The following is a 576,716-nucleotide window of genomic DNA, read 5'->3' as shown; positions in this document are numbered from 1 at the left end:
AGTTCAACCCTTCTAACCTGGTTTTGTCTGCTGGGTGTCCCAAGGCCTGGGAAACACAGCCTTCTCTGGCCAACAATAGAATTATCGTTAAAATGATGAAGGACAGACTTATTAAAATATTTAAATAACCAACCTGTATCCCAAAAGCAGAATAGTTGCCCACCCCTTGCCTCACCTCCATTAAACCCTGAACTGTGTGAGTTTAAGGCAAGTTGAGTTCCTGTTAGGGATTTTTAGCTTTTTAACCTTGCAACCAATCCAAACTCACTTATTTTGGGGTTAAAATTATCCCCATAGAATCTATATTACAGGAACAGGTTATTCAGCCCAATTGGTCTATGCTAATGTTTATGCTCCACCCAGGCCTCCTCCTACCCTACTTCATCTAACGCTATCAGAATATCCTTTGTTCCTTTCTCCGTAAACTGCTTATCTGACTTACACTTAATTTCAATAATTCCAGATGACAACGACATGTCAGAGTGAGAGGATAAAAATATCGGGAGAAATCAACACAGATACTTGCAATGCAGCAAGTCCCAAGTTTCTTTGATCCTCTCCTCCTTTTAAAGGTGTGTGCCTTTATGTATATTTCCTCATCTTTTTCTTCCCAAATGAAATTTCATTGCAAAATTTCATCTAACATCTTTCCATTCAATCCATCAACTTATTAATGCCCATCTGAAGTCGATTACAGTTCACACTACTATTAAACTACGTTCCCTATTTTTGTGTCGTTTACAAATTTTGATATTGTGTCCCCTATACCGAAGTCCTGAACATTTATTGAGAAAGATAATGGTCCTCATATAAACTCCTGTGGGGTATTGGTGTTATCTCCTTTCAATCCAAATGCATCTACTCTTTGTTTTCTGCCTCACAAATAATCTTTAACCCACCCTCAGCCATGGACTGTATCCTGAACAAGTGCAGCAGCACTCCCCTCCACACCAGATATTATTGTAGCAGCTTTCAGTGAGATAGTCAACTTTGTACCAATTAATGGCAAATTACAGGCAATTTGTACTTTGGGTCCATACTCATTCTGAACTGGGTTGTTGCATAATTTCATTTTACGATGAGCCAGGACATACCCGGAGGTAAAAGAACACAATGCTAAATTAATATGCCACCCATTCCTATGGTGAAGTACATTCTACACTGTCTCTTGAGGAAATTATTTCCCCTGTCTATAGATAGGTGGCAACCTTCCAATTCATAAGACGATGGTGGTGAACTCTGTGTTAAACATCTTCTAGTGTGGCTCAGGGGTCTCTGGCTGACAGATTCTGCTGCATTTGCTGCACAGGAAGACAGTGGGCTGAGAAAGTGCACAATTCGCTGGCCTCTGTTTTCTCTGGGCCCTCCTCTCGGCCAGCTGAGCTTTCCATTTCTGCTCGACCCTTCCACTGCCCTTCCAAACAGTCAGCCTCCAGAGGTCATGGCCGTCAGCAACTTTCCCCCAATTGCCAATGTCACTGTCCACCTTTTTCATATCCCACAGGTATCCTTGTAGTGAAGGAATGGATGCCCAGGAGATTGTGACCCAGAGGCCAGTTCACCAACCAAAAGGTCTTTGGGTATACAGCCGTCATTGATCCAATGAACGTAACCAAGCCAGCTCAGATATCATTGGCTTAGCAACAAATATATGTTGATGCAATTGGTACACTCTAGCACCTCTGAGTTGGTGATCTTGTTCTGCCAAGATTTGCCGAGGATACATCTGAGGCAGCGAAGGTGGAAACTGTTCAACCTTTTCACTTACCTATCATATGTTGTCCAGGTCTCACCACTGTAGAGGAGTGCTCTGGGGACACAGGTTTGGTAGACTCACTGTTTGGTGTTCTCAATCAGGTTGCTTTTGTTCCATGCTCCCTTACTCAGTTTGGACATAACAGCTTTTGCAGCTGCAGCTTTTGCAATGTGTGTGTTGATTTCAGCATCAAGTGATAGATTGCTGATGATTGTGGAACTTAGATATGTGAAGCAAATTGTGGAGTCTAGATCTGTGAAGCAATCAACAACCTCCAGCATCACATTGTCAAGGCCGATACAGGGTGGTATGGCAACATCCTAGACCATGACATTTGCCTTCCTGATGCTGATGATCAAATCAAACTATTTACAGGCCTGAGAGAGTCTATCCACTTGATGCTGAAGGTGTTCCTCAGTAAAGAATGATAGTATGGCATTGTCAGCATACAGAAACTCTCTGATGAGGACTTAGCTCACCTTTAGTTAGCGTTTCAAGTCCATATGACTCTTCTTCAGCTCTGAATGTTAACTTTCAGACTCGAAACATTAACCGCTTTTTTTTCTCTTCACAGATGCTGTTAGACTTGCTGAGTTTTTCCAGCACTTTCTGTTTTTATTTCAGATTTCCAGCATCCGCAGTATTTTGCTTTTATCTTAGTGAAGAATATGCCAAAATGTGTTGGTGCCAGTACACAATCCTGTTGTAATATACCTTTAAGGGATATCAGCATGACTTCATGAGAAGGGAAATGTTTCATGTGATCCAGTCTTAGTTTCACTTTTGCTTTGAGTAGAGCACATACACAGCTCTGATGCTTTCAAGTTTTATATCGATGTATAACTGTCCTCATGGGCCTATTCTTAATAAATTAACACACAACCTGTCTACAAAATCCCTTATGAGAAATTGGTGCCTTGTGTCTTGTACAGTAAATAAGCCCAAGGATTATATCATTATAATAACATGACATTTGACCCCACTTGGGATCTGTTCCGATGTTGTCCCATCATAGCTGACTTTACCCACATTGAGCAGCTTTGGTGAGCAGACAATTTTCTCCAGCAGCTTAAATAGACCACCTCTGTTCACATCGTTGAATGCCTTGGTGAGATTGACTAATATATGGTGGTCTCCTTTGTTCACGGCATTCCTCTTGCAGCTGCCGGACTGAGAAGATTATGTTAATGGTCGATCTTTCAGGTCTGAAACCACACTGGGATTCAGGATAGATGCATTCTGCCAGGATCTGCAGTCTGGCAAGGGCAACAAGGGACAAATACTTATCCCAAAATACTCAGCAGGGAGATGCCTTGATAGTTGTTACAATCACTGCGATCGCTCTTGTTCTTAAATATTCCCTCAGATACTTCTCTCCATGTGGCTGCAGGAAACATGTAGAACTTTACCCCATGTACAACCATGCATAAAAGCAACCATGCATGCCCTTAAAATTGCTATGCTGTTCCTTTTTTGTCTATTATGCTTTTGTAACTAACGTTTGCCTGAGTATATTACAAACTTCAACATGGGTGACCATTCAGATTTCACCCACTTTACGCCATTACTGAAAATCTGAACGTAAAAGACAATTCAAAATGCAAAGCAGCCTGGATAATGAGCTGGATCCAAAACAGGGCATGTGCTTAAAGTAACTGACAGCAGACACAAACTGGTGTCGTACCAGTATGCTACAGGCACCAGTCCTGCTCCCCCTGGCTTCACATTACTTAGCTTTTTAGTGGCAGCCCCAAGTGGTTCTTATAAAAAAAGCTGCTCTGCCTGACTGTCCCAAACATGGTACATGCAGTCAGTTGTCAACCAATTTTGAAAAGGGGCCCAAAATGGGTGCAAAGCCCTTGATTTGCATAGACAATAGGCCTAAAGGCTGAATGCCCTAATATATCCTCTGCTGCATTTCCAGTGTTGATTATATTGGACCCATCTTCTCCAACTGCTAGAGGCCACCTACTGTTGGGATGAATAGATACCATCTGGACAGCTGGGCATGAGAGTCACGATTAATATGTCTTTTTCAGGTTGCAAGGACGTAACTAGTGGAGTGCCACAATGATCAGTCCTAGGGCCTCAATTATTTACTATCTATATTAATGACTTGGAGGAAGAGGCAGAGTGTAAAATATCCAAATTTGCAGATGATACAAAAATCGATGGGAGGGTATGTTGTGATAAGGACATAAGGAATTTGCAAGGGGATATAGGCAGGTTGAGTGAGTAGGCAAAAACTTGGCAGATGGAATTTAATGTAGCAAAGTGTGAGGTCATGCACTTTGTTAGGAAAAATCAAAAGGCAATTATTTAAATGGAGATAAGACTCCAAAAAAGTGCAGCACAGAGAGATCTGGGTGTCCTTGTGCATGAAACACAAAATGTTAGTATGCAGGTGCAGCAAGTAGTTAAGAAAGCAAATGGAATTTTGACCTATATTGCTAGGGGGTTAGAGTTTAAAAATAGGGAAGTCTTGTTACAACTGTACAGGGTGTTGGTGAGGCTGCATCTGGAGTACTGTGTACAGTTTTGGTCCCTGTATTTAAGAAAGGATGTATTGGCATTGGAGGCAGTTCAAAAGAGATTCACTAGACTGATTCCTGGGATGAGGGGTTGACTTAACAAGAACGGCTAAACAGGTTTGGCCTTTATTCATTAAAATTTAGAAGAATGAAGGGTGATCTTATTGAAAGGTACAAGATTCTGAGGGGGCTTGACAGGGTAGATGTCGAGAAGATGTTTCCACTAGTGGGAAAATCTCAAACTAGGGGACTTAGTTACAGAATAAGCATTTAAAACTGAGATGCGTAGGAATTTCTTCTCTCAGAGGGTAGTGAATATCTGGAATTCTCTACCTCAGAGAGTTGTGCAGGCTAGATCACTGAAAGTATTTAAAGAGGAAGTAGATAGATTTTTGAAATATCGGGGAGTTGAGGGCTGTGAGGAGCTGGCGCGAAAGAGGAGTTGAGGCCTGGAGCAGATCAGCCATGATCTTATTGAATGACAGGGCAGGCTTGAAGGGCTGAATGGCCTACTTCTGCTCCTATTTCTTACGTTCTTATGTTCTTATGAGTCTACAGTAGTTAGTCTGGAGGCCTCCTGTGTCAGGATTCCTTCTTTTCAGTACACCTGTGAACAAACCCCTAGGCTCACACCTGTAAGTGATAATGGGTTATTGAAGAACAATTCTTTATCCGTCAACATGCCCTTATTTAGAGGATGATACCCTCATTTCTGAGGGTCACTGGATTATGTTATATTAAACAGAATAATGAAAAGTTGGTAGTAACCCAAAGCCCTGAGGACCTTTATGTAATGGCTCTCAGACTCTTCTGCACAGGAGACCTACTGCACATATTTGCTAAATCCCAGAGAGAACCTGTCTGAACTTCAGCATCATATCATGCAATGGTGCTATCATTGCAGAACATATTTTAATAAGAATACAGCAACATTAACAAAATAAACAACTCGCTAAGGAATCAATAAAAATCAAAAATATTGAATAAAGAATTTTTGAGACACTGGGCCAGATTTTCTAAAAGTTGTGGGATCGGGACCTTGTGCAGGTGGGATTTGAAAATCACCATGCTGAAGGTCATCTCGGGATCCTGACGCCTCCAGGGCAGTTTGTAATTTCCATGGGCCCGGTGGGGGGAGGGAATGAGAAACCCGCTCACCACTAATTAACAGCCCCTTAAGCTCCTAAAAGAGCTTGTTAAGGAATGCAATTCTGAAATCTGATTTTAGCAGTCCCAAACAGTCTGCCGCTTGTTAGTGCACAGCCGTCAGGGTCACTGTGGGGCAAAGGGAAGTTTATTTGCATTTATATTTACATGAAATTTGAGGGGTCAAATAGCGCCAGTTCAATCGCTATACCTCATTTTGGTGTCCATGGCCATTTTGCATCGTCTTACCCTCCTGACCTTTTCATGAGCTGCCTGCTCATCTTGACAAGGCAGAGGCAACCCCCAACATGGTTGACATCTGCCTTTGTCGCTAGTAACCAGGCAGGCAGCTCTGCCTCCTGGAAGCCATTGGTGCCTCTAGTTGGGCACTGAGCTTATCTCTTGCCTAATTAGGGCATTAACATTTGACTGTAGCATTGTGAGACCAATGCAGTTCAGGATTGGGGTCAGGACCAGGAATTCAAAGTGGGGACCTGGTTCCCGACCTCATATTGAAAATCCTTCCTACTGTGACCAATGAATTGTACACCTAGTTCCAGCTAGACAGCAATCTGTGATGACCTTGTAGACACCTGTGATTCCAATATGAAAGCCTACAGCCCACAGTAAACCTGAAAACTCCAACTTGTTTAATTACATTGGTTTTCACATGCATTTACCTTTACTCTCCCAGAATTTTCCTTAGTTTTCAATGTCTAAAAATGCTTTATAATTATTTTGACAATTCCATGAATCATTACTGATTTAGGGGAAAACAAAGTTTTTGACATTTCTGCATAACATTGAAATTGTGGTACGGTTTAAAAATCTTACTTCTAGGTTAGTCCATTTTTGCATGTACTGAAGATGTGACTATTGATGGGAGACTTAAAACAAGATTGCCACACAAAAAATGGAATAATTACAATGTAATTTCCTACTTAGTGCTGTGGTGCTACAAATTATTGATTTGTATTGACATTGACATTCTGATAACAGGATGTGACACACCATGGATGGGCTTCCTGTATTTCAGAGGCAACCTATGCAATCACCCATCAGTTATGTCTCAGAATATAAACTCTTGAGGGAAATAAGGAAGGATACATATCATAGTCTTTCTTTTACTTCTTTTTTCTTTCAGACTCTAAGTGCTACAGGTCACCATTGGAACGAACAGGCAGCATCTGGACAACTCAGGATGCGGGGCCTCTGCAGTAGTTAGTACGGAGGCCTCTGGTTTCAAGATTCTTTTTAAGTACACATGGAGTTAATAAGGATGGGGAGTCAAGGAAATTGTGTTTTAAATACCAGCTATTTCCCAATATATTCAACATTGCTGAAAATGGGAGAGTTAGGTGATATTAAATCAGAATAAACAACCAACTGGAGTTAAAGTGCAGCTTAGAAATAGGACAGAGTATCAGAATGCACAATCATGCACACAGAGCAGGTTTTATTCCCGCATAAAGTAATTTCAATTAAGGGGCAGTACTGTCTGGTCGCAGGGTTCAATGGGGATAAGTTGTCTGCAGCAGACAACCTGTGCTGTAAAACATGCAGCTACATTCATTTCCACTGCCCCAGCCTATTCTAATAGAGATGCATGATCGAAGTACAATTGCTTTCCCTTTGCAATTTTAGCTGAAGAATGATTATCCAAATTCTCCAATGGACAATTAATGCAGACTGGAGTTTAAATAATTACGTAGACCATCTCAAGGCAACTTCTTTTTAACCGAAGTTCTTAAAGTCTCCATGGCCAGAATCTTCAGTTCGGCGTGCGAGAATTCATTCCAATCTTTAGTTTGGCAGGCACACACCAGAGTCGGCTGTGCACCCGCTGAACTGTCAAAGGCCTGTTAAGGCAGCCAATAATCTAACTGAAATAATTGTCAGGGTTGCCCATTCAACCTTAATGTTGGGGGGCAGGCGAAGAGCTCAGGCGGCCTTCACATTTATCATGAAACCTCATCCACGGGCAGAATGAGGTTTCATGAAGGGTTTTTTAATTCAATAAAGTGTTTCAAGAAAATCCATAAACATGTCACAATGTCATGAGGGGGCATGTCTGAATAATTTTATTTTTTCCATTTTTCAATTTTTGATAATGAAATTAATCTGCCTGAGTCATCTCCGTGCCTTAGGGAGTTTTCGGCTCTCTCGCGCGAAAGAGTGCTTTCCCTCCTCCCCCCGCCCCGTACAAGTAGTGCTGAGCACTTCCGGGTGCGCGTCACGCTGAGTGGGCCTTAATTTATCGGCTCCACACCCACCCACGCCCACTCCCAACCGGCCCGCCCAACAGGGAGAAAAGGCTGATATATTGAGATAATTGGTTCAGGGTGAGACTTCTGCCGCCAGCTGGGAGGAAGTCCCACTTCCAAGAGCTAACGGCCAATCAAATGGCCAGCAGCTCTCTAGTCCTAATAGTACCACCAGGAATGATGCCCACTCCTGAGTAGTCAGTCCCCAATGATGGCTGTCTCCTGAGCCACATTAGAAGGTGAGTGGAGTAGTGTTCCACTGGGGCAAGACTGAAAGGCTCCAGCAAAGGCATGGGGGGGCTGGGATTGGGAAGATGGAAGGGTGGGGATGATCACTTAGGGATGGGTACTACCGTAGAGGGGAGGCCACAGGGTACATAAACAAAAGGGACCCACAAGCCCCCATCTGGCATGATCCCCTCCCCCACACACCACCCCCCCCCCCCCCCCCCCCCCCCCACCACACACACACACACACCCCCACACCACCCTCACATTGCTGGTAAAATACCAGCGGGCTGAGGCCCTTAATTGGTCCTAATTGGCCTAAGGGTAGGCGGGCTGCCCAATGCATCTCCTGCAACTGGTAAAATACCAGCAGTGGCAGACAGGTAATGGGTACGGTGACCCTGCCATGCCACCTGATTTTACACACCCCTCCCCAACTCCAAGCCTGCTCCTGGGGTAATGGTGTAAAATTCCACCCTAAATTTTAATGATAGCGACCCCAACATGGTACAATTTAAGCTTGTTATGGACAAAGAAATAGACAAGTTGCATAAAAATGTTTTGGATTGGGGAGCGTGGATCTTATTAAAATAAGGCAGGATCTGGTCAAGGTAGACAGGGAACAGTTAATTGGGGAAATCACCAGAGGGGCAGTGGGGGGGGTGTTCAAAAAGGAAATGTTGGGGGGCGGGTACAGGGTCAACATGTGTCCCTCTAGGTGATAGGAAGGAGTAACAAGCCAAGAGAACCATGGATGACCAGAGATATTCAGGATACGATGAGAAGGAAAAGAGAGGCTTTTAGCAGGTACAAGGGGAGCAAATCAGTGGAGGCATTAGTGGAATACAGAAAGTGCAGGGTGGAGCTTAAGAAAGCAATTCGGAGAGCAAAGAGGGGATATGAGAAAGCCCTGGCTGGTAAAAGTAGGGAAAATCCCAAGATATTCCATAAGTATATCAATGCGAAGAGGATGACAGGGGAAAGTGTTGGGCCCATTAGGGACCAAGGCGGCAATCTATGGGTGGAGCCAGAGGGCATCGGTAGAGTGTTGAACGAATACTTGACATCCGTCTTCACCCAAGAGAATGAGGATGAATGTATGGAACTCAGGGAGAGAGACGCAAGGTTCTTGAGCAAATTCATATGGGGAGTGACAAGATATTGGAGGTGTTGGCAGGCTTAAAAGTGGACAAATCTCCAGGTCTGGATGATTTGTGTCCCAGACTGCTGAGGGAGGTAAGGGAGGAGATCACAGGGGCTCTGACTCAAATTTTTAATTCCGCTATGGCCACTGGGGAGGTGCCAGAGGACTGGAGAACAGCTAATGTGGTTCCGCTATTTATGAAGGGTTGTAGAGATAAGCCAGGGAACTACAAACCAGTGAGTCTCACATCAGTGGTAGGGAAACTATTGGAGAAAATTCTGAAGGAGAGAACCTATCTCCACTTGGAGAGGCAAGGTTTGATCAGGAATAGTCAGCATGGCTTTGTCAGAGGGAGGTCATGCCTAACAAATTTGATTGAATTTTTTGAGGAGGTGACCAGGTGTGTAGATGAGGGTGGTGTAGTTGATGTAGTTTATATGGAATTCAGCAAAGCCTTTGACAAGGTCCCACATGGGAGACTTATAAAGAAGGCGAATGTACATGGGATACAGGGTAATTTATAAAGTGGATTCAGAACCGGCTTAGTTGTAGGAGACAGAGGGTGATGACAGAAGGATGCTTTAGTGACTGGAAGCCAGTGTCCAGTGGCTTACCACAGGGATCTGTGCTGGGTCCCCTATTATTTGTCATTTATATAAACGACATAGATGACTATGTGGGGGGCAGGATTAGTAAGTTTGCGGATGACAAAAAAATTTGCCGGGTGGTTAACACTGAGGCTGAGAGTCTTGGGCTACAGGAAGTTATAGATGGGATGGTCAAATGGGCAGATAAGTGGCAGATGGAATTTAACCCTGAAAAGTGTGAAGTGATACACTTTGAAAGGAGTAATTTGACAAGGAAGTATTCAATGAACGGCATAACACTAAGAAGTTCTGAGGAATAAAGGGACCTTGGCATGTGTGTCCATAGATCTTTGAATGCGAAGGGGCATGTTAGTGGGATGGTGAAAAAGGCATATGGGACACTTGCCTTTATTAATCAAGGCATAGATTACAAAAGTAGGGAGGTCATGTTGAAGTTGTTTCGAACCTTGGTGAGGCCACAGCTGGAGTACTGTGTGCAGTTCTGGTCGCCACATTATAGGAAGGATGTGATTGCACTGGAGTGGATGCAGAAGAAATTCACCAGGATGTTGCCTGGGATGAAACATTTAAGTTATGAAGAGAGGTTGGATGGACTTGGGTTGTTTTCGTTGGAGCAGAGTAGACTGAGGGGCGACCTGATCGAGATGTACAAGATTATGAGGGGCATGGACAGGGTGGATAGGGAGCAGCTGTTCCCCTTAATTGAAGGGTCAGTCACAAGGGAACATAAGTTCAAGGTGAGGGACAGGAGGTTTAGGGGGGATGTGAGGAAAAACTTTTTTACCCAGAGGGTGGTGATGGTCTGGAATGCGCTGCCTGGGAGGGTGATGGAGGCGGGTTGCCTCACATCCTTTAAAAAGTACCTGGATGAGCACTTGGCATGTCATAACATTCAAGGTTATGGGCCAAGTGCTGTTAAATGGGTTTAGATAGGTAGGTCAGGTGTTTCTCGTGTGTCAGTGCAGACTCGAGGGGCCGAAGGGCCTCTTCTGCACTGTGTGATTCTGTGATTCTGTGATTATACTAGAGGTAGAGTCGTCTTTTGCTTCATGGCATAACATTAGAACATTTTTCAAAAGTCTTTCTGCAACACTTGATGTGTAGCATATATCTTTGGCACTAAAGCTGTAATTTTGGTTCCCAAGATGCAAACACCAGAGGTGGCACATCAGACATCATCTTAGTGATGGCACTAGTGCATATAGGGAGCTTGTGCCGTAAGTATGCAGAGTAGACAAATGGTAGTGTCAGTTAGCAGATAGCGCTGATTTGACACCAATACTACCATTTTCGACTTCAAACTGTGCCAAGTTGGTGGATCACCACTTGTAAATCCTACCTCTAATCTACCCTCTAAAGTATGTGCAATGTCAGTATCTAAGCCTGTGAGTGCAAGAATGAGTGCGAGTGACAGTGTCTCTTCTTCATCACTATCTTCTTGATCTTCCATCTCTTGTTGCTCCACCACTGCCTGGCCAAATGGCGCTTCTTGAGTATGTGAAAGAAGAAAGGCACAGCAGAAGAGATGTCATAAGTGGAGGTTGTGGAATGCAAGTAGTGCATGCCTACACAATGTGCAACTTGTAAATCAGAAGAGAGTCTGAAATGAAGTGAATGTGAGATGTTACAAGGTGGATTAGAGAATACTGCCATTTTTTACAGTTTCTGTCACTGGGCATAGCCTCCACTGTGGCTATTCTCCAAGATGGTAAAGACATACAGCTATGCCTGTTCCCCTTTGGTTAGGTGATACTGCCTCAAATTGTGTGCCATCTTATCCATGTCAGTGTGATGTGCTTGGATCTTGTGGCAGCCATGATTGAATAGCTGACAGTGTGTTCAAGCTGTGAAATGTGGGTGTGAGGCTTGCAGCAGTACTCAGTGAGTGAGACAGAGCTATAATAGACACCACAATTGATGGAGATTGCTTTTAGGTCAGTGAAGTGGGAGTGATGATTTGAGCGGTGTGAGGCCATTAGTTCAATTGGTGGGATGTGGCATTTAATAATGAATTCGCTGACCTTGACTACTCGTGTGAAGTCACCATTCTTGCAGCACTGCATCCAGGTCCCCATTAGCTTTTCAAAGTTTGTCTACATAGTTCTCCCTTGGCTGAGTATATCTCTCCTCCTGCCCCAAGGTCTCAGGGCTACAACTGAGAATACTGGAGCATGTTTTCTGCCCTTATGGGCCATTAGCCAGACTCTATTCCTCAATCAGAATGTGCCTCTTGTTTCAGAGGAGCAGGCTGGTCTTAAGTAGTGCAGTGTAGCTTTAAGTGGTGCCAGCCTTGCACGAACTTTGACCTCCTGCTGAGGCATGCAGCCATTCAACAGCATGGTTAGCACAGGCTGATGCACTACTCATTTAAATCAGAATGAGCACAAATGGGTCAATAACTCATCGCAATCCCTGTGCCCATTTTGAGGTTATCAAATCTTGGCCCCCTTACTTTTAAAAATGTATTTTTAATATAAAAACTTGATATAAAAACCATGATGCCTTCAACTTCATGGACAACACATTAATACACAGGAGCATTGTATCAATAGTAATAGAACATGGGGTTTTCCCCCAATTCATTCCACATACTTAGTTTCTGGTGTCAGAAAGAAAGATGAGTGCACTTCCCTAAGTAAAAGAAAAGGAGGTCAAGCATGATATTGCAGTACACCTTTCAGCAGATAATTTAAGAACCATGGGTGCAAAATTCAGATCCAAAGCTCTCCAAATAGCGGGGGGGGACAACACACCACCCCCAGTAACTTTTCTTTAAATATTCTTTCATCAGATATAAGCATTGCTGGCAAAGCCAGCATTTGTTGCCCATCTCTAATTGCCACAACTGTGTGGCTTGTTAAGTCATTTCAGAGCACAGTTATAGTCAGCCACATTGCTGTGGGTCTGGAGTCACATGTACCAGACCAAGTAAGGATGGCAGATTTCCTTCTCTAAAGGACATATGTGAACCAGATGGGCTGTTACAACAATCAATGATAATTTCATGGTCACCATTACTGGGACTAGCTTTTAATTCCAGTTTTATTAATTGAATTTAAATCCCACCAGCTACTGTGGTGGGATTTGACCCCATGACACCAGGCAATTAAGCCTGAGCATCTGGATTACTAGCCCAGTGAAATAACCACTACACTACCATCTCCCCTGCACTTTTGGTGCAGCCTGTGTGGTGGTGTCCCATGCTGAGGAGGGAATGCTTATGGATGTCCAATGCATGTGCCAGAAGCCTGCCAACTGGTGCAGTCATGACATCAAGTATCCATACCGGCTGCTTTGGTGGTCCATCTACAAAATGGACACAAAGGTCGGCTCAGCACATTCACTTGTCACTCACCGAAGAACAAGCATTCAGCTGTAAGAAAGGCACAGCATCAGCGTTATTTAAATGGGCCAGACACTCCATTTGCTGGTAAGGTAATTTAGAATAATTTCTGATATTGCAAAGTGTCCGCAAGTACTGAGGAAAATTTTTGGAGGTGTGGTGGTGAGTTGCTGGATTCAACTGGGAGTGCTGATGCACAGGCACAGAGAAGAGCAAAGGGTTTGGTGATCAGTTAGCACAAAGGCTGCAATAGGTATGGAGGCAGCACTTGTAGTCCCGCTGGGTCAGCAACATGACAGACAGGTGCAATAGGAGCCATGGAGAGGACAAACTCTGTGCCATGTCGCTGCCAGGATGTGGACACCCTCGTACTACTTGGCAATGACAGAAGTCTCTCTGGCAGGCCATCCTTTACCCCTGGTCTGGTTGTAGTCTATTCATACCTGGCGACTCACCATGTGCAGATCCAACTCCATACTAGCCTCCAAGGAATATGCAGTATCTGTAGCTGAGCTGGTGGCTGCAAATGTCAAGCCAAGTGGCCAGACCTCTTCATCAGTGGTGCATTGTTGCTCTCTCATTTCTCCTCCTCCTGTTATGGACCATCTGATCTTGCAGGGCAGCCGGAAGAATGTTAGTGATTATATTATACTGCATCTGGATTGATGTGCTTGCCATAGCCAAACAGCTCAAGGTGTGTGAAAGCAGCTCAAAATGGGTGTAAGACTGGCAGCATTGGTAGGTGTGTGAGGGTGGAGTGGTGAACTTGGATATTAGGCTTGAGTCCTGTGCCAGGAACCTCCTGATGAGTGAGTGATGGGGGTATGCTACATTGAGCAGCATAAGAGGCCCCTGTTGTGGTAGGTAGCAGACCATAGAGTCATAGAGTCATAGACGTCTACAGCACAGAAAAAGAGCCTTTGGCCCATCGGGTCTGCGCCGGCCAAACAAGTACCTAACTATTCTAATCCCATTTTCCAGCACTAGGCCCATAGCCTTTTATGCCAGGGCATCGCAAGTGCACATCCAAATGTTTCTTAAATGTTATGAGGGTTTCTGCCTCTACCACCCTTTCAGGCAGTGAATTCCAGATTCCCACCACCCACCGGGTGAAAAAATTCTTCCTCACATCCCCTCTAAAACTCTTGCCCCTTACCTTAAATCTATGCCCCCTAGTTATTGATCCCTCCACCAAGGGGAAAAGTTCCTTCCTGTCAACTCTATCTATGCCCCTCATAATCTTATACACCTCAATCATGTCCCCCCTCAATCTCCTTTGCTCCAGGGAAAATAACAACGTCTATCCAATCTCTCCTCGTAACTAAAACTCTCTAGCCCAGGCAATATCCTGGTAAATCTCCTCTGCACTCTCTCTAGTGCAATCACATCCTTCCTATAATGCAGATTCCAGAACTGCACACAATATTCTAGCTGTGGCCTAATCAGCGTTTTATACAGTTCCAGCATAACCTCCCTTCTCTTATATTCTATGCCTCGGCTAATAAAAACAAGTATCTCATATGCCTTTTAACCACCTTATCTACCTGTCCCGCTACCTTAAGGGACCGGTGGACATGCACACCATGGTCCCTCTGATCCTCGGCACTTCCCAGGGTCTTACCTTTCATCATGTATTCCTGTGCCTTGTTTGTCCTGCCCAAGTGCATCACCTCACATTAATCTGGATTAAATTCCATTTGCCACTGATCAGCCCATCTGACCAGCCCATCTATATCCTTCTGTAATCTAAGGCTATCCTCCTCACTATTTACCCACCAATATTCATGTCATCCACGAACTTACTGATCAACCCTCCTACATTCAAGTCTAAACCGTTTATATATACCACAAACACAAGGGAGCCAACACTGATCCCTATGGAACCCCACTGAACACAGGCATCCAGTCACAAAAATGCCCCTCGACCATCATCTCTGCTTCCTGCCACTCAGCCAATTCTGGATCCAATTTGCTAAATTGCCTTGGATCCCATGGGCTCTTACCTTCGTTATCAGTCTCCCATGTGGGACCTTCTCAAAAGACTTGAAAATTATTGCCAGTGCCCCTGCTATCTCCTCCCTTGCCTCACTCAACAGTCTGGGATACATTTCATCCGGGCCTGCAGATTTATCTACTTTTAAGCCTGCCAGTCCACTTAGAACCTCTTCCCTTTCCATGCTAATTTCTTTAATTATATCACAGTCCTTCCGCCTGATTTTCATACCCACGTCATGCTTCTCACTTGTGAGCACCGACACAAAGTATTCATTTAGAACCCTACCTACGTCTTCCAGCTCCACACACAAATTACCACTATGGTCCTTAGTGGGCCCTACACTTTCCTATGATGTCATGTGAAGATGTATTCACTGATCTCGACCACCCACATGAGATTATTAGACTTCTTGGTGTACTGTTGTTAGGTCCTCAAAGCCAACCTCCGGGAATTGACTTCCTTAATTCCCTTCCAAGGGTAGTCCTTGAGGGCCTTCTGGCTCACTCACAAATACATGACCTCTCTCCCTTTGTCCACCCCCACTACTAATGCCTCAAGTGCCAGATCACTCTGGCGCTCTGTTTCTGCCCTGGTGCTCCATTTTTTTTGTTTAAAATTGCAACAATAGCATTCAACAGCAGCCTCCATTTATTCCATCAAATATCCCCTTAAGAGGGACAGACTGTCTTTAAGAGGAACAAGTTATCTGCACCATATGCTCTCTGCAAACGCTGCACTGTTTCCTGCTGAGCACTGAGACCAACATTACAATCAGGTAAATGAAAACACAGCACCAAGCTTGCATGCTATGGAAAAGGCACGGGCAGGTCGTGAATCACAACACAGCACTCAAAAAACCAATTTGTAGCCTAATATATTTTCAGCTGATCATCTCATTTCAGTCAGAAACTGGCGAATGAAGACCAAAGGAGATGGCATATTGTTTGCAAGTTTGGGTGAAAATTAAGTCTTCATTTTCGCAGCATGTCATCTTTATTCCTTTGATCCAATAATTATCAAATTGTTGGCAATTTTACTGTGTATATCTCCATACAGTTATCCATTGAAATAGTATGTTAATACATATATTTGCTGTACTGTAGGCGGATGGAAACTAGCTTCATGATTACGTTTTTGCATGTGCTCTGCTCCAAATGTTAGGCAAGTTATCAAGGGAAAGTGGCCTATGTAATGAAATAAGTGCAAGAGATGACCCATGTTCATAAAAAGTAGGCATCAATCTTGGTTACCATGGTTACCCACCTTCTTAGTTGGAGAATGTAAAATTTGATAATAAATGGAAAGGTTGTTGGTCTATAAGAATTACTCACAAAAAATGTGTATTTCTCATATGGGTGACCATACTTCTGTCTTTTGTGTGTGACTGCCAGAATCAGTGCTGGGGAGTAGGGTTTGTTTCTCCTCTTACCCAGTGATGTAATCAAACATCTTAGATTATTTATTACATAGCCAAAATAAAAAGCAGATGTACTAGAGGGCTCCCCTACATTGCTTGAACAATGCAATTCAGCCCTAACCTCAGAAGAGCACCCATTACTGCACCAGTGTGATATTTTCCATTTCCATTTCCCCAACTGTCTGTCACTGTGGTCTCTCAAGCTTCAGTTGTACTTTCATCATTGTCGGTTCAGGTCAGGGTGTCTTGAACTCAATACGATCCCCAAGGTTTAAACTGAAGCCTGAACCAAGTCAGCTCATTCACTGGGAGGTATTAAATGACCTGCCTAATGGATGCACTGACTCTTGACAGTTGAAATCAGCAGGAGATTCACATCAGCCATTTATAGTAGCCTGATGGCAATCTGCTGCTCTGCAGCACTCCAAAAATCCAATTGCCGCAAATGACTCCCTACTGTTTATACTTGACCAGTTGAGTGAGTCTACTGTAGATGGAGATCTAATATGAATTTGTAGAACAAGTATGAATGAAAGAAATATTACTGAAACAATAGCTACCAGCAGTGATTTTCAATCAAGGTAGCTTACATTGGGTAATGCTGAAACAAACTGAGAACCCAAAATACACAGAATATGACTTGATTGTAAGAAGCGATCAGATTCACAATACTGTTCAAGCACTTTGGCGAATCCTTTTAAGAAAACAATTAACCAGCCACGATACAATCTCCTTGTACTAGAATACCATCATTTTCTGTTTCCTGTTGTAAGTTTCCACAGTTTCACAAGGAGAGCCAAAGCAACAAAAGTAAGTTTTGTTGTTTTCTTCTTAACTTGTGTAGTTGTTTTACCATGTGGAGGGGGGATAATCCAGCTCATCTACTGAGCAAATGACTGAGCTTCATTTTCGCAGCATGTCATCTTTATTTCTTTGATCCAATAGTTATCAAATTGTTGGCGATTTTACTGTGTATATCTTTGCAGGAAGGAGATCATTCAATTCGTGGTAATCTTACAAACGGTTTCTAAATGCCAATAGCAATGTCAGACTATACGCCCTGAGAGTAGTATACTACAATGACACTGTGCATTCTGGGCCACTCCTGGGTTTAGGGAATTCATGTTCACTTCAGGTTTAGCATGTTCAAAGAAAAGCACCCCAACCTCCATTTTTTTAGTATTTTCCCTGATACCATCAGTTGAGAACAAATGAGGTTTTCATCCAACCTGACCTTATAAACAGTTTTTTTAATAGGTTTTTAAAATAAGAGTACTATAGCCTTTCAACTCAATTCTAGGATATCAGGGATTTAACATGTAAGTAATAATTTTGCAGGTCCATGCTCCTAATATTAAGTCTCACAGGATAATGCTGAAACAGATTCAGAACCCAAAGTGTAAAAGATAAAGAAAGACATGAATTTATGTAGCATTTTTCATGACCACTGTATGTCTCAAAGTGCTTTACAACCAATGAAGTACCTTTGAAGTGTAGTCACTGTTATAATATAAGAACATGACAAACAATTTGCACACAACAAACTCCCACAAAAGCAATGTGATAAAGACCAGATAATCTGTTTCTGTGATGTTGATTGAGGGATAAATATTGCCAGAACATCGGGGATAATTTCCCTGCTCTTATTAAAAATAGTACGATGGGTTGTTCATAATAGGCAGAGCACAGGCCATACTCAACCTGCCCAAGCTTGCAAAACCCACAACAAAACGTCAACTGTTGGATTTGATTCTGCAATTGGGCAGTACTTGCTGAACAATTCTGAGTGTGATAATGGCTACAATAATAACCAATTTAAGATAGTCACTCGAGCTCATAATGTGGCCCATTTACACTTGCCAGAAGCGACATACATTCATTCACAAAGACAAAAGGAATATGTTCAAGCCTTTCACATTTTTTGAATTACCCAGGAGCTTGGGGACCCTATAATTCCCCATTGTTTTCTATATGGCAATACCTCAGCCAATCAGAGTAGACGTGCCAATCAATCAGCACCCATTTTTCCTGTAGTATAAATTGCTGTGATCGTTTGAAATTTGGCATTCTTGCATTTGTCCTGATGAGTGCAAGGTGAAAAGCTTTGGCAACATGTCTCTCTTTTCAGCTGTCCAATTGTGCTGGTTCATGGAGGATTTTACATTTGGCAATCTGAAAATTAGTTTTAGCAGAACCTTGAGCAAAAATTAATTTCTGAAAATGAGCACAACGTTGGGCACAATTTGTACCATGGTATCTACTTGCACGCAAAATGGAAATTCTATTCTATATTTGCAAGATGTTATTAAAAAGTAAAATTCCTAAATAATTTAGAGCCTTATTCCTTGCATGCAAATACTTTTTAAAGAAAAGCTGGATTGCCATCTTACAGCTAACCAGTTTTACAAATGGTTAAACAAGCAATTTGCCTACCTCCATGACTGAAGTTGAAATTTGTGCAAGATGATAGTAATAAAAGTGTAATATGAACTCCAGCAGCTCTTAACTAACTCAGCAGGACTGCAGAAGAATTTACGATGTGCTAAATTTTTCCTTTGTTCCTCCCCTGGTAGCCTGGTGTAGCAATTAGAAAGCCACTGAGGCTTCTCATGTCAACTGTAACATTATGCAAACGTTTGTTATTTATTAGTAGAATTAATGAGGCACGGTAGGTTCCTTTTGCTTAACCACTTCATTACAGAAGTCTCTAAACTTATAAAAGCTCTGCTAACTGTTGTTTTTCTTCTTCCTGTGTTGCTCCACCATGATGTAGAAACCATCCATTGCAGTTTGCTACTTTCAAAGTTGGTTCCATTGCAAGTCAATTACGAATGTTAAAGCCTGTGCATGCATAGTTATTTTAAGCTGCTTTATATTATTGATGCTGGCTTTCTAACACAAAGATAAAGCTTTCAGGTTTGCAACTGGAAAAGAAAACAGGGTAATTTTGACTTTGCGTGATTGTATAAAACAAGGTATAGTGAATGGAGGGTGATGTAAAATGGGCTACCTATTTTCTACCATTTGTTTTATAGTATCACAAAAGTCAAAATGAACCCCTCCCGGCCTTAGCAAATAAAAAGAAATAACTGCATTTATATAGTGCCTTTCACAAATTAAGGACGTGCCAAAGCACAAATGCGCAACAAATGCTGGCCTAGCCAGTGATGCCCACATATTGTGAGAAAATAAAAGAAGCTCTTTACAGCCAATTAATTGATCTTTGAAGTCTGTTCAATGTTGTAATATAACAAATGAGGAAACTCAGCCGTTAATATACAACACCATCTCATAAAAGGCAATGAGATAAATGGCTAGATCATCTGTTTTAATGGTGTTGATTCAGGGATTAAAGTTAACCAGTCCATCTTTTGCTCCAAAATGTCCCATGGAACCTATGGTAATTATGGTTCTGATGTGTAATTTACCTTTAAGAAGAATGTTATTAATGAAGATCACATTAGTATCCAATAGGAGAGTAGCATGGGCTACCTCAGTAGTTAGTAGTTAGTAGTGTAGAGTTTGAAGTGAAAGCATGTGTTTAGTTGCTGCTGAATACTTTTGTAAATAAACTTAGGAGAGAATTTTCTGTACAGCGTGCGGAGCGCAAAATGATGCACGATGACATTGGGCATGCGTCCCAACATCACCGCGTGTCATTCTGATCTTCCGTTCGGCAGGCGTGCACCAGAGTCGGCTGCAGTGTCTGCATGCCTGCTGAACTGTCAAAGCCCTGTTAAGGCCATTAATAAACCAATTAAAGATATTGACAGGACTGCCCGTCCAACCTTAAGGTTGGCGGGCTGGCAAAGAGCCCAAGTGGCCTTCACATTTTTCATGAAACCTCATCCACAGGACTGATAAGGTTTCATGAAGGGTTTCTTACATTAATAAATATTTTTCGAACATTTCAAAAATATGTCCAGCTCATGTGACGCTGTCACATGAGGGGACATGTGTAAATGATTTTTTACCTTCTTTATTTAAAATTCTCATTTTGATCTGATTCTCCCAAAGGCAGCTCCGTGCCTCAGGGAGGTTGCTGTGCTCTTTCACGCGCATGTGCAAAAGAGCGCAGGCTCCGACTCTCCCTCCTCCCCCGCGCTGAGTGCTACTGGGCATGCGTCACACTGGGCGGGCCTTAATTGGCCCACCCACGTAAAATGGCGGCACGCAGCTGATCGCAGGCAGCAATCGGCTCTGCGCCTGCCTGCGCCCGCTCCCAACTGGCCCGCCCAACGGGGAGAAAATTCTCCCCTAAGAGTTTTCACCTAAAATGTGTCTGCTGATCAACTCTATCAATAGTACCAACACAGGAACCACTCACAACAAACTGGAGATAAGGATCTACAGGATCCTACAAATTGGCAACGAGGATTAAACAAATCTAACAGAAGAAATCAAGAGAAACAAAATCAGGCTGTACCTCACACAGTAATTACAAGTAGAAGTTCCGTTCACATCGATGAAGTTATTCCCTCACAGAATCCGCAATTCAGAAGAATTGATCTTTTCAGCCTACCAATGGACAATTGTTCTCACTACATTGAACACCTCCAAGCCAACGAGTTTACGGGGAAGAGAAGAGGCAGGCGATCTTCTTAAGTATATGTGGGAATATAACCAATGGCTTGATTCAAAGTTTGACAGCACTCAGTGCCCCAGATTCCAAAAATTTTGATGAATTGGTGGACCCCATGAAGGGCAATTATCGACCAAAGTCCTCAGTTATGATTCAAAGGTTCAAGTTTAACTCGAGAATAGAGCCCCGGGAGAGACAGTTGCATGCCACGTGGCAAGTCTAAAGCGGCTAATGGAACATTGTGAGTTTGGTTCATCCTTAAATGACATGCTCAGAGATCGTTTGGTGTGTGGTGTGGATGAGGTCATGATTCAGAAAAGATTGTTATCTGAAGCAAATATGGATTTCCAGAGATAGCACTGGCCATGGAAAGCGCGGTGGCAGTAAGAGATTCAAAAGCTATACAGGGCCCGCAAAATAGCCCCATCCTCTATATCAGGTGGGGAACCCCAGACAAAAAGGGGGTAAAAATGCAAGACTCTGCCAAGAAGCAGGAAGCCAACCCTGCTAGCAGGTATGTAATGAGACAGTGCAAGGAAAGAGTCAAGCGGACTTTTAAACAAAAGAAAAAGCCCGGTGAGATCTACAATGTAGAAGAGCCTGAAGCAACAAATTCCGATATTTACTTGGTGTTTAATCTGAAGGTTGGAAAGGCAGAACCGATATTTGTAACAGTGAAAATGAACGGTAGACCTGTTAGAATGGAAGTGGACACAGGAGCTTCCACTACAGTAATTGTGGAACAAACCTTCAGATATCTGAATAATGATGAACATCAATTAAAATTAGAAGAAACAACTGCCCAATTAAAAGCATACACAGGTGAAGACATCCAAGTCAAAGGCATAAGTAGAGTAACTGTCCATTAATGGCAGCCAATCGGCAAAGCTACCCTTGATGGTGGTAGCAGGTGAGGGGCCAAGCCTCCTGGGGTGAAACTGGCTAAAGGAGATTAAGTTAGAATGGGCTGAAATTTTCCAGTTGAGAGCAAGTGGGTTACCAGAGCTACTACAAAAGTTTACCACAGTCCTCAAGGACAAACTTGGGAAGATCCAAGGGCTGCAAGCAAAAATTCATGTGGATCCAGAGGCAACCCCCCCCCCCCCCCCACTCCAATTTATGAAGGTGAGACCAGTACCTTACACACTGCAAGAAAAATTCGAAACCGAACTGGACAGACTAGAAAAACTGTGCATTATACAACCTGTGCAGCACCCATAGTACCCATCCTTAAACCCAAACAAAGCCTCCAAATTTGTGGAAGCTACAAGTTGACTGTTAATAAAGTAGGTAAGCTAGCCAGACACCCCATACCAAAAATCAAAGACCTGTATGCCAAGCTGGCAAGTGGAACCACCTACATGTATGAGTCATGCCTATCAACAATTAGAGTTAGATAATGCCTCCTGGGAATTTGTCACAATTAATATCCACAAAGCATTGTACAAATTCACTCGATCGCCTTTTGGCCTCCCCTCTGCTTGTGCCAGCTTCCAGAGAACAATGGAAAGTTTACTGCAGAGACGGCCCCAGGTTGTAGCCTATTTGGATGAAGTTATGATGACCAGATTCACTGAAAAAGAGCATTTGGCAAACTTAGGAGAAGTGTCAAAACATTTCTTACAGGCTGAAGCACTTTTAAAAATAGAAAAGTGCATGTTCCAAGTGAGGGAGGTAATCTATTTGGGTCACTGGGTATATTCACAGGGCCTCCACCTGGTTGAGGAAAAAGTGAGAAACACAAGAGAGGCACCTGCAACAAAGAATACCTCAGAGCTGTTATGGCTTTATTCTCTTAGCAATTGTCATGAATCTCAAACTTTGTCTGCTTTAAGCAAAGAGCTATTGGTCCCTAACTGGATCTTACCAAAAACGTGGGGGTCCGGTTCAGAATCATAACATCTATTATGATGTTATAATTACAGGCATTAAAGGTTTGTGGTAGTAGTTGACTTTGGTTGTAGCGCAGCTCTCCATCCATATCTGGGCACTGGACAGGTTTTTAAGAGGCACCTCCGCGGAAGATAACCTTTATCCCCAAGAAGCCACCCATGGGGCCTAGGCATTGGCCTGAAAATGTGCAACACCTTGGACTCTTGAAGGATGAAGGAATCATGACAACTGCCCAGGAACTGAGCACAGACCTACAAGATGTTGTGGTCACAGACCAGCTGGACATTCATTCAAGCCTTTTCTGTTCAGGAATCCACGTTGCTGGTCTGTCAGTGTCTTGATGGCCAGGTGCTACAATCGATGACCCGCTGGACCTGAGGCAATCCATCAATTGCAGCAAACCTCAATGCCCGCTGTGCCTGTGATGGCCCACCTTTCTCAAATTGGATATATTCCACACCCCCCCCCCCCAACCCCTCCCCAACCACCACCACCACTGTTCTCTGGAATAGGACATCCATGACCTGTCTGATGGTGTGATGAGCTGCCGAATGTGAAATGCCACCTAGGCCCACAGCTGATCGCTGCATTATGCAAAATTCAGGGTGGCATTGACCTTGACAGTGGCAGGTAGGGGACAGCCATGGCATCAGTTCATTGTAGACCAGAGCTCAAATACCTGGATAGGCGCAGACTCCTCCAGCACTGCCTTTCTATATTTGCAGGCAGCTGACTCTTGGGCAGTACTCAACTCACTCACCTGCTACCCACTGGGCCACCAGGGCTTCCTCCACCAATGTCTGATGCCCAAGTGAAGACAGCAGCCTCGATCCCTCTCATGAGTCCAAGCACTTACTGTTTATGCAAGCTTCTCAGCACCAATGATGGCAATTCTGTGCCACGAGTTGAGCAATTTAATATGAATCTCTGTTTCTCACATATATTGACCAATGCACCCACTGGCACTTAAGGTTCCCAGCTATCTTCACTGTAGCTGCTTCATAATGTGTCCCAGCCACTGTGTTCCCTGCACCTCTCGATTGAAAATTCCAAACTGCTGCTCAAAAGACTATCCATGAGCTCTACAACTAGCTCAACAATCTGCTGATTGGAAGAATGCAGATTGCCTGCTCGCCCTACATCCTCTGTTTGAAAATCACGTCATGTTCCAGAGGTGTCAGGATGAGTGACACCATCCAAGAACATAACTTTCAATGCATGCCTGCACATAAACTCACCTTCACAGGTGATTGAAAATCTAGCCCCAGGAGTCTGTCTCACTCAGCCTTAAATATACCCAATAATGGAACATCAACATCCCTCTGGGCTAGAGAATTCTGAAGATTCACAATCTTTTGAGTGAAGAAATTTCTCCTCATCTCAGTCCTAAATGATTGACCCCTTATCCTAGTTTGCTCAGCCAAGGGAAATAATCTCTCAGTGTCTAGCATACCCTATAAAGCCCTTTCAGGATCTATGTTTCTATGAGATCACCTTTCAATCTTCTAAACTCCAAAGAGTACAGGCCCAATTTACTCAGCTTCTCATCCTGGGACAACACTTTTATCCCAGGAACTAACCTAGAGTCTTCGCTGGAATACAACCAATGTATATATATTTTTACTTAGATATGGAGATGTTATAAAAACATGCTTATATCAAATATTGATTATTAATTCAAGAAAAGAGTGTTTGTGAATTAATGCATTTTATGGCTTTTAATTATTTACCAGCTTATAATTAAATATTCCTGATAGTTGTAGTTCATTCTGTATGGCGGGGAAATGTTATGAAGACATACTTATATCAAATATTGATTTTTAATTAATTGGCTAGAAACAGGAATTGGACTTTTACAAAGACAGATTTTTTTTGAAACAGACTAAAGCGATTCCAACTTACAGCAAGATGGCTGACTCTAATTTACATTACTTCACATTCGAGTCCTATGGACAGTCCTTTGGAGAGAAGACAGCAAAATTCACCAAGGACAATAACTGTCACCACCACCAGCCACCCTACCGGGGAATGTGAGAGACCTCCCTTCCTGCACTATTGACAAGATATCCATAGAAGTCACCTACAGCATTCAACAGCTGATGATAAACCATTAAAAAGTTAATTGCTCGGACAATGGACCTTAATTTTTAGGATAGCTCTCCAGACGAGCTAATTGAGTTGTAGTTGGAATATACAATTATGTTTGAAGAACTGGCAGTTGGAGAGAGATCACATGGCCAGCCCAAGTCTTTTGTGTGCTATTATGCACATGGGTTTCTCAGCAGAACAGAACGAACAGTGGAGTAAGTGGAGCTCCTGTTTCTCTCTTTCTAACAAGCTTGGATCCTGCCTATTAATTTGACTTTGTCTCCATTCTGCAGTAGACAGATATGTCTTAAAGAAAGAATTCAACTCCATGCCAGCATTTCTAGGAAGATAGAAAGACCAGTTATAGCTTTAAGCCGCCTCAGCACTGAGAGCAAGATATCCGGATTCAGCCAGCAGATACTCCAAGCTACAAACTGTGAACTTTCCTTTCTTTCTATGGACTATAATTTGGCCAAATCTATCCTCCCTTACTCTATAACCTGTACTTGTGTGGGTGTGGGCTTCAATAGTGTGTGTGTGGATGTCAGGGTGTATTTTTATTATTTTTACCCCCAGTCAGACTTAGCATAATAAAACTAACCTCTTCCTTTAATGAATTCAAGAAAACCCATCTAACTAGGTATTTTATGATCACAGCAGTTAAACAGTTAAGTGCACATTGAATTGGCAAAGATACCCTTATCCAAAGCAAAAAAAAATGTTACAGTCAAACAAGGAGAGGGAAAATAGGAGAGCCATTTAACAACTCCTCACTTGGCTCTAACAGACACCGACACTATGCACAGTACTCCAGGTGTGGTCTCACCACAGCCCTATACAATTATTGCAAGACTTCCTAATTTTTGTACTCCGATTCGCTAGCAGTAAAGACAAACATGCATTTTGCTCTCCTGTTGGTTGTTGCGCCTGCATGCCAACTTTCAGTGTTCTTGTACAAGTGCACCAATATTCTTGTACAAGTCACTCTGAACATCAACGTTTACAAGTATCACACCTTTTAAAAATTTTTATCCTTTTATAAATTCTTTCTAATGAAATGAATAATCTCACACTTACCCACATTATACCCCATCTGCCAGTTTGTTGCCCATTCACTTAACCTGTATTTATCTCTTTGCAGCCTCTTTATGTCTTCCTCACAGCTTGCATTCCCATCTGGCTTTGTACTGTCAGAGAACCTAGATACATCCCTTTCTACCTCTTTGTCTAAGTTATTAATACAGATTATAAATAGCTGAGGCCCCAGCACTGATCCTTGTGGCACTCCACTAGTTCCAGCCAGGCAGATTGAAAATGCCCCATTTATCCCTACTTTCTGCTTCCTGTCCATTAACCGTTCCTCCATCCATGCTAAAATATTACTCACAATTCCATGAACCCTTATCTTGCATATTAACCTTTTGTGTTGCATCTTATCAAATGCCTTTTGGAAATCTAAGTGTACTACATCTACTGCTTCCCTTTAAATTACCCTACTCTAACAAAAGTTATCAAATACAATTTCCCTTTCATAAAACCATGTTGACTCTGTCTGCTATACTATGACTTTCTAAGTGCATTGTTAAGACTTCCTTAATAAGAGATTCCAGCATTTCCCTGATGACTGATGGGGCTGTTCTAGAATCTAGAGAATTTTGGAAAATCATAACCAGTGCCTTCACTATTTCCACAGTTACCACTTTTGGAACGCTTAGAATGTATGCCATCAGGTCCTGGGGATTTGTTGACTTTTAGACCATTATAGTTATGAAGGTTCTTAAGGTTGCTGAATAGTTAAGTTATCCCAGTCTGTTGAATCTAATGTAATCATTAGAGGACTATGATCAAGTGGTTCTGTTTGATCATGAAAGGGTTATTAACGCTCTGGATAGGATAATCATCTAACGAAAGTGTTCCATTTCGATGCGGATAAATCACTTCAAATGTTAACCTGGGTGCACCAAAGAAATGGCCACATCAACACTTCTAAGCCAAAAATTAAATAATTATATTTTGCAGCTGTTCTAATCTAATCAGATGCCAACATTGCCAACTCCAAATTCCCAGCTCCAAAATGACATAGGAGCTCAGGAGACAGAAAAATAATGCAAATATGTCTCAACTATTTTTTGTTGAAAATAAATTAACTCAATATAGTAATTAAGCAAAAAATGAAAGTGATCTGAAAATTATAAAAATCGAACAGAGAATGAGGAAGAGAGAATGTAAAAAAAGGAAAGGTAAGATAAATGGTAATAAAATGTTTGCATGGTTACTTAAAATTGCTCTTTAGATATTTATTTTTGTTGAGTATGGTTAATAATATAGTAGTAAAGCTGTCCTTAACATTTGCATAATTTTATTGATATTAATGATTCCTCCAGCATCATACTGTGCGAGTTAAATTTTAAATGTCAGGCACAAGAAGAGAAAGTGTTGGAAATAAAACAGCCCCATCAGCTGAAAAGATGTTAATGTTTAAAATGCAGCCCCTTCGTCAGAACTTCTGATGAAATGACTCTGTACAGAACCTTGACCATTCCTTTCTCAGATGCTTTTACAACAATTGTGAATTCCAATAAATTTCTACTTTTATTTTTATTTCCAGTATTTGTAGTTTTTCTTTCTACCTGGCCTTTCCAGGAGCTTGGGATTTTCCCAGATTGACCTGTACACTAAGGGTTAAAAAATCAGGATTCAGAAATAAATTTGGAGAAAAAAAGTACTGCTATTCATTCCTTCAGTTTGTGAAAGTCTTAGTTAAGTCACACTTGTGATATGTAGCACTTCCAAGCTTAATTTACTTTACAATGAAATATTTTCAAATTAACTCATTCTTCAGGTTCATATCTATGACTACCTATTCCATCTACCGATGGAAGACTTTTCATAACATTAGAGAAATAATTAGGATCACACAGTCTTGGATAATTCCTAGAACAATGGGGTAATGTATAGGCCGGAAATTTGTTCACACAGCAGGGCTCCCGCCAATAGGCCTGGAAGCAGGGGATGCGGCCCCGTTCTGGCACTCTGCAAGGCCCGGGACCACATTTTACAGGAGAGAGTTCTGTAATACTGGGGCACCATCCCAATTAAGGGCAACCACTGGCCCCTCAGAGCTGCCAGCCAGTTAGGGGCATACCAGCTCAGCAGCACCACCAGGAGCAGTGACCACTGCTGCAATTGCACCTGAAAAAAGAGGACATCATGGAAGGACAGTGCCCTCCCAACCAGGTAAGTGGAGTCTGGAGGAGGGGCCAGTCAGGTGGTCTGCCTGGGAGGTAGTGTTGGCGAGGGCAGGTGGCACCATTGCTACAGGGTGGTTCAACCAAGGACTAAAGGGAGCCCAAATAAGAGGCAGCCCCCCCAAGCCCACTGGGAGGCCAACAGCGTGTTACCCACTTGGCAAAGGGCCCAAATACTGCTGGTAAAATGTGGGAACAGGCCCTTAATTGTCCACTTAGATGGTTCATCTGCCAAGTTAAAAACATATACAGGCAAAGAAATCCAGTTAGAAGGTATCACAGAGTAACAGTTCATTATAGACACCTAACAGCACACGGTAGGAGAGCCATTCGCCACTTTACCAACCGCTGGCAAGATGGCATGGCAAGGGGAAGATGAAAGGCGTTCAAACCCAGCCTTCCTTCACCATTTTTTGCCCTATCCCCCTACTCTCAGCCCATTCCCAGAGCTCTAATAAAATTCAGTCCATGGTATCGCATTACTGTTGCAGGTAACAGCTTACGCAGGCCAATTCAGGAAATTTAATTTATCTCTGATTTTAAGAAACTGTGCCATAAACCAAAATATTGCTTGATGTTTTCTGTTGTGCCTCAACTCTGGACTCATTTTCTGTAAGTACCATTGGTTTTAGAAAATGGAGACACACATGCCCACTGTGACCATGTTCACCTACCAGGCTCACATTTCTAGCTCATTATCTGTATTCAATTGTTTTTTGCACTGCCCAGAAATTCCCCTTAAAGAGGCCTGAATCTGAACATTTTGCCCACCATTAAAATGCTTCCAAGTGCTCCCTTTTTTTCTACATTTCAATTAATGTATTTGTTATAGGGTTGATCGTCCAGACAACTTTTCTTGGTGGACACATTCAACTTTATTTTCAAGGCAGCAGCAGCAACTACATGAGTGCATCAAATTCTATAACTAAAGAAGAACTCTCTCCTAGAAGCTTCCTGTGCTGCTAACTCATTGGTTTACACAGATCATGTGATCTTACAACACAGGATTATTCTTGAAGCTACAGTCCTAACTTTATCAGAACTATAATTACTAAATTCCTCCCCTTTAACTTTTATGTACATTTTGTATTTACAAGGATATTTGTCTCATGACAATACAATATTTACACAGGTCATGAAATTACAAATTTAGTCTTTCAGATGATTTCCTGATCCATGTGGAACTTCGTAGCTCCATGACTTCAGATTCTTTTGCAGGAACCACATTCTCTGGAACTGCATTAGCATCAAGTAACTCATTAGGCACATGCTGTTCAGTGTCTTCCACTCCGACAGAGACATTGGGCATATCTCTCCTTGATGGAGCAACTTCAGCAGGAACCACAGGTTCAGCAAATGTGGAACATCAATTTGTTGGGGTATCTCGCTTTTTCTTAAATGATCCACATGATATGGATGATCCTGCCCTCCACTTTCACGTGGTATGACAATGGTCCAGTCACAGAGCTTACTTTACCTCCACCGAAATTCGTTACAAATACTGCTTCTCCAACAGTAAATTGTCATTCATGACTATGCAAATCATGAGTTGCTTTTTGGCTCACTTGATTTTTCTCCACCTTCCCCTCCAAATTAGGAAGCATCAGGCTCAGTCTTGTTCAAAGATGGTGCCTCGTGAGTAATTCTGCATCCTCTTCCTACATGTCTTCTTTTTGCCACAAAAATTAGTCTTGGCCTTCTTTTTGACTTCACCGCTGGCCAGAATTCTCTCAGGTGAAATCTCAACTTGCCTTAGTTCAGTAGTTGAGCTACCCATGCCTTCATTATCTACGCGCATCTTGGAAAGTTCTACGACTTTTGCTTTCAAAGTCTCTTTAGCTTCATTCAACTGATTCTTCAGCTCTTCTGTCGCCTTCTTGTACCTGTTGGCTTCCTCGTGGAACCTTGAACATTGCTGCATCTTCTCTGCCAACTGGTTCTTCAGTTTGTTCAGAGTGACATTAAATTCTCCCTGTTCTCTTCGTAATTTTTCAGAGGTACAGATTTTTGACTGGAGAGATCCTTGTAGTGTGTGAATGTCTTTCAATGGGTTTTTCTTTTCTTTGCGAAGCTCACTCATTTCATCTTGAATTCTGTAATTCAGCAGAGTCTCCTTAGCTCTCTTCTGCCGTGCTTCCATGTCATTGTTTAAGGCAGTCTTCATCTCTTCAGGTTTCTGAATGGCTATGCACTCCTTTTAACCTGTGTGGTCCTTGGAATCTCCAGAGTCTTTCTAAAGTACCTTGCCTTGTTCCTTTTCCAATTCAGGGACTGTTCCTAATTCCTTTTGAAATCTCACTGGCCAATCAAGGTTAATTTCCCTCAACCAATTTCAACCTAGAAGGTTTGAGCCTCTGCCTTCTAATACCATCACTGGTAGATGTGCTGTTTGGTGTCTATAATGAACTGTTACTCTGGTGATACCTTTTACCTGGATTTCTTTGCCTGTATACGTTTTCAACTTGGCAGATGTTTGTTCCAAATTTAATTGTTGAGCACCTTTATTTAAATATCTGCAAGTGTGTTCTCCTATTACAGTGGTAGGAGCACCCATGTCTACCTCTATTTTTAATGATTTTACCATTCACTTGCACTGTGGCAATAATTAGCTCTGTCTTCCCAACTTTCATTTTGAATAATGAATAAATATCAGAATTGGTTGCTCCTGCCTCTTCTATGCAATATACTTCACTGGGCTTCGATTGTTGCCTAGAAATCTGTTTAAATCTTGCTTTGCAATGTTTCAATATGTGTCCATTTCTGTGACAAAAATAACACTCTGCCTTTTTAAATTGCCAATCATTAGGAGAATGATTGTTTCCACATTGATAAAAATTAGTTCTCAACTTTGCTGCTAAGCTGTTTCCTCTCAATTTTCGGTTAGCGGGGGCTGCTTCGCAGTGGAGTCCCAGCTTTGCGTGCCACTTTCAGTTGACTATTCTCACCCAACTAGGAGAACAGTGTCATTCTGAGCCCCTTGAATCGCTTATGAACCCCTTACAGCATTTTCCATCACAAGCGCTATTTCTAATGCTTTCTTAAAATTAAGATTCACTTCAGCCAGCAATCTTTGCTGAATAGCATCCTCCTGCATGCCACATACCAAACGATCTCTGAGCATGTCATTCAGGGTTTCACTGAAATCACAATATTCTGTTAGTTGTTTTAATTACGCCATACAGGTAGCAATGGTCCCTCCCAGGGCTCTATTCCTTTATTGAACCTGAGTCTCTGCATTGTGACTGAGGGCTTAGGTTAAAAATGGCCCTTAAAGAGGCCTATTAATTCACTGAAGGTCTTTGAATCTGGGACACTGGGGGCCATCAAGCTTCGAATTAAACTGTACATCTTGCTCCCACAAATACTCAGGAGAATTGTTCTCTTCTTTTCCTCCCCCATGATTTTGTTGGCTTGAAAGTAGAATGCAATATTAAGACCAGTCATTTGTGACTGGTTCAAAGAGATTGATTCTGCCAATCTGTGGCATCTCAGAGATATATATCTTCCTTTCTTTTTAATGAACTTAGATACGCACAATCCCTGGGCAATGTACAGCTGATTTATCCTCAAAACCAGTTTGTTACAGAGTTGATCTTTCAGGCAGCTTTTCTTGGTGGACACATTTAACTTTGTTTACAAAACAGCAGCAGCAACTACATGTGTGCATCAAACTCTATAACGAAAGAAGGGCTCTCTCCTAGAGGTTCCCCATGCTGCTAACTCATCGGTTTACATACGTCATGTGATCTTACAACATATGATTACTCTTAAAGTTACAGTCCTATCAGATCTATAATTACCACAGTATTGTATCTTGAAAAGGCTTTTGTATAGTGATATACTGAAAGGATATTTATTTACTTCATATTTATTGAGTGAAAAACAATATATCCTTGTAATATAAACTTTCTGGAAATAGTTTGAGTCCATTTTTTTCAATCTTTCTACAGGGTAGTCACGTTCTAATATTTGTTTTTGAGAGAATGGAATGAAAGCCTACTTCTAATGAAATATAATGATTTTAAAAAGTGAAAATATGTTTCTGTATCAGCTGTGATAAACTAATTTGAAACTGTACTTCATGGCCAATTTATGATTGACTGGTTCACAAAATCCTTTCAAATTTAAAATAAAGCATAAGACAGGTTGCATTTATATAGTACGAAGAATTCATTCATGTGTCTCTGCTTCCAGTTATCAATGGAAAATGTTGCACCAGCCATAAAGGCAGTGCCTGTGGCAGTGTCTGACCCTGGGGAATCATTGTAAGTCTGCATAACATTGCTAGAAGCAGCACCATGTGAACAAGTTTCTCCCCTGTGTCTTTTACATAGAAAATATCCCAAGGCACTTCACAGAGGAAAAATCAGAAATAACTAGATTTCAAATAAAGGAGCCAAAGAAAGAGATATTAGGAGGGATCAAAAGCTTACTGGGATCAAAAGCTACTATCAGTAGCTAACTAGGCCATTTCAAACAGCAGTTAAGAGTCAACCACATTACTACTACATGTAGACCAGACCAGGTAAAGACAGCAGATTGCCTTCCCTCAAGGACATTGATGAACCAGATGGGCTATTTTTTAAGACAATCAATGATAACAGTATAGTTTTGAAACTCACTTTTGATTGCAGATTGATTAATTATTTAAATTTAAATTCCACCACTGCCATGGTGGGATTTGAACCTACGTCCCCATAACATTAACCTGGGTCTCTGGATTATTAACCCTAGTCTTTGGATATTAACCCTGTGATATTACCGTTATACCACCACCTGCCCTGTAGCACAGGATAGGATGTAGGCAGAGTTTTGACAGAGCTGATGTTTACTGAGGGTGGAAAATGGCAAGCTAACTCAGAGACCATTGGAATAAATTAGCTCTGATGAAAGGGCATCAATCTAAATCATTAACTCTGTTTTTCTCTCGACAGATGCTGCCAGACCTGCTGAGTATTTCCAGAATTTTCTGTTTTTATTTCAGATTTCAAGCATCAACAGTGTTTTGCTTTGTTTGGAATAAATGAGCCGGGAGGTGACAGAACCATAGTTGAGGGTTTCAGCAGCAGATAGGCTGATGCAAGGGAGGAGGCAGGCAATGTTACAGAGGTGAAAGTAGATGAGCTTTGTGAAGAGGATATGGGATTGGTAGGTCCATTCAGAGTCAAATAGGATGCCAAGTCTGTGAACATATTGGAAAGCAAAGGGAACTTGGAAATAGAGCAGTAGCCTGTTCTGACAGAGGGGTAGATGGTTAGATTCCTGCAGGGTGTGGGGGCATGATGATGGTAGTTTTGAAAGAGAGACAGTACCCAAGCAGAGGGATATTTAAAATGTCAGCTAGGGTGGGAGCCAGGACGGCAAGTTGGGTAGTCAGGAGTTTAATAGGAATGGGGCCAAGAGAGCAGGAGATGGAATAAAATCAGCTTAGAGGGGATTGAGGGGAGATAGGAGAGAAATTAGAGAAAGGCACAGATTTGGAAGTAAGGCCACAGGGGGGTGGGGGGAGGTAGGACTTGTTGAGTGAGGGAAAGGGAAAAGCAGGAAAGGGATTTGAACAGACAAATCTAAGGATTTGGAGGTGTGCATAGAGGGGGCAGTGAACAGAGCATTAAGGAGTGGGGAAAAGAAGCTAATGGATAGGGATTATCTACAGGGATCAGTGCAGGGGCCACAATTATTTGCAATATATGTTAATAACTTGGGTGAGGGAAATAAATGTGCCATCGCCAAGTCTGCGGATGACATAAAAATAAGTGGGAAGACAAGTGGGGAATGTGACACAAAGAGTCTACAGAGAAGTATAGACAGGTTAAGTGAGTGGGCAAAAACATGGCAGATGGAGTATAATGTGGGGAAAATGTGAGGATATGCACTTTGGCAGTAAGAATAAAGCAGCTGAACATTACTTAAATGGAGAAAGACTGAAGAAAGCTGCAGCACAGAGGGATTTGGAGGTCCTTGTGCATGAATCCCAAAAAGCTAGCATACAAGTTCAACAGGTAATAGGTAAGGCAACTGAAATGTTGGCCTTTATTGCAAAGGAAATAAAGTATAAAAATAAGGAAGTCTTACTAAAACTATACAAGGCACTAGTTAGCCCACACCTAGAATACTGTGAACAGTTTTGGTACCCTTATCTAAGGAAAGATATACTGGCATTGGAGGCAGTCCAGAGAAGATTCGGATTGATCCCGGGTATGGTTGAGGTTGCATAGGTTAGGCCTGTACTCATTGGAGTTTAGAAGAATGAGATGCAACCTTATTGAAACATATAAGATTATCAGGGGGTTTGACAGGGTCGATGCTGAGAGGTTGTTTCCCCTTGTGGGAAAGTCTAGGACCAGAGGGCATAATCTCAGAGTCAGGGGTGCCCATTTAAGACAGAGATGGGGTGGAATTTCTTCTCTGAGGGTAGTGAATTTGTGGAATTCTTTACCACAGAGGGCTGTAGAAGAGGCTAGGTCATAAAGTCTTTTCAATGCTGAGATAGACAGATTTTTAATCAGTAAGGGAATCACGGGTTATGGGGAAAAGGCAGGAAAATGGAGTTGAGGATTATCAGATTAGCCATGATTTCACTGAATGACGGGGCAGACTCAATGGTCCGAATGGCCTACTTCTGCTCCTAGTCTTAATGGTCTTATGATATTTTTGATCTCCTATTTAATGATCCTGAAATAGTGGATGATTTTGGCAGATTTAAAGGCCTGAAAGTTCTTGATATGGTTCAACCAAATATAGTAGAACAAGTCATTGAAAATTTAACTGGCATGGCTTTCTGGGAATTTTCATTGCTTTATTATAATGTTGGTACTGGGTTGATAGGTATTTCATTTGTTTCTGCAGGAATTGACATCTGTTCATATTCCAAAACTTCCTCCTCCAAACATTTATGTCATTCAAAAAAAAATTATCTTGGGAAGTCTTTTAGCCCAGACAAAGAATTTATATTTTTGATACATTCCATCTCTCAGGATGCCGAGTGTCTACGTTCTGGTAAATTCCACATTGAAAATCTGCAAAAAACATTCCCTTCTGAACTTGGAGACATGACTCAACCCAGAACCTGATAACCATGGAAACAGTCTGCTGCTCTCTATCTTCCTACACCTTTCTTACCAAGCCCTTGGAATCCGTTTTATCAAATGCCATTTTAAATGCCATCTCTCTTTTTTATTTTAACATGAGAGAAATACTGATTCTCATGTATTAAATCAATTTTGGCTATCACTGCAGCTTCTTTAATGATATTATTTAGTTTGATGAAGCTGTAAAAGGCATTTTCTGCCATAAAGGCTTGATTTCCAGCTGCCCAGCAGGAGTGCTTGATTTCTATCTCTGAAATAACAGGTCAAGTTCAAAATATAAAACATTTCCATGTTGAGTTTGGTGGAATAACCTCCATTTGACAATGAGTGCAGTTCCAACAACACTCAAGAAGCTCTATACCATCCAGGGCAAAGCAGCCCATTTAATTGGCAACCATCCACCACCTTATATACTCGCTCCCCCCACAATCATTACACACAGTGGCTGCAGTACGTATCACCTACAAGGTGCACTGCTGCAACTTGCCAAGATTCTTTTGGCAGAGCCTCCCAAACTTGCTAACTTTACCACGCTAGGAGGACAAAGGCAGCTCACACATGGGAACATCACCATCTCCCTCCAAGTCACCCTCCAAGACACACAACATCCTCACTTGAAAATATATCATCATTCCTTCATCGTCATTGGGACAAAAATCCTGGAACTCTCTAACTACTGCGGGAGTACCCACCCTACATGAACTGCAACAGTTCAAGATGGCAGCTCACCACCACTGGTTGTAATGATGGGGCGAGGGGGATAAAGGAGGCTAATAGTTTAAATGCGCAGTGAGAAAGTTCACCTCAACTCGTCCTGGTTCCACATTCAATTAAGTAAAACAGTCAAGCACATGGGTGTTGTACTGAGGCTCCCTTATGAAACCTCCAACCCAAGACACAGCTCCACTTATATTGCTGGTGTGAGCAGACACACTGCCTTAACAAGGCCTGTGGAATCTCTGCTATGAGGCCAAGACATCGAGGCCTAGAAATTGATTTGCACCAAATTTAGGCATGAATTCAGCGATAGCCATGAACCACCAGATCAAAAGCAAAAGGAACATGAAAATTGGCCCTGTTGCATCATCAAAATACATTGGCATGCTGGGGACAGCAGCCTCACCCCAAGTGGATCAATTTGCAAAGAAAATGAATACTGGTCACAGGGATATATGCTGGCACCAAGTGACTCCACTGGGAGAGGGAAAAGATTGGGAGGGATACAAGCCTGCAGTTTTAATGTGGAGCCAGAAGAAGAATGCCAGTCCCATATTCAGGTAAGGAAAACTTTTTGGTAGAAGCCCCCAGCTGTGCCTCTAATGGCAGTTGTTTTTTTCTGCTGTGTGCCTGAGAAAATTGAATGCATCAAATTGCATGTTGCAGTCAGTTGGGAACCAATTTCAGAAAGAGGTTGGAAATAGGCATTCCGCCTCCTATTTGCGTAGGCCATGTCATCAAGCAGCCATATGCACATTGGCTGATTTTCTTGGAAAGAAAATATGTTGGCATCACGGCACCTGTCCCCCTTATGACATGATCTGCAAGAACTTAAGCAGGAAATTAAATCCCTTCCTGTTCATGAATGACATTGGCTTTATAGTGGCTGATAGTGATATGGGTGCAATCTATGACTCCCTGTAATTTGGCAAAGATTGTGTTGGTTGCAAAGCCAACAGCCCACTCATGTTAGCTTCCCCTGCCCATGGGAGCGTAACATATGTACTAGTTCTTTGTAAGGTAGGTGGAATTTTCCCATCCTTCTCACCACAGGTTTTGTGCCAGGCGGGAGCAGGAAACCTGCCATTGTAAAAACAGTTTGCAATTCTCCCAGTGGCGGGTTAATGGTGGGTCAGTTATCCCGCTGACCAGTGATATGAACACCATTTACATTCATTAACGTCCTATGAATGTTCATTAAAACAACTGCTCACCGGAATCCATTCATACCTTCCAATCTTGCGTCATGCTAGTGGGAATTGTTTTTATTCCTTCACAAGATGTGGGCTTCACTAGCTGTGCCAGCATTTATTGCCCATTCCTAGTTTCCCTTGAGAAGGTGATGGTGAGCTGCCTTCTTGAACCACTACAGTCCATGTAATGTAGGTACATTCACAGTGCTGTTAGGAAGGGAGTTCCAGGATTTTGACCCAGCAACAGTGAAGGAACAGCGATATATTTCCAAGTCAGGATGGTGAGTGATTTGGAGGGGAACTTCCAGGTGGTGGTGTTCCCATCTATCTGCTGCCCTTGTCCTTCTAGATGGTAGTGGTCATGGGTTTGGAAGGTGCTGTCGAAGGAGCTTTGGTGAATTCCTGAAGTGCATCTTACATTGGCCTCAAACCTGTTTGATACTGAGTCGCGCGCACAAGTCAGACTTACCTTGACTTGCTCAGCTCACAGACATCCAATGAGAAGAAGATGATGGAGGCCAACAGTTAATGGATTCTAGAGGAACACATGCATCACATGTGGGTGGAGCCTCATCCATATGTCTCCTGCGCGAAGCAGCTTTCAGAAGGTGGGAAGCCTATAGGCAGCAGCAGCTTCGACTTCGCTGAGGCTTTGGACTTTCAGGAACTTCACTGAGGCTTCGGACCATCTTCCAGAGTCTTATGCATGGGCTCGAGCATTCTTCCAGGGACTTTGGCATGGGGAATGGTAGACTTGAGCTACAGGTTGGAAGGCCATATGAGGTATTGTTGAGCAGTAAAAGAGGGCAGGGGGGAATGTCTAGGTCTGAAGGGGGTGGGATGGGCGGATGTCAAAGTGAAACAGCTCACAGGGAGGGGACGGTGGTGTCAACTTCTGATTCCTGGTGTGTGAACTTAGGGTGGGTGTGATAGGGAATGGTTAAGGTAACAGAGGGCAGGGGGAGCCGCTAGTGTGGGAGGGTGAGGGTTCAAAAGTGTTGGGTGAAGGGGCAGCGAGTGTTGTTAGTTGGGACACGGAGATATACATGGACCTGGGGGGGGTGGGAAGGAGGAGGTCACAGAAGTCATGTGAAGGGGGGATGAGGTGCTCAAGAAGGTAGAGAACGTGCACGTTCACCTGGACATCCTGGAAGGAGAAGGGTTCAGGCTGGAGGGTGACAATGAGGAGGTTGCAGGTGGTGCCAGGGGTAAATGGTGATGGGGGAAAGGACATGGGTGACTGGGGGAGGAGAAATGGTGGGGGGGGCTCATAAAAAAGTGACCACTACCATTGTTCCTGAATCAAAATTGAGCAGAGCCTTGTGTTGGACGGGCACAGGTTCTTCATGGGAGTTGAGTCAGTTTGTGGACAGAGATGCAGATCATCTCAGCTGGACAACAGAAAGGGAACTGCAGCAGGCATTACTGAATATGCTAGGGACCATATTCCCTATATGGGATGAGTTTGATGCATGAAGGTTCCACATGCACGGGGGAGTGCTTGCACGAGGCTCTAAGAGGCTTTGCCACAGACCTTTCTCCCTGCAGATTCAGTCATGGGGCCAGCTGCGTGCAGGAGAACTGCTTGGGGGTTGGGGACGGCCTCGCAAAGCCTTTAGAAGGATGTTGAAAGAAAACAGTAGACAACATACTGTGAAAGTGATTATATTTGCAGATGTTCAATTAGTGACTATTATTGTCTTCACCCTCGCAACAAGCTATGATCAAAATTTTTTGATTGCTCTAGGCCTTCCACTCCTTCTAGATGCTACCCTGACATCCACAGCAGGGGTGGAGGAACCTGCAGAGTTGTTTGCCAGCTTGCCTTAAGTGACTTCAGTGGTCGTCCTCTTTGAGGGCTTCAAACGTTTGCTACATGATGTTCCCCCGCCTCTTGCTGACTATCCACCATGAGTTGGAAGGCCACTTCCAGAGGCTCATCAACTGACTCAGAGTGTGTGGCTGTTCTCCAGCAATCCTCCAAGTGCTGGAGACCTGGCCTATCCTTGCCTCCAACTGCTGTAGGGATGTGTTGGTGAGGAGTTCTCCAGAAAATGAGCCCAAACCTCAACTAGAGATGTGCCCCACCAAGGCGTGTGTCCATGTGGGTGAGCGCAGTGACAGTTCTTCATCTTCCTCTTCAGACATGGTCTGAGGGCTGGGAATTCTGGCAGTGTCCCTGTGGGCCTCAATCTGCAGGTGCCTATAAGATAGAGAATGGAGTTTTAGTAGATGATTATGGGGAATATAGATTGTATGTCACTCACTGTGATTGTCAGGATGCGATGAACTTATGGAGGAGTGATCCATTCTGGGTTGCTGAGACAATCTGATCTCCCCTTCCTTACAGGAGCGATCCTTGTCCTCTCCTGCAATCTGGGCCGCAGCCTCCTCCTCGAACCCTGTGTACTCCAGTCTGGGAGCTTTCCCATCTGTTGTGGGCAAGCTTGGCCTGGATGAAAACACAGTAAAGGCATGTGATGAGAAGGGATGGAGCATAGGTTAGCAAAGGTTCATGCTCCCTGTGTGGTGAGCCCTACCCAGCAGGCCTGAGGGTGGAGAGTGCGCAGTATGATAGATGGGATGGTGATGTAAAAGGCTCCTTTAGTCTATCAGTACTGATATGTGTCCCCTGGTAATGATTGTGTGAGATCCTTGAAGAGCCTCTGATGCCTTGATGACAGTTTGATATTAGATGGAGTTGAAGGATGACTTACACTGGTGGAGAAGATGAGATTACTCATCCTCTTCCTGCACTGGATCTTGTTCCGAATGTAGCTGCTGACCTCCTTGGCAATGGACTCCCAGGCACAAGAGATGAGGCTGGTGTGCTTCATGGAACCATCCCTGGGATAGAGCACATCCCCATGCACTCAGACTCCTCTGATCAAGGCCTGGAGGGAATCATGGCTGAAGCAGGGTGAAGCCTTCTTCCTGTTCGTGGAAGACATCTGTAGCGGTCTTGTGGAGACAGGTGGGCAGCAGAGACTGAGATGTATGTGTTTGACTGGCGTTTAAATATGGCACCCAGACCTTCGACCCCACCAGTTGACGGCGGGGCAGACAAATCAGCTCCCAACCCGCTAGGTCATTCAGCCAGGTACTCATCTGTGCATAATTAATGAGCTTCCAAGCACTGACGAAGACTTGAGTTCTCCTCATTCCGACGCTGAAACCACCCGCCACAGCACTTAGTTTCAAAAATAGAAAATTCCGCCCATAGTATCTGTTAACTCCTTGATTAAGGAGTGCACAGGTGACTGACCGAAATATACAATGTCACCTGCAGCAGACTGGAAGGAACCAAGGCAAAAATATTCAAAGTGATTGTGACCTTGATGGCTACAGGTGAGATAATCCAAGGCCATCTCTGATTGTATGCCCCAGGTTTGGATGCGGCAGGTGACTGGACAGTTACAGCCATGTAGCTAAGTGGAGCTTCCTAAAACTTTGTCCCTTGATAAAATTGAGGTTAGTGAGCTTATTAGATTCTATTTGGACGAAACCAGTGCCTTCGTTCTCCCACACCCCCTCCCACCCCTTGGTAGTCTTCCTGCATCCTCCTGTGCAGCTTAATGGTCTCTTCCTTGTTGGCCCAGTTGGAGCTGCTGTTTCCGTTCTTCTGCAGAGAACTGCTTCAAGGACAAGTTTGTTGGCCGATTGAACTCTAACTGTATGCTTTCCTATGTTCTCTTCAGTTGCTGCTTGCAATGAATAATGGGAAGAGGCTGATGTAAGAATAAATATTGATGGTTTATTGAGAATAAAGCAGAGCACCAGATCAAATGTGTTCACTCAGAAACCTCCAGAACTAGACCCACAGTTCCCAGTTGCCTGAGCTGTACAGTGATTCATCAGTGTTGTCACATGATCAGTACACTTGCATTCTCTTAAAGGGACAGGATACTTCAATTTATCACATCCCTACCCCTTTACTTAAAATTACAGCTAACAAGCTTAAAACACATTAACTACTTACACGATAACTATTTAAAGGTCATGTCTCTCAGGAGGCTTTCTCGGACTTGTTGGGCATCTCAGCTCAACAACCTCGGCTGATTTTTCCAAGACCTTTTCAGGGGACAGTTGTCCATTAAGTTCCTCAGTGGAAATTGGAAGGTTTGTCTCCCTGACCCCCTAGGGTTCCACAGCCTCTACCGGTACTTCCAAATCATGTGACCTGTCCGCTACATGCGGCACAGACTCAAGCATAGATGAAGACTGCATTTCTTCTTATGGGAATGGTGTTCTTTTGCGGAGGTGATCCACGTGTCATCTAATTATTCAGCCATTTACTGATACATTATAGGAGATGGATTCAGTTACTGTACTCACCTCGCCCAACAGCCAATTGGGCCTATTTCCAAAGTTCTTCACAAGGACCACATCTCCCACCATGAAAGTTCTTTCGCGACCATGACCGCTGTGTCTGGTCTTCTGCACTTCTTGGCTTTTCTCCACCCTCCCCTCTAAATGCAGCCAGGTAAGGGTCAGGCGGGTGCAGAGACATCTCTTCATTAGTAGTTCTGTAGGGGCAATGCCGGTCATCATGTGTGGCGTGGTCCGGTATGCGAACAAGAACCGGGACAATCTTGTGCAGATGGAATCCCCTTCAATCTTTTTCACCCCAGATTTAAAGGTTTGGACTGCCTCTCAGCCATGCCATTCGATACTGGGTGGTGGGTTGAGGTTTTGATATGGGTAATGTCGTTACTGGTCGTGAACCTGTGGAACTCCACGCTGGTAAAAGTAGTCCTGTTGTTAGACACGAGGACCTCCAGCAACCCATGCACTGCAAAACTCTGCCACAAACAGCCTATGGTGGCAGCCGACATGGGCAACCAGACTTCACAGACATCCATCCATTCAGAGTGGGAGTCAATCAGTAAAAGGAACACCATGCCCAAGAAGGGTCCCACATAATCAACGTGGAGGCGCACCCATGGCTGACCTAGCCATTCCCATGGGTGCAATGGAGCTAATGGGGGAGAGCTTTTTCACCTGCCAGCATTAAGGACAGCTTTTGACCAGGATTTCGATATACAATTCCATGCATGGTCACCACAAATAGCTGCACGTGAGCATCTTCATTCTGCTAATGCCCGGGTGGGCACTATGTAGCTCGGCTAATAATGACCTTTGCCCCCTCAGGAGCACGATAACCCTTGCTTTCCAGAGTAATATACCGCCCTGGCAGATTAGGGCTTCATCTCCTTGGATTTAGAGCCACCTGACCAACCATTCAAGGCCTGCTCCCAGACGTTAGACAATAGTGGTCCCAGCTTGTCCAGTCACAGATTTATCTGGTCTGAACAGGGGAGGAATCCAGAAAATGAAGCACTAAGACCAGTTCCTGGGGATTCGGAGCCTCCCTGTTATTAGCTGGAGTGCATCAGCCTGTGGCGGATTTGAGTTCCTGAATGGTGAACAAAAGTGTATTCGTAGGCAGCTAATATTAGTGCCCATCTCTGGATGTGAGCCAATGTAATAGGTGGTACCACTTTATCTTCTATAAATAATCTCCGTAGGGCCTTGTGGTTGGTTATAATATGGAAATGGCGACCGTGGAGATATTGATGAAACGTCCGGATGCCGAACACAATAGATACACCTTCCTTTTCAATCTGAGAATATCGTCGCTCTGCAACACTAAGTGTGCAAGATGTATAACCAATGGGTTGTTGGGAGCCATCCGCCATCTGATGTGAAAGGACAGCCCCTAGTCCATAAGGGGATACATCACATGTTAAAATTAATTCCTTCTTGGGGTCAAAGTGGACCAATAAGACTGACAATCTTAACAATTGCTTCACTTTCAAGAAGGCATCCTGGTTAGGGACTTGCCAACTCCATTTCTGGTTCTTCTCAGGCAAGCCGTACAATGGGGCCAGCACAGTCAAGAGGTTTGGGAGGAATCGACCGTAATAGTTTACCCTGCCTAAGAAGGCCTTAAGCTCTGTGGTATTTCTCAGGGCAGATGCCTTGCGAATGGTCTGGACTTTTTCTTCCACAGGATGCAGGCCCTGCGCATCAACCTTGTAGCCCAAGTAAACTACCTCCTTAGCTTGGAACAGACACTTCTCTCATTTTAAACATACCCCTACTTGTGCGAAGCATTTGAGCACCTCTTCTAGATTTACTAAGTGTTCATCATCGGTCAGTCCCACGACCAATATGTCATCCAAGTAATGTTAACATGGGGCAATCCTTGGAGCAAGTTTTCCATCATTCTTTGAAAACTATCACACACCGAGACCCCAAAGGGTCGACGTGTGTATTGATACAATCCTCAGTGCATATTAATGGTGACAAATTCCCTAGAGTCCTTTACCAACTCTACCTGCTGGTCGGCATGGCTCATGTCTAATTTCAAATATGTGGTGCCCCCTGCCACTTCAAATACAATTCCTCAATCTTGTGTATCGGGTGTTTATCAAATTTGGCCACCTTATTGACAGTTAGCTTATAGTCACCGCATAAACACACGCTTTGGCCCAGCTTCAGTACAGGTGCGACAGGTGCCGCCCACTCAAAAATCTGCACTGGTTGTAGGATGCCCAATTTTTCCAGCCTGTCCAGTTTGGTTTCAACTTTGTCCCGTGGGGACTAGTCTGGCTCTTATAAATCTGGGAGTTGCGTTTGGGTCTACATGGATCCTGGCTTGTAGCCCTCGAATCTTTCCTAAGTCATCATTGAAAACAGAAGCATACTTTTATAACAGTTCCTGTAAGTCTTTTGTTGTAATTCGAAAAATTTCAGCCCATTTCAATTTAATCTTTTCAAGCCAGTTGTGGCCTATTAAGCTGGGGCCCTCTCCAGCCACCACTAACAAGGACAACCTTTCAAATTGATCTCCATACGTCACCAAGACTTGACATAATCCTTTCGGTCTTATTTCTTCGCCAGTGTATGCTCTCAGCCTTGTGTCTGAAACTTCTAACTTCAAAGGATGGGTTCCTTTACTCAGATATCTAAATGATTGCTCTCTAATGGTGGACATTGATGCTCCCATATCAACTTCCATCTTAATGGGTTATCCATTAACTGTAATGACTACTTGGATCGGTTTGGTTCTACCCACTTTGAGGTTATGTACTGAATGGATGGCTGATTCGATTTCTTCTGGCTCTTCCATGGAGGCATTTTTCACAATTTTTCCTTCTGCCTTTATAGTGTTGTTTAGCCTTTCTCTGCAGTACCACCTTATGTGGCCATAGCGGTGGCAGAAAAAGCACTCGACTTATTTGAGTTGTTGTTCGCTCACTGGAGGCCTGGATGTATTTCTCTCATTCATTTGGTGGGTTTTCACTGCAGTACCATTGTTTTTCAATGGTCTGGAGCTAGAGAGCGTTTCCCGCCTTTCCGTGGAGTCTGATGATTTCACGCCTTTTGTTGCCGGATTGTCCAGCTTGACAGATGGACGGTGCCATTTTGTGTATCTTTTGTAACTTCGGAATTTCTAACAGCACTCTCCATTGCGGTGGATAATTCTAATGCCTTATTGAAGTCTAGACTGGGTTTGGCTAGCCAACACCTTTGGATAGTATCATCTCCAATCTCTCATATCAGCTGATCTCTCAACATATCACTAATGGACGTTCCGAATTTGCAATGCTCAGTTAATGCCTTTAAAATGGCCACATAGTCAGTTATTATCTCCTCTCGAAGCCTGTTCCTTGAATTAAACTTAAAGCACTGCATAGTAACTGAGGGCTTTGATCTCAGGTGGCTCTGTCCAATTTTTATGAGCTCGTTGAAAGTCTTCAAGTCTGAGGTGCTAGGTGACGTAAGGCTACAGATCAGCCCGCACGTTTTGCTCCTGCATGAGGACAAAGAATCGCCCTCTTCTTCCCTTCCCTCGCAATGTCGTTAGCGGTAAAAAATAGCACTAGTCATTCAACATACTGAGACCAGTCATTTGCAATAGGGTCAAATGAATCGACACGCCTGAACTGCAGTACCATGAACGACTGCAAGGGGACTGCACTTCCAATAAGCTTTCCAGGTAATGACGAATTTAGGTGTTTGGCTTACTGCAGAGTCGCCCTCTGTCAGGGGTCTCTTATAATCTTCCATCCATAGCCATTTTTCATGTATTTACCCTTTTAAATGTATTGCCGCTTTAAGAGTGGTCACTTTTTTTAAGACTGTCTCTGCAGTTGTCGGTTTTACTCTGCTGGGTTTCACGCTGTTTTTGAGTTTTGGCAGGATCCCCATGATTGCAATTCTGCAGGGTTTTTTATTTTAAACTGCAGCGCTGCTTTCTCCGATTGCTGCCTGTCGCCTATTTTAGAAGTTAAGTACAGGTGCTCTTTCCAATGCTTTGCTCACCCATCTTGAAATTTATTTTCTTTTGTTCTTTATCCTCGTTGCTACTTTTATGTCTTGGGTAAATGAGTTTGTTGGCCAACCGAACTCTAATAGCATGCCCTCCTCGTTCTCTTCAGTTGTTGCTAGCAATCAATAACAGGGAGGGACTGATGTAGGAATAAACAGTGATAGTTTATTGAAACATAGGGCAGAGCACCAGATCATACATGCTCACTCAGAAACCTCCAGAGCTAAACTTACAGTTCACAATTGCCCATGCTGTACAGTGACTCATCAATGTTGTCACATGATCAGTACAGTTGCATTCTCTTAAAGTAACAAGGTACCTCACTTTACCACATGGAGCATTATGGAAAATGATAGACTTGTTTTCGGCTAGATCCAATGATCCAAAAACATTGTTGTACATGCTACTTTAAGTATTGCTCCAATGGTCTGTCTGTTTCCTGTAGTTTCCTGGATAGGTCTGACACTCAGTGACAGTCTGCTATTTCCTGTTAAAATCACAGCAAGTGTTCTATTTGCACAATAGGACCATTATTTAAATAACACTGCTATCTGATATAGGCAAAAAGCCTGGACTGACTAACCACAGACAAAATGGAAATGGCCACCATACATGTGCAAACAGGATGGTAAATGTTGCGCCACCACATTAACACATTTACTGCTCCTTCGACAGCACCTTCCAAACCCACGACCACCAGCATCTAGAAGGACAAGCAGACAGATGTTAACACCACTACCTGGAAGTTCCCCTCCAGGTCACTCACTGCCCTGACTTGGAAATATATCACCGTTCCTTCACTGTCGCTGGGTCAAAATCCTGGAACTCCCTGCCTAATAGCACTATGGATGTATCTACACCACATGGACTGCAGCGGTTCAAGAAGACAGCTCACCACCACCTTCACAAGGGAAACTAGGGATGGGCAATAAGGAATGGCCCAGCCAGCGAATCCCACATCCTGTGAATGAATAAAAAACACTCAATTTGTACCCCATTGGAGTGAATTAAAGTTGACACAAGAGTTCACGTACTAGTATCCCTCAGTGTAATTTCAAGGGCCTTTTATTTTTAATTTTTTTGATAGAGACATTTTAGTCATACATTAATAGCAGAATAATGAAGCTGTTTCTGATCAGAGAAGCATTAATATTGTAATATTAGCAGGAATTTTCAAGAGTGTGCACAAAATTGTAAAAGGATAAAGGTTGGTCCATGGATTACAGAATTCTGTAAAGTTGCAGTTAGTTTAAAGCTAAAATTACATAGCTCTTTCTAGAGCACAGGCCAGTATTGTTTTTTTCTAATGTATATGCCTTTAAATGAATAGGCTTACCTAAATCTGGATTCTTCCAACCCTATCCATGGCCTCCATGCTGAATCACCTCTACATCAATGATCAACATTCTTAGAACCTGTAATGCCCTCCTGTAGCTTCATGGTTTATGGTCTATTAAAGACAATTTTGTCTCTGGCAGTCCTTTCCACATTGTTAAATGTTTCCCAGCAGTCATCTTGATCATGTTTGTTTTTTTGATTCTCCAATTTATAACAGTGCTGATTTCCTCCCAGGCAGCTCAGTGTCCATGTGGAGTTGAGGCGCTGATATAGGAGCCAAAAATAACTTCACGCCATTTTAAAATTTCTTCCCCCAGAAGTAACCCTCAGTTTGTCTGAAGCATGATCTTCTGTTTTAATTTACTCCACCCTCCACTGCTTTCTGCCAGCAGAAACACAACTGCGTTAGTTTATAGGGCCCAAGTGATTCACTTTGTGAGTATTAAGTTAATTTATCAATTGTTTAATTGAGATTGCTTTCTCTTTTTGAATGGAGTGCTGTAGTATTGGTGATGGACATGCTTTACAAAAGCAAAGAGAAGGGAATAAGATGGTTAGAGAAAAGGAAGTTTTAAATATTTCTGGAATAGCATTACTGCTTTTAGATTATTTTGGGAGCACCTGACTTCATCTGTTTCTGATATTGCCATAGAGTTTACAAATACTCTATCCATTTGTGATTTCATTCTCATCTCAGTGTAATCTTGATCATTAATACCTCTCTTACAGATTTCCTCCAAAGTCCTCTCTGTCTCTCTCATCTTTTTTAAAAACCTCCTCAAAACCCTTCTCTTCAAATAAGCTTTAATTAACCCCTTCTTAGCAATCCTTTCCTGGTGTGGCAGTTAGTATTCACACACCTGTTTTACCATGTGCTGTGCTTAAAACATTTATTAATATAAAATATGCTGTGTAGATGCATCTTGTTGTTGACTCTTCCAGAAGACAGCATTATTAACAAAAACTGCTTGAAAAAGTAAACATAAAACCCAATGGGCAAGAGACTTTGTATCATCAAGCAGCACTTTACGAAACTGTATAAATGTAGATTAAATAGTCCTTTAAGCTTTCTTTGTTAGATGAAGGCATTTTAATGCAAGTCTCTACATGGGTGTTGCAACTTGACTTAACTGATGCTGGGTCCTCCACTGTGCTCAAACTTATTAGTGGAATGAATCAGTGAATTCCAAAAAAAAACCTTATTTTGGGGGATTTGTTCCTTGCCTGATGTCAATTTGGCGTTATGTCTTGTACTGCTTCCTTTTTTAGACATAAGATAAGCAAAAACGATTGCAGTTTCTGCAGTCCTTCCCTCCTTTCAGTCTAGCAACAAAAAGCACTTTGTCTTGCTGCTTCTGAGGTAGCTGTATAAGCAACTTAGGTCTAAGGCCAATGTGAATCCATGAAAAGTAGAATAACATTGCCGCTGCACCTCGTTTCACAATAATATTGCATCTGTAAAAAAGAAAACCCATGCAGCTCACTAGCCGTTCCTTCCATAGACCATGTCAATCATTTTATATTTTATAGGTTCTAACCAATCCCTAATTAATACTCCATGAAAAGGATTTGCATAAATACCTTATGAACCCAGAGGAATAGAGAGAAACTATTTCTGCTGATTGAGAAGCATAAAACTAAAGGACATAGTCTAAATATTAGAACCAGTCCTTAAAGGAGTGAAATTAGGAAACACTTCTACACAAACAGGGTGGTAGAAGTTTGGAATTCTCTTCAGCAAAACGCAATTGATGGGAGATCAATTTTTAATTCAATCCAAGATTGATAGGTTTTGTTAACCAAAGGGTATTAAGGCATATGAGGCAAAAGGCTGCTATGTGGAGTTTCACATCAGCCATGATCTCATTTAATGACAGAATAGTTTTGAGAGGCTAAATGGCCTACTCCTGTTCCTATGCAAAGAAGGATCATGCCAGCGTCCTTGGCTCAGTTCAGTGTATGAAAATACAGAACAGTGAGTTTCCAATGGTTTTCCAGTGATTAAGGAGCCTATGTGTTTTAACTGCCCAGTTTCCACTGTGTGGGTAGGTTTACAATCACCCCATCGTATTTTGTTTCATAGCTTGGTGGTCCAATAACTTAAAGATTAATCTTTTTTAAATCCTCAAAATGGCTCCAGCAATTGCCTGCTAGGAAATCGGTTTCTGATCTTTTCTATCTCTGAGTGAAATAAATCAGAAAAAAAATCAGTGAATTAAAAACCAGTACTGTTCATCATTGACAGTCATCTGTATCTTTAAGCCAGTCACTGATCACATTCAAATGCTAGAAACATTAATGCATATAACTGGGTTTTTAAGTAATGAAGTAACATAATCATGGCAACCCCAACAAAAACAATACTTCACAGCCAGCCATTCTGTACCTGTTATGAAATAGCTCTTCACTCTTTAAATGAAGTTTACTATCGCACAGATAGATTTCCTGTAGAGGAAATGTTATTTCAGTGGTTTGGTGGGTTCAAGAATCTTTTGCCACACCAGTTACGTATGGCTTTTAGTCAAGTACCACCATACTCGGAGGCAAAAAATGGGCAAAGCTGTTAGGTAATTCCAAGAAAAGCTATAGCCAGTAGCATTAAATGACTGCTTCTTCCAGAAAAGCATTTGTTTGAAGAATCTGCAAAGAAACCATGCAAAGCAACTTAACTGACTTGTTTATTCATTTAACTCTTTCATGAACAGGTTCAAAGGTGCTATAGTGTTCATACCAACTTCAACAATTGGCTGTTGCTGCTTAGTTTGGTGAATAATCCATGAATAAACCTTTCCCGTAGCTCAGTTTGCTACAAAAACATCTGGTGTGACTCATATTAATATTCCTCTGAAGTGATGTAGGGACACAGCTGATATCCTAGAGTTTACTCTTCACTAAGACATGCTATTCAACATTATTTTGTATAGAGTATTGTTTCCATTCATAGAAAGCACAAATGCAAGTACAAAATAGCTGAATCATAACAACTAGGATGCCTAAAGTGGACAATAGATTCCAAAAAAGGCAATAAGAACAACAATATCAACCATTTGTAAAATATCTTTAATATAGAAAAATATCTAAAATAAGGGGCTGGATTGTACCGTTGGCGAGCGATGGGGGGGCGGATGGAGGGCAGGGCCCACTCGCCAACACGTAAAATGATGCGCAGTAATGTCGGGTGGAACTCCCGATGTCACCGCGCTCCATTCAAATTTTCCGATAGGTGGGGGCACAGCAAAATCAGCTGCGCACCCGCCAACCTGTCAATGGCCAATTGTCATTTAGCTCATTAATGGGCCTGTCCGTCCGACCTTAAGTTGGTGGGCAGGTCAGGAGCCCCGGCGGGAATTAGAAAAAGCATGAAACCTCATCCACGGGCGGGATGAGGTGTCTTGTAGGTTTTTAAAAATTTTAATAAAGTTTTTGTAAAATTACGGACATGTCCCAACTCATGTGACAGTATCACATGAGGGGGCACGTTGGGAAATTTTTTCTCTCTACTTTTAATTTCTGTCACAGAACAGTCGCTCTCCCTGAGGCAGCGGTCTCGATTTTGGGATTCCCTCCCCCGCCCGCACAGGGAGCGTACAGCGCTTCTGTAGGGATGTTGCACTGGGCGGGCCTTAATTGGCCCACCCACGTAAAATGGCACCGATCAGAAGCGCACCTGTGAGCGCCTGCCATTCAACTTCGCCCCCGAAGGGGAGGGAAAATCCTGCCCTAGGAAAATGGGAGAGAAATTGAAGGAGGTGACTAAAAACTTACCCTAAGAATTGGGTTTTAATGAGCATGGAGAGGGAGGCAGAGAGGTGTGAAGATTTAGAAAAATAATGATTTATGTATGACTGGAATATCTTATTTCAGTTGTGATTAGTCTTTTTGATAACAGTTCCACTTTGATGGCACAAATCTTTATCTATTCTTTGTCAATGGACACTATTCATCGTGTGGACTGTCATATGTTCAGCTCCAAATGTACAAAGCCTCATATTTAGTGACAATGATATGCATCAACCTGCAAAGAACTGAAGTTTCTTTTTAAATTTCCAAAAATGGTAAAAATGTATTAATATGGAAGAAAAATATATTGGTTGCATAGTAATGTTTATTCAACAAGAAATCAAAAACGAATGTTGACATTGGTGTTTTTATCGTTTAAATTTGGAATAACAGTAGTGGATTTTAGAACACATAATTGCAGGGAGCATCACCTAAGTGATCAACCTTTAAAGGAAGTGGCACATCATTCATAGAACCACTGGAGGCTGTCCCAACATACCAAGGAGTGAGGAAGACGACTGTTTTAGAGAATAATGTTGACAGTAAATTGAGCAGAAAGTCATCCTGCTCATATCTGAATGTGCCCAGTCCACTTTTCTTAGATTCATAGAATTTTACAGAACAGAAGGCGGCCATTTGGTCTATTATGCCTGTGCCAGCTCTCCGCAAGAACTATTCACTTGGTTCCATTCTCCTGACCTTTTCCCACAGCATTTTAAATATTCATCTCCTTCTGTTTTAAATGTTCCAAAATAATTATTCTAAACTCTCTCATGATTCATTGGTGATAATCTTAAATGTATGCTCTTTTGTTAGTTTGTTCCCTATTTATACTATTAACATACTTATTAATTTTGAACATCTCTGTTAGATCTCCTCTTAATCTTCTCTGATATAATGAAAAGGACATTAGTTTCTCCTTATAGCTAAACACTCTCATGCCTAGAGTCATCTTAATCTCCTCTGTGCTATCTTCATGCCTTCAACAGCCTTCCTAAATTTGGGTGCCTAAAATTGGACATGTCATTCTAATGTGACCAAAGCAATGATTTATATAGGCTTAACATTAGGGACAAGATTTCTACTTTGTGTGAAAGTAATGTTAACTGCACTCAAATTGTTCTAGTTTTCCCATTTAAGTGAGGTTTTTTTTTCTCTCGAGTTTCTTTGAACTTATCTGCATATCACCAAACATAAACTCTTCACCAAACCAGTGTAGTTAGACAATTTTTCAGTCTGTAATATTTTTAAAAAGTTTATATGAAAAAAATTCCTTGATATATTTCAGTGGTAACCTGGTGCAGGTTTATCAATACTGCTGAAACTGGCCACAGCATTTTTATCAGTGTCTACAAGTAGTTCACTGTGAGTAGCCCAATTTTAAGTAACTGAAAATGACTTTAAAAAACTTACTAGTTTCATTGGTATACAGTAGTCAGTTTCATAGTAAATTTTTAAAGAATTTATATTCAAAACTTGTAAAGGGTATCTAGTTATTAGTGCTCTTGAACCTAAAAGAAAGTGTAGCTTTAAGAGCCTTCTTGAAGGACTTGAAAATGGGTGCAATTAGTGGAAAGTCACAATGATGATTAATTTGCCCAGAGGGCATGGCCAGTTTTGTGGGTAGGGTCAACTTCCAAAGCAATGTTTTTCAAATTAGCGCAAAAGATAGCAGAAACTCAATTTGCCTTAAATATATTTTGTGTGATTACAACTCTTCAACCTTTTGTGCTGGTTTTGTCAGTTTAAATCTAATGGAAACTTCAGCCCGTACTCTTACAGGCAGTAAGCCCCGATTCATAAAAGCTCAGATCCTATAATCTTTATTCAGCTTTATATATCTGCTACTGTCCTTGTCTTATTTTGTGATGTAAGACAGTTACATTATTCAACATTATGTGGAATTCACACTGTAAAGGATCAAGAACAAGGTTAGTGCATTAAATCTTCAAAGTAGTGGCAGTCCTCTGCAAATTGATGGCTTCCGAAAGAAGCTATTCTTGCTTACTATGCCTAATGTATCCTTTTAAATGCTATAGATTATGAGAGGTAACCACATCTTGTCCAATGTTGGCCAAGTGGAGAATCTTGATGGTATTTGTCTTGAGCTAGTAATGCTTGTGTTCATCTTTCTCCTCCACAGAACAGATGATCAGTTTTTCAGGCAAGGAGCCAGACATATAATGAGACCTGAAAGACTAATGTGTGGATGCATTAAACATTTGACGAATATATAACATGTAGTCTCTGAAGAGGAAGTACAACATAAGATATTGGACACAATTTTCCATACAACCTTTCTTTGGAACAGATAAAAGTAGAATAAATGTTCTACTCTATGAAATGTTTTAAGCATTCTGTTTGAAAAAACGTCTAAAGATCAGAGTACAAGATGCACAACATCCAGCCTTAGCTGATATATTTTATCACAATCTCCTCACTTCTCCTATTTCTCCTTGCAGAGGGCTTACTCTTTCCTCTTGTAGTTATGTTTCTTTGCCATCTTTTAATTTCTTTACTGTCTCAGCGCTACCTTAGCATTTTCCCCTTAATTTCCTTTCCCACTCAATCCCAATTCCCTTGATCTTTCCATTCTTTCTATGTGGCTTCTTTTACTTTTTTTTAAACTTTCAATTATTCTTTAATTTCCTGCTGTCACAATCCAGCAATAATAAACAGCTTATACCCTGAAAAAAATGGTAATTCAGTTTCTCCAAGGATCCAGACAAACTAAGTGGTTTTTCATGCAATGTGCTGAATACACAAAAAAGTACCAAAATGAGTACTTGAAAATACCTCCCATATCTGTTTTATGAAGTATTGGAAGTACTGGCAGAGACGAGACTCAAAATTCAAGGAAAATCCAGCCAATATTGTATCATACCTGGTAACTTGTATGGGCAATTTTTACCGTGCACTATTTTACATGATATGCTTCAACAACTGTCTTTGCCCAACAGCTTAGAACACAATTATGACATGTGGATGGTTTTAATCTCAGCGCAAGCCTCCTCCTGAAATAACTGTTGTTAGGTCTGTCCTCAACCACTCAACATTACATCACATTGCAATCAGTCCAACACTGCCATGTTAATCTCAAAAACAGCAATAATTACAAACAAATCCTAATCTCCCTTAGTGTCAATATTCCATTTATAATAGAGCAAAAGATTTTTGTTTCCTTTATTAAGTAAAACATTTAATAGTTCCTAATTATTTTATTTTATCACTAAAAATGTAAAAATATCCTCTGAAAAATGTTTAATTAGTGTTTAAACCTATTACAGAGGAGATATAAACAAAAATGTCATACTATGGCAGTACATTACTGAAGAATGACAAGAAATTGGAGGACTCACTAAGACTTCATAAAATTTCAATAGTCCAGTCTAACAGTGTTGCATGCTCGAGCCATGCTTTTCTTACCATTTTCCCGAAAAAAAACATATTTTTCTCCTGTAAAGATCAATGCCAGCTGATGCATTTCATCTGGAAAAATGTCATTGTTTTCCACAAATGTTCAGAAATTTCACTTTTGTAAAATGCTGTTTCTGATTAAATTGAAACTTCAGACTATTAATGGTTTACATACTAGCTCCGAAAAAGCAAAGTCATTTTTCAAAAGCAAAGAAGAGAGAGACCGTTGGGAATACTAAGGAAAGAGAAAGGAATGAGGGAATAAAAAAAAGTTAGTCAAAAAACTTCAGCCATGAAAAGACATGTAGGTTATTAAAAGTTTTTAGAACATACGTATAGCTAAAAGTATATCTTCTTTATCTGACAAAAATTACTTATTGAACATGTTACTAATGTTGTGAAAATTATTTAAGCTAAATGCATTCCATAAGAATTATTTTTCCAAATGTTCAGAACCTGTGAAATCATAAATTGTAGACAACTGTATATTTAGTTTCACATACACTTTGGCAGATTTTCAACTTGCTTAAATATCCATGTTAATCAGATATTAAACGTGAATTGCAGTTCAGTTACGGTTTTCCAACTGACAAAGTCACATTTAGCAAACCATTAATGATGTGACGCATCTCTGATTATTTTTATACCTTGTTTGACAGACACTTCTGGGAATGTCTTCTTGTTTAACATCGTCAGCAGAGCTTCCAGTTAAACTTCCTTACGTGGCATTAAATACTGCTGAGCTGAATGGCATTTACTCACCCCTCACTCTAAGAATCATGGTCTGGCTTGGCAAGGAGCTGGAAACACATATTTTTCACAACAGCTGACCTCCAAAGTTAGGCCCATCTGGTCCTGTTTTCAATAAGTTTTGGAATCAGACTGCACTAATTAGAGGAAAATTTTAAGTCAACAATTGAAATACTTGGTCTTTTCATATCCACAGACTGACAGTTGGACAAAGAGTCTAATTGCTTTCATGGGTCTACAAGTTATGTTCTTTTTTCAGCTCTATAAGCTCTGAGCCAGATACTAGTGTCGACGTGCTGTGAGAGATTTTTGGATCAACAGCAGTCCTGTCTATTTTGAGCTTTGTCACAGCTTGAAATTTTAATTTATTTTGATGATGCTGCCAGTCATATTATGACAGGCCCTGGCTTAATCTTAGAATATCAGGTACTTTCCTTAGTAGAAGTAAAAGTAGTTTTGTACAATTCAGGATATAAATTAATTCCAGTTTCAGTTCAGGTCAGTAAGTGATGATGTTATTAAGATATGATCACTGGTGAGTGATGGAAAAGTTGTCAGCCAATTGCCAAGGAAAGCCTCCTACCAAACTCTGCACTCTTGCCTCTGGTATGGTATAACAGGAAAGTGGCAGGAATGAAAGCCTCAGGACAGTTGGTGAATGCCTTGACCACTGGAGTTATAAATGTCATATGACAAACCTCCCTTCTGGAGACACTTGGGAATAGTTTCGAATTTTGATTTAAAGCAATTTTTTGGCTGAATTAGTTCTAACAAAGAATATTTATTTGTAGAAAATAGGAAATGTAATTAATAAATCTCACGCTGCTCAGTATAAAATTCACTTTGGCACTGTAACAAATAACTTGTCTTTAATCGTTATCATTATCTATTTCTGAAGTTCAGTTGTACATGCTTTACAGCTGTTCAGAAGAGTTCATGCCGTATGAAATTTTAGCTTAACTGGTAATGAGGACATAGTGTTAGGCTTCAGCCTTGTGTCTGCTTCCTCGGCACAAGATTGGAAAGGCTTTGATTATACAAAATAGTAAAGAAGCCATACACAAGATCAATCATTTTAAGTTTATAGACTGGTTTAAATGATTGAAAATAGTTACTTGATTCTGTCAGTGATCTAAGTTTATCTATGCTCTTAAAGTCCATATAATAAGGTTAGTTTTACTTAGTGAATAATACAGTGAAAAATTACTTGTGTTGAGCAATCAGAAAAAATGAAAATCCATTATTTGGGCTCACTGCCTTAATTTTTAATTAATTTCTGTCAAACAATTATCCTTGGCTGCATAAAAAACGAGTTATGTCCAAATCTAGTCCATAACTTTTCACCACATTCTCCAAAAAAGTCAAGAGTTTATGCTATAATTACAGTAAGAAAAACAATTTATATTTTATACATTTATTACATTGTAATTAAAACTATTTTGACAATGTATTACTATACCTCAAAGGATTCATGACAAACTATATGATCATTCAACAATTATTCAGCACAAGAAAAGATGCTTTCAGGTTAAAAACAATGATATACATCTTGCTTTATAATCATCTTTTTCCATTTATGTCATTTTGCTTCAGAGAATTTCATTGACCTTTCCAAAGCAACTGCATTATTTTAAACAGAATCCAAAAAATCTTAGGCATTCATAAAGTTGAGGATATGTGTTGCTTATCACAATAAACCATGTGCTTAAAATATTCCTAAGTTAGCACATCAAGTTAATACACAGGCAATTGAAAACTTTTTGGTACTTTCTTATATTTGAAAAACTTCAAGTGACAGGTAATATGATAGGTGCACAATACAACGAATGATTGCCCATACTGTAGTTACCAGGAAGTAAACTCTTCACGGCAAAGTAGGTGATGAAACATAAATAATCCAGTGCCACTTGGTGTTTGACTCGATTAATGATTCAACTCTAGAGTTTCGACATACAAAAGAACTCAGAGCCCATTCACACTTGATGGGTGGAATAATAATGATGAGGAAAATTTATAAAAAACTATGAGTTTACCACTGGTGATGAATCTGCCTTTAATCCAACAGAAAATCCACTTAGAGCCTAGTAATAATTCTTACCTTCCAATGCCAAAATAATACTGTCACAGAAAGAAAGATAACTATTCAATCATATCAAAGTTCAGAAGTAGTCTTCCTGGTTGCCAGTCTAACAAAATCTGGACACTAACTTTTATCTGAGAAAAGGAAATGCAAGTTCTTCAACTGACCATGTGTTAACCATCTTTCACACTTTGGAGGACATCTATGGCAACTGAATTTAACCCACAATTTAACAAATGCACATTCATTTGTTTTTTTTGGAATTTGAATTCAATCAAAGTTTTTGGTCATAATTAGCCATAGATGCATGGGTTTAGCATGTCAGCAATGCACAGCAAAGGCTGTGCATTCATTTGTACCACCCCAAGACACCTTGTGATAAATCCCACATCTGCCTATTTTACCAAAAAAAAGTAGAAAATAAGAAACCACATTCCCTATTGTTTTTTAATTGATGTTAACGAACAAGAGAAAACATAACTTCTAAACATCAGAATCTATATAGTGTCACTGAATTTTATTCATTCTTTCATGGAATGTGGATGTTGCTAGCATGGCCAATATTTCTTGCCTCATAATTCCCAGTATCTGACCTGCTCTTGTAGCCACAGTATTTATATGGCAGTGCCAGTTCAGTTTTTGGTCAATGATAACGCTCAGGTTGTTGATAATGGGGGATTCAGCAATGGTAATGCCATTTAATGTCAAGGGGCGATGGTTAGATTCTGTCTTATTGGAGAGGATCATTGTCTGGCACTTGGGTGGCGTGGATGTTACTTGTCACTTGTCAGCCCAAGACTGGATATTGTCCAGATCTTGCTGAATATGGATGCAGACTGCATCAGTATCTGAGGAGTTGTGAATGGTACTGAACATTGTACAATCATAACAAACATTCCCCATTTCTAACCTTACGATGGAGGATGATTATTGGTGAAACATCAATCCTGATGGCATAGCTTTCCAGAGTTTCTTTTCAACTGACAAACGAACAATATCTGGTTTACAATCTGGTCCTCTGATACAAACTCTCAGCTCTTTCCCATGCCTGAGTTTTCACACCACTTTTAGGATTCAGTTCCTTTTAGCTCGGTCAAACATCGCTTCCCCAAGAGCCTTTAGAATTCTATTCTTTTTCTTATTGCCAAACAGAATATTACCCTTTTCCACACTATGGGCAGAATTCCTACCCCACCCACCACTTCCCCCGTTTCGGGGGGGGGGGGGGGTGTTGATGGGTGGGCGCGCTTCCGATCTGCACCCCTGACTGGAGGCGCAGTGCTATTTTACATTGGCGGGCCAATTAAGGCCCTTCCCAGCGTGACATCCACATGGGAGTGCTATGCGCTCCCTGTGTGGGCGGGCGTGAATCCCTAAAATCGAGAGTATGCTCTTTCGCGCACGCGCACGAAAGAGTGCACTCATCTCCCTGAGGCTAAATGCTGCCTCAGGGAGATTGCCTCTACTTTCAACAATATTAAAAATAGAAAAAAAAAATTCCCTTACGTTCCCTCAATATCACGAGTTGGGACATGTTCATGATTTCCGTAACAACGTTATTAAAATTTTTAAAACCCTACATGAAACCTCATCCCGCCGGTGGATGAGGTTTCATGTTTTTTCTAGTTGCTGCCAGGGTTCCTGGCCTGCTCGCCAACCTTAAGACTGGACAGGCAGGTCCACTAACTACTTTAATTGATCTGTCAATGATCTCAATTGGCCACTGACAGGTCGGTGGGCACGCAGCTGATTTTGCTGCGCCCGCGCCTTCCTGAAAATTTAAATGGGGCACAGTGACATTGGGAGTTCCGCCCGACATCACCACGTGTCATTTTACACGTCAGTGAGTGGGCCCCACCACCGCTCGCCAATGGTAAAATCCTGCCCTATAAGTTTGATAACTATGTCCTGCTTCGGTTTCTTTGCGCTTGCATCTGTGCTGTTCTCCTTCTGCCTCAAACTCTCCTTTGTCTTCCTAGTCTTAACTTGCTTCCTGTAAGTACTGCTTCCAAATCAAGGGTCACAAAGGGCCACATGGACAAGTATTTCTTATCTTCCAAGAAAATTACAATTGATCTCTTCTCAAACAAACAAACAAACACACAATTACAAATTCCGCAGACATTTTTTTAAAATTGCAAATTTTCCCAGGGGTACATTTTCCCCCCATCAGGTGTGGGGGGGAGGGAGGGGGGGTAGTGTGGGAGCGGCCGTCAGTGGTCTACCTTCCAATCGGCGCCCCCAGTCGGAGGGGGTGGGGGGGGTGCCATTTTACATGGGCAGGCCAATTAAGGTCCGCCCAGCATGACATCTCCCAGGGAGCACATGCGTTCCCTATGCGGGTGGGTGGGGCATTCCCTCAGCCGGAACTGCGCTCTTACGCGCATGTGCTGCCTCAGGGAGATTGTATCCAAATAAAAAGTTGACAGAAAGGAAATAGAAAAATTTCCCTGACATGTCCCCTCATGTGACATTGTCATGAGTTGGGACATGTCCTTAACTTTTATTAAACATTTGATAAGCATTTAAAAGCCCTCACGAAACCTCATCCCGCCCATGAATGAGGTTTCATGCTTGTTCCGAAGCCCGCCTGGGCTCCCGGCCTACCAGCTGACCCTGAGGCTGGACGGACAGGTCCATCAATCAAGTTAATTAGTTTTTTAATGGCCTTAATAGATCATTGACAGTTCCACGGGCCCGCAGCCAAATCACCTGATGTATCCCCGCATCATTTGACATGTTGGCGAGCAGGCCCCGCCCTCGCTCGCCAACCAGAAAAACCTGCCCCTACTTTATTTCTGGGTCAAAGTACGTCACAGCCTCTAGCAACTACAACCATCTTCCTCTGTGCTAGGTATGACTACAACCAGTGGAAAGTCTTACCCCCATTGACTTCAGTTTTGCCAGGGCTCCTTGATGCCAAACTCAGTCAGGTGCTGCCTTGATGTCAAGGCCAGTCAATCCTTGAATTTATGGTTATATTTAGGTCATAAGATGTAGGAGCAGAAGTAGACCATTCAGCCCATCAAGTCTGCTCTGCCATTCAATGAGATCATGGCTGATCTGATAATCCTCAACTCCACTTTCCTGCCTTTTCCCCATAACCCTTGATTCGCTTACTGATTAAAAATCTGTCTATCTCAACCTTGAATATACTTAACAACCTAGCCTCTACAGCCCTCTGGAGTAAAGAATTCCACAGATTGACTACCCTCAGAAGAAATTCCTTCTCATCTATGTTTTAAATATGCTTCCCCTTACTCAGATTATGCCTTCTGATCCTAGGCTCTCCCACAAGGGGAAACAACCTCTGAACATCTACCCTGCCAAGCCCCTTAAGAATCTTATATGTTTCAATAAAGGTCAGCTCTCATTCTTCTAAACTCCAATGAGTACAGGCCCAACCTATTCAACCTCTCCTCATAAGAAAATCCCTCCATACCCAGGATCAATCCAGTGAATCTTCTCTGGACTGCCAGTATAGCTTTCCTTAGATAAGGAGACCAAAACTGTTCACAGTATTCTAAGTGTGGTCTAACTAGTGCCGTGTATAGTTTTAGCAAAACTTCCATGTTTTTATACTCCATTCCCTTTGAAATAAAGGCCAACATTTCATTTGCCTTACCTATTATCTGCTGAACATGTATGCTAGCTTTTTGGGATTCATGCACAAGGACTCCCAAATCCCTCTGTGCTGCATCCTTCTTCAGTCTTTCTCAATTTAAATAATATTCAGCTCCTCTATTTGGACCAAAGCTTTAATGAGGTCAGGAGCTGAGTGGCCCTGACAGAACCAAAACTGAGCATCAGTTATTGTTGTGTAAGTGCCACTTGATAGGACTATTGACAGCACCTTCCATCACCTTGCTGATGATCGAAAGTAGACTGATGGAGAAGTTGGATTGGATTTTTCCTGCTTTTTGTGGACAGGACGTACCTGGCTAATTTTCAACATTGTCGGGTAGTTGCAAGTCTTGTAGCTGTACCGGAACAGCTTGGCTAGGGGCCCAACTAGTTCTGGAGCATATGCCTTCAGCAATTTTGCTGGGATGTTTTCGGGGCCCATCGCCTTCCAGTAGCTTTTGCTGTTTCTTGTTATCACACGGAGTGAATAAAATTGGCTGAAGATTGGTATCTGTGATGCTGGGGATTTCAGAAGGAGGCTGAAATGGATCATCCACTCGGCACTTCTGGCTGAAGATGGATGTGCTGTGTTCCCCCACCATTGAGGAAGGGGATATTTTTACAGCCGCCTCCTCCAGTGAGCTGTTTAATTGTCCATTTCCATTCATGACTGGATGTGGCAGGATTGCAGAGCTTTGTTCTAATCAATTGGTGGCGGATTCACTTAGCTCTGTCTATCGCATGCTGCTCCTGCTGCTTGGCATGCATAATAGTTCTAATGATCCCTTATAAATGCCAGCAACGTGTCTGCTCCTTATTTGCCAGAAATGGAGATATGAGCATCCTGGGCCCACCAAAAAGGAGCCATCAAAATAGGAGGCCTTCCCAAAATTTGACCCTTCTATGGAGTTGTCCCCCTGGTTCTACCCACTCCATATTGACCTCCCTCAATGTTAACGCATCTCTAATGCCACCTTTAAACCCCTAAAAATCCCCTAGCTTACTTTTCAAGATGTTTCCTGCTCTAATGGCTGTCTCTGTGGCCATCCACACCGCTTCTTACTCAGCGGGATTGTGGGAGAACTCCTGCCTCATGCCCATTTCCTTGCCCTGAGAAATGGCCGCCAATAGAAATGGAGGCAGGGCTTTCAGCTGTCATCGAGAGGCCTTTTTTTAGACGTTTCATCTCCATTTGGTCTTGTTTCAGGACACAATGTCCAGCCCTTAATCTCTAAGGTTAGCTAAGAAACAATTCAATGTTATATAGAAGGAACTATGGGTTCTTTCCAGATTTATAGGTTTAGGCTCTCCTCATCTGTGACTATCTTGTGCATGGATGGAATTTTCTAATGCTGCACTGGTTGTAATGAAGATACTGGGCACTCTTAATGGTTACCTACTTCTCTGATTGGATCCTCCACTTTCACAAGTCAGAGGAAGTGGTATTTCCATCACTACATCTATAGGCATCAGTATCATTACAGCAACCACCTGACACAATGGATGTGATATGGTTCCAATGTAAAAGAATAAAAAAAGTTAAAACATTTGTATAGAAACCTAGGTGGGATTCATTAATGAGCATATCAATAGTATTCATTACTTTTAGGATAATTTCTAATTAGCATTCGGCCATTGTTGCGATCTCTGGTGGGGAAACCATAAACCAAAATAATCAAATTTAATGGATGACCACCAAATGAAGAAATTACCAAGATTTCACTTTCTGTTGCTTTTAACTTTAACACAAATCAAAACCAATGCAAATTACACATGAATTAACAGGCAGATGATACTTCAAATAAAAAGGTAAATTTCACTTTAAATAGTTCATACAATAAAGATGCATTTTTGGCAAATACAAGCATTTGCATCAATCCCTGCACAAAATATGGCACTAAGAAGCTACACAGATCTGCAATACACTATTCTTTATTCATGTAGGGTGGGTCAGACTTCCAATCTGACACCAGCTTTCACCTGAGTTGCATAGGTACAATTATCATCAGCAAGGCACGTCTACAAACCCTCTCTTCCTTGGGTCATAGTATTCATATCAACATCCTGGGGTTACCATTGATCAGAAACTGGTCATAGCCATATAAACACTATGGTTACAAGAGCAGGTCAGAGGCTAGGAATCCTGCAGTGAGTAACTCACAACCTGACTCCCCAAAGCCTGTCCACCATCTACAAGGCACAATTCAGGAGAGTGATGGAATACTCCCCACTTGCCTGGATGAGTGAAGCTCCCACAACACTCAAGAAGCTTGACACTGTCCAGGACAAAGCAGCCTGCTTGATTGGCACCACATCCATTCACTCCCTCCACCACCGACACATAGTAGCAGCAGTGTGTACCATCTACAAGATGCACTGCAGGAATTCACCAAGGCTCCTTAGACAGCACCTTCCAAACCCATGAACACTACCACGTAGAAGGACAAGGGCAACAGATAGATGGGAAAACCACCACCTGGAAGTTCCCCTCCAAGTCACTCACCATCCTGATTTGGAAATATGTCACCATTCCTTCACTGTTGCTGGGTCAAAATCCTGGAGCTTCCTCCCTAACAGCACATGGGCTGCAGCGTTCAAGAGGGCAGCTCACCACCACCTTCTCAAGGGCAATCAGGGATGGGCAATAAATGTTGGCCCAGCCAACAAATCCCACATCCCGTAAATAAATTATAAAACAAAATCCTGATGCTGTAGCTTTCCAGGACTCGTTTTCAACTGACCAACCAATAACACACCCTATTTGGTGTTATGTTTGGCCACTTCTGGGAAAACAGCCAGCTCTTTAATGTCTCTCAGCTATTCACACAGCTTTCCAGGTTTTAGACGTTTTCAGTTAGCTCACACCTTGCTTCCAAGAGCTCTTGTCTTCTTTTCTGTCAAACAGAAAAACAGATGTCTTCCTGAGAATGATTTGGTTCTTCTCCTCACAAGAATTCTCTGTGTTCCTCTTTCTGTCTCTGTCTGCTTTCCCTTTATGTCTGCATCTGTGAGCTGTTTGCCTTCACCCTCTAAATCCTCTGCTTGTAGCTGTAGCTCTCCTTTTGGTCTGCAACTCTCCATTGTATCTGTCAGCCACACAGCTTCTTGCTTAACTTCATTCCTGTTGGTACTGCTTCCAGGTCAAGGGTCACTGGGTCACATGGACCAGTATTTCTTATTTTCCAAGAAAGTTTCAGTTGATCCCTTTAAAGTTGATGCAAACTCTTAAAAGCCCTTTTCATACATCATTAAAAATAATTATAGATTTTACTGAGCTTTTAAAGAAATTACAAATTTTCCTTACTGTACTGCTTCCAGCTCAAGGGACGTCACAGTCATGAAAGGTAAGTTTTTTTTAAAAATTCAATGAGATTATATATTTTTTATTCAATCATGGGATGTAAACATCACTAGCAAAGCCAGCATTGATTGTCCATTCCTAAATGTCCTTGAAAAGACGATGGTTAGCTACCTTCATGCAGCCCACATGGTGTAGGTGCACCCACAGTACTGTTTGGGAGTATTTTGACCTAGCGACAATGAAGGAAAGGCGATATAGTTCCAAGTCAGGATGCTTTGTAAACTTTGAGGGGAACATGTGGGACTTTATCAAAAGCTTTCTGAAAATCCAAATACACCACACCCACTGGTTCTCCCTTATCTAGTCTGCTAATTATGTCCTCAAAAACTCCAGTAGGTTTGTCAAACATGATTTCATTTTCATAAATCAACGTTGACTTTGTCTAATCCCATTGATATTTTCTAAGTGTCTTGTTACATCATCCTTTATAATAGACTCTAGCATTTTCCCTACCACTGATGTTAGGCAAACTGGCCTATAATTCCCTGTTCATAACCTCCCTCCTTTTTTAAATTGTAGGGTTGTATTTGCCACCCTCCAATCTACCGGGACTGTTCCAGAATGTACATAATTTTAGAAGATGACACTGAACTGAACTGAATTGGACTAGGCATATAAATACTGTGGCTACCAGAGGAGGTAGGAGTCTAGGAATCCTCTGGAGAATAACTCACCTCCTGACTTCCCAAAATCTGTCCACCATTTACAAGGCACAAGGAATGTGATGGAATCATCTCCACTAGCTTGGATGAGTCCAGCTCCAACAACACTCAAAAAGCTTGATACCATCCAGGACAAAGCAACCCACTTAATTGGTACCCCATCCACAAATATTCACTCCCTCCACCACTAACACACAGTGGCAGCATTTACCATCCACAAGATACACTGCAGAAATTCACTGAGCCTCCTTAGACAGCACCTTTCAAACCCACGACCACTACATCTAGAAGGAAAAGGGAAGCAGACACATGGGAACATCACCACCTGGAAATTCCTCTCCAAGCAATTCACCATCCTGACTTGGAATTATATTGCCGTTCCTCCACTTTCGCTGGGTCAAAATCCTGGACCTCAATCCCTAACTGCACTACACCGCATGGGCTGGAGTGGTTCAGGAAGGCAGCTCACCACCACTTACTCTAGGGCAATTAGGGATGGGCAATAAATACTGGCCTAGCCAGCCACGCCCACATCCCAGGAATGAATAAAAAAGACTGTTGTTGCACATGGTTGCAACCTGGTCCCACGCACAGTTTTTAGCACAGCATTCTGTGATAGTGCTCTAGCCACTGAGGCAGATGGCTATGGAGTCAAAGCTTGTTCTGCTGAGGTCCTGATGGTTTGATGTCCATCTAATGCCCATTGTGAGTTAAAATTGGGACTAATCTATCACATTTTACTAAACAATTCTGAATTTTTTTGCACCCAAGGGATCGCTAACAACCAGAAAATACAGATGCAAAATTGTAAGTGACTGTGATAAAGGTGGAAAGCATTTATTTAAAGAACAAATTTCGCTTTTTAGTTGTGGAATAGAATGAGGGAGAGATTTTTTAAGTGTTAGACAAGAGCTTTCATAAAATACTTTGCTTATGCCAGTGCCAACCTGCTGCAAGAAAATAACCAGCATCTCTGCCATTCAAAAAATAGTCCAGCTTTGTAAAAATGTTTCCGGGAATTTATTTTGTATTTGTTCTAATGTTTCAAATTGCCAAGTGATATGTAAATACAGATTCACATTCTTCTACACTACTTCTAAATATATTTGTAGACTATGTTTGTGAAAGGTTCCCCAGATCATATGATGTTATACAAAATGAAATATATTTCGAAGGAAGCGTATTTTGCAGCTTACTAATCCAGCTCATTATATTTCAAAGGAAATTGTTTTTTAAACATAATGTCACATTAAAATAAGCATTTCAAAATCAGGGGTGTGCAGTTAAATTTATATTTCTGCAAATATGACATAAATCAGACATAATATGAGGAAATCCTTACATAAAATATTCTTGTTATAAGGAAATAACGACTTAGCGATGGTATTGCCATTCTTTTTGTCAGCAAGCATGCACGACTAGTTTGAACAAGCTTACTCTTTCATCCCAACACATTGTATCGGAGAGTGTATAGGAGAGTATGGTTCACAATGGATTAACTTTTTCAATGCTGAATGTTTCCTGCTACTGTTTTCAAAGCAAACCTTTTTCCTGTAAAACAGCTAAAACAATAACAATGCTCAATATATGTGTAATGCTAGATATTATCAATAGAATTCTAGGATTTTATGGAACTACAGCGCATTTCTTAATTCACAACAACCTCTGAAGGAATTTATAAAAATCTTACCATGTTATAATTTTTTAAAGCTTTTGCACAGAAATTCTATTGCAGTCTTCAATGTTAAAAGTAATTCAAAAATGTCTAAAGATGAATTGATGGGAGACCATTTAGATGGGAGGCTATTTAGATCTTCATTTTGTGTGAAGTGGTACATTTTGGTAGGAAGAATGCGGAAAGGCCATATAAAATGCAGGACGCAATTCTAATGGGAATGCAGGAACAGAGAGGCCTGAATTCTTCCCGTATTGGGCGGACTCGGCAGGAGCGGGTGAAGGCGGTTGGGAACCTGACCGCCGCCCGTGATCGGCTCCACACCGCCATTTTACGCCAATTAAGGCCCGCCCAGCGTAATATGCGAGCAGTGGCGCTGAGCGCTACCTGTGCGGGCGAGGGGTGGAGGAAGAGAGGGCCTGGTGCGCAGTTCACGCATGTTCGCAGAGCTGTCTCAGGGAGATTGAAGCGCTTTTTTAAAAAAATAAATAAAAGCAATAAAAATTTAATGAAACTGTGTCACATGAGAGGGGACATGTTTTTATTTTTCAGAAAAAAATTTTATATGATCATTATTGGCTTTAGGAAACCTCATCCCGCTCGTGGGTGAGGTTTCCTAAAAAATGTAAAGGCCGCTTGGCTTTTTCGCTTGCTCGCCAACCGTTAGGTTGGCCGGGCAGCGTAACATTCATATTAATTACCTGTTCAATGGTCTTAATAGGCCTATCCATTATCAGTGGGCATGCAGCTGACTCCGGCGCAGGTCTGTCAAACGAAACATTGCGAGACTGCGCGATGACATCAGGACACATGACCGACGTTATCGTGCCTCATTTTACGTTCCGGCATGTCGGGCCCACCCCCGCACAACGAGTGTAAAATCCTGACCAGAGATTTAGGAGTATATGTGTACAAATCATTGGATGTGGCAGGGCAAGTTGATAAAGCATTTAATAAGGCACACAGGATCCTGGATTTTATAAGTTAAGGCATATCATAAAAACACAAGGAAGTTATAATGAACCTTATTAAAAGACTGGTTCAGCCTCAGCTAGAATATCGTGTCCCAATTCTGGGCACCATTTTTTAAAATTCATTCATGGGACATAGGCTTCGCTGGCCGAGCCAGCATTTATTGCCCATCCTAGTTGCCCTTGAGAAGGTGGTGGTGAGCTGCCTCTTGAACCGCTGCAGTCCATGTGGTGTAGGTACACCTACAGTGCTGTTAGAGAGGGAGTTCCTGGATTTTGACCCAGTGACAGTGAAGGAATGGTAATATGTTTCCAAGTCAAGATGGTGAGTGACTTGGAGGGGAACTTCCAGGTGATGGTGTTCCTATCTATCTGCTGCCTTTGTCCTTCTAGATGGTAGTGGTCATGGGTTTGGAAGGTGCTTTCGAAGGAGCCTTGGTGAATTCCTGCAGTGCATTTTGTAGATGGTATACACTGCAGTTACTCTGCGTCAGCAGTGGAGGGAGTGTTTGTGGATGTGGTGCCAAGCAAGCGGGCTGCTTTGTCCTGGACAGTGTCAAGCTTCTTGAGTGTTGTGGGAGCTTTACTCATCCAGACAACTGGAGAGTATTCCATCACACTCCTGACTTGTGCCTTGTAGGTGGTGGACAGGCTTTAGGGAGTCAGGAGGTGAGTTACTCATTGAAAGATTCCTAGGCTTTGGCCTGTTCTTGTAGTCACAATTTTTGTATGGCTAGTCCAGTTCAATCTCTGGTCAATGGTAACCCCAGCATGTTGGATAGTGGGGGATTCAGTAATGGTAATGCCCTTAAACATCAGGAGGTGATGGTTAGATTCTCTCTTGTTGGACTTGGTCATTGCCTGGCACTTGTACGGCGCAAATGTTACTTGCCACTTGTCAGCCGAAGCCTGGATATTGTCCAGATCTTGCTGCACTTGGACATGGACTGCATCAGTATTTCAGGAGTCGTGAATGGTGCTGAACATTGTGCAATCATCAGCAAACATTCCCACTTCTGATCTGATAATGGAAGGAAGGTCATTGATGAAGCAGCTGAAGATGATTGGGCTGAGGATACCACCCTGAGGAATTTTTGCAGTTTTGTCCTGGAGCTGAGATGACTGACCTCCAACAACCACAACCATCTTCCTTTGTGCTGGGTATGACTCCAGCCAGTGAAGAGTTTTCCCCTGATCCCATTGACTCCAGTTTTGCTAGGGCTCCTTGATTCCACACTCGGTCAAATGCGGCCTTGATGTCAAGGGCAGTCACACTCACCTCACCATGGGAGTTCAGTTCTTTTGTCCATGTTTGAACCAAGGCTGTAATGAAGTCAGGAGCTGATGGCCCTGGCAGAACACAAATTGGATGTCAGTGAGCAAGCACTGTGAGTACTTGCTCAGCAAGTACTGCTTGATAGCACTGTGATGACCTGTCCCATCACTTTACTGATGATCGAGTGTAGACTGATGAGACGGTAACTGCCCGGTGTGGATTTGTCCTGCTTTTTGTGTACAGGATATATCTTAGCAATTTTCCACATTGGTGGATAGATGCCAATGTTGTAGCTATACTAAGACAGCTTGGCTAGGGGCGCGACAAGTTCTGGAGCACATATCTTCAGTACTATTGCTGGGATATTGTCAGGGCCCATAGCCTTTGCAGTATCCAGTGCCTTCAGCCATTTCTTGATATCATGTGGAGTGAATTGAATTGGCTGAAGACTGGCATCTGTGATGTTGGGGACCTCTGGAGGAGGGCGATATGAATCATCCACTCGGCACTTCTGGCTGATGATTGTAGCCTTATCTTTTGTACTGGGCTCCCCCATCATTGAGGATGGGGATATTTGTGGAGCCTCCTACTTGTGAGTTGTTTAATTGTCCACCATCATTCACGACTGGATGTGGCGGGACTGCAGAGCTTAGATCTGATCCATTGGTTGTGGAATCGCTTAGCTCTGTCTATCACTTACTGCTTATGCTAAGTGGCATGCAAGTAGTCTTGTTTTATAGCTTACCAGGTTGACACCTCTTTTTTTTTTTAGGTATGCCTGGTGCCGCTCCTGGTATGCCCTCCTGCACTCTCTATTGGACCAAGGTTGATCCCTTGGCTAGATGGTAAGTAGAATCAGGGATATGCTGGACCATGGGTTTACAGATTGTGTTAGAGTACAATTCTGCTGCTGCTGATGGCCCACAGCGCCTCACAGATGTCCAGTCTTGAGTAGCTAGATCTGTTTGAAATCTATCCCATTTAGCACAGTGGTAGTGCCACACAACACAGTGGAGGTTATCCTCAATGTGAAAGCGAGAATTCATCTCCGCAACGACTATGCGGTGGTCACTCCTACCGATGCTGTCATGAACAGTTGCATCTGAAACAGGCAGATTGGTGAGGATGAAGTCAAGTATGTTTTTCTTTCTTGTTCGTTCCCTCACCACCTGCTGCAGACCCAGTCTAGCAGCTATGTCCTTTAGGACTCAGCCAGCTCGGTCAGTAGTGGTACTAGAACCACTCTTGGTGATGGACATTGAGGTCCCCCACCCAGAGTATGTTCTGCACCCTCAGTGCTCCCTCCAAGTGGTGTTTAACATGGAGGAGCACTGATTCATCAGCTGAGAGAGGGCGGTACATGGTAATCAGCAGGAGGTTTCCTTGCCCATATTTGACCTGATGCCATGAGACTTCATGGGGTCCGGAGTCAATGTTGAAGGCTCCTAGGTCAACTCCCTTCCAACTTTATACCACTGTGCCACCACCTCTGCTTGGTCTGTCCTGCCGGTGCAATTTCAGAGGGCATTTAAGAGTCAACCACATTTCTGTGGGTCTGGAGTCACATGTAAAACATTAGTGAACCAGATGGGTTTTTACAACAACTGACAGTGGTTTCATGGTCATTATTTAATTCCAGAATTTTGTTTAATTCAAATTCCACCATCTGATGCAGCAGGAGCCAAACCAGGGTTCCCAGAGCATTACCCAGGGTCTCTGGATTACTAGTCCAGTGACAATACTACCTATGTCTTCACCTCTCCATGCTTTAGGAAGGATGTGAAGACATGGAGAGAGTGCAAATAGGACTTACAAGAATGGTGACAGGGATGATAGATGTCTGTAATATGGACAGATTGCTTGCCTTAAAGAGAAAGTTGAAAGCCCATTCATAAGGGGTCTAGACAGAGTAGGTAGGAAAAAACTGTTCCTATTGGCTTAAGGGTTGAGAACCAGAAGGCACAAATTTAAGGTGATTGGCAAAAGAACTTGAAGCAACATGAGGAAGACGTATTTATAAATGGTTAGGATCTGGAATGCACTATCTGAGCATGTGGTGGTGGCAGGTTCAAGTATGGCTTTCAAAAGTGAATTGGGTAATTATCTGAAAAGAAAAATATTGCAGGGCTACATGGAAAAAGCAGGGAGGGAAATGGGATTAAATGAGTTGTTCTTGCAGAAAACCAGCACAGACATGATGAGCCAAAAGGCCTCTTACTGTGTTGTAACCATTCTATGATTCCATAATTCTAGTTTCTTGTGGCAGTTTGGTACAACTGACTGATGTACTAATATAAAAACAAAAAAACTGCGGATGCTGGAAATCCAAAACAAAAACAGAATTACCTGGAAAAACTCAGCAGGTCTGGCAGCATCGGCGAGAAGAAAAGAGTTGACATTTCGAGTCCTCATGACCCTTCGACAGAACTGTGTGATGTACTAGGCCATTTCAGAGGACAGTTAAGCAACACTACTGTGGGTCTGGAGTCATATATCAGCTACACTGGGGAAAGACCGCAGATTTCCTCCCTAAAGGGCATTAGTGAACAAAATGGGTTTCCAAAACAATTCAATAGTTTCACAGTCACCATCACTGTTACTAGCTTTCCATTCCCGCTTTATTTAATTAACTAGTTTTAAAATCCCTAGATGCTGCGAGGAAATATGAATTCATGTCTCTGGATGATTACTCCAGACTCTAGATTACTAGTCAAGTAGCAGAGCCACATTACCACAATACCTTATAAAAGTTGTAAATTTCAGAGATAAATAGGTGAACTGTGCCTTCTCCATCCAGGTATATTAGTCTTTGATGGCTTAACCAACTGTTCTTAAAGGAAATGCAAAAGACTGCCCATCAAATGGTTCCCATGGGCAAACAACTAAATTAGAGTCTGCTGCTGGCCCATTTGAGCATCACCACTGCCGTCCCCACCCCCTCCCTTGCCCCGCCCCGCCCCTCCCCACCCCGCACTGCACCCCACACCCCTGTGATCACCTTCCCATCCAAACCTAAAACATTGGCAGGCTCATTGTAGGAACTGGGGAATTTCCCACCCTCCTACAAACAGCGAACTGCAGGGGGGTACCCATTTATCACCCACAGCTCATTGAAACATTCAAATGAGGCCCAACCACAAATTTGGTTCAAATCTCAGGCTGGCATAATCTGACGGCTGACGCAGCCACTCTAATGGCTTTGAATGGGTGTATAACCAGCAGCTGTGCTCTAATACTGCCAATTTTATCCCCCACCAAAATTGAAAATGACACCCATGACAGTATTTCATTCGATCACTTACCAAAGTATTTGCATGTTACCATAGTCAGAGCTTATTTATTGTCAGATCCATTTAATTGTCAATCCTGGACTGGTTGACCTCAAATGTATGAAATTGCCAGTTAAATCACGGTCTAAGTGGTATTTGTTTTTAAATTTCTACGTGTTAAGAAAATGCTTTAAAAATAGTAGTTAGCTCTTATGAAGGAGGATTGTGGCATTCTTCTAAAGAAATGTTTGCTTAATAAATTGAGCCAACAATTGGATACAGACAATTAACAAAGCCTTACGGTATGTTTGTTTAAAGATCTCACATTTCGTGGGAAAGCACTGAGGTGGATTCCTGTCAAGGACTGAACTTCAAAGCAGGGGCTTATTTGTCTCTCTGATAATACTTTGCCTAAAATAAATACTGTGGCTGCAAGAACAGGTCAGAGACCGGGTATTCTGTGGAGAGTGACTCACCTCCTGACTCCCCAAAGCCTTTCCACCATCTACAAGGCAAGTCAGCAGTATGATGGAATACTCTCCACAAGCTGAGTGCAGTCCAACAACACTCAATAAGCTGAACAGCATCCAAGGCAAAATAAAAACAGAATTACCTGGAAAAACTCAGCAGGTCTGGCAGCATCGGCGGAGAAGAAAAGAGTTGACGTTTCGAGTCCTCATGACCCTTCGACAGAACTTGCGTTCGAGTCCAAGAAAGAGTTGAAATATAAGCTGGTTTAAGGTGTGTGTGTGGGGGGCGGAGAGATAGAGAGACAAAGAGGTGGAGGGGGGGTGGGGGTGTGTGGTTGTAGGGACAAACAAGCAGTGATAGAAGCAGATCATCAAAAGATGTCAACGACAATAGTACAATAGAACACATAGGTGTTAAAATTAAAGTTGGTGATATTATCTAAACGAATGTGCTAATTAAGAATGGATGGTAGGGCACTCAAGGTATAGCTCTAGTGGGTTTTTTTTTTAATTTTATATATAATGGAAATAGGTGGGAAAAGGAAAATCTTTATAACTTATTGGAAAAAAAAAGGGGAGGGGGAAACAGAAAGGGGGTGGGGATAGGGGAGGGAGCTTACGACCTAAAGTTGTTGAATTCAATATTCAGTCCAAAAGGCTGTAAAGTCCCTAGTCGGAAGATGAGGTGTTGTTCCTCCAGTTTGCGTTGGGCTTCACTGGAACAATGCAGCAAGCCAAGGACAGACATGTGGGCAAGAGAGCAGGGTGGAGTGTTGAAATGGCAAGCGACAGGGAGGTTTGGGTCATTCTTGCGGACAGACCGCAGGTGTTCTGCAAAGCGGTCGACCAGTTTACGTTTGGTCTCTCCAATGTAGAGGAGACCACATTGGGAGCAACGGATGCAGTAGACTAAGTTGGGGGAAATGCAAGTGAAATGCTGCTTCACTTGAAAGGAGTGTTTGGGTCCTTGGACGGTGAGGAGAGAGGAAGTGAAGGGGCAGGTATTGCATTTTTTGCGTGGGCATGGGGTGGTGCCATAGGAGGGGGTTGAGGAGTAGGGGGTGATGGAGGAGTGGACCAGGGTGTCCCGGAGGGAGCGATCCCTACGGAATGCCGATAAGGGGGGTGAAGGGAAGATGTGTTTGGTGGTGGCATCATGCTGGAGTTGGCGGAAATGGCGGAGGATGATCCTTTGAATGCGGAGGCTGGTGGGGTGATAAGTGAGGACAAGGGGGACCCTATCATGTTTCTGGGAGGGAGGAGAAGGCGTGAGGGCGGATGCGCAGGAGATGGGCCGGACACGGTTGAGGGCCCTGTCAACGACGGTGGGTGGAAAACCTCGGTTAAGGAAGAAGGAGGACATGTCAGAGGAACTGTTTTTGAATGTAGCATCATCGGAACAGATGCGACGGAGGCGAAGGAATTGAGAGAATGGGATGGAGTCCTTACAGGAAGCAGGGTGTGAGGAGCTGTAGTCGAGATAGCTGTGGGAGTCGGTGGGTTTGTAATGGATATTGGTGGACAGTCTATCACCAGAGATTGAGACAGAGAGGTCAAGGAAGGGAAGGGAAGTGTCAGAGATGGACCACATGAAAATGATGGAGGGGTGGAGATCGGAAGCAAAATTAATAAATTTTTCCAAGTCCTGACGAGAGCATGAAGCGGCACCAAAGTAATCATCGATGTACCGGAGAAAGAGTTGTAGAAGGGGGCCGGAGTAGGACTGCAACAAGGAATGTTCCACATACCCCATAAAGAGACAGGCATAGCTGGGGCCCATGCGGGTACCCATAGCCACACCTTTTATTTGGAGGAAGTGAGAGGAGTTGAAGGAGAAATTGTTCAGTGTGAGAACAAGTTCAGCCAGACGGAGGAGAGTAGTGGTGGATGGGGATTGTTCGGGCCTCTGTTCGAGGAAGAAGCTAAGGGCCCTCAGACCATCCTGGTGGGGGATGGAGTTGTAGAGGGATTGGACATCCATGGTGAAGAGTAAGCGGTTGGGGCCAGGGAACTGGAAATTGTTGATGTGACGTAAGGTGTCAGAGGAATCATGGATGTAGGTGGGAAGGGACTGGACAAGGGGAGAGAGAAGGGAGTCAAGATAACGAGAAATGAGTTCTGTGGGGCAGGAGCAAGCTGAGACGATCGGTCTACCGGGGCAGTTCTGTTTGTGGATTTTGGGTAGGAGATAGAAGCGGGCCGTCTGAGGTTGGGCAACTATCAGGTTGGAAGCTGTGGGAGGGAGATCCCCAGAGGAGATGAGGTCAGTGACAGTCCTGGAAACAATGGCTTGATGTTCAGTGGTGGGGTCATGGTCCAGGGAGAGGTAGGAGGAAGTGTCTGCGAGTTGACGCTCAGCCTCCGCGAGGTAGAGGTCAGTGCGCCAGACAACAACAGCACCACCCTTGTCAGCGGGTTTGATGACAATGTCAGGGTTGGACCTGAGAGAATGGAGTGCAGTAAGTTCAGAGAGAGACAGGTTAGAATGGGTGAGAGGAGCAGAGAAATTGAGACGACTAATGTCGCGCCGACAGTTCTCAATGAAAAGATCAAGAGAAGGTAAGAATCCAGAGGGAGGGGTCCAGGTGGAGGGAGAACATTGGAGATGGGTAAAAGGATCTGTTGAACTGGGAGAGGACTCCTGCCCAAAGAAGTGAGCCCGGAGACGAAGACGGCGGAAGAAGAGTTCAGTATCATGCCGAGCCCGAAATTCATTGAGGTGAGGGCGTAAGGGTATGAAACTAAGTCCTTTGCTGAGCACTGAACGTTCAGCATCGGAGAGGGGAAGGTCAGGGGGTATAGTGAATACACGGCTGGGGTTGGGATTGGAAGAAAGGGTGGGGACGGAGGAACAGGCAGGGGTGGGGGGTCCTAGATGGGTGTTGGTGTCGATGAGTTGTTGTAGCTTGCGTTCCTTAGCACTTGAGAGAAAGAGAAAAAGTTTCTTGTTGAGGCGTCGGATGAGCCGAAGGATAAAGTGAAACTGGGGGCATGCGCAGCTTTGAAAAAGGGTACGGCGGTGCTGCTGGAGGGAGAGGTCGAGTGTGTTCATATGGCGGCGCATGGCACTGAGTGTGGATTTCAGAATGTGACGGGAACAACAGTCCGAGAAACTTTTTATGTCCCGGAGATACCTGTAATCCTGGGTGGGTTCGAAACATGAGGGGTGGAATTTCAGTTGAAATCCACGTGGGGTAAGTCGGAGACGGAGACAGTCACTGAGAAAGGAGATATGGCTGTGAAAGCGGGTTTTAGTAAACACCTTGTCAAACACTATAGTTCACTTGATTGGCATCCCATCCACTACCTTAAACATTCATTCTCTCCACCATTGATGGTTGAAGTGTGTGTACTATTTACAAGATGTACTTTTTTTATTCATTCACGGGATGTGGGTGTCGCTGGCTAGACCAACATTTATTACCCATCCCTAATTGCCCTTGTTCAGAGGTATTTAAGAGACATTGATGTGGGTCTGGAGTTACACGTAGGCCAGACCAGGTAAGGACCACATGTAAGGACATTAGTGAACCAGATGGTTCTATGGTTATCATTAAATTTTTAATTCCAGATTTTTTTTACTGAATTCAAATTCCTCCATCTGCCATGGTGGTGGGATTTGAACCCAGGTCCCCAGAGAATTACTCTGGGTCTCTGGATTACCAGTCCAGTGACAATACCGCTATGCCTCTGCCTCCCCCCCTCTCCCACTGTAGCAACTTACTAAGGCTTCTTCAACAGCACCTTTCAAACTCACAACCTCTATCATCTGGAAGAATAGGGACAACAGACACATGGGATGACTACCAGCTCAAGTTCCCCTCCAAGTACCACATCATCCTGAAATGGAAATATATCACCATTCCTTCATTATCGTTGGGTCAGGGTCTTGGAAAACCCTCCCTAACAGCAACTGTAAGTGTGCCTACACCACTTGGACCGCAGCAGTTGAAGAAGGTGGTTACCACCACTTTCTCACGGGTAATTAGGGATGAGCAATAAATGCTGGCCTTACCAGTGACACCCCACCCATGAACAAATAAAAAAATGGGTCCTACAGTCTTATTTACTTATTTAAGAAGCTGTAACCTTGTTTGAGGCAAGCAGGCTGCTCACCCATTTACAGGCCCACCTGAATATTGCATCAGAGGTGAAAGAGCCAAGCATTGTGCCCCCATGATTTTCAAATGACAATCGCCCATTTTTCAGGAGCATAATGGGTAACCATGAATTAAATCTCTCCCTAGTCTTTAAAGCATGATTGCTAGAATTTAACTACAAATTATTTTTAAAATGTAATTGCAACCATTTTTATCTGCATTTGAGGTATTACCTCCTCAGCTAATTTTGGAGACAATTGCAAAAATGACCTTTTTATCATGTTTTTGTTACAAACATGCATGCTATACTTGGCTTTCTCTTTTTTTATTTGAATTGGGACATCTAAATGGTTGTAGCTTCAGTCTTTTTTAAATCCCTGATTTTTGAACATTATCAATGTAATAGTGAACAGATATCACATGTGCAACCATTGTGGAAGAGCTCAGCAATAGAGAAAATATTTCTTACCTTTTAATTGAAATGGTAAATGTCACTCTCTCCAAATCCTATTGCACCTGATATCCCCCAACCCAACTCTTTATCTGAGACTACACACCTACCATATCTTGGCTAGGCAGGTTGATTCAATTACAAGGCCACAGATCTGATACCAGGATTGCTGTTTAATTAGTTTGTTTGTGCAAAAGGAAAGTAATTACTGAAGATTTAAACCAAGACAAAGAAAAGGTTTAAATTGCAATTGTGATTAACAGAAAACTGAAAAGTTAGAATAGAAAGCATTATTTACTCCTAGAATTGCAGTGTGAAGAAGGGGAGAAGAACTGCAGGAAAAAATGATGGACGATGTATGATGTTGGTGGAGTTTCTCAAAACACACGGATTGGCAAGAGGAATAAAGAGGTGACAGCAGGGAAGCAGAAAGCCAAGACTCTTGAAAATGCAGAGAGCTGAGGATTTCAGAAAAACAATCTACAGATATGGGGAGTGTAGGAGGGACTCAAGATAAGGGATTTCAGCGGGCTTCCACAGGAGCATTTAATAATTCCTGCTCTTGCAAACGTAACATTTATGTGGCTGATTTAGTTAAGCTTCTAGTCAATGGTGACCAGGATGTTGATGATGGGAATTCAATAATGGTGATGTATTGCTGAAAAAATACATTTTTGTTGGAGCTTTTCATCTTGCACTCATCAATACAATCACAAGAATGCCAATGTCAGGGGAAGCAACAACTTTTTACCATATGAGTCATACACTATAAGGTTGTTGCTTCCCCTGACCTTGGTATTGTTGTGATTGTCCTGATGAGTGCAAGACGAAAAGCTTTGACAAAATGTCTTTAAAAGTCACAGGAAGGTAGTTACGAGCATATGAAAATGGCAGAAAAAGCAAAAGACAGAAAGGTAGTGATTGCGGACTGTCCCATGTAGTCTAACCGAGCATTCTGATTTCCAATGCTTCCACACACCAGAGGCCATATAACCTCCTGGGAAAGTCAAAAAGCTTTAGGCCTATTGAAGGGCAAAAATTCTGGGAAATTCCTCTCTAACCCCCAAAGATAAATGAATTCAAGAGATGAGCCTTGAGGTATATCATCCAACATCACACCTACATGATAATATCAGCTTTGGTCTGGAACACACCCAGCTCCCTTCTTAATGCTTGCAGTGAATCTATATTGGCTGTGTGAGCTTGCAACTTGTTCCAAAAGCATTAATCCTCTGAAAAAAAGCAATTCCTCCTCACATCAGAGCTAATTCTCTGCAAAGGTAACATATCTAAATGTCCAGTGATAATTCTCCCCTAATCTATCTAATTCAAAGAATCTGTCCACATGGACAGTCTTGTTCCTTCATTAATTTATGGTTGTACATTTCTTGTTGGAGGGGTCATTGCTGGACACCTAATTGTGAATTTTGCCTACCACTAGGTCAACCCAAGCCTGGATGTTGAATTGTAAGTAAATATTTCAACTCTTAATGTTATGATGCGGGAAAGAGAGAAACTTGTGCAATAATGCCCGCAGGCTGCAATGAGTAGCCTCTAACGCCCATAGCTTCTGTCATTGGGTCACATATGAGTCTAGCCATGGAGGGTTTTCTCCTTGATGGTCACAGACCTCAATTATACTAAGGCTTCTTAGATATTGGTTGAATGCTGCCTTGATGTTGAGGGCAGCTATTCTCATCAGTTCTCTGGGATTCAGCTTGTATATGCATGGGTGGTTCAAAGTTGTGACAAGCTATGGAGCCGAGTGGTTCTAACAGAACCCAAGCGGAATGTCAGGGAGCAGGTGTGTAGATATACCAGAACAACTTTCCACATTGACAGGTAGATGGCAGTGTCATTACTGTACTTAAATTGTTTAACTGGAGTTGAAGGGGTGGGGGCGGTATTGATTGGTTAATTCTGGTAATTTTTTCTGCATGCATAATAATTTAGGCTGATGCAAAAAGATGTTGCTCCCTTAAATCAAAATGCTGTGTTTATTGACAAATTTTCCTGCCTTTATTATTTTGGTTTTCTTTGCAACATATACATTGATTGTGATATCAGGTAATTTATTTTAAAAGATGTTTACACTGCAATTTTCACCTGTTATATTTGATGCCATTTTGAAGTAAATTGTGCAGTCTGGAAGATGGGAACTTGCATTTATATATTGCATTTACAATTTCAGAACATACCAAAATGCCAAGAAGTGTTTTGACTGTTATAATGTAGGAAACCCAGCAGCCAATTTGCACATAGCAAGATCACCCAACCACAAAGAGATAATGACCAGCTAATCAGTTGTAGTGATGTTGGATGAAGGATAAATATTCATCAGGACTCTGATGACAACTCTCCAACTCTTCTTTAAAATAATGTCATGGAATCTGTTACATCCACCTAAGAAGGCAGACTGGGTCTCCAACAATTTCCCACTGTCTCCAACAGTGCAATGCTTTTTTCATTCATTTACAGGATGTGGGTGACACTGGCTAGGCCAGCATTTATTGCCCATCCCTTACTGCCCTTGAGAAGGTGGTTGTGAGCTGGCTTCTTGAACAGCTGCAGTCTCTGTGTTATAGCTACACACACAGTGCTGTTAGGGAGGGAGTTCCAGGATTTTGGCGCAGCGACAGTAAAGGAATGGTGATATATTTCCAAGTCAGGATGGTGAGTGACCTGGAGGGAAAATTCCAGGTAGTTGGTACACACTGCTGCCACTGTGCGTCGGTGGTGGAGGGAGTGAATGTTTGTGGATGTGGTGCCAATCAAACAGGTTGCTTTGTCCTTCTAGAGTGTTGCGGGAGCTGTACTCATCCAGGCAAGTGGGGAGTATTCCATCACACTCCTGACTTGTGCCTTGTATTTGGTGGATAGGCTTTGGGGAGTCAGGAGGTGAATTACTCATCGCAGGATTCCTAGCCTCCAACCTGCTCTTGTAGCCACGGTATGTATATGGCTAGTCCAGTTCAGTTTCTGGTCAATGGTAACCCCCAGGATGTTGATTGTGGGGGATTCAGCTCCTTCAAGTACTACGCTGAAGCATCAACCTAGATTTTGTGAACAAGTCCTTGGTATGAATTTGAATACATAAATTCTGACTCTGGTTTGCACTGGGGAAAATAGTGGTCTGAATTTTTCCCACATCAGGTGGGCTTGGCGGGAGTGGGCTGAGGCGGCCGGGAAGCTGACCACCACCCATGATTGGCTCCACACCACGATTTCACACGGGCGGGCCAATTAAGGCCTGCCCTGCGTGGATCGCGAGTGGTAGCACTGAGCGATATCTGTGTGGGCGGGGGGAGGAAGGAGAATGGGCTTGGCATGCAGCTCGCACATGTGCTCAAAAGAACGCTTCAATCTCCGAGGCAGCTCTGTGCCTCCAGGGGATTGAAGCATTTTTGAAAAAATTAATAAATGCAATAAACATTCAATGAAACATGCCCCCTCATATGACTGCGTCACATGAGATAGGACATGGTTTAAATTTCAATGGACCATTTTTATTTAATTTGTAATAGCTTTAGGAAACCTCATCCCGCTCATGGATGAAGTTTCCTAAAAAACTTGAAGGTCGTCCACCAACCGTTAGGTAAACTTCAACTTAATTACCTTGTTAATGGCCTTAATATGCCAAACGAAAGATCACAATGGTGCACAGTGACGTCAGGACGCACACCTGATATCATCATGCATCATTTTACATTCCAGCGTGTCAAGCACATGCCCGCATGCCGAATGTAAAATTCTGGCCTGTATGTGTAGGTATGTGCCTTTATGTACCAATTTCTGAAATGTTGAATTTTACATTTTCTGAGTAAGGGAAAAATAAGTGTTAACTCAAAGAAAATGATGGATTTGCATTTTTTTCTGTCAGTCAAACTGCTATGCAATTTCAACACTTCTGTTTTGATTTCAATTTTTTCTCTTTTGTTTTTATCTCCCCAAAATATAGCTGGGGAATGATGTTTTCTTCTGCTCACAACTGAACATGAAATGATGTTCCTGGCATTGGGGAGAAAGCCTTATTTTAATGACTCATTCAAAAATGGCACCATTGGCAATGCAATGATCTCTTAAAGCTGCATTGAAGTATCAGCCTTGATTATATGCTCAAGTTGAAGGGTAGCCTAAGTACTCCGAACTATCTTTACTCAAATGCAATAAATTATGCAGGTTCATGGCCTGTATATTGACTTTGAATCAATTGAATTGGGATTTTATAATGTGATTCAATTAGTAGTTTAAATTCACATTAACTAGGAAAAGTCATCTAAACCAGTACGTAGATGACCTAACCAATGTATAATATAACACGGAATTATTTTGTGCTGAACTTAATCCCCACAGCCAAGAGAACCTATCTAGCAATACTTTCAGTCAGCCCTAATCATCAAATCATAAATCAGAAATGTGTGGACAACACAAAGTAGCTATTGAGCAGCAACAGAAAATGTTTCAAAATTGTGTCCTCTTTGGATTAGCAGAGGAAACCCACTGGCCCAGACATTGTTGTAATGGCACATCTCATGACGAGTACCGTGAATTGATTTATTTTTCTCCATACCTTTCAGATCATAATATTTTAGGGCCGCAGTTTGTTGGAACTGCTAATGTGGCCATGGCAACAGCACAGCTGGAAACTCCTGAACATTGGTCTCTATCCTTAACCAATTTTATTTAAGGATATAGGAACAGAGAAAATAACAGAGAAGGAAATAGGTGAATTAGAGTCAAATTAGGAATGGAACAAGAAGTAAAGAGAGAGAAAGGAAGAAATCGAATTAGAGGAGAGATAAAGGGCAGAAACGAAAAGTACAAAAAATATAAAAGTGGTACATTTAAAAACCTCAAGGAATAATTTTCAACCTGCAGGTGTGAGACTCCACAGTTTTAATGTTCCCTTTCTGGACCTTCAAGGTTGAATGGTGTGGCGGGACTATAAATTGCATCATTAACAGGGTCCTTACTACATGAATTATCAACCCAAATGGCAGCAGCGAGATTCATTTGTACTAATGGGGCAAATCCAGAAATTTCATGACAAACAATGGTGAGGGTCATGCCATGACGGTCATGTTTTAGGTCTTAGCAAGGGGAGAAAGAAGAGGGAAAGAGCAGTTGTAATAGGAGATTCATTAGTTAGGGGAACAGACAGGCGTTTCTGTGGCCATCGACATGACTCCAGGATGGTGTGTTGCCTCCCTAGTGCCAGGGTCAAGGATGTTATGGAGCAGCTGCAGGACATTCTTCTGAGGGAGGGTGATCAGCCAGAGTCTTTGTGGGGACATGTCCACACTGTGTCTGACACATCAGTCCAGAAGCATACAGGCCAAGATAAAGCAGACAAAGAAAGCTTATAACAGTCACAAAAGACTTAATACTGTAAAAAGTCTAGAGTATAGAAAACACAGGGGTGAAGTAAAATTGAAATTAGGAAAGCAAAGAGAGGATATGAAAAAAAAAAGAAAATCCTAATATATTTTACCAGTACATTAAGAGCAAGAGAATAACTAAGGAAAAGGTAGGGCCTATCAGAGAGGTAACGTGTGGATTGATGCAGGAGATATGGGCAGGATTCTCAATGAGTACTTTGTCTCTATCTTCACTAAGGAGAGCGATGATGCAGACATCAATTTCAGTTAAAAGAGGAGGAATGTGAAATATTAGGTACAATAAGCATAGTGAGAGAGAAAGTTCTGGAGGGACTGGCATCCTTGAAGGTGGATAAATCACCAAGGTCAGATGGATTGTATCACAGGCTGTTGGAAGAAGCCAGGGAGGAAATAGCAGATGCTCTGAGGATCATTTTCCAATCCTCATAGACACAGGCAAGGTCCCAGAGGATTGGAGGTCTGCAAACATTGTACCATTATTTAAAAAGGGTACGAGAGATAGGCCAGAAAGTTATAGGTTTGACTTCGGTTATAGGCAATTTATTGAAAACAATTATGAGATGGGATAATCTGTCACTTAGAAAGTCATGGATTGATCATGGATTGTCAGCATGGGGTTTTGTTAGGGGAAGATCATGTCTTGCTAACTTAATAGAATTTTTTGAGTAAGTAACAAGGAGGATTGATGAGGGTAGTTCAGTAGATGTTGTCTACATGGACTTCAGTAAGGCATTTGACAATGTCCCACGTGGCAGACTGGTCAGGAAAGTGACATCTCATGGGATACAGTGGAAGGTGGCAGGTTGGATCCAAAATTGGCTCAATGACAGGAAACAAAGGGTAAAGATCAATCGATGTTTTTGTGAATGGAAAACAATTTCCAGTGGTGTTCCACAGGGCTCAATGTTAGGGCCCTTGCTTTTTGTTGTATATATTAATGATTTAGACTTAAATGTGGGACACGTGATTGGGAAATTTGCAGATGACCCAAAAATTGGCCATGTAGTTGACAGTGAAGAGGATAGCTGTCGACTCCAGAATGATACCAATGGTTTGGTTGAGTGGGTGGAGAACTGGCAAATGGAATTCAATCCAGAAAAGTGTGAGGTTGTGCATTTGGGGAGAGCAAACAAAGAAAGGAATACTCAATAAACTGGAAGTTATTGAGATGGGTTGAGGAAGTGAGACACCTTGGAGTGCATGTCCACAGGTCCTTAAAGGTGGCAGAATAGGTGGACAAGGTGGTCAAGAAAGCATATGGAATGCTTTTCTTTATTGGGCAAGGTTTTGAATACAAAAGCAGGGATGGAATGATAGAACTGTATAAAACGCTGGTTAGGCCACAGCTAGAATTTTGTGTACAGCTCTGGTCACCACATTACAGGAAGGACATATTTGCTCTGGTGGGAGTACAGAGGCAATTTACAAGAATGTTGCCAGGGCTTGAAAATTGCAGCTATGAGAAGAGATTGAATAGGCTAGGGTTGTTTTCCTTAGAAAGGGGGGGGGTTAAGGGATGACAGATTTGAGATGTACAAAATTATGAGGGGCCTAGATAGGGTAGACAGGAAAGACTTGTTCCCCCTAACTGAGGAGTCACTTACCAGGGGGCATAGATTTAAGGCGATTGGTAGAAGGATTAGAGGGGCCATGAGGAAAAACTTTTTCACCCAGAGGGTGGTGGGCATCTGGAAATCACTAAGTTGGTGGTTGAGGCTGAAACATTCATTTAAAAGGTACCTGGATCCACATCTATAACCTGCAAGGCTACAGAACAGGTGCTGGGAAGTTGGATTAAAATGAGCAGCTAGTTTCTTTTTTCTCTTTTTGGCCAGTACAGATACGATGGGCTGAATGGCCTCTTTCTGCACTATAACCTTTCTATGGCTCTAATGATGAAGCAGCAAAAATCTTCCAGCAAAGTCCATAATCGGAATTTATAGTGTGTCTCTTTGTCACATTTTGCTGGTTGTTTTATGCAGCAATGATGATGAGGCTCAGTGACCTCGCCATTGTTTTTTCAGCAATTTCTAGAGTAAACAATATGCAATTCCAAGTAATACTCGTGACTAAGTTCAACAGATCTGTATTTGTGAGCTTCCTTTTATATCTCTGGGCAGTAATACATTTGTTTAAAATGTTTAGTTATATTTTATTAAAGTTAAACGTTTCTCACTCTGTTGACGCTGTTTCCTTGGTGCTTTTAAAGACTAGTGAAATTCAAACCACACAGCGGGGTTTTCTGTCCAAAATTACAGACTTCACACCCAATGAATGGGAGTTTTAATTTTACTTTAGTGATTTCTATTCAGTAAACCTGTAATACACTCGCAGACATCTCATTTTACTCATACTCGTTAAGAAATGTCAGCCGAGGCTTATCGCTCTTTATATTTGTGTTAAGTATAAAGAGGATAATAATAATAAGCACATTTTATTTATTGTTTAAGCATATTAATGCCATTTGGTTGCTTCGCAACACACATATCAGGCACCCGCGCATAAAACGCGAAAGAATCTTGTTGATTTTTTAAAATTTTTTTCCTTTTTAACCGAGCTGTATGTTTGAATGTTGTCCGCTTTGACACTTAGTAAATTTTTCGCCGACGATTTTTTTTAAGTTTCGAAAACTAGTCCCAAATCGCACTCGCCTGACCCCACTCTCTCCCCACCGCCCCCCACCCCCCCCCACCCCCGAACAAATGAAGAGAATATACTTCTTCAAGTCTATTTTTCCGTTCATGACCTCTGCTGCAGGTACAGCTTAAGGGAATTGGCGCTCTGAACAATGACTGCATTAGAAGATCATTTGAACGACTTGAAATCAATCCCAAGTGTACGTATGCAAATAATGAAACGTAAACGGACAGCACGGCATCGATCGCTCAGTTTACACATGCAGATATTACGACGTTACCTAAAGCGGGGAAGAATGAAAATGGAAAATGAAAATTCAACAAAGATGTTCTCACCTTCAACATCTCCCCGCTCCGAAAAGAGAAACAATGTTATATTTCCAAATTCTCTTTTCTTATTTTCAAATGTGGCTGTTAGTATCAATTGTTCCTTTTTTTCCAACCCCGCTTCTTTTGCATTATTCAGCGTGCTCGCCAGGACGATTAGTTTGAGATGACAGTTGTCTCAGTTGACCAACTTCATGGATTGTGTGCATCGCAGAGACGCGAAAGCTTTACCTAACTGCTTTCATCCAGGCGCACTTAATGAAATTTTATATTTTGTAGGGTGGGACACTGAATTAACCCTGACTAAAGCAAATGGCATGTTTTGGAATAGAATTTAAAACACACACTGATACACTTACTGAATCTGCATCCCAAATCTGCTACCTCTGTTTTAATATATTTAAAGGTATGTTTCTAAATCAATATAACGCTTTTGAGTTTTAAGGCCCCGTGAAAACTTGTCCTATGGGAAGGACTTGTAGCAGTTGGTTTCATAGTGCCTTCATTGTTGGTAGATGCTGACCTTTCAGCACATGGGCTGTTGACGTTGCCAATATCCTAACTTCCATCGGATGTCGCGCGTTAACGACATTGAAAGTATCTCTTGAATTTGGTGCGGCTTTGTTAAACAAGTGGGGTGTAATGCTCAAAAATATTTTATTTTAAGTCATTCGATTTTGGCTAAGTTAAATGTCTTAATCGTCTTATTGACTAAGGAGAAATGATCGTGGTCTCTAGCCACTCATTCCCATTTCCTTGCTGATTAAGCAAGAAAGTCACTGAAGTCATTCTCTGGGTTATAAATAAATGACTGAGTATGTAAAGATGACACCTTTTGTAAGACTAGCCGTTCTATTATAGAGGCTGTCTTAAAAGCATTAGATAGCTACTGTTCAGTTGAGGAATATAATATCACTGGATTCGCCATGATGGTCGTAAATAAAATATAGAGTATGCAAATATGACACCTTCTGTTAAACTTGTCTTTTGTAATGTACAAGTTAAAGTATTAAACCACTTTGCCACCTGGAGAAGGGTCCTTTGATTGTACACGGTTAAACTGGAACACTGCAGTAGTTTCTATTGAACTGAGTTCCAATCTATAAGCGCTTGCATGTCCCTCAGGTCTATCCCAAAACCAATTTAAGCGTGGTGTACTGACCCCTCGACGCAAGCTGTGGACCAGGCGTCGTATTGGGATCTAACTGCTTATATGAGGGCAGCATGAAGCAACAGTGATTCCGGGGCCCAAAAGTACAATGAGATAATGATGATCTGTTTTGCTGTTTAGTGGCCGCCAACTTGTTGAGCCGAATTCGAGTTCTTTGCTTTGATTGACGTTTGAGCAACCCTAATTACATCGCCTGGTTTCCGGTAATTTGTATGGAATTGGTTTTGAGGGAGCACTTTTCTACATGAAAACAATATTTTAGTTTGGCAATAGCGAATATCAATTATGCTTAAACATACTGGCCAGCCAGAAATCATCGTTAACTAACATGAGATAGGATCTTTCTCTCTGTCTCCCCCCAAAACTTTCACCGACCAAAAGTTTATATCACATTAAGTCAGCTGGTGAGTGCTTGCCTCCATATTTCATATTTTAGAAAATGTGTGCATTTTTAATTTAAATTACAATTCCCAACAAATGTACGACTGTAATGTTTGGGCAAACTTCCGCACTAAAGAAAATGTACTAAAAGGTACAGCCCACACATTTTCTACAATTATTACTTGTCATAACATCCTGCGTTAAACCTTTTATGTTAGGCACGACAGAAGAGCAATATGAGAATTTGATTGGAGGAGCGATAAATTATAAATAGGATACAGTTAACAAATGCTCGGAAGAGGTGGAATCAAATGATAACCATGCACCATGTCTTGGGTTGTAGATTAGCCTCGTCCGAAATGTCATTTTCAGACAATAATACACAAAGAGTAAAATGCATAGAATTGGCGGTTAAGGTGGGTCTTGACTGTGCTCCAGATAGTTAAAACGTATCTGCTGTAATTACTTACTCACCAAATAAACCGAAGTTATGCATTTGCCGTTTTACACTTAGCTCCTGAGGGCAGTATTAATCAAGGCAAACCCATTCAGTACAAATTAAGGGCTATTTTTCGACTTGTGATTGGTATTTTCATTTTGGTTTACTTTACATTTTGAAATATATTATAATTTTATTTATTCTTTCTACGGGATGTGGATGGACGTCGCTAGCTAGGCCAACATTTATTGCCATCCCTAATTGCCTTTGAGAAGCTGGTGGTGAGCTGCCTTTTTGAACCACTGCAGTTCATTTGTATTAGGAACACCCAGAGTGCTGCTAGGGAAGGAGTTCCGGGATTTTCACCCAACGACAGTGAAGGAACTGCGCTGCAGTTTCAAATCAGGATGATGCATGGCTTGGAGGGGAACTTACAGGTAGTGGCACTCCCAGGTATCTTATGCCTTTGACCTTCTTGGTAGGAGAGGTTGCATGTTTAGAAGGTGTTGTGGAAGGATCCCAGGTGAGTAGCTGCTATGCATCTTGTAGATGGTACACACTTCTGTCACTGTGTGTCAGTGGTGGAGGGAGTGAATGTTTAAGGTAGTGAATGGGGTGCCAATCAAGCAGGCTACTTTGTCCTGGACGCTTCTTGAGTGTTGTTGGAGTTCCATTCATCCAGGCAAGTGGAGAGGATTCCATCACACTCCTGACTTGTGCCCTGTGACCTGCTCTTGTAGCCACAGTATTTATATGGCTGGTGCAGTTCAGTTTCTGGTCAATGGTAACCCCCAGGATGTTGATAGTGGGGGATTCAGTGATGGTAATGCCATTGAATGTCAAGAGGAGATGGTTGGATTCTCTCTTGTTAGAGATGGTCAATGCCTGGCACTTGTGTGATGTGAATGTTACTGGCCACTTGTCAGCCTAAGCCTGAATGTTGCCTAGGTCTTGTTGCATATGGACACAGACTTTCAGTATCTGAGGAGTTGCAAGTAGTGCTGAAAATTGTGCAATCATCAGCAAACATCTCAATTTCTGAACTTATGATAGAGGGAAGGTAATTGAGCTGAAGATGGTTGGGCTGAAGACACTACAATGAGGAACTCCTGCAGCAATATTCCAGCACTGATATAATTGATCTCCAATGATCACAACATTGTGCTAGGTGTGACTTCAACCAGTGAAGAGTTTTCCCCTTGACTCCCATTAACTCTAGTTTTGTTAGGGTCCTTGATGCCACACTCAGTCAAATGCTGCCTTAATGTCAAGGGAAATCACTCTCACCTCTCCTCTTGAGTTAGGCTCTTTTGTCCATGTTTAGACCAAAGCTGTAGTGAGGTCAGGAAATGAGTAATACTAGCAGAATGCAAACTGGTTGTCAGTAAGCAGCTTATTACTGAGTAAGTGCCACTTGATAGTACTGTCAATGACACTCTCCATCTCTTTGTTGATGATCAAGAATAGACTGATGGGATGGTAATTGGCCTGGTTGGATTTGCCCTTGTTTTTGTGAACAGCACATATCTGGGCAATTTTCCACATTGCCAGGTAAATGCCAGTGTTGTAGCTAATGATACAGCTTGGCTAAGGGCATGGCTAGTTCTGGAGCACAAGTCCTCAGTACTATTACCACAATGTTCTCAGCTACATAGCCTTTGCTGAATCCAGTGCCTTCAGCCATTTCTTGATAATACATGAAGTGAATGAAGACTGGCATCTGTGATGATGGGGACCTCAGGAGTAGGCTGAGATGGATCATCAATTCCGTATTTTTGGTTGAAGATGATTACAAATGCTTCAGCATTGTCTTTTTCATAAATTTGCTGAGCTCCCTGATCATTAACAATGGGGTATTTGTGGAGTTTCCTCCTCCATTTGGTTGTTTAATTGTCCAGCAGCATTCAGGACTGGATGTAGCAGGATTTGAGCTTAGATCTGATCCATTGGTTGGGGGATCGCTTAGCCCTGTATATCACATGGTACTTGGAAAATAGTAAATTTAACTTCTCTATTCAAGGCAGGTGGGAGACAGAAAGCAGGAAACTACAGATGAGTCATTTTAACATCTGGTAAAGGGAATTTTCTGGAATCTATTATTAGAGGTTATAGCAGGGCACTTAGAAAATCTCAATGCAATCAGGCAGAGTCAAGATGGTTTTGTGAAAGGGAAAGTATCTGAGTTATTTGAAGAAGTAATAAGTAACATAGATGAAAGGGAACCTATGGATGTGCCATATTTATATTTCCAGAAAGCATTTGACAAGGCTCCATATCAAAGGTTGCAACGCAAAATAAGAGCTCATGATGTAGGGAGTAAGATAGTAGCATGCATAGAGGATTGGTTAGCTAACATGAAACAGATAGTAGGTATAAATGGCCATTTTTGGGTTGGCAAGATGTGACGACTAGAGTTCCACAGGGATCAGTGCTGGGGCCTCATCTACTTACAATTTATACCAATGACTTGGATGAAGGTATCAAATGTATGGTTGCTAAATTTGCTATGACACCAAGATCGATCAGAAAGTAAGCTGTGAGGAGGACATAAGGAGTCTGTAAAGGGACATAGATAGGTTAAGTGAGTAGGCAAAAATTTGGCAGAAGCAATATAATGTGGGGAAATGTGTATTTGTCCACTTTGGCAAGAAGAATAGAAAAGCAGCTTATTATTTAAATGGAGAAAGATTGTAGATCTCTGAGGTACACAGGGATCTGGGTATCCTGGTACATGAATCATAAAAGATTAGTATGCAGATACAGTAATTGATTAGGAAGGCAAATGGAATGCTGGCATTTATTGCAACGGAAATAAAATATAAAAGTAAGAATGCTGGAGAAACTCAGTAGGTCTAACAGCATCTGCGGAGAGAAAAACAGTTAACCTTTTGAGTCCGTATGAATCTTCTTCAGATGAAGAAGAGTCATATGGGCTTGAAGCATTAACTGTTTTTCTCACCACAGATGGTTAGACCTGCTGAGTTTTTCCAGTATTTTCTGTTTTTGTTTCAGATTTCCAGCATCTGCAGTATTTTGCTTTTATAAAAGTAGGAACTTTTTGCGACAGTTGTACAGGGATCTAGTGAGACCACATCTGGAGTATTGCGTACGGTTTTGGTCTCCATATTTAAGAAAGGATACAAGTATGTTAAAAGTAATTCATAGCAGGTTCACTAGACTGATACAGGAGTTGGGGGGGTGGGGGTGTTATCTTACGAGGAAAGGCTGGACAGGCTGGGCTTGTATCAATTGGAGTTCAGAAGAATGCAAGGTGATCCTATTGAAACATAAGAGATCCTGCGGGGGCTTGACAGGGTGGATGCCAAAAGGATGTCTCCCCTTGTGGAGAGACTAGAACCAGGGGACACAGTTTAAAAATAATGGGTCTCCCATTTAAGACAGAGATGACGAGAATGTTTTTCTCTCAAAAGGTCATGAGTCTTTGGATCTCTTCACCAGAGAGCATTGGAAGTAGAATCATTCAATATTTTTAAAGTGGCTCCTGACTAACAAGGGGAGTTAAAGATTATCAGGGATAGGTGGAATGTAGATTGCGGCTACAATCAAATCGGCCATGATCTTATTGAATGGTGGAGCAGGCTTTAGGGGCCATATGGCCTATTCCTGCTCCTAATTCATATGTTTGTATTTTCTGGATTTTGAAGGCATCAGTTTTGGATGTCCCACTCAAGACAGCTGCAGTCATATCATCATGAAACAATTGCAGTATTTTGGGAATTGTTTTGTGCCCCAAAGGTCTGGGGCACAATCCACACAGCCTCATGATTTACTGAGTCAATGCTTTGGTCAGGTCGCCGAATGCAATGAAGAGTTTCCTGGTGTTCTCAACATTTTTTGTGGATTTGTCTGGCAACAGAGACCATGTTGGAGGTTCACCTGAAAGGGCCAAAGCCACTCAATGTCTCTGGAAGGATTTCCTCAGCCATGGGAGTAGGTGATTCAGCTGAATGCATGTCAAGATTGTCCCTGTTCTGGACAAGAGAAAAATACCTCAATAACTTCCACAGCATGATTTATCTCTCTTCTTGAAGATAGTTCCTACTCTGCCATTCCTGAAGTCAGGGGAGTTCTTTGTCCTCCCAAATCCATTGGATGAGTGCATGGAGCCTTGATGTGAGAAAAAGTTTACCAGCTTTGAAGACCTCAGCTGGAATACCATCAGGGTCACAGGCTTTGTTGTTTTCCATCTGTTTCATTGTTTGATGAAGCTCCCCCATCAATGGTGGTTCATCCGTGGATTTAACCACAGGTTACTGGGGGATAGCTTTCAGAGTATCAGTACCGCTGTGAATTCACGGTTGAAGAGTTGTTCAAAGTATTCTTTCCAGCATTGATGGATAACATTGTCATCCTTAAGAAGGGAAATAACATCCTGTGAGCGAAGGGGCTTTTGTCAATTTGACCTTGGTCGATAGGTCAAGTCAGGAGTGTGATGGAATACACTTGCCTGGATGAGTGCAGCTCCAACAACATTCAAGAAGCTCAACACCATCCAGGGCAAAGCAGCCCACTTGACTGGCACCCCATCCTCCACCTTCAACATCCACTCCCTCCATCACTGATGCACAGTGGCAGCAGTGTGTACCATCTACAAGATGCACTGTAGCAACTCACCAAGGCTCCTTCGACAGCACCTACCAAATCCCAATCTCTACCACCTAGCAGCAGACACATGGGAACACCACCACCTACATGTTCCCCTCCAAGTCACACACCATTCTGAGTTGGAACTGTATCGCCGTTCCTTCTCTGGCACTGGATCAAAATCCTGGAACTCCTTGCCTAACAGCACTGTAGGTGTACACCACATGGACTGCAGTGGTTCAAGAAGGCAGCTTATCAATATCTTCTCAAAAGCAATTAGAAATGGGCAATAAACACTCGCCTAGACAGCGACGCCAACATCCTATGAAAGAATTCAAAAAATGGCCCCGGTGGCTTCAAAAAAGCTTTGCATGTCAAGATGGTCAGCATTTCTTGGATCTGTTGGGTTTTCTCTTCACACTACATGTCCTTTAATCTTTGGGTTTCTCTTTCGTATGTCAGCATTGAACTGTTGGAATGCTGCCTTTGTAACTTGTGACCTTGGATTGTTCTGCTAGGCAAGGAACATTGCTCATTTTTGTTCTAGGTCACATATTTCAGCATTATTTTTGTCAAACCAATCCTGGTTTTGACAATGCTCGAAGCCAATGGCCTGGTACAGGACTCACTAAAGCTAACTTTATTTGGTCCTCCTGTTCTGGAACGGAGTTGGATGTGTGAAGATTTTCCAGATTGGTTATGAGCTGCATATGGAATTCTTCTCTTTGTTCAGGCTGCTTTAGGGTTGAGACATTGAGCTTCTTTCTCTTCAACTTTTGGGTCTTGCGATGTCTTAGTGCTAGGTGGATGTTCATCAACGATCGAACAAGCCTATGATCAATCCAGCAGGCATCGGCCCCTGCATGGATTGAGTGATAGGAACATCATTTAGATCTTTGACCTGAATAATAATATAATCCAGGGGGTGCCAACGCTTTGATCTAGGTTGCCTCCATGTGGTTTTGTATTTGTCCTTCTGGTGGAAGGTTATAATGAGCCAATGCTGAGCACACTTTGTCAGCAGGAGGAAGCCACTTGCATTGGCTTTTCCCACCACACATTTCCCAATGGTTCCACTCCAGACATCGGAGTAATGGCCAACCCTGGCATGAAAGAACCCATAGATGAATGATCTTTTCTTCTTTTGTGATGGCAGCGGGATTTTCAAGTTTAGAAATAAAACATTTCCTTAACATCTTTGTTGGAGTCAAGGGTCATGGCATAAGTGCTGATCATGGTCACATTTTGATTATTGCTGCGCTGTAGGCGAAGTGTCATGTGTCTTTCATTTATGCAATTTGGAGTTCTGGTGGTGCATCCAAGATTCTATTCTGGAGGGCAAAACCAACTCCATGGACATAAGGGTCTCCGTCAACCTTTCCTTTTCAGTAGAAGGTGTATCCCCCTGCTTGTTTCTTCAGCTGCCTCTTCCCAGGAAGGTAAGTCTCACTGAGGGCAGCAATATCAACTTGGAGTATTGACAGCTCACATAATATTGCGGTTCCTCTTTCTGGACAGCCACTCTTGAAATTACACATGAATGTTCTAACATTCCCAATTGCAAAATTTGAAGTTTTCTTTCTTTGACCACAATGATAGTGGATCCTGCAGGATGTGGTTTCCCAACCAGGGGAAAGTGGAACAGCTTATTTTCAGGCCATCATTTCTAGTAATCTCCCCATTTAGGGTGAACAGAGGGTCCTGAGGAGAAATGGTCAGTCACAGATGCTGTTGCACAAAGACACCTCCATCCCAGCACAGGTGTCCATCAGCTTTCATACACGTATTTCCTGTTAGCAGATTCTTGACTAAGGACTCCCAGTTTCACAGCCCTGTCCCGGCTGTCAATCCTCCATCATCACAGGACTTGGCAAATGGACTTTAGTGGAAGCCTGCATGTGATTTTGTTTAATGTGGGGACCTTGGGCTGCTGTCATTATCCACACAATCTTGACAATTTGGTGATCATTTTTGGTTACATATCAAACCGCAATGACTGGGACCAGCTTGCCGCTGCAACCTTTTTCCACCTCTGCAGCAATGAGACACAGTCTTCCTACTCCTGATTTGCCTTTGAGAACTTTTGGACTTGTGCAGCTTCACAATCTGTTCAGTTTTTAATTACTAGATGTGTAACAATGGAAATATCTTCTAATCAATTAAATTTAATATTTTGCAAGAAATATGTTGAAATAGTTTTTAGTCGGTTCCATCTTCACTAATTCTGTTCTTTAAATAAAGCAAATAACAATTATTTTAGAATATTTATATAAAAAAACCTATGCAAATAAGCCTGCTTAATTTTAAAATCTCCAATAATATTTCCTTTCAACACAATTTATTTTACAATGTTAACCAATTGTCTATTTTAATAGTTGTTTGGTAGTACAGAACTTGAGTATTGCCGAAAAAAGAGACATTTTGTTGAAGCTTTTCATTTTGAACTCATCAGGCCAATTCACACAAGAATACAATGTAAGGGAAAACAACAAATTTGTACCGTATGAGAAGAGAATGGTGATTAGTACAGGCATTGCCATGGAGAATTCAACAGTTGATGGTGACAGACAGTTAACTGACAAGCATGTTTGAAATTTAAACTAGGCAGCTTGACACTGGTCAAGGCATTGCCCTGAGGAATGAACGAGTGAATGGCTGTCACTTATTTGCTATATTTAAGTCTGCAGCTGCATGTAATAATTTCCTTGCATGTCTTAATGGGCTCCATTCCTGCACTCAAATTCACCTTTGAAATGGAGCAGTCAGATGAACTCCCTTTCCTTGACATACTAGTTAAGAAATCTGCCAGGGGATTCTCTACCATGGTCTACTGGAAGCCTACCTTCACTATTCAATATACACATTGCAATTCTTACAGTTAAACACGCTACAAGATTGACCTTATCGGCACCCCATAAATAGGGCCCAAGCCATTTGCTCCCCATGCAAGCTTGATGCTGAAATAGGCGCATCAAAGGCATCCTGAAGGATAATGGCTACCCTGATCAGATCATTTCACGCTGTACATCATGCAAACTCATAAAAGGGTATAAGGCTGAAACTTTCAGCCTTAAAAAATGCCCAGTCTACTTCAGATTACCCTGGAAGGGCAAGGTATCTCAAAAATTTACTATGCGGTAGCAACACGAGTGATATTCATGACTAACAGGGTGCTTCCATCAAGCCAAAAAGATATTCTATCACAAAAATGAGTAATATGGTATATGAATTTCAGTGCCAGTGTGATGCCAGGTATGTAGGCCATAAGTCCAAAGACTAGCGGATCTTATCAAACAGCATGTCCCTTCTGTTGTTTGCAATGAATAAGGTACAGACTGTAGCCAACCAGCCCATGCTTGCAAAAACCCAAAACACAGTGTCCAACATCAGATGTAATTCAGTGGTTGGACAACATTTGCTAAATAATCCTGTGTGCTAAGAACTACACTGAAAATCAATTTAAGATTCAGTGGGGTTCGCAATTAGCTCATTTGTGTGTACTGGAAGTTACTTATATTAATACACAGAGCACTATTCTTTACAGACAGAGAGAACATGTACATGCATTGTGCCTGTTTCAGCTAAACAAAATAAGTGACAGCCATTCGCTGGTTCATTCCTTGGGGCAATACCTTAACAAATCAGAGTCAAGTTGCTTGGTTTAAATTTCAAATAATGCTTGGCGGTTAATTGTCAGTCATCATCAACTGATGCATTCTCCATGACAATGCCAATCAGCATCCACTTGCCAACCAATCATACGAACAAGGAGCAGGAGTGGGCCATTCAGCCCCTCCAACCTGCTCTGCCATTTAATGAGATCATGACTGAACTGATAGTAACCTGAAATCTGCTCCCCACCTACCAATAACCCATCACTCCCTTGCTTACCAAGAATCTATCCACCTCTGCCTTAAAATATTCAAAGACTCTGCTTCCACCACCCTTCCAGGAAGAATTCCAAAGACTCACGACTCTGAGTGAAAAAAATTTGCCTCATCTGTTTTAAATGGGCGACTACTTATTTTTAAACAGTGACCTGTTTTAAACTAGGTTTATCCACAAGAGGAAACATTCAATCCACATCCACCCTGTCAAGATCCCTCAGCATCTTACATGTTTCAATCAAGTCACGTCTTACTCTTCTCTTATACAGTATAAATTTGTTTTCCCTTAATGTATTCTTGCCAATTATCCTGATGCATGCAAGATAAAAAGCTTCGACAAAATGTCTATTTAAAAATAATTTTAAATGTTCAATTTAGAAAATGATGGATATTATTTTTCAACGTTAGAGAATTTAGTGGCAATAATTAGACTATCCATGGCGCCATTTATCAGTATAGTTAGTTAGGTATCAATATGGTTTTGCAGTTCATAAATATCCTTGAATCTGATCTGGGTGAAACGTGTTGGGGTATAATCCTATACAGAGGGTCATAAAAAACACATGGCGGAGCTTCTTGGAGTTGTACATGCGCACATTTATACATTCAGACTCGTTTAAATCCTCCAGTATCCCGGCATGCTCCATCCCCAAGACTGGACATAGATTCATATATTAAATGGCAACTGAGAATTTTGTAAAATCTAAAACATATAGCGTATTAACCAGGGGAAAAAACTTCCATTGTAGATAATAACAAGAAAAATACATGAACTTTTTTGTTATAATTTGCCTGCTTTCTAGCGACAAAAAGGCGCGGCTTTGCACTGTAGTGTTTTGATTAGTTTGTGAGACTTAAACTGAATCGAGCGTGGTGCCGCACAGGAGAAGTTTGGAGACGGAGAAGGAAAAAGAGACAGGAACTGAACACGAGTCCGCAGACAGGCAGCTAGGAACCAAGCGCGAGGCCAGGGTCAGGGCTACACGGGGACTGAGCGCGAGGCCAGGGTCAGTGAGTGATACACGGGGACTGAGTACGAGCCCAGGGTCAGTGGGTAATACACGGGGACTGAGCGCGAGCCCAGGGTTAGTGAGTGATACACGGGGACTGAGCGCGAGCCCAGGGTCAGTGAGTGATACACGGGGACTGAGCGCGAGCCCAGGGTCAGAGGGTGATACACGGGGACTGAGCGCGAGCCCAGGGTCAGTGAGTGATACACGGGGACTGAGCGCGAGCCCAGGGACAGTGAGTGATACACGGGGACTGAGCGCGAGCCCAGGGTCAGTGAGTGATACACGGGGTCTGAGCGCGAGGCCAGGGTCAGAGGGTGATACACGGGGACTGAGCGCGAGCCCAAGAACAGAGATACACACACACTGAGCGCTACTCACATAGACGCATATGTGCAATGCTATAGACAAACCGAGGACAGCAAAACAAAAACAGTTCCCCATTTTACTTCCCCGCCCCCTCGGTCCTAGCTTCAAAGAAGACCTGAGCAATCAACTATTTCCAGGAAGACAATTTGAGGGGAGGAAACTGGAATTGTATTGAGACAGTAAGTTTTTATGTCTTATGTTACATATAAAACATAGTAGCTCCGCGAAACTATCGTGTCTGGGTTTCGTTCACACTAGGGTGGGAATTAATTTCTAAGCTGTCAATTAAACATCAAAGTCGTGCTTAAAGAAGGAAACGAGGTTTATAGAAAAGTATACGTGACAATTAAGCTCAAATTCTTGGAATTGTGGCTACATAATTTTGGATTGGTTATATAGAACAGTGCTCAATATGGAGAGTCTGTGTCCGAGATGGTTTCTTTGCTGGTGTTTGGAGGCCTGTTATTGTATTGTGGAAGTCCACGTGTATTTAGTGTTTATGTCTGGTGTGCTGTGAGCAGGATACTCTTACAGCACACACACATACACATCCACCGCCTCTCGGGGTAGGGTAGCACCGGCTCACTCTTCAAGCTCAGTGGGCTGTCGTCCATTAGTTTTCTTTTCTGGCTGTCATTACAGTCCTTTTGAATTCGATACTTGTATAAACGTACAGGTTGGATTTCAGATTAACGACACGTACTTAATAGTTATTTTCCCGACAGCGCGATTTCATTACACTCGCAAGGAATAAATTGTTCTCATTTGGATCATTGTCGAGATTAGCTGTCAAGTTTCTTCACTTTTTTGCCACTTTTACATCTCGAGGGAGGCAGGGAAAGAGAAATCATGGCCCCATTAATATCTTGTACTAAAGTATGGTAGCATCACTTTAAATTCTGCGAATGACACTATGCATTTACGCCGAATAAGAAACACTGACAAGTATCGGAGCTGTGGGGAAGGTATTTAGAAAGTACATAGTAAGTATTTCCATATTTTAATGGTGCACATAAGAGTAAATTTGTTCATTTTTTTATTTGTCACCTTCCGTTCATCGAGGGGTTCTTCCCAGCTGAAAACAACATCACTTGATTGGTTGATTTTTGAGCGCAAAGGGTTAAAACTGGTCTGGTCTAACATCTATTTACAGCTTGCAGTTGGACTGATGCAGTAAATTGGTTAACACACCCACCCGGTTTGGTAATGAATATTTCTCCTCTGTGAATCAATATTGATCCTCAGGATCAGAAGCTTATTTCAGAGAATGGAAGGAGAAATAGGAGCCAGACCTCGATGCGATTGCAATCCACCAGTTGTAATGCATTAGAAACATAAGATTCAAATTCAGCGCGATGGAGGGGGGGGGGGGGGGGGGGGGGGTTCCTATCTGCCCGTGTTTTTGATCGAATTATTTTATCTAAGCCTTTAAAGTGCGGGGAAAGTATCGCACCTGTTTAGTTTGGTGTAATAGTCGTTGCTACGTTTCATTTATGTGTTAGAATTGCACAAAATGGCCATAGTGATGGACGTCCTGTAATAGAAAACGGTTTCTGATTTTTATAGTTACGTTTATACTCAGCACAGGCATCATTTAAAAACCACTGTTTCTACTTACCTTGATGTCAGCGACTTGGAGTTGCCCTTAAGGTGCTGTTTAATGTCCCACCCAATTTCCCACTTCCCATTTCCATCTCATCGGACTGAAGAGCACTTTCCGCATTGCATCGTCAAATTGCAATGACCGCACAGATCGGATTATAATCACAGAAATAGTCATCGCAAACATCGAAAACTTATCTGGCATCTTCTATTTTAGATCCCGATTTGTTGAATAAACGCGTATCTGGTGTCAATTAGTCGGCATTAATGACGATAAATGAATTTTAAGCAGAAAAAATACCGTGTAGTCGGTACTTTGCACCAACAGCTGCTTTGCAGGGCTATTCGTTTCGAAATGTCCGCTGTCAGCACAGGCGATTCTGTCTGTGAGAATAAAATATAGTTGAGGACATAATGTATGAGCACTATAATTTCAGAAATATCTCAAATATTAATATGTATGTAATAATTCGCCATTATGTTTATGTTTTAAACAAAAAGCACGTTTGTTTTCTAAAGAGGATTAAAACTTGCTTGAAGTCTCAAGATCATCCTTGGCTGCAATATTTAGACATCCGGCACCAGTGTTATGGTTCTAAACTATTACTCATTATAATGTAACTTTCTGACCATATTGTAGAAAAAATATGGTGATGCAAAACACTTTTTGAAAACATTTCAAATATATAACTAGGAAAAATATTGTGCGAAACTGCCATTTTTATTCTGAAAAGACACCGGCAGAATTGGGAAAAAAAGAAATGAATAAAAACATATAGAAAAATAAAACATGACTGACCTATTTTTGCAATTACTTACATTTACTATAAAGGGCATATTTGTGATCAATGTACTATAGAAGTTTTAAGTTTGCAGTCACTGTACTTTGATGCAATAATGGTGAACAATATAGGGCCTCGGAAAGGAATTTGAATGAAGCAGAAGGTCTTGTTAGAAAACATCCTGTCATATTTATACTTCTTCACTAGATCACATTGCTGTTAACATTTTTGTGAAAATAAATTATTGCAATGTTATTAATTGATGCAAACTCTGATCTCATTTTTGAGGAGGAAATCTAAAGTTGTTCAGGAATTTAAAAAAGCCAGAAATGAGGAAAACTCAAAATATGGTCTTTGGTATCTTTGAATAACTTTTAACATTCTCTACCTCCATTAAAATAACCAGCAAGCCATTCCTTGTAACATTTGTAGAGCAGATAAACTGGAAATAAGAATCTTAAAAGTCTATTTTTGTGATCTAAGCACAGTTCTGTAATATACTGTTGGCTAATTCTAATACTCTGAATCATGTAAACAACATAACCATTCATTTATTTTTAGTTAAAATATAAAATGTAGACAATAAAGGCTGTAATACCCTGTGTAATAAATATATACCTTATGGGAAAGGAAGATGATGAGGATTGTATTTAGTGATCCAGTCAGCTGCATTTGTGAAAATAAAAATGCATTATGTCCAGAAGCATTCAGCATCCTTCAGCTATCCATATGTCACCTAGTTTCTCAGCCCCTTTTTTTTGATAGGTTTGCCTGATGATAAATATAATCTAGAAATAATTGTTTGAAATTAGTGTTGAATGAACTCTTATTGCATTTCTCTATTATTTTAACAGAGGTGTTAACCTGTTTATTTAAAATGATTTAACATAGTGGACAGAGGGATGTTATAAGAATATGTAAAATGCTCATTCACCATTACTAGTCGATGAGTTGTAGTCAATTAATTTATTAAAGATTTTCTCTTTAATGACTGAAAACAGAAATCTCTTAAATTATATGAAATTTGAAAATTGTGAACAAATAACATAATTGGGCTCAGCCATGGCTCAGTTGGTAGCACTTTCACTTGTTAATCACAAGCTTCTGGATTCAAGAGCCACTCCAGATTTTGAGCACCAAAATTAATGCTGACACTCTCAGCGCAATGTTGAGGGAGGTACTGTCCTTCAGATGAGATTTTAAACTGAGGCTCTATCTGCCTTCTCGGGTGGATATAAAAGATCCCATGTCACTATTTCGAAGAAGAGCAGGGGAGTTATCCCCGGTCACCTGGCCAACATTTATCCCTGAATCAACATCACAAAATAGATTATCTAGTGATTATCATATTGCTGTATGTGGGAGCGAGTGTGGGAGTGTGCTGTGTGCAAATTGGCTGCCGTGTTTCCCACATTACAATAGTGCTTACACTTCAGGAATGCACTCCATTGGCTGTAAAGTGCTTTGATATGTCTGGTGATTGTGAAAAGCACTATAGAAATGCAAGTTTCCTTTTTTTTCTTCACTGCTATAGTTGTTTCATAGACAACATTGATGAGTTATCATGGAAATGTAGAACAAAGCTGAATCACTTTATAGCTAGAAAATAATTAAAATATAAGTGCTAAATAATTAAATTTATACCACTATCTTATATTTCCACATAAAAAATAGTCCAGATAAAAATCAAATCTTGTGACTTTTATCTGATCTGTGGATAATGCAGCAGAAAATGTGAATTATAAATATCCAAAACTGCATAGGAAGTGGCTGCAATGATGTTAATTCCACAAAAACAGGAGTTCAAATGATTTGGTTTTAAAAGTCTCCTTCAAATGCAGAACAACCATGTATTCAACCACTTGCCTTGCATTGTAGAAAAATGGAAAATTTATAGTGATGGTGGTTATATGTCTGACATGACAGGACATTTTATACAAAACAGAGTTCAAGAAAAAGGGGTGTTATTATGCATGATTAATAATGAGTTCAAGTTCTATCGTGACAGTGTGGGAATTTTGAATTTAGTTTTAAATATATGGAAATATAAAGTAGGTAAAAATAAAATTGACAGAAGTTGCTGGATTGTCATTTAAAAACCCTACCGATTCACTACAACAGCAACAACTTGTAATTATGAAGAGCCTTTAACAATAATAATAATGATAAAACATTCAAGGCAATTCACAAGAGCATTATAAAGCTAAATTTGACATCAACCCTCATAAAGTGATATTGGGGCAGATGGCCAAAAGCTTGGTCAAAGAGGTAGGTTTTAAAGAGCATCTTAAAGGAGGAAAGAGGGATGGAGAGGTTTAGGGAGGGATTTTCAGAGCTTAGGGCCAAGGCAGCTGAAGGCATGACCACCAATGGTGAAGCAATTAAAATCAGGGAACATCAAGAGGCCACAATTAAATGAGCACAGATCACGGAGGGTTGTGGGGCTGGAGGGGATTATAGAAATAGGGAGGGCTAAGGCCAGGAAGGGATTTGAAAACAAAGATGAGAATTTTAAAATCAAAGTATTACTTGACCGGGAGCCAGAGTAGGTCAATGTGCAAGGGGGTTGGGGACTATAGGTACATCTTGGCATGAGCATGGGGATGTACAGCACAGTTTGGATGACCTCAAGTTAACAGAGTGTAGAATATGGGAAGCCATCCAAGAGTGTGTTGGAATAGTCTAGAGGTAACAAAGGGTTTCAGCAACAAATAATGACCAGAGCATGAATTGTCTTGTAGGGAAGAAATCTTGCTATCCTTACTAGATTTATATGTGACTTCAGTCCATTACCAATGTGATAGATTCAGCTTCCCTTTGAAATAGCCTAGCAAGCTATACAACATCAAAAAGGCAGCCCACCATAAATTTCTTGGGGCAGCTTGGGATGGACAATAAATCCCATCCTTGCTAGTGATCGCCCCCATCCTGAGAATGAATTTTAAAAATGACTTAAAATGCTATGTACTGCAGGTTGATGGGAGCAAGCACACAGCTGTTTTTTTTTTCTCTCTTTGTAGGTATGTAGTTCTACCTGGGTTGTTAACTTTACAACACTGAAACAACATTATCAAATAGCATTGGCTGAATTTGTTGTTTATATTTATTTTGAATGAAGTATTTGTGTACATACATACATACGAACATACAAACAAGGAACGGAAGTGGGCCATTCAGCCGATTGAGCCTGCTCCGCCATTTAATAAGATCATGGCTTATCTGATAGTAATTGGAAATCTGCACCCAGCTACCGCCGATAATCTCTCACCCCCTTGCTTACCAAGAATCTATCCACCTCTGCCTTAAAAATATTGAAAGACTCTGCTTCCACCACCTTTTCAGGAAAAGAGTTCTGAAGACTCACTGGGGGAAGTCTAGGACCAGAGGGCATAATCTCAGAGTAAGGGTCACCCATTTAAAACAGAGATGAGGAGGAATTCTTCACCACAGAGGGCTGTAGAAGTTGGGTCGTTAAGTATACAAAAGGTGAAGATAGACAGATTTTTAATCATTAAGGGAATCAAGGGTTATGGGAAAAAAGCAGGAAAGTGGAGTTGAGGATTATCAGATCGGCCATGATCTCTTTGAATGGCGGAGCAGACTTGATGGGCTGAATAGCCTCCTTCTGCACCTACGTCTTATGGTCTTATGGGCCTTCTGAGTGAAAACATCCGCCTCATCTCTGGCTTAAATGGGCGACCCCTCACTTTTAAACAGTGACCCCTAGTTCTATATTCTTTCACAAGAGGAAACATCCTCTCCACATCCACCCTGTCAAGACCCCTCAGGATCTTATATGTTTCAGTCAAGTCGCCTCTTACTCTTCTAAACTCCAGCAGATACAAGCCTAGTCTGTCCAACCTTTTCTCATAAGACAACCCACCCATTCCATGTATTAGTCTGATAAACCTCTGAATTGCTTCCAATGCATAAGGTGACCAATACTGTACACAGTATTCCAAATGTGGTCTTGCGAGTGCCCTGTACAACTAAAGCATAACTTCTCAACTTTTATATTCAATTTCCCTCACAATAAACGATAAAATTCTATTAGCTTACCTAATTACTTGCTTTACTTGCATACGAGCCTTTTGTCATTCATGCACTGGGACACCCAGATCCCTCTGCACCTCAGAGCTCTGCAATCTCTCACCATTTAGATAATATATTTCACTTCTATTCTTCCTGTCAAAATGGATAATTTAACATTTTCCCACATTATATTCCATTTGCCCACTCACTTAACCTATCTATATCTTTTTGTAGCCTCCTTAAGCCCTCTTCACAACTTACTTTCCCACCTATCTTTGTGTCATCAGCAAATTTGGCAACCATCCCATCCATCCCTTCATCTAAGTCATTAATATAAATTGTAAACAGCTGAGGTCCCAGCATTGATTCTTGTGGCACACCACTCGTTACCAACCTGAAAAAGTCCCATTTATGCCTACTCTCTGCTTCCTGTTAGCCAGGCAATCTTCTATCCATGCCAACATGTTACCCCTCATACCATGAGCTTTTATTTTCCTCAATAACCTTTGATGTGGCACTTTATCAAATGCCTTCTGGAAATCTAAGTACAGTACATCTACCGGTCCCCTTTTATCCGCAGCACTTATTACTTCCTCAGAGAACTCCAATAAGTTGGTTAAACATGATTTCCCTTTCACAAAACCATGTTGACTCTGCTTGATGACTGTGAGCTTATCCAAGTGCCCTGCTATAACTTCTTTAATAATAGCTTCCAACATTTTCCCTATGACTGATGTTAAGCTAACTGGTCTGTAGCTTTTCACTTTCTGTCTCCCTCCCTTTTTGAATAATGGGGTTAAATTTGCTATCTTCCAATCTAATGGGACCTTCCCCTAATCTAAGGAGTTTTGGAAAATTAAAACCAATGCATCAACTATCTCACTAGACACTTATTTTAAGGCCCTAGGATGAAGTCCATCAGGACTCGGGCTCTTGTCAGCCTGCAGCTCCAACAATTTACTCAGTACCACTTCTCTGGTGACTGTAATTTTCCTGACTTCCTCCTCCACTTCCATTTTCTGGTTTATAGCTGCTTCTGGGGTGTTACTTGTATCCTGTATAGTGAAAACTGATGCAAAATACCTGTCCGATTCTCCTTGTTCAATTCATCTCCTTGTTTTCCATTATCAATTCTTCAGACTCATTTTCTACAGGACCAATGCTCACTTTGTTAACTCGTTTATTTTTTAAATATTTATTAAAAACTCATATATTTCTGGCTAGCTTTCTCTCATACTCTAATTTTCCCTTCCTTATTAGTCTTTTAGTCATTCTTTGTTGTTCCTTATATTCTATCCAATCCTCTGACCTGCCACCTGCCTTTGCACAATCTCTAAGAGTTACTTTGAAGATAATAGCAAATTGGACATGGTGGGTAACACATACTGTAAAATACTACTAACTGAAAGAAACCAGGTTACTGAACACATTATCATTTTATTAAAGTTATTACTTCAAGTCTGTGTGGAGTGACATTGCTTGAGACAGAATTTCACTATAGCATAGTGAGTTTATTTAATTTACTACTTTGTAATTCATTCAATTCCTTTGGAATGTATTTGAAATGAGAAGAAAAGATGGAAAATATTATTAACACTGTCTATAGCCAAAGTTTCAAGACGTATTTTAATTTATATTTAATAATGTTGATTTATTATATTACTAGTACAATTATTAAATGCTGATATCTAAAAATGGTAAAAATGTTAGTGTGTTTTTCATTATCATGTCTGGAAGCTATGCTGTATTATTTTGTCATTATGGGTGGATCATGCACAGTATGAACTTTTCTGAAGTGAATAGAAATTACTTTAAAAAAAGTTTCCAAAGGTTTACCATCAAAACAACATAATAAACAATAAATCAAACAACTAGGATTACAGAGGATGTTGTTGTTGTTGCTGTTGTTGTGTAATGTAGCTGATTCTTGAGTTAGTACTATGAGGAATAATAATTTCTTTCTTATTCTGTAAAAAGCAGCATTTAAAATAAATTGTCTGAAAAATTAATTTTCTTTAAAATGTGAGTACAATATGGTAGATTTCTGCCCATGAAACTTAACGTGTTTAATACCTGTAGTAAACCATTGCGCATGTTACTGTTTCTTTCAAGTAAACATTTATAATAACTTAACTGTATAATTTATTTATGAACTGCAGTTTATCTAACAACAGTATTCTTTTTCACAGTGTACAATGCTTGCTTAAGATGGTAAAAAATCCCATATCCAAAAATGAAACCCCTATATGAATTTTATCAAACAGTTCAGTATCTCAAAAAGAAAATTGCGCTATTTAATGCTGTCTTTTTCAATGATGTGTCATCAGAAGTAATATTTTAACAGATCTTTGCACATGTTCAAATGTATTTGTATTCATTTGATTGGGATTCTGTAAACATTTTTAGATCCCTCCCATTTAAAAATAAATTCAATGATTAATAAATTGGTATATAACATAAACTGATACATAGAATACCATCAAAAGGTATGCAATATAATTTTATACTTGATGAATCATTAATGCGGAGAACAGTTACTTCAATAAAGCAGCTCACTCATTTGAGTAGATCTTTCATAAACAATATACTTAGAAGTCAAGTTGGCTAAAACATCACTTCTTTAATAAAACTTTAAATACGATACACACATTTCTGAAAAGTAAACTGTTGATCATCTCAGAAGTCTCTGTTTGGTTCAGTAAAGGTGACAATCCACAATAGATCAACAGAGCCACTCAAGGTCAGTGTGAATAGAGGCGAAGGGTAGGCGAAATTGATTGCTGTTCAGAATGAATGCAGCAGAATTTTGGACAAATTGCAGTTTGGCACTCTGAGGAGAGCATTTGACAAGCCAAGTCTTGAAGTAATGTAAACATGGATAAGGGTTTCCAAAAAAAGTAGGGAGGATGAAAGTGGGCAGCTTTGCAGTTGTGTAAGTATGCTGTTTTAGTGTTTTTACAAGATATGAAGCTCATCACAAGGTTCAAAAGGAAACTGAGAGATGGTTCGATTTTGAAGCAAGGAAATGGAGATTCAACTGGGAACCAAATAAGGTGGCTTCTTAGCCATGATTGAAAGGGTTAATATAGATTGTTTAAATATATTGGAAGCTAATTTCATCTGTAAAAGTAATTAATCATTTGTTAATTAAATGAGCAATAACTTTTGTCCATGCTGCCCTATTGACTTAATGCATTGACTTTGTGTGAATGGTGTTTCTGTTTGTTCAGAAGTAATTGAAAGGTTCTTCCTTAAATTACTACTTATTACATGGATACATGGCATAGAAATGAGCCATTCGGCCCAACCAGTACATACTGATATTTATGCACTACTTGAGCCTCCTCCCTCATTTAAATCTATCATTGTAATCCTCTATTCCCTTTTCCTTCATATGCTTGTCTAGCTTTCCATTAAATACATCTATACTATATGTTTCAACCACTCTTTGTGGAAGCGAGTTCCATATTATCACCACTTTCTGGGTAAAGAAGTTTCTTTTGAATTTCCTATTTGATTTCTTCATGAGTATTTTATATTGATGGCCTCAAGTTGTGTTCTTCCCCAGAAGTGGAAACATTCTCCCTCTATCCACTGTATCAAAGTTTTTAGTAATTTTAAAGAACTCTATCATTAAGCCATCCCTCAGCCTTTTTTTTCAAGGAAAAAGAGACTGGGCCTGTTTATCCTTTCTGGTTATGCTTACCTACATATTTCTGGTATCATCCTCGGAAATCTTCTCTTTATCCTCTTTAGTGCCTCTATACCCTTTTCATAATATGGCAACCAGAACTGCATGCAGTTCCTCTCCCAGACTCTCACTTTCCAAGTAATAAGTGATTCTTCCTACCAAAAGTTATTACCTCACATTCATCTATGTTGAACTTCATTTGCCAGTTATTTCCCTATTCAGCAAGTTTATTAATGTCCTCCTCTGTATTGACTATCTCTCCCAAATCTGATGGCATCCGCAAATTTAGGAACTGTATTTTTGATTCCAAAGCCCAAATTGTTAATGTAAATTGTGAACAGCAGTGGTAGCCCCAGCATTGATCCTTGTGGAGCACCACTTCCCAACTTTTTTCATTCTGAATAACTACTCTTTACTCCCAATCTCTACTTTATGTCTTGTAGTCAGCTAGCAATCCATTCACCATAAATCCCCTGGCTCTGCATGCTCTGACTTATTCATTAGTTTATTATGGAATACCTTTTGAAAATCCAGATAAATCATCTCTACTGTATTATCGTTGTCTACTATCTCTGTTACCTCCTCAAAGATGTAATAAGTTTGGTTAAGCAACATTTTCCTTTGAAATCCATGGTTGACTATCCAGTATCATATTTTTCTTTTCTAGATGTTCTGTCATTCTTTTCGTTAGCAGGCATGCCATCATTTTCCCTACCACTAATGTTAAGCTGACTGCTCTATAAATTCCTTGGGCATGTTTTCCCGCTTTCATACATTACATTAGATTACATTACATTAATTATCCATCAGTCCTTGGTATTACAGCTTTTTCTAACAAATTATTAAATATATGTAGTAATGCTGTTACTATACTTACTTAGTTATTGACTCCTTTTCAGACTTGGCATTTCAGGGAGTGCAGGGAATGGGAAAGTGCATAAAGTGACCTGAAATAAACTAAATTAGCATGTGGACAGTTGGGATATGGTGGCAAAATCATTGGATAGCAAGGAAGCTATCTGGATGATCAAAACATTGTCATTCTGGTGCCCAGAGGGCATATGCTGCTGTTCAAAGCCATTTGAGTACAATGGATGATTCTACAAGATGATGCTCCCAGCCTGGAGGCTACATTTGCAAAATTACCCCTCCAAAATATATGTGAATTTGAGAAAGATGAACCGAAGAGTAGTAGCATCAAAAAATGAACTTTGCATTGGAATGATTACCTTGTCATGCCCAGTGCAGGCATGAAAATATTAACAAAGTTAAAGCACATTTTAAAATAGTGAACACAAAAGCTGTTATTTTGGCTACAGCATACCATGTGATATTTGGGGTTTGAACTATAGACAGATAGTAGAACCTGCAGCCAATACCTGATTAAATATGGTCCTAAATGAAGGAATCTTAAAACCACTTGTAAAACTCACACATCTTATTTCGCACGTCATCCAATCTGGGGACACACCAGCAAGTTCACACTGGGGAGAGGCCATTCACCTGCTGTGAGTGTGGGAAGGGATTCAGTAATTCATGTAACTTGTTGGCACACCAATGAGTTCACACTGGGGAGAGGCCATTCACCTGCTCCATGTGTGGGAAGGGATTTACTCGATTATCCCACCTGCTGCAACATCAGCGCGTTCATACCGGAGAAAAGCCATTCACCTGCTCTGAGTGCCAGAAGGGGTTCGGTGATTCATCTGCCCTCCTCACACACCAACAAATTCACACTGGGGAGAAGCCGTTCACCTGCTCCATGTGTGGGAAGAGATTCACTCAGTCATCACACCTGCTGAGACACCAGTGAATTCACAAGTGATTCCAGGAGTTGGATTCTGTGGTTATTGCTGCTGTTAATCACATCCAGGACTGAACCATTTTAACACTCCACCCTGCTCTCTTGCCCACACGTCTGTCCTTGGCTTGCTACATTGTTCCAGTGAAGCTCAATGCAAACTGGAGGAACAGCACCTCATCTTCCGACTAGGCACTTTACAGCCTTCCGGACTGAATATTGAATTCAACAACTTTAGATCTTGAACTCCCTCCCCCATCCCCACCCCCTTTCCGTTTCTTCCCCCCTCCCTTTTGTTTTTTCCAATCATTTATATAGATTTTTCTTGTCCCACCTATTTCCATTATTTTTAAATCTATACCTTTTATGCCCTGTTAGTCTTATTTCACCCCACCCCCACTAGAGCTGTACCTTGTGTGTCCTGCCATCCATTCTTAATTAGCACATTCTTTTAGATAATATTACCACCCTCAACACCTCTTTGTTCTTTTGTCTGTGACATCTTTTGATTATCTGCTCCTATCACAGCTTGCTTGTCCCTACAACCACCCCCCCAAATTCTCTCCCCCCACCCCCCACCTTAAACCAGCTTATATTTCACCCCTCCTATTTTTACTCAGTTCTGTTGAAGGGTCATGAGGACTCGAAACGTCAACTTTGTTCTCCGTTGATGCTGTCAGACCTGCTGAGTTTTTCCAGGTAATTCTGTTTTTGTTTCACACATCTTATTGTTTAAGGAAGGACTAAAACTCATAGACAATGGGTTTGTAGGCAACTCATCTCCATGTTTCACCAGGGATAAAAGAGACATCGAAATTCAGTGGCTGTTAGACAAATATGAAATGGATCCCATCAGTCTTTCATTGTATTGTGATTGCCACTCATCCAAATACACAGACCTTGGCTGTCTCAAACTCTCAAAAGTGTGAAAAGCCACAACACAGAATGTTTGTCAGCCTAACACGCAACCTTATTTGGAAAAGGACTTTGAACTTGTAACAGGTCACATGAGTAAGAAAGCCATGTTGCTTGCTTTTAAAATAACAGCTGAAGCTGTTCTGAGATAGAGAGAGAGAACAACAGAAAGCTTCCAAAGCAGTCAGCTAAACAGCAAAGTAATAAATAGCAATATCTTGAAAGTTGGAGAAGGACTCTCCCCAACCTGTTCCAACTTCAAGTTCACCTGAGAACCAACCTCCTGGAAATTCAACTATAAGAAACCTTCCAGCTTACTGAGAAACCTCTGCTTACAAGACTTTTACTTCAACTAAAAGCATCAACTCATCTAAGAAACTACAGACCTGCTATGAAAGAGACACAGAGGCAATTATGCATTGTAATCATATCTAACCTTTGTGTGAGTGATAGTGTGTGTGAGATGATGCATTTCTAAACCTTTGGGATGAATGTAGGATAATATATTACCTTTATTTTAACACTTACAAAACTGCTTGCTGCTGAGATTATTTAAATTGGAGTAACCACTCTGAGGGTAAAAATACACACCTCACAAAAATTACATTGATCATGCACAGTAAGGGAAAGCAGGAATTCTGCCTGTGATACACTCAGGAATAACGTTATTAATAAGACCACCAATCAACCTGCTGTTAACATAGCATAATTAAATTTTATTATTCTACACAGTACTGGCATTCACATTCAGGAATTAAAATGTATTCTGCACACAAATATATTTACATGTACCAAAAATAATTGGATGCTTCATCAACTTTCCATTATTTACATTGGAAATTAGAAATAAGTTACTAATACCATAATATATACTCAAATTTATAATACTTCCCTAATATGAAGGACCCTGCTTAGTTGAATTAGAAATAAAGACAGAGGATTCTGGAAAAGGATGATAGCTCTTGCAGTATTTGAAAATAAAAAAGGGAGTTGACTCTTAGTTAGAACTGGTGACTTTGTCTACCTGAACTGTTAAAGTATGTTTTCACTTTTCAGGTGCTGATGGTTCCATTGTACATCCCCAACAATTTTTGCCTTTATTTCAGTTTTCAGGGGTATTTATAGTTTTCGTCTTTTAAACATTCCTTTTCATGAGTTTGTAAACTTTTCATTCCAAAACATTCGTCCTGTTGAGGCTTGTCCTATGATTTCATGTTCACAATTTTGAAAAAGAACTGATCATTTTGCATGTGTTCATATACAGTTTCCGGCTGATGATGAGTTAGATTAAAAAGAGCTTCACAGAGCACTCCTAGAAATAGCTACTTTAACAGAAGTTTCTAGTTTTTAACTAGTGACCAAGCAAAGTGGTTCCTGTTATGGATGTGTGCTGTTCCAGAACATTGTGAACACCTGGAATTTTAGACTTGCATAACTAACCACTCAGAACAGAGAGCTCCAGAGGTGTACACACTACACAGGATAATTTTCAGGGTTGTGCTTTATGTTAGCATGTTTAGCAGTTTAACAAGTTCTCCATGAGCGCTACTGTGGATGTATTCTGATTTGACTCTTCAATTGTGCACTAGTTCTAATATATTTGACATTAAAGCAAGTTGAGTAAACCTGGGGAGTGTGCCAACAAAAGAAAATGGCTTTCATTTAACATGCTATCAAACTGTGTTTATATTGTTCTTTGGGCACTGGATCCCGTACAATGGGTCTTCTACAGCTGGCAATCACATCAACATAAACCTGCCAGATTCTTTTTTAGATTAGTAGTGAGGAAGATTGGACCTTCCTGGCTGCCAGTCATGTTACTGGGGCTCATTAATACTGTTGTGGTGGTAGCGCTACATTTTGACGGAGACCTCACCATCAAGTTTAAATGCCACCATTATTCCAGCAATAATGTTCTGACACAATATATGCACACAGGCCAAATGTATTCATTAGAGGTGGCCTCAGACAATATTTAGAAAAGAGAGGATTGAGATGTTATCTGATGGAGGTACTTAAAATTATGTCACATTTCGATTGGGTAGACATGGAGCTGATATTTCTATGTGCATGGGAGTCTAAAACTAGGGGCCAAAAATATAAGATAATCGCTGGTAAGTCCAACAAGAAATTCAGGAGAAACTTATTTGCTGAGAGAGTGGTGAGAATGTGAAACTTGTTACACATGGAGCAGTTGAGGTAAATAGGGAAGCTAGATAAGTACACAAGGGAGTAAAGGAGTAGAAGGATAAATTTACTTAATCTCTTTAAAAGCTTGTGTTCGAGCTTGACTCTGAGGTGAAGACAAATTCTACACTCTGAATGTGTGCAGATTTTGCTATTTAGCATTTAGTCATCCCAACTACTGAAATATTTAATTTCAGCTCCCATTAGTATTTATCTGATTGTTTTTCAAAATTATTTGAAGAGGAGATGACTAATAAATTTCTGAAGCTTTATTCAGATAAAGTTTATATTGAATATTTTATTTTCAGATGAGAGAGAAACAGAATAGGGACCTAAATATGGTAGACTGTATTGATTACACACCAGTTATAACTTTTACTTATTTTTTGAAATAAAAACCTTCTAATTTATTCTCAATGAAAAACTTAAATGTGTCTCTATATATAGTAGCATTTCAGTTTGTGTGGTTTTGAAAATAATCTGATAAAAAAATGGATCTTTACATTTAAAAAATACCATCTGGTTTATCAAACCATGTTGACTGAAACACCATGGTTAGATACCTCCTACTCATCAGTAGCCTTACAAGAAAAAAATCAAATGTCAGCTAATTAGGAAAATCACATCTGGAAAATACTCAATGGTTATAGACTTGATTTTCCAGACAGGTTTCTCGTAAGAGACAGTGAACTTCAGTTACAGGGTTTCCAGCAGCAGTTACATGCTTCCATCAAGAATCCTAACTAGATACAAACTCTACCCTTGAGGTTCCCTGCACTTCGGGCTAATTCATAAGTCTTAAGGCTACAGTTGCTACATTCCTTAAAGCTACAGTTACTATACCACCCAGCCCCTTACATGGTCAAATCCAGTGCAGGAGACCACATTGACCCATTATTTTACATACCTTATAACCAATTCCTGGATTTTTTTTCAAGCCATGCCAGAGAGTTGGTTCTCATCAACAACTTGTTCCGTAGATCTACTGTTCTCTGGAAAAGGGAGAACTGACTGCCCAACAACTAACCTAGCGTATTCTTGCATAAATTATGCACATATATCCTGGCCTTCCCCAATCTACCTATTGGAACAAAATGTGATACTTTCAAAAATTCCATTTACTTCTCTCAAATCACCTTAAATACCCATATCTAAAGTGAATTGATTCAGCTTTTTAGAATGGTCTGAGTAACTAAAGTTGATGAAACTAGCAATTATTCTTGTGACCCTCCTTTGAACTTTTTCCATAGCCTCTATATCACCCACCATATATAGAGAAAAAAACTGGGAATGCTGTGCCAAATGTGATCTACCCAAGGTCTTGTACAAGGACAAAATGGTACGCTTCGTTTTCAATCAAATTATCCTTTTCTACAATGCATTGCTTTATTTGTATTGGCTGTGACTCCAGTGGAAGTGAAAATAGGAAATATTGTATATCAGATGGGTAGACTGCTCACCCAGAGTACCGCTCTGGTACCGAAGCTGAAAATTATCTGCTGCCACTTTACTACCTAAGAGGTGAAGTTGAACATTTACTGTACATTTTGTATATGCATGTGTGTCTTAGAGAGACAAAAGGAGACAGATACAGTATCATTCTTCGAGCTAATTTGTATTTTATACAAATAGTCATTTGGTAGTACAGAGCTTGAGTATTGTTTAAAAAAAGAGACATGTCTAAATTTTTCATCTTGCACTCATCAGGACACTCGCAAGAATACCAACCAATCTTAGATTTTTTTGTCAGCGTCATTCTCAGCATATTGAGGATTATTTAGCAAATCTGTCAGTAGTCCCAAAGGCTGGTGGACAATCTAAGATTGTCAGTCGGGCTCACAATGTGGTGCATTTGCATGTACTGGAAGCTACATATATTAATACACAGGGCCCTGTTCTTTGCTGGTGGAAAGAACATGTACCTACATTGCACCTGTTTTAGCTAAACAAAATAAGTGACAGCCATTCGCTGACTCATTCCTCAGGGCATTGACCAATCAGGGTCAAGATGTCTGGTTTAAATTTCAAACAATGCTTTGGAGTTTACTATCAGTCACCATCAGTGGTGCATTCTCCATGGCAGCACTACTTGCCAACCAATTAGCACTCTCTTCATATACAGTATAAATTGTTGTTTTTCCCCCTTTATATTGGTAGTTGTGAGTGTCCTGATGAGTGCAAGATGAAAAACTTAGACATGTCTCTTTTTTCATCAATACTAATTTGAATTCTAGTTTTCACCAAGGAACAAACCAAATATTACATTTACAAAAATTTCTTAGAAGATGCTAATCCACATTTTCCTGTGTCTTACTGATAGAAACATGACAGCATTTTAATTAGCGACAGCTTGGCCTAGACTAATAATCTGGATATGTAGTTCAAATCTGAGCATGGCAATTGGGGAATTTAAATTCAGTTAAGTAAATCTGGAATAAAATGCTAGTATCAGTAATTGTGACCATAGAGGTACCAGATTGTTGTAACAACCCAGGTTGCTCACCTATGTGCTTTACAGAGAATCCTGTAATCCTTACCGGGCCTGGTCTATATGTGACTCAAGACCCACAGCAATGTAGTTCACTTTTAAATGCCCTCTAAAATCTCCTAGCAAGTCATCCAGTTGCGGCAAAGTATAATAAGAAAAGCAGACAGTGCACCTACCATTGACTTAGATATTGGAGTCAATGCACCAAAACTATTCTCTGTCCAGCCACTCTTAAAAATCCTCCTCACTACCAGGGGACTTGTGCCAAAATTGGAAGAGCTGTCCCACAGACTCATCAAGCAACAGTCTGACACAAGTATGCTCACAGATTCATACCTTTCAGTCAATGTCTCAGACTCCGCAAACATAATATTTGGATACGTCCTGTCCCATCGGCAGGTCAGACCCACAGGAGTGGTGGCATTGTGGTTTATAGTTGACAAAATGGCCCAGGGAAGCCTCAACATTGACTCTGGACTCCATGAAGGCTCATAGCATCAGGTCAAATATAGATAAGGAAACTTCCTGCTGATTACCTTCCATTCATCGGATGAATCAGTACTTCTCCATGTTGACTATCACTGGGAAGAAGCACTGAGTGAAGCAAGGATACAGAATGTACTTCTGGTGGGGGATTTCAATGTTTACCAGCAACACTGGCTCAATAACACAACTACTAACCAAGCTGCCAAATTCTGAAGGACACGGCAGCCATACTAGGCCTCCAACAGGTCAGGAGAGAACCAGTACAAGGAGCCACCTACTTGACCTTGTCCTTGCCAGTATACCTGTTGCTGGTGCATCTGTCCATTAGAATGTCGATCAATGTTCCTGCTAAGCTGCTTGGCGAACCAGCAACCTGAAAAGTATGTGGAGACTTTGTTCCGTGATAAATAATGTGAGTGCATGACTGTGCAAAAAACTTTAAAGGGAATGCTCACTGATAAAAACGGGATAAACACAGCAACTAGATTTCAAAGGGAACATTGGTCTTGATAGGAGTGATAATCCTTGTGAAGATGAAGTCCCGTCTCCACGTTGAGGATACCCTCCACTGTGTTGTGTGGCACTCCCACATAGTGGGATAGATTCTGAACAGATGTAGCAGCGCAAAACTAGGCATTCATTAGGCAGTGTGGGCCATCGGCAGCAGCAGAATTGTATTCAGCCACAACCTGTAACCTCATGACCCAGTTTATTCTTCACTCTAACATTATCATCAAGATGGGGATCAACTTGGTTCAATGGCAAGTGCAGAAGATCATGCCAAGAGCAGCACCAGGTATACCTAAATGTGGGTATCAAGCTGGTGAATCTACAACAAGGGACTACACGTATGTTAAACACTCGGAAGTAGTGTGCTATAGACAAATCTAAACAATCCCAACGAATCAAATCTCTGCAGCCCTGCCACAATCCAGTAATGGTAGACAATTAAACAACTAAAAGGAGGAGGAGGATCCGTCAACTTCCCATCCTCATTACTGGCGGAGCCCAGCAAATAAGTGCAAAAGAGAAGACTGGAACATTCACAACAATCATCAGCCAAAAATGTTGAGCTCCAACTCGGCTTCCTCCTGAGGTCCCCACGATTACAGTTGCCAGTCTTCAACCAATTTCATTCACTCCACGTAATACCAAGAAACAGCTGAGCATACTGGATACAACCAGCGCTATGAGCCCCAACAACAGCCTGGCTGGGTTGCTGAAGACTTGTGCTCCAGAACTAGCTGTGCCACTAGTCAAGCTGTTCCAGTACAGCTTCATTCAACACTGGCATCCACCTGATAACTGGAAAATCGCTCAAATATTCCCTCAATCACCATCAGCGAAGAGATTGAATGTGTCGTGGTTACTGCTATCAAGCAAACGTACTCAGCAAAATCCTGCTAACCACTGCCCAGCCTGGGGCCTTGCGGGATCACTTGGCTCCAGATCTCATTACAGCCTTAGTTCAAACATAGACAAAAAAGCTGAGTTTCAGAGGTGAAGTGAGAATGACTGGTCTTGACAGCAAAGCAGCATTTGATAAGTGTGGCATCAAATAAAAATGAATTAAATGAGATAAGGGGGAAAACTTACTGGTTGCTGGTATAACTAGCATAAAGAAATATGGTTGCAGTTTTTCTTCAAAGGTAGGTCTAACCCACAGCATCACGATCTCTGCCAAAGGTAGGGCAAGGAGGCTGGTCCCAAATCCATGCCAGCCAAAATGGGGGATGAACCGTGTACTGTTGGCACCAATCTGATCCACACCCAGCCATTCAGCCAACCGCTCCCCTAGGAGCCTGAGTTGCTCTGATAACATAAAACATTCACATGTATATTGCAGCCTGGAGCTATGGATAGTGATGGTCATGACTGTCCAGGAATCTCTCCTGCTCTTACCTCCTGCCATTGGTGTTTGTTGGAAAGATTACAAGTCAATATTCAACCTGTTTGGCCATGTTATGAACACATCTTCCTTGGCCATCAAGTCCTGGAGTGGGACTTGAACCCAGAGCTTCTGACTCAGAGGCTGGGATGGTATTCACTGTGCCACAAGATCTCCTACTGTCGTGGTTATGAGAAGTCAATCATTTCAGTTGCAGGAGTTCCTTAGGTTCCAACTATCTTTAGCTGCTCCATCAATTACCTTCCCCTCTTCTGACCTTATAATGGAGAGATGTTTGCTGCTGTTCATGCAATGTTTAGTTCCATTCTCAATTTCTCAGTTACTGAAACAGTTCATTCCCATATGCAACAAGGCCTGGATAATGTTCAGGCTTGATATGATAAATGGCAAGTAACATTCACACTGCAAAAATGAAAGCCAATGACCATCTCCAACAAGAGAGAGTCTAACCAACTCCTCAGAGGCAGAGATGCTTCCAACGCACACCAATGACAGGAGGTAAGAGCGGAAGAGATTCCTGGTCAGTCATGTGAGGGAAAGAAATTGGAGCCTCTACCATCACTATCAATAGCTCCAGGCTGCAATATACATTTAAAAGTTTTATGTAATCAGTTACGTTATCAATAACATTCAAAGGTATTGCCATCATCAAATCCCCACCATCAACATCTTGGAGCACCATTGACCAGAAACTTAATTGACCAGTTGCAAAAATATTGCAGCTACAAGAGCAAGTCAGAAATTGGATATTCTGTGGCAAATGACTTACCTCTCGACCTCTTAAAGGCTTTCCAGCACCTACAAGGCACAAACCAGGTATGTGATGGAAAAAAGACCACTTGCATGGATGAGTGTAGCTCCAACAATATTGAAGAAGCTTGACACAATCACAGCCTACTTTACCAGCACTGCATCCACCACCTTAAGCTTTTGTTCCTTTCACCGCAAGCACAATGTGTATGCAGTGTGCAGCATTTTACAAAATGCACTGTAGTAACTTGCTGAGGCTTCTTTGACATTTTCTTCCAGATCTGGAACCTCTGCCACCTAGAAGAACAGGACAACTAGGGCATGGGAGCACCTCCAATTCACACACCATCTTGAATTGGAAATACATTGCCATTCCTTCATTGTTGGTGGGTCAAAATAGCTTAATAACCTGGTGGGTGTACTTTCATCACACAGACTGCAGCGGTTCAAGAAGGATGCTCACCACCACCTTCTCAAGGGCAATGATGGCAATAAATGCTGGCCTTTCCAGTGATGGCCAAATTCTATGAATGAAGAATAAAAAGATGCACAGAGACAGTCATAGAGTGACTCATGACAGAATTTTCATTACACGATTTCTGGTAGTCATTTTAGATTTCATTCATATTCCCATATTCACCATTTTAGACTGTCCTCAAAATATTCAACTGGATTAATTATACATGTCCTATTCGTCAAAACATTCTGTAGACTCTGTCTTCGATCAAGTGCTCAGTGTTTTTTTCCCTCTGGTAATAGATTCCAGTGATTTCCTCACAAATGATGTTAAACTGCTAAGTCTGTAGTTACCTTGTTTCTTTCTTCTTAAATAAGGGAACTGGAGCAATCCACGTTATCTTCTCAGTCTGGCAGCTGCAAGAGAAATACTGTGAACAAAGGAGACTACCATATATTGCTTTCATTAATTTCTCCAAGGTATTCAACCATGTGAGCAGAGCGGCCTATTTAAACTACTGAAGAAAATTGGCTGCCCACCGTAGCTGCTCAATGTGATCCCTTTTCCGTGACAACATGATGAGTAAGGCCAGCTTTGATAGGGCAACACCTGAACCTGATGAGATCAGTTGTGGGATCTTCACTGCTGTTATATGCCTTCAGTTTGCCCATACGGAGCATCTACTTGCATACAGGAACTGAAGGAAAGTTGTTTAGCCTTACCTGCCTGAGGTCCATGACAAAGGTATGCCAAATCCTCATCAGTGAGTTGATCTATGCTGATGATGCTGCACTTTCATTCTATACCAAGGAACACCTTCAGTGGCAAATGGACAGACTCTCTCACGTCTGGTTTGACCATCAGCATCAGGAAGACAAATGTCATGGCCCACAATGTTGCCATATCATCATCATCAGTTAGCTTGACAGTGTGATGCTGGAGGTTGATAGCTTCACATTTCTAGGCTCCATAATCACCAAAAATATGTCACTTCATGCTGAAATCAACCCACACATTGCAAAAGCTGCAGCCATTATGTCCAAGCTGAGTAAGAGAATGTGGAACAAGAGCAACCTGACTGAGAACACCAAACTAAGAGTCCACCAAGCCTCTGTCCTCAATGCACTCCTCTACAGATGAGAGCTGGACAACATATGCTAGGCAGTTTCCATCTTTGCTGTCTCAGACATATTCTTAGCATCTCTTGGCAAGACAAGGTCACCAACTCTGAGCATAAGAATTCTATTTGCTTACACTAATTACTAACCCACTGATATATGTACTGGCTTAGCCTTGTTCATCGGATGGATGGCAACTATATACCCAAAGACCTTATGCATGGTGAACTGGCCACTGGACCTCCTGGGCATCCATACCTCTGATACAAGGGCACCTGCAAGTGAGAAATGAAAATGGACATTGATGCTGACAACTGAGAGACAGTTGCCAATGGCCATGAATTCTGGAGGCTGACTGTCTGGATGGTCATTGGAAGAAAGAAGGCAAAATGGAAAGCTCAGCTGGTTGAGAAGAGGGCCCAGAGAAAACCGAAGCAAGAAAATCCTGCACCTTCTCAGCCTGCTCTCTTCTTCTGCAGCAGGTGCAGGGTAGGGAATTTTGTGCTTGAGTGAGGCTCCTGAGCCACATCAGGCAATGTTTGACACTGAGTTGACCACCAACGCGCAAGCCATCGTCTCACAAGACTGAAGTCTGGCAAAAAAATAATAGAATGACATTTGCAATTTGCCAGTGCAAAAGCACAATTCTCAAATCTGGAAAGCTTTGTATATTTCCTCATCTATTTCCTTTAATTGTGCGATAGAAACCATCAGGTCCTGTAGATTTGTCTGGCTTAATTCATGGTGTTTTCTCCATTACTTTTTTTTCTACTCATATTGAATTCACTAAGTTCTTCCCTTTGACTTATTTTTAGATTGTTTTGTACCATTGGTATATTGTCCTTTTCCTCTACAGTGAAAACAGATACCAAGAATTAATTTAACAAGTCTGCCATTTCCTTATTATCTGTTGTAGTGTTATATACATCTGTTTTTGATGGGCCCATATTCCCTTTACCACTCTTTTTCTCTTGGTTTATTATCTTTTCAGAATTCCTTTTTGTACATTTTATTATTATTTTTGTATGTGTACTTTTTATAACTCTCCCAGTCTGCTGGATTTCCATTTTTACTTGCAAAATTTTGGATCACGTGAAATTTGAATTTACCTAAGAAATTTAATTGCTAGCAATAGTATTTCATCTTCACTTTCTCCTGAGCTCTCTTTGATTAAACTCACCTATATGTTTTATGTGCACTCCTGTACCACCTTTAATAGAATAGATTTTTGATCTGGTAAGGGAAGGGGATTCCTCTTCTGAGGGTTGTCTCAATTCGATTCACCAAATTTTCATTTTCTTTAGAGTCGGCTGTGTGTTAGCCCAGAGCTTGAATTTGCTTAGTTGAAAGTTTAGAGTTATTGGATAATTTAGTCATAGAGTTATTTACACTGAGTTGACAGAAAGTCATTCGGCCCATTGAGCCCATGTCTGATCTCTGGTAAAGCAATCCAATCAGTTCTATTTTCTGCTCAATCCCCATAATCCTGTCAGATTATTTCTCTCATCATCGCCACTTCCACCACTTTTTATGGGCAGCCAGTTCCCAGGCATTAACACTCACTGTGTAAAAAGGAAAGTTCTTCCTCACATTCTCTCCCCCCACCCCCCCCCCCCACCCCGGCAACCCTTGCCCAAAACCTTGCATCATGTATCCCCTATTCTTGGTGTCGTCCACTAATGGGAACCACCTTGCTTTGTCTGGCTCCTCTAAACCTGTCATAATCTTGTATACCTCTTTCAAATCTCCCCTCAATCTCCTTTGCTCTGAGGAGAACAATCCCAGTCTCTCTAACCATGTAACTAAAATCTTCTGTCCTTGGAACCATTCTACTAAGTATCCTCTGCAACCCCTCAAGGACCCTCAAATCCTTCCTAGTGTGGTGAGCAGAAGTGGATACAATATTCTAGGGGCAGAAGACCTGCAGACAGTCTTCCAGCTCCACCACCAATTGAGGCCCTTAAGTGGACGATCAATGCCCACTTAAAAGCTTCATCCCACCACCGTTGGGATCCACCCAGCGATGAGCAGGGTCTCACCATATGGGAAATTCAAAAGTAAAGCCTGTCAGAATTGTTTGTGGGCTTTTGGGGAGGCGGCAGTGGCGGGGGGAAGAAGGATGGTGGCAGGGAGCAGGGTTCCCCTTGTTCAAAGGCATTCAGTGCCTGTTCGAGGGATCCAGCATCAGGAAGGGGGCTTGCTGAGAGCTACCCCACCCCCCTGCCCTTTATGTCGACCACCCTCCTGACCCGCACTCTGTGACTCCCTTCCCATCTTCCACCATCACAGATGTAGCCTCGGTCCCTCGGTGATCCTGGGCCTCAGGTGGAAGCAGCCACTGCCTCCCTGGTGATGCTGGCCTCTGATTGGCCAGCATCTCTTGCCAGGTGGGAATTCTGCTGCTGGGGTGCCTGATTGGCACTTAATGTGGTGAGCCTTCCCTAAATTAGCTGACATGGAGCTCGCCAACTCTCCAGTCAGTGGAGGACTGAATATACCACCCTAGCTGTGGCCTAACCACAGCTTTATACAAGTTCAGCATAACTTCCTTGCATTTTGACTCAGTACCTCGATTTATGAATTCCAAGATCCCATATGCTTGGCTAACTACCATCTCAATATACCCTGCCACTTACCCACAGGAACCCCCTGCTCCCTCTGTTTCTGTACACTCAACTGTGCTATTTTAGTTTATATTGCCTCTCCTTATGCCTTCTGCTAAAGCGCATCACCTCGCACTTCTCTGTATTAAATTCCATCTGCCACTTATCTGACCATTCTGCCAGCTTGTCTATGTTATATACAGCCTGTTGCAGTCAATTGACATGACCCTCACTGTCCCACACTTCCAAGTTTGACATTATCGGCATCCAGTCTACCTCTTGCCCTCTGTTACTGCTTGCTTTTTGGAAAACCCTGTGGAAGGTCTGCTCTTCCCCCACTCTGATTTATTAGCCACTGCTCCTTCTGCCAGATCACACTGTCTCTCGGCCCCTCACTTGGGCAGTTTCTTGTTTTGTAGAAAACCAAAACAGTGCCTCTTCCTTCACTGCGCTATAGCAACTTCCCTGAGTTAAGTACCCAGTTGCAGCAGTACTCTATCGAGCTGGATTCACTGCTGCTTACTTAATGCGTAAATAGGAGGTTAGATTATAGTTAATTTTTTCATGGAAAATATTGTCTCAAGGAATTAGGATTGTTGGGTTCCTTTGTTTCCTGGCAATGAGTAGAGGGCTTTGTTCCCTTTAGAATAAAACAGTATTGTCACTAAGCATATTTAGCATGTTGGGTTGAAAATATTTTAGGAAAAACTGCACTGAAGCCCAGTGCGGTAGGGAAAAGTCCACTGAAGCCACACATATCGTATGTGGCACTGAACTCATACTCCCATCGCTTTTGCTGCCTTTAGGCCACTCTAGTGCTATATAGCTCAAAATATTTTCCTCAGACACAACCCAATTTTGAAAGGCAAACATCTGTAATCTAATTGTGCTGCTGAGGTTATTTTACAATTCAAGTAAATACAGCATGAAAATATCAGATGCCCACCATTAAGCTTTACAGAAATCCTGGTGGGGAAAAAGCATCTAAACAATCACCACTATGCTTTACTGAAAGTCTTGTGACAAAATTCACTGAGATATGCATCCATTGCTTCTGTTTATTTGAAATCAACAGAAGGATTCCTAAAATAGAATAGAATGACAAACCGTGCAAGGTAGAATATTGATTCCATTCCTTAATATAACTATAGTCGTAATCTCAAACGGTGAGGAAAACTGGCATTTTCTCATTTAGAAGGAGTGTTTAACATCCTTGGTCTTGTACAACAACGTGAACAAAACTGATTTCACTTCTCATTTTTTTCACTTTTTTAATCATTCATGTTTTATGTTGGTTTAAAATGTTTGTATTGTGTGAATGACTATTTAAATTTGCATTTATGCCCATCTCATTTTAGATGCTTTCTCTTCCCAAAATTAATTGAGTCCTAACTTTGGAGTATGATTTTTTATTTATTGGATGTGGGCATTGCTGGCTAGGCCAGCATTTATTACCCATCCCTAATTGTCCTAGTTCAGAGGGCATTTAAGAGTCAACATTGCTGTGGGATTGGAGTCAGGTGTAGGACAGCAGATTTCCTTAGTGAACCAGATAGGTTTTTAAAATGGTTTCATGGTCCTCATTAGACTTTTGATTCCAGATTTTTATTGAAATCAAATTCCCCCATCTGCCAGGGTGGGATTTGAACCAGGTCCCCAGAGCATTACCCTGGGTCTCTGGAATACTAGTCCAGTGACAATACCACTACATCATCCCCTCCCCCTCCTTAAGTTTTACAGAAATCCTAGTGTGGAAAATGTGGGATTGTCCTATGAAGAGAGATTAAGGAGACTGGACCTATATTCTCTACAGTTTAGAAAAATGAGAGGTGATCTCATTGCAGCATACAAATTTCTTACAGGGCTCAACAGGCTAGATGCTGGAAGGATGTTTCCCCTGACTAGGTTGTGGCGGGTGCGAGGGGGATCTAGAACCAGGGGACACAGTCTCAGAATAAGAGATAGGTCATTTAGCATTGAGACGAGGAGGAATTTCTTCACTCAGAGGGTGATGAATCTTTGGAATTCTCTACACTTGGGGGCTCTAGAGGCTCATTGTGTATATTCAAGACAGAGATTGATAGATTTCTAGATATTAAAGATATTGAGGGATATGGGGATAGTGCGGGAAAATGGTTTTGAGGTAGATGACCTCAAGATGATCTAGTTGAATGGTGGAGAAGATTCAAGGGGCCAAATGGTCAACTCCTGCTTCTATTTCCTATGCCCATCCTTTGATACCTGAAGACCGCAACCTGCCTTAAATCTTGGTTTGTATATTTTAATAAGGCCTTTTCCAAGGCCTGCTCAAGATGGCTTCGGGTGACCAATTTAGGATTTAAAAAAATAATTGCCTGCCTACTTACCATTTTCCACTGTGAAGAGAGCAGTAGGCTGATGAAAATTGTCATGACTGAATTTTAAAATATAGAAATGGTCACTGCTGATATTGCAGTTTATGTTAAAGTAGGTTTTCCATATTGCTCCATATAGTTATTATTTGCTTTACATTGCCTCCACAGCAATCTTTTTTTAACTAAAGCTGGTAAAGCACTCAAAGTCTAAGTATAGTTACTGCAATGGTAGTAAGAATTTAGATTGACTTCACAACTATCAGAATTATAAATAAAAACACATCAAATATGAATAAGGTTGGAAAATTAAGTCAAAGAATCAAGGACACTTCCTAAAATATAATAAATGTAACTGTCATTTTACAGCATTTTTAAATGCAATCAACAATTATATGCTTTAGTTAAATGCATTTTGTTTTACTATTTAAATGAATTCTGATGGGAAAGGACACAAATGCAACCTTCTTATCAGAATATTTGGGAAAATAATGCATTGAACAATGCCAATTTTTTTTCTCTCTACTACATTTCTGCAGATTACTTACATGGTGCTGCAGGTTAAATGTGAGGTATTGTAAAAGTAAGAGTTACCACATATTGTATAATATTGATCTTGCCATTAGTGACATCTGAAGCACATTACAGTCACCTTATTATTTTTGAAGAGCAGTCAATGGCTGAGATTTTATGGGTGGTGGTGGCCTCGCCCACTGTCGGAAAGTCAGGGGCAATATCACCTCAGCTGGTTATTGGAGCCCTGACCTGATTTTATGTGTAGCAGGCAATTAACTGACCGACATTGTGGCTGCCAACCCTTCTAAGGACAAAGTCCTGTCCCCAAGAGCAGCCTGTCAATTGGATGATTGGAAGCTCTTCATTTCCAGCAATGTCAGGGAGAGCAGTGCCCATTGCTGGGACTGCAATCAGGCAGCAGCAGCATCAATGGAGGAGGACCCAGAACCTGTAAATGAGGTCAGGTTCTCTGGGACCATTCAGACAGTCACTTGCAAAGGGGGAAGGCGGGGGGGAGTGGGGGGGAGGGGGGCGGGGGTGGTGGGGGAGTATTCGTTGATGAGGATAAGGGTTGGTGTTAATGAGAGGGTGATCCTTACCACCTCCATGGGCCAGCACAAGCCTGATCAGGAGGCCCCCCACTCCCGAGTCTGCAGGGATTCTGCCAAGGTGTACCTGGCAGGCTCCCCATGTGGCAAAGTGCCCACCAACTGCTGGTAAAATACCAGCAGTGGCACGAAGAGGCCCTTAGGTGGCCCTCAGTTGGCCAAGGTGAGAGGGCCATCAGCCAGCCTTCCCACCAGTGGCAGCAGGAAGGTAATGGTCACTCCATCCCAACCAAACATTTGCCCCCTATCTCCCAGCAAGTTGCTTGAGGGCCTGTAAAATCCCAGTCAATGTTATTATGAAGGCTAATTCACACAGACCCAGGTCTAAAAAGCAAAAAGGTGTGAATGACAAGACAACTTTATTTTTGGTGTTATTGGTTGAGGGAGCTTTATTGATTGATGTACTAAGAAAACTTCCTTTTCTTCTTTTAAATATATCTACTAAGCAGGTAACTTTGCAACTCATCTCAAAGTGGGCACTTCTGACAATGCTGTGCTGCAATTGTACTGCACTGAAGCCCTCTCCCAAGTCATGTACTCCAGGCTGTGGAAGGCTTTGCATGAAATAATTGTTTTATTTTTAATGTTGACAGCATAGAATAGGTACTCAAAATATTTTTACCCATAAAAGCAAATACAGATAGCTGATAAAAGGCTAGAGTTCATTTGTGATAACATGTTTGACCTTAATTGGTTGAGTTTGTATCTGTTCAGTACTTGGGTATTCTTCATGTATTCAGGAGATTCAATCATGTGATCCATTTTATAGAGAAATATTGTCCTCTAGATGTTCACCATTTGAAATGTTTTTGAACAATGTTATTTTTCCTTGTGAAGAACTTATGTAAACATGCTTGCATTGCATTTATAAACTATTTAGGGGATTTGAAATTATGCCATATGTGGCAGTCCTTTAAATTAAGCTTATCTACGGAACATTCCTAAATAAGTAAAAGCAAGCGCGAGTAGATAACAACGTGAGTGCACTCTGCTTCCATCACTGATATTTGATATTGCTGCAGTAAATGCAGTGCCATTGAACAATGACCTACTCATTCAGAAGTGGGTTGTTATAAAAAAAACTTGAAACGGACAGTATGAAAATGTAATATACTAATACTTATTTCAGGTATATTTAAGGAGGGACGGGAAATAAATCAAATGGTTGAAGCAAAAGTGCATCAATGGACATCAAGTGTGTTGCACATGTAGTGTCAAGACAGCTTGAAAGGTGCTAATTGGCCCCCTGCAACTGTCACAGTGGGTTAGTTTTGTCATTTGAAACCTTGAGCCAGCAACTGAACACTTTAAGACTGCCGGGAAAAAATGAGAAAGAAAACTGCTTTACTCACTTACCATAATAATATTGTATAAGTGCACCATCAAAATATATTTTCATTTTTGTAGATAAAATGATGTAGCTGAAATATGTAATCTTCATTAAACTGGGGCAATGATTTTATTAGCAGCTTGCCGTTCCTATTACCCTCCTATTTCCCACAGCATGCAGCTTACTTAATCAGCCTGACATAATTAGGTTAGTGCCTATCATTTTGCACGTTACGAGAAGCAGCCTGTTCTCTATCATTATGTGTATTTCGTATAATCCTAAAGGAATTTATTGTGCCTTTGAGAAGGGATTGCAGATTGGTAATTGGATAAGAACCTTTTCTGCTAGAATACCAAACCGATTGCAGTTAGGAGGGGTTGTCACTAAATGCATATTGAGTGTTTTGCTCTGTATTCTAAAACTTTATTTCCAATGTTATTTTCTCAGGAACTGGCTTTGTGGTTGTTTTTACAGGAACTGCTTACACATTTTTTTAAAGTAACTTCAGACCAGCTACTTTGTGCCACATTTTAGGTAGTTACATTACCAAATGAGACCACAATTTCAAATGTTTCCACACTAATCAGTGGTATAATATGTGGCACATCCTTTTTCGAAAAAGAAACAACTCCAATACCTCATGTGCCTTTTAAATGTTTCGATTAAAGCAATGTTGCACGTAAAGAGTAGAAGCAAATGCAGTCTGGTTTTCTTTCAGCAAGCATACTATAACCTGGAGGGGCAGCAAAAGCTTCTGCAAATTAAAAAGAGAGGAAATCAAGGAACCACCCACATGGAAGACCCACAGGACTTAAATGAACGATCGGTGAGTGAATTACAATATAAATCAATTTTTTTACAATGATTATTTCATGTTGAAAAAGAAAAATATTTGAAAGGGTTTCATAGAATGTCATTGTGGAAGCTTTAGCTATAAACATAAGTTAATGATTTCGATTTTTCAGTTTTTTTTTCCAAAATCCAACTGGGATTGTAAAATTAGTTTGTTTATCATTTATAGTTTAGGGAAAAAATAATCTGAGGGAAATCACGGAAGTGTTTTTTTGTCTAGATGTAAATATCTTTGAATGGAACATGTCTGCATGTAATGCATTTTTAAAAATAAAAAAGGAAATAACCCTGGTAATTTCTCAAAGCCATTATTTTTGGTGTTGGTACTGCTTGTCCATTAACTAACAAATGTCATTTTTACTGACATTTGACTTTTTTATTATCAATCAAGCTGTTGCCCTTTCCTTATCAAAATGTATTCAATTAGATGAGATATATTTTTCAGGATTATAACTTACATTTTTAGAATGCAATTTTTCTTTTAAAAAAAAGATGCTGCTTGGTTGGAAATGTTTGTGATGCCTTTTGGATTCTTAATGCAAAATTAATAGAAATTTGGAACACTGTTGCATTAGTTTCTTGTTAATGTTTTGATAAACTGCAATTAAGCCTGAATGGGAAGATCAAGCCAAAGAGCACTGGCATAAAGATGATTTTGCTGTGAAATTTCAGTGGAGTTTGAAGCAATTGAAATTCTAATCTCTTTTTTGCCTTAGTTTGTTTGATAACATATTCTAACAAGCTTTTTAAACTCTTTGACCAAGGATATGTACCTACTCAGAAATTTGGCAGCTTAAAGAAAAACTAAGAGTTGATACATTCCTAATTGTGTAACTATTTCAGTTGCTAAAATCTTATTCTCTTAATATAGATCTTGCACATTGCAGCGATTACATATCGGTGCTGCGAGAGAGAGAGTAATATGAACTGTTCAGGATAATTTGCTACAAAGCAAATCTAATGCATATCTGGATATGATAATTGAAATCAAACCATCTCTGTTTATCAATGTTTGAGCCCCCAGTTATGCATGAGTGGATGCTAACAAAAAATAAAGATATATTAATTTTAATATAGCATTAGCAGTTCCATACAGGATGGATTTTTTTATTTTACATAACATTTGTTGCATGACAACTTACTGTAGTTAAACAAGACTGTTACTTTTTACTTCGATCATTGGATTAAACAAATGTGTGCATTTTTAAAAAATACTTACAATATTAGTTAAACCATTTGTAGCTATATTACATATGATATTGATGGTGGAAACCACAGCCTGTTGCTTGCTCAGCACCAATAACACTATAATGTTCTCCGATATACAGCTTGCAATCATTCAGGAATTTGCTAAGGCAGGATTTGTGTTGTCAAATGAGTCTTAATGTTTTGTAACCAGCTGTTTATGTAACAGTTGAACTACTGTATGTGTGAATACTGTAGTCACCACAAAGCTAATAGAAGCACTTGTTGGCTGCAGTTTCTGATTAATAATAGTCACATATAAAGATCACACTGTCTTAACAATTATACTACTGTTCTTTATTCTTCAACGACAGTAAAAGTATAATGATATCTACCACCTCCCCTGCCCTCAACCACATCTTGTCTTCACTATGCCAAATGCACCATACAGAAAATTTTTAATGATAATTCCACAATAGTGCAGCTGTTAGTTGTTTTCCATTATCTTCTTAAACATGATATTCTGGCAATGTTGACATCAACTAGAACTTTGTTTAAAATTTGAGTACACTAACTACTCTTCTTCACAGCAGTGTTTTCTTGTTTATTTCAAATTATGTCATAAATAGAGACTGTTGAGGATGAATTATAAGTGTTGATTTAGCCACCCCTGTGTTTTGGCCCATTAGTGTTTAGGTATGTGTGGGGCATGCAAGTTAAAAGTCAGCAGGTGACTGCTTACTCCACAGAAAACAGATTGTCCCCTCAACCATCAGATATACAGAGCAGAGTAGTTTTCTTCCATTAGTTGCCGCTTTTCTTGTCCCAAAAAAACTTGTCCTGAAATTGAGGTCAATAGATTACATGGATGAGTAAGCCATTTGTAATGAAAAGCAAGAAGGGTATCGTATCTCAGGTGTAGACATAATGGGTGCATGACGTTGGTGGTGCAACATTGCAATAACATTCAAATTTATATGTAGAGCTTCAAATGCAGAAGGAAATCCTGTTCTAATAAAGAGGATATATCATTCGTGAACAATAACACATTTTCTCAATGTTTTGTAAGTTTAAGCAATTACATTAGAAGATTATTAGTTTCTGTGAATTTAGTATTTTCACTGTTGCTAATTCTGAATCTGAATTGATTCAAATTGATGTTGTTCAGATTTGTTTTTTTCCTCCAAAATTTACCTTTTTTGAATTGAATCCAATTGAGCATGAGCCTCTCCCTGTTGTAAGCAAATTAGCACCAGGTTACATAAAGATATATAAAAGCTAGTTGCATTATTAAGAAATCTGAAGCTCAAGTTACAGAAGTATGGGTTCATGTCTGTGAGATTCCATGCATGGTCAGTTGGCAGGAAAAAAGATGTTAAGTGAAGTTGAGATATTTCTCCATAGAAGAACAAGTTACACCAATTTTACTCATGCCAATGCACTCATAAGAAATTTTAAAATTCTGCAATATTCTCACTCTGATAGAACTATTGGTTACTTGGCATTTGCATGGCAAATAACTGATCATTGCTTGTGTACATTCCAATTTGCACCTCTGTCCAAGTAAGTTATCTGAGGAAAAATCCTTCCATACTATGAAATGATCTAGTTGGCAAATTCACTTGCTGCACACATAATGAAATGTAGTGAATTATTTACTTGTCTGCCAGTGTGAATGATTGGTGGCTTAACTTGTATTGAGTTAAAGTTTTCATGTTCAGTGATTAAGAAATAATAATATCAAAATTTACAATTTTGGTAATTTTAGCAGGAACAGAGTATGACTCGTTATAAAACTTCACTTTCCAGATTTTCTTAAAAGGGCTTTTTAATTTTTTTTTTCTTAAAATTTGATCATGTTGTTTATTCAGTGACAGTCGTCACTCTAACTGTGAAGGATCACAAAATATACAGGTTGGTGCGTTTTATTTATCAGTAATCCATGTTTACAGAAAAGTTTTATTGTTAGAAAAACGCTTTTAGCACAATGGTGTAGATTTCCAAACAGAGATTCATTAAGAAAGGGTGTAATTTCATCCTTTAGACTTGTCCTATATAGCTCCTGGAAATATTTAGGTCACAAAACCTTAGAAACAAATAATGGTTAGATAAATAGGACAGTGTCCATGATCCCGTTTGTTTTGTTAATAGCCATTACTATCATGAGAAATCACATCCAGTTTTTAGTTTCAAACTTATTATATTTTGGAGAAATAGTCGGTTTTGTGGAATTATGACCCAGTTTTTCATTTTAAATATTTTGTGTTAATTTTTATCTTCACTTTCAGTTGTGATGCTTTTTTAAAAATGGCGTGTTATATTTTTACTAATTAGGTTAATGTGAAACAATGATATCTTCTTGTCTGTTTCATCCATGCGGCATGCACAGTAACAACATTCTTAACATTTATGGCCTCACTTGATTAACTGGTAAGGGAATACAGTGTGGATTTCAAAAAGTATCTGCTTTGATTGAAACTATTTTTCAAAGTATGCAACTGATAAGTGTTCCTATGGCAATCTGTTCTTTTGATAGCTTTAATTCAAAAGCACAACACAGTGACATGAGTACGATTGGAGCACATCTATAGGAACAGGATTAGGCCATTCAGCCCCTTGAGCCTGTTCCACCATTAACGGCGTTTTCTTTTGAGCACACTTTTACATTTGATTTGCATAGAAATATGGAGGCTTTTGGAATTGTACATTAATATATTAGGCAATTTAGAGCAGCCCCAATTGATAGAAAATTAAAATAGTGTATTCATGTCAGATGAAATTGTTTTTTGGATATTGTGAAATGTAGATTTTTCAATTGTTATACTGTTGTAAAGCAATTGCAGAATTACAATTAGGGTGTTGTAATGGGCTTTTACCCATGCTTTCACTTCATCAGCAGTACAAAATGGACTCATAGTGAACTGTTAACCAATTTTTCATTGCACCAGCTTTTATCTTTCGTTAACTTGAAAAATATTGCCAATTTTTTCATTTAAAACCAAATAAAAATGACAGTAAGACTAGGAAATGATTCTTCAAAAAGAGTTTGAGTTGTCATTCTGTGAGCTTCAGTAGAAAGCAGTTCAAGAATGGGGGAAAATTGACTGCCAATTCGCTTATGTGTGTTTTGAATTGCTGACGTAGACCAGTTTCACCCCATCATCTATCTGCATGTCTTTCTCCTACTTTTTCAATCTATTGCAATTTACTAGGAAAATAACTCTTCTGTGGTATATTAAAATGATGCACTATCTAGTTTGTTTGCTAGTATATAAGCCTGTCCTGTTCGTGGCAGGAACACGAGCTGCAGCTGTCCCTCAGTGCTCTATGTCGACCCGAGTCTGAAGCAAATATAAGTGGTAGAGGTTCACTCATTGCTTCAACTCCTTGCGAAATGCAGCTCCAGATAAGCATTCTCACTTGAAACTTTGTCCCTTGTATCAAAAAGTTTAAATACAGAGTTAGCTAGATTGTTAAGTACCAAGATTGCTGGAAAAATCATTTGACTATGTGATTTTCCCATTTGCATCCAAGCACTCTTTCATGCCTCGCTAGCAACCAACAATCAAAATCATCACATTTTCTTTATTATCATATTTAATGAACAAAGAACAATAGCAGCATATCAAGAGGTTGAGATTGTAACATAATCTGAGCAGTTTATTCAGCTCATCATAATCATAGGTTGTACTACAGCTTTGGGATGCATCACAGGGGTATTATTCTGTATAGTATATAGAAACATAGTAATATCTCACTACTACACACTATTGCACACATTTAACAGCAGGAATATTCAGAAAAACATTGATTTATCATCCAATGAAATTGTACCACATACATTAACAACCGTATTTGCTTTTCTGTTTTAAGATACCCCCCCCACCACACCCCCACCCCCCACCCACATCCCCCTCACAGCTAGTCTAGCCAAGTGCTAATCCATAGTGTTGAGGCAAATATCCATTAGTAGAGAATTCCATTTGTAGTGGTATTTAAAATTTCTATGTTGTATTATGTGCTGTAGATTATTTTTGTGCCATTAAAGAATGGAACATTTTGCATTTTGTTAATACATTCATTTTCAATTTATCATCAGACATCAAACTCACACTTGCAAAGGAAGCTGTTACTCTGGATTTTTTTTTCAAACACTGTTTTTATGTAGATGTACATTTACTTTTGCTTTCCTCCTGAATAGACAAACTTGTTAAAATGAATGGGATGTCATAATTCATTTCAGGAAGTCAGTGATAATAAGAAAAAAGTGATAAGCACAGTGGGAGCCGACCTAGTGGGGGAGGAGTTAATGATGCCGCCTCTTGGCAGTTAGGAAATCAACTGATGCACAATAAACAACTGCCTGTAATTTTATAGCCTCAGCTTGCTCTTTTAAAAAAAACTTCACAGTATTTGATTCAGTGATGGGTAATCTAGGCTAGCGAGTGGGTCGCATGAGTGGCCCCTCCTTCATCTCAATGAGCCGCAAGGTTGAAATCGGGCATGTGCACTAACCATGACCCTGTGAATAAGATTACATACAGTTAATACAAGCCGAATATTTCTTAACGAGTTGTAGAAAATGCTTACTCATTCATATATTAATAGAACTGTCATCAGCTTCAAATGGTAAAAACCAAAGAAATATTTACACTTCACTTACATCATACTCAGTGTGACTTCTGGTTGGATCTGTTCTCCACAAGCTTTCTTAGATTAGGACCTCCGGGATGTGCAAATTAAGCAAAATGGCCCCTGTTTCTGTTCAACAACAAAATAATCCAGCTCCTAACTCTCTTTTACCATTCTGCCCTTGTCACCGCTTTTCCTCTTTTTGGCTATTTCTTCCTCTGTACTTTTTGATTTTGCACTTGGTTCTACTTCTTTATCACACCACTTCAAGACAAAGTGATCCGTTATATAATTAGGGGCAAATTAAATTACTGGCAAAAGTAACATAAAAAAGCTCAACCTCCCATGTCCACAAATTCTAGGTATGCACTAGGATAGGGTAATTTTACTAACTGCGCTTGCGTACCTAGAATTTGCAGGACGTGCCGATTGAACCATAACAGCACTTTGGATGCAGAAGGAGCGTACGGCTCTCACAATGTCGTGCACAGTCAGCACACACCTCACTTCACATGCCCTTGCTTTGCATATGTATCGCTTTAGTAACACCAGTTGGAAAAAAACTACACAGATGGAAGCCAGCGGAATCTGGCAGTGCTGCGCGTGGGCAACGGTCAACAAAATGTCTCACAAGCTGCATTCAGAACCCTGATGGGCCGCACTACTGTAATGTTTATGTAAAAGGGAAAGTGGTTATGTATTAGATTTCTATCATTAGTACCAGTGATTTGATAACCATAATCTTGTGCGTGCAATTGCATCTTTCCACTTGATCTTTTATAATACTACGGTAAATGCAATTTTTTGTTCCCTGATGTAATTCAGTTCATAATGTAGTACTGCTGTAGGAAAAAGACATTAGAATCTAATTTGTTGCATTTTTCTAGCTCTAATTAATGTGCATTTGGAGATTATTTGTATAAAAGACTATTTTAGAATGTTGAATTGACTGCATTGTAAATGACAACTCAACCATGCTTTTTGACAAATTGAAAGTGACCAACATCTTAAACATATTTTTTGTTTCTATTCATTCATTTTAAATGCTGGTAGCTCATCCAGAGTTTTGAAAACCGGAGTGACTTTGAAGTGTTCAAATTTTGATACCCAGCCTTACCAGAAAAATGTTTTTGGTAAGGGAAAAGGTTGGGTAAATTTGGGAAGCAGTAATTTCTTTCCACTGAAAGCACTTCCAGTCTGAACATATGAAGGGAAAGCATAAGAGGAGGATGGTAAAAGATAGAATTAGCATCCAAGCTTTCTGTCAGGAAAAGGGAATTAGTACATGCCATCAGCATTGGCTGCACCTCTTTATCAATTGTGGTAGACTATTGCCATTTTTTTAGTAAATAATTAAAAATTATGTTACATTTCTCCATGGATTAGTCAATCAAGGTGCCATCTTGTGCATTTCTAAACCATTCGGACGGAAAGATCCTGGATTCAAATTCTGGCCTGCGTAACATTAGCTGATTTAATCTTAGGTGGCAGTACAGTTATTACTGTTGCCTCAGTTCCCCAGGTTAAGGGGAAAATCAGTCCGGGGTCTCATTCCTGATTACTTTCCTGTAACCCATGCTGGAAGGTTCATATGTGTTTTGTTGGATGCCAACAGAATCTGACTTGTTTTGATGCTTCTTTATTGTTCCAAAGCTGATGCAAATATATTGGGCGGAATTTAGTTCTTCTGGTGCGGTTCCCGACAGCGGACCCAGAAGTGGGCGGGAAAGGCTGTCTGACTGCGATTACATAGCGGCCAGCCAATAAAATATGCAGAGGCCTGGCCAAAGTCTCTGGCCTTTTTAAATAGCATCTTGGTGACCTCACTATAGCGGCAATGTGCAGTGGGGGGCATGTCTTCCGTGGAACCCTGGAAGGAGCTGCTGGTCAATGCAAGTCACTTGCATTGGGTTCACTCCCAGTCCAAAGGGGTGCCTAAGGAGAGCACACAGTATGTGACTGCCTCCTGAGACATTTTGAGCCATCTTTGGCATTGCCTGTCAGTCGTTTGCAGGTAGTTCAGGTGTTTGCAGTAAACTCTAGGACTATCCACTGCTTGTTGTCACACTGGCTACTGTTTGCCACTATCTTGATCCACCTCAATGTCTGGTGGTGCCCCTTGTTGCTGTTGCAACTGATCCAATGCCATCATTTGTTTCTGCCTCTCCTCCTCTGCCTACTCTCCAGGAACCCTTGAATGAATGAGACCCATTTTTGCATCAGAAAGTGAACAGAAAGCAGAAACTTTAATGGTGTGTCCTCCATTGGTGGCCTTGCCCTCAAACAGAACCTTGGACGGAGGAACAAATGGTCATCTTCAGCCACACCCTGGTATTTTTCGAGCACACCTGTACTGCTACCTAAATGTTTTTGGGCCACAGCCTTGTTTCTTCAGCCACAGCCTGGTCTTGCTCCAATGTCCCTAGGCCCTCCCTTGTTCACCCTCAACCCTCCCTTTTTGACTCTCGGTCACCCTTGACCCTTCCCTCGGTCAACCTTGACCTTTTCTTGATCAGCCTCGGCCTGCCCTGCGACACTTCTCACCCTCCTCTCCCTTCTTCCAGAAACTCTCAAAGTAGTGACAGACAGCTCCAGCTTGCTCAGTTTCTATCTGGAAGACCGCCCCACCTGCTCCACGCCAGCTTTAACCAGTCATGAAGGTGAACGTTTGTGTTTCCCGTGCACCTCCAGTTTAATTGTAAAGTTAGTGTTCAATTGCAAAAACTTGTGTTTTAATGAGTATTCATTGCATGCAAATCCATTACAATTAGTTTCTCATCATGTGCTGTTGGCAATGCCACCCTGCTTCCAACCCACCACTAGGTGAATTCTGTGCTTTTAACCCGACGTCTGGAACTTGATAGTTTGCTTCCCAGCCTATTCTTTCCCTGTTTACTTGGTCAGGATTTTAATTCCGCTTATTGGTTCAAATGTGCAGAACTGTTAATTGGGAAAGTTGTCTTCAAGAACAGAGGAAAGAAAGAAATGTAAAATGCATCATGATTCATTAGTTAAAGCTGTGGGAATATATTGACCTAAAACTAAATCAATTGATTCTTGACATTAGTGGTCAAATTCTGTCTTGAGCTAATCTGAAATCTGTTTTGTGAATACAGAATATTTCTTTACACACAGTGTCGGTGCAGTTTATTTCTGTAGATCCGTGGTCATCCAAAATTTTCATAGCTGGCATCAGTGTCCTTTCAATTATAGTCTGTAAAATCTCATCTAGAAATGTTTTACCAGTGCTACAAGGTTATGTTCATGGATGATTTACATTATCTTAATAAGGAAGTGCTAAAGTCAAGTTAGGGCAGTGTTTTCTTTCATGTAAAGTTTAGTGCATTTAAAATGGCTCAATATGTAGGTGGCCTGCAAACCATAGCAATCAAGCATGTTCTAGTCCTCTTCTGTGTAATCAGTGCTAAATTAGTTAATTTCATTCTGGGTAGAATGCCATTACTGCAATTAGTCCCAGTGCCCTTTGTTACAAGGAACAAGAAAAAAAAAGTGGCTCCTTTTCCATTACCGAATGATCATTTGGTTATGTGGATGCAAAACTGTGTCCACATTTCCATTTAATAATTAACTGCAATATTTTAATGTTCTAAAAAAAATTACTAAAAATGATCAGTAGCATTTCATCTCTTTAAGGAGAGAAAAAATGTTTACCTCCTTTCCATAAGTCGAGAGCAGACAGTATTTGGAGAGAGCATATGAGCTGTAGTGTGGTTCCTAATCCTGCTCATTAGGTACTGGTTTACATTTAGAAGCAAAATATTGATTCCCAGAAGATTTCAGTGCTGTTTTTGTGTAGATTAAGCTAAGGATCTTGCTTATTCAGCATCAGATGACAGCTGTAATATCCTTCATTTGCCCCAACACCGGTCCCCCCAGTCCCTTTCATTGCTGAATTTTCTCTCTACTTGAATGGGTGATTGATTGGTGAAAGTGTGCGTGAGCAGATGGCACTGATGTGCATTTGGCTGTAAAGTAGTGTTGCTGTGAATACCCTTCTAGGACTGACAAACAGTCTCTTTATTTGAACTTGAATATTCTATGACTATTTTTCAATATCCACCATGATTTTTCAATAAACCATCATGTTGTTACAATTATTTATCATGTGAAGTCAATTGATCACAAGCCACCTTTTAGTTATTTCTATAAAAACATGATCAAGTCAGCTAGCACTGCATGGTGGGCTTTGAAAGTTAGTAAACTGGGTGTATTACTCATTCTAGCAAAGCACAGTACTTCCAGGAAATGTGAGGGAAGGGTGCCTAAGTAAAAGCTCCACACTGTTAAAAAATGGGTCAGGAAAGCTTTGGTACATTGATTGACAGGAGCTGGTACAGGGCTGGAATTATTTATGTTGCACAAGTGCTTTAGTAATATAGACTCATAGATGATTACAGCACAGAAGGAGGCCATTTGGCCCATCGTGTCCACGCCTGTCAACAAAGATCTGACTACACTAATCCCATTTAGATATTCACTTGTGCTTGGCCCATAGCCCTGGAGGGAATGGCAACGCAAGTGAATATCTAAATACTTCTTAAATGTCACGAGAGTTTCTGACTCAACCATTCTTTCAGGCAGTGAGTTCCAGACTCTCACTGCCCTCTGGGTGAAAAACTTTCTCCTCATCTCCCCTCTTAGCCTTCTACCTCTTACCTTAAATCTATGCCCCCTGACTATTGACCTCCCTACTAATGGAAAAAATGCCTTCTTATCTATATCCCTCATAATCTTATATACTTCTATTAGGTCCCCTCTCAACCTTTGCTGCTCCAAGGAAAACAACCCCAGCCTATCCGATCTTTCCTCATAGCTCAGACATTCCAGCCCAGGCAGCATCCTGGTAAATCTCCTCTGCACCCTCTCCAGTGCATTCACATCCTGTGGTGATCAGAACTGAACGCAGTACTCCAGTTGTGGCCATTACAGCATAACCTCTCTGCTCTGATATTCTATGCCTTGGCTAATGAAGGCAAGTTTCCCATATGTCTTCTTAACCACTTTACTACATGCCCTGCTACCTTCAGGGATCTGTGGATATGCACACCAAGGTCCCGCTGATCTTCAGTACTTTATAGGGCCCTACCATTCATAGTGTAATCCCTTGTGTTGTTAACTCTCTCCAAATACATTACCTCACACTTTTCCAGGTTGAATTCCATTTGCCAGTGCTCTGCTCACCTGACCAGTCCATTGATATCCTCCGGCAGTTTATGGTTATCCTCCTCACTATTTACTACCCTACCAATTTTCGTGTCATCCGTGAACTTCTTGATCATACCCCCTATATTTAAGTCCAAATCATTTATGTACACCACAAACAGCAAGGGCCCCAGCACCGAGCCCTGCAGATTCCACTGGAAACAGACTTCCAGTCACAGAAAAATCCCTCTGCCATCACCCTCTGTTTCCTGCCTCTGAGGCAATTTTAGATCCAACTTGTCACTTTGCCTTGGTGTGTATAAAAGGTTTTTCCTCATGTCACCTTTGGTTCTTATGCCAATTCACCTTAAATCAGTTTCCTCTGGCCCTTTTCCCAGCATATTCTTCATTGGTAAAGGCAGATGCAAAGTACTCTTAAGTAAAGTTAACTGCCAGTCTCTTTCCACAGTCTCTCTTTGCTGCTCTTATTTCTTTTTTCAGTTCCTGTCTGAACTTTCACCATTCTGTCTGGCTTTCACTTGTATTAGCAACCTGACATCTGTTATATGCACCCTTTACCTGCTTCATCTTACTCTTCATCCCTTTTGTCATCCAGGGAGGATTACATGGGATAGATATCACAAAAATGGGCCGTTCAGCCCAACCAGTAAATGACAATATTTATGCTCCAATCAAGCCTCTTCTGATTTTTTCCCCATCTAAACCTATAATTGTAACCCTCTATTCCCTCCTTTCTCCTATCCTCATCTAGCTGCTCCTTAAATGCATCTATATTGTTCGCTTCAACCATTCCCTATGGTAGCAAGTTCCACTTTCTTACAACTCTTTGGGTAAAGAAGCTTCTTCTGAATTTCCTACTGAATTTCTTGGTGACTATCTTATATTGATGGGCTCTAGTAATGCCCTTCCCCAAAAAGGAAACATTGGGCAGAATTGTACGGGCCCCTGCTAGTAGGTTTGCAGCCAGGCGGGGTGGGTGTGGGGTAATATTCCCCAGGTGGCCTACCCACTGCCTGCCAGTCCAACCATCTCCGACCTTTTTGCAATTTCACACGGGGCCTAGGGTGGCCCACCTGCCTTCTCCCCGATTGAGGACCTTAAAGTAGCACCACCACCACCACCCCTCACCCCCCCACCCACTGACTCCCCTCAATGGCCTCCTTGCCAGGAGCCCCCCCACCTGCCCTACATGCCAAGCCCTGGGTTCCCAGCACTTAGACTGGCAAGATGAGATGTAGTTCCAATAGTGGCCAATGCCCCCAGTCTGTACTGCTGGGACTACAGAGCTACCAACCAATCAGATTGGCTGGCAGCACTCTAATGCGGGACTTGGTACTCAAGTGAGGGGTGAAAGTCCTGCCTCCAGCCAATGAATGCTCCATGGAGCTTTAAATGGCTGTGGAGCTGCTGTGATTGGTGGGGATCCACTGTATCTAATCATATCATCATTTTAAAGACATTATAAGGTTATCCCTCAGCCTTTTGTCAAAGAAAAGAGATCCAGTCTACAAATCCTTTTCTGTTAAATGCATGCATTTCCTTGAAAATTCTCTCTACACCCTCTCCATTGCCTTGATATCCTTTTTATTATGTGGTGGCCAGAACTGCATGCAGTACTCTTTAAGTCCGGTCAAACTAAGGTTCCGTTTAGATTTAGCACAACCTCCTTACTTTTCGATTCTATCCCTCTAGAAATAAAACTGAGTGATTGGTTTGCTTTTTATGGCCTTACCCACGGTGCAACTTTTAGTGATTGATGTGTTTGTACTCCAAGGTCCCTTTGTCCATCTACCCGCCTAGACTTGTACCTTCCAAGTAATAAGCAACCTCCCTATTTTTCCTAACTAGATGCACTACCTCATAATTATCTGTGGTGCTCTGGCTTTGTTTGGCCTACCATTCCCCCCTGTGGGAATGTACCTGGACTGTACCCAAACAATCTCCTCGTTAAAGGCAGCCCATTGTTATGTTACAGTTTTGACTGACAATTTTTGATTCCAGTTTACCTGGGCTAGATCCGTTCTCATCCCATTGAAATTGGTCCTCCCGCAATTAATTAATTTTAATCCGATTGTTCTTTGTCCTTTTCCATTGCTAACCTTAACGTTATGATGCTATGGTCACTTTCTGCTAAATATTCCCCTAGTGACACTTGATCCACTTAACCCAGCTGATTCCACAGAACCAGGTTCAGCAATGCCTCCTTCAATAATAGGCCAGAAGCATACTGATCTAGAAAATTATCCTGAATACACTTCAGAAACTTTTCACCCTCTCTTCCCTTTGCACTATTACTATCCTAGTTTATATTAAGATAATTAAAGTTTCCCATTATAACTACTGAACAGTTTCTGCACCTCTTGTAATTATCTTGCAAATTTGCTCTTCTGTGTCTTTCCCATGGGTTGGTGGTCCATAGTATAAACACAGTGGTGCAATGGTATCTTTTATTGTTTCTTGATTCTCAACAAATGGGGGAATTTTATGGAGCCTGCAAGAGCAGGAAGCATAGCGTGTGGAACTCGGCAGCAGGTAAAATTTTGATTTCCCGCCAGTGAGTTGTGATGCAGAGATTTAGGGTTCAGAGATGCAGGGTTTTTGCCACAACAGAGAGGTTGCAGTTTAGAATGCAGGGAGATGCAATGGAGGTATGAAAGAAAGGACAGAGGTTGGGGTTCAGGTGCAGGCAGGTGCAGAAGGAGGAAGGGTTTAGTGTCCTGGGTGTAGTGGCACCATTTGTTGGCAGAGGGGTGGGGTTGGGGGTTGGTGGTGGTTGCTGGTTACAGCAGCAAAGGTGAAATCAATGGGAGCCTAAATGCTGTCAACACTGTGGGTTGAATTGAGGATGCTGGATGTCAGAGGGTACAGTTATGGTGGTGGGGGGGGGGGACGGATTCGCCGGGGGGGCAGGTTCTTGTCATGGTGGGGTTTTCAAAGGTCTCGTAGGGCAGGGCATGGGAGCGGACAAAAACAGTAATGATGCTGTCGGGAGGGTTTAGGATCAGAATAGGCATCTCACTAGTGATGGGTATAGGCAAATGGGGGAGAGATGATACATCCAGATGAATGGTAATAGGGTCCAGAGTAATGTGGGGAAGCTCAAGGAGCTGCAAGGGGAGGAAAACTGCAAGGTTATGTTTGGTGGGTCAAGGGTGATGGGGGCAAGCCTGAAGGTGACAGGAGGAGGGTTGCGGGTACAGGAACAGATTTGGAAGGTAACATGCACCATTTTGCAGGGGTTGCTTCAAATGTACTTTTGTACACAAGGAATGCAGATTGAAGTGGGAGAAGATCCATGTTGGCTGGGTGAAGTTGGCTGGGTGAACATTGTAAGGGCTTAAGGTACTCACTGCTCTCATCTCATTGTCTGCCATCTCAACACAATTCAATTGCTGCAAAACCCATGGGACTTCTTCACCCTCTATTCCTGCAACCTTGGGAGCAGGAGGGAGGATGCGGTGAAGGAAAGTTCTTGCCTGTCAAAAAGAGGCTGCAACGCTAACAGCAGGCAGCATCTGAGGGGGAGGCTGGTCAGGATGCAGCATTGCAGGCACAGCATCGTTGAAGACGGGCACTTGCATGTCAGTGCATCCTCGGGACAAGGACTAACTATCTGCAGGTGTCTGAGAGGCCATATCAGAGAAGACTGAGGATGTTCCAGGAAATGGCCACCCAGATATGTGGGATTGTTCATCAAGACCATGTGGATTTGATGGGGACCCCGTGCCAGCCGCCCACAAGGTGACTGTGACACTCAATTTCTTTGCCAGCAGTGGATTTCAGGATGCAATGGGTGACGTATGTGGCATCTCACAGTCTGCCGCACACCGTTGCATAAAGGAGGTGATCAGTGCCCTCTTCCATCATGCCAATTTTCTTTGGTACCATCGCTCGTTTTCCAAGAGTACAGGGAATCACCGACTGCTCTCCTGCCTATTGGAGCACCTTGGGCCCAGCCACCTGCATCTGTGAATTGCAAAGGTTTTCACTCCTTGAACCTGCCTCTGGGACCACAGGAGAAGAATCATGCAAATCTGTGCTTCTTTCCCAGGAGGTGTCACGATTCATACAGCTTATATCATTCACAGGACCCAGAGCTTTTTGAGGCTCCAGTCCAGGTTGATAGCTGGATCCTATATGACAAGGGCTATCCACTGCTGACATGGTTGATGACATCAGTGAGGCACCCCCAGATTGCTGTAGAAGAGCAGTACAATGAAGCTCACGCCTCCACCAGAACTATAATTGAACACACCATCGGCTTGCTTAAAATGAGTTTCCACTGCCTTGACCAGTTTGGAGGGTTCTGCAGCATGCACCAAAGAGGGTATCACAAATTGTTATGGTCTGCTATGCACTGCACAACCTGGCCATGCAAGGTGAACATGTGATACAACAGGACGAGCATGAGGAATACCACCCCTCTTCAGATGAGGAGGTCCTGAATGTGAATGATACTTTAATGGATTCCAAGGCCATGGAGAGATGTACACAGGATACTAACGACACCCTGATCTACACACCATTTGGTCATGGAGATGCGGCACTGTTGGGCATTGTCCCATTGCCAGAACTCCTTCCTGGGATGTAGGCCTACTTCTGCCATCCTCCCTTGCAGAGTAACCTGTAAACCTGCATCCTCTGTCACAGAGAATGGAATGAGAGTAGAGCTTTATCACATACAATTGTTAGTGGGTACTAGTACCAAGAACATCGTTGCGCACTTGGACATGGACATAGATGTATCAGTCTAACATGACCAATTATTCTGATCCAGCTCCTTCTTTAAAGTACACCTAAACTATCTCGATTATCCCTGTTGAGAGTAATCTGGGCCAATCTCCTTTTAGAGTGCATAGAAATGTGGGGGGCGGGGAGGTGGGGTCGTGGTGGTGCCAGGTGAGTCTGCAGCTTGAGCCATTTCCCAAAGATTGATCAGAACAAAAGTGGAAACTCACATTCCATAAAGATTGCATAGAAACAAAGCATATCTTTAACAATAAAGGTATATCCCTATCTCCTCTGGAACCATCAAAAGTGTGCCAACCATGAGGCATGCCAATAACTTTAGTTTTCATGCTACAAAAGCCTCCAAAAATTATGATTTTCAGTGCACATGAATAGATCAAAAATAATATAGTGTGTCTGTATTCATGTGGTAAATATGTATTAAAAAAAACTCTCATGCCACCTTTATGCACTAAGTCTTACGTTTTCTCTTATGGCCACTCCAACTTGGTGCAACCCCAAAATCAGCAGCTGATTTGGAGGCAATCTGCTCATTGTGATGGCCTGTTGCCTCAGATGATTGTGGCAGGGGTTCCCTGGAGGTCCAAGGCCTTGAGGCTCCAGCCTACTGCTGCTCTTCTTCACTGGTGCAGGAACATCCCTCTCCTCCTCACCTGCTGGAGCTACTGGGGTCAGTGATGGAGGGGGTGAGGAGATGCCCCTAACCTGGTTGGTTGTGGTGGGGGTGTCCTGAGAGAAAGGCCCTGCACCAACTGGCATGTGCTCCTCTTCCATCTGCTGTGCAAAGGCGTCTCCCTGAGAGAATATGGCTCCTGGAGGAAGGTCCAGGTGCCTCATTCTCCTCTTCCCCCAAGCCACTGTGCCATTGAGTCCATTGCTAGAGCAATGGAATGCAGGTCCAAGGGCATTTGGATTGAATGCTCGACCTGTCTGTCCAAGACAGTCACCATCCCTTCCACTGAGAAAGTCATGTGATCAAATACCTAGGACATGGCAGAATTCATAGCGTGCATGGATTCCTCCATACCCTGGGCAAAGCTGCATAATAATCCCTGGCATCTCCGCCATATTTTCTCATGAATATGCACAGCAGGCTTCTTGTGGCCATGATCAGATGCCCATCATCAGCAGGGGCATGGTCCCCAACAGTCCTTAGATTGTCAGGGGCCCCTCCTGCCACAGTCCCCCTCAGTTACTGAGGCGTGTCTGTGTTGTGCTCACCAGATTGTGCTCCTGAATATAAATGTGACCCCTCCACCGACCATGTGGTTGTAACCGTGCTGGCAGAGGTTGATGATGAGGCAGGTGATGGTGCACCTTCTGAGGCGTTGTCTTCATCGACCCCAGAGGCTGGGGTCTTGTGACTCCATGATATTGCTATGACACCTTGGCCTTTCATGGTCATGACCTGCAGTGGAGAATAAATAGGTCCACATGAAGATTCATCACAATGAGTACTTCACATTCATCATATGCCTCCTGTGTGCCCAACCACGAGGATGGTTGCCTCTTCTTCCTTATGCCTGGCTGGGCCAGCCTCGCCTCCTGCAATGGATCTTCCCACACCCTCTCCCCAGTTCCCCCCTTCCCCAGCAATCTCCACCGTGTCCTCCTTTACTGTGGTGAGGAGCCTGAGATCAGCCATTCCACCTCCTGTCCATTGTCTTCTCTGGGCATTGAGTTTGCTTGTCCTGCATGACAAAGTGCAAAATTAGTGACATGTCAAGTGACACCTAACCCCCTGGTCTGCATGCATCCCTAGCACACACAACTAGCCTGTAAGTTGCACGTTGTTAAACACAGCAAAAAGCCAATCTCCCACACACTTTGGCCCCAGTTGCCATGTGGTACTAAGGCCGATCACACATCCATTCTTTTGGCATGGCTGCCACTCGCACATATACATTATTGATGACTCCATAAGCGACTCCTTGTGAAGATGCAACACTGGCACTTAGCTTGGCACATCACAGGAGGTCATTGACCCATTTCCAGCACTGCATCCAGGCTCTTGTATGGACACCATGATTCCTCACCTCCTCTGCCACCTCTGTCCAAGCCACCTGGGTCAAGCAAGAGAGCCTTCTGATACCATCTAAATGAAAGAGCACCTCTCACCTTTCTCTGACATCTAGGAGGAGAATCTGCAGGGAGGTATTGCTGAACCGTGGGGCTGGTCTGTTGTAACACTTGGACCTCATGGAAGGAGGTAATTTGAAGAGGATTGACAGTAAGATGGAGGTTTATTTTGCAGAACCATGAGTAAGGGGGGAATGATCTGGGGAAAAGTCTGAGGACAGGCTGAGGGTTCTGAAGGATTCTTCAAATAGACTTATGATGAATCTCAGACTTTGGACGACCATTGAAGCAATCTGGTAGCAATGCAGAGCCTCCCTGTTAGACCAGCAGGCTCTTTTACAGCCCATCCCTAGCTGTAGCATTGTCAGCTGACATGGGTTTCACCAATGTGAAGGCACCCTGCTGAAAAATCGCATGTGTCTCGAATGCATGATGCCAGCACTTAATGTTGTATGATGTCATATGTGTCTCCATTCCATTTTAATGTAAGGGTACTCAGTGGGACTGGAGAATAGCACCACCCACGGTATGATGCATAGAGTCATGTGGTAATAGACTGAGAGAATAGTTTAGAGAGAACACTCTGGAACCAGCCTGCATGGAGGTAACAGCACCATGCATGACAGTAACCTGGGATCTGTAAATAGTTAAAGGTTAACAATAACAAGTTCCTATTTAAGTATACAAGTCTCAAGATCTCATCATTGAGACATCTTAAGAAATACATTAAAACATGGTTGGCAGCTCAGCATAATACAACCCGATTGGCAGTGCTGATTGCTTCTCCAAGGTATAACACTCAAGAAAATACCACAATCCGACATGGTGATTTGCGGTATTATGAAAGGTGGCAGCTAAATGCATGAACCAAGAGCAGCATCCCAAGGTATGGAAAGCTAAAAGCAAGTGAAGCCTAACTAGAGAGATGTGCAACTTAGAAGAAAACTTGAAGAACAATTGCAGAAGTTGATGAATCCACCAGAATGAGTGGAGGTTTACTGCAAGAGCCCTGAGTGACGCAGAGTAAAAAAGGGAAAAAAAAACTGGTCAGATCACAGAGACGAGTGAGCAAAAATAGAAATATTGCGAGATCCTGAGTGATGCAGAGCTAAGGAACCTGATCACGAGACGGTGAGCAAAAATTATAAAAAAGCTGTACTTACATTCTAGAATAGATGGTGGTCCCAGGGTCAGCAGATTGTGGTACTGATGGCCATGCTGCACTGAATTTTTTAAAAAAATAATCAGCTGGCAGAGTCAGAAGTTTTAAGAAGAAAAACTGCAGCACAAGGAAGAAGCTGATGAGAAAAGAAAGTTACCTGAAAGAAAAAAGGGCAAGCAGTGCAGAGGAGGTAAGTGGCGTCACTTTAAGTTTTTTTTTAAAAAGGCCCTAATCGGACCACGAGCCCGCCAAAACTCTTGAGGAGGACCTGCAGATAAAAAAGAAAAGAATCGCAGGGAAAAGCAATATTCCTACCTTGAAAGTTCAGAAGTTCAAAAACAAAAGCAGCCATGATCGCCAGAGAGCTCGCCAAAACCTCAAAAAAGCATGGGAAAATCACAGGCAGTTGTAGACAGCCTGAAGTGAAAAGAACAGTCACTACACTTAAAGGGGAAACAACATTTAAAGCGATAACTACAAGAAAAGAAAACGACCATGGACATCAAATTAGAACAGACCCCATAGATTGGGCAACTCCCAATTAAGTGTCGAGAGTAATAAGAGACTCCATAGAGAGGGCAACTCCCAAACAAACACTGAGGGCAACAAGAGACCTCAGAGAGGGGGCAATTCCCAATAAAGCACTGAGGGCAACAAAAGACCCCAGAGGGAGGGCAACAAAAGACCCTGAGTTACAGCAACAGAAGAGTCCAGAGCGAAGGAGACAATATCGAAGTAAATCACAAGTAAATTTTGATTTACATGTTTACTGACCATGTCAGTGCAATGAAATACACAAGTTGAACAGTTTAGTGCAGAAGAAAGAAATGGCTGAGAAGCAGCCAAAAAGCTTAAAAATAGTTTTGTTGAAAATGCTGACACATTACCCAGACTGCAACAACAGGTTGCACTGCAGAGTGAGTAGATGGCTATGAACAAAGGAAAGCTATCTGAAGTAACTCAAAAGAAGCGAAATGTGCAAAAAATAAATGAAGCTGATCTACAGGAAAATGTTTGCATCAGAGCTAAACTGGAAGATTTGAAGCACAAGATTCAAGCTGAGTAAATACCTTTGAAAATGCATAATAAATTGAAGTCTTCAATGAACTAAGCTGTTCATGATCTGGACAAACAAATTTCCGAGATGACTCAAAGTATCAGGAGGAATTAACAAGCCTCAATTCCCCAGCTGGCAAATCAAAGCAGGAGTTGGAAAACTCAACCAGGCAAAACCAGAGGCAGAAAAGGCACACAAATAAGTTGTGACCCTGAAATACTCCTTGAAGAATTAATACATAGCCATGGAAAAACATGAGCTAAAAAGGACATTGAATATTACTTCAGAAAAAGTTGTGTTGGAACAATCGGTAGCAATGAAACAATGCGCTAAAGCCCAGAGTGAGTTGGTAAGAACATAAGCAGTTGAAAGAAGAACTGATTGTCATTCAAGATTAAATGCAAAAGGAATGTGTAACTATTCAGCAACATGAAGAAATGAAGCACAGCAGAATGGAAGCACAGCAGAAGAAACTTGAAGGGACTACTGAATTACAGGAAAACTCAAGATGAAGCAAGTGAGCTTTGCAAAGAAAACCTGTTGAAAGCCCTTCACATGTTACAAGAATCCCTTCGGTCAACGTTTATTCTTCTGGAAAATTACAAAGAGAAGGAAAGTGAATTTAATGTCGCTCTGAACAAACTGAAGAGCCAGCTGACAGAGAAGACTCAACAATGTTCAATATTCCAGGGTGAAGCCGAAAGCTACAAGAAACAGACTGAGAAGCTGAAGAAGCAGTTGAATGGAAAAGAAGAAGCATTGAAAGGAAAAGCCGTAGATCTTTTTCAGCTGTGACCGGATAATGAAACCATGAGTTGCACAATTACAGAACTGAAACAAGTTAAGACTTTGCCGGACACCTGGCCCACAGTGAAACCAGAATGAAGGACAAGGACAATGTTCTATTACAGATAGAAAGAAAAGACAGAAGTGAGATTGGACAATGTGAATCTGACACTGAAGCGCGAGGCATTGGAAGAACAAAAACTGAGCTGAATGAACAGATTCATAAGCTTGCTCCACAATTTCAGCCAAACACTTGTTTGCTGTTTTATTTTTTGCACATGGAAATGAAGGTTCCATTTGCGAAACATATATGTCCAACAAGAACATGGTGGACACCACAGAAAAAGAAAATTTGAGTCCACTCTAGCAGCAAACAGAGTGCATGTTCCCTTCAGAAGAAACAGGACAAACCACAGTGCTCAAAGAAAGCAGACAAATTGTTAATAAAGAGAAACACAACTGAAAGGAGCACAAAAAGTGAATTAAATGAAGATAACCAACTACCAGAAACAGAGTACCACTACCATTCCTCAAATGTGACAGACCGAGATGTGGGAGAACTGCCAAGCCTCAAGACCGTCTAAGTTCATAAAGTCAGAGACTTGAGGTGGGGGAGAAGGGATAGCAAGTAAAGATTTTATTGTAAGTAGTTGGACTCCATTGGAAAGAAGGAAAGTTTTCTTTGGAGAAGGGGGGATGTTGTAAGTACTTGCATGCCAATGTAATGTAAAGGTGCTCAACACAGCAATGATTAATGTGGGACTGGAGAATAGCACTGCCCACAGTATGATGCATAGAGTCATGTGGTAATAGACTGAGAACAGTCTAGAGAGAACAATCTGGGACTATTCTGCATTGAGGTAACAGCACCATGCATGACAGTAACCTGGGATCTGTAAACAGTTAAAGATTAACAATAAAGGGCTCATGTTTAAATGTACAAGCCTCAAGATCTCATCATTGAGACATCTAAAGAACCCACATCACAGCACTTTAAATTTTATCTAGAATTGTATGGGAAACTGTAAAGAGGAAGGGAGCCGAAGTGGTGCACACTTAAGGGTCCACTGTTGGGAATTGCATGCCACTGTTAAAATTCTGCCTATAGATTCTGTTCCTGACCCTTCTAGGATCTCCTTTCTCTCCAGCACCATAATATTCTGTTGAATTAAAATTGTCACCCATCTTTTCGTTCCTTCCCTATCTTTTTGGAATACCCTACAGCAATAGTTAGTAATTAGTCCTGCTTTATCTTTTAGACGTCTCTGTTATCACCACAACATCGAATTCCCATGTGACTATCTGCACCTGCAGCTCATGGACATTATTTACTACACTCTATGATTTCACATGCATGGCACAGTGAACCCATTTTAGACTATTGCATTTCTTCCTACTCTGGCCCCACTTAACATCTTATTTTTTTCTTACTCTAGTGCTTAAGTCTCTCCCAATTCCTTGTGTGCCTTGTTTTTCCTCTCTTCTGCTACTCCTGTTCCTATGTTCCTATAAATCAGTGACTTCAGAAAATAATTATAGTTTACTTTATGCATTGATGCCTGTGGTTGATACTGACAAAGCTGTATCTATTGCCCATCCTTAGTTGCCCCAATAAGGAAGCAGTGAACTATCTTGAGCCATTGCAATCCTTGTGGCATTAGGTAGGATATACCAGGATTTTGATCAAGTGAAGGGATGACAATATATATCAAAAACAGGATGTGTGTGACTTGGAGGCAACTTGAAGGTAATCATATTCCCATAATCTTGCTGCTTATCCTTTACTGTGGTTGATTTTGCAGTAGTGTGCCACTGAACTTAGTTGTTGAAGTGCATCCACTGGATAGTACATACTTGTCACCACAGTGCTGTGGTGGTGGAGTGGTGAATTTTGACAGTGTCGGAATGCCAATCAATGAAATTGCTCTGGCTTAATTGGGCTGAGCTTATTGAATGTTGCAATTACATCCATCATGGAAAATGGCAAAAATATTCCTGATTTAAGCCCAGTACAAAATGGAGAAGTTTTGAAGGGCCTGGAGTTGAGCAGTGCTTCACAGTATACTCAGCACATGCTTCACTCTTTTAGCCAGTCTTGTCTACATGTCACGTTAGAAGACAGTGGCATTTTTGACAAGAAATGGGACACACTTGAGGTATAACATCCAGCACTCTTAAAGTTCAATATTAAAATTTCCGGCTTAGCAAATATCCTGTCCAAGGGTCTGCGATTTAAGAAGGAAGCATGCAGTGGACATTGAACTTGGTGGTATATGTGTTGTGAGCAAATGTGGCTGACCTTCAGTTTCTGTGTTCCTGAAATTTAGGGACTCTCAGTCTGGTGGCATAGACATCACAGCCATTTATCAAAAAATACGAAACCAGATTTTGATCTCTTCTTTGAATGTATTAATTTTCAGAACAGTAATAGTTGAAATGTGATATTCGGCATGTTTTACTTGAGCTGAAGTTTAAAAATAGAAATGAAGTTTTTCAATTGTACAGTGTTAATGGCACCTCTTATTAAAATCAAATCTCTAAGTCCAGAATATTGCTGTCGGCGTGTGGGGGCGGGCCCGACATGCCGCACATAAAATGACGCGAGATGATTTTGATGTTCCCAACGTCATTGCGCATCATTTCGGTATTATGTTCGGTGGGCGCGCGCCTGGCGAACTGTCAAAGGCCTATTAAGAAAGTAATTTAGCTCACTAACAATGCTGCCTGTCCAACATCACGGGCTGGATGAGGTTTCCTGAAGGTTTTATGAAATTAATAAATAAGCTTGGTAAACTTGGCAAACATGTCCCAGCTCATGTGACACTGTCACATGAGGGGACATGTTTAAAATTTTTTACTTGAATTTTTAAAAACTTTTTTTGTCTATTCAATCTCCGTGGCGGTTCTGTGCCTCAGGGAGATTGCCGCGCTCATGCGCAAAAGAGTGCAGGCCCCGATTCTCCCTCCTCCTCCCCGCCCGCACAGGTAGCGCTAAGTGTTACAGAATGCATATTATGCTGGGCGTGTAAAATGGCGGCACGCAGCCGATTGCAGGTGGCGATCGGTCCCGCTCCCGCTCCCGCCCAGCCCGCCCGACATAGGCAAGGTTCAGCCATATCTCTCAGCACTTAAAATGCCTTGAATCGTCCTTTAATTATAACAAAAGACTGAACATTTTATTCCTGCAGCAAAGTAGAGAGAATCTTCAACATCAAGGACCTCCCTACACCCTACACCCCTCCCAGCATTTTAGGACTTTGAACATTAGAACAATCCAGTGGCACATCAGAAAAGGTCCTACGCAAACTGGCAATTGCTGATATTTCCATAAGAGTATAAAACGCAGCTGCTCTAGTAAGAGTGGTAGCTGGAAACAAGACTGAGTTCATTTTTATCTATTTAATAAAAATGTTGGTGACTGGGGGAAGCTGCTAAATTAGTTTGGGGAAAATATTTGGGGAAAAAGCCGAAGACAACATTTTACTCTTAAGTGATAAATCCCTGGAGAAGACAAATGAAGAAGAAAGAATAAGGTTTATTTTTCTTTACAGTTTCATTTTCTAGGCCATTCTGTTTTGAGAACTATGTTTGTGGACCTTGGTGCCCATCCTTTAAACTTCAGTAAGCTGCTTTCTATGGTTATTTGTTCTTCAACAGTGGTTGTTAAGAGGAATTCACATAAAAGAGTTCAAACTGTGTAACTGGACTGTAAAATATCACTGTGGACTTCATAAATGTCTAAATCTGAGCATGTTTCAAAACTGCAGTTGTGTTTTGCCATTTAAGTGTTTTCTTTCCTCCTAAAATTAAGCTGGATTTTTCCCACAATGTATTTCCATTAGAACTTGAGTAGTCTGCTATTTTATGTATTGAAGTTAAGTTATTCTTTTGGAAATTTAAAATAGAGAAATCAACTCCATTGAGAATAATTTGTCTTCAAAATTTGGGTTTGATGCTTTTATATATTTTGGCAATATATAAAACTTAAATTCTCCTAATTACTAATGTGCAGTAAAAAAAAAGCCTTGTGCTACTAGGGATCTGATGCTACCCATCTAGTCAAACAATTAAAATTTGTATGGTTGCAACTGGTTTTAAAAGTATCTCAAATGCAGTTTCATAGATTTTTTAAAATAATAATGAAACTAGAATGTACATAAATCTACCTGGTTATTGTTGGTCTATTTGTAAAGGCCCACATAGTTAACTTCCAAATACAGACAGATACATATGTGTAGAAAAATATTGCTGATTGGCTAACTTCATTGTTGGTTTTTAATTGTGAGGAGCATCAACTTACCAAAAATTGAGAGTAAAATATTAGTAATCTTTCTGGGATACACTTTCTTACATACTTTCAACTGTTCTGCAATATTTAAATGTTTTCTTGTACCACACATATGGATTGAATATAGGTTTATTTGTAGCATATGGCCCTTTTTCACTCCAAGCATCACATGGCACACACACACCTGCATATCATTCATTGCAGCCTTTTAAACTGTCCTCTCTCCAGCATTTTCCACTGGTTCTAGTTCTTGCCTCAAAAGGCATTTCTAGAGTATTGCCATTAGAATTTTGGTTTGAAAAGAACATTTGAACTCCACATAAAGCTCACAGCCACAACATGGCTGCATCACAGTTTCCTGTAAGATAAATAGCCATTACGCTGCCTTAGTTAAAAAGAACTTCAATAAACTTGTAAATTAAGCCAATGTAAAAAGAATGAACAATGTGACTCAGGTCTCAATCTTTGGATTTATGCACCCAAATTTTTTGCATTTTTTTATTTGGATAAAGTACCAAATAATATCCTTTGTGCTCAATAGGTTTATTACTTCTGGTTGTTGTGTTTTTGTAAATTGATAAAAGATAGCTATCCTGTAGTTTTTGCAGATGACTTTATCCAGCAAAGTTACAGGAAATTGTAATTGTAATTTGCCTATTAATTGCCTATGTAATTTGGGCTGTGAAACTTGTGTAATTTAGGCAAGTCAATATTCATTTAATGGGAGGAAAAATGAAAATTATTCAGTTAATTGATACCTAAATAGAAAATGGTTTTAATTTTGAATTGTTTCACTGTATAGAGCTATCCATTTGACAGTCACTTAAACAAACTTCGCTATACATGTGTTTGTTTTTCGTCAAGTCTCAAAGTGCTTTTATTTTAATCTGTCAGTGCTTCTATATTCCTACCGAATGTAGCTATTTTTCATCGTTTAAATACTATTGCACCATAACTTGGATACTGCAGAAATGTGCTGAAGCAAAACTTTAGTTTGTACTCGCATCCTGCTGAAGTTAAAAGCCTACCTTCTTGCTGTTATTTCTGATCATCTTAGATGTATTGCTCAAAAACATGTTCAGTAACTGAATTTTCATAACAAAATCTGTGATTAAGAAAGGAAAATGTTTTGCCTTGTGGGTCCTCACAACACAAGCAGAATGTTCATGTAGAAAATATTCAGTTCAGTTCATTCATTTTACTTTGATAAATTTATTTTCATGGTTCATAAAATAAGCAATTTATTTCTATATGCAAAGTGAAAATAAACCATTTTTTTCAAATTAGTCAATTAAATACAGTTGCTTTATTGGTGGAACCCGTGAATGGATCTGTGCGTAAGATGTTAGGATTTGTAACTTTTTTTTTTACCAAATATTTGGTCATATATATCCCACCCACCCCCACCACACACTGTTAAATGTGGTATTATATACAATAAAGTCTTGTTTAGGAACAACAGTGCTATACCTGGGAGGGGGGGGCAGTGGTGTAGTGGTACAGTGGTATTGTCACTGGCATGGTAATCCAGAGACCCAGGATAATGCTCTGGGGATCCATTTCAAATCCCACCATAGCAGATAGTGGAATTTGAATTCAATGAATACCTGGAATTAAAAGTCTAATGATGATTATGAAACCATTGTCAATTGTCGTAAAAACCCATCTGGTTCAGTAATGTCCTTTAGAGGAGGAAATCTGCCATCCTCACTTGGTCTGGCCTAGATATGACTCCAGTCCCACAGCAATGTGGTTGACTCTTAAAAATGCCCTCTGAACAAGGGTACTTAGGGGTGAGCAATGAATGCTAGACAGCAATGCCCACATCCTATGAATGAATAATAAAAAAAATTGTCCCTGTTTTATGACAATATGCATCCATTATAAGAACACATTTCTGTTTATGGTCAGATATTTGTTTGCCTTATGTATTGCATTGTTTAAAAATTACTGAATCATTATCGTTCTGTTTTGTTTACTATATCATTATCTAAAATAGTGAATTGCATTCCTACAGAGAAAACCTTATAATGTCATAGTTACTTATTTTTTGATGTTTAATTGATTATTTCTGCACACTTTTTTTGATGATCAGCTCCCAAAGGTTGCTTTGTTCTTCATTCTACAAACTAATATTCTTAAAAGAATGCTTAAATGAACAGATATGTAAAAATTAAAACAAGATTTATATTATTTAAACACTAGATTGACAGTGAGGTGACAGCTGCCGCAGCTGAGAAGGAGTCATTGCCATCATGCCCAATGAATTTAAAGAATTAGCCTATATAACTTGGAGGCTGTAACATAGCAATGGACTGCAGTGCTCTCCTAAATTATCTATGGCTATATGGTGCAGATCCAGAAGTGGAGGAGGAAAATTTTGTATGTGTGAGACCTGTAAACGACCAAACTAGTTGATGATTTAATCACGTGCTCCAGGTGAGGTTGCACTTTTATCCACTTGAGCCCTAATTAGCCATTAATTTGGATAAAGAGCAATTTACCTGATATTTATCAATTTCTGAATCAGCTAATACCAGTAGGAAGTGGTATGCTTGATGAGCATAATTATAGTAAAAAAACAAATTTTTTATTGTGAAGTTCAGCTGGGCTATATTTTATATCTCTTAATATTGGTTCAGTTTTAAGTCAGAAGAGGTAATTTGTGCTCAAAATAGAAATTTACATTCTATTTTACTGGGCCTATGGAGGCTCTTAGGATCCAACTACAAATATAATTATGGGACCATTTTCTTAATACCTTTGCAGTCCTGGAACTGTGGAAATAAACATGGTATCACCAGATGGTTCACATTACTTTTAATTTAATTTTAATTAAAAATAGTTTTAATTTATTATAAAAGAACATCAGTGTCCAAAACATGAGGCTGATTCCATTTCTTGTTACATTCATTTCATTAGGCTTGAATTTCCACAGGGATTATCCCAATTCTTTGCGAAATTTTAATGTAAGATTGGCGGAACCCTGGTGAAACATCAAGAACTTGGATTCATATAGCATCTTTAAAGAAGTAGCATGTCCCACGGCATTTCACAGGAGCATTAACAATCAAAATTTGACACTGAGCCACAAATGGAAATATTAGGACAGGTGGCCAAAAGCCAACTCTACTTTCAGCCAATTATGCTGTTCCTCTGGATGTTTTGCTGATCGTGCTGAAGTCACAATGAGAGATTGAACAAACTCCCATGGAAATTCAAGATGATGTTATGAACCCCATTCATGAGCACATGGATTTTTCATCTATTGACTATCCTTCACAATGTTTTAGCAATGATTGTGATGCTAAGCAACAGCTTACATGAAAGTCACAATGAGGGGTTGTATAAAGCACTTATACTTACACTTATACTTAAGCAGCTGAATACCAATAAGTATTAACACAGTTCCTGATTTCAGTCTCATCACAATAGGAGAATTGTCAAATCCCCTATCTTTTGTGCCATATGTATGTTGGGATAGCAATATTGTCTCATAGTTTACCCTTGTTTTCTATCGCTGGAGACCAAGAAAATGAAAAGAAATTGTGCTGAATCTCAACTTCACTTAAAAGCCAACTAATTGAGTTGACCACACATTTAGGCCTGATAATCCAGGGAGTAACAAGTCAAATGTGAGTGGGTGATGGACATGAGTAACCCTGTATCTTGTGGGTACTGCTGCTCTAAATTATATGCAAAAGTTAAATCAGCAATTACAGTGACTGCAAGCTTTGGGAAGGAAATAATAGAACCAGGTACCTTCAGCAGTTGTTGGCAGAGGTTGACAATAAATGCTTAAGTATTTCAAATGATTTATTTTGGGACAAAAGTATTTTTATAAACAAATACGGTTAGCTTCTGCAGAGAGGAATACAGTTAACGTTTCAAGTCTCGAAACGTTAACTGTATTCCTCTCCACATATGCTGTCAGACCTGCTGAGTTTTTCCAGCTATTTTTGTTTTTGTTTCAGATTTCCAGCATCTGTAGTATTTTATTTTTATCTTAATACATTTGTCATTTGTGGGAATTTGCTGATAGATCATGTCATTGGAAAATAAAAATTTGGTTTATTTGAAGTTATTGATATTTATGCAAGTTACTTCGGTGAGTGGTTAGGTGAATAGATGGTTTCCAGCACTCTGTTAGAGGGAATATTAACACTTAATTTGGGAAAGGTTAAGATTTCATGTGTATTTGTGTTAGTGAAAACAATCGCTCGTCAACAAGAAGTTAATCGTAATTGACAATATCAACTATAAGAGTGAATGAAAACAATTAGCTAGTTAGGACAGAATTTTAACTCTACGGCATAATAGAAAGTGGACACCACTTCCACTCTCGCTTGTCATTGGTTCCCACACAATTACAATTAAAATGTTAAAGTGCTGGGAGACAATGTGGGAAGCTTTTCAGTGGTGAAACCTGCTGTTGGCTGACAATATAGTAGATACAGGTGTGCTATAGAAGAACCTCCTCGACAAACGGGTAAGCTGTTCATCACGACCATAACTTTCCTGCCCAACTCCATTGCCTTGAACATAAGACTTATTGAGAGCTAGGTGGCACAGGTGTTTTTCAAATTTAAATTTTACTTGTAAGTATTTCAAATTACATTGGTTTTATTTTATTTATGTGTGTATCATCATTATTTGTTGAGACTAACTTATTCAGAGAGCTAAGTGTGTGTGTTGATGGTTACAAGGGAGTTGGGGACATTTCTTTATTGTGGATGAAATGATGTGTTCATGTTCCCGTATTTTACTCGCCATTCTGTGGGACATGATTATTCTTGCAGGCTCAGCTGGCCCTCCTTTCTATGCATTGTAAGAGACAATGTCCAAGATCATTCTCAGTGGGATAATTGAAATTTTGTAGGTGAACTCAAAACCCTTGTGAGGACTTTACCAGTCAACACCCTGAGATGGACCCAAATATGGACAGTACTGACACTGCCCTTTAGACCCCTCATTTTCTTAGGTTGACTGACTGTCCCCACCATACCTAGTATGCCAGGTCCTTCCCTGTTCCATTCCCCCATGTCCCCAACACCACTCCATAGTCCCCCTTCTCCACCATTGCCTCACCCTTGCCAGTCCTGAGCCTCCATCCAAGCTGCCATTCTCTTGCTTCTCTCCCTTGTGCCACAGAATTCAACAAGGAAAATTGTTGATCTCAGACGCAACTGCACTATGCTGCCTGTTGCAATCCACCTTTTAAATGAACGTGAACTGGGTACCACAAGATTCTCATGCACTGCGGACTTTATCTTGAATGTAGGACATATTTTTAAAAAAAGATTGACCCTAATGCATATTCATGTCACGCAAATGTATTACAAGTAGGAACCCGCCAGAGGATGGCATGAAGCCTGACACACCACTAACATGTCACTGACTTGATCTCCACATCTCAATCTGCCATGGGGAAATTGAACTTTGATTGCAATTCGTTTCACTCCATGTGATACCAAGAAACTGCTGAAGGTACTGGATACCGTAAAGGCTATGGACCTTGACAACATTCTAGCAATAGCACTGTAGACTTGTGCTCCAGTACTAGCCATGCCCCTAGTCAAGGTGTTCCACTACAGCTACGACACTGGCATCTACCTAACAATGTGGAACATTGCCCATGTATGTCCTGTTCACAAAAATCAGAACAAATCTAACCTAGCCAATTACTGCCCAGTCAGCCAACCCTCACTCATCAGCAAAGTGATGGAAAGTGTCATTGACAGTGCTATTAAGCAGCACTTATGCAACAATAACCTGCTCACTGATGCTCAGTTTGGGTTCCGCCAGCTCCACTCAGCTCTTGTTCTCATTACAGCCTTGGTCTAACCATGGGCAAAAGAGCTAAACTTGAGTTGAGGTGAGAATGACTGCCCTTGACTTCAAGGCAGCATTTGCCTGAGTGAGGCATCAAGGAGCCATAGCAAAACTGGAGTCAATGGGAATCAGGGGGAGTAATCCCAACTGGTTGGAGTCATACCTTGCACAATGGAAAATGATTGTGGTTTTTGGAGGTCAGTTGTCTCAGTCCCAGCACAACGCTGCAGGAATTCCTCAGCTTAGTGTCCTTGGTCCAACCAATCTTCAGCTGCTTCATCAATGACCTTCCCCCATCATTAGGTCAGAAGTGGGGATGTTCGCTGATGATCGCACAATGTTCAGCACTATTCACAACGCCTCAGATACTGAAGCAGTCCTTGTCCAAATGCAGCAAGTCCTAGACAACATTCAGGCTTGGGCTGATAAGTGGCAAGTTACATTTGCGTCATACAAGTACCAGGCAATGACCATCTCCAACAAGAGAGAATCCAACCATTGTCCCTTGACATTCAATGGCATTATCATTACTGAATTTCCCCATCAACATCCTGAGGTTACCATTGACCAGAAACATTGACATTGAACTGGATTAACCATATAAATACTGTGGCTACAAGAGCAGGTCAGAGGCTGCGAATTCTGTGATGATTAACTCACCTCCTGACTTTCCCTAAGCCTGTACAGAAAAGGCACAAATCAGGAGTGTGATGGAATACTCTCCACTTGCCTGGATAAGTGCAGCTCCAACATTGCTTGAGAGGCTTGGCAACGCATCCAGGACAAAGGGGCCCACTTGATTGGCACCCCATCCACCACCTTAAACATTAATTCCCTCCACCACCGACGTACATCAGCAGCAATGTATTTCATAAAAGAGTGGGCGTAAAGAGGACCTGGAGGCAGTCAGCAGCACCGAGAAGAGCTATCCAATCCAGTCCAGTCTGAGACTCCAGAGTGGAGTGGTCATGTTCTGAGAAAAATCAAAGTCTGACATCACAGGAAAACAGATAAATGGTTGGTAAATGTTTTGTTCACTTTATCTTCAAAACAAGTGATTTATTAGAAATTGTAAGGTTTTACTAGTTGTTGTAATGTTTTCCAGCTGTAGGAAAGGTTATTGGGAGTAGCAGTGTTTATTAATCATAAATTAATTGAGAAAAATAAGTTAATTAATACAATAATGAGTCAATCCATCTCCGATTGCCACTCCTTGGAAGTTCAGGCCCAAAGATCAGTAGGAAAATAAGTTATGAAGTAAACATAAGGAGTCTGCAAAGGGGTATAGATCGGTTAAGTGAGTTGACAAAATTCAGCAGATGGGGCAGAATTTTTTCTTCGGCGTGTAAGATGACACGTGATGATGTCAGTGTGCATCCCGATGTCACCATGTGTCATTCCGATCTTCTGTTTGGCAGGTGCGTGCTGGAGATGGTTAACCACTCGCCGAACTGTCAAAGGCCTGTTACGGCCATTTAAAAGCCAATTGAGATAATTGACAGGGATGCCCGTCCAACCTTAAGGATGGTGGGCAGGTAAAGAGCCCAAGTAGCCTTCGTGTTTTTCATGAAACCTCATCCACTGGCAGGATGAGGTTTCATGAAGGGTTCATTAAATTAATAAATAAATTTTTCACATTTCATAAACATGTCCCAGCTCATGTGACACTGTTACATGAGGAGACATGTCTAAATAATTTTAATCTTATTTTGAATTTTCAATTTGAACTTAATCTCCCTGAGGCAGTTCTGTGCCTCAGGGAGATTTCTGCGCTCTTTCACGCACATGCACGCAAAGAGCGCAGGCCCCAACACTCCCTCCTCCCCCCGCCTGCACAGGTAGCGCTGAGTGCACGTCACACTGTGCGGGCCTTAATTGGCCCACCCATGTAAAATGGCGGAGCATAGCTGATCACGGGCGGCAATTGGCTCTGCGCCCGTCCGTGCTGGCTCCTGATCACCCTGCCTGACAGGCAGAAAATTCCACCCATGGAGTGTAATGTAGGAAAATGTGAACTTGTCCACTTTGGCAAGAAGAATTATAAAGCAGCATATTATGTAAATGGGGAGAGATTGTAGATCTCTGGGGTGCAGAGGGATCTGGGTGTCCTGGTACATTAATCACAAAGTTAGTATACAGGTAGAGCAAGTGATTAGGAAGGAAATGGAATGTTGTTGTTTATTGCAAGGGAAATGAATATAAAAGTAGGGATGTTTTGCTACAGTTGTGTAGGGTAATGCTGAGACCACATCTTGAGTACCGTGTACTGTTTTGATCTCTTTTTTTGAGAAAGGACATTATTGCATTAGAAGCAATTGAGAGAAAGTTCACTTGACTGATTGCTGGAATGAAGGGATTATCCTATGAGGAAAGGTTGGACGGGTTGGGCCTGTACCCATTGAAGTTTGGAAGAATGAGAGGCGATCTTATTGAAACATGTAAGATCCTGAGGGGACTTAACATGTGGATGCTAAAAGGATGTTTCCCCTTGTAAGAGAGACTAGAACTAGCAGGGCACAGTTTAAAAATAAGGGGTCTCCCATTTAAGACAGAGGTGAGGAGAAGTTTTTTTCTCTCAGAAGACCATGAGTCTCTGGCACTCCCTTAGAAAGTGGTGGAGGCAGGGTCATTGAATATTTTTAAGGCTGAATTAGATAGATTCTTGATTGACAAGGGAGTCAAAGGGCATAGGGAGTTGGAAGGAAACTGGAGTTGAGGCCACAATAAGATTAGTCATGATTTTAGCGAAGGTGGAGCAGGCTGTGGGGCCGAATGGCCTGCTCCTGCTCCTAATTCAAATGTTCGTATAAACAAGATGCACTGCAGCAACATTTTGGCAACAACCTCCAAATCCGGGACTTCAACCACCTAGAAGGAGAAGGGCAGCAAATGTTTTTAAAAATTCATTCACAGGATGTGGGCTTCGCTGGCCAGGCCAGCATTTATGGCCCATTCCTGCTGCTCTCGAGAAGGTAGTGGTGAGCTGTCTTCTTGAACCGCTGCGGTCCATGTGGTGTAGGTACACCCACAGTGCTGTTAGGAAGAGATTCCCAGGATCTTGTCCCGGTGACAGTGAAGGAACGGGGATATATTTCCAAGTCAGGATGGTGAGTGACTTGGAGGGGAAATTCCAAATGGTGGTGTTCCCATCCATCTGCTGCCCTTGTTCTTCTAGATGGTAGTGGTTGTGGATTTGAAAGGTGCTGTCTAAGGACCCTTGTTGAATTCCTGCAGTGCATCTTGTAGATGGTACAAACTGCTGCTACTGTGCGTTGGTGGTGGAGGGAGTGAATGTTTATGGATGTGGTGCCAATTGCAGCAGTTCAAGCAGGTGGCTCACCACCACCTTCTTGAGGTTTTTTATGGATGGGCAACAAAGGCTGGCCTAGCCAGCCCACATCCTGTGAAAGAATTTAAAAAAAAATCTCCCCTCAATGTTCAATGACATTATCATCGCTGAATCCCCCACCATCAATATTTTGGGTCTTATTATTGACCAGAAACTTAATTGGATAAGCCATATACCTATTGTGGCTTCAAGAGTAAATCAGAGGCTGGGAATTCTGTGTCAAGTAACTCATCTCCTGACTCCCAAGAGCCTGTCCATCTTCTACAAGGCACAAGTCAAGAGGCTGATGGAATACCCTCTAGTTGCCTGGACAAATGTAGCCCCAGCAACACTCAAGCAGCTTGACTCCATCCAGGACATAACAGCCCACTTGATTGGCACCCCATCCACCACCTTAAACATTCACTTCTTCTATCATTGGCATGGGCAGCAGTGTACCATCTGCAAGAGGCGCTGCAGCAAATTGTCAAGCCTCATTCAATAGCACTTTCCAAATCTGTGACCTCCACCACCTAGAAAAACAAGGACAGCAGATACATGGGAACACTACCACCTGCAAGATACCCCCCCCCTCCCCGCCCCCCAAGTCACACAAGTCACACACCATCCTGACTTGGAAATATATTGCCATTTCTTCACTGTAGCTGAGTCAAAAACCTGGAACTCCCTTCCTAACTGCACAAGTCATGCACCAGCAGTTCAAGAAGACAGCTCATCACCACTTTGTCAAAAACAATTAGGGATAGGCGATAGACGCTAACCTTGCCAGTTAAGGTCCTACTTCCTTGAATGCATAAAAAAATTGACCCTTTGTCTAGATTGCGAAGGAGGATGCACAAAACCACAACTATTTAATTAGGAATATATGATCAGTGGTATAAATCATAGTTTTTGACATACTGAGCAGCAAAAATGATGTACATGTAGGCGATATTTCATTGTAGATCCTGTTTTGGAGAAGGAGACAAAATTAACCAGCCTGAATTTAAAGTGCAGATCAGAAGAAAGTTGTTTCTCTCCAGCCTGTGGAATAGGCTCGAGGAAATCAGTTACGTTGTACTTGAAAAAGAAGAGCCATTCATGACTGTTAAAAAAAAGTTTTTGATGATTGTACGTTTAGATATAGATGATCATGTGTACTATAGAACACCGTGGAGGTGATAATCTGGCTTGCAGGCATTTAAAGCCATTTAGACAGTGCCCTGGTGGTAGCTGGCCACAGTTCATGTACAAGCATGAAGGTTAAAATTCCCACATATTGACACCTAAATTTACCACACACTGGTGCTAAGACACCCAGGCAGATGCTTTATACCATTATTTGGATCTACTACCTATATCAGAAAATGGAAATGCGTTTTTAGAAAAAATGCGAATGTGGCTTTATACCCTACAAATAAAAAGCAACAGCTCCCAGATTAAATTAGTTATTTTAATAAGGTGGTTGCAAATATCAAGATTTTATTTTCTGGGAACATTCAAACTATCTGAATTTTTTTTTTGTTGCTTGGTTGCCTTCTCTATCAGCCATGCATTCCTTGAGTAAAGGATCTTGTACACCATATTTTAAAATGTCAATTAAGTGCCAAATCTGGCTAGACTCAGATTTATTGAAAAAAGAGATGAATCAGAAAAGTCTTTGTTGGTGCTCAAAAGGTAAAAGGGAGTCATTGTCATGCACGCTGACTTACTCAGAACTTCAAAATCAACACTGTGGGTGAAGTGTCTACCCTGGAGTCCCAGCCACCTGGTACCTCTAATTTATCGTTACCACTGCCATTCAATCTCCTGGTACAGCAATGCTGCTTTCATACTATGTAAGATCCATATAGATTGCTGGGACTTCAAGGGCCAATCTTAAGGAATCCTCAATAGATTTATCTTCTGCTTGCAACCAGCTGCACAAGTCATGCACCAGGAACTAGTGGTGTCAGAGCAGATATTGGTAAAAGCAACTTGACCATATTTCAACAGAGAATATAAAAGGGGTACGATGTACATACAAGAGGCTAATTCTTTTTTAATGTGACTTATGTTTCAGAAACAGATTACTCTCACTTCTCCAGTCATGGAACTCATTTTCGTTGCAGGATTTCTAATTGCCCGATTTCTACTCCCAACCTGCAGGCCCAGGCTTAGATGCCTGTGATGTTCCCCACCCCTGTCTTTTCTTGAACCTGATCAGCAACTGAACACATGACCACTCCCTCTAAATCTCATCCACTACTCTACTAAAGAGTTGTGCATCCAATCAATTTCAACACTGATGGCTTTATCTGGCAGTAATATAATTTACCTGTGGTGGATGAAGAAATTATTTAGTTAACTATTTCTGAACGCTTCTCTCGCAAAGGAAATGTTCTTCCTTACTCATTCTCAAACTTCAATTTTACAACAGCTTTATGTCTGATTCATTGACCATCATCATGGTGATCCATTGTTAATATTCATAAATATGTTTACTAATTGTCATATTGATGTCTATTGAGTCCTGATGAATCAGTAGAACAGGATTGCTCATTTTGAATGATACATTTGTATGATAATGAAGTTCAACCTTCATCTCATTGGCTTTTTTTTGTTGGTTGTGACATGTCCTATTGTGACTCGTGAATCCCAATGAGTGTGCAAAAATGTCAGTGATTTGGGGATTGCTGTCACATGGCTGAAATTAATTGGATTATTTTTCTCAATCCACCAAATTACCTTAAATTGCTGATAATTAACCAAAGTTAATATGTAACCACCATGTTAATCCGATGTCTTGGAACCTGACCTGGGATTATTACTGAAAAATTGCACTTGTTTTGCCTAAATGAGTGTTTATCAGTATGGTGGTATCTGCATTTAAAATTACTGCCCAGTAGGTCATCACTCTCTGTAGGTTAATGTTGAGGGATTAATGGAATCACATTTTTTTTGTATTCATTTACGGGATGTGGGTGTTGCGGGCTAGGCCAGCATTTATTGCCCATCCCTAAATGCCCTTGAGAAAGTGGTGGTGAGCTGCCTTCTTGAACCGCTGCAGTCCTGGTGGTGTAGGTACACCTACAGTGCTATTAGGGCGGGAGTCCAGGATTTTGATCCAGTGACAATGAAGGAACAGCAATATCGTTCCAAGCCAGAATGGTGAGTGGCTTGGAGGGGAACTTCAATGTGACAGTGTTCCCTTTGTCTGCTGCCCTTGTTCTTCTAGATGGTAGCGGTCATGGGTTTGAAAGGTGCTGCCTAAGGAGCCTTGGTGAGTTCTTGCAGTGCATCTTGTAGAGGGTACACACTGCTGCCACTGTTTGTCAGTGGTGGAGGGAGTGAATGTTTGTGGAAGGGGTTCCAAATAAATGGGCTACTTTGTCTTGAATGGTGTTGAGCTTCTTGAGTGTTGTTGGAGCTGTACTCATCCAAGCAAGTGGAGAGTATTCCATCACACTCCTGACTTGTGCCTTGTAGATGGTGGACAGAGTCAGCCTCTAACCTGCTCTTGTAGCCACAGTATTTATATGGCTAGTCCAGTTCAGTTTCTGGTCAATGGTAACCCCAGGATGTTGATAGTGTGGGAATCAGCGATGATAATACCATTGAATTTCAAGGGATAATGGTTAGATTCTCTTTTGTTGGAGATGGTCATTGCCTGGAACTTGTGAGGCGTGAATGTTATTTGCCACTTGTCAGCCTAAGCCTGAATATTGTCCAGGTCTTGCAGCATTTGGACATGGACTGCTTCAGTATCTGAGGAGTCGCGAATGGTACTATGCAATCATCAGCGAACATCCCCACTTTTGACCATATGATGGAAGGTAGGTCATTGATGAAGCAGCTGTGGATGGTTGGGCCTCGGAAGATGGAAAAGGTTGAACGGCATATGATGTATCATTACATTGGTATGCCAGAATTTCACTAGATCACCCCAGGGAGGTGAGGAGAAATTTCACAGTGTCGTCGTCTTGGAATTTTCAGTTGTGTTTAACTTTGCATCTCCGTGATTAAATAAATTGGAGCAAGTTCATGATATCAGATTGTATACAGTGTGTATGAGAAACAGAATTGATGGGCTAAATGGTCATTCTTATACCATTGTTCACTGTTGCACTACTTTTTCATGTTCTGATTTAAGCTTAGTCTATGCGTGTATGAGAATCTGTTAAAATAAAACACAAATATTTTTCTAGACTTATAAATTTGCAATAATTTTGCAGAAGTAAAACACAAAATTCCAAAAACATACAACTGCTCAGCCAACAACTGTAAAAAGCAAGGTCAGGTTATCAAACGTTGGATGTGAATCCAATTGGGCAGATTATTGACATTATTAAATTATTGTTGCTCTTTCACTTAAAATCTCTAAGCTAGGATTTTCATTTCCATGACATGGGGTGGCACGCTTTTGGGTCTCTGTTGTTTAAATATTTAGCAGTGGGTCACCATCTCTGCCAGGAGGTCCAAACAGATTAGAGACCTCAGAGCCTGCTAGAACATGGAAGTGCAGGCAACATCTGCATTGCATTCAGCCAGATTGTTTAATAGATTTTTAGGTTTCCTCTTCAACCTGTGTGATCTATTATTCTAAGTCATTGCACAATTTCTACTAGCAAAAATAAATTCTCAGACCACCCACCCTCTCAAATAACCCCTTAGCATGGTACAAACAGATGCCCCTGTCACTGAGTGTTGCAAAGACACAGGAAATATATCAAAGAGCAAATTTTCTTTGTTTGAATCTTATTTCAACATGCCACCCATATAGGGGCAGGTATAATCCATGACACGTGCTTTGTTCTCGAGGAGGGGCAGAACAAGTAGGCATGGTGAAACCAATTTTTGGCCCTCACTCTCCCCAGATCCACTCAAAAATCAGTGGCAGGTGGGTGGGAAATCCAGCCCTAATATCTACTCCAGTAGACAAGTTTTGCTCATTTTCACATATTCATAAGTTGAACTAAACTCATAATGCTAAAAATAGACCAGCCAGCAATCTTTTACACTCTTAGACCAACTGGCGCAATAATTCTCTGGTACAATCATTGGAAAAAAGCTTTATTTGCAAAGATAAACGACCTAGGTTGTGTACTTTCTGAGATGTAAAAAGTTTTACTTGTTTCAGGGCTATTGAAGAATTATTAAAAATGAATATGGAAAATCTTTTTTTTTGGTCTTCTGCTGTCAAGTTCTTATATTTTCTGTTATTCCCTGTATACCTTAATATCAGAAGATTTATTATTTTTGTGCACATTTACCTCAGTCACATAATCTAAATTCTCAAAAGCAGATAGAATACAGTGTACAGCTGAATTTATAACATTGGTGGGATAGTAAAGGATTCAACACCAGTGGATGTTGTCATAAGGAATACAATGTAATAAGGAACTATCTTACAAGTGTAAATAAAAGTGCATCATTAAGCTTTTACTTACGACTATTCCCTTCACACTGGATATATTTAAATTATGTATTTAATGCAGTATCGTTAACAAATGCATTAATGAATCCATGCCTAAATTTTTCGGTCGTTGGGCGCGTGCTATCAGCGAGCCCAGGAGCAGCCGTGGAACTGACCCCGACCACATTGGCCCCAACTGCGATTTCATGTTGGCTGGCCAATTAACAGCCAGCCAGCATGAAACGCATGCTGAAAAGCTCAGCAGTGCTGGGGTGGGGATGGGAAGAGGGCGGGCGACAACATCACTGCAGGTGCAGGTGAGTGCTGCGAGAGAGCTCCCTGAAGGCAGACAGCTGCCTCAGGGAGCTACAGACCTACAAATAATGAAATAAAGCTGTAAAACACTGCAAAAAAAAAAAGTCCATGCATCACAATCAAGCACTGAAAGCATACCTCAAATAAATGCTGTCCCCAGATCTTTAATTTTATTTTATTTCCTAACGGAAATTTCATCCCGCCCTTGGATGAGGTTTGATGAAAAATGTAAAGGCCGTTTGGACGATTAGCCTGTCCGCCTGGCTGGGCCACGAAAACTTGTAGACAATTGTACTATTAATGGGCTTAGTTGCCCACTTAACGTTCACTCGACATCATCTCTTGCGATTTTACGTCCAATCTGGTCAGGCACGCACCCGCCCGTGGGACGTAAATTTCTGCCCCATGCAAAATTCTGCTGTCTACAAATTTAACAAAGAGGCATAGATGTTTATTTGTGCAATTGAGTAAAACAAGTGACAGGTGCTAATTTGCTATCACCTAATTTTGAAAGCTAAAAATTTAAGATACCAGAGAGCTAAAACAGTGGAAACAGAGGATCTCCAGCATCTGAGAAGAGAAAAAAAAATCACTAATTGTTTCACTTGTACACCCCTTGTCATAACTGGAAATGAAACTATCAGCAAGTCCCCTTTGTAATGGGTGTCAGACCCCAATGGTATAGTGGGCTGGATCTATGTACAACACTGACAATTTGCATTTACATGGCAACTTTAACATAGCAATATGTCCCAAGGCACTTCACAAGAGTGTTTATTAATAAATTCTTTTAACACCGGTCCACAGAAAGAGATATCAGGACAGATGACTAAAGATTTCACTACAGTTGTAAGTTTTAAGAAGCATCTTGAAGGGAGATGGGCAGAAAGATTTAGGGAGGGAATTCCAGAACTTGGGGGCAAGGCAGCTAAAGGCATGGCTGCCAGTGATAGGGCAAAGGAAATCAAGGGTTTGCAAGAGGTTAGAATTGGAGGAACACAGAGAAATTGAAGGCTTGTCTGGCTTATGTAGATTACAGCGCTAGAGAGGGCTGAAGCCATGGAAAGATTTGAAAACAAGGATGAAAATTTTAAAGCTAACACAACCTTGGGGCTAGAAACTAGAAAAGCTCAGGAAGCAGAGGGGTGATGAGACTTGATGCAAATTAAGGTACAGATAGCTGAGTGCTGGATGAGCACAAATTTATGAAGCATGCAAGATGGGAGGCTGGTCAGAAGAAGTCAAGTCTAAGCTTAACAAAGCTATGGACAATGATTTCCGCAGCAGATGAGCTGAGCCAGGGTCAGAATCAAGCGATGTTGAGGTGGAGGTAGGCAGTTCTGGAGATGGAATGGATCTGTGGATGGACACTCATTTCGGGGTAATACACAACATCAAAGCTGCATTTCAGACAGTTGCCAGGAGGAAGGATGGAAATGGTGGTTAGGAATTCCTGCATCACAAAATAAATAACTGTGAATGCGTAAATATTTTCTGAGCCAGGTAGATCTGTTTGCATCAGCTGCTAAGCCACTGCCTCTCCCTGCCCATAGTTTCGAGACAAAAATAAAAAACATTTCTGAGTTGGGCATAATTATAAATAAACATCCAATTTCCAAGCCACTGTGCAACTCGTGGAATTATCAGATTAAACCATTTTCTCCCTGTTCACAGCTCTGTCTCCTCCTTCATTTCACTTTTTTTCTCTCCCTCCCTCCACATCCTCCACCCCCCCCCCCCCACTCTCATTTCTTTAATTAATTTCCTTCTGTTTGCCCTACTGTTTTGACTTCCCTCTCGATGCCTGAGTCACTGAAAGCAGCCTGCTTATTTCCGCCCTGTGCACCCCTTCATAATTTTAAACACCCTTCAAAGTCTTCAAAACAGCACCAGTTTTTCAACTCTTTCTTTGTATTTCCTCATACCAGGCAGCATCCAAATATATCCTCACTGTGCTCTCTCTTGCCTTAATGCACTGACACATATATATATTTTGAACTGAAATTGCCATCTTCTGTGGGGGTGGAGGTGGTGGTATGCAAGAACACAAATTTATTTTGTGCCTCGGGGCTTTCTCAGGGGTAGAGCAGTGGGTTTATGCCTGCCTCTGCTCCCAGCAATGCTGCTGTTTTCCTCTAGTAACGCCTCAAGAAGGGGAATAGCAGCAATGCTGGGAGCAGGAGACAGGTGTCAATCGTTGCACCCCTGCTGAGAGAGCTGGCAACACTATCGGTTTCATTCCTCATTGACAGTTCAGCTGTTTATGCAGATGGCTTTTTTTTTGGAGCAATTTTTTTTTATTTGTGGAGCAGCTACTGAAATTGGGAAGAGTTCCAGATTTGTTGCAGGGTTGACATCTCCATTTTGTGGGACAGAACAAAATGAAAAGTGGAGGGAAGGCGGACAGGGAAAAAGTAAGAGTCAGCAAAGATAAATGGTTAATGCAGTTTCTAATCTTTGAGTAGATTTTACAAAAAGTTATAAAGAGTTAAAACAAGGGGAAAAAATGTCAAAGGCAAATAAAAAAGATTGTTCTAGTCATCAGTGAAAAATGTCGAAAGACAAAAACTTTGCAAAACTGTTCCAACACAGAAGGAAATCAACAGGAAGGTAGAAACAGGTAGGAAAATAGAGCAAAGAGCCAAGGTTTAAAATTTCCAAAGGCAAAATTCAGAACAACAGACTAAAAAGAGTTCCATGGAGAAGGAAGAAATATGGTTTCTGAAGTCTTTTGAGTTTGGTTGGAGCAGTGTAGGAGACCAAAGATATAACATGCAGTAGGTGAGCCACACTTGACCACGACGTTTAGCAAAGCAGTCACAGTATATGCATTTGGTCACTAGAGGGTCTGCACTGTGAATAGCAATTTTTTTTTAACTAGAATGCAGGTGAGGTGGAAGTGACTGAGTGGGGCATCGAGGAGCTCCAGCAAAATTGAAGTCAGAGGGAATTGGGGAAAGCCCTCCAATGGCATACCTAGCAAAAGGGAAAGGTAGCAGTGGTTGATGAAAGCCACTCATCTCAGCCCCAGAATATTTCTGCAGGAGTTCTTCAAGGTCCTGCCCTAGGTCCAATCATTTATAGCTGCTTCATCAATAACCTTCATTCCGTCATAAGGTCAGAAATAGGGATGTTTGTTGATGATTGCCGTGTTCAATACCATTCATGACTCCTCAGATAGTAATTCGTACCTGCATGCAGCAAGAGCTGGACATCATTCAGGTTTGAGCTGGTAAGTGGCTAGAAACAACAAAATCACCATGGCAGAATCCCCTACTATCAACATCTTGGGGGGATACCCATTGACCAAAAACTCAACTGGACCAGCCGTATAAATAATGTAAAACAAAAACAGAATTACCTGGAAAAACTCAGCAGGTCTGGCAGCATCGGCGGAGAAGAAAAGAGTTGACGTTTCGAGTCCTCATGACCCTTCGACAGAACTAGTATAAATAATGTACCTATGAGGGCTGCTCGGGAAGATAGGAATTCTGCAGCGAGTTACCTCCTGACTCCCCAAAGCCTGTCCACCGTCGAGAGAAGGTTTACTAGGTTGATCCCAGGTATGGAGGGATTTTCTTATGAGGAGAAGTTGAATAGGCTGGACCTGTACTCATTGCAGTTTAGAAGAATGAAAGACAACCTTATTGAAACATATAAGATTCTTAGGGGGCTTGATAGAGTAGGTGCTGAGAGATTGTTTCCCCTTATGGGAGAGTCTAGGACCAGAGGGCATAATCTCAGAGTAAGGGGGGTCACCCATTTAAGAGAGAGATGAGGAGGAATTTCTTCTCTCAGAGGGTAGTGAATCTGTGGAATTCTTTACCGCAGAGGGTTGTAGAGGCTGGGTCACTAAGTATATTCAAGGCTGAGATAGATAGATTTTTAATCAATAAGGGAATCGAGGGTTACGGGGAAAAGGCAGTAAAGCAGAATTGAGGATTAGCAGATCAGCCATGATCTCATTGAATGGCAGAGCAGACTCGATGTGCTGAATGGTCTACTTTTGCTCCTACGACTTATGGTCTTATGGTCTAAGGCACAGGTCAGGAGTGTGATGGAATACTCCCCACTTGCTTGGTTGAGTGCAGGTCCAGCAACATTCTATAAGCTTGACAGCATCCAGGACACAGCAGGTCTGGTTAATTGGCACCCTATTCACCACCTTAAATGTACAGTTCCTTCATTAGGACACACAGTGACAGCAGTGTGCACCATCTGCAAGGTGCAGTGCAGCAATTCGCCAAGCTTCCTCGAACATCACCTACCAAGCCCCTGAATTCTACCATCTAGAAGGGCAAGGGCAGCAGATGCATTGGAAAATGGCCACCTACAAGTTCCCCTCCAAGTCTACATGCCATCCTTACGTGGAACTATATCACTGTTCCTTCACTGTCATTGGGTCAAAATCCTGGAACTCCTTTCCTTCAGTGGTTCAAGAAAGTGACTCATCACCACCACCTTAAATGCAATTGGGGATGGGAACAAATGCTGGCCTTGCCAGCAAGGCTCTCATCCCATGAGCAAATAAAAAAACACAATTTTAAGTATTACATGAATTTATTGTTTGAGGACCTTTGCAAAATTGTAAGACAAGGTGAATGGACAGGGGAGGTATGTATTGGGAAAAAGTTCGATAGAAGACAGATCAAGAGTATCATGAAGGAAATGTTCCCTCCGTTGATACTGCCAAGCTGAAGTTTTGATAGGAAATCCGGGATAATGGTAGGGTTACGTTGGTTCTGGGCCTTCATTTGCTGATCACGGGATTTATTTTAATCTGTCTGCCTTTACAGCTGCAAGGCGTCACATCAGGTGGATTGATTAAAAGTACAGAAGTAAAAGACAAATGTACTCAAACGTACACTCAAAAGGACAAGAAAGTTAAAATTTAACCAAATAATCCATCATTTTAAAAATATTTATAATTCATCTGTTTTGTGGTGATGAAAATAGTCCTACGGAAATGAATATAGGCTCAGTTTCCCCAAAGACTGGCAATATAAAAACATAAGAAATAGGAACAGGAGTAGACTATTTGGCCCCTCGAGCCTGCTCCGCTATTCAATATGATCATGGCTGATGATCTTGTATTTCGATTTCCACATTCCCATCTAACCCCGATACCCTTAGATTCTTGTTAGGCAAGGGGATCAATCTACCTCTGCCTTAAAAATATTCAATGACCCCGCCTCCACCACCTTCTGAGGCAGGGAGTTCCAAAGTCACACAACCCTCTGAGAGAAAAAAATTCCCCTCATCTCGGTCCTAAATGGATGACCCCTCACTTTAAAACAGTGTCCTCTAGTTCTGGACTCACTCACAAGAGGAAACATCCTTTCAATGTCCACCTTGTCAAGGCCGTTCAAGATCTTGTATACTTCAAACAAATCACCCCTCACGCTTCTAAACACCAGTGGAAACAAGCCCAGTCTGTCCAACCTTTCCTCATAAGACAACCCACTCATTCCAGATATCAATCTAGTAAACCTCCTTTGAACCACCTCTAATACATTTACATCCTTCCTTAAATATGGAGACCAAAACTGCACAACAGTATTCGAGGTGCGGCCTCACCAATGCCCTGTATAACTGAAGCATAACATCCTTACTTCTGTGTTCAATCCTTCTCGTAATAAAGGACAGCATTCCATTAGCCGTTTTGATTACTTGCTGTACCTGTATACTTACTTTTTGTGACTCATGTACTAGAACACCTAAATCCCTCAGAATTATGTAGCTGTTCTCCATTTAAGTAATACTCTGTTTTTTTGTTCTTCTTGCCAAAATTAACAACTTTACCTTTTCTCACATTAAACTCCATTGCCACATCTTTGCCCACTCACTCAACCTATCTATATCCATCTGCAACCTCCTCATGTCCTCTTCACAACATACTTTCCTACCTTTCTCCATGCTCTTGTCTGGACCTGGAAAAATTTATTAATTTTGCTTCCAATTTCCACCCCTCCATCATTTTCATATGGTCCATCACTGACACTTGCCTTTCCTTCCTTGACCTCTCTGTCTCAATTTCTGGTGATAGACTGTCCACCAATACTCATTACAAGCCTACCAACTCCCACAGCTATCTCGACTACAGCTCCTCACACCCCGCTTCCTGTAAGGACTCCATCCCATTCTCTCAGTTCCTTCGCCTCTGTCGCATCTGTTCTGATGATGCCACTTTGCAAAACAGTTCCTCTGACATGTCTTCCTTCTTCCCTAACCAAAGTTTTCCACCCATGGTGGTTGACAGGGCCCTCAACCATGTCCAGCCCATCTCCCGTGCATCCACCCTCACAGCTTCCTCTCCCTCCCAGCACTATGATAGGGTCCCCCTTGTCCTCACTTATCATCCCACCAGCCTCCGCATTCAAAGGATCATCCTCTGCCATTTCTGCCAACACCAGCATAATGCCACCACCAAACACATCTACCCTTCACCCCCTCCGGCGTTTTTCTGCAGGGATCGTTCCCTCCGGGACACCCTGGTCCACTCCTCCATCACACCCTACACCTCAACCCCTTCCCACTGCACCTTCCTGTGCAACTGCAGAAGGTGAAACATCCGCCCCTTTACTTCCCCCCTCCTCACCGTCCAAGGGCCCAAACATTCCTTTCAAGTAAAGCAGCACTTCACTTGCACTTCCCTCAATTTAGTCTACTGCATTCGCTGCTCCCAATGCGGTCTCCTCTATATTGGAGAGACCAAGTGCAGCCTGGGTGACCGCTTTGCGGAACACCTTTGGTCTGTCCGCAATCATGACCCAGACCTCCCTGTCGCTTGCCACTTCAACTCACTACCCTGCTCTCATGCCCACACGTCCATCCTTGGCCTGCTGCAATGTTCCAGTGAAGCTCAACGCAAACTGGAGGAACAGCATCACATCTTCCGACTAGGCACTTTACAGCCTTCTGGACTTAACATTGAGTTCAATAACTTCAGATCATGAACTCTCTCCTCCATCCCCTTTCAGATCCCCCTTTTTCCAATAATTTATAATTTTTTAAATGTATTTTTCCTTTCCTACCTATTTTTAAATTTATTTCGACCTATTGTTTTATCTCCACCTTTTAGCCCATTTCAATCCCTTCCCCCCACCTCACCCCCAGTAGTGTTAATTGCTTGTTCTGCTTTCTATCTTTAATGTCACCATTAGCATATTCCTTAGCTAATATCACCACCATCAACACCCCTTTGTCCTTTTGTCTATGACATCTTTGGCAATCTCTTCTTTGCCTCCACCCATCACTAGCCCTCTATCCAGTTCTACCTTTCCCACCCCCCTCAACCAGCTTATATTTCACCTCATTTCTATATTTCCTTATTTCTGATGAAGAGTCATACGGACTCGAAACGTTAACTGTACTCCTCTCCGCAGATGCTGTCAGACCTGCTGAGTTTTTCCAGCTATTTTTGTTTTTGTATACTTTCCTGCCTATTTTTGTGTCATCTGCAAATTTGCTACCATGTCTTCACTCCCCTCATCTAAGTCATTGATGTAAATCATAAAAAGTTGAGGCCCCAGCACAGATCCCTTGGGAGTCAACTCTTCATATCCTGCCAATCCGAAAAAGACTCAGTTATGCAAACTCTCTGCTTTCTGCCAGCCAGCCAATCTTCTATCCATGCTAATATGTTACCCCCTATACCATGCGCTTTTATTTTCTGTAATAACCTTTGACGTGCCACATTATCAAATTCCTTCTGGAAATCCAAGTACAGTGTGTCTACAGGCTCCCCTTTATCCACGGCGCATGTTAGTCCTTCAAAAATTTCCAATAAACTGGTTAAACATGATTTTCCTTTCACAAAACCATGCTGATTCTCTCTGATTGCCTTGAGCTCTTCTAAGTGCCCAGCCATAACCTCCTTAATGATCGATTCTAACAACTTCCCTACGACAGACGTCAAGCTAACTAGCCTATAGTTTCCTGTTTTCTGCCTCCCTCCCTTCTTGAATAGGGGGGTTATATTTGCAACTTTCTAATCTGATGAACCCTTTCCAGAAACTAGTGAAATTTGGAAAATTAACACCAGTGCATGGACTATCATTAGCCACCTCTTCTAAGACCTTAGGATGTAATCCAATGGGACCCAGAGACTTGCCAGCCTGCAGCTGCATCAATTTGTTTAGTACCCTTTCCTTAGTGATTTCAATTTCACCAAGTTCCTCTCTCCCTTTCACCTCCTGAAATCCAGCTACCACTGGAATTGTTTTTGTATCCTGTATAGTGAACACAAGCAAAATATGTGTTCATTTCTTCCACCATTTCCTTATTATCTACTATTAACTCCCCACCGTCACTCTCTACTAGAGGACCAACACTCACTTTACTTATCTTCCTTTTAGTGGATTCTCTGCCAGCTTTGCAGTCAGAAAATCTATTTCCTCTTCAGGTCTATATTTTCTGCTTATCAATGGGAACATACACCCTAATGCCCATTGAACATTTTTATTGTACTTTAGTGGCTATTTTCTTTGGTTTCTATCGAATGAACACTAAACTATGGCAGAGATTAATTCTGTTGGCGTAGTGAAATTAGTTGATAAAAAAAGTGAAATTCCCTTGCAGAATTTGAATCTTTTTCTGCTAATGGGATTTCTGCAAGTTTATCTTGCCCTTAGCAGAAAAGGGTGGGCAAAACTTTAATTTTTTACAATCATATCTCCCAAGACTGAATTTTTCTTTTTATAAAATGGAAGAATGTGGCATTATCTGGACATTTGGATGACAACTTGGGATTTTTTTTTTTTAAAAGGCCATAAATTCACCTTGGAACTATCAACGAGCAGGCCTCTTCCAAGGAATCACCTGATCTTTATGGTACTTGAGGAAGATCTGGTTGTTTGTTTTGAATAGCAATCACTTTAATGGGGGAAAAAACTAATAAGGCGAATGTTGGTAATTTGCTGGAAATCACATGGGAGAGAGAAAAAAACTTCAGTTGCGAATTTGCTGGTTTGGAAGGCAGTCTTGTAGGGGAACAAGCTGAAGAAGGAAGGTTACCCTAACTGGTTCTCTCTCTCTCTCTCGCCTGCAATTTTATGTGGCTATTAATCTATAGCCAGATAACCCTTATTTGAGTGTAACTGATCTGCATTTGGACCTGCAAAGCTGAGACCAGTTGGTGAGAACTTCCAGACGTCCACCGGGACCAGCGGCCTGTCTTCACATGAGGGAACTCCAGGTCAACAGCGTCAAGACCTTGTGGACTTTATCCTTCATTTTATAACGCCCATCCTCCAAAGCCCACCTCTGCAGAGAGACTCTGTTTGTTTGTCCTGTGTTTGTCTGTGTGTGTGCTGGGGGAATTCTTTAGGAAGAGATAAATAGTTATACTTCCCAGTCACAATTGTGTGTTAACCAGTACTTGCAGCTTGTTAAAAGAAGTTTCATTTTATAATAAAAAATCATTCTGAGCTTAGTGAAAGAAGCCTTGTTGAAGACTTTTTCAGTCTGGGCACCAGCAGGGGAAATAGACGATTGGCCATTTTGGTGAGAAAATTAAACTTCTAAATTGGAAAATGCTGGAAAAACTCTGACCCTTCTTCAGAGTCATACAGACTCGAAACGTTGACTCTGTTTCTCTTTTTCTGTTTTTGTTTCAGATTTCCAACATCTGCAGTATATTGCTTACATTTTAAATGGTATGGCTAAATCATATGTGAATTCCTCCCATCCCAGAGGTGTAACAAACTGCCAATGGATGGGGAAGGGGAGGAATGGGATATGGGTGAGGTTAAAGCCCCAAAACATGCAGGATCCAGCCCGCTTAGAGGGTTAAATGAGTCACATTTGGAGGCAAATGGAAACTACTGTGGAGCTATTCATAAGTAATTGAAGTTTTTTTATACATTCATGGGATGTGGGCATCGCTGGCTAGGCCAGCATTTATTGCCCATCTCTAATTGCCCTTGGTCAGCATTTAAAAGTCAATCACATTGCTGTAGGTCTGGAGTCACATGTCAGCCAGACTGGTAAGGACAACAAATTTCCTTCCCTAAAGGGTGTTGTGTGTTAGTGAACCAGATGGCTTTTTACGACAATCACCAGACTTGTAATTTTTACTGAATTCAAATTTCACCATCTGGTGTGGTGGGATTTGAACCCCAGAGCATTATCCTGGGTCTCTGGATTAACCAGTCCAGTGACAATACTCCAAGCCACTGCCTCCCCACAAGCTTTGGAAGTTTTGAAGTAATTAATGAATTGTGGATTTAACCCAGGATTCTGGCTTTAACAGCCAACGGACAGGTTGTCAGGGTCAGGGTCAACAAGGTGAGACCACAGTGGGGAGCCACTGATCAATGAAACTGATAGGCTTGAAAGCCTTTAAACAGTGCAACTGCATAGCTGTTGTGTGTGCAAAAGGCTTGAGCTTATAATACTTGTTCAGAGAGCCAGATTTCACTGCTGCACAGGTGATTTGTAACTTTTTGGAATCCAGTTCACCTGCTTTGGACTTACCTTCATTTGATCTTTTCTGCTGCTAGCCTTCACTGTAGCATGACAGCAGGTCATGCAGGCTCTACCTTGGGGGAACAAAAGGAGCAGCACCAACAGCACCAGGAGCAGCAGAAGGAACACAAGCAGAAGCACCATCTGACTTCCCAGCCACATGCTACTCTGCAGGACAGAGAGGATCGACACAGAGCTTGAAGGAGGCAATACCTCAAATACAGGGTCATGTCTGAGAAATAGTGCCTCATGGTGCTCAGGTTTTCACAGCAGGTCATTGCTAATATCTGCAGCCTCCTGTTGCAAGACCTCCTTCCCAGCAGATCTTGTGGACATGAATTGCAAGTGGCTGTCAAGGTAGCTGTCACTGGAGGGTGACTCCTGGTTCCCTGCTTCTCCCTGAAGTTGCACCCTTTTTCCTGTAAGGAGCGAAGGCAGAATATGAGAAATAGATTGTGCTTGGAGGATGGAATGTCAAATTGAGAACATTCGTAGAGGGTGACAGTGAGGCATGGGTGCGAGATAGCAATAAAATGAGGGCGAATGAGAGTGTTGGCTGTTCAGGTGGGGATCTGAGGTGTCTGGCAAGAGAGGGAAGGAGTAAAGTTGCAAAGTGTGTTGGCCTGTGGAGTGCTATGCAGGAGAATGCTGGGGGAGTCGGGGTTTGGGAGTTGGCAACTGAAATTGGCTTGTCACTCACCTTTCCTGCCCTTTTAGATCATTGAACCTTTTGGGATATTGTATCCAAGTTTGAAGAACCACATTCCTGTGCTCACTTCCACTTTCATTCATGTCTGCTTGGTTTGAGAGGCTGGCCAATTTTCCTGTCTGTTGTAAACAGTATTTCACTTCACGTCCCTCAGATCCCGCAGCTAGACTTCTAGGAAGAGTCAAAAACCTGGGGGCACCCTTCCCAGATACCCTTTCCATTCCTGAGGTTGCTGAAGCCTCATGAAGCAGCATAGAATTCAGCCCTGTGACTCCTGCTGGAGTCATACAAACCCTTCCCTTGACAAGTGTGGGTTGTCAACATGCCTGCACTTTGTGATTGATCGGGAAACCCGGAAGCAGGATACTAATGTCATGACTGAATTAAAGAGCCATGGAAAAGCCTGCTGATAAACAGGCTCCCGGCCCACAGCCGGTCCTTGCCCTGGCGAGTTTACCTTGGCAAAATTCTGCCCAGTGACTCCGATGCCTTTTGTTTTGAAGATGGCTTATTGTTAAGATTCCTCATACCAGATATGGAAATTATACAGCGATACTTTGACTATAGAACTGATATGTTCTCTTTGTAGCACATTCCCTGATATACTATGTCCTAGATATTCGGGTGCAGCCATTTTTAGGCAAATGTGGGTCTCTGGGTACAATCCCTGCGCCTGAATGTTGAGATTCGAGTTGCCTCCAATATTGGAACTTGGGCCTCAGTTCCGTGGATGAGTGCAATTGAATACCAGGGCACAGTGGTGCTAGCAATGGACTGCAGGTAAAAGAGGTTTGGGTACAATCAGGTTAGGAAGGGTGGGCAGTTGGATCAGGTGATAGCCATTGTGGGAGGTAGTGGTGGCCAGGAGAAGGGTAGTGGCCCATGCTATTTTAATGTGGGGTTTGAAGAGAATTGCTGTTCTTTCCGAGTCCACATTCCGGCATGGTCACTGCACATCAATTTTTTGTCCTTTATCAATATGGTGAGCGGCACATTCCTCGCATATAAAATGCAGTTGTTTTCTGCAACCACATCGAGGCTTAGGTGGCTGTGTAGTTCCTGAAAATAGGCACTGCATGGCCAAATTCCTAGGCTTTTGCAATTTTTAAAAAATCGCTTATAGTTGTTTGATTGTACAGAACTTGAGTATTGCTGAAAAAAGAAACATGTCTAAGCTTTTCCTCTTTCACTCATTAGGACACTTGCAAGAATACCAATATAAGAGGAAAACAACAATTTATACTATATGAGAAGAGACTGCTGATTGGTTGGCAAGTGGACTCTGGCAACTGTCAGTCCCCATTGATTGGTACATTCTCCATGGCAACGCCTCTACCACTCAGAGCCCATTTGCCAACCAATCAGCACTTGTTAGATCTTAGTCACCAGTTTCCTGTGAAATTTCCTGGAAGCTGAACAGGATCTGTTCGCAGGCTTGCTGTAAGGGGTGGCTTGGTAATAATGATAAAGTTGAGTAGCAGACACTTCATTGGTAGAAACTCTGTGTTTATTACAAAGGCACTCAGCAGCAACTAAAAATGTGCTAACACTACAAACTCTACCCCTACACTACTGCTACTACTAACTGCATACTACAAATTACAGAGGTAGCCCGTGCCCCTCTGCTATTGGATACTAAGATCATGTGATCTTCTGTTATAATCTTCTTAAAGGTATATTACATGTGAGATTACCACAGTAATCTCTTCACATATGGTATAAATTGTTGTTTTCCCCTTATATTGGTATTCTGGCAAAGTGTCCTAATGAGTGCAAGATGAAAAGCTTCGACATGTCTCTTTTTTTCAACAATACTTAAATTGCTTGTCTGGTCAGTTATAGAAAAGGGCTACTGTATTTATTTTCTCTAACAAAAATTGGTTGAACATGATGATTAACTGATCACCAGCCACTAAGGCACCAAATTTCCAAAGATTGTACCCAAGTCTCCTTGTAGAATTCAATTTGCGCAAATATATGATGTTGAAATTTAGTCCTTTAAGTTTCTAAGAGGCACATTATAACCCTGAGTTTTCTTGCAAAATGCCCAAGGAAGTCAAACAGGCTGCAAAAAAAAAATTAACACAACCAAGCAAACTAGGCTCTCTTGGGCAAAGCAACCTGGGCCAGCAGTGGAGCCAGCTAGACTTGCTTTTGAAGTTGCAAATGTTTTGACTGAGTTCAAGAAGGCGGCTGAAGTGAGAAAGGATTTTCAGTGACCCAAGGGACGGATGTAGATTTTTAATGTAGGGTTGAAAAATACTTTAGTTTTCCTTTGAAACAGGAACAGCACCAAAGCAACAGGTTTAGTGTCATAGTGCTGGGGTATGAATCTCAGACATATACAGATGGGACTCTTTAGAAGTTTAATGCCTAGTGAGATGGAAAAAAAGTTTTATGAATGTTAGGTTTCTTTTATGAACAGAAAAAAATCAAAATTGATGTAAGGTATTGAAATCATTTTGTGTCCATTTTCTTTCATATAATACAATTACTTGGCTCACTTTTTGCTTTAACAAAGGTTGAATAATGTTTGCTAAACTACAGTGATAAGTAGTTTTTACTGCTGGTTCACTGGAGAAGTCTTTTAGTCTTCAGGAGGTGATAATTTTGGGTGGTAATATCTTGTGATCTCTGACTTCTATTGTCACACTAGAGCCAGATTTTTGGAGAGTTGGGAAAACTCCGCGGACCTTTGAAAATGGTGGCCAGGTTCCGGATGTGGAAATCCAAATCCCATTTCCGACACATCCAATTTTTGCTGGTATGGGAAAGAGGCTGGGGCATGGTTCACACAGGAGGGCAACACATTCTCAGCAAGTGCTGAGTTCAAACAGACGCCATTTTAGCTGTTCCAGGTGCCTTTACCCGCATTGTGGGAGTCACAAATTGATGCTTTTATAAGAAATTAACTGTTTGAGGAGATTTAAAAGCCATGAATTGGTTTCATGAATAGGAGTTTTTTTCACTATCATGTGTGTAGAGTGAGAACAGTATTAGATCGTTAGGAGTTTTCTTTTCTTCTCCTCATGGCTCCTGAGGTCTGTCCGTGGTAGATACTGGATGAGGGACTGTGGAGGCGTCATAGAGGGTATAATGGGCTCCGGAATTGGGTGGGAATGTGAGGGGCTGTGAGGGGTGAGGTCTAAAGGGCCTAAGAGCTTGTGAAACAGCTGGTGTGAATTCCCAGAGAACAGAGGTTCCCAGCCTTTCTCAGCACTCGCCCAGCCCCATAGCTGCCTACACTCTGCCTCCGGGATTAGTGGGCCCATTGGGCCCAACTCCAACCTTCGCCTGACACACTACCCCCCCCCCCCCCCCACCCCCCCAGCAAAAATCATGCAGTTTGGGGTAATGTTTACCAAGGCAAGTCTGACGAGTCGGGAAATCTCCCAGCTTGAGCTAGATAAAATGTGGCCCCCTAATCACCATTCAGGCCTATGACATAATGTATTATCTTGAGTGGAAATTAAAGTGATAATATATTATTATAATGTATAAAATTGATTGTGAACTTAGTCATTTCTATAAACTTGAGAGCAATCATTTACTGACTATGGAGTCAAAATTGTGCTAAATATTTGTTTTATTATTATATCCTTAAGCTAAATTTAAGCTATGCTCCTGTTTTTTGTTTTATGTTGCTTAACTGCATAAGCAATCTGTACCGATAAAAAGAGAAACCTTGAATGCTGTAAGTAGCCAGCAGATTCATCAGCATCTGTAAAAAAAAAAGACCTTTAACATTTTGGAATGGCAGCTGTGAGTACATTTTACCACTGAGCAAGTGGCCACTCCATCTGGATGCAATGATCCAACTGGATATCAACCCAGTAAGGATCATATTCTAGTCGCCACTCACTAGAGCTGTCTGGAGTCAGGCTTCTGAGTCAGAGGTGGGAATGCTACCACTAAACCAAAAGCTCATTCCAAATGGGTTAATACCTCCACTTAAATAACAGAAAGCGAAACAGCCAATCAAAAGGTTAGTTAACCTGTTATTTCAGGACCTTGGTATTGTAAAATAAGGTCATCTTTTGAAAATATAGTCTCAGTATTGAACCCTGAACCTTACTGAAGGGTTCATGTTGTAATTTGATATGGAACCATGAGTTTTGAGAATATGGGTAACAAACTAATTTGGTATGAAGTCATTCTTTTTATTGTCTGATTACACTTCTGTGATATTCCTTGGGACATCGGAGGTGCTATATGAACACAGGTCATTGTTGAAACCAGATTAGTGACAAGATTGCAGGTTGTTGAGACATTGCAACAGCTCTTTTTGCACTGTGGTTTCCTTGAGCTTTGAAAAGATTGGCAGTTGTTATTCTGTTATTATTGGGTCTGACTTTGATCTTGTTGGCAAGCCCCATGTTTACTTTCCACAGTCTGAGCTTTTGATGAGATTTGTGCCCTGCAGTTGCTCCTCGGATACAATTTTTCACTATTTCTAGACAAATAATGTAAAGTGAATACCTGGCAAGAATATAGTTTTATTAAGTGAATGGAAAGGTGAAAAATGTATTTTTTGACTGTATTACACCTTGGTGTGTCCACAGGTCAAGTTATATAACCAATCATTGTATAAATTCCATCATATCCACTATATCTATAGCTATCAAAATTTAGAAAGCTTGAGTTTTAAAATGGTAGCTTGTCTACAGTGTTTCCTCAGTCTTGAAGCCACCCACCCTCCAACCCATCTGTACAGATTTCACAACACCTGCTTTTCAAAGTATTCATTTGTAATAATACCCACTTCCTTTAGTGTTTTATATTCAGACTATGGATATGAAAATGTAAAAAAATATATTATTCCATTGACTCTCATGGGTGCAAGTTATATAAATAAGGTAATACGGCTGTGACATTTCATTATGAAACAGTCTGCATTTTGGAATAACATTTAAACTCCTCACTTGGTGTGTATTGTGGTACGTCAGGTAATAACCACATAGTTTATTGTTGGAGTTGTATATTTAGGGAAAGCTTTCCAGAATACTGCCTCATATTTAACTGATTTTGTTTTGTCCCAAGTCCTGTTTCTCTGAGAATAAGCCGGAGGCCTCACAATTTTTTTCCATTTCCTGGTTTCTGTCTTAAATGCAACTAATTCTGAAATTGTCAGCAAAAAAAAATGTTCTCTATGCATCTGAAATATTATTGCTGGACTGATTTAATACTGTAGATTGGAATACTTGCTGGTATATATTGGCAGCAATTGTTGGTTAGATATTTTAGACCCAATGTGTGTGTTTATGGCCATATTATGATATAATTCAATATGCAGTAAAACAACCTTTGCTGTTTTTAAGAAAATCTTTCGCATTTTTAAAATTGAAAAAATTAAACTATTTCTCCTTTTTTATAACTTGTCAGATGTTCTTCATTTCTTGGTGGACCAAATATTTCCATTATATAATATAAAGTTACTATAGATTGTTATTCAAGTTAAATATTAATGTTGACATGATCAGCCTTTATGTTTGTGTTGATTGGCTGAAATCCAATGGCTCTGTTCGTAGTTGGAAACGTGTCAACCACAACAATTTTGATTGTGCACTAGATATGTTTATTTGAAGAGCACATTCACTTTTAACGTTATTCAGATCATTTGCAGTTCCAGATTTATTAAAATGTAACAACTACGTCCAAAAAATAAGTATATATTTCCAAGCAGCAGATCTTGAAACTTCTTTTGGTTTATACTATTTGAATTTAATAAACTGCTTTTAAGTGGTTATACACTTTACAGTGTCTATAGTCATATTCTGATTCGTATCCAGTACAATTGCTGTGGTAAGTGGTTTAAAAAGGAAAATTATTTCCAGCAAATACAGTTGATTAAGATTACTTTAACTGGGTGGCCTGGTAGCTCTGGCAGCAAACCACTGATCATCCAACCGCAAAATATATATTTGCAACTTGGGCAGATTAATTTTCCACTGACTCACAAATCTGCATCTTAACCTCAAATGCCATCACTGGGGGAGTTGTGGGAGATCGCAGCGAGGTAGCTAGATGGTGGAAGCACAGCATCTCTGCAAGAGGAAAATTGGCAGGCCTTCACTTTGGCTGGCTTGTCCTACTGTATCATACAAAAATGCATTTTCTAGGAACCAGCCATTGAGCAGCATGCATATTGACTGTACAGCCTGGTTATCTAGAAGGTAACCAAGTGTACCAACATACAAACATCGAAAAATGTCCTTTCCCACGTTTTAACACCTGAGTGAAGCTTCTCCCTGGTTTCTGCACGGAGTTTCTTGCACCTGAGGTCCACCGGGATCTGCCTGTCATATGTAAGCATGACAAAGACCCAGGGCTGGATTTTCATATGAGGACACCTTCGTGTACAGGTGCACATTGAAAATAGCATGATCAGATGTGTCGCTGGATCCTGATGCCTTTAGAACGTGAGCCAATGTTCAAAGGGAGGACAGGATGGGGGGAGCCGACAACCTGCATACCTCCAAGTAACTGGTCATTGAGCTCATGGTCAAGCTCATTAAAAGGCTTTGAACAGCAGTTTTAAATTTTCAGTCAGAAGGCATGGGTAAGACTCTCTGGGACAGGCTAGGGTGCAGCTATCATGAACACGGCAGGGAGCCATGAGTGCTAATGGATGCAATGGTCAACATATTTAAACTGAGACTTGTGTTCAACACTCAACCAGTGGCACAGAGTTGCTATCGCTGGTGCTGAGAAGCCTATATTTGTGAGGAGTGAGTGGTAGGCCTCTTGAGAGGGACATGCGGCTGTTGGCATCACTTTGGATCAGAAGTTGGCATAGGAATCCCCGGTAAATGAATGAGTGACAGGTGAGGGAGCTGAGATGGGGCAGTCTACTCTGACATGGAGCAAAGTAGCAAGGAGGAGCTTCAGCAGATGCATCCTCCTGGTCAGGCAAAGGAGAGCACAGCAAGGTTCTGCAAAGGGAAGAAGACACCACACAAGACATCCAAAAATCAGCTACCTGCAGGTGACACAGTGTGACTGCTGCAGGAGAATGGGCTTACCCAGGCAGATAGTCTTGGTTGTTTGTGCTGTGGTCCACACTGTCCTGATACCTTGTAACCTCCATGGCTGTCGCTTACCTGCAGCCATCAAGGTCAACATAGCCCTAAATTTTTATGCTTCTGGATCATTCCAGGGATCAGCTGCTTTCCTGGGTGGCATCATGCAGTTAGCAGATCATCACACCATCAGGCAGGTCATGGATGCCCTATTCTGGAAATGGGGGAATACAACCATTTTGAGACAAATGGGCCATGGCAGGCACAGACAGCATTGGAGTTTGCCAGCATTGATGGATTCCCTCAGATCCAGGGGGCCATTGAATGTACCCATGTAACCATCAAGGCACCAAAAGACCAGCCAGTCAGATTTCTGAACAGAAAAGGCTTCCAGCTAGACATTCATTGAGTGGTCTGTGACCACAGGAATCTCATCTTGTGTGCCAGCATATGATTCCTGAGAAAGCTGTCATGATTCCTTCATCTGTCAAGAATCCCAAGTGCCACACATCTTCAGACAACATCCAGAATCCATGATGGCTGCTGGGGGTTAACCCCTGAAGAGGTAGCTCCTGACACCCGTCCGGTAACCAGACCAGGAAGCAGAGAGACGCTATAACCGAGGCCCCTTACTAACACAAACCTGCATTGAGCAGACCATTATTTCAGTTGCCTTGTCTGGCTGGGTGTCACCTCACAGTATGAGACAGCCAGGGTGTCTTGTACTGTGATTGCCTGGAGCTGGATCATGAGGTGGACCTGGTATGTCATTCTTTCTTGGAGGAGGAAAGAACAGAGGAGGATGAAGAGGAGGCTTTATAGGAGCCCAGTGTCCAGGCATTAGAGGAAGACCACCGGTCTGGGACTGAAGTCCCAGACTTCACGGCAATCAGTAGGTACAAGGGCCATGCTACTTCAGCAACGTTTCACTTAAGCACTTCTTAGCCCCATGTCAGTTGACTCCGTAGCTCACCTTCCATCAGAGAGAGAGAAATCATCTAGCAGGCACTCATATCTGAAGACTCTTCCATCCAAATAGATTGAAAATGAACTCCATGTCCCTCCTGACATCGATCAAACTTATGTTTTATTTTTGCTTTGAAGACTTAAGCAATTATTATTAAAGGAAGAGCTATTGAACATGCAAACTAAGAAAACATCACCTAGGTGATCCATTTAGTGCATTAACAACTTGGCATCTTGCTTTTCCATCTACTTCTACAGCATAGTTCCCCTCTGGATGAGGATGATGTGAGGGCAGCCTGCTCCCTTGTCTCTTTTGGGGCTGAGATTCATGTGGCTTTGTCCTTTTAGTGGAGGTGTCCATGGGGGCTCCTCCACAAGTTGCTGTGCCAGTATATTTGTAGGGACAGCCTCTGTTGCAGGGCCTTGTGGCATGCATGAGTCCTGATTCAGAGGGGTTGAGGAGGCTAGAGATGATGTTGGTATTCCCTGAGGGGTGGCCCCCTCACCTGTTTCTTTGACTGCCTCAGCCCTTTCATGGTGCCCTTGCATGCTGGGTGAGGAAACTTTGCTGGGACGCAGCTAACATCCGTTCCGAGCATCTCTGCGCCATCACCGACTCTGAGCAATCCATGCAATAGAGAGTCTCACTCTGTGCATGCCAGTGTGCTGCTCCTGCACCCACTCAGATTGGTGCTGCATATGTCTCTCCAAAGGAGTGGCTACTCTCTCAGTGGAGGAGCTCATGTGCTTAAAACCCTGAGTCATCACAGAGTACATGCACTGTCTGAGCTCCTTCATTGTCTGTCCATGGCTCTGCAATGCCTCAGGGATCTCTGGCATTTGGGAACTCATCTGCCTCTGATGCTCCAGAAAAAAACCTCCTTGTTTGCGACACCCAAGACACCTTTGCCCAGTGGAGCATGGCTGTGTCTGACCTCCATCCCACAGCTAACTCTGCCTCACTCTCCTCCTCTTGTTCACTCCTGATGCGCAGCTCACAAAGTACTCCCTGTTCAGTCCAACTGGAGTCAATGTATCTGCGCTGGTGGAAGGTGCAGAGGCATGATGTGATGATGCAGGCTCTAGAACACTTCTCCCCACCAAGGAGATTGGCAGTGCCTGGACTCAAACACTCCGCAATCCCTTCACAACTGGCTCTGTGGGAAACATAAGCATGTGGTGAAAAGTGATGCAACTGGCCACTTGACCTGGCAATGTTAAGGAGAATTATGGGCACTCAGTCTGCTCAGTTCATGTGCATGCTGGCGTATAGAGTTAGAGACCTGACACCAGGGTGTCATGTGCCACTCACCTTTTAAGACCTTTATCAAGTCATTGAATCGCTTTCTGGACATGACCCATATCCTTCTGCTGACTCCCAGCTGGTAACCTTCGTCGCCACCTCCACCATTTCCCTCTTTCATTCGCTTGATGGATTTCTCCTTCCTGACCCTGGGAACAAAACATCTCTCCTGTCAGACATTGTGTCCATTAAAGCTTCAGGAGAAGTATCTGAAAATTGTGGTGCTGTCCAAGGGTGCCTGGCCCTACCAGCACTGGTTATTTAAGGTACCTGCTGCTCATTGCTGCATTGAACGGCAAGTACAGGCATGGTTGCCGTTCGTATTTTCAAAGGGCCCTCATTAGGTTCTGCCTCCTGACCGTTCCCGGTGCCTTGAGTGCTGAACTTTCTGCCGGGCTAGTTAGGCCCTTTGCATTTCAAAATTGTGTCACAACGCTGACACTGATGTGATGCAGTGCGAGACTCAGTAATGATCTGAGCATCAGGTTCCGAACCCTGGATTGAAAATCCAGCCCCTATTATTAATATCTCTTCCCCCATTTTCAGTACATTATACTGCATGAACTGGTACCTGTAGTTAAAAAAAAACAAATGGATGCCAAACCAATGACTGAGAGATTAGGAGGAGTTTAAAGAGGTAGGTTGGAAAAAATGTCTTAAACGAGTAATGGCAAGCAGGCTGTCAGAGATTGTTATTGTGGCAATTCTAGAGGGTAGAACATTGATGGCTGTGCATTCAACTGCCAATAGTGGAGCAAATCAAGGATGCGATGGACAAGAGACCAGAGTTAGAAGAATGGAGAGGGGGTTATATACACTTTTAATAGATAATCAATTATTTGAAATAATGAATAGGTTTTATTTTTGGTAATCATTTGATCGCTGCTATTTAACTCTTCTTAAGGTTGAAGCACTCTCCTCAACCAAAATCTTTAAGCGTAATGGAGTCCAATGTATTATTTGATGGCCCTTTTTTTTAAAGAATTAGCTGTATGAGCTACAAGGGCCAACCAGAATATACTCCTATACATCCGGTTATAGAAAGAATTGTGTCGACATATCTTTTACTGTCCCGTTATTCTTCATCACCATTTAATGTTTTCCTAATTTAAATATTCAATTAAACTGATTCAAGGAACAAGTTAAAATGTTGCACTCTATTAAGATTAGTACAGATGGAATATGGCTTGAAGAAATGGTCAGATTCATAAGGCCACTATGATGCTACTTCAGAAACCCAAATGATATTAGAATTATCATGTTTCACCCTTTCAGAGAGTGACAATTTTAGGTTCTGGGGTTTCCCCATCATTTGCACCCATCTCTGGCTAATATCTAGCTAAGCGTAACTCAAGGATCATAACAGCGTGCCATTATTCTATATATCATCTACTGAAATATTATATGTAACAGGTCCATACTCGACAGAAAGCAGATTAGAAAGCTGTCCATTCAGATGAGAAATGGCTTCAAACCAGCAAATTGATTGATCTATTCTACATAAAATACCAGAGTGAGTGGAATACAGTTTTCTCAGTGAGATCAGTAAATTTGCGACACAGCTAAGATTATGAAAAGTGTTAACCTTATTTGCCTACTTTCAAGCTAACCTATTCCAAAGGTAGGCTGGTTCAGGCTTTCTATAGCTGTTTCCTAAGGCACTCTTACCCTTTCTGCCTTGGAGAAATGGTAACTCCCATGGTCTGACATTCCATGGCCAGCTATGAGAGCTACTAGGAGAGGAACTGACGGAGATGGTGGCACCAAGGGCAGTGGTGATAGAGCTGATCACTCGGTCCGTGATGCATATATGGGGCAGAACCATAGAACAGACCCTGTGCAGCAGGAAGGCAGATGGTGGGTCAGGAACTTGTTTGTATTTGAAGGAGGCTTTGCCATTGTTGCTTAACTCAGCCATGACATTTGCGTCCCATTTCCTGTCTACCTGACCAATCACAGAGGACAGACGTGATGACCCACTGCATCTGTCAATGAAAGGATTTCTAATTAAAGGGACTGCACTAGAGATCAGAATGGCTGAACTGTTGATTGATCCCTGAGGCTTCAACAGCCACAGGAATGGAAAGGAGACCTGGGGAGTCTGCCCCTAAGGTCTCTGAGGGACTGAAATAAGGTGATGGTCATTCTCTCAAAGCAATCTGGTTTAGATTGACCTGGCCAAGGAAGTGAGCAGCAGGAATGTGGTGCCTCAAAACTAGTGTCGGTGCCTGAAGAGGATCAAGGACCTTGGAGGGGCAGGAATAGTGATTGGTATAACAATTTAAGGTGCCAATCCCCATAATCTGACTTTCACAGCATTCCTCAGGCCAAAACACCTTGCAGCTCTGCACATTCCTCCCTCTCAAGGCACTTCTCCACATCTGAACAGCATAACACTGGCACTCACCGTATCATTGCACCATGCCTTACAGTCACCCTAAAGCTCTCCCTCCCTCCCCTCCACACAATACGATTCTCACATTCACAATTCCCTGCACTCCCGGCCAACACCACCCCCCCCCGCCGCGCCCTCTCGCAGGAGAGTGCACTACTCCAGTGAGCAATTGGGTGACCTTCCAGTGACCTTGACAGCCACTAGTAATGCGTGTGCAACTGGTCCACTGAAGGGTTTGTTCCAGGAGGCTGCAGACATCAGCAACAACCTGCCGTGAAAGCCTGAGCCTTCTGAGGCACCAGTATTCACAGATGCCAAGAGAGCTCTGCCTATAGACTCTGTACTGGGGATCTTGCTTCCTTTGTGCTGGATCTCTGTGTCCATCTCCTCTAGCTTTTGGAGTGGCATGTGCCTGCGTAGGAAGCAGCTGCTGTTCCTGGTACTGTTGGTGTTACTGGCGCTGCTCCTCTTGTTCCTCATCAGAGATTCAAGGTAAAGCTGCAGTAAAGGCTGACAGCAGGGAAGTACAAATCAAGGTGAGCAAAGACAGGTGAAATGTCTTACAAGAAACTGAAAATCATCCGTCAAGCTGTAAAAGTGCACTCTGAGAAGTGTTATGACCCTCTCACCTAGGCAGACCTGCACCAATTCAGTTTCAGTCTTTGAATGCTACCCAGTTTCACTGAATAAGTATTTCCTGCTTTTCTCGCACCTAGTTGACACAGGTGAGTGCCAAACAGCTTGTGAAATCCATGTGCTGGATGTTAAAGCTAGAAGCCTGTGTTAAATCCTGAGTCATTTCGGGTTTTAAATGTTTTAGTTACTTACCTGTCAGTTCCACAGGAGTTTCTCACTCGCATGCAAGCATGCACCCCCACTGCCCCACCCCACCCCCTCCACCCATTGGATTAAACCTCGATATGGGCAGGCTCATGTTGAATTTCCAATTTGACGCTACTTTTCAGAGATTTAACCCACTACCTGCACTCCTCCCCCACCCCTTATCAGTTAGAAATTCTGCCCATAGTCTCTAGATATTAAAGATATCAAGGGATATGGGGGTAGTGCAGGAAAATGTCGTTGAGGTCGAAGATCAGCCACGATCTAGCTTAATGGCGGACAGGCTCGAGAGGCCAAATGGCCTGCTCATGCTCCTATTTCCTACATTCCTATTTCTACGCTTGGTGCAAAACATTCAAAAGTCGCGGCCCAGTCACAGCCCTGAGCTTCTTCCTCCCACAAAACATGGCCTGAGGCTGCAATGCCCTACAGCTCCATTCAGAACTTTCCACTCCTAGTGACTGTTGGAACTGGCTCCACAGGGCCCCAGCTGCTGCTGCTACTTACCCCTGGCGGTCAGGCAATCAAACAAACTACCCTGGCTAACATATGTTCCTCAAATATTAATTAGTCCTCCATCGTACTTCTGCTTTTCTGTATGCAAATTGTCTGTCATGTTTGCCTACCTTTCAAATGTGATTCTTTGGCTATGAAGTACATTGGGACATCCTGAGGACATGGCAAGATATATAACTAAAAGTTCTTTGTTCAATGATATTTATTGGATCCAGGTCAAGCCAGTGACTATCACCAACTGCTTCTATTGTTAAGAATATAAGAACCTAGGAATATGAGTAGACCATACAGCTTGATGAGCCTGCTCCACCATTCAATACAATCATGACTGATCTATGGCTTCAACGCCTCTTTCCCATCCTCCCCTCATACCCCTTGTTTCTTTGAGGGACCAAAAATCTGTCTGTCTCAGCCTTAAATATATTTAACGATGGAGTATCCACAACCTTCTGGGTACAGAATTCCAAAGCTGCACAGTATTCCAGGTTGTAGTCTCACCAAAGCCCTATACAATTGTAGCAAGACTTCTTTATTATTGTATTCTAATCCCCTTCTAATAAAGGTCAACAACCACTTGCTTTCCTGATTGCTTGCTTTATCTACATACCAGCTTTCTATGTTCCTTGTACGAGTACATCCAAGTCCCTCTGAAAATCAACATTTAATTTAAAAAAAAAATTCTACATTTCTAATTTTAGAAGTGAATAAACTCACGCATCCCCACATTATACTTCATCTGCCGCCTTATTGCCCATTCATTCAACCTGTCTATCTCTTTGCAGCCTCTTTATGACCTCCTCACAGCTTGCATTTCCACCTAGCTTTGTATCATCAGCAAACTTAGTTACAACTCTCTTTCTCTTTGTATAAATCATTAATCTAGATTGTAAATAGTTTAGCCCCAGCCCTAATCATTGCAAAACTCCACTATGCAAGACCTGCCTGGTTGAAAATACTTCATTTATTCCTACTCTTTGCTTCCTGTCCGTTAACTAATCCTGTATCTATGCTAATATATTATCCCAACTCCATGAGTCCTTATCTAGTATGTTAACTTTTTGTGTGGCACCTTATAGAGTGTGTTTTGGAAATTCAAGTATACTACATTTACTGGTTCCCCTTTATCTACCCTACTAGTTACATCCTTAAAAAACTCTAATAAATTTTTCAAACATGATTTCTTAAGGCATGTTGAGTTTGTCTGATCATACTATGACTTTCTAACTGCATTTTAAAGACTTCCTTAATAATAGATTCCAGCACTTTCCTGATGACTGATGTCAGTCTGGCCAGTTTTTTCATCTTTTCTTGAATAGTGGTGTGATATTTGCTAACTCCTAATCTGCTCGGACTGTTCTAGAATTTAGGGAATTTTGGAAAATCACAGCCAGTGCATGCACTATCTCTGCAGCTATCTCTTTTAGAATCCTAAGAGACCATCAGGTTCCAGGGATTTGTTGGATTTTAGTCCCTTAAGTTTCTCCAGGACTCTTTCTTTGCTGAAATTAATTACTTTAATTTCCATACTCTTTTTAGCCCCTCTATTTCCGGTATGTAACTTATTTCTTATACATTGAAGATAGGCACAAAATATTTCTACAGTGTCTCAGCCATTTCTTCATTCCCCATGTTTCTTCTGCCCATGCTTCGAAGGAACTGAAATTTACTTTAGCTTCTCTCTTCCTTTTTATATATTTGTAAAAGCTCTTACATTTTGTTTTTTATTCCTGGCTAGTTTACTCTTGTTCTATTTTTTCCTTTTTTATCAGCTTTTTGGTCTCCCTTTGCTGGTTTCTAAAACTCCCAATACTCAGACTTACTACTATACTTTGCAACATTATAGGCTCCCTTTAATCTAATCCTATCCTTAACCTCCTTAGTAAGCCATGGATGGATCTTTCTTGCTGAGTTTTTGTTTCCCAATGGCATGTATCTTTGTTGAACATTTTGAAAAAGTTTTCTACTGTTTATTTAGCACTATTCCTTTTCTTCTATTTACCAAACTATCTTAGCCAGCTCTCCACTCATATCAATGTAATTGGCTTTATTTAAATTGAAGATTCTTGTTTGTGCTGGGCTATGTTGCTTTCAAACTTAATCTGGAATTCAATTGTATTATGATCACTATTTCCCAGTGGATCTTTTACTATGAGATTACTAATTAACCCTGCCTCATTATACTAGATCTAAAAAAATTATCCCACGCTGGTTCCATAATATATTGGCCCAGCAAACTGTCACAAAAGCATTCTACAAACTCATCTTCCAGACCACCTTTGCTAATTTCATTGGTTTAGTCTATATGAAGATTAAAGTTCCCCACAGTTATTACATTGCCTTTGTTACAAGCTCCAATTACTTATTGTTTAATACTCTATCCAACAGCATAACTACTGTTAGGGACCCTATGAACTACTTCCACCAGCATTGTCTGACTCTTGCTATTCCTAATCTCCACCTTGTTCAGAATTCCTAGTGGATGTTGAGTATAACCATGATATTGAAGTGGCAAATGACAATTGGGAGTAGTTGGAATTGGCAAACAAAGCTCCTGGAGTACTAGTGGTGAACTTATGTCAGTGGATTTGTACATTGTATAAGTAAGCAATTAATGTTGGAATGCCCTTAGAGTGAATTTTGATTGTCTTTTCAATAAAAAAAAATATGTTAACTGTACCTTTTATTGTTGGCATGGTTGGCTTGATATTTGCTGGCATCTTAAGTAGGACAAAATAATATTAACATGCACTTCTTTTCAGACACTATAATTCAACCGCATTACCAGTATATTGCAGGAATTGGGCAGACCTTTATGTACAATACAACATTGCAGGCTATTAATGTAACTTAATGTCTTGTCATTCATCTAAAAAATCCATAAACATTGATTAAAAAAGAAAGTGAGTTTTGCAGTCCCAGATCTTTGTTATTTTTTGACAAATATCTTCCTTTCCACACCCCCTCCAAAAACAAATTGTAAGCATCAATGCAGATAAACTGGTGGGGTTCCTTATTTTGATCCTACATTCACAACCATGATATTGTTTTAGATACTTAAGTAGAGGACTGCTTGAATTTATCTTCTAGGAGATTTTAGTCTGGCTCAATATATCAATAATATGGCATGGGAAATGGATACTCAGCATACGGCAGTCTTACCAATGTTTTTATGTAGCAAGGGCCATCTCATTTGTTCATGGTACTCATATAAATACATTTAAAAAGAACTTTATTATACTCAGGGGCAGCATTATTAAGAGTGAAGAAGTAATTTATTCTCCATTTAGTTAGGAAAAAAATTCTTGGAAATGTATATTTAGAACTAATTACATTTCCAGCAAAATTGCACATGGAACAATTATTTTTAAAGGTTTCTTTCAGTGTGCCTGAAAATATTAGCATCCAGGGTATCTCTCTGGTAGGTGTTCTTCAAATTTACCATTTAGATGTATAAATTACCAATTACGATGTAGTAATTTCCTGAACGATTTTCCTTCTTTAAATAAAGTTCTTGTACATCTTATGTAATACACTTAAGATTACAAAAGAGATACTTCTCCAGAAACAGAGTTTAATATACAGAAATTTATACTGAAACCCAGGGCAGGATCTTCCCCCGTCGGGGAAGTTGTGTGGGAGCCGGTTGGGGGTGCGCCGCCATTTTTCGTGGGCGGCCCAATTAAGACCCGTCCAGCGTGATGTACGCCAGGAAGCGCAATGTGATCCAATGTGCGGGCGGGGATGGATTCCATGAGCGGGGAGTGTGCTGTTTCGCGCATGCACGCAAAAGAGCACACAGATCTCCCTGAGGCAAAGTGCTGTCTCATGGAGATCGGCTCGGTTTCAAAAATTGAATAAAGATGAGAAAAAAATTATTGACATGTCCCCTCATGTGACACTGTCACCACGAGCTGGGGCATGTCAATTACTTTTATTTAAAAATTTCTGGAATATTTTAAATCCCCCATGAAACCTCATCCCGCCTGTGTATGAGGTTTCATGTTTTTTCAGAAGCCCGCCTGGGCTCCCAGCCTGCCCGCCAACCTTAAGATTGGACGGGCAGGTCCATTGATTATTTCAGTTATTTCTTTAAACACCTTAAGTGGCCTTTGACAATTCAGCGGATGCACAGCTGACTCGGCTCTGCGCCCGCTGACCTGAAAATCTAAATGAAACGTGGTGATGTCAGGATGCCCACCGACGTCACTGCATGTCACTTTATGCATTGGCGAGCGGGCCTCAACCCCCGCTCACCAACCTAAAAATTCTTCCTCCAGTTGCATTTCTTTGAATCATGGACGAAACCTCACTGTAGCCTTTCTCTGAGGTTAGACATCTTTTTAATTTGCTCTACCAAATGTCCCAGCATTGATGAATGCTATTGTCATCCTTGAAAAGAGAAATATCATCCTGTGAGTGAAGGGGATTTTGTCCATTTGATCTTGGTCAATAAATGAGCCTGATGGCTTCAAAAAAGCTTTGCATGTCACGATGGGCATAACATTGTTACATCTCTCTGGCTTTCTCTTCCCATTTCCTGTCCTTTTATCTTCTGGATTTGTCTTTGGGCATCAGCCTTGGGCTGTTGGAATGATGCCTCCTTGACTTGCGACCTTGGCAATGAATATTTTAAATAACTCATGAGCCATGAATCCACAGTGGTAGCTGATACTCTCCAGGCAACCCCCCCCCCCCCCCCCCCCCCTCCCCCCCCCAGTACCTGTGGAGGAAGCCATGGGGAGCCACCATAAATGAGCAACAAGCAATCAAACCGATGAAAAATAACAAAGTCTGCAGCCCGATGGTATTCCAGCTGAGGTCTTCAAAGCTGGTGGAGGTTTGCCCACATCAAGACTCCATGCGCTCATCCTACCATTTTGGGAGGAAATCCCAACTTCAGGCATGTGACAGTTGTAATTATCTTCAAGAAGGGAGATAAATCATGCTGTGGAAAACATCAAAACATTTCCTTTTTGTCCTTACCAGGGTAAATACTGACATGTGTTCTCCTGAATCGTCTACTTCCTGTGGCTGAGGAAATCCCCCCCAGAGATACAGTCTGGTTTTAGACATTCAAAAGGAACCTCCGACATTGTCTTTGTTGCCAGATAACTGCAAGAAAAATGTCGAGGAAAACACAAGGAACTCTTCATTACATTCATCGACTTGACCAAAGCATTTGGCTCGGTAAATCACATGGCTCTGTAGATTGATCTCCAAAACTTTGGATGTCCAAGAAATTCATCATAATTGCTTCATGATGATATGACGACAACTATCTTGAGTGAGAGATACAAAACAGATGCCTTCAAAATCTCGACCTGGGTCAAGCAAGGCTATTTGATAGCCCCCATGCTATTTACAACCTACCCAACAGTGGCTATTCACCTCATCAAAGATCAACTGCCCTCTGGTTTCAGTATTAAATTCCACCTAAATTGAAAACCCTCTAACCTCAGTTGCCTCTGTGTGCCAAAACTAAACTAACCACCAAAGACATACATGATCTACAGTTTGTGTTGTTGTATAGTGTTGTTGCCCACTCTGCACCAAGTTTGCAAGCCTCTGTCGATCTCTTCAATTCTGCATACAAGAAACTTGGCCTGTCCTTGAATGTTGCCAAAACAAAAATCATTTCAACAGAAAGTGTTGGAAAATCTCAGCAGGTCTGACAGTTACAAAGAAGAGTCATATTGGATTCGAAATGTTAACTGTTTCTCTCACCAGAAATGCTGCCATGCCTGCTGAATTTTTCCAGCACTTTCTATTTTTATTTTAGATCTCCAGCATCCACAGTATTTTGCTTCTATAAAACTGACACCTACCCACACCTGGTCAACCAAATATTCTACCTCCTTTTATGTTGAAGGAGAGACTTGAGAATGCATTGAGCACTTGGCAGCCACCTCTCTCAATAGGCCACCAATAACAAGGAGATTCAACACCGGATCAGCTGCACCAGCTCAGCCTTCTAAAAACTTCAACAGTGACTGTTTGACAACAAAGACCTCAGCATGTCAACAAAAGCCCTAGAGTATGGAGCAGTTGTTGCCTCCTGTACTGGAGTGAGTCCTGGGCTGTGTATCAGTGAAATATAAGAGTGCTGAAGAAATTTCAACAGCAATGCCTCCATTGCACCCTCTGGATTCAATGGGAGGACTGTTGAACAAATGCTAGTGTCCTTCTTGAAGCCAGCCCCACAAGCATTCAGGCAACACTCCTGCAAAATTAACTTAATGGCCTGGACACTGTGACTTCAAAAAACTCTGAAGCTCTCCTTGAAGTGCAGTGGTTTTGACATTAATGACTGGGAGGAGCTTGCTACCAATCGTTCAAAATGGCGACAACTTGTCCATCAAGCTGCATCACGCTTTGGGTCACAATGTCTTAATGAAGAGGCAGAGCAGCAGCAGGGAAAGAAAAGGAAGTCAATCCTGTGCTCTATATCCCACTACCACGAAGGAGGACCTGCCACATGTGCCCAAAGATCTGTGGGTTAAGAATCAGCCTGTTCAGTCACATGAGGATGTACGGCAGCAATCACAACCCAAAGAAGATATCATCCGCGAATCGAGGGACAGCTGATGACGCTGACCAAATATATATTGTGAAACTGTTCCAATTTGGATGTAATGGAATGTGCAGAATGATTCATATAATTTCGGATGTATTAAACAAATTATTTTCCTTTGAGCACGTTACATAAAACAGAAAAACATTTAATGTCATGCCAACCATGCATTTATGTGAATATTTGACAAAAAGTAAACTTTGCCTTTAATGAGGTAGGGCTATATTTTCTTTTATTTTGGAAAAGAATAGAACAATGACTCTAACCAAATTTTAGAACAAAATTGCAGTTTTGTTATCTGCAACAACAAGCAGCCAATCACATTGTACCAGTAATAATTCTTTACTGCTTCTCAAGCAGCTAATGAGCCATTTAAATGTATTACTGGTGAAAAGTTCAATGACATTTTGCCGAGGAAACCTTCTAAATTCAACACAGTGAAGATCTGTTTGCCAAGCAAATTTCTTTGGATGTAAAAAAAAATTACATACGGTATGGTTGTTTGGGGATGCAAGTTCAATGCTGCAAGCTGGTAATGTGTCAATGTCAAACTTGTTACTGAGGGTGAAGTGCCACACATTGGCCTGAGCTCTGTACACCAAGTGGAAGGAAAACTGGAAAGAGGATTGTCACAGGGTCACTGTTACATACCTAACAGCTAAGAAATCAGAGCATCGCTGGTAAAGGAACTGGGAATAAGTTGTCATTTCCAATACTGCAGCAGTCACATGGATTGGAGAAACTGCAGCAACAGGAAGGTACCAGAATAATTTTTTAACCAAATTTTATATTTTGTAATTGTGATTTTAAGTTTTTTCCCTCCATAAACACCTTGCAAAAGGATATGGAAATTGTATCTCTGCCCTGACATAGCTGTAGCTTGAGGTAACATACAAGACTGCAGTGTTTTCTCTTTTGTAATTATCAACTAGTTTTCCTAAAATATTAAATTAATGAACTGATATCTTTGGATATTGACTTCAAAGTTCATAGTTAAAAATCATTTATAAAAAATTATTTTTCATAACTCCTGATCTGCTAACAAAGCTTACGATATTGTTTACAGTCACAAAATAACCATGCAATGATAAAACATTAATAGTTCTCAAGTACTTAACAAGCCACTTAGCCAGTGCTCATATCGGTGTTTGTTAATCTAAATGTAAAGAGAACAGTTTTGGAGAATGGCTCAATGATAATCACTGCTTCAAGGTACTAAATAGCTGACTCTGTTAGGATACACCAGTTTCTTGGATTACACATGGTGAACCGTGCCCTTCCTATAACCTCTGCTTTAATGATATTATTTGCCTGTGATTTCTACACCCATGGCTTTGGACAGAAAATGCATTAATCACCAGAACTACTATGGTGTTATTGCCAAAAACTTCTGATTCATTAAGCTCACTAATGCTTTGTAGACCTGGAGTATTCTGGAACTTTGAGTAAATTACAATTTACTCTGGAATTTTGTGCAAACAACTCATTAACAGCAATTTTTATAAAAACAACAGCAAAATACTGTGGTTGCTAGAAATCTGAAATAAAAACAGAAAATGCTGGAAATATTTAGCAGGTTTGGCGGCATCTGTGGCCAACCAGTCCCCATCTACCTCCACCCTCCTCCACCTGGCTGAATTTATTCTCTTATTGAACAATTTCTCTCACTTCCTCCAAATAAAAGGCATTGCTATGAGTACACACATGGGTCCTAGCTATGCCTGCCCTTTTGTAAGATATGTGGAACATTTATTGTTCCAGTCCTCCCTGCTTCTTTTCCATTACACTGATGACCATATTGCTGCCATTTGCTGTTCTTGCCCAGAACTCAAAAACTTCATTAACTCTGCTTCAAATTTCTGCCCCTCGCTCACCTTCATGTGGTCAGTCTTTGATTCTTCCTTTTCCTCCCTTGACTTCTCTGGGGACGGCTATCAATTAATATTCACTATAAGCCCACTGACTACCACAGCTGCTTCGACTACACTTTCTTGCACCTTGCTTCCTGTAAGGACTCTATTCGATTCTCCCAATTTCTCCATTTCCATTGCATCTGTCCTCATGATACAGCCTTCAACAGCAGTGCCTCTGCTTCTTTAACTGAAGATTCCCCCCCCCCCCCACTGTGGTTGACAGGGCCCTCACGTGTGTCCAACCCATTTCCTGCACTTCTGTTCCCATCCCTTCTCCTCTCTCCCAGTACTGAGATAGGGTTCCCCTTAACCTCACCTTCCACCCCGCCAGCCTCTGCGTCCAACGTATCATCCTCTGCCATTCCTGTCACCTCCAGTATGATGCCACCACCAAGTGCATCTTCCCTTTCCTCCCTTTTCAACATTCTGAAGGGACCATTCCCTCCATGATACCTTCAATCACCCCCAATATCTCATCCCACTGACATGGCAGCCTCCCATGCAAATGCAGGAGATATAACACCTGCCTTTTTACCTCCTCTCTCCTCACTGTCTAAGGCACTAACTACACTTTTCAGCTGAAGCAGTGATTTACTTTTACTTCTTTTGATTTAGTCTACTGTATTCGCTGCTCACAATTCAGTCTCCACTACACTGGGCAGTCCAAATGTGGATTGGGTGACTGCTTTGCAGAATGCCTCCTCTCGGTCTGCAAGCTTCCGGTGGCTTGCCATTTTAATTCTCTACTTTGCTCTCATGCTGACATCTCTAGCCTCTGCCTGCTGCACTGTTCCAGTGAAGCTCAACACAAGTTCAAGGAAAAACACCTCGTCTTCTGATTAGGCAATTTACAGCCTCCTGGACTTAACACTAGGTTCAACAATTTCAGACCATAAACTCTGTTCTCTCCACACCCCACCCCCCCACCCCCTCTCCAACATCTTGTTTTCAGACACAAGCTGTTCATTATTCAGCCATTTATGCCCACCCTGGACAAATTGTTTGTACCATGAAATCTTTTGTCAGTTAACATTGACTGCCCTCCACCCTGTCACAGGCCTTCCCTTTTGTTCATCCCCCCCCCCCCTCCAATTACACTTAAAATCTATTACATTTCTATTTCCCTTCAGCTCTGAAGAAAGATCCTTGACCTGAAACATTAACTGTTTCCCTCTCCACAGATGCTGTCAGACCTGCTGAGTATTGCCAGCATTTTCTGTTTTTACTTGTATTTATTTAGAACATTTAATGTAATAAAGCATCCCAAGGAGCTCCACAGGAGCATTATAAAAGATAAGGAGAAGTTATGTCAGATGGCCAAAAACTTGGTCAAAGAAGTTGTTTTAAGCACTGTCTTAAAGGAGGAAATTGAGGTAGGGAGGCAGAGAGGTCTAAGGAGGGCTATGTCACAGCTGTCAATGGTGGGGCAAGTAAAATCAAGGATGGTGAAGAGGCCAGAATTAGAGGAGCACAGATATCTCTGAGGTTGTGAGGCTGAAGGAGATTACAGAGATATGGAGGGGTAAGGCCATGGAGGGATTAGAAAACAAGGATGAGAATTTTAAAATAAAGATATTGCTTGACTGGAAGCCAGTGTAGATCAGTGAGCACAGGGGTGATATGTGAATGGGGCTTGATGTGAATTAGACAGGGGCAGCAGAGTTTTAGATGACCTCAGCCAGGAGTGTATTGAAGTAGTCATGTCTGAGGTAGTGAAGGCATGAACGAGTAGTTCAACAGCAGGTGAACTGAGATGGGCAAAGTCGGGCAATGTTACAAAGTTGCTGATGGTGATCATGGTGATGGCACGGATATTGAGGTTGGAAACATGTCTCAGGGTGAGCAGACTGGCTTAATCTCAGACTGCTGCTTGGGAGAGGGATGGAGTCAGTAGCTAGGGAACTGAGTTTAGAGTGGGGACCAAAAATGATGGCCTATGTCTTCCCACTGTTTAATTGATGTTAATATTTAATTAGTTGTTTTAAGAGGTAAAAACAAACATACTGACATTTTATTAGTGTTCATTAATCCATTTTTTGTGGAGGGTAAGAATTCTCCCAACAATGTTGAACACCGAAAGGAAGTCTGTTATTGCCTTTTAATGACTTCTGTGGACATTCCAAAGGATCTTTTCCCTAACCCTACAATTAGAGTCAGACTGCAGGTAAATAAATGCAGTCCCCTGGGTTGTGATTTAGGTTCATCAGGTGCTATTTTGGTCCACCCTACACTCATCATCACCATCACAGACTCATGAAACTAAACCTCCATTGAGAAGAATACTGAGCTAACATTATCCTGGAATTACTTGGTATTGCTGAAAATCTGTAGACTGTTCAGGTCTACAAGAAAAATCAGGCAAAGGAAAATCAATTGGGGTGTCATCACCTCACCATCAAGATCCCCTAGTTTTTGGGAGACAAGCTGAAGGAACATCATTCACTTTTTCTTTGCACATTTGTTACGATTCTTTGTTACAATTTTTATCACCTTGTTTTAAGATGTTCTTTCCTGTTTTCCTCAAACTCAGGAATTTCAGGGCTTTTCTCTTAATATGAACAAGAAAAAGCAAGAGATAGCTATATGTGGGGGATGGGGTTATGTTATCTGTATTGCTTTTGGTGCAGAAAAGGAGCTTTACTCTGCACCTTCTCTACCTGGCATGGAACTATACTTGATATAGAACTGCTCAACTGCACTTGTTTGAAAATGGGAAAAATATTTTTTTCCTAGAATTTGTAGTTGTCACCAGGATGAGTTTTATCTTTAAAATCTCTTCAGTTACCAGAATTTTAAGTTAAGTTTCATTATAGGTTGCCTAGGGTGATGAAATGGAAATATGAAAGTTCAACTATAAAAGTGATTCTAGTACAACACTACTTGTTCTAATTTCCAATTTTTTATATACACATTATAGCCTTGCAGTCCTATGAATATAAATTAGATAGGAATGGATTAGGAGCTATAATTGAGAAATATGCAATCCCTAATATAATTAATAATTATTATTATTTATGCAACTCTTTGGGACTATTCTAAAACTTGAAGATATATTTTATGTTATCTGAAGAATAATCTTTTCCTCAGTTTCAGTTTTCATTCTCTGTACAAAATTATTTTAACTATGTTATGTAGTAATTAATTAGGAGGTTCTGAAAAGAGTGATATGATAACTACAAAGTGAAATGTTGTAAACAAATTTTAGTGAAAATATTAAGAGTGCAAAACAGCATTTCTTTTCCCCTTTCCACCTCAACACTGTAATGGCATCTCTCTCTGCCTGATAAAAGAAATATATTTCCTGCTTTCTCCTGCAACAGATTTTTGTCTCCTGCCCCCAAATTATCTTTCCCCATTTCTTTCTTCCAAATATCCCTATCCTTTTACTACTCCTCCAAACCTAAACAGGAGCTCACTCTGTTCCTCCAGCAGGAGCCCTTTCTTCCCATCCCCACAAATTTTCTCATCAGTCTACAACCCCTGTCTACAACCCCTCTCAACAGATTATCTTTCTCACCACCCAATATATTTCTGTGCAGTCCCCTCCACTCTGATTTAACTTTCTCATCTCCCAACCCATCAAAACAAGGTCTCAGTTTCTCTTTATCAACTTTCTATCCTTCTCTATCCATTCCCACAGCACAATCTGTCTCTCTCTCTCGCTCTCTATCTCTTTCTATCCCTGCAAAAGGGTCAGTTTCTTTCTTTTGCTCCTTTCTTCTCCTTCACTGTTCAAAAATGGGTTTCTTTTTATTTAATTTTCTCTCTCTTTTATACTCTCGCCCTCTCTTCCACCTCATCTGTTCAAGAGCAATGTTTGCCTTTCCTCTTCCTCTCTGACTATTTGGGCAAAATCTGCCGGAATGATGAGACCATTTTTGGGTCATGAACCTAATTTCCTAATGAGCAGACTTTGCCAAGCTGTTTCCTAGAGCAAAGGCACTAACATCCCACTGCTAGGCACCCCAACCAATTAGGGAGCACATTTGGGCTTTCATGCCTTTGAGGCTGCAGCAACCACAGGAATGAAGACCAGACCTGGGAAAGTCTGTCAATCCAGCCTCTGCTGGGTGTGAAGTCGAGAGGTTTGCCATTGAAAATCAGAAGCATTTTCTGACTTAATTAGGAGCTTTGCTAATATTTGGTAAAACCACTTTTTAAAAATATAGAAATAAGTTTTATCTCCCACATTATCTCAAGTAACTGTGATACTTGAGAGATCTGGTGAATGAAAGAGAAAGGGATAGTAAGAAAAAGGTTGAAGAAAAAGCACACAAAGGGATAGAGACTCTGTCAGGAAAGAAAGCAGAAGAGAGGAGAGGGGAAGAGAGAAAGGAAGGACAGATTTTTTCCAGCCAAGAGGGTTGCATTTCTGTTTGTGTGGTCTCTAACTATTATCTGGAGGTTCTGCTGTGGAATCCGGGTGGCTGCAATGAGGTAAGTTCTCCCAAGGACAGGAAGAAGAGGACAACCTCTCCAACCAGTCGGATGTGGATGGAAGTATCCAAGAGCGTGTTCTCCCTCCGACCTGGAGACAGTGCACCAAGAGGATCCAAAACCTCAGGAGGACAGGAAAAGTGAGTGGCATAATACTTTCAGGTGCCAAGCCCCCCTCTCTAACTGGCCCATCATTCTCTATCATAGCACTCCACAGGTCAGCACAACTTGCAGCTGCACTCATTCCCCTCACATTTAGGCACCTCACATTTCTGTCCAAACAGCTCACACTCACCCTCAGCCAATTGTCCTCACGCATTCATGCCTCAGTGACCTTCCACAAACGGTATAGTTCCCTCCGCTACTACAAGCCATTATGAATACTCACACCTCAGTGCTTTTTCTCCATCCCGTGTGTTAAAGATCTCACCTTCTGCCAGCTGGATCTTGGTGTCCATTCCTTCTCTCCTGAAGAGGGGCATGTGGCTGAGAGGAAGACTGGTACTTCTGCTGCTGAATTGTTGGCAGTGGTGTGGCTTCTGCTCTTGCCCCCTCACCAGAAGTGGAAGATAGAGCTGCATAAGCTGCCGCAGGCCATGTTAGCAGCAGCTGAAGGTGAGTGAAGTCCTGGACAGGTGAAATGACTTCCAAGCAGTTGACAATCATCTGTCAAGAAGCGATAGTACTGGCTGGGCCAAGAAGTGCTTTGTACAACAGTATCTCACCTGGCCGTGGCTGAAGCTTTTCAATGTAACTGATCAAAGCCTTTCCTGCTTGTCAGTTTCATTGAAGAAGCTCTTCCTCTTGTGCACTCACCTCAGTGATCCTGATGAGTTTCTGACACAGCATGGAACCCATGCACTATGGGGAAAGAAGCAATCCAAAGTTAAAAAGGCTCTTAATTTCCTTAACAAAAACAGAGTTACCTGGAAAAACTCAGCAGGTCTGGCAGCATCGGTGGAGAAGAAAAGAGTTGACGTTTCGAGTCCTCATGACCCTTCTACAGAACTTGAGTGAATCCAAGAAAGAGTTGAAATATAAGCTGGTTTAATGTGTGGGGGCGGGGGGAGAGAGAGAGAGAGAAGTGGAGGGGGTTGGTGTGATCGTAGGGACAAACAAGCAGTGATAGAAGCAGATCATCAAAAGATGTCACAAACAACAGAACAAAAGAACACATAGGTGTTAAAGTTGGTGATATTATCTAAACGAATGTGCTAATTAAGAATGGATGGTAGGGCACTCAAGGTATAGCTCTAGTGGGGGTGGGGGGAGCATAAAAGATTTAAAAATATTTTTTAAAAAAATGGAAATAGGTGGGAAAAGAAAAATCTATATAATTTATTGGAAAAAAACAAAAGGAAGGGGGAAACAGAAAGGGGGTGGAGATGGAGGAGGGAGCTCAAGACCTAAAGTTGTTGAATTCAATATTCAGTCCGGAAGGCTGTAAAGTGCCTAGTCGGAAGATGAGGTGTTGTTCCTCCAGTTTGCGTTGGGCTTCACTGGAACAATGCAGCAAGCCAAGGACAGACATGTGGGCATGAGAGCAGGGTGGAGTGTTAAAATGGCAAGCGACAGGGAGGTTTGGGTCATTCTTGCGGACAGACCGCAGGTGTTCTGCAAAGCGGTTGCCCAGTTTACGTTTGGTCTCTCCAATGTAGAGGAGACCACATTGGGAGCAACGAATGCAGTAGACTAAGTTGGGGGAAATGCAAGTGAAATGCTGCTTCACTTGAAAGGAATGCTTGGGCCCTTGGACGGTGAGGAGAGAGGAATTGAAGGGGCAGGTGTTGCATCTTTTGCGTGGGCATGGGGAGGTGCCATAGGAGGGGTTTGAGGAGTAGGGGATGATGGAGGAGTGGACCAGGGTGTCCCGGAGGGAACGATCCCTACGGAATGCCGACAGGGGGGGTGAAGGGAAGATGTGTTTGGTGGTGGCATCATGCTGGAGTTGGCGGAAATGGCGGAGGATGATCCTTTGAATGCGGAGGCTGGTGGGATGATAAGTGAGGACAAGGGGGACCCTATCATGTTTCTGGAAGGGAGGAGAAGGCGTGAGGGCGGATGCGCGGGAGATGGGCCGGACACGGTTGAGGGCCCTGTCGAAGACTGTGGGTGGAAAACCTCGGTTAAGGAAGAAGGAGGACATGTCAGAGGAACTGTTTTTGAAGGTAGCATCATCAGAACAGATGCGACGGAGGCGAAGAAACTGAGAGAATGGAGTCCTTACAGGAAGCGGGGTGTGAGGAGCTGTAGTCGAGGTAGCTGTGGGAGTCGGTGGGTTTGTAATGGATATTGGCGGACAGTCTATCACCAGATATTGAGACAGAGAGGTCAAGGAAGGGAAGGGAAGTGTCAGAGATGGACCACGTGAAAATGATGGAGGGGTGGAGATTGGAAGCAAAATTAATCAATTTTTCCAAGTCCCGACGAGAGCATGAAGCAGCACCGAAGTAGTCATCGATGTACCGGAGAAAGAGTTGTGGAAGGGGGCCAGAGTAGGACTGGAACAAGGAATGTTCCACATACCCCATAAAGAGACAGGCATAGCTGGGGCCCATGCGGGTACCCATAGCCACACCTTTTATTTGGAGCAAATGAGAGGAGTTGAAGGAGAAATTGTTCAGTGTGAGAACAAGTTCAGCCAGACGGAGGAGAGTAGTGGTGGATGTCTTGATGCTGCCAGACCTGCTGAGTTTTTCCAGGTAATTCTGTTTTTGTTTTGGATTTCCAGCATCCGCAGTTTTTTTGTTTTTATCTCTTATTTTCCTTTTTAGTTGGCTCAGTTGCTTTCCCGCCAGAACCAAAGGCATTCCCTGCTGCACTCAGAATCCACCTTGGGGAAAGCCAGAAGAGGGCAGAATGATGTCTGGTTCCCAACCCAATGTCAATTTCAGGGGCTTTAACTCCCCACACATAGAGAAATGCAACCCTCTTGGCTGGGAAAATTCTGTCCTTTCTTTCCCTCTTCCCCTCCCCTCCCCTCTCCTCTCTTCTCCTATCTTCCCTGACAGAGTTCCCTTTGTGTTTTTACTTCTGTCTTTTTCTTACTCTCTCTCTCTCTTTCTCTTTCATTCACCAGGTCCCTCAAGTATCACAGTTATTTGAGATAACGTGTGAGATAAAACCTATTTCTATATTTAAAAAATGCTTTTTACCAAATATTAGCAATGTCCCTAATTAAGTCAGAATGTGTTCTGATTTTCAATGGCAAACCTCTGTCTTGACTTCACACCCACAAGAGGCTGGATTGACCACTTCAAGATTATTTGAACAATTGCACCATAACAAGTTCCTGTCATGGTAAATGAAATGCCCCCTTTAATGAAGATTTATTTTAGATAACTTTTTTTAAAAATCCTTTGAGTAAATTACCACCATAATTACACAACATTGATCAGAAACAGTCAGGAACCATTATTCAAAGAAATTTAAAACGCTAATTCCTACCGACTGAAGTCAATGTATTTGCCTGGCCTAACTATGTAAATATAGGTGGAAACTGAAATGAACAGTTGCCAGAAAAATCTACATTTTCTTAAGAGCTTTTCTCTCTCTCCACATTTCTGGATTAATTTTTGCCTCCATGCAGGCCCAGGAGCGGTAGCATCAAAGTTTGAATGATTTTAAGAGGAAGACCACCCCTAAAACAAATTGACCAGAAAGTTGGCAGGAAGCAGCTGTGCGGTCAGTAAAATTGGGGCAGCACAGCATCAATTTTACTAGTCAGCTGTTCACCGTGATTGTGGATGGACGGAGAATCTCACAGAAGGGGAAAGCTTGGGGCAGGGGAGTACCTGGAAGAGAATTTCCAGTACGCATGCAGAATAATTTCAAATGATTAGAAACAATTGTGAAACTCACCTGAAATTTACTGCGGTACTTGCAATGGCCAGCTCATTATCATAATGATAACTCTAGGTGAAGATTTTGGCATGTACAAGGAACCAAAAAAAAGAAGGGAATTGACAAAATAGGGTACAGCTTTATGAAAGGCTCAAAGCTATTTCAGTTTGCTGGTATCTTTTCCAAGTCTGAACAGAGAGCTTGTTAAGGAGTCACTGAAGAAGTGAAATAATGGGAAGAGCAGCCTGACGTGCAAGCACAGACATTCAGACAAGTGATAGATCAACCCAAGATCCAACCCCTGTGCCACCCCCCTCCCCGGCCCTATCAATGGCTGTCAATAGCTATTAAAGTGGAGATAATGCAGCAAGACTGGCCCTGTTTGCCACTCTAAGGCAGCCTCCCTGTACGAAACATTGAGTGGAATTTTGTAAAGGCAGGTTTAAGGCCCTAGCAGCGCTATGCCACATATTAGCAGCAGCTAGCAGGAGGTAGCATAGTTCTGCATCTGTCTTTTACCTGGACCCTGTGAAGGGAATTCCCCATAATCATGGCCAGATAGGTGTAACAATGCTTTCAGTTAAGCTTGTTAGTATCTTGACATACAAACTTGACTTAGGAACACTCGGCCCTTCAAGCCTGCTCCGCCATTCAATAAGATCATGGCTGATCTGACTTTAACCTCCACTTCACATTCCTGCCTACCCCTGATAACCTGTCACCCCCTTGCTTATCAAGAATCTATCTACCTCTGCCTTAAAGATATTCAAGGACTCTGCCCCAACCACCTTTTGAGGGAGAGAATTCCAGAGTCTCACAACCCTCTGAGAGAAAAAGTTTTCCCTCATCTCTGTTCTAAGTGGACCACCCCATATTTTGAAACAGTGACCCCGAGTTCTAGATTCTCCCACAAGAGGAAACATCCTTTCCACATGCACTCTGTTAAGTCCCCTCAGGACCTTACGGGCAGCGTTTTCTGGTCAGCAGATGAGGCCCGCTTGCCAACGTGTAAAATGACACGTGGTGACGTCAGGTGTGCATCCTGACATCACCCCGCGTCATTTAGATTTTCTGTTTGGCATGCGCGCAGCCTGACTCAACAGCCTATTAAGGCCATTAAAAAGTAATTAAAATGATTAATGGAGCTGCCCATCCAACCTTAAGGTTGACGGGCAGGTGAAGAGCCCAGGCTGCCTTCTGAAAAAGCATGAAACCTCAACTACGGGCGGAATGAGGTTTCATGAGGGATTTAAAATGTTCGGAAAATTTTTAAATAAAAGTAATGGGCATGTCCCAGCTCATGTGACAGTGTCACATGAGGGGACATGTCAGAAAAATTTTTTCCTACCTTTTAATAAATTTTTAAAACTTTAACCAATTTCCCTAAGGCAGCACTTTGCCTGAGGGAGATCTGTGTGCTTTTCTGCATGCATGCGCAAAAGAGTGCACAGACCTGCTCAGGGAATCCTCCCCAGCCCATATGTGGTCTGCCCACGTAAAATGGCAGCGAGCCCCCAACTTGGGCTGCCGATCGGGAACCCGCCCACTCCCACATAACCCCCCTGACGGGGGGATAATGCTGCCCCATGTGTTTTAATCAAGTCGCCTCTTACTCTTCTAAATTCCAGCAGATACAAGCCTAGCCTGTCCAGCCTTACCTCATAAGACAACCCACCCATTCCAGGTATTAATCTAGTAAAACTCTGAACTGCTTTTAATGCATTTACATCTTTCCTTAAATAAGGAGAACAATACTGTACACACTACTCCAGCTGTGGTCTCATTAATGCCCTGTATAATTGAAGCATAACCTCCCTAGTCTTGCATTCAATTCCCCTCGCTATAAATTATAATATTCTATTAGCTTTGCTAATTACTTGCTGCACTTTTTGTGATTCATGCACTAGGATACTGAGATCCCTCTGCATCTCAGAGCTCTGCAATCTCTCACCATTTAGATAATTTGCCTTTTTTTATCTGTCCTGCCAAAATGGATAACCTCACATTTTTCAACATTATACTCCATTTGCCAGATTTGTGCCTACTCACCTAACCTATTTAGATCCTTTTGTAGCCTCCTTGTGTCTTCTTACAACTTACTTTTCTACCTATCTTTGTCATCAGCACAGTTAGCAACCATACAAACGGTCCCTTCTTCAAAATCATTATGTAAATTATAAAGAGTTGAGATCCCTGTGACACACCACTCATATCCTGCCAACTAGAAAATGAGCCATTTATGCCTACCCTCTGCTTCCTGTTAGCTAGCCAATCTTCTATCCATGCCAATATGTTGCTCCTACACCATGAGCTTTTATTTGCTGCAATAACCTTTGATGTGGCACTTTATCAAATACCTTCAGGAAATCTAAGTACAGTACATCCACCAGTTCCCCTTTATCCACAGCACCTGTTACTTCTTCAAAGAACTCCAATAAATTGGTTAAACTTGATTTCCCTTTCACAAAACCTTGATTACCTTGAGGTTATCTAAGTGCCCTGTTATAATGACTTTAATAATAGCTTCTAACATTTTCCTTATGACAGATGTTAAGCTAACTGGCCTATAGTTTCCCGCTTTCTGTCTCCTTCCCTTTTTGGAATAAAGGAGTTACATTCACTATTTTCCAATCTAATGGAACCTTCCTCGAATCTAGTGAATTTTGGAAAATTAAAACCAACGTGTCAACTATTTCACCAGCCACTACTTCTAAGACCCTAGGATGAAATCCATCAGGACCCAGAGACTTGTCAACCCTCAGTTCCAACAGTTTGCTAAGTACCATTTCCCTGGTGATTGTAATTTTCTAGAGTTCCTCCCCGCCTTCCAGTTCCTGGGATGCTACTTGTATCCTCTATTGCAAAGACCAATGCAAAACACCTGTTCAATTCATCTGCCATCTCCTTATTTTCCATTATTAACTCTTCAGACTCACTTTCTATAGGACCAACGCTTACTTTTTAAACTTTTTTTTTAAGTATCGGTAGACATTCTTACTAACTGTCTTTATATTTCTAGCTAGCTTTCTCTCATACTCTTAATTTTTCCCTACTTATTAATCTGTTGTCATTCTTTACTGCTTTTTATATTCTGCCCAATCTTCTGACTTGCCACCCATCTTTGCATAATTATATGCTTTTTCTTTAAGTTTGATACTATCTTTAACTTTTTTAGCTAACCACAGATGGTTGGAACTTTTCTTTTTCATTCGAATGTATCTATTCTATATATTCTGAAATATCCCCTTAAATATCTGCCACTGCATTGCTAGTGACTTATTCCTTAACCTAAATTGCCAGTTAACTTTCGCTAGTTCTGCTTTCGTAACCTCGTAATTGCCCTTATTCAAGTTTAAAATACTAGTCTTAGACGCACTCCTCTCTCCCTCAAACAGAATGTAAAATTCAATCATATTATGCTATCTAGGGCGCCTTCACTTTGAGGTCATTAATTAATCATTACTTGTTGCATAATACCAGGTCAAGTATAGCCTACTCCCTGGTTGGTTCCTGAATGTGCTGAACTAAAAAATTATCCCGAAAATATTCTATGAATTCTTCATCTACACTACTTTGCCTGATTGTTCCAGTCTATAAGTAGATTAAGATCCCCCATGACAATTGCCATACCTTGGCAGGTATGCACAATTAGGGTATGTTGGCTGTTGATCATTCTGGCATTATCAGTGCCACTGAAAGTGTGATGTATTGTTATTGGGATGCTTCTAAGGAAGCATTCAGCATTAGAGTTAGTCAGTCATTTTAATATATTGTTTATGCTATTGGTTTATGTTAATATATTGGTTCTGCTATTTGTTTTCTTGAGAATAAGAACCTCCATCTCACTAATCCTCTGTCACAGCAAGATACGAGGAACTTTGTAGATGCCAGTGTGCAGGAACTGGCAGGAAGGCACAGTCTTCTGGATATTGTGAAACCTGTTTGGTACCTTTCAGTTGGTCCTACTCCTGTTCGTCATGAAAAGTTGAGTTGGAGATTCCGGGAAACCCATTGTTGGCAATATTAATGCCGGGAAGAAAAGAATTGCATTGAGTGAAATGAACCTATGCGCCAGAAGGAAAAGAATGCAGAAAAATGGTCAATAAATGGCTGAAATTTATTTACCTGAACATTATTGTGCGCTTATAATTGAACCCCCTCTATGCTTAACCATTTTCAAGCAACTTGGGATTTATTTCTATAGACCTGATTTGAGAAAGGATATCCTGCACTATGGATGTAAGGAATAGCATGGAGCATAATCATGGAACCCTAGAGTTTTCCAGCACAGGTGGAGGTCATTTAGCCCCTCTATGCTATTGCCTTGCTAAAGAAATCCAAAAATGAATCCCATTGCATGCACCATCCTAATAGCCCTGTATCTTTGTTTTAAAGGCTTATTCATGTCACTTTTGGCTTTCCCAATTGAAAGATGATGTTTGTGATTAGAAAGTCTTCCAGTAGAGATCAAACAGTCGAGGTTCATCATGCATGTTTTTCAGCCAGGAACAGTGTGGGCCATTGTTTTACTATTTCTTCAATAGCAAGAAGAACCTTGGGTGACTCCCTTGTTAGTAGTTTTACAAGCAGGGTCGGGCAACACTAATTGTAATAGACAGTCAGAATTAACTGAAACACGGGAACGTTGTTCAGCCTATATACAACGGTCAATCTGTATTCTCCCATTTCAGGCTAAGGAATAAGACACATAGGGGTTAACAGTCCACAGGCCTTTAATACCAAGATTGGTGTGTCAAGAGCTCTGGCTACAAACCCTATAAGTCATTACAGGCAGAAAAAACTAACAGATTTATAAAATGTTTGGGGTGGGGGTTGGGATAGAGGTGGAGAGAGTGGGTGCCAAGTTCCAACCTAGACCCCACCCACCCCCAGATGGACTTGCACTACTTGACTGGTCACATCAATTACTCCTGTTACCTTTATTTTAGATATAATCAATTAAAAACATCTTTCTCCTGAACTATTTCTGAGGCTTGATATTTAAATTGGAAACTGCAGAAATAGTGGCAAGAAATTTCCTGACGTCACCCAGCGTCATTTGCATTTTCAGGTCGGTGGCAGCGCAGCTGAGTCAGCTGTGCATCCGCCAACCTGTCAATGGCCTATTTAGGCTATTCAAAAAGCAATTAAGCTCATTAGTGGACCTGTCCATCCAACCTTAAGGTTGGCGGGCAGTTCGGGAGCGCTGGTGGCCACATGAAAAAGCATGAAACCTAATCCATGGGCAGGATGAGGTTTCATTGCTGAATCTAAAAACTAAAGAGACACTTTTAATCAAAGTTATGTCCATGTCCCAACTCATGTGACATTGTCACATGAGGGGACATGGATGGTGAATGAAATTTTCACTGCAGTAACTTTTTTACTTTGGGAACTGATCTCTCTGAAGCAGCACTTAGTCTCAGGGAGATCGGAGCGCACTTTCAATTTTAGGAATCCATCCACCCCCCAACCCGCACAGGAAGCGCAAAAGGCTTCCCTGTGGACATAACACTGGGCGGGCCTTAATTGGCCCGCCCCCTAAAAATGTACCCCCCCCCACGAATCAGAGGGCTACCCGCTAACACCCATCCCCATACTTTCCTCCCTCCCCAACGGGTGGAAAATTTTGGCCAGTGAGCTTTTTAGGAGGCAACTTTTTCTGTTAATAGAATTATCTGTTAATGATACATAATTCATTAATTTTAAGAAGCCGAATGTTTTAAGATAGGGACTTAAAGACAGAAACTAGCTGATCAAAGGCAAAAATAGTGGGGCTTAGTCCGGTACCTGAAGGTGCAAAATAGGCTGCGGATGAGAAGTTGGCTGGTAGGGATGTGATGAAGGAGTTGGTGAGGGGCCTCATGGTTCTAAAATTGTCAAGAACAGTTTGCACCTCATTTTTCTAACCTGTCCTTTTCCCACAGGTTGAAGGATCCTGTTTCTCCCACATTGGTATCAGTCCCCAGTAACCTATCAACACTGCCGGACTCTGTGTTTCCAATGCTTTGATACTTATTTCTCATTCTGGCTGGTCTTCCTCCATCTACATACCCCCAACATCTCTGTTAGCTCACCCATCAAACCCCAGCACCCTTTATCAATCATCACAATTCCAAACACCCTATCCTTTTTGATCCAAAAATTATCCCCATTTCTCCTAGTCCTCCCTTTCCAATATTCCAGGTCCCCTATTCCAGTAATCCTAAAACCCTGGAGCTCTCCAGTGTTTACAAAACTCCTCCCTCTGTTGCAGGAACTCTGCCCTCCAGTGCTGGCACAACATAGAACCTTCAACCGTCTCAAAACACCAGTACACCTTAAGTCCCCACCCTAGCACGGCAGGACTCTGAGCTGTTTTTCTATTTCTCCCATGGGCACCCCAAAGTTGATTTTCAATCCTTGGTAGTTACTAGGCATAACATTCCTGTTCTTATGAAATCCCTGACTTGCAATGAAGATCTTCTGGTGTTATTTTTAAAAAGTCATTATGACTTGACATTTTCAATGATAAATTCAGATGTCATACTTAAGCATTAAATTTGACCTAAATTGATCATACCTAAAAGAGCAACAACTAAACACTTTAACAATGAGTAGGGAGGAAAATTGCCAATAAAAATAGCAGAAACTGAACCAGTTGAATTGTTCCTACATTTTTTTAAAAAATTGCTTTGGCTGCTATTTTTAATAACTGAAATATCTTGTGTTGAAAGTAAGGGTTAAAATATTATGAAGCCAGAAAATATTTCATAAAGAAATGAATGAACTTACCTTTAACATTTTTGCTGCAAGTGTCTTCATTAGAATTTAATTTACTCAAATAGCAGGCCTGTCGGGAAAGCATAGGATTTGAGCTAATATTCTTTTCGGAGCTATTAAACATATCTGTGCAAGCAATACCCAATGTGCTGTAACCTGAGTGAGTGCATTTGTAGAGAATCTCCCAGCACACGTGAGCATGATTCTTTCAAGTAACCACTGCAACATTTTGGTAGATCTCTCCTCCAACCTTAACAGTAATTATAATCACGTTAGAAGATGAGGAACCAAAATTTGACCTAAATTCATCATGTCTGTAGCTTTCTGGAGGTAGAGGAGAAGGAGGAAGAGAAGGAGAAGAGCAAAATAGATGAAGCTGGTGTACAACCAAGAAGACAGGTACCTCAATCATTACCTGGCAAGTCTTCCACATAAAACCTCTACTTGTGACACTACATGAATAGTTTCACAGTCTTCTTCATAACATGTTATGAGGAGATGGTGGTGTGTTCGTAATATTACTGCACTAGTAATCTAGAGGTCTAGGTTAATGCTCTGGGGATCAGCTTGACAAAAACTTTAATGGTGGGATTCACAGTATACATTAGTGAACAAGAGCCTGACCACACACAAACAGCCACCAGCAAGATGCACCCAGCAGTTCAAAGAGGAACAAGCATGGATGCAATTGTTACCTCTCAGGGTGATAGCCCTTCTACAAAATCCAGCTGTCATCCTCAGTGGACTGAAGAGGAGATCAGTCACAGATAGCTAGTCCTGTTTTTTTTTATTTGTTCACAGGATGTGGGCATCGCTGCCTAGGCTAGCATTTATTGCCCATCCCTAATTGCCCTCGAGAAAGTGGTGATGACCCACCTTCTCGAACTGCTGCAGTGCATGTGATGTAGGTACATCTAAAATGCTATTTGGAAGGGAGTTCCAGGATTTGACCCAGCAAAGGTGAAGAAAAAGCGATATAGTTCCAAGTCAGGATGATGTGTGGCTTGGAGGAGAACTTGCAGGTGGTGGTGTTCCTATGCATCTGCTGCCCTTGTCCTTCTAGGTGGTTGAGGTCACGGGATCAGAAGATGTCAAGGAAGCCCTGGCGAGTTGCTGCAGTGCATCTTGTAGATAGTACACATTGCTGCTATTGAGTGTCGGTGGTGGAAGGAGTGAATGTTTAAGGTGGTGGATGGGGTGCCAGTCAAGCAGGCAGCTTTGCCCTGAATGGTGTCGAGCTTCTTGAGTGTTTTTGGAGCTGCACTAATCCAGGCAAGTGGAGGGTTTTCCATCAGACTTCTGACTTGTGCCTTATAGATGGTGGACAGGTTTTGGTGAACCAGGAGATGAGTTACTCGCCATAAGATTCCTAACCTCTGACCTGCTCTTGTAGCCACAGAATTTATATGGCGAGTCCAGCTCAGTTTCTGGTCAATGGTGACCTCCAGGATATTGATAGTGTGGGATTCAGTGATGGTAATGTCATAAAACGTCAAGGAGAGATGGTTGGATTCTTTCTTGTTGGCGATGGTCATCGTCTGGCAATATTACTTTCCACTTATGAGCCTGAGCCTGATTGTTGTCCAGGTCTTGCTGATTATGGACATGGACTACTTCAGTATCTGAGGAATTGTGAATGGTACTGAACATTGTGCAATCATCAGCGAACATCCCCACTCCTGACCTTATGATGAAGAGAAGGTCATTGATGAAACAGTTGAAGATGATTGGGCCTAAGACAGTACCCTGAGGAACTCCTGCAGTGATGTCCTGGGACTGAGCTGATTAACCTCCAACAACCACAACCATCTTTCTTTGTGCTAGGTCTCGCAAAAATGAAGTATTAATGGCAATTAGATGATTATCTCTTGACTCAGCAGAAATATTTAAAATAACACAGCTTTCACTTAAGAGGGAAAAAAAAGGCCCCACCTGCTCTTGGATTGCTATGATTGACAGGAAATATGATGTAGCTGAGGCAAAAAAAGGTCAACTGGCTCTTGAGATCTGCACTATAGTCAATACTGGGTGAATGGCTGTGGAGGATATATGCGGGTATGAAGGGGCATGGGGAATATGAGGGTACATGAAGATGGTATGGGGAATGAGGCAGCATGGGGGTGGCATGGGGATTTGGGGGTCATGTAGGGTGGGTGAGAGGGGTAAAGGCTTGAGGGCCCAACATTCATCATTAAATCTGGGTCGATATCCCAGCAAATAGAGGTGAACATGCCAGCCTGGCTAACTGCCTGCCTCCATTGTTGCCTTGGGCCTTCCCCAGGAGGTGCTGGCCCGACTCCATCCCAACCTGAAAATATGGCGGGCAAGAGTCCTTGAGGGTTGAGTCTGCTGGGTCTGTAAGTTTCCCAATTCGACCTCCCTGTCTCCATGGAAATCCAGCCCCTTATCACCCCCATCATCCAATCTTCCTCTCTGAATTCCTTTCAGCCTACACATAATGCTCATGTGGTAACTGTACCCCATGATAGTTTGTCATGCAGCATGTGAAGGGTTTGGTCAATGTTTTCCACGCTGGAGTGCTGATACTACCCAATGTTGTGGTCCCAACGCTTGGTGCATACACACTCATGGAAGAACTTTCTGGGCACAATTCAGGTGGTTACCCACCTGAACCATACCAAACACCCCTGATGAAGAATATAGTCATCTTCTCCTCAAAGAGCTAAAAAGGACATACACACTTTAGGCATTCATTTCATTTGAATTGGTAAGCTATAGTTCGCTGTATCTTGACACTTTTCTTCAGCCCAGGGAATATCTTCCTCAGCCATTCATATCTATAGGTGTGTCCATTCCCTCCATGACACCCTGGTCCACTACTCTATCTCCCCCAGCCCCTCTTCTCCTTCCGACAGCACCTTCCCATGCAATTTCAAGAGTTGTAATACCTGCCCTTTTACTTCCTCTGTCCTCATTGTCTAAGGCCCCGAATACTCCTTCCAGCGATTTACTTATACTTCTTTCAATTTAGTCTACTGTATTTGCTGCTCACAATATGGTCTCCTCTACATCAGGGAGACCAAATGCAGACTAGGTGATCACTTTGTGGAACACCTCCGCTCAGTCTGTAAGCATGACCCTGACATTTTTTGGTTGCTTGTCATTTCAAATCACCATCTTGCTCTCATGCTCACATTCCTGTCCTTAACCTGCTACAATGTTCCAGTGAAGCCCAACAAAAGCTTGAGGAGCTGCACTCCTCTTCTGCACTTTACAGCCTTCTGGATTTTTTTCCCCCCCGAGTGCCAGTTTGTATCTTGTTTTCATATTTTTGCTTTTAGACAGAACTGACCTTTATTCTGCTCTGAACACCTCCTGTGGACCAATGTTTTTTTTCCTTTACTACCACCACTATCACACGCTTTGCCTTTTGTTCCATGTAATCTCCCCCGCCCTCTAGCCCATCCCTGACCTTTCCTTTTGTTCCACCTGACCCTCCCCCCATTTCAACAGCATAAAACCCATCATATTTCTATATCTGTTCAGTTCCAAAGATGAGTCATATTGGACTCGAAATGTTAACTCTATTTCTCTCTCCGCAGATGCTGCCAGGCCTGCTGAGTTTTTTTCCAGCATTTTCTGTTTTTATTATAAGTGTGGCAGACTGTATTTCCTCTGTCCTGCATGCCACACAGTGATTCTGAAGAGGGAGCATATCCCCAAATATAGACACCTTTCTCTGTTGCATCTCCTCCAGTATCTTATTTTCTCCTCATTAAAGGAGTAGATTCGATCATACTTCATTTTTTTTGCCAGCACTAATGAAGAATAGTCACTTACAATTAAAAGGTGCAGCAGCCATTTAAAAGCTTGTACATTCTCTGCCTACCTGCAGCTACAGTGCTCCTTATGCATGTGCAAAATGAACAGGGTCACATAGCGAGGTTACTTAAATCAGCCAATGCACATCGTAATCTTAGAATTTTCTCCAGGATTGTGGAATCTGCCCTTTATTTATTAGTGTTACACATAGTCTAGCAAATTTAAGACAGAGTGTTACAGTAATTTTCATTAGGTATTTTAATATTTTATAATTTCAGTCTTAATATATTGAAAACTCTTATTTGTTATTCATTGCTCTTTAAGATTGAAGTTGTGTGCCATCATACTGAAATTAATGGAAAGTTAGATTTCTGTAATCTTGTTGGAATTCCCCTAATTTGTTACCATAATCTCAAGGGGTAAAAATTACTTTCTATTGCGCTTTATTACATTATGATGCAGTTAAGCTTCACAGCACTGCTCTAACTGTTTGCCTTAATCAGTTTATTATCCTCATGATTACTTTTGATGGCATGCCAGGCAGTTTTCATGGGGTTTAATTGTAGAGACCTCAATTTATTTTGGGAAACGTTTCTCAGTAGTTTTCTGAATCCCCTGTTGCTTGCTTGGAAGCAGGAAGCAGGGTTGACCTAATGTGATTGAGGGAGATTGTATAAAAATGTGGGGGCCTGTGTAAATCAGGAGTGATTGATGGGATACTGAAGTGATTTTGACAGAGTGGAATGGTGAAATACCATACCAGCATTGGTAAAGTGATGAATGATGAGGTAGCATTACTTGATCAAGCACTTCTTAAAGTGAATGCAATGCACAGATAAGAACCTTGCACGTTGTGGCAGGATTATTCACCCCAACTCTTTGAACCAGTATTAGACAAAAATGCTTCACTAGTTATTGTTTAAAATATATCATGCTCAACAAAGCTCAGACCATACCACAATTTTAATTTGTAGTATTCCAGAGTAACAGCACCACCCAAATTTAAAACCAAGTAAATGCCACAAAGTGCCTACACTTTGAATTTTCATTCATTTAAGTGAAATGACATTAGTATGGTGTCTCTTTGAAAGAAAAAGTCAATACTTAACCTCAAGGTAGAAAGCAGCTACAGAAAATTTAAAATAATGTTTTAGTCATCCAGATAGAATTGAATTAGTGTTACCTTGTCTTACTGCTAAATCCTGTCCACCCCATTCCCCAGGCAAACCTTGGCATCCATTTGATTAACAGTAATCAACCATTGAATATAGTACTTTAAGTTTTGTCAGTATTAAATATTGTTTGTTTTTCCCCACTTCCCTGGTTTTTAATTTCAGTATGAAATACAAATGGCTAAACTACTGTTTCAATTTATTTGGTAGCTGTTACCCATAAAGACAGTGAAATCAAAGTAGCCCTCTGCTTGAAAACAGTAGTCCCGTATAAGATTACAATTAGCCAGCCAGTTTGAAAAGACTAACTGCTTGAAATTGTTAGTCTTTGCTAAAGAGCTGGAAGCATGGCAGGACTTCTAGTTACCAGTTTGATATAGAGTTGACTCCATCACAAATTGTGGTCATTGATCTAGCCAAGGTGGGTGGCCCACATTTGTGAAGCTGACACTGACATGCCTGCCCCAAAGAGGGCGAGGAAATCATGGTGCTGCTCCAACAGGGAGACCCCAGGACTAGGAAGTAAAACGGCGTCTTCATTTTGGTTCTGCTGCCTGGGGAGGGAAGCAGCAGGATTTGAAAGGTAATTGATCCCTCTGGGCTTATTAAATGGTGTACTGAACCAAATTCCTAGGATAGCCCAGGAACATCCCATCTTGCCTCGAAAGCTGGCATGGACTTGTGAAGCAGATGGGCAGAAAGCTTGTGCACCAGACTGTAGCATAAACCTGTCGAAAATGCCTGTACTTCCCCAAACCCCACCCAATCCCCAGAGGTCAATCCCAGATTTGCCTACTAAATCTTTCTTGAAGGTAATAAAACAAAAATAGTTAACAAAATTGATATTACACCGGAGGTAAGAAGAAATATTTGTTAATTGTTACCGCATAGCTTTACCAGACCGCTAAGCAAAATTCTGTTAATGCTCCACTTTGGGGGGAATTTTCTCCCCATTGGGCGGGAGTGGGCATGGGCGGGCGCGCAGCTGATCACCGCCATTTTACGTGGGCAGACCAATTGAGGCCCACCCAGCGTGACACGCACCCAGAAGCACTCAATGCTACCTGTGTGGGCGGAGGGAGGAGGGAGAGTCAGGGCCTGCGATCTTTCGCACATGCGCACAAAAGAGCATAAATCCATGCCTCAGGGAGATTAATTTAATTATGAAAACTTGCAAAAAAATTGTTTTTAACTATTCAGACATGTCCCCTCATGTGACAGTGTCACATGGGCTGGGACGTGTCATAGATTTTTAATAATTTTTATTAAAGTTATAAATCCTTCATGAAACCTCATCCCGCCCATGGATGAGGTTCCATGAAAAATGCGAAGGCTGCCTGGGCTCTTCGCCTGCCTGCCAACCTTAAGGTTGTACGGGCAGCCCTGACAACTACTTCAATTAGGTGAATACTGGCCTTAATAGGCCTTTGACAGTTCGGTGGGCATGCAGCGGACTCTGGGGCGTGCCCGCCGAACTGAAGATCAGAATGACGCTCGGTGACATCAGTACGCATGCCTGACATCACCACGCGTCATTTTATGCGTTGGCGTGTGGGGCCTGCCCCCACATGCTGACCAGAAGATTTTTCCCCTTAAACAGTTCAATCTGAATATAACATAGAATATATGTTGTTGAAAAAGAGAATAGATCGTTCTTTTTTTTTGAAAAAATGATCAGCCCAAGATCCTAAGACCACAATAAACATTGGTAAAAAGATGTTCAGTCACTGAGATTGCAACACAATCGTACATATATACTTCAATAATAATATATGTATCTCTGATTAATTTGCTTTTCCTATGTTGAAAGCAAAGTGTTGCCATTTTAAGTCCAAAATGTAGTCGGCCCACATCAAATGAGGGACATCACCTTTTCTCCAATAATAAGGTTAGATGGTTATTTTAAAATATTAGAAGTATCTCTGAAAATATTTCTTTTTCTGCTCCAGGTAGTAGGCTATTTATCTAGCTTCCCTCAAAAATGGCATCAGGTCTATGGTTGAGAATGGATTTTACATTTCTATATGAGATTGATTTAAATGTTTGTTGATAAGTAAATTGGTTACGTTTAAGAATGTTATGTCAGGGTGTTAGCCAAGGCAAACTTTTTGATCCCTGTGAGCCTCACTGAGTAAATGAAGCTGCCCTGTTATTTGTTCATTGGAATTTATATTTGTAAGTTTGATCCAATTAGAAAACAGTATGCAGATTAGAGCAGAATGTTGCCAGCTTTCTGCAGTTTATTTCTTGGCTCAGAAATCTGGATAAGGGAGCTCCACTGAAGTGAGGTTTACCTTACTTATGTGGTGTGTTGCGTCCAAGAGTAGAAAATATTGTACGGGGACAAGGAGCCTGCCTTTTATGAACTATTATTGAAATCATAAAGAAATCTCCTAAGGACTGCAGGATCAGCCACAGAATCACAGAATTGTTACGGTACAGAAGGAGGGCATTCAGCCCATCATGTCTGCACCAGCTCTCTGAACATTTTAACTTAGTGCCATTCTCCTGCCTTTTCCCTGTAACCCTGCCCATTGTTTCTATTTAAATAATCATCCAATGCTTTCTTGAATGCATCAACCGAACCTGCCTTCACCAAACTTCCAGGCAGTGCATTCCAAACCCTAAATATTCACTGTGTGAAAAAGCTTTTTCTCACCTTGCATTTGCTTCTTTTGCAAAATACTTTAAAACTCTGTCTTCTGGTTCTCGATCCATTTACAAGTGGGAACAGTTTCTCCTTGTCTGCTCTGCCCAGACCCCTCATGATTTTGAAAATTTCTGTCAAGTCTCCTCTTAGCCTTCTCCTCTCCAAGGAAAGCAGTCCCGATTTTTCCAATCTTTCCTCATAACTGAAGTGTCTCATCCCTGGAACCATTCTCATAAACCTCTTCTGCATTCTCTCCAATGTGTTCACATCCTTCCTATAGTGTGGCACCCAGAACTGTACACAACACTCCAGTTGAGGTCCAACCAGTGTCCTATATAAGTTCATCATAACCTCCCTGTTCTTGTACTCTATGCCTCTATTAATGAAGCCTAGAATACTGTATGTTTTAGAAACAGCTCTCTTTACCTGTCCTGCCAATCCCTCAGCCAATTTTGTATCTGTCCCTTTTATTCCATGACCTATAAATTTCCTCACAAGTCTGTTGTGCGGCACTGTATCGAATGCCTTTTGGAAGTCCATATACATCACTTCGACAGCCTTGCCCTCATCAATCATCTCTGTTACCTCTTCAAAAAAACTCCAGCAAGTTAGTTAGACATGATTTTCCTTTAACAAATCCATGCTGACGCTTCTGAATCAATCCATGTTTTTCCCGAATAATTTTGTTTCTAGAAGTTTCCGCACCACCGAAGTTAAACTGACTGGTCTGTAATTGTACGGCAGATCTTTACAACCTTTTTTGAATAGGAGCGTAATGTTTGCAATTCTCCAGTCCTCTGGCACCTCTCCTGAATCCAGGGAACATTAAAAGATAATTGCCAGTGCCTCTGCAATTTCCATTCTCATTTCCTTCAATATTCTTGGATGCATCTCATCCGATCCTGGTGCGTTATCAACTTTAGTACTGACAGCTTACCCAGTATCTCCTCCTTATCAATTTTAAATCTTTCTAGTGACTGAGTTTCCTTTTCAGCCACCAATGGCCTGGGCAGCCTCTGCCTCATAGGTAAAGACAGATGCAAAGTTTTCATTTAATACCTCAGCCATGTCTCTTGCCTCTTTGTGTAAATTCCCTTTTTGGTCCCTAATTGGCCCTACTCCTTTTACCACCATTTTACAATTGATATGCTAATAGAATACTCTGGGATTTCCTTTTATGTTAGCTGCCAGTCATTTTTCATAATCCCTCTTTGTTTCTCATATTTGCTTTGCCACATCTCTTCTGAACCTTCTGTATTCAGCTTGGTTCCCAATTATATTTGCTACCTGACACCCATCGTAAGCACACTTTATCTTCTTTAACTTAATTTCTATCTCCTTTGTCATCCAGGGAGCTCTGGATTTGTTTGTCCTACCCTTCCCCTTTGAGGGAACATACCTTGACTGTACCCAAACCATCTCCTCTTGAAGGTAGCCCATTGTTCAGCTACAGTTTTTCCCGCCAACCTTTGGTTCCAGTCTATCTGGCCCAGCTCCATTCTTGCCCCATTGAAGTCCGCTGTCCGCCAGTTGATTATTCATACTCTGATTGACCAATGTCATTTTCCACTGTCATCCTAAACCTTATCATACAATGATCACTGTCCCCTAAATGTCTCCCCGCTGTCATTTGATCCACTTGGCCCAGCACAATCCCAAGAACCAGGTCTAGCAGTGCCTCCCTACTTGTTGGACTGGACATATACTACCGTAGGGAATTCTCTTGAACACAATCTGGGAAGGCTTGTCCCTCACTGCCCTTTACACAACCACTATCCCAGGTATATACAGGTAATTAAAGTCCCCCATTATAATTACTCTATGATGTTTATACCTCTCTGTGATTTCATTGCAGATTTGTTCTTCTATATCCTTCCCACTAACTGGTGATCTATATATTACACCAAGTAATGTAATTGCATCCTTCTTATTCCTTAGCTCTAGCCAAATCGATTCTGCCCTTGAATCCTCCGACACATCCTCTTTCTCCAGTACTGCAATACTCTCCTCAACCAAAAATGCCACCCTCCTCCTTTTTTCCCTTCCCTGTCTTATCTGAACACCTTGTGACCAGGAATATTTAGCACCCAGACCTGCCCTTCCTTAAGCCAGGTCTCCATTATCCCCAAATCATCATTATCCCGCAAGGCAATTTGTGCCTGTAACTCCCCAATTTTATTAACTATATTCCGTGCGTTCACATACATGCTGTGTAACTGATTTAGACTTCTTTACTTGCTCCCTTACTCTGACTCCATCTATTAACTTACTATTCTCTATTTTAGTGCTATCTGCCTCTCCCAGCATTCTATGCACCTTGGTGTTACTTTCTAATATTCTGTCCTGATTCCCACACCACTGCAGAGTTAGTTTAAATCCTCCCCAACAGCCCTGGCAAAATACCCTGCAAGGAAGTCAGTCCCGGCTCTGCTCAGATGCAACCCATCTAGCTTGTACAGATGCCATCTCCCCCAGAGTCAGTCTGTGTCCCAGGAATCTAAAGTCCTCCCTCCTGCACCAGCTTTCCAGCCATGCATTCATCTGTCTTATCTTCTTATTTCTGTACTTACTTGCACGTGGCACTGGGAGTAATCCGGAGATAATTACTTTAGAGGTCCAGCTTGCTTATTTGCTACCTAGTTCCCTAAATTTCAAATGCAGGACCACATCCTCTTGCCTACCTATGTCGTCAGTACCAATGAGGACCACGACCTCTGGCTGTTCGCCCTCCCCCACAAGAATGTCCTGCAGCCCGTTCTGTGACATCCTTGACCTGGGCACCAGGGAGGCAACAAGCCATCTTGGAGTCGTGTTGACAGCCACAGAAATGCCTGTCTGTCCCCTAACTAAAGAATCCCCTTTTGGTACTGCCTTTCCATTCTTCTTCCTCCCCTCCTGTGCAGCTGGGCCACCTGTGGTGCCACAGGCTTGGCTCTTGCTGCACCCCTCCAAGGGTCCGTCGCCCTCACCGATATCCAGAATGGAAAAATGGTTAGTGAGCAGGACCCCTGGGAACTCCTGCACTACCTGCTTGTTTATCTTGGACTGCCTGGTGGTCCCCCATTCCCTATCTGCCTGTTGCCCCTAACTTGAGGTGTGACCACCCCCCTTGAAAGTGCTTTCCATGTAGTTCTTTGCTTCCCGGATGCACCTCAGTGACTCCAGCTGCTGCCCAAGCTCTGAAGCTCAGAGTTCAAGCTTGTGAAGCCTGTGACACTTCCTGCCCATGGACTCGTCTGGGTCACAAGAAGTGTCCACCACACCCAACGTGCCACAGGATGGGCGTTCCGCTTGGCTGAGCTGTTCTGCCATGACTTAACGTTAAACTTATAAATAACTTTATTTGCTTTAGCTTTAGTTACTTTTACTTACTTTAACCTTACTCTTGTATGATTAACTATAAACTGGCGATTAGTAGAAGTAGAATTTCTTCACCCTTACTCACAAATCAGCTTCCTTTCCTGTGGCTATAAATTCTTACTTTCCCTGTGTTTGTTTGGAAATTTACGTTTTTCAAAATCACTGTGGTTGAAACACGGTCTCTAACAGCAGCTGCTCAAGAACCAATCAACTCACGAGTTTCCTGTGATGTCACTGTCATGCTTTTTTCAAATCCACTGAGCAGCTCAGGAAGGGTGTTCCCATACATGTACTACTCCTCTTGCCCCTGGAAGGCAAGACTGCCTCTCCTCTTGCGCTGTTTTCAATCTCCCAACTGCCTCTTCACTCATACTGTTTTCAATCTCCCAACTGCTTCTCCACTCAAACTGAATTCAATCTCCCGACTGCCTCTCCTCTCGTGCTGTTTTCAATCTCTTCAGTCATTGAAACGAACGAGTAAATTAACCCCAGATGGATGTTGCTTGTGACTTTTATGTTTGATTATTGTACTATTGTAGCATTGTCTGATTCTGATGCTTCATTTTGTTCTTTAATTTGTAAATAAATACCTTCTACTTTAGCCTATAATATAAAACCATTATCAATGTTTTGATATTTTGCCACATTGAGGTAATTAAAATCATTTTATGAGTTGACATAATTTTAATTATTCAGTTAACTGTAATTAGAGTAATAGTTAGCCCTGGGTATCACAAGCTCCACAAGGCCAGATTTCAAAAAGGTACAGTTTCTGGGCCTCCTGGAACAAACTCCATTTGCAGGGAATGTTTTGAAATTATTGAGGAAAAATGATACCTATCATAGAATCATAGAACATCATGGCACAGAAGAAGGCTTGTTTGGTCCATCAGGTCAATTCTGGTGTTTTTCTTCAAATGAGCCACTTACTCTCTTCCCTCTTCTCCAACATCGCTGCCAGCAGCCTTTTAATATTTTTCATTTTCAGAATGGTCCACATCCTAACCACTTTAAATAAAACCTGTAATTGTGACACATAGTGATAACTTCTGAATCTAACTTTAGTTTATTTTAAGTACACATTTTAGTTATAAAATGCATTACACCATGAATTTTTGTGCCCTACCACAAATATCATTGTTAAAATGCATTCATATATACAATAGTAGTGTCATTATTCTGTTCACCTTGTATTACTGAAAGTGGTTTCTGCTTTGTAACATGAGATGAACAATGTAGAGTAACTAGTCAAACTGAAATCAGTTCATAGTTTTATGTTAAGTGTGAGACCACTTTAAGAAATAGATGGCCACTGCTTAGGCTTTGTGCAAATCACTGCAACCAGTGCAAATTCGATGTTTTGAAATCCATAATTAAAGTTGAAAATGACCCTCGGTAGTGTACTGAACAGTCTTTGAGTTGCTATCTTGAGAGGGCTCCACTGGTTAACGCAGTAACCGAATCATGCAGAGCAAGGAAGCAACAGGTTTGATTCCCTGGTCTAGGGCTGGGTGAGCTGTTTCAGCTAAAATGGTGGAAGGCATATGAATCGTGGCCTAACGATCCTTGTGTGAGGGAGGAGGAAATTACCCAGGGTGCCTACACCTGAAATCTGATGAAGTAAAAATGTGAAGACGTTGGGTAAAGGCAGGATTGGGCTCAAATAGTGAAAGCTCACACTTGAAGAATGGTCACTTAGGCAAGGTACCTCAAATAATAGGCAATGCTTCCAGAAGGAAAGGGGAGAATGTTTGCTGGGAGAAAGCCAACTCTCCCAGCTGCTCTTTTCCAACACCTGAAATGTCACTGTCAGTGGGAAGCTAGTGAGCATTTCTTTTGTTCTACTCTAATAGGTAAGTTCAGTTTTGGAATTAACAGTATAAAAAGTTGAAACACTAAGATTTGACCTTGAGGGTTACAGCGTTGATTGACAGTGTGATATGATGCGATTTAATTATTGCACACAGAAGATTATTTCTATAACCTGAAGGACTATAATACTCGGATTCTGCTAAATTGGGGTTACAAGTCTCGGAGCTCTCTTACTATTTTTGGAAATTTATAGTTTGGATCTATGGGACTCTCAGCTTTCAATATTTCATAAGTTCCCTTCAGTTAACAAAACTAAAATTACTGCACTTAATTTAGTGCTAGACTACATGAATTCCTTTGTACCGTTCAAGTTCCCTTGAATCGTTAATTAGGAAGCTGTGCCTCTTATTCAATAGAAACTAACATTTATATCATGCCTTTAATATAGAAAGATGTTCCAAATTGCTTCCCAACAGCATATTCGACCAAATTGAATAACAGGCCAAAAAAGGAAATATTAGGAAGGCCATCCAAAATGCTGATCAAAGAGGTGGGTTTTTAAAGGAGCAGGGGAAGGCCCAGTGATTTAGGGAAGGAATTCCACGATGTAGGACCCAAATAACTATAGGCATAACTGATGATTTTGAGGCAAAGGAGGAGGAGCACCAATGCACACTGGCCAGTTGGGCTGTATTTTGCTCCCACCCATCTCCAATCCCAACCCTGATTGGGGCTGAAAATCCAGCCCTTAAACTTTAAGAATTGCAAGCCCGCTTCCAACCCGCTCACTTAAGAAACAGGCAGCTAACCTTCTCCCAGGAGTGGGTTTTTACCATCCTCATCCACATCCCCCACCCCACCCCCACCACCACCACCTGCCAGTCATGGATTGGCCCCCAACTCAGGGTCAGGGATTGGACCCCCACCTTCCGCTTCCATCTCTGGTTTAAGATCAGACCACCCCCACACTCCCATTAGCTGCAGCAGGCAATTTACCTGTGGCTGCAGCCTCCCCCCGGTGTACTCCAGCCTGATCAGAAGCCAAACCTGTCAATCAGGCACAACTCCACAATGTGCAAAGAAACCTGAACTTATCCCAACAGAAACTCTCCACAGCTCCCTCTCCTTGGTTCATGCAGCCAACCTCTGTCAAAGTTTGACCCAAAGAGTCTAGGGGTGAAAGAACTGTAAATTATGATTCTTAAATGGAAAAAAAATCATATTATTAATGATCGAGCATGAGGAAAAATGTCCCATTTCATTCATTAACAAAACTATGCTCTGTGCTGAGTATTTTCAGCATTTAATGACAAAGAAAATAAAAACTATAATTAATATTTTAACTTTGTTCACCTCACTGGACCTAACACATGCATGGATTGGCAGCTGCTGATTCCAGTGTCATTAACAATGTCGGCAGCAGTTGTCTCTTTCTGTTATTTTGGAGGAAACTCATATGCTTGGTCTATTAAAAGTAACTTTTACAAATTACTATGAAATAGTAAAATCTTAAATCTAGATTTTTGGGGGTATTTTTCAGTGTTAACATAAAAAAAACTATTTCAGTATTTTTTAATTAGGGGAGGAACATTTATTGTTTTTATTGGTTTAACTTGGGAACCAGAGGTTGTTATGCTCTATAAGGTTAGAAGCTTGGAAATTTGTTTTAAATGCGGTGATGTTATTTGGAAAATTCTATTTAGAATTTTTTTCTCCAGTATTCTATTATCATATTTTACCAGAACAAATTAAATGTAGTATTTTTGCTATTATTCAGCAACTGAATAAATAATGTGTTTTTAAAACTTTAGCTTCAATGAGGAGTTTAAAATAATGTGCAATGTCTCACAATCTTGCATAAAGTGCACATCACTGCAATGCAAAAAATCCATACATGCCGACCATCAGCATTTTGGAAGCTGCTTTGTATGGCAGCACAGACCACAAACAGTCAGATCACAAATAGTGGCAGAAATTACTGCAGGATGAAGAGTGCGTAATGCCCATAATTGCTTTAAGTAGCAAGACTCAGGAGAGGTAGGAGGAGGGAAGTCAGTGTCACTGAATGGCTGAAGGAAGAGGAAAATTGTAGATGGCAGAATCTGGCTGCACTGCTTTGGGGAAGAATAGCGTGAGAGGGAGTGCCAGTAATACTTGAAAGTATAATCTTGAAAGATAAGATGGAGGGGGAATGTTAGCCTTACTTGAAAGGTGAAGGGAGAGTGCAAGCCCTACCTGTATGGCAAGATGACAGTGGAGTCACTAACCAAAAGGGAAGTGAAAGAAGAGTGCCAGGACTAACTGAAAGGGGAGATGATAGGAGAGTGTGAGCACTAATGGAAAGGGAATGTGATTGGAGAGTGTGAGCAGCAACTGCAGGAAGGTGATAGGAGAGTGTGAGCATGAACGGAAAGGGAATGTGATTGGAGAGTATGAGCAGCAACTGCAGGAAGGTGATAGGAGAGTATGAGCAGTAACAGAAAGGAAAAGTGACTGGAGAATGTGAGCACTAACCAGAAGGGAATGTAATTGGAGAGTGTGAGCACTAAGCAGAAGGGAAGGTGATTGGAGAGTGTGGGTATAGCTGAAGGATAAGGTGAAGTGCAAGCGTGAGCACAACTAAAAGGGAAGGTGATGTGGGAGTGTGAGCAACAATTGAAAAGGATGATGAAAGGCCTGTGCCTGCATTAACTTGGACAAGGGAAAGAAGAGCAATGGCATAATGTGGGGGAGGAGTGCCATCTTGATTTGAGGAGGTTGGTTTGGGAATGTAATCCCAATTTGAAAGTAGGCAGGAGGATTAAGGACTGTAACTGAGTGGTGCATAGAAGCCATTACCTTGAACTAGGTTGTAGGGATGGGCAGGGGGCATAGGGGTTAGTGATGGGGTGGTTGTGGGGGTGGTGAAGAAGAGATTAAAAGATAAAAACAAAAAAACTGCGGATGCTGGAAATCCAAAACAAAAACAGAATTACCTGGAAAAACTCAGCAGGTCTGGCAGCATCAAGGGTCATGAGGACTCGAAACGTCAAGTCTTTTCTTCTCCGCCGATGCTGCCAGACCTGCTGAGTTTTTCCAGGTAATTCTGTTTTTGTAAGAGAGTAAAAGGAATTGATGGGGAATACAGTACCAACATGAATTCAAAGAGTTGGCTGACAAGAGAATGTAAAGAAGAAAGGGTGGCAGTAAAAGTGTACGGAATTCCTCTATCTAAATAAATTAGTAAATAAATATTGTAGTATAAAGCTTTGTATAAAGTTTAAAGTATGTCATTGCAGCAGCACGGCCATGTGGAATGTTCATCCTGTGAGGTGTGAGGTCATGTAGGCACAAAGTGTGCTGGATGACTATACCTGCAGGAAGTGTCAACAGCTGCAGAAACTTGAGCTCCAAGTTGCAGAGCTCAAGCAGCAGCTGGAGTCACTGCTAATATCTGCAAGACTGAGGATTACCTGGATAACACATTTAGAGAGGTGGTTACACCGCAGCTAAGAAGCACACAGGCAGAGAGAGAATGGTTGACCACCAGAGTATCTAAGAGAATCAGGCAAGTAGTGCAAGAATCCCCTTAGGTTATTTTGCTCTCTATTTTGGATACTGGTAATCAAGATGGTTCCTCAGAGGACTGTGGCAAGAGCCAAGTTCTTGGCACCACAGGTGACTCAGCTGCACAGGAGCGGAGGAGGAAGAGTAGAAGTGCTATAGAAGCAGGGAGTTTCATAGTTAGGGGAGCAGACAGGCATTTCTGTGGCAGTGGATGTGACTCAAGGATGGTATGTTGCCTCCCTGATGCCAGGGTCACAGAGTGACTGCAGGACACTCTTTTGGGGAGGGTGAGCTGCCAGAGACCATGGTCCACATTGGGATCAATGACATAGGTAGGAAAAGGCTTGAGAACCATATTTTAGGGAGTTAGGGAGGGAATTAAAAAGCAGGACCTCAAGGGCAGTAATCTTAGGATTACTCGTGGTGCCATGTGCTGGTGAGCATAAGAATAGGAAGATTGAAAGTTGAACACGTGGCTGGAGAAATGGAGTAGGAGGAAGGGCTTTAGATTTCTGAGGCATTGGGATTGGTTCTGGGGCAGGTAGGACCTGTACAAGAAGAACAGGTTACACCTTAACAGGACTGGGACGAATGTCCTCGCAGGGAGGTTTGCAATTGATGTTGGAGAGGGTTTAAACTAGATTGGCAGGGGGCTGGGAACCTGTGGGGAAATTTAGAGAGAGGAGAAAAACTGGCAGTGGGAAGTAGAGAAGTATCAACTGATAACAAGGATATATCAGAGAGTAATATCAAAGTAGATAGAATAGTTGGAGAGTTTGATAGAATTCAGGGTGGTATGTTGCCTTCCTGGTGCTAGGGTCAAGGATGTCTGAGCAGCTACAGGACATTCTGAAGTGGGAGGGTGAACAGCCAGTGGTCATGGTACACATTGGTACAAACGACATAGGTAAAAAAAAGGGATGAGGTCCTAAAAGCAGACTATAGGGACTTAGGAAGTAAGTTGAAAAGTAGGACCTGAAAAGTAGTGATCTCAGGATTACTACCAGTGCCACGTGCTAGTCAGAGTAGAAATAGCAGGATATATCGGATGAATATGTGGCTGAAGAGATGGTGTGAGGGGGAGGGTTTCAGATTCCTGGGACATTGGGACCGGTTCTGGGGGAGGTGGGACCAGTACAACCTGGACGGATTACACCTGGGCAGGACTGGGACTGATGTTATAGGGGGAATATTTGCTAGAGTGGTTGGGGGGGGTTTAAACTAAAATGGCAGGCGGAAGGGAACCAATGCAAGGAGTCAGAGGAGAGGGAATCAAGGACAAGAACAAAGGACAAAAACGGGAATAAGATAAGTGATAGGCAGAGAAATCAAGGGCAAGAATCAAACAGAGCCTCAGTGAAAAATAGTGGGAACAGGACAAGTAATGTTAAAAAGACAAGCCTTAAGGCTTTGTCCCTTAACACAAGGAGCATTCACAATAAAGTGGATGAATTAACCGCGCAAATAGATGTAAACAGGTATGATATAGTCGGGATTATAGAGACATGGCTGCAGGGTGACCAGGGATGGGAACTGAACATCCAGGGGTATTCAGTATTTAGGAAGGACAGGCAAAAAGGAAAACGCGGTGGAGTTGTATTGCTGGTTAAAGAGGAAATGAACACAATAGTGAGGAAAGATATTAGCTCTGACGATGTGGAATCTGAATGGGTAGAGCTGAGAAACACTAAGGGGCAAAAAATGTCAATGGGGGTTATATATAGACCCCCAAACTGTAGTGGTGATGTTGGGAATGGCATTAAACAGGAAGTTAGAGATGCATAAATAAAGGAACATCTGTAATTATGGGTGACTTTAATCTGCATATAGATTGGGCAAATCAAATTAGTAACAATACCATAGAGGAAGAATTCCTGGAGTGTACTCGGGATGGTTTTCTGGACCAATATGTTGAGGAACCAACTAGAGAACAGGCCATCCTAGACTGGGTATTGTGTAATGAGAAAGGAATAATTGGCAACCTAATTGTGCGAGGCCCCTTGGGGTTGAGTGACCATAATATGATAGAATTCTTCATCAAGATGGAGAGTGACGTAGTTGATTCTGAGACTAGGGTCCTGAATCTTAATAAAGGAAACTATGATGGTATGAGATGCGAGTTGGCTATGACGGATTGGGAAACGTTACTTAAAGGAATGACAGTAGATAGGCAATGGCAAACATTCAAAGAGTGCATGGGTGAACTGCAACAACGGTTTATTCCTGTCTGGTGCAAAAGTAAAACAGGAAAGGTGGCCAAACCATGGCTTACAAAGGAAATTAGAGATAGCATTAGATCCAAGGAAGAGGCATACAAATTGGCCAGAAAAAACAACAAACCTGAGGATTGGGAGCACTTTAGAATTCAGCAAAGGAGGACCAAGGAGTTGATTAAGAAGGGGAAAACAGAGTACGAGAGTAAGCTTACGAGGAACATAAAAACTGACTAAAAGTTTCTATAGGTACGTGAAGAGAAAAAGATTGATAAAGACAAATGTAGCTCCCTTACAGTCTGAAACAGGGGAATTTATAATGGAGAACAAAGAAATGGCTGACCAACTAAATACATACTTTGGTTCTGTCTTCACAAAGGAGGACACAAATAACATACCAGAAATGTTGGGGAACACAGGGTAAAGTGAGAGGGAGGAACTGAAAGATATCAGTATTAGTAGGGAAATGATGTTGGAGAAATTGTTGGGATTGAAGGCTGATAAATCCCCAGGGCCTGATAATCGACATCCCAGAGTACTTAAGAAAGTGGCCCTAGAAATAGTGGATTCAATGGTGGTCATCTTCCGAGATTCTGTAGACTCTGGAACAGTTCCTACAGATTGGAGGATAGCTAATGTAACCCCACTGTTCAAAAAGGGAGATAGAGAGAAAACAGGGAATTATAGACCAGTCAGCCTGACGTCAGTAGTGGGGAAAATTCTAGAGTCCATTGTAAAAGATTTAATAGCTGAGCACTTGGAAAACAGTGGCAGAATCGGACAGCCAACATGGATTTATGAAAGGGAAATCAAGCTTGACAAATCAACTGGAATTTTTCGAGGATGTAACTAGTAGAGTTGATGAGGGGGAGCCAGTGGATGTGGTTTATTTGGATTTTCAGAAGGCTTTTGACAAAGTCCTACATAAGAGATTAGCATGTAAGCTTAAAGCACATGGGATTGGGGGTAGTGTATTGAGATGGATAGAAAACTGGTTGGCAGACAGGAAACAAAGAGGAGGAATAAACGGGTCTTTTTCCGAATGGCAGGCAGTGACTAGTGGGGTACTGCAAGGATGGTGCTCGGACCCCAGCTATTCACAATGTATATTAATGATTTAGATGAGGGAGCTAAATGTAATATGTTCAAGTTTGCAGATGACACAAAGCTGGGTGGGAGGATGAGCTGTGAGGAGGATGCAGAGATGCTTCAGTGTGATTTGGACAAGCTGAGTGAGTGGACAAATGCATGGCAGATGCAATATAATGTGGATAAATGTGAGGTTATCTATTTTGGTAGCAAAAACAGGAAGGCAGATTATTATCTGAATGGTTATAAATTGAGAAAGGGTAATGTGCAACGAGACCTTGTACACCAGTCGTTGAAGGTAAGCATGCAGGTTTAGCAGGCGGTAAAGAAGGCAAATGGTATGTTGGCCTTCATAGCGAGAGGATTCGAGTACAGGAGCAGGGATGTCTTGCTACAATTATACAGGGCCTTGGTGAGACCACACTTGGAATATTGTGTACAGTTTTGGTCTCCTTTTCTAAGGAAGGATGTTCTTGCTATAGAGGGAGTGCAGCAAAGGTTTACCAGACTGATTCCTGGGATGGCGGGACTGACATATGAGGAGTGATTGAGTCGGTTAGAATTATATTTGCTGGAGTTCAGAAGAATGAGGGGGGGTCTCATAGAAACCTATAAAATTCTAACAGGACTAAACAGGGTAGATGCAGGAAGGATATTCCCGATGGTGGGGAAGTCCAGAACCAGGGGTCACAGCCTGAGGATACAGGTAGACCATTCAGGACTGAGATGAGGAGAAATTTCTTCACCCAGAGAGTGTTGAGCCTGTGGAATTCGCTACCACAGAAATTAGTTGAGGCCAAAACATTGTATGTTTTCAAGAAGGAGTTGGATATAGCTCTTGGGGCGATTAAAAGATATGGGAAGAAAGCGGGAGCAGGCTATTGAGTTGAATGATCATCCATGATCACGATGAATGGTGGATCAGGCTCGAAGGGCCGAATGGCCTATTCCTGCTCCTAGTTTCCATGTTTCTATGTTTCTGTGAGTAGGCATTGTAAATCATTCGATGGGGTCAGAGCAAGTCAGGAAAATAAAAAAGCCTATTTCAGGGCTAATGTGCATGTATGTGAAAGTATGGAGCATGGTTAATAAGATTAGTGAACCACAGGCACAGGTTGACAAATGGAATTATGATATTATTGCTATAACAGAGACCTGGCTCAAAGAAGGGCAGGACTAGGTACAAAGCATTTAGGAGAGACTGGCGAGAAAGTAAAGGGTTGTGGGGGTGGCGTTGAGAATGGCAATATTGATTAAATATAGCACTACAGTACTGGAGAGAGAGCATGTTCCAGAGGGGTCAAGGACAGAATCTCTCTGGCTAGAGGTAAGGAATGAAAAGGGTGCAATGACGTTGATTGGTGTTGTATATAGATCACCAACTAGTGGAAGTGATGTGGAGAAACAAATTTGCAAAGAAATATAGACTGGAATATGAGTAGTACAAAGGGACAAGAGGGATGAAAGTTCCTGGAATGTGTTCAGGATAGTTTTCTGCAGCAGTATGTTTCTGGTCCAACAAGAGGACATGCACTTTTGGACCTGGTTCTGGGGAATAAGTTAGCCCAAGTGGATCAAATATGAGTGGGAGAGCCTCTATGAGACAGTGGTTATTGTATCTTAAGCTTTAGGTTGGTCATGGAAAAGGACAGGGCACAATCCAGAGCAGGGATAATTAATTGGGGGAAAGCCAACTTCGATGGGATGAGAATGCATCTGAGTCAAGTGAGTTGAAATGAAATGTTGGCAGAAAGGATGGTGGTTGAACAATGGGCCACCTTCAAAGAAAAGGTATTACAGGCAATGTCAAGGGATATTCCCTTGAAGATGAAAGGAAGGACAAATAAATCCAGAGAGAGATAGAGGTGAAGATGAAAAGGAAGAAGTGCACATACGACAGATGTCAGGTAGAAAATACAATGGAGAATCAGGTTGAATATAGAAAGACCAGAGGGGAAGTGAAGAAACTAATAAGAAAAACAAGGAGAGACCAAGAAAATAGGCTGGCAATTAACATAAAAGGGAATCCCAAGGTCATCTTTAAGCATGTAAATAATAAAAGGGTGGAAAAAGAAAGATTAGGGCCAATTAGGGACAAAAAAGGGACTTGCATATGGAATCTGGAGAAATAGCAGAGATATCGAATGAGTACTTTGCATCTGTCTTTACAAAGGAAGAAGATCCTACCCATGCCGGTGTAAGATAGGAGGTAACTGGTACACTAGAAGAATTTACAATTGAGAAGGAGGAGGTTTTAGAAAGACTATCTTTACTTAAAATAGATAAGGTACCAGGACCAAATGAGATGCATTCAAGAGTGCTAAGGGAAATGTGAGTGGAAATTGAAGAGGTACTGGTGATAATCTTCCAGTCTTCCTTAGCCACAGGGAAGTTGCCATAGGACTGGAGAATTGCGAATGTTACACTCTTGTTCAAAAAGGGGTGTAAGAATAAAGCAGGCAACTACAGGCCAGTCAGTTTGACCTCAGTGGCAGGGAAACTTCTGGAAATTATAGTTTGGGATAAAATCAATAGTCACTTAGACAGGTGAGGAATAATTAAGGAAAGCCAGCATGGATTCATTAAGGGAAAATCATGTTTAACTAACTTGCTGGAGTTTTTTGAGCAGGTAACAAAGGAGGTTGGGAAACACTGTTGATGTGGTGTATATGGATTTTCAAAAGGCATTTGATACAGTGCCACACAATAGACTTGTGAGCAAAATTCTAGGTCATGGAATAAAAGGGAAAGTAAGCACTTGGATAAGAAATTGTCTGAGTGACAGGAAACATAGTCTTGATAAATGGATGTTTTTCAGGTTGGAGGAAGGTTTGTAGTTCCCCAGGGGTCAGTGTTAGGACCCTCGCTCTTCCTGATGTGTATTAATGACCTAGACTGTAGGGTGCAGAGCATGATTTCAAAATCTGCAGATGATACGGAGATTGGAAAGGTTGTCAACTATGATGAGGATAGTCTTGAACTTCAAGAGGACATAGGCATGTTGGTTGATTGGGCAAACAAGTGGCAGATGAAGTTCAATGCAGAGAAGTGTGAGGTAATCCATTTTGGCAGGAAAGCTATCGTGAGACCGTATAAATTAAAGGGAGAGATTTTAAAGGAGGTGCAAGAACAAAGGGGCCTCGGTGCATATGCACATAAGTCTTTGAGGATGGCAGGGCATGTTGAGAGAGTATTTAATAAAGCATATAGTATCTTAGGCTTTATTAATAGGGGCATTGAGTACAAAAGTAAAGAGAACGTGTATAAGACACTAGTTAGGCCTCATCTGAACTGCGTCCAGTTCTGGGTGCCATACTTCAGGAAGGATATGAAGGCATTGGAAGGAGTACAGAGAATGATTCCAGGGATAAAGAACTGTAGCTACGGGGATAGATTGGAGAGGTTGGGACTCTTTTCCTTGGAGAAAAGAAGGCTGAGAGGAGAATTGATAGAGGTATTCAAGATCCTGAGGAGTATGGACAGGGTAAATAGTGAGAAACTGTTCCCACTCATGAGAGTATCAAAGGCACAGATTTAAAATAATTGGCAAAAGGAGTAACTGTGATCTGAGGAAATTTCTTTTCACCCAGAGGATGGTTGAAGTCTGGAACAAACTTCCTGAAAGTGTGGTGGAGGCAAGTTCGATCAAGGTATTGAAAAAGGAATTGGGTTGCTACCTGAAAAGAAATAGTGTGCAAGATGATGGGGATAAGGCAGGGGAGTGGGACTAGGTAGGATTCTCTTTCAGAGATTCAGTGCAGGTTTAATGGGCCAAAGGGCCTTCTTACGTGCTGCAAAGATTCTGTGATATCTACATAAGCAGGACTCCAGGTTGAATTTTAAAAGGGCCCTATCATTGAAAATGGCAAGTGCTTCAGTTGCACAACAGGCGACCTCTTTCAAAACATTGATATCTGCAATGTAGGCAAGTATTACCATTTTAAAATATTATTGTCCCAGTTACACCAGTTAGGGATGTAATGTTAAATGGTTCAGTTGCTCTATGTTTGGTTAGGCCTGTTTACAATTGCTGCTCAATGTGCTTGATTGGTTAAGCCTGGGTGTGGACTCAGAGACAAGTAAATAAAGCTACAGAAAGAGCTAGAGCCAGAGCTAAAGCATGGAGTAGACATTTGAAAACAGTGCAATGTAGCCTGTTACACAGAAACTACAGTGATCTCTGCACAGATCTGAGATATAAAATACACAACAAACCAACAAATACAACAAATTGGCAATGAGGATGATGGAGAATAGTTTAAATTTACCGACTCCTACACCTTTCCTTTCTTCGTCAGGAGATCCACTCATGCTGTGGGATTGATGGATTTTGGGGTTTAAGACCTACTTGTTCATTACAGGGATGGACAGTCCAGATGATCAGAAAGAAAGCAATACTTATACATTGAATTGGTGCAGAAGGACAGTGAATATTTGAGCAGCTCGCAGAAGACATGTCTACATTTGATTCAGCAGCAAGTGCTCTCAAAATGCTTTGGGCCAAAGGAAAATGTGTTGATCAAACTATATACATTCCACCAGAGATACCAGGGGAATGGTGATTCCATTAAACAACTCATGGCTTTGCAGCAATTGGCTTTTATTTGTAAATTTGGCGTGCTAACCAACAAGCTAATTTGTCACCAGTTAATTGAAAAGACTTCAATTCCACAAATTACATAGCATCTCTTCATGGAATATGATTATTTAACCTTAGAAAAAACCACAACCTTGGCAGTCCGGATTGAATCTGCCATTTTTGATTCAAAGAGGTTTAACAGAAATGCACACTGAAACTCAGCGATGCAGACAACAACTTGCCCAACCAGCTCAGGTGCAAGGGCTATGGACAAAGAGATCTCGGCAGTCTCATTGACATGTATCATGTCACAGTCAGACACCTTCCTCACTGTGCCCAAACTGTGGCGGCACTCATCGATTCATAACGCCATGTCCAGCTCGAAGGAAAAAAGTGTAACCCATGTTTAAAGTGCAGTCATTTTGCCAAGACGTCCAGGTCTCAAGGAAGAGGACTTGGCGGGTGCAACACATGGAGGAGTTTCTTCCCGTGAGTGAAGTATGATGTGTATTTAGCAACATGAACGGTAGAGCACTGGGTCATTTTAAGGATTGCTCCGTTGAGATTGTGAGCATCTAAGTGTTGCTTTTCATCGAAGTTGGTGTGGAAGTATCAATTTTGAGTGACAGACTTTACCATTGTATTTTTCACAATTTCCTCTTATTCCTGTGACAGACACTCTTCAAGGCACAATGACTCAATTATTCCAGTTTTGGGAGCAATCACAGTTTCATTACACTACAAAAACATCACCCTAGACAGGTTCATGTTCTATGTAGCTAGAGGCAGAAGCCATTTGAAGGTAAACCTTTTAAATAGGTTTGGACTCAAACTTGAAGACCCCACTGGAGCACACATTGACATGATTGATGACACAGACTATACACACTCGGTATCCTTCCTTATTTATTGGATTGTGGATATCAAGTGGTATTGCCATGATCCTTGTGTTGACACAATGCTAGTTAGATCACAACTGGAGTACTGTGTGCAATTCTGGTCGCCACATTATAGGAAGGATGTGATTGCACTGGAGATGGTGCAGAGGAGATTCACCAGTTTGTTGCCTGGATTGGAGCATTTCAGCTATGAAGAGAGACTGAATAGGCTAGGGTTGTTTTCCTTAGAGCAGAGAGGGCTGAGGGGGGACCTGATAGAGATATACAAAATTATGAGGGGCATAGATAGGGTAGATAAGAAGAAACTTTTCCCCTTAGCGGAGGTATCAATAACCAGGGGGCATAGATTTAAAGTGAGGGACAGGAGGTTTAGAGGGAATTGAGGATAGGTTTTTTCACCCAGAGGGTGTTTGGAATCTGTAACGTACTGCCTGAGGGGGAGGTCGAGGCAGGAACCCTCACAACATTTAAGAAGTATTTAGATGAGCACTTGAAACGCCATAGCATACAGGGCTATGGGCCAAGTGCTGGAAAATGGGATTAGGATAGATAAATGCTTGATGGCTGGCACAGACATGATGGGCCTAAGAGTTTGTTTCTGTGCTGTATAACTCTATAACTCTATGACACATAAATTCCAACAGCTTCACAAAATTTGAGATATAAACAAAAAACTGCGGATGCTGGAAATCCAAAACAAAAACAGAATTACCTGGAAAAACTCAGCAGGTCTGGCAGTATTGGCGGAGAAGAAAAAAGTTGACGTTTCGAGTCCTCATGCGGTCTGTCTGCAAGAATGACCCAAATCTCCCTGTTGCTTGCCATTTTAACACTCCACCTTGCTCTCTTGCCCACATGTCTGTCCTTGGCTTGCTGCATTGTTCCAGTGAAGCCCAACGCAAACTGGAGGAACAGCATCTCATCTTCCGACTAGGCACTTTACAGCCTTCCGGACTGAATATTGAATTCAATAACTTTAGATCTTGAACTCCCTCCTCTATCCCCACCCCCTTTCTGTTTCTTCCCCCTTCCTTTTGTTTTTTCCAATAATTTATATAGATTTTTCTTTTCCCACCTATTTCCATTATTTTTAAATCTTTTATGCCCCGCTAGTCTTTCCACCCCACCCCCACCAGAGCTGTACCTTGAGTGCCCTACCATCCATTCTTAATTAGCACATTCGTTTAGATAATATCACTACCTTCAACACCTCTGTGTTCTTTTGTCTGTGACATCTTTTGATTATCTGCTCCTATCACTGCTTGCTTGTCCCTACAACCACACCACCCCCCACCCCCCCAACTTCTCCCCCCCCGCCACCCAACCTTAAACCAGCTTATATTTCACCCCTCTCCTTATATTCACTCAGTTCTGTGGAAGGGTCATGAGGACTCGAAACATCAACTCTTTTCTTCTCCGCCAATGCTGCCAGACCTGCTGAGTTTTTCCAGGTAATTCTGTTTTTGTTTCACAAAATTTGAGATGGTTTCCATTTGCAATCCATGCTGAAGTGTCATTGGAGCTGGCACGACTAGATGCAGACAGAATCATTGAGCGAATCAGTTATCATCGTGATGCACGATGAAAAAAATGGCAATTAGACTATACACCAACTTTAAGGCAGACAGCAAAGCTACCATTCCAGACAAGTATCCACTTCCAACAATCCAAGAACTGTCATCATCATTTCTTGACTCCACAGTCTTCACAAAGCTCGACATGCGATGGAGCTCTCTCCAGATGCCTTTAGCAGAACAAAGCTGATATCTTACAGCTTTTGTTGCTCATAAAGGTGTGTTTCAGTACCACAAAATGCCCTGTGGACTCAGTTCAGCATCTAACGCATTCCAAGAGATCATTTCTTCAGTCTTGTTAGATGTTGCCAATTGAAGGGGCAAAGCAGGATACAATCAGCTGTTATCAACAGTGCTCACTTGACTTGCACAACACAATTTGACACTCAACATGGACAAATACACATTTGCGGTACCTGAGATTGACTGAGAGGTACAGAGTGGCAGTGGCTGGAGTAAAACCTACACAGAACGTCAAAGCCATCTATCTGCTTCCGACCCAATCTAACATGAAAGAGTTGGCATCATTGTTTGGCATTGCCAGCTTTTATCACCAATTTGTTTCTAAGTACGCAGAGATCGTTTATGGTCAGAAATGATCACCAAACGCTGACTACATTGTTAGCTACGTCAGGATCTTGTCATCGACCTCTAAGCATCCACAGATGGTCAGATCATCTTCATCAGTATAACTTCGAGATTGAGTATCTCGCAGGTTCATACAACAGAGTTGATCACACAAAACCACAATGTCAAATTTGTAGATCCCGGCATGAATAACTATTTCTGTATTTACAGAAAACGAACAAGCTGAACTCTAAGAAATGACTTGATGTTCACATGTTTGTTGTTTAGGATGGTTTAATTTAAAATATGCTATTTAGTTTTACAAGGGAGAAAAGGTATATTAGCCTGGGTGTGGACTCAGAGAAAAGTAAACAAAGCTATAGAAAGAGCTGGAAGCCAGAACTGAAACATGGAGTAGACATTTTAAAGCACTGTAAATGAAACCTGTTACACACATTGAAACTAGTGTTATCTCTGCATAGATCCAAGGTATAAAATACACAACAAACTGGCAAATACAAGAGGCACAAGTTAAAATTTACCCCAATGGGAGTGGTTGAGACTTCTTAATGAAATGAAATTCTAACAGTATTAATCTAGTTATGCGCAGATATGATACCGCAATACAAAACTACTCACAGTTCACAATGGGTATAATAAGAAAATATGTAGAGAAAAGAACTTTAGTTTTTGGCAACATGTTTGCTCTTTGAGGTATTCAGTGGAATTACTGAGTGCTGTTAAAGTCATAGCTTCAGCCAAAACGCGTAATAAAACAAATTGACTGCTACTTCACTGCCTTTGGCTGAAAATATTTCATGCTTCTCTTGGCCCTGAGAACTGAAGAAAAAGTAATAAATAATATACAAATATTCACTGCATTTAAGGGTTACAACATTAAACTGCTGTCCAAAGGGTGACGGGTGTGATTGAGTGTGTGCTTTAATTGCCTTTGGGCATTATTCCATACTCAAGGTCACTCCCATCACTGAAGTAACAAAACTTTACAAATGCAGTTTAAAACTGCTGTTTTGATATATTACATAGAGGAGTTGAATTTCCACAGAAGTCTCGCTGTAATTTTGTTTGCAAGTCAGCAGAAACCACAGAGAAATGCCGCAAATGGCTTGCGCTTTTTCTCTAGACTTTGTACCAATTTTCTGCTGAAGTCGCAGTGGGAGATCGGAACAACCTATGAACTAGTATGATGTTTTAGAATTTGCAAACCAGCCAGACTGGCCACAATGGTTATTTTTGGTCCAATGTACTCCTATATTCCCATTTAATACTTGATTTCCTGTCCCTCTGCTCATGTGCTATTATCTGGATAAAGAACCAGAGGGGAGAGGAGGAGAATTTTTTTTCAAAGCAAATTGGTATGACCTGGAATGCACTTCCTTAAAGGGGAGCGGAAGCAAATTGAAGAATAACTTGCAAGAGGGAAATACTAGAAAAATAAATGCCTGCAGGGCTAATAGAAAAGGGTGGGATTAGTTGGACAACATTTTTAAAGAGACAGCATAGGCGCAATGGGCTGAATGACCTCCTGTGATGAATGATTCTATGAATTGTACATTTCTTTCTTATTTACTTGCCATCCTGCTGAGAAACACATCATCTTTCTCTAGTTCCCGGAAAAAAATGGCTTTTCTTTGATTTTTAAAACTCAAAACATACAAGTGTTTTGTCTGCTTGGGTAACATTTGATTTCTGCTGAATGCTGAGTTTGAATAGAACAAACAGACTCCCATTCAGTAATTCCTAAGTCTTGACCCTGGCCAACCTGCATTGAAGTTCTTTTGACTTGGGTAAGTAGAGTTTCTTGCTAAGAGGAGGCAGTATCCACAACATAATGGGCAATGGAATCTTTACTTATGTGAATTTCTCAATAATTTAGTTTAGGACTCTTAACCATGGTGCTAAGTTTCTGTATGTCTCATTTAACTGATTAATGAAAAGAATGTGCTAAACGATTGCTGTATTTATAGCTGGGTGCACTATGGTAGCAGTATGTGCCATATGCAAGATGCACTGCAGCAACTTGCCAAGGTTCCGTCGACAGTGCCTTCCAAACCTGTAACCTCTACCATCTAGAAGGACAAAGGCAGCAGATACAAGGGAACACCATCTCCTTCAAGTTCCCCTCCATGTCACATACCATCCTGACCTGGAACTATATTGTCATTTCTTCACTATTCCTGGAACTCCCTTCCTAACAGCATTGTAGGTGCACCTTGCCCTTGTGGGCTGCGGTGGTCCAAGAAGGTGGCTGACCAGAACTGGGCCAATTAGGGATGGGAATTAAATGCTGACCTTAGTGATATTCACATATCATGATTAAATAAAATAAATTCTGACCTGGTGAAGAGTTGAAGTGTATGTGTGTTTGGTTCAGTACCAGTGCCATTTGTTGCTTGAAATCAGAAGGTTGAGTGTTCACGTTACTCCTTGGAAAATGAATATATAAAAGGTAAATTTTACCAATTTTTACTCCCAGAACAGAGTTTTGCACATAAGAAGTAAAAATTATTAAAACCTAGCCTTAAGTAATGAGGGATTGTTACATTATCAAAGATACCATCTGTGAGAAATGGAAACTCCATCATCTCTTTCGGTGGTTTTAGGTGGATGCTAAAGATCTCCTGAAGAGGATCAGCGAGTTCCCTCAGTTGTTTTAATTAACATTAGTCCCTCAACCAATGCCATCAAAATCAGGTTACATGGTCATTCATCTCATTGTCATTTGTAGGATCTTGCAGAATTGAAAATGGCTGCTGTAATTGCCTGCATAACAAGAGTTACTTTAATTCATTGTGTGAAGTTCTTTGGGACATATCTGACATGCACAGGAATCAGCCACCTTTTTTTAAAAATATTCGTTCATGGGATGTGGGCGTCGCTGACTCAGCCAGCATTTATTGCCCATCCCCAATTACCCTTGTTAGGAGGGCATTTAATAGTCAAGCACATTGCAGTGGGTCTGGAGTCACATGTAGGCCACACCAGGCCGGGAAGGAAATCTGCTATCGTTAATGGACAATGGTTTTTATGACAATCAGCAATAGCTTCACATTCGTCATTAGACTTTTTAATTCCAAATTTTTAATGGATTCAAATTCCACCATCTGTTGTGGTAGGATTCGAACCAAAGTCCCCAGAGCATTACCCCTGTGTTTCCGGATTACCAGCCCAGTGACAATACCACTATGCCATCGCCTCCCCGTTGCAAGTATTTTTTGTAACATAGTCGGTGTCTATGTTGGCTGGTGGGAAAAGCAGGCTCACAAGGCATTTTGTAACTTTCCTTTTTTAATTATGACAGAAATTACATTCCCCATTTGGCATCACATAAGCGCAAAGCTTTTTCTAGTTTTACATGTAGTAAAAGCTAGTGATGAAAAACAATACTTTAGCTGGAAGATTATAAGGTATTTGCTGCACTGTTGTAAGCAGCTGTAACACTTTTTTTTAGGGACAGAATTGTAATTTAGAATCTTTAGCAGTTGCATCCTTCGAATAATGGAAAGGCTGAATTGATTGTAATACTTAAAAGCCCATAAAGCATTTACCCTGAAAGAGACCCCTTTGATCCAATGGACTCGCTCACATTTTTTTCTTGCTCATAGAATGTACTTTATTTTCCGTAATCAAAATTGAAACAGCTGTCCAAACAACCTCTCACACTGCTAATGATTTTAGCAGCAGCTACCAGAGCACAAAATTATTCTCCATGTCCCAAATGTCTGCTTTTGTTTTTGTAGTTGTAATTGTGCAACTATAGTTTTAAAGAAATAAAACACAATCTCCACATGTACTAAAGATGTCACAAGCTGTGGTTAGTATCATAGCCCCTGTTTTTCTCAGAACCAGGCTCAGTGCAGAGCCTCACTGGTGACCAGCATGGGTCAAAACACCTAGTCACCAATCTCATGCCAATGCATATTGCATCTGATTTTCAGTGACTGATTTTAGGAGAAATAAAGGCCTTCCTGCTGGTGCGTGAAACCCAGATTGTGTTAATTATGCAAATTGGGTCCCCTGTTGCATTTCACTAGCTTTGCCCACCCTCCCCCCTCCCCGACCTACCTGGCACGCAGCTCGCCATGTAAAATAAGCACATGACAAGAAAACAGGCATTATTTGGTTTCTGTAAGCTGCTTTACTGTTGTGTTTTTTTTTTAATATTATTAGTCTGTTAGGCGACTAGCATACCTCTGCTTGTGCATTTACGTCTAGTATACTTTTTTCCCTTCACCTTTCTGACATTTTAACAAAGCATTCACTTTGCTGAGACACACTTTCTAGGAGGCTTGTCAACCATTGATGCAACGGAAGTTATACCAAGCAAAGTTGGGAGGATGGGGTCATTTTAACTCTGGTCACCTGGCAAAAAAAAAATGGGTAAAAGTGAATTGGAAAAGAAAATTGGGGGATATGCAAAAAAAGTTGCTGAATTGCTATCACTTATTTTCCATCCTGCAATAAAAGTTAAGATTACTCCAATAAATTTGCCCGCAGTGATTTAGCTACAACTTGTGTTTCAGATGGAAAGTTAACTGCATTGAAGGTGGTGGCAGCAAAGGCAGGAATTTTTAATGGCACCTATCCAATGTGCCACAAGAGGCTGGTGTCTCTACAAGACCAGAATGCCATTTTTATCCTATAAGATCTAGGAACTCGGTATCTCCAGTAAGTAGTTGAGCTACAGAAAGTTCGTTCCCCTTTTTTGCTGAACTTAATTCTCAAGTTGTGGGCTTCACTGGCAAGGCAAACATTTGTAGGCCCCATATACCTGAGTGGTTTGCTAAGCTGCTTCAAAAAACAGTTTAAAGTCAGTGACGTCAGTCTTGGGCTAGAGTCATTTATAGGCCAAATTGGCTAAGGTTGACAGGCTTCCTTTCCTAGAAGACATTAATGGATTTTTGCAACAATTTGTCCTTTTTTTTTAAACTTCAGATGTGAAATGTGCACATGCTATATTGGCAAAGGGATTAGCATGCGCATATGATGGCTGCTGGCCACATGCAGGACAGGCACATCACAATGTCAATCAGCATGCAACACTGATTTGTTCCTAGCGCTGCCATTTTGGAACTCCAAGCTCCAGCCTGCTCTTAACCTCTCAAAGCCGACATATTTTCAAGGTCAGGAAGAATAATGCTATTTATATGGATCATTAACAACCTGCAATTTAGTTATTGGATTATTTCTTTTGGATGATGCTGCAATTCTATGCATTTGTCTTTCAAAACTTGTTAAAAGTTACAGTAGTCTACAGAGAGTGGTCTGACCAGAAGTATTTATTTGGTGACTTAAAGGCTTATCACAAACCAATTGCTGCCAAGCATGGGCATTATTTTATAGTTGCTTTATAAATATATGCTGTTTTTGATGGCCCCAAAAATGGGTGCAGAGGTCATGATCAATGTTCCCTCCAATACATCTGCTCCCTAAAGACTGTATGAGGTTTGGTCTTATGCTAAGAGCACTTCTCCCCATCCTCCTCTACTGCCTTTTAGCATGGCCTTTATTCATTTTTCCAGTTATACTCAATAACAAAGAGGAACTCCTACTGTCCGGAAGGGTTGTGGGGCTGGAATAAATTAGAAATAGGGAGGAACAGAGCCATGGAGGGATTTGAAAAGAAGGAGGAGCGTTTTAAAACAGAGACAAATTTAACACCCAGTGTTCTCTGGATTACCAGTCCAGTGAGATAACTGCAATGATATCGTACCCAATTCCTAATTTTTGCTGGATGAGAGGTGGAAGAGAGGTAACGTACAACAATTGTTTATTGTCCCCAAGTTGGAGAGGAAACATTTGATCAACTCTTTTGGAGGTGCATTTCACAGTTCTGGTTTAAGTACATTTCTTTGTCTTTTTGCGATTTTTGTCCTCAACTTCCCTCTTCTCCAGAAGTTGCAGATTGATGCTTAAGTTCCACAACAACTGCAATCCCTCTGGTGCCTTTGTTAAATTGTAATCTTCACATGTGAACTAAAACAGTGTGTATAGCATGCATTAGCCAGCTTCAATACTGTACCCACCTAAAGTTCACATGCATTCCAAAGATGAAGAAAGATTGCCTTGTCTGATTACTGTGAATAAATGGATTCCAAGAAGCAGCAACAATTTCTAGACAAGAATTGCAGTTGTATTGTGGACCACCTGACCATAATCCATTTGTTAATCAGTATTATGGCACTTCATGCACACAATTCTTGTCTCTTGGGTATATGGGCTTGTCAGTAATTTAGATTTACTGTGAGAAAATCTGCATTGTTCAGTGTCTAGTTAAGTATTTTTCAGACTCTAAGCAATTCCATGACCATAAATCAAGAAAATCATTTTTCTTTTGTATTGCTGTTTTGAACATTTTTTAAAATGTTGTTCCTAATAAGGTTCAAATAAATTGCCCAGGGAAAAATTAATCAAGAATCGAAGAAGCAATGTACATTTGATAAAGCAGCAATTGTTGAACATTAACAGTATATTAACTGTATAATTGTAATAACACATGTATAGTTCTGAATTATATTTATTTACTATATAATTATATAAAGTGCACACTTTAAATTTGCAACAGCATGAGAAATTCTTGATGCATACCTACCATTACTGTTTAAATATTTTATCAAAATATGGTCGTGAATATCTATTAACAATTTTCACATAGTGTGTATTCCTTACAAATGTCCCACTTACTTCCTGCAACACTATTTCTGTTACACCGTTTTTGCCATGCTACTATTTTCTTATTCTCAGATTGGTCATGCAGTTCTCCTAGCTGAGCCTACAAGCCAGGTGGTACTGTGGCACAATTCTATTGATTACGTTTACCTCTGGCTGGCTGAGTGAATGACTTAACTCTGGAGTAACTCTTTCCAGTCCGTTGCTGAGCATTAGGCCTAGTTCCAGCAGCAGCTCCCTCCAGGTAGGGTTTTGCTAGTTGAATTGAGTGCTTTCCATTTTTTTTTGTTCATCAATATCTTTTTCAAAAGTCTATGCTCTTCAAACTCTCTCCTACACCACCCCCCAACCCAGGACCGGATAACCATTTGGTTTTTCCCAGTTGCTTTTTAATAGTCCAGCTGTGCTGTGGTTTTTCTCTCCCTGCTCTATTTTTAAAAGTTAGTTTTTGAATAGCCCCATTGTGTAGTATGTGTTTTTAATAGGCTCATTGCATACTTCATGTTTTTTTCTTCCTGACTGTTCTTCATAAGATTTCTTACTATTGTTTATGATTTTGCCATTTGCCACACTTTTTTTCAATAGCTGCTCTCCACTGTTTATTTTGATTGCCTATTCCCATTTCTGTCCTCTACTACCTTTTTGTAAGCTCTATCTTTTCCTGTGATGTCATGCTTCTTTTCTTCTTCACCAATGCAAATTCTAAGTATCCAACTCCAAACACCCTAACTGTTTAGTAGTCCAAGCTGTTAAATACTTACCAGCCCACTATTTTCATTTGGCTTCAACTACACACTCCCCATCCTTCCCACCTTTATGCCAAGTACCAGAAATCACTGATGTTTTGCCTAACAATACACACATCCATTACTCCCACACACCTCTCGATCCTTATAAAGCAACTAACATGTTCTCACAAACATTATTTCATCTACTTTAGTCAATTCCACTTCCATTTCCATATCACCTGACTCCTGATGACCTATCCCACAGAGGATAACCTCATTGTTTTAACATTGTATCAGCACTGGGCTCTCCTTTCATCCTCTTTAAAAAGCTGAATGGGCTGTGGGAACCACATAGTAGGTATTGGTCAGTTATTTAATAGAGAACTTATCAATGGTGAACAGTGAATGAATTATGTTGAGTAAGAAGCTGTGTAGGATAATTACCAGGTTGACACAAGGAAGTGAAATGGCCACTCCTATCCTTACGTACAGTAAGGAATTAATAATGATGTCAAACTGTATATTTTGTTGCCTAAATTATGACAAGAAGTTACTTAAAATGTTACATTAGTACTGATTGCAGTTAAAAATAACTGTAGAAAATGAAACAGGATTTCTGGAACATTTTTGGCAAGTTTGAGCAGCATTAACTCCTGCCTAAACTGCATCATAGTGAAGAAAAGACTGCCTCATACCAGGAAAAACAGGGAGTGGGACTATCTCAAGACCAGAAAACAGAAGGACCACTGTTGATTGACAGTGGGTAAAGGGATGCTGTTAATATGCACCTTATACAGCTCCACACGCAGTAGGTTGTGCTAATTCGGAAGTTTGTCTTTCACTCATTGGCACCGGCTTCACTGACAGTGTTTCATCTGTCTGCCAAGATTTTGAGAGATAACATCCAAAGGGGACAAGGAGTAATGGCCACAGTGTCATTGATTTATGAGTGATTCGAAGGAGTCCTCTACAAATGCCCAGCTTCTTTCTCCAGGCATGAATTTAATTAATCTATATTTTGTTCATAAGCAATGCCATGGAATATCGGCTAGTATTATCATTTTTTAAAATGCAAACCTAGAATGAAAGCAGAGATAAATACCATCTTGTTTTGGGGTATCATGTGTCATCTTAGTGCAATGTGCTACCAAATTGTTACTTGTTACTGCTAGGCAGTAGTCTTCTATATTAAAGATTATTTGCTTATTGTTTCATCCATTCAAACAAGTTCAAGTTAAGGGGCACTCAGCAAGTCAAATAGTGCTATCAGATATACGATTTGATATCATGTATCAGACATTTTGATATTACAGTAGTATTGATTCTAGTGTGACCCTATTTGAAAGGTTTATTTGAATTTAGCAGCTGCAGTATATTATTACCTAGGTGTTTGCAGATGACCTTGTAAACGATATACCCTAGGGTATTTTATAATGGATTATTGTAGATGTAAGACTTGTAAATTTATCAGTCTGGATCTTACTGTAAGTATTATAAAAATCATTAGCCATTAAATATTTGTGGTGCTTGTAAATGACATCAGTAATGAGCCACTGTGATCATTTAAGTGTTCGGTGATAGCAATTTCAAACAGTTAACCATACTGACAGCCTAATGCTCATCAGTGGTTTTCAGTGTTTGTACCCAAAATTATGATCACACATCCAACAAAGTCATAAGTTGCTAAGGCAATTGAGTTCACAAAAGGTATAGTGATTGTAAATTTATATTTTGGGAGTGGCTTCTTGCGCTTATCAAAGAGAGGGATGTCTGTATAAGGAAATGAAGCATTTGGAAATCTGAAGTACAGTTTCAAAATTTGCAGATGACCTCAAAGTGGGGAGTTAATAATAAAGAGGACTGCAAAAAATACAAGAAGACATTGATAAACTTGCTGCAGCAAATGGAAAATGAATTTCATATTAGATAAGTGTGAAGTGGTGCATTTTGTTAGGAGAAATAGGCTGCCGTGTACTCCTTGGAAAATAAGGGCTGGATTTTCCAATAGGCTTCGGGGCCCTAATTTTGGACCCAAAGTAGGATCCCAAACCGGCATTTACTGGCAGTGTGCCCGACAGCACAGTCTTCCCGAAGGCGGCCTCCTAATCTACTGCCTCTGTGCTCACCCTTCTATAAGATGGTGATGGGCTCCTGATGCTGCTGACCCAATTGAGGCTGGCAGCTCTGGAGCCTGGGCAGTCCATCAGGAGAGGGAGCACTGTTGAGGCAGGGTGCCTCAAAAATTGAGGCAGCCTCAGAGTCTTTCATTTAGGGCTGAAGCCATTAGGCTCATCGGAGCAGAGCGGAAACCTCTGCAGATGAAACATTTGGATAACAGATGTGGCCTTTCCTGGCCACAGCCCCCACCTTGGGCACAAAGCCTCTGGCTCCAATGGCTTGCACACTGTCACCATTTCAGTGTGTGCCTCTGCATACGATGGGGTTGCTGTTCTGCTGGTGGCAAAATGCCCATGCTGCCACATAACAGGACTTAATTTGGTCTGTAAATGGGCTCCATGTTACATACACCAAATCCAAGCTCCCGGCCCCCCATGGGAAATTTGCCCGACAGAGGGAATGCATTGGGGAGCCATCCTGATGCAGCTGTCCTCTATTTTCCCATCCTTCCCCCTGCAACCGCCGCCCATCCCCCCCACCCGCCAACTCCAAACCCACCATCTCAGGGCTGGGAAAATTTAGCCCTAAGAATTTAAATGTGGTGAGGAGCAAAGGGATCCAGGAGTACTAATGTACAAATTGTTAAATGTAGTGATGCAGGTTAACAAGGCCATTTGGGAAAAAAAGGAAAAGACTGGTGTTCATTTCTAGCAAAATGGAATTAAAAGGCAGAGGGTATGCCAAATCTGCATTGAACTCTAGTTGGACTACACTTGTAGTACTGTGCATGGTGTTCATATTATAAAAAGATCTTAGAGGCACTGGAGAAGGTGCAGATTTACAAGGATGATACCAAAACCAAAAGGGTAGACCTGTTCAGAAAAATTGAAAAGACCCTGTTTGTTTTCTGCAGAAAAGAGAATGGGTGACCTGATAGAGGGCTATAAGACTATGAAAGGATTTGATAGGGTGCATGTAAAGAAAATATTTCCACAATTGAGAAGTCCAATACAAAGGGTCATAATAAATCCAATTGGGAACGCAGGAGAGACCTCTTTATCCAGGGAGAGGTGGAAAAGTGGAACACACTACCAATGTTCCTGCTAGGCTGTGTGGGTGCATGGCCGCACATCAGTCTGAAAAGTACTGCGCAGACCTTGTTCTGTGATAAATAACATGCATGCATGATAACACAAAAAAAATTCAAGGAACCGTGCACACAATGGAACCTTAAAAGCATCATTGCTCATTATCATGAGGAATAGGTGAGTAGCATTGATGCATTTAATGGGAAGCTGGATAAACATAGGGGAGAAAGGAATAGAAGTATACAAACATACAAATTAAGAGCAGGAGTAGGCCACTCGGCCCTTCGAGCCTACTCAGCCTTTCAATAAGACCATGGCTAATCTGATTGTAACCTCAACTCCACATTCCTGCCTACAACTGAAAACCTTTCACCCCTTGCTTATCAAAAGTCTATCTACCTCTGCCTTAAAAATATTCAAGACTCTGCTTCCTTTTGAGGAAGAGAGTTCCAAAGACTCTCAACCCTCTGACAGAAAAAAAATCTTCTAATCTCTGTCCTAAATGGGTGACCCCTTATTTTTAAATGGTGCCCTTAGTATTAGATTTTCCCACATGGCAAAGAGATTCAATGGAGAGGGGCAGGAGAAGGCTCAAGTGGAACATAAAATTGGTATGGACAAGTGGGGCTGAATGGCTTGTTTTAGAACTAAAAAGAACAAGTCTTGCATTTATATAGCACATTTCATGAGCACCAGATGTCTCAAAAGTTCCTTACAGCTAATGAAGTACTTTGAAGTGTAGTTACTGCTGTAATATAGGAAATGTGGCAGTCAAATTGCACACAGTAAACTCCTACAAAAAGCAATTTGATAATGAACAGATAATCTGAGATAATTTTTTTTTGTGACGTTGATTGAGGTAAAAATATTGACCAGGACGCTTGGGATAAATACCTTACTCTTCTTTAAAATTGTGCCATTGAATCTTTTGGGTACACCCTGAGAGAGCAGATGACCTGTTTAATATCACAACAAAACCTCCAACTGTGCAGCGGACCCACTGCATATTGCACTGGGGGGACAGCCTTCCTGTGCATCCTATGGAACTCCCACTCTTCTCACTGTGTGCCCATCATACAGTACATGAGCAATGCATCATAAAGTTTTTCCTCCTCTTCTCGGGCACAGAGGAGCAGCCCTATCGCTCAAGTGTGATTATTTCTACTTCCAGACAGGCCATCTTGAATGAGATTATTTCTAATTCTGGGATGATCTGTGCTTTGAACTCATACCAGTAAGAAAAGGGCTAAGAAAGCCCAAACAAATTTCATGAAGGATTTAACACTCAGAAGCAATGTTTCGTTCCAGTTTGTGCTGCTTTTGAAATCCATAGCCAGAATATTGCCGTCAGCAGGCAGGGGCGGGCCCGAAATGCCGACGCACAAAATGATGCGCGATGACGTCGGGCATGGGTCCCGATGTCATCGCGCGTCTAGATATTTCACGGCGGGCACGCGCTGGAGGCAACTGTGCACCCGCCAAAGTGTCAAAGGCCTATTAAGGCCATTAGGAAAGTAATTGAGCTAATTAATAGCGCTGCCCATCCAACCTTAAGGTTGGTGGGCAGGCAAAGAGTTCAAGCGGCCTTCGCGTTTTTCAGAAAACCTCATCCACGGGCGGGATGAGGTCTCCTGAAGGTTTAATAAAATCAGTAAATAAATTTTGCTACATTGACAAACATGTCCCAGCTCATGTGACACTGTCACATGAGGGGAAATGTCTAAATAATTTTTCTCTTTTTCTTAGTTGAAAAATTTCTATATGTACGCATGCACGCATGACCAAAAGAGTGCAGGCCCTGACTCTCCCTCCTCCCCCACCCGCACAGGTAGCACTGAGCGCTACCGGCTGTGCGTCACACTGGGTGGGACTTAATTAACCCGCCCACACAAAATGGTGGCACATAGCCTATCGCGGGCAGCCATTCCATCTTAAAAATAAATAAACATTAACTAACAACATTAATATCCCGTTCTCCCTTCACCCTATTTCTACTTATTTTTAAAGAAGAGGTTATTTTGTTTTTGATCAAACAATGTTATGGATATTATTAGGAAACTATCTTCCAGGAGCTCATGAGTTCGTTCTCAAAGGTTGCTTGGTGATCACTGTTCCAGAGAACTGTTGAAATTGGGTGAGTCACCATTGAATGTGGATTTGAAAGGGTGGGCTGTAAAAGATGAGAAGTGAAAGGGGTAAAAGAACTGAGGTTTTTCTTGTTAATCCTGGTTATGCCACCCTGCATAAGAGATGAATCATTGGGTCCATTTATCCTTTACCTTTTTTTACCATTTTTGCCTAGTTATTCCTCTCTTTTTCAAAATAATTAGTAATCTACTTTCAGTGTCAAGTAACAACATATACAGTTGAAATGACAGACTGGATAAGGTACCCTTAGGCTAAAGAGATAGTCTCACCATCAAAATTGCCTGTAAATAGTAATCAGTTAGGTATAATTGGGATCAGGTTTGACGTCCCTTTAGATTATAAAAAAAGTGCTCAAGCACTGTTTGCTAATGACCTCACTTGAGGAGCTATTGAGCCAAAACATTTGAGGAGTGCAATTTACATACGCACAGCTAAGGTCAAGGAGTCTTGAAATAATTATGATGCAGTTTGACAATAGGTTCCCATTAGAGTTTGAATTATTGTGTTCTTAGGACTTGCTTAAAAAATTAGCATAGTAAAATAAATTGATCAAAAGTTAAAGTTAACTTTCATTTTTAGTTGATTTTAAGATGAAATCTTTTTAAGAATATGGGTTTGGCAATTGGTATTGGCCCATTTTTGAGTCCATAAGCAACAGCATGTCCTAAAATTGGTTCTTGGGCTTCAGTAACATATGTTGTGCGTGAGCTGCCCGTGTCTGTCGTATATCATGCATTTTGGTCAGATGAATATCTGGCAATCAGCAGCCCAAAGAAAAGTACATCCTGGGCTGGGGGTGTTAGAGCAGCAATGGGAGGGGTGCCAATTGTGAGGTCTTTGGATATCGGGGCAGCACTCCTGCACCTCCTGGCTCCACAGGAATTATTTTTAATTTTTATAAGTGTTTAAACTTGCCTGTTGGTGGCGGCCACAGATTAGGTTGCAGCGGCTGCTGAAGAATCCCAAGCGGAGCAGGCCCAGAAACACCTTCACTCATCAGAAACCAAAAATTCCCAGAGGGGTCCTTAAGTAGCTGCTGGGCTCCTCTAATATATGCAGGGATCCTAATGTCTGCTTTATGCTGCTGCTTTGGATGGCAATAAAACTGACCTTGGTGCATTTAGTGGTGGTATGCATGCTCCTTATTGGGGTGGCGTGGGCCATCCCAGTAAATCTGTTATCATTATGCCTGCAAGCAGGTGTACCACATTCAATTTCTACCCCATGACAGAATTCTTCTCCTTTCTCCCTTACTGAAAACCAATACTGGAAAATTTGGTACATTTCCTATTGATGTCAATTCAACTTTCTGTTCAGTGAATTATTTTAAAAATGAGAGCAAAACCATAAATCAAAATAGAAGTTAATTTTAACCAATTAACAGTCTGCTTTTGAAACGAGGTATCGGCAACAGAAACTACCAACTGAACATTATTCTCATACACAGCTTTTAAAGGTGAAGTTATTTTAATTCTGCCCATGTTACTTATTTCTGATGGTCATGGTATGGGAATTACAAAATACAAAATATTCCTTTAGGTATAAGAGTAAATGGCATAATTTAATTGGCATAAAATGGAAGAATATTTTTCAAGGCACTGCCAATGTTCATAAAGGTCTAATGACACATAGAAACATCAGAGCAACATATGGACACATAGATGGTACAGATGGAGGCCATTTTACCCATCAAGTCCATGCCAGCTGCCAGCAGAGCAGTCCAGTCAGTCTCACACACCTGCTCGATCCCCAGAGCTCTGCAAGCTTATCCCCTCCAAGTGCCCCGTCCAATTTCCTTTGGAAATCATTGATTGTTTCTGTGCCCGCCATCCTTATGGACAATGAATTCCAGGTCAGGAAACAATTATTTGTTGTGGATAGAGCTTCCTAGTTCCTACCACATTTCCAAATTTTTAGAAACAAGTTTACAACACTATCAAAAAAACAATAATTAAGACTGTTGTTTGGAGGGTGTTCCTGATTACATAGAGCTCTGCTGCACTTTCTGAATGCTTGAATGACCTCCATCCATTTCAGCTATAAATAAGGTGACTATGACAACAAATGTAATTTTACTCTAATGCAGCTGTCATTGGTTATGAGTAGGAATTAGACAATAGGAAGTTAAGGAAAACCTGGCTGGTACTCATAAGTTTTAAGGGATTCTCCTGCATCAAATGAGGATGAGTCATTTCAGTTTTCTGACTGATACCATGCGAGTAATTTCATCAGGAAGTGAGCAGCAAGTTCACATGAGACCTGAAGAGGTCTCAGGGGCCTATAGAGATTTTAGCTTTTTTAACTTTGGTTTGGTATTCAGTTACAATTTTAAAGTACTTGGCACATCGTTAGACATTAGAGGGGCTACATAAATATAAGCTTTTGTTTTACATCTGAGGTGCCCTACCAGCAATGCACTTATATTGTACAGATCCCAGGCCATTGAAGCTTAAATTGCTACCACATTCTTTGGCTGATATTGATCCACTGTGGATGACAATCATTGGTCCACTATATTTAGTATGTCCAAGATGCAGGTATTCATTCCCAAGCTGGATCTTTTCATCTTTCTTATCCTGTCATTGATCATAGTGCGCTTGATGGCCAAAATATTCGGGTGTCTTGCTGAGATTTCAAAGGCTATACTTGAAAGATAAGCCACTCCTCTATTTGCATCTCCATGGATTCAACAGAGGCCTTCTTGGCCTTTTCAATGTATCAGGTAAGGTTCTATCACTGGCCTACTGACAATGCACATATATGGAAGTGTACATGGCTCTGCATCTGTGTTCACAGCAGTACTGTTGTGCAAGGCCTCTGGTGCAATGGTTCTCTGTACACCAGGTGATCCCTATTCTTTGTCTGAAGTAGGTGACTTAAGAAAATCAAAGTTTGTCAGTCTCTGTAAAGCCTGACCATTTTTGAGGCAGAGTGACTTTTGTTGAACTTGCCAGGTATTTGAAGGCAAGTTTCTGTCTTGTGGTCTTCACATTGTTATGAGATGATTTCCTTTTTTCCTGTCACATTCTTCAGCTGATAGGGCTGGTGTTCAACTACCTAGTTATTTTCTTCCAGCTTTATATCCTGCCATGTGGATTGAAGAGAGATGAGAGTGTGTGAACTAAAAAATCACCAACATCCTGACCAGTTTTTCTTATATTACATAGTACATCGATTTGCATGAAAGGGGCCTAGTGTAGGAACTTCTGTACCATCGCTCCAAAACTTCCAATCAGCACATCTGGGCAGTTTGTTTTTATAAGAGTTAGGGAAACTCACTTCCTGCTGACTAAGGTGTTAAACTGTGATCACTACAGCTAAGCTTTGATTGGACGGCTTAAGTTCTCAAACAGTGGCTATTCTGGTGCTACTGACAGGAAACTGCTGCATTCCTGCATGTTAACAAATTGAGCAGTTTACACAAACAAATCAGCGTTAAGGACCCTAATGGATAGCAGTCCAAAAAGTGGCACTTGAAGTTGAGATGTACCAAAGCATTATGCATTTAATGCAAAAATGCTTACAGCGGCTCTTTAAAAAAGTGATTTAATTTTCCTGTTATAAAAATATATGAAAGTACCCCTGTTCAAACCTTTTGTGGTCCATTTGGCAGTGACAATGCCTAAAAATATTACGACAATACTGCAACATCTTGCATTTATATAGCACCTTTAACAAAGGAACTTCCCAGGAGCATTCTCAAAGAAAAGTTGACATTAAGCCACATAAAGAGATATTAGGACATATCACCAAAGCTGGGTCAAAGAAGCAGGTTTAAAGGAGCATCTTAAAGGAGGAGGGAGAGATGACAAAGTTCTCAAACCACTTATAAAATCTTTTCCCAGATATTTATTCAACTTTCTTTTGAATTTGTTGATACAATCAAACCCGTGCCTTGCTTGGCAGGCCATTCCATACATTTGCCACCCCCTGTGTAAAGTATTCAGCTGAGATTTTCCTTGTCTGAGCTTGCCAGTCTACACCTTAACCCCTGTTGAAGTAAATAGATAGAAAATCACAAGCTGACAAGCGCAGTAGCTGAAATCCTAACCATTGACTCTAAGTGGTCTTTTCACCCTTCCTCTTCCGTGACTAAGATTAGGCCATAATGTTGTGGAATTTATGCCCACATTAACCACCTTCAATGGTGGAAGTCGGGCACAGGAGGCCCGATAGAAGCAGGATTTCTGGCAGAACTTGGGGATGTCAAGTCTCCGATTAAAATCAGCTTCCAGTCTGCACAGGGGCCAAGGGTGAGTCGATCCCAACCATGGTGACCGGTGTCAAGAGGTGGGATGCACCAGACATATGGTTTGCTTGAGGGGTAAAAGTGAGGCACACCTGAGAGTGCTGGCCTGTAATCCCTGGAAGTAAACAGCAGCTTGAATTATGCCCACGCACTATAAGGCCAATGAGAATGTCCCACAGGCAATCTAGGCTTGCGATTCCTGCTTTTTCTGCCCTACACCCTCTTCCTTTATTACTCAAGACTTAAGCACCAGAGTAGGGTCACACCAGCCCTATTCGAATGAAGCGACCTTGCAAGACTCTGGATGCTCCCTCACAGTCAGGAGCAGAGGGTACTGTTACCCCACCATGCCACTCATTTTGCTGATTGAGATAGTTTGAAGAATTTGGTCTCTATTTGTATTTATTGGGCCGGATTTTCATCTTTGCAGTGGAAATCAGGAGTCAGGAGATTTCCTGATCCCACCTCCTACCTGACTGTGCCCACCAGCACTATTTTCATCCAGAGAAGTTGAGAATGGCCTAGAGTTGGGCCTGCTACCGGACATGGAAAATGAGGCAGACTGATGCTAAAACGTCCAGGTTTCCATTTGCAGAGGCACTGGCTCTGCTCTGGAGATCAAGACATGGAAAATGAAGCTGACTGATGCTAAAGTGGCCAGGTTTCCATTTGCAGAGGCATTGGCTCTGCTCTGAAGATCAATGTGATGCCCCCCAACCCTCAGCCCCCATCCCAACAGCCCCCTCATCACCGCTTACCTATACCCTTACCCCCTCACTCCTTTAACCCCAAACCTATCACTCACTAAACAGAACTCCCAAACACTTGAAAGTTTTTGAAAAGCTCATAAATCTGTCAAAATAAACAAACATTACTTGATGGCCGCTTAAAAACGTTATCCTGATAGAAACTCATAAATCTGTCAAACTCATTCCCCTGGACAGTTGGGTAAACAACCCCTCCTGAGCAGAATCCATTAGTGGTTTGAAAGAAAGCCAAACATTCATAATGACATTCCACTGAACAACTGTGTCAACAAACCATCCTGAGCAGAATCCATTAGAGCCTTTGAATGTAGCCAAAGGCCTAGCCATCTGTCAAAAATTTGAAACCATCAAACCAATGACTGAGCTGAACTCCAAGGAAAATGTGAAGTAATGGGGACATTTCACACAATCAGATCGGTTTTTCATACTAGGTTAGTATTTTGCCCAATGGATAATGCATCTGAAGACTTTTTCACTTTCACAATTCTGTCCTTTCCCTTGACAGCTTGCCAGTTGTCAGAAGTATTAACCTGTCAGCCAAATTATTTAATGGTCACTTTGCTTTTCAAATCAAAGTACAATGATTACCCACTGTAATAAAAATATATTTTACTTATGCTACAGCATTTCATTATATCATGTGAGGTATGCAACATCTTTTGTATCTACCCCTGCCCCCAAACCATGGCTCATCTGTGGTTCATGACAGCTCTGTGCTGGTGTGATTCACACGAATGCCCACTTCTGCAATAGTGGTGGCAACGTTGGAACAGCAGCATATGCTCCTCCTGATCCTGCGTCGATGAAAGTTGCCTGAGCAAGAAATTCAGATTTGGGTCCTACTTGCCAGTTGTAAAGCCCACCTGATGCACTTTAACCTTGCGTCATGACAGGAAAACCTGACGCATCTTGTCTATATATTTAGGATCTTAAATACTTCAATAAAGTCAGACCGAGCCTTTTCCCTTTTCTCCATTCTGAAGGATTCTCCAAAGGCACATGTGACAACACATCCGGTTTCTGTTGCTAATTCCGTAAGTGCTCCAAAGTCTAATTAGTGCAGACTCAAGGCCTTGGCCTCCTTCAACATCTTCAGCCTTTCCATCACCTTTATATTGATTACATGGATTTTTTTTAGGATCTTAATCATCTTACTCCAGCAGTAGGAAGACTGACTGATGTTTCCTTCATGAACTCAAGGTACCAAGAATGCATTTAGAATACTCACCATTCCTTGATCACTTCATCGGATTTTCTCTTTGGATTCCTTCAGCACTCTATTTTTTCTCTGACTTCCTGTTTGCTATGTATTTATCTATCAAAGCAATGTTACATTGTGTTTTATATCCTCAGCAAACCTGATCTCAATTCTATTTGGACTCTTGCAACTCTTGTAAGCTTTTCAAACCTATATTCATTCCTGTCGTCTGATCTACGCACCAGTTTAAACTGGAAGTAAGTTATTTTTCCTTTCCCCCTGCGTTTCATGATTTGTCATCCACACTGACCTTTTCTTACTGCTGAATTTCTTTCTAAGTTGTATATTGTTACTTTGAATTGTCAGTACTGTATTCCTGAAAGTGTTTCATGTTTCCTCCATACTCCTCTAAAGGTCTTGCAACTTACTCCTTGTCCCATGAAAATACACTTTGTTAATTGAGAGCTTGGTAGTACACTATTCCTTTTCTAATGAATGCCTGACTAAACTGTATACCACAATGTGTCCATTGGCAATTGGTGAACAGCTGCCCATCTGAAACAGGAGTAAAGATGCACATTGAATTTCTAAACTTGGGTTCTGACGCTAATTGTAATTTTTAAGGTACACCAACCACAACTTGCATTTATATAGGGCCTTTAACATAGTAAAATGTTCCATGGCACTTTGCAGGAGTGTTATGAAACAATATTTGATATGGAACCACTGGATATTAGGGCAGATGGGCAAAAGGTTGATCAAAGAGACATGTTTTAACAAGGATCTTGAAGGAGGAGAGCTGACCAGAGAGGTGGAGATGTTTAGGGAGGAAAATCCAGAGCCTAGGGCTTTGGCAGCAGGAGGTACAACTGCCAATGTTGGAGTGATTAAAATTGGGGATGCACAAGAGGTCAAAATTGGAGGAGAGATCTTGGAAGATATTCAGGCTAGAAGAGGTTACAGAGATGTGGGGGGCTGTGGGTGGTGTAGGAAGCAAGATCATGGTGGGATTTAAAAGCAAGCCCGGCCCACTGGCATCATCCCCTCATGCTGGGTCATCCACGCACGTCGGTGGGAAAACACACCGTGCAGAACACACCTTAACAAGTGTGATATGCAGAAGTCGGGATTAACGTCAGGGCCTTGCTGACATCGTGGACATCCAAGGAGCAGAAGATGCTGGAGCCTGACAGCAACTGGACCCTGGAGGAATGTCCATCGCATGCCGGGTGGATGCTCATGGATGTGGCTCTGCCACAAAGCAGCTCACGGAAGGTGGCAAGTCATCGTTGAGGGTCTGTTCACAACGGAAGATCGTCGATGGGGTGCAGAGGAAGGCCCAGCTGTGTTAGGGGGAGAAAGATGTACCAGAGGGATGGAAAAAGAAGACCTAGGTTCCACTGGGAGAGGTAGATGTGTCCAGCAGGGGGGGTGTGGAAACAAAGGTGTTGGAGGGATGAGGTTGGGAGAGTGGAACGAAGGTGTTGGGAGGGAACAAAGGTGTCGGCGGGGGTGAGTTTGGGGAGATGGGAGTACTGTGGGAGGATGGGGGTAATGGGGAGAAGACAGCATCTTCTGAGCTAGGTGTAAGGGACGGAATCCGGAGAGGGGAGGGAGTCCGGAGAGGGGAGAGAGTCTGGAGAGGGAAAGGTGAAGGAAGGCTGGAGGAAGGAGTCTGGATGGGGGGAGTAGTAAGGGCGGAGGAAGGAGTCAGGAAGGGGAAGGACTAAGTGGGGGGAGCGAGTCTGGAGTGGAAGGAGTTCCAAAGCGAGGGAGTGGTGGCGGGGAGTCTGGGGGCAGCGGGCGGGGTTCGGGGGGGGGTGTTCCAAGAGGGAAGTAGTCCAGAGGGGAAATGTCCAGGTGAACTTGCAAGGGTGGGGGTTGCTCTGTTGAGTCAATACTGCCCCGGGGCGCTCTGTTGAGTCCATGACTGCCCCCTAAGCAAACTGAGAGTGAGCGTAGTAGGAGGGAATGGTGAGAATGACCGAGGGCAGTGAGGTGGGAGGGTGAGGGTACGACGGTATCGGCAGAAAGGACAATGAGGGTGGTTGGTGGGGTTTCGGAGGCAGACACGGACCCCGGGATTGGGAAGGAGGAGGTCGGGGAGGTTAATGTAGATGGGGAGGTGATTTTCAGGAAGCAAGGAAATGTACAAGTTCAGCAAGACATCCCTGAAAGTAAAGGGTTGTGGCTGGTAGGGCACAGTTGGGGGGTGAAAGGTGATGCTGGTGGGCGGTTGACAGTCATGGGGGGATAGGAAATAGGCGCCTGGGGGAGGGGAAAGGATGGGGAACCTGAAGAAAAATATTAGATGCACCATGCTGTCCAATTAAAAGTGAAATGGGAGTTGTGGCAGGCGAGAACAGGTGATGCATGGGAGTGTGATAATCGGGTGGGCAGAGCTGCTGTTCGGCCCAGATGAACAACTGAAAGAGAACCCCTTCAGGTAGCATTGAAAATGCTCAGGACATTGGGATGAGTGTGATGGAGGAAGGATTCACGTGCATGGGAGAGTGCTTGCACAAATCTCCGAAAGGCCCTGCCACACATACACTTCTCCCTCCAGAATCACTTATGGCCTGGCAGTGTGCAGCCAGTGGTGGGATGCAGTGGGGGGGACTCATGAAGTCTGTCAATGAAGCTGAAAGACACCATTATACATTATTCAGTGAAAGTGAATATATTCCCAGTTTGTAAAGTGACAAAATATGTTCACCCGTGCAACCAACCGTGACCAGAATTTCCTAACTTTTGAATGCCTTAAGACTTCTAGGTGTTGCCCCGACATCTGCAGCAGGGGTGGAGACAGCCTTTTGCCTCTGATGACTTCAGTGTGGGTCCTCTGGAGAGCCAAGGCCTTGGGGGCCCCCACTTGCTTTAGCTGTCCTCCTCTGGGTCAGCTGCTCCCTCTGCGGTAACAGAGGATGAGGTTGAGGGGGTCACAGGCAAAGGGGACTCAAAGGGAGAAGACAGCCTCTAAGCTTCCTGAGTGGATGACCCAGGGGGTGTCCAGCTGCCGCTTGTCTTCCATACAGGTGCCCGAGGGCCCCAGCCTGACTCCTTGAGGGGAAGGATCACCTTGGGGAACATCGAGGAGCCCTGTTTCCTTCTTGTGTTGCCACTGCAGGAATCACCCATGGCTACAGTGATGGAGTGCACATCTGTGTGCTTCTCCGCGTTCTGCTGGACCAGAATCTTCATGGCATCCACCATCCTCCCCATATGTGCACATGTGGGCACCACTTCAGAAAGCAGCCGGACACATTCCTCTGACTTGTGTGCCACTCTGTTGAGGGCTTCCAGCAGCTCTGCGTGATGTTTCCCTGCCTTCTGCTGACTTCTTGATCAGTTGAAAGACCGAATCCAGAGGCTCGTCATCTGATTCGGATCTCACAGATGCCTCCTCCCCAGCAGCCCTCCAAGTGCCAGGGCTGAACCTGCCTCCTCCTGCTGCGGACACGAGTCCATGCGGTGACCACCAGATTGTGAACCCGGGCCTGCTCTAGATCTTGGTCCAACCACTAGTGGGGGGAATGTCGTGAAGCACTGTTGATGGATTTTCCAGATTGCCTATTTCCAGCTCTTCGATGGAGGTGGAATCCTCTTGGCTAGAGATGAGGATGTGGAGCTGAGGGATTGGCTGGCTGAGGGCATCGGTTGCTTGGCAGAGCTCACTGTAAGCCAAAGCAGAGATAATTAGTGCATGTCGGCAGAATCAAAAGCAGGAGAGAGAGCACTCACATTTGCATTGAGAGAGGAATGATGTGCTGCAGGATCCTCACCTCACCATCGCCGGAGGCATGGTGCACGTCCTCACCAGTCTGCAAATGGCACGCACCTCAAAGTGAGTGAGGGGCCTAATGTGTGCCACTGCATCCCCCCAGTCTGGGACCTCTCTCTGCTGATGTGAGCCGGCTTCTCCTGCATGAAAACAGATGGCAAGAGTGTGAGTAGGACACATGGCACTGCATGGAATGTTTGCGTGGTGAGCGGAGCCATGGATGGGATGATGACGAAAACTCCTGAGGCTTGAAGCCTGAAGATGTGTGAGAGAGTTTGTGGTGTTGCCCCTTGAGGCATGAGATCCCTGTGGATGTATGATGGGTTTGTGATTGTGAGTGTGAGAGTTGAGAGCGTTGAACAGAGTGACTTACCCTGGCGGAACAGGTGAGATTATTCATCCTATTGCGGCACTGGGTGGCTGTCATCTTTTGCAGGGCATTGGCGCTGACTACCGATGTCACTGCCTCCCATGCTAGATTGGTGACCATGCTTGCTGGTCTTTGCCCAGAATGGGGGTAGAGGACATCACAGCGGGTCTCCACTGCGTCCAAAGGCACTTGAGAGATGTGTCATTAAGCCAGCGGGCTGCTGTCTTCTTGTATTTCGCAGCCATGTCTTCCTTGCAGCAGTCCTGAGCTAGAAGCACTGAGAGGTTTGCGCAAGGATGCACTTTAAATAAGGCGCTCGGTGTGCTGAAGTAGCAAGATGATAGTGTGGCGGGCAAATGAGGTCCCACCCGCCATTGAAATGGTGTGTTTCCCCAGAATGCATAATTAATGCAGCGGGATTGAGACAATACGGCGTGAAAAGCTGCCATTGCGGCCGACAGGTATAACGCCCTTTCCCCGCCACTGTGATACTTAGTGCAAATCTGAAACGATTGCACCCTTTGTGCAATAATGTAAAACGGGTGACATGGAATTGTCAGTCTATTTTACATCTTCGCTGCTTTTTATTTCCATTTTACACCAATGCACAAAGTCAAAATCACCCCACTATGACTCTGATGATAGATTTTCATAATTTCCCATAACTGACGTTAAGTTGAATGATCTGTTATTAGTGAAGCCCAACGCAAACTGGAGGAACAACACCTCATCTTCCGACTAGGCACTTTACAGCCTTCCGGACTGAATATTGAGTTCAACAACTTTAGGTCCTGAACTCCCTCCTCCATCCCCACCCCTTTCTGTTTCTTCCCCCTTCCTTTTGTTTTTTCCAATAAATTATATAGATTTTTCTTTTCCCACCTATTTCCATTATTTTAAATATTTTTAAATCTTTTGTGCTCCCCCCACCCCCACTAGAGCTATACCTTGAGTGCCCTACCATCCATTCTTAATTAGCACATTCGTTTAGATAATATCACCAACTTCAACACCTATGTGTTCTTTTGTTCTTTTGTTTGTGACATCTTTTGATGATTTGCTTCTATCACTGCTTGATTGTCCCTACAACCACACCACCCCCCTCCACTTCTCCCCCCCCCCCCCCCCCCCCCCAACACACACACCATAAACCAGCTTATATTCTTATATTTCACCCCTTCCTTGGATTCACCTAGTTCTGTTGAAGGGTCATGAGGACTCGAAACGTCAACTCTTTTCTTCTCCACCGATGCTGCCAGACCTGCTGAGTTTTTCCAGGTAATTCTGTTTTTGTTTTGGATTTCCAGCACCCACAGTTTTTTGTTTTTATTTTTGATCTGTTATTACCTGGTTTCTCCCATCCACTCTCCTTAATTGATGGGTAACATTTAGAATTTTCCAGTGCAAAGGCATAATTTCTGAACATAGAGAATGTCAGAAAATTATGGCTAATGATTTTGAAATTTCTTCATTTTTACTATTCTGGCCTATAAACAATCAGGTTCTGGAGGTTTTTCTGTCTTGGGTCCCAGTGCTTTCTCCATTACTTTTTTTTTTATTTGCATTAAATCCACTAACTTCCTCCTCTTGACTATTTTTATGTTCCCTTGTTCCATTTATATTCTGACCCCTTCCTCCACTGTGAAAATGGATACAAAGTACTTATTTAACAAGTCTTCCATTTCCTTTATTATCCATTATAGTCTTGCCTGCATCCGTTTTTAAATGGTCTACACTCACCCTTATCAATCTTTCTCTCAATATATTTAGAAAAAACTTTTGCTGTTGGTTTGATATCACTTGCAAATTTCTTTTCATATTCCCTTTTCACAACTTTTCCTTTGTATTCCTTTATTTCTTTTTAAACCTTCCAGAGCTCTGGATTTCCATTTTTCCTTGCATTTGTGTTAGGATTTTCTTTCATTGCACTCTTACCTCATTTTGTTGACCATGGTTGTTTCATTCGTCAAGTGGAGCCTTCGCCACTTCAGATTCTATACTGAGTTTATATTGTAGCAAATATGTCTTTGAATACTTCCCACTGTTAAGTTTTTAACAGTTTCTATCTCACAATGTCTCTCCCAACCTCCTCTTGCCTTTATTTACTGTCACCAAAATTTAAAAAAGCTGAGTCTATTTTTTAAATTGATGAATAGGAGAAGATTGTTCAACGGTCAGTTGTTGAGGCTTTTATAGAAATAGCAGATCATTTAACCACTTTCCATTCAATTTCCACACGGGCTACAGAAGCCAGAGGCCCTCCAAGTGGAGTGTGTAGCACCTTTGGTCACTTCTGGTGCAGCCCAGGTGGTATCCCATGCTGGGAAGTGTGCTTGTGCAGATGTGCCATGCATGCATTGGAAACTTCTCAACTGGCCAGACTGTGACGTCAAATAGTCTTTCTGGCTAATTTTTAAAATTTATTTGTTCATGGGATGTGGGGCGTCGCCAGCTAGGCCAGCATTTATTGCCCATCCCTAATTGCCTTTGAAAAGGTGATGGTGAGCCGCCTTATTGACCCACTGCAAACTATGTGGTTATACTTATGGTGCTGTCAGGAAGGGAGTTCCAGGATTTTGACTTAGCAACAGTGAAGGAACGGTGATATATTTCCAAAATTTGATGCGTGATTTACAAACTTGGACCACGCAGTTCCACTCAATGTATTCATTTGTCACTCAGCAAAAAATTTTCGTACAGCTGCAAAAGAGGTCAACCATTGGCATTGTTAAAAAGGTAGCACCCAACTTGCAGATAAGGTGATATCGACTAACTTACGCTTTTACAAAGTCACTGTTAGTAAAGTGGAGACCTTTTGGAAGGTGTGCTGCTGAGTTCCTGGATTTGACAGGGTGTGTTACTACATCCTCACAAGGAGGATAGAGAATTTGGTGACCTGTCCACACAAAAGCAGCAACACATGTGGGGCAGCAGTGCCTCTGGTCTGAAACATGATGGAGATGGAGCAAAGGCTTGGAGAGAGAATGCTTTGCAGAATGCCCTCTGCCAAGTGGGATCCAGGCTCCTTGATGCTTCTGGACAATGGCACAAGGCTGTCAGGCAGGCCAGCAATGCACTGAACTCCTCAGTGTGCATTCTCATCAGTGTTCTGTCATCTGCTGTTCCATTGAGGTCTTCTTCAGAATTCCCTGAGCAGGACCCCCCACAAGCTCTTCCCCCAATGAGCTGGTGCATATAATATCCTTTCCCTCAACCTCGCTGCAGTCTGCTTGTGCTCGGTGACCCTCCATGCACTGGTCTCAAATACATACTAGCCTCTAAGGTGCATTCAGTGTCAGTATCTGAATTGGTGGTTGTGAGTGTCAGAGCAAGGGATAGGGCCTCTTCATCAGTGCTGAGTTGTCCTTTCTCTTCCTCCTGGGTGTGCTGTGCCTGGGCATGTGACAGTATCTAGGTTAAAATCAGAAAGGAAAAGATTGTAGTGAGGGTAGGGGGTGGAGAGCAAATGATCCATGGTGACACGATCAACAGCTTGCAAATTCTACCAGATAGCAGGATGAGAGTGAGCTAGAAGTTAAGAAAGGGCATAAGGCAAGAACACACCAAAATGCCTTCAATGTTCTCAGTGATACCAGATGATGCAAGCTCTGTTGCCACTGGCCCCATGATGCAGAGAACCATCTCATCCATCAGACTCCAGAAATGCAGGTGCCCTTTATTGTTGCTGGTTTGGCTTTGTCCCAATGCTAATTGGTTTGTAAAAGAGAGGATGATATATCAGTGATTGTGTTGCACTATATTTAAGGGCTGTGCCTGCCACAGCTAAATAGTTGGACGTATATGAAAGCGATAAAAGTTGGGTGTGAGACGAGCATCATTCTGAGAGGAGGAGCATCTAAATATTATGTGTGAATTCTAAGTGACAGGAACAGCTGCTGGGTGAGTGATGGGGTGCTGTGCATTGAACAGCCTGAGTGGTTGGTGGTGAGATGTATAGAGATATCAAGTTTTTTTAATTCATTTACGGGATGTGAGCATCGCTGGCTGGGCCAGCATTTGTTGCCCATTCTAACTGCCCTTCAGAAGCTGGTGATGAGCTGCCTTCTTGAACAACTACCTGTGGTGTAGGCACACCCAAGTGCTGTTAGGGAGGGAGTTTCAGGATTTTCGCTCAGCAACAGTGGGGGAACAGGTGATATAGTTCCAATTCAGGATGGTGAGTGGCTTGAGGGGGATCTTCCAGGTGGTGGTGTTCCCATGTGTCTGCCACCCTTGTTCTTCTAGATGGTGGCGGCTGTGGGTTTGGAAGGTGCTGCCTAAGGAGCCTTGGTGAGTTCCTGAAATGCATCTTGTAGATGGTACACACTGCTGTCACTGTTCGTTGATGGTGGAGGGAGTGAATGTTTGTGAAAGGAATGCCAATCAAGCGGCTGCTTTGTCCTGGATGATGTCAAGCTTCTTGAGTGTTGTTGGAGCTTCACTCATCCAGGCAAGTGGAGAGTATTTCATCACACTCTTGACATGTTCCTTGTAGACGGTGGACAGGTTTTGGGGAGTCAGGAGATGAGTTACTTTTTGAGAATTCCTAGCCTCTGACCTGCTCTTGTAGCCATAGTATTTATATGGCTAGTCCAGTTCAGTTTCTGGTCAGTGGTAACCCCAAGATGTTGATGGCCTGGGATTCAGCGATGGTAATGCCATTGAATTTCAAGGGCCGATGGTTAAATTCTCCCTTGTTGGAGATGGTCATTGCCTGTCCAGGTCTTGCTGCATTTGGACATGGACTGCTTCAATACCTGTGGAATTGCGAATGGTGCTGAACATTGTGCAGTCATTAGCAAACATTCCCACTTCTGACCTTATGATGGAAGTAAGGTCATTGATGAAGCAGCTGAAGATGGCTGGGCCTAGGGCACTATCTTGAGGAACCCCTGCACAACCATCTTCCATAGGTAGCACTCCAGCCAGCGGAGAGTTCCCTCCCCCCCACCCCCCGATTCCCATTGACTCCAGTTTTGCTAGGGCACCTTGATGCCACACGTGGTCAAATGCTGCCTTGATGTTGAGGACAGTCATTCTCACCTCACTTCTGGAGTTCAGCTCTTTTGTTCATGTTGTACTAAGGCTGTAATCAGGTCAGGAGCTGAGTGACCCTGGAGGCATCCAAACTGAGCATCAGTATGCATGTTGTTGCTAAGCAACTGCCGCTTGATAGCACTGTTCATGACCCCTATTATTGCCGGAATATTGTCAGGGCCCATTGTCTGTGCAGTATCCAGTGCCTTCAGCCATTTCTTGATATCACGTGGAGTGAATTGAATTGGCTGAAGACTGGCATCTGTGATGCTGGGGACCTCCAGAGGAAGCCGAGATGGATCATCCACTCAACAACTTTAGCTGAAGATTGTAGCAAATGCTTCAGCCTTATCTTTAGTATTGATGTGCTGGGCTCCTTCATCATTGAGGATGGAGATATTTGTGGAGCCTCCTCATCCAGTGGGTTGTTTAATTGTGCATCACCATTCATGACTGGATGTGGCAGGACTGCAGAGCTTAAATCTGATCCCTTGATTGTGGGATCACTTAGCTTTGTCTATCACTTACTGCTTATGCTATTTGGCACACAAGTAGTCCTGTGTTATAGCTTCACCAGGTGACAACTCATTCTTAGGTATGCCTGGTGCTGCTCTTGGCATGCCCTCCTGCACTCTTCATTGAACCAGGTTGATCCCCTGGCTTGATGGTAATGGTAAAGTGGCGGGACATGCCGGGCCGTGAGGTTACAGATTGTGTTCGACTACAATTCTGCTGCTGGTCCACAGCGCCTCATGGATGCCCAGTCTTGCGTTGACAAATCTGTTCAAAATCTATCCCATTTAGCACGATGGTAGTGCCATACAACACGATGGAGTGTATCCTCAATGTGAAGGAGGGACTCCACAACGACTGTACTTCCCTCCCGACTGTAAACCACTGTGCTGCCACCTCTGTTGGGCCAGTGGGACAGGACATGGTGGTGGTGTCTGGGACATTATCTATAAGACATGATTCAATGAGGATGACTATGTCAGGCTGTTGCTTGACTAGTCTGTGAGACAGCTCTCCTAATTTTAGCACAAGCCCCCAGATGTTAGTAAGGAGGACTTTGCAGGGTCAACGGGGCTGTGTTTGACATTATTGTTTCCAATGCCTAGGTCAATGCCAGGTGGTCTGTCCAGTTTTATTCCTTTTTATTGGCTTTTTAGCAGTTTGATACAACTGAGTAGTTTGCTAGGCTACTTAAGAGTCAACCACATTGCTGCGGATCTGCCGTGGGCCAGACTAGGTGAGGATGGCAGATTTTCTACCCTAAAGGGCATTAGTGAACCTGATGGGTTCTTACAACAATCAACACTGGTTTTATAGTCATCATTAGCTTTTTAATTCCAGATTTTTATTGAATCCAAATTCCATCATCTGCTGTGGTGGGATTCAAACCCGGGTCCCCGGAGCATTGCCCTGGGTCTCTGGATTACTAGTCTAGTGACAATACCGCTATGTCAACACCTCCCCACAAGATGCATTCACTCTTGGCCACGTGAGGTTGTTAAACTTCTTATGTCACTGCTGTCAGGTTCTCAGGGCCAGACGCCAGGAATTGACTTTCTTGGTCATCTGCTCCCATGCCTTTCTGAAGGTAGTCCTTTAGGATCTCCTGGGTCCCCATGGAAACATGATCTCTCTCCCCTTCTGTCCACCTCTATGATTAAAGCCTCTAGTGTTGCAGTGAACCCAGAAGTTCTCTTTTCACTGATGCTCCATTCGTACAACTCCTGTGTCAGTACAGGCAGTCAGCTGCAGCTCCCTTCCATTGTCCAAAGCTCCCCTTTAAGATGAGCAAACTGTGTTTAAGAGAATTAGGCTGGCTATGCAGTGTGATATCAGCAAATGTTGCTTGGCACTTCTGGGCAGCCAGGAGCGTGGATCTCGCACAAACCAGTGCTGCAATCAGGTGAAGGAGAAGGCAGCATCAAATTTGCATGTCGCCTACCTCAGTGATAATGGGCAAAGGCAGGCCCTGAGCCATGACCCCACACCCAAAAATGGGCCATAACAAAATTTTAGTTCAGAGACTTCTTAAACAAATAATTAAATTTTCTACATTAAAGGCACAATAAAAATGCAATGTTTTGTTGATGCTTTTCTTCTGAATTATTCACATATTCTCTAGCGCTTACAATTGAGATTTGTTGGTTGGTTTAAATTACACATTCCATCAATCTTGTGCAACTGTGGGATAGATATTTGCACTTTTACAGATATACGTTGCCCAAAGTGTGATAACAGGAAATGCACAAAACATAGTGCTATAGTTGAGTTGTGTCCTGACCCAGCTGGGAATATCTGAGCTCAGGGCGAGGTGACTTCATTTAAATGGCATCAGTGGTCATGTGTCCCAATTTAGGCACATCTTGCATCGTTGCTACAGAGACAGGAAATCCAGATCTCAGGCAAGCTGCTCGTTGGCCAGCTGGCATCACTGGCGTAGATAGTTTTTAAACATTGTATAATTGGCCCTAATACGCAAAGGGTTTCTCTGGACTCTATCTGCAAAGCAGCTATAATAAATAATTTGCATGCTTTTGCTATGCATAACTGTCTTATTTATTTGCTGAAGATGACATGTGGCTAGCAGTAGCGCAGGGGCAGGTTTTTTTTTATTCATTTACAGGATGTGGGTATCACTGGCTGGCCCAGCCTTCATTGCCCATCCCCAATTGCCCTTGAGAAGGTGGTGGTGGTACATACACTCACAGTGCTGTTGGGAAGAGAGTTCCAGGATTTCAGGATCAGCGACAGTGAAGCAATAACGATATATTTCCAAGTCAAGATGATGAGTGGCTTGGAGGGGAACTTCCATCTGCTGCCCTTGTCCTTCTAGATGGTAGCGATCATGAGTTTGGAAGATGCTGCCTAAGGAGCCTTGGTGAGTTTCTGCCGTGCATCTTATAAATAGTACACACTGCTACCACTAGACGTCGGTGGTGGAGGGAGTGAATGTTTGTGGAAGGGGTGCCAATCAAGCAGGCTGCTTTGTCCTGGATGGTGTCAAGCTTCTTGAGTGTTACTGGAGCTGCATTCATCCAGGCAAGTGGAGAGCATTACATCACAGTCCTGACTTGTGCCTTGTGGATGGTGGACAGGCTTTGGGGAGTCAGGAGGTGAGTTACTCATCGCAGGATTCCTAGCCTCTGACCAATTCAATTTCTGCTCAATAGTAACCCCCAGGATGTTGTTAGTGATGGATTCAGCAATGCTAGTGCCATTGAATGTCAAGGGGTAATAGTTAGATTCTCTATTGCTGGAGATGGTCATTGCTTGATACTTGTGTGGCATGAATGTTAATTGCCACTTGTCAGCCCAATCCGGGATATTCCAGGTCTTGCTGCATTTGGACATGGACTGCTTCAGTACCTGAGGGCATCAAACATTGTGCAATCATCAGCGAACATACCCATTTCTGATCTTATGATGGAAGGAAGATCACTGATGAAGCAGCAGAAGATGATTGGGCCTACGACAGTACCCTGAGGAGCTCCTGCTGTGTGTCCTTTGCACATTTGTGGTTTGTGGAAGCAGCTGCACATGTTAAAGTACAGCTGTCTTCGGTTAGATTCAAATTTCACTAGTCAGACATCCAAAACATGACTTGTGCATGTTCAACCTATCAGGAGAAAGTCTAATGTTAGTGAAGTTCTTTGGAGGAGTACCCTTTTGGAATGGTAAGATACCCTTTTGGATAGGTCCAGGGGTACATTTGGGAGAGATAAGGTGCCCTTTGGAGAGATCAAATGCCCTTTGGGATTGTTAAAAGTAGACATGAACGTGCATAAAGAGTAGATAAACTCATTGGAACAGTTAAGCTGTCAAGAGAACTGTTAAGCTCATTGGAGCTGTCAAGGGTTTGAAAGCTCCTGGCCTTCAAATTTAAAAACAAGCAGTCTGCAGGTTTAAAAAAAAAGTACTTGGTATTTCACTCTGTTCATAAAGCTTGAGAGCTGTCATTATAGGATTTGTGCTGCATGACTGATTATACTATCAAGGCCAGCCATTTGCCCAACCCGTCTCTGCACCCGGCAGCCCCTGTGCTGCTTCTGTGGGTGGCAACCATGACTCCTATAACACCTGCTCCCCCTCCCCCAACCCTGGAACGAAAAGGCGGAACTTCCGGAGCGGTTTCTCAGGAGTTGGATTTGCGGAGCCGGGAATTTGCATGACTCTGCATTCCCTCTCCGGCAGCAAAAATTCAGACCTTCAAGATTCCTTCTTTTGTTCTTCAACTGGTTGAATAAAGGAAGAACAACTTTAATTTTGCTTTCACAACAATAATTTTGCTTTAGTCTTCTTCATTTGCCAAATGTATTTCAGCTGCTACATTCAAGCCCCCTTCATCCTGACCCACAGCACCCTTCTTGAACTGGAGCGTATATTTATATTGTGCATTTAGAAATAGTTGTTTGGTAGTACAGAACTTGAATATGGCTGAAAAAAAGACATTTCTAAGCTTTTTGTCTTGCACTCATCAGGACACTCGCAAGAATACTAATAATAGGGGAAGACAGCAATTTATACTGTATGCGAAGAGAGTGCTGATTGATTGGCGGGTGGCGTTGCCATGGAGAATGCACCACGAATGGTGGATGACAATTAACTGCCAAGTTGCTTGGTAGTTAACTGTCAGTCACCATCAGATGTGCACCTGAACCTTGTGAAAATCCTGACACACTGACCTCTGAGGATTACCCAGAAGTTTGAACTTCTAATGGGCAATTCCCCTGCTTCCCGGGCACTCCACAGAAGTCTACAGCTCTGAACTAGAGTCGGAGATTTCAGACAGTTCCATGGGACTTAACCTGGATAGTTGCCCAGGAAATGTTAGGCAAAAAAAATCCTACTCTAGCGTCTGGGTAACTACAGAACTGATTCCCACCCACTGTATTACTCACACTGGCTAGCCCCTGACTTGTGCCCCTGGCTCTCCACTCTGACACCCTCCCCCCGCCGCGACTATCCTCGTAATCTGACTTGGCTAGACTACCGCATCTGACCTGACCCAACTGCCCCCTGATCACCTGACCAGCCCCCCACCCGACCCCCTAACCCCTCCTGACCCCATAAACCCTCCCCGACTCGACTGCCCCTCCCAACCACACTAACCCTTGTCCACCTGACTTCCCACCAACCAGTCTTGACTACCACCTTCCCAATGCGATGCATCTACTCCTGACACACCTACCCACCTGCCACCCTACCCACTTTCCTCAGCCACCTACCCACCCTACCACCTTACCTATTCACTCATGCGTTCACTTACCCATTTACTTCCATTCACAGCAGACATTTAAACTTACCTTTTGGCAGCTAGTGCTACTCTGCTGCGATGGTATTCTCTGATGGACTATCTGCTCTGTTTTTCTGGAGAAGCCAGGCTTAGAAGACCTGGCCAGAAATGCAGAGCTTTGTCGGGGTGCAATGAAGTACAGTTGGAGCGCCAATCTGACACTGATTGCTGTTTTGTGGAAGATCCAGGCCATTGTGTTTCAGCAAGTACTGTTGCCTTGCTAAAGTTACAATTGTCAGCCAGAATAGGTGACAACACTTGAAACTTTGACATTTAGAGAATAAAAATGGAATCTTCATTAATCCCTCAAGTAGCATTAATCCTTTGTACTTAAAGCTACGCAATTTTTGTTGCACACCTCAAACAACTGATAAATTGCCACAGATATCTATGGATCCTCCAAGCCCTTTTGAAAAAAATGTGTGTGCATGTGCATACTCAGGATGTGGGCAACCCTGGCAATGCCAGCATTTATTGCCCATTGCTTGTTATGCTCAGAAGCTTGCCAGGGCACTCCAGAATCGATCAAATGTATATGGGACTAGTCACATAGGGACAGCTGATTTCCTTCCCTAAAGCACATTAATGAGCTAGTTGACTTTTTTACTTTTAAAACAGAATTCAAAATATCAAACTGCAGTGGTAATATTTGAACTATTATGTGGATGATTAGCCCAGGCTCCTGGATTAGTAGCCCCATAGCATAATCTCCACGTTACCATATCCCCTTATGATGATGGTGGTGGTGGAGGCTGTGGTGGGATTTTGATGCCACACATTGATTTATGTTTCATGCACTTTTGAACTTAATGGTTGCAAAATTAGCCCCTCCAAGGAGGCTCACATAGTTTTTAACCAGAGTCAGGTCAGACCCTCAATCCGGTTTTACACAGCAAGTTTAGCAGTGGAGCCAAGCAGAAACAAATTTATAGAAACTTGAAACTTGGGATATAAATGCACCCAAACATTATAGCTTAGGATATTCAGTTGTTTGAGGTGTGCAACAAAAAATTGTGTCGCTTTAAGTACAAAGGATTAATATTACTTGAAGAATTAATGAAAATTACATTTTTACTTCTAACAGCCTCCGAAATAATTCTGTAAACGGAAGCAAATAAATGTGAAGTCAGTCTACCAGTTTGGAAGTGGATCGCATGTAAAACAAATCTATTTTTGGCTGATGTTTTCAGTCTTGAGAAAAAGCAGCTTTTCAGACCTGTGCAGCAGGATATGATTCAAAATTAAAATTGGTTGTTGGTCAGTTCTTTGTCTTGTTATGGTGCGTTTTGATGTTATGTAATTCAAAATTGCTTGTTTTCTGATTCCACCGTTCTGGAGAGTTGATTCTTTTGCTCTTAGATGCCTGAGGCAAGGGACCCACAGCTGTACAGAAGGTTTAAGTAATTTAGTATTCTGGTGTTTATGAGAATGGAAGGGTTCCAGCTTTCCCTTGCCAGACATTTATATAGGTCACATGTTCACTTTTGTCACAAGGTCACATTATTACAGTATTGTATTGTTGCTGATTTGCTTTCATTTTGAAAGTGATCAGCAGCTGGTTTGATTTAAGAAATTTTCTGAAGTAGTGTTAAACTCTTGCAATGTTTCAGGTCAATTTTACAGTTTCATGTAGAAACTAATGCATGTCATGTGGTAGTTAATATGACTTAATACTCTGGCTGGTCATCTTTGTTTAAAAAAAATTTCAAATTAAATCAGAACACTGGTCTCTCATTCCCAGTTATATAACTAAGGAAAACCAAAGGTTATAAAGATCCATTATTGAGTTCTAGGAATAAATTTCATAAGACTGATTGTTTAATACAATCTAAAATCTATATCCAATATCCCATGTTGTTGACTTAAAAGATAATTTGAAGAGTATCTAATTTTATTGATTTAAAGAATTCCAAGGGCATGATTTTACCTTCGACGAGCGGGGGCGGGGTGCGATCACCGACACATAAAGTGATGCACGGTGATGTCGAGTGGAACTTCCGACATCATTGCGCCCCATTAAAATTTTCAGGAAGGCGGGGGCACAGCGAAATCAGCTGTGCGCCTGCCAACCTGTCAATAGCCAATTGAGGCCATTGACAGAATCAGTTATGTAATTAAAGGACCTACCTGTCCAACCTTAAGGCTGGCGGGCAGGCCAGGAGCCCCGGCGGGAACTAGAAAAAGCATGAAACCTCATCTACTAGCGGGATGAGGTTTCATGTAGCTTTTAAAAAATTTTAATAAAGTTTTTGGGAAAATTATGGACAAGACCTAACTCATGTGACATTGTCACATGAGGGGATATGTTAGGGAAATTTTACATTTCTATTTTTAGGTTTTTAACATTTTGAGCCGATCTCCCTGAGGCTGCACTTCGCCTCAGGGAGATGAGTACGCTCTTTCGTGTGCATGTGCGAAAGAGCGCACTCTCAATTTTGGGACCCCCCCACCCCGCACAGGGAGTGCATAGCGCTTCCGTGCGGACGTCGCACTGGATGGGCCTTAACTGGCCTGCCCACATAAAATGGCGCCGCACCTCCAATCGGGGGCACCAATCGGAAGCGCGCCTGTGTGCGCCCGCCCACAAACTTCCCGCCCTAACGGGCAGAAAATTCAGCCCCTAAGATTGTAAGAATAATTAATAATGGAAGCTCACTAAAAAATAGCTAACTTTTGTTAGATGCAAATACAGTGAGAAACAAAACACATACACGGCAACGTATAACAGTAATGTAAAACTCAATATTACAAATTCTGAATGTGGCAATTTGAGCATTTGAATTCGCTTTTTAAAAATCCTGGAAAAAAATTAAAAGCTGGTGTCAGTACATGTGCCACTGAAACTGTCAGATTGTTGTAAAAACTCAAATAGTTCATTAATGTCATTAGGGAAGAAAACCTGCTGTCCTTACCAATTCGGCCTATATCTGACATTATAAAAGAGGCACCTTGCTGTTAAAATGCTAAAATATCATTGAAAAAAATTGAATTACAGGAAAATGAAAAAGTTTTTCACTAGATTATGGCTTAAAAAGAAAGTTAATGTCAAGTGAAATAAAAGCTGTTGTGTTTTGCTTCAAGAAATCTTGAAGTAATTTGCAGCCGTTATGGGCCTTGTGAAGAGTAAGGCTGGTAGTAGAACATCAGTAAAAGTCATACTGAGAAATAAATAAACAAGAAGAAATGTGTTTTGACCTGCCTCTTTGCAAAGCTAAACAAAACCAAAGTTAAAAGGAAAATGACTGAAAATCTTAGCTTTGGTTTAGTACAGAGAAGTGCCAGATGACTCTCAGCAGTAAACTAACGAAGGGTCTGATTTACCACAATAGACTTTTATCTTTTCCCATATAAATAATGGCATGTGAAAATGTTACCACAGTAGAGAAAACCCAATTAAAGTACATTTTCTTTTATATATATATATATATATATATATATAAGCTTCCTCCTTCCTCTTAGTATACTTCAAAAATACTTCATTGGCTATGAAATGCTTTGGGATGTCCTAAGGTCATGAAATGCTCGATATAAATTTATTTTTTATGATCTTTTCATCATCATTTGCAATTGATAATATCCATTCTGTATGCACAAGCTGCCAGAAGCACAAACTAGGATTCTACCTGTCTTGTAGTACACACTTACAGAATTAACCTACACTTGGAGAGGCAGGGATTAATCAAGGACAGTCAGCATAGTTTTGTTAAGGAGAGGTCATGTCTGACCAATTTGATTGAATTTTTCGAAGAGGTAACCAGGTGTGTAGATGAGGGCAATGCATTTGACTTAGTCTTCTTGGACTTCAGCATGACTTTTGTTAAGGTCCCGCATGGGAAACTGATAATGAAAGTAAGAGCCAAGGCAATTTGGCAAATTGGATCCAGAATTGGCTGAGTGGCAGGAAGCAGAGGGTGATGTCGAGGGGTATTTTTGTGACTGGATGCCTGTGTCCAGTGGGGTTCCACAGGGATCGGTGTTGGGTCCCTTGCTGCTTGTGGTATATATAAAGGATTTAGACTTGAATGTAGGAGGGTTGATCAGTCAGTTCGCGGATGACACGAAAATTGGTGGGGTGGTAAATAGTGTAATCCTTTGATTACAGAAGGATATAGACAGGCTGGTCAGATGGGCTGATCAGTGGCAAATGGAATTTAATCCGGATAAGTGTGAGGTGATGCACTTGGGCAAGGCAAAAAAAGCACGGGAATACACGATGAACGGTAGGATCCTGGAAAGTACTGAGGATCAGAGGGACCTTGGTGTGCAGGGACAGATAGATAAGATGGTTAAGAAGGTATATGGGATACTTGCCTTTATTAGCCGAGGCATCGAATATAAGAGCAGAGAGGTTATGCTGGAACTGTATAAAACGCTGGTTAGGCCACAGCTAGAGTATTGTGTGCAGTTCTGGAATCCGCATTATAGAAAGGTTGCGATTGCACTGGAGAGAGTGTAGAGGAGATTTACCAGGATGTTGCCTGGGCTGGAGAGTTTTAGTTATGAGGAGAGATTGGATAGAGTGGGGTTATTTTCCTTGGAACAGAGGCAATTGAGGGGAGACATGATTGAGGTGTATAAAATTGAGGAGCATAGATAGGTTAGACAGGAAGGAATTTTTCACCTTGGTGGCGGAATCAATAACCAGGGGGCATAGATTTAAGGTAAGGGGCAGGAGGTTTAGAGGCGATGTGAGGAAGAATTTTTTCACCCAGAGGGTGGTGGTAATCTGGAACTCATTGCCTGAAAGGATGGTAGAGACAGAAACCCTTATAACATTTAAGAAGTATTTGAATGTGCACTTGTGATGCCATGGCATACAAGGCTATGGGCCTAGTGTTAGAAAATGGGTTTAGAATAGTGAGGTACTTGTTTGACCAGCACAGACTTGATTGGCCAAAGGGCCTTTTTCTGTGCAGTAGGCCTCTATGACTCAATGACTATCACTCTATGACATAGGGGGCTGATGACGCTGCACTGACACAGCATCACTGATGCTGCCGTTCTTTGTCCAATAATGTTTATTCCCAGCGCAGGCTCCCAGCACCCTCCATAATGCATTGGGGTATGATGAGTGCCTCAGGTATGTTGATGGCCTAAGGCCTCGTCACTCCATAATCAAGGTTAGGCACCATTCGTGCTTTTATTGGCCTCATTTTCCAAATAAGCATAGAACCAAGTATTTTTCACTTTGAGAACTAAAACGTGTGCTGTAAGAAAGAACTTTGGCTTGTTATTTATTATCTAGCACAGTCCCAAAATTTCCGTCAATTTTTTGGAACTTATTCATCATGGCAGATGTTTTAACTTGCAATGAGGGAGTTCTAGATTGACAGAATACAAGTGACCCATGATCCTGTGCCATAATGTAATAATAAAACTGATCTGTTAGAATACACAGGGAGACTTTATTTATTGGCTACTTTCATTGAAATAGCTGAGAGTTGGAGGAAAAGGAAGTAGAAAGCTCAGGAAAGAGGTACAAGCCAAAAGGGCAGCTTTGAATAAAGATAGAGATTTTGATAGATCAGGAGATATGAAAGTATGTAAGTATTCAAAATGGTGGCATGTGGTCTATTTTAAATATACATTTAATGCCATTCTGCATATATATTGAAACTTTTGAATTTAATTTTTTTCTAATCTTGTTTAGGCACAAATTTATTAAATTGATTTTCCCAGTAAATGGTGGGCATGTTTAGTTGGCTGGAGAGTATAAATATATATTACAAAATCATGTCTTGTCTATACTCTAAACTTTAGCAATTGTACACACAATGAAAGTCTTATACAATGTAATTCGCACAATTTGTTGTGATACCACAGGTACCCTTGAGGCCAAAACATGTGTAGAGTGATGTAGGAACCATAGACCAAATTATGCTGCCAGCTTCATATCATCTCTCACCAAGGAAAATGGGATGCATGTGTCTATGCGCATAGTTCTCATCCCATGGTATCTGAAGGCAGTTGTTAAGAACTGACCATTATGTTATTTGAAATGTATAGTAAAGGTAGAATTAGAGAACATTTATATAACTATGTAGGTAAAGAATTGGCTTAAATACTAGACACTATTCACTCTCAGGAACAGATTACTGTGGATTCATTACAATCCTGGATGTTGGACATTTCCAGCGGGTAAATTACTAAGTAGCTCAGAAAAATCTGATGGGAAAAGTGATCAAGACATCAGGAAGCTCATCTGAGTTGGTAAACAAAGCTTCGCAAAAATGTCAGACCACTTTAAAAATTAAAACGCTCTATGGAAAGCAGAAAGAGATCACTAAGATTCAAGATTCTGAAGAGGCTTGATAGGGTGGACACTGAGAGATTGTTTCTGCTGGACTGATCATTTAGGACTGAGATGAGGAGAAATTACTTAACTCAAAGGGTTGTGAATCTTTGGAACTCGCTGCCCTAGAGGGTTAGGTATGCTACATCACTGAATATATTTAAGGCTGGGGTTTTTGGGTGTCTCAGGGAATCAAGGTATATGGGGAATGGGCAGGAAAGTGGAGTGAAGCCCAAGATCAGCCATGATCGTTTAGAATGGTGGAGCAGGTTCGACAGGCCATATGCTCTACTCCTACTCCTACTTATTGCGTTCTTGTGTATTCTACACCTGGCCAACATTGTGATGTGGATGCGAGAGCTGGAACATAAGCAAGATAGTGGAAGATAATTTTAAGGTAACAGAGATGTGGTTTCTGAGACGTGCGATGAGGATTTGTTGGATGACAGCACACAATCAATGAGGAAGTTTTGAGGAAAGCAAGCACACAAAAGAACTTTTGTAAATTATAATCTAGAGGCAATTACAATTCTTGGGCCACATACCTAGGAGAGAAAAACTAGAATATCTAGCAGTGACTGGTAAAATTGAGGGTAGACAGTGGCAAGACAGTGACAATGGAGCAGATATACCAACAGTTTAAGAAGCAGAAGAGGTATATGATTTGAGAACAACACCAAGATGTTGGTTGCTATCAAGGACCATGAAAGTTGAGACTCATGATCACTGAGAGTTGTAAAACATGAAACCTGAAGAAGCTAAATTATGAGCTATTCCAAGTCTGCCGAATCTTTTAGACAATCAGAGAGAAATTTCCTAGTTTTTTTTCCCAAGTTGGTCACAGGTCGTTTTCCTCTTTTTGGTCCCTCCTAAACAATAACATGGTTGGGGATGAGATTGGGGTGTTTATGGTTTCACAATGTCTGGTTGCAATGGGTTTTTTGGGTCTACTGTACTATTCCTATCCTTCATTTTGTATGTATGAGCGTTTTCATTCTGGTAACATAAGAAAAGATTAAACATTACATTTAAGATGTTGCTTTGCTATAATTATTACATTGTTACAATGGTTATACTGCAGCCAGAGTATAGCATAAGTAGTGAGACAACCTTCTTGAGTTGGTCTTTGTAGCAAAAAGGAAAATCTACAATTTTGGATTCTCAGGTTTTTTTTGTGTTTAATTTGATATGCCTACAGGGGAGTTGTTAATAATGTATTCAACATGTGCACAATACTTTTGCTCTGTTAAGTTTTTGTGATCTCTATGACAAAGTTTTGGGGACTTTAAAAAATAACACGGACTGTTGCTGGCACTCCCATCTGCTGATCTATTGGATCTATCGTATTCCAATTATATTTTTGGCAGAATCCATGTTCAAACCTGTTATTTGGACTGCTCAGAATAAAAATAGTAAAAGTGAAAACTCTCATATATGAAACAAATCTTACATATAAGAACTGCATATGGTTTCCTTCTTGATGAACTTTGGCACTACAAATTTTTACCCCATTTTAAGCATGAGCCCAGATTATCATTTCTATCTACACAAGCACTCTTGAAGCTTCTGGAGCTTTTCTGCTTAAACATCTCCTATTTCTTGGCCATCTATGCACTACTGAAAAGCTGTGTAAGCACTTGTAATTGGGCAAAGCATGCTGATGAAAATATTCTGTCAAAGCAAAGGGTCCCTAAAGTTTTTTGCAAGTTCCTTCCAAGATCTGAAAGCAGTGTTATAGTTTCCTTGGACTGTGTGATGCAATACAATAGTAACAATTTGTAAGAGTGAGCAATACCTTAGATTTACAGTTATAGTGTCTCACCTAACTATTCAATTTTTCTAGCTATTACTGCAAGAGTAATCTCCCCAAGCTCCAGAACATTGTGGCAACATGAGCATTAACCAGAACATTCAATGTTACGCTATTACACTCTGAATAAGAGCCATACGGACACGAAACGTTAACTCTGTTTCTCTCTCCACAGATGCTGCCTGACCTGCTGAATTTTTTTTGGAGATACATGATTTGGTCAGAATACAAGGAATCTTATTTTTTGTTTTTATTTCAGATTTCCAGCATCCACAGTATTTTGCTTTTACACCATTATTACCTAGCTCTCAGATTTTATGAATTTCAAGTCTAATAAAGCAGTTATTTGTGGAATGTCTTTGCAATCAATTATATTTAACACTTTTCACAAGAATTTGAAATATCATTGAAATCAGATATGTTCATACAACACTTAGTGGTGGAAAAAATATGAAGTAGTAGGCTTGGACCAATGTATGAAAATAGAAAATTATGCATTAAACTTTGCAACAGAGGATTCTGGAGTACATAAATCAATGAATCCTATCCCACCTTTCTTAGACAAGGAGAGCTGAAACATTTGGTATGATTTTGCTCTGAAAACATTATACTAGGAGAATAGCGAACACATTTTTCCTTTACCTCAGAAACCTGGATATAAGTCTAGCCCTGGCTGATGAGATATAAGTCTCCCATTCTTTTCCTGGCTGTAATGTACAAAGTGAAATAAAGCTGACCAGCCTCAGCCCATCTCCTAATAAATGTAAGCGTACAGAATAGATCTGGCCACAATACGACGTAAATGGTGGTGTGGATATTGATAATTTTACTTGGAGGTTACAAAAATGTCTAGAGTGAAAAGTAGGGATTGTGCTGCTGGCATGGTGCCCAATCTAATAGTCTCCCCAGGGGAAGAATAGCAGGCGGGTGGGGGTCGTAAAATTGGGCGCCAGGGCAATGACATTGTACCTGCTGCCTACCCCACCAGCCCTAAAGCAATTCTACCGGCAACAGGGGAGGCATTGGACAGCCAGCCCATCCTTTGGGCCAACTGAAGCCCTTAACTGGCAAATTATTGACCGATTTTACCCTAGGTGGAGGGAGGCCAGTGTCAGGTGTCCAGGCAGCCTGCCAGGCAGACAGGTAGCCAAGCAAGGGGGATTTGCCTCTTTTTTTCGTGCTCAAGGCATTTTCCCCCACTGCCCTATGTTTCCCTCTCCACTGCCCTGCCCTGTCCACCCTGACTCCCCACTCCCAGTCAGCATCACCTCAATGGCCATAGCTGCCAGTGACCAAAGAGCTGCTGACCGTTGGCTGCGAGCTCTCTGAGGCGGGGCTTCCTCTATGATGGGGGCGGAGGACTTGCCTCTAGCAAATTGATGGCCTGGGGGCATGGCCCCTGCATAAAATTAAGCCTCTGGTGTAGTAGTGGGTGCTTGTGCAGTGTAAGATTTTAAGATACATGATTAAGGCAGAGTACAAGGAATCTTATTCTGCATCTGGATGTTATATTTGACCTTAAAATGTTTTTTGCTGCCATTGGGAAATATTGCCCTACTCACCAACAATTGGGTCACAATATTGAGCACAGCAAATATAACTTTGGCACAAAAAATGATTCCAAGACTGATTATAAAATTGATTTTTAAAGAATTCTTAAAATGTTAGTGTAAAAATTTGTCCAAATAGTTTATCCATGCAAAAGTTAATGGCTCGGATAGTCTTCATGACAATTATTCTAGGATGCTAGTACCCGTTTCATTCGCTGTTCTTCCTTTTGCTTGAAGCTACCAAAACTTTGACATACTATGTTAAATGTAAGCCTACCTACCTAATACTTGTTCTAGGGTTATTAGTTAGCCATCACTCAAGAAATACATTTCACATTCCAATGTAAATCTTAAGTATTAGAGTGAGAAAGAGGACACGTGTTCCCTGTTGACATTTTATATTGGGTTTCAGTTTTTAGCAGCATGTGATAGTTGTTGTACCTGTATCCTCAGAGAAACCGGATATACAAATCAGACTTTGTGTCCGTTGTACTTTATTTCACTTTTCCAGTCATAGCCTGGAGTGAAAAACTTTGTACAATTGGGTTTGGCTAATAGTTTTTAAGTACCCCAAATGAAAACATCAAGTTCAAGCAAAGTTAACTTTTTTTGTTCTTGGCCTTCTCTTTTCAAGTTTTCAGGAAAAGTTAACTTTTCTGGTCTTGATGAAAGTGCACTAAATAAATCAGTGCCACAAAATAAATGTCTCTTATCTGATATAGGTTTGGGTAGCTTTTGTATTATGGCTTTCTGTTCTGCTATGAGTATTGTCTACAATATCAATGACTGTGGCTTGGAGGACACATACGTTGTGACAGAAGAGGAGAAGGGCTTTTTTTTTTAGAATAATTAAATTTAAAATTATCAACCCATAGTAAATTAACTCAACTGAAGAAAGTGGAAATTAAGTACATTTGGCTTGGGGTGAGTGTCTCTGGTTTCTGTGAAATCTGTTACCACAACACAGATTGAATGTTTGCTGAATGTATAACAACTTGTATAGAGAACTAACAGGAAGAAAAATGTTTCCATTGGAAATGAAAAACCAGAACCTATTTTACATATAGACTGCTCCTTTTAGTAGTTAGAAAATGTTACATTTCCAATAAAATGTTGAATTCCCAAAAATTGCATTTATTTCCATCTGTTTTACTATGATGTTCTACAGAGACTGCTAAGGTTGCAGGATCACCGTTAGGTAGTGCCCCATTAGGTGACAACCAGACACAGCCCATGATGCAAAATTCTCTTGGGTGCTCAGGGGCAGGATTTTTCAGTCATCGTGAGGGGGCGGGCCCGACATGCTGGTGGGTAAAATGACACGCGGTGACGTCGGGTGTGCGTCCCGACGTCATTGCCCTGAGTTTCGATGTTTCGTTCAGCAGCCACACACTGGAGTCAGCTGCACACCCACCGATATGCAAACGGCTTATTAAGGCCATTAAAGAACCAATTAAGGTAATTGTGAATGCTGCCCGTCCAACCTTAATGTTAGCGGGCAGGTGAAAAGGCCAAGTGGCCTTCGCGTTTTTTCGGAAACCTCATCCACGAGCAGGATAGGTCTGCTAAAGCTTTTATTAAGTCAGATAAGAAACATTTTCATAAATATAAACACATGTTCCATCTCATGTGACACAGTCACATGAGGGGACATGTTTAGATAAATTTTTCAAACATTTATTTAATTGATTCAACATCGATTCAGCTCCGTGCATCAGGGAGTTTGAAGCGCTCAAGAGCACTGGCCCCGACTCTCCCTCCTCCCCCCACCTGCACAGGTAGCGCTGAGCACTACGGCTCACATATTACGCTCGGCGTGCCTTAATTGGCCTGCCCGCGTAGAATGGCGGGTCGGAGCCGATCGCGGGCAGCGATCAGCTCTACGACCGCCCGCTCCAGCCAAGCCCGCCCGCTGCCTGAAAAATTCAGGCACAGGAGTTTTCAAATCCTGCTTAATAACTGCTGTTGTACCAGTACTCGGATCCAGATTTTCAGTTTATAGCCTTAAATCCAGCTCGCTTATGTCAACAAAGCATAGGCCAGTGAAAAACAAACTTGACGCTATGGATGAAGATGCTGAGTTTGGTCATTTAAATGCTGGGTGCTGGCTCATTGATGCCAATCTGTCAGAATGGAAACTAGATAGGAAGCAGTATGAAAGCGTGCAAATGAGTGCCAGGCTGGCAATAATCATTAACTGCTCCTGAATTTCTTTTATTAACTATATTGTCATTGACATTGTCCCTCAGTTCAAGCATGCCATCCACTCAGGATCACGAGATTCTGCCATGGGTTTTCATGTGACTTGAACAGGTTGACTCTCGACCCACAGATCTTTGGCACATGGGGCGAGATGGTCCCACGAGGTAGTGCGATCCGGAGTGCAGGCTTTATTTTATTTTCCTTCTCTGCCACCACTCTGCCTCATCATTAAGCCATTGCGACTCAGTGTGATGCAGCTTGATGGACAAGTTGTTGCCATTTTCAACAATCAGTAGCAAGCACCAATCCAGTCATTATTGTCAATGCTGCCATGCTTGAAATGTTTTATTTGTGCTTTTCTGGAATGCTAGCCATTTGAGAGTTCAAGAAACAGGGCCTGGTAGGGGAGACACTTTTCAGCCACCCGGACATAGTGTCCAGTCGGTCGATGTTGATTTTGCAGGAGTTTTGCTGGAATGTTTATGGAGCTGGCTTCAAGAAAGATACTAGTGTTTGTTCAAAGGCCTTACCCTTGAATCCAGAGGATGCAGCATAGCTGATGGAATTTCTAATGTGTCACTGATCAGGTCTCATTGCAGTTCAGGAGTGTGGCGATGCCAGCTGTTCTGTACACTAAGACTTGTGTTGACTTGCAGAGGTCTTTGTTGTCAAACAATTGCTACTATAGTTTGTAGAAGGCTGAGCTGGTGCAGCTGATCCAGTATTGGATCTCCACATCAATGGTGGCTTTTTGAGAGAGATGGCTGCCAAGGTATGGGAAGTGCTCAACTTATTCTGGAGTATCTCCTTCAACATATATGGGAGGTGGAATATTTGGCTAACCAGGTGTGCGTTGATATGAGTTCTGTTTTGGCAACAGACAAGGACAGGCCAGGTTTCTTGAATGTAGATTTGAAGAGGTTGAGGGTGGCTTGTAAATCTGGTGCAGAGTGGGCAATGACACTGCAATCATCCGCAAACTGTAGATAATGTATGCCTATGGTAGTCAGTTTAGTTTTCATACGCAGGCAACTGAGGTTGGAGTTTTCCATCTAGCAATATTTAACATGGACACCAGAGGGCAGTTGATCTTTGAGATGAATAGCCACTGTCAGATGGATTGTAAATAGCATGGGGGCTATCATGCAGCCTTGCTTGACCCCGGTCCAGTTTTTGAAGCCATCTGTTTCAGATCTCCTACTCAAGACAGCTCCAGCCATATCATCATGAAGCAATTGCAGGATTGTGATGAAATTTCTTGGACATCCAAATCTTTGGAGCACAATCCACAGAACCTTGCAATTTACTGAGCCAAATGCTTTGGTCAGGTCGCTGAAAGCAATGAAGAGTTCCTGATGTAGTTCTCAGCATTTTTCTTAGATTTGTCTGGCAATAAAGACAATTGGTGGAATTTTCCATGCCTGCTGGCGTCAGGCATGTTCAGCGGCATGAGCAGACAGTATGCAAGAAGGTCAACACTTGGTTTCACAATGTCGTGAAACCAGTTTGCAATCGTCCACTCTGCCTGTCAATGGTGGGATGTGGTGCAGAACATGTCTTGATAAGTGTGACGTGCAGAAGTCAGGATTTACCTCCAGGGCCTTGCTCACATCGGGGACATCCGAGGAGTAGAAGATGCTGGAGCCCAACTGCAAAGGGACCCTGGAAGAAGGTCCATGGCATGCTGGGCGGATTCTCATGGACATGGGTCTGCTGCGAAGCAGCTCATGGAAGGTGGAAAGTCACCATTGAGGGTCTGCTCACAATGGATGATGGTGGGGGGATGGAGGGGTGTGAGGTTCGGAGGGGCGGAATGAAGGTGTCGGGGGGGAGGTGAGTTTGGGAGGGGGGAAACGAAGATGCCAGGAGGGGGAGGTTGTGTGGGGAGGAACTACGGGGGAGGAGTGAGTAACAGGAGAGAAGACGGCAACTGGGGAGGTAGGTGTAACAGGAGTTGGAAGGTGTAAGGGAAGGAGTCCAGAGGGAGGAAGGAGTCCGGGAGATGGAGGAGTGCAGAGAGGGGAGGGATTCTTGGGGGAGGAAGGAGCGCAGAGAAAGGTGGGAGTAATGGTAGGGGAAGGAATAAAGCTGGAGGAAGAAGTAAGGGTGTCTGAAGGAGTCAGGGTGGAAGAAGGAATCCAAAGAAAGGAAGAAGTAAGGGTGTCTGAAAGACTTGTGGTTGGGGGAGATGGGGGGTGGGGGGGAACTAAGGAGGGGGAAGTCCAGAAGGGGAAAGAGTTTCAAGGGGGAAAGAAGTCCAAAGGAAGGTATATCCAGGTGCAAGGGAGAGCTCTGCTGAGTCCATGACTGCCTCCTGGGGACCGAGCTGAAGGGGGGCGTGGTACGAGGGAATGGTGAAAATGACCGACGGCAGAGTGAGATCGTAGGGTGAGTGTTCGACAGTATCCGTAAAAGGGACGGTGAAGGCGGTTGGTGGGGACTCGGAGGCAGATACGGACCCTGGTGGTGGGAAGGATGAGGTCGGGGAGGTTAATGTGGATGGGGGTGGGATTTTCGGAAGGGAAAGGACGGGAATGTATTCATTCACCTGGACATCCCCGAAAGAGAAAGGTTGTGGCTGGTAGGTCACGGAGGGAAGGTGGAAGGTGGACTGATGGGGGAGGGGGGGGGTGGTAGCGAAAGAAAAACTGTAGCACTTACCACGCTGGCTAAATCAAAAGTTAAATGAGAGTCGTGGTGGGCGAGGTCAGGTGCTGCATGGGAGTGTGATCAGTGGGTGGGTGGAGAAGCAGGTCAGCTCAGATGGACAGATGAAAGTGAACCCCCGGAGGCAGCACTGAACATGCTCAGGACATTGAGATGAGAGTGATAGAGGAAGGCAATGCGTGTGTGAGAGAACGCTTGCACGAGGCTCCGAAAGGCCCTGCCACACTCACAGTTCTCCCTCTAGAATCACTCATGGGCCGGCTGGATGCAGCTGAACTGCCAGTGAGGGGGTGATGCAGAGGGAGGAATTGCAAAGTCTGTCAATGAAGCTGAAAGACACCATTACATATCATTCAGTGAAAGTGAATATGTTTCCAGATTGTAAAGTAGCAAAATATGTTCACCCATGCAACCACTTGTGATCAGAATTTCTTAACTTTTGAACATGTTAAGGCTTCTGGGTGCTGCCCCGACATCCGCAGGAGGGTGCAATGGTTGGCCGTTGCCTTTGATGCCTTTGGCGTGGGTCCTCTGGAGAGCTGAGGCCTTGGGGGGGCTCTAACTTGCTCTTGGCTATCCTGAGGGCAAGCTGCTCCCTCTGTAATGACAGACGATGAGGTTGAGGGGGTCACAGGCAAAGGGGACTCAGAGGGAGCGGACAGCCTCTGAGATTCCTGACTGGATGACCCAGGGGTGTCCAGCTGCTGCTCTTTCTCCCTTCCAGTGCCCGAGGGCCCCAGCCTGACTCTTTGAGGGGAAGGAGTACCTGGGGCGATGTCCAGGATCCCCGTTTCCCCCTTGCATTGCCACTGCAGGAACTCGCCCATGGCTACACCGATGGAGTGCAGGTCTGTGCACATCTCCACTTTCTGCTGGACCAGGGTCTCCATGGCGTCCACTGTCCTCCCCATGGAGACCTCAATATGTGCACATACGGGCACCACTTCATCAGAGAATTGGCGGACGCACTCGTCCAACTCATGAGCTACTTTGTTCCAGCTGCTCTGCATGATGCTCCCCTGCCTTCTGCTGACTCTCCAGGATGAGTTGGAAGGCCAAATCCAGAGGCTCTTCATCTGACTCAGACCTCACAGATGCCTCTTCCCCGGCAGTCCTCCAAGCTCGGAGCTTGGCTGAACCTGCCTCCTCCTGCTGTGGATACGTGTCTGTGCAGTGACCACTAGATTGTGAACCTGAGCATGGTCTCGATCTAGGTCCCACCAAGGTGTGTGTCTCTGCGCTGGTGGAGGGTGTGTGGGTAAGTGCTGTGATGGAGCTTCCAGGCTGTTTATTTCCAGCTGTTCAATGGAGGAGTCCTCTTGGCTACAGGTGAGGATATGGATGGAGCTGAGAGACTGGCTGGCTGAGGGTATCGGTCACTTGGCAGAGCTCCCAGTGAATCAAAGTAGAGATAATTAGTGCACAGCAGCACAGTCAAAAGCACAAGAGAGGGCACTCTAATTTGTGTTGAGAGAGGGATGGTGTGGTGCAGGATCCTCCCGAGGGTGCAGCCACAGGAAACACACTGTATCGCTGTTGGGCAGCCTTTGAATTGCCCACTACGCCATTACCTCACCGTTTCCTCACCCTGGGTGCCATATCTAAACTGCTGCCGCACACACAATTCTTAATGCTTGCAGTCCAGGATTGCTCCATTGAAGATATGACTCTGAAAGCCAAGAAAAGTTCAGTGACCCATCACTGGAATGCCTTTTGGAGGCCCACTGTGATGTCCAGTACCTCTCTCTGGCTGCAGGAGGTCCAGCAAACTCACCATTCAGGCTTCGGGGGGCGGTGGCAGTGGTGGTCACTGAAAACACTGCACAGAAGAGGTTGGTCATCCAGTGCAGAAAGAAGGTGAATGATCTCATCCGTGCCACCAGGGTAAGTCAACCACTTCATCACTCGAAACTCACACACACACACAAGGCCATCACACACTCACTGGCAGCTCACTGACTGCCAGCTCAAGGGACATCACAACTCTCTCACACACACACACCCTTGCATCTCCATCTGGCCTCATCTCCTCTGGAGACTGCCTCTTCAGCCCTCACCATCTTGAGGCCACTTGTACAGATCAACATGTGTCCCCACGCACACCTGGGATAACCCCCTTCCTAGTACAGCATGTGCCCTGCAGCCATTAAAAAGCCTTACCACTGGCCTGGTAGGTAGAGACTTGCCCATGAGCCCCCGTAAAAGTAATGTGATGCTGCCAGTGAAGCCTGTTGCTAATGGCCGCGAGTGCTGTCCAAAGCAAGGTAGGCAAACAAACCTCAAAGTCCCGGGCGAAGTGCAACTCGCCAGGTGCACGTCGCTTGTGTACAGTTGTAAAACACATCGGTGTGATTAGCTCATGATCCAGTCTGGGCGGAATGATTCCAGCAAGCAGGGCTTATAGTAAGATTCTCATGTATTAAAGTTAGCATCTCGACATGCGATGGCGGGAAATACAACCTGTCATTGATGGGTGGAGCGGATGATCGCAAATTGGTTTCACGATGACGTGAAACTGATTTTTGCAATTTCCCGATATTTTCTGCTCCCGTCTGCAGCAGGCGTCATAGCAGGTGGGAGCAGAAAATCCTGACTTGTGTCTCCAGGGGGATTTTCTCAGCCTCAGGAAGTAGGCAGTTCAGGAGAATGTGATATCAGGATTTTTCCTGCTATGGAATTGAGGGAAACACCTCGATTGTTTCCACAGCATGGTTTATCACTCTTTTTTAAGGCAGTTACAATTACTGCATCCCTAACGTGAGGTGCGGTGGAGTTTTTTTCCACCCAAATACCTAGGATGGATGCATGAAGTTGATGATCCATCTCCACCTCCTCCTGAGGCTCCCAGTATCACAGATCCTGAGTGTACTAACAGCTACGCTTTGAGATAATCGGTCGAGCTTGTAATGTGGCTCATTTATGCTTGCTAGAAGCAACATACATTCCTATGCGGGGACCCGTTCTCTACAAACAAAGGGAATATGTTCAAGCCTTGCATCTTTTTTGAATTACTCAAGAGCTTGGGAACCTATTGTTCCTTGTTGGTTTCTCTTTGGCAACTCCTCATCCAATCAAAGTCAACTTGCTAACCAATCAGCATCCTTTTTTTTCGTAGTATAAATTGTTGTGATTGTTTGAAATTTGGCATTTGTCCTGAGGAGTGCAAGACAAAAAGCTTTGGCAACATGTCTCCCTTTTCAGCAATATTCATGATTTGGGGCGCGATCTTCTGGTTGATGAATGGGGGCAGAGCCTGCTTGCCAACCTGTAAAATGACATGCGATGATGTCAGGCAGGCATCCCGACGTCACCACGCATCACTTAGATTTTCAGTTCGGCAGGCACACAGCCAAGTTGGCTATGTGCCCACCGAACTGTCAAAGGCCTATTAGGGCCATTTAAAACCTAATCAATTCAATTTAATGAGCTGCCCGTAAAACCTTAAGGTTGGTGGGCAGGCAAACAGCCCAGGTGGCCTTCGCGTTTTTCATGAAACCTCATCCATGGGTGGGGAAAATTCTGGCCTTGGTATAAAGAAACCCTGCATGACATCTCCTCCAGCATTGTCACTGGCCCCAATCTCCGCACAGCTGCTTCCCATTGTAGCTCACTCATTTCAAGGGAGGTAGAGGGTGGTCATTTATGTTCTTCCTTTACCAATAGCAGCCTGTTGCCTTGTAACTCTTTCGAGTACAAACCTGTTTCCATCTGTTTCAGATGAAGTTAGATTGTTTCATAGTTTTGCCATTGTGAGATTTGAACTCTTGATCTTGGGGTTACAAACCCAGTACCATAACCACTTGGCTATTTAGGCCAAGCTCTGTTGCCTTGTAACTCTTTCGAGTACAAACCCGTTTCCATCTGTTTCAGATGAAGTTAGATTGTTTCATAGTTTTGCCATTGTGAGATTTGAACTCTTGATCTTGGGGTTACAAACCCAGTACCATAACCACTTGGCTATTTAGGCCAAGCTCTGTTGCCTTGTACGTAGCCTTCACCCACAAAAAGGGTTAACGTGCATTAATGACTGTTGTGAGTTATTTGAAGAATCTGGTTGTCAATTTGGATAGTTGACAGTTGTGAATGAGTTGTGAATTGTAAGCAAATGAGGTTTGTAATTGGGCTGAGTCTGTGAGCATGAGAAGATTGCTAAAATTTGGTGCAATGATTTTAGAACACTGCAGTGGAGGAGGACAGTGCAGTGAGTTTTATAATTAATGAGGCTGTGAGTAGTGCAGCAGTGATCAGAAACAATTTTAACAGTCTTTTCACCCTGGCAAATCTCCTTAAGCCATTGGGCCAAATCTTCTGGTCTCCAGATCTGTGTGAGAATTGCCCAGTAAGATTTAACTTAACTACCTTAACCATTTTTCCTACCTTCCACCTCATCCACCTACTCACTCACTCACTCACTCACACACATTCATCCATTTATTCATTCACTAACATTCAGAATGGATCTTTAAATTTAACCTTATGGCAGCTAGTGCTGTTTGAAGGGGGTATATCCTGTCTTCCCACGACGCTACGGCTCCATCAGAGTTCCCTGAGGGACAGTGCGCTGCACATTTCAGTGAAAGCTGGGCTCAGGGGGTCCTGGTAGAAATGTGCAGCAGCATCAATTCGGTGGGGACTGCCATGTGTGTGTGTGGAGGAGTGGGGGGTGGAATATTCGAGCAAAGTGGCAATCTAGCAATTATTGCCACTACTTCAAAGATCCAGGCCAACAAACGTTTTCTTCCATTGCAATCATGCTCTTGGGGCAATGGTCTTGGCACTAGTATACTCAGCATCTCTTCCAACTGTCTTTGCAACAACATTCACTAATAAAAATTGACTCTCACTTAGCTGGCTAATGACAATTTTATTTCTTTTAAAATTCTGATGAGTGATAAAGCCATTACTAAACACTGTGTAGATGATCAGCATGCTGAATTATGGAAAATTATTCCTGCTACCCCAGTTGACGAGTGAAACAATCTGAACCTAAGACACCGAGGAGTCAAATGGTTCTTGTGAAAAGAGAGGAGGTGTAGAATTTTTGTCACGACAAGTTGTTTGTAATTTCTAAATTTCCAGCATTGGGCTTTTCTAAGAAACACAATATAATCTGCCAGCATTTAAAAACTGCTGCTAAAGCAGGACTCTAATGTGTCTATTTGCTTATACTAGGAAAATTAACATTTTTTTAAATTGCTAAAAATTTAAGATGTGAAATTATACACAAATGGAACTTTTATAAAAGGATTGGCTTGAAGTAACTGATTAATATTTCCCAATTTTCTAAATTACATTTGTTTCACCTTTTAATTTACCTGCTGTGATATTTTCTGGGCTTTGTATAATAAAGCCGAAAAGTGCATAATAAGCTGCAGTGGCTCAGGAATGATTTATAAAAGGACTTAAAAGATATCAGAAAAGTACAACGAAAACAGATAATTATAAAGTTATAGAAGTTCAAGAGACCTAAAAAAAGTACAAGCTATTTACGTCTTCAAAATATATTTCTGCCATTTGAAAAAGTATGATGGAAATGCCATTGACATTAAATATAGTATGTCAAAACCCTTATGTGGGTTGTAATCGACAAAGCTGTGTCCAAAACTATCTTTAAATTGAAAATCAATAAAATACTGGGTGAAGCACTTCCACATAAACATTTTATGAGCTTACCTGTAGGCTACAGTTTCTGCAAAGGATTAATGAAGTATAATATTGACCCATAGGCAATGGAAACTTCAAACAATTAGTACAATTACTGTCTTCTGCAGTACCTAAGGTAAGAGAAATTGGATTTCTCACCCACCATTTTGTTATTGCATCTGTTCTGGATTACTGTTTTTATCTTGTTGTTTTATCAAATAGAAAAGCTGAGAACATACTACTTGTGTTACCTACTGTCACTGAAAGAGTACCTTACAATTTCTGATTCACAAGATTTAATTTGCTGATAATTAATTTCAAACAGCATCTCTTTGTAATATTTTAAACATTTATATATTTCCAAGCAATAAATCTAACATCAGTGACACAACAAGGCTTGTACTGCAGTTTTTTTCTTTGAATGGGTAGGAGTGCATTTGCTACTGGTCTTCTGAGCGATGAATTGGTTTCCAGACAAAAATAAAAATGTTCCTTCTAGAAATGCAAGTTGCAGCGGAGGTTTGGCTGACACATGGGTTTGTATTGTTTGCCTGCCATTTTGTTAGGGTTATAGTTCAGTACCTAGTAGTGAAGGAGAACAGCAATTTTAAGAGGTTATGAAGATTTTACTTTGAACAGCAGCATAGGCCACAATTGCTATATAGCACCATGACATATTTTCAGTAATGTCGCAATTTCTCAAATAAAGAATTAAACGTAAATTTTTAGTGAGCCCATTAATATTAATTTAGTAAAGTGTTCACCACTATTTTACTCTGCCAAATTCAAGTGAATTGTTTTCCCCAAGATGCTTTGATTTACATTACGAGGAAGATAGAATGCTCAAAACAACCACATGTGTAAGAAGAGATACGTCACTTCACTAACTTTAAAATGCGCTATACATTACAGTTATCCTCACAGATATTTTCCCTCATCAGAACCACATGGCTCATTTGCATATTTATGATACATCAGTGCACTGTCAAATGTAAACTAATTTGTGGAATTTTGCCAAACTTGAGCCATTTCCTCTCCATATTCTCTGACTTTTAAAAAGAAATATTTTAGGCACAATAGATTTGTTGGACCAAGTATATTAATGTCCTTTGGTTAAATATAATTTGTTTGTCATCTCATTAACTTTAAAATAGGTAATAGTTTTCCATCTAAGCCTAACAAAGAATTTTCTCTCCCCACTCTTTAGCCCTATTATAATTTGTGCTGATATTTGTGATATATATTTAAGTGGCCATAACACTAACTTTTGACCTCAATGAATAAAATATTTCTTTAAATTTTAATGTTTATCACGGGTATATGATTTACACATTTACATACGACTTTGTCAAAGAAAAACTAAATTTCAGTGATCAGTCACTTGAACCCCCTCCACTCCATGTCACACCAAAATTGTACAACCAACAAATGCATTTAAAAATTGGGGGCTTCTTATAGAGCAACCAGGACAGACGGATATTTTATATTGAGCACAAACATTGAGAATGCTAGAACACAGTTTTGTTGCAGCACATATGTTTAAAAATTAGGTCCTTTCAATTTACAGCAAAATTTTCTTTCAATCTCCCTGTTCATCACATTTTCAACAAATTCTCAAGCATTCTATTTCAAATAATTTTGCTGGGATAAGATGGGCATTGTCCACGATTCAATGGGAAAATTTTACACGTTTCTATTACATATTTAGTTCATCAATACCATTACTCAATTTTCTAAAAGTTTCTACACTTCTGGGGTAGCCTGCAAGCTTTTAGGTTTTCTCCGAAAATATAAGTTTTAGTTATAACAAACCACATGGGTGACCATTCTCATCACTTTCTCAACAGATCGTGTCAAATGGTGCACTTTACCAAGTCTGGACTGGAAGCCTTGCAAATCCCTATGCCATCATCAGCATTATTTAAAGGATGGCACACACATTGACATCTGGGAGCCAATTCATCATTTAATTAAATTATCCTGTAATGAAATCTTCTGTAATGAGATTAATCTAAATTATTTATCAGGCGCTGACACAGGCGCAAGACATGGTTAATAATGAATGAGGATTCTGTCTGTTCTGCTTCCAAAACCAGGACTTATTTCAGCTGCTAAAATGTTTTTTTTTAAATTTCGTACTGCAACAATCTTTAACCAATTTATTTCAGAAATATATTGTGGGATGGCCTGAATTTTTCGGGTGGGTTAGGAGAGGGTTTGGAATAATCAAACGTAGTCTTTGCTACATTTCCCTAAACAGTAGGACATGAGTCAGGCTGTGGGTCATATTTCTCCCTGTCAGGAAGGTGGTTTGCTTGTTTGCAGAAAGGCTCCAGGGAGAATGTGTTACAGTGCCTGCAAGTAGGTAACCATGGTAACAATCATATAAGTTTTTTTTAAATGTAGATTTAAAGAACGGCGCTAATGTTAATGATAGGTCCACTCTGTGTATATTGATTGTTATTAACTGATTTTGTGGATGACCAAAAAGGGTCCTGATACTATTAAGAGGTCTAAGATTTCCCAAACTCCTGTACTAATGCTGCAATGATTAGAAGGGAATGTGTTATCTTTATTCATGAAAGAGATGTTATAAAAAGCTTGAATCACATGAAATGAAATATTTTTTGGAGCGCAAACAGAAAAATAACATCCTAAAAGTGAATGGAACTGTACGAACTCATGATGTAGTGCTTATGGCGCCATCTTCAGGTTACATGCTTGCTGACCTGTTAGCAAAAAAGTGCTCTTGATGGCTTTTTAGAAGTTCTTTTTGTGTTCCATTTTTCAAAGCTGTTCCTTCAGTTTACAGTGCTAAAGTCTCTTGAAATTGCAATGCTTGTTAATACATAAAAGCAGGGAAGGTGTATCAGTATGGAGTTATTTTATTCCAATTCTTGCAGTTTTGTGTTGTCAGGCTTTTATCTATCAGCATCTTTTGAATGAATCTTACTGAACAAATAAAGACAGATATTCCTTAGTATACCAAGACATTTTAAATCCACTGCAGTTTGTAAAATACTAGTATTCAGCATACTGGGATCAGACAATGTTGAAAAATTTAACCCAAGGATGAATTATCTTCTTAATTTGGCTTTCCTTTCATTTACACCTCTCATTACACCAAACGTACAGAAAATGTTTGCTTCTGACGCGTTTCTAAACCCAGTGAAAGGTATATTAAATATATTTAAAGCAATAATAACTTACTCATGCCTCTTTCTTGTGTACTAGAGGTCCACACTGTTTTTGGAAGTGAAACTTCATTATATCATCAGAACAAAGATAACAAAATAAAGTTTAGCTTCTATTTGACAAAAAAGATTGGTGCTTAAATTAACTAGGGTACCACTAGAAATGAAAGTAGACATTTGGCTAAATCCGAGGAAATTCCACAAATTTCTTTGATTTGCCTGTATTCCATTAGGTTTCTGGCAGTATCTTTGAGTACTTGGCGAGGGATGATGTTTACCTGTGTGCTGTTGAAGAAATATGACAAGGGCTGCAGCTAATAGCATTCTAATTTTTTTTAGTAGTCTAGGTATTTCCTGAAGGGATCGACGCTTTCAGACAAAAATGCTTCTTTCTGCAGACAGGGTGACTGCCGAAATGTGTTTCCACAACACAGTTTGCAGACTTATCCAGCAGTCCTGGCTGCAGCATTACTTGTACGCTGCCTTTTCCAGCTCTGGTAGTTTGCTGTAAAACTAATTGAATTGCATATGCTGTATCTGAACTTCGTCTTTTGTTCTCAGGTGATGTACTGGTCTTTCTTTTGGTATTGTAAGCTGTGTTTCTTGCTTTTAGTATAGCCTTCATGTAACCAATGTGACACAAATTAGCCCAGCTACTTTGGCTGTATCTATGACTGCACCAGAATACGGGACACTGCTCTCATTCCTTCAGAAGTTGACAGTATGTTTAAAACAGACTGTGACTCAGTCATATATTCTGTTCATTTTATTGTCAGTGCAAGCAGTTTAAAATAGGCTTTGAATACAGCACTCATTGCCCGGTACTCAAAAATTTTACACAGGTGCCTAGACTTAATTTTCTGTGGTATGAAATATTATTTTCTGGTAACTAAAATATTCCAGGAGTGCCCCATTCAATGAAAGTTTCATGTAAATAAATGTAAAAACGTGTGTTTTCGTTCGGCAGAAGTTACCCTTTTTCTATTGACAGCTCAAGAGATTTTATTATATGTGTGCATTATGCAGTGCAATTTCTTTTTAAAACATTGAAACATTTAAGAGAATTTTCAGCCTCCCAAGATCCTTTCTAATAATAAAGTGCTTGAGTTGTCAAAGTGACGGCACAGATGTTCTAATCTGTACTGACACAGCTTCCTAACGCAGCACATCAATCATGTGTTATTAGCTTTAATAGAGCTTGGACATTTTCCGTCACTTAAACATTGCAGTGGTGACAAAAGTGAACCAGAAATGTGCTGCAGGTGTAACCTTCACTCAAACCCCATTTATGACAGGCGTTGCAGTGGTCTCCAGCATGGAGGAAGGGTGCCATCTTCAGTCTCTTCTTTCCTTTGTTTAAGTCAGTGGCACAGTGATTTTGTGTGAGGTCGGTTAAACAGTGATATTTATACTAGTTTAGTTGTGCAGAACTTTTTTTTAGAGAAAGCTGTTAAAAAGGACATTCCACTTCACTAAATGTTGCAATTTGGTGGATTTCAGATGTTCTTTTCTCAGCTCAAACCTATTTCAATTCTTTTCAATGGTTTAAGGTTTCCAATTGTTGGTGTTATTTTTGAACTAAAGCTTAAAGGAACACTGTTTCTTTATCATCAACAGTTTTTTTTAATGGAATTCCTGAAAATATTAGCTATAAATTCAGTACCTTGCAACAAAATTCTAACTAGTTTCAGATAAAATTTATTTCTGGATCCTTTCTTCCAAGATTAAGTTTCTCGCTGTAATTTATGAAAGAAATAAACAAAAAAAAAGTCATGTTTGCAAAGAATTCCTAGATATTTATTAAATTTATAAATGGGTCAATTTTTAAGAACTATAACATTGACATTGTTTCATTAAGCAAAATAAGTAAAAGAAAAAACCTCATCCGAAAGGAAATTTTGAATTTTCTACAATCTAACTTTTAAGGCGCTCCATGAAATTTATATTGCTCTCTTGCAAAAAAAATTCTAAATTCCCTTCTGAGAGTGAAACTTCACATGCTAAAGAGCAGATGCGTCACAAAGTGACAGCAGGCTAGCAGAGGCTGGGGATGTGGCTACGCCGATGAGCCTTGGAATAAATGCAGCACATTATATATCCAGTGAAAGACAGGAGCTGTTGACGAGGTGACCTCTGAATGTAAGTCAGCTTGCTATAAACAGAAGAGTGTGGAAAGCTATTGGTCAGTCTGAAACTTGTTTACTATCCTGACTATCCTCATGGTAAACTTAAATCAACAGTGCTGAGCCTTGGAACATGATTACAGCTTTAAAAGGGAAAAAAAAATCATCAGGGTAAATAAAAACAATACTGTTGAAAAAATAATCACTTGACTAATTCAAAAGCTGTGGCATATTTTGTAACATTGAACTGGTGACTGAACCGACTAAGGTAAAGAAAAAAAGAAACAAAATTTAATATCTTCCTTGCAGAGTTGAAAACAAAATGAAAATTTTGGAGTTTTAACTGAAGATCTGTGTAATTTTTCTGGTAAGACTTTACCTTCTATTTTTTTCACTTTGTTTCTAGTAAAACAATGAGACCGTTGTTTCACATATCTGCCCAATGTCTAGATAATTGAACAGCTTACCTGAGAATTGTTTCCTTTATTCCATTATGGACTGCAAGCTGCAGTGGATGATATATCATCATTATCATTCCACAGTAACTTTGTAATTCCTTGTAGCTTTAGCTCAGCAGAGAAAAAAATAAATTGTTTATAACTTATGCAGTTCATTTCTGGGAAAGTGAAAAACAATTGTTGAGCTTGCTGGTGTTCTTCAGTATATGCATCCATGCGATTTGTTGCTGAAAGGCAAGCTCGTGTTATAGAGATAAGTTACAGTATTTGTAAGACAAGAGTGTCTTGTTACTTTAGAATTACAGAACTTATTTTTCAGTTCATTGTGTCAAGTGAAAAAAAATCATTCTACATTCAGAGTTGGACTCAATGAGCAATGCTTTTCAGTGAGTCTTGATACAGTTTTCTTGTCCCTTTGTACTAGAGGGTACCTCTACTTTTTACAGCAAATGTGATCAGAATTGCTGGCTTTTACTTGATTATTGCGGACAAATGTTCTACTCACCCCGTTGAAGTTAAATTTTAAAATTGCTTTTGCTCAGTGCAAACCAGTAAGAAAAAAACCTGAAATATTTACGTCATCTTATCTGTAATGATGTCTCATAACAATTTGTTAGTAGGAAGTCAAGATCTACGGAAGGAGGATTAAGTTTCAAATCCATTTGAAATCATTACCGATACAAGAGTAGACCTAGAAAATTCAACTGAAATATTTAAGAAAAATACAATTCAATTCTTGTTAAAGTATGATAGATATGCTTGTTTAAAAAGGCAGTTGAATATGCTTAAAACATTTTCTGAGTAACATAAAAAAAAATTTGCAACAATCTGCTGAACAATCAACCTCCTCTGCCTTTAATTTGCTTATTTGTAAGTTTATCCTAATAACTTGGTTGTCAGAAATATTTTTACTCTTGGTGTGATGCAGTGCTCTATATGGCATAATATATCTGTTTAAAATCGCATTTCATTTTAAAGACCAACTGTTGGTGCTTGCAATCTGAGGCCATGTCATGAGTTGGCAAAATGTTTGCTGACTTCTTGAAAGTCTGCTTCATTCACGGGACACAGCCAGTGAGAGGTTACCACAGGAGTGTCTCATTATCAGGCTTGTGGAGGAAACAGAATACCACAAACTGGGCTCTTCTAAGTCTGAAATCAGTTTTTCTCCTTTAGGGCTTTGGATTGTTTTGAGAACCTGACTTCTGTTTTCATTGTAATAACAGGTACGGCAGTGTTTAAAGGAGGGAAGGTTTTCCTGTCTCCTTTAGCTCTGTAGACTAATGCCATGAAACTACACAGCTCCTGTATGGAATAGACTGATGGTGTTTAAAGCAAGCAGCCTGTTACGTGGGCTGCCAGTTGCTTTTCTTCCGTAAATGTTCTTTACTGAAAGTGTATCTTAAAGCTTGGCTGTAGTGAAAAATGTACTTAACATTATAAGTTAAGAATATTGGGTAGATTATTTTGCCTACATAAGTACAGAAGTACATGTTGAGGCGAATGTGAATAATGTTTGACACTTAATTAAGAGTAAACTTGAATAATAAAGCAAATGTAGATCATTTTTGTTTGGAATACTCTGCTACTCTGCTATTTATGAGCAATTTGGCTTCTTTCTCTTTCAGTAAAAGTATTTCAGTTCAGCTTGTACCTATGAAACCTTAAATACTTAAGTGTGTCATTGCATTTTAAATAAACCCTGTCTAATATTTAGTTCGAAGCGCAGTGATAAATATGTTACAGGGAACATTTTGTGGGAAAATATAGCTAGTTTTTTTGTATAAATCTCATAAAGCTGCTAAAGTTGCAGAGAAAAATATGTTTTCTTTAGTTCTACTAAGTAACTCTCTGGACTTATAAACTCTGCTCCTGTTATTAAGAGAATGACTATAAAACAATTTATGAATATGTCAAACTGATGGAAAAAAATAATTTTTGAAGACACATTTACCAACTGGTACAATTTTCAAAACACTTTAAAAATGAATTGATCTTAACAAAATTTCATGCAATTTTCACTTTCTTGTGATAATATAATTCTAGCCTCATATAAATTGTTTTAAAAAATGGGTTAACTTTATTCTAGAATGTGAGGATATTCATCATTGCTTGCGTCTATCACATTATTTGACTATTGAAAAATATCTAGAGCTATAAAATTCAAAGCCCTGAAAACCTATTAATTTGGATATTTCCTGAGAAAACAAATTTTTTTTAACTACTTAAAGGCTTCTTCAACCGTATTCCTTTTTGATTGCTCATACTTATATTCTTCAACTGTCACAGTTTGTGGAAACTCATGTTATTATGGATATTTTGCATTTCACCTTTCATAGTCATTGTCATGATTTCATTGATTGTCATTTAAAGATGGGATAGTTCATTTGTTGCTTGCAACTCAGTGGAATACTGTGCTTTGGAGTGAAAAACAAAGACTTGTATATACTGCTGCGTTCCAACTAATGTGAAGTTTTGTTTTAAGTTGTATTTTTTTTCTTTTAGCTCTATTACTTCTTTGAATTTTGTTATAACTATTTGTTGAGATATGCCTTCAATGTGTCCTTTTAAATCTGTACATTTGGAAAATTAGATTGACTTGTCGAATATAGCTGCCCTATTTAAGGTTGCATGGAAAACATTTTACTTCAGCCGCTTATGTGGGTTTATTCTATTGAAATAATTGAAGGTCATACCAGAGAAGGCAAACAAGGCCAAAGGAATTGCAGACATCTTTGAAAATATTGCTGAAAATTTCCATTGGTTCATAATTACTCAGAAACTAATTATTTATTGTTCCCCACACTTGCAGTAGATTGCAAGTATTGCATTTGCAGTATGTGGGCAACATCTTTTCAGAAACATCTGCCTTCCTGAGTTTACATTTGCTTTAGCTTCTAAAACAAATAATCTAATGTTTTTATATTTTTGCGCTCACGCAATACATTCAAGAATGCAGCCTTTAATACTCAATTTGAAACCTGCTAAATTGAAGTTTATTGGTAATTATTGTTTTGAGGTGATTTACTTGATACTAAAGATGTAAAAATAGGTCATTTGGTTGTTATTGTGTAAGGTCTCCAAATAATAGCTTATATTCTGTTTTAGGCTTTGTAATAAGATTGCAAAACTTTTGTGAAAACTACAAAATAATTTCCACGTGCAATTACTTTAGAAGGTTTAAGTGTTTTTATGGGACTAGGCTTTTTATTATGCTTAGCTGAAAGAATGACGGAGAGAGTATCAAATTATTAACTCTAAGATTGAAATTAAGATGGTAACAAAATTTAAAAGCACCTCCAGTAGCTTATACATTGGCATCTAAATAGTATTCATGTGTAGTAAGTGTAGTAGACCAATATAACAGTTGTCTTTCAAATGTTATGATGGTTTTGTGGCAGTTGTTCAAAAATTAAAACAGCCCACAAAACACCAGTGTGAAGTAAATTGAACAAATTGCATTATCAGCAAAAGCTAATGAAAATGTACAAATAATTCAGTTATTGCACAACATCCCTCCATATTTTATTCTTGAATCGCAGAGGTAGTGCTTTAACTAAAAAAATTGCTAAAGGCTTTGTTTCTTTTAAGATGTTCTGTATATATTTTATGGAAGCTCTTGTATTTATCCAGTTTGCATGTAACATGATTCAACCTTTTTACAGTTCCTCAAAGAAATTTACAAACATAGTTAGAGAAGATAACTAAGCAATAAATGCATGAATCCCTGCATTTATGAGGCACGAAATGACTCCTATACGCTAAATTATTCCCAACGCTGCCGAGTTGAGCTATTTATTAGGAAAGGGACTGAATTCTCTGCAGAATCCCTAGGTTTAGTACTGTGGTTTTATTCTGGGTTTATTTTTAATTAGAAAATAGCTTCACCAAAATAGCAGCATGTTTAACATTCTATGAAGAGAAAAAAACTGTACTATGTTGCAGCCTCATTTCTAGAAAATGTTGTCTTGCCATCAGGTTTATTTGCCAGGTCAAAATTTGTCTTTGTATTTGGAAGATCTTTAGCCACTAATGCTAAAACCTACGTAAAATCATCCAGGTATGTGACACATTTTGTGTAGTGTAGACAGTGCTGCTAATTTTGATGTGGTTGACTTGGAACCAACAACATATTACCTTAAAGGTGCTATATAAATATAAAATGTCCCAGGGCGCTTCATAGCAGCATTACAAGACAAAGTATGACACTGAACCACATAAGGCAATATTGGGTCAGATAAATAAAAGCTTGGTTAACGAGGTAGGCTTCAAGGAGTGTCTTAAAGGAGGAGAGTGAGTTAGAGAGGTGGAGAGGCGTTGGTAGGGAATTCCAGCACTCGGGACCGAGGCAGCTCAAGGCACTGCCGTCAGTGGTGGATCAGTTATAATTGAGAATGCGCAACAGGCCAAGATTAGAGGAGCTCAGATGTCTCAGAGGGTTGTAAGTTAAGGTTGGAGGAGTTTACAGACATGGGAAGGGACAAGGTCATGGAGGGATTTGAAAACAAGGATGTGACTGGGTGCCACTGTAAGTCAACGAGCAACAGGGGTGCTAGGGGAACAGGACTTGCTGTGAGTTAAGATATTGACAGCAGAGCTTTGGATGATAGACGTGGGATAATTGAAAAACTAGTACTCAGAATTTTCTTTTGTGATTTAATTCCTTTCTCTTTCATGAGTTCAATGGTAGTAAGCTTTAAGCTTGTGAACACTTCTGGTACCTTGGGCTGAAGGATATATTTTTAACTTCAACTAGAACATTGTAAACTCATACTGAAACAAATACCTATGTCACAGTAATAAAGATTCTCAGCTCTTAATAGTAGGGTTATTAATACCTAATATGAATGCCATAGAACAAAATTAAACATTTAAAAATCCAAATAAAAAGAACGTGTCTTAAAAACTTGCTTCTTGCCCTGTCTTCCCTTTTGTTGCTGTTTTTCTTCCTTTCTCCCACTTTCTCACTTCACACTTCACACTTGTGTGATAACCCATGTGCTTTAGGACAAGTCTATTAGGAAAAGCCATCATTTTTTTCTGTGCGATGTTCCTTAAGGCCAAAGTGGCTGGGAAGTATTCTGAACGAGGATAAATTAGTTTCCTGATTATGACATGATTACTTTCCAAGAAATGCCCATGTGACCTGAGTTTGCTATGTGATGAGGAGCTAAGAAGCAAAGGGTAAATAGAAAACTAATTGCAGTGGGGCTGGATCAGCCTGTATTTTTCCCTTCAGCAGTTCAGAACACAGTGAGAATTCATCTAACAAGGAAACAAGCAAGGTTCCCTCTGAATGGTTCTCTCTTCCAGTTAGGCACTTTACAGCCTTCCAGACTTAACATTGAGTTCAACAACTTCAGACCATGAACTCTCTGCTCCATCTCCACCACTTTCTGATTCCACCCCCCCTTTTTTCTTATTCATTTTTATTTTTAAATTTTTATTTATTTTCCCCACTTATTTTCATTATTATTTATTTTATTTCCATTTTATTTATTGTTTCATTCCTAGCTTTTAGCCTTTTCGATCTTTTCTGCCACCACCGTCCCCTCCCCCACCCCTCCCCCACTAGGGCCATCGGTCAGTTTTCAGAGTGCTTACCCTGGTCTGGCCATTATCACATTCAGCTTTCCACTCTTAATGTCACCATTAACACCTCCTTTAGCCAGAACCACCACTATTAACAACCCTTTGACCTTTTGTTTATGACATCTTTCGCTATATCTCCTTTGCCTCCACCTATCGCTGGCCTTCTATCCAGCTTCACCTGTTCCGCCCCCCTTAACCAGTACATATTTCACCAAATTTATACTTCCCTTCAGCTCTGAAGAAGAGTTATACGACCCGAAACATTAACTCTGCCTTTCTCTCCACAGATGCTGTCAGACCTGCTGAGTTTTTCCAGCATTTTTTGGTTTTGTTTCAGATTTCGAGCATTCGCAGTATTTTGCTTTTATCTCTGAGTGGAACAGTTTTCTGTTTGGCGGTCTTCAAACAGATCCTGGTGTTGAAGCAGATCTCTGAGAATAGAGCAAAGGCTTTATTACACAGCTGGAAAGAGCAGAGAACTGAAGACAGGAAGAGTGAGAGTTGTGGATTGGACAAAACCTGTTGTTGCTGTTTGAGTGTTGCTAGAGCCTACAAGACCATTTAAAGGGATGGAGAAGGGATTCCCTGGGGATTCCGTTCCATCAGGACCATTGTGACCCAAGTGAGAGAGGGTTTGTAGATGTGTGACTTGTTGATGTTAACTGTCACCATGGAACGTTGAATGGGAGCTTCTGGTGAATGCAACACAAGGACCGAAACAACTGAGTGAGAAGTGAAATACCTGACATAGCTGAGGCCGAGTTGGAAAAACTGAGACTGCACGCAGTCCCCCATTTGTGTGGGAAGTAATACAAGTGTTTGTAACTGTGTGAGGCGTGCCTTTGTTGTATAGACAATTTGAAGCAAAATTTACCCTTTTATTTGAAACATCCTTCAAACTTGTTTGAATAATGTTTAAATTACGTTGGTTTGTTACAGCAATAATTTTTTTAAATGAAAATTTATCCATCGGTTTACTTTCCATTGGCTTCGTGGGGATTCCTTTTAACAGTTATTGGTCTCTACTGGGATCATAAATTGGGAACTTGTCCGGGATCTCAAAATACTGAGACCTGAAAAGGGGCACACTAGAAATTTTCAGAATTCAAACTAAGACTTCCCTTTTGCTGTGTTTAGTGAAAATCAGTATGGCTACCTTTAATACTCAGACCTTTCTGGAGAGAAAAGATTTATCTCTTGGTGGCTTGGAACAGTTAACAAAAGTTAATTTGAACATTGTGACACAAGAATTAAGGGTTGACTTGCAATCAGGAGCTAGGTAAGCAGAAATTGTTGAAGTAGTGGTACTTGAAGCATTTTTTATTCTTTTCCTGGGATGTGGGCGTCACTGGCTAGGCTAACATTTATTGTCCAATGACCTAATTGCCCATGAGAAGCTGGGTGCTGAGCCACCTTCTTGAACCACTGCAACCCATGTGCTGTAGGTACACCCATGGTGCTGTTAGTGAGTTCCAGAATTATGAACCAGCAATAGTGAAGGAATGGCAATATATTTCTGGGATGGTATGTGGCTTGAAGGGGAACTTGCAGGTGGTGGCGTTCTCATGCATCTGCTGCCCTTGACCTTCTAGATGGTAGAGGTCACGGGTTTGGAAGGTGGTGTCGAAGGACCCTTGATAAGTTGCTGCAGGCCATCTTCCAACACAGCTGCCACTGTGAGTTGGTGGTGGAAATGAGTGAATGTTTAAGGTAGTGGATGGGGTGCCAATCAAACAGGCTGCTTTGTCTTGGATGATGTTCAAGCTTCTTGAGTGTTGTTGGAACTGCACTCATCCAGGCAAGTGAAGAGTATTCCATCACAGTCCTGACATATTCCTTGTAGAGGGTAGCTTTGGGGAGTCAGAAGATGAGTTACTTGCTGCAGAATTCCCAGCCCCTGATCTGCTCTTATAGCCACAGTATTTATATGGCTGATCCAGTTCAGTTTCTGGTCAACGGTAACCTCCAGGATGTTGATAGTAGAGGTTTAAGTGATGGTAATGCCACTGAATGTTAAAGGGAGATGGTTGGATTCTCTCTTGTTGGAGATGGTCATTGCCTGGCACTTGACTAGCATGAATATTACTTGCCATTTATCAGCCCAATCCTGGACATTGTCCAGGTCTTGCTGCATATGGGCACAGACTGCTTCAGTATCTGAGGAGTGGTGCTGAACATTGTGTAATCATCAGCGAACATCTCCACTTCTGACCTTATGTTAGAAGGAAGGAAATTGAGGAAGCAGCTGAGAATGGTTGGGCCTAGGACACTAACCTGAGGAACTCCTGCAGTGACGCCCTGGGACTGAGATGATTGACCTCCAACAACCACAACCATCTTCCCTTGTGCTAAAGGAATAAAAGGGTGGTTTTACTCATTTTCAAATTGAATTAGAAAAAGAGAGGATGAAAGATGAAAAAGAGATGAAAATTCTGAATTATAAAGAGAGGGAAAGATAAGAGAAATGAAAAAAAAACTTGAGTTCAAAAGAGAGAGAAGAGCAAGCAATACAAAAATCTTGAAATAGAATTTAAAATGAAAACATTAGAACAGAAGGAAAGGTGTATGGAAAGAGACAGGAATTAGAAAGAGACAAGTTTTAAAGCCTATGCATTGGAGGGGAATGGTAAGGATGGCCCAGAGCCAACATCTCATACTCGTGATTTGGCAAAGACTATTCGATTGGTATCTAAATTTAGTGAGAAAGGAGTAGAAATATATTTTGCATCATTTGAGAAAGTTGCTACAAAACTGAAATGGCCTAAAGAAGATAGGACTGTGCTCATAGTGTTTTCATGGGAAAAGCTCTGACGGTGTACTCATCTCTTTTAGAAGAGCAATCAGATGACTGTCAGAGTAAAGAATGCTGTTCTCAATGCCTTTGAGTTAATACCAGAAGCCTACAGACAGAAATTTAGAAATTTGAAAAGCAAACAAAATCAAAGCTTTGGGGAATTTGATGGAAGGAAATGGTGGTTGATAGGTGGTGCAGATCAGTGAAAGTTGAACAAGACTTTGAGAACCTTAGGGAAGTGATACAGGTAGAAAAGTTTTAAAAATCGATGTCCCTGTAGGAATAAGGTTCCCACCTGGGTGAGCGTAAAGTTCGTAAAATAAAGGAAGCTGCAGAAATGGTGGGTCTCTATGAACTGACTCACAAGCATATTAGTAACAGGTCCTAGTTTGGAAACTATAGAGATAGTGGGTTTGTTAGTGAAAAGAACCCTAGTTCTGGTAAGATATGGCAAAGGTAAAGATGCATGCACTCCTCAGGTTAGTAAAAGAGAAAGTCTTGAGGATAAATCTGATTCTAAGGTACCGATGTGTAAAGGCAATACGTTAGCAGGGTTAAAGGAAATCTGTAGCATTGGTATAGTTGCACAGTATCTCTCCAGAGATTACTGTCCTAGTGGGTAAAGCTTATGGCAAGCTGATAGGTTCTCCTGTGTTTATTGATGGAGTAAATCAAGATACAGGGAATAATAAACATTTCTGTCTAAGGTTGAACTGTCCCCAAGTTTGTCTGGTGAGGCAGTTAAGTCAATTATCCTTAGAGATAAAGAAGCAACCTAGTCACTGGTGATAGGTGATATGAAGCTCTCTCCAAAAAGCTCATTGAATAGAGAAGTATTGATCCAGGGTATTGTTGGAAATTGTTCACCCATTCCTTTGTATAAGGTTAATTTAAAATTAACATGACATGGTGGCATAATGTTAATGTAATTGGACTTATAATCCAGAGGCCCAGGCTAATGCCCTGGGAGGACATGGGTTCAAATCCCATCACGGCAGCTGGTGGAATTTGAATTCAATTAATTAAATCTGGAATATAAAGCTGGTCTCAGTAATGGTGACCATTAAACTATCATCAATTGTTGTTAAAAACCTAAATGGTTTACTGATGCCCTTTGGCGAAGGAAATCAGCCACCCTTACCCGGTCTGGCCCAAGTGTGACTCCAGATCCATAGCAATGTGCTTAACTTTTAACTGCCCTCTGAAATGGTCTAGCAAGCTACTCAGTTCAAGGGCAATTTAGGATGGGCAACAAATGCTGGCCTTACCAGCGATGCCCACATTTCATGAAAAAAAATAAAGAAAAAAAATGTAAAATGTGACTCTAATGTTACTGCTACTATGAGGGTCATTCCTAATTTGCCTGTTGAAGGGGGTTGATTTCTCATTGGGAAATGACTTGGCTGGGGATGAAATATTGCTGTCTGCAGTGGTTTTGGGAAAGCCTGCTGAGGCTGCTGAAACTGAAATTTTACAGGGAAAGCAGAGTGACTTGGAAAAACCAATTACTTTGTGTAAACCTGCTGTTAAAATTGATGTTCTGACAGAGTCAGAAACTTGGCCTGCTAGTTTAAAAAGGACATTGGGGCATCGGGCTAAGGAGGAAATGTTAATGGCAATTGGAGAAGTTTTAAAACAGCCTGAATTAAAAATGCACAGGAAGCAAGTGCGAGCACGGCGAAAGAAGTAGAGACAGTACTCATAGCTAACGACAAGACAAAGGAAAGGTATGCTTTGATGGAAAATGGAAAAGCTGAGTTCAGTGTTAACACAAGTTGCAGGAATGATTACAAGCTCTTGAATGTAAATTAGAATTTCAGAAAGAGGATACAATGATTTTTACCCGAAAGGAAATTCTTAAAGCTCAAGTTCAGTGGAATATAGAAAAACACATCCCATGAATGAATAAAAAAAATAGGAGAAGAAGAGAGTTTGTGAACCAATAGAAAGTTTTATCAAACATTCTTATCTGAACATCAAAATACCCTTAATGAAGTTCCTAGCGTAGCTAAAGAATATAATATTCTTGGTCTCAGTTGTGCTATCACAGAATATTTATAGTCTGCTGAGGTAAGGAAAATGTTAACTTTATTAAGAAACAACTTGAGACCTCATGGCTTCATCTTGCCATGAGGTCTACAAGAGAGCAAGATCATGTGACATTGAATCACTTCCTGTGATGATATATAGTGTTTCATTAGCATATTACACAGTTAGAGTTAACTCTTATACTACATCTCCCTCCAATTCTCTGACTTCTATTTTTTATAGGGACAACCACTTTGACAGCTTCATGAATTTACCCGAACGGGTCCTCTGCTCCTTAGGAGGCAATTGAGGATTTGAGTCCTGTGGGTGATCTTTCTGCTGGGCAGTAGGAGAATTAATAGATAAATCAGGTTCACAAGTATGGTGGTCATCTGGATTAGTAGATGAATGCAACATCTCTGGTCTGTTTGATTTGGTAGATGACTGCTTCAATTGTGTAGAAAGTTGATTCTATGTGGCAACTAGTGTATGTCTGTTTTGTCTCGTTGTACTATTATCTGTTTGAATAAGATAGGACCATGGAAGTGGTATCTTTTTAACCAATTATCCATAGTGAGTTTGGTCTTGGATCCAAACTGGCTCTCCTCATTGGAGGTTACATGCTTTGTGATGTTTGTCATAGTTCCGCATCTGGTTCATCCTCTTTCTCCCTCACTTTATCCAAGTCATCAGCTTGTACGGTCTGCGTATGGGAGAGTAGGGAATTGAATTCTCAGTCTTCCTCCCATTTGGAGTTCACGTGGTGAACCATTTTGAAGTAGGGTTGAATGATATCTCAGAAGTGAAAGTTGGATGTCTTTGTTCTTCAGCAATGTTTTCACTGTACGCATTCCTCTTTCAGCTTCGTCCAGCTTCAGGGTACCTTGGTGAACTGCTAGTATGTACAAATACATGCAATGTTATGAACTCTATAAAGTATTCATTGGCAAATAGTGGTCCGTTGAATGAGATTACCAGGTCTGGGATTCCTTTTGTTTCAAATATCTTCTTCACTGCTTCAAAAGTGGGATCCTGCGATTCTTTGATTTCTATCCATCTGGAATAGTAGTCTACTATGATCAGGAATATTTTACCTCTGTGTTTGAAGGGATCCACCCAAGACCTTCCCATGGTCTTGATGGGAAGGAAGATGACATTAACAGTTCTTTTGTCTCCTGACAATGAATAGCACAAGTAAATAGTTTGATATCATTTCTTCCAAAGACTTTGAGAGACCTGGCCACCAAACAGAATATATCACTCTGGCTCAGTATTTTGTGATGCCCAAATATCCTTGGTGCAATCTTTGCAGTATATCGAGTCTCAGAATTCTCAGAATGACCACTCTCTCGTCATAGATGAGTAAATTATCAATGACACTGAGGTATCCTGTCTTTTCATAGTACTGTCTGAGAATGGGATTGTGTGACATGTATGCTGGCCATCCTTTGACACAATACTCTCTGACCTGAGCCCATTCTTCACCAGATTTCTGTGCATCTCTAATTTCATTCAGCTGCTGAGTTGTTGCTGGTAGAGTTGCAACATCAACTTTTTGAGGCCTTTTCACTGGGATAGGGGACAAGGCTGTGGTCGACTGCCTTCCCGAAATATATTTTGTCTTTGATTCAAACCTCATCATCCTCAGTCTGAATCATTGTACTCGATGAGGCATTTCTGCTAACTACTCAGCATTTGAGAGTGTAATTCATGGTTTTTAGTCTGTTTCTATTTTGAAACGGAAACCAAGAATATAATCTGCAAACTTTACACAAGCCTAAATAGCAGCTAATTCTTCCTTCTCGATCACTGCATATCTATTCAGTCTCCATCAGTGAATGGGATATGCAGTAAACAGGTCTGCGCTTTCCATCTGTATCTGAAAGAGTATAGCTCCCAATCCTCTAGAAGGTGCATCTGCAGCAATGATGGTGTATAGTTCTGGGTCATACTGAACTAAAATATCAGGTAATATCAGCATCTCCTTAATTTTCTATAAAGGCCTCTATTGTGCTTCCTCCCAGCACTATATAATGTGTTGTAACAGCTAATGTGGTGGCTCATAAACAACAGTTAGGTTGGGCAATAAGTTTCCAACTCGGTTTACCATACCCATGAGCCTCTGGAGGCTCCTTGATTGCTTTTGTCTTCTGCGGATCAACTCCGACACTGGATACATCCACAATATGCCCAAGGAACTTGACAGTCGACTGCAAGAATTTGCATTTGTTGTTGAGTGTTTCTTGGAGGCGTTGCAGCACAGCTCACACTCAAGTATCATGTTCTGTCTGAGTGGATCCATAGATCAGGACATCATCATGTGACATATGACTCCATCCAGTCCTTCTAGGATACTTGACTCTGAACAATTTCTGGCGCTAAGGTGACGCTGAAGGGTAATCTGTGAAAAAAGCCTCCCAAATGGCATAATGAAGGTTGTGAGCAATTTCAACACTTCATCTAGGGGTAGTTGCCAAAAACCACTAATTGTATTTAGCTTCATGAAGATTGAACTCTTTCCTAATATTGCTAACTTCTCGTCCACAGTTGACTAGGGTGAACTTCCCATTCAGCTGCTTTGTTCAGCTGGGTAAGATCAATGCTGATTCTGATAGACCCATTGGGTTTTCATACTGGAGTCATCCCTAAGCGCCAGCTTTGTTTTTGTTGCAGGTGAAATAATCCCTTGCTTCAACATAAAGTAAATTTCCTTCTTTACCTCTGGCGAGAGTGAATGAGGAACTTTTCTGAGTGTGAACAGGTACACTGGCTTCATTTTAGAATGTAGAGTGATGTGGTATGCTGTCTTCAGCTTTCCTAGTCCTGTGAACAGCTGTAGAAATTCTGCTCTTAAGTTTTTAGGCTGATCTTCTTGACTTTCCAGATCCTCTACTGTGCAAATTGGATGTAAGCCAGTATAGGCTTTTCTGCTTAAGAGCGAACAGCTCTGATTCAGGATTACATATAAGGTTTCAGTGATTCTTCTCTCTATATTTAAGGGTTGCATTCAGCTGTGCTATGACTTTGAGTTCTATGGCCCATGTTTTATTTTTGCATGATGGCTGAAGAGAACTTTTCTCCAGCTTTTCTTCAGCTTCAGAAAGAACTGCATCTGTGTCTAAATTAAAGTGAGTCCTGTTTCCCTCTACTAGGATTTGAGCTCTCCAGTAGCTTCCGCTTGGTTCCTGAATCTACCCCCCCAACAACCACCCCCCCCCGCCCCATCCCGGCTAAGGAAAAGCATCTCAATATCATTGATATCTTCTATTTCATGGACCTTTCAAAGGCTTATTTTTGTTTATTCAGTACAGGCTTCTTTCTACAGTTCACAGCCTGAAAGTGACCCTTCTTTCTGCAAAAATGGCATTCGGCCTCTTTGGCGGGACAATTTTCACGCCTGTATTTTTTTTCCCCACCGCACTGATTACAGGTAACTGAGGGGGTTCATGGGCATCCCTTCCCGTCTTCCCTGCTTTTGGATGGCCACCACTCTGCTTTTAAATTTAACATATTCCACTGAGTCGGTCGTTTTTGGGATATGGTTCTCCCCGTCACCCTGAATCACCTCTAATTCCTGACCTCAGCTTGTCTGCTTAATTGAATTTCCTTTGTTAAGGTTAAATCGTCCAATAACTTCAAGTGGTCAGACACTGATTCTTCTAAAACTCCAACAACAATTCTGTCCCTGATTAGCTCATCTGTTAAGCTGCCATATTCACAATTCTCTGCAAGTCTATATAGGTCATTGATAAATGTATTAATACTTTGCCCTTATCGTTGTTTACTCTTGTTAGATTTAGTCCATTTGATAGTGATATTCTTTTGAACATTAAAGTAGGCATCAAGTACTTTTATTACTTCATCTTACATAGCTTTTTCTTTGTCGATCCCTTGCCTAACTAGGATACTGTCTGCATAGCCACAATTCTCGTATAACAACGTAACAATGTACTTCTCTCTCTGCCATATGGCTTCACTGCATGGGTTCTCTGTGGGGCCAATGCAGTGTGATACCTGGTAAATCTACGGTGTGAGTTCAGCCACACTTCTGCTTGGTTGAGACCAGCGACCTGCTCATAGCTTTCCGGTAATGGCAGAGACTTTCCCATGCTTGTTCTTTCACACACTGCCACCATATAATATTCTTTGTCGCATTTTGCTAACAGAATATTTCCAGAGTCTGCTGAGGTAAGGAAAACTTTAAGAAACAACTTACTGTGGCTTCATCTTGCCATGAGGTCTACAAGAGAGAGCAAGACCATATGACATTGCATCACCTTCAGTGATTATATACACTGTGTCTCATTAGCTTATTCCACAGTTTGAATTAACCCTTATACTACAAATAAAATTTTACTTTGCAGAAAAATGATCACCCCACTTACACTGACGGGATGAATTCAATTGTCCTGCGCAACAATTCAGATATTTGGTTGGCTGATGCTTTTTACAGAGACTTGGGCATTAAAAAATCTGCAGTCAGAGAAGAAAATGGAGATCAGGTTTTAAAACACAAGCAGAAAGTTTCAGAGCCTACTTTAAAAGGATGAAAGCTCTGAAGCTAGGACCAAAGAAAGCCCTGAAGGTAATATGGTGTCCAGCTTTGAAGAAAGGCAGGGAAAGCTGCTAAATTCACAGGGTAAGAAGTGTTGTAATATGCCTTTAAGGGATAGCAGCATCACATCACTAGAAGGGATGTGTGTCATGCGATCCAGTCTTAGTTCCACTTTTGCTTTTGAGTAGAGCATACACACATGGCTCTGCAGATGATGTCTTCATGCTTTCTACCTATGTATCAAGTTTCCATGTGCCTCGTCTAAATAAATGAGGTCCAATGTGTTTATACAATCCCTAATGAGCGATTGGTGTCTATATGATTATAAAAGCATAAGAAGCAGTGTGACAAGGAATGTCTTAAATTTCAATTCATAACAGTTAGTATCCAAAAGCCAGAAGCATTGCTAGTGAGTAGCCATGAGGTTCATGACAAAGTAACCAAACCAAAAAAGTTTTGAAACCTTTGGATCCATCACAACTGCCATCCGAACATCCAGTCTGTACAGAATCCTATACAGACTTTTAATAAAAACATGAGGAGTGCAAAGTTAACTTGTAACACTTTAATCAAGGACATGAAAAAACTGGAAGGGCAATACAGAATGAGAAAGGAGATCTCTTGAGAAGATTGATAAAAGGTGAATCAACCTTATAAACTATTGATGGCAAGAGGATTGGGACTTCTTAAAAACTCATGCAGATTGAACCTTGAAGCCTAGTTGTCACATTTGGTTGGGTTAGTTACATGATTAGCCTTATGTTGTTACTAATGCAATATGTTTAATTGTAAAATGTAACAATGGGAAAACATTATGGGAAGAATTTTCCTGTTGACGAGCAGGGGCGGGGCCCGCTCGCCAACGCATAAAATGACACGTGGTGATGTCGGGCAGGTGTCCCGGCGTCACTGCATGTCATATAGATTTCCGTCAAACTGTCAACGGCCTGTTGAGGCCATTTAAAACCTAATTAATTCAATTTAATAAGCTGCCCATCCAATCTTAAAGTTGGTGGGCAGGCGAAGAGCCCAGGCAGCCTTTGCATTGTTCATGAAACCTCATCGGGCAGGATGAGGTTTCATGAAGTGTTTTAAATAAAAACTTATACATTTATTCTTTGACATATCCCAGCTCATGTGACAGTGTCACATGAAGAGACATGTTTTAAAAGTGTTAAAAACCTTTATTTAAACCTTTAACACTGAAACAAATCTACCTGAGCACCTCCATGCCTCGGGGAGATCGCTGCACTTTTTTGCGCGCGTGCACGAAAGAACACAGGGAACCTCTCAGGGAATTCCCCCCACCCCACCTGCACAGGGAGCGCTCAGCGCTTCTGGGCGAATGTCACGCCGGGTGGGTCCTAATGGCCCGCACAGGTTAAATGGCGGTGCGTCCCTGATTGGGGGCGCAAATCGTGTTGCAGCCTGCCCCCCCACCCCCCCCCCCCGATGGGGGAAAATTTCTGGCCTATCTGTAGAGTGTGTAATGAGGTAGTTGTTAAAGTTTATAACGTTAAAATATGTTATATTTGTCAAGGTTGTGAAAAAATCCTTACTTCAGTAAGGCTTATTTCTTCTGAAAGGGGAACATGCTTTGGGAGAAGTCTTATTTGAAAAGGCCTGTATTTTCTTTTGTGCAATATCCCTTTATGACCAAAGTAGCTGGGCAGTACTCTAAAAGAAGATTAATTGGTTTCCTGATAATGACATGATTAGGTTTCAAGAAATGCCCATGTGACCTGAAGTTGCCATGGGGATGAACAGCTAAGAAGCCAAAGGATAAATAGAATGCTAGTTGCAGTGGGGTTGGGACAGCCTTTGTTTTTCTGTTCAACAGTTCAAAATGCACTGAAAATTTGTGTAAAGAGGAAACGAGCAAGGTTGTCTCTGAATGGAACAGTTTCTGTCCAGTAGTCTTCAGTCAGTTCCTAGTGTTGAAGCAGATCTCTGAGAATAAAGCAAAGACTTATTTTATGTGTTATACAATTGGAAAAAACAGAAAACTGAAGACAGGAAGGGTAAGAGTTGTGGATTGGACAAGAGCCATTGCTGCTGTTTCAGCATTGACAGAGCCCATCAGAATGTGTTAGGAGTCAGATAAGGGAGTGTCTGGGGATTCTGTGCCATGAGGATCATCATAAACGTGCGCCTTGTCAGCGCTGACTGTGTCCGTGGACTTTGGATGGATCGTGGCTGCCAGTGAATGTGACAAGGGTTGGAACGAATGAGAGAGAAGTGAGGGACATAACTGAAGCCAAGTTGGAAAGACTATGAGATTGCACAAGGTCCCTCATTTGTGAAGTAAGTAATACAAGTGTTTTATAACCAAGTGAGGCATATCTTTATTGTATAGACTATTTGAAGTGAAATTTATCTTTTGATTTGAAAAATCTTTCACATTTTAATGTTTGAATTATGTTGATTTTGGTTGGTTTTTTTACAGTAAAAGTCTTTTAAAAATAATATCTTGGTGATCGGTTTTGTTTTCATTGGCTTCATGGAGATTCCCTTCTTTTAAAGTTATCAGCCTGTATGGGGATCATAACACTTTTAATATTTTAGTTTTACTTTTACATTATTTCTAGCAAATGTGCCTTGTCTAATGATTTTGTACTTTTTTTTTTGTTTTGTCAACTATACCATTTCTTCCCTGATGCTTAACTACTTGTCTAGGAAATAGAAACTGACATGGTTGGTAATTGGACCCTGAATGACCAGTTTCCTTGAGCCATCTCCATAAGACAGTCAGCCAGTATTCAGGACTTCAACAAATGACATGGTTGCATCCTGTATACCTTTTAGTCAAATTTGAAATGTATTTTTATTTAACTGGTCAACCTAAAAGCAGGTGATTGTAACAACTATTTCCTACAGATAACACATCTTCAGCACTCAGAATGAAGATTTGTGATATATATATTCCATATAATTTAAACATCATAATATTTTCAAAAGGTTACACCTTTGTCTCAGGTGAGTACAAAAATAATTAAATTGTTTTTATTATCCTTGGTATAATATGTTGATTCCAATAATTGACAATGCCTCCACTTTTAGTACATTCGCCACTGAACCATCTGCCCCAGTGTTCAAAATTGTGTTCGTTACATAGGAAAGAAACTGCTATTCATTACCTCCAGCCGTGTTGGTGTCTGTCTGTCTGTTTGTTTGTTTGTCTGTAAACAACAAATCTCAAAAACTAATGGAAGGATTTCAATGAACCTTGGTACACAGATAGGATATGGCCCAAGGAGAACCCGATTAGCTTTTGGCAAAGTTGATCCAGCTCCAGATCTTGGAATTTTTTTTAGAGGATGTGTTAACATTGAGGGAGAGGGTGAATTGACTTATTTTAGGATGTTGTTTGTTGTTTTATTTAGAATATTTTTGATTGTTTTCGAATGTTGTGGGATTGTCTCAGCTACTGTGGTGCAATTTGTACAGTGTCAAAGTATGAGCAGAGCTTTCAGAGCAGGTTATTGGATGTAGATTAGCCTGAAGACTCCTCAGTGAGAAGGAAGCTCTTAAAAAAGAAAAATTATTTTTTCAGCTTTGTAGTTACAGAGGACCAACCAAGCAGGGAAAATTTTCAAGGTAGAGCTGCGTAATTGTAATAACACTGAGTTAACACAGCGTGGCGGAAGTATGCTCTCTACTGAGTACCCTCTTCACTTGTCTTTTAATGTGTTCAAGATTTTTGTAGTGCCAAGTAGAACAGTTCATGCAACTTCCATTTTGAAATTTAACAGTTTGAACAAATGATCTGCAAGTACATTGACGACATAACATGTGGTCCAATTTGATGATAATGGTAAATTAATTCACAAGTTGTGATGTATTGCTTTTAATTTAAAAAAATAAAAACCTCTGCTTAAACTTTTTCATATCAGAAGAAAAAATTAAAACGTGTAAATTCCCCTTTTAATGATTTAGCCAAAGGCATTCTAAGTTTTCCTGTTTTTGTATGAGAAGATCATTTAATAACAAAATTAGCATAATTCTAGATGTTAATATTCATTCAAATATGTATTATATTTGTGACTCTCACCAAGTCCTGCTCAATTATCTCACCTGCCTGCTGAACTAAATTGGCTCCTGGTCTGACATTGCATCATTTAAAAATTTTCACCCTTGTATTCAAATCTCTTCATGGTCTCATCCCTCCCTACCTCTGTAACCTCCTCCAAGCATTTGGTTACCTGCTAATATCTCCTTACGTGACTCAGTGCCAAATTTTGTTGGATAACATTCCTGTGAAGCAACTTGGAACATTTTATTCTCTTAAAGCACTACATAAATGCAAATTGTTGCTTTATATTTATTTTCTGTACTTCCATGTAAATCAAATTGAATGTATGATGCTGCATGGAACTAACAGTAAATGATTTCTAGATTTGTGGTAATATTGTTTCATGCTCTTCAGCTAACAAAGAATTTAGACATTTTTCTTTCCTTTAGCTACGAACTTTATGATTCCATAATATTTTGAGTAACACGCTTTGGAAAGGAACACTTTATTCTTTAACATAGAATATTAATGACCCCAGATGCGATAAGGTACAAGCTAAAAGAAGTATCAATCTGTAGTATACTTTCCTCACACTGTGCTTCAACCCACTACTGCATCAAAGTACCTTTTTCACTATTTCATATGCCATCGCTACCCCTATCGGTATGTACCTACTGAGCATTGTGAGAGACTCCCAAACTAATTTCAATTAGGGTCAGCAGCAGCTTTAGCAAGCTAGGACAATTACTGTACTTTCTGGCCTGGATTTGAACTAATTCCAGATTTCCTTAAAAGCTAAAATATGGAACTTATACTGTAGTTGATGAACAATAACATTTAACAGACCTTTTGACCAGCAGTTGGTCTACAAATTAAGGAGTATGTGCCATGAATTTGTTTACTGTAAACATACTGCAGATACTGACTAAACTGTACTGAACACTTCGACAAGAATTGTCCTTATGGTTATATGTTTAATAAACTAGATTTTAACTAGATTCAATGGAAAGTAAAATTAGCCAATTTGGCGCTCACCATGCATTGCACTTACAGCTGCCCACAGAGCTTTTTGGGGCTTGGTGTGGCACCTTACAGTTCCTGGAGACCATTTTCAGCATGGCGCCTAAAGCGATACAGGGAATCTGTGGTATGTGTGAGCAGGACAAGCAACATCATGTCTCTTCAACCTACCAGATTAAAGATTCCTCATGGAGACATGATTGACCTGAAATTCTGATTGTTAGTGCCCACTGTTTGGGTAGCATCTGTGTCTTTGGTGTCCAAAATGGCTTCCACAGTGCACCTGCACACTTTTGGGACAAGTCAAGCTGGAGGCAATACTGATGAGGATGTCACCGCATGAGCAGTGAATGGCTCCCCGAGTATACAGAGCAGGCCACACGTTACATCAATAACCTTGCAAACACTGGTTTGACACCAGTAGTGCCATTTTAGAGCTCAGCGCTCCAACTAACCCATTTTCTTAATCCCGCATTCTGAACACATGTTTTGTAGCAGGAAATACCCACCAGCAGTGCTATTTAAAACGATCATCATCCATTTTCAGGTTACTTGCTGGTTGAATTCTTCTTGCTGTTGTTTCAATTCTACAAGCCTTTGGTGCTTTCTGTAGTTGTTAAAAGTTAGCACAGTCTATACCAGGTTTTATGGCAGATGCTCAGAGCTTTTGCTGACTTCAAGTAAATCAGTTTATTCCAGATATCAGTGATCTAGTAGGCATTCCTTTTGGAACACACAATGTCTTGGAAAGTGAACAGAAGCCACGGAAAGCAGGACAAATTAGTGGAAGCAGGAAGAGGAGAAGGCGCAATGGGCTCTCAGCAATAGACCACATCTATTCAGCGAGCAACTCACCTACCTGAACCTCAGTGAAGAACAGTGGCCGGGATTTTCGTTCCCTGTCCTGTTGGGACTCAATGCAGGAGATTCGGCAGCCCAGCCAAGAGCCCATTGACTTTCGGCGGGACTGGACAATCCCAACAGTGGGTGGGGCGGAAAATCCCACACGATGTGTGAGATGTCTGTACTTCATTAAGAATGTGTTCTCTGAAATCTGTCACCTGCTGCTGCCACAACTGCAACTTCAGAGCAGGGCAAGGACACCATTGTCATGACTGTGAACGTGACCGTGTTGTTTACCTTTTATGTATTTGGCTCCTCCCAGGCTGGAGCATGAGATAGTTGCAATGTCTTGCAGCTTTGTCATCACTGTTGCCTGAGGTGGGGTCATGGGTGCTCTCTATTCATTGAGCGGTAACTAAATTTCATTCTGTCTTGCCAAAGAGAAGCAGGTTGAGCAAGCAAACAGCTTCACAAGTATTGCGGACTTCCTCATGGTGCAGGGTGCCATTGAATGTACGTACATGCATGTCAACTTTGCCTTCCACCACAACCAAAAGGGATTCCATTCCCTCAGTGCCTATTTGCTGTGTGGGCATGTACAGAGAATCATGGAGAACTATTTTCAGTATTTTGACAGCAGCTATAAGCCTTCACTCTGCAGTAGTCCGCTGTGCAAGCTGTATTTGAGCCACCATATCAAACCAAGCCAAAATGACCCACTTATCACCACTCTCTGCTCCCTGTTAGCTAATCAATCCTCTATCCATGTTGATACGTTACCTCCCCACACCATGAGCTCTTATTTTGTGTAGTAACTTCTGATGCAATACCTTATCAAATGTCTTTTGAAAATCTAAGTACACTGCAACTACAGGTTCCCCTTTATCCACGTCACTTGTTACTTTCTCAAAGTGCTCTAATAAATTAGTCAAACACAATTTCCCTTTCCCAAAATAATGTTGACATTGCCTGATTGCATTAAAATTTTCTCAGTGCCGTGCAATAAGCTCCTTAATACTAGATTCTAGCATTTTCCCCATGACAGATGTTAGGCCAACTGGTCTGTAGTTTCCTGCTTTCTGTCTCCTTTCTTTCTTGAATAGAGGAGTTACATCTGCTATTTTCCAGTCTGATGGGACCTTTCCAGTATCTAGGGAATTTTGGAAATTACAGCCAATGCATCTACTATTTCTGTAGCCACTTCTTTTAAGACCCTAGATGCAGACCGTCAGTTCTTGGGGACTTGTCAGACTTTAGTTCTAATATTTTTCTCAGTACCCTTTCCCTGGTGATTGTAACAGTTTTGCGTTCATCCCTCTCTTTCACATCTTGATTTACAAGTATTTCTGGAATATTATTTAGGTCTTCTATAGTAAAGACAGACACAAAATATCTGTCTGATGCTTGCACCATTTTCTTATTTTCCATCATTAATTTCCTATTCTCACTCTCTAGAGGACCAATGCTTCCTTTAATTACTCTTTTCATGTTTAAGTACTTGTAGAAACTCCTTACTTTCCCTTTGTCACCGACCATCACAACATTCACTTGGGCATAATGCAAAGATGTTACCAACTAGAAAATATCTATTCCATACAAAATTTATTGCTTAAATCATTTCATATTGCATACAATAGCCAATTAATCACTTTTTTGCATTTCCTTATTGCCTGTCTGCTGTGTGCCTTTCCTGCCTGAGTGCATCTATGCAATGCTAACCCAATGGCTACAGCATGGCTGCTGCAAGGATGCTGGCTTTCAAAGGAGGAGACTGCAAGTGGCATTAGAGAACAACTGTGAGCACCTCAGGGCCAAGAAGGCTGGGCTTTGGACTGTACTGTCTCAGTCTGGGAGACAGCAACCTGGCTGGCAAGGTACTGGCGGAGTGGCCACTGAGAGGATGTGTATTATCTTCCTTATAGAGGACACCAGATTCATGATCCATAGTTCCACTGCCACTCCCCCAGGATATGAACTCAGCAATCCTAGCAATCTGTTGGAGGACAGATTGATGAATTGCTGTGAGATCCTTTGCACATTGCCATGATAGCAGCCTTCTAAGTTTTAATGGCAACAGGCTGGCCTTGCATGACTTCAGTCTTAGCTTCCATGAGAGCACTCATACTTATGGTAGCTTCTGATTGTGCTACAATGAAAGCTGAAACATCAGCCATCAGATGTTGCATCATGGTTAGGTCCACTGAATGAGTTGGCCACCACTTTTATGTTGCAATGAATGGGTTGCAAGCTCTTCACAAGGCCTCTTGTCATGTTGGTGCTTGATTCCTCCAGGTCATGCTTCTTGACATTGACCACAGGCTTTCTGGTAGGCTTCCCAATGCACCAACTATTTCATTTTATGCACCTTCTGTGCCCTGTCTGATAAAAGTGCTCATGAGTCCTCTGTAGCAGAACCCATGTGTGATCTCTCTCATCACTGAGTTGGCATCTGTGCTATCCTTGCTCCCTGCCCTGGCTGTAAGCCACTTGTGCCTGGTGTCTCACCAAGTGTCGATCCCACCTATATGTTTTTCTGTAACTTACATGCAGTGTTTGAGCTATGTAAAATCAAGTGACGGTGCTACATCATCTTGCCGTTCCTGCACGACTTGGCCAGGTTGCACCTTGGGTATCTGAAAGGAGAAAGGTAAAAGGTTAAGGTTGTAATGCAGGAGGGGGAAAGTAAGAGGTGCATGCTTGCTCCATCGGAGGCTTGTATTTCAAAAGAGAGAGTAGGATGATGGGGAAGAGGGATGAGAAGCAGGATTAGGTATGTGCATATCGGCATCTTTTATGCTTTCCAACTCACTGATGGATCCAGCCTCAGCAATGGCCATCCCAATAATGACCTCTATGAAGTTAGAACATGCATGCATACCTGTCCCGCTCTGTTTGCCTCCTGTTCCCTGCGGTTGTGCACTCCTTGTCCTGCAAGAAAGAGGAAAAGTTGTCAGAGTGTCCTTTAATCTGTTTGGATGATGTGCTGGCAGTATGTGCAAACTATGAGATGTGAATATGAAGCATGCAAGAATGCTAAGTGTTTGGGGGTGCAGTGTAGTTTATGAATGTCAGGTATGAGTTCTGATGGATAGAGATTGTTGGTAGGTGAATGAAGGGTATTGTGGTGAATTGAGCAGTATATGATACTTACGATGGTAGGATATGGCATTTGATGATGCATTCACTGGCTGTGGCCACTCATGTGAGATCTATGAATTTATTGCAGCACTGCATCCAGTCCTCGGGTCATGGCTCCTTGCAAGGACCACCACAGTTATCTGCTCCCATTGCCTTCTGAGCATGAGTCTGGAACTCTGCAGATACAGGACATCTCTCCTCCTCTCCACTCCCTTCACCAAGGCATCCAATGCTGCATCTGAAAACTTCGGAGCCCATTCTCTCCCATATTCTTCTGTCCAGCTAGAATGTACCTCCCCTTTAAGGGATGCAGACTAGTTTTAACTGTTACTAACTTCTCATGATATTGGTCCCCGGCTCAGGTGTCTAGCCAATCAACAATGCATTTAGTACTGACTGGAAGCTGAAATCATTTCAAATAAGCATGAAGAATGCACCTGATTTTGAGGACCATTGACTTTAGTCCACGCAGAATCTAAACTAGGAAATGTGAACCAAATATTCTAATTTAATGTAAAATCATATACAGGGAGGGAAATGAAGATGATATTAAGGGAGAGGGAGATAAAAGAGACAAAGAAAAGTAAGGAAAAATAAAGGCCCAAACCTCTTGATATGGGGAGAGGCCTCAAACTCAATGTCGCTGATGCATGTCGGGACCTTGAGAAAGTTCTGACATGTGCACATCTGCAGTATTTACACGGAAAGTTTGTACCTCCAATTTACTGGATCTACCATGCCCGGATTGCTCCATGATTCCAACCACACTGGAATCAGATGGCTAGAACTATGGAGACTGGGGCTGTTTGCACTACACTTACCCCGTTTTTACGCAGATTTGCTTAGAGCTTTTCATAGCAGGTATAAAGCCAGCGTAACTCCAAGTAAGTCAACTGGACCATCAAAGCACTGCAGCGCCCATAGCAAATGTTCCCTTCCTGGCAAATGTTCACCTCCCTCCTGGCAATGTTAATCCCCACCCCACCATCCCATCCCACCAAAGTTCACCACTACAACCGAGCAACCCCCGCCTCATCCTGGCAATGTTCATCACTCCCTCCCAACAATGCACACCCCTCTGTCAGTTCCCCCCACCTCCCCCTAACATATACCCCCCTCCCCAGTTAGTGCACACCCCCAGCCCAATTTTGGACAGTGCTCAACCCCTCCTTTCTTTTCCCCCACCCCCATCCCACCACCAGTTTGAGCATTTTTATGGGGTGAGGGAGCTGAACACTAAAACTGAGTGGACAAACTGGTGTGTTTCGTTTTAATGGATAATTGTTGGGTAAGTGCAGCAACTTCATGCCCTACAAGCGTTTTAATTCTAGCCCCCTTGCAAGGTGCCAGTGTAGCGCAGTTTGTGGAAGAGCAGGGCAAATCAAGCAGCAACTTCCTGCATTTAATTTAGCGTGTGTGGATGCTGGAAGTTGCTATCCAACTTACTTCTTAATAACAGTGAGTGCTGATAGTCTCACTGTTATTCTTAATGCAAAGTCTGGGCCAATATATTTCATATAATCAATTGATCCAGCACAGCAAGAGGCCATTCAACCCATCGCACCTGTGCCATCTCTTTTGTAAAGCAATCCATTGAGTTTCACTCCCATGCTCTTTCCCCATTAACCTGTTTTACATTGGGTTATTTTGCCCAAGTATTTTTTTCTGCAAAGTCATTACTCATCAGCACAACATCTGAAATTAAATGTGTTTATTTGAATAAATAGGAACTGCTATATGTTGATCGTATTACCTTTGCTAGTTATTGGTTTACTGCATGTAGAAGAACAGCATTAGTGCTGTAATATAAAATATAAACATTCAATGGTTCAAAATATACAGTGCAACATCTTGTGCAAGTATAGACCTATTCATCCATGGAGGAAAATTTCCTGTGCCCCATATAATGTTTTTTTTGCATAGATACATGAGGAAATCTCTCCCCATTATTTAAAATACTCATTTACTAATTTTGTTTCCCATTTTGGAGAAACTATTTATACACATGATTGACAGTTGTCCTTTTCCTATAAGCAGAAGAAGCATTAAATCTTAGCCTTTAGCAAATTCTTTTCAGATATTTTATCCTAGTAGGAACCAGGATTAGTTAAGTGCCGGATTTCTGCTGAGGATCACGACCCTATTTTGTTTGGCAGGTCAACACTAATGGAGAATCCTGCCTAACCTTGTGGCCACAGCATTCCAGTATCTCACAAAGGATAGTATGAAGGGGAATTGGAGTAAAATGTACTAGGAAGGAACTTTCAACCTTCCTTCTATTTTACTATCTTCCATTATTCATTCATAAGCAAACAAATCGATGCTAGTAGATTGCTTTCAGAATCCAACAAAATAATTATTTTCAGTTCAATTTGTCTTCGAATGCATGTTTGAGTATTTTCAAATATAGCGCTTAAAACTTTTAGTAGTATTTGATTGTCCATACGTTTTGTGTGATTTTTTTCAAGCAAACCATATTTTTTTCTTTAAATGAATGAGTTTCAGTCAAAAAACTTGTGTGTTAACTCTAAATCAATTTAAGCAACAATTGTATATGACCCAGTCTCTGACACATTTTATTTGTGTACCATGAATAGCATAACATGTTGAAGTTCAGTAACCATACAAATTATTTTATAATTTGTGATTGCATGCATACTTAGAGGGGGATAAATTCAGTTGCATTGGGCTGCTTCAAGTAGGGCCAAGCACACTACAACAATCCCCTGGAGGCAAGTAGCACCCTGGAGCGCTACCTCCGAGGCGTTCTCATTGATATCAATGAGGAACATTGCACAGGTTGCGGCTGTAGTGCTGCCTCCTCCTGGGAGTTGACGCAAGTCTGCATAGCGCCGCTTTAAGTGGCACTATGGAAACAAATTTTTCCCCCTAAGTGTTTTCTAGCTACTGAAACATTACAAAAGGATTTGGTTTCTTTAAAGAAACGGCTTGGAACTGCAAGGTGATAATCACACTGGGTGGTCTATATGATATTATAAACAGCAAGCAGTTTATAACCATCATCTGAACTCTGAAATGAGCCTTGAAACCATTGCTGCATAACTTTATATGCGCATTTTTTCTAGTTATGTAGATGTTTTATAAAATGATATTTATATGTGTGCATATCATGTCACACTTCAAGCATAGCACACTGTCTAACTCAAATATCTATGTAACACATTTGAAAAATTATAATGAAACACAATAATTTGAAATATGCAGAAAACCTCTCCACAAATACAACATACCAGACCTGTAAACTCTTCAGGTTCTTAATTGTCCTGCTCATAAACAAAAGCCAGATTCCTCATCTCTATAAATTAACCTCTGAATGGACAGACCCAATCTATTGGAATATTACAAACCAATACCACCAAACCATGCAAAGCTGTCAGACCCTTGCCTTTACCCCTCCCACTGTTGATAGACTCCCAGAAATCCTTCAGTCAACGAAACCCCACATCCCACCCCACAGTTCTGTCAAACCCCTTCACGGTTTTTAAAATTCAACATTTAAACATGAGCATCACTGCCAAGACTAGCATTTGTTTCCCATCCCTACTTGCGCTTTAGAAGTTGGTGGTGAAGAGTCTTCTTGAGTCTCTGAAGTCCATGTGGTGAAGACCCTGTCAAATTTCTGTTGGGCAAGAGGTTCCAGGATTTCGATTCAGCAATGGTGAAGAAACTGTGATATATGTTCAAATCAGGATGGTATTTGACTTGGAGGTAATGGTTTTCCCATGCATCTGCTGCCTTGTCTTTGAGTTATGGGTGGCATGAATTAGGGAATGCAGCCAAAGAAGCTTTGGCAAGTTGCTGTTTGCATCTTGTAGATAGGCACTAATCTCTGTCCGATCGCCCCACTCCCCAAGTACAATGTGCTGTTTTGCCTTGTTGGGCTGGAAACCCATTGGATCCATGTTCCAGTCCAAATTCCAGCATGTCCCCAATCTGGAATTTCCTCAAAAAGGCATAATATTATTGTACAATTTCTGAATTTATGTATAGTTTAATCTAAATAATAGTTTGCCTAGAAACTAGGATGTCTATGATTAAAGAAAGGGTTTATCTAAATCTTCATCTGTTTCTTTGTCTTGATTTGAGGATCTGAGTGAGACAATAAAACATGTTCATGAAGTATCACGCTTATTCGTAATGCCCACCAAGAGTTGGAGGATTCAATACCAATCTGGGGATCAAAAGCAAGCAGTTCATATTCTACCTGCCTGGAATGTGTATAAGTTATTAAAACCTGTGTCCCGTTGCCTGTTGAGAGGGGCATGTAGCTTCCTCAAAAAAAAATTGCTTAGTGAGGGAAAAAAAAACGATATGAGGTATGTTAAGTGGCCAGACTAGGCACAATTCCTGTAGCCTTGAGCTTAGACTTGATGCTTTAACTTGCACTATTACTTACACTATTACTATGCAATCCAGCTTTGCATGATTTTCCAGCAATTTATCTGTAGGATTGTCTCTGTGCAAGTGGAAGAATTTCTGAGTTTTTCAGATGAATTGGAAATAAGTTCCAGAATGGACTTTTCTGGTAAAAGTTTCACATTTGTTAAAAGAGAACAGCAGTCAGCATAAGACAGCCAGCTTGAGAGCATGAAAGGAATATTCTTTATAAACAGATATTTGAAATTTGAAACAATGATGATTTAAAGAAAGTGCATCCCTTTTTCTCAGTGTCTTTCCTGATGCTGCAAGTTTTTCAAAATTAAGAGAAAACTGGAGTTGAGAGAAGCTTTTCAGCTGAACATTGCATAAATTCAAAAGCTAACTGCGGACAGCTATGTCTTGCTTCTACTTCCAAATCAAAAATAACGGAGATATTTCAGAAAGACAAGAGTAATTTTAGACATGTCCCGCTTTGTTCAAGTTTTCAAATTAAAAGCAATTCAAACTATTGCTGGCCATTTGTTTGGTCTAGCTGCAGTGGGCAAGGAGAAAAGCAAGAAATCTTATAAATATTTTTTGAGCATTAATGTTTCAGATGAAAGCCAGAAAAAAGGAATTTGTCCTGAAAAATATCATGGGCAAAAATTATGGGGCCAGTTTTTTCCCCCTCTGCTATTCCGCTTTTGGCATGAACGGGGCAGATGCAAGATGAAAACCACAAAAAGAATGGTGGGCCATGATCTAGGTGGCTAGTGCTCCTGACTGGCATCACATTTCTTGTGTCACACGTCAAGTCTCATATCTCAGACATGCTATACTCAACTTGAATGACAGCTCAGCAACATCTACCAGTTTAAAAGGTGAACCAATCAAATTACTCAACATTTTTTCATACTTCTTTCATCTGCTAACTATGTATAAGTAGCAAATACAAACATAGCCTCTAAGCATAAATAATTTGCAAATAAAAAATCAACTTACCCATAACATTGTTTAACTCCTTTGGAAATTTGGTATTAAATTTTTGACTTTAACTCTGAAACCCACTTTCTGGCAATGCCCATGGAAAGTATACATTTTAAAAAAACATCTCTTGATTGCAAGCCTGCATTCCTGCTTAATTAGTAGATCTCCTGGTGTGATGCTCATGCGTAATCCATATTCTGGGATAAGAACAGAAGAAATAGGAGCAGGAGTAGACCATACTGCCTCTCAAGCCTGCTCCCCCATTGAGTATGTTCATGGCTGATCTTCTACCTCAGCTCTATTCCCATCCTCCCGTCTGCTCCCCATATCCCTTGATTACCTGAAAGACCAAAAATCTGTCCATCTCATCTGGGTTTTGGAAATTTGGATTAAGGGTTTGGGATTTGGTGGATTTGGGGTTGGGGGTGGTGGGGGGGGGGGGGTGGATTGCTGGTTAAAATCGCAAGAATTTGAAACCTGACCCTGATGCACCCTTGACTACTCCATTTCTGGTTTTAACGAAGGCATTGCTGGGGACTGGGCAATGAACTTGCTCCCAAGAGGTGGGTCAATCATTTAAATATGTTAATGAGGCTGCTTGCCTCTGTTTTTAGCAACATTAAGATTTAAGGGGCAGAAATTTTCCATCGGCGTTTTGGGAGCGGGGCCCGTTCGCAAATGCAAAAATGACGCGGGATGACGTCGGGGTTTTCCTCCCGACGTCATCAGGCCATATTTAAATATTCAGGAAGGCAGGCGGACAACGCAATTAGCTGTCCGTCCGCCGACCTGTCAATGGCCAATTGAGGCCATTGACAAGATAATCAAGCCAATTAAAGGCCCTACCCATCCAACGTTAAGGTTGGCAGGCAGGCCAGGAGCCCCAGCCGGCTTCTGAAAAAACATGAAATCTCATCCACCGGTGGGATGAGGTTTCATGTCTGTTTTAAAAAACTTTAATAAAGTTTATGTGATATTTATTAACATGTCCCATCTTGTGTGACATTGTCACATGAGGGGGACATGTTAATAATTTTTTTATTTTTCTATCTTTGAAGTTTATAATACTGTCAGCGCTCTCCCTGACACAGCACTTAGTCTCAGGGAGATGTGTGCTCTTTCACGTGCATCTGTGAAAGAGCGCACTTTGACAGTTGGAGAATCCCTCACCCCACCCCCTGCATAGGAAGCGCATAGCGCTTCCCATTGGGTGACACGCTGGGCAGGCCTTAATCGGCCCGCCCACTCAAAATGGCAGTAGGGCCCATTTTGGCGGCGGCGATCGGCTGCTCGCCCACCGGTGGGGCCCGCTCACCCATCAAGGGCAAAATTCTGCCCAATGACTGCTCTGGGAAAGCTGGTTCGCAATGTTTTCCTCCCAGTGATGTCACCAACTCTGCCCCTGTGATTACTTCAGCCCCTAATCCACAATCTCTCCCCTCCTTATCCGCCACAATTCCTCCCCTTCCAAGCCATAAACTCACCCCTAACCTATAATCCTACACCTCCCTGGTGGTGTCTTCTTTCCTCAAACACTTCAATCCCTTGATTCACAGTCTCTGACCTCAACATGATCTCTGGCCATCCCATGATCGCCATTCCCACAGTGTTTTAACCTCCCCCTCCCCCAGCCCATTTTCCTGATGTCCACACCCACAGCACTGCCAGGTGAACCCCAGCGGTAGTCTCTGAGGTACTTCAGGACCATCCTGCAACTTAATGAAAGCAGAGAGCCTTGCAGTGGCCTCCTCTCACTCCATTTCGTCTCTTCCTCAACACTTAACTGCCAAAGGCCTTGATCTTGTCAGAGCCTTCAGTATTTGTGTTGAAGTATTTGGATTCTTCTTCTAGCTTTAATGTGGTTGTTCCCTGTTATAGTGCTGCAGCAGTGGTTCATTTCACTTGGGGCCACTGGTTGGTTGCAACTTTGCAGCAATCCCATCAGAAGCCTGCTATAAATGCTTAATGGCTTCCTATCCATAAATGGGACAGCGGTCAGGATGGCAGGTGTCAGTCATGCACCAACATTGTAGGGACAGAAAAGGAAATTTGGCCCATGGTATGTTGCTACAGCTACAGCATTATTAAGTTCTTCATTTATATAAAATCTACCATGTACAGTGCCATTCCAGTGACCTCAAGAGTGTGTATCTCTCTCATGCACAAGCACACTACTATGCCCATTTTATGTCACTGGAAATAGGTAGGCATTGCTTCATTACAGAATAATATTCTCTCTAGTATTTATTTTGTGACTGCTTTAAAGACCATTTAATAAAATAAACTAGATTGCCACAAGGCAGTCATTTTTCAAAATGTAATCTTTGTCAAGTAATGCATTATTTAACATTTTAAATACTCATTACAGCTCTGATGTGCTCCCTGATGGATGATGTTAATTAAAGGCAGAACATCAAAGAATGATTGTAAATCATTGACAATCCTAAACTCAAGAGTTGTACCACACTAGTTAACAAGTGATCCTTTGCTGTCGTGTATTTGGGTGATTACATTCAATGAAGTATGGGTTGTGTCACAATACTTTCTACTAAGGTACCATGAACGTTAGGAATTTTTATTTAAAATATAATCTTATTGTTTTGTCAAAGATTCTTTTAGAATAATATGTAATATGTTGAAAGATATTCTGAAGTTTTACTTCTTTGTTCATTTTTAATTGTCCTTTTAACACACCACTTTATAGACCTTGAGTTGCCAGATTGCATTTATTAGCATTACAGTTATTGTTCACTCGTAGTCATCAAGTCCACAAAGCTGTCAATTTTTTCATACTTTCAAGAATCCTTAAGCGGCTGGTGGGTGCTCTTTTTGCATACCTTGAATCTAGATTTTAAGAGAGAACTCATGGATCTGCCTTACAGTTGGTCATTGGTAGTACAGGGCCTGGAGTGACCTGTGGGAAAAGGCCGTCCATTGCTTAGAAACCAGAGGTAGTGAAATTAGAGAAGGGTGATCCTGAGTGAAGTCTAAGGAAGTATTAGCCTTAGCTAACGAGCCTTTGTGTGGTGATCTCAAATGTCTTACATGAAAAGAAGGATGCAAGAAGAACACCAACTCTATATGAAGGATCTGCAAAGCCACCCTGAAATGTGAAGCAGATGGCTGGTAACTGGCAGCATGAAGTGCCCACCTTGTGACAACATCAGTGAGAGCATCTCAACAATGCAGAAAGGAAGGAGCATAACACAGCTGCAGCAATCTCTGTTTACATCCCCACAGAACTTGTGCTTGGGAGCAAATCATCATATTGAGGGTGCAGGTTTTGACTGTTTGCATTCAGCCTTTGGATGATGGAATAGAGAGAGCAATGTCTCCCAGATTCTGAGATCTCCTGGGCATCTTTCCAGAGGATTTGCAGTATATTTTTAATATTCTCCTGCAGGGATATCAGCAAACCCATAAAGTATTTTCTGCTTGATCAGTGGCAACCATTATCATGCTCCCTTGCCTAGTGGGAGAGCAAAAAAGGGCTCTGAGGGTTCCGTCTTCCCTTGGGACAGCAGCAGTAGTGATTTCTCAATTCAGTCCTCATACACCTTCACCAGTGGAATAATAAAGTCAATGGGCTGTATTTTATGTGCCCCTGCTTGACTTGTTTTGGGCAGAGGGGCATGTCAAGCAGGGCAAGTGCCCACCCCACCACCTTCTGGCCGATTCCAAAGGTCACCCACCTAATACGGGGGAGGGGGGGGGGGGGGGGGGGTGGATGGGAGGGTGCCAAAAAGGATAGCCCACCCACCATATTCAAATAAGTAATCAAGGGTCAATTAGGCTTGTTATCAAGCCAACTGACCCTGCTAATACACTGACTGCGCCACAAAACATTTGGTGTGGGCATTCGGGCATGAGTAGGCAAAGTTCTTCAAAGGGCGGGAAGGAAGGAGGGGGCTTAATCCTCAGGGGCTGCCCTTTGCTGATCTGTGGGGTGGGGGCCACCCTTGCTTAAGATAGAATCCCCCTCTTCCTTCCTACCCACCTGCTGCCTTAAACTCACCCCCTCCCCCTACCCCTCCCCCTTCCCTTGCCTGTCCATACCCTTCTTTCCCAAGACCCTGAAATACCTGCTCCAGGAATCCATCGACCTTCTTTCTTCTCCTGCAGTCCTGGCAACAGCCACTGACATACTCTTTGCCCTGCTAGGACTGATGGAGCTGTCAATCTGATTGGTTGGCAGCTCCAGAGGGCGGGACCTCCTCTCCAGTGAGGGGCAGAAGCCCCACTAGGTCTCCATTTAGCCCACCCGCTGCATTTTATGGCTGCATTTTATTCAGCCTAGTGGGTCAAGGTGGGAGATTACAAGCCCAAATAAGCTGTCTGGGGTGGGTCTATCCCAGGTCTCACTGGCACTGAGAGGATGGTAAGCTCCATTCCAAGAGTAGTCACATAGAGTAGCTGCACATTTCAGACCATAAGCTTTCAGGTGGGGATTTAGAAGTGATAGAATAGTACTGAGGAAAAATTGAAAATGTAATGGTGAATCTCACATACTTCTCAGTTATAAAGTACCTGAACCCTGATATGGTTTTTGTTTTGTGAAATGTTATGAAGTTCATGATCTTCCCGTTGTATGCATACGTATGTACTGGAAGTAAAAAAAATACATTTGTGTCTTGTTGCCTTTATGGAACTTCAGCTATTAATAATGAGGAATGTAGGTTTGAATTATGTGGAGCACCCTGGTTATTACAAATGTTAATCATCTGATCAGATATTACTAATGAATTGTCCCACAGCTCTCTCCCAAAATGGGCTGTGACCTGCTGTTTCCTTCTTATGTCTGAATTCCATCTCTGTCTCAGGGGATCAGTTTCTAATATGTTTCTTCTTCAGAAATATCGACTGGAGCTTTCAGTATTGAGATTGATTACTTTTTATTAATTAAACACAAATGATATTAAACTAAGTCAGGTAAAAGGAGTTGAGGTACATATCAGCCATGATCTAATTGAATGGTGGAGTGGGCTTTACAGTGCTTACCAGCTTACTAATGTTCTTATTTCCTAAGAACATTAGTAAGCTGGAAAAAATAACAGGTTCAAAAAGTCATTCTTGTTTGTGCATGTCCAGGTATATATATATCCATATATATGTATATATGAATTTTTATATTTCATCATAAATAAATGTGTACTTAGGATGAAATCAGAAGAAAAAGGTGTCTTCCTTATTTTTTTCTGCAAGGAGAATAGAATTGAGGAAGGGTCGACATGGGTGCACCATAGACAGCATTCAATTGGAAAGCAATATGAAGGAATGGTGTGATGTACACATTAAAAGCAGCTCTCTGTGCTCTATTTTACTGAATGAAGAGGCACAAAGTTTGCACTCTAAGGACTATGATAACTACAGCAATTTCCCTGATTCTTTGCTGTAACTTTTTTTGCAAGAGCAAAAGACCAGGCTATTTTTAACTCAATTGAAAAAAGTATGCATTTTAATGACATTTCTGACAGCTAATATAAAACAGCAGTATTTTAAAGAAACAAGTGAAATTTTCACCCAGTTCAAGAGAACTTTTGTGCTGTTTATAATTGATAACATTTTGAATAGCTGAATGATATCCACACACTGATTAAGTGGCACATAACATTTGATGAGCAAATCAGAGATTTAATAATTACTCCAGTGTAAAAAATAAATAGCGCCAGAACGATTAGAGGTACTGCCAAATAGGTGATACATTAAGCCAACTTGTCAGGTAGATGGTAGAAAACAGTAATGGGGAAATGGTGGTCTTCAAGAAAATGAGAAGCATTTAGCACTTTCCAACCTCATATCATCATCATTGGCTTTGATAAGAAATTGATTACAGCTATCATGCATGGTAATTCAGTATGCATAATTGACCTCGAGTATAACACCAGAGTTTGTTTTATATAAGTTTATATTACGTGCAGTGTTGACTATTATTAGTTGGTTTACATTCGAGTTTAATAAGTGTTTGGAACAAGTTTTGTCAGAGGACCAATGGATTGAGTGCCTTTCAGTGCATGCTGTTAATCCTAATGTTTAAATTTCATTAGCAAATTAAGAATCCAGGCATGCTGATGTGTCTAAAATAGATGGAACAAATGGTTTCTTAATGTAACTTGCCAAAGTTACATTAAGAAGAAAACATTGCTCACAGCTTTTGACTTGCTGAATTGTAGCTTCAACTCTATAGAGAAAAAACTGAATAACAATGGACTCCACAGCCTTAAAATCAATAATTTCATAGACATTGAACATATATGCGGCTTTCCCCCATCACATTTATTATTTTATGTAGTTTTCAACGCTAGTTCCTCCATATGTTTCTTATTTGCTTTAGTCAATGAATTTTGTTCTTGCTTAATCAGAAGGTTACAGGTTAATGTTTTATCATTAATCGCTGTACGATAGAAGTCAGATGCTTTACAAAAATATATGAGGAATTCTCTTCAGCCACCAGCACAAAGTAGACTTTAAAATGATAAAATTAAGTTTGAGGTTGAATGTGCAAATCTGCATTTAGCCTTGAGACAGTTGAGTGGTGGGTGCATTTACACTTGGCACTGTGTCTCTGTGTGAATTACAAAGGACAAAGATGATATTCAGTATATCACAAAATAGACAAGGAGAAAAATGATATATTTCTTCTTCACATAACACAATAAATAAATTAGTAAGAATTAGTAATCAATATGAATTAACATTTGTTGGGTTGATTTTGGGGCGCATTCTCACACTATATCTATACCATAATCTGTGGAAACTCTTAGAAATAATAGTTTTTGGGATAAAATTGTTTGGATTAATATCCACATAAGCATTCATGATTGATAAAACTGCACTGTGTTTTATAGCTCATTATTAGCAAGCAACATTATGCCTTATTGACAAATGTGAACCAAAATTGTAATCTCCACGCTCACAAAATTAAAATAAAAATTGCTTGGATCAACTTGGCCTAGAATTTGTTTGATGCTGCATCATTTTAAGGGTGTGAAATGAGAACCAAAGCAGTCAGCTTAGCAGGCAGCATGCATGCACTCATTCCACTGCCTACCATATTGGTACAGGTAAAATAAAATACATTGAGAGCCCATGTTTGAAACAGCTATGGGGGTGGGGGGGGCTGGATTTTCCCCTTGGAGACAAAAAATGGGAGCCAGGCCTGTTTTTGGGCTAGAAACCCACCTCTGATGGGAAAATGACTGAGTTTTGGATTTTGCTGAGACAGAGCCCTTAATGATATGGAGATGGGTTTTCTGTCCAATTACATCTATTGGGGGCAGGAATGAGGGTGAGTTTCAGGCACCCAAGGCAGCCATCACTGAGGCTGCTGGTTATCCTGAGAGCGAGGGTATGTGTCAAAGCCTTCCACTGCACCACAGGGACCCAACATAGCACAGGTGGAGGTTTGGCAGCTATGAGAGAGAGGCAGGAGGTCCTCTTTCCAGAGAGTGGCAGGAGGAGGCCACCTCATCATCAACTCCGACTCCCTCTGGGAAATTTCAACAACTTGTGGTGGATGCGCCTTTAATAAGCCCACAATGAGTTTTGTTGGCCTGATAATAGGCGCAGGTCAGTTCTGAGGCCCACATTCTCCTTCATTCTTGGGAATATCAGGGAAGGTGGGGCAGAGGTGGGCCTTTTTTTTGTTGTTGACCTGCATTCATTCTGGCCAAATTGGGGCTGGGGAAACCCATCCCTGGGTTTTTGAATATGCAAATAGAAGAGATAGTGGTATAGTGGTAATGTCACTGGACTAGTAATCCAGAGGCCAAGGCTAATGCTGTGCCGGCTCGAATCAAATCCCACCATGGCTGCTAGTGGAATTTAAATTTGGTTAATCAAATCTGGTGTTCAGAGTCATGTCTCTCTGCTGCCAGTTCTTCCCCCTCTCTTACCTCCTGCTCCTCCCCAATGAATTGCCTCCTTCCAGGGCCTCACCATCCTCAAAGTCCTAGACTGTCAGGTAGGCCATGTTATGGAGAGCACAGCAGACCACCACTATGACAAAGATCTTTGCAGGAGGGTATTGTAGGGCACCATGTGACCACACCAAATACTGATCCTAGTGCCTCTGAGCCTGCAATTTCCATTAGATGTGCTCCTAATGTGTTGTCCAGCATTGGTTGATGCTCCAGTGTGCAGCCACCTGTAAGATCCTGCAGAGATCTGCACTGACATGGACAAAAATATCTGTGACCATCTGCCTAGAGAGTTGCGGTCACCTTGCCTCTGCCTTTAGATCCTGTGCTCAGGGTAGCATTTCCTCCTCCTTCATGCTGCTTGTCCCTCTCCTCTGGTGTCCTGATGCCCAGCGCTCTGTGCTACCTGTGTAGGCTGCTGCTCCTCATCTCCAATGGCATCAATTTCTGAGGGTACAGAACCTATTTCCAGGCTCAGCCTTCCTGGTGCTCAGGTGTAGAAAGCCTTGCCTACTGCTCCAATGCCCACTCAATGCCAGGTAGTTTACGACCCCTACAAATGGCAAAGTTCTTAATTCTGGCTCTTCCCCTGACCTGCGATAAACTGCTGCAACTTTAACTTCAAAGTGTTTAACCATTTAAAGTCTGAAAAGCAGTTTTACTTACCTTTTTAAACTCTTGCTGCCTCCATGACTTTCCCCAGACATGGCCCTTGCTTCCATGCCGTTGATCTGACGCAGACAGTGTTAATCTCCAATTCCCTCTGGGAAATTTCAATAAGTTGCGGTGGATGTGCTTTTAATAAGTCCACAATGAGATTTATTGGCCTGATAATAGACGCAGGTGAATTCTGAGGCCTACACTCTCCCTTACCCTTGGGAATATCAGGGATAGTGAGGCAGAGGTGGGCCTTTTTTTTGCTGACCTGCCTCCATTCTGGCCTAATCAGGGCTGGAGAAACCCAGCCCTGGGTTTCTGAATATGCAAATAGAAGAGATGGTGGTATAGTGGTAATGTCACTGGACTAGTAATCCAGAGGCCAAGGCTAATGCTCTGCAGACTCTATTCAAATCCCACCTTGGCTGCTGGTGGAATTTCAATTTGGTTAATAAAATCTGGAATATAAAGCTAGTCTCAGTAATGGTGACCATGCCAACTATCATTGATTGTCGTAAAAATCTATCTGGTTCATAGGTGCCCTTTAGAGAAGGAAATCTGCTGTCCTTACCCAGTCTGGCTTACATGTGACTCCAGTCCCACAACAATGTGCTTGACTCTTAATTGCCCTTTGAAATGCCCTAGCAAGCCACAAGATCTAAGGGCAATTAGGGATGAGCAACAAATGCTGGCCTTGATGTAACGCCCACATCCCATGAAAAAAATAAAGATAATTAGGGAACCTAATGCTTGTTTAAGACTTCCTTCCCAAAAATTGACTCAGGTGGCCACACAGTGGTCTGTTGAAAATTAATGACCCACTCACTCAAATATCTTGTCGTTTTTACTTGTGGTAGTCAAAAAAACATGGCCTTTACGCAGCCTAATCAGTGGTCCACATTGGAACTGTTGAACTTGCCTCCAAAAACGTATCTTTGCTGAAAAATGCCTACTTGAATGTGGAGCCAGGTGGTAAGGAATGTCCCTCGTAGCTCCACTGTGGTGCCAAAGACCATTGCTTTATCCCATTCAGCCTCCTCCAAATCACCTCCCATCCTCTTGATCACGTCCCATCTCCCCATCACAGGCTCTACTTGAGGGCTGCTGCTTGTAACGCAGCAACCCGAAACACAATGTTGCTTCCCCAGCAAGCTGTCTAGTGTTCCCAGTATGCATTCACAGCTTGCTGATCTCATATAAATGGGGCCCAATATCGGGTGCCTGTCAGATCTATCCATTCTGGCATGCAGATTGTTCCTGGCTAAAATCTAAAAGCAATGTTTCAGACGAACTAACAGGGGAGAATAATGGTTTCAAATGTAATTGGAAATCAGCCTGTGCCAAAGGTATAATGATGTGTATTATAATATATTGTTTTATATATATGTTTTATAGAAAACCATTTATTTTCTTTAGCATTACTAGCAGATTTCCCATGTCACAGCTCACAGTCAGGGAATGTGTTGTTTCATAATGATAGGATCATTACAATTTGTAGTGCACAATATATTATTTTGCTGTGAAAGTGGAACTATATATAACTTGGTAGCCCTTTAAGACTGAATGTAAAAGTTATAGACCATGGTCTGCATAAAGTCCTGGCAATATGGTCATGCCCTAGTCACTGGTTTGTTGTGTTTTGAATATTGTGAGTTTGGCAGTTTGGAAAGGGCTATTGTTTCACTGATGGATGAAATCTTAAATCTAAACGCCCAAGATCAGTAAATATTTTCAGCTGGAGGTATGTGAAAATTAATTTGAACATTGATTTATGTGTTGTAAACTCCATGAGGTTGTACGATATGCATTTAAGTGAGCATGAAGATGAACAGCTTATGCGATATTGCTTTAAGGCCACAAGGTCTAACTGGTATGTCTTCTTGAAATCCATTAGAAGCTGTTTTATATTTTTGGGATTTCTTTGTATTTTGGAAAGAAAACTTAACTATCTTCCTCTTTGTGTCATACTTGTGTGTCAGAGAAATGTGTATTTGTGCTACATAAAAGATGACAAGGCTCATCTCAACCTCTGGATATAAATTAATGTACAAAGGAGTAACTTTCCTAACTTGGTCCACTGTTTTAGAGGAATGGATTTTTTGTTTCATTTCTTAAAAATCATTTCCAACAAGGATATAATTGTACACTCGCATACATACTATTACATAAGTATTTGCAATAGTCGTTGTACTACGATATTTAGGAGAAGATGGTGGTGGGATTTCTCCATGATCCAGTCCTTCTCTGATAGTGCTTGCTTGATGTGTGTAAGTTGAATGGAATTCCAGGAGCAGCCAAGTATGCATCTAAGTCAGAATGGTGTGCAACTTGGAAAGTCACTTGAAGGTGATGGTGTTACTATGAACATGCTGTGGGGTTAGGACATTCTATTGAAAACATGCTTGTTGCGTCCTGAGTATATAGTACAGTGACCATGTGCTGCCGTGTGGAGGAAATAGATATTGAATCCTGTTTCAGTTGCTCCAGTTATGCAGACAGGTATGGCCTGGATGGTATTGAATTTTCTTGGGCCTGGATTTTTGCTCCCAGGTTTCGAGCGCATACACGACGCAGGAAAACATGCCCAGGCAGTTGGGATTTTCATTCTGGGGTGGCGGGGTTCTGGGAGCCAGGCTCACCACGCATGGTATGAGTGCAAGACGGGCTGGGCTTAAGGTCTGCCTCTGTGTTCCAGCCCTGTGTTCAAGGTTTTTTAAAAGAACAATAAAAAAAGGTCACCCTTCCAGCCCTCGTCCCTCACCTCCCCCCTCAACCCCCACACACTCCCCAAGTCCCATCCATGCCAATCCTCTACCCACCCCCATGGCCCCTCATTCCCTCCATGCCAACCTATGGCCCTCTAGCCACTCCAGTCCTTTATAGCCCATATGCCAACTCGTGACAATCCATGCCCCCCACCAATCCCCCGTTGGACTTACACCTACCATACCAACTCACCCAGTATCCACCGTAGGAAGACCTCAGGACCCATACTGAGATTAAATAAAATAAAGTTACGTGACTATTGCAGAGTTTATTTTAAAAATACACTCATTCATAAAAACCCATTCACTACATTTACATTCCTTCAATTACATCCTTATGAAAATAAACGTTTCATTCATGTGCTTCATCCCATATAAAAACAAACATTGGAATTCATGGTCCCACTTCAAAGAGTCTATAACCATTTGGAACTGTCAATAAAACTGAAATGGTAGGCACCCTCCTGTGATAATGGAAGGGTGTGAAATCCCTTTGAAAATGGAATTAGAATAGTTAGGTACTTGTTTGACTGGCGCAGACTCGATGGGCCGAAGGGCCTTTTTCTGTGCTGTAAACCTCTATGACTCAGTCTTGGAGCACTAATCCAGTCATGGTAACCCTCAAGCTTATGTTAACAGACAGTGAAATAGCAAGCAACGATTTTTTTTAAACAATCAAAACATTTTTATTTTCAAAGAATTACAGAGCAGGAGTTTTAAATGCCTTGACAACTTGTCACCTATGGCAGTTCATTTGACACTTTTGACAGTCTCCTTTGACAGTACTTTACAGTTACAGTTTTTTATGCACATACATGCCTAATGTTAACAACCCCAAGGGCCACCTGACCTCCCCCAAACAGCCCCCAAAGGTATCCCTGGACCATATCCAAAGGGCTAACTTGCCTCTCCAAAAGGGGACCCCACCTCTCCAAAGGACTCCAAAAAGTTCAGACTGCTCCTACCAGGTCTAAACTGCACACGTTGTGTTTCACATATCTAGGTCACCAAAATTAGACATGAGTGGAGACAGCTGCTGATTTATATGGACAGCTGCTTCCTCAAACTGCACATGCCCAAATCCCAACTTGGGTCCGTTCCCACCCCTGCACAAATGGTAGGTGCTGTGTTTGGGGAGATGGGAGGGAATCTTCCAGATTTCAGTCTCTTCGCCATTTTCGCAATGACAGAGAAGCTCTCGGTTTTTTTTTGTAGCTGCAACCTTCCATTCAAGCGTTGTGTATTCCATTACATTTTTGACTGGACTAACTGCTTAAGCCATGCTGTTCCGACGAATGTCTTTGCACAAATCTAGTATTGATTGTTTATTGAAACTGAAATAGGTAAGACCTGCTTGGCCCTAGAATTTCGCACAAGGACTACATGAGTCAGCAGTCATGTTATCACGTTGCTTTTCTTTTATGTACTTTGCCAAAGTTTTTGTACCAAATTCAAACAGGTACAAGTCACTTTGTCACCAGGGAAACCAGGGTGATGTTGTATAACAGTCAATCCACTTCCACTAGATTTCCACTCCTGTCTAAGGTGAAAGTCGATTCCGGGACTCCTTTTTTGCCAAGGCATAATGCAAAGAACAGTATATTCAAAATGGAGGATTTGCAACTAATTTGCTTTATTTCACAAACATTGTGGTACCAGACAGATTTTCATTTTTAGTTGGAAAATATATGTTCTTTTTTTCCTCATCAAATCTTGAAATTCTTAGTTCAACGTTAAGAATGCCCAGAAAGATTTTTCTCAATTTCTTTTACTATGATCTACATAAAACAGGCATTGAAATGTCACTCTTTGGCACATTAGCAAACAATGACCTTTATGCTGGTAATATAGTATCATATGCCATTAAGTGCTTGTTCCTTAGAGAGATCCCATGGCCTGTAAATGCAGGATCTTTCAGTTACTAATGTTGCTTTATGCAGGTAGGTTTCTGCAGGCAATTTAAAATGATTGGTTATAGTAGCAGAGCCATCTGATTCTTCATTCATAATTTAAGTGAGGCATTGAGAAAAAGTACTGAAGCCACTTTCAACACAACAAGAGGCTGCTTTCTTTTCTCCTTCAATCACTGAAAGCTTTGTTTTTAACACAAGTTAAACCCCCCCCCCCCACCCCCCAACTACCTGGGGGCTGTCAGGCCTCAGGGTGGAGGTGGGGTGGAGGTGTCAGGCCTCGGGTTGGGTGAGACCTGCGGGGGCATGGGGGAGATGTCATGCCTGACCAGGGCAGGGGGGCGCGGAGCCATGCAGGTGGGAGGAATCTCGTGGCGGGGTGGGAGAGTCCCATGAGCTTGGGGGTGGGGGATAGCCAGAGGTTGTGGGGAGTCATTCTGGGCCTGTGCAGTAGTTACCCAGAAGTTAGAAGTGGTTTTAATTCTTCTAACTTTTTCTGGGTAACTGTTGATGTAACCCAGTCAGAACCATCCGAAGTTTGCAATTTAAATCGCATTTTCGGATGGTTCCAAGTGGAGGGCAATTGCCCAGGGGAGGTTTGCCAGTGCGTCTTTGGGTTGCTCGGAAATTATGGCCGTTGATTTATACAACCAAAACATCGCCTACCAAATTTTGCTTGCATTATCCCCTCTCTGGTAACACTCTATATCATTACAGTGAAAACAACAATCTACCTCTGGTAAAAGCAAAAATCTACCTCTCGTGCTGATGTAAGCTTGGCTCAGTTACTGGCATTTTCACCTCTGAATCAGTAGGCCAAGATGAATTACAGGAATGCTGCATAAGCCTCGTTTCTATGTTAGCAATTGAACTCCTGCCTCTGAGCACAGCAGAAATCACAACGTGGCTGGTAGGAGCATAATTTAGAGTGGCAAGAGGCTGCCGCCAGAGACCCGTAATTGATGGGGAGGTGGGTGGTGCAGAGTGAATGGGTGGTTAACATTGGGGGAAGACCAAACATTTCTTGTGGGGTTGGTTCCTGGGACACAAGGAAACTGTTTTTAAAAATTAAGTTTGCTCTCTGTGTTTCTCTGGTGACTCTGGCATTCACTGAGACTCGTGCAATTGTGAGTAAAAATTGTATCAGTGTGAGTGACATGTTTATTGTTTTTACGTCTTTGAGGAGTGACTGGTTATTTATGGGGGTAACTAGTGGGTTAAACTGCGCTGCAGGACTTGATCGGATAATCCAGACTGATACTTTGGTATTATAGTGAGTGAATGCTGCTTTGTCAGAGCTACCATCTCTTTAGATGGGATATTAAACTGAGGCTGATTCAGCTTGATATAAATGGCCCTCAAAGCACAATCCAAACAAGATTAGGGAATTCTCCCAACATTTATACTGCATTACAAGCATACAAACATATAAATTACGAGCAGGAGTGGGCCATTCGGCCCCTTGAGCCTGCTGCACCATAGCTCCACTATACTGAAGACCAATGCAAAAGCTTGTTCATCTGTCATCTCCTTATTTTCCATTATTAAATCCCCAGACTCATTTTCTATAGGACCAACGCTCACTTTGTTAACTCTTTTTTAAATACCTATAGAAACTCTTACTATCTGTCTTTATATTTCCAGCTAGCTTTCTCTCGTACTCTTAATTTTTCCCTCCTTATTAATCTTTCAGTCACTCTTTGCTATTTTTTACATTTATCCAATATTTTGACCTGCCACCCATCTTTGTACAATTATATGTTTTTCCTTTAACTTTTTTTAGTTAACCACAGATCCTGCCCTCGGAATTTTTCGTTCTCGTTGGAATGTATCTATTCTGTGCATTCTTAAGTATGCCCTTAAATGCCTGCCACTGCATCTTTCTTAATCTATCCCTTGGGCGGGATTTTCCGCACCCACCCATCCCCATGATCTTCCAGTCCCGTCCCAAGTGAATGGACTTCTGGCTGGGGCACCGCCTCGCCCACAGCGGGTCCCACCCATGACGGGGCCGGAAAATCCCGGCCCTTAACCTAAATTGCCAGTTCACTTTCACTAGCTCTTGCTTTCATGCCCTCATAGTTTTAGACCCACTTTATTAACACCGTAAAAAATTGCCTGGTCTGGTGCAAATTAACTTGCTTTGCTTGCTGATGTAAAAGGTAGGATTCTGATTCAAAAAGTAATTTGTTGCTTGTGAAATGCTTTGAGCAATCATGAGGACATGCTTAGGAATTATTTATATGGAAATTCTTTCATTCTTACTATTGAATTCTTTTACCCAAGTGTGCAGATTAGACCAGTATTCAGTTTTATTAAGACATTACACAATTTAAATGTGCTTTAAAATACCCTACTTTTCAATCGTAAGCATAAGGGAAACATACCCAACTGTGTCTTAAGGGAAATTTTATAATTTAAAACTTGCAAAGTATTCATTGCTTAAATGATTGTCATGTTTAATTTAGTGCAGATGCGTAGTGCAATATGTTATTATACCAAAATACTATGCTGCAGAAAGAATAGAGAAGTCACCTATTACCTGGAAGGTGCAAGAATAGGTGGGGTAAAGAAATTAAAGGATCTTGCAGTATAAATGCGCCAATCACTAAAAGTTATATCAAAGTTTAGCAAGAGCTTAATAAAAGCAAAGCAAGCACTCGGCATTATTTGTAGAAATGAATTGAAAATTAGGGAAGTTAGGCTAAACTTGTATTGAATCTTGGTTAGATCACACAGTGTATTGGGTGCAGTTCTGGTCACCACATTATAAAAACAATATGAAGGCACTGGAGAGAGTGAAGAGAAGATTTGCAAGGATGGTACCAGAAACGCAAGGGCATACGCATCAGGTATGCATGAACAGGCTTTGTTCTTTCCTTTGAAAAAAGGAGGCTGAGGGGTGACTTAGTAGAGATCTTTAAAATTATGAAAAGTTTTGATAGAGTGGATACAGAGAGAATGTTTCCATTTGTGAGCAAGAGCATAACTAGAGGCCATCAATATAAGATAATAACCAAGAAATTCAATAGAAATCCAATAAAAGAAACTTCTTTACCCAAAAAGTGTTGGGAATGTGGAATTCACCACCACAGGGAGTGGCTGAAACAAATAGTATAGATGCTAAACAAGCATATGAGGTAGAAGAGAATAGACGGTATGCTGATATATTAGGTGAGCAAAAATGGGAGGAAGCTTGAATGGAGCATAAATTTTGGAATGGACTGGTTGGGCTGAATGACCTGTTTCTGCACTATATATCCAATATAACCCTATGCGATCCTATGAATTGTGGGACGGGGCGTTCTAAGGTACAAATTACTAATATTTTGGACAAAATGGTTTTGTATATGACAGAACTACTTTTGTTTTTACCTAATTTAAGATTTAAAGCATTAAAAAATGGCATATATTAATTCTACTTTATATAAGCATACAGTGCAGAAGGAAGTCATTCAACCCATCATCCCTGTGCGGAGTGGACCTCCAAGTAGGGCACAATTACAATCATCTATTGGTAATTTTAGTTACATACTGTAGCTTGATATTATCCCTATGTTTACCATTTTTTTTGTTATTAGAGCTTTCAAAATCCAGACTAATTTGTGAAATTAATAAAGTTGAATATTATGAAGCTGAATTTAAGAAAAATTCAAAAAATCCCATTGTCCTCCACATTCATGCCATCCATATAACAGTCCACCTTTGACCCCTCCAGATTGTGCCAGTGTGCACATTTGAAGAATGCAAGAAAAGATTCCTTCTTTTTTTCCCCTTCCTCCTCTTCCCAACTCCCAATAGTTTGCTTTCCTCCTACAGACATCCTAACTGGGAATAGTACAAGAGGAGCCTGAGTACAAGGGCATGAGTACAGTACAAATAGCAGTCAATGCCAGGATCCAAACTCAGCGCTCCTTCTTCAAATGTACAACATATCCACTCATTCTAAACAATAAACTACAAAGCCCTAACCAGAGTATAATCATTTCTTACAGTTTTGGTGCACTAGGTTAAAATGTAAAATAATATTTACTTGCTATTTCCGCTTGCGCTAATGTATTGCTGTGTTCCTTTTATAAGTATAGCCCTGGACATGGCAAAAAGAATAAACTTTCATAATATATAAAATGGATTTGATGTGTCAGGAGATATTGCATTACTTTTTTTCTAAGACTTTTTTTTAAACATTTTATTTACTTCATAATTTTTTCTGAATTAATGGTGTTACTGTGACTTGTGCACTTCAATTATAAAAGAGTCAAAGTCTTTATAACACTTTTCTATGCATGCTGTTCTGTGTTTACAGTAGTTCCCTCAACATCAAATCATACACATGAGGCTGAAATACTTGCCAGACATTACAGAGTACAGTACTATACTCCTGAACAGTACAGAATCTTGGCAAGTGCTGCTTGGAAAAATGTGTCAAACTGATACACATTTATTTTCATGCCATTTCAAAGATATTTTGTTTTGAATACTCAATTTGTATTAAAAATATGTTGCAGATATTACAATTGCTTTGTTATTTATGATCAATTGACAGCTTTTTTATAAATATATTGTGGCTTTTAAAATATTTGAGCTCAGCATATATACAACATTCAATTTGAAAAAAAATGCACCTAGCACTTATGTTCATACTAAACTTGGTTTTGACCAGAATAGATCAGTCCAATTCCAATTCTGTTGTATTATGTATGAAATGCAGTGAATGGTTTCTGTTAATTTGTTAATGTACTTCACAGCTAAGTCAACTTTAACAAATTTGCCATGGAAGCGCATGTTTATAAAAAGGGCACATATGTAGTAAATTTGGACACATTGGTTTATTTTTAGTTGATAACTTTAAATGGTTAACATTTTCATCAACACAAACCATTTTTAGCCTTGAAGAAAATTCTTCAGAATTGCCATGAATTGATTGGTGATAAGTGACTGTTTCAGTAAAAAAAATACTCCTTAACTGGGTTCAGTGTCCCACATCTGGAGAAGAGAAAAAAGAGTCAACAAAGCTTCCCACTCCTAATCTTGATTTAGTGACATAGCAGCATACAAAATTAACGAGCAGGAAAAGATTAATTGGTCCATTAAGCCTGCCCCACACAAGGGCATGTTTAGTCATGATGCTCTAGCCACACAATGATGGACAGAGCATCAAGACACTATTCCTTACACCCCCTACCCCTCCTAGGAGAGTCAAATAAAAAAGTGGAAAACAACCTCACTAGAAAATATCCTTGTGAACACTTGGTGAGGAACAAGGTCGTGGTCAACTATAATGCTGCCCAGTGAGCAACCAGCTTGTCAATACCTACAACGTAGGATTTCACATGAAGATTGAGCACTTTTGGAAATGTACAAGAAGCAAGGAGATTTTTTAAATGATAATAGGTTCTATTTCATGAAAAGGCAAATGGAAAAATATTCTTATCTCTAAAGTAAGAGATGTGCCTGAGAATAATCAGTAAATGTTTTGTTTAAATTAAAGCTGTACCAAAAAAATTGAGAAGCAAATTTCATAGCACTTCATAAATTTATAGTTTGAATGTATACTGAAACTACAAGTTTAGAGAAAGAACAGATCCACTGGCACATGAGGAAAGAATAAAATTCTGCAGTACCACCCTTCTACTTGGATAAATTCACAGAGCAACACATCTTAATATGAATACACGAATTAGGAACAGGAGTAGACCATTCGGCCCCTTGAGTGTGCTCCACTATTCAATAAGATCACGGCTGATCTGATTGTGGCCAATTTCCTGTCTACCTCCGATAATCTTTGACTCAATTGTTAGTCAAGAATTTATATACCTCTGCCTTAAAAATACTCAATGACCCTGCCTCCACATATTCACGACCCTCTGAGAGAAAAAAGTTTCTCCTCATCTCCATCTTAAATAGAAAACCCCTTATTTTAAAACTGTGTTCCCTAGTTCTAGTCTCTCCTACAAGGGGAAACATCTTCTTAGCATTCACTCTGTCAAGTTCCCCTCAGGACCTTATATGTTTCAGTAAGATCATCTCTCGTTCTTCTAAACACCAATGGTTACAGGCACAACCAGTCCAACCTTTCCTCATAAGATAACTCCCTAATCCCAGGAATTAGTTGAGTGAACCTTCTCTGAACTGCTACTAATGCAATTATGTCCTTTTTTTAAATAAGGAGACCAAAACTTTACACAGTACTCTGGATGTGATCTCATCAATGCCTTATACTACTGTAGCAAAACATCCCTACTTTTATATTCCATTCTGCTTGCAGTGAAAGACAATATTCCACCTGCCTTCCTTGTCGTCCCTGCGTACTAACTTTTTGTGATTCAGAACCCCCTGCATCTGAGTTCTGCAGCCTCTCTCCATTTAGATAATATGCTGCTTTTCTATGCTTCCTGTCAGTGTGGACAAGCTTATATTGTCCCACCTTATATTCCACCTATCAAACTTTTTTTCCCATTCCCTTAACCTATCTATATCCTTTTACAGACTCCTTATGTCTTCTTCACAACTTACTCTCCTATCTATCTTTGCATCATCAGCAAATTTAACATTTGTATATTCAATTCATTCATCCAAGGCATTGACATAGATTGTAAATTGTTGAGGCCCCAGCAATGATCCCTGCGGCACTCCACTCGTTATATCTTGCCAACCTGAAAATGACCCATTAATGCCTACTCTCTGCTTTCTGTTAGCTAACCAATCTTCTATCCATGTTAATATGTCACCCCTTACACCATGAGCTGTTATGGCTGTTCCAGTCAAGTTGCAGGCAGGAGCAGATCAGAAGGAAAGGCATAACTTGACCCAGACAGTATCATTTTCTACTTTAAATGTTGGAACCTGGTTCTTTGGCTGCTTTGTTTCTGGGCAGAACACTCCCTGACCAATGTAAAAATGCATTTCACATTCTAATAAGTCTGGGTAAGTGTGCTTGGAGCTGTTCCTGTACAGTAATGGATTGTACTGTTTAGTATTATGTACCGCTGCTATAAAGGTTTAAGAAAGTGTTTAAAGGAGATCATGGTGAGCAATACAGTTACATAAAGGCATATGTTACGTGTGGATAATTCTTTTTCATTAGCTCTCTGAATACTCCATGTGCATCTGATCAAAGCTGTACTTATTCCATGAGAATAATTGGTAGCGATTTACTCTTGCAGGTAAAGAAAACACAGCCAGATTCAGATGTTACAGAGCCTCAGAACGCCAGGTAATTGAATATTTCTATGTTTTTACATCTTTAATATAAGTAAGCAGTATGACGATAAATAGCATTAGCACTTGCTGCGTAGTTGCTATTGCAAAGCATGTGTTGCTTGAGAACTTGATCCATTGTTAAACTGAAATTCAGTGTTTTCTCATTAGTTAAACAATCAAAATAATGTTTGCAGATGAAACGTTTTAAAGCAAGGAAAATGTTAAAATGGGTCTGTAATCTCTGTCAGGAGAATTCATGGAGTGATATGGTGATATCAGCAAATTCTTAGTTTTGACTCAGCCCTTTCTCAAGTATTGAGATCAAGAATTCAAGATATAGCTTCAATCAGCAAATCTGGGTCCTGGAATTTATCATCTTGTAAAAACTGTAAATGTTTTAAAGTTAACTTTTAACTTTGCATGGCATGCTTGTAAAATTGAAATCCAACAAAAGCAGCTTGTCTTTTTACAGATGTTAGTAGAATAAAATTTTTATAATGTTTGTGTAACATTTTAATTTTTTTATGTAGGAAAACCAACTGACTGTAACATTTTAAGCTAAATTATTAAACCACACAAACTACACAACTGAATTTAGATGTAAAACTATGAGATTTAAGAACAGTCCAGTACCTTACCTCATCCACACAATGAGCAAACTGTAATGATTGTTAAACTTTGAACCCTGATAATGTAAAGACTCTGATCTGATGATCAGTATGCTATTCTACTCTGTTCCTTCTCTTGCATTTTTGTATCTTATATTTTACTTGGAATGACTAGTTGTAAAACTTACGTATATTCGGCTCTTGGCTGCACCGGAAGTTGATTTTCAAATAAATCAATAAACGTTTTTTAAAAAAAGTTGCTTGGGATTAGCATAAAAAAATAGTTTGTTACTGAAATAATTTTTCAACATTTTCAACGTACTATAGAAAATATTTCAAGCGCTGATTGTTAATATTGTCAGCCTGTTCAGTTGATTACCAATGTAAGCATAGAAGTGCAGTGCAACAGATCATTATTCTTTCTCATTTTGATCCAAGCACAGCATTTGGATATTAGCTAAATGAAGCTGATTCAGGAGTAAAGTTTGCTGAATTGTTGGTTTATTCATTGCACAAGATATTCAGTATAGTCTGTGAAGAAGAGTCATACAGACTCAAAACGTTAACTCTGTTTCTCTCTCCACACTTGCTGCCAGACCTGATGAGTTTTCCAGCATTTTCTCTTTTTAAATCAGAATAGGCAGAATCACAGAATTACACAGTGCAGAAGAGGCCCTTCAGCCCATCAGGTCTGCACCAACAGGTGAGAAACACCTGACCTACCTACCTAATCCCATTTACCAGCACTTGGCCCATAGCCGTGAATGTTATGATGTGCCAAGTACTCATCCAGGTACATTTTAAAGGATGTGAGGCAACCTGCCTCCACCACCCTGCAGTGCATTCCAGACTGTCACCGCCCTCTGGGTAAAAAAGTTTTTCCTTACATCCCCCCTAAACCTTCTGCACCTCACCTTGAACTTGTGTCCCCTCGTGACTGACCCTTCAATTAAGGGGAACAGCTGCTCCCTCTCCACTCTGTCCATGCCCCTCATAATCTTGTACACCTCAATCAGGTCGCCCCTCAGTCTTCTCTGCTCCAACGAAAACAACCCAAGTCTATCTAACCTCTCTTCATAACTTAAATGTTTCATCCCAGGCAACATCCTGGTGAATCTCTTCTGCACCTCCTCCAGTGCAATCACATACTTCCTATAATGTGGCGACCAAAACTGCACGTAGTACTCCAACTGTGGCCTCACCAAGGTTCTATACAACTCCAACATGACCTCCCTACTTTTGTAATCTATACCTCGATTAATAAAGGCAAGTGTCCCAAATGCCGTTTTCAGCAACATGCCCCTCCACCTTCATAGATCTATGGACAAACACACCAAAGTCCCTTTGTTCCTCATAACCTCCTAGTGTCATGCCATTCATTGAATACTTCCTTGCCAAATTACTCCTTCCAAAGTGTATCACCTCACACTTTTCAGGGTTAAATTCCATCTGCCACTTATCTGCCCATTTGACCATCCCGTCTATATCTTCCTATAGCCCAAGACACTCAACCTCATTGTTAACCACCCGGCCAATCTTTGTGTCATCCACAAACTTACTAATCCTATCCCCCACATAGTCATCTATGTCGTTTATATAAATGACGAAAAATAGGCGATCCAGAAGATCCCTGTGGTACGCCATTGGACATGGGCTTCCAGTCACTAAAGCAGCCTTCTGTCATCGCCCTCTGTCTCCTACAATTAAGCGAATTTTGAATCCACCTTATCAAATTACCCTGTATCCCATGTGCATTTGCATTCTTTATAAGTCTCCCATGTGAGAACTTGTCAAAGGCTTTGCTGAAATCCATATAAACTACATCAACTTCACTACCCTCTTTTACACACCTGGTCATCACCTCAAAAAATTCAATCAAATTTGTTAGGCATGACCTCCCTCTGACAAAGCCATGTTGACTTTCCCTGATCAAACCTTGCCTCACCAAGTGGAGATAGATTCTTTCCTTCAGAATTTTCTCCAATAGTTTCCCTACCACTGATGTGAGACTCACTGGTCTGTAGTTCCCTGGCTTATCTCTACAACCCTTCTTAAATAGCAGAACCACATTAGCTGTTCTCTAGTCCTCTGGCACCTCCCCAGGTGGCCAGAGAGGAATTAAAAATTTGGGTCAGAACCCCTGCGATCTGCTCCCTTGCCTCCCTCAGCAGTTTGGGACTCATCATCCGAACCTGGAGATTTGTCCACTTTTAAGCCTGCCAACACCTCCAATACCTTGTCACTCCCTATTTCAATTTGCTCAAGAACCTCACAGTCCCTCTCCCCGAGTTCCATGCTTTCATCCTCATTTTCTTGGGTGAAGACAGATGTGAAGTATTCATTCAACACTCTACTGATGTCCTCTGGCTCTACCCATAGATTACCCCCTTGATCCCTAATGGGCCCTACTCTTTCCCTAGTCATCCTCTTCCCATTGATATGCTTATAGAATATTTTGGGATTTTCCCTGCTTTTACCAGCCAGAGCTTTCTCTTATCCACTCTTTGCTCTCCTAATTGCTTTCTTAAGCTCCACCCTGCACTTTCTGTACTCCACCAATGCCTCTGCTTATTTGCTCCCCTTGTACCTGCTAAAAGCCTCTTTTCCTTTTCATCATATCCTGAATATCTCTGGTCATCCATGGTTCTCTGGGCTTGTTCCTATCACCCTAGAGGGAACATGTTGAGCCTGTGCCCTCCGCATTTCCTTTTTGAACGCCCCCCACTGCTCTTCTGTAGATTTCCCCACAAGTAGCTGTTCCCAGTCTACCTTGGCCAGATCCTGCCTTATTTTACTAAAATCCACTCTCCCTGAATCCAAAACTTTTTTTGCAACTTGTCTATTTCTTTGTCCATAACAAGCTTAAATTGTACTATGTTGAGGGCGATCTCACTAAAATGCTCCTCCACCACCACCTCAGCCACCTGTCCGGCTTCACTCCCCAGAATTAGGTCCAGCACTGCACCGTCCCTTGTTGGACCCTATACATATTGACCTAAAAAGTTCTCCTGTACACATTTCAAGAAATCCACTCCATCCAAGCCCTTAATACTATGTCTATCCCAGGTAATGTTGGGAAAGTTGAAATCACCTAATATAATTACCCTTTTGTTATTGTTTTTATACACCTCCGTGAATTGTGCACATATTTGCTCCTCAATTTCCTGCTGACTATCTGGGGGTCTATAATAAACACCTAACAATGTGGCTGACCCTTTTTTATTCCTAATCTCTACCTACAAAGCTTAATTCGATGCCCCCTCCAAGATATCATCTCTCCTTACTGCAGTAACTGACTCCTTAACTAAAAATGCAATGCATCCTTCTCTTTTACCCCCTCCCCTATCTCGCCTGAAGCCAATCCTGCCCCTCCCTCAACCACATCTCTGTGATGGCTACTATATCACAATTCCACATGTCAATCCTCACCCTTAACTCATCCGTTTTACCTGTAATACTCTTGGCATTAAAGTTAGAGGCCATCCAGCCTTGCCTTACTCCCCTGAAACTTAAAGCGGCTGTACTCCCTCTGATTTGATTGTTTTACTGTATTATGATGTGTCCCTATTCTGCTAACATTCTGTGTCCCTTCCCCCTGCTGAATTAGTTTAAACTCCTCCCAACAGCACTAGCAAACCCACCTGTAAGGATGTTAGTCCCGCTCCGGTTCAGATGTAGACTGTCCCGCTTGTACTATTCCTACCTTTCCCAGAAACGGTCCCAGTGATCCAGGAATCTAAAACCCTCCCTCCTGCACCAACTCTTAAGCCTAATTAGCGTATTTATCTGTGCTATTCTCCTATTTCTGAGCTCACTAGCAGGTGGCACTGGGAGTAATCCAGAGCTTACAACACAAGAGGTCCTGCTTTTCAGTCTACTGCCTAACTCCCTGAATTCTTGATGCAAGACCTCATCCCTCTTTCTACCTATATTATTGGTACCAACATGTACCATGACCTCTGCCTTATCACCTTCCCCCTTCAGGATGCCCTGCAGCTGTTTAGTGACATCCCGGACCCTGGCACTAGGGAGGTAACACACCATCCTGGAGTCACGTTGACGGCCACAGTAGCACCTATCTGTTCCCCTGACTATAGAATCCCCTATTACTATTGCTCTTCCTCTCTTCCTCCCCTCTTGCTCAGACAGTCTGCTTGTGGTGCCAGAAGCTTGGCTCTGTCTGCACTACCTGGAGGAACCGGCGCCCTCATCAGCCTCCAAAATGGAATACTGATTTGCAAGCAGGACCCCAGGGGACTCCTGAACTACCTGCCTGTTTCTCTTGAACTGCCTGGTGGTCACCCATTCCCTTCCTCCCTCAAGTCCCTTCAGCTGCGGTGTGACCACCTCTCTAAACGTGCTATCCACAATGATCTCAGACTCACGGGTACTCCACAGTATCCCCAGCTACTGTTCCAGCTCTGAAATCTGAGCTTTCAAGAGCTGCAGCTGGACACGCTTCCTGCATACATGCTGGTCAACGGGCACCGGAAATGTTCCTGGCTTCCCACATGCAGCACGAGGAGCACACCACGGCTTTGAGCTCTCCTGCCATGACTGATCCCTTTAAATTAAACCTTTTAAATCAATTACTATGGGGCCCTTTTTCTTGATCCTTGTTACTACAGAATATACAAGCTATAAACCACAAAAAACCACAGTTCAGCATATTCCTAATTCTCTTTTACATACTACTAGCTTCAGAAATTTAGTATAATAAACTGTTTAAATTTAAATTCAGTTGCAGAATAAGTGACTTGTTGAGGGATTAATATTATTGATAGACTATTTTTGTAGTAGCAGTATGCAGAAGATCTGGTCCAAGCAAACCAGTTCATTTATTAGATCACAGCCTTATAATCAACCCTTCTGTTGTTACATAAATGCATTTGGAAATAAATGCCGATATAGAAAATATGCAGCTGAGTAATTTTAATGGGCTATGTTGCAGATTATTGTATTTCTGTTACAAGTAGTTATTTTTATTCCATTTTAACCTTTAAAATGCTAATCATAGCATTTATTGTGTTAATTGTAAAGTAGAGCACCAGTAGTGATTGAACCATCCCTGGGTGGATCAATTCTGTAAACTTCACAGAATCACAGAATTGTTACAGCACAAAAGAAGGCCATTCAGCCCATTATGTCTGCACCAGCTCTCCAAAGGAGCAATTTTCCTCTTGCAACTCCCCACCTTCACCCCATATTCCTGAAGGAAACTTCAAATCAGTGTTATGTAACCTCACAACCTTTGCCATACCTAATATTAAATTCATTGCACTCAGTTGATAACTAAATATAATTTATTTAGTAAGGTATTACATTTACGTAATTAAGAGAAAACAAGACAACTGATTATAGATAACTTTTGCCTAACCTGTATTTATCTGTTAAGCTAGTGGTGTGATAAATATGAATAAGCATATACTTAAGCACTTTAAAGATGCTGAGAGCACATGGAGAGAATGACGGAGCTCTGTGACGCCTGTCCACGACATTTTGGCAGCAATGACAAGCACTGATGAGGCCCTGGCATCACTAATATGTCCAGGGGGTGTGAGGCCAGACCAGTACTTTGGTCTGAAGGTTTCACAAAGTACAGGGAAGAGGCCCTGGACTGAGACACCTGCCTTTATCTTGTACAGAAAGGTTTCACATCTGAGTGACAAGCACTGCTAATCAGAACAAGGAGCAATTGGCAGGGAGACATTCTTGGAAGTTTATTTACAATAGTGAACAGTATGTACAAATGATTAACACCCATGCCCAGGCTGTGCAACTAATTCTTAACTTTCCTAACCCTGCCGCTACGTCTTGGTGCTCCCCGGACATCCACAACGGAGCTGCTGACTGCTACACCCTGTTTCTGATTACCTTAATGGGCGTCCTCTGGAGGGCTGGGAGACCTGGATGATCCCAGCCTGATTTCATGGTCCTGCCACGTGGCAGTAGCATCCTCCTTGGCCTGTGGAGCTGGAGCTGCTGAGGTCACTGGAAGAGGGTTTCAGATGGGCTGGACACTCGACACTCACGGAGTCACCTGAATGGATGACCCCGGGGGATACACCTGCTGATCCTCCTTCCTGTGGGTGCCCGAGGGCCCCAGCTGACTCCTTGAGGAGACCGGCAGCTGGAGTGAGATCGGGCTTACACAGTTTTGGTGGCCAACTATGGCATCAGCAACAGAGTTCAGCCTTTCAGCAGTGCAGGAGCGAAGGCCTGGACCAAGGTCACTATGGCGGCCGTCATCCTAGCAGTGTTGACCTGGGTGCGTTAGCATGCCGGCGCTATTACCTCAGACTGAAGGCAGACGGACTCCTCCATCATGCCTTCCAATCTGAGGAGTGCAGCAGACATCCCTTCCTGATGTTCCCGAGCTTGCCTTTGCAGTTCCAGCAACTGTGACATGACTGGGTCTAGCGGCTCATCATCTGACTCAGACCCAGCAAATTTCTGACCTCCAGTAATCCTCCGAGCATCAGACACCTGGGAAGTCCCTGCCACCACCTACCACAGATCAAAAAGTATGACATGCTCACCAGATTGCGATCCCAAGGCTACTCTAAAGCTAGGTCCCACCGAGGTGTGTGTCTCTGCATTGGTGGAGGATGTGAATGAGCGCTGTGATGGGTCTTCAGGGAGGGTTTCAGCAAGTTCCTCATCTGAGCTTCCCTCAGGGCTTGATTGGAGGCCCCTGGGTCGTGGACTCTTGGCTGTTCCCCAGATGGCCTGTGAAAGCAAAGGGAGATGATTAGTACATGGTAGTGGCCTGTGAAACAGGACATATAACTCACAGCATAGTTGTCTGATGGATGTTGCATTGCAGTATCCTCACTTGGCAGAGCACCGCCGGCCTCACCGTCCGCACAGGAATGGTCCAGATCCTCGCCAGCCAGCTGGATGGCTCGGTTATCAAAGCCCTTGAGGACCTTGATTTCAGGCATTCCTCCACCACTCTGCAACCTTTCCCTCTTTTTGTATGCCTGCTTGTCCTGCATGAATAGAGATGGAGGGAGTGTAAGCAGATGCCTTCTAGGCCAGATGATAAGTATGCCTAGCATGGGTGGTGAGTGGTCCCATGGATGGGCTGAGGAGAATGAAGGTGTGTGTGGGCTTATGTTCTTATGTGTGAGAGAGTGAATGGTGATGTCCCTTGAGCTGGCAGTGAGTGGATCTGTGATGGGTTTGTGAGTGTGTGAGTTGAGAGTGATGAGAAGATTGGCTTACCCAGGCAGAACAGAGGAAATCATTCATCCTCTTGTGGCATTGGCTGGCTGTCCTCTTTTGTATGGCATTAGCGCTGAACAACACTATCATTGCCTCCCAAGCCAGATTAGTGATGTTGCTGCCCATCCTGTGGCCAGAGCGGGAGGATAGAGGACATCACAGCAGGTCTCCACTGTGTCCAAAAGATGATCGAGGGATGCATCTTTGAATCGGGCGGCTGCGGTATTCTTGTCTTACAGGGTCATGTCTTCTGTGCAGTAGTCATGGGCTGGAAGCACTGAGAGGTGTGCACTTGGCTGCACTTTAAATATGGTGCCCAGCATGATGAAGCGGCAAGGTGTTGGCGTGGTGGGCAAATGAGAACCTGCCCATCATGGAAATGGCATGTTTCACAGGAATGCATAATTAATGCGGCGGGTTTGGAACATGAAAAGCTGTCAATGCGGCTGACAGGTAAAACATCCCTGCCTGCTACTGCACTTAGTGCAAATCTGGGACGATTCCACCCTTTGTGTCCTCCTCACAACTTGCTTTCCTACCTACCTTTGTATCTTCAGCAAATTTGGCTACATTCTATCATTCAAGTCATTAATATAGATCATTATTGTTGAAGCCTCCATGCTGATCCCTAACCCCACTAGTTACAGTTTGCCAATCTGAAAATGACCTGTTTAAGCTATCCTCTTATTCCTGTTAGTTAGCTGATCCTCTATCCATGCTAATATATTACCCCAACTTCATGAGCTCTTATATTTTGCAGTAACCTTTTATGTGGCACCTTATCGAATGCCTTTTGGAAATCCAAATACACATCTCTACAGGTTCCCCCTTATCTATTCTGCTTGTTACATTCTGAAGGAACTCTGATAAATTTGTCAAACATGATTTCCTTTTCACGAAACCATGTTGACTCTACCTGATAGTATGATGATTTTCAAAATGCCTGCTATTACCTCCTTAATAATGGATTCTAGCATTTTCCATTGACAGATGTTAGGCTAACTTCCCTATAGTTTCCTGCTTACTGTCTCACATCTTTCTTGAATAGTGGTGTTATATTTGTGGTTTTCCAATCCACTGGGACCTTTCCAGAAACTAGGGAATTTTGGAAGATTACAACCAATGCATCCACTATCTCTGCAGCCACTTCATTTAAGATGCTAGGATGCAAGCTGAGAAAAAACCCAGTTATTTAGAAACAAAATATCAAGTTAAAAAATTATTTTAATTATTTGTTTCCATTGAAAATATTATATTTAAATTAGTTTCTTCTTCAGTTCTTACTTTTTTACTTGCAATGATTCATTGTCACATCCAAGCCTTGAGAGTTTTGATTTAGACATGGGAGAATGAGTAATAGTTTTCAACAGTCCATTGTTCACCTTTTGAAAATGTATATTAACCAAACACCTTTAGCTGATTAAAGTGGCCTTGAGCACAACACACTAACTGGTGGGGTAAGTGCTTTGTCTACTGTGAATCCATGTTCCCAGGCAGCTATTTCCTACCAAGGGCAATACCGAATCTGTTAATGTTAAAATTTCAGCACCATTAATATTAAACATTTAAATGCCAGTGTTTAACTGCTCCATCATTAAATTAACTCCAAGGAAATAATTTTACATTCCCCCACGAGCATGTTTGCAGGCTAGGGTTGGAAGGGGTCATAAAATTCTTCAGATGGCCTTACCTCCGCCCTCCCGTCCACTCCAACCCCTCTGCAATTTTACAGTGGGAAGAGTGATACCTAGGCTGGCCCACCTATGCTTACTGCAAGAGGCCCTTATGTGGCTAATTAATGACCACTTAGGAGCCCTTTCCCCCTTCCCAATTTTCAGGCTGGCAGAAGGACTTCAGAAGTGGGGGATAGCACAGAAAGTGTCCCTGCTTGGCCCTCAGGAGGGGGAAGGGGTGGGGGTGCGGGTTGCCTCCTTCGACAGCCTCCTTTCAACATCGGTCACTCCACCCCGAACCCTCCCCAACGAGGTCTGGCCCCTGAGGGTGCTCCCTCTCTCCCTCCGGCCTCTCCACCAACACTCCCACCCCACCTCTGCTCACTCTATTGCCCCCAACCCTGGACATCACCTCCCTGGTCCTGGACTCCAGGGATTTAGACCCTGGGGACTTCTTGGAGTGCCAGCCCTGTCCACTGCAGCTACTGGCGCTGCTGGGACTAGAAGGCTGCCAGCCAGTCAGATTGGCTGGCAGCTCTCTGAGATAGGACTCCCTCCTGTGTGTGGGGCGAAAATCCCATCTCAAGTCATTTAGTGCCCAGCTACGGGGCAGCCACTATCGGTGGAGTTGCGTTTGCCACTCTGCCACCCTCAAAATCCTGGCCCAGATCAAGGGGAGAACTCTATGCTACCTGTGGGAAAACTGTTGCAATGTTTTGTGAAAGCTCATTGGCAAGACCTTAACAAATATCACCAATTTTTTGTTTAGAATCAGTTACCAGTTTCACTTATTTTTGAGAGAGTAAAAAGAAAAGAATAATACAAAAAATGTTAAAACTGGCAGCTGCAGTTTATCTGACTGTTTCCGCTGGTTTTATTGCCCAATCTTTGCTGTCATGGTCATTTAACAGTTGTGGGAAACATCCCATCTGTTACAAAATACCACCCCCCAAAAACATCTGAATGTTAAATTTTCCACTCAAGTATAATTATTTTGGAAATTGACCTAGAATTATGTTTAAGAGGAAAATCTTCCTGCCTCTAATCTCTGATGGTTAGTATGAATAAAAGGTTACACAATACATGGAGTAGCACTAAAACGTACCTAAGCAACAACAGCCTCTGTCTGACGCACTAAACTGTCTGGTCAAATCATGCATATACAATATGTTACAGGCCTGTTTCAAGATATGATTATAACATATAAAGATTAAATTACCTACTATGTATAATTTTTGTGCCCCCTGCCATTTTAATTTGGGATGGGTAAGTGACATGCTGCCTAAATACGTGTTCTGCTTAAATGAACAGCCACATTAAGCATTTATGTTGAACAATGGATTGCTCTCCATGGCTTCATGATTAATAATTTTACTTCGATTGTTGCAAGTGATACTAGTCTAATTGATGACCATCATCCATTAAATTAGGGACTTATTGTAAATTTATATGAAGTTTTATTTAAAAAGGGCAACATAAACAGACTGCAAAATCACAAATAAGAAACTGAAAACCATGCTTAGCTGTAGCACCATAAAAAATTTAAATGCTTGGCAGTACCCTGCACTTTTTGGCAGGGTGTCCCTGTTAAATTTAACATTATATGGATTTGAGGATGGTCACTGTGGCAGTTGGATTGTATTCCTTCACACACTAATCTCAAGGAGGATTCACTGCCAATTAATACTTTGAATGAAATCGTTTGCAATCTATGCCTATGGTTGAGTTGCTTTAATCAGAATTATTTTTTGTCAGTTTTGAGGTGCAAAACAGAACGATATGGTTTTTCTTCACGATCTTGTTCCCGCCAGCCCCTGCCAGTGAATTTTTTCCTTAATAAGGTCGTCTGTTCTTGCCTATTGCCTGAATCAAATGGGCCTGACCAACATTCTCATGCCATTTCCCCAACTACCACCACTAACCTGACCTCCAGAAAACTGATGGAAAATGTTGCATCGAGGAAGCTTTTATTTTGATATCCCGAAAGAAGCTTCTAAAAACTTTAACCAAGCAACAGTTTTTTGATTGGTCATTGCTCCGAAAATCTGAAGACATATCAAGATAGTTTTTAATGAGTACTTCAGAAAGTAACTTTCTGGAGTGAGGAAATGGATTTTGCAATTGCAGTAATTCTATGCCTGTGTATTGTGGAGGTGGAGTATGAGCTTATGGAAGAGGCTAGATTGCAGGTTCTTAGAGTGAGGTATCAAATTATCTTTACAGTGCAGAAGGAGGCCACTGGCTCTCTGAAAGAGCATTCCACCTAGTCCCATGCCCCTGCCTTATCCCCATAACCTTGCACATTCTCTCCTTTGAATACCTCGAACGAACCTGCCTCCACCACCCTTTCAGGAAGTTTGTTCCAGACTCCAATCACCCTCTGGGTGAAATATTGTTTCCTCACATCACATTTACTCCTTTTGCCAATTATTTTAACTCTGTGTCCTCTAATTCTTGATGTTCTCTTGAGTAGCAACAGTTTCATACTATTTGCCCTGTGCATACCTTTCAAGATCTTTAATACCTCCATCAAGTCTTCTCTTGCCTTCTCTTCTCCAAGGAAGAGAGTTCCAACCTCTCCAATCTATGCTCATAGCTACAGTTCTTCATCCCTGGAATCATTCTTGTGAATCTCCTCTGTACTCTCGCCAATGTCTTCACATCCTTTCTCAAGTATGGCGCCCAGAACTGGACGCAGTACTCCAGATGAGGCCAGATATGTCAGGAAGACCATACGATGTCGGAGCAGAAGTAGCCCATTCAGCCCTTAAAGTCTGCTCTGCCCTTCAATGAGATCGTGGCTGATCTGATAATCCTCAACTTCACTTTCCTGTCTTTTCCCCATAACCCTTGATTCCCTTACTTATTAAAAATCTGTCTATCTTCACCTTGAATATATTTAACAACTCAGCCTCTACAGCTCTCTTTGGTAAAGAATTCCACAGATTAACAACCTTCTGAGAGAAGAAATTCCTCCTCATTTCTGTCTTAAATGGGTGACCCTTTACTCTGAGATTATACCCTCTGGTCCTGGACTCTCCCACAAGTGGAAACAACCTCTCAGCACCTATTTTGTCAAAGCCCCCTAAGAATCTTATATGTTTCAATAAGGTCATCTCTCATTCTTCTAAACTCCAATGAGTACAGGCCCAACCTCCTCCAGCTCTCCTCATAAGAAAATCCCTCCATACCCAGGATCAACCTAGTCAATCTACCCTGGACTCCAATGCCACATTTTTTCCTTTGATAACTACAGTTCTTCACCCCAGGAATCATTCTTATGAATCTCCTCTGTACTCTTGCCATGCCTTCACATCCTTCCTCAAGTATGGCACCCAGAACTGGATGCCATATTCCAGATGAGGCCTCACAGAGTACTCCACAGAGTTTACAAACCTGTAAAGTCTTACTTAGATTGCTCTTTCCATCAGTTCCTCAGAAGACTTTACTTCCCCCTGGAGGCAATTGATGAATTCAATAAGATCCATAAGACTACAGAAATGTATGGCAACCATATTTATTTGTGGTCTTCAATTGGGTGTCTTGATAAACCTGATGAAACTCTGCAGGGCATCCAGCAGGTCTCCAGAATCAATATTCCTTTCTGCATTCCACGTCATATTGCCATGAAGAAATAATTAGTACTTTCTGAATCTGTAGCAGATGTTGATGAAGATGAAGAGGGAGTAGGGCTTCTTTACACACACATCTGGAGAAGAGTACTTAGGAAGGAGCTGAGTTGAGCAGGAGAGCTATCAGCCTGCAACCAGAGAGGAGGCAGCAAGTTAAAGCTGAATACTTTGAGTAAACAAGCATTGTGAAAGCAAATAACGTTCCTGCCCTGAGCTTGTACTTCCCCTATGCCAACTAGCTCACAAAGACCTGCAATCTTGAAGACTTCTGTACCTCACCTAGACAATATAGATATCACAATCTCAAGCCATCAGTCAAATCCATGAAGTTGTAAACTTCACAAAAATGAACTGAAATCTATGTGGTCAAACAACGTTTACTATCAGGGACAAAATTCATCAATATCTTCAAGTAATTTCATACACTAAGACTGCAATTATTTGTTATCACCGTGTCTACTCTTCACTGTTCTTGCTTCCAATTTTGCAAGGCGCTCACTAAGTGATACGTCAATGAGAGCTGGATGGCTGGGAGGATTAAGCTGGACACTTTGAAGACTGAAGTGACATTTTCCCGAAAGCTCCTGAAAGATCCATTTTCAGTTGCATTGTCAAGCCCAGGGCCTGAAGCTTTCTTAAATGCCAGCATTGGATAGGACCTTAAAGAAGTAGATACAATTCACTGTCATGAGAATCGGCAACATGACCATTAGTGTAGGCTCAGAGTTTCTACTGATCAGTGCTATTACAAACCAAATAGTCCCAGTCAAGTTTTGGAAGGCCTGTGCATGTTTCCATCCAGACTGACCCTTAAAGCATCTTTTGAACTACTGGCCACTCTAGGAGCAACGAATATCTCTTTGACCTCTTTCTGGAACTTTGGTTCTTCAGGGTTTCTGCTTAAAATGTGCTGTATATGTCCCAGTTCTCCATCTCATCCATATGCATGGAAACTAACACACTTCCTACATGTGAAATCTTACACACACATTCACTTTTCCAGAACTGTTTCATCAATTCAGGGTCGTGGGGAGTCGGACCCTATCCCAACAGGCAATGGGCACTAGACGGGGTACACCCAATACAGGACGCCAGTCCATCACAGGGCACACCCTCACACGTCCAACATGTGAAATCTCTGCTCCTGAATCACTCTCTCTTTGAAGACAAAGCCCCTGATACCTGGGTCCCTCAACTGAATATAGTAGTTTTTCCATTCTCTATGGAATATTCATCTCTTTTCCACTTCTAGGTACTCCTCTTCTCTAGTGTTCAGGCAGCCCAGAGAAAATTATTTTTGACTCACTAACCGCTTTCTCTCAGATGGGCACATCTAAATTGATTCTGGGGCAGATTAGATGCTAGGATAGAATTGGTTGAGGGAGAAAAGATTGTAAAAATTTGATGAGTCCAGCTGTTTTACTGCCCTCCATTTTTGAGAAACCCCCTAGAATTTTAATTTCACAGAACCTCGATTAGGTATGTAAACAGTTCCATGACTCTTTAAAAAAAATGGCTGATGGTAGTGCCATTCTTATTGGAATCTGCATAAAATTTTTTTTTATTTGTTCACGGGATGTGGGAGTTGATGTCAAGGCCAATATTTGTTGCCTATTCCTAATTGCCTTTGAGAAGGTGGTGGTGAGCCACCTTCTTGAACTGTTACAGTCCATGTGGTTTTGGTACACCCAAAGTGCTGTTAGGGAGTTTCAGGATTTTGACCCAGTGACAGTGAAGGAACGGCAATATATTTCCAAGATAATGTGTGTGATTTGGAAGGAAACTTGCAGGTGGTGTTCCCATCTACCTGCTGCCCTTTCTTAACCAGTTATGACAATCCTGATATTGGCACCTCATCTTCTACTTTTCCATCTCTTCTAGGCACTCTTGTTAGTCTGAAAATCTTCCTCCTTGCGTGCACCCAAAGCATTCTAGAATTGTGCTCCTCCTCCAGTCACAGTTCTTTTGTTTGTTATGCAACCTTTTCCTTAGTAAAGAGAGAACACAGTGTTTGAGAACCTGACTGCCACTCACAACTCTTTTATCCCATATCTACAATGCTTTCAGATTCCAGCTATCTTTAAACTTTTCTCCATCCAGAGTCACTATAACCCTTATTACCCACTTCTGGCAGGCAACGTGAGTTTAGACAGTAGTATGGATTTTAAAGAATGTATTATTGATTACAGCAGTTCCTTTGAATTGTGCAGGTTTCCTTTGACCTAGTTAATGACACTAAGATGGAATAAGTCTTGTGTAGATGTATTACAGGCTATGCATGGGTAACACTTACTTTGGCCAATCTTTTGAGGTAGTTGAACATTTTGCTATACTGTTTAGCAGTTCTTTGGGTGGTGGAGACTGCACTGATTACCTCAGCAATAGCCGTCCATAATGACTGCACCAGCCTCTGCTGCGGCTATTGCCATCAGTTACGAGGAAACTGTTCCTTCTGGCTCTTGCTTCTACTAGTAATGGATGAATCAGAAAACCTGGGAGTCCTTTCTGAGCCTGATACTTTCTGCCTGATACAGCTCTTTTCTCAGTCATAGTTGTTCCTTTCAGCTATTCCACTTATTGAATGAATGTTTGGTCCTTTATTCAGTTGCAGAATTTTACACACTGCAGCATAACTCAATTGTCCTCTTTCCCAGAAAGGGTAAACTAAAGACTGTTGCCACGAAATTCAGCTCCACAGCACCCAACCTTATGGCCTCCAAAGTGGCATCTATGGCATTCTCACTCACTTCTAGCCATGCTGGATTGCATTTAGGTGAGGGCATTAGCACATGCAGGCAGCGACCACTAGAATATGCAGAGGTTGTGACATCAATCAGCATGTAACACTGATTTGATGAAATCACTGCCATTTTGGAGCCAAGTGTTCCAGCTAGCATCCTCCCTTTACCTTACACAGCTGAACATGCATTTAGCAGCTGGAGGGACCTTCCCACCAGTGCTATTTAAATGAATCATCAAATACTTTCAGGTTAGTTATTGATTCATTTCTACTGGCTCTTTTCTGTAATTGTAAAAGTGTTGGTGGTTTCCAGTGTTGTTTAAAGTTACTGAAGTGGGTGGTGTGGCAAATGCTGAAAGACTATGGCCTGAGCCACTTTCTCCCAGACATGAGAGTAGTAGTTTCACCTGCTTTGGCCAACAGCATATTTGGAAGAATAAGCAGAGGTGACATGGCAGGGCAAGCTGCTCAAAGATAGAAGAGGGGAAAAGGAGAACAGCTCATAGTACGAGACCATATCTACCTAGTGTGTTCAAGGAGCAATCATCCTACCAGAACCTCAACAAGGAACAGTGTGTCAAACATCTCTGCTTCACCAATGAAGCTCATTGAAATCTGCTAACTGCTGCAGTCTCAGTGCCTGGCAGGGACCGGATTACCAGTGGGTTTGAAGGTAAGCTTTGAAAGGCCATGAGCTGTAATGGGCAAAATTTTTAACATGCACCCAACCCGACTGAGCATGAAATGACACACGTTGACACGAGCCTACATGATAGCTCAGTCGGCGGGTGTGCACCAGAGCCAGCAGCACACCCACTGACAATTAAAAGGCCTAGTAAGGCCATTAAGTAATCAATTGTCCTGAATTTTTCACACCCCGTTCAACATAACGGTTGACGAGCAGGCAAAAGGCCAACCACCCTTTGCATTTTTTTGGAAACCTATCCATGGGCGGGGTGAGGTTTCCAAAAGCAATTAAAAATAGAACGAAAACTTTAATTTTTAAATAAAAGCATGTGGGGACACGTTTTATTAATTTTTTTCTGTTGTTTAGTAATGTTTTCATTATGTTCTTCATCTACCTGAGGCAGCTCTGTGCCTCAGGGAGATTTTTCAGTTTGCGCTGGGCATGCTCGTCGCCTTCCCTCTGCCCACACAGGCAACACTCAGCGCTGCTGCTCGAAGCCCACCAGCGTGAAATCACGGTGTGCTGTTGATTGCAGGCCAGAATTTTCTGCTCGGCGTGTGGGGGTAGGCCCTGCACGCCGACATGTAAGATGACGCGCAGTGTCCTGAAATTACCGCGTGTCATTCTGATCCTCCGTTTGACGGGGGTGCACCAGAGTCAGCTGCGCACCTGCCGAACTGTCAAAGGCCTGTTACGGCTGTTAGTAAATTAAAGTAGTTGTCAGGGCTGCCCATCCAACCTCAAGGTTGGCGGGCAGACGAAGAACCCAGGCAGCCTTCACTCTTTTCATGGAACCTCATCCATGGATGAGGTTTCATGAAGGGTTTATAAATTAAATATAAATTTTTATTATAATTCATAAACATGTCCCAGCTCATGTGACACTGTCACATGAGGGGACATGTCTGAATAATTTTTTTAATTCTTTTATTCAATTTTTCATGATGAAATTAATCTCCCTGAGGCAACTTCGTGCCTCAGGGAGATTTCTGCACTCTTTCGCGTACTTGCAGCGCAGACCCCGACTCAGCCCCCACTCGCACAGGGTGCGGATCAGCACTTCCGGGTGCACGTCATGCTGGGTCCCTTAATTGGCCCGCCCACACAAAATGGCGGCACGCAGCCGATCGCAGGCGGCGATCAGATCTGCTCCCGACTGGCTCACCTGATGGGGAGAAAAATCTCCCCTATGTAGCTGACTCCTTTCAAGCTGGAGAAAGCATCTCCCAATCTGCCATCCACTGTTGCATAAGAGAAGTCACTGAGGCTCTGCATTCGAGCAGAGCTGAGTACATTTTCTTACCTCTTATCAGAGCGCAGCAGGGGAAGTAAGCATATAGTTTCTCAAGGATTGCCAGTTCCTTCATGGTGCAGGATGCCATTGACAAGAAGCATACCACTTTGCCAGTGCTGCATGTCAACTCTGAAATGTACTGCAACCAAAAGGGATTCCATTCCTTCAACTTTCATCTAGTGTCTGATCATGCGCAGGGGCATCATGCAGTCAATGGCAACAGTCATGAAGCCATCTACACCTGAGCCACCATAACAAACCAGTGGATGGCTATTGGGTGACGTGGATGAAGCAATGATGACATGGCTTCATATTCCGGTGTGGAACTCACAAACATTATTCACCACTTTCCATGGGCCAAGTTGCCCTGGATTTCTAATGTGGACTGCTGGAGGCCGAGGCTCTCTGCCGACAGCTAGCACCAATCTATAAAATTGCTGCAAACACGTCAATAGCAGCCTCTACATCATCACATTGGGTTAAATGGAGGCAAAAATAAAAATGCAATTTGTGAGCTTTCATTCAAAAAACTTGAAATTCTCAACAAATCATTGTATAATTTGCAAAGAAGGTGACCTTACAAGAGTAATTTGAGTTGTGCCCTTTCCAACATAGTAGAAATTTTGAACTTAATTGAACCTTTTGCAATGGATTCCAGCCAACCACCCCACCGCACGCCCCCCCCCACCCCCCCCCCCCCCCCCCCCCCCCCCCAACCCATTTCCTCCAATCAGGAGACTTTATTTTGTGTCACAAGTAGCGGCAAGGAAAATATGCAGATATGGTAGTTGATTTTGCAAATCCGGACCTGTTACCCCTGCTGAGAAAGTGAAACAAGGCTGGGAGAGTTCTCTGGTTCTTTACACTTGTACCTTGTCTCTTGACTCCTGAAAGATCAAATGTACCAAAAGCTAAATTTCTGAAATGATTTAATATTTTAAAATATACTTCAATGCTGTCAGCTGGTTCTGCGTTGAATACTTTGTTTTTTTTTTCTCATCAGGTTTAAAAGTAAAATTTGTATAGCACCATATAACTGATTTTTTTTAGCTAGTAAGGAAAACAAAGTTCTGTAACTTTTTTAGGCTTCTCGAAACACAGGTGATTTCTAAAGAAAATTAGTTAAAATAGTAGGTAATTTATGGTATAAAAACTCTATTTTGACTGCAAATGAGCAGATTGTCATTTTTCAAGGGCATTGCGCACATCAGTGTGACGTAATTTCGGGCAGAAATCAATGCTTTTGTTTGAAACCACTGCACTAAGGGAATTTTGTTACAGCTATTGCATGACCGAAATGTGATACGATAAAAGGAGCATAAAATGTATTTTGGCCAACAAAGTGGTGCCTTAGCAAGGTCCTAAGCTGTACAAACACATCAGTAAAGGATAATGTGAGAAATAAATTGTTTTTCTCTTTTGAAACAAATAAACCAAGTTACATAAAGATCTTTCGATTATCCCCAAAACTATCATTTCACTGTTTTAAATCGTTATGCAATGATGATCAACATGTGTTTTTGAAGTGTTGGGAACTAGTGGAAAATTAGATTGCTGTAAGTTGAATATTTTACTTAATAATTGTGATGAAAGAAATTTTCATGTCCTGGCAGGTCTATGGAAATGCAGGACCTAGCAAGTCCGCACAATCGAGTGAGCAGCGGTGATACTTCTGCTGGCTCAAAACTGGACAAGGCCAACCTGAGTAACTCTTCAATTATATCAAATGGAACAGCAGGTAAGTTGTAGAAAATGTTTCTCTTCCATATTTCCTGCCTTTGTTTACGTTCTCCGTGGCTGCTTTTGAAAATTCTTCACTGTTTTTCTTTAGTTCATAATGATAATGATAAAATAGGGAAAGAATTTTGGGCCTCTCCTCAATGCAGTGATGTGTGTTCTTCATCCATGGCTTAGTCTATAATGCAGCAAGTTCTTTGTTTTAGACGTTTTAAACATGTGGGTGGGCACAGATCTCACAGCACTAATGGTTAAACTAGTACTTGCTCATAAATGAATACATTCATATAAGTAATCATAATTATAAGAAAGTATCAATAGTGTGTGAGTATTTTATTTCCCTTCTGACTTAGGACCATTTATTCTTTTGAGATGTGTTGCCACAATATATATTTCTGTTGGTAGTAGCACAACATACAGGTACTTCCATTTGAAATATTGCAGCTGTAAAGTTAAGCATGTCAAATGGCAACTTGAAAATGTCCCCCTGCTATACTTCACACAACTTAAAGGTAGGTAATAATAGTGATGTTGTCCTCTGTAGAGTGTACATCACATGCCTTTCTACATTTTGATTTGGCATTTTTTCCTTCCAATCAGTGTCTGTTAAAATTTGTGTTTGTTTACACCAAAGCGAAAAATAATGGTACTGAAAACTTTGGTGGAAATTGAATTACATCATTGTTGTAAATTAAGAATAATTAAAGTAGTCGAGTTTCCAAGTTTGGTCAAGTGGATGCAGTGCAGGCCCCTAACTCCCTTACATAGCAGAGCATTGTTATATTTCCAGTTACGCATTCATTTGGTCCAGGACCCTTTGCTGAATAAGGTCTAGACAAAGACCAATCAAACCCATTTCACTTTAGAGTTGGAACTTTACTCCACTTTATTTTGTTCTAGTGAATTCCAGAGACCGTATTTTGCCCATTAGAAGGCAGGTTCAATTCTGGGTTCAATTCTGGATCAGAAATAGCCACAATGATGAGCCAGGTATATAGGCATTAAAATAATTCATTTCAAAAAATTTAGGGAACGACATAAGCAAATCGATTGCAGAAGCTGTTCGACAACACCTCGGTAAAAGACATGTGAACACCTTTAAATGCGTTATGTTGAGCTTGCAGGACAAATACATAACTGAAACAGAAAGCCCAGACTAAATGAACTTTCACCATAAATAGAAGCATAAACAAATCAAATGTGAAGTAAAAAGAACAGAGCCCTATAAACACTAAAGGGGGATGGGCTTCACTTAAATAATATATTAGGACATGCAGGAACATTATAAAGAGATGAAGAAAGACCTAGAAAAGAAAGTAGCTGCAGACACAAAGTACAGCAATGAAAAAAAAAATTGGTATTCCAATAGAAGAGGTAACTCAGAGATGCAAACCATAAAAGTTACATTCAGCCTTAAAAGAGAGGATTAGCACAACAGTAGCAAGAACTTGTATTTATATTGCACCTTCAATGTAGAAATACATCCAAAGGCATTTCACAAAGGTATAGTCTGAGTATACTCTCACAAAGTATACTGAGCTAAAAGAGATAATAAGAAGGTTTTGAGGATAATTTTAAAGAAGAAGAAAAAGGTAGAAACCCAGAGCAGTTTGCGTGGGAATTCCAGAGCATGGGGGTCTAGTTTACTCAGGTTATGTCTGCCAATGGTGGAATAAAGGGAAGGAAGATGGACAAAACACCAGAGCCAGAGGAATAAAGTTGTGGGGCTACAGAGATAGGGTCCAGTTGGCAGTCCACTGATTAGGCTGGTAGCTTCTACATCTCACCCGCTGTCCGTAATTGGACAGCAAGTCAGGAGGCAGCCACTTAGGAGGCTGTATCTTGGAAAATAGCTGAGCGTGTGCTGTTGCCAGCAAGTACAGGCTCAGAGCGCCCATTTCATCCCAATGTCGGGGTCCTGAACCCTGTGGTAAAATCTTGTCCAATGTGTATGAAAGCAGATGGAATCGATGGTACAACTTGGTGACAGAGGGGCAAAGAAGATGGCTTCTGTCTTCCAAGTGTTGAACTGGAGAAAATTTTGGCACATTAGTGCTGAATAAGAGACAACAGGAGCAAAATTGCACAGGCTCCAAGCACAGGGGCAGAGCTTGCAATGTGCGATTACCTGCTCATTATGATGATTGTAGCATGCAGTCAGCATTAACCATGATGTTGAGTGACTGCACACTTTGGTAGATGGCCCAAAATGTAAAATACTAGTGCCAGTTAAAACTAGCCTGTACTTATTAAAGGAGATGTGCATTGTAGCTGGAGCAGATGGTGGAAATTCTTGTATAAGTCACTACAATGTGAAAAAAGACAATGGCACGAATGTAAAAGAGTGCCTCAAGGTTTTGGACGATCTACTGAAGGCGTTAGTGGACAATGTGCAAAGGAGGAGAGTGGTTGTCAATTCTCGGAGCCAAATGGCCCTCCAGGCAAATGCTTTGATGGCAGTGGAAACAGATAGCCCTGGCAGTCAATGCCAGGAGATCAACCCAGATGATGTGCTGCAGAAACATTCACTGACCTTATGAATGATCAAGGTAAGTGAATTGATCTTCAAATGCCATATCCGACCAACTGCACAACGAACCTCAGACACGGCTCAATGCACCACACCCCATTACTTACCTACAAACCATCTCCAAGTGGAAACATTCTCTCTGTATCCACTCTATCAAAACCTTTAATAATTTTAAACATCTGTATTAGGTCATCACTCAGCAATTTTCTTCAGGAGAAAAGAGACCCAGCCTGTTCACCCTTTTCTGATATGCACTTGTGGTAACCCTTTTAAATCTTCTCTGCACTCTCTGCAGTGCCTTTTTATAATATGGTGACCAGAACTGCATACACAAATTTAAGTTTGTTCTAATTAAGGTTTGATACATATTTGGCATAATTACCCTAGTTTTCAATTCTGTCCCTCTAGAAATAAAGCCTAATGCTTGGTTTTTTTATGGCCTTACTGTGGCACAACTTTTAGTGATTGGTGCATTTGTACTCCAAGATCCCTTAGTTCCTTTATCCCACCTAGACTTGCAAGAAGTGATCTCCCTATCCTTCCTATCAAAATATACTACCTCCCATTTATTTGTGTTGATCTTCACTTGCCAATTATTTGTCCATTCTGGAAGTTTACCAATGCCCACCAGTAATTCATTGCAATCCTCCTCAGTATTGACTATAACCCCCAAACTATCCCGTGGACCTGATGGATTTAGTATCCTAGGATATTAAAGGAAGTAGCTACAGAGATAGTGGTTGCACTGGTAGTAATCGTTCAAGAATCCTTAGATTCTGGAAAAGTCCCAGAGGATTGGAAAACTGCCAATGTAATGCCCTTATTCAAAAATGGAGGGAGACAAAAAACAGGTAACTATAGGCCGGTTAGCTTAACATCCGTCATTGGGAAAATGTTAGAGTCTATTATAAAGGATATAATAGCAGAGCATTTAGAATTATATAATCTAATCAAGCAGAGTCAGCATGGCTTCATGAAGGGGAAACCATGCCAGAGAAATTTATTATAATTCTTTGAGGAGGTAACTAGTGGGATAGCTAAAGGGGAACCAGTAGATGTAATATATTTGGCTTTCCAAAAGGCGTTCGATTTCCAAAAAGCGTTCAATATGGTACTGCACGTAAGGTTACTTAATAAGATAAGAGGCATGGTGTTGGGGGTAGTATATTAGCATGGATACAGGGTTGGCTAACTAATAGAAGATAGAGTTGGGATAAGGGGGGCATTTTCAGGATGGCAACCTGTAACTGGTGGTGTCCCACAGGGATCAGTGCTGGGGCCTCAATTATTTACAATATATATTAATGACTTGGATGAGGGAAGTGAATGTACTATCGCCAAATTTGCGGATGATACAAAAATAGGTGGGAAGGCAAATAGTGAGGATGACACAAGGAGCCTACAGAGGGATATAGACAGGTTAAGTGAGTGGGCAAAAAAGTGGCAGTTGGAATATAATATGGGAAAATGTGAGGTTTTGCACTTTGGCAGGAAGAATAGAGGAGCTGAATATTATTTAATTGGAGAAAGACTGAAGAAGGCTGCAGCACAGGTGGATTTGGGAGTCCTTGCATGAATCCCAAAAAAGCTAATATACAAGTTCAACAGGTAATAGGGAAGACAAATGGAATTTTGGCCTTTATTTCAAAAGGAACGGAGTATAAAAATAGGGAAGTCTTGCTAAAATTATACAAGGCACTAGTTAGACCATACCTAGAATACTGTGAACAGTTTTGGTCCCCTTATCTAAGGAAAAATTTACTGGAGACTGGATATATTGGAGACAGTTCATTCACTAGGTTGATCCCAGGGATGGAGGGATTTTCTTATAAAAAGAGGTTGAGCAGGTTGGGCCTGTACTCATTGGAGTTTAGAAGAGGCAACCTTATTGAAACATATAAGATTCTTAGGGGATTTGACAGGGTAGATGCTGAGAGGTTGTTTCCCCTTGTGGGCAAGTCTAGGACCAGAAGACATAATCTCAAACTGAGGGGGTCACACAGTTAAGATAGAGATGAGGAAGAATTTCTTCTTTCAGAGGGTTATTAATCTGTGGAATTCTTTACTGCAGAGGGCTGTAGAAGCTGGGTTGTTAAGTGTATTCAAGGCTGAGATAGACAGATTTTTAATCAGTAAGGGAATCAACGGTTATGGGGAAAAGGCAGGAAAGTGAAGTTGAGGATTATCAGATCAGCCATGATCTCATTGAAGGGCGGAGCAGTCTTGATGGGCCGAATGGCCTACTTCTGCTCCTATATCTTATAGTCTTATATTTGGTGTCATCTGCAAATTTAGAAAAAATTTTTTGATCATCAGTATCATTTTCCTCCTCCACCTGTTCATCTTCCACCACTGCCCTGCCAGGTTGCGTTTCTTGGGTATCTAAAAGGAGAAAAACCCAAGTCTGGGGTTCTGGTGAAGGGATGGAGTAGAAAGCAAGGGGTGCATGCTTACACAACATGCAGCTTGTAAATCAAAAGAGATTGTGGGAGGAGGAGCAATTGAAATGTGAGAATGATGATTAGGTAGGAAGAGACCATCATCTTCAATGTTTTCATCCCCACCTCTGGCCACACCTCAGTCATGGCCATTTCTATGACGGAGAGCACTGTCTCCTCCAAATGGGTAAGCACATGCTGGCATGTCTGTGTCCCACCAGTTAGGTCCCGCTGCCTCCAGTTATGCACCACCTTGTAGTGCAAGAGGGAAGAAAGTGTGTCACTGAGTGAAGTGTAATGTGGGTGATGTGGCTTGTCATATTTGAGTAGCTGATAGTATGTGTAAGCTATGGATGTAAGGCTTGCAGCAGTGCCAAGTGTGTGAGGGTGAGGTGAAGATATGAATGTCTGGTATGTGCTGTGATTAATAGAGATCATTGGTAAGTAAGCAATGGGTAGTGGTGTATTGAGCAGTGCTACAGCACTAGCTTGTGCTATAGTTGGTAGGATATCACAGTGGGATGATGCCAGAATGGGAAGGTAAAAAAATGCCAGCCCTCAGTTCTTCCAATGGAATTAGTGGCGAAGGTTAATTTATCTCAGGCTTCCCAATCTATAGAAATTTAAACCCTCTGATCAATTTAACACCCTTCACCCTAACCCCCACCCCTCCTTAACTACCCCCTCACCCATTATCCACTTTATGAACATAACAGTTATAATAGGGTTTGTGAGTTGGGAGCCATTGAATAGCCCTTAAACCTCCCCTAGTAAACAAACAGACTCTTCACACTAGCTGTGTAAATGGAGCATTCCTAAAATGATTAAGCAATTGGATTGCAGCCTAGAGGCATAAAACTCCCCAAGTAAATAAGCAGACTCTTCAAACCAGCTGTGTAAACAGAGTCAAGCATTTGTAAAATGATTAGGCAGTTAGATTGCAGTCAAGGGTTAATAAAAGTTCCCAAGAAAACAAACTGACCTCAGAACTGTTGTCTCAGCAGGTGTCTGAGGTGAAATATGGTAACACAGGATTAAATATAAAGATATAGTTATCATTACCAGACTACTCTTTCAATAGTGTGAAATGTACTCTACCTTTCTATGTATGAGATGAACTTCTTTAACTGATCGGAAGACATTTCCACATTTACAATGTGATTTTTCTTTTAACTTGACGGCTTAGCAATTGGCAGAAGGAACAAACTGGCAAACATTGTTTAATGGGTAGTTACAGCTTCTGATCACAGCACTGGCGTGAGTCACCTCAATGAACACAGATACAACCCATGCTACAGCGTTTCAAGATGACCTTGAAAGGAGGCAAAACCATTTTACCCACTTTTTAACCTTTTTTACTTCCAATCCATGGTTCATGCCTCCACACAGCTGCTAAAACCTGGCTGCCTCCCTGAAAATTACCGGAGACAGGCTCTCAAGTGCCCGCAACGGTGTTGATTGCCTCCTCCATAGGAGTGGCAGGGTCCAGGGCCTGCTCCTTCCCCCACCCTCGTGAAAATGGTTGAGGTTGAAAACAGAGGTGGGGTCCCTGGGCACACAGCTCAGTGGCCTTTTTTTTTTGGTGCCATCTCAGGTTCCATTCAGGCCATGAAAATCTGGCCCTCAGTTCGTCACCAAACAACTAATTCTGCATGAGATGGGAAACATCTCAAGAGTGCAGGTGAACCAGAACTATTTATCATAAGTACAAGTTTCTGAAATGAGTCCAACATAGAATCATCAGCAATGATATTCTTGCACTGCTAATAGCAGTGAGAATAGATGCACCTCACAATCCCCAGACAAAGAGTCTCTTTCCTTTACAGCATTGTACTGTGATAGAGTTTCAACTGTGCCTTTAAATTAGCTCTCTAAAAGCCATGCACTTTTGAGAAATAATTTACAAATGTAGATTATATTTTCAGTAATAAACACAAGGAATGAATTTTGTTGAACTCATTTATATTAAACCAACAATAATTGCCCTTCTGTAAATGTTATACCACAGTAGTTTCAACTGTCTATTTATCTCAAAGATTTAGGATTGTCAGTGATGCATACATGTCAACCGTGGAAACTGATAAAATAAAAAAAGGAAGAGCGTTAATACACCTTTCACAACTTCAGGATGCCCAAAAGTGTTTTGCAACCAATTGATTATTTTTGAAGTGTATGTAGGCAAAAAATCTGACAGTCTCCAAAAACTGGAGACCATAAACAGCCCTTAAGGCCCTCTAACCTGTGAAAATGACTTCAGCTGAAACTACACGGATAGGGGCTTTTCATAACTCAGGCTGCAGACGTACCCAGCATTCCATCACGTTCATGCAGAGGACAAAACCTGAAGTATACAAAAGTGCTGTTTGCAACAATGGTATATTCACAATTTACTGAAGGTAAGTATGAATGCTGGAAGAGTGAAGTTCATTTTCCAAAGGGATCCAAGTATCTTTCCAGAAAATAAATATTTTTGTACTTCATTCAGTGCATTTTCTGAATTTTTGGCGCCTACTGTCTTTCAATCCAAAAATAAATTTATCCTGGAATGGTTATAGATATTTTAAGTATGAAAAAAGCATTCCTTCTGACTTCAAAACAAATTCACAGGATCAAGTAAATCTAACGCCAGATACAATATGTAAATTTGTGAATTGAAATCTTTCCAGCTCATGCTTGCAATAATGCAAAGGAACAGTGCATTTTAAGTGCAGTCAACAAACCGACTCATTATTGGATCTGTCCCTGTCCTTAATCCCATAACAGCCTAGAGCAGGTGGAGATTATGTGAATTAAGGGTATGCTGATTTAACTATTTTAAATAAACAACTGTTTTGATCCAGACAGTGCAGGCTCTCTCTCTCTCTGTCTCTCTCTCTCTTGCTCCCTCTCTCTCTGCTTACTGTATGGTAAAAAAGTGACCTCCACCGGCAGCATATGAACAAACTGAAAACCATTTCACAGTTACGGAACATAAATGGACAATTATAACTCAACCACACTCAGGCCAACTGTCCCTGCTATCCATCATAGCAATGCACCGTAACTACATTCTCCATGCGGGGATCTCACTGTAATTCTCTCAGTTGCGCAAATCTCATCACTGTTCCAAACCTACACCCTCTTTTATTTCCAAGCACTGGCGACTATGCAAGGAAAGTGACAGCAGTGGTTAAACAAAGCCAGTTAAGGTGTTCACAGCAGGAACAAATGGTTTAATCCAAAAATGCGTCGGCAACTCTTCAGCCTTGAAGAAATTAAACTTCAAATAAGGAAATTTTTGGACATGCTCCAGAATGTTACTTTTGTGAAGAAAATTATGTTTTAAGTTGAATCTAACAGCTTGTTGCTTTACTTACCACCTTCAAGGGACAAAAATAGGTGAATGCCTCTGGGATTGCAACTCCCAGAAACCATGGGCAGAATTTTTTATCCCGCAGGCAGGCGCGCGCCCGACCCAAACGGGAGTAAATAGTGTGCGATGACGCCGGATGAGCATCCCGATGTCAACACGCACTTGGGCGATATTTCGCTCAGTGGGTGCCGGAGCGGCACCCGCTATTAATTAACAGGCCTCTTAAGGCCCTTAACAGTCCAAGTGACTGATTTTTTTCCTTGCCTGTACGATTTTCTGCTTGTCGCACGGGCAAAAATAGGCAGGCGGCCAGTGGACGTTTTCACAAACCTCATCCAAGGGCGAGATAAAAAGGGTCAGCAGCATTGCCAGTGTGAGCAGTGAGCAGTTTTGGAGATAGTTTGCAGCTGGTTGCTTATTGGTACTCAGCAGCTTCAACTCTGTTCGGGGCTTCATTCTGAGCATTTCCAGGTTTCATTTCAGGACTTATTGCTGTCTGCCAGGCCCCCGGAGGATTCAGACTGTGTGGGGCCTCTCCAGGTATCAGACAACCTTCCCTTACCCTGGTAATGGGGATTGTGGCCTCCGCTGGAGGCACCTCCTCTGAGGAGGAAGAGAGCGGCAGAAGGGAGAGGAGGCTAGGTGTTCCTATGCAGCTCCCAGGGGAGAGACCTGTGGGAGGAGAGGTGCAGGCACAAGGGGCACAGGCCCAGCAGGTAGTCCAAGGTGGAAGAGGCCGCAGAAGATGCCACAATCCTGCTGCCAGGGTTTACAGGCTACCTCAATATGTCCGAGGTGCAATGCAGAAAGTGGCTCTGCCTCTAAAGGGAGAGTGTGACCTCCATTTGCCAGATAATTGGCCATGAGACCAGCTCCAACTATGTGGGTGGACACCCCATGCCAATGGCTCTGAAGGTCACAGCAGCCCTCAACTTTTATAGCGCTGGCTCTTTCCAGGGGTCAGTGGGGGATCTTTGTGGAGTCTCCCAATCAGCTGTCCATAGTTGCATGAAGCTAGTGACAGAAGCTCTGTTCAGGTGAGTATCTGAGACCTTTATTCTTTACCTTACGGACGAGGCCAGCCAGGCTAAGCAAGCCCAAGGCTTTGCAGCGATTGCTGGGTCCCCCGCATCCAGGGTGCATTCGACTGCACACATGTGGCCATCAAGGCCCCAGTGGGTCAGCCGGGTGCCTTCTTCAACAGGAAGGGATTCCACTCCATGAATGCACAGATAGTGTGTGACCACAGGATGCAGATTCTTCAAGTCTGTGCAAGGTACCCTGGCAGTTCCCATGACACGTCCATCCTGAGACACTCCCAGGTGCTGAGGCTCTTCAATTATCCAGCCCGACTGGATGGATGGCTGCTGGGTGTCAAGGGCTATCTGTTGAAGAGGTGGTTCATGATGCCTCTCCACCACCCAAGAACAGAGGCAGAGAAGCATTACAATAAGAGTCAAGCCTCTACAAGGGCGGTGTTAGAGAGGTACCATAGGTCTTCTCAAGATGCGCTTCCAATGTCTGGACCGTTCAAAGGGAGAACTAGAATACGCTCCAGAGCGGGTGTCACTGATCGTGGTTGCATGCTGTGCTCCCCACAACCTGGTTCTGGCAAGGGGGGACCTAGTGGAGGAAGAGGATCTCGACACAGCTGCACAGGCCAAAGATGATGAGTCCAGCAGTGAGTCCAAAGATGATCACGGTGAGGAGAATGCTGATGGCATGAAGCCAGACCTCGGTAACATCCAGGGAGTCAGGGACACCAGAGATGCCTTGATCCAATGCTCCTTCAGCTAGGCTACCAAAGCTCAGCTTCACACGCATGCCAGGGCTGCCTCCTCCATCCCAGATGTCTGAAAGGACCCTTTCATTTGGACACACAGAACACTCAGTGTCTGTGCAATAAGGTTCAGAGCCACCTATGTCCAGCATTACATACTGATGTACCCTGTACCAATAAAATAAAAAGGTGACGCATATTCAGGCTATGATGACAAAAACAAAATTTTTCTCATTTTGACAATTCCAAACTATTTACATAAATTTCTCTGGTCTTCATTCCAGACCAGTATAGATAAAGTAAACATAAATGAACATAAAATCACCCATGACTTGTCCCTCTTGTGCTCATGGTGCCTTTAACTTAGGTTTGCAAGTGCTACGTCTAGGTGCTCCACCCTCTCTGGCACCGGCTTTGGAGACAGCCTGCTGACTCTGCTGTCTTGTTGGCCTTAATGACCTTGGCGGTTGTCCTTTAGCCAGTGGAACCTATGCTGGCCCCGCCTGGGAGGGAGCAGCCAGTGCCACAGCACCCATTTCCCAAGTCACCGCAGCCAGGAACCCCTGATTCTGTCCCTGGAGCTGCCTCTCCATGAGAGTCACCACTCTCAATGCAGGAGGCAGTGCGCTCAGCCATGGTGGTCAACTCCGTGTTCACGTTCCGCATGGACTGTTCCATCACGGAGACCATGGCACGCAGACCCTCATGGGTCCTCCAGCACATCTTGCTAGACATCCAGCATTTACCGCCTAATGGACGACTCCAGAAGCTCATCATCAGCCTTCAACTGAGCACCGTCCTGGTCCCCAGCAGTTCTCCGACTGCCATCGCCCTGGGCACTCTCTGCCTCCACCTGCTCCTCGAGTGTTTGTGAAGCGCCCTCACCAATGTGCACCGATATACTAGCCACCACTCTAATGCCCACTGAGGTACTGGTATCTGTGCTGGTGCATGCTTCAGAGAGTGGTTGTTATGCAAGTGCAAATTACGCCCGGTGGTGCTCTGGTATCGGGTTGGCCTTTCAGGGTCTGGAGATCGGGCACCTGCTGGCAAACCTAAAAGGAAGAAGAAGGACATGTCATTAGTTAAAGTCATCTCACAGTCACTGCGCATGCCTGGCACCCTGGGGAGACCTGCAACATGATGCATCTTTAATGATCAATGGGGACTCCAGATTCAAAGCTCACATCAATGAAGACACTACACTAGAATGGTTGCTCAAGCTGAAACTCTCACCTCTGTGCACTGCACTCTTACCTTTGTCTGGCACCCCAGCCTCTCCATGCCCGGTTGCACGTGGGGTGTGCAAAGATGATGGTCAGTTTCAAAGTTGAGGCCTGGTATATGTGATAAGAATCTAATATCGACTGAAAGTGGGATGAATTCCAAATTGCACATATTTACATAGAATAAAACAGAAAACAAGGATGAGTTCAAATTTTAATCTTAATCTTGGAGTTCATCTGATCTTTACATTGTCAAATTAAACGAGTGAAGTGAACATTCTTCAAACCCTTTACTACCGAATAATTTGTTTTTGTTATTATCCCATGCATGCAAATGATTATCATATAGGAATAAAGTTGCTCTTTTTTCCCATAACTTTCCAGATTTTTACATGGGCAATTTTGGACCATAAATAGTAAACACAGATAAAATTTCTTATCTATTTAGCATATGGTCATGTTTTTAAAATAAATCAGTTGCTCCTCTTTCTCACATAGGCACATTTATCTCTCTCCCTCTATTTCTCTTTGGCCTTTGTTTCTCTTATTTTTTTGATTATATGGAAAAAGTCCACAGATTATAATATGTTTGGCTACTGGGTTTGGGAAAACTCCAAAACTGAGAGCTCTGCCATAAATTGTGTAATCCCTGGTGTCATTCTAAATCAATCCTGCTGCCATTTCCTGATCTTTTTCTTGAAAAATCCCTCTTATTCTTTTCGAGGAGGAGAACGTACTGCAGTGAATGTGACATGGGATGCAGAACTGATTTATGAGTTTTAATTACATTTTCCTTTTTCTTTAACATTTGTTTACCTTTGACCTTGGGAGGTCATTCAAATTTCCTGTTATAAAATAATGAATGGAGCAATAAATATCCCACCAGTCATTGCTATTGCTGATAGTATACTGTTAACTGGTTGCGTCCATTAGTTTACATGTAATTCATTTTGCACACACACTTCAACATGAGATCAATGTGCAGTAACCTGGTCTGGTTTGGCCTGCTCTGATTGCACTATAAACAGCAATGTCATGTATCTCATTAATATCTGGAGTGAACTGGACTAGGGTTACCCAGGCAGAGTATAATTCAGCCTTGCAAGCTAGTAAATATTGGATTGCTTACAGAGCATTCTTATTTAACTGTGATTTTGTTTAGCATGGATTTGGTTTTAAAATTATTTATTTTTGTAAAAAGTCAAAAGTTATCTAAATGGCTGGTGCCAAAATTAGCTGTGGTCTTCCATGATTTTTCCTTTAATATAAGAGTGGTAAACAGTTTGTTCTCATTACTCACTCTCAACTTATACTCCACACAGTGCCCATCATTTTGTTCGCCAAAATGCCAAAGGCAAAAAAAATTGTTTCCAAAGATATTTGTTGGATTCACTAAGATGCAGCAAGGCCAAGAAAAACCAACAGGTGGTAGTACCAAGGGGAAGCATCCTATTTCTTTGATACCTTATTTAGATGTGGTTTAAATAATTTCTGTGGCTTAGCTGAACCACATGTAGTTATTTATTTAACTAACTTAAACCTCTTTTGCACTAATGAGTGTGCAGGGTAGAGAAAGTGGGGCTTACAATGACACAATTTGCTTGGTATTTCTTTTCTGCAATTTCTCAACCAATATTTAAAATGAGTCCGGTTGATTATTCATCTGTCATTTAATTTCCTTGAATTTGCACTGTTGATGAGCCTGATGATGCATAGTTGTTTTACTGTCATTTGCACCGATGGCCCTTGCTTTTCCTGGGTAACTTGTTATGCCAATAAAGCTGTTCTTCTACCACTGTGCCCCATTGCAGGGCATTTTATATTTACGTTACCTGGAAATGTACTTGTTTAACACCTTCCATCAATTTTTTGTATGATTGCAAGTTGCATGAATAAATGTATTAGTGTAATGGCAAGGGATAAAATGTTACTGAATTCTCAAACTAAATGTGATTCTGACTTTCCCCCTTCAGGAGACACCATGACTATTTTAAACACTGCAGACTGGTTGCTGGGTTGCAGCACCCCCGCCTCTGCAACAAGTATGACAGATTATGGTACAGTGCATGTGCGTGTTAGTGTGGAACATGAGTGCAGTGCTTCTCTCTTCCTCATTCTCTGAAAGCTTGTACATTCTGTCAAATGGTGATAAACAAATAATAGCAATAGCATGGAACTTGGTAGTAACAGAATGTTTGTGTTTTTCTTACAATTGAACCTGTTGTCATTCTGATCAATTGCTCACTATTACATTTTTTAAGTAATTTAGTTAGGTGCTCTGAAATGAAAACAGAAAATGCTGGAAATACTCAGCAGCTCAGGCAGCTTCAGTGGGGAGAGACACATAGAGTTAGCATTTCAGCTCAATGAGTTTTCATCAGAGCCTCCTGTTAACCGTCATAAGGAGAGAACTGGAAATGCTTGCTGTTGATTGCACAGTGTTCAGGTCTATTTGCAATTCCTCAGATAATGAAGAAGTTTGAAATCATCATTTCTACATTCTTAAAGTCAGACATATATATCTACCCTTTACAACAAAAACTGGCTCCCTGCACCGAGAATATCTCTCAAATACAATTGAATCAAAACAAGTATTTGATTCTTTTCACTGCAACTATCAACATTATGGCCTGAATTTTCATAAAGACAGAGGGGGTCTCTGGCTTCGTCAAAATGGCGCCAGAGGCCCGATTCCAGAATTCCGCCTCTGAACCTGGCATACAACATTTTCCCTGGGAGGGGAGAAAATTAGGGCAGGTTGTATTTTCTATGTCCATGGTTCACGGAGGGAGCTGCACATGTAAGAGTGCAGCTGCCTTCAAACAGATCCAATTTTCAAAACTGGGATGTCCAAACCACAACTTGGGGCTTTAGGCCTTTCTTTTTGGAACTCAAACTCATTGGAATTGTCAAGCTGTCAAGGCATTTATATCTCCTTGCCTTTAAATCTTTAAAAAAGACCACTCTAGAATTTAAGAAACCACTGCTTGCTATTCCACTCTTTCTGTTACCATAAGCCTGAGAGCTAACATTTTAAGATTTGTCCTGCATGACTGATTTCACAACCAATTATATTTTTTAATATTCTTTCATGGGACTTGGGCATCACTGGCTGGGCCAGCGTTTTTATTGCTCATTCCTAATTGCCCTTGAGAAGGTGTTAGTGAGTTGTCTTCTTGAACCACTGCAGTCCATGTGGTGTAGGTACATCCGCAGTGCTGTTAGGGAGACAGTTCCAGGATTTTGACCCAGTGACAGTGAAGGAAGGGTGATATAGTTCCAAGTCAGGATGATGAGTGACTTGAAGGGGAACTTCCAGGTGGTGGTGTTCCCATGCATCTGCTGCCCTTGTGCTTCTAGATGGTAGAAGTTTCACGTTTGGAAGATGGGGTGCCTGTCAGTTCACAATTTGATTGACAGTTCCAAATGGTTATGGTATTCGATCTGGAGCTAGGAATACAAATACTTGTTTTTATAAGGGATTGAGCACTTAAATGAAATGCTTGTTTTTATAAGGGATTATGTAGTTGCAGCAATAAATGTAGTGAATGGGTTTTTATGAATGAGAGTGTTTTTTATAAAAAATAAAGTCTGCAATAAGCACTTAATACTTTATTTTATTTCATCTCAGCAGGGGTCCTGTTGTCTGCCCATGGCAGATACTGAGTGAGTTGGCAAAGAGTGTAAAGTCAAAGGATGGCCTGAGTTGGCTCTAAGTTGGCATAGGGGACATAAAGGGCCATGGCAAGTAGAGGGGCATAGATTGGTATAGGAGCTATAAAGGGCTATGTGGCATGGATAAAGGGGAATAAGTTGGCATGGAGGGTATAAGATGCCATGGGAGGTGTTTGGGGGGCAAAAGTTGACATGGCTGGGGAATGGGGAGCGTGTAGGGGGCAATGAAGGCTGGAGGGTGTTTTTTTTTTTGTTTTATTGGCTCATAACTTCTATTCTCTGGGGTGTTGTACCCAGGATGTGCTGGGGGACACCCCACCCTCCCCCATCAGAAGTCCCCATGTAAGGATTGGAATGCAACTGCCCAGGAAGTTCAAATTTCCAGTTGGCAATTACCCTGCCCTGGGCACCATCTGATACTCCAATTTAAATCGCAGATTTCAGATGGTCCTGACTTTTAGCAGAGCAGTTACCTAGGAAAACTTAGAAGAATTAAAACCACTTCTAACTCTTAGATGACTATAATACTGACCCCTGGACACCCTACCCCAACTATCCTCCCACCCCCACCCCCCCTCCCCCCACCATGAAAGTATCTGCCCACCCCCTTGCCTACCCTCTGAACTTCCTGACTTGGGAGCGAAAATTCAGGTCTGCCTTTCCTTTAGTGACACCAACAACAACTGACTATGCAGAATCCAGGTGGTGGCAGCAATGGAGAGAGAAAATGAGTTAATGGTTCATTGTCGATGACATTTTGTCACTCTGAATTGTTAATTCTGCTTCTCCCTGCACAGATGCTGCCTGATCTGCTCAGTATTTCCAGCATTTTCTGGTTTTATTTCAGATTTCCAGCATCTGCAGTAGCTTGTTTTTTAATTAAGTGTTCATTCTTTGTTGTGGCCCATATCTACTCTATACAGCTGCAGTAGCAATGATATCATACATTTACCCAGGACCAGTTAAAATGTTCGAGTTAAGGCAGGGATGTGTTTAATTTGGGATGCTCTTATGCAGTGAATAAATGATGTGAATGCCTAGAAAGCCATCAGGAAGTGGGGGTGTACCCAGCTTTGTTGGAACCTCATGGAGTAAAAAGAATTGTTCTTTTGCCCACCATTCCTCAAACATTTTTGAATTTCAGCAATATAATTAAGGGCATGTTTAGGCCAATATTTCATACATTTCAGTGGATTCCCAAGAGTAGGCAAAGAAGTCATTGCTTGAGGTCACAGCACTTGACAACAGTTAGTGGGTTACGTCATGTCATGTGTGCTCAGCCCAAAGACAGGTCCTTGGCTTATTGTCTGTTGATGCTTCATCCTGAGCTTTTTTTACCCATTGCCTTCCACCCTCGGGGCAAAGACACTGGTCCCAAATCTACCTTAGCTGGAATAGGAATTGAACCCATGATGTTGGTGTTATTCTGAATCACATGCTAGCATCTAGCCAGCTGAGCTAATCAGTCCCAGTTAATGGAAAATACTGTTTATTTAATGAAGATTGACCAATACATTCTACATTATAACCTTGTCTTCAAAAAATGCACAAATAAAAATATATATCCCAGATCTTTAGAATTGCATAAAAAACTGGATACAAAAATAATCCTATAGTTCCACCATGCAGAATCTCTGCATTAAAGACTTTTCCAATATTATGTTGCATGATGTATATTTTGCATTTAAATTATCCTAAAATAAGAATGTTACTGCAATTTGTATTGTTTAAATGTTTACAGAAATTTTATTTTCTATCTGCATGGAATTTGAATTTTGAGCATTGAGTTAATCTTTAGATGACAAAAATTGGCTCCCGGCCTCTTGCAAACTGGAAGTAGGAAATGATGCATGTGATGGAATAGGTATGCACAGAACATGACTCTTAGTTTAAGAATACTGGTGAGCTGCAGGTGCCTACTACCTGCCCCCAACTAGCTTGCCAGAAAATTGTGGATGAATTTAGGCTATTTCGATGCTGGAAGTGGTCCTCAGGTGGGGCAGTGAATGCAGTGATCAGGAGAGGGAGGAGCAGGAACTAGCAGTAGTGCTAGTGAGCTAGTGGGTGCATTTTTGTCTCATCCTGGCTGCACACTAGGGAAAGTTTGAAAATAACTTACAACCAAAAACTTAACTTTTTCGGTGGCCTGCAGCAGTTTCTTTTAATGCAAGGACACTGACTAGGCTGCTGAAGAACTGTCAAAGTTAGCAAGAGAGCAATATGTTCAAGGGTCTAATGCCACTTTCAGGCTGATGCCAGGGACTCTTTAATCCGCCAATCAAAGCAACATGTTTTCAATTTTGTTTGTGCAACAGGGTCCAATTTTGCCCCCTAGAATCCTTTAATTATGTGTTTTAAAATATTTTTGTTCTGGTTTTCAGAGTGTTGCAGATTTAATTTGAGACAAAAATGCAACAGTTGACCTTTTATTGAAATATTTGAGCTGTATTATGTACATATTGGATTTCTGCAATGTTACAGGAATAACATTACAGTAACACCATCTAAGGTTGAGTGCAGCACTAAAAAGAAACAAGTATTAAGAATTAGTATCTTAAAGATCATGTGTTATGAAAATGAAGTGGGCTCAATCTTCAAAGGCTTTGCTTCTAGAAGCAGAGTTTCCTCAAGGGATACTTAGATTCTTCTCAAATTGGCAAAGGTAGCCTGGAGGACGAGTTTATGGAATACAGCATATTCGAGATAGATCACCCAGAATTATACGTTATGGAACCAACTAGTAATTAAACTATTTTAACTCTTGTTTTGTACAATGAGCGTTTTAGAAACCAGCAAAGGATAACCAAAATAAAAGCAAAATACTGCAGATTCTGGAAATCTGAAATCTGAAATAGAAACAAAATACTGGAAATACACAGCTCAGTAGGTCTGGCAGCATCTGTGGAAAGAGAAACAGAGTTAATGGGTAGAATTTTACAGCTCTGTCACAGCGGGGGTGGGCCTTAAAATGCAGCGAGCCATTCAAAAGCCCATTTACTTCAGCAGGACCGTAAAATCCCACCACCTTAAAATTTGACCAAATGTTTTGAGTCCAATATGACTCTTCTTCAGAAGTGAAGTGTCATATTCGGCTCAAAACCTTAACTCTGTTTCTCTCTCCCATGATATTCAAAACATTGACAAAGAGGGAGAAATTGTATTATAAGAGTAAACTAGCAAGCAACGTAAAAACTGTTTGTTAATGCTTCTACAAGTGTATGTGGAGAGTAGTAAAAGTAAACATGCTCCATTAGAGATCAAGACTGGATAAATTATAGTGGGAAATATGGAAATAACAGAGGTTATAATCAAATATTTTGTATCTGTCCTCACTGTAGAAGACACACAAAGGATATCAAAAATAATGGAGAACCAAAGAGCGAATGAAAGCGAGGAACTTAAAGTAATTAGTATCAGTAGAAGTAAAATATTAGAGAAACTAATAGGGCTGAAAGCCAACAAATCTCCTGGACCTGATGGCCTGCATCCTCAGGTTTTAAAAGAGGTGGGTGCAGTGATAGTGGATGCATTGGTTATGATCTTCCTTAGATTCTAGAACAGTTCCAACAGATTGAAAAGTAACACATGTAAATCACTATTCAAGAAAAGGAGAGAGAAAATGAGGAACTACAGGCCATTTAGCCTGATACCAGTCATCAGGAAAATATGGGAATCCATTATGGAGGAGATGTTAACAAGGCAATTAGAAAATCATAATATGATTAAGCAGAGTTAACATGGTTTTATGAAAGGAAATTTATGCTTGACAAGTTTATTAATTTTTTTGAGAATGTAACTTGCAGGTAGTTAAAGGGAACCAATGGATGTAGTATATTTGGATTTCCAAAAGGTGTTCAGCAAGGTCCCACATAATAAGTTATGATACTGCTCCTGCAGTTCGGGTAACGCATTATGAGTAGAGGATTGGTTAACAAACAGGAAATAGGGAATAGGGCTAAATGTACTACTTTCAATTTGGCAGGCTATAACTAGTGGGTTTCGGTTAGGATCAGCGCTGGGGCCTCAACCATTTACAAAAATGTGGCAATTAGATGTATCCAACTTTGCTAATAATAGAAAGCTAGGTAAGCTGTGAGGAGGACACAAAAGGGAGAATTTACACTGACCTGACCTGCAGGGAGCTTGTTATTCAGAATATCAGGGGTAAACTGCTATATGCAGGTACCCAGCTTGACTGACAACCAGACCATCAGTCAGGGAGTCGGTACCTCTTCGACACAGCTGGTTGATTCACACTGAGATTGGGGTCGTAATCGGGAGGAGATGGAGAGGTGGGGTAAGAGTTTGGGGCAAACCTATGGAGTGGCCATTCTGGGGAAGGGTAGGGGGGTTGGGCGGGGGAGGAGGAGAGGATGGAGGTTGAGGCCTGATGGGAAGGTGACAAGGCCTCGGAGTAGGGGGAGTTCAGAGGTCCCAGCAGATAGAGGGAAATTGGAGGTCTTGGGGTGACATGTGTACAATGAGGGCCTAGTGGGGGAAGAGGCAGGGAGGATTGTTGGAGTGGTGTGGGATGGTGGTGATGGAATAGGGAGGAATAAGGGCCTGGTGACCAGAGGTGATGTCAGAAACCTCAAGAAATGATTTGTGGGGGAGCCTCCAATCACAGAACCTCCTCAGGCAGGTACCTGGATCAAGGGGTATGTGTGATAGTGCTTACCTATGTTAAATGGAGCCAAACCAGATGGTGAAGTATGAAACAAGAGGCGAATTTTTTCTTTGAGAGTAGGTTTATTCATAGGGTGCGGCATTACAGTTCTCTGTCTCTTAAATACCCACTCAGTATCCCAGCTGACTCTCTTTATATGTGCTCTCCTTCCATAATCAAACAATGCCCATCACCTAACAACATAATCAATCAACCCTTAACCACCTAGTGGATCTACCAAGGCTCATCCTGAGGAAACTGCTGGGTTCCCCGTGGCTCAGGTTAGCCAGTCCGCAGAGGTAAAAGTTCAAAAGCTGCTTGAAAATGAGGCTTGCATTTTTTTTTTGTTTGAGTGGGTGATTTAAAGCAGAAAGATCTGCTTCTTGACCAAAACTTCCTGTCCAGTTAAAGTGGGAAATGGGTGGGTTTGGTTCTGGAAGCACATTTTTCTGGCTTTAACCCACCCCCACTCAATCAAAACTTACAAGTTGTTTTCAGTTTCCCCCCCCCCCCCCACCCAAAAGAGTCTACAATGGGATATGTGGAGGCGATGGCGTAACGGTATTGTTGCTGGACTAGTAATCCACCTTGGCCCAGCATATCCCCCACTCTACCATTACCACCAAGCCAGGGGATCAATCCTGGTTCAATGAAGGGTGCAGGAGGGCATGCCAGGAGCAGCACCAAGCATACCTAAAAATGAGGTGACAACCTGTAAAGCTATAACTCGGGACTACTTGCGTCCAAACAGCATAAGCAGCAAGTAGTAGACAGAGCTAACTGATCCCACAAACAACAGATCAGATCTAAGCTCTGCAGTCCTGCCATATCCTGTTGTGAATGGTTGTGGACAATTAAACAACTCACTGGAGGAGGAGGCTTCACAGATGTCCCCATCCTCATTGTCGGGGGAGCCCAGCATATCATCGCAAAAGATAAGGCTGAAGCATTTGCTATAATCTTCAGCCAGAAGTGCTGAGCGGATGATCCATCTTGGCTTCCTCAGGAGGTCCCCAGCATCACAGATGTCTTCAGCCAGTTTAATTCACTCCACATGATATCAGAAATAGCTGTACACAAAAAGCAGGACAAATCCAACCCAACCATCAGTCTACTCTCAATCATCAGTAAGGTCATGTAAGGTGTCATCAACAGTGCTATCAAGCAGCACTGGCTTAGCAATAATCTGCTCGCTGATGCCCAGTTTGGGTTCTGCCAGGGCCACTCAGCTCCTGATCTCATTACAGCCTTGTTTCAAACATGGACAAAAGAGCTGAACTCCCGAGGTGAGGTGGGAGTGATAGCCCTTGATGTCAAGGGTGTATATGACTGAGTGTGGCATCAAGGAGCCCTAGCAAAACTGGAGTCAATGGGAATCAGGGGGAAAACTCTCCACTGGTTGGATTCATACCTAGCACAAAGGAAGATGGTTGTGGATGTTGGAGGTCAGTCATCTCTGCTCCAGGACAACACTGCAGGTGTTCCTCAGGGTTGAATCCTTGGCCCAACCATTTCCAGCTGCTTCAACAATGACCTTCCTTCCATCATAAGGTCAGAAGTGGGGGTGTTCGTTGATGATTGCACAATGTTCAGCGCCATTCATGACTCCTCAGATTCTGAAGCAGTCCATGCCCAAATGCATGATATCCAGGCTTGAGCTGACAAGTGGCAAGTAATATTCACACCTCACAAACGCCAAGCAGTGACCATCTGCAACAAGAGAGAATCTAACCATCACTCCTTGATGTTCAATGGCATTACTGTCGCTGAATTTCCCACCATCAACACCTAGGGGGTTACCATTGACCAGAAAATGGACTGGCCTAGGCAGATCAATACTGTGGCTTCAAGAGCAGGTCGGATGCTAGGAATCCTGTGGTGAGTAACACAGCTCCTGACTCCCCAAAGACTGTCCACCATCTACAAGGCACAAATCAGGAGTGTGATAAAATATTCTCCACTTGTCTGAATGAGTGCAGCTCCCACAACACTCAAGAAGCTTGACACCATTCAGGACAAACCAGCCTGTTTAATTGGCACCCCATCCACAAACATTCACTCCCTCCACCACCGATGCACAGTAACAGCATGTGTACCATCTACAAGATGCAATGCAAAAACTCACCAAGCTTCCTTAGACAACACCTTCCAAAGCCATGACCACTACCATCTTGAAGAACAAAGGCAGCAGATACATGGAAACACCACCACCTGGACCTTCCCCTCCAAGTCACTCACCACCCTGACTTGGAAATGTATCACCACTCCTTCATTGTCACTGCATCAGAATCCTGGAATTCCCTCCCTAACAGCACCATGGATGTACCTAGACCTCATGGAATGCTGTGATTCAAGAAGGCAGCTCACCACCACCACCTTGAGCACAATTGGGGATGGACAATAAATGATGGCCTAGTCAGCAACACCCACACCCCATGAACAAATAAAAAAAGTGAGAAAGTCTTGCTATAATTGTGCAGGGCTACAATTGTAAGACCACAACAGGAATACTGACTATGCACAGTTTTGGTCTCCTTATCTAAGGAAGGGTATACTTGCATTGGAGGCAGTACTGCAAAGCTTTACTAGATTGGCTCTTGAAATGAGAGTGTGATGAGAGGCTGAGTAAATTGGGTTTCCACTCTTTGCAGTTTAGAAGGTTGAGAGATGATCTCATTGATTCTGATGGAAATTGACAGGGTAGATACTGATAGATTGTTTCCCCTGCCTGGAGGGTCTAGACAGAGGAAGCATACTCTCAGGATGAAGGGTTGATAAGATGATTGTGAATCTTGGGAATGTTCTACCTCTATGGGCTATGGATTCTCAGTCATTGAGCGTGGTCAAGGCGAAGATAGATAGACTTTTGGACTACAGGGTAACCTAGGGATATGGGAATTGAGCAAGAAAGCCAAATTGAGGTTCAAGGTTAGCCATTATCTTTTAACTAGTGGAGCAGGCTACAGGAGCCTGCTCCTGCTCCTGTTTCTTATGTTGTGATAACACATTGGGCAGGATTTTACTATTGGCGAGCAGGGGCGGGGCCAGCTCGCCAATGTGTTATACGACACGGGATGACGTCGGGCGGAACTCCCGATGTCACCCTGCCCCATTTAAATTTTCAGGAAGGCGGGGTTGCAGCAAAATCAGCTGCGCGCCTGCTGACCTGTCAGTGGCCAATTGTGGCCATTGACAGGGTCAAATAAGTAATTAGGGGATTTGCCCGTCTAACTTTAAGGTTGGCGAGCAGGCCGGGAGCCCTGGCAGCAACTAGAAAAAACATGAAACCTCATCCACCGGCGGGATGAGGTTTCATGTCGGGTCTTTTAATTTTTAATAAGGTTGTTATGGAAATTATGAACGTGTCCCAACTCATGTGACATGTAAGGGAATTTTTTTTTGTATTTTTGATATTGTTGAAAGTAGTGGCGATCTCCCTGAGGCAGCACTTAGCCTCAGGGAGATGATTGCACTCTTTCGTGTGCATGCGCGAAAGAGCGCACTCGATTTTAGGGATTCCCCACCCCCCGCCCGCACAGGGAACTCATAGTGCTTCCCTGTGGACGTCACGCTGGGCGGGCCTTAATTGGCCGGCCCACATAAAATGGCATCGCGCCTCCGATTGGGGGCACTGATCTGAAGTGTGCCCGCACGCACCCACCCATCAACTTCCACCCCCAAAGGGGAGAAAATTCTGCCCATTAACTTCAATTTGCCATTTTGGCAGGACCATGATAACAATATTTTAAAAGAAGTATATCTGAATATTATGACTCTGGTTTTCTGCCAACCCTTATCATCTCGTGTTGGCAGCAGAAAGGCAGCTTCTGTAAAGTAAATCGAACCTCCAATTAATTGAAACCTGCAGTCCGGGGTCTGCCAAATTAGGGCAAGATTTTGACTCATTCAAAACACAGCCATTTGCATAATATTCCTTTTCTTCATCTACCTATCTTAACTATTCCTAAATGTCAACATTTATTCCTAAATTTTGTTTTGATTACTAACCTTGGTAGCACATTGCACAGCCTTCGGTGTAAAACAAAAATCACCTTCACTCTGCTCTAAATCTTTTAGGCCAGGATTTCCTGGTCAGCGAATTGAAGTCAGTGAAGTAATTAGTGGACCTGCCCGTCACCCTTAAGGTTGGCGGGCAGGCTGGGATGGCGGGCATGGGAAAAAGCATGAAACCTCATCCACGGGCGGGATGAGGTTTCAGGTAGGTTTTTAAAAATGTAATAAAAGTGCCTTTGAAAGTGATGGACATTTCCCAACTATTGTGACAGTGTCACATGAGGGGACATGTCAGGGAATTTTTTTTTTCTCTTTAAGATTTTTCACTGTGGAGTCGATCTCCCTGAGGCAGCACTTAGCCTCAGGGAAATGAGTGCACTTTTTCGTGCGCATGCATGAAAGAGCACACTGTCGGCTCGGAATATCCCCCCCCCCCCCACCCCAACCCGCACAGGGAGCGCATAGCGCTTCCTGGTGGATGTCACGCTGGGCGGGTCTTAATTGGCCCGCCCACATAAAATGGCGGCATGCCCCAGATCAAGGGCACCTCCGATCGTTGCACCTCCGCGCACCCGCTCCTCAACTTCCCCCCCAAAGGGGGGAAAATTCTGGCCTTAGAATTTATTTTATACCTGTGTCTCCCTAATTTAGACCCCTCAATCACTAATACAGACTAATGCATAGAAACTAAAACCAATACATTTCTTTACAATGTACAGAATCAGTAAGACATTGCAAGAAATTAAAATCAATGTTTATTAAACCTAGAAAGGGTTAACCTTTGTTTTACACAAATAGTCTAAGATTTTTGGATGAGATAGGCTTTCATATTCTGATATCATATATAAATGACCTAATTCCTAGTGAACCTAATTTCTGGTAAACCTCACACTGAGAAAAGACGCCAGTATATATTTCAGACCAAAGGTCACTGATTAAACAGCTGCCAATCAGCCAAGATTAAAGACACAATGGTGAGAAATGTTTGCATTTCATACTAACAAGCAGGTGTTAATAGCTGAATCATCAACTAGCTTCCTGTCAGACATGCTCCTGAATAGTCCAGCCATTCATGTTTCCAACCCCCTACAGCCTATGGACTTCCATGCATATTGTTTCAAGTGAGGCTGCTCTCATCACCAAATAATTATTCCACAAATCAATTTCTGAATATGGGCAATGGCATCAAGGAAGAAAAGCACAACTGGCTTCTCTTCCCACTTCACTGTTACCCCTATTGTCCCCCAAGAATCTATCCTTGCCCCGGTCTATTTTACATCTACATGCTACCCTTTAGGAACATCTGAAAACCACAGGGTTAGTTTCCATGCCCATCTCTTCCTCAACACCATGCTCTCAACCCCTACCTCTCCCCCCCGACCCTGTCATTGTCTCTAAATTTTGTATGACATCCAGCAGTGGATGAGTAGAAATTTTCTCCAGTTAAGTATTGGGAAGCCTGAAGCTGTTGCCTTTGGTCTCCATCACTTCACTCCTTACCCACCGATTCCATCCCTTTCCTGACAACTGACTGAGGCTGAATCAGACTGTACACAATGTTGGTATCATATTTTACCCCAAGATGAGCTTCTGACCACATATCCACCTGATCACTAAGACCATTTATTTTCACCTCCATAATGTCACCTGATTCCACCTCGCCTCAGCCCAGTTGCTGCTAAAAAACCATCATGTAGGCTTTGTTTACCCCTTTGTTACCCCAGCCTAGACTTGACAATTCCAACTTATTGACACTCCCAGCTCCACCTTCCATTAAGTTGATGCCATCAAAAACTAGCACCAAATTCCATTCACCAATCACCCTTGTGCTGACTGGCCTACATCAGCTTCAGGTTAAATAGCACCTCAATTTTAAAATTCCCATTTTTGTTTTCTAGGCCCAAACATCTGGAATACCCTCCCTACACCTCTCCAACACACTTTTGTCCTTTAAAAGACTACTTAAAGCATGCCTTTGTGACCAAGCTTTTGGTCATCTTACCTAATACCTCCTTTTGCAGCTTAGTGTCATACTTCATTTTATAATGCTCCTTTGAAGTGCTTTGGGACATTTATTTCAGTAAAGGCACTGTATACATATAATTTATTATTGTTTTCAAATCCATCCATGGCCTTGCCCAAACCTACCTCTGTAACCTCCTCCAGTTCTATATCCCTCTGAGTTAGCTGCGCTCCTCCAAACTGATCTCTTGAGCCTCTCCAATTTTAATCGCTCTACACAGGCAGCCACACTTTTAGCTGCCAAAGCTCTAAATTCTTGAATTTTCTCTGTAAAGCTCTCCACCTCTCTACTTCTCTTTCCTCCTTTAAGACCTGAAGGCATTAAACCCTATCTCCTTATCTGCCCTCAGAATCACAGAGTGCAGAAGAGGCCTTTCAGCCCATCGAATCCACACTGACACGTGAGAAACACCTGACCTACCTACCTAATCCCATTTACCAGCACTTGGCCTGTAGCCTTGAATGTTATGATCTGCCAAGTGCTCATCCAGGTACTTTTTAAAGGATGTGAGGCAACCCGCCTCCGCTACCCTCCCAGGTAGCGCATTCCAGACCGTCTCCACCCTCTGGGTAAAAAAGTTTTTCCTCACATCCCCCTAAACCTCTTGCCCCTCACCTTGAACTTCTGCCTCCTTGTGACTGACCCTTCAAATAAGGGGAACAGCTGCTCCCTATCCACCCTGTCCGTGCCCCTCATAATCTTGTACACCTCGATCAGGTCGCCCCTCAGTCTTCTCTGCTCCAAAGAAAACAACCCAAGTCTATCCAACCTCTCTTCATAACTTAAATATTTCATCCCAGGCAATATCCTAGTGAATCTCCTCTGCAACCCCTCCAGTGCAATCACATCCTTCCTATGATGTGGCGACCAGAACTGCACACACTACTCCAGCTGTGGCCTCACCAAAGTTCTATACAACTCCAACATGACTCCCTACTTTTGTAATCTATGCCTTGATTCATAAAGGCAAATATTCCATATGCCTTTTTCACCACCCCACTAACATGCCCCACCGCCTTCAGAGATCTGCTATGTGGTTTGATGTCAAATTTTGCTGTGAAACACCTTAGGATATTTTTCCACATTAAAGGTGCTATATTATTACAAATTATTGTTGCTGTTCTTTAGCCAAGGTAATATGATTACAGTCTCAGTAATATGCCCATTACCTATACAGATATAAAATAGAACCAATTATGAGGAAAAAAGCAAGCAAAGCAGAAAAATGAAAATAGGAAATGTAGTAAATGCAGGCTAACAACTGTCATAGGGAAAATGCTGGAATCCATCATTAAGGAAGTAATAGGAATTTTAGAAAATCATAAATCACTAGGCAGAATCAACATTGTTTTGTGAAAGGGAAATTATCTTTGACTAATTTATTCAAATTCTTTGAGGCAGTAACAAGCAATGTGGATAAAGGAGAACCAGTAGATGTCGTATACTTGGATTTACAAAAGGCATTTGATGAAGTGCTACATCAAAGGTTACTGCACAAAATAAGAGCTCATGGTGTTGGGGGTAACATATTAACGTGAATAGAGGATTGCTTAGCTAACAGGAAGCAGAGAGTAGGGATAAATTGGTCATTTTCAAGTTGGCAAGCGGTTACTAGTGGTGTGCCATAGGGATCAGTGCTGGAACATCAACTATTTTCAATCTATATCTATCACTTGAATGAAGGGACCGAATGTATAGTTGCTAAATTTACTGATAACACAAAGATAGGTAGGAAAGTAGATTGTCAAGAGGACTGAAAGGGTCTGTAAAGGGATTTAGATAGGTTAACTGAGTAGGTACAGCAAATGATTGGGAAGGCAAATGGAATGTGAAAAGAAAATCATGTATAAACATAGGGACATGTTGCTACAGTTGTACAGGGCCTTAGTTAGACTGCATCTGGAATACAGCAATGGGTTTTGGTCTCCTTACTCAAGAAAGGATATAATTGTATTAGAAGTAGTTTAAATAAGTTCACTCAACTGATTACTGGGATAAAGTGGGTATATTATGAGAAAAGGTTGAGCAGATTAGGCCTATACCCTTTGGAATTTAGAAGAATGAGAGGTCATCTTCTTAAAACGTACATGATCCTGAGTGTCTTGATGGGATTGATACTGTGAGGATGTTTCCACTTGTAGGGGAGTCTAGAACTAGGAGGCATAGTTTAAAAATAATGGGTCTCCCATTTATGATGGAGATGATGAGATTTTTATTTTCTCTCAGGGGGTCATTGGTCTGTGGAATTCTCTTCCCCAGAGAGCAGTGGAGTGTGGTCATTGAATATATTCAAGGCTAAGTTTGATAGATTTTTGATCGACAAGGAAGTCGAGAGTTATGGAGCACAGACAGAAAAGTGGAGTCGAGGCCATAATCAGATCAGCCATGATCTTATCAAATGGCAGAGCAGGCTCAAGGGGCCGAATGTCCTACTCCTGGTCCTAATTCTTGTGTTCTTGTAAAATATGGCCCTTTTAATTCTGATTGATAGAAGCCAAAAGAAATCCATTAATTAAAATGAATCATTGGATAAGGGGAGTCCACAAACCATGTAATAATAATGTTAATGAAATCTGAACTTATCCACTGAATAAACTAAGTAGACTTAAAAATACACATAAAACCATTGAAAAAATATTTTCAGACTTTCTTCTTCAAAATGATATGCGTCATCCATTACTGTACAAAAAATGTATTTCAATCATTACTGTTTGAAATCCCTGTTGCCTGACATCATTTGCTGTCATGAAAATGTTCAAGGGATGGATTTAAACCATCTTGTCACACTTGAAGTCATTCAGCTAAATCCTGCACATTCAAACCATATTTCATTAAATGCAAACATCATTATACTATGTGCCGGAGTCAAACTCAAATGTGCAGCATTCTGCAGAGTTGGCCAGTTCAGCACCTGTACTATATTTTGTGTCATTGCCTTCTCCCATGTCTTAAGGGAAGCCTAAGTTATGTAAAGGTTCAGTACACATTTCCAATTACATGAAATTTATGTGCATTCATTATGATCCTTACTTTAAGGAAAAAGAATAATTATGTTAGAAATCAAAATTCTCTGGAAAGCTGTAAATGTAAAACAGACCTTATGTTGTCATTGTGTCATTATTGCTTTGTAACTAGAGTACATTGAATGAAGGTAAAGCAGTGGCTTTGCCTTATTGAGATAAAATGCAATTTTACAAACGTAGCAGTGCCAGTTGCAAAACCCTATCAGTCTTGCTTGTAAATAGCTCTTTAATATGAAGAAGAAAAGGGAATGTTAAATCCTCCTTTAAGCCAGTGAAGAATTGCTTGCAAATTATTAATGAGCTGATATCAAATTCCCTAAAATAGTGTGCTTAATTTTATTTTAAGCAAGGTAGCGATCTATTTATTTTAAATGAGCTAACTAACATCTTCTTAGATCAGTGGAAAGGGGAATTTAGTACAAACATTTGAATTTGAGATTGACTTTCAGGACAATGATGCAGTAAATTATTTAGAAACTATTTTAATCCAGATTAGAAAGATGAATTGTTAAAAATACATGAAACATACCATGTGCTGTTCATCTGATATCACGACACAACAATAATATTTGGTGCCGACAGTATTTTGTGATTCCCAAGGTCAATTTAAACTAAAGCATGGTAATGTAACATCTTATTCTATTCATTGTTACATGCTTGCAGACTAAGACAACAATTGTCTAAGAGTGGATTTTAAGCCCTTTCACCACTAACCCCACTCAGTAACATCGTCTGCATCAGCATCATGCAGAAGTCAGAGTTGGGACAAATAAATGAGGCTCAGGAATTGAAATTCCCCCAGGCATCATGCTCCAGAAAAGGGGGTGGAGTGAGAGGATAGATTATTTACTGTGGGTTTGGCTCCAGCACCCCCAATTCCCGATCCAAATTAAAATCGGCCCTCTAGTTTCACGTACAGCCATTAACAGCTATGTTTATTTTCCAATTTTTTATCAACATCATGCAGGTAGATTTTTTTGGACTGTAATTTGACTGAATGAATTGCTTCCTTTTATAAAATCCATCCGATTTTCATTCCACTGATTTATATGTCAGATGGTGGCCCCATCAGGTTCCCTCATCTGATGAAGATGAAAATCTGCACCTAAGGGTTTGACTTGAATTTGTCACAAATGGTGGCAAGGTAATTTGGCACCTAAAATGCAGAATTAAAAGCCTTTATTTTAACCTAGCAGGCTTGCCAAGAGCGTGAAATCAGGCGGGGTTTAAATCTTTTCTTTCCAAAAATATACTTTATTCATAAAATTTGTAGAAGTGCATTTCAAAACATTTCAACGTGAAACTTACAGAAAGTGCCTTAAAAACTCAACTTGTCCCCATAGAGTCAGCAGGATTTTTCAGTCAGCACACCGACGCATAAAGTGACACACGATGATGTTGGGCGTGCATCCCGACGCCATCGAGCTGATGTTGCGTTCGGCGAGCGCACTCCAGAGCCGGCTGCGTGCCCGCCGACATGTAAATAACTTATTAAGGCCATTAAGGAACTAATTAAGGTAATTGCGAATGCTGCCCGTCCAACCTTAAGGTTGGCGGGCAGCCAGAATGGCCAGGCAGCCTTCCCGTTTTTTTAGGAACCCTCACCCAGGAGCGGGATGAGGTTTCCTAAAGCTTTTATTAATTTTAAATAAAAAAACTTTCATAAACACATGTCCCATCTCATATGACACAGTCACATGAGGGGACATGTTTAAATAAATTTTTCAACCATTTAATTATTTCAACGTCAATTCATTCTTCCTGAGGAAGTTCTGTGCCTCAAGGAGATTGAAGTACTCGTTCGCGCGCATGCACAAAAGAGTGTTGGCCCCGACTCTCCCTCCTCCCCCCTCCCCACCCGCACAGGTAGCGCTGAGCATCACAGCTCACGTAGTATGCTAGGCGGGCCTTAATTGGCCCACCCGAGTATAATGGCGACACAGAGCCAATCGCGGGCGCGATCAGCTCCACGACTGCCTGCTCCTGCCAAGCCCACCCACTGCCTGAAAAATTCAAGCCTGTGTGTTACACTCTTAGGTGCCTCTATACAATTGTAATGTTTTTGATATTTTCAATAAACATTCCATGTCAGGCACAAAGCCTTGGGGTAAAAACATCTCAAATTGAAAAATTACAGAAAGTGCAATAGAATTCAACTTTCCTTCACAGAGCATATTCCTCTCTGAGGTGCCTCAATACAATTTCAATACTTTTCTATTCATATTCATTGTTAGGCATACAGCCCGAGGGGTTTCCAAAACTTTCCAGCCCCTCAGTGTACTATGGCTGAAAGATAGTGTTTAGATTTTTTTTTGAAAAATATACTTTATTCATAAAATATCTGGAAGAACATTCCAAACCATTTCAAAATCACCAGACAAAAGTACAGTCAGATTTTTCTAACTCAAACCTGTCCCATTTCTGTTGGTCAGTTAGGTTAAAAGTTCCATCTCTTCTTCCTGCCCCACCCATATTAGAATGATTCTACACAACTGGACTTCCTGCTTTGTTTTAAAAAAAATTTATGGGAGCTATCCTAATGAGAACTTTTTTTATTATTATTGCTAACTTCATTTTTTTAAGAGGTAAGGTTGGAAATGAGTGCCAATTTCTGACAAGCTATCCCAATTAGCATAATCCATGCTAATCAAGACATGACCACTCAAAGGTTTCCAGCGGAAAATGGTTTTACCAGGCACAAACAAGTGAAATTAAAATTAGCTAGAAAGCTGTTGATTCCCAAAAATTTTGGAGAACAACGTCAAAGATGCGTTATGAATTTTGAGTTTAGCTATCACACGTTCTGGGCAGAATTTTACCTCCCACAAGCGGGCGCGTGCCTGATCTGATTGGGCATAAAATCACGTGATAAGACATTGGGGCAGGCATCCCGACATTATCGTGCACCCGCACAATATTTTGCTCAGCGGGTGCGGGCAGAAGTCGGAAGCGCACCCACCGACAGTTAAGAGGGCAATTAAACCTATTGCCGGCGTAATTGATTCCGATTTTTCGTTGCCCTCCAACCTTACGGTTGGCGGACGACTGAGTCAGCCAGGCAGCCTTTGTATTTTTCAGCAAACTTCATCCAAGAGCGGGATGAAATTTCTGTGATGAAATAAAATAAAAATAGATTTCAGTGGACAGCATTTTTATCAGCTCTATTTTCAGGTGATTGGTTATGAAGCATGGACACTTTTTTTCAGCTTTTAAAACCTTTATTTTAACTTTTTCAGGTCTCCAGCTTTCTCTCAGCGCTCGCCCGCACCCACGGAAATGTCATTACTCGCCCTCTTCCCACCCCCACCCCGGCAGGGCAGAGCATTTCAGTGCACATTTCACACTGGCTGGCCGTCAATTGGCCAGGTAGTATGAAATCGCAGCTGGGGGCCAATCGCAGTCGACGGTCCATTTCCTGACCACTCCCGGGCTCACTGACCAGGAGCACCCGCTAAGGGTAAAATTCAGGCCTCTAATTCTGTTCCTGCCCATTTCAGATTTCAGTTTGCTTCAGTATGAAGAAATAAAAAGGAATTTTACAAGATTAAAATTTAAGTACAGACAAGAAGATGTAAGAAACCTAAATTTATTTAAGCCTGAGCTCACTTTATGATAGGCAACTTACTTATTTTGGAAACCCAATGAGCCAGATTTCTGTCCTTAAATTGACTCATGATGTAACTATTGCAGTTTTACAAGGTAAATACTATTTTTGCCACCAGCAATAATTTGTCAGTCCATCCATGATGGATAACAGTAGAATATCTAGCTTATTGCTCATTGCTCCCTTGTGGAATAAACTAGATTTGACCCTGTAATTGTGTATTTCATTTATATCATTTGTGTAACAATTTTCCCTAATTTTAATGTTTTAGTTAGTTTTTGAACACCTCTTTGTTCAGTTTGATTCATTAGAGGATTAAATGATCTTTTCTCAATGAGTAGGAAGCACAGCAACAATGTGGTGTCACAGAATCGTAGGATATGGGTTCACAGCTACACTCTCCCACACATTGGGTTACTGGCCAAAAGAAACATTTTCCTCGGTATTCCTGATATCGAGTTTTTAACAAAGGTTCCCAGTACTTAAATTTTGACTCTGTGGGAATATGCTTTTGTATGCATTTAATGAGAATGGGAAGCAGTTTAAATATGTAACAACACATCACTCAGTTCTTTGGTCCCTATCTCCTTGCTAGATGTTACAAATTGCATGCGAGTGTTGCACAACTCTTTTTTCTTCTAACTTATTGTACTTGCCTTGTTGTGTTTTCTTGCCACACCTAGTTTACAGTGTTTGGTTTACAAGTTTTCATCGTGTGTCAGCTTTGCCATGCATAGAGAAATAATACTTTTTAGTTCAATTTACAGTTATATCTAATGCCATACATATTTAATTTGTTCAGATGAAGAGTGTTGTCATCACAATAAAGTAGCTGGTAGTTTGCTACATAAGCAAACCACACAATTTTCAAAATAATAAAAGCTTTGAAGAATAGATATGTGATGGGCAGCGATTTATGAAAAGTTAACCACTGCATGACCTCACTCACTCAATGTACAAGTAATTTATTTTTAGCGGAACTATCGCTGTCTGTTGTGTATTCTATTTTTACATATACAATAATGGATACCTTGGAGTGAGTTACAAGGTTACTGTCTGATTGAAGGGTTCATAGGATATCCTATATTGCAAGATTAGAGCTTAAGTGGTTTATCAACGTCATCAAAGATTCAAGATTAGATTACAATCTTGAGATCACTCCCTGGTATCTTTTATTTTGTAAAACCTATATTGTTTACATTTTATTTAAACATTAAAAATTACAACATCTCTTTATTAGCATTGTCAAGAGAACTTTAGCTTCTCCAGGCTCACAAGAAGGTATTAACAACTTCTGTGATGTATTCGCTGCAGTATTACCAGGGAATTATTTTGGATCAGAGTACAGAGCATTTCCATGTACAATATATACTGCAAAACATTTTTCTAAATATCAGGACTCTTTAATCACCAAAAAACAAACTGTTATCGTCCCCTGTTTGAAGTAGTACTACTCTCTAAGATGAGTTAATGTGACTGCAGCCTTTTTTTCATGCTGACCTCAGGGCCCCATGTTCCAGCATTGGTACATGCTAACCATAAACCATATGGCTGCAAACCAAAGCTGGGACTGCCCAAACACAGTGTATAAATCAGAATGAAAAACTAGGGGTTACATCATTTTTTATACTTATTCTTCTATGTAGTGTCTCTTCTTGCAGTCAAAACAGAGCCAATGAGCAGCAGTGACACTGCCACAACAACAGGAGATGGATCACTTGACAGTTACACTGGGTCAGGTAAGGCACTGGCCACATAGTTCAACTTGCAGAGCAGGCAAAAATGTCCCAACCTCATTGACTGGTGACAAAACTAGAACTCTGACTGATAGATTAACATGTAGCGCTGCATTATACCAGTGTTAATGATATTAGAGAGTGAAATGTACTTTCTCCAACCAATTACCACTGGTGCATTCATATCTAAGGTACACGTCTGTGATTAAATGGCAATGTGATTTTCCTTTTGAAAAGGAGAGGAAGAACGTGAATTATGACAGCATTGTTCATGCTTTCAAAGGAAGTACACAAGAATGTGCAGATTACAAAGGGTATTGAAACGAGACAGAATAATAATCTTTCTTATGTTTCCATTATTTCCGGAAAATTGATTACCCTTTAAACATAAAAGAATTTTTTTCAATTTTCTGTGATATTTTCTATTTTCTTACTTTCTATTCTTACAAATGAAAATGCCAGATTGGAATTCTGGCCATTAAGATAGAGTCCATATCCACATTATTCATGAACAATGTGTTAATACAACTTGCCTAATAACCTAATGGGTATAGTAAATAAAACAATGCCTAGTGTAGCACTGAACCATATTTACTAGAAGGTCTCAGGTTCAGTTGTTGATCTATGCCAGATTTCAGGTGACACAAAGTATCTTATGTAAAGATGTTTCAACAGACCTCAATGCCCCTGTGCAGTGAAGTATAAAATCAGGGTTTGTACTCTTGATCACTACCACTGACTCCTGCTGGTAAGTACACATGTGGATATTGGTGAGGACAAGATTGGGCTTATCTGTGTTTCCCTTCACAGAAGTCACCACAACTTATACAATGTACCAGAGGGCAACCAACACGCATGCAACAGCATCAAGGAAAGGAAGGGATAAAAGAGAAGAAAATTGTTGTAAATGTTTTGTCAGGGAACCTTGAATGCTGGATCAGGAGTTAATGGATGTCTTATTTCTATACGATATCATGCTATTATTGGGTTAAGCTCATGTTGAGACAGCATAAATAATGTTAGTTAGTGCATCTTATTCAGCTCTGCTGTGCCTGTAAGCATTTCATAATATCTCAAAATTGCAAATAATCCTATTTAACTACTATTCTCAAGCAATGTGAGTGAAGAGTTTTAAATTAATGACAGAATTTTTAATTTTGCCTTTGTGAGAATATTTGTTCAGTAGAGAAAGGCATGACTATGTTTATCAAACAGTAAACCACCAAGAATGTGCTCTTAAACACAGTCCACTGTCAAGTGTTCTGATTTATGTGCTGCAGCTGAGTAGCCCTCTATTTTTGCTTTCTTGTACAGAGTAGCTTTAGAGTGGACTAATATACTGCTCGAGGAATTTGATTTGCACCCAAAACGGGGGCAAATTTGGCAGAGTGACACCTCCTGTCCACGCCAGCCTGAAGCCTGAGACATATTCTGCTTTGGGCCCAACTGAAATGCTGCCGGCAAGCAGCAGGTGCCAAACGGACACCCCGCTGCAACTAGTTGAACAAAGAGTGCTGTAAGTCAGCTGAGTCCGATGCTAGCAGACCAGGTCTAGGGTCTGTGAGGGAACCTGTACATGCCGGTGGCATCCAGAATTTTTCTGTGGACTCAGGCAGTGCTCTCCAGAAAAATAGAAACAAAAATGATTGCTGTTTGCTGTGCCTTTTTATTTTGAGCTGCTGCCTTTAAGGATCCTTCCTTTCTCTTTTGACTTCTCCCATGTTGCATGGGGTTGCCACATTGCTGGTTGATCATCTTCGTATCAACTATTTTTCTTTTGGATTTGGCGGGTGGTTTTACAGCCAGATGCCCTTCCTGCCGCCAGGCTTCCCCATTTATCTGGGCTGGGGACTGGCACCGATAAGTGCTGGCTTGCCTGCACCTTTAAGGATTGCTGCTTAGGCGGCACAATGCCTGGTGTAACTATACGGAGCATCCATCCACATCACAATCTTCACCCATTTGTATCTGAATTTTGCATTCAGGATCCTACAAATTTGCGTGTTTAAGATGCCTAATTGACACCCTTGCCAACTAAAAGTTGCCCAAGTCAATTTGCCATCCACGACTATTCCAGTATATTTCAGGCATGCCATAACAGTACACAAAATCAGAGGTTTGATACCGATTTTATGCCTGACAAATAAGCTCTTTTGTATTGAATTTCTCCGCCATGGTATTGAGTCAGTAACTTAACTGTAAAATATTCATCAGAACTTTAACTTGTAAAGAAAATGCTGTTTTGTTTTTTAAAAATTAATGAATTGAGTGGTACTGAATGTACCACAGGGTTCATCTGGTCTTCTGCGTAATGTAAGCAGGTAATTAGTAGAACCTCCAAGAAACTGCATAAATTGCTAAAAATAGGGATGGGTTGGGTGTGGTGGTGTTCCACTGTTCTAGGGAGAACTAAACAGAAATTCCAGGTGCTTATTTTATTAGGATTTCATAATGCATTATAATGCTGCCTGAATGCGACTCCCAATGTTGCACTTTAAAACCACCCTCAGAGAAGCACTTCTTACTACACCACCATGGAATTTCCATTACCCATGACGCTCATTCATGTGGCTTCTCTCACTGAGAATGCCAGGCTAATGTCAATTAGTCTTGAATTATGGACCATTTGTCTCTGTGGAATTGCATGCAGTAGAACTACATTTATACTAATTCCGGCACCAGAGATAGTCTTTCATCCTTATCCCAGTGCTCAACTATTCCCGATTCCATTCCTATACTCTGTGGCCTATCTTGAATATTTTTTAATTTGTTCTTGGAATGTGAACAAAGAAAACGGAGTATTTATTGCTCATCACCACTTTCTGTAAGGGCATTTAGAGTAAGCCTTATAGTATGGAATTGGTGCCAGATGATGGCCAGACAAGGTAAGGATGGCAAGTCCCCTTCCCAGAGGACATTAGATAACTAGTTGGGTGTTTTTTTACTATCCAGCAGCTTTCATATGGTCACTTTTTGTATGCTAAACACAAATTTGCTGAATTCAGTTTTACTAACTTGTCAAGGTTGATTTCAGCTTATGAACTGTGAGTTCCATAATCCACTAGGCTACTGCATGTTTCTGTCTCAGTTCACTCAACAACGTGGTTGGATCTCGTTATTGTGTCACTTGCTGATTTCCAGGCCAGAAGAGCCAAAAAGCCATGATGGGGGCGGGGCGGGGGGGGAGGGTGTGGCTGCTCAGCCATTAAAATCAGGTGGCATTAAGCTGTCAACAGGGATACAGTCCCTAGCACAAGATAAGTGCTGCAAGAATGGAATCCGAGAGCTGGATTTTCATGGTCTCAATCAGGATTGAGACGGAGGTGGGGCCGGATGTGGAAGCCCTACGTCCATTCCTGGCTCCAGCTATTTTCAGCTGCACGGGAAAGGGCGGTGACCCCATCACCTGTTGTTCAACCTTGCAGCACATTTTAAAGGTGGCCAGTTCAGATCACTTGTGATTTTCCTGGAGGTGCCCACAATGGGGAAGGCCTCCTGGTTTACATCTGGTGAGCGAGGTGACCTGGAGGTGGAAAGAGTGTTTCCTACTTTATAGTTCACCAAGAAATGCAGCAATCTGAGGTGTATCTGTGGCACCCATAGCCAGAGCTGGTAGGGTTTGGATGCAAAATGTAACAAAACATTACACGATTGACTTTCACAGTTTGAAGTCCTCTTCAAACGGCTGATGATTCTTTTCAATTGGTTTTAAAATGGTATGATTATTTTGAGAGTCTTATGACTCTCCAGGGGAGAGTGTTTTTTTTTCCGATGGCTTTTTCGGCTTTCTTTTTGCCAGATCTATGGGTGTGTGAAAGGATTGCAACATGTTATTATCGAGCCAAAAGTGAACACTGAGAGGAGTGGGGGAGCTGAGTGTAGGAGGAAACGTGGTTGGGGGTGCCCTAAAACTGATCTTTGCTTTAATTATTGTTTCGAGCCATCAATGTCCCCATCCACAGAGACAGGCCTCCAAGTCAAGCCTCAACAGCATCAGCATGCCTCTGTCTCTGGTCCCGTTTCTGCATCCGGCCTGTCAATGGAGGCGGTGGGCTTGCCTCGATGCAGTGCATCTCCCCAACATGAAAATAGGGCATGCAACATAGGAGACAGGATCGCAGGGTCAGGAAAATTCCCAACTCCTGATACCTGGCTTGCAGATAAAAATCCAGGCCCTAGCCAGGGGGAAGAGGAGAAAGCCTTGGGTTGAGGAGGCTCAAGGTTTGTTTGTAGGGCCTGGAGGAGCAATCCTGTTCCTCAGCCTACAAGTAAACTAAAAAAATGTTTTTAGGGGTTTGGTAGCATAGTAGTAATGTTACTGGACTAGGAATCTGTACTAATGCTCCAGTGATGCACGTTCATCTCTCACCATGGCAACAGAGGAAATTTAAATTCAATTAATTAATAAATCTGGAGTAAAATGCTAGTCTAATTAATAATGATAATAATAAAGCTACCGGGTTGTCATAAAAACCCATCTGGTTCACTAATGTCCTTCAGAGCAGGAAATCTGCGGTCCTTGCCTGGTCTGACTTACACATGACTCCAGACACAGCAATGTGGTTGACTCTTAACTGACCTCTGAGATGGCTTAGCAAGCCACTCAGTGGTATTAGATCACTACAGAAAAAAATACTGTGGGTGTACCTACACCACATGGACTGCAGTGGTTCAAAGGAAAAGACATTTCAAATGTAATTTATATATATAAAGGGCCTAATATTAGTGCAGTACAATGGGTGGCAAATGTAGCAAATTTTGAACGTTTAAGTTATGCCAGTGAGATATTTTAACTCGGTGCAGGCGGTGGGTTTTGAATGAGTTAAAATCGGGCACCGTGGGAGCAATAATCGAAATCTAAATTCCAAATTTGCCAACTAAAAGGTTTGCTACCAGAGGGGTTGGGCCAGGGCTGGGGTGGTGGTTGTGATGGCTGCAGTTAACAGACATCATCAGTTATGTAGAATTGTTTATAATTGCACCTGGAGTAATCCTATAAGTAGATAAAGACTCCACAAGCTAGTAATTAATTACCGCTGGGTGAATTCTTAATATAATACAACATCCTATAATATTCCTATAATACAACTTTTCAAACGAGGGAATTTAAGTGCACTTGGGGAAATATATTATACATGCACAATGGAATTTCTTTCTGCAACAGCAGTTATCAGTCAAATACACATATTATTAAAATATTCTTAATATATAATGAAGAAATAAAGTAACATATTCCTTGATGTATTCTTTGAAGTACAGATATGATGGATGAGGAGAGAGTAATTTCTGTGTTGTATAATGTGCCACTTTAATCTTCAGAATGGTGAACGAATAGCAGATGAAATCATAAAGAAACTCTGTGTCCTTGCCCAGTCTTGTTGTCCTCTGTTGAGATTGATTTAATAATGTAAAGTCTGTACACATTATACATCTATCTTAGTCTTGTCAGGTGGTTGGAAGAAAACTGTACTATTTGCAGTTTGGAAATGATCCAAATAGGATGTAACTGACTACCAGTTTGTGGAGGAGATCTAACCCAATATTAAAGTCCAACACCCAAACCTTCAGTTTGAGCCTTGATTAGTCTGGTGCAAATGTTAACAGTAATGTCACTGTTAAGGCTTATAAGTATTGATGTACTGAAGTTTAGAGCAGGATTTTCACCCCAATATGGGGCTGAAATGGAGGCCGATGGCCGCGTAATTTCACGTCGCTGGCAAGCATACCATTTTTGAGAAGGCCAAGTTGAGGGCAGAACAGCTGCCTGCTGACGAGCAGTGGGTAGCTAGTTAAGGTCATTAAAAGGTCAATTAAGGCCATGTATCAGAGGCCAACTGGAATTTTCCAGTCAGCTTGTGGGTTCCTGTGGCATAGGCAGCAGAGCAGCTACTGGAAATGGTCTCCTGGCAGCAGATTTGGATGCCAGCACTCCAGGATAACTCTGAGGGACACTCCTCCCACCTACCTGGCCACACCTGCGGCCGTAGGTCATTATGTGGAATTGTTTCCATCCACAATGGTTGGCCATCAGTTATGCCACTTTTTAGTTTGACTCTTTTAAAAGTGTTGAAATGGTGCCTCAAGATGACAGCTGAAACTAAATCAATGTCAGCTGACTGTTCCTGACATAGTGCAGGGACGGGACCCACAACTGACTCTGACAGTCCCGTCCCAAACCCGAAAATCCTGCCCTTAGTGTCCAATGTAAACTCAACAGAATAATCCCATTTGCACTGCAGTGTCGTATATTTCCATTCCTTAATTGTCGCTGTCCTGCTTTTAGTAGTCATGAAACTATCCCAGAGGTTTATTCAATGGTGATACAATGTAATTTTGGATAGTTTATATTGTACCTATTGTGGAGTTTATGGAATTTCAGGTTTAATTCTGGCAGAAAGTTATGAATATAAATGGAGTATTTGAGACTTTGGACCAACAAGTTAGCAGCTTGAAAGACTTGTCTTTTTTGTACAATATACTTAAAATTGTAATGTTTCCTTTTTTTAATGTAAAGCATCTTATGTGTAAAATATTCTGGACATTAATAAATGGAGCTGTTCCATTGTTTGATGGTTGACAGCTAATGGGGCTGGAATCATATGATCAATCAGCACTAGAATCATGGGCAGAATCTTTTGTCCCATGATTAGGTGCACGTCCAACCCGAGCGGAAGCGAAATACTGCACAATGAGGTCGGGCAAGCTTCCTGACTTCATCGCGCACTCTTGTGATCTTTCAGTCGGCGGGCGCATGCCAGAGGCGGCCGTGTGCCAGCCAACAATTAAGAGGCCTATCAAGGCCCTTAAACAAGTAATTAATTTGTATTTTTGACTGCCCGCTCAACCGTTTAATTGGCGGGCAAGCGAATAGGCCAGGCGGCCTTTGCATTTTTTACGAAACCTCATCCACGGGCAGGATGAGGTTTCCAATGGCTACTAAAAAAAAATTTAAAATTTTTAACATCATTTTTAACATGTCCCTCTTCATGTGATTGAGTCACATGTAGGGACATGTTTATATCATTTGTAAAATGTTTGTTTTCATTTTAAAATTCTTCTGCTCCCTGAGGCATCTCTGTGCCACCCCGTGCACGCACAGACTTTAGCGCTCGCACTCCTCCCGCCCCCAGCACTGCAGCGCTGAGGCTCTTATTGCGTGTTTCATGCTGGCTGAATGTTAATTGGCCAGACAGCGTGAAATCGAGGTTGGATCCCAATTGCAGGTGGCGGTCTGTCTCACAACCATTCCCTGCCGCACCTGTCCGAAGAGGGGAAAACCCTGCCCCATGTGTACAAAAGAGTTTTGCTTCCATTGTGCTCTTGAAGAGCACTGCGCCTATGTTTTTCAGTGCTAGGAGAAGGCACAGCTATGTCAGTTGTATACAGATAAATGTCAGGGAATGTTGTACTCAGATTCCCTGTAATGTCATTGGGTGCAAACTGCCCCCTAGAAACATGGCACTGCCAATTCCTGGGCTGTTACTTGAAAACTATTACACTTAAAATGCAGGCAGCCATTGTCAAGGTAGATGGTTAATTTTGCTAGTTTTGTTTAAAAGAAAATGTTTTTCCACCTACAGTACTTGATGCAGAGTGCTAATATAGTCCATTCTAATTAGCAATTGAGGATGTAATCAGTTTTTGCATTATGGCTTATTTGTAGACAGATGCCAGGGAACAACCATAAGTCCCTTGGCACCTCCTGAATTAGTTCATGCGTCTCTTTGCTCAGTCGCTAACTACTGTTCCATCAGCACAGAGTAGGAATTTCCAACTTTCATTGCTCTCTGCCACCTTGAATAAAAGCGGAAGCCTGAGATCTAAAACAGCATTCACTTCCTTCTCATAGCATCATTATTTGCAACGATACTTGTTTCCTCTTTACTGTTTGGTACCATGGTGCCACCCTTTAACTAAGAGCCCAAAATTTGGATGTTGCTAGAATTACAGCCATGACACAGCAGAACAGAGATCATCATGGGGTTGCTCCATTTTACTAAAGGAGAAAACCCAGCAGTGAAAAATCACAATTTTTCTGCATATAATGAATTTTAATACCGTAGCCACTTTGGAAGTGGATCTCTGCTCTTCCCGAGAGGGCCTTCAGCTGGCTTTATAAAGGCTTTGAATGAAGACATCCCAGTATAGTTCAGAGGAGAATTCAAAGAGGTTTACATGTGTGCACATCACATGGACCAAGGCACTGTGGCAGCTGGACCTCATGAGATTGCAAAATCCTTTAGGATGTATCAATATTCCAATGCATGTGATTGAACGCTGCCCGTAAATGCATCAAGTCTTTTAACATTTTGGACTGTGTGGGCCCAATTCTAATTCTAAGCAAGTAAATGGGTTTTGAGTAGATTATAATCAGGCCGGTGTTTCACCTATATTCTAGGACTGTGATAGAATGTGCTGGAGCCTGAAAGTACCCATCACACACCCACCAAGTTTAGTGGAATATTTTTTGGGGGTGCACTGGTGCAGTGAAAGAAAGATGGTTTATGTGTCCGTTCTATCTTTATTGACCTTATGGAGAAGACATCAGAGGCAAACGCCCTCGCACTGCGTAATTTAATGGTTTAGAATCTTTCTTAAATGCCATCTCCTTCTTTGCACTGGGCAGATTCCTCCTCAATCTTTTTCCAGATCACACAGTTAGTTTGATGCCATTACTTTGAAGTATCTATGATAGGACAAAAATTAGCATGTTTTTGTTTGTGTGCTATTTTGCTGCTTTTTCAAATTCACTTGTAGCCCTTGTTATATTGCGCTACAGTGTCCTCTGCCTGTCACATTGAAGGTGGGGCTGATTCTGATGATCCTGTATAAAAAGAAAGGTTTTGAGGTTGTGATTGTTCCTATAAAAAGGGCAGCCTTTCTATTCACATTCTCAAACTATTTGTGTTGTCCAAGGGTTCAAAAACTAGGGATATAATGAGAAAATTGGAATTTCAGGCAGAGCTATTTCATTCAAAGAGCACTTGAAGTATGGAAAAAGTTATAAAAGAAGATAATGTCAGCCACACAACCCCACCCTCCCCTAACCCCACGTCTTCCATAGATATCTCCTGTTACAGAACAATAATCTCAACATTTGGCAAGGCAAAGTTGTTGAGTAAATCTACCATAGCAGTGTTGTAGGCCAGAATGGTTCCGAAGTGGTGATGTTTGCTGATGTTTGCACAGTGTTCAGTACCATTTGATACTCCTTAGATACTAAAGTAGTTTGTACCCATATACAGCAAGACCTGGACAACTTTCAAGCTTAGGATGATAAGTGGCACGCAACATTGCCTGGTACTTGTGTGGCATGAATGACCATCTCCAGCAAGAGAGAATCTAACCATCTTCCCTTGACGTTCAATAGCAATAAATTAGCTACATCCCCCACCCTTAACATCCTGGGATTTACTGTTGGCCAGAGGTGTAACTGGACCATATAAATACTGTGGTTACAAGAGTAGGTCAGAGGCTGGGAATTCTGCAGCAAGTAACTCACCCACTGACTCTGGAGGGCATAAATCAAGAGTGTGATGGGCTACTCTCAAATTGCCTTGATGAGTTGAGCTCCAAGGACACTCAAGAAGCTCGACACTATGGATAAAGCAGCCTGTTTGATCGGCACCCTGTCCAGCACCTTAGCCATTCACTCCCTCCACCACTGAAGCACAATGACAGCAGTGTGTACCATCTGCAAGATGCACTGCAGCAACTCACCAAGCCTCCTTCTACAGCACCTTCCAAATCCATGACCTCTACCGCCTGGAAGACAAGGGCTGCAGATGCATTGGAACACCATCATCTTGCAAGTTTCCCTCCAAGCCACACACCATCCTGACATTGACCTATATCACCGTTCCTTCATTGTCACTGAATCAAAGTCCTGGAACTCCCTCCTTAACAACACTGTGGGTGTGCCTACAGCAGTTCAAGAAGGTGGCTCAGCACCATCTTCTCAAGAGCCATCAGAGATGGGTAACAAATGCTGATCTTGCCAGTGGCATTAAAGTCCATTAACAGAACAAAAAATACTAATTATAAGAAAAAAGTCATCTGTATTATGTAATTGTTACGTGCTAGAGTTAGTTTGCTCTGTATTTGTTAGTCTGTATAATTTCTACACAAGATGTACCTTTCTTCACATTATTATTAATTAGGAAGTGGTAATGACAACATAACCCTGTAAGCTTCCCGGAGGAATATGCTGCTTTTTTTTATTTCAATGACCTTATATAGAAGTATTAGTGATCTTGCTCAATATAAGAGGAACTACGGGCTGAGACATTTGGCGTCTGTGCTTGGCTGCCATCTGTGGGATTATGACTGAATGACATGTACAGCGTAGTGAATGCTGTGAGGAATTGGCAGGGATGTGCGTGCGCATGCATGCGTGCGCGTGTGTGTGTAATGTGTGTGTGTCTACTAAACTTCAAGGTTTTGGTGGTATAGTCACATATGTTGGGACAGAGTTTCTGCTTTAGGTACAATCAGGACGCAAACTGCTTCCTAACTTATTTGCTTTTCACTGAACATAAAATATTCCATGTACCGGTACAATCGACCAGTACTTCACGTTCTTTGATATACTTAAAAGTGGTAATTGTTGCAGTTTTATGTACATAGCTGGAAATGGGTTAATCGCAAAAATATATGCAATTTTTAATCAGAGCGTTTAGTCAACTACCTGTAAGTAACCCAATTTTAAATAACTGAAAATACTTTTTTAAATTTAGGAATTGGGTCTTTAAAAAAAACTTAATTTTAAGAGCCCCTTAGCGGAAGCTTGTCATAATGCTACCTGGATCAATGGCCAATTTTGTGGGTGGGGCCGCCTTCTAATATGATGCTTTTAAAACTGGCACTAAAGATCACGGAAACTCAAATTGCACTTGAAATTTCTTGATCTTTTGCATTGCTTTGGCCTATTTCAGGTGAATTATGCTGGAAATATCATCGCAATCTAGCAGAAACTCTACCCTATTATCTTGCATTCGTTTAGCACCAAGCAGATCAAGAGAAAACTATCTTTTCAAATATAGAAGGATATAGAAAGATGCCCTTTGATGCCAATACTGATGTTTCCCATATGTCATTAACTTTTAATTTTGTGGATTAATTAGGTGAACTTCCTTATTCCTACAAAGGAAATGAAACATTTGATGTTTATATTTCCTTTTTTCATGTGTGTGGAATGAAACATTTACAATTTCTGTCATGAATCTTGAACTAGGAAATGCCAAGAGTTTCCCGTTCAGTCAGAAGCTGAGCTGAAAATAAAAATTGACAATATGTTTGAACCAAATATATGTTTTTACTTCTATATATACAAAAAAATACAAGGAATGGAGAGAAAAACCACCAGTGGAATAGTTCATTCCATTCCTGTGAGTTCTTACCTTATCTAAATTAAAAAAAGAACAAATGGAGAACGTTTACAGCTGGGCTCATATGGATCTACTTTAGCAGTCATTTGTTATTACTGTACAGCATTATAAATACCACAGCTCTTCAATCTATCCAGCCAGGAACATTACTGACCTGGTTCACTATCATTTAATTGGTCAGAGATAGTTTAAACATTTTCTGGGTCATTTTTCTAAGTTATGCAATCCTCAAATTATTCAAAGGGGAAACCTAACCTTGAAACACATATGGTTTAATTTTTATAAATTAAGTTTGCAACTAAGCATTCAAAACTTAAGTAACCAAACAAAATTTATCAGAATCCACAATCAAAATATTACCCACAGATGGAAGAAGTAATATTGGTGAATTTATGAAACTGTGGAGCCAATATTCAGCATCAAAAGGGCTCATTGATATGTAAATATTGGTATTCAATTTCAGAATTCAGACCCCGACATGATGATGATAACCAATTCCACTTCGTTTCCGTGTGGGGAGGGGCGGAGCAGGAGTGCTCCACTGGGGCACATGAGCAAACTTTGAACCTCACTGCCCTGGGCTTTCCTCCTCTTCCCTGTGGGGAACAGATCCTGACCCTGAGAACATTCATACAGGTCCTTGGCGGCAACCGCTTGCCACACAAAATCCCAATCCCACCGACCTACCATGTAGTGATTCCCTTCAGACTTAGGGTGCATTTCTGTGTGCATCATGTAATTGAGACCTCATGGTTAAAATCTCCCTGGCTTCATGCTGTGGTAATAGCACAGGGGTAGGGGTAGGATTGTTGGGTCATTCTGCTGCCAGCCTCAGCACACCTCCTGCCCCCCCAAAAATCTCAATTAAGATTAAGCCTTTTATTTCTTGAAAGTTTCCTATTGCCACCCTCAAAAGGTTAATTTCCACTGGATATAAGTATGAAAATTAAGTTAACTTAAACTTTTAAAAAACTTATTAAACTTTTAAACTTAGACTCTTGGAAGTCAATACTCAGTCCTCAGAAACTGATATTCCACTTATATCTTCTGACTTACAACTGGAACAATATGGTAGGACTAATACACCCAATCGGTACATCATAAAGTTAAGTATTTTATATTTCAACCGACATTTTTGCAGACATCTTAATCTGTGTTTGTTGCAATTCCTTTAACCATGCTAAATGTTATTTTCCATGCATTATGCATTTATCTCTGCAGATGCCTGGCTGTTTAAGTTTATTCTGTTATCTCACACCTGCTTAACTTGAGTTTGTGCCACAAAATCCAAAATTCATTTGTTCTGCTTGTCATTTAATGTTTCACTTGTCTTTTCTTTTTCCTGTAGTAATAACAAGTAGTGGCTATAGTCCAAGAGGAATACACCAATATTCACCACAGCTCTATCCCTCCAAGTAAGTATAAAAAATCTTTTTAGTCAGTCAAAGAGAATGCCTTCCAAGTATTTACTCCTACATACATTTCCATGGAAACCAAATTGTGTATAAACCTGGATTGCATTACTGAAATTTCTCAAATGTGTAAGAAAATGCATTTTATTTATATTATTCCTGATTATGGTGTCACACAAGACAATGTTTTATTTTTTTACATCTGGAGCAATAAAATTGGCAGTGATTTTTCCCAAATAACTGACATCACCAAGTAATACAGTAGAAATGTCCCAGAGAAAAAAAATCTGGATGTCACTGTTTGGCACTGTGAAGTGGTATAAGTTTGTCTCTACTCTCTTTGTAGTGGGCAGCTTGACATAGCTTTCTCTTCTCCATAGGCCATACCCACACATTCTTTCCACACCAGCAGTGCAGTCAATGACAGCTTATTCTGGACAAACCCAGTATTCAGGAATGCAGCAGCCAGCGGTCTATGCAGCATATTCTCAAACAGGCCAGCACTATGGATTACCTACTTATGGTAAGGCACTTCTCTGAGGTTTTATTAAATTAATTTGTTTAGTCAGTTGTCTACTGTAAAGCAAAGGGATGAAAGTTTCATTTCAAGGAACGACGTTAGAAAATGTAATGTTTCAACCAATTTGGGTGTGCTGTTTTCAGGAATCAAGACTGAAGGGGGACTTCCGCAAGCACAATCTGCACTGCAGACTGGATGCCTTAGTTACAGCCCAGGATTTGCTGCACCCCAGCCTGGCCAAACAGCATATTCCTATCAAATGCAAGGTTAGTGCAGTGTTATTTTCTCCTTTCTGTCTGCTTACCAACTAATTTACTTTTGACTTTTGTGGTCCTGTTCCCTTTCTGAATGCTGATACATTAAACTTTAACTACGATTTCAAGCTTTCAAAATAATTGTACAGGGATTTGAAGTAGTCTCACACTGACAAACTTATTCCACAAACCTTGTTATTTACTTTTGTAATAATTGAATCTAAATGTCACAGCCACAAATATTATTTAATAATTAACTTTAGGTTATTTCTTCAAATACAATGATGCTGATTTTCCTGACCTTTGCCCCTGGGAAATCCCTGACAGCAGAGGTCAAGAAAATAGCCTGTTACCTGGGCCTTTGCCCCCTTTATGTTGTTCCAGGTTTTCTGGTGCAATTTGGGGGCTGGGGCAGGGGCGGGGGGCAGAGCTGAAACTGCAGTATATGGATGAGGTACCCATGCCCAGGTGGGCTTGCACCAGGTTCTGCAAGACAACCAAATGAGTTTAAAAGGTAAGTGACAAATTTCTTACTATGTGACCCAGCAAATCTTTGGCACTTGTGTCTCTTAGCTGCTGCTCCCCAGGAGGTTAGGGCTGTCACTAGGCCATGTTATGAATTAGACATCAAGCCTAGACAGGTGCAGTACACTTTGGGGATAGAGAGGGAGCCAAAAAAATTGATTCCTTTATCTTTATATTAACAAATTTAGAAAATGATCTCATTAACCTTTTCCCAACCTCAAATACATTTTTATGCTATATCCGTAGTATGGTTTAACATTTTCAGAATTCATATGTGCTCTAAAATTAGAGTCTTGCTTTCTTTTCATTTTTTTTCTCTGTGAAGTTATTTTGTTTATTGCTGTTGCAGTGTCACTTCACAGCAGCGTTGATCTAAAGGAACTGTAAAGAAAAAGTGAACTGAAAAAAGTATTAAAAGCCATGTTTCATCATTTAAGAGTTACCTGGAGGATATTCCAGGTGTGCTCGCATATATGCAGAACTTAACTATTCTTTAATGCAGAATATTACATATTGTTACTAGGGCACTTTCTGTGACACTCTGCAGTACAGAAAACTGACTGTCCATTAGTGAGTGACTTCAGCAGCAAGACACAAAGACTGGAGGAGATGCCCGCCAAATCCCAGGAGCATGGCATAGTTATTTTATAGATTCAAGCTTAACACGACCATCGGCAATGAGAAAGTTTGGGAAAGCCACCTGATTTTACGTTCCATTGATTTAAATGGAATGTAAGATAAGGAAGGATGTAAATCAGGCATCCAACCTGTACCCACCCAATTCTCAGTGAGTGCATTGGGTTAAAATCAGTGTGTGGGGACGGCATAAAATTTACCAAAATTTAAGCTCCAGAGAAAGAAATGACTATCAGCAATCTTGTAAATAGGCTCCAAGGCATTTTCTCACCTTCACAGTATCACATTATCTACACTGCAGAAGGAGGCCATTCAGCCCATTGAGTTTCACTGTCTCTTTGAAAGAGCACTCTACCAAGTCCCATTCCCCTACCTTATCCCTGGAACCTTGCACATTCTCTCTTTTCAGGTGGCAATCGAATTCCCTTTTGAATACCTCGATTGAACCTGCCTCCACCACCCTTTCAGGAAGTGTTCCAGATTCCAACCACCCTCTGGGTGAAAAAACTTTTCCTCACATCACATTTACTCTTTTTGCCAATTATTTTGAATCCGTGCCCTCTAGTTCTTGATGTTTTCTTGAGTGGGAACAGTTTCTCACTATTTACCCTGCCCATACCCCTCAGGATCTTGAAAACCTCCATCAAGTCTTCTCCCAGACTTCTTTTCTCCAAGGATTCCCAACCTCTCCAATCCATCCTCATAGCTATGGTTCTTGATCCCTGGAATCATTCTTGTGAATCTCTTCTGTACTCTGTCCTATGCCTTCACACCCTTCCTCAAGTACGGTGCCCAGAACTGGATGCAGGACTCCAGATGAGGCCTAACTATTATCTGATAGAAGTTCAACATGACCTCCTTACTCTTGTACTTAATGCCTCTATTAATAAAGCCTAAGATACTAAAAGCAAAGAACTGCAGATGCTGGAAATCCAAAACAAAAACAGAAACAGAAATACCTGGAAAAACTTAGCAGGTCTGGCAGCATCGGCGGAGAAGAGCACAGTTGACGTTTTGAGTCCTCAATTACCCTGCACTTGTCTAAGTGAGTAAGATACTATATGCTTTATTAACTACTCTCTCAACATGCCCTGCCATCTTCAGTGACCTATGTACGTATACACTGAGATCCCCCTGTTCCAGCACCCCCTTTAGAGGCTCTCCCTTTATTTTATATTGTCTCTCTATATCTTTCCTGCCAAAATGAATCACCTTACACTTCTCTGCATTGAACTTCATCTGCCACATGTCTGCCATATCCACCAACAAGTCTATGTCCTTTTGAAGTTCAAGACTATCCCCATCACAGTTGCCAACATTTCAAATCTTCGCATCATCTGCAGATTTTGAAATCATGCCCTGAACACCACAGACTAGATGATTAATATATATCAGGAAGAGTAAAGGTCCCAACACTGGCCCCTGAGGAACTCCATTGCAGACCTTCCCCCAACCTGAAAAACAACCATTTATCACTACTCTCTGTTTCCTGTCACTCAGCCAATTTCTTATCCAAGTGCCTGCTTTCCCTTTTATTCCATGACCTAGAATTTTGCTCACAAGTCTGTCATGTGACACTGGAGGAAATGCCATACGAAAATCCTTATGCGCCACATCAACAGCGTTTCTTTTATGAACCTTCTCTGTTACCACCTCAAGAAATTCCAGCAAGTCAGTTAAACATGATTTTCCCTTAATGAATCCATGCTGGCTTCCCTAAATTACCCTGCACTTGTCTAAGTGACTATTGATTTTGTCCCGAACTATTATTTCCAGAAGTTTCACTACCAATGAGGTCAAACTGACTGGCCTGTAGTTGCCAGCTTTATCCTTGCACCCCTTTTTGAACAAGGGGTTAACAATCACAATTCTCCAGTTCACTGGCACCTCCCCTTGTGTCTGAGGAAGACTGAAAGATTATTACTAGTACCTCTGTAATTTCCACTCTCACTACCCTTAGTACCCTTGGATGCATCTCATCCGCCCCAGGTACCTTATCTATTTTAAGTAGAGATAGCCTTTCCAACGCCTCATTCCTCTCAATTGTAAGTTCTTCTAGTGTACCAGTTACCTCCTCTCTCACCTCGACCTGGGTAGGATCTTCTTCCTTTGTAAAGACAGATGCAAAGTACTCATTCAATACCTCCACTACTTCTCCAGCCTCCACATGCAAGTCCCCTGTTTTGTTCCTAATCGACCCCTACTCTTTCTTTTACCACCCTTTTATTATTTATATGCTTATTGAAGACCTTGGGATTCCATTTATGTTCGCTGCCAGCCTCTTTTCATGCTTTCTCCTTGCCTTTCTTATTATTTTATTCACTTCCTCTCTGGTCCTTCTATATTCAGCCTCATTTTCCGTTGTATTTTCTACCTGACATTGCCGTATACGCACTTCTTTTTCATCTTTACTTCTATCTCTCTCGTCATCCAGGGTGCTCTGGATTTATTTGTCCTACCTTTCCCCTTCAAGGGAATATACCTTGACATTGCCTGCAGCACTTTTTCTTTGAAGGTGGCCCATTGTTCAGCCACTGATTAACCTAAACTTTATGATAAATTGTCATTGTCCCCTAGAAACTCTCCCACTGATATTTGATCCACTTGGGCCAACTCATTCCCCAGAGCCAGGTCCAAAAGCGCATGTCCTCTCATTGGACTGGAAACATACTGCTGCAGAAAATTATCTTGAATGCATTCCAGAAACTCTCACCTTTCTTGTCCTTTTGTACTATTCCCATCCCAATCTATATTTGGATAGTTGAATTCCTCCATTAAGATTACCCTATAATTCTTGCAATTCTCTGTAATTTCTTTGCAAGTTTATTTCTCTACTTCCCTTCCACTAGTTGGCGGTCTATATACTACACCAACCAATGTTTTTGCACTGTTTTCATTCATTACCAAGCCTGATGCAGAAGTAGGTCACATCATAGTTAATGTAGGACAGTGGCCATCCTGATCAGATTACTGTTCGTTGCATGTCGTGCAAACTTGCAAATGGACCAAACGCTGCCACTTTTGGACATGAAAAGTACCGATATACATCAAATTATCCTGCAAAGGAGAAGTTTCTCAAAACTTTGAAAAACAGGTTAAGCAAGCCATTTCATGCAGTTACTATGCAGTGGCAATGTGAGTGGTATTTTCCACTAACAGAACGCTGCCATCAGTCCAAAAAGGCATTCTGCCCACCACACAATTGAGCAACGTCGGGAATGAATTTCGGTTCCGTTGCGATGTCAAGAATGAAGGCTGTACAACCCGACAACTAGCTGATCATGTTACTCTGGTTGTTCATCAAAGGTAGAGTACACACCTTACCAGTCCACACTTGCAAAGCCCCAGACAAAACACCTACTGTTAGATATGATTTTGTGATTGGGCAGCACTTGCTGAAGAATCCTGAGCGTGCTAGTAGCTACACCAATAACCAATTTAAGATAATCAGTAGCACTTGTAATGTGGCTCATTTAGGCTTTCTACAAGTGGCATACATTCTACTCTCTGCAAACAAAATGAATATGTTCCAGCCTTGTGCCTTTTTTGAGTTAGCCAGAAACATGGGGAACCTACAATTCCCCGTTGCTTTCTACATGGCAACAAATCTGCACCCTTTTCTCCTGTTGTAAAAATGGTTGTGATCGTTTGAAATTTGGCATTCTGCATTTATCCTAATGAGTGAAAGATGAAAAGTGTCAGCAACAATGTGTCCCTTTTCAGCAATATTCAAAATTAACTGTTTTCAGATGTACTGCTACTTTAAATTCCAATTGTCACCAGATCAGCAGAACAGCTAGCTAAAAGCAGTCTTCACTGGCTCTTGTAAACTTTCAGCATGGCCAAATTTGACCCAGAATTTCCTTGGTGTTGCCCCCATGCTGCAGCTATAACTTCACTGGAAATTGCATTTACACAGTTCCAGCAAAATGATAGTGGCAGAGCATCAACGGCTACAAGGAAATTCTGGAGGATTTTTTTAGCATGTTCAATTCATTATGTTCTCAGTCACAAAAAAAAGCTATTAGTAGTCTTTTTTCACAAAACTATGGTTTATTAGAGTTTAAAATTTTGGAACTGCAGAAACAAGCATAAACTTTTATTGTAAAAAGTGTTGACGTAAGAATGAATAGTCACTTGCTTCTTTTTAAAAGCATTACCAGTAATCATATTTCTGGTCGCTTTTTGGCCTTGAATTTTCTCATATTTTCTGCCAGTGTGCTCCTGTATTGTCATCAGAAGCACAATGGAATACCCAGCAACGGAAAGTCGGATCCTTCATAACAAAAACTGTTTTAACAATTTACATTTGGACCTGAGTTTGGATTCCAATCTAATGAGATCTAATGCAGTTGCTTTTTTCCACTAAATTTACTCCCTGGCAAGTTTACACTGTAGAGTAGGTTTTGGGATACAAGAGAAGCTATTGTAATTTCACTATAAGATACACACCTATGAGGTTTTTAGTGCAAAGTGAAAATTGGGAGGGGGCAGGTAAGTCCATTGAAGACGGAAAACATCCAAAATAAGTAAAAGTAACGAGACTCCATTACTTGTAAAAGTAAAGACTTGTATAAGTTCATTTTCTGTGCCAGGGAGGTAATTTATCAGTAATAGCTGGATGCGTGCACAGCAGCCAGAAAGGCACTAGACAAGTCTTGTTCTGTATAAGTACAGTGCAACTGAGGCCATGCAAAAAATATTTCAAAGTACAACGCATTGAAAAAACTGACCACTCTTAGCAATGAAACTTTACAGGGAGCATTGCTTATCACTCAATTAGATGAGCCATAACTTTTTCTAGCATGTCTAGTGGGTATTTATTGAGTAAGTAGAGCAGTTTCATGCCATTGCATGTTTGTGAATGCTGAATCTCTCAGCAAGGTACCACTGTAGCAAAGTTTGTGGAGGAGCAGAGCAACTCAAAGAACAACTTCCTGACTTCTGCTCTACTGAGAATATGCAGACACCAGAAGCTGCTGCCTGATGTACTCCTTTATTCCCTTCATTGTTATTACTGGAAATTCCAGGCCATTGTCTTATCCTCTTAGTCATGTATTGGTTTGATTTTACTTTTTGTCCCTTTTGTAATCTTGTTAATAATCACAATAATGACATAATGACATGTTAATTTATATTCCTTGCTAAAAACAGTGCGAGCACCACTGTTGTCAAGAAATGCATCCAACATCAGCTATAATAATACATATGTTTTACTTTTATCATTTGCATCTGCAATTTTTACTGTGATGCTTACTTTGAGATATGTAAAATTTCTAAATGTATTGTTTCTCTTGACTGCAGGTTCTAGTTTCACGCCATCACCCGGTATTTACGCAAGCAGCAATTCTGTTTCCAATTCAACAAGCTTCAACAGTTCCCATCAGGTATAAATTCCAATTCTCTTCTCTTAACCATCTTTTCTGAAGACAGAAACATACACACTGGTCCTGAACCATGGGTGTTGCTCGCCTTCCATTACTTCACATTTCTGTCACCTGTGAGCCTGACCTGTGTCAGCCTTCGATTACAGGGGTCAACCTGATCCCCTTCTCAGCATCGCATATCAAAGAATTTTAAAGGCACAGGAGGAGGCCATTTGACCCATCGTGTCTGCACCGGCTCTCCAAATGAGCAACATGACCTAGTGCCATTGCCCTGCCTTTTCCTCATACGCTTGCACATTGTTTCTATTGAAATAATCATCTAATGCCCCCTTGAATGCCTCGGTTGAACCTGCCTTCACTACACTTCCAGGCAGTGCATTCCAGACCCGAACCACTCGTTGTGTGAAGAAGCTTTTTGCTCACATCACATTTGCATTTATATGTTTGTACATATGCAGTCCTAAAAAGGGGCAATAGGTAATGGTCAGAAAATGGATTTCTGCCTATTTTATTTTCTAAAACCTGAGGATGGTAGATGAATTGTCGCATCCCCATTAATGCCACTGTCTGAAAGCAGCTAATGCAAAATATCTTTCTACGGTTTACAATTATGCTTTAGTTTCTCAAAAGTAAATGTCTTTGTGTAAGATCATAACTTAAAACAAATGGTGTTTAAAATCTTATTTGACTGGAAGTGAGTGTTAAGTTTATTTCAATTATATATTTTTTTGATTCTGCTTCCATGCACTCCCCTGAGACCACTGTGGTCACAACCCACTTTCCTGTGCTGAACTCATTAGGTGTGCAGGGAAGACTCCCAATTTGTTTGCAACTTGCTTTCCTACCTATCTTTGTTTCATCAGCAAATTTGGCTACAATGCACTCAGTCCCTTTATTCAAATCAATAATATAGATTATAAATGTTTGGCACCCAGGACTGATCCCTGTGGCACCTAATTAGTTACAGTTTGCCAACCCTGAAAATGACTCATGATCCTGACTCTCTGGCTGGAATTTCACCCCAGGAGCCGACTGGCAGGTGGAAGAAACACAAATTCAAGTGAAATGGCAGGAGCATGCACCCGTCACCTACCCACCTCCACAGGTGTTTCACCAGCAGCAGGGTAGGTGTTGGGCACCTGCCTGACCTTGGGCCAAGTGAGATACTTAAGTGGCCAATTAATTGCCAATCAAGGGCCTCCTCCTGCTGCATCTGATATTTTACCAGTGGTGGGGATGTCCATGCCAAATATCAGGGTCGCCAGATAAACCCTGGCTGTGAGCTCAGGGGTGGGGACATGTCAGTCCTGTTTGGGCACCATCAACAGAGGCCCTCCCAAAAGCAATGGCCACCCCTGCTTGTCTCTCCCCCCACAGGTTCCTAATCACAGCGCAACCCCCTGCCACCCCACAAACTATAATCCTCGCCGGGGGCCTGCTTAACAGATCCCAGCAAGACCGTCCCACTTACCTTCGTCTTTTGCCTGCATTGCTCTTCATCATCAGGGACTGGCTGCAGTTTCAGCAGTGGCCTCCATCCCTGGGCACTGTGGAGCTGCAGCCATCTCATTGGCTTGGAGGTGGAAAATCCTCCCATATGAGAGCGGAAGCCTGATGATTGTAAAATATGGTCAAGGCCTCCTGGGAGGGGGCCAGCCCCCAAATTTTCAGCTGGTAGCAGGGCCCCTATCTCTGCGAAAAATTGCATTTTCTGTTTTCTGTTAGCCAATCCGCTATCCGTGCTAGTACATTGCCCCCTTTTATGTGGCACCTTATATTATGCCTTTTGGCAAATACGCTACACCTACTGGTTCCCTCTTAACCAGCCTACCCATTACATCCTCAAAGAACTCTAATAAACTTATCAAACATGATTTCCCTTTCAAAACTCTGCTTAATTGAATTATGATTTTCTAAATGTCCTTCTACTACATCCTTAATAATAGATTCCAGTGCTTTTCCAATGAGAAATGTTAGGCTGACTGACCTATAGTTTCTTGCTTTCTGACCCTGTCCGATCTTGAATACCCCACTATTGGGCTTTCTCCCGCAACATTTTCTACAACAGGTTTGCTACAGCTGCCTCAACATCAACCAACAAATGTCTCCTGACAGTCTCTGGGGTCAGTGGTAACTGATATAGAATGGAGAGAAATAGGCCCGGTTCCCTGGCCTTGCTTCGCTCACTGTCATTTAAATGCTATGTGGAGAAGAGACAGATGATCAAGGTACTTGAGGAAGCAAGGGGAGGAAAGTTCATGGCAATGCTGGCAAGGATGCGCATTAGACCTCTCACTCCAATTTGTCATGATTTTTCCACCATTATTCTGCCTGATTTTAAGTCCTATATGTTGCATTAAGGAGATAGGTCTGTGCATGTGTGGATACATGCAAAGACAAAACTGTCTCCCAAATAGTAGACGTTTAAATATTTAGAAAACTGGGATAGGAGAATTTCCATTGTCTAAACATTGATGTTAAGTAAGTTTACAGAATGGGCCGTGGTTTCTACAGTATCTGAGCACTTTGCAAACCAAGATAATATTGCATTGGATGTAGGCCCCATATAGCACCAAGCTGCTTTGCTCAGAATCAGTTCAGGCCTTCACTCCAGATTCAGACTGCCAGTCTGACATCTGTGCAAAGCTGAAGTCGCTTTACGTAGATATTCAATTTGCAGTGTTAAAGCAGCCCCATGCAAGTTTCTGCATTTAACATACATCATGGAGATCCTCATCTTCTACCATTTGCTCTCCTGTTTTGAACACAGTGGGGCATAGGTTCAGTGTATTATGCGATATCATTTTGTCCAACGCAGTATTCCTAGGGAAAATGGTTCAGCCAGTATATCAGTTTCATTTTGTAACTGCTGAAAAAGTATTCACAACATTGCAAATTTATGAGTTACTCATGTACTTGGCAAATGTCTTTGTTAAGCTTCTTAAGTGTAGATATTATTTCTATATATAAAATATATATTACATGGGCATTTACTCTGAAACTTCTCTGTATTTTTATGGAACAATTCTTCAAGTGTTTTATTCCTTGCTGAATACAAAATTTTACAGCTAAGAATACAACATTCTTTATTGCCATCACACCTATCAGTGATTAATAATTCATGAGGAAAGTGTACTACTTTATTTAATGGACTTCATACTTAACAGGTAATATGTCTGATGTTCTATTTACTCTTCAATTTTTCACTAATCCCTCAACTTCTTAAGATCATGACACATACTGAGGTACAATCCACAAACATTTTTGCCCTTCTGTTACCTCACTCAAGTGACCATTCTTCACCTGTGAATCTGGCCTTTCTAATCATTACGGTCATCATAATGGAGCTTGTTTTTTTTTGTCTTCGTCAAATGTGCATGCACGTGCATTCCAAGAAGGGTTCCAAGAGATAGAGTCAGGAGTACAAAACCTGACCAATTTCTTTCACCTTCCTCAGCTCACGGAAGCTGAAGCCAGTCGTGCTCTTTTTTTTAATTCATTCACAGGAATATAGGCACCTCTGGCAAGGCCAGCATCCATCCTTAATTGCCCTTGAGAATGTGGTGATGAATCTCTGCAGACTGTGTGGTGAAAACACTCCCATAGTGCTGATAGGGAGGGAGTTGCAGGATTTTGACCCAACGACAATGAATGAGATGTGACATTGTTCCAAATCAGGGAGAGGAACTTGGAAGTGGTGGTGTTCCCATACACCTGCTGCCCTTGTTCTTTTCTTCAGGGTGGTAGAGTCATGTGCTTGGAAGTGCTGAGGAAGGAGACTTGGCGAGTTGCTGTAGTGCATCTTGTAGATGGTACACACTGCTACCACTGTGCATTGGTGTTGGATGGTATGCCAATCAAGCAGGCTGCTTTGTTGTGGATGGTGTCAAGCTTCTTCACAGAATCACAGAATTTTAATGGCACAGGAGGAAGCCTTTCAGCCCACCGTATCTGCACCGGCTCTCCAAATTAGCATTATGATTTAGTGCCATTGCCCTGCCTTTTCCCCGTATCCCTGCACATTGTTTCTATTCAAATAATCATCTAATGCCCTCTTGAATGCCTCCATTGAATTTGCCTCCAACACACTTCCAGGCATTGCATTCCAGACCCAACCACTCGTTGTGTGAGAAAGTTTTTTCTCACGTCACGTTTGCTTCTTTTGTAAGTCAGTTTAAATCTGTGCCCTCTCATTCTTAACCCTTTTACGAGCAGGAACAGCTTCTCCCTATCTACTCTGTCCAGCCTCCTCATGATTTTGAACATCTCTATCAAACCTCCTCTTAGCCTTCCTCCCTCCAAGGGAAACTGTCCCAACCTCTCCAATCTGTCCTCATAGCTGAAGTTTCTCATACCTGGAACCATTCTTGTAAACTTCTTCTGCACTCTCTCCAAGGTGTTCACTTCCTATAGCGTGGTGCTCAGAACGATACACAATGCTCCAGCTGAGGTCTAACAAGTGTCTTATATAAATTCCCTGCTCTTGTACTCTATGCCCTATTAATAGAGCCCAGGATACTATATGCTTTGCTAACCACTCTCTGCACCTGTCCTGCCGCCTTCAATGATCTGTGCACATATACTCACAGGTTTTTCTGTTCCTGCACCCCTTCAAAATTTCACCCCTTATTTTGTATTTTCTGTCCATGTTCTTCCTAGCAAAATGCATCACCTCACAGTCCTCTGCATTGAACTTCATCTGCCACCTATCTGCTCACTTCACCAACTTGTCTATATTCTCTTGAAGTTCCACATCGTCATCCTCACAGTTCACAACACTCCCAAGCTTCGTATCATCTGCAAACTTTGAAATTGTCCCATGCACACCAAGATCTAGATCATTAATATATTTCAGCAAAAGCAAGGGGAACTGGACTACAAATCCTCCTCCAGCCCAAAAAATATCCATTGACCATTACTCTCTGCTTCGTATTTTTCAGCCGATTTTATATCCGTGTTGCTACTGTCCCTCTTATTCCATGAGCAATAACTTTTCTCAGAAGTCTGTTGTGTGGCACTGTACCAAATGCCTTTTGAAAGTCCATGTATACCACATCAACAGCATTACTCTCATTGATATTTTCTGTTACCTCTTCAAAAAACTCCAGCAAGTATGTTAAACACGGTTTCAACTTTAGAAATCCACGTTAGCTCTTCCTTATCACCCCACATTTTGCCATGTGAGCTGCACTCATCCAGGCATTTAAACCCAGCCCACCCACACCCCTCGCTGAGGCCCCAATCCCAAAATTATCTCAGCTCTTCGGTGTGGTGGGACTGCCTGTAGTCCCAGCAGTGGCCACCATTTCAGGCTGGTGCTGCTGAAACTATCTGATTGGTCAATCATTCTCTTAGGTGGGACTTCCTCATGACAAAGGGATGGAAGTCACGCCTTAATGCAATTAACGCTGCTTCCAGCATTAAATGCATTGGGGCAGCCGGCAGGATCATTGGTGGGCTCACCACCCCGCCCCTGACATTTTAGCAAGGGGGAGGGGCCCTGGACCACAGCAGCCTGTAAAATCCAGCCCATTGAGTCATTTACAACACAAAGGGAGACCATTCGGCCCATTGAGTCCGTGTCTTTTTTATTACTCATTCATGGGATGTGGGCTTCGCTGGCTCAGCCAGCACTTATTGCCATCTCTAGTTGCCCTTGAGAAGGTGGTTGTGAGCTGCCTTCTTGAAACGCTGCAGTCCATGTGATGTAAGTACACCCACAGTGCTGTGATGGAGAGAGTTTCAGGATTTTGACCCAGCGACAGTGAAGGAGCGGCAATATCTTTCCCAGTCAGGATGGTGACTGACTTGGAGGGGAACTTTCAGGTGGTGGTGTTCCCATCTATCTGCTGCCTTTGTCCTTCTAGGTGATAGTGGTCGTGGGTTTGGAAGCTGCTGTCGAAGGAGCCTTGGTGAATTTCTGCAGTACATCTTGTAGGTGGTACACACTGCTGCCACTGTGCGTCGGTGGTGGTGGGAGTGAATGTTTGTGGATGTGGTGCCAAACAAGCAGGCTGCTTTGTCCTGGACAGTGTCCAGCTTCTTGAGTGTTGTGGGAGCCACACATCCAGGCAAGTGGAGGATATTCCATCACACTCCTGACTTATGCCTTGTAGATGGTGGACAGGCTTTGGGGAGTCAGGAGGTGAGTTACTCTGACCTGCACTTTTAGCCACAGTATTTATATGGCTAGTTCAGTTCAGTTTCTGGTCAATGGTGTCTCTCAGGATGTTGATAGTGGGGGATTCAATGATGGTAATGCCATTGATCATCAAGGGACAAAGATTGGTTTCTCTCTTGTTGAAAATGGTCATTGCCTGACACTTGTGTGGTGCCAATGTTACTTGCCACTTTTCAACCCAAGCCTCGAAATTGTTCAGGCCTTGCTGCATTTGGACATGGACTGCTTCAGTATCTGAGGAGTCGCAAATGGTGCTGAATATTGTGCAATCATCAACGAACATCTCCACTTTTGACCTTATGATGGAAAGCAGGTCATTGATGAAACAGCTGAAGATAGTTGGGCCAAGGACACTACCCTGAGGAACTCCTGCAGTGATGTCCTGGATTTGAGATGACTGACCTCCAACAACCACAACCATCTTCCTTTGTGCTAGGTATGACCCCAACCAGTGCAGAGTTTTCCCCCGATTCCCATTGACTCCAGTTTTGCTAGGGCTCCTTGATGCCACACTCGGTCAAATGCTGCCTTGATGTCAAGGGCAGTCACTCTCACCTCACCTTGGGCGTTCAGCTCTTTTGTCCATGTTTGAACCAAGGCCGTAATGAGGTCAGAAGCTGAGTGGCCTTGATGGAACCCAAACTGGGCATCATGAGCAGGATATTGCTAAGCAAGTGCCACTTGATAACAATGTTGTTGACCCCTTCTATGACTTTACTGATGATGGAGAGTAGACTGATGGGGCGGAAATTGGACGGGTTGGCTTTGTCCTACTTTTTGTGTACAGGACATACCTGGGCAATTTCCCACGTAGCCAGGGAGATACCAGTTTTGTAGCTGTACTGGAACAGCTTGGCTAGGGACGCGGCAAGTTCTGGAGCACAAGTTTTCAGTACTATTTCTGGAATATTGTCAGGACAGTATCCAGTGCCTTCAGCCGTTTCTTGATATCACGTGGAGTGAATCCAATTGGCTGAAGACTGGCATCTGTGAGGCTGGGCTCCTCCAGAGAAGGCCAAGATGGATCATCCACTCAGCACTTCTGGCTGAAGATTGTTGCGCTTATCTTTTGCACTGCTGTGCTGGGATCCTCCATCATTGAGGATGGGGATGTTTGTGGAGCCACCTCCTTGAGTGAGTTGTTTAATTGTCCACCACCATTCACGACTGGATGTTGCAGCACTGCAGAGCTTAGATCTGATTCGTTGGTTGTGGGATCGCTTAGCTCTGTCTATCACTTGCTGCTTATGCTGTTTGGCATGCAAGTTGTCCTGTACTATAGCTTCACCAGGTTGACACCTCATTTTTAGGTATGCCTGGTGCTGCTCCTGGCATGCCCTCCTACACTCCTCATTGAACCAGTTTTGATCCCCTGGCTTGATGGTAACAATAGAGTGGGGAATATGTCTGGCCATGAGGTTACAGATTGTGTTTGAGCCTAGGGGTGGTTAGATTCTCTCAATGGTTTAGTCATTGCCTGGCGTTTGTCTGGCATGAATGTTACTTGCCAATTAGTCTAAGCCTTAATGTTGCCCAGGTCTTGATTTGAGCAGGCATAAACTCCTTTGAATCTGAGGAGTTGTGAATGGAACTGAGCACTGTGCAATCAACAGTGAAGGTCCCCACTTCTGACCTAATGGTCAAGGGAAGATCATTGATGAAAAAGCTGAAGATGGCTGGGCCTCGGACACTACCCTGGGGAACTCCTGTCGTGCTATCCTCAGCTGAGATGATTGGCCTCCAATAACCAAACTAACCTTCCTTTGTATCAGATATGACTCCAGCCAGTGGACAGATTTCCTCCTGATTCCCACTGATTTCAGTTTTACTAGGGTTCCTGATGTCATGCTCAATCAAATGTTCCCCCGATGTCAAGGGCAGTCTCTCTCACCTCATGTCTGAAATTCAGCTCTTTTGCCCATGTTTAAACAGGGGTTGCTTATTTAAAACAGAGATGAGGCGAATTTTTTTCTCTGAGGGTCGTGACTATTTGGAAATCTCTTCCTGAAAAGGTGTTGGAAGCAGAGTCTTTGAATACTTTTAAGGCAGAGGTGGAGAGGTTCTTTATAAGCAAGGTTGTCGGGGGTAGGCGGGATGCAGATTTGAAGTTACTATCAGATCAGCCATGATCTTATTAAATGACGGAGCAGGCTCGAGGGGCCAAATGGCCTACTCCTGCTCCTTGTCTGTATGTTTGAATGAAGCCTGTAATGAGGTCTAGAGGTAAGTGGTCCTAGTGGAACACAAACAAAGCATCTGTGAGCAGATTACTGGTGAATAACTGCCACCAGATAACACTGTGGAACAACCCCTTCCATCACTTTGCAGATGACTAAGAATAGGCTAATGGGGCAGTAATTAGCCAGATTGAATCTGCCCTGCTTTTTGTGGACAGGCTATATCTGGGCAATATTCTACTTTGTCGGATAGATGTCAGTGTTGTAGCTGTATGTCATCTTTCACACCCATCCCACAACCCCTCAATTTACCCATGTAAATCCAAATATCATCCCAGTTGATTAGGAATATCCCTTTTAGTTGTTGTATTTATTACCTCTGTGCACAGTGTGATTTTATCCCGCTAAATAAATTTTATTTATGACCATTCTGGCAATTTTTGTTACACCGACTGAACAGGGTAAACATATGATTGGTGAGATACAGGAGATATTACTTAAACCTGCTTGTTGCTATTTTAGGATTACCCTTCCTACACAGCATTTGGCCAAAACCAGTATGCACAGTATTATCCAACTTCAACATATGGCACATACATGACCTCGAATGATACTGTTGATGGTACCTCTTCAACGTCAACAACTTATCAGCTACAAGATCCTTCTACTATCACTGGTCAGCCCGCCACAGATCTTCCTGGAGGTAAAAAACTTCCTTTCCCTTTGTGCTGTAGTCAGTTTTTGAAGACAACTGAAAGATCAAACATCATCACGTTTTTGACAAAGGAAGAAAGCGTCTGGTTTAAATTAGCACAGTAACGGACCTCATTTTTATATCTTTGACTACAAGTGCCTTTAAGCTGTTCTAGAGTGCTGCAAGCAACATACTTTGAATCAGCATATAAATAACGTGAGATCCAAAACGACTGAACTTAAATTCTCCTACGATTTATGTGCCCCCGGGGGGGCGGGGGGGCGGAGTGGAGTGGAGAAGAGTGTGGTGGAGGGGTGGTTGTAAGGACTTTTTGTAGTTGTACTCTGTGCAAGGTTCAAGATGCTATTTTGAAAGTGTTGATTAGGAGGTAGGGAAAAATAAAAAAAAACCCAGCAGCTTGGTTTACACTTGTCAAAACAAACCCTTTAATGCTGACTACTGCACTTGCTCCTCTAAAACAGAAACATATATTTGTGCAGTTAGACTGACAGAGGGAGAGCTAGTGCCTCATATTTGGAGATTTTGTTAAATGAGTTCCAGTTGGGACTGAATCATAAGCACAAAAGGCATGCAAACGTGCGCACACACTAGTGGCAGTTGGGTTGTGTGGGTGTAACATAGCAAATTGTCTTTGGTCCAAGTAGAGAGCAAAGCTCAGAGGACAATAACCAATGCTGTTGATAGATTTGTATGGTTCAACATTTTATTATATGGTGTGTGATGTTGAGGTTTAGCTATAAAGTGAATACAGCCAGGCCGAGTTAAACAGAAGCAGGTTTCCAAATTAGTAAATAACAAACATACATCCACAGCAAACTGTCTGAAGCATGTGTTCATAATTCAGAAAAAACAAAAGTATGTCTTTTTGAGTTTTCAGTTTTTTTTTAATTCATTTTTACAGTTAAAATGCGTTGTAAACAGTTCAAGCTTCTATGTGTGCTGGTTGTGGTTTAATTATCTTTTGAAGGCTCATACTGTTTTTAAAATGAAGCTAATACTTTCCATTAATATCAGTGTGAAAAAGGCATACTCTATTATTCCAGAGTTTGACTGTTTTAATTGTAGGTATTTGAACTTTGATATCAAAGCTTCCTCGAGAAACTGGAACATTCTTGAATCTCAAGTCACTTTTTTTCCAGTTGTCTTTGGCAGCCTTACAGATTTTTGATTAAGGAAGCTTATCATTCTTCTTCAATCACAGACATTTTCTTTTTCCATTCCAGAGAGTTAGACTGTTTTTCATTATTGAGACATAACAATAAGTGCTTTAAAACCTGTTCTGTTTCCTGTTAACATTTTTCTGTAACACCCTTCAGTTACACTCACTAACTGTGGGTAATTATGTGGGATTCCTGGCCTGTGTGGTCTTCAGTTGCTCTCACTTAGATACCCAACTAATATTATCCATCTTGGGTATGAATACTTATATATAAGTGCATACCAGAAATGCAATTTTTTTTAAAAGCAATTCAACTTGCAAGTCTTGCAAGATTTCCCCCAAAAAATGTGTGTGCATGTGCATGTGTTCATTTTATGATTGGCATTCTCAGTCACTTCAGTTTTGTCCACAATATTAACATTATTGTTCTCCTTGCCTTTTAATTGAATTTAGTAATTGAACATCATTAGATTTTGGAGGTTCCCTGTTGCGGAAGAAGCTGTCAGTGTGGGCAGTAAGACTAATCATTTCAGTACTTAGAAAATCAGATTGAGGCATTAAGTCTAAAAGAATTTCCAACTGTTAGTGCCGAGGGTGTGGGGAGGGGAAATGGGGCACTGGTGGGGAGAGTTGGTGTTGGGTTTGTATGTGCATATCGTTGTTTTAATCATTTAGCATCATTTCTGAGCATATGATCTTGATCTTGTCAGTTTTACTTTAATTTTTCAGGCTAGACATTTTATTGGAGTTAACAACTGTATTTTCGTTTGGAAGCTCAGATTAGCCTATGGCTACATGGAGATCCTCAAAACATATGTAACCCACTTGGGTGTGGGTGTAACGTGTTAAGATTTTTATTCGTAAAAGGAGTCCAATGAACTGAGTGTAAGAGTAGAACTGCAGACGCTGGTTGGAGTAAAACTGCATTCCTCGCAATCTTTGATTATTTTCTGGTTCCAGCTAGGGCTTACAATTTAGTTTAGAGTTAGGAGTGGATTTTCCACCAGTGGCACTAAAGCTGTGAGGACAGTCCAAAAGTGTTAGACACTTGACCATGGTCATTTCAGCTGAAACTCCTGGGGTCTGAATAATTAGTCATGCACCATCATTGAATGTGGTGACAGCTGAGACCTTGCAGAGTTGGTGGCGGGACAGTGGGGGTGGGGTGGGGGTAGAATTTCTGGGGCTGTTGCAGATACTTTAATAGCTGCAGCAAAAGTAGGTGGTTAACTGTGGGGGGCAAAAAGGGCAAAAAATTGAGGCAGCAAATGGAGAATCTAGGCAAGAGATTGAGCAGGAACTGATCTCCCTGCAAAACCCGGAAACAGATGCTGGGGATGACGGTTACTGTAACAAAGATAAGGCTATTCAACAGTGCCATATACCAAATAGCTGCTACAAGCTAGCATTCCATAAAGTGTTGGCCACTGCCTGTTATGCATTTACTGCTGATCCATGCAAAGCCCTCAGACAACCTTACAGCTCTTCCATCCCTTACCATGCATGCCACACATTCAAACTGCAACTTTCAACTAAAGCCCTTGACACACTGACATCTTAAAAGAGCTTCACACAGCAAATCATCTTAACACAACTTAGCTACGTGATTTACTCACACACACTGGAATGTGGGATAGGCATTCGGGAGTCACTCTGTGCTCTTGAAGCTTTCCACGTCTCAATACTACTACACTGTTTGCGGAACAGAGTTTTCAAATCAGGGGCAGGCAGATCAACATAGAGAGAGGACCTTGCAAATTCACGCCCATGAGTCAATTCAAAGATATCTTGCTGGATATCGTTAATGGTGAAAACATGGAGGGAGTGATTGAGAGTGAAAGTGAAGACTTACTCCAAGCTGTAGCATCATCCTATCCTTGTTCTTTTATCTCCCCCAGCTCAAATCACTTACATTTAAACACAAAACCATCAGGCACATCTTGCAGGCAGAATTGCAAAATGTGTCCCTCTCAGTGTATGTATTTTGCATGCTTAATGAAGCACCCACTTTATAAACTAAGCAGACATTTGCATGCAGGAGTTCTGAAGAAGGACCAGGCTAAATCACTAAAGATATGGAACCTGAAAATCCATAGATCTGGTATTCCAGCCTAAGTATATAGAATCAGATGGTAGACTTAATTTTATTATTGTGGACAAATGACTATGGCACTGGAAGTGCATCACTACCCCACATCACAACCTCGTGCCTTGCCATCCCCCATCACAAAGATGATGGAAATTCCCGGTTACCCTCAGGTGGACCATTTCTGCTGGACAATGAGCTGGCTCTCCTGCTCTCACTCAGCATACTGACGCATTACCAACGTGGAAACACAATTGTGTCCTGAGAGACCCCTTTCCTGTAGAAACCCCCACAACACAAACGGAAAAGAAGGAAATTAACAGGGAAGGCTGATACCCAGCACATAAAGAGAAAAAGAGTTGTATTTGTATAGCATCTTTCATGACTGAGGACATTCAAAACACCTCACAGCCAATTAAATACTGTTGAAGTATAGTCATTGTTGCAATGTAGGAAACGCAACAGCCAATTTGCCCACACAAGGTCCCGCAAGCAAATGAGATAATTTCACAGAAGTGATAATAACCAGCTAATCCTAATTTTTTTAATGTGATAAAAACAGAAAATGCTGGAAAAACTCAGCAGGTCTGACAGCATCTGTGGAGAGAGAAACAGAGTTAACGTTTCGAGTCCTTATGAGTGTAGTGATGGTTGAGGGATAAAAATGAGCAAGAATGTCAGAGAGAACCCCACCTGATTATTGTCTGAAATCATGGATGGAATCTTTTGCTTCTGCCCGTGAGGGCAGACAGAGCTTGAGTTTTAACATCTTATACAAAAGATGGCACCTCCAACGGTGCAGCTTTCCTTCAGTACAGCACAGCACAGGAGTGTGATCCTAGATTTTATATTCTAGTAATGGAGTGGAACTTGAACCCACAGTTGTCTGACCTAGAGGGAAGAGTATTAACTGAACCACAGCTGATCCAGTTACTATACTTCCACTGACTTTCACCAGTTTAATGCTTAAATGCGCCAGAATGGCCACAGATATTCAGTCTCAAGATCTTCCTGCTTCCCCCATGCATTCATTTTGTGCTCATGGAACAATTCCTAATGATTGAATATTCACTTCAGTTGTCTTCAGATTCTGTCCGTCCAAATGTGTATAACAAATGAATAAAAAAAGAAAGCTCCACATCCCAGAACGTTAATAGTTCTGGCTGTAGCGACAGTTAAATAAATTGCCGGACTGTTTGTTTTTCTGTGCCTGGTGTATTTTCTTTATACATAATTATTCAGCTGCTGAACTGCTGTCAAACTGAATGCTGTGCAATCATCAGAAATCACTTTGTTTCTGCAGCAGTGTGAATTTGTGGTAAACGCTCATACCTTGTATGCAGAAAAACTCAAGATGATAGTTGTAATCTGAATGGTTGCTTTTACAGGGGAGTTTGATACTGTGCAGAGCCCATCAACACCAGTCAAAGACCTGGATGAGCGAACGTGTAGGAGTTCAGGGTCAAAGTCACGGGGAAGGGGAAGGAAGAATAATCCATCACCACCTCCTGACAACGACTTGGAGGTATGCCCTGACTTTAATTGATGAAAGCTTAAGATTACATGTATTTTGCAATAAAGGTTGGAAGGCAAGCCTCATTATACTAACGTAGAACTACAGCTAAACATTTTTTCCAAAAACCTGATTCATAAAATAGTTTTCAGCCAAGGTTGGTGTGAGGTGATTTTATTCCTGGTGGTAATGGTAGTGCAACAAAATGATGGTTTCAGCAAGCACTTAGTTTTCAGACTGTGTATTACCTTCCATTGTTTTCTGAGTTTGGGGCAACACAGCAGAAGAATAAAGCTGAAATTATTAGGAGTGAGGTGCAACAGAACTGAAAATTTCTGATAAAAGCTTCATTGTACACAGTAATGCCATGAGCTCTACTGCAGTTACATTATTAGGACTGTGGACTATTGCAAATAATTACTGTACAAAAAAAAAATTCAGAATCAAAAGCACCAGTTTCGATATTGAGAAGTATAATTCGTTGAGAGTTTGCTCTGTTAGTATTTATGTATTGCCATAATAAAGAGCTGAACGGTGCATTCAACACTATCAGAAAATATATTGTTTATTATAAAGGGCACTGCAATGTTTTTCTGTAAACTTTTATAATAATTTTACCTTCCACCCCTCACCCCTCCGCCCAGCATTTATACATATTCAAAGAAGAGGCTCACTTAGTAAATGCACTGTTTAGTATGATTACTGGGCTATTTAAATCACAGAAATCTTTGGTTCAATTCCTGGCTTGTGCTGAATTCGCTGCTGTCAAGTAGAGGAGGGTTAGGAACACAGCAGTTAGCTGCGTCACCCAGTGGCTAAGCAGGTGAACAGAACTCCTGTAGGCAAGAATGCATGTGTGAGGACAGAATCAGGCTTAACAATGCTGCCAGGATTGAATAACCTGATGCTGCTCATTTTAGGGGAGGCAACGGCGTAGTGGCATTGTCGCTGGACCAGTGATCCAGAGAGCCAGGGTAATAACCTAGGGAATCCCACCATGGCAAATGCTGGAACCTGAATTCAATAAAAATCTGCAATTAAAAGTCTAATGATGACCATAAAACCATTGTCGATTGTTGTAAAAGCCCATCTGGTTCACTACTATCCTTCAGGGAAGGAAGTCTGCTGACCTTAGCCGGTCTGACCTACATGTGATTCCAGACCCACAGCAATGTGGCTGACCCCATGAAGTCTCATGGCATCCGGTCATACATGGACAAGGAAACCTCCTGCTGATGTATCAATACTCCTCATTGTTGAGCAGCACTTGGAGGAAGCACTGAGGGTAGCAAGAACGCAGAATGTACTCTGGGTGGGACTTCAAAGTCCATCACCAAGAGTGGCTCAGCAGCACCACTACTGACCGAGCTGGCCAAGTCCTAAAATACATTGTTGCTAGACTGGGTTTGCAGCAGGTGGTGAGCGAACCAACAAGAGGAAAAAACATACTTGACCTCATCTTCACCAACCTGCCTGTGGCATTGTCACTGGACTAATATTCCAGTGACCCAGGGTAATGCTCTGGGAGCCTGAGTTCGAATCCCACCATGACAGATTGTGAAATTTGAATTAAATAACAATCTGGAATTAAAAGCCTTATGATGACCATGAAACCATTGCCGATTGTTGTGGCTCACCAATGTCCTTTAGGGAAGGATATCTGTCCTTACCTGGTCTGGCCTACATGTGACTCCAGACCCACAGCACTGTGGTTGACTCTTAAATGCCATAGAGTCATAGTCATAGAGGTCTACAGCATATAAAAAGGCCCTTTGGCCCATCGAGCCTGCACTGGTCAAACAAGTACCTAACTATTCTAATCCCATTTTCCAGCACTACTTCCATAGCCTTGTATGCTATTGCATTGCAAGCGCACATCCGAATACTTCTTAAATGTTAAGAGGGTTTCTGCCTCTACCATCCTGATTGAGTTGGCTACAATGAGTTCCAGATTCCCACCACTGTCTGGGTATAAAAATTCTTCCTCACGTCATCTCTAAACCTCCTTCCCCTTACCTTAAATCTATTCCCCCATGGTTATTGATCCCTCCGCCAAGGGGATAAGTTCCTTCCTGTGTACCTTATCTATGCCCCTCATAATTTTACACACCTCAATCATGTCCTCAATTTCCTCTGCTCCAAGGAAAATAACCCCAGCCTATCCAATCTCTCCTCATAACTAAAACTCTCCAGCCTTGGCAACATCCTGGTAAATCCACTCTGCACTCTCTAGTGTATCACATCCTTCCTACAATGCAGATTCCAGAACTGCACACAATACTATCAACATCCTGACGGTTACCACTGACCAGAACTGAACTGGACTAGCCATATAAATACTGTGGCTACAAGAGTAGGTCAGAGGCTAGGAATCCTGTGACGAGTAACTCACCTCCTGACCCCCCAAAGCCTGTCCACCATCTACAAGGCACAAATCAGGAGCATGATGGAATACTCCCCACTTGCCTGGATGCATGCAGCTCCCACAGCACTCAAGAAGCTTGACACCACCTGGGACAAAGCAGCCCACTTGATTGGCACCATATCCACAAACATTCACTCCCTCCACCACTGATACACAATGGCAGCAGTGTGCACCATCTACAAGATTCACTGCAGGAATTCACCAAGGCTCTGTAGACAGCACCTTCCTAACCCAGAAGCACTACCATCTAGAAGGACAAGGGCAGCAGATAGATGGGAACACCACCACCTGGAAGTTCCCCTCCAAGTCACTCGCCATCCTGACTTGGAAATATATTACCGTACCTTCACTGTCGCTGGGTCAAGATCTTGGAATTCCCTTCCTTAACAGCACCGTGGGTGTACTGACACCACATGGACTGCAACGATTCAAGAAGGTAGCTCATCACCACCTACGCAAGGGCAACTAGGGATGGGCAATAAATGGTGGCCCAGCCAGCGAAGCCCAAATCCGTGAATGAATGAAAAAGAATATGGATTCATAAACAAGTTACTTCTTCAAGGTAGCTGATGGTCAATAATGGAACTGTGGGCAGAATTTTACGGCCCCTCCCACTGCCGAGATCTTCTGGTCCTGCTGAAGTCAATGGGCTTTTGAATGGCTCGCCACATTTTCCAGCCCTGGCCACGCCATGGCGGAGCCATAAAATTCTGCTCTGTATCTCAGCTTGAAGCAATGTCTTTATGACTGGGTAAAAATCTTAAAGATGTCCTCCAGGAAAGATCAAGGTGGTTTGGCTGGTGCAGCGGGCAGTGACAGGGAAGGGAACAAGGCCGGTAAGCAGGAGGGTAGGTGGAATTGGAGAAACTACAGGGCAGAGGAGGGTAGAAGATTGGGCTGGCAACCAAGACGGACCTGTGAATCCTGGCATTCTGGCATTAAATTAAAATCAGCTCCCAACTGCACTGTTGGGAGCCTCTTGAGAGCAGGAGACCAACTCTATGCAAGCCGCCGCCATAAGATTGTTGGCAGAATGCAAGCAATGTGTTGTGGTCAGGTTAGCAAATTTTTATTTTTATTTTTAAACACTGCCCTTCCCCCAGCTCTCTATAGCCTGTTATTGGAGTGGCTGAGGCTCCCCCTAGGGTGTCAGGAAAGGGATAAAAGTCCCTCGGCAAAGGAAAAGATCATGAGAAATTCTTAATTTATTGTTAAATCCAGTTCAGATTAACAAATTGAACTTTTTGGGGTGTATTGCTTGCTATAAACAGTGGAAAAAGTTGAACACCAAAAAATAAAGTAAAATTGCAATTAGCAGCATTAACTTGCCAGTGAGTGCTCTGCTTTGGTATAATAAATCTTTCAAACCCACACCCTCTACCATCTAGAAGAACAAGGGCAGCAGTCGTGTAGGAACATCACCAAGTTCCCCTCCAAGCCACACACCATTACTTTGGAACTGTGCCGCCGTTCCTTCACTGTTGCTGGGTCAAAATCCTGGAACTCCCTCTTTAATTGCACTGCGGGTATACCTATGCCATATGGGCTGCAGCTGTTCAAAAAGGCAGCTCACCACACCTTCTGGAGGGCAATTAGGTATGGCCAACAAATGCTGACCTTGTCAGCAACACTCAGATCCCCATGAGTGGATAAAATAAATCACTGTATCTTATATTGGGCAAGTTAAATATGTAGGACATACGTTAGATGTAAAGGATTGGTTTTCCAGAATTAAATCATCAGCATTGATGGAGTCCTAGGTGTTATGGGGGTGACATTTGAATGAATCATACACACAAGGCAAAAAGTAGTCAGTTTGTTGCAAATCCCAGCTGGGACTACCTTTATCACCTTTTCCCATTCTGCTCCTTCTGCTCCCCACATCAAATCCAATTATCCTACCTACAGATGAAGTGGATGCGCTGAGAAAAATAATTTTTATATTTTGACATAGTAACGTGATCTTTCATAAGATTTAGACCCGGATTTTCGCCGAGTTGGAGGTGACTCGGGGGTCCTTTAAAAATGGCAGGCGGGACTCAATTCTGGGATTGGTGTCTCCTTTCCCATTTCTAACAGTTTTTGCCCGCATGGAATAAGGATGCGGATAGTCAATCAGGCCCCCTCTGTATGTGACATGGTTATTGGCCTCTCTGGGTAGACATAAAACATGGGGGAGTCCCAGTCCCAAATAGGAAACAAATATTAAACAGTCACCTGCTCTTGAAATTTTTCGTTGACCAGCTTTGAAATACGCAAAAGAAAATTCTTTCAGCTTCAACATTTAAATGCTGTATTGTAAGTTAGATGTGTTTTTACTGCAGCGATTGATTATAGGGCTCTGTCATCATTGCATAAGTGTTGAGATGCATTAGAGTACTTTTCTAATTGGAAAGAGTGCTACTATGCATTCAGAATGAAAGAACACAGTGCCTAGGAACTCCAGTGTCATGACCTGAAGTGATGTAAATTCCACGACCCCTTTTCAATTGATAATTAACCCCTTTAGCAGCTTTCACTTAGAGAAAAGAAAACAGATACCCGCTCTTGGACTACATTGACACTCCTGATGTAGCTTAGAAAACAAAGCATAGTTATCAGTTTTTACAATTCCAATAAGCTCCGTTGTTTTCATTTGGATGGGTTTGTTTTGACAGCTGGAGTCATTATTAATATTCAGCTGAGTTTCAAAAGCTACAGACCACTTATTTCAGCAGGGGACTGTGTAGACAGTTTGACTGATAGTTTTAAGAGATTATCAGAGGATTATATGTCTTTGATTTGGTTACTGAATTTGTTTTTACAACAGATTTACCACTCAAGGGGATTAAGCTTTTTTTGAATGACTTCTTTGGATGAGAACTTTTTTTTCAGTATGAGGTGTGTTTGAGTGAGAGCCCAATTAGATCGTTAGATTTTTTTTTGTCCATTTCAAAGACCTGTCTCCTGAAGTCTGCCCAAGTGAATACTGGGTGAGATATGGAGAATACATGGGGATATGAAGAGGAATGGGGGTATGATGGAGCATGGGGATATGAGGGGACATGGAGGGCATGTGGGAGGGGTGATGACGGGTGAGGGTTTGATATTCGTTATTACAACTGAACCAATGTCCCAGCAAACAGAGTTGGCCTTTCCAGTCTGCCACCCTTGACATCTGCATTGCCTCCTCAGGCCTGCCTGTTGGGCTGGTGGGTCTCACTCCATCCTACCCCTGCCTCCCCAGAATGAAAATACAGTTGGCATGGGTCTTTTTAAGGGAGATGGGAAGTTTCCTGACTCCCCCTCCCTGCCTCTTCCACAAAAATCTGGCCCTTATTGTTTAGAATGTTTAGGCAAGATTGAGAGAACACATGTGAACTGTTTTTTAAAATGAAATCAAGTATGGTTTCCTGGAAAGAAATAAGTGCAAGTACTAAATAGTCAATTTTGATAATGTGACTGCAGTCAAGACCAAGTATTCAGATTCAATAGGGTGATGAGGGCTCACATTGATGATCTTTGAGGATAAGGATATGCTGCAATTGAGAGGTGCTCTTTGGAAAGGAGATTGAGAAATTGAAGGTGCATATTGATGCTCAGTGGGGTACAAGGATGAACATTACCATTGCTGCTCACAGGGGTTTTGAAGGGGGTTTATTAGAGTTCAGGGCCAGCAATTATACTCAGTGGGTTAGGGATGTTGGACACCTGGACTACCATCACTGCTTACAAAATGTAGCTTGCAGCCAAGGGATGGAGGAGGCAATGCAGAGTCTTCAGTGGGGCAGGCAACAGCATGGGAGCCATGAGGAGAGGCAGTGACAATGGTAATGACATCTGGATCAGTAGCAGTGTTGGGATGTCGAATGGCTACAGTGTCAGGGAAATAACTGCAGTGGTGGAGGGGGAGCCATCAGCTGCAGTAGTTGGGGAGAAATCAGGAAAGGTGGTGGGGCAAAACAATAGATTGCACCATTAGAAACAAGGGTGGGAGATGGATTTGTAGCAGTGGTGGGGATAGATCATAAAGTTAAATCTGAGCAAAGAAGGAAGCCAAGTGGAAGGAAGGAGAGATTGGCAGCAGAGGCTCCTGTCCTCAGTAAAAGAGGACAATCACTGGATGGAGGTACAGATTTACAACAGTCCAAATCGGGGAAACAAAATAAATGAATGTCTTAAGCAAAGGTTATATTTTGTTAATAGATGACTTGCCTTTTAATTATCCAAAACCAGGAAATCCACACTGTGAAAAACAAAAGAACAGGCCTCATTGTGCCCAACATGACCTGGTGACCAGAGCGTGCTACACTAGGCAGACTTAAAACTGTATGTTTTGCAATTTGACTATACATAATCTGAATATATAAATTAAATAAAAATTTGGGCTGTCATGTAGGACTAGATTTTCAGTCTGAGGTTGAGAACCCAATGTCAGCACCAGTTCCATTTCCCTGATAATGCAGATCCTTAAAGGACTGGGCCAATTAATGGCGGGGAGTAGACTTGCCATCCAATGGTAGTTGAGCTCCCAAGGCTAGAAGGCAAATGGGAAGCTGTCTAACACTGACAAATTGGCAGCTCCACCAGCTGAGATGGGAGCTGGTGATTTGTGATAGAGAGAGAGACAGCACCTTAACATGGAGGTGCTCTCAGAAGATGAGGTCAGTTTTTTAAAAAATTTAATGCGGCCACGGCTGGCTGACTATAATTGTGGAGGGATAGCCAGCCCCTCCACAGGACAGCCAGAGGCCGCAGCTAAGGGCCAGTGGCCATGACTGGTATGGTTGATGGGGAGCCCACACAGTATGAAGCATAACCTCCCCCTCCCTTTTCCCATCATGGGCCTGCCATGGTTGTCTGGCCGTAGTCCAGGCCAATGTCGCTTATTCGCATTGCCAACTGGAAATCCCAGTCAACTCAGGAAAGGGGGCCTTACTGGGCCCTGTAATTTGCCTTAATTCCCCATAATTGGATAGATGTCGCTTGTGGGCAGGTAGCCACTCCAACCCTGACACAGTCTCATTAAAAATGGCCCCGGGTTGGGGTCATGGCATCGAGCAATCATGAGGTCCAACGTGACAAAATGTCTGCCTGCCCACCTCCGATCCCAATTCCAACCTGCTTTTAAAAACAACTTCTAATGTTAGTCCAAAAACAGAACACTTTATCACATGGGAACCCTCTATCACAGCACTACATAAGCTTCTAACAAGCATCATCAACTGTTGACGCTGCTAACATTGATTTTCCCATTTTCAAACGTGCTATTAGATTTTACAGTGTAGTTTTAGATGTAGTGCAGTGACCCAATTATTGATTTTAAAATAACATGCATAATCCTGCAGGGTAAATGTTATTCCCAGCAATCATCCTTTATTTAGACTTCCAATACTGCATAATTAGAAATTATAAACATGCTGCATGACTCTTTTCTCATGTTCTTCCCCCAGTAGTTTAGCCTCAGCTAAGCCAACCAATGCCACAGGTGCTGTACTTCAAAAGTAATTGATATGAGACACTTAAGAGGTGTTTGGACATGGTTAAGTGCTATATAAATGCACTTACTATTATTAATATTTTATCATCATCATTATCCTAAAGGACCAGGTGCTGTTGGCACCTGGGTGGTTTAAGGCCAGTTTGCACTGAATTCATTGTCACAGGAAATAGCAGTTAGGTTGGACTGTCACATATCTTTAAAAAGAGTGTTGTCATTTTAAGGAAGTAGGGTGAGCAGTGTAACAAATGCATTATATGTATGATGATGATGGATTTCCAATATAGTGACCTATTATTCAAGTGGCATCATGGGGAGGAGTTTTAGCCACCGAAGGTGGTGAGCTCCGGAAGCGAGCAATGAGGAAAATTCTCACTGCTGTCCGGCTCACAAATTCCCTGGCTCCATCTCACCCCTGGGCCAACTCCCCAGAGGCAGGATAGGAGGGCGGCAGGACACCCGCCTGCAAGCATCAGGTGGCTGATTCGACTAGTCAAGGGCCTACTAAGGCCTATTGTCAAAGACCGACTGAAATTTTCCAGTCATCCTCCAAGTTCCTGAGGCGTCAGGGAACAGTGTATCTGTCTGGAGGTGGCCTTCTGTTGGCAGGCCAGGAGCCAGCAGCTCCAGTGAGGCTTAGAGGCTCTTCTGACTGGAGCTACAGCCGCACCCTATGGAGGAGTTTCCCCACTGCCCTGCTCCCCAACCCACCCCGTCCCTGCTAGAATGGTGGCTCAGCTGCTGAGGCCATTTTATATGTTAAATTTTGAAAAGTTGGGGAGAGGGTGCCTCCACATTGGGGCACCCTTCGGCTTAACTTACGTGCAAAGACATCCTGCTACTGCTTCCAATTGGCCCTCCAGTTTTAAAAGCCCGCTTGCCATCCTTAATTGAATGGCCTCCCGTAACCAATTGGCTAATTCAGGGAAAATACAGATGAGTCACTGTTCCCCAAACAATGTGGGTGGCCGACCTCATTTGAATCTAAAGTGGTGGAGTCCTGAAGCCCACAGGGAAACTCTGCCCCATGCAAAACATAACAAAAAAAGTTATCGACCACCTTTGAGGTGTAATGATGGTCATTTAAGCTAGTTCTCAGTTGGATAAATGTTATGGTACTTTGCACTTTATGCTGTAATCAGCATATGCATGCATTGCTAATTCATTTCTGCGTCAAAAGCACCAGTCAAACCTATGCCAGCACTGAACTGATGTGCACTTAACTTCAAATTGTTTCGATGTGTGAAAAGGAATTAGTTGTTGACTTCAAAAACAAGAGCTGCTGCAATAATAACATGGGCTGATTTTTTTAAAAATTTTACTTAACACATTATTAAGCTAACCAGATGGTATATTCTAATTGGAACTGCATGGATTTACTGCACTTGGTACTAATATTTTCAGGCAGCCTCATTTCTTTGTTTTAATTTATCCATTCAACCTCAACTGTAAACTTTAGAGATTTCACATTGTTTGCCCTAAGCAACTGCAATCGTTTTCAAGTGAAGAATCCTGCAGTGGTATTCGACAATCTTAAAATTGACCCCTTCCCTTCTCCCTTCATCCCTCCCTCCAAAATTTGATCAGCCAAGGATATGGTGGTGGTAGTAAATTTACAACTAGCAGTAAATCTGCTACTTCTCCAAAATTTTTGTTTCTCCTTTACCATTGACTTGAAAAAAACATGAACTGCCGTCATATCCTCTGAATGGACTTTATGCCACATAGGAGTCATTTTCTTCCGTTGCTACCACTTGAAGCAGCTGGTGGCAATACCTCTGGTGCATTTAAATACATAGCTTGTTACCACTATTTCACCTTTTTTTACTAAATTAAATTTATTTTGCAAAGTGCAGCTAGAATCCTGCACTACTTAGATCACAGCTCCAAACAGCATTCGAGGTTCAGTAACCCTGGCAGTTAATTTTTGTATCATGGAAATAAGTGCAGTCCATCACTGGCTTTTCCTCTGTCACTCATAAAACTGACAGAAAGATAAGATAATTGAGTAGTGATTGCTGTCCTGCTCGCTGATCAATTTGCCTGGCCCCCTCCCCAATCTTTGACAGCAATATTCAGCTATTGGTACTTGGAATTTGAAGTGGAGCTGTATGATTTTCAAAAAATGACTGTCAAGCAGGGCTTTATTTTAGCACCCAACCTATTTGAATTATTTTTGTAGTCATGCTTGATACAATAACATCAACTCAGGTGTTGGGAGTTCACATCAGGATTACAGCAGACAGCAATCTCCAACTAATGCAAGCATGTACCAGAGTCAGAGAGCAATTTCTCTATGAACCCCTTTTTGCTGACATGTCTGATTCATGCTTATAACAAGATCTTCAGATCATAACAGACTTGTCTACTTGACAAAGATCATGCTTTTCTTTTATCAGTCACCATTGGTACTACAATCTGTTAGCTACATTAAGTGGTGTGGCACAAAATTTTATGAATTTAAACAAAGAAATAGGGCTGCCTGAAAATATTTGGAAAAATTGCAAAGTAAATTCATGCAACTGCAAATAGACTATACCATCTGGTTAGCTTAATAATGTGTTAAGTAAAAAAAATGTTTAAAAATCAACCCATGTTATTATTGCACCAGTTCTTGTTTTTGAAGTCAACACTTAATTCTTTATAACACATAGAAACAAGTGGCAGCATGCTTTCCTGTGACACCTCACTCAATAGGTATTACTTCATATTGAACAGGCTATATCTGTTTTTGACAAACTGAGGAAAGAAGAATGCAATGGGCATAGTAGCCATCTGAGGGTGGAGGAATGGGGTCAAAATACCATTGCAAGATTCCTTATCAGAAGAATATTACTTAAGAGAAATGACACAAAATCTCTCTGATGTTTTTGGGTGATATTAAAACGGCAAATTAAGACGAGGGGCAGAGTTTTCCTCTCCTGCCAGCAGCAGGAATTGTGGCAAGGGTGCAGTTAATTTGGCTTGAATTAAATATTAGCTGAAATGGTCCCCACAAGGTGGGCAAGCAAGTGGGGCTCAATAAGAGCATTGTTAAAGAAAGGTGATGGGGACTTACTGGGGTTTTCCAGCCAGCCTCCGGTTTCCCGACACCACTAGGGGGCGGACCAACTGGAGTCGGGCATCCAGCGGCAGGCTGGTGCCAATGCTCCAAGCAGGTCGACAGATCCTCATTGCCTGTTTGGGTGGGGTTACTTTCAAAGCCTGCCATATAGAGGGGTTCCCCATCCCATCCCTATCCCATTTCCACCACTTCCCCCTGCCCCAACCATCACAGTAGTGGCTTGGCTGCTCTTTGTACTTTTTTAACTAAAGTTTTAAAAAGCTGCTGAGAGGGGATTTTCTTGTTGAAGCACCCTCCCAGCTGGTGCTTCTCTCAAGTCCCCTGATTGGATCCCAGTTTCAAGAGCCCAAATGCTGTCCTTAACTGGACCGGGAAATCCCCAATGCCAATTGGGGGCTCACCCCCATGGAAATCTTCACTTCAATCAGCCAAAGCAGATTCAGGACCCGAAAACAGTCCCAAGACCTGTTCCTGTCTCCGCCGTGGGGTAAACACAGCCCCACACGTGAAGTCTCCATTTGTGAGACAGAATAACCAATTGTGAAGTTTTGTCACTTATTCATTCATGGGCCCTATTGCAATAGCAGAAAACCCAGCTACAATCTCTGGATATGTGACCAGAATGGTCAATGTCTAGTTACATAAAGGTATATTTTACAGTCAATTGAAGGAAGAAAAATATTCAGCAGAATGGCCAGAAAAAACACTTTGTGGATAATCTAAAAAGCAACCTTCTAAAAATTTTCAAAACATTTGAAGAGAAGCCAGTATATAATTTACCAGAAAAGAGGACAGAATGAATAGCACAAATGGCACATGTGAACAATAAAAACCTGCTTCTGATAAATGAGAGAGTGGCCCTGCACATATGTCACATATTGGCCTTGAAATTGAGTTTGAAAACCACCAATAGCTTCTTAATGGTGGAGAAGTGCAAGGACTTGGTCAGCCATCTACACAAATCAGTAAAAGGTGATGCACAGGTACAAAAATTAATCAGAAAGTCTAATGAAATGTTGGGTTTTGTTTCAAATGAGTTGGAAAACAAAATTGAGGAAATTATGCTTCAAATTGGAGTAATCAACAGACTCCATCTGGAGTATTGTGTATAGTTTTAGACACTGGAACCTGAGGAAGGTGAACTTCAGGGTGTATTGACATTGGAGGGAGTACAATGAAGGTTCACCAGAAGAGCTTAATGAGTTAAATTATGAGAACAAGTTGCATAAGTTTGGATCATAGTCCTTTGAGTTTGGAAGATTGAGAGGTAATTGAATTGTTGAACAGGTTCAGGAGACTGAATGACCCAGATTTTCACTCCAGGGTCGGGTGCTTAGAGACAGAATCCCTGCCTCTGCTTTTCTGACCTTTGACTATGGCTGCCCACTTTTTTTTATTCATTCATGGGATGTGGGCTTCGCTGGCTGGGCCAGCATTTATTGCCCATCCCTAGTTGCCCTTGAGAAGGTGGTGGTGAGCTGCCTTCTTGAACCGCTGCAGTCCATGTGGCATAGGTACACCCACAGTGTGTTAGGGAGAGAGTTCCAGGATTTTGACCCAGCGACAGTAAAGGAACGGCGTTATGTTTCCAAGTCAGGATGTGAGTGACTTGGAGGGGAACTTCGAGGAGGTGGTGTTCCCATCTATCTACTGCCCTTGTCCTTCTAGATAGTAGCAGTCGTGGGTTTAGAAGGTGCTGTCTAAGGAGCCTTGGTGAGTTTCTGCAGTGCATTTTGTAGGTGGTACACCCTGCTGCCACTGTTCATCGGTGGTGGAGGAAGTGAATATTTGTGGAAGGGGTGCAGGCAAGCGGGCTGCTTTGTCCTGGATGGTGTCAAGCTTCTTGAGTGTTATTGGAGGTGCACTCATCCAGGCAAGTGGAGAGGATTCCATCACACTCCTTGTGCCTTGTAGATGGTGGATAGGCTTTGGAGAGTCAGGAGATGATTTACTTGCTGCAGGATTCCTAGCCTTTGACCTGCCCTTGTAGCCACAGTATTTATATGCCTAGCCCAGTTCAGTTTCTGGTCAGTGGCAACCCCAGGATGTTGATAGTGGGGGATTCAGCTATGGTAATGCTATTGAATTAGGGGCAATGGTTAGATTCTCTCTTGTTGGAGATGGTCAATGCCTGACACTTGTGTGATGTGAACATTACTTGTTACTTGTCAGCCCAAGACTGGATATTGTCCATATTTATATGCATTTGCTTGCATTTGAACATGGACTGCTTCAGTACCTGAGGAGTCACAAACGGTGCTGAACATTGTGCAATCATCTGCGAAAGTCCCCACCTCTGACCTTATGATGGAAGGAAGGCCATTGATGAAGTAGCTGAGGGTGGTTGGGTCTGGGACACTACCCTGAGGAACTCCTGCAGTGATGTGGAGAGAAAGGCAAAGTTAATGTTTCGAGTCCATATGGCTCTTCAGAGCTCTGAAGAAGAATCATACAGACTCGAAACGTTAACTCTGTCTTTCTCTCTACAGATGCTGTCAGACCTGCTGAATTTTTCCAGCAATTTTTTGTTTTTCTTTCAGATTTCCAGCATCCGCAGTATTTTGCCTTTATCCTGCAGTGATATCCTGGATTGAGATGATTGACCTCCAATAACCACAATCATCTTCCTTTGCGCTAGGTATGACTCCAACCAGTGGAGAGTTTTCCCCCTGATTCCCATTGACTCCAGTTTTGCTGGGGCTCCTTGATGCCACACTCAGCCAAATGCTACCTTAATGTTAAGGGCAGTTACTCTCGCCTCACCCCTGGAGTTCACTCTTTTGTCCATGCCTGAACCAAGGCTTTAATGAGTTCAGGAACTGAGTGGCCCTGGTGGAACCAAACTGAGCGTCAGTGAGCAGGTTATTGCTAAGCAAATGCCCTTTGACAGCATTGCTGATGACCCCTTACATCACTTTACTAATGATTAAGAGTAGGATGATAGGGTGGTAATTGGCTGGCTTGGATGCGTCCTGCTTCTTCTGTACAAGACACATCTGAGCAATTTTCCACATGGCTGGGTAGATGCCAGTGTTGTAGCTGTACTGGAACAGCTTAGCTAGAGATGCAACAAGTTCTGATTAAATGTATCACAAGATTTGCCCAATGCTCCAGCCACTAGTCAGCCAATACATCTACTCTTGTGACGCAGTGCCTTCCTACGCCAATTGGAAAGTAAAAAAGACTCATTTACCAATTGGATGATGCTTGAATGTCAGCCAAACAGCCTTTTTTCCCCATTTTCATTATTTTTATATCTGGTAAACAGAAATATACAAAAAAAATCTGTTTTAATGACCCTATGATTTTTCTCCAGGATTGCACATAGCAATCTAGAGACTCCAGGCCAATCCTGGAGAGTTGGCAAACCTAGGGGGCAGGCTGAATTGGAAGTTGAGCCTGCCACCCCCAGAACGAGTGCAGAGGCTGCCAGGTGTGGAGACAGGCTGAGCGGAAGGCCTGCCTCTGTGCTCCGGCACTTTGTAGAATTAAATAGTCCAGACCCTTTAGCCCCCACCCCCTCCCCACACACATTTCTCTTGCACCAACCTGGCCCCTCTTACCCCCTATGCCAACCCATGCCTCGCCACCCACCCTCATGGCCCCTCATACCCCTATATCAACTCATGTCAACCCATGACCCCACCCACCACCGTTTGCCCTTAACCCCTCCATGCCAACTCATCTAGTGTCCTTTTATAGTTATTTGACAGTTCTTTGACAGATTTGACAGTTCCAATGAGTTTATGCAATTTTTACTCACTATCATGTTTAATTTTAACAATTCTAAAGGGTTCATTACCTCCCCACAAAGGTGTCCCAGGACCATATCCAAAGGAGTATCTTATCTCTCCAAAGGGATACCTGGCTATCCAAATGAATCCACCAAGTTCAGACCAGCTCTTCTCTGGCCTAATCTGTACACTCTGGGTTTCATACTTCTGGCCGACCAAAATCCCATTTCAGTGGAGGCAGCTGGTGATTTAAATAACCAGCTGCCTGCATAAACCGCACATGCAAGAACCACGGCCTGACTCTGGTTCCTCCCTTGCGAAAAGAGGAAGCACAGTGTTCAGGGCAGGACTTAGCATTTTCAGGCTCATCCACCATTTGTGCCATGACAGCGAGGCTCCCTATCATGGCGAAAATCTGGGACTTAATCTCGCTTCTAAGTTCAAAGCCAACACCACTGTTAAAGTGATTGTCAGTGAAGACGAGACAACTATTGGCATCACTCTCGGTGAATGTATCATGTCCCACCTATCTCTTTCTTGATGTGCCCGTCAGAAATACCGAAAATGTTCAATCAAAGTTTCCAGGTCATCTGACTAAAGCAGGCTTTCGAAATCTTGAAATGTATGTGTGCTCATTAAACACGCATGGGGATATTGCTTGTATGGGAGAAATAGATTTACACATAGGGCTGAATCTTTCGGTCGGCATGTGGGGGCGGGCCCAACATGCCGACGCATAAAATGACATGCGATGATGTCAGGCGTGTCGGACTGTCAACGGTCTGTTAAGGCTGTTAAAAAAGTAATTGCACTTGTTAAGATTGCTGCCCATCCAACCTTAAGGTTGGCAGGCAGGCCAAGAGCCCAAGCGGCCTTCGCGTTTTCCGGGAAACTTCATCCACGGGCGAGATGAGGTTTCCTGAAGCTTTCATTAAATAAATAAATAAACTTTACTTGCTTTACAAACCTGTCCCAGCTTATGTGACGCTGTCGCATGAGGGGACATGTTTAAATAAATTTTCACTTTATTTATTAAAAAGTTTTCTTAACCATTCAATCTCCCCTGTGCCACAGGGAGATGGCTGCGCTCTTTCACACATGCACACGAAAGAGCACAGGCCCTGACACTCTCTCCTCCCCCCGCCCGCACAGGTAGCGCTGAGCACTACCGGCCACGCGTTACACTGGGGCGGGCCTTAATGGTGGCGCGCAGCCGATCGTGGGTGGTAATCACTCCTCACCTGCCCCCACCCGCTCCCGTGAGGCCCGTCCGCCATCTAAAAATTCTCCCCATAATATTCTTGTGAGGGCAATAAATTGCATTATCATATATATCTGTATTTTAAAGGGAATAGGTTTGTAATTTTACAACATTAAACTGTTTTCCTCATTCACCAAGAAATCCTTTTTAAAAGTAATTTCAATAATATATTTCACGAATAGAGTCACATTCAGCAACAAATTAAGAGCAGAAGGCACAAAAATGACAAACCAATCAACAATAAAAATAAGTGCTTTGTGGCATTAATGCAAAATAAGTGTTGTTTCACTGATTTTTTTTCTCTGCATTTACAGCGAGTATTTGTCTGGGATCTAGATGAGACTATCATCATCTTTCATTCTTTGCTCACAGGATCGTATGCACAAAAGTATGGTAAGGTAAGAAATTAAACCAACCATACAGTTTGCTTTCATTTCTTTGTATATAAAAAGCACTATTATTTATGAGCAGCATCTGCCTTTGTTCTACGTTTCTTGATCAGGGGTTTACTTTGCACCATGTAGTTTCCTGGTGATGTGCGTTTGTCATCTAATGGCATACGCTTGGCAGCAGAGACTAAAGCTTCGAGCCAAGCTTCAATGCTTCTTCCAAGCAATAGATGCTATTTCTGTCTGACAGTACTGAAAAATGAATAGTAGATGTTACTATAAACGTATACTGAGATAAAAAAAGAACTTTTGAACCAGCTTCGTATATAATCTGAATGAAAGTTAGAATGCTTCTGCTGTTGGATTGTTACTGAATATGATTCTATTTGTGGCATTTATTATTGAAAGAACTTTTTAAAAAGATTTCCTGGTGAATGAGGAACACAGATTACAGTGTTGTAAAATTACAAAACACCAATTCAGTTTCTGTGCATCTAGTCATACAGACTTAATTTTACAAATATGTGGAAAAATGCACTTTTCATATTTTAATGTCACTTTTTTGATATTTTACCTTTTATTTTTATCACTTTTGTACTTTATCGAATAGCAGTTTCTCCTTGTTCCTTTAAAGATTAGGTTTAAATCACTATCTCATCTGACACATTGTGAAATGGCCAATTTCCATAGCTAAATATCAAAAAGCACATAATAGGAGCGAAGCTACTAAAAGGTTCATAAGAAACATATAAGGGCATAAACCTTTGAAATAGTTTGATTTTGTTGGATTAAATATGCGGTTATGACTGGTTATATTCAGAAGGGAAAGCTTGATGAACAGACATGTTCGAGATGACTGTGTGTTTGACTTTCAGTGGATTAATTGTTGACTGCTTTCAGTTAGGCAAGTGGGAGATGGAGGATTCAGCCATCACTCAGTATGCAGTCTACTTTTGTAATACCCTCATTAACTGAAAGCAGGATGCCGCATCAGCGACATCCACCATCATGGGACACTAATCAAAGTCTACCTTTGAATTTTGCAGTCAGTAGTTTGTCACATCAGACAGGACTAGAAGATTATTGCTAACTGGTTTGTAAAATCTGTTCATTGGTCAATTGGGGTCAACGTCCCTGTGATCTTGAATTTTTCCAGGAATGGGTCAGTGACCCACACCTTATTAAAAATAGTACAATGAAGGCTAGTAAGTGAAGACTCATTTACTCAGTTACTGCATCTAGAAGCTTTGCTGTTGCTGTTTGCTACATTATACAATTTGTGACTGTATTTGATCTTAATTGTTGCATTCAATCCACATGTCTATTTTTTTTCCTTTTTGTGTTTAAAGAGCCAAATCTAACTGCTAACTGTGGGCAATCTAAAATATTGCATTCTGTGACAACCAGATACTGTTTTTGTCCAGATGTGAAGCAACGCCCATCTAAGATTTTGATGAAAACATTTTCAATTGCAGAATTGATAATGTATCACTGTGCAAAAGTTTCTATTGCACCAACATTTCCTGTACCATCTATACAGAAATCTACTATAAAATCTTTAATCTCCATCCCCAGCTAATTTAATAAACCTAAAAAAAATGCTGTTTTGCCAGCAATATCATTACTTTTCAGGCCAAAAGTATCAGGCTTTTGACCCTAAGTAGTTGTATAGGCTATCCAAGTGACTACCAGCAATATCATATGACATTGGTGCCCTAGCTGACTCTCCTAACATTCATAGTTATAGCTAAAGTATGTAACAAAACAGGAAATCTGAGAAATGCACAAAGTGTTCATGAGCACCTGAAAGAGAAAAAGATAGGTGAAAGTTTCAGTTAGAAATTTTCTTCAGTTCTAATAACAAATTTAACACATAATATTAGCCTAGCCTGTCTTTCTCTTTTTGGATTCCTCTTTTAGTTCAAATATCTTTTATTTATACTTATTCATTATCCAAATACTTTATCTTAATTTTCTATGTTTGTTTTCACATGTTTATGTGTTCCAAATTTAGTTTCTTTATGACGTTGTAACACCTGGTGCTGTGAGTCTCCTTTGGATCAATCATTGAAGCAGAGTGTAAGCAGTGCAGGTCTGTGATATTCCAAAGAGCTAAGAAAGCTGACCCTCTAAAGTGATCAAATGAAGAAGGTCACCATCGTGCCCATATATTCTACTGCGATTTGAACTCTGGCCCCTAAGCTAGTGAAGCTTTGGTGGGACAAAACTACTGCTGCCTTAGGCCTGTACCCTGCCCCCACACTTGCCAATTTTGCTGGCAAATACGTTATACAGGTGTTATAGTGTTATTTCCCCCTGCATTGGGGAAACCCTTTCAGGGGACGGAGGGAAGGAAAATGCTACTAGAGGCCCAAGAGCTTGTAACAGTATGATGTTGCTGGCCGCCCCTGTGATAGCTGAAGATTTTTTTAAAATTGAAGGACGCTTAAACCAATCGCAGTATTGCAATAACTTTGTTGTTAGAGGAATGTTCGGTATGTTCAAACACTTTCCCTAGAATTTTTGTGATTCTTTTTTCTTTTATTGGTCCAGTCCTACTTTCGAAAGAACGCCCTTTAAATTATTCGATAATGCACAAAAACAATAATGTTCTTCCAGCCTAGTAAGTTCTGTAATTCAGTTAGTGAAAACCAATTAGTTGGGTTGGGCTTTTGAATGACCACCTGGCTATTTAAGTGAATAGTAGTGAAGTTACTGATAGACAAGAAGCACCTAACCAGTATTTGAATTTTGTGCTTTAGAACCTTTGCTGACAAGATCATATTTTCTTTTCATTAGCCTTATTTGAATTGTTAGGTAAATGGAAGTAATGCTTCTATTTGAGGCATATTATGAAATTGCTATTTCTAAAATAGATCCTTTGAATTAGTTTTGTTTGGTCTGGCAAGCTCACATTCCAATATCCCTTCTCCCAATAAAGATCCAACCTATGCCACTAGGATCAGTTGGGAACTATTGAAACTAGACTTTCCAATGGCTGAAGTTATACTGCGGGAAATGTGAAATAAAAGCAGTATCAATCTATTATTTGTCCAAGTCTGTTCTGGAAGCTTCATATACAAACAATAGTTACAGTTTGTGCAGATGCTAACTGAAACCTTTCCACGTCCCGGCAAATTGTGCAGTATAACTGGCTTTCTAGTGTCTACTTTGAAAACGTATTCAAAGATTTTGGAAGCCACCTGTGATTTATTTCACTAGCATCTTTTTTGGCATGAACATATGTTATGTCAATAAGACCTGAAAAGAAATCCAAAACTGTATCAGATTTTAATTATTTTTTGCTGTTTTTAAAATGGACTTTCTGCTGAACCAAAAAATGGCTGCTGCAAGTCACATGACCACAGGATTGGCCCTTTGTTCTGGAAGCTACCAACAGGAATTACAAGAACAAAAGAATCCTCCTTTCACTATTGTGGAATTTTGCACCAAACCAGGGTACTCAGCTTGAAACTCGTTATTCCTGCAGAATTTTTAACAGACCTATTCACACATGGGCCGATCCAGGTCCATTTCAAAAGGGGACCATTGAGGCAACAAGGGACGTCATTTGCACCTTGATAAGCTTATCCCTCTAGCAGAGTCAGAGGGTCTGCCTAGACAATGACTTCCCAACAGAACCTCAATATGGATGGTAACTCTTTCAAAAGCTAATGGCTGGGACATTATCAGTCCTGAACCCAAACAACAGTTCCATACAATAGATGAACATCCCTTTTGACATCATTGTGGAGGAAAAAGTCACGTGACTTGAGTGACCATATTTGAAATCTCTGGGCAGAATTTTGCCCTTGATGGGCAGGCAGGCCCGACCGACTCAGTGGCGGGCTGGCAGCCGATCGTCGCCACTGAAACCGGCCCTGCCGCCATTTTAAATGGGCGGGCCAATTAATGCCCACCCAGCGTGTCGCTTGACAGGAAGCGCTATGCGTTTCCTGTGCTGGGGGTGTGGAATTCCCCAACTGCTTTTGTGCATGCGCGAAAGAGCGCACAGCTCCCTGAGGCAAAGTGCTGCCTCAGGGAGATCGCTGAAACTCTGTGAAACTCTAAAAATAGAAAAATTTAAAAATCATTAATATGTTACCCTCGTGTGAAAATGTCACACGAGATGGAACATGTTAGTGAAGAACACAAACACTTCATTAAAAGTTTTTAAACCCAGTATCAAACCTCATCCCGCCACTGGATGAGGTTTGTAAAGAAATCACTTACCTGCCTGCCCGTTGGGCCCGTGCACCGACCCGAAGTTCATGCGGGCCCCTCAAAATCCTGGTCGATTGGAGAGTTAATAGCCTTAACAAGGCCTTTAATTAATGGCAGGCAAGCATCCCGCTGCATAGCGCGCCTGCTGACCGAAATATCACGATGCCTCGCGCTGACGTCGGGACGCTCATGCGACGTCAGTGTGCGACATTTTAAGCACTGGTGTGCGGACTCTGCCACCCGCACGCCAGCCAGAAGATTCTGCCCTCTATATTCATTTGAGAACTGAGAAACCCTCAGACTGCTATTTTAACACCAGCTGGAAAGCAGCCCGGCTGAGCTAGCAGCCGACAACCATCTCTCAAATCCTTGAAGCCTGTTTGATTTTTAAAAGTCTCTGACCTTCGCCTGCCAAGCAGTCTAAGCACAAAAACCCCCATCGTGCCACATCATCATTTGTTTCAAGCACACCAATCAGAAATTTTCCTCCAATCAGAAATTCATCTGGACTGAACTCTGCCACAAAGGAAGCACCCTCTGGATTTTGACTTCTTGGACTTTGGAAATCACGTGAACTAATATTCATTTCTGTGGTTCTCTTACTATTGTTGCCCATAGTTGTAAATCTTTCTCTTTTCTATCCCCCCTCACTCATTTTGAGTGAATCATAACACAAGTTTGCTGCGTGATTATTAAAGTAGATCACACAAACTGAGGGACTGGGGAAACATGCCACAGCCTACTTTAAAAATAATTCAAAACACGTCTGCTTAAGGACAGATGAGGAGAGAATAAAGAAATTTGGTTTCTCTCTCTTCTGTCCGTAACACATATTTGCAAAAATTTATTATCTGTCCCAGAATGCGTGACAATATACATGTCTTAAGTAGGCTATTTATGTGACGTTACCAAGCCTCTGACAAAACTTGAAGGGTTTGGTAAAGTATTGCAAAGAATCGCCAGATTATGCACAGAAGTGGATGTCATTCACTAAAAAATTAACATATTTCACTGATACTTTGAAGGAAGAGAGATCTCCTTTGGCTTGAGTTGATATTATTGTGTGATGATCTATCCCAAAGGTAGTGTTGCTTTTGGAGCTTCTGAAATGCAATAGGTTCTCTGGAAAGTTTTGTTAGGCCGTTGCCAATATTATAATGAAGCTTTATGTTCAAGATACAAAGGCATAACTGGAGTAGAATCATACAATGGTTACAGCACAGAAGGAAGTCATTTGTCCTGATGTGTCCATGCCCGTTCTCTGCAAGAGCAACTCACCTAGTCACACCTCCGTCCTTTCCATGTAGCTTTATCATTTTTTTTTCTTCAGGTGTTCATCCAATTCTCTTCTGAAAGCCATGATTGAATCTACCTCCACCACACTCTCAGGCAGTGCATTACAGATTCTAACCATTCGCTGCATAAAAATGATTGTGCTCATGTTGCCATTAGTGTTTGAGCCTTTCACTTTATATCAGTGTCCTCTGGTTCTCGCCATTTCCACTAATGGGACAGTTTCTCACTATCTACTCTGAATAAACCCCTCATGATTTTGAAAATCTCTATCATATATTCTCTCAACCTTCTCTTCTCTAGGGAAAATAACCCCAGCTTCTCCAAACTTTCCAAATAATTGCAGTGCCTCATCCTTTGAACCATTTTTGATCATTTAATATAAATCAAGGAAAGCAGTGGTCCTAGTGCTAACCCCTAGGAAACCCCACTGTATACCTTCCTCCAGTCCAAAAACACACACCATCACTCTTGTTTACCTGTCACTCAGCCAACTTCATATGCTTGCTTTCTCTTTTATTCCACAGGCTTCAACGTTGCTGGCAAGTCTGTTATGTGGCACTTTATCAAATGCCTTTTGGAAGCCCATTAACATCAATTGCATTACTCTCATCAATCCCCTCTGTTATTTCATTAAGAAACCCAATCAAGTTATATAAACACAATTTGACTTTAACAAATCCACGTTGGCTTTCCTTAATTAATCCACACTTGTCCAAGCAATTGTTCATTTTTACCCAGATTATCATTTTTAAACATGTTCTCGCCCCCAAGGTTAAATTGACTGTCTATAGTTGACGGGTTTATCCTTACTCACTTTTTTGACCAAATGTGTAGCAATTGCAATTCTCCAGTTCTCTGGCACCACTCCTGTATCAAAAGAGGATTGGAAAATTATGGCCAGTTTCTTTGCAATTTCCATCTTCACTTCTGTCAGTATCCTCAGATGAAGCCCATCTGACCCTGGTGACTTATCAACTTTAAGTCTGGCCTAATATCATCAATTCGTCAATTTTTAAATTGATTTTAATCCAAAAATTGCACTGAGTTTGATTTTTCTTTGGAAACTTATCATACTTGGAACAGAAATGTGTAAAATTAACAAGATATCAAACAAAACTGATTCCAAAAGAATCATTTCTCCCACTACCACCACCCCCACCTCAAATCCTCCCATACATACCAATAGATCAATCTACCAGATCTTCAAAGGTCTGCTAACTCTACTGAGTGGCAATCACCACTGACATGTCCAAAGTGAATTTTCTTATGAAAAAAAGTTCAGAGATATTTAGAAATAATATGGGTAAATCATATGTCACTTGGAGTAACTTAATGTCAATATTAAAATCTTAATATAGAAGCAGTGACACTTAGGGGAGGATTTTCTCCTCATCAGGCTCAGCGCTACCTGTGCAGGGGGAGGAGGGAGAGTCAGGGCCTGCGCTCTTTCACGCATGCACGCGAAAGAGCGCAGAAATCTCCCTAAGGCACGGAGCTGCCTCAAGGAGATTAATTTAATTATGAAACATTGAAGAAAAAGAAAAAAAATATTCAGACATGCCCCCTCGTGTGACAGTGTTACATGAGCTGGGACATGTTTATGAATTTTGATGAAAGTTTTTATTTAATTAATAAACCCTTCATGAAACCTCATCCCGCCCGTGGATGAGGTTTCATGATAAATGAAGCTTAAGGGTGGATGGGCAGCTTTCTCAATAAGGCTAATTGGCTTTTAAATGGCCTCAACTGGCCTTTGACTGTTCAGCGGGCGCGAAGCCAACTCCAGTGCGCACCCGCCAAATGAAAGATCTGAATGACGCACAGTGACGTTGAGACGCATGCCCGACATCACCGCGCGTCATTTTATGCATCGGTATGCAGGGCCCACCCCCGCCCCCACACACCAAACAGAAAATTCTGGCCTTAACTGTTAGTGGTCTCATTAACATCATAACATTGTAAACATGTAGGAAATGGTCCACTAATTAACATTTTTAATATGTATAAACGTGGAAAAAGAGCATGTAATTGTAACATATCATAATAAATTTATTCAAATAAAACCATCAGTTACAGACAAGCTAATGGATATTAGGTTCAGTGTTAAACTTTCTGTACAGTTGTGGGAGTTAGGGGGTGGTTACCAATACCAGTATGGGTGAAGCTTACATCTCCACTATGGAAGTGGGAGTAAATGTGGAAGCAGGTTGGGAGAGCCACCAGCAACTTCCTGCCCCTCGGAGAAGGCATCACCATAATTGACCCGTTAAAAGAATAACCAGTTAAAACATTCCAGTACTCGTTTCCAGGAGCCCCAGCTGGGCCCCACTTGTCCTCCTTGGCTGATCTGTATACTATGTTCACCATAGTGTCCAGATCTCTGGGCAGTCGAAAGCCCAAGAATTTCTTTTTTTGATTCGTGCCTGGGATGTGAGCATCTCTGACCCATCCCTAATTGCTTTGAGAAGATGGTGGTGAGCCATCTTCTTGAACCACTGCAGTCCACCTGCTGTAGGTACTTCCACAGTGCTGCTGGGAAGGGCATTCCAGGTTTTTGATCCAGCAACAGTGAAGGAATGGCAATATAGCTCTAAGTCAGGATGATGCGTGACTTGGAGGGGAATTTGCAGATGGTGGTGTTTCCATGCGTCTGCTGCCCTTGTCCTTCTAGAGGTCACAGGTTTGGATAGTTCTGTCAATGGAGCTTTGGTGAGTTGCTGCAATGTATTTTGTAGAAATTTCCATTGTGTGGAATCCCTCCACTCATTCCTGCCCATACTGACATCAGGAGCCATGTTTGAGTGGCCCGTAGTTCCACCAATCCACGTCTCCGCACAATTCCAAAGCAGCATTCTTCTGTACAGAGAACGGTGGTTTTAGGTTGTGCCCAAAATTAAGATTTGGCTGGCCTTCTAGTTCCTCAGTTTTACTGGTATAGTCCTGCCTAGTTCGACCATTAAGGCTGATGGATTTTGACCCTATTGTGTCTGATATTGCAACCAAATCAAATGTTAACATGCTATTTGATAGCACTCATCTCAAATGCATCTCCATATACCAACAGCTTGTATTTATGTAGCACCTTTAACGCATAAAAACATCCCAGTACTTTTGGTAAATGTATGCATCCTATGCTTCCTATTAATTAAATAAAATGTGTAATTTCCTCTTGATTTTCTGCAGTTTAGTATAAAATCACTCTGCCAAAGACGTTCCGTGTATTTCTAGTATTTCCAGACAAACTATTGGAAACAACATGATTTTTGTCAGAAGTTACAACTTCATTGAAATGAATGAAGCTAAGGTTTATTTTAAGTGCAAATAACTACAAAGAAAAGCAGTAGTCACTCATATTCAATGTATCTTCTCCCACCTCTAATGATTTATCAATGTACTGGGTGTGTGGAATCAAGATCAAGTGATATGACCAAGTCCGGAGGGGTGAATAAATTCCTTTCTCCCACTCCTCAGGCTGAGCTATAACATAGTTTGAATTTCTTAAAAGTTGCGATTTTTCTATTCAGTATGTACTTGACTGTACATATATCTCAATGAAGAAATAAACCAGCCAGATCTCTTGCATTAACAAGTAATGAAGATAGTTTTATTATTAAAACTCACTCCAGTAAAAGTATGAGACTTACTAATAAGGTAAAAACACATCCCAAATCCCATAATATGTACACACGTACACGAGCATGCAAAACAGAACAAGTTACAGGGTGGAGGAGGTGGAATTGATAAGAATAAAAGTCCATGAAATAAAAAAGAAATATATGTATTTTTTATTCATTCATGGGATGTGGGCTTCATTGGATGGGTCAGCATTTATTGCCCATCCCTAATTAACCTTGAGAAGGTGATGGTGAGCTGCCTTCTTGAACTGATGCAGTCCATGTGGTGTGAGTACACCCACAGTGCTGTAAGGAAGAGAGTTCCAGGATGTTGACCCAGCGACAGTGAAGGAACAGCGATGTATTTCCAAGTCAGGATGGTGAGTGACTTGGAGGAGAACTTCTAGGTGGTGGTGTTCCCTTCTATCAGCTGCCCTTTCTAGATGGTAGTGGTCATGAGTTTGGAAGGTGCTGTCGAAGGAGCCTTGGTGAATTCCTGCAGTGCATCTTGTAGATGGTACACCCTACTGTGAATATACGTCAGTGGTGGTGGGAGTAAATGTTTGTGGATGTGGTCCTAGTCAAGTGGGCTGCTTTGTCTTGGATGGTGTCAAGCTTCTTGAGTGTTGTGGGAGCTACAGTCATCCAGGCACTCCTGACTTGTGCCTTCTAGATGGTGGACAGGCTTTGGGGAGTCAGGAGGTGAGTTACTGATCACACAATTCCTAGCCTCTGACCTGCTGTCATAGCCACAGTATTTATATGGCTAGTTCAGTTCAGCTTCAGGTCAATGGTAACCCCCCAGGTTGTTGATAGTGCGGGATTCAGTGATTGGTAATGCCATCGAACGTTAAGATGGTTGGATTCTCTTTTGTTGGAGACTGGCATTGCCTGTCACTTGTGTGGTGCGAATGTTACTTGCCACTTGTCAGCCCAAGCCTGGGTATTGTGCAGGTCTTGCTGCATTTGGACATGGGCTGCTTCAGTATCTGAGGAGTCGCTAATGGTGCTGAACATTGTGCAATCATCAGCGAACATCCCCACTTCTGACCTTACGATGGAAGGAAGGTCATTGATGAAGCAGCTGAAGATGGTTGGTCCAAGGACACTACCCTGAGGAGCTCCTCCAGTGATGTCCTGGAAATGAGATGACTGACTTCCAACAACCACAACAATCTTCCTTTGTGCTAGGTTTGGCTCCAACCAGCGGAGAGTTTTCCCCCTGATTGGCAGATTATTGCTAAGCAAGTGCCTTTTGATAGCACTGTTGATGGCCCCTTCCATTAGTTCACTAATGATGGAGAGTAGACTGGTGGGGCGGTAATTGGCCAGGTTGGATTTGTCCAGCTTTTTGCGTACAGTTCATACCTGGGCAATTTTCCACATAGCCGGAAAGATGCCAGTGTTGTAGCTGTACTGGAACAGCTTGGCTAGGGGCGCAGCAAGTTCTGGAGCACAAGCCTTCAGTACTATTGCCAGAATATTGTCAGGGCCCATAGCCTGTGTACTATCCAGTGCCTTCAGCCATCTCTTGATATCACGTGGAGTGAATTGAATTGGCTGAAGACTGGCATCTTTGATGCTGGGGACCTCCGGAGGAGGCAGAGATGGATCATCCACTTGGCAGTCCTGGCTGAAGATTCTAGCAAATGCTTCAGCCTTATCTTTTGCACTGATGTGCTGGGCTCCTCCATCATTGAAGATGGGGATATTTGTGGAGCCTCCTCCTCCAGTGAGTTGTTTAATTGTCAACCACCATTCACGACTGGATGTGGCGGGACTGCAGAGCTTAGATCTGATCCATTGGTGGTGGGATTGCTTAGCCTTGTCTATCACTTGCTGCTTATGCTGTTTGGCGCTCAACAGGTAGTCCTGTGTTATAGCTTCACCAGATTGACACCTCATTTTTAGGTATGCTGGTGTTGCTCCTGGCATGCCCTTCTGCACTCTTCATTGAACCAGGTTTGATCCCCTGGCTTGATGGTAATGGTAGAGTGTGGGATATGTCAGGCCATGAGGTTACAGATTGTGGACAGGTACAATTCTGCTGCTGCTGATGACCCATAGCTCCTGATGGATGCCCAGTCTTGAGTTGCTAAACCTGTTTGAAATCTATCCCAATTAGCACGATGGTAACAAGATGGGGGGTATCCTCAATGTGAAGGTGGGACCTTGTCTCCACAACGACTGTGCGCTGGTCACTCCTACCAATATTGTCATGGGCAAATGCATCTGCGGCAGGTAGGCTGGTGAGGATGAGGTCAAGTATGTTTTTCCCTCTGTTGGTTCCCTCATCACCTGTTGCAGACCCAGTCTAGCAGCTATGTCCTTTAGGACTCGGCCAGCTCAGTCAGTAGCGGTGCTACAGAGCCACTCTTGGTGGTGGACATTGAAATCCCCCACCCAGAGTACAATCTGTGCCCTTGCCACCACAGTGCTTCCTCCAAGCGGTGTTCAACCTGGAGGAGCACTGATTCATCAGCTGAGGGAGGGCAGTACGTGGTAATTAGCAGGAGGTTTCCTTGCCTGTATTTGACCTGATGTCATGAGGTTTCATGGGGTCCATAGTCAATGTTGAGGACTCCCAGGGCAACTCCCTCCTCACTGTATACCACTGTGCTGCCTCTGCTGGAATGGTGGTGGTGGTGTCTGGGACATTATCTGTAAGGTATGAGTCCGTGAGGATGACTATGTCAGGCTTGACTAGCCTGTGAGACAGCTCACCCAATTTCAGCATTGGCCAAATGTTAGTAAGGAGGACTTTGCAGGGTCGGCAGGGCTGAGATTGCCGTTGTCGTTTCCAGTGCCTAGGTCGATGCTAGGTGGTCCATCCGATTTCATTCCTTTTCTGTAGCAGTTTTGTTACAACTGAGTGGCTTGCTCGGCCATATCAGAGGGCATTTAAGGGTCAACGACATTGCAGTGCGTCTGGAGTCACGTGTAGGCCAGAGCAGGTAAAGTTGACAGATTTCCTTCCGTAAAGGATGTTAGTGAACCAGATAGGTTTTTACAACAATCGACAGTGGTTTCATGGTCATCATTAGACTTTTAATCCCAGATTTTTATTGAATTCAAATTCCATCATCTACCAGAGCATTACCCTGGGTCTCCGGATTGCTAGTCCAGTGACAGTCCGACTGTGCCATCACCTCCCCATAATATAAGTTCCAACATTCCTTTTGGTGCCCTTGAAATTCTAAGGGTGTTTCGGCTGATGTAAGTGGTTGTTTTTCTGAAGACAGTTTCTTCTAAACCACAATAATCTTTTTCCACAGTGGATGCTATGACACTTGAAGTTCCTTTTGATTAAAATTCTCTACCTTTGTGATGCATTTGAAAATGTAACTGAGAAAAGGCCCCAAACTTGGGAATAGCAGGGAGAGAGAGATGATGTTACATTCTGAAGTCGTTTTCTGGATGTTACTGGTGCTTTCTGCAGACTCCTCTGTTGTAACAAACAGACAGGCTTATAATCATAGCATTTCACAAGTGGGATTCTGATCATATGACAGCTGGCTATTGGCACAAAATGGAGGGAAATCTATAATAATGAAGGAGCTTTGTTCTCCCATTATCAAAGCTCTCAAGATGCCATCAAAACAGACAGGGGTCCTTAGTGCCTTCTTTGCGTAATGATTTTTGTTAGTCCTTCCTTGTTCCTGGCAGTTTCTGGGGCAGAATTTTGCCCTTGGCATGCAGGCTCGGCATGGGCGGGCAGGTGGAAAGCTGCCCACGCTTTGGCCCGGAAGGCAATTTCACACTGGTGGGCCAATTAAGGCCCGCCCAGCATGAAACATGAGTGACAGCACTCAGCACTGCCTGTGCGGGCAGGGGGAGGATTGCGAGCTGGGCAAGCACATGCACGTGAGTGCATGCTACATAATCTCCCTGAGGTAGAGCGCTGCCTCAGGGAGATGGAGATATATGAAAAAGTAATTTTAAAAATTAAGATGTACTGAAACATGACCCCTCATGTGACTCTGTCACATGAGCAGGGACATGTTATTAATGAAAAATTAAAGTATTTATTTTATTTTTATTTGCTTTTGGAAACCTCATCCTGCCCGTGAATGAGATTTCCAAAAAAGTTCAAAGGTTGCTTGGCGTTTTCGCCTGTCCACCAACTGTAAGGTTGGACAGGCAACAAAAAACTCATTTTAGTTAACTTTTTAATGGCCTTAATAGGCCTTTTAATTGTCGGCGAGTGTGCTGCCGACTCCGGCACATGCCCGCCGACCGAAATATTGCGTGTGTGCACGATGATGTCAGGAGGCTCGGCCGACGTCATTGCACGTTATTTTACGTTCGGTCGGGTCGGAAGTACACCCGCCCACCAAGCAAAACATTTTACGCTTTGAGTCAGGAAGTCTGGCTGCTTATTGTTCCTTATGGTTTGCAGAAGGTTCACACAATAGCACTTGTGAAGTCCATCAGGCAGAACTACCTAGGCATGTCCCTTGGTAATCCGCATCTAGAAATTTGGCCAATCTGTAGGCAAGTGACTTATGCAGCCATTATAAAACAAGGTGTTTTGCAGTTCTAGGTGTTTCTTTTCCTTTTTTAAAACAATCCAAAGTATTACACCAGCTAATGAAACTAACAATTAATATTCCACATTGCACACAACACATTGTTGTGATACCAGGCTTAAAATTAAAGACGTGGAGGAAGTATCAGTAGTCTTCCTCAAACTGGTACAGCATACAGAAAAAATGGTGCCAGCTGGTGTGTTTGATGTGATTGAATAGGTAATGAATAACCTACTAAATCAGTGAACCTATAATATTGTGAGAAATACTGAATGAATTAAAGTCAACAACTGTGTTTTCTTAATGCAGTCCCAATATCCAAAACGTTCAGGGCAATCATTGTGCCTAGTTGCAGATATATAAATCACCTTGAGGGTAAATTAGTAAATCCTTGACCCCTGAAGAAATTATAGATCAGGTGTGATAGCCTGGCTCCTCTTCCATTTTCAGAAGAATAACTTGCGTGGAATAGGGTCAATAACTATATAATCTGGAATTCCAAATTCCTCCTGATGACGGTACAAGGTATTTCTCAAGACTTTATAGAGGGTTTGAACTGAACTAAACCTGATCCCTTGGTTGCAGATAGAACGGTAGTGCAAACTGCAGACTGCTCCCAGAGGAACAACTTATTCAATCTTGCTCACTCAGGTTGACAGTGACTTCATAAGAGTCACTAAAAGCTAACTAGAAAATCCTAAAATTTCTAGCTTGCGGCTCCCTTCTGTAAGACTGAAGCTACAGATAGCTCAAAACTAAAAACTGACTAAAACTAATCAAATGGTGAAGACAATGCAAATGAAAAATGTGAATATAAAACCAGATAAGCTGTATCTAAAGGAAAGGCCATATGAATTATTGAGAAAATTGCTCTCAAATGCAGAACTAAAAGACAGGCAAAGTGTAATAACCCACTCCATGGAATTATTGCTACATAAATGTCCAGTTGGAGTAATTATTAAAATCTCAGATGGAAGGAAAGTATAGTCTACTGATTTGTAAACTTACGTATTACAAGTATGAGTCTCTTTCAGTTTCTCTTTGCTATCCCAGTTGATGCTTTCAAACTGCTGGTTATAAAGTGACGTTCTCTGGCTGCTGTCTCCATTTGTACTGTCAGGGAGCATCAAGAAGAATTCTACACAATAGAACTAATCTCATTGGGTGCAATCATGCAGTTTAGGCAGACCCATAACATTATAGGGATAATTTTAATGTAACCAGAATGTCAAGAAACTAACAGAATCAAGTATAATAAAGCCAGCGGTGACTAATATTGGGAAAGGTCTAATACTAGCATTTCACTGATCCTATGGCTCAGGTTTAGATTCTGCTCAATTGCTCTTATTGCCTGACCTGCACCTCTACCAATAAGACTCCACACCAGCAGAAGTATGTCATAAAATACCCAAAGTTGTCTACTTCCAGTGTAGTTTTAACCAGTTGTTCTAATACAGGGCCACAAGCTGTGACAGACACTGTTAAAGGTATAGACATCTTCCTTTATAACATTAATGATAACGTGGCAAGTAAAAAAAAAACCTTTCTCTGTAAGCAGTGTCAGCGCACTAATCCTTTCTGTGCAGCAGAAAATAATAAAAAGCTATTAATTTCATCCATTGATTTCATGAATTAAGACTCCGGGGGGGCTGTATCTCACATGACTTTTTAGCTAAAATTATCAACAGGAGGAATATTCTTTAAAATAAAGTTCATTTTTGAATTATGGGGACAGTTGCATAACTTGTTTCGGGGAAACATAAATTTACCATTATTTGTTGAAATGCATATTATTGATTATAACTTTCTGCACTGTGTAAATTGCAAGACGCCTTTGTATTTGGCACTATTTCAAGCCATCTGTATCATTCTGATTTGTCTACAGGTGGCCAGAGCACCATGTAACAATGAATCCCAAAGCAGGAAGGGCAGAGTTTGAAAACTCCTTACCCTTTTTGTAACTTTTTCTTTGGTTGAGTGAATGTTAAAACATAGCTGTATTAGAATCACTGACAGGGTTCTACTAAATCCTTGTAGCAACAGAAAGGTATAACATAAAGGAAACAGATACTACTGAGGGAGAATTATGAGCAGTTACACAAATGTTCTGATGACTTCCTTCAACTGGACATCAGGGTTTACGATGACTTCTGAACCCTCAATTATGTTACTTCCAAGCCTCCCATATATCAGCTAAAGAATTATTGGCACACTGCATTTGAAGCTGCATATCTAAATTACAATATTTGTGTGTTTAAGGAAGAAGTCAGTTGTTTTCCACTTCTTGCAACTTAATTGGCAAAGATTTTATTTGGAGCTTTTCCAAAAGTGCCACATTAAATCCCCATCAGAAAATAGCAGTTATACAGTATTTCATTCACACTAGTTCAATTCTTTCTTTGTCTTTCCATGTAGCCTTTAGTTTATAAGTTTATTTTTCATCTTTCTACATAACAGTTGTTTGATTTTCTTGGCTGAAGATTACTCCTTCGATATTTTAATCATGCTTGATTCACTTTATTCTGCAGTTTGTTTCTTTACTCCCATTTTTATTTTTCTTTCATATCTAGTAGCATGTTTCTGCTTCCACCTAGTTGCTTTTAGTGATATTTTAATTGTTTTGCATATCTTATTGCAGTTTATTATCCTGAATTATTCCCTCATTACTCTATTTTTTAATTATTGTTGTAAAGTCTTGCAATTATTTTTTTTTTATTATTTGCTTTATTGTACATTTTCCTCACTCCAAGCTCTTGCTTTGGCTTATCACCTTTACATTTAATGTTTTTCCCCTTTCTTCTATGCAATGGCTTTCCAACTATTTTATTCTTGATCTGAAGTGCTCCTACTGAGACACTGTCATTTTCACTCAGCCAGATGAGGGGAGATAAATTTGCAGACGACACAAAGATAGGTAGGAAAGTATCTTGTGAAGAAGACACAAGAAGTTTACAGACAGATTTAGATAAATTGAGTGAGTTGGCAAAAATCTGGTAGATGGAGTATAATGTGGGAAAATGTGAAGTTATTCACTTTGACAAGAAGAATAAAAAGGCTTTTACTTAAATGGAGACCGACTGCAGAATTCCGAGGTGCAGAGGATCTAGGTGTTCTAGTAAGAGTCACAAAAAGTTAGTATGCAGGTACAGCAAGTAATTAGGAAGGCTAATGGAATGTTATCCTTTATTATGAAAGGAATTGAACATAAAAGTAAGAATGTTATGCTTCAGTTATACAAGGCATTAGGTGAGACCAGAGCTCGAATACTGTGTGCAGCTTTGGTCTCCATATTTAAGGAAGGATCTAAATGCGTTGGAGGCGGTTTAGTGGAGTGATACCTGGAATGAGTGGGTTGTCTTATGAGGATAGGTTGGACAAGCTGGGCTTGTTTCCACTGGAGTTTAGAAGAGTGAGGGATGACTTGACTGAAGTATATAAGATCCTGAATGGTCTTGATAAGTTGGACGTGGACAGGATGTTTCCTCTTGTGAGTGAGACCAGAATTAGGGGGCACTGTTTTATAATTAGGGGGTCGCCATTATAGGACAGAGATGAGGACAATTTTTTTTCTCTGAGGTTTGTGCAACTTTGGAACTCTGCCTCAGGAGGCAGTGGAGACAAGGTCACTGAATGTTTTTAAGGCAGAGGCAGATAGATTTTTGCAAAGGAATCAAAGGTTATTGGGGGTAGATAGGAATGTAGAACTTGAAACACAAACAGATCAGCCATGATCTTGTTAAATGGCAGAGCAGGCTCGAGGGGCCAAATGGCTTACTTTTCCTATTTCGCATGTTCGTATATAGAAGAGTACACAGTTAATTATCCACCTCTCTAATAAGAGCATTGGCAATGCCAACAACTGTAAACTTTTATGAATACTGTAACACTGTATAAGACATAAGACAGGGTCATTCTTTTTAGAATTAAAATAGCTGTTTGCTTTACTTCTGTTAACATCAGTGTTATACTTTTTTTTAACAAGAGTAGTTTGCCTGAATGCTGGAACATGTAAAAAATCATCCTGTCTTCCAAAAGAAGTCTTTGCTCCCTTTACCATTTTAGTTAGTGTTCAAGAATCAGATAGTTTGGAGTACTCCAACAGGGACTTCCATAACTAAGAAAACTAACAGCAAAGATCCTTAAAATTTTAAAGTTTAAAACCTATCTCTCTGACCAAGCTTTTGGTCACTTGTCCTACTATCCCCTTATGTTGCTCAATCTCAAATTTTGTTTGGTAACTCCAGTGAAACCCCTTGGAGGGGAGGCGATGGCGCAGTGTCACTGGGCTAGTAATCCAGAGACCTGGGTTCAAATCCTGCCATGGCAGATAGTGGAATTTGAATTGAATTCAATAAAAATCTGGAATTAAAAAGTCTAATGATGACCATGAAACCATTGTCGATTGGTGTAAAGACCTACCTGGTTCACTAATGTCCTTTATGGAAAGAAATCTGCTATCCTTACTTGGTCTGGCCCACATGTGACTCCAGACCCACAGCAATGTGGTTGACTCTTAAATGCCCTCTAAACAAGAGCAGTTAGGGATGGGCAATAAATACTTGCCTAACCAGCAATGCCCACATTCCAATAAATTAAAAAATTGAAAGGTACTATATAAATGTTGTTTACTGAAAGCAGAAAACTGAAACTTAACATGGTGAATTTAGTATTTGAATGCCATTATTTGCAAAGGAAATTAACTTTCTGGACTAGTTGGGTATTCTGCCTCAGAGAACTTAGTGAGAAGTGATAGTGGCATTAATGACATTGGATGGAATTTATTGTTAGTGATAGGGTCCCTGTCCATCGGCTGGAAAACCTGTGGGAAACCCTCATCAGTTGTTTTGAGACACGTCCTTCTATCTTGGACTCTAGGCTTGAGAATTAGTCAGTAGACGGACTGTAGACATAGTCTGGTTTCTTCTTAACACTTGTTTGTCAGTACTACACCTAAAAAGGTTACAGAGTAGGCACGTTCCTCCTAGGCATGATTCAAACCTCGAGGGAGTGGGAGAGAGAGAGAAAGTGTCGAAGACATGACTGACTAATGTCAGTGGTACATCATCATATATAAGCATATCCCATCTGTTAACCCTTTCTACTATATGTCCCCCCAAATATACTATCCTACTTTTTAACAACATGAAACTATGGGCAGAATTGACCATGCCCGCTGGCATCGGGCATGTTCAGTGGCATGAACAGACAATATGGCAAGAAGGCCAGAAATCGGTTTCACGACATCATGAAACCGGTAGCAATTGTCCACTCAGCCTGTCGATGGCGGGCTGCGTTTCCCGCCATCGGACTTCGGAAAACTCATTATAATACATCAGCATATCATCATAAGGCAAGCCTGCCAGACTCATCTCCACGTGCCTCCCCACCCCCGGATGGATCATTCACCCAAAGCAGCGTGATTGTATAGAATATTTAATAGATGATGGAGAAGAGAGTGACTGAAGTGCCTGACTGCACAGAGAGAGGAGCAGCACACTCTAGAAAATCAGCAGCTTGTGCTCCCGCACATTCCACCGAAGAGCCATAGCAAACCATCGCTGGTCAGCGCCTAACTAGACTGACGGTCTATAGACACTGCCTTTCATTCCTGCAGGTAACCGAGAACGAGTTTCGCCCAAGACTGTGCATGTCTAGGGAACTGGTCAGGTCACATCTGCCAGTTCCTGCAGGATTTGGGGCCACGGGGACATGGAGAGCATCCACTGTCAGCGGCTGTGAAAGTGACCGCGGTGCTCAATTTCTATGCCAGTGGCTCCTTTCAGGGCTTCACAGGTGACCTCTGTGGGATATCACAAGTCTCCATCCACAAATGCATCCATGAGGCCAGGGATGCCATCCCCTTGAGGGTACACAACTTTGTGCATTTCGCCCAGAAACAGGAGATCCAGGTGCAAGAGCGATTGGATTTGCCCAGATCTCGGGTTTGCCACAGGTGCAGGGTGCCTTCGACTTACTCACGTGGCGCTCAGATCTCTGTCACAATACGCAGTCAACTATGTCAACTGCAAGGGATTCCATTTGCTGAAAGTGCAGCTGGCGTGCGACCACTACGAACACATCCTGCAGGTCTGAGAACGCTTTCCAGGGAGTGTACATGACTCCTACGTTCTCAGTCATTCACAGATCCCTGACATCTTCCAGGGTCCACAGAGGATGCAAGAATGACTCCTCAGAGACAAGGGCTACCTGCAGAGGAGGTGACTGATGACCCCAGTGCGGCGGCCTCAGACTGCAGCAGAGTGGATGTATAATGAGACTCATGCTGCAACTTGCAACTTGATAGAGCAAACCATCAGGATGCTGAAAATAAGGTTCTGGTGCCTGGGCCGGTCTGGTGGAGCCCTGCAATATAGTCCACAGAGGATGTCACGCAACATTATCGCCTGCTGCGCCCTTTACAACCTGGTGCTGCAATGGGGAGAGGAGCTGGCTGAGGAGGAGATGCAGAAACTGAAAGTCTCCTCTGATGACAAGGATATCCACAGGGATGAGAGTGAGGAGGTTCTCGCAGGCAACAATAACTGTCCTCACACGAGCCAGACAAGGCAGGCACACTCAGGAAGCCCTCAAAGCTGCTAGATCTGTAGAGGATGATGATGACAGTGAGGGGACATCATAAAATCCTCTCTTTGCACCTATGAACATTTGACTCCAGTCTGGCTTATGGCAGTGCACATATCCTCTGTGATAATGCTCCTGTCATAGAAACGCAGTGGAGGCCCTAATAATCACTCGATTCCAGGAGGATGATGACAATGTTCAATGAGGACACTCCATAGATCTTCACATAGCCTCTGAGAATTTATGACTCCTTTCTGGTCGAGAGCTGCTCGCTTGTGCTCTGTGATCAGGGTCATAACATAGAGATGCAGCCATGAAACTTTAGAAGCATCTGATGCTTTGTCCACCTTCAGCACCTGAGCCCTTCAGGAGCACAGCGTTACTGGTCACAGATGCTGAAGAGATGGGGGCCAGCCCGACCTTAAAGACGCTGAAAGCACATAGAGAGAATTACAGAATTCTGTGATGCCTGCCCACAACATTCTGGCAGCAATGATAAGCACCGTCGAGATGCAGGCACCAGTAATGTTTCCAGGGAGTGTAGGCCGGACCATCACTTCGGTCTGAAGGCTGCACAAAGTGCAGAGAAGAGGCCCTGGACTGAGACACCTGCCTCTATCTTGTGCAGAAAAGTTTCACATCTGAGTAATACGAACACTGCTCATCGGAACAAGGAGCCATAGGCAGGGAAACATCCTTGGGAGTTTATTGGCAATAATGAACATTATGTACAAATGATTAACACCCGAGCCCAAGCTGTGAAGCCACCCGGTGTAGAGGAGGGCGGGGAGGGAGGAGAACCTCTTCATGAACCTGATCCTGGGCCTGGCCTAGTTGACCATCAACATGTCCAGGCAGGGGCAATCAAGGACGTCATCCGGCCCAACTGCCTGCCCCTGTACGTTTGCAGCCGTGTGTCCTTGGAGAGGGAGCAGGCGGTGTCCGCTGGCATCATTGAAGCTTTCTATGCTCGGTGGGCACCATGGGGACTGGGGCGCTTTATTGACTCCCTTTAATCACATTTTGGTTTGATGTTGTCAGTTTCCTTTACAATTTGTTTTTTTTTCTTTTGCAGTATCCCTTTTAAGGGGCTGCTTCTTACTTTGTCCCTGATTTTATTAATTTAGTTTATTTGGTTTTGCTCAAAGAGTTATGCCCTCTTAACCTTCCTAACCCTGATACTATGTCTTGGTGCTTCCCGGACATCCACAGCAGAACTGGAAGCAGCCTGCTGACTGCTACGCCCTGACTGTGATAACCTTGTTGGGCGTCCCTTGGAGGGCCAAGACATGGAGGGACAGGCTGCATTTGAGGTCCTGCTGTGTGGCAGTGGCACCCTCCTCGAGCTATGGAGCTGGAGCTGCTGGTGTCACGAAGGCAGGATTCAGATGGGCTGGACACTCCTGGAGTCACCTAAATGGATGGCCCCAGGTTGTTCACCTGCTGATCCTCCTCCCTATGGGTGCCCAAAAGCCCCTGACTGACTCCATCAGGGGTAGCTGGAGTGAGATCAAGCTACCCCGCACCCTTCTCGCATACACACTGTTGGAGGCCAACTAGGGCCTCAGCGATGGAGTTCAGCCCACGCAGCAGTGCAAGAGCAACATCCTGAACCAAAGCCTCCGTGGCAGCCGCCATCCTAGCAGTGTTGACCTCAGTGCATTGACATGCTGGCACTATCACTTCAGCCTGAAGGAGGACAGATTCCTCCATCGTGTCTTGCGATCTGAGGAGTGCAGTGGACATCCCTTCCTGATGTTCCCAAGCTTGCCTTTGCAGCTCCAGCAGCTGTGACATGACCAAGTCCAGAGGCTCGTCATCTGACTGAGACTAAGCAAATTTCTGCCCTCCAGCATTCCTCCGAGTGCTGGACATCAGGGAAATCCCTGCCACCGCCTGCTGTGGATCAGAAAATATGATATGCTCACCAGATTGTAATCCCAAGGCTACTCTAAAGCTAGGTCCCACCCGAGGCATGTGTCTCTGCGCTGGTAGAGGGCGTGTGGGTGAGCACTGTGATGGGGTTTCAAGGAAGGTGACTTCAGATTCCTGTTCAGAGGTTTCTTCGGGGCTTGAATGGAGATCCTGGGTCACGGACTCTGCTGTTTGGCAAATGTGCCTGCGAAAACAAGGAGAGTTAATTAGTGTATGGCAGTGACCTGTGAAAGAGGATACATCACTCACTGCATGGTTGTCTGATGGATGTTGCATTGCTGGCTCCTCACTTGGTAGAAGACCGCCAATCTCACTGTCAGCACAGGAATGGTCCAGATCTTCCTCGGCCAGCTGGATGGCTCTGTTTTCAAAGTCTGTGAGGACCTTGATTTCTGGCATTCCTCTACTGGTAAGTGACCTCTCCCTCTTGTTGTGTGCCAGCTTGTCATGCATAAATGTAGATGGAAAGAGTGTAAGCAGGATATCTGCCAGGCCAGATGATAAGTATGCTTGGTATGTGTGGGTGGTGAGAGGTCCCACAGATGGGATGAGGACAATGAAGGTGTGTGTGGGAGTGTGAATGGTGATGTCCCTTGAACTGGCAGTGAGTGAGGCCCTGTGGATGTGTCATGGGTTTGTGAGTTGAAATTGATGAGAAGAGTGACTTACCCTAGCAGAATGGAGGATATCATTCATCCTCTTACGGCACTGGGTGGCTGTCCTCTTTTGCAGGGCATTGGTGCCGACCACAACTGCCACCACCTCCCAAGCCGGATTAGTGAGGTTGCTACCCATCCTGCAACCAGAGCAGGCATAGAGAACATCACAGCGGGCCTCCACTGCGTCCAAAAGGTGTTCAAGGGATGCATCATTGAACCTGGAGGCTGCAGTCTTCTTGCCTTTCAGGGCCAAGTCTCTTTTGCAGCAGTCATGGGCTGGAAGCACTGAGAGGCATGTACACAGTTGCACTTTAAATATGGCGCCCAGCCTGATGAAGCATCAAGGTAATGGTGTGGCAGGTGAATGAGAGCCCACCATGAAAACGGCATGTTTCCCAGGAATGTATAATTAATGCGACAGGTTTGGGACGATACAATGTGAAAAGTCGCCATTACAGCCGGCGGGTGAAACGTCATTTTACCCGCCTGCTGCCGCACTTAGTGCTAATCTGGGACGATTCCGCCCTATGTCTTTAACTATTTACATTACATTTCTGCAACTCCCTTTTTACAGCTACAGATTGTACCCAACTCCAACTGCTGCTCTTTCTTCCCCAAATCACTGTCCTGATGGATTCAATCAGTCAGTCAGGATTCAATCAGTATTCTCGGCCCTTGCGGAAGACGTCTTGGAGACATGAGGGTTTTCTTCTGCATCTGGTAGGACTTCATCATCTGCAGAATATAACAGCTTTTTCAGAGGAGTCAGCATTGCTGTCAGATCTGGAGGGAAGATGACTTTCAGCTGGGACTGAAGTATGGGTGGCAATTGATTTTCATCCTTGGAAGGTACCAGCTCTTTAGCAGTGTGATCCTCTATGGACTCTAACCTGGACTCAGGCAAAGCATCCTCTGTGGAAGATTCTTCGTGGACAATGAGAGATAAGGTACACAGTGGCATAGTGGTATTATCATTGGATCAGTATTCCAGAGACCCAGGGTACCTGGATTCTGGGGACCTGTGTTCAAATCCCAACATGGCAAATGTGAAATTTGAATTCAATAAAAATCTGGAATTAAAAGTCTGATGATGGCCACAAAACCATTGCTGGTTGTCATAAAAAACCATCTTTAAGGAAGGGAACCTGCCATCCTTACCTGGTCTACATGTGACTCCAGACCCCAGCAATGTGATTAACTCTTAAATGCCCTCTGAACAAGGGCAATTCGGGTTTAGGCAATAAATGCTGGCCGAGCCAACATCCCACATCCATGAGCGAATAAAAGCAAATACATTGGCAGATTCAATAGAAATAAGATCTGAATGCTGCTCAGTCCTAATAACACAACTAACTCTGGTCACTGCATTAACCTTCTTGTAATTAGTGCAGAACCTTGTTGAGCCATCAGGCTTGGGCAATGGCACAACTGGGGAACTCTGGCTGCTTTGACTGGGCTCAATGAATTTGTGCTCCGGCATGTACTGAACTTCCTCCTGAACCTGGGCCAGTTTCCCGGGACCTAGGCAAGAGTGATTTTGCTTTATGGGAGGGACCTCTCCTACATCTACATTGACTAGAGCTAGGGTTGTGCACTATAGATCTCTCGAAATGCTGTGAGCAGCCTTGTCAGGTCTCCTCCCTGTTCTTCATTTAAATAGGAGAACATGGTGTCTAATCTCCCTAACATTTCGGTGTTAGCTAAACAGTTGGTAAGGAATTTGATTTGGAAATTGTCCAGGCCTCCCTCCCCCTCTAACTCATTCCCACTGTCCCTTTCGGCCTCCTCTTTCCACATTGTCTGACACACTTGTGTTTGTTTGTCCCCTTCCTGGCTATGACTCTGCTTTAACATATTGATGTGACACAGCCTTTGCTTTTTCCTAAAGTCTGGGGTGTCATTTAAATAATTCAGCTCTTTATTACACTGAATGGATAGTCTTGAACTTCAAAAGGACATAAACATGTTGGTGGATTGGACAGACAAGTGGCATATGAAGTTCAATGCAGAGAAATGTGAGATGATTTGTTTTGTCAGGAAAGATATGGTGAGACAGTATAAAATAAAGGGAGAGCCTCTAACGGAGGTGAAGGAACAGAGGGACCTCGGTGTATGCGTACATAGGTCATTGAAGATGGCAGGGCATGTTGCAAGATCAGTTACTAAATCATATAGTATCCTTAGGCATTATTATAGGGGCATCAAGTACAAGAGTAAGGAGGTCATGTTGAACTTGTATAGGACACTAGTTAGGCCTCATCTGGAGTCCTGCATCCAGTTCTAGGTGCCATACTTGAGGAAGGATATGAAGGCATTGGAAAGATCAGAGGAGATTCACAAAAATGATTCCTGGAATAAAGAACTGTAGCATTGAGGATAGATTGAAGAAGTTGGGGCTCCTTTCCTTGGAGAAAAGAAGGCTGAGAGGAGACATGATAGAGGTATTCAATAACCTGAGGGGCATGGACAGGGTAAATAGTGCAAAACTGTTCCCACTCAAGAGAACATCAAAAACTAGAGAGCACAGATTAAAAATAATTGGCAAAAGGAGTAAGGAAAAAACTCTTCACCCAGAGGGTGCTTGAAGTCTGGAACAAACTTCCTGAAAGGGTGATGGAGGCAGATTTGATCGAGGTATTCAAAAGGGAATTGGATTGCTACCTGAAAAGGGAGAATTTGCAAGGTTACGTGGATAAGGCAGAGGATTGGAACTAGGTGGAATGCTCTTTCAGAGAACCTGTGCAGACTCAATGGGTTGAATGGCCTCCTTCTGCACTCTAAAGAAACTGTGAATGGGCCACGGAACTAGGTTTCCAGCGGTTTGCCCTGTTTTGGTAGTAGCACTAATACACGTCTGAAATGTTCTGGCCTGGTCATGTTTATCTGCCTGCCTTGATCTCATCCTTTGTTAATAAAGTTACACCACTCCCTTTTCCTTTCTTCCTCTCTTTCTGAAATGTCAAATGCCCTTGAATATTCAGTTCCCAGCCTTGGTCACTTTGCAACCATGCCTCTTTGATAGCTATTATATCATACCCATTAATTTCTATTTCTGTCATGAATTCATCTATCTTGTTATGAATGCTGCATGCATTCAGAGAAAGAGCCTTTAATTTTGTCTTTTTACCATTTTTTCCTACTCTGACCCGATTAGCTGATGCACTGTTGTGTTTGTGCGCTCTGTCCCTTCCTGGCACACTCTGGTTCTCATCACCTGTATCATTACCCTGCATTATTGTCCTTTCACTTTAACTTTATAAAATTTCCCCTCACATGAATCCTGCCCCCACCATGACTATTCCCACTATTTAGTTTAAAGCCCTCTCTACTGCCCTGCTTATTTGATTCATCAGGACACTGGTCCTATTATGGTTCAAATGAAACCTGCCGCAATGGAACAGCTCCCTCTCTTCCCTGTGCTGGTGCCAGTACCGCACGAATTGAAACCCATTGATCCCAAGCCAATCTTTGAGCCACACATTCATCTCTGACTTATTTATTCTATGGGCTGAATTTTCCCCCCATTGTGCGGGGGCGGGCGCGGACCAGATCAGCACTCCTGATCGGGAACATGCCGCCATTTTATGTGGGCAGGCCAATTAAGGCCCACCCGCCCAGAAGCGCTGAGCGATCCCTGTGCAGGTGAGGGGCGTTATTCCCTGAGTCTTTCCCTGCACTGTTTCACGCCATGCACGCGAAAGAGTGCAGAGATCTCCCTGAGGCACCGGGGAGAATGGTTTGACGTGTGTAAATTTAAATAAATGGAAACAAAAATTTTTAAAACATGTCCCCTCATGTGACACTGTCACATGAGCTGGGACATGTGAAAGAATTATTTTTAAAATTTTTTTTGACTTTTAAAACACTTCATGAAATCTCATCCCGCCCGTGGATGAGGTTTCATGAAAAATGTGAAGGCCGCCTGGGCTCTTCGCCTGCCCACCAACCTTAAGGTTGGACAGGCAGCTCAGCTAATTGAATTAATTACTATTTAAATGGCCTTAAAAGGCCTTTGACAGTTCGGCGGGAGCGCAGCCAACTCGGCTGTGCTCCCGCCGAACTGAAAATCTAACTGATGCGTGGTGACGTCGGGACACACACCCGATGTCCCTGCGTGTCATTTCAAGTGTTGGCGAGTGGGCCCTGCCCCCACTCGCTGACTGGAGGATTCTGCCCTATGTCAATTTGCTCATGGTTCCAATAGTAACCTAGAGATTGTTACCTTTGGTGTTCTGCTTTTTAATTTAGCCCCTAGCTGCTCATACTTCTTTAGCAGAACCTATTTCTTAGTCCTACCAATGTTGTGAAACCTTCATAGACAACAACAACTGAGTCCATCTTCCCGCACTCCAAATTCCTCTTCAGGGCAGGCAACATAACCTTGATTCCAGGAGGCAGTCACACCCCTTAGGTTATGTACTTCAGACCAGATCTGTGTTCAGGGATAGGAGGGTGATGCAGGTCAGGGGATCCAGAAGGTAGCACAGGATGTCTGTGAAATGTGTGCACGATTTGCTGTTAAGAGTTGGTATGTTTCAAATAAAAGGTAAACCAACCTTTAAAAATGTCTACAAATGTCAGAATATAATGAATGATCACTTGTGTACTAATGAGTCACAATTCTGTTGTGGAAAGATATATGAAGCAGTTGTCTATCAGTAGTTTTCCCAAAGTTCCATTCAGCAAGGATGTATTTCTGGGTGATGTCTAATGCCAGTTCCTCTGACAATTGTTTAGAAGATCTTTAATATAGACCAGGATTTAATATTATTTTGGAAGAAGTTCAAGAAACACAAATGTTAATGTATAGATTTAGAAAGTATTTTTAGGATAGATTTGGTTATCAGAAGTGAATAGTAGGTAGGTGATGCAGTTTCCTAAGTGTATTTTAATTGACATGCTTTTCAAGTGCAAAATAAATAGATTGTAAGAAACATGTCATATGCTACATCAGTTAGCTAGGGACCAAGGCCAATACAAAGTGCTAAAACTCCACTGTGCATCACTAACTTTCCTCTTTTGTGAAAGGATATCTTCGGTTCAGTATAATTTTGCATGTATAAATCCCCAGATTTTTGGTTAGAAGGACTAAACCATGGCATTAAAAGCTCAAAAACTACTTTCAAAATTGACATGATATGCTACTCCATGTTAATTATCCACGTTTGATTTCTTTCTGTTAGAAATATTTATTACTTAGCACGTCTAACACATCTAATTGGAGTCTTCCTCTAACCTAGAGCTTCATGATGCTATCATTAAAAAAGTTTACTTTTTTACTCTTTTTGGGACGTGGGCATCACTGGCTAGGCCAGCATTTTTGTTGCCCATCCCTAATTGCTCTAATTGGTGAGCTGCTTTCTTGAACCACTGCAGTCCATGTGGCATAGGTACACCCACTGTGCTGTTAGGAAGGGAGTTCCAGTATTTTGACCCAGCAAAAATGAAGGAATTGCGATGTAGTTCCAAGTCAGGATGGTGTGCGGCTTAGAGGGTAACTTGCAGGTGGTGGTCCTTGTCCTTCTAGGTGGTAGAGGTCATGGGTTTGGAAGGTGCTGTCCAATGTGTTTTTAATTTAAACTCAGTTAGAATCAGGTTTTTCGTTTGCATGAATAATTGCACCACTTGCACTCAGGTTTTCAGAGCTCAGCTCATTAAAACACCCAAATCCAAGAACATTTTTTCATGAGTGGTGGTATAGTAGAAGATTGCATTTAAGTAAAATTTAAACATATGGTGAAAAATAAGTATCATAAGAGGGTGACAAAAATTATGAAAGCCCTTGTAAAGGCTCAAAGGCATTTCAGCATATTGACAACCTTTGCCAAGGCTGAAGAGGAGAGGACTAAAAATTACCAAAGTGGATGAAAGGCAAGCAAACACAAGTGGGTTAATTTTGACATTGGTCAATTGGGAAGGATCTATAGGGGACAATCGATGCTACATTTCCTGTTTTATGTTACTGCTCAAAGTCAGAATAACCTCCAAGGCGTTTACCTGCAAACAATTGATGGAGCAGCCAACAATTGGGCACCCCTCCTTCAATGGCTGCCAATATAGAGGTGATACCTCATGAGGGTTGCCCTTCGAGCCGCCACATTACATCATCCTCATAGGACAGCATTGCAGCATGTCCATAAGGGACTGTCACAATGACCTGTTCTAGTAGTGGATGCACTAGCTCTATATTGCATGATACCTTCAGCTATCCTTGCAGCAGGTGGAACAGTTTTGCATCTTATTCTCTTGGATTCTGCAAGGTAGGCAGGATAAGGTGGTTTTGCAGCTCAAGCCTCAATTAAAATGTATCAGGCTCCCCTTGATCATCTACCTAAACTCCACCTTCCTGCAATAGCCATATCCCTTACTTCCCTTAATACCCAAAAATCATTCAACCTCTGTCTTGAATATACGCAGTAACTGATATTGCAACCAGGCGAGCAGGAGTGAACCGGCTCCCCTCTGTTCACTCTTCTCAGTTGGTCACAACAAAGGTTTAAGTTTCTTGGCTATGCCTTTTCCGAATCAAAATATATATAATTATTTATGTAGTGATTAATAAGGAGCTAATCAAATATGATCTTCTTGAGTTAAAGAAAGAACAAATTTATTAACCACTAAACCCAAGGGAAAAAATAATAAAAATGTGACGTCATACGTGCAGGTATCATAAATAAGGGAATTTAAAGTCCAAATGAAAAAGAAGTTAAAAGAATGAATAGTTAAGTGCCTTTTGATTGTCCTCAGGTGTGGAATTTTAAACATTGCAGCCGATTTGGATTAGTTGGTTTCATGGATGTAGTCAGGTGTAGATGATGTTACAATTATTACAAGATCTCAGTTTATTGGTAGATTTCTAGTAAAGCTGGCTTCTGAACCGGGAAATACACTTGTTCAAATGAGAGAGAGAGGGAAAGAGCCCAGCTTTCAGCCTGTTTCCTCTGCTGAAAACATTCTTACAATCTCTCTGCAGTGGCTGCAACCTGGCCTTGAAATATTCCACCCATTGTGTATTTCCAAGAGGTGTGACTGTCTGTGGCAGCCATGGTTTCAATAACCAGTGCTTTGCATTTTAATCTATCTTCCTTGGATAGTAATGAGCTTCAATGGATCTCTGGATTATATGAAATCTCTCTTTTCACACTCCCCTGAGTGTGGTTTGTTTGTTTTTCACCTTCACCTTGAAAGGTGGCCTTGTATTTTTAAATAGTTTGTTCTGTCTCATTTCAAAATTTCCCCTTAGCTGAAAGTTTGAAAATCATATTTTCAAAATGAAAGGGGCATAGCCTTGTGACACTGAGCATTCACAACTCTCCAGGACAGAGAATTCCAAAGATTCACAACCCTTTGAAGAAATTCCTCTTCATCCTAAATGGCTGACGCCTAATTCTCAGACTATGACCCCATGTCCTAGATTCTCTACTCAGGAGAAACTTTTCCTCAGATCTAACCTGTCCAGCCTCTTAAGAATTTTACAAGTTTCAATTAAATCACCACTCATTCTTCAAAACTCTAGGAAATATATATAGGTCTAGTCTACTCAATCTTTCCAAATGGGACAATTCTGTCATCCCAGGAAGCAGTCTAGTGAACCTCTGTTGCACTCCCTCTAGGGCAAATATATCCTTTGGTAAGGAAACCAAACTTAACACACAGTACTCGAGGCCTAGCCTCATCAATGTCCTGTGTTATTATAGTAAGATCTCTTTACTGTTATACTACAATCCCTTTGAAATAAAAGCACAGAAAATCAATATCGATGCTTCAGTGCAGTACTGAGGGAGTGCTGCACTGTCAAAGGTGCCATTTTCGAATAAGGTGTTAACCTGTGGCCTCATTTGCCTGCTTGGGTGAATATAAAAGAGCACATGGCACTGTTTCAAAGAAGAGCAGTGGAGTTATCTTGTGTGCCCTGGCCAACATTTATCCCTCAAGCAACATCATAAAACAGATTATAAAAGCAAAATACTGCAGATTATCTGGTAATTATCACATTGCTTTTTGGGGGAGTTTGCTGTCTGCACACATTAGTTGTCATATTTCCTACATTACAACAGTGACTGCACTTCAAAGTACTTAATTGGCTGTAAGGTGCTTCGAGACATCCGGTGATTGTGACAATGCGATATAAATATAAGTCTTTCTTTCTATATACCATTTGCCTTCCTAATCTACCTGTCTGTGAACTTACTGTGATCCATGTACAAGGACCTCAAAACAGGTGGACAGAAGGACAAGTGCCTCAGAATGTAAACATTTTCCAGTCCCTCATCATTCAAAGGAAAAGTGGATAACTTCACACTTCACTACATTGTATTCCATCTACTATGTTCTTGCCCACTCATTCAACCTGTCTATATCCCTCGACAGCCTATTTGGAACTTCTTCGCCAGTTACTTTCCCACCTAACTTTGTATCATCAGCAAACTTGAAAATGTTACACTCAGTCCCCTCATCTAAGTATTAATATAGATTGTAAATAGCTGAGGCCCATACTGATCCTTGCAGTACCGTGTTGGTGACAGCCTGTCAACCCAGTAATGTTCCTTTTTTTTGATAGTCACTTGGTAGTACAGAACTTGAGTATTGCTGAGGAAAGAAACATGCTGTTGAAGCTTTACATCTTGCGCTCATCAAGACAGACACTAGAAGCTACATATATTCATATGCAGGGGCCTCTCCTCCGCAGGCAAAAGGGATATGTCCAGTCATTGCATCTTTTTTGAATTAAACAGAAGTGTGGGGAACAGTAGTTTCCTGGTGCTTTCTCCATGGCAACATCTCGACCAATCAGAGTTGACTTGCCAACCAAGCAGCAGCCTTTTCTCATGCAGTGTAAATTGTTGCTCTTTTTAGGAATTTGGCATTCCTGCATCTGTCCTAACGAGTGCAAGACAAAAAGCTTCAATAGTGTTGCTTTTTTGTCCTTTTTATTCTTACTTTCTGTTTTCGGTCCATTAACCAACCTTCACTCCATATTATTTCCAATGCCATGAGCCCTAACTTTGTGTGGCACTTTAGTGAATGCATTTTGAAAATCCAAAAATACTACATCCACTGCTTGCACTTTATCAATCTTACTAGTTACATCCTCAAAAACTCTAACAGATTTGTCAAACACTATTTCCCTTTCATAAATCCCTGTTGACTATGCTTTATCATTTTATGATTTTCCAAATGCTCTGTTACTACACCCCTAATAATAGATTCTAGCAATTTGCTCACTATTAATATTAGACTAACAGTTCCCCATTTTCTCTCTGCTTAGGCCTGAATCTTCTGGTCGGCATGTGTGGGCAGGCCCCACTCGCCAACACATAAAGTGATGCGCAGTGACGTTAGGCAGGCATACACCAGAGTTGGCTGCACGCCCACCAAACTGTCAAAGGCCTATTAAGGCCATTTTAAAACTAATTGACATAATAAACAGGATTGCGCGTCCAACCTTGGTGGGCAGGCGAAGAGCCCAGGCGGCCTTCGCATTTATCATGAAACCTCATCCATGGGCGGGATGAGGTTTCATGAAGGCTTTATAAATTAAATAAAAAATTTTTATTAAAATTCATTGACATGTCCAAGCTCACATGACACTGTCACTTGAGGGGAAATGCCTGAATTTGTTTTTCTTTATTTCATTTCTTCATAATCAAAGTAAGCTCCCTGAAGCAGCTCCGTGCCTCAAGGAGATTTCTGTGCTCTTTCGCAAAACATGCGCAAAACAGTGCAGGCCCCAACTCTCCCTCTTCCCCCACCCGCACAAGGAGCGCTCAGCGCTTCCGGATCCGGTAAAATGGCAGTGCGCAGCTGATCGCGGGCGGCGGTTGCCTGCGCACCCGCCCAAGCCCACTCCCACTTAGCCCACCCGATGGGGAGAAAATTCTCCCTTTTGTGTCTTAAATAACGGGGTTATATTTTCTATCTTTCAATCCTTGGGAACTGATCCAGAATATAAGGAACACTGAAAGATTAAAAACAATGCACCATCTCAGCAGCTACCCCTTTTAAAACCCTCAAACGCAGGTCACCAGGTCCAAAGGATTTGTTACCACTTAGTCCCATTAACTTCTCCAGTACCATTTTTTATGTGTACTGATTTCTTTAAATTTCTTTCAAAGTCTTATAACAGATTTATCATCAGCAGATAAACAATTAATGAAAACAGTTAAGTGACTAAAAAAAACACATTTTTTTGAGTTCATATGACCTAGAAACGATACTCATTTCACAAGACGTGTAAAATGATGCACGGTGATGTCGGAGGGAATGCGCCCCATTTAAATTTTCAGGAAGGAGGGGGCGCAGCTAAATCAGCTGTGTGCCCACCGACCTGTCAATAGCCAATTGAGGCCATTGACAGAGTTAATTAAGTAATTAAAGGACCTGCCCATCCAAACTTAAGGTTGGTGGGCAGGCCAAGAGCCCCGGCACGAATTAGAAAAAGCATGAAACCTCGTTCACGGGCGGGATGAGATTTCGTAGGTTTTAAAAAATTTTAATAAAGTTTTTGTGAAAATTATGCACATGTCCCAACTCATGTGACATTGCCACATGAGGGGACATGTTAGGGAAGTTTCATTTTTCTATTTTTAGGTTTTTAACATTTAGAGCTGATCTCCCTGAGGCTGTACTTAGCCTTAGGAAGATGAATGCGCTCTTTCATGCACGTGCATGAAGGAGTGCACTCTCGATTTTAAGATTCCCTCCCTGACCGCACAGGAAGCGCATAGCGCTTCTGTGCGGACATCACACTGGCCGGGCCTTAATTGGCCCGCCCATGTAATGTGGCACCATCCCCCGGATCGGGGGCGCTGATCGGAAGTGCGCGCCCACCCTTCAATTTCGCCCCTGATGGGGGAAAATTCAGCCCATTGGGTGGAATTATTTGCTGGTGGGATTTTATGGTCCTGCCAAAATCAGTGGGCTTTTAAACGGGTCCCCGCATTTTACGGCACTGCTCCAGTCTTGAAGAGGCCCTAAAATTCCACCCATTGTGATTGAAATAAATTAGTTTGGGCAATTACACAAAATGAGTTAGGAAATCGGCAAACTGTTTTAAACACCAGCCAATTTTCATTTTCATTGAAGTCAATAGTAAAGGAAATATGTTGCAGGGTAAAATGAGCTGCTAATATTGCCCATTTCAAGCTTTAGCTGAAGACCGATTAGGTTTACAGTGTTGTGAAATTCTGGGAAATTGGGTCGCTGAGCCTTAATTATTTTCTCTCTGATCTCTTTTTCTCTCCCCTCTTTTTTTTCTTGAAAGTAGTGACTCTTGCCATGGTTAAATTCCACATCTGTGTGAGCCTAGAGAGTGAATGTTAGCTTTACTTGGAGGAACAACATATACCTCTATTCTGTCTTCACACATAGTCCATACAGGTCAGCAATGTAGAAACATAGGAGCAGGAGTAGACAATTCAGTCCCTCAAACCTGATCTGCATTGAATTAGATCAGGGTTCAGAATCACAGAGTGCAGAAGAAGCCCTTCAGCCCATCGAGTCTGCACCAATACGTGAGAAACACCTGACCTACCTACCTAATCCCATTTACCAGCACTTGGCCCATAGCCTTGAATGTTATGATGTGCCAAGTGCTCATCCGGGTACTTTTTAAAGGATGTGAGGCAACCCGCCTCCACCACCCTCCCAGGCAGTGCATTCCAGACTGTCACCACCCTCTGGGTAAAAAGGTTTTTCTTCATATCCCCCCTAAACCTCCGGCCCCTCAACTTGAACTTAGGTCCCCTCATGACTGACCCTTCAACTAAGGGGAACAGCTGCTCCCTATCTACCCTGTCCATGCCCCTCATAATCTTGTACACCTCAATCAGGTCGCCCCTCAGTCTTCTCTGCTCCAATGAAAACATCCCAAGTCTATCCAACCCCTCTTCATAACCTAAATGTTTCATCCCAGGCAACATCCTGGTGAATCTCCTCTGCACCCCCTCCAGTTCATCTGCATCTTAACTTCATTTTTCATCCTTGTTTATGTAACCATTAATACTCTTGCCTAACAAAAATCTGATTTGAAATTTTCAATTGACCTATCTTGCACAACTTTTTTCTTGTCATGTACAGAATTTGTACTCCAGTATCAAAGGATTTCCAGATGCACAAACAGATAATTACAACCATGATTATAACTTCAAAAACTATAAACAGGCAGAATTTTCCTATTGCCACCAATCTACTGAAATTGGTTTTACAATATAAGTGCAACATTTACAAAATACAAGAAGAAATTATTTATTGTTCATACACAATTTAAGAAATTTTATGCTTTTTACCTCTTTAGGTATGAGAGTGAAGTCAGTGCTTAAAAAGATTAGTATGTTTACTAAATAATAGTCTTAACAGTTTCCAGACTGTCAGAACATAGCATCTTGTTGTGCACTATAAACTGTAACAACTGGCTAAGGAGGTTTATAGATAATAAAGATTGCTAAAACAAGTATGATTTTGGCATGCTGGTCTATTTAATTGAGTCATTAGTGCTTGAAGTGCTTTCTTTAGATATATATTGCAAAGGATCTAAATGTTGAATCACAGTGACAAAGCAACTAGCGTATTAGATATGCATAACACAGAGGTAATTTGGTCTGTTTTCTCAGCCAAGGAACTGGAGGTATAAATGAATCTTCCAGTTGTCTAGACATCAATAAATTTTTAATTATTACCATGCACAGTTCACTCAGGATTTACGTTAGAATGAAAACTGCAGCTAATATAGCAGTAACAGGATAGGTGGGAGGATGAAGGCTATTGACTGTAGGGTATGTGGTATATTTTATCTCATGAAGTGACAGGTTCAAGAGTACTTTGGAATACTTTACTAGATGTACACAGGAAGAATTACTGAGCCATTAAATGAGAATGAAACAGTCTGTGAAAAACAATGTCAAAATAATGGCCAACTTGCCAGAATGTAAATAAAACTGCAGCACAGTGAATGTAATTGCTGTTACAAGTGGCTAAGAGCAAGTATTAAAAATACATAATTCTTCTTAACAATATAATGTGGTGTATCATTTAGTAGGAAATATTGCTGTACTTATTATAGCATTAGCATTAGAAAATATATTGTTAGAAACAAATGAACATGTCATTTAGGGTTTTCAGCCCTCCATTCTTAAAAAAAACTTCACAAAAATTAATATTTTACCAAATACAGTAGATTTGGCAATGAGTGTTTTTTTATTTGTTTGCACATTGACAGCAAAATGTTTTTTTTCTACAAGTAATTATATTGCTGAAATGTAATGGAATTGTTTTAAGAAGACATTTTCATTCAGTCAACAAATGCAGTAAATTATCATATAATAATGTTCATTCAAAACATCTCATGGTCAATCTGTTTTTATGTTAGGTTAGTTACCATAACAACAAATAAAGAAGATTGGCATTTGACCTGCTATGACCTGTGCTTGATAATTGCTTTTGCAGCTGAGTACTAGTTGACCTGCAGAATTTTAAAAAACGATGAGCCCTTAAATAATGGCTCCTGACAGAACAGGACAAGTGACAATGGAGACTGTAGTTGTTTGTTTAGAATTTCTTCTGCATCCAAAAGTTCTAATTAGCCATTTTTTTGATAACTCATACCGTTTTTAATTTATTTGGCAAATTTCTAACTGTCTATATCAAAAGCCATATTAATTGTAATGTTTGCATTAGGGGAGCACACAGATTGAACATAACAGATGTATAAAGGCCAAAAAAATTTCAATTAACATTTTAGAATTGAGGTTGTAATGATGTATTTTAACTCCATGGTTTATTCATCAAAGTGGACTCAATGGGCTGCTTTTTATGTTCTCCCACCAGGCGTGTGTTTTTAGCAGGGGTGGATTACGCCCACCACCTTCCCACCCACCCCTGAGCTCAGCCCCATATATGAGTTGGGGGGTAGGGTATGGGGAATGGGCACCAAAATTGGCAGCCTGCTAGCCATATTTAAATAGATAAGCAAGTGTCAATTAGGCTTGTTACCAAGCCAATTGACCCTGATAATACACTGTCCACACCATAGAACATTTGGCATGGGCAGTCAGGGAGAAGCAGGCAGCCTAAATTTTTAAATAATAGTGACAAAGGGCAGGAAGCAAGGTGGGGTTTCCATCTTCAGGAGCTGCCCTTTGTGGATCGGGGTGTTACCCCCACCAAAGATGGAAGCCCTGCCCCTTTCTTCCTACCAGCCTGCAGTCTTAAACCCATGTCCCCCAAACACCCACCCCCCCAACGCATTCCCCTCCCTGACTTGCTCAAACTCTCCCTGCCCAAGACCCTGGACTTACCTGATACCAGGGATCCATTGATCCATTCAGCCTTCTCCCTTCTCCTCTTGCAGTCCCAGCAGCACCCACTAATGTGCTCTTAGCACTGCCAGGGCTGGTGGAGCTGCCGCCCAATCCTCCCCAGTGAGGGGCAGAAAACTTAAAAGAGCCAATGTTGTGAATGTATCTTAAGTATTTGGAGCTATGTTATATCAGAGCAATAAGCCCAAAAGCTCCACAACTTCATGAGTCAATATTTAAGAGGAAGACACACAGGTTCAAACTTGCCACTTTAGGATTCATAAGTGGGTATATTCCTTGGTTTGCTTTATCTCTGTTCAATGCTTGGATTATATTAAATGTGTGGTTGAAATGCCAATAAACTGCTGGTTTCTCCCAGTTCACACCACAGAAAGTTCTTAATCTCACCATGTAAGAAAAATAATCAAAGGGCCACTCAAAAGTACCCCCCAGTATCTGATCATAAAGCAGTATTTTATAATAAAACAGTGAGGAAATTCAAGCACGTTGATTTTGCACACTTGATTAACTGAGCCCATCAGAGTGAAAAACATTCTGGAGGCATGCAGATTACCTTCAGATTGGCCAATATGTTGAGTGTGCATTCTAACATGGGAGTCAAGAGTTATGGTGAGCAGACAGGAGAGTGGAGCTAAGGCCACAATCAGATCAGCTATGATGTTATTGAATGGCGGAGCCGCAAATTAGGAGGTCATGCTATCGGTGGCATGCGCTCCATTGACTGGCCCAACCTCGCCCTGCCCGCCATGATTTAATGTGTGGCAGGGGTGACATTGGGTGGGCTACCCATCAGTTGAGGCTGATAAGTGGGCAATTAGTGCCTAACTAAGGGCCTCATCCCACCACTGCTCCAATTTAACAGGCGGCAGGAGAGGCCTGCGCCCAGCATGTAACCCTGCAGGCTACTGGTCAGTGAAAGGAGGGTGCCTCCTTCCCAGGCCCCCTGTGCCAATCAGAGGGCCCCCCCCAACCAGTTTTGCCTCTCTGTGTCCCTCCCCTCTCCCCCACCTTGCCCAACATGCCCTCCCACCCCACCTCACCGGGACCTGCCAACCTGCTCCCGACGAGATTGCTGACTTACCTAGATTTGGGAACATCCACGGTTCCTTTTCCTCACGGACTTCCTGCAATACTGGCAGTGGTCACCAATCCTAAGCTGCTGACCTCCAATTGGACGGCAGTTGTACGAGGCTGGACGTCTCCTGGAGACAGATTAAATACTAATTAAAGGACCGTTGCCCAAAAAATTAAAGTGGGGTGAGCCGGCCAATCAGAGGGAGGTGGGCTTGCTCCCAATATTTACTCTAGGGTGCAGGGAGACAGCATAAAAATCCAGCCCTATTTCATGTTTGTTATTTAAATAGACTGTGAAAACAATGGAGTAAGTGTTGGAATTTCCAATGCAGTATGCTGGTTCTGATGGATATGTTTGATTTACAGGATCCACCTATAGCTGTTACACTTGGACTTCGAATGGAAGAAATGATTTTCAATCTGGCTGATACACATTTATTTTTCAATGATCTAGAGGTACGGATATTTTATAGTCTACAGAAGAAATTAATTTGGCTTAGTATATCTAAAGGTTTGCAAAATATGTTTTCAGATTTATGGGAACCCTATCAAACTTCATGTTTAGTGATTTTCACAGGGGTAAGTAAAAGCCTATTGATGATTAGAGGACAAACACAAATTTTAAGTGTTCCTATCATATGTTTTCTGTTAATTATGTCAAACTCTGTTGTACTAGTTAATACAAACATCATTAAAATTAACCATAACATAAAGGCAAAATCATTCAAATTAAAGTTGTGCAGCATTCAAATGTTAAATTACTTCAATTATTCAGAGGAAATTCTTCATTTATTTGGAAGAAGAATGATTCTGTATTCCGTTTTGATGCGATAATTGATCCCTCAGATTTACATTGACTTGTCGGTTTATATGTGAATTTGTTTTAAACAAAATAAATAGAAAAGAAAAGGTTAAAAGCATTTTAAAGCCTGTGCCTGATAGCTCAGTTAGTTAAGCCCTTGATTTTCAGCCAGGTGGCCATTTGTTCAATTCCAATTTTGCCTGACACTCAAGCTTGTCCACTTGTTCGATGTGTTTTCCCAGTTCTTGGCCAGGGCACTTAATATTGCTTCTTGGAAGAAGGGCATTCCTCCTCAATAACAGTAGAAACTGATCAGAAGCTTAATCCACATCTTTCCCATTCTCTGCTCCAACAGCTCAGAAATTGATTAAAGAATGGCAACAAAGTTGTAAAACAAAGTGTAAGGAGTATATTTGAGAGATACATTTTTTTTCAGAGGAGGGAATGAGTAGTGCTTTTTAATGTTGAAAATGGCGGTATGGTGTGCACTGAATGTTTTGTACTTGAGAAATCCGGTGTCAGTTACACGTCAATCTTTTTCGACTAAGGTTAGGAGGGGGATTAAAGGTATTAATTATTCATATTGGGCAGTAGCTTCACTTAACCGCATACAGCATCACCCCTGTACACAAGTAAATAATGCATTCCACATATAATATGCAACAATGGAAATGAACAACTGTTGATGAAATGGTGATTGTAATGAAGTGAAAAGAACCACAGTAAAATAAATCATCTAAATTGCTCGGTGGCACAATCAGAAGCAATCAATGGTTTTAACTGAGTTTTAAGAATTAGTCAATATTGTTATGAAAGCAGGGCAGGGAAACTGGGAAAATGGTGAGCAATGGTATTGGAATCCTTATTTCATCAAATTAAATATAATCCTACCACAACGGTGTTAATTGCATTGAGAGATATTGAACGGAAAATGTAGGCTTCAGCTGTGGAAGGTTAAATGGAACATTATTATGGCAGATGAAGTAAATGCTTGAGCATTAAAGTATTAATAGTGATTTAAGTCTGAGTACAATATGAACCTACAGGCAATGCTACTTACATATGGCATGAGCATGGGAAATGTTATTCTGATAGCTTTAAAAATGTGCCTTTATTGTACAAATTTATGTTTTGTTATATATGAATTCGAATACCTTTTTTTAACTGATGGCATTTTAGAAAAAGTGTCTTTTTCATTCCTACTGTAGCTAATAGTGCCTACCAACATCTCTCACTTCATTGCAACCACCAATTCATCTACAGTTATTCATTTCCATGGTGCTTAATATATATGGAATGCATTATTTACTTGTGTACAGGGAATGCTGTACAGGGTTAAGTGAAGTGACAGCCTAATATGAGTATTTAACAGCTTTATTCCCCCTCCTAGCCTTAGTGGAAAAGGATATGTAACTGACACCAGATTTCTCAAGTACAAAACATAAAGACCACAAATTTTGACTCTGTGGCCAGAATTTTCCAGCCCCACTGGCATCAGGCGTAATGGCGGGCAGGGGGGTGGGGGGTGGTGGGGACAAGATGGCAAGAAGGCCAAAAATCGGTTTCATGCCGGAGTGAAAGCACAGCAGGATTATCCGATGGTGTCCGCCATGGTGGAACGCCAATCCCGCTGGAGGCTGGCGTGAACCTACTTTGCATCCTGCTAATGGGATGCAAAGTAAGGCCTGATCGGAATCATTCCCCCACACCAGATTTACCATTACGCCAGAGGGAAAACACGCCAGCATAGAACACATCTGAACAACTGTTACGCGCAGAAATCAGGACCTACCTATAGGGCCTTGCTCAGACCGCGGATATCCAAGGAGCAGAAGATGCTGGAACCATACAGCTACCGGACCGTGGAGGAACATGTGCATCGCATACTGGGCGGATTCTCGTGTACATGGTTCCGCCGTGAAGCAAATCATGGAAGATGGGAGGTCACCGTTGATGTCTGGGGTCTGCTCCGGAACATCATGGTCTTGGCCATGTGCTGCTACGGATGATCAGTGAGGCGGGGGGAGAGAAAGGTCCAGCTGAGAGAGGGAGAGGAAAGTGTGGGAGGGTGGTCGGTGGGAGAGGATGATTTAGGTTTGCCTGGGAGAGGAAGGTGTACTGGGTTGGGGATGGGGAGCAAAGGTTTCAGAGGGGTGAGGTTGGGACGAAGGTGTTGGATTGAAGGAAGGAGTATGGGGGGGAGGAGGGGGTAACGGGGGAGAATGTGGCAAGTGGGGGAGTTGGTGTAAGGGTGGAGAAAGGTGTAAGGAAAGGAGTGCGGAGGGGGTGAAGGAGTCCAGAGGGTGAAAAGGAGTCCGGCAAGGGTGGGGGGAAGGTGTCCAGAGGGAGGAGGGGGTAAGGTGAGGGAGAGATGTCCAGGTGGACGTGCAAGGCGGGGTCTATGGAGTCAATGACTGCCTCCTGTGGAGCGAAATTAGGGTGGGCGTGGTAGGAGGAAATGGTGAGAATAAGAGAGGGCAGAATGAGCTGGAAGGCTGGGAGGATGAGAGTGTATCAGTAGCGGTAGAAGGGACGCCGAGGGTGCATGGTGGAGACATGGAGGCAGACATGGACCCTGGAGGTAGGAAGGAGGAGGTTAGGGAGGTCAATGTAGATGGGAATGGGATTCTTGGGTAGGTAGGGAACCCGCGTGTTCACCTGGACATCCTGGAAAGAAAAGGGTTCGGATCGGTAGGTGACGTTGGGGGGTGAAAGGTGATGCCAGGATGGCCTACAGTGGTGGGGGAAAGGACATGGGTGACTGGGGAAGGGGAAAGAACGGGGGAGCTAATTAGAAACTTAACGACAACCATGGCTGTCAAAATCTCCTGTTGGACGGGCACAGGTTCTGCATGGGGATGCAATCAGTGGGTGAGCGGAGATGCAGGTCAGCTCAGATGGACAACTGAAAGAAAACCCCAGCAAGCAGCATTCAAAATGCTCAGGACAGTGAGATGAGTGTGAGGATGAAGGCTCCAATAGGCCATGCCACACACACACTTCTCCCTCCAGAATCACTCGTAATCCAGGTTGGTCCTGTTGCCTCTGATGACTGCAGCTGAACTGCTAGTGGCAGTGGATGGGGGACTGGGAGGATTCGCAAAGCCTGTTAATGAAGCTGAAAGACAACATTACACATTATTCACTGAAACTGAATATATTTCCAGATTATAAAAGGAAAAAAATTGTTCACCTGTACAACCACTTGTGTTTAGAATTTCTTAACTTTTCTAGGCCTACCACTTCTTCTAGGCACTGCCCTGACATCCGCAGCAAGAGTGGAGACAGCCTGTGCAATGGTTGGTCCTGTTGCCTCTGATGACTTCAGCATGGGTCCTCTGGAGAGCCAAGGCCTTGAGAGCCCTGGCTTGCTTTGGCTGTCCTCCTGTTGGCCACTGCTCCCTCTGCAGTGACAGAGGACGAGGTTGAAGAATCACGGGCAAAGAGGACTCGGAGGTAACTGGCAGCCTCTGAGATTCCTGAGTGGATGACCCAGGGGTGTCCTGCTGCTGCTCTGCTTCCCTCGGGTGCCTGAGGGCCCCAGCCTGAATCCTTGAGAGGAAGGAGCACCTGGAGAGACATCGAGGTGCCCCGTTTCCCTCTTGCATTGCCACTGCAGGAATTCACCCATGGATCCCGTGATGGAGTGCAGGTCTGCATGCACCTTCAAGTTCTGCTGGACCAGGGTCTCCATGGCGTCCACCATCCTTCCCATGGAGACCTCTACTTGCGTACATGTGGGCACCACTTCATCAGAGAGCAGGCAGGCACATTCCAGCCACTGATTACTGTTGAAAGCTTCCAACAGCTCTGCATGATGTTCCCCCGCCTTCTGCTGACACTCCACGATGAGTTGGAAGGCCAAATTCAGAGGCTTGTCATCTGACTTGGACCTCACAGATACGTCTTCCCCAGCAGTCTTCCGAGTACTTTCTGCCTCCTCCTGCTGCGAACATGTGCCCGTGCAATGATCACCAGATTGTGAACCTGAGCCTGCTCTAGATCTAGGTCTCACCGAGGTGTGTGTCTCGGTGCTGGTGGACGGTGTGTGTAAGCACTGTGACAGGTCATCCAGGCTTCTTATTTCCAGCTCCTCAATGGAGGAGGTGTCCTTCTGGCTGGAGGTGTGGACCTGGATGAAGCTGAGGTCCTCTTGGCTGAAGGTGAGGACCTGGATGGAGCTGAGGTCCTCCATGCTGCAGGTGGGGACCTGGATGGATCTGAGAGACTGACTGGCTGAGGGCATCAGTCGCTTGACAGAGCTCCCTGTCAACCAAAGTTGAGATGATTAGTGCATGTTAGCACAGTCCTCCTCTCACAGGGGAGAGAGCACTCACAGTTATGTTGAGAGATGGATGACGTGGTGCAGGATCCTCATGTGGGAGTTTGCCACCGACCTCATCAGCGCTGCACATCCTCACCAGTCAGCGTGATGGCATGCTCCTCAAAGTGATCTACTATGGTCTACTGTGGGCCACTCCACCCCCTGGTCTGGGACCTCTCCCTTCTGTTGTGAGCCAGCTTCTCCTGTTTTTAAACAGATGGAGAAAGTGTGAGCAGCACGGAACTGCATGGAATGTTTTTGTGATGAGTGGAGCCATGGATGGGAAGAGGATGCAATCTCCAGAGGATATGACCCTGATGCAGATGTGAAGGCGTGTGTGAGTTAATGCTGTTGTCCCTTGAAGTCTGAGATCCCTGTGGATTTGTGATGGGTTTGCGAGTGTGAGAGTTGAGAGCAATGAGGTGGTTGATTTACCTCGGCGAAACGGATGAGAGCATTCATCCCCTTCCTGCACTGGATGGCTGACCTCCCTGTACTCCAGTGGCACTGACCGCCACTGCCACCACCTTCCATTTGGTGACTGTGGTGGACCTCATGCAGCCAGAGCGAGAGTAGAGGAGTTCACAGTGGCCTTCCATTGTGTCCAGCAGGTGCCCCAGAGAGGTGTCACTAAATTTGGGGGCTACAGACTTCTTTGCTTTCAGGGCCATCTGTTGCCTGGAGCAGTCCTGGTCTGTAGACTGCGCACTGGTGCGCTTTAAATATGGCGCCAGGAATGAGGAAACACTGAGGTCATCGTGTTGGGGGGTGGGGGCAAATCTGAGCCTGCCCACCAGCAATTCGGCATGTTTATGGTTAATTGGCACATTCTGCCAATTTGGACCGCACAGGTCAGTTAATGATGGCTCCTCATCACGTGCGTTCAGCAACACAAAGGATACCCCATTGGCTATACTTAAAAGGTCAGCTGTCCAACTTGCAGGTGAGGTGCTTTTGACTTAATTCTGGTCTTGCAAAGTTTGTGGAAGTACTGTGTGTTGTGTTCTTGGAGGAGTTTTGATTTGTTATTCTGAAGGGAATGTTGATATATCGTGCCAGGGAGATCAGAGGGGTTTTCTGCCCTGTATGCAGAAAGGCTGCTAGAGTTATGGAAGCTATAATTTCAGTCCCCCTTGAGCTGCAACATGACAGGAGCACAGGCTGCAAAGAGGGAAAGCTGTACACAGATGGAGAAGGAGGAATGCTATCCACAAAAAGCCCTATCCAACAAAGATCTTAAGGGAGCATTTCTCCCACAGCCACCTTAGGCAAGAACAATAATGATGTATCTGCGAATCAGCAAGGTAGTGAACCACTTTCTTCATCAGAACCTACAGCTATTCAACAAGGGTGAAAACAGTGCTGCCATTGGCTAACAAGGTCACTGTCGCCCTCAAGTGTTAACTTTGTTCTTAAAATCTAATCTAGTCAGTAATTAGCAGTAACTGGAAAATACTGTTTAAGTAGACTAAGTTTCTTTCTTGCAGCTTAGACAAGGTAAGCATACTCTGCTGTGAGTGGGCTTGGCCTAAATAGCCAAGTGATTATGGTACTGGGTTTGTAACCCTAAGATCAAGAGTTCAAATCTCACAATGGCAAACTATGAAACAATGTAACTTCATCTGATAACAGATGGAAACATGTTTGTACTCGAAAGAGTTACATCTTCTTACTGCCCCGCTGAGGAATCCTGGCCGGCAAACTGGCAGGAACTGGAGACGAAAGTCACCGCTCGCCTGCGGCGCTGGACAGGACTGCTCTGAGTGCTATCTTACCGAGGTCGAGTTCTGGTCATAAACCAGCTGATCGCCACCATGTTGTGGTATCGGCTGGTCACTTTGACCCCTCCCCCAGACTTTGTCACAAGAATCCAGAGATTGTTAGTCGACTTCTTCTGGGACAAAAGATTGCACTGGGTCGCTGCCGAGGTTCTGAGTCTCCCGCTTAGGGAGGGTGGTCAGGCGCTAGTGTGCCTACGCACACAGGTGGCGACTTTCCGCCTTCAGACCCTGCAGCGATACCTCTTCGTCGAGCCTCCTCCTAGATGGTGTGCCCTGATGACGTATTTCTTCCGTCAGGTGCACGGCCTGAATTATGACGTGCAGCTCCTGTTTATAGAACAGCTGGGCCTCGGTGGCTCCTTGCAGGCGTTGCCCGTCTTTTACCAGGACCTGATCAAAGTCTGGAAAGTGGTTGCCTCGCGACGCAGCTCTCCCCCGTCAGGAGTAGTGGCTATCGTCAGAGAGCCGCTGCTCAGGAATCCGCCCCTCCGTCCTTTTCAATGGTTGGCGGAGAGGAGGGCTGTGGCCGGAGGGGTGACCAGGATCGGGGACGTGCTGGGTGGCGGAGGACTGGGCTGGATGCTCCCGCAGGAGTTGGCGCGACACACGTCTGTGAGTGTCCAGGTCGCAGCCGATGCCATCCAAGACCTGAGAACGGTCGTGCTCGGACCCGACGTTATTTTGGGTCTTGAGGTGGCCCAGGTGCGCGGTGGTCTTCCGTCTGAGCGTTCCCCTGTTCGGACGGAATTCCACATTGGCCCCAAGCCCCGAACCCTCCCTCGGGTGCTGGTGCCCCGCAATATGAGCTGCCTCGGGGACATGCCCTCTGTGCCTTTTGGCACGGCAAAGAGGGGCTTTTTGTACGGACTGCTGCTGCACACCTTCCATTTTCTTGCCCTTGTCCGCCACCCGGACACGCCCTGGCGTGCCTTGTTGCCGTCCGGCGGCGGAGGCCCCCGATGGGAGGCCCTCTACAGAGGTGTCCTCCCCCTTTCTATCGGGGACCTGGGTTGGAGGGTGTTGCATGCAGCAGTCCCTTATAATAAGAGGATGCATAGGTTCACGGACTCTCAGGACACGTGCCCTTTTTGCGGTCTTGTGGAGTCCGTGGACCATGTATACGTAGGGTGTTGTAGGCTGCATTCCCTTTTTAGTTATTTGAAAAACCTTTTATTGATGTTTTGTTTGCACTTCAGCCCCACGCTCCTGATCTATGGGCACCCGGTGCGGAAGGGGGTCGGGAAGGAGGAGGACCTCCTCGTGAACCTGCTCCTGGGCCTGGCCAAGTTGGCCATTAACAGGTCCAGGCAGCGGGCAATCGACGGGGGAGTCCCGCCCGATTGTTTGTCCCTCTTCCGTGGCTACGTTCGCTGCCGGATGTCCCTGGAGAAGGAGCACGCAGTGTCTGCTGGCACTCTCGAGGCCTTCCGTGCTCAGTGGGCACCGCGGGGACTGGGGTGTTTTGTTGACCCCTTTAATCACATTTTGATTTAAAGTTTGTAAGTTTCCTTTAAACTTTGTTCTTGGTTTTACAGCTGACCTGAATTAGGGGCTGTGCCTGATTTATCCCAATTTTGTTGATTTGGATTTCATTTAAAAGATTATCAAGAATTCAAATCTCACAATGGCAAACTATGAAACAATGTAACTTCATCTGAAACAGATGGAAATGGGTTTGTACTCGAAAGAGTTACTCTGCTGTGAGAGCTGAGTAGCTAATTAGCTAACTGGTTGAATCTGGATTCTCTAGCCTCAGTTCAGCAAGCTATAAGCTCAGGGTCCTTTAGTGTAGCTTGGCAAACGAGTGTAGCTGAGGAAACTGAGTACAAAGCTGAGAGTTCGGTGAAAGGATGGGTGGTAGGAGGGAGAACATGTTCCTTTCCTTTGCTTTCTCACCCTGTAGGAATTGGTTCTTACTTTACTACAGGGAAAGGAACTGTTTGGTGAGTATCTTGTAAGTGGTTAAGGTCTATTTTATTCCTGAGGTGGAAAATAGTATACAAATTAGTGATGAAGTTAATAAAATATATAAAAAAATCAACATAAATAAGTGAATAATATAATTAAGTAATTAATTAAAACACATTAAGGATGGCAGGACAGGTGATGTGTCAAGGCTGCAGCATGTGGGAGCTCCTGGACACCATTGTGATCTCCTGGACACCATTGTGATCCAGGGCAAACAAGTCTGCAGTGAGCGTTTGCAGCTCAAGGAACTTCGGCTCAGAGTCATTGAGCTGGAGGCTGAGCTGCAGGTTCTGTGACACATCAGGGAGGAGGAAAGTTAGCTGGATGCTTTGTACCAGGAGGCAGTCACACCACCTAGGATAGGATCTTTTGATTTGGATAGGAGGGTGTGACTATGAGTGAGGCAAGTATGGGGATCCAGAGGGCAGGAGTGTGGAGTGTGAACTTCTGCAATTGTCCAACAGGTTTGAAGTTCCCTCAGCTTGTTTGAATGAGAGTGGGAGCTGCAGGGTGGATGACCAAACTGACCATGGCACCGTGGTACAGGAAACCATTCAAGTGGGGGTGCAAAAAGGAATGTAGTGTAGTAGGGGACAGTATAATAAAGGGGGTTGACACTGTTCTCTGCAGCTAAGAGTGAGAATCCAGGTAGCTGTGTTGCCTGCCCAGTGCCAGGGTTTGGGACATCTGCTCAGGAGGAGAAGAACTTGCGGTGGGAGGGGGACGATCCAATTGTCGTGTTCCATGTAGGTACCAACAACATAGATAGAACTAGAAAAGAGTTTCTGCATGGAGAGTATGAGAAGCTAGGCACTAAGTTAAAAAGCAGAGCCTCAAAAATTACAATCTCTGGATTATTACCTGAGCTATGTGGAAATTGGCATGGGGACATAAAAGTAGAGAGATGAATATGTGGCTCAAAGACTGGTGTGGGAGAAGTGGGTTCCGGTTTGTGGAGCACTGGCACCAGTGCTGGAGAAAGCGGGGACTGTACCACTGGGACAGTCTACACCTGAACTGTGCTGGGACCAGTGTTCTTGTGAACGGTTTAATAAGGAAGTAGAGAGGGTTTTAAACTAAATAGTGGGGTGAGGGATCAAATGTGAAAAGATGTGTATATCAAAGAGTCGATACAAGGTAAGAGGGTATAATAGTAATATGGGAGATGAGGGTCAGAAAATAGAAGGAAGGGATAGAGAGAAAAAAAACTTAAGAATACGCCAACAATCAAGACTACAAAGATAACTAAAAGGCAAAACTAAATGCTCTGTATCTGAATATGCATAGCATTCATAACAAAGTAAACAAATTGATAGCACACATTGAAGTAAATAAATATGATCTAATAGCCATTACAGAGGTGTGGCTGCAGGATGACAAGAATTGGGTCCTGAATATTGAGGGGTATTTGACATTCAAGAAGAATAGGAAGCTAGGTAAAGATGGAAGGGTAGCACTTTTAATCAACGATGGCATTTGTGCAATTGTTAGAGGTGACCTTAGTTCAGGAGATGAGGATGTAGAATTGGTTTGGGTGGAAAGAAATCACCAGTGGGAATGATCTAAAGGCCCCCTATCAGTAATCACAATGTAGGACAAAGTGTACAAGAAAATTATTGGGTACATGTGATAAAGTGATGGCAATAACATGGGTGACTTTAATCTACAAATAAACTAGAAAAATCAGATTTGCAGTAGTAACCTGGATGAGGAGTTCATAGACTGCTTTCAAGATAGTTTCTTAGAACAACACATTCTGGAACCCCAACTAGAGAACAAGTTATAGACTTTCTGATGTAACTCTTTCAAGTACAAACACGTTTCCATCTGTTTCAGATGAAGTTACATTGTTTCATAGTTTGCCATTGTGAGATTTGAACTTTTGATAGTCTTTTAAATCTTTCGAGTACAAACCCGTTTCCATCTGTTTCAGATGAAGTTACATTGCTTCATAGTTTGCCATTGTGAGATTTGAACTCTTGATCTTGGGGTTACAAACCCAGTACCATAACCACTTGGCTATTTAGGCCAAGCTTAGAGAACAAGTTATATTGTGTATTGTGACAGGATTATTTAATTACCTCAGAGTAAAGGCACCCCTAGGTGGCAGCGACCACGGTATGATTAAATTTTACATCCAGTTTAAAAATACTAATTTTAGTCCCAAGATTAGTCTTAATATAAAGAACGACAGAGAATGACTAAAAGGTTAATCAGGAGAAAGAAATTAGAGTATGAGAGGAAGCTAGCTAGAAATGTAAAAATGGATAGCAAGAGTTTCTGCAGGTATTTAAAAAGGAAAAGAGTAAGTAAAGTGAGTTTTGGCCCTCGAGAAAGTGAGAATGGGAAGTTAGCAGTAGATAAAACAAAATGGAGGATGAAATGAACAAATATTTTGCTTCTGCCTTCACAAAGAAACACTCCAGTAATAGCTAAAAATCAGGAGGTGAAAGGGAGAGAGGAATGTGGTGAAATTACAATCACAAGGGGAGCGGCACTGAGCAAACTGATGGAGCTGCCAGCTGACAGGTCTCTAGGTCCAGATGGACTTCATCCTAGAGTTTTAAAAGAGGTGGCTAATGAGATAGTAGATGCGTTGGTGTTAATTTTCCAAAACTCATTAGACTTTGGGAAGGTTCCATCAGACTGGAAAGTAGCAAATATAAGGAGAGGGAGGCAGAAAACGGGAGACTTTAAACCAGTTAGCTTGATGTCTGTCATGGGGAAGGTGTTAGAATCGATCATTTAAAGAGGTTATAGCTGGGCACTTAGAAAAACTCAGGGTAATCGGGAAGCGTCAGCATGGTTTTGTGAAAAGGAAATCATGTTTAACCAATTTATTAGAGTCCTTTAAAGGAGTAAAATGCACTGTGGATAAAGGGGAGCCTGTAGATGTACTGCACTTGGATTTCCAGAAGGCATTTGATAAGGTGCGTCATCAAAAGTTATTGCAGAAAATAAAAGTTCATGTTGTAGGGGGTAACATATTTGCACGGATAGAAGATTGACTGGCTGGCAGAAAACAGAGAAAATGCATAAATGGGTCTTTGGCTGATTGGCAGGATGTGACGCGTGAAGTCCCACAGAGGTCTATGCTGGGGCCTCAACTTTTTACAATTTGCATCAATGACTTTGATGAGGGGAGTGAAGGCATGGTAGCTAAGTTTGCAGACGACACAAAGATAGTCAGGAAAGTATGTTGTGAGAAGACATAAGGAGTTTGCAGATGGATGTAGATAGGTGAGTGGGCAAAAATCTGGCAGATGGAGTATAATGTGGGAAAATCTGAAATTTTGACAGGAAAAATAAAAAAGAGTATTACTTAAATGCTCAGAATTCCGAGCTACAGAGGGATCTAGATGTTCTAGTGCAAGAGTCACAAAATGTTAGTATGCAGGTGCAGCACATAATCAAGAAGGCGAATGGAATGCTATCCTTTATTATGAGAGGGATTGAACATAAAAATAAGGGTGTTAAGTTTCAGTTATACAGGGCATTGGTGAGACAACATCTCGAATACTGTGTGCAGCTTTTGTCTCCTTATTTAAGGAAGGATGTAAATGTATGGGAGACGGTTCAAAGGAGGTTAACTAGATTAATACCCGGATTGAGCAGGTTGTCTTGTGAGGGTAAGTTGGACAGGCTGGGCTTGTTGCCACTGGAATTTAGAAGAGTGATGGGTGACTTGATTGAAGTATATAAGATCCCGAATGGTCCCAAAAAGGTGGACTTGGAAAGGATGTTTCCTCATGTGGGTGAGTCCAGGACTTCAGGGCATTGTTTTGAAATTAGGGGTTGCCCTTGTAGGACAGAGGTGAGGGGAATTTTTCTCACTGAGGGTTGCGCGGCTTTGGAACGCTGCCTCAGAACACAGTGGAAATGGGTGGTCAAATATTTTTAAGGCAGAGATAGATTCTTAAAAACAAAATACTGCAGATGTTGAAAATCTGAAATAAAAACAAAATGCTGGAAAATTCAGCAGGTCTGACAGCATACGTGGAGAGAGAAACAGAGTTAAGGTTTTGAGTCCATATGACTTCTTCAGAGCTGACGAGAAATAGATGTGTTGGATTTTATACTGTTTAAGGAGGGTGGAGCAGGTAAAGCAGGATAGAAAGTCAACACTAGATGGGGACAAAGAAGAGATTGACAAAGATGTCATGGACACAAGACAAAGGGAATGTTAATGGTAATGGTAAAGATGAAAGAATGTGCTGATAGTGCCAGTATTTACAGCATTTTCTGTAGATAGATTCTTGTTAGGCAAGGGAATCAAAGGCTATTGGGGAAAAATGGGAATGTGCAACTTGAAACATAAATAGATCAGCCATGATCTTATGAGTGGCGAAGCAGGCTCGAGGGGCCGAATCACCTACTTCTGCTCCTATTTCATACGTTCGTATGTAAGTTCTATGCAAGCAATCCTTTCACTGGGTAACAGAAGACATGGCCAACATTTCCCAATTCACTGTCCACCATTACATCAGGGTGATGACAGATGCCCTGAATGTCAGGACAAGGGACTTCATTGTCTTCTCACTTACCGATAGAAGCAGGATGAGCAGGCACATGGCATTGCCACGATACCAGGATTCCCAAAGCTGCAAGGAAGCATGAACTGTACATGTGCAGGTCACAGTATAAATGCGGAGTGGTAAAGGACCACAAGGACTAACACTCTGCCAGCGTGCTGTTGTGTGTGACCATGCCCAGATCATGATGTCATTGAATGCTGCTATCCCAGCAGCAGCCACAATACCTTCATTCTGAGGCAATCAGAGGTTCCTGTCATTTTTAGGTCATTATGAGGAACCAGAGGGAATGTGTTTGGAGACAAGGGATACTTTTCTTTTAATTCATTCATGGGATGTGGGTTTCGCTGGCTGGGCCAGCATTTATTGCTCATCCCTAGTTGCCTTGAGAAGGTGGTGGTGAGCTGCCCTCTTGAACTGCTGCAGTCCATGTGGTGTAGGTACACCTGCAGTGCTGTTACGAAGGGAGTTCCAGGATTTTGACCGAGCGACAATGAAGGAACAGTGATTTATTTCCAAGTCAGGATGGTGAGTGACTTGGAGGGGAACTTCCAAGGTGGTGGTGTTCTCATCTATCTGCTGTCCTTGTCCTTCTAGATGTAGTGGTCGTGGGTTTGGAAGGTGCTGTTTAAGGAGCCTTGGTGAATTCCTGCTCTGCCTCTTGTAGAAGGTACACACTGCTGCTACTATGCATCGGTGGTGGAGGGAGTGAATGTTTGTGGATGTGGTGCCAATCAAGCGGACTGCTTTGTCCTGGACAGTGTCCAGCTCCTTGAGTATTGTAGGAGCTGCACTCATCCAGGCAAGTGGGGAGTATTCCATCACACTCCTGCCTTGTGCCTTGTAGATGGTGGACAGGCTTTTGGGAGGTCAGGAGGCGAGTTACTCGTCGCAGGATTCCTAGCCTCTGACCTGCTCTTGTAGCCACAGTATTTATATGCTAGTGCAATTCAGCTTCTGAGCAATGGTAACTCCCAGAATGTTGATAGTAGGGGATTCAGTGTTGTTAATGCTATTGTACATCAAGGGGTGATGGTTGGATTCTCTCTTGTTGGAGATGGTCATTGTCTGACATTTGCGTGGCACAAATGTTTCTTGCCGCTTGTCAGCCCAAGCCTGGATATTGTCCAGGTCTTTCTACATTTGGACATGGACTGCTTCAGTATCTGAGGAGTCGCAAATGGTGCTGAACATTGTGCAATCATTAGTGAACATCCCCACTTCTGACCTTATGATGGAAGGAAGGTCATTGATGAAGCAGCTGAAGATGGCTGGGCCTTGGACATTACCCTGAAGAACTCCTGCAGTGATGTCCTGGAGCTGAGATGACTGACCTCCAACAACCACAACCATCTTCCTTTGTGCTAGGTATGACTCCAACCAGCGGAGAGTTTTCCCCCTGATTCCCATTGACTCCAGTTTTGCTAAGGCTTCTTGATGCCACACTCAGTCAAATGCTGCCTTGAGGTCAAGGGCAGTCACTCTCACCTCACCTCACTTCAGGAGTTCAGCTCTTTCCTCCATGTTTGAACCAAGGCTGTAACAAGGTCAGAAGCTAAGTGGCCCTGGCGGAACCCAAACTGGGCATCAGTGCACAGGTTAATGCTAAGCAAGAGCCACTTGATAGCACTGTCGATGACTCTTTCCATCACTTTGCTGATGATCAAGAGTAGACTGATGATGGAGAGTGGACTGACGGGACGGTAATTGGCCGGGTTGGATTTGTCCTGCTTTGTGCACAGGACATACCTGGGCAATTTTCCACATAGCCAGGTAGATGCCAATGTTGTAGCTGTACTGGAACAGCTTGGCTAGGGGTGCAGCCAGTTCTGGAGCACAAGTCTTCAGTACTATTCAGTACTATTGCCAGAATATTGTCAGAACCCATAGCCTTTGCAGTATCCAGTGCCTTCATTGGCCGGGTGCATTTGATTTGCTTTTCGTGGACAGGACATACCTGGGCAGTTTTTCACATTGCCAGGTGGATGCCAGCATTGTAGCTGTACTGGAACAGCTTGGCTAAAGGCGTAGCTAGTTTTGGAGCACTAGTCTTTAATACTATTGGCAGAGGAGGTGGTGGCGTAGTGGTATTTTCACTGGGTTAGTAACCTGGGGACCCGGGTTTGAATCCCACCACAGCAGACGCTGGAATTTGAATACAGTAAAAATCTGAAATTATGATGTTGATTGTTATTAAAACTCAATGTCCTTTAGGGAAGGAAATCTGCTGCCATTACCTAGTCTGGCCTACATGTGACTCCAGACCCACAGCAATGTGGTTGCCTCTGAAATCACCTTCTCATTCACATCCTGTGAATGGATAATCAGGGCCCATTGACTTTGCAGTATCCTGTGCCTTCAGCCGTTCCTTGATATCATGTGAAGTGAATCAAATTGGCTGAAGGCTGGCATCTGTGATGCTGAGGGCCTCCGGAGAAGGCTGAGATGGATCATCCACTCAGCACTTCTGGCTGAAGATTGTTTCGAATGTTTCAACCTTATCTTTTGTACTAACAGGCTGGGCTCCTCCATCATTGAGGATGGGGATATTTGTAGAGCCGCCTCCTCCTGTGACCACCATCATTTACAACTGGATGTGGCAGGACTGCAGAGCTTAGATCTGATCCATTGGTTGTGGGATCGTTTAGCTCTGTCTTTCGCATGCTGCTTTCGCTGTTTGGCATGCACATATTCCCTGTGTTGTAGCTTCACCAGGTTGCCACCTCATTCTTAGGTATGCCTGGTGCTGCTCCTGGCATGCCTTCCTGCACTCTTCATTGAACCAGGTTGATCCCCCAGTTTGAAGGTAATGGTAGAGTGGGGTATATGCTGAGCCATGAGGTCACAGATTGTGTCCGAATACAATTCTGCTGCTGCTGCTGATGGCCCACAGCGTCTCATGCATGCCCAGTTCTGAGTTACTAGATCTATTCAAAATCTATACCATTCATCGCGGTGGTAGTGCCACACAACATTTTGGAGGGTATCCTCAATGTGAAGACGGGACTTCGTCTCCACAAGGACTGTGTGCTGTTCACTCCTACCAATACTGTCTAGGACAAATGCATCTGCAACAAGTAGATTGGTGAGGGCGAGATCAAGTATGTTTTTCCCTCTTGTTGGTCCCCTCACCACCTGCCTCAAACTCAGTCTAGCAGCTGTGCCCTTTAGGGCTCGGACAGCCCAGTCAGTAGTGGTGCTACTGAGCCATTGTTGGTGATGGACATTGAAGTCTCCAATCCAGAGTACATGCTTTGTCCAAATGGTGTTCAACATGGAAAAGTACTGATTCATCAGCTGAGAGGTGGCAACAGGCCAGCAGGAGGCTCCCTTGACCAAATTTGACCAGATGTCATGAGACCTCATGGGGTCCAGAGTCGATGTTGAGGACTTCTAGGTCAATTCCCTCCCAACTGCGTATCACTGTGCCGCCACCTCTAGTGGGTCTGTACTGCCGGTGGGACAGCACATACCCAGGGATGGGGATGGTAGTGTCTGGGGCAATGTCTGTAAGGCATGATAATGAGTAGACTATATCAAGTTGTTGCTTGACCAGTCTGTGATACAGCTCTCTCAATTTTGGCACAAGCCCCCATATGTTAGTAAAAAGGATTTTTCAGGGTCAACAGGGCTGAATTTGCCATTGTCATCTCCAGTGCCTAGGTCAATGTCGGGTGATCTGTCTAGTTTATTGTTTTTGTAGACTTTTTATAGCAGTTCGATGTAACTCAGTAGTTTGCTAGGCCATTTCAGAGAGCATTTAAGAGTCAACCACACTACTGTGGGTCTAGAGTCACATGTAGACCAAACCAGGTAAGGATGGCAGATTTCCTTCCCTAAAGGACATGAGTGAATCAAATGGGTTTTCATGACAATAGACAATGGGTTTCATGGTCACTATTACCAAGACTAGTTTTTAATTCCAGATTTATTAGCTGAATGCCGTGATAGGGTTCAAACCTGTGTAGCCAGAGCAATAGCCTGGGTCTCTGAATTACCAGTCCGGTGACGTTACTACTACACCACCACCTCCTCCTCACTCAGTTGGAGGAGGATAGTGTGATCAACCATGTTAAAGGCACAAGACAGGTTGCAAAGGATGAGGAGGGAAAGCTTACCTTTGTTAAAGTCACATAGGATATCATTTGTGACTTTAAGAGATTTTTCAGTACTGTGGCAGGAGCAGAAATCTGATTGGAGGGATTCAAATATGGAGTTCCAGAACAAAGGGAATGGATTTGGGAGGCAACAATACTACTCTTTTTCAAAATGTTCCATGAGATCTTCTACATCTACATCTCATCCACCTAGTCAAATAGATTTTGGTTTAATATCTGAAAGGTAGCATCTCTGACCTCTGCAGTACTGCTGAATGCTGGACTAAAGTACCTGCCTGATTTTTGTGCTCGAGCCCCAGGAGTGGGACTTGGACCCACAACCTTCTGACTAAGAGGAGAAAGTGCAACTCCTTGAGCTAATCTGACACTTAATGAAATAAAAACAGAAAATGTTGGAATTACTCAGCAGGTCTGGGAGCATCTATGGGGAGAGAAACAGAATTAAAGTTTAGGTCGTAACCTTTACTTTCAGATTTCCAGAATCCGCAGTATTTTGCTTCTGACACTTAATGAGGTACTTTTTGAAAATTTGCCCCTTTTATCTGCAGAGGGATATTTTAAGATGCCCAGATTAATATTTCACAAAATTATTGACACTATAATGAAATTAAACAGTAAAACCTACTTAAAGAATGAACGTTTTCCCATTGGAGGTGTGGGTTTGCTTACCTTCTTTGAGAACCTTTGGCACTTGTGAGTTATTCAATGTACCTCATAAATTGAATATTCTTAAACACCAATAAAATTAACATTGCATTCTGTTAAATTATTAGCAGAATTCTTGTGATGCAGGAATCAATTATGTATCCAATATGGATATTCTTTCTGGGAATAATCAATTAATAGCTTACAGGGTAGTGACTTAAATAGAGGCTTGAATGTGTCGAGCCCTTTATGGTTCTGTCAATCTGTGAAATCTTTTGAACCGTTTATCATTAAGGGAAATCTACCCAGTTAGCCTTGCATTTCTGCTGGGGAATTGATTTGTGAAGGGAAGACTCTTTAAGTGCAAGTGGAATGTCTTCAGTGGAATGAAGGTCAGGTGGTTTCTAGCATGAGTGACTGATACACAATACCAGTTTTAGACCAGATAACAGGTTAAAAATCTGCCCATTCAATGCAGGAACAAAGTGATTTGCTCATAAAGCCAAATATCCTGTGTTAAGCCATATTTGGGCACAGTGAAAGATTATGACTTTTAATGTAACTAACCATTAGTTGCGAACCATTTGATGCTATACAAGTTATTTACTAATCAGTTTTGTTTGCAATCTAAGTATGATTTTTTTTTCATGATTTATCCATGACTATTTAGTGTTACCTAGTAGCTTTCAGCAATATTTAAAATGACTATCAAATTGAGCCTCAGAAGCTTCAATGTTCACACTAATATATATCAAAGGGTGTAACAGAAAGACATCAAAGTAACAAGTTTGTGCCACTTCTTTTCTCTGCATGAATGGTCTAGTCACACTCTCTTTGCTTGCCATTTGCCTTGAATCTTTCTTTCTCAAGCAACTATCTAACTCCCGTTTATGGGCTTGCTTCAATAATAGTTTGTGGCAAAAAATTCTATGTTCCTAGCCACTCTGTTTAAAGAGTTGTTTTAACTCCCTTTTAATTCTTTCTTGATCTCCTAAATTTATCATCTACTTCTTATCATCTCACCAACCTGCAGATGCAGTCTATTACTATTTTTCATATCATAACTCGTCAATAACCATAAAGACCTTTATTAGGTCAACCTTTGACATTCTCAGCTCTAGTGAAGAAAGTCCTAAATGTTCAAATCTCCTTCTAATCCTAGAAAGCTGCAAAGAATTTTCTGCTGAATAGAAGTTTGTCTCCTCCTCCTCCTCCTCACTTACAATAACAGACAAAGTTTATTCTTAGCAACAACCCATGCCAGCATTTTTTAAATCCACCTTAAATATGGAGACTAGTGGAATTATTTATAATCAATTTCTGTCAGGTCTAATTTTAATGTAGCCCTTTCTGCATTCTTTATTGCATGTAGTAGTATTAAGTTTGAGTGTATGAACGTAGAAAAGTCCAGTTGAAAATTTTGGGTGGAAGAAGGTTTTATCCAGTTCCCAACAATGAGATTTCAACTACAGATGTGTTCTGGAAATTTGATGCAATTCCAGTGACAGGGTCACAAGGGTAGCTGCAGATTTGTTTAGAAACTGCTTCCACCAGATTTCCAACACCGCAGGTTTCCATGGCTGACTCCAAATTCCACCCCAGGGAGTGAGGTGAGCAGGTGCCTCTTAAGCCTGTACAGAATATGGGAGCCAGTCTCTCTGGGACCTTCCCAATCTACCCCTGGGAATTCCATCATCATTCCATTCAACTCACCCCAGTTATGTTCACCACATACTGCATCTGCTGAGAGCAAGCATGACTTTGTGTTCCAGACTGGTGAAAGGTGCCAAAGGCCTGAAAGATCAAGGGTAATCAATTTCAGAAGAAACTGAGTACCTTTTAGAATGCATCTCCTTATTTCCCTGTGGAGACTTAAATTTGTTAACACTTTAATCTTCAGCTAAGTAAGGGTCTTGGGCTCATACCCCATGGAGAGGCAATGACAGTTGATATGGTTAATGGTTCTCTTTCCAGGTAGTATATCCCTCCTCTTCAAATCTGCCATAATTACCCCCTCCTCTTTAAAAAAAGCAACTCTAGCCCTCTTTGTCCTTATAAACCATGGCCTCATCCCTAACCTCCCTTAAGTCCTTGAACATGCTGTCATCTCCCAAAATTGTGCCCGTCCTTCCTGGATTTCCAGGTTTGAATCCTTCTAATTAGCTTTTTACCCTACCACTACTGAAAAGGCTGTTAATAAAGTTAAAATGGCATCCTATGTAAATGTGACACAAAGGTAAATGATCCCTTCCTATCTTTCCTAACCTTTGACACAGTAATTTACATTAGGCTCCTCCACATTGTCCAGTTGGGTGAGACTACACTCACCTGGTCCCATTCTTATCTATCCAATAATAGCCAGAGCATCACCTGCAAGTATTCTCTTCCCACTTCCACACCATTTATTCTGGTATCCCCCAAGGATCTATCTTTTTCCCACTCCTATTTCTCATCTACAGCCTGCCCCTCAGCAACATTATCTGAAAACATACCATCAGTTTCCACATGCCTGTGGAAAACACCCAGCTCTACCTCACCACCACCACCATCATCACCACCCACCTCTATTAAACCACCCACTATCTCTAAATTTTCAGACTGCTTATCTAACATAAAGTACTAAATAAGCAGAAAGTTCCTCCAACTGAGTTTTGTGAAGACAAGCCATTTTCTTTGGTCCCCACCAGAAACTTCATTCACTAGTCATCAACTCCATCTCTCTCCCTATCAACCAGATTGTTCACAACCTTGGTGCCACATCTGAGCCCCAAAAGGATCGTTGGATCACATATATGCGCCATCACTAAGACTGCCTTTTCCACCTCTGTAACATTCCCTGATAGCACTGCTGCCTCAGAAGATCAACTGCTGAGACCCTCATCCATACCTTTGTTACCTCTAGACTTGACTATTCCAATGAGCTCTGTCCTGCCTTCCATTTTCTACCCTCTATATTATTGAGATCATCCACTCTGCTGCCTGTGCCCTAATTTGCACTATGTCCCATTCACCCATCACCCCTGTGCTCTTTGACCTTCATTAATTCCCAGTTAAGCAATATCTCAATTTTAAAATTCACATCCTTGGTTTCACCCCTCCCTAACTTTGTAATCCCGTTCTGACTTGCAACCTTCTAAGATATCTATGCTCCTCCAATTCTGGCCTCATGAACATCTCAATTTAATTGCTCCACCATTGGCAGTATGCCTTGAGCTGCCAAGGCCCTAAGCACTGGAATTTCTTCTCTGAACTTTTCAACCACTGTTTCCTCCTTTGAGATGTTCCTTAACTTTGGTCTAAGAGGTAGGTTTTTTCGTCACCTGCCGTAATAACTCCTATTGTGGCTCAATGTTAGATTTTGTTTGATAATGCTCCCATGAAGCACCTTAGGACACTTTACTACGTTAAATGCACGATATAAATATGAATTGTTGTTGATCGAAATTTTACCATTTTACTTTTCATATTAATTAAATTACAAATAGTCAGTGCAGTAGATCTTCCCTGTAGTAGCATTTTAGAGGTCCATACAGAAACCATATTGGTAAACAAGGTTATAGAGCAACTAATTTATATAGCTTCTCAAATAATTTGGGAGCTATAAGTAATGTATTATACCAAACATCTTTGTATGTGCCCATGAGGTTTGTTAGGAACAAGTACAACACTGAGACAAAGGTTTGTTCATAACCATAATAGTTAGAGATTTAAATGCGTATTTAATGATTAGTATCATATTGTGGTTAGATTTTTTTATTTATTCCTGCATGGATATGGGTGTCACTGGCAAGGCCAGCATTTGTTGCCCATCGCTAATTGCCCTGGAACTGAGTGGCCTGCTAGGCCATCTGAGGGCAGTTTGGGTCTTGGGTCAGGAGTCAGATGTAGACCAGACCAGGTAAGGAGGGAAGATTTCCTTCCCTAAAGGACTTAGTGAACCAGATGGGTTTTTAAGACAATTGGTGGTAGTTTCATGATTACCATTACCAAGACTAGATTTCAATTCTAGATTTTATTAATTGAATTTAAATTCAACCAACTGTCATGGTGGGATTTGAATTTGTGTGACCAGACCATTGGCCTGGACCTCTCAATTACTAGTCCAGATAATTACTAGAGGTTATTTACTTTTGAATTTCTCGTTATGTTCATTGCCACAATAAAAGAGAAAAAAATAATTTAGTTGTAATCTGAAACACAGAACTATACTATACAGGACCTCGTGCCTATGCCAGTTCTTAGCTAGACTATTCCAAAACTAATCCTACTGTTCTACTAACTCCCCATACTACTATAATGTCCTCTATTTAAAATGTTTAACTATCTTTTCCTTAAAAGATGTAATGGTGGCTATGCCAACTACCTCCCTGTGGAAAACCATGTCATGCTTGACTATAGTCTCTTGAAAAAAACATCTTCTAACCTCCCCTCCTCAGTCCCATAGTGACAATTTTAAATTGATGGTTACATCTTCACTGATTCCCCAACCAGAGGAAATAGTCTTTCAACACTTTTTATGATCTTAAAAACTTCTATTCAGTCTCCTATTAACATGCTCTGCTCCAGTTGAAATCACCCTAATATATCAAGCCTCTTCTGACAACTTGGTGGCTATATGCTGTAAGCTTTCTCTTTCTCTGTCTTCAATGCATGAGGACGCCAAACTTGCTCAGTGTAATCTAACTTTGACTTTACAATTGCTTCATGCAAATTTATCATCTCTGTGATCTGGTATTTCATGTCCCGATTTATAAAACCCAAAATGCTTTTAGCCTTTTTCATGGCTTCGTAGGAATATTGGACTTAGGTGCAGGAGTACGCCATTCTGCCCTTTGAGTTGCTTTGCAGTTTGATAAGATCATAGCTGATCTGATTGTGATCTCAACTTCACTTAGCTGGCCCCTATACCTCTTGACTCCGTGTCTATCAAAAATCCAACTCAGCTTTGAATAAACTCAATGACTCAGCCTCCACTGCTTTCTGGAGGGGAGAATTCCACAGATAAATGACTCTCTGAGAGGAAAATATTCTCCTAATCTCTGCCTTAAAAGGACGATCTCTTATTTTTAAATTGTGCCCCCTAGTTGTAGTCTCCCCATTAGTGTGTAAGTGAATAGTCCTCAGTAGTTACCTGCTCTCCTTTGTGTTCATGCTAACTCACATGTAGTTTTATTAGAAACTGATTCACTATGAAGTAATGAGCAGTGGTTGGGATTAACGAAATTAACTAGTATTACCAGGTGAAGAGGGACGAACTGGCTTCCCTTTATTTAGCCTCTTCGGTTGGTTGCGACAAAGGTTTTTAAATTTCTTTTCCCTGTAGATTACACACACCGGAAGTAAGAAAAGTCAGAGTCCAAATAAAAGTTGAAAAATATATGATTAAGTCCTTTGCTTGTCCTTGAGGTGTAGATTGTTGAATGTTGCAGTAGTTTGAAGTAAGCTGGTTCTTTTGAAAATCCTGGAGTTAAATTTAAATCCAGTTAACTGCATTTTGCTGGAGACAGTTTCCTTCCTTTTCAATTCTATGATCCATCTCCCAGAAATCGAAGGATTTCTTCTGAGGTTCTTTCAGATGGGCAGTCACTATCTCTTGGGCTGAATTTTTATACTGTAGATATAGAGTTTTTCTTAACTCGAGAGAGATTCCTTACTGCTCCCTTATGCAGTTTTTTTCCAGATGACTTCGACGACTTCTCTCTGTGACTGGCTTGCCAAAAGCCAATCTTAAAAACCCCCTGTCTGTATATTCCCAAAAATGAATTCGATGACCATGTCTTGCAGTCATTTTTGTAGCACAAGTAATTGCAATTTGATATTTCATCTTGGAAACTTTTGGCACATTTCAAGATGGCAGGAGCTGGGGTTATTTCATCCTCCCCAGGTGGTTTGAGTATCTGTTGGGTGCATCTAGCTGCTTACCAGTTCCAATTGTCTTTACTTTTGATTAAAATTCAGCACTTTGCATTTTTAATCTCTTCCTTAGTTAGAGGGTTGGGTTTTGATGTCTGTAGGTTACCTTTGAAATGTCTCTCTCTTCACAGTTCCTTTTGGAGAGGGTTCTTGTTTGCTTTTTTCACCTTCACCTTGGAAGGTGGCCAGACATTTTAAAGCAATTTGTGGTTGAATTTTTTAAAATACCCAGTTTTTAGTCAATTGAAAGTGATTTTTTTTTTAAAAAAACATCATTCTTCAAAAATAGAGGCATTTGCGTGACACCTCCCTCTCATGGGGAGTGAAATGGGACTCACCCTCATTTGGGCATGAGCACAACTGGGGAGTTACAGCATGTAGTTAATCTCCTCCCGATATAAAAACCTGGGCTAGCTTTTCTGGACCTGGACAATGGGATATTGCCTTATGGGAGGGGCCTCTCCCACATCCACATCATGCAGAGCTACAGTGGTGCAGCCTTACTAGCCCTACAGAGACTTTTAAATGCAGTGAGCAGCCTTGTCAGGTCTCCTCACTGTTCTGCAATTAGGTGGGTAAATATGGTGTCCAATTTCACTAGAATTTCTATGTTTGTTAGCCAGATAGTAGGAGGTTCAATGTGGGCCTCACCCACATCTCCCTCCAATTCATCCTCAGTATTCCTCCTACCCTCTTTTGTTTTGGGAATGGGTTTTCCCCTAAACTGTCCCATGTCCTCTGGAACACTGCCCTCAAGTGGATGTTTAGCTCCTGCCATACACTCTTGTGGCTGTTCAGCTGGGTAAGGCTCACTGTCTCTTTACTTGCTTTGGGACTTCCCTGGTCCCTGTTTAATTCTAAGAAAAATGTATCTGCCAACCCAATTTCCAGGCCACACTCTTTGTCTGTTTTAAATTCCATTGGTGCTTCCATGACCCCCTTTAACTCTACTGACCTAACCTAACCTTGGCCTTTTGAGGTTCAAGCAGCTTTTTCTTAGCTACTCCAACCCTCACAATTTCTATTGCCCCCTTCAGGGCCCTGGACTCCTACAAATTCCTGCTGGCTTTCTCCAGCCTGCATCAACTGCCACTCAGTTCCCAAAAAAGGTTCTGGCTAACCAGACAGTAGGATCATCTGTCTGTGGTGCCAGTTCAGTCTCCTCTGAAGGAGCTTGTCTGGCCATAGACCGGGGTACCACACAGTCAGGGAAGATATCACGCATTTTCTCATGCAGCTATTCCTGCGGCTTCTCTGAGCCTTTTGGAAATGCAATCACTTTTTTGGTTCCAACAGGTTATTGCCAAGGAGCAGGTTTACCCCGCCCGCAGGCAAACTTGGGACGACACTCATGGTCACCGGTCCTGACACAAGATTGCACTCCAGGTGCACACAGTATAAGGGGAACGGCATGTACCCTCCTTCAACTTCAATACCCTTTACCAACACTTTGGCACTTACTGCACACTCTAGTTAAAAGATCATGCCTTTTTCAAGCTGTAGAGTTTGGCTGGCTCCTGTATCGTCAGTATCACAATAGGCTTATTCACCTGACCCTAGAGAATGTGGCCACTCTTCCTTTTGATACAAAATCCTTGTAACTCTTAGGGAGTTCTTTAAACTAACCACACTCTCAGTAATGTGTCTACAGGGATTTCTTGCTGCAGTCAGAACTATAGCCTGGTCTGCTCTGCTCTTTGTTTGACTCCCATTTTCTACATCGGGCTTATGTGCCCCAATAAATCGCACAGTTTTCCTCATAACCTCCAGCAGTCAGCACTGAGGTGTCCTACCTTGCAGCAGTTAAAACACACAAGCTTCTTGGCCTCGCTTTTCTTCTCAGCACCACCCTTTCTGTCCTGGGGAGGATCCCCTGGGTTTCCAGCTGTCCCTTCTCCCCCTTGAGTGCTCAATTTCCTATCACTCTCCTACCTTCTATCCTTTTCAGTTGGTTGGAGGTGATTAGGGAAGGGCTTCCTATGGGTGCAAGGTTTGTGGATCAGTTCATAATCATCATCCATTGTTGCTGCCTGCCTGTTCCCTGTTACTCTCTGTTCCTTTATAGTCATTCTAATTGGGGAAAGCATGGAGCTTTTAAACTCCTCGATGAAAATTATTTCACAAAGGTTTCCATAGTTCTCCTCAGTTTAAGGTGCCATACCCACTGGTCGAAAGCAAGCTGCTTAAGCCTTTCAAATTCCAGGTATGTCTGTTTCCCTTAGGATACAGAATTTCTGACAGCTCTGGCACTAACTGGTACGCACTTAAGATAGCCCTTTTTGCTGCCTCATCGCTTGTGACGCTTGCCTCACATGAGGGAATAAACCTTGAGCTTTTCCTAAATTGCATTGTTGGACTGGCCACTTTAATTGCTGTGCTACCCATTTGAAAGAAGGCGTCCACCTCTGCTTCATCAAATTTAGGGATTAAATGGGCAAACTCAAATGCCTCAGCCCTTAAGCCTGAGCTAGGGGTGCATTCAAGGGACACAGTAGAATCCCCCCTTCTCATGTTTTAATTTAAAGTCCCTTTCCTTTTCTCTTTCCCTTTGCTGGAATTCTCTCTCTTTTTCCCTTTCCTCTCTCTGTTCCTGCCTCTCTCTCCCTCTCTTATTCCCTTTCCTGAAATTCCAGTTCCAATTTCCGCTGCTCCAATCTTAATTTCTCTGCTGCTAATTTATCTGCTTCAGTGTCCTCAGTTTCCACCTCCTAGATGCTTTGCCACTCCTTGTAAAATTCAGCACTTTGCATTTTTAATCTCATCCTTACTTAGAGGGTTGAGTTTTGATGTCCGTTGGTTTCCTTTGAAATGACTGTCTTCACGCTTCCTTTCAGAGGAGGTTCTTGTTTGCCTTTCTCACCTTCACCTTGGAAGGTGGCATCGCATTTTAAAGCAGCAGTCTCATTTTTTAAAGTACTGAATTTGCAGCTAGTTGAAGGTTTTTTAAAAATCATATTTCAAAAATAATGAGGCATTTTCATGACACTATCAACTACACTCACACTTTTAAGGACTTATATATTTATGCCCTTGGCGATTGAATTTCCATGGGATTCTCCCACTCATCTGCTCTAATTTCATCAGAAGAGCCATGGAAACCCCAGGTAATTTATGCTGTTTTTTTTCTGGGGGGTTTGTGGCTCTTCCATTGAAGCTGCAGCAGCCAAACTAGAGAATCCCACAGAAATTAACACCCTTGTTCTCTTTGTTTTTCCGCATTCTATTCTATCTGTCCCATAAGTTTCTATTCCCATTGCTCGTTTCCTTTTCTCTAAATGCATTAAATTATATCTGCCACCTCTCTGCCCATCCCACTAATCTGTACATGTCCTCTTCAAAGTTTATTAAACTGCAGGTCAGAGATAGGCCAGGAACATTGTATCACTGGTTCTCCAATATGTGCCCTCTTCAAGCATTGGGAGCGCGGGAACAGTGTTTGCCTCTAAATATTTTCACATCAGTGTCATATGTATTTTAGCAGGAAAGGATTTTATAAAGGTGTGACATTTTGGAATTTTTTTTTAAATTTGGTAGGTGTAATCCATAACAATGTATTTTTTTTTTACATGTCAGATTTATGTAGCCATCTGCCTTTCACTGCTCTTGAGGAATCGGCTGTAAAATTACCTTTGGTCGTTTTAGGTTCCTGTACAGCTAACCTGTGTTGACTTACACTGTTGGTCTCTTAATTGAAGACTGCTTCAATCGGGAGTACTGCCCAGGCTGCTTTAAACACAGGTTTTTGGCTTCCTCACAGCTCTTGACTGTGCTTAAAAAAAAAATCTCCTGTGGTGCAATAGTGTATACTCCCACAGTCCAGACAGTGCAACAAATTATGATATTGCCAAGCAGCCATTATTATTACAAATTGCCAAACCAAGCTGTCGTATAGCAAAGAACCCACTTTTATTAAAACAGCCTCTTGCAAAAACAATATGACTTATTGGTTGTTTCTAAGAGCTACCAGAGTGCTCTTACAGAGCTCCCTCTGCTCAGGATTAGTAGGGTCTCCATGTACCCACCCTGACCTGAAATCCAACTCTCTTCATCAATCTCTTCCCCCTGTCAACTCTTACACATGTGCTACATGGTGTTTCAACTTAATACAGTAGATCCCTGCTCTATAAGGCTGTCAATTGGGAAGGATACAAAAAGCATACAATAGTGGAGTTTTATATGGTTCCTGTATTAATGAGGGAGCTGGAAATAATGTAACGCAGTATTGGTGAGTGTTACAGTGAGGGGCTACTATTTGTTGTGTCACATTAGTGACATTTGATCGTATGATTTACAATAATTTTCCTTTTAGGGTTCAGCATTTGGAACAGTTTAAACTTTCTCCTTCACGTGTTTTTAATGATTTCTTCATTGAGTATAATTTTGAACAGAAAAATTAAATAAGACATTATTCTTATATATTATGTATTCAGTTATTTGACACTGAGGACTATATTTGCTTAACCTCATCATATTTGGCTACTCGGTACAGGAATGTTACTCTAATCTCTACTCACTTATATGTGGAGAACATTCATTGATTCAGCTGTGCTGAGGTCAGTTTCATATGCAGTAAATTATTAGGTCCATATGAAAGATATATAGCTCTTAAGGTTTGAGGTCAGGCAGCAGCAGGCATTTAGTTTGATTGAGAAATTAAAATGATTTGTTGATGGACTTTTTTTTTGGAGAACAGCGGTACACTGTTCCACACCACCGATGTTTTATTAGTCATGGTAGTGAATGTTAGCACTCAGCTTTTGCAAGTTTCTTGTAACTGTCCACCATCATTAATATAAAGCTCTAAACTTCAGTTTCTATGTTCAGTTTCTCATGGGGTTATTCATGGCATTCAAATACATCAGCTCGCATTGAAATAAAACAACAGCAATACAAAAGGACAAAGAATATTCACCTTGGCCTGGCAAGATAACTTTCACATGCATGTAAACCATTTCACATTGTACATAAACGTGCTGGTAGTTTCATTTTTCTTTATTTACTTTAACATGGTGGATGCTAATTGCATACAAATCCATTATTACCTGTACAAAAAAAAGCTAGATATTTTATGACACTTCATTGTACTGTGGAAGGTTGTGGGAATGCAGGCTGATCACAGAGAGTGGATGTTGCTTCCATCAAATTCAAACTACTAGCGAGAGTCCCTCCCAACACAGTATTTGGCAGTGCAATATGGTTCTTAGTAATTACGTTTCGGATGACTGCCTGTTAGTGCAATTAACTATATTTTCAACTCCTTGAATGAAAATGTTATAACAAGCGTCATCCCACATAAGCCAAGCACACATGAAATGTGCTATATTTTCATAGTGAAGTTATGAATTAAACAATTATATTATCATTTTCACCACATGCTTAAAAAGGAATGTGCAGCAGTCCATGGTTGTGCTAGATGTGTCAATCCTGCCACCTACTGGTTGAATGTTGCTTTATGATCCATATAGTACAAACCTAAATGCCGTAATAATTATCACTTCACTTAAAAACTAATTTGGAATAGGTAAACATTCATTGATAAATGAATCACTTTAATGAACCAGTGTATGTCATTTTTGTATCTGCCTTAGGTAAAATGTCAATCAACAGAGATCATTAAAAGAAAATTATTGTTAAGGAAATAAACTTTGAGGCATTTCAGCACCAAAGTCAAAAATAAAAGAAAAGCTAGTTTTATTAGTCAGTGACAACCATAGTGCAATTATGGATTTAGCATTTTTATATTTCTGTGTTTTTCTCTAATCCTTCTTTAAAACTCTAGCATTAGAAACTTGTGGCTGCAAAATTCCTCTTTTTGGCAACTCTGCCTTTGGGTGCTACATGTGCCATTTTGCCTCAAATGATATTTGCAACATAGTGCAGACTTCTAGCGCTAGCTGTATTGGATGCCATTTTGGTGACGGGGTCAGAACATGCGTGCAAGGAGCACTCACTGGAAGTATGCATATTAGGTGTGTTGTGACATTAGCCAGTGTGTAATGCTGATTTGATGCCAACATTGCCATTTTGAAACTCAACGTTCCATCTCATGGCCTCTTTTAACCTCGCATGGCTAAACATGCGTTCAGCAGCAGGAAGGACCTACCACCAGCCCTATTTAAAAGCATCATCAACAACTTTAAATTCAGTTGCTGATTGAGTTCTCTTGGCTCTTGCTGCAATTGCGGAGGTATTTTGTGGTATCTAAGTTTTGTAAAGTTGCTCAAGTCTACATAGAATAGTGTGGCGCATCCTGAGGGAATTCAAGGATTCTGCACAAACTTGCTTCCAGACATTGGTGCAGTAGTTATCCACAACAGGGAGAATGAGCAGAGGTAATACAGAGTAGGACAAACTTCTGGAAGAGAGAGGAGGGGGAGAAGGGCTGTCAGCAGATGGCCATACTGGCCAGGATCTTCAGGGACTAATTCCTACCTGAACCTCAGTGAGGCGAGCAGTAGGCTGAACTTACCTTGCAAAATGGGTGGGTTGGACTCATGTAAAAGGTTATAATGCAAGAAATCTGAAACTGTAACCCAACCAGTTTCAAACTTGCCAAGGGGCAGATGACCAATCCACATTTGGAAAGTGGGTTGGCCATTTGAATATTATAATGAGGCTGCATGCCTTCATCTTAACACTCATTCTACTATAAATCACAGGCGGCTGGGTTTCCCAGGCCTCGGGAAACCCAGCAACTTAAAGGAGGGAAGAAGGGGTGAAACCATGAGGTAAGGGCTTCCTCCAGGCCCAACAAGCTACTCAAAAGACACTCAGAATTACCAACCATCGCCATCATCAGTTTGCTTTCCCCTTGAGCACTATTGGACCCAACCATCAACTGCTTCCCACTCTAACCCAACCTGCATCGTGAACCAGACCCCCTGGACCACCGTTAGACCCTCCTTCCCGCATTCGGAACCCCCTTGGACCATCAGCTGATTTGATCTCTCCGCTACACATCACAATTGGGACTCCCAGGGCACCACCTGGCCCTCTCCCTGTGATCTAGAACCCCACTGTAATTGGTTCCCCATGTGCCCAGTGATCTCACCAATTCACCTACCTCTCTCTTGTGATACAAGCTTCCTGCCCAAAAGGCCTCCAACCTGTCCATGGGCTGCCTGTGAGCAGGAACCCACTTAAAGGCGGACTATAGTAAAATTGTGCAGAAGATTCGAGAAACCTGTTCTTCTGGATTTTCCAACCTCGCAACACCCCTCCCCCACCCCCAACCTTGTTCTTCTTTCCCCCCCCCCCGGCCCCCCCAACAACCACACAATACTGCACAGAACTCTTCTCCAGGTTAAAGACCAAGCCTTTAGACACCTCTGTCCCTCTAAGCACATCTTCACTGAAATCTGCCACTTGCTGCAGCCACAAATGTAACCTCAAAATAAGGTGAGGACAGCATTGCCAGCAGCTGGGAACATGGCTGTGGCCAAGAATTTTTATGTACCTGGCTCCCTCCAGGGTGGTGCAGGTGATATCTGCAACATCTCCCAATGGGGAAAAAACAGTTTGGACCAGTACTCTTATTTCCCAGTTTTTACTGGTGTTCCACTTTAAAGTGTACAAGACCAGTTCGGACCAGTATTCTTATTTTCCAGTTTTTTACTGTTCTTTCGTACTGCACTGTTCATTGTTGCACAAAAGAAAGCAGCGAAGCTCTGTATTCCAATAGTAATTAATGCATTTCATTCTTTCTTATCAGAGAGAAAGCAGGTAGGGCAAGCATTTGGCTTTGCAAGGTTTTAAAGGCTGACCCAAAGCACAGGGTGTCATTGTCTGCACACACATTGTTTTACAGGCACCGCATGTCAACTCAGATGGACAATAACTGATATAGATTCCACTCCCTTGTCATCCAGCTGATATGTAATCATAGGCAGCACATCATGCAAGACAATGCCAGCTATCTTGGCAAAAGGCCTGCAGCTTTCATTCTGCAGCAGCCCTTTTTTTCTTAATTTGTATGAGATGTGAGCATTAAGGCCAGCATTTGTTGCCCATCTCTAATTGTCCTTGAGAAGGTGGGGTGAGCCATTTCTTGAACCGTTGCAGTCCATGTGCTATGGTATGGTGTGCACTGTGCCATTGCATTTGACCCACCACGACAAGCCAAAGGGTGGCTACTGGGTAACAAGGGCTATCTGCTGACCACCTGACTCATGATTCAGGAGTACAGCTCGTGTGCAGCATTTGTACAACAAAAGCTATGTTGTCACATGAAATGTAATAGACCAGGCCATTGGGGTGCTTAAGCCACACTTAATGAGTTAATGCCTGGATCATTCTGGGGAGTGGCACTGCTGTACTTGGCCCAACATGTCTTGAGGATCCTGGTAGTCTGCTGCATTTTGTACGCTATCTTGTGTGCCTAAAACTTGCCACTTGCTACACAGTGACCATTTGAGGAATAAGAGGAGGAGAAGGGAGGAGGCATCAACAAAGTTCCTTTCTAGTTGGGTTGTCCATGAAGAAACCATCTGAGTGCAATGCAAGTAAACAAAATCCCAATTCCACAGTCCATACCTTACTTTCCTTCTGTTACTGACCATCACAGTGTCCACTTAGCCGCATTGCAAAATTAAGACACCCCACAAATCAAATATTCCAAACCAAATTTATAAATCAAAGCATCCCATGTTGCTTCCAAAAGTCAACTAATCATCCTTGTATCTTTCCTTAGTGCGTCTCTTCCATGTGCCTTTGGCTGTGCTAACTTTCAGTGGGGGAGTCTGTAGGTGTCCTTGGAGGATCATCTTAAGCACCTATGGGCCTAGAAGGCCCAGCTTCAGAATGCACCACCTCAACATGGGCAGCAACACTCTAGGCCAGCTGACACACAGTAATGGGAGGACAAACACTGCCATTCAGAAAGAGAGGACTGGATGTTTGTGCTCCGAGGAGTCACTGCCACTCACCCAGGGTTCCTAACAGGCCTTCGTGGTAACTGAAGCAGCCCAGGTCATAAGGAATCCCACCATATTTCACCCTGATTTGATCAACCCTTTCTTACTGAATGCCCATGTTTCACAGCAAGGACGAGGGGATGGACTTTGGAACCAATAACTCGTATATGACCTTGTCCTCAGGCGAATTAGCACCTTTGCTACCCCTGACCCCTTCCATGGCTATAGGCCACTCAAACCCAGTGCCTCATCATATGCCAATTCCTCCTCTAAGTTACCATCCAAAGTACACACACTGTCAGTGTCTGAGCTGGTAGCTGTGAGAGTGAATGACCATGTTTCTTCATTATTGTCTTCCCCCTCTCATTTTCCACCACTGCCTGTCCAGGTTGCAGTTCCTGGGTATTTGAAAGGAGAAAATCACAGGGTAGGGTTGTGATGAGGCTTGGGAGCAAAGCAAGAGGTGTGTGCAGACACCATCCGCAGGTTGTAAATCAGAAGAGAATCTGGGATGGGGGGTGGTGGGGGGATGTGAGAAGGACAATTAGATACCAGGGTACCATCATCTACAATGATCTTAGTCATAGCCACTCCAATGAGAGCAGCACCATCTGAGTTAAATGTTGCTGCCCCCAAATATGTGCCCTCATGTTCTGCAAGAGATAGGGAAGTATGCAATGTATTCAAGTGATGTGACTGTCATGGTTGAATAGCTGGCAGTTTGTACAAGCTGTGGGATGTGGAAAAGAGACTTGCAGCAGTGCTGAGTGTATGAGGGTGAGGTGAAGCTATGAATGTTGGCTATCAGTGTGATTGATAGAGATCGTTGGTAGGTGTGTGATGGGGATATGGTGCATTGAGCACATGAGAGGATTGTGGTGCAGTTAGTGGAATATGACATTTGTGGATACATTCACTGGCCTTGACCATTCGTATGAGGTTGTTAATCTTTTTCCGGCATTGCATTCAGGTGCTTGGGGCTACACTCTCGGCATTGACTGTCACAGCTATTTAGTCCCGCTGCCTTTGGAAAGTTTATGTGGAGAGCCTTGTGGCCCCCACCCCATGGATTGACAACATCTCTTCTTTCCAGCTCCTGCACCAAAGCCTTCGGTGCTACATCAGAAAATTTTGGAGGCTGCTCTCTGTCATGTTTTGCTATTATTGAATGTTCCCATATCAAAATCATTTTTGAACGGCTTATAGCACCTGCCCAGACAGAATGTACCTCTCCTTTAAGACGTGCAGACTGGCTTTCAGTGATGCAAGCTAGCTTCATGGTTTTGCACTTCCTACAGTCAACCATTCAATAGCATTGGCTGCATGCTACAATCATTTAAACTAGCAAGTAACACAAAATTTGTATGATGCCTGTATTGCAAACAACAGTCATGAATTAATTAAATTGATCTTGTTACAAAAGTTCATTATTATTACGGTTATTGACCAAGCATTCTGCATTTTGTAATATGCTATACATGAATATTCCATAAATTGTAACCTGGAAAACAGAGGTTGCAGTTTACTCAATTTAAAACTGTAACTGCAGTTAAAATTGCAATATAATTTTCTGTTAGCACAGTGATATTTTTGTATTTTATTAAATTGATCATTTATTAACAGGAATGTGATCAAGTTCATATAGATGACGTCTCCTCTGATGACAATGGACAGGATTTAAGGTAATCATTGTATCCTACAGCAAATTAATATGACAAGAAATAGGATTTTACAATCACAAATGCATGTTTTTCTATTTTTGCAGTACCTACAGTTTTGCAACTGATGGTTTTCATGCAGCTGCCACCAGTGCAAACCTCTGCTTAGCAACTGGTGTGCGAGGAGGTGTTGATTGGATGAGAAAATTAGCCTTCCGCTATAGGCGTGTAAAAGAACTATATAACACTTACAAAAACAATATAGGAGGTGAGTCTGGCTTTTGTTTACTCTGATTAATTTGGTTGCTCATTGCTTCTTCAAACTATGTGCCAGAACTTCCAAGGGTTGCCAACATATTCATATTGCCACTCCATTCCTTCATACTTAAAATGGAATGGAGCTGCACATTTCTCTCCTGGCCTCCTGACTTGGGCCAGGTGAGAAATGTGCAGTGCAACTGACTCCCAAGGGCTGCAGACGAGTGCAGCAGAGTCAGACAAAAGGAAGCCATGCCCTGATTTTTACAGCACTAGCTGCCATAAAGCAGGTAAGTTTAATGAATAGTCCAGCCACTTTGAGAAGCTAAGAGAGGGTAAGTGTGTAAGGTAAATCGGTAGGATTGGTGAGGGTATTGGGGGCACGGGGTGGGGATCGAATGGTCAGTGGTGAAGGGGGAGGTGGCAGGTCAGATGGTCATGGGGGTGGGGTAGGATGGCTCGGGTGGTCTGTGGAGGTGTAGTGGGTGGGGTAGTTGGGGGTTCTCATGGGCTTTCAGGGGTTGTTAGTACTGTAGTTATCCAGGAGTCAAAATAATTTTAAATCTTCTAACTTTTCCTGGGTAACTATTCTGATGGTACAGTCAGAACCATCCGAAGTCTCCAATTTAAATTGGAGTATTGGATGGTTCCCTGTGCCCATCAGAAGTTTGAACTTTCCAGGCAATTCCCATGCAGTTCTTCTGAGGGGACCTCCAGGGGACCCCCAGTGCAGCTTCTGGGGTACCTCCCAGATATGACCATCCAGAGGTGGGAACTCACGGGCCAGTTAAATAATGTGCTACTTTCAGAATGAAGGAAACCTGCCGTCCTTATCTGGTCTGGCCTACTTGTGACTCCAATCCCACAGCAATGTAGTTGACTCTTAAATGCCCTCTGAAATGGCCACTCAGTTCTAACAAACCACTACAAATTCTCAAAAAAGGAACAAGACCAGTCGCACCACCTGGCATTGACCTAGGCACTGAAAATGACAACAGCAAACTCAGCCCTGTCGACCATGCAAAGCCCTCCTTACTAACATCTGGGGGCTATTGCCAAAATTGGGAAGGCTGTCTCACAGACTAGTCAAGCAACAGCCTGACATAGTCATCCTCATTGAATCATGCCTTGTAGATCATGTCCGAGACACTGCCATCACCATCCCTGGGTATGTCCTTCCCACCAGCAAGACAGACCCACCAGAGGTGGCGGGCAGCGGGCAGCACAGTAGTGTACAGTCAGGAGGGAGCTGCCCTGGGAGTCTCCAACATTGACTCCAGAACCCATGAAGTCTCATGGCATCAGGTCAAACGTGGGCAAGGAAACCTCCTGCTGATTTACCACATATTGCCCTACCTCAGCTAATAAATCGGTGCTCCTCCATGTTGAACACTGAGGGTGGCAAGGATGCCTAATGTACTCTGGGTGGGGGACTTCAATGTCCATCACAAAGAGTGGCTCGGTAGCACCACTACTGACCGAGCTGGCCAAGTCCTAAAGGACACCGCTGCTGGACTGGGTCTGCAGCAGGTGGTGACGGAACTAACGAGTGAAAAACATACTGGACCTCACCCTCACCAACCTGCCTGCTGCATATGCATCTGTCCATGACAGTATCGGTAGGAGTGACCACCGCACAGTCCTTGTGGAGACAAAGTCCCATCTTCACATTGACGATACCCTCCATTGTGTTGTGCAGCATGACCACCATGTCAAATGGTATAGATTTCGAACAAATCTAGCAACTCCAGACTGGGCATCCATGAGGCGCTGTGGGCCATCAGCAGCAGCAGAATTATACTCGAATGCAATCTGTAAACTCATGGCCCAGCATATCCCTCACTCTACCATTACCATCAAGCCAGGGGATCAACCCTGGTTCAATGAAGAGTGCAGGAGGGCATGCCAGGAGCAGCACCAGGCATACCTAAAAATGAAGTGTCAACCTGGTGAAGCTATAACACAGGACTACATGCTTGCCAGACAACATAAGCAGCAAGTGATAGACAGAGCTAAGCAATCCCATAACCAACAGATCAGACCTAAGCTCTGCAGTCCTGCCACATCCAGTGGTGGATGGTGGTGGACAATTAAACAACTCACTGGAGGAGGAGGGTCCGCAAATATCCCCATCCTCAATGATGGGGGAGCCCAGTACATCAGTGCAAAAGACAAGGCTGAAGCATTTGCTACAATCTTCAGCCTGAAGCGCCAAGTGGATAATCCATCTCAGCCTCCTCCAGAGGCCCCCAGCATCATAGATGCCAGTCTTCAGCCAATTCGATTCACTCCACGTGATATCAAGAAACAATTGAAGACACTGGATAGTGCAAAGGCTATGGGTCCTGACAATATTCCAGCAATAGTACTGAAGACTTGTGTTCCATAACTTGCAGCACCCCTAGCCAAGCTGTTCCATTACAGCTACAACACTGGCATCTACCCGACAATGTGAAAAATTGAAAACAAAAACAGAATTACCTGGAAAAACTCAGCAGGTCTGGCAGCATCGGCGGAAAAGAAAAGAGTTGATGTTTCGAGTCCTCATGACCCTTCGCCAGTTCTGTTGAAGGGTCATGCAGACTCGAAACATCAACTCTTTTCTTCTCCGCTGATGCTGCCAGACCTCCTGAGTTCTTCCAGGTATTTCTGTTTTTGTTTTGGATTTCCAGCATCCGCAGTTTTTTGTTTTTATCAATGTGAAAAATTGCCCAGGTATGTCTTGTTCGCAAAAAGCAGGACAAATCCAACTTGGTCAGTTACCACCCCATCAGCCTACTCTCAATCATCAATAAAGTAATGAAAGGGGTCATCAATAATGCTATCAAGCAGCACTTGCTTAGCAATAATCTGCTCACTGAGGCCCAATTTGGGTTTCGCCAGGGCCACTCAGCTCCTGATCTCATGACAGCCTTGGTTCAAACATGGACAAAAGAGTTGAACTCCCTGAGGTGAAGTGAGAGTCACTACCTAACCATCATCCCTTAACGTTCAATGGCATTAATATCACTGAATCGCCCACTATCAATATCCTGGGGGTTGCCATTGACCAGAAACTGAACTGGACTAGCCATATAAATACTGTGACTACGAGAACAGGTCAGAGGCTAGGAATCCTGCGGCAGATAACTGACCCCCTGACTCCCCAGAGCCTGTCCACCATTTACAAGGCACATGTCAGGAGTGTCATGGAATACTGTTCACTTATCTGGATGAGTTCAGCTCCAACAACAGAAGCTTGACACCATCTAGGACAAAGCAGCCCGCTTGGTTGGCACCACATCCACAAACATTCACACCCTTCACCACCGTCGCACAGTAGCAGCAGTGTGTACCATCTGCAAGATGCACTGCAGGAATTCACCAAGGCTCCTTTGACAGCACTTTCCAAACCCACGACTACTGCCATCTAGAAGAACCAGGGCAGCAGATAGATGGGAACACCACCACCTGAAGGTTCCCCTCCCAGTCACTCACCATCCTGACTTGGAAATATATTGCTGTTCCTTCACCCTCACTTACTCAAAATCCTGGAACTCCCTTCTTAAAAGCAGTGTGGGTGTACCTACACCACATGGACTGCAGCGTTTCAAGGCAGCTCACCACCACTTTCTCAAGGGCAACTGGGGATGGGCAATAAATGCTGGCTCAGCCAGCAAAGCCCACATCCCATGAATAAATTTTAAAAACTTGACAACCTGTCGCACATCTTTGTCATTCAAAGCATTCTACAGTTGAAATCCCACTATATTTAGCACACTGGCTAACAAACTCGTGCGAAGTTCCCATGTGTGTTATCTTAACAAATAACTTTCTGTTTAAAACAAACTGTTGGGGAGGGAGTAATTGCGTATCTAAGTGAAACTTATATCGATGAGGATAATTTATGGGGAATATCACAATTGGGAACGAAGTTTAACAAGCTGTCATAAAATGTTAAAAGGTATCTGAACCCAGGAGGACTCCTTGCCAAGGCTGATGGGGCAGAGCATTAAAAAAAAACAGATTCTTTTTGCATAACAGTTAGTCTCCCTTTCAATCAAGTGATTTAAGATGAATAAGTCTTCAACTGATGAACATTTGACCCCAAGTAAACTAAATTAAATAATCCAAAACAACTTTATTCATTAAAAATGAAAGAAAAAATATTGTTTTAAATTAACAATAAATTGGTGAACAACCTCTTGGTCATATGACTCAAGTTCTAGCCAACCATTTTTCAGTTGTTCAGTTAATTCCGTAGAACCCAAATATCTCTGAAAAAGACACATGTCGAAGATTTTTGTCTTGCGCTCATCAGGACATTCGCAAGAGTACCAAATGTAAAGGGAGCAACAATTTATGCTTCATGAGACGACAGTCCTGATGAGTGCAAGACGAAAAGCTTCAACTTGCGTCTTTTTTCAGTGATACTCAAGTTCAGTATTACCAAATGACTATTTTACATAGAACCCATCAGAATAATAGCTGAAACAAATTGTAAGACTGTTGGGAAGGGTGAAAGGGTGATAATGAGACCTGTGTACTTCACCTGTATAAATTTTCTGGTATTCTGAAAATGTCTCTTCTGACAGGCTGGGAATTGCAGGATTCTATAGTTAAGGGCCACCAACTTTGGACTTGAGCTTTCCCAGCGAGGGAGAGAGGGACGAAGGAAAGCACCAGGGAAGGGGATTTTGGTGCCAGTGGTGACAAGGGGAAACAATAAAAGCAATTCAGCCTCCCCTTTGATACCCATTTCACCGATCAGGCTCTCCTGCCAAGATATGACGCAGACATATTATTCACATTAAAATCTGGAACCTAATGCGCGCAGCATTTAGACAGGTTCCTGCCCACTTTTACAATCGCCACGGACATCAAGGCGATGTTTCATGTTTCAAAGGCGTTGTTGGCCTGAGGCAGAGATTTTGCAGAGATTAGGTAACTACCCCATTATATTGTCATCCCCTTGATCTGATACTTTGTTAACTACACAGTACAACATTAGTAACTCATTGGATATAGAGTCTAAAACAGAAAAATGCTAGTTATATTTGAAAAACACATTCTGAAAAAATGATTTTAAAATTCCACTACATTATGAAATAAAGTTAGGAACATAGGAACAAGAGTAGGCCATTCAACCCAATGAGCGTCTCCGCCATTCAATTAGATCATGGCTGATCATCTACCTCAACACCATTTTCCTGTGCTATCTCCATATCCCTTTATGTCATTCATCTCCAGAAATCCATCGATTTTCTCTTTTGAATATGCTCAAATGATTGAGCTTCCACAGCCCACTGGGGTAGAGAATTCCAAAGATTCACCACCCTCTAAGTGGAGAAATTCCTCCTCATCTCAGTCTTAAATGGCCTACTCCTTATCCTGAGATTACGTCACCCGGTTTTAGATTCACTGGCCAGGAGAAACATCTTAATTACATCCACCCTGTCAGACCCTGTAAGAATTTTGTAAGTTTCAATGAGGACACCCCTCATTCTTTAAAACTCTAGAGAATACAGACACAATCTCTTCAATCTCTCCTTATAAAACAATCCTGCCATCCCAGGGATTAACCTGGTGAACTTCCATTGCACTACCTCGATGGCAAGTATATCTCTCCTTAGATAAGGGGACCAAAACTGTACACAATACTCCTGGTGAGGTCTCACCAAGGCTCCATACAACTGCTGCAAGACATCTTCACTCCACTGAAAGTTTCTAGAGAAAAAATTAAACTGAAAGAATAGTGCTGTTTTCCAGTGTAGCTGAACTTTCACGCTATTAAACTGGTCAAAATAACCTAGTTAACAAACTTCCGAGATTATGAAAAGATCAATGGACAGAAAATCATGGCCATTGTACTCATGATTTTCACAGCTAATGAACCTCTTCACCGCTGCTGCCTATTTGGAAAATTTAGACAGAGTATTGGATATATTCTCACTGTATTTCTCTGTATATTTTCTTGTGTTTTATTTTAGGACTACTTGGCCCAGCAAAAAGAGATGCCTGGCTTCAGTTAAGGGCTGAGGTTGAGGCCCTGACAGACTCCTGGCTGTCAAATGCACTTAAATCATTGTCAATCATCAGCTCAAGGTAGGATTTACTGTTTAATAACTCATTAGGAATAACATTTTAAACTATGCACCCTGTCACAAAAGTTTATTTATAAGTGTAATTGTCACTCATTGCTGAAGCTTCTGGGACATAGCCACATCATTGCTTTGTGTTCAAGACAAAATAATGATTTGGTGTCAATAATAGTTTTAACCATGAAAGTAAATAACAACATACTGGGGTCTTTTTCTTTCTGCACTCTGCCTGGATGATGCCTTATGCCCAAGTGGTAAAGATGAAAATCCATCCCAATTGTTTTCCATTCTTGGGAAGTGAGCATCTCTGGCAATCCCAAATTGCCTTTGAGAAGGTGGTGCTTAGCTGCCTTCTTCAACCACTTCAGTCCATGTAGTGTAAGTACACCTACAGTGCTGTTAGGTAGTGAGTTCCAGATTTTTGACCCTGCATCATGGGTGGATGAAGGATGGTGTGTGATTCAGAGGGGAATTTGCTAGTGGTAGTGTTCCAATGCATCTTCTGATCCTGTTCTTCTCAATGGTACTGTTTAGAAGGTGCTGTTGAAGGAGCCTTGGCAAGTTGTTGTATTTGTGAATCGCACACACTACTGTCACTGAGTGTAGTTATGCAACTAAACACAGTAACTATCCTACAGTTGTAATGTCCCACACACACCAATGAAACTGCTTTTAATGTGTTTTTTGATGGTGGGGTTTGTTGAGAGAAGAATGTAGGTCCAGATACCAGGCGTGCTCTCTGTTCTTCTTGGAGAATGCCCTAGGACCTTTAATATCACCAGAAACAGCAGGCAGGACCCCATTCAACATCTCATACAAAAGACAGAGCACCTCTAATAATGCAGCACTCCTTCTGTACTCCACTGATGTCACTCTACATTGTGAGTTCAAAGCTTGTTACTGGACTCAAGAGTGCTACCAACTGATGCAACAGCTCTTGTTATGTTTAGCAAATCTTTAATTTCTTTGCATTAAGCTAATACAACTAAAAACATAGCCTGACAAAAATATTGCATTCATGTACTACAAGATACATATCCTTAATGCAATAGCAAATTCATCGCACGAAACTGAAGAGATCCTGGTACATCTCACTATGGATTTTCAGTTAGTGAAGGACCAACTTTGCACCTTGGAATAATACTACTGATTACCATCCATAGTGCATGTAATTTCCAGCCCCAACCAGTGATGTAAAATGAATGATCATTCCCACATTAGTATGAGGCAGATGGTCAGATCTGAAGCACTATAACAGCTTGAAGCCCACAGAGACCTGAGACCCTACAAAAGCATTAATCAGATAGTGTAAGCTGCATCTTGCATGAAACAAACTGGGGCCTGTTTCTATATTTAAGGGTTGGTGGAAAGAAGTTGAAGATACTTAAGACCCAAAACCTCTTCTCAAGACAACTAAGGTTAGGTTACAAATGCGGCCTTGCCAGTGTCACCCGCACCCTGAGAATAACTTTTTAAAAGTACTAAGATCTTACAAATAGTAAGTTAAACTGATGTCTGGTTTATCGGCTACTTTTGGTAGCATTAGTTGAGAGAGGAATGTTTGCTTGGACACTGGGAAAACTGCCCACTTTACCTCAAACAGTACTGTGAGATACTTTATTTCCACCCCCCCAAAACAACTAAAGGCCGAGCCTAACTATAAAGTATCATCCAAATCATGTTATCTCCAACAATACAGCACTTCCTTAGAACCACATTGAAGTCACTTTAGATTGTGTGCACAAGTGGGGCTTTAACCTAAAGGCAATAGTTGAGCTAAGGTGACACTCATTTTGATCAACAGCTGATACTCTTTCACATTACAAGGAAGATTACTGATTTCATTTTATTTCTTTGTTTGTTGCAGAAGTAACTGTGTTAATGTCTTGGTAACTACGACACAACTCGTGCCAGCACTTGCCAAAGTCCTATTGTATAGCTTAGGTGGTGTTTTCCCTATTGAAAATATTTACAGTGCAACCAAAATAGGTAAGGATCTAACAGAAAATATTTGCAGCAATATAATCAATGAAGCTGTATTTGAGATTACAGAATGTCACTGAACATAGGGACACAGTTTGTAGTTACTACAACCAACATTTACTTGGTCAATCTCTAAACAATAATGCCCTATCAGTTCCATAGCACAATTCATCATTTTGTAAATACCATTTAATGTTTACATTAATTTTATTTTATTCTAAATTCGGATCAAAAGGATTAAGTAAAATCAACTGAGTTGCGCTGCATAAATCAGTGAACCCACTCCTCAACTGAAAGTGCAGGGGAGTGGGTGCTAGTGACCTCTGCAAAGTAACTGGAAACAGAGGGATGTCATCTCACTTAAATAATGCAGCCAATGCCTAGGCCAGTTTGTGGTGGGGGGGGATAGACAGGAAATATATCACTGACCAAACACTCTTTGACTGCCGGTGCCACCAGCCATTTCAAAACACCGATCGGACTCCTTTATCCAAGAAAATTACTGCTGCCATGATTTTCACCGTTGTCCTGCCACAGTGTTTCAAAGAATGGATCCCCAAGCTCTTCAAGAATCCAGGTCACTCTGTGTTTGAGACACTAGAGCTAAAGAAATTCCCATGGCTTTAACTGTGTGACACATTAACATGATTTGTCAGATATGATCTACTACATTTGGAGATGACACAAAGTTTATTTAAATTGTTTTTGAACGAGACGTATTTCAGAACATAAATATTTATGAAGGATTGTGATAAACCTTCCCTTTTTTATTGCATCTTTTACTGTAAATATTTGGTTATTTGCTTATACGATTGCTAAAGGAACTGCCTTGAAAAATTGTTGACTACATGAGAGCTGATCTGACAATGAAAAGCTGTTAAATAAGAGTTTACATCCTGACTGTTTCAGGAGCTATTTAACTTTATCACAGATCCTGAATGGGTGAGGGACTAATCAATATTAGTACAGATTCTGGTTTTATGAGGGATTGGCTGCCATTAATACAGACACTTCCTAGGAAAAAGCTTATTTAACATTAGTACATGCACTAACTGTAAAAATGAACTATAATTAGCATTATTGTATGAGGAACTGATAAAAAATTAGTAAGTTGTTATTCTTTTGGAATATTTAATGACACACAACTGAATTTTCAGGATAATTACATGCTCAAGATTATACTACAGATTTAAGAAATGACTTTAAAAGGATTGATAAGACAATATTAAGAGAAATTAAGCATTACAAACTCTGTAGGGGGAAACAACAGCAAGTTGGGGTAGAAATTGTACTTTGTTGTGCCCATTTTATGGATAAAAGGCATGAAACAGGTGCAGCACGGTCTAATCTTGGGGGGCCAACATTTTTTCCTCAAAGAATACAGAACAAAATCAAATCCAACTGTTAGGTGAGGGAAAATATGCAAATTTACAAAAAAGTGCTCCAAAGGTAAAGAGGGAACTCAAAATAAGAAAAGTTGTGGAACCCAAATTTAACCTTAAGAAATTCTTCCAATATTAAAACAGCAAGAAAATTGCGACGGAAAATTCATAAAGGTGCAAACAAGGCTAAAACTAAGTAAAAAGTTCGATAAAGTTAGAGAGCAAGGTAGCTGTTATAAGAGTCTCTTCCTCCATTAGGGAAACTAAGAGCCTTCATCACTACTTCCTGAGATCCATCATCATGCTCCCATTGGTGGCCTGGAACGCAGTAGTGCATGGGGTGATATAAAGCCAATTGAAATGAAAAGTGTACGTGATGTAAAATGGGCTGTCGATTCACTATTGCCCATATTACACTATCACTGAAAGCCAGTTTCATCTCCTGTGTGCCAATGTGAGGTGATAAGAGGAACAGGCTGTCATGCCATCCCCCTACCAGCATTTACTGTCTGCATCCACACAAGATTGACCACTTAGGTGAAGAACTAACAGGTTGACATCACTTGTGCCCCAGCATGTCTATAGGAAAAAGGGGAGAAAAGTGAGTAAGATTGATTTTTGAACACTGTGAATTCCAGCTTTTCAAATTGCCAGCTCTCCTGTAGTAAACCATTGAGTGGAAGATCCATTATGGGGAAAAAGTATGACTTCAGACAGAGTTTGTTGATCTGTTAGGGGGAGTGATAGAATGGGGACAGGTGGCAGACAGAGGTACAGCATTACTATTGGATTGAGGCAGTTGAAACATAAAACTGCCCAACTGCATTCAAGTGAATATAGTACTTTGCAGTGCTATATTCTCACTTATCATTCTCAATATTTTTTCCCAAAGATAATTTGAGCATGTTCCCTGAAGATTGATTTTAATTATGTACAGTATAGTAAAACAGATTGAAAGGCTGAGCCATGCATTGTTTTTCAGGCAAAGAAAGCTGTTTTCAGCGTATAGTGTCCAAATTTGGCACTAAAGTTACTTATGTTGTCATTGGAGATGCCCGAGATGAAGAGCATGCCGCTACTCAGGTAAATTCACCCTGAACTCTTCCTCATTTATCTTCCAGGCAAAGAAAGTTGCTTTGAACGAATTATGCAAAGGTTTGGCAGAAAAGTAGTATATGTTGTTATTGGGGATGGTGTAGAAGAAGAACAGGCAGCAAAAAAGGTAACAAGTCTGCTAAATATTGTTGGTGCACCATTTAGATTTATTACTCTGGGCTTTGCTTTGTTTGAATTTACGTGATGTTGGAAAAGATTTTCCAAGTGTGCATTAATGTATTAGCTTGTAGAGCATGATGAGATAGCACTCTGAACAAGTCGCTTTGTGAACTAGAATTAGCATCCGCAGTTTTTTTGTTTTTATTAATATAATTAACCTTATTAGATAACGGACTTGGTTTCCATTTTAAGGTGGTGGTTAATTCTTTCCTTTTTTTGCATGATTTTTTAAGAAATGGTGTGTGTCCCTTTATAAAGCCTTATATAGATCAAAGCAGATTTTGCATGTTTTAAGTGATTGTGCTGTGCCTTTCCTCAAGGATTATATAATTAGAAAATCAACTCAATGATATTATAAGACCCTGATGTCAAACATTCAAAAGTCACCATTTGCATCGAAACGTTAGTTGCATAAATAAAAACATTAGAATAATTTAATACTTTAAGATGTGACATTAGTTGAATTTTGTATTATATAACCCACAGGGCCATCAGGCTGAGAAGATCTACATGCAGGTTAAAGTTGTCTGATAATTTGCAGATTATTTGCTTCGTACTTACAAGGCCCAGTTTCCGTCCATTCACTATTCTTGGGTTATGGGTGGGCAAAAATGCAGATAGCATAATAAAGCATGAGGACCAGGTCATCTCATTTGAATTAGCAGTAATTGCAAATAAGGCAATTAAAGGTTTCAAGTACCAAAGTGTGGTCTATCTATTTTTCTATCCATTTTCAATTCATGGCAATGTTCTATATTGAAAATACTGTATAAAAATTGGACCAGTGGCACTTAAATGCACAATGAGACCACAATTTCAGAAACCAATTTCATGCTCCCCAAGGATGCCTGAAAAATGTCCAACCCAAAATTGAGTCAAACCATTTTCCAAGCGTCCTCTACAGATGTAAATTCCTGCTTAAAATCCCCTGATAGAAATTTATTTGGGGTGGTACAGTAGCAAAATGGATATGATGGTGTGACTGTAAAAGAGGCAGGTATTAGGATCCAGAAGGTAGCAATGGAGGAGCGTCAGTCCTTGCAATTGTCCAACAGGTTTAATCTTCTGCAGCTTGTGTTCATAAGAGCAAGGACTACAGGGAAGTTGAGCAAGCTGACCACACTGTGGTGCAGGGGACCGTTCAAGTGGAGGAAGCAAAAAAGGAATTTAACTGTAGTAGAGGACAGTATAGTTAGGGGAGTAGACACTGTTCTCTGTAGCCAAGAACAAAAGTCCTGAAAGTTGTGTTGCCTCCCTGGTGAGAGGGTTAAGGATATCTCCTCAGGCTAGAGAGAAACTTGGAGAGGAGGGTTAAGGGTCCATTGGTCTTGGTCCACATGGGTACCAACAATATAGATAAGACTAAGAAAGAAGTTCTGTTGAGGGAGTATGAGCAGCTGAGGACTAAATTAAAAAGCAGAACACAAAGGTAATAGTCTTTGGATTACCCCTGAGCCATCAGCAATTTGACTCAGGGTAATAAGACCAGAGAGTTAAATGTGTGGCTCAGAAATTGGTGTGGGAGGAATGGATTTTGATTCCTGGAGCACTGGCAGTAGTGGGAAAAGAGGAAGCTGCACCATAGAGATGGCATTCATCTGAATCACGCTGGGAGCAGTATACTGGCAAATCATATAACTAAGGTTGTATAAAGGGCTTTAAAATAAATGGATGGTGGGGTGGGGTGGTGTTCATGTGAGGAGAAATTTGGAAAGTTAAAGAAAAAGGACAAGGCAATAGCGCAGGATAGCAATGCAGGTAATGATAAGCAATGTGGGACAAGAAGGGACAGAATACAAACATGAGGGTGCACCAGCAAATAAGATCAGAATCTGGAAAAATAGTAAGCCAGAATTCAAGACTTTTTACAAATGTTGTGTGCATTTTGACAACAAGATCAATGAATCGATAGCACATAAAGAAATATATTAGTATATGACAGCCAGTACAGAGACATGGGGCAGAATTTTACACCCCCTCCTGCTGGCAGGATTTTCTGGTCCTGCCGAAGTCAATGGACTTTTGAATGGCTCACTGCATTTTAAGGCCCGGCCCCCACCACAACAAGGCCGTAAAATTCCGTGCGCAGATGCAAAGTGACCATAGCTGGGACCGGAATATTCCAAGGGTATTTGACACTTAAGAAGGACAGGAAGAAAGGAAAAGGAGCCAGGGTGACTTTATTAGTAAAGGATGAGATCAATACAGTAGGGATCTTAGTTCAGAGAATCAAAATGTATAATCAGTTTGCATGGAGATAACAAATAGCAAGGAAAGAAATCATTGTTGGGAGTGTTTTATAGGCCTCCTGACAGCGGCTGCACATTAGGATGGAGTATAAATCAAGAAATAATGAAGGTTTCTAAGAAAGATACAGCAATAATGGTGGAAGATTTTACCGTCATATAGATTAGATTAATCAAATTGGCAAAAGCAACCTGGAAAATGAGCTCATAGAGTGTATTTGGGAAAGTTTCTTACAACAATACATCCTGGAATCAACCAGGGAATGGCTATTTTAACCTGGTAAAGTGTATTGAGACACCATCCGCATTCTATCTGCAAAGGGCAGCCCCTGATGATCGAACCTCTCCCGTTTCCTGCCCTTTGAAGAGTGGAATTAAAGAAAGAAAGGCTCCAAGAGAAGGTTGCATCATCCGTGGCCAACTAAGGAAGTTAAGGATGGTATCAGATTGAAAGAAAAGATGTACAACGCTGCAAAAATTAGTGGTAGGACAGGAGATTCAGAAAATTTTAGAAAACATCAACAGTTGACTAAAACAATAGTGAAGAGGGAGAAACTGAAGTATGAAAGAAAACTAGCAAGAAATGGAAAAACAGGCAGTAAAGGCTTCTACAATTATATAAAAAGGAAAAGAGTGATGAAAATGAGCATTGGTTCCTTAGAGAGTGAGACTGGGGAACTAATAGTGGGAAAGAAGGAAGTGGCAGAGACTTTGAACAAGTATTTTTTATCTGTCTTCACAGTAAAGACACAAAAGGCATCCCAAGAATATAGAAAAGCAGGGAGCAAAGAAAGGGAGGAACTTAAAATAATCACAATCACTAGAGAAAGTTTACAAGAAAAACTAACGGGACTAAAGGCTGACAAGACTCCTGACCTGCATCGTAAGGTCTTAAAGGAAGTGGCTGCAGAGATCATGGATGCATTGGTAGTAATACTCCAAAATTCACTAGATTCTGGAGAGGTCCCAGCAGTTGGAAAACCACAAATGAACACCACAATTCAAAAAAGGAGGAAGACGGGAAGCGGAAAACTATAGGCCAGTTAGTCTAATATCTGTCATTGGGAAAATGCTAGAATCCATTTTTAAGGAAGTAATAGCAGAACATTTAGAAAATCATAGTACAATCAGGAAGAATCAACATGGTTTTGTGAAAGGGAAATCATGTTTGAAAAATGTATTAGATTTCTTTGAGTGTATAACAAGCAGGTTAGATAAAGGGAGACCAGTAGATGTGATGTATTTGGATTTCCAAAAGACATTCAATACATAAAAGGTTACTGCACAAGATAAAAGCTCATGGTGTTGGAGGGGCTAACTAACAGGAAACAGAAAATCAGGATAAATAGGTCATTTTCAGGTTGCTAAACTGTAACTAGTGGAGTGCCGCAGGGATCAGCACTTGGGTCTCAACTATTTACGATCTTTATTAGTAACTTAAATGAAGGGAATTTGCTGAAGATAGGTAGGAAAGCAAGCTGTGAAGAGGATACAAAGAGTCTGCAAATGGATATAGATGGGTTAAGAGACTGGGAAAAATTTGGCAGATAGAGTATGATGTGGGAAAATGTAAGGTTGTCCACTTTACCAGGAAGAATATAAAAGCAGAATATTATTTATATGGAGTGAGACTGCAGAATACTGCAGTATAGAAGGATCTGGGTGTTCTGGTACATTAGTCAGAAAAAGTTAGCGTGCAGGTACAGTAAGGCAAATAGAACATTGGCCTTTATTGCAAGGGATATGGAGTATAAAATTAGGAAAGTCTTGCTACAACTGTACAACTACATAGATGAGACCACACATGTTCAGAGAAAGTTTACTTAGCTGACCCCTGGGATGAATGGTTATCTTATGAGGATAGGTTGAGCAAGTTGGGCCTATGCTCATTAGAATTTATACTCATTGGAATAAGAGGCAGTTATTTTGAAACATAAAAGATTCTGGGGGGGAGTTTGACAGGGTAAACGTTGAGAAGATGTTTCTTTTCATGGAGAAGTCTAGCTCTAGAGGGGGCACAGTTTAAAAATAAGGAGTCTCCCACTTAAAACAGATGAGGAGGAATTCTTCTCTAAAGGCTATTAGTCTTTGGAATTCTCTTCCACAGAGAGCAGTGGAGGCTAGCTCATTAAATATATTCACGGGCTGAGTTAGACAGATTTTTGGTTTACAAGGGAATCAAGGGTTATGGGGGACATGCAGGAAAATAGATTTAAGGCCACCATCAGATCAGGCACAATTTTATTGAAGGGTTGAGCAGGCTCAAGGGGTTGAATTGCCTGCTCCTGCTTCTATTTCTTATGATCTTATGTTACTGGACTAGTAAGCTGGAGGTCTGGACTAATGATCCAGAGACATGGAGCAGGATTTTCCCTTCGGCAGGCGGACCTGGGAATGGCCCCAAAATGGACTGCCGCCCACAATTGGGCTTTGACCACGATTTCACGCTGGCTGGCCAATTAACGGCCAGTCAGCATGAAACATGCGCTGAGAGTCTCAGCGCTGCCGGGGTTGTGGGGGTGTGGTGGTGGGAGGAACGTGAGAACTGGAGTCTGCGCGTGCACAGCAGAACGGACACTGAAAGCTCCCTGAAGTCACAGAGATGAAGAATTTTAAAATAAAAATTAAAAATTTTAAAAATAAGAGAAACATGTCCCCACATGTGACTCAATCACATGAACAGGGACATACTAAAGATGTTTCAAAATTTTTACTGTTTTTAATTACTGTTGGAAGCCTCACACACGCGCCAACCATAAGGTTCGACGAGCAGCAAAAAATAGGATCAAATTAATGACCTTAATGGGCCTCTTAATTGATATCGCGTGAGTGCGATTAAGTTTTTATAACTTTCTAAAATGATCCCTGTTCAGCAAGCAGAAGAAGTATGTGGTATTTTGACCATTCCACACCCAGGGTTTTCTGGCTGCTGTCAGTGGCACACATGGTCCAAAATTCTTCAACTTCAAATGGGCAAGCTGAATGTGGAGCTCATCCAAGTCTTGGCCTGAGGCCCTATGTCAGCCAGTCTCGAGCCTCTCAGTTGGGGCACACACTGCTGCGTAGCTTTGATGCTGGTTTAATAAATGAGATTAGACAAATTTCTACTCCACTGCCTGCCTAAGATGTTTAGAATGTTATTTTGTGCTTACTTAGTTTGTAAGCAATGAAGGAGATCAGGAAACCCTTGTAGAAATTGTACCCCGATGTTTTTGATTGGGGGGAAAGAGCTTTTAGCTGGTTTTTATGCTGAAATACAGGTTTGAAAAAATATTGTCCTAGTCCTGGCAGTTAATGATGTTGCATCCATGAAATATGGACAATATCATGACTGACTATTCCCTGCGCTTTTGGAACGATTTGCACAATTGCTTTTAAAATAGCATGGAACGTTGATTTAATAATTTGCACTCCTGCTGCCAATCATTTGAACAGTGGTGGGTGAAGAGAAATGGAATATCTGAGGGAAGAATTGGAACTGTAGTCTAATCCAATTATACATTTCTTGAAGTTAAGGTCCTGATCTCAGTGCCAAAAAATTCCAAACTCATGACATGTGCATATGTCCAGAGTTTGTCTTGGATGTGCTTCATGCTATAAGGAAATGAGACTCATTTTCATTTTTGGCTATGTTAATTCATTGTTTCATTGTTAACTAATCATTTTCCTGTTGGTTAAAGTACATACGACGACGACAACAACAAAAAAAATGCTTTAATAGGATGGTATAATAGGATAGCTGGCAAGTACTGGCTACTGTTATTACACTCCAACCTGTGAAAACCTGGGAGAGAGACATCACCCCATTGATAACAATGTGTGAATTTTTTTGCACAACTTTGTTCAAAATATAAAGAACAGCGAAGGCTCAAATTCCACACTTAAAAGTAAATCTTATGTTACTAGGAATAAACCTTGAATAGAAAATGTTGAAACAGTAGAAATTGACAAGTAATTTGGGTTATTCTTCACAATTTTTTCTTGTTCTTGAGATGTGGGCAGCTGCTGGCAAGACCTCATTTATTGCTCATACCTCGAAGCTGTGATGACTACTTATAACTGGGTGGCTTTCCAGGATTTCAGAAAGTCCTGAAGATCAATCACATAGTATGGAGCTGGAATTACATGTAGACAGGCAGTGTGGTGTTGGCATGTTGCCATCACTGAACAACATTTGTGAACTAGTTGGGCTTTTTTGGCAACATGCCACCTTTTGTGGTCATTTTTTTCTCATGCCAATCCACAAATTACCAGATTAATTGATTTCAATTCACAATTTGCCATGGTTAGATTTCAAATAAGCTAAATAAACCTAGATGATGGTGTAATGGTAATGTCACTGGACTAGTGATCCAGAGGCCCATGCTCTAGGGACATAATTTCAAATCCCACCATGGCAGCTGGTGGAATTTTGAATTCCTTTAATAAACCTGGAATATAAAACTAGTCTCGGTAAAGGTGACCATGAAACTAACATCGATTGTTATAAAAACCTACATCGTTCACTAATGCTCTTTAGGGAAGGAAATCTGTCATCCTTACTTGGCCTGGCCTACAAGTGACTCCAAAGCCAAAGCAATGTGGTTGACTCTTAACGGCCCTCTGAAATGATCTAGCAAGCCACTCAGTTCAAGGGCAATTAGGGATGGGCAACAAATGCTGGCCTCGCTGGCGACGTCCACACTTATCATAGGATAAAGAAATTAATGCACTACTATGGTACAATTACATCAGTATCGATGTCTCCAAAAGTGGGCCTCACACTGATAATTCAAATTGTTGTGTGATGCTCTTTATTAACATCAGCTTGCTGTTCAGAGTGCAGTGGCTGATTTAAGTGTGCTGTGTAACATTTGTGTTAGAGATTGTAATTAACACCAAGATTATATATAACAGAAATGCCAGATCTCAAGACTCAAATTTTGAATTGTATTTTTCCATTCAACTGTTTTTTCCATTTGCTATACTCATTCCTCTTTACTATAACTCCTTGGGGAGCTTTATGCAGAAGATCCTGACATCACCCAGCTATGGGTTTATGGGGAGAATTTTACATTCTCCTACCAGCAGATTTGCAGACAGGGAGTAGCCATAAAATTCTTCAGATGGCCTTCTCACTGGGCTTTCATTCGCCCAGGCTTCTGCAATTTTACGGTGGGACAGGCAAGGCCTAGGTCAGCACCAATCTCCCCACTCTTGCCCCTGTTGAGGTCCTTAAGTGGTCGATTAATGACGACTTAAGGCCATTTCACACCCAGCATCATTTTTTCAGGCTGGTAGGAGGAGTTCAAGGATTGGGAGTAGCCCAAAATTTGACCCTTCCGGGCAAGAACGGGGAAGGGCACCTCCATCAACAGCCTCCTTTCAACATTGGGTTCCCCCTCCCAGCTCCCTAAAGGTCTGACCCCTAACCCTCCCTCCCACACCAGACCTCTCCACCAACACCCCTAACACTCCTAACACACGCTGGCCACCCACCGCCACTCCCCACCCGGGCCTCCTCCCCTCGCTACCCTGAGACCCCAAAACTTACCTGGTTACTTTGGACTCCCCGGAGCATCAAATTGTAACTATTGCTTTAAACCACTTTCTCCAGTTTCTCATGATTTCCATGTAGGTGTGTATCTTATTCACTTAAATTCTGACCAACATCTTCAGGGATCAGATCAGAAGATAACATTTATGATTTATGATTACCAGTCAAAGATAAAATAAAATTAATGATCCAAAAGAAACTAAATAAATATTCCGTACATTAAACACAGTAATAGTCCCCTTTCATTGAGCTGTCAAATGCAGGATTGTGGGGAGATTTTTTCCTAGGGGTGGGCGCCGAGCCGATCGCCGCCTGCGATCGGCTGCACGCCACCATTTTATGTGGGCGAGCCAATTAAAGCCCATCAGCGCTACCCATGCAAGCAGGGGGGCAGAGGGAGAGTCAGGGCCTGCACTGCAAAAGAGCGCAGCAATCTGCCTGAGGCAGCTCTGTGCCACATGAGCTGGAACATGTTCGTGAAGTTTGCAATATTTATTTGATTATTTTATAAAACCTTCAGGAAACCTCATCGCGCCCGTGGATGAGGTTTCCTGAAATACACGAAGGCCGCTTGGGCTCTTTGCCTGCCTGCCAACCTTAAGGTTGGACAGGCAGCGTTGTTAATAAGTTAAATTACTTTTTTTAATGTCTTTAATAGGGCATTGACAGTTCGGCGGGCGCACTGCCGCCTCCGAAAATATCGAAATGACACGCGATGACTTCGGGACACGCGCCCGACGTCATCTTGCATCACTTTACACGTCGGCATGACGGGCTTGCCCCCACATGCCAATGGCAATATTCTGCCCTATGAGTAAGCAAAATGGGAACATCGTACTGAAGGAGCAGTGGCACCTCCTGTAATGTTACATTGAAATGCAACAGTCTCTACGCCCAAAACTTTTGCTGATCTGCAAAAATGTTTTTTTTTCCTCCCCGCAGTACTTCACCAAATGATCACTTGTTGAATTGCAGCTGGGAATGATGATGAGAATTTTTTTCTCTCAGAGAATTGTTAGTATGTAGAATTCTCTTCCCCAGAGAGCATGGGAAGCTGGATCATTGAATTTATTCAGGGCTGAAGTCGACAATTTTTGAGTAACAAGGGAGTAGAGGGTTCCGCGGGGCAGACAGGAAAGTGGAGTTGAGAACACAACCAGATCAGCCGTGATCATATTGAATGGCGGAGCAGGCTCAAAGGGCCAAATGGCCTACTCCTGCTCCTATTTCCTATGCTCCTAACATTTGTTGTAGATGAATCAAACAGTAAAATCTTTGTAAAATGGGATCACTGAAGGAATGCTGAGGATTGCCATAACTGATTTGCTACAGAAGACTCCCTATCATAGCATCATTGAAGGAGGCCCAGAGAAGGGGGAGGGGTTGGTGGTGGGGAACATAATTATTGATTTTAGTAATATGCTCTGCCATGGAGCGTCTTTATATCTGCAACAACTCACACTAAGACACTCTGATCTTGGATAAACTGATCAAGTGATGGACAGGCAGAAGCTTCGTTACCTCACCAGAGACAGGGAAAGAAAATCAGGCAATGTGTCATACCAAACCCTTGTTATATACATTCTAACAACTGGCTGTAAAGCTGAACCGGCAGATACTTAAGAGCAGACTGTTGATATTCCCTTTCGTCCCTTTCGTCTTCATGTTGTTTTGGAGTTGGGGAGAGGACTCAGGCCTCAAAAGTATTTTTTTTTAATGAAGAACATTTTTTTCTAATTAATCAACATTGAGGGCAAATCTTTTGGGGCTGCAAGTATCCCAGCCTAATTCTGCTGTTCACTCACTGATCAGTCTGGTTTAAAGTTTCAGTGTGTGACAAGGAGTTGCACTGCAGATTCCTAATTGAGGGATGATGTTGCTGGCCATGTTCCCTCAGTTAAACTCCATTCCATTTGATTTTCATTACCATCCCTGAGTCCGCATTGCCCGTGTCTGATTGACAAGATTAAGCCACTACAGCTGGAGTGTTGAAAATTCTGCAGTTTGTAAACTGTTTTTCCTTTCCTTTAACCCAAGAGGGAATTAATAAATCTTTGCATCTCCAACATTCATCCCCTCCCCTGTGAAGTCAGTCAGGATTCAGAAGCATATGCTGTGCATTTAAGTATATCTGACTCCTACAAATTTAGGGAAATATTTCAAAATCATTTAAACTCTTTCAGCCTTTCTGTAAATGCACTTATATGTTTGCTGGACTCGTCATACATTTGTGGCATATCTGAATCTTAATTTTCTAAGGGCTAAATCTCTTAACAGAAAATGGGAAAATATTTGTTTTACTCCATAACTAATAAAATTGCTGCAACATGCAACTTTGAAACATTTGGTCACCCAAATTTTGACCAGTGCACATGTGCAAAGGGGAAGCATGCAATATTAGTGCACTAGCCTCATTGGTTTATTATTGGCGAGCTGCAGGCGTCAGTCATGGTCCCTGAGACTGGTCATGGGGGGAGCAGTTAAGTCCAAGGCCAATGACTTCAGTTTTAATCTGGGAACAGGAGGAGAACTATTTTGTACCTATCTTTGTTGTGATAGCCTCCAACAGCTTTCAAAACAGAGACCTCTGGAGAGCAGGAGGTCAATGGGCAAATGTTCATGTAGCTAGAATCATACCTGACACACAGATTGTCATGGTTGTCAGCGGCTGCTTATCCCAACCCAAGGACATCACTAACTGTCCTTAATCCAACCATCTTCAGCTGCTTCACTAATTAACCTTTCTTTGTCATAAGGTCATGAAATAGGTTATTCACTGATGATTCTATAGTTTTCAGCTTCATTCACAAATTATGCTAATAATGAAGCATTGCAACCCGCAGCAAGGTTGCATGGCAGCTAGAGTTGGGTTGACAAGTGACACTTGGCATTCATGTCACGTTGGTGAACATCATGCCACAGAAATGCTAGTCAATGACCATTATCACGACTCACTAGGAATTACACTGTAATATCAAGCTCCACTGTTCCCCGAGCTGTAACAAATGTGAAAAAGTTTGACCAAACCACCAGACTGCCCCAATTTTACTTAAGTTAACAGAATATGAGCACCAGGTTTGTAAATTTAATAAGTAAATAACTTTATTGAACAAATTGTCTTTAACTAGTGGCAAAAGAAAGAAATATTAACTGCTAACTTCTAACATAACTTAAAGTCTACCCCTTCTTAAGTCCCTTTACACAGACCACACATACACACATAAGACACATTAGACACACACACCATGGATTTTAAGGGTGAGATAAAACAGTTCAATAGCACCAATCCGGAGTACAGGATTAGATGAGTTGATTTTGATTGTTGTTTACCAAATTCCTTGCAGTTTTTTGTTGATGACATGAGATGGTCTCCCAGCACTTTCAATCTGTGGTTTACTAGTTGAAAAACTTGCTTTTCATTGTATCTACTGGTGATTTTTCCCCTTTTCCTCTTAACAGAGGTTTTCTGAGGAAGCTGGTTACAGATATGCGAGGAATAGCCAGCTAGCTACTATGGCAGAATTACTGGAATCTTATTAACACAGGAGAGAAAGGTTGAAAGAGGTCTTCCCTCTTTGCAGCTAAAAGCTGTACTGCCTATAATGTTACCACACACAACCTTGGTCATCTGGTCAGGAGCCAATTAAAATGCTGTCAATAGAGAGCACCATCCTGTACTGTTATGGCACATTCTGTTCCAGAATAGCAGCATTGTAGATATTCCTCATCCTATTCCAGTGAACATGTCTTTTACTGCAGCCATGGTAGTTTTTAAAGCCACAATCCAAGAAAAATAAAAATAGATTCTTTACATAATCTCCAATAATGACATTCAATGGCATTACCATCATTGAACCCCCAACATCAACATCCTGGGGGCCATCATTGACCAAAATCTTAACTGGACAGCCACATAAATGCTGTGGCTACAGGAGCAGATCAGAAACGTAGTATTCTGTGGCGAATAACTCACAACCTGACTTTCCAAAGCCTTTCCACGACGTACAAGGCACAAGTCAGGAATGTGATGGAATACTTTCCACTGGCTTGAATGGGTGCAGCTCCAACAACACTCAAGAAGTTTGACATCATTAAAGCAGCCCATTTGATTGGGATCCCATCCACCACCTTAAATATTCACTCTCTCTGCCATTGTGACTGCAATGTGTACCATCTACAAGCTGCATTGCAGCAACTCTAACTCTTCACCTACCCAACACCCCCCCCCCCCTCTTTGCTCTGCACCATTCCCCCAACTATGGCTCCAGAATGCATTATCTGCAGGTTGTATCTACATGATGCACTAAAGCAACACAGTAAGGTTACTGGTTAGTTTGATAGTATCTCTCAGCCCTCTGATTGCTACCGCAGAAGGAGAAGAGCAGCAATATCCAGGAACAACAGTAGCTTTAAGTTCCCTTCAAGTCACACTCCCATCTTGACTTGGATATAAAGTGTGATTCCTTTACTGTCAGTGGGTCAAATTGAAAGAATTTCAGACTGAACTCCAGGGCATGTAGGGACGGGTAATATGAAAATATAAAATCAACAGACTGGAAAAGGCCACCTAGTTCATCAAGCCTACTTCACACAACAACAATGTCTGGAGCATCACAATTAAGCACCAATGCCTGCCAACATTTGCACCTAGCAACACACATACCCAAGCACCCAGCACCAGTCATGTAATCTCGTGGGAGAGAAAAAAATGGAATAAAGACCTATAAGGGAAAAACATTTTTAAATTTCCTTTCCTAGCCCTTTAGATAACTGAAACTAATTAAAGAGACCACATAAACAGTAAATTTAGCACCATTTATAAGATGTGATCCTCATCCCAATTAGAAACTAGTCCTAAAGACATGCAGAGATTCTACACTCAGCACAAGTGAGGAACTTGTTCTGTCTACTATCCTTCGGGAAAGGAAGGACCACCTAACATTTAACTTCGCACTATCCTTACATGCTTATACACATGTCCTTTGGTTTTCCCCAGCCTAAATAGTTTAAATAGCCACAATAGAAACACAATCAAGCAATTTTCAACATCCCTATCAAATCATCCCGAAGCCTGAATATTTCTAAAGGAAAGAGCCTCTCAAGCCTTTCTGAATAATCATGTTTTTTAAAGCTGGGGGTCATCCTCATGGCACTACTTCAGATTTTTCCCAAAGTTTCTATATCTCCCACCATGAAGAAACCAAAAACCAAAGTAATATTCCAAATGTAGCCTAATCAGGGACTTGTACAAGGCGGTGTGCTTTGTTTTATATTGAATAGTTCTATTTATGCAACCTAATACCCTGTCTGCTTTGGCTACAGCTTCTTGGCATTGGTCATGAATTTTTAAAGAACTATGGCGGCCCCTTTCCATCTAAACTAACTTTAAACAGATTCTGCATAGAGTTTAAGTACACTGTGCATAGAATGTTAGCAAACTCAGTATTGATCCTATGCAAGTGCATTGAGATTTGCTTGCAGAATTACTTTCTGCTGTGCAGTCCTGACACTCATTCAAATTTTAGTTCTGTCTGTAAAACAGAGGGCATAAACATCCGCTCTTAACAAAGAAACTTGTATTTTCATAGCACTTTTTACATCCCCAGAACATCCCAATGCATTTCACATCCAATTAATAAAACTGGATTAGGTGGTATTGGTTAAGGGATGCTAGCCATAATTACAGAATCATAGAATAATGCTTCTACCATCTCTTTCAATGAGTTATCTAATTAGTCCCCCGCCCCTGCTCTTTTCCATAGTTCTGTAATTCTTTTTTCCTTCAAGCATTTATCCAATTGCATTTTGGAAGTTACAGACTTCCTTCATCCCACTATTGACGACTATGCCTTCATCTGTTTAGATGCAAAGCTCTAACAGTTGCCACCCTAAACACCTGCCTTTAAGATGCTCCTTAAAACTTCTCCATTTCTCCAAACATTTGATCACCTGCCTTAATATCTCTTTATGTGGCTCAGTGTCAAATTTTGTGTGATCAGACTCCTGTGAAATGCCTTGGGATGTTTTACATGCAAGTTGCTGTTATTGTTTTGGATTGCAATACTACCTACACAGTGAGATCTTACCAAGTTTCCAATGTGTAGCCAGTAAGCTTTCTGGCACAATCCCAGTGATAGTGCAACAGGAATTCAGCAGGAAACCTCAGATTTAAGATAAATTGGGCATGAAATTCAGTCACTTGGTGCCACTTCTAGTGGTGCTATGCTAACATTCCTCCATGTTTGTAGCAGCGGGGATGCTGCTGGTTGGTTCCCAAGTGACATCCGACAACTGGAATTGTGAACACAGATGTATCCCCTGCATGCGCCCTAAGAAGGGATAGATCACGATACCACAGACGTCAATGGCCTGATGCAAAGGAGAAATAGTGCAATTGGCCAACTTCTGTGCAGGGATTGCCTTCCTTATTCACGCCTGAAAGCATAAGTGTTGGCAGGTATGATGGGTCCTGTTCCGGGGCTACTTAAAGGGCCTCTCAGTAAGTTGCAGCTGAGATGCTTTTGACTTATTTGTGCTCAGGCACAAATGTTGGTAGAAGCTCGCTGATGAGTTGCTGGAGAAGTTTGAAGGTTGCCACTGGCCACAGAAAGACTGAGAGAATTAGATATTCTCACATAAATATGGGGGCAGTAGTTGCAGTGCCGCTTGTTCTGCAGCAAGAGCAGGACAGGCAAAGGAGGAGGCAGAGGAGGGAAGAGAAGGAACGCTTTCCGTAGAATGCCCTAGCCTAAGAGGGTGTTCCAGGAGCACCACTCCTACCTTGGGATCAGTTAGGAACAGTGCCTTAGGAGCTTGGCTTAACTAAGGGCACAGTGACAAAATTGTGTCACGACTTTACAATGACCTGCAGTGTCAAACCAGGGTGAGGACTGACCTCCCAGTGCCGCTAAAGATCACCATTGCCCTTCCTTCACAGCCAGTTTCTCCCAGAGGGCAGCTGACAACATTAGCAACGTTTCACTATTCGGCATCCATGGAAGTATCAGAGAGGTGACAGAGGAGCTCTACAGGAGGAGAGAAAGCTTCAACCTTGCCTCCCTGAGGAGGGAAGACCAGGGTGAGAGGGTACATGAGTTTTCCAGGATAGCAGGCTGCCTAATTGTCAAGAGTGACATCGAACGTGCATGTGGCTTTGCAGGCCCCTGCATGTCAACAAGGAACGATATTACAACCACAAGAGCTACCACTCAGCACGTGCAATTGGTATGGTGAATGCCCACTATCCTGCTTTTATCCTGCAGCAGTTTGCATTAGCTACTGTTTTTGGGCCTTCAAGGCAATCAACAGGATGGCTGCTTCGAGATAAGGTAAACTCCCTTCGCACATGGCACATTGACCCTCTTCCATCATCTCACTATGTAAGTCAGAGGACCTTCACCAGGAGCCATGGAGTCACACATAACACCTTGGAGCAAGCCACCAGTTCCCTGCAGCAGAGATATCACTGTCTAGATCACTCAGGAGGAATCTTAGCAATACACGATCGAGAGGGTTTCCAAGTTTGTGGTGTCTGCTGTTTCCACCACAACAAAGCAATGAGAGCTCAGCCATCTCCTTTAGGGATCTGGAGACCACCACCACAGGGGGAGGAAGAGGAGAGGGATTGGAAAAAGAGGGAAGACCAGCTGCATCTGGATGATCAAGAGGGACCACATAGTGAGGCTTGACTTGAGTTGAACGGAAAATCTTCATCCCAGCATGGACACATCATTGCCTTACAATACGTCCATTTCAGACTACTCATGACAAATTCCCCTTGACTTACATTACATAGTAAAGGTCAACAGCAAAAATCTACACATACAACCTTATCCAGCAATATATAACTATTACCAAAGAAAATAATTACTCACCCTTAGTGCCTTTTTGGTGAATGCCCTTGCCTGGCCTGGTACTCCTATGCTACCTCATATTTTTTTCATTTTTTTTTCATTATTCACGGGATGTGGGCTCCACTGGCTGAGCCAGGATTTATTCTCCATCCTGAGTTGCCCTTGAGAAGGTGGTGGTGAGCGGCCTTCTTGAATCACTGCAATTCATAAGGTGTAGGTACACCCACCATGCTGTTAGGAAGGGAGTTCTAGGATTTTGACCCAGCGACATTGAAGGAACAGCAATATATTTCCAAGTCAGGATGGTGAGTGATTTGGAGGGGAACTTACAGGTGGTGGTTTTCCCATCTGTCTGCTGCCCTTGTCCTTCTAGAGTGGTCATAGGTTTGGAAGGCACTGTCTAAGGAGCCTTGGTGAATTCCTGCAGTGCATATTATAGATGGTATACACTGCTGCTACTGTGCGTCAGTGGTGGATGGAGTGAATGTTTGTGTATGTGGTGCTAATCAAGCGGGCTGCTTTGTCCTGGACGGTGTCAAGCTTCTTGAGTGTTGTTATCATGGCTCTCATCCAGGCAAGTGGAGAGGATTCCATCACACTCCTGACTTGTGTCTTGTAGATGGTGGACAGGCTTTGGGGAGTCAGAAGTTGAGTTACTCATTGCAGGCTTCCTAGCCTCTGACCTGCATTTGTAGCTACAGTATTTATATGGCTAGTTCAGTTCAGTTTCTGGTCAATGGTAACCCCAGGATGTTGATAATGGGGGATTCAGTGATGGTAATGCCATTAAACATCAAGGGCTAATGGTTATATTCTCTCTTGTTTGAGATGGTCATTGCCTGGCACTTGTGTGACATGAATGTTACTTGCCACTTGTCAACCCAAGCCTGGATATTGTCCAGGTCTTGCTGCATTTGGGCATGGACTGCCTCAGCATCTGAGGTGTCATGAATGGTGCTGAACATTGTGCAATCATCAGCAAACATCCCCACTTCTGACCTTATGATGGAAGGAAGGTCATTGATGAAGAAGATGGTTGGGCTGAGGACACTACCCTGAGGAACTCCTGCAGTGCAGTGATGTCCTGGAGCTGAGATGACTGACCTCCAACAACCACAACCATCTCCCTTTTATACTAGGCATGACTCCAACCAGTGGAGGGTTTTCCTCCTGATTTCCATTGACTCCAGTTTTGCTAAGGTTCCTTAATGCCACACTCAGTCAAAAGCAGCCTGGATGTCAAGGGCAGTCATTCTCACCTCACCTCAGGAGTTCAGCTCATTTGTCCATGTTTGAAGCAACGCTATAATGAGGTCAGGAGCTGAATGGCCCTGGCAGAACCCAAACTGGGCATCAGTGAACAGGTTATTGCTAAGCAAGTGCCACTTGATAGCACTGTTGATGACCCCTTCCTTTACTGATGATGGAGAGTATCCTGATGGGGCGATAATTGGCCAGTTTGGATTTGTCCTGCTTTGTGCACAGGACATACCTGGGCAATTTTCCACATTGACAGGTAGATGCCAGTATTGTAGCTGTACTGGAACACCTTGGCTAGGGACACGGCCAGTTCTGGAGCACAAGTCTTCAGTACTATTGCCAGAATATTGGCAGGGCCCATAGCCTTTGCAGTATCCAGTGCCTTCACCCTTCTTGATATCATGTGGAGTGAATTGAATTGGTTGAATACCAGCATCTGTGTTGCTGGGTACCTACAGAAGAGGCCAAAATGGATCATCCACTTGGCATTTCTGGCTGAAGATTGTAGCAAATGCTTCAGCATTGTCTTTTGCACTGATGTGCTGGGTTCTGCCACCATTGAGGATGGGGATATTTGTGGAGCCTCTTCCTCCAGTGAATTGTATAATTGTCCACCATCACTCATGACTAGATGTGGCAGGACTGCAGAGCTTAGATCTGATCTGTTGGTTATGGGATCGCTTAGCTCTGCCTATCACTTGCTACTTATGCTATTTGGCACACACAGCTTCACCTGGTTGTCACCTCATTTTTAGGTATGCCTGGTGCTGCACCTGGTATGCCTTCCTGAGCTCTTCATTGCACCAGGGTTGATCCCCTGGCTTGATGGTAATGGTAGAGTGGGGGATATGCCGGGCCATGAGGTTACAGATTGTGTTCGAGTACAGTTCTGCTGCTGCTGATGGCCCACAGCACCTCATGAATGCCCAGTCTTGAATTGCTAGATCTGTTTGAAATCTATCGCATTTAACACAGTGGTAGTTCCACACAACACGATGGAGGGTATCCTCAAAGTGAAAGCGGGACTTTGTCTGCGCAATGATTGTGCGGTGGTCACTCTAACCGATTCTGTCATGGATAGATGCATCTGCAGAAGGCAAATTGTTGAGGATGAGACCAAGTATGTTTTTCCCTCTTGTTGGTTCCCTCACCACCTGCCACAGACCCACTCTAGCAGCTTTGCCGTTCAGGACTCTGCCAGCTCGGTCACTAGTGGTGCTACCGAGCCACCCTTGGTGATGGACATTAAAGTCCCCCACCCAGAGTACATTCTAAGCCCTTGTCACCCTCAGTGCTTCCTACAAGTGGTGTTTTGTATGGAGGAACACTGATTCATCAGCTGAGGGAAGGTGGTATTTGGCAATCAGCAGGAAGTTTCCTTACCCATGTTTGACCTGAGGCCACGAGAGTTCATGGGGTCAGGAGTCGATGTTGATGACTCCCAGGGCAACTCCTTCCCAACAGTGCTGCCACATCTTCTGGGTCCGTCCTGCCGGTGGGACAGGACATACCCAGGGATGGTGATGGTGGTATCTGGGACATTATCTGTAAGATATGATGCTGTGAGGATGACTATGTCAGGCTGTTGCTTGACTAGTCTGTGAGACAGCTGTCCCAATTAGCCACTAGATGTTAGTAAGGAGGACTTTGCTGGGTCAACAGGGCTGAGTTTGCCCTTGTCATTTCAGGTGTCTAGGTCGATGCCGGATGGTCCGTCTGATTTCATTCCTTTTTTGCAACATATAGCTGTTTGTTACAACTGAGTGGCTGCTAGGCCATTTCAGAAGTCATTTAAGAGACAACATTTCAGTGGGTCTGGAGTCACATGTAGGCCAGACCAGCTAAGGACTGCAGATTTCATAGAAACATGGAAACATAGAAAATAGGAGCAGGAGTAGGCCATTCAGCCCTTCGAGACTGCTCCACTATTCATTATGATCATGGCTGATCATCCAACTCAATAGCCTGCTCCCGCTTTCCCCCCATATCCTTTGATCCCTTTCGCCCCCAAAAGCTATACCTAACTCCTTCTTGAAAACATACAATGTTTTGGTCTCAACTACTTTCTGTGGTAGCGAATTCCACAGGCTCACCACTCTCTGGGTGAGGAAATTTCTCCTCATCTCAGTCCTAAATGGTCTGCCCCGTATCCTCAGACTGTGACCCCTAGTTCTGGACTCCCCCATCTCAGGAACATCCTTCCTGCATCTTCCCTAAAGGGCATTAGTGAACCAGATGGGTTTTTACAAAAATCGACAATGGTTTCATGGTCATCATTAGACTTTTAATTCCAGATTTTATTGAATTCAAAATCTACCATCTGCCATGGCAGGACCTGGGTCCCCAGAGTATTACCCTGGGTCTCTGGATTACTAGCCTAGTTTCTACTCGTCTACTGGAGCACATAATACAGGACTGCTGTGAGTGCTTTGTCAAGCACTGCAATCTGCATCCATGATGCCTGCAGTCAGGTATCTCATGACCTCTATTTGCACTTCCAAAACACCGATACATCAGCAGAGCTCTGCCTGTGTTGCAGTGGAAGCTGAGACAGAAAGAAAAAGAAAAGACATGCATTTATATAGCACTTTACATGATCACTAGACACTTCAAAGCACATTGCAGCCAATGAAATACGTTTGAACTGTAGTCATCTTTGTAATGTAGGAATTTCATCATAGTTCAGTGAAGCAGTGCTGTCATGGAATTGGCCACCTCTTCCACAGTGAAATGGATGGGCTCCAAGCTCTGTGTGACGTCCTGTGCCAAACTGGACTCAGGCTTCTCCATTCTCCTAGCCAGTGGCTGCAGACTATCTGGCAGGCCTGCCAATGCACCAGGCATCATGGTGTGCATGTTCATCAGTGTTCTCCTGAAGTCTAACCAATAAAGTCCTCACATGAGTCCCATAAAGCAAAACTGGTGTGTGACCTCGCCTTCTAAGGAGTTGGCACATAAGCTGACCTGCCCCCCTGGCCTGACTGCAGCCAACTCAAGTCCTGTGATTCAACACATGCTGATTCCAGTTCTGTATTAGCTTCTAAGGAATGAAATGGTGCCAATATCTGAGCTGGTGGCTGCAAGTGTTAGGTTGAGTGACAGTGTTTCTTTTTTAAGGTTATCTCCCTCCTGTTGCCTGTCGACCTGCTTCTGGTAGAGATGAGCAGCCAGCCATTCCTGGCTATCTGAAAGCACAAAATGAGGGGAATGGAGAGGTCAGGAAGGTTGAGGGTGGGGAGAAAATATGGAGGTCTACAGTCACTCCATCTGCAGTTTCCTTCTCATGGCACCTTTCAGGATGAGGTGAAATAGAGAAGGTGCAAAAGGCAGCAAATTACCTTCATCCAGGATGGCAGGTGCTGCGTCAGACGTCACTAGTTCCATAGCGACGCTGCTGTCAGTCATTCAAAGAATCATCTCCTAGAGGAAGTGAAGGGATGTATTCATCATGGTCCCCCTTCAGACCTCTGGCTTTCTCTCCTTATGTGTGCCACCTTCTACTGCAAGAGAAAGGGCAGAATGGCATTGAGAGGCATGTGCACAGCTGGCATGCTTTGAAGATATATGCGTGTGGTGAGGTGTAGTGTCAGGATATGAGGAGTGAGTCTTGAATGTCAGGGTGTGGTGCTAAGTTAGTCATACGAATGTGGTCCATTGAGCAATGTGAGGGGTGTGATGGGTGTGAAATATGGGGCAAGATTTTTCGCTGAGCAGGCGGGCACAAACCTGACCCACTCGAGCGTAAAATGACGCATGATGACATTAGGCAAGTGTCCTGATGTCATCGCGCACTCGCGCAATATTTCGTTTGGCGGGCATGCACGAGAGTTGGCAGTGCACCCGCTGACAACTAAATGGCCTATTAAAGCCATTAAAGTCCCAATTAAATGTTATTTTTCGCTGCCCGTCTAACCTTATGGCTGGCAGGCAGGAGAAAAAGCCAAGCAGCCTTTGCGCTTTTTAGGAAACCTCATCCACGGGCCAGGTGAGGTTTCCAACAGCAATCAAAAATAAAATATAAATGTTTTCATTTCATTAAGAACATGTCCCTGCTCATATGACAGAGTCACATGAGGGGACATGTTTTTTAACCATTTAAAATTGTTTATTTTTAATTCTTAAACTCTTCATCTCCCTGAGGCAGCCTCAGGGACCTTTTTCCAGTGCGCACCCACGTGCGCATGCGTGAAACTGCGTGCTCGCCCTCCTCCCCTGTCCCACACAGGCAGGCACTGGGTGGGCCTTAATTGGCCCACCAGCATGAAATCATGGTCCGGCCCCGAATGCAGACGGCAGGCAGTAAGCTTTCTGACTCTGCCCACCCATCCCCGCCGAGCCCGCCCGATGAGGGAAAAATCCTGGCCATGACATACAAAAGCATTCACTCACCTTGACCACCCAAATTATTTTATTAAACTTCTTTTGGCAGTGCTGTCATGCCCCTGGTGCCACATGCTGGGCATTGACTACCATTGCAACATGTTCCTACTCCCTTCTCAAGGTCACCGTGGATGGCTTCTTGCTCTCCTGCAGAAACATGACCTCCTTCCTGGATTCAGCCACCTGGCAGAGTGTATCCAGGGTGGCGTTGCTAATGTAGGAGCCCCTTCCTTTCTTGCAATGACATAGCTTTTCTTTGAGTATCCAAAACCAATTATCCAACCACCTGCAGCGCATTTCCACAAATTCCTTTTTATAGGGACTGCTTTTGGAGGCTGCCTGGAACACATGCTGTCTGCTACCCAGCCCTTGGGAGTGTGCAGAGGCGATCTGTACCAATATGGACACTGGGGGCCAAACCTTTCAGTGCCACAATCATGGAAATGAGTTGAATAGACAAATTTTATGTCTTATCCACCCAGTTTCCAATTGAAATGGGCATGTCAGGAACCACAGACCCACAGCTGAAAATCATGGCAATTAAATTTCACAACCACAGGGTCCCAACCAAGATACCGAGGGCCCAATTCTAACTCTTTAAGTGAATGGGTTTTGAGTGAGCTAAAATTGGGCCCCAGCAAGTTTCTAAGCAGACCTATTTGGAACAGAAAGTTTATCCGCCCCAAACATCGTAATTTCTTTGGCCTCAGCCTCAGTTCACCCAGCAGGCAGTGCACCTGGAGAAACACCTATCCACTGTCTTTGGGTTCCACCTGAGGATCCAGGCTTGTGTTGGGCTGGACTTCAAGGAAATTTGCTTACTCTCCTATCTGATCAGCCCCCTTTTCAAGGAGGCCCATAACCTCTGTAAAAACTGCTTTGCAGGCTGGAGCTGTAGCAAAGGCAACAAGCGATCAGCCATCTGTGCTTCTCCAATGCCCCCTCCCTTGATGCATGAAACATCATGGTTATCAGTAGCCAAAATAAGCTCTCAACGTACTCTCATTTCATTTACATGAAATGAAACATTTTGAAAATGTAGAATACAAATTTATCAACATGCTCTTAATATTGGTTTAATGATTATTAATGCTGATGTTTTTATTTTGCTTTCTAATTCATCTAGCACAATATGCCATTCTGGAGGATATCAAGCCACTCTGACCTGTTGGCTTTGAATCAAGCACTGGAACTGGAATACTTGTAGCTGCCTTGTGCAGCACAGCCAGAGAGACAAAGTTAACAACATACATAAGAGAATATGAAGTTACCCTCTGTGATCTGCAGCACCTCTGGCTTCCACATTTGTCTTAAGAAATGAAGAGATATGATTTGTCATGTGAGGCTATTGTGAATTCAAACTGCTGAACAGTGACTGGTACATTAAACCTCTGCATAAGGAACTATGTTGGTCTTAGGAAATATTGTTCATTATAGATAAAGTGCAAGTTGTGTGTATTTTACAACTCTTCAAGTGATTATACAATGCCCAGGATGCTTGAACAGCTTTTACAACGAACTAGTTCTTTTAAGAAACATGAAGCTGCTACCAACGCATCCGGCATGAAGTTGTTCAACGGCATTCCTTGCCATTGGATGTTCTCAATAATGCAGTGTTTTAGCAAACTTTAGTCTGCTTATCCAAGCTGAACCTGCATTAGAAGTGCACTGGGCTACATTGACAATCACATCTAGACCTGCAGTTTGTGTAACTTAGTTACTGTGAGAGCTTGCTCTAAGTTAGCAGCTGTATTCAAAACGTAATGCTTTTATGGGGATAGTCACTTTTTGTAAAGCTTGACAAGGAGAATATACATAAACGATGTGCTGTGCCTTAAAATAAGACAGTGTTGGTGTGTTACAATGTAACTTTTGTTTCACAAATGTATAGATAAATTCTTTGTGATGATTAATTTTTTGAAATGACCAAATTATTAAAAGAATCAGAAGTAAAAAGAATTCTGCGTTGTGTAAGCAGAGAAGAATTGTTCCAAACTGTTGGTCTAAACAGGAAATTAAAAATTGGGAGAGTTTTTGTGTTTTTACTTGGACTTTTAGTGTTTAATTGTAAATTACAATCCTTAATGATATCCAGGAGAAACGTTTTAATTTAAACTGTGAGGTAATCTATTTTAGTCGTTAAGAAACAGCTTGACACTTTTTGATATTATGCTAGTCTTTACCATTTTTGGGAAGTTTCTAAAAGAACTTTTGGTTTGGGCACTTATTTGATTTCATGCTAGTTTATATTTTCTTTCAACCTGAAAATTATAATACCCCAACCTCACTGACTTCATATAAGCTTTATCCCAATCCACTCCCTCCTGCCTCCCCTCTCCCCATTTGATATATCTATGAATAAAAGGGGATGTGTGGATAAGGATTTTGAACAAGTTTAAGGGCTTATTGCATCTTGAGAAGGGTCCAGTCTTCATTGACAGATTCATTCTACAAATAACTTAAAGTGAAAAGCTATCCAACTTCTCAGCCCAAAGTTACAATTTTCTCTCTAAGCCAGTATTGCAATTTATATTGTACAATAAACCATTCAAATTCATTTTAATAACTTGTTCAAAGGACAGAGACCATAAAATAAAGTTGATATTAAAAGCCTTTAAACTAAGTTCCTCCTAATAAATGCAATTGTGCATTATATATTTTTACAGCATATTGGCAGGCACAAAAAAATCTTAAAGATAGCACAAGCATTAATTCAAGTAGGATTGCATTATCACATACCAAAACTTAATTTTCCAATGAACTACTTTTCTAAGAATATAAATGTTGCTTAAACTGCAGCTCAATTTCAGTTTTGTTAAATCTCCCAATTACTATTTTATTAACTTCTATATTTAATGCCATGTGCTATCAACAACTTCACTGTGTAGCATGGGCGTATCCTTTAGTCTTTAATCTGGTTCTGTCTGTTTATAAGGAAACCTCAGCACAGATCCAAGAGTTAAAGTAACATCATTTTGATATCTCCATCTCATCTCCCCTCCCTTCCTGCCTGCCTGAAAAAATAGAAAGGCAATCTGTATATAACAGATTAGTTAATCTGCCAATATGCTGTAAGTAAAATTTGTCTTCAGCTCTGTGTGTGATTTACTAAATGAGATATTCAGACGATGCACAAAACATTGATACACCACTCTGATTTGTTAAACTTTGTTCCTGCAGATTCTAGTATTGGGGCTATAGAATAATAAGTATTGGCCACTCAGCAACATTTTAGTGGTAACAGTATACTGTTTATGTTTTTTTTTATTTATTTTGATTGTGCTTTTTGAACATTAAAATCAACTCTTGTGGAAATTTAAATGGTCCTGGGTTTCTTTGTAATATATTTAGTGTGAATTATCTGAAAATACATGTACAGAAACAGTCTTGATATTTCTGTGTTTCAGAATGAATAAAACAAACTAATTTCAATGATTAAGACAGTCTCAGTTTTTGGGACACATGAATGCCTGTTTCATGAGGTAATTATTGTCATAATATACTATACAATAGCATACCACTGTCACTTGCACTTACATTGTGCCTTTAACACAGGGATATGCTAAAGGTGTTTCACAAAAAGATTGGACACCAAGCAAGAGTTGGGGGTAGAATTAGAGAAGGTAAACAGAGGTAAATTTTCAGGATTGGGAGGATTATAGGAAGGAATTTCACAGTACAGGGACATGATGGAGGATAAGATATGAAACAGCCAATAGAGTTTTGGATGTGTAGAAGTTAACAACCCTGTAAGAGCAGGAATTTCTCCTCATCTCAGTCTTAAATGGAAATCCCCTCATTTTTAAACCATGTCCATTAGATATTGACTCCCCCACGAGAGGAAACATCCTCTTAACATCCACACTGTCAAGTCCCCTCAGGATCTTAGATGTTTTAATAAGATCACCTCTTATTCCTTAAAACTCCAATGAATACAGACCCAATCTTTCCGCATAAGATAACCCATTCATCCCATGAATCAGTCAAGTGAACCTTCTCTAAACTTTTCTAGTGCAATTAGGAGACCAAAACTGTACACAATACTCAAGATGAGGTTTCACTGATACAGCTGTTGCAACACTTCAATACTTTTATACTCCATTCCCTTGAAATAAACACCAACATTCCATATGCCTTTTTGTGATTCATGTGCCAGGACACACACATCCCTCTGTACCGCAGAGTTCTGCAATCTCTCTCTATTTAAATAATATACTGATTTTCTGTTCTTCCTGCCAAAGTGGACCATCTCACATTTTCCCACATTGTACTCCATCTGCCAGATTTCTGACCACTCACTTAAACTATCTAAATCCCTTTGTGGACTCTTTGTCATCTTGACAACTCACTCTTCTACTTATCTTTGTGTCATCAGCAAATTTAGCTACCATACATTAGTACCTTCATCCAAGATATAGATTGTAAATATTGAGGCTCCAGCACTGATCCCTGTGGCACGCCACTATTTATAGCTTGTCAACCTGAAAATGACCCATTTATCCCTACTCTCTGCTTCCTGTTAGCTAACCAATCCTCTATCCATGCTGATATGTTACCCCCTACACCATGAGCTCTTATTTTGAATAGACACCTTTGAGGTGGCATTTTATCAAATGCCTTTTAGAAATCCAAGTATACCACATCTACATTTTTAGCTTGCTTCTTACACCCTCAAAGAATTTTAATAAATTAGTCAAACAAGATTTCCCTTTCACAAAACCATATTGAATCTGCCTGATTGTATTATGATTTTCTAAATGCCTGACTATTACTTCTTTAATAATAGATTCTAGCTTTTTCCCAATGAGAGACGTTAGACTCACTGGGTTATAGTTTCCTGCCTTCTGTCTCCCTCCTTTCTTGAATAGAATCTTGACTAACAGAACTATCCTACCACCATTGACTAACTTGCTGTCCTTCCAAAATTTCAAATACCCTTGAATATTTAGGTCCCAACCCTGGTCACCTTGCAACCATGTCTCTGAAATGCCAATCCTGTCATACATATTTATTTCTATTTGTACTATCAATGCATCCATTGTGTTATGAATGCTGTGTATACTCAGACTCAGAGCCTTCAATTCTGTTATTTTACCATTCTTGCTAACTCTGGTCTTTTCTGCTGTTGCCCTCTGAAGTTTGTATGCTCTGTCCCCTCCTGCTACACTTTGGTTATCATTACCCATAATGCTGCCATGCTCCATTAACTTGTACTTTCTCTTTAATTCACCATATCTCACCTCATGTGATCCCTCCCCCGATGCTCCCCTCCCCCCACTATTGGGTTTAAAGCCCTCTCTACTGCCCTAGATATTATGACTCACCAGAAATCTGGTCCAAGCATGATTTAGATGAAGGCTACCCCAATGGTACAGCTCCCTCTTTCCCCAATATTGATGCTAGTGCCCCCGAATCAAAACCCATTCCTCCCACACCACACTACCCTGAGGAATATCGCTGCAGGAATTCCTTAGGCTAGTGTCCTAGGCCCAACCATCTTCCCTTCAGTTATTTCAGCAATGACCTTTCTTTCATCATAAGAGTGGGGATGTTCGCGGATGATTACACAATGTTCAGCATCAGTCACAGCTCCTCAAATACTGAAGCCATCTGTGTCCATATGCAGCATGATCTGGACAATATTCAGGCTTGGGCTGAAAAGTGGCAAGCAGCATTCATGCCACACAAGTGCCAGACAATGACCAACCCAACAAGAGAGAATCCAACCATCTCCAACCATTGCTGAAACCCACACTAGCAACATCCTTGGGGTTACCATTGACCAGAAACTGAACTGGACCATCCATATAAATACTGTGGCTGCAAGAGCAGATCAGAGGCTGGGAATTCTATGGAGAGTAACTCACCCCTTGACTTCCCAAAGCCTGTCCACCATCTACAAGGCACAAGTCAGGAGTGTGATGGAATGCTATCCACTGGATGAGTGTAGCTCCCACAACGCTCAAGAAACTTGATACTATCCAGGATAAAGCAACCTGCTTGACTGACACTCCATCCACCACCTTCAACATTAACTACCCCTACCACTGACACACAGTAGCATCTGTGTACCATCTACAAAGTGCACTGCAGCAACTTGGCAAGGTTCCTTCGACTGCACCTTCCAAACCCATGACCTCTACTACTTGGTAGGACAAGGGCAGCAGACACATGGGAACAGCACCACCTGCAAGTTCCCCACCAAGTCACTCACCATCCTGATTTGTAACAATATTGCTGTTCCTTCACTATGGCTAGATTGAAATCCTGGAACTCCCTATAACAGCCCTGTGAGTGTTCCTACAGCACATCAAGTGCAGCGGTTCAAAAAGACAGAATCCCACCATGTTCTCAAGGGCAATTAGGGATGGGAAATAAATGCTGGCCTAGCCAGTGACACCCTCAACTCATGGACAAATAAAAAAAAATCTTTGATCCATGCATACAACTCACTAATCTTATTCACCCTAAACCAATTAGCTCATTACTCAGGTAATAATCCAGAGATTATTACCTTTGTGCTTCTGCTTTTTAATTTAGCCACTAGCTGCTCATAATCCCAAAGCAGAACCTCATCCCTAGTCCTATCTATGTTATTGGTACCATGACAACTGAATCCTCTGCCCTCCCACTGTAAGTTCCTCTCCAATCCTGATGAGATATCCCAAATCCTGGCACACAGCAGACAACATAGCCGGATTCACACTCGGCTGCAAAGAACTGTGTCTATTCCCCTATACTATCCCCTACTACACTTCATTCACATTTACTCCCCCTACTTGAATGGCTCCTTGCACCACAGTGCCAATGTCAGTTCACTCATTCACCCTGCAGCTCCTGCTTCCGTCCATACAAGCTGCAGGAATGTTGAACCAGTTGGACAAAAAAGAGAAAATACTCACCAACCAATCACTGACCTGCTTCCCTTTGATGTCACCCCTCTGATTCTTTTCTTTCCAAACAGGGGTTCAGAACCCACAGACTGATTACTGGCTCTTTCTAATAAACCCCACTCTGCTGCCGCCCTTCACCCCTGCTCAGGAAGTGAAGTCTCGCACTCTCCGGTGCTCTTTTGTACCCCGCTCTGTTGTTGCCCTTTCCTGCCGTTCACCAAGTTACCTGAGTTTGAATCAGAAGTAGCCAATGCTATGGGGATGGAAATGGATAGCATTGGATGGATTGGATTTGAAGCATAACTCAGCCCCAAAACCAGACACTGAGGTTCCTCACTGTCAGGTTCAAACTGAGTAAGCACTCAGAAAAGGAGCTAAGGTGCAGAATTATAGGTTTTGGCAAACCTGTCTAATGCCGGTAACTCATTATTATAAGCTCTTGAAGAGACATATGGCAGAATTTTATGGCTGACATGCGGGTGGTGGAGCCACATGTCAGCACTTAAAATGTCGCGCGCTGATATTGGACGAGCGTCCTGACCTCAGTGTGCGGAATTGCGAGATTTAGCTCCTTTAAAGCCTACCTAATAAACTAAATCAACAAAACGAGGGATAAAGTAAACACAGCCCCTAAGTTAGGATAGCTGTAAAACCAAAGACAAAGTTTAAAGCAAACTTACAAACATCAAATCAAAATGTGATTAACAAGGTCGATAAAGCACCCCAGTCCCCACGGTGCCCACCGGGCATGAAGGGCTCGACGGTGCCGGCAGACACTGCGTGCTCCCTCTCCAGGGACACCCGGCCGCAAGCGTAGCCGCGAAAGTGGGGCATCACGATATCTAGGTAGGCAGGCGCGCTATGAAGCGTGACACGCACCCGCCATTAATGAAAGGCCTTGTTAAGGCCCTTAACTCGGCAATTGACACCAATTTTGAGGAGCCCGTGCGATCTTCGCCTCAGCGCACGGGCCCATCGGGCAGGCAGGTAACTGATTTTTTAACGAACCTCATCCATGGGCGGGATATGTGGGCTCAGAGGGGTTGTTAATGTTTTATCTGAAGTATTTAATGCAGAAAGTGTTTTAAACTTGCTTGTGCGATTGTTAGCAGTTCAGATTGATTTCCAACAGCTTTCTCTGTACTTTGAAGCTTCAGCTCAGCAGTCTGCAGACATTAATCTTTATCAGGCCTGCAGCTTTCTGGAGGCCTCCATTTAGCCTGGGTATGGGTTCTGACATCTCCACTGGAGGCAGCTCCTCTGAGGAGGAAGGGAGGGATAGAATAAGGAGGCCTCCAGGGCCACCTTTGGGAGGCCAGGCGCAGGCACAAGGGGCACAGGGCCAAGAGGTTGTCCAAGGTGGAAAGAGCTGCAGAAGACGCCACTATCCTGCTGCCAGGGTTTACAGGTGGAGGAGCAGCTACCTCAATATGACTGAGGTGCAGTGCAGAAGGAGGCTCCGTCTCTCAAGGGGGACAGTGAGCTATATCTGTCAGATGATTGGCCCTGAGATCTCCCCTAACTGTGTGGGTGGACACCCCATGCCAGCGGCTCTGAAGCTCACAGTTGCCCTCCACTTCTATACCTCTGGTTCCTTCCAGGGCTCGGTGGGTGATCTTTGCAGTGTCTCCCAATCAGCTGTACACACTTGTGTCAAGCAGGTTACAGATGCTCTGTTCAAGTGTGCATTGACCTTCATCCACTTCCGCTGCAACCAGGCAAGTCAGGCACAGCGAGCCAGAGGCTTCGCGGCCATTGCTGGCTTCCCCCATATCCAGGGTGCTTTAGACTGTACACACCTGTACAGCAGGTGAGCCCAGTGCCTTCATCAACAGGAAGGGCTTCCAGTCCATGAACGTGCAGATAGTGTGTCACCACAGAATGCAGATTCTGCAAGTTTGTGCAAGGTACAAGGTGCAGCTCCCACGACACCTACATCCTCAGACACTCCCAGGTGCCGGGGCTCTTCAGTGCTCTGGCTCGGCTGGATGGATGGCTGCTGGGTGACCAGGGCTATCCCCTCAGAAGGTGACTCATGACGCCTCTCTGCCATCCAAGAGCAGCGCTACAATTGGAGTCAGGGCACCTCAAGGGCTGTGGTGGAGAGAGCCATCGGTCTTCTCAAGATGTGCTTCCGTTGCCTGGACCGCTCAGGGACCGCACTCCAGTACCCCTCAGATCGCGTCTCTCTGATAGTGGTAGTCTGCTGCGCCCTGTACAATCTTGTGCTGGAAAGGGGGAATGTAGTTGATGATGAAGACCTTGACACAGTGGATGAGGCTGCACATGATGAATCCAGCAGTGGCTCAGAGGATGAGGAAGCACAGGGCAATGATGAGGGGCAGCACGCCAACCTGCTACTACAGCAAGGAGGCAGAGACATCTGGGACACTTTAATCCAACAAACCTTCAGCTGGCTCCACACACATGGATTTGCAGGACCAGCATTGCCTGGCGCTTCCACACGTGGCACTTAGGTGCTACATCTTCCACCTCATCAGCTGCAACTAAGTGCTTAGTACAGAAACATCAATGTCCACTCAAACACTCATGATATGTCTGTGAAATGCAGCACAAAGAAAGCACCCTCAGCAATGGTCAGAAAAGTGGACTTTATTGCCACCAAAATAAAGCACAAACATCGCTCTGACGCACATAATGATATATTCCCTAATCTAGGGCCAACACAAAATCACCAGTGACAAACCCGTGGAGTGCCTAAGATGCCTTATGCTTATGTTTTCGGGTGCTACGTCTAGGTGCCGCCCAATCACTCGGAGTGGCTGTGAGACAGCCTGCTGACTCTGCTGTCCTGTTGGCGTTGATGACCTTGGCAGGCGTCCTCTGGCCTGTGGAGCCTGTGATGGGCCCGGCTGGGAGGAAGTGACCAGTTCCAGAACTGGCACATCCCCAGTTGTTGCAGCCTCAATGGATGCAATGGTCACTGGCAGAGGGGCAGAGGAGCTGCTGCCCTCATCCGGAGCGCCCTGAGAAGAGCTCACAGCGATGACAGACGGCTGCTGCACCAATGTGAGGTCACGTTGGACCCCCCCTGCTCACTGCAGATGGATGGGCACCGAGCTGGGAAACTTGGTGCCCAGAACATCTCCCACATTGCCAATGACCACCTGTGGGTGGGGCTGTGAGGGCTTGCAGGTCAGAGTGTAACCTAATCAGAAGACTCTCAAGCTTATTGAACCCCTCCCCCCCCCTCCATGAGAGTCGCCAATCTCTCAATGGAGGAAGCCTGAAGCTCTGTCCTGAGGTTCATGCCATCACTGACACTCTGCCTAGATTCCTCCACCACAGAGACCAAGTGAAGACACTCTCATGCAACCCTGCCAGATGCTCCCGCGCACCCGCCCGCTAGTCCTGTAGCTGCTACATGGCGGACATCTCCAGAGGCACAGCTTCACTGCCGGACTCAGCATGTGCCTGGTCCCCTGCAGTCCTCTGGCTGCTGGCGCCATCGGCACTCTATCTCTGCCACCTCCTCCAGCGATTGTGAAGTGCCCTCTCCACTGTGCCCCGGGACACTAGCCAACATCATAACCCCACCGAGGTGTTTGTCGCTGCGCTGGTGCCTGGCTCACTGAAATGACGTGACGCAAGTTGCAAGTGTTGGCCCTCAGGGGTGGAGGGGGGGCTCTGGACTTGTTGCTGGCGGCCATGCAGTGGTGATGTTGAAATTAATAACAAGGACAGTGCATCAGTCAGTAACACCATTCATCCCTTTCCCCCCCCCAGCCTCATAATGCGCTCACCCTTCAAGAACATAAGGAGACGAACATTGGTGGGGTGGTAAATAGTCAAGAGAAGGCCCAAACATTATACACTCATACAGACAGGCTGGTCAGATGGCCTAAGGAATGCCACATGGAATGTTATGTGGATGTGTTCGGTTAAGCACTTGGGCAAGACAAACAAGGTACTGGAATACATGAGTAATGGTAGGACCGTGGAAAGTCACGACGATTACAGGGACCTTGCTGGGCTTGCTACATTAAGGTAGCAGAGCAGGAACATAAGCCATTTCACAAGGTCAAAGCCAGGCTTGCCTTTATTAGCCGAGGAATAGAATGTAGGAAAAGGGAGGTCATGTTGCAAGTGCAGAAAATGCTGTCAAGGCCACAGCTACACTTCTGCATTCAGTTGTGACCTGCACTCCATGAGAGGGATGGCATTGGAGTGGGAAGAGTGCAGAGGTTCCTGACCAGGATGCATGCTGGCCTGGAGAGTTGGAGTGATGAGGAAACGTTGCAAACACTTGTGACATTTGCCATGGAGCACAGGAGTTTGACAGGTCATGTTATTGACCTTCATACCGTTATGAGGGGCATAGAACTGGTGGACAGAAGGCAACATTTCCCCTTGGCGCAGGGATGACTAACGTGGTGACATTTATTCAAGTTGAGTGCCATGAGGTTGACAGGTGAGGTGCTGAGGACCTTTTGGACAGAGTAATGTGGGATGGACTGGCTGAAAGGGTGGTGGAGGTACAAACCCTCCTAAGATGCAATAAGTATTTGGACGTGCAGCAGCGATGCCATGGCATGTTAGGCCATGGGGATAGTGGTCACAAATGGGATAAGGCGACTTTGGAAGGTGCTAGAGATGTGCATCCTCAAGGGGAAGAGGAACCTTTGTGTATGACCCACACATCTGACTGTGAATAAGCAGTGTTGCTGCGTTAATGATTGCAGCAACCATCAGTGGTTTGGATGGTGGGGAGACAGAGTGGATGGGACTGAGGCCCTCAAATACCTGGCCGCTGCACCCCAACATCACCAACACCTGCCAACCTGGCCGCCTGCCTCTTCCCCAGCTGCATGGCCTGCTCCTCGTAAGCGGTGAGCTGCTGCAGCACGGCGTGCCCACCACCAGTCCACAGATGCTCCTTTCTATTGTTCTCTGTTTTTGCCTGCAGAACAGAGAAGAGCATTTATTGGGGCTGATCGCTCATGTAGTCTGCACGCACATGCCACACCCCAACCACAGTGGCCCATCTGAGACCTCCAACGGCTCCTGTCCACACTACTGATGATCAGTCACCAGAAGAAAGTACGACTGCTCCCAAGTCCCCCCCACAACAGCCACCTTGGACACATACGGCGTCCATCACTTTGAAAAACACACGGGTCTTAGCACCCATGGCAAGGAGGCACAACCAGGTGCAGCGCCGTTGCCAGCAAATAGCACTTGGCCATGACACCTTGAGGCTCCCCTTCCACCGTCTCATCACCATCAATAAGACACATGTTGGAGTTCTGATAATGTGTCTAGCTGTCTCCCCTGCAGGTTGCCCCCAGACTACTCAAATGCGACAAACACCAACATATGCTACGGGGAGAACCAATCTTCTCCTCAACCACCAAAGCTGATGTAAGCATGGTCACTATCTGTTTGCCCACCCAGCGTGCGCTAAGTGCCCAATGCAGTAACAACACTGAGACGTTGGGGGGGGGGCGGGGGGCCTCAAAGGCTAAGGCAACCTGCTGGGTAAAATGGCCAAGGTCGACATGGGACTCACCCTTCCAGAACTCAACAAATCATTGAAGCGCTTGCGGCACTGGGTCTCTGTGCGCCGCGCAGCATCTTGAGAGTGTACAGCCTCCGCCACCTCCTGCCACGCCTGCCTGGTCATGTGGGGGGCCCTCCTCCTCCCATCCTCAGGAAACAACACCACCCGACGATGTGACACTTCTTCGAGGACAGCAAGGCAGGCATCGGAGAACCAAGGGGTAAGTTGGCCCCCCCGCTGGCCTACCCTGCAGCCTTCCCCCCTCCTCCTCTGCCCTGCCCTCCTCTAGAGCCCGCTGTGCAGACCCCCTGCGCTGGTGGCTGGCCATGGTGAACAGCCTAAAGGAGGCTGCTTGGCCTTCCTTTATACAGACTTCCCGTTCTCCATTGGAATCGGCGGTCTGTACACGCCCGCTGCACATTTGAATTTCCCGCTGTACACGGGAGTCTGAAACGTGCTGGGCGGGCCTTAATTGGCCTGCCCGCACAAAATGGCGCAGCCCGTTTCGCCGGCAGCAATCGGCTCCGCATCCACTGCCGATTGGGTCAGGCTGGCCCGCCTGACAAACGCAAAATTCAGCCCATAATCTTGTTTCAACAAAATATTTGTATGGATAGATCTACCCAACAAAATACAGCACTCACCTGCACCCGTGGTGACATCATCGCCCGCCCTCTTCCCACCCTCACCCCGGCAGCGCTGAGCTTCTCAGTGCGCATTTCATGCTGGCTGGCTGGCCGTTAATTGGCCAGCCAGAGTGAAATCGAGGTCGGGTGCCGATCACAGCTGGGGTCTGTTTCCCAACTGCTCATGGGCCCGCTAATCACACCCGCCTAAAGACCGAAAAATTCAAGCCATGGGGATTTCCCACTAATATATGTCAGGTATTTATCCTCCTTTCCAAAATGAGGGCTAGTAAAATAACAGTTATAAATGTAAGAAATTTTAAGATTAGATGAATCCATTATGTAATGTGTGTACAAGCAACTTTACAGATGCAATCAGCAACTTCTTCAAAAATGTGAAATAGAGTCAATTGCTGCAGCTGATCCACCAAATCCAAAATGGGTTAAATTTCACCCCTGCATAAATGGAATTAATGCTGCATCATTCCTATTTTTAAGGTCGAGAAGCATCCAGTTTTATTCCAGCACTTCTGCAAAACAATTCCTCTGGTTGATTGTTAGTAACATTAACTCAAATTCTATGCATAAATGATTAAGAGGATTGTTTATAAAACTGCTCAATTTTTGAATTGCTAGGACAGTGTATATATCTTGCCCCATCAAAGCTAGCATTGTACCGTGGAGAATCAACAGCTTGTGGAAAAGTTATCAAAGGCCCAAGAAAAGTAAGTAAAGTAAGTTCTTTGTTCTCTCTATTTCCCAGATTTGTTGGAACATCCAATGCTGGTGATTGGCAGGAGAATGGCCAATGAAACTAAAAGTGTACTCATGGGACCGGACAAAGCATTCGGCAGTAACAGTCCCACAGGAGAGTGAACTACCAGCATCTTATACTGGAAAAATATGTAGCTACATAGAAATCAAAAGAAATATCTGAAAAAAGAACAAAATGCTGGCAATACATAGCAAGTCCACCAGAATCTGAAAGTAGAAAGAATGGGCAGAATTGTACAGTTGGGCAGCAGGCAAATATCCCTCGCAATCTGCTGTAAAATTGGCCGTGATTTGTCTGATTCCAATATTACAGAAGGCAAGCAGGGCCAAAAGTCGGAAGCCTGCACACCTTCTGTATCAGGCCAATATTCAGCTCGTCGAGGCAATTAAATTGCCAATTTGCCGCTATTTTCTGGAGCCCGTGCAGTTAAATGGTGTACACATGGGATCCACAGATGGGCAGGAATTGCAGCATGTCAAAAGTGCCCTAGGGCGGGCTCAGCAGCATCATATGAGTGGCAAGGTGAGGAGTTGGAGGCTGCAGATGAGGCTGCAGGACAGGTGAAGGCAGATGTTTTCTGAGCATTTTGAGCCAAAGGCTGACGTTGTGCCAGTGAAGGGTTCACCTTTAAGGGAGTCACTGGGAAGAGAGGATTCAGCTAAGGAGGGGCCAGCACAAGGCAAGCTGAAACAAAGGTGACAAAGGGGCTTTAAGAATAGTTCATTCCAGTGGAGACGCTTCAAGTGAGGAGGAGGGAAGGTGAAGGAGGGAGAGGGATGCAGCTGGCCAGGGACCGCAGCAACTAGTTGCCAGGCACATACTGTGGTGGTGATGCTAAAGGACCAGAAGGCCTCAGAGAAGAGCAGGGGTGGCTGCCTAAGGAGAAGACATTACCCTGGAGGAAGGGTGTACAGGCCACATTCAAATAACCTCCCAATGACAGAGTGCTGGTGTCGCAGAAGGCTGCTTCTCTCCATGGAGATGGGCACCTTCATCTGTGAGATACGTACAGGGGAGCAAAGTTCCAACTGTGTGGCTGTGGTACTGAGGGTCACAGTGGTTCTAAATTTCTATGCCTCAGGACCCTTTCCAGATAAGGCAGAGACAACATGGTTTAGTGAAAGGGAATTTTTTTTTCTCTTTTATTCATTCTCGGGATGTGGGCTTCGCTGGCTGGGCCAGCATTTATTGCCCATCCCTAGTTGCCCTTGAGAAGGTGGTGGTGAGCTGCCTTCTTAAACCGCTGCAGTCCATGTGGTGTAGGTACACCCACAGTGCTGTTAGGAAGGGAGTTCCAGGATTTTGACCCAGTGACAGTGAAGGAACGGCGATATATTTCCAAGTCAGGAGGGTGAGCGACTTGGAGAGGAACTTCCAGGTGGTGGTGTTCCCGTGTGTCTGCTGCCCCTGTCTTTCTAGTGGCCATGGGTTTGAAAGGTGCTGTCTAAGGAGCCTTGGTGAATTTCTGCAGTGCATCTTGTAGATGGTACAAACTGCTGCTACTGTGCGTCGGTGGTGGAGGAAGTGAACATTTGTGGATGTGGTGCCAATGTGGGATTAATAAGAGATCTCATAGTTAAGGATCCTCTAGGGGGTAGTGATCAGAACATGATACAATTTCAAATTTAGTTTGAGGGCAAGCAACTTGGGCCTCAAAACAGTGTCCTCAATTAAATAAGGGCAATTACAGAGACATGAGAAAAGAGTCGTCTAAAACAAACTGGGAAAATAGACTAAGGGGAAAGTCAGTGGATGAGCAGTGGCAGACATTTAAGCAGATATTTCATAATGCCCAGCAAAAATTTATCCCGGTCAAAAAGAAGGACTCGATGAGAAGGATGAACCACCCGTGGTTAACAAAGACAGTCAAGAAGATTATCCAATAAAAACTAAGGCATACAAAGTGGCAAAAACTAGTGGTAGGCCAGAGGATTGGGAATTTTTTAGGAACCAGTAGCAGATGACTAAAAAGCTAATAAAGAGGGAGAAAATTGATTACAAATGTAAATTGGCAAGAAATATAAAAATAAACAGCAAGAGCTTCTACGGGTAAATAAAAAGAGAGTGGCTAAAGTGAGTGTGGGACCTTGGGG

The 576,716-nt window shown here is 42.1% G+C and overlaps 1 protein-coding gene across 8 annotated transcripts; it reads left to right on the top strand.

Annotated features, from left to right (window-relative positions):
* Positions 1-97,011: 97,011 nt before the first annotated feature.
* Positions 97,012-564,240, top strand: eya4 (EYA transcriptional coactivator and phosphatase 4). 8 transcript variants are annotated; one of them, XM_041188548.1, is made up of 20 exons: positions 97,012-97,210; positions 127,376-127,483; positions 351,668-351,717; positions 371,180-371,304; positions 384,603-384,671; positions 405,281-405,373; positions 418,106-418,172; positions 418,550-418,692; positions 418,833-418,955; positions 425,409-425,491; positions 434,372-434,552; positions 439,198-439,334; positions 455,600-455,683; positions 494,269-494,358; positions 528,521-528,579; positions 528,663-528,823; positions 534,783-534,897; positions 536,761-536,882; positions 539,380-539,480; positions 561,935-564,240. In XM_041188548.1, the coding sequence occupies exons 2-20, from the start codon at positions 127,451-127,453 to the stop codon at positions 562,013-562,015; spliced, it is 1,917 nt and encodes a 638-aa protein (XP_041044482.1). In that variant the 5' UTR covers positions 97,012-97,210; positions 127,376-127,450; the 3' UTR covers positions 562,016-564,240. The 8 variants fall into 8 exon arrangements, with proteins under 8 accessions (XP_041044482.1, XP_041044475.1, XP_041044476.1 ...); XM_041188541.1 differs by lacking the exons at positions 384,603-384,671; positions 405,281-405,373; XM_041188542.1 differs by lacking the exons at positions 384,603-384,671; positions 405,281-405,373; positions 539,380-539,480 and adding an exon at positions 539,241-539,341.
* Positions 564,241-576,716: the final 12,476 nt, after the last annotated feature.

The sequence above is a fragment of the Carcharodon carcharias genome, chromosome 5, assembly GCF_017639515.1.
Source record: "Carcharodon carcharias isolate sCarCar2 chromosome 5, sCarCar2.pri, whole genome shotgun sequence".
NCBI classification, from domain to species: Eukaryota; Metazoa; Chordata; class Chondrichthyes; order Lamniformes; family Lamnidae; genus Carcharodon; species Carcharodon carcharias.
This window is presented reverse-complemented; position numbering and strand designations above follow the sequence as displayed.

Coding starts and splice junctions, on each gene's coding strand:
- eya4 (XM_041188548.1), top strand. CDS start 127,451: ATGGAAGACCCACAGGACTTAAATGAACGATCG. Junction 425,492..434,371: donor GCTTCAACAGTTCCCATCAG/GTATAAATTCCA, acceptor TTGCTATTTTAG/GATTACCCTTCCTACACAGC. Junction 528,824..534,782: donor TTACAAAAACAATATAGGAG/GTGAGTCTGGCT, acceptor GTTTTATTTTAG/GACTACTTGGCCCAGCAAAA.